This window comes from Portunus trituberculatus, chromosome 39 (genome assembly GCF_017591435.1).
Source record: "Portunus trituberculatus isolate SZX2019 chromosome 39, ASM1759143v1, whole genome shotgun sequence".
Classification (NCBI taxonomy): Eukaryota; Metazoa; Arthropoda; class Malacostraca; order Decapoda; family Portunidae; genus Portunus; species Portunus trituberculatus.
Window position 1 is genome coordinate 7,383,504 of NC_059293.1, and position 545,000 is coordinate 7,928,503.

General features: G+C 39.7%; 11 protein-coding genes and 1 long non-coding RNA gene across 24 annotated transcripts in view; 4 read left to right on the forward strand and 8 right to left on the reverse strand.

The window, feature by feature from the left end:
* Positions 1–27,262, reverse strand: part of LOC123515649 (protein misato-like) — a 284,397-nt gene extending 257,135 nt beyond the window's left edge. The window contains exon 1 of the mRNA XM_045274468.1: positions 26,964–27,262. The gene's annotated coding sequence lies outside the window, so the exon portion shown is untranslated. The remainder of the gene's footprint in view (positions 1–26,963) is intronic.
* Positions 27,263–71,815: 44,553 nt separating this feature from the next.
* LOC123515738 (uncharacterized protein K02A2.6-like) lies at positions 71,816–73,164 on the reverse strand. The gene is made up of 2 exons (XM_045274594.1): positions 72,627–73,164; positions 71,816–72,594 (listed from the first exon to the last, which is right to left on the reverse strand). The coding sequence occupies exons 1-2, from the start codon at positions 73,162–73,164 to the stop codon at positions 71,816–71,818; spliced, it is 1,317 nt and encodes a 438-aa protein (XP_045130529.1).
* Positions 73,165–80,969: 7,805 nt separating this feature from the next.
* LOC123515660 (RING finger and CHY zinc finger domain-containing protein 1-like) lies at positions 80,970–356,062 on the forward strand. Of its 3 annotated transcripts, XM_045274475.1 has the most exons (9): positions 80,970–81,292; positions 89,789–89,950; positions 119,794–119,949; positions 176,809–176,991; positions 224,787–224,882; positions 233,471–233,570; positions 266,126–266,215; positions 354,155–354,253; positions 355,100–356,062. In XM_045274475.1, the coding sequence occupies exons 1-8, from the start codon at positions 81,209–81,211 to the stop codon at positions 354,217–354,219; spliced, it is 936 nt and encodes a 311-aa protein (XP_045130410.1). In that variant the 5' UTR covers positions 80,970–81,208; the 3' UTR covers positions 354,220–354,253; positions 355,100–356,062. The 3 variants fall into 3 exon arrangements, with proteins under 3 accessions (XP_045130410.1, XP_045130411.1, XP_045130412.1); XM_045274476.1 differs by lacking the exon at positions 224,787–224,882; XM_045274477.1 differs by lacking the exons at positions 266,126–266,215; positions 354,155–354,253; positions 355,100–356,062 and adding an exon at positions 233,838–233,875 and having other exon boundaries at positions 80,981–81,292.
* LOC123515666 lies at positions 110,835–113,500 on the forward strand. Its single transcript, XR_006677954.1, has 2 exons — positions 110,835–111,636; positions 112,674–113,500. It is a non-coding gene; the product is annotated as an uncharacterized LOC123515666 (long non-coding RNA).
* Positions 222,128–296,829, reverse strand: LOC123515662. 7 transcript variants are annotated; one of them, XR_006677953.1, is made up of 5 exons: positions 296,259–296,829; positions 234,160–234,200; positions 233,749–233,814; positions 228,176–228,344; positions 222,128–228,004 (listed from the first exon to the last, which is right to left on the reverse strand). XR_006677953.1 is itself a non-coding variant. In XM_045274480.1 (3 exons), the coding sequence occupies exon 3, from the start codon at positions 227,998–228,000 to the stop codon at positions 227,137–227,139; it is 864 nt and encodes a 287-aa protein (XP_045130415.1). In that variant the 5' UTR covers positions 228,001–228,004; positions 228,176–228,344; positions 233,749–233,931; the 3' UTR covers positions 222,128–227,136. The 7 variants fall into 7 exon arrangements, 1 of the variants encoding a protein (XP_045130415.1); XR_006677952.1 differs by having other exon boundaries at positions 233,749–233,872; XR_006677950.1 differs by having other exon boundaries at positions 233,749–233,872; positions 234,160–234,726.
* LOC123515663 (tigger transposable element-derived protein 7-like) lies at positions 240,061–242,799 on the reverse strand. Its single transcript, XM_045274481.1, has 2 exons — positions 242,274–242,799; positions 240,061–241,941 (listed from the first exon to the last, which is right to left on the reverse strand). Exon 2 carries the CDS (start codon positions 241,531–241,533, stop codon positions 240,787–240,789), a length of 747 nt encoding a protein of 248 aa, XP_045130416.1. The 5' UTR covers positions 241,534–241,941; positions 242,274–242,799; the 3' UTR covers positions 240,061–240,786.
* LOC123515664 (putative nuclease HARBI1) lies at positions 302,326–307,311 on the forward strand. 2 transcript variants are annotated; one of them, XM_045274482.1, is made up of 3 exons: positions 302,328–304,412; positions 305,748–305,969; positions 306,296–307,311. In XM_045274482.1, the coding sequence occupies exons 2-3, from the start codon at positions 305,753–305,755 to the stop codon at positions 306,625–306,627; spliced, it is 549 nt and encodes a 182-aa protein (XP_045130417.1). In that variant the 5' UTR covers positions 302,328–304,412; positions 305,748–305,752; the 3' UTR covers positions 306,628–307,311. The 2 variants fall into 2 exon arrangements, with proteins under 2 accessions (XP_045130418.1, XP_045130417.1); XM_045274483.1 differs by having other exon boundaries at positions 302,326–305,969.
* On the reverse strand, positions 343,891–345,192 carry LOC123515661. Its single transcript, XM_045274479.1, has 4 exons — positions 345,092–345,192; positions 344,911–344,991; positions 344,642–344,737; positions 343,891–344,501 (listed from the first exon to the last, which is right to left on the reverse strand). Exons 1-4 carry the CDS (start codon positions 345,183–345,185, stop codon positions 343,891–343,893), a joined length of 882 nt encoding a protein of 293 aa, XP_045130414.1. The 5' UTR covers positions 345,186–345,192.
* Positions 354,297–357,818, reverse strand: LOC123515665. The gene is given in 4 exon segments (XM_045274485.1): positions 354,297–354,933; positions 355,709–355,782; positions 356,196–356,239; positions 356,241–357,818. Coding segments are annotated over 4 exon segments (936 nt in total). The 5' UTR covers positions 356,597–357,818; the 3' UTR covers positions 354,297–354,471.
* Positions 357,819–385,447: 27,629 nt separating this feature from the next.
* LOC123515667 lies at positions 385,448–412,148 on the reverse strand. 3 transcript variants are annotated; one of them, XM_045274488.1, is made up of 2 exons: positions 411,808–412,148; positions 385,448–387,897 (listed from the first exon to the last, which is right to left on the reverse strand). In XM_045274488.1, exon 2 carries the CDS (start codon positions 387,878–387,880, stop codon positions 386,885–386,887), a length of 996 nt encoding a protein of 331 aa, XP_045130423.1. In that variant the 5' UTR covers positions 387,881–387,897; positions 411,808–412,148; the 3' UTR covers positions 385,448–386,884. The 3 variants fall into 3 exon arrangements, with proteins under 3 accessions (XP_045130423.1, XP_045130421.1, XP_045130422.1); XM_045274486.1 differs by having other exon boundaries at positions 411,844–412,147; XM_045274487.1 differs by lacking the exon at positions 411,808–412,148 and adding an exon at positions 395,353–395,409.
* Positions 412,149–441,315: 29,167 nt separating this feature from the next.
* Positions 441,316–520,459, forward strand: LOC123515668 (glyoxylate/hydroxypyruvate reductase A-like). 2 transcript variants are annotated; one of them, XM_045274490.1, is made up of 9 exons: positions 441,316–441,638; positions 443,300–443,400; positions 472,233–472,313; positions 472,539–472,658; positions 510,098–510,197; positions 511,053–511,149; positions 511,498–511,611; positions 511,724–511,880; positions 520,266–520,459. In XM_045274490.1, the coding sequence occupies exons 1-9, from the start codon at positions 441,533–441,535 to the stop codon at positions 520,395–520,397; spliced, it is 1,008 nt and encodes a 335-aa protein (XP_045130425.1). In that variant the 5' UTR covers positions 441,316–441,532; the 3' UTR covers positions 520,398–520,459. The 2 variants fall into 2 exon arrangements, with proteins under 2 accessions (XP_045130425.1, XP_045130426.1); XM_045274491.1 differs by lacking the exons at positions 441,316–441,638; positions 443,300–443,400 and adding an exon at positions 467,811–467,885.
* Positions 520,460–532,712: 12,253 nt separating this feature from the next.
* Positions 532,713–545,000, reverse strand: part of LOC123515669 (acetoacetyl-CoA synthetase-like) — a 48,994-nt gene continuing 36,706 nt past the window's right edge. Inside the window, exons 5-12 of the mRNA XM_045274492.1 lie at positions 538,425–538,566; positions 537,959–538,039; positions 537,249–537,372; positions 536,721–536,909; positions 536,296–536,527; positions 535,782–535,918; positions 535,182–535,384; positions 532,713–533,182 (exon numbers count right to left, since the gene is read on the reverse strand). Coding sequence (XP_045130427.1) covers positions 533,045–533,182; positions 535,182–535,384; positions 535,782–535,918; positions 536,296–536,527; positions 536,721–536,909; positions 537,249–537,372; positions 537,959–538,039; positions 538,425–538,566 — 1,246 coding nt within the window. The 3' untranslated portion in view covers positions 532,713–533,044. The remainder of the gene's footprint in view (positions 533,183–535,181; positions 535,385–535,781; positions 535,919–536,295; positions 536,528–536,720; positions 536,910–537,248; positions 537,373–537,958; positions 538,040–538,424; positions 538,567–545,000) is intronic.

The following is a 545,000-nucleotide window of genomic DNA, read 5'->3' on the forward strand; positions in this document are numbered from 1 at the left end:
CTATGTACACTCTTTGCTAACACCACTTCCTCACTCAAACTGTTCCAAGTCTCAACACATCTTTGCGGGAAACTAAATTTTTTAACATCTCTCATACATCGTCCCTTCCTTAGTTTCTTACTATGCGATCTTGTGCTTCTAATGCCATATTCTTCTCTCAGGATCAGTTTCTCATTATCCACTTCATCCATTCCGTTAATCAATTTATAAACTTTTATCAGATCCCCTCTCTCTCTTCTCTGCTCCAAGGTTGGTAGATACATTGCCTTTAGTCTCTCCTCATATGCCATCCCTTTAAATTCTGGAACCATTCTTGTAGCCATTTTTTGTAGTCTCTCTAATTTTCTTATGTGTTTCTTTATGGGAGTCCACACAACTCCTGCATATTCCAATCTAGGTCTTATTTTAGCACTTATCAATTTCTTCATCATTTCCTTGTCCATATAGTGAAATGCTACTCCAATATTCCTTATCAAATTATACGTCTCTCTGAAAATTCTATCAATATGGCTTACCGGTTGATTATTTTCTTCCATTCTCACTCCCAAGTCCTTTTCCTTTTTTTACTTTTTCTAGTTCTACTCCATCTCCCATCTTATAGATTCCCACTGGTCGTCTTTCACATTTTCCCATTTCCATGACATGGCTTTTGTCCACATTGAATTCCATCTCCCATTTTTTGCTCCATTTCCAGATCTTGTTTAAGTCTTCCTGTAGTATTTCACAATCCTCTTTTTGTTTAATGACTCTGCACAGTTTCGCATCTTCCACAAACAGATTTATGTAGATGTTCACTCCCTCTGGCATGTCATTTATATATACGAGAAAAAGTATTGGTGCCAATACTGACCCTGTGGCACTCCGCTGTCTACTGTTCTCCACTTGGACTTCATATCTTTAACTATCGTCCTTATTTCTCTCCCCCTTAAGTAAGTCTTCATCCATCTCAATGTGCTTCCTTTTAAGCCACCCTTCTCCTCTAACTTCCATAGTAATCTTTCATGTGGCACTTTATCAAAAGCCTTTTTTAGATCTAAATAAATACAGTCAACCCATCCCTCTCTCTTGTACTTTATCAACTATTCTAGAGTAGAAACTCAATAAATTTGTCACACATGACCGACCTTTTCTAAAACCAAATTGGCTATTTGATAATATTTTGTTGTCTTCAAGAAACTCAATCCATTGCTTCTTTATTACTTTTTCACACATCTTGCATATTACACTAGTTAGTGATACCAGTCTGTAATTTAAAGGTTCTTCCTTCCTTCCGCTCTTATATATGGGAACCACCTCAGCTCTTTTCCACTCCACTGGCACTGTTCCATTTTCTATTGAGCATTTTATGATGTTGTATATTGGACTTGCTAGTTCTTCCCTACATTCTTTCAGTATTCTGCCTGAGACTTCATCCGGTCCCATTGCCTTTTCCTCATCCAATTCCGTCATCAACTTTTTTATTTCAAGCTTGGTTACTTTAATCTCTTTCATATAGACAGTTTCTCTATTACCCTGTGGTCTTTCAAATTTGGATTCCTTAGTAAAGACCTCATGAAATTTACTATTTAACAGTTCTGCCATACTTTTTGGGTCTTCCACCATTCTGTTTTCTCCTTTTAACCTTTCTATTGTTTCTTTTTGTCTTATTTTTCCATTTATGAATCTGTAGAACAATTTTGGTTGTTCCTTATATTTTTCGACAATGTCCTTTTCATAGTTCTTTTCTTCTTCCTTTCTCACCTTATCATATTCATTTCTTGCTGTTTTGAAGTTTTCCTTATTTTCTGGATTTCTGTTTCTTCTCCACCTTTTCCATGCTCCATCTCATTTCTCCTTTGCCCTAGCACATCTTCCATTAAACCAATCTTTCTTTCTTTCTTCTTTAGGTCTATATTTCGGAAAATATTCCCTGACCCCAGTTTTGTATATTTCCAAAAATAAGTTATATTTCTCTTGAACCATTAATGAGTTTTCCATCTCCTCCCAGTTTACGTTTTTAAAATAGTTCTTGAGATTCTCAATATCAGCCTTTCTGTAATTTAATCGGTCTCCTTTGTATGATTCATCTCTATCTTCCTTTCCTTCTTCTATATCCATTTCTAATATTACATGGTCACTCTTTCCCAATGGGCACTTGTATCTTATATCATCGTTAATTGGTATATCCCTTGTAAAAACTAGGTCTAATCTTGCCGGTTCATCGTTTCCTCTGAATCTTGTGTTTTCCTTTACTCTTTGGACCATCAAATTATTTATCATTAGGTTCAGGAATCTATCTCCACAGGCATTTTCCCCCATACCACTTTCATAATTTTCCCAGTCTACCTCCTTACAGTTGAAATCTCCTACCAATATCACTTTTCTCCTTTCCTTAATGATTCTTGTAAGACTCCTTATTGTGTCATCTATCATGTCTCTATATTCTTGGTTAGTCCATGAGTTTGTTTTGGTGGCACATATGTTCCAATGATTGTTAACTCCTTTTGTTAATATGCATGTTAACATACAGTATTTCTGATTTTCCTTCCCAAACTCCACTTGATTTACCACTATCTCCTTCCTTAACATCATCATGACTCCTCCTCCTCCTTTACCCACTCTGTCTCTCCTCCATATATTATACCTTTTATCTATGTCTATTTTTATTGCCTCATTTAACTTTGTTTCCACCAGGCATACAATATCTGGTTCTTCTTTCTTTATGTAATCTCTTAATTCTAATTTACTAGATAAAATCACATCTATGTTTGTATACATCATTTTAATCTCTTGTTCTTATCATTTTAGTTAAACTTGCTCCATTCTTTTCTCTTCTTTCTCTTTTATATACCATTTCCTTATCCTGTCTCCTATAATTCTCCAAAAAAAATGCCTTCTTCTCCTCTGACCTTTCATTATTTTTTTCTCTTCCTTTCCTCCTCGTTTCTATTTTTCTTTATATATATATATATATATATATATATATATATATATATATATATATATATATATATATATATATATATATATATTTGCAACCTTCTGTTTCTCTGAGTTTCATTTTTCTATATAGTACTTCTTCTGCTGCTGCTTGTGATTTTAGTAATATCTTAATTGGTCTCACTGTTCCTTCTTGATATGGTCCTATTCTATGGATTTCTTCTACTTCCTCTTCTAAGTTCTGTCTATCCTCGTCATTAAGATGTTTTAGTAGGTCTTTTACTGATTTCATTTCGTCTTTTTCCTTTCTTGATCTATATTTAACATTTTTTTCTTTCAGTCCAAAAATAATTACACTTCTTTTTTACCACAATTTCTCTTACTAAATTTTCTTTTTTCTTGAGGACTCCTATCATTTTGCTTGTCATATTTTCATCTCTTTCTTTTAACTGTTCTTGAAATACTTCTTGAAGTGATTCCTTGTCTTTCTTATCTTGGATTCTCCATGCTTGTACTTCTTTTTTAATCACGTCTTGTACTCTTTCTTCTTCTTTGTTAGCTAGATCTTTTAGCTTACCTTTTTCTTTCTCGGCTTTACCGAGTCCTTCCATCAATTTCTTGTAGTTCGCTACTTCCACTTTTAATTCTTCATTTTTGGTTCTTAGCCTAGTTTCGTTTTCTTCCACTCTTTTTATCCTTTCTTTCAATTTCTGGAGCTCTTTATCCTTTTCTTCATTCTCTTTCATTCCCATACTCTCCTTTATCAATTTATCTAATTTACCTTCGATAGTCAAGACTCTATCAAATAGTGAAGTTTGCGCCATATCAAAGCTTTCAAATTCTTTCTCCCTCACCAACATTGTCATCATCAGCTTTCATTCTTTCCCTTGTCACATACCTGCATTTAGATGGAATATCTTTCTCACTCATTATTATTCAACACTGTATTCATGAAAAAAAAAAAATGAGTCCACACTTTTCGCCCAGGCCACTGTAAACCCAAACAAAGGTAGTGAAGATCAGCTGATTCTCAGACTATTGTTCTTCTTCCTCTCTCTGTGTATTTACCTAGTATTTACCTAGTTGTAGTTTTACAGGGCCTGGGCTTTATGCTCGTGTGGCCCCGTCTCCATATCTACACTTATCCACTCTTACTTTAAAAGTGTGCACACTCGTTGCAGACACTACTTCTTCATCTAAACTGTTCCACGTCTCAATACAACTCTATGGAAACTATATTTTTAATATCTCTCAGACATCTTCCCTTTCTCAGCTTTTTACTATGCGATCTTGTGCTTCGGATGTCATATTCTTCTCTCAAGATCAGTTTCTCATTATCCACTTGGTCCATTCCATTGATCAATTTATAGACTTGTATCAGGTCTCCTCTCTCCTTCTTTGTTCCAAGGTTGGTAGATCCATAGCCTTTAGTCTCTCCTCATATGTCATCCCTTCAAGTTCTGGGACCATTCTTGTAGCCATTTTTTGTAGCCTCCAATTTTCTTATGTGTTTCTTTTTATGAGGGGTCCACACTACTCCTGCATATTCCAATCTAGGTCTTATTATAGTATTTATCAATTTCTTCATCATTTCTTTGTCCATGTAGTGAAATGCTACTCCAATATTCCTCAGCAAATTATATGTTTCTCTAAAAATTCTATCAATATGGCTTACTGGTTGATTGTTTTCTTCCATCGTCACTCCTAAGTCCTTTTCCTTTTTGACTTTCTCCAGTTCTACTCCATCTCCCATCTTATAGATTCCCACAGGTCGTCTTTCACTCTTTCCCATTTCCATGACATGGCTTTTGTTCACATTGAATTCCATTTCCCACTTTTACTCCATTCCCAGATCTTATTTAGGTCTTCTTGCAGTATTTCACAATCCTCCTTTTGCTTTATAACTCTGCACAGTTTCGTATCATCCACAAACAAATTTATGTAGCTGTTCACTCCTTCTGGCATGTCGTTAATATAAATGAGGAAAAGTATTGGTGCCAATACTGACCCCTGTGGCACTCCGCTTTCTACTGCTCTCCACTTGACTTCATATCTTTAACTACCGTCCTTATTTCTCTCCCCCTCAAATAATTTTCTATCCATCTCAATGTGCTTCCTTTTAAGCCACCCTTCTCCTCTAACTTCCACAGTAATCTTCATGTGGCACTTTGTCAAACGCCTTTTTAAATCCAAATAGATGCAGTCAACCCATCCTCTCTCTCTTGTACTCTATCAACTATTCTAGAATAGAAACTCAATAAATTTGTTACACAAGACCGTCCTTTTCTAAAACCAAATTGGCTATTTGATATTAATTTGATGTCTTCAAGGAACTAGATCCATTGTTTCTTTATTATTCTTTCACACATCTTGCATATTACACTAGTTAGTGATACCGGTCTGTAATTTGTGTGTGTGTGTGTGTGTGTGTGTATTTACCTAATTGTATTTACCTAATTGTAACATACGGAAAAGAGCTATGCTCGTGTTGTCCCGCTCCATATCTATCCAGCTTTTTCTTAAAAATGTCCAGCTTTTTCTTAAAATCATGAATATTCCTTGCGTTGACCACTTCCACGTCTAAACTATTCCATGCTTCCACCCTTCTATGAGGGAAGCTATATTTTTCACATCTCTCCTATAAGTGGCCATTTTAGTTTTTTCCCATGCCCTCTCGACATTCTTCCATTCCACATACACAGATCTTCCCTATCCATTTTTCCATGCCAATCATCACTCTGTATATTGCTATCAGGTCTCCCTTTCTTCTGTTTTCCAGGGTTGGAAGTTGCATTCTTTTCAGTCTGTCTTCATAAGTCAAATCTCTTAAGTCAGGCACCATTTTGTTGCAGCCCTCTGTACTTTCTCTAGTTTCCTTATGTGTTTCTTTAAGTTCGAGCCCACTGTATTGTTGCATATTCAAGCCTCGGTCTTATCATTGCAGTAATTATTTTCTTCATCATTTCTTCATCTAGATATACGAACGCCACTCTTATGTTCCTCAATAAGTTCAATACTTCTCCAATTATTTTGTTTATATGTCTCTCTGGCGATAGGTCATTGGTAATTGTCACCCCAAGGTCTTTTTCTTCATGACTGGTTTTATGTCTTCATTTCCTATCTTGTACATACTCCTGATTCTTCTTTCACTCTTGCCAAACTCTATTTTCTTGCATTTTGTCGTGTTGAACTCCATTTGCCATGTACAGCTCCATTTCCATATTCTGTCCAAGTCTTCCTGGAGTAGTTCGCAATCTTTGTCACATCTCACTTTTCTTAACAATTTTGCATCGCCTGCAAATAGGCTCACATAACTGGACACCCCATCCACCATGTCATTTATGTAGACTGCGAACATTACTGGTGCCAACACTGATCCCTGTGGAACTCCACTCTCCACCAATCCCCATTCTGATGGTCTGTCCTTAATTATTGTTCTCATTTCTCTTCCTACCAAAAGTCTTCCATCCATTTTAGTAAACTGCCATGCACTCCTCCTACCATTTCAAGTTTCCAGATCAGTCTCTGGTGTGGTACCTTATCAAAGGCCTTTTTTAAATCCAGATATATTCCATCAGCCCAACCATCTCTTTCCTGTATTACATCTATCACCCTCGAATAGTAACATATCAGGTTTGTCGTGCATGAACGCCCTTTTCTAAAACCAAATTGACACTCACAAAGTATGTCATTTTTCTCCAAGAAGTCTGTCCATCTATTCTTCACCACCCTCTCACACATCTTAGCTACCACACTTGTAAGTGACACTGGTCTATAGTTCAATGGGTCTCTTGTTACCTGATTTATAGATTGGGACAATGTTAGCTCTTTTCCAGTCTTGGGGCACTACACCTTCCCTTAATGAGGCATCAATTACTTCACAAACTTTTTCTGCCAATTGCTCCTGCATTCTCTTAAAATCCATCCTGATACCCCATCAGGTCCCACAGCTTTTCTCACTTCTAAACTCCCCATCATGTTCTTGATCTCCTCCACAGTTACTTGAAACTCCTTCATAATCCCTTTCTGTTCCATTACCAGTGGTTTGTCAAAAGCAGTCTCCTTTGTGAATACCTTCCGAAAGCATCCATTCATAGCCTCTGCCATTTCCTGGGATCTTCACTGTATACTCCATTTACTTCTAAACTTTCAATACTTTCTATTTTTGATGTTGTTGTTCACATGTCTGTAAAAAGCCTTGGTTGGTCTTTACATTTATCAATTATATCCTTTTCTTGTTTCTTTCTTTCTTCTCTTCTAATCAACACATATTCATTTCTTGCTCTTTTGTAACTTTCCCACTGCTTAATCCGTCTTTTCCTTCTCCACCTCTTCCATGCATCCTCTTTTCTTGTTCTAGCCTTTTCACATCTATCGTTAAACCAGTCCTGCTTTCCAACTTCTATGTTGTCTTATTGGTACAAATTTTTCTCACCTTCTTTGTATATTTTTATAAATTCCTTCCACTTTTCATTTGCTCCTTAGCACTCTTGAATTTCATCCAATTTGTCTCTTGAAAGAATTTCTTTAGGTTTCCAAAATCTGTCTTGGCATAATTCCATCTTCCCACTTTATATTCTTCATTTCTTCTAGATTTCTCTTCGTCTATCACCTTGAACTCCAAAACTGCATGATCACTCTTGCTAAAGGGCACTCCACCCTCATCTCCTCAATGACCATTGGCTCTGTACTAAAGACCAAGTCCAGTCTTGACGATGCTCCTCTCCTCCAAACCTAGTATCTTCTTTGACCCACTGAGTTAACACATTTTCCATTGCCAGTGTCAATAGTGTATTTCCCATGTTGTCTCTGATCCTTCCATTGACCAGTCCTCCCAACACACCTCTTTACAATTAAAATCTCCCATCATTATAGTTCGTTCACAGCCACCCAACATTTCTTCCAGACATGTTCCTGTATCACTTATCATTTCTTCATATTCCTGTACTGACCATGCATTTGTCTTAGGTGGTACGTACACCACTATGTAGTGCCTCTTTTTCCTTCATTAGTTTCTGCTCTGATCTTTAGCACTTCTGCCTTTCCCATACCTTTTTCACTTGATCCACCTTTATATCTTTTTAACCAGCAACATCACTCCTCCTCCCATCTTACCTACTCTATTTCTTTTCCAAACGTTATATTTCCTTCTCCAACCTTCATCAGGTCTTCTCCTCTCTCAGTTTTGTTTCAGTAAGACCCACAATATCTGGGTTCTTGTCCTCAAGTAATCGTTGAGTTCTAAAATCCCGATATCACTCCATTTATGTTGGAATACATTACATTTCGCTCATATGTAAGTTTCTTTAGTCCTTTCTTGCTGTACTTTTCTGGGTTATGAACCACTTCCTCAGTCTCATATCCAAGATTCTCCAGAAAACTCTTTCTTCTCTCTTCTGTCCTCTCTTCATTTTTTTCAAAGCCTCCTTTCTCAACTCATTTAACATTTCTCTTCCTTTTCACCGAGATCTCTTCTCAACCAAATCTTCCTTGTTGTTTCCTGCTGGGCTAGCCTCCATGACTTCTCCACCAATTCATCTACATCCTTTTGTGACTTAAGTTTGATTCTTATTGGCCTCATACCTTCTCTTGTGAACTTTCCAATTCTATGGAAGTCCTCTATTTCTTGTACTAGGTCTTTTCCTCCTCCTGCACCACATTAATGATATTATTTATCACCTTTTTATGTTTTTCTCTCTCCATTTTACTCGGTGTCTTATCCTCCTCCACACCAAATATCACCACACATCTCTTTTGTCTACAGTTTCTCACCAATGTCTCATTTGACTTAATAACCTTCACCACTTTCTCAGCTATCTTCTTCTATGATCTGTTGATCTATAATTTCAGCAAGGCCCAAAGTTTTCTCCCTGACTCTTTGATTTCCTTTTCCAGACTTGCAACTTTGTAATTTATCCTTTCTTTCCACTTCCTGACTTTTTTCCATTCAGCCTGCTTCTCCATCACTTTTCCTAGAGATTCTCCACATTTTCGCAATTCACTTTAATTAGCTTAACTTCCTCTTTCAGTGCTGCATTTTCCTTCTTCATATCGGCACAGTCTCTCTTTACATTGTCATAACTCGTTTCCAGGCCCTCATACTTTTCAAACAGTTTTTCAATTTTACCTTCTAACTCCAGAATTTTCTTCACATAAGCGCTCTTCTCCATTATTCCTTGAAACCCTGTGAAGTCTGATTCTCTTTCGAGTTCACGGCCGCCATGTTGCGCAGACGTAAACAAACCAGCTGATGGCTCAAACGCAGGCTACAGTTTATATTTACCTTCACTGGACATTATTTTGCTAATCAACAGTTAACATGACTATATGGAGACGGGACAAACATTACCAGCTCCTTTCCCACCTTGGTTACTCTTAGGTAACTGTAGAATTATAGATGATTGCTCTGAGCTCAGCGACCACCTCCGCCATCGACGATGTCCCGTGTGTGTGTGTGTGTGTGTGTGTGTGTGTGTGTGTGTGTAGTTTTCCATCCACTTTAACACTTTTCCTTTCAGTCCTCCATAAATCTCTAATTTCCATAGCAGTCTCATGTGAGGTACCTTGTCAAAAGCTTTCTTTAAATCCAAATATACACAGTCCATCCATCCTCTCTCTCTTGTATTTTGTCAACCACTCTTGAATAAAAGCTCAGTAGATTTGTTACACATGACCTCCCTTTCCTAAAGCCAAATTGATGATCCGATAATAACTTATGATCCTCCAGGAACCGTATCCAATATTTCTTTATCACCCTCTCACAAATCTTACCGACCACACTTGTTAGAGACACAGGTCTATAGTTAAGAGGCTCTTCCTTACTGCCTCCCTTATAAATGGGCACCACTTCAGCTCTTTTCCACTCTACTGGTACTTCCCTGTTTCTAATGAGCACCTTATAATATCATATAATGGATCAATCAATTCTTCTCTACATTCCTTCAATAATTTTCCTGAAACTTCATCTGGTCCCATCGCTTTATCATCTTTAAGTTCCTCCAACATTTTATATAACTCCTTTTAGGTATCTTAATGTCATCCATGTGCACATTTCCTTGTACATTCTGAGGCTTTACAAACATTGTTTCTTTAGTAAATACTTGTTGAAACCTATTATTTAGCAATTCCGCTATATTCTTAGGGTCATCTACTATCCCTTGCTCTCCTTTTAATCTTTCAATGGACTCTCTCTTTTAAGTTTACCATTTATGAACCTGTAAAACAATTTTGGATGTTCCTTACTCTTGTCTACAATATCTTTTCAAATTTTCTTTCTTCCTCCCTCCTTACCCTCACATACTCATTTCTCGCCACTCTATAATTCTCCTTATTTAGTATATTCCTGCTCTTTTCCATCTTTTCCAAGCCACATCTCTTTTCCTTAGCCTTAACACAAGTTGCATTAAACCAATCCTTTCTTCCTTCCTCTCTCGGCTTATACTTTGGTACAAATTTCATAACTCCTTCTTTATAATATTTCATAAAAATCTCATATTTTTTTTGCACTTCTCTGACTTGTAACATCTCCCAATCTAATTTTCTGAAATAATTTTTCAAACTTTCTGTGTCCATCTTTCTATAATTCAATCTACCACTCCTGTATGTCTCGTCTTTCCTTCGCTGTGTTGTTGTCCCAAAGGACATTTATATTGTATATCTCCACATAGGTACACTTCTCTTGTTAACACCAAATCCAGTCTAGCCAGTTCATCATCTCTATATCTAGTATTTTCCTTTACCCTCTGTTCCATCACATTTTCCATCATTAGATTAAGAAATCTCTCTCCCCATGCTTCCTCTCCAACACCACTTACTAGATTTTCCCAATCCACCTCCTTACAACTAAAATCTCCTACTAGTATCACCTTTCTTTTTCCAGATAATACACTTTCCAAACTCTGTAAAGTATCCTTGATCATATTGTCGAATTCCTTAATGTCCAAGAATTTGTTTTAGGAGGTACATAGGTCACCATGATTATTAATTCTTTTCCATCACTTTTTATCCTTATGCTTATCACTTCTGCGTTGTTCTTCCCATACCAAACCTTATCCACATTTATTTATTTCTTCGTCATAATCATAACTCCTCCTCCACCTTTACTCTCTCTATCCTTTCTCCATATATTATATTTATTATCCAAATTTACCTTTGTTTTTTCATGCAATTTTGTCTCAGTCAAACACACTATATCAGGCTTCTCCACCATCATATAGTCTTGCAATTCCAATCTACTTGACAGTATCCCATCTATATTAGTATACATTATGGTCCACCCACTGCTCCCTTTAGGGGTTTCTCCATGTGTGTGTGTGTGTGTGTGTGTGTGTGTGTGTGTTTCTGTGTGTCCTGTATGACACAAGTCCTCTGTACAATACCACAGCTCAAAATGCTACTAGGATTGTTGCCCCTATGCCGTAAGAAGCTGATATAATAACAATAATCTCTTGATTGAGATAGAAGTAATAAACTATAGCATAATTTGGTCTCCCCTATAAAGTTTTCTACGTTTTCTATGATACTCAAGGCTGGATTCTACCCGACGAGTCAAGAGGAGTTGCCAGGTGTCTCCTACTTTTCCGTAAAAACTCAAGTGAGGCCCTTGTTATAGTATCTGGAGCCCTCATGATGGCAACACTAAGTGGGGAGGAGTCACAAGAGCAGGTCTGAAGGGAAATGCGTCACGAAAATTCAAAACATTCCCCGCGAAAATTCATGATTACATAAGCGATCGCCGCGTCACAGTACTCGAGAGGCTTGATTATATAAGCGATCGCCGCATTTTAAGGGTTAACCTATTCGCCCCGGAAGTTAGAAAACACGCATCGCACTCCATCCGGGCGGCCTGCGCACGCTAAGATTTGAAGCTTTAGTATTGAATAATCAATGTTTTAGCCATAAACTCAATATATTCATCACATACTATATATCAGGATGTGTAAAAATATTTGTATGTTACAATACACTTCCCATTGCTATGCTAAAAAGGAAAACAATACAAAATTTTACTTTTTATATTTTATTACGTTTTTTTTTTATTACAGTTCGGGAGATTTCTCCCTGAATCTCTTGGGTGGTGGTGCTGTGATGGCGGAGGTGGAGGGCTGTGAGGGAAAGGTGGAGGTGGAGGGGAGTGCGGTGAAGGCGGAGGTGGAGGGCTGTGAGGGAAAGGCGGAGGTGGAGCGGAGTGCGGTGAAGCCGGAGGTGGAGGGCTGTGAGGGAAAGACGGAGGTGGAGGGGAGTGCGGTGAAGTCGGAGGTGGAGGGCTGTGGCCTGGTGGTGGTGAAGGTGGGTAGAGGATGTGTCTTGCATTGGGTGGTGGGGAGTGGTGGCTCCAGGCATAGAGGGTGGTGGTGGACCCTCACCACCCCTACTTCATCCCCACCAGGATCCTCAGGCTTGTGGAAAGAGAAAAATAAAATTTAGATTTCATTCAATAAAATAAAGCCTCCATAATATATACAATACAATATATAATTTGTTTTCATATAATGAATTATATACTTACTAAAATGAAGTACTCCAGCTCCGACACCTGGTATAAGGGCACCTTCACCCTCTTGCTCTCCATGACGAAAGATGAATGGACCATATAGCTTATAAAATTTATAATATATGGCAATCATGAATTGCCATATATAGTATTTCTGTCTGTACAGATAGCCTAAAGTGCCTTATATCAGAGTGAAGCATCTCATTTGCAGTAAACACTGTTATTTATTGTTGAAAAGAGTCCCCTAATATATCTAGCATTTGCATGCCAGTATGTGTAGCAAATACCTGTCATGCAAAATATACATTATTTCAAACGCGAAATAAATTTCAGAGAACAGAGAGAGAGAGAGAGAGAGAGAGAGAGAGAGAGAGAGAGAGAGAGAGAGAGAGAGAGAGAGAGAGAGAGAGAGGCTTCAATATGTCAGCACACACACACACACACACACACACACACACACACACACACACACACACACACACACACACACACACACACACACACACACACACCGGTAGCTCAGTGGTTAGAGCGCTGGCTTTACAAGCCAGATGACCGGGGTTCGATTCCTCGGCCGGGTGGAGATATTTGGGTGTGTCTCCTTTCACGTGTAGCCCCTGTTCACCTAGCAGTGAGTAGGTACGGGATGTAAATCGAGGAGTTGTGACCTTGTTGTCCCAGTGTGTGGTGTGTGCCTGGTCTCAGACCTATCCCAAGATCGGAAATAATGAGCTCTGAGCTCGTTCCGTAGGGTAACGTCTAGCTGTCTCGTCAGAGACTGCAGCAGATCAAACAGTGAATTACACACACACACACACACACGAAAACCTGCAAAAAACTACGAATGGAAACACTATGAGAGAGAGAGAGAGAGAGAGGGGAATTATCACCAGATAGTGGAGGATGGGAGTGACGAACATGATCTCTCTCTCTCTCTCTCTCTCTCTCTCTCTCCGTCTGTAAGCTGGTGGCTGTGGCTGCTACAGCTGATGAAACAGAGAAAAAATAAACCTTCATGCGAAAACTTATTCTTGTCTACGATATAATAGTTACATATATTAATTTTCCTAGATAATATACATATCTAAGAGAACGAATGACTGCTGGTTTTCTTGGGTACACTCATCTAAAATGCTTATGGCCCACAAGACATAATAATACATCCCCAGACTGGAGGTAGGGCTTCTGGACATATATATATGTCACCGGACTGGTGCGCGTAGCCACCATGACGTATATATACGTCCCCGGACTGAAGGAGTTAAAGATTGCCTTAAAGATTTTTCCTTTAATTTCCTCTGCATCACTTTTTTTTTTTAAAGATTTGCATTATCTAGTAAGTCATTTTCTTGATGCACGGTGATGCGAGAGAAGCGAGATGTCATCAGTTGCCTGCTCACCACAAAAAAAGCAAAAGCACCATAACTACACCGTTTTCAATGTCACAGTTATTATTACTATTATTTTTATTATTATTATTATTATTATTATTATTATTATTATTATTGTTATTATCATTACTTTTATTAATGTTGTTAATATCATCATTATTATTGTTAACATTTAGAAAAATTACAAAAGTAGCCCAATAATGTCATCAAGCAGCCCAAACATATCATGAAATACCCCCAAAAATCACAAGTAGCAGATTTTGAATTTAAGTAGTGCATATCCTTCAAAACTAGCCCAATCCGCTACTTTTTGCACAATTTGGCAACACTGTACGCAGGGTAGCGTTGGTTTACACTTCTGCCTGGCTAGCTGCCGGCAAATTTGGGGTGGCAGCGGATTTGACTGGCACGGGATACAAATGTCGAATTGGCAAGTCAGTCGGTCGAACCTTGAGGATTGGATATTAATTAATTGAGTTCGAATTGGCGATAATTCGAACTGTGAATGGTCGAATTACGAGGATCCCTGTACAGTGGACCAGTGGGTGGAGTAGTCAACAAGGTACAGGGAGGAAGAAGAACCGTCATTACTTGACCTAGTATTCACAAAGAAGCCAGAGCCCCCTCCCAGCATACAATACCTCAGTGCAATGGGAAGAAGTGATCATGTGACATTAGAGCTGGAATGGGATAAGTTACAGAGATGACTACAAAATAAGAGAGATTAAATCATGCAAGAGCAGATTTTGAAAAATTAAAGAACTTTTTTGCTAACATTAAAGGGAGAAACATTATGTACGGAAAGACAATACAAGGAAAATATGAAATATTCTTACAGAAATATAATGAAGGACTAAAAAAATAGGTACTTTTTATAGAGTTAAGAAAAAAATACATGCTTGGTGCAATACAACATGTGCAGACGTGAAAAGGGCAAAAGATAAAGCTTCGAAGAAACTCATAAAGCAGAGAAATAACCAACAGACAGTAGTATAAGGATGCAAGAAATGAACATTCTAGAGTAAGGAGAGAGGAAAAAAGAAACTGTGAGAAAGATGTGATTAAATGCAAAGACGAACATAAGCTTTTCTAGAAATTTATAAATGGCAAAATGAAGAACAAGAAAACAAAAGAAAAAATCATTAAATTAGGAAAGATATACCAAACAGAGAAGGAAATGTGTGAAATAATAAATGAGTGCTTCAAAACGGTGTTCACTGCAGAAGAAGATCTTACAGAACCAAATAGGACAGTGCATTGCCAAGGATTACAGGAAATCACTGTGCACAAAGAATATATAAGAAGATTATTATTAGTTTGAACATCAGAAAAGCAATGGGGCTGGATGGTGTTTCAGGCTGAATGCTAAAAGAATGTAAAAATTAACTACTAGATCCAATTTGGGATATAATTACAAGTTCACTAAATGAAGGGAAAGTTCCACTAGAATGAATAAGACCCAAGGTAATACCGATATTTAAAGGGGGAAAGGCAACTGAGCCATTAGATTACAGACTGGTGTCCCATACAAATGTCTTGGGAAAGTTGTGTGAAATAATTACCAAAGGAAACATGTGGAAGAAGAGCAAGTCATAACAGACAGACAATTTGGGTTCATTACAGGACGGTCGTGTGTCAAATTTATTAAGCTTTTACTCGAGAGTAATAGAAGGACTGGATAACAGAGATGGATGGGTGGACACAGTATACCTGGACATAAAAAAGGCTTTTGATTAATTCCCTCATGGAAGACTACTTTTAAAACTAGAGAAGATAAGAGGACTGCCAGGGACTTTGTTAGACTGGACAAGGGATTATTTGAAGGACAGGGAGATGAGAACTGTACTCAGAGATACATACTTATCTTGGGGTAAAGAAGTGTCACAAGGGTCAATGTTAACCCCATTATCTTTATTCATTCACAATGGGATAAACAGTTACATTAATTTATTTGCTGATGATGCAAAGCTACTAAGAGTTATCAAAACCCAGTAGGACTTTTTGCTGTTGCAGGAAGATATGAACAAAGTCTATGAGTGGAGTAAGATGTGGGAATTGGAGTTCAATGCCAGGAAATGTTACATAATGGAAGTGGGAAAGAATAAGGGAAGACCAGTATGGAACTATGTGATGGGAAAGGAAGAAATTATGAAGACTAAAGATGAAAAAGATCTAGAAGGGAAAATCTGAATCCTGAAAAACACATAAGATATTTCGATTAGCATATAAAATGTTGACTAATATCAGAGTGGCATTTCAATTCATGGAGAAAGATGTTCTGAAAAAAAATTATTGCAAGCATTATATGTCCTAAGCTGAAATATGCAACAGTGGTATGGCTACGGACTTCTAAAATAAAGATATAAGGTTAGAACAAATTCAGAAGATTGCTATAAAGATGGTGCAGGAACTAAAGGATCTAACATATGAAGAAAGCCTGAAGGGAATAGGATTACCAACCTTGCAAGGTAGAAGAGAATGAGGAGACCTAATAGCAATGTATAAAAAAGTAAATGGCATTGAAAAGATAGACAAGAAAGACCTAGTGCTGGTGACAGAAGAAGTTAGGACAAGAGGACATGTACAGAATATTGATATCAGGCAGTGTGTGAAGGATATTGGAAAATACTGTTTTCCACACTGAATGGTGGAAAAGTGGAATACATTGAGTGTTGAAGTTGTTACAGCACATAAAGTGGATAACTTTAAAGAAAAAATGGATAAATTGAGACATGGAGACAGGACACTATGAACCCCGTTCAAACCCTGTGCAATACAACTAGGTAAATACAACTAGATAAATACACACTTTTGTAGTTTGAAGAATGAAAAAAGTGGTAGTAAGAAGAAAGCATTACCTTGGGATTAGTTACTGGAATGCAAGAGAAAGCTGTCCTGTCATTAGAATTTAAACAAAGGGATTGTTGATATTTATATCCATGAAATCTAAATTGACAAAGAGAGAGAGAGAGAGAGAGAGAGAGAGAGAGAGAGAGAGAGAGAGAGAGAGAGAGAGAGAGAGAGAGAGAGAGAGAGAGAGAGAGAGAGAGAGAGAGAGAGAGAGAGAGAGAGAGAGAGAGAGAGAGAGAGAGAGAGAGAGAGCAGAGAGGCTTGTATGGAGGAGATAGGTTAGGAGTATTAGAAGTGTAGAAACAAAGAGGGAGAGGGGATGTGGACATGAAGTGGGATTGGAAAAAGGAGTCTGACTTAGTGACTTTGATGAATGATAATAGGCTTGGGGTATTAGAAGTGTAGAAACAATGAAGGTGAGGGGATGAGGAGGTGGACTTTGAGTGCGATTGGAAAAAAGAACTTTGACTTCATGACCTCTGGCCAGTGATATTAAAATTACTTGATTCTACACACCACTTTAGCTAAAAATAAGTGTATGAAAGCTGCTTCATCAAGTAGGGAGTTTGTGAATAGTAAAATATGACAGTGTATAGTCAACTGCTGTCATCCAAGAAAGAGAATGTAGCATATACCACCTATCATGAAAGTGGCTGGTGCTTGTGATTGGTTATAAGTATAGTATGAAATCTGTTGAAATACAAATATTAGATCTGTATTCATGGTCACCTGCTTGTCACCCTGCTGGTCACCCAGCCAGCCATCCCCATTACAGAGCTAGCTCAGAGCTCATTGACTGATCTTAGGGTAGGACTGAAACCACACCACATTCCACACACCAGGATAGCAAGGCCACAACCCCTCAAATTACATCCTGCACCTACTTGCTACTAGGTGAACAGGGAATAAACATTAAGAGGCTTGCCCATATACAGTGGTCCCTTTACATACGAGATTAATTTGTTCCTGGATCAAGCTTGTATCTAGAATTTCTCGTATCTTGTATGAATTTTCCGCATAAGAAATAACTGAAAACCAATTAATCCATTCCCGGCCTCCCAAAATCATCTAAGTTAACCTTAAATAACTATAAAACACATCTTCCGATTACCAAAAACACATAAAAAATATAATTGAACATAGAAATACAGTAATAAGATAAATAAGATGATATTAACAAAATAAAATGGAGGAAGTTGGCAGCGACTAATGGAGGTGTATGTGTGGTAGTGGAGTGAGGGAGATAGGTGCGGGAGGAATGAGGGAGCACAAGAGACTGTTGATGATATGTAAGCACTTACACTTTATAGCTTTTATGGCATCTTTCTGTTTCAATATCGTACAGATTGTTGATGATCATCAATTTTACTACTTTATGAGATCACTCACATGAACACCATGCTCATGTTTGTTTATTATCTACTGCTTCATTTCAATTGACATCATCTTTATTTTTACTCAGAGGACACCTTTCCATTTCCTTTTTTTATAACTCATGGTTATGGTTACAAAAAAAAGCCACAAGAAGGTGATAAATGTGATAAAAGCAACACAACACAAGAGTCTGCATGGTGGGAAACACATGTGCTGGCTGATGCTGGGCGGTCTCGACCACTCGGCCACCTAGCAGGAGAATCTGGAAATTCTCATAACTTGGATTTTCTCTCGTATGTTGATCAAGATTTTTGCTTGAAAGACATCTCGTGTCTCGGATTTCTCGTAAATAGAGTAGCTCGTATGTAGAGGGACCACTGTACCTTATTACGCCGCGAGTCTCCCTCTTCATCTGTGGCTCATCTCATCTCTGCTTTATTTTTTGGTATTCCATGTAAGATTTCACTTTATGCATTACAAAACAATCCTTTCTTGGGGGCAAGGTTTGTAAAAAGCTAATAGAAATGTTGTTTTGTGAACATAAATGCATAAATAAGACAGTAACACCACCTTCAGCGATAGTGTTCCTAGCAACCTCAGAGCAACCTGAAAGCAACCTTGTCATCGTCCCTCCAAGCATTCATGGATGCCATTTCGCTACAAGAGGTTGCTCTGATGTTGTTAAAGAATCTTGGATCCAACTCCAGGAGCACTTATAGACAGAGGCAGGCAGCCAGCCAATCACAGTGAAACTACTGCGTTCGGTCCCTCACCCAGCAAATTCAAACCCAGAAAATTCGCTAAAATGGATGTGGTTGTACGTTATGCGCACTTTTTGGTCTAACTTTATATAGTACGTTAAACCAGAAATTCGTTAAACTAATGTATGTATGTACGTAACTTTATAATGTTGATGATCTTAAATTCATGAAGGGAGGGAGAGTTAAACGGGAAAGACACTAACCGGCAACCTGTGGAATCTAAACAAAGAACACATCATTGTATCACATACAAAACTTATGTACCACATTTCCATAAGGCTTTCCATTTTACCCATTGTAGTCATGAGTTCAGGTGGTTCTTTTAGCTTGCAAGGAAGATATGGTCTCACCAGCCTTCTTAATAGAGTATGCTGACTTGAAAATAGTAGAGATAGTAGATAGTGTCAAGATGGTGGCGAGCAACACTATTAGTTTTCTTGCCTCTCTCGTGTCTGTGAATAATATCCAGCTTCAATTCGAGAGTAAGAGACTTCCTGGTCTCCTTAGCAATGCTAGGTAACATTGCAGGGCGTTTTGGTGGTAAATTGAGCAAGGGAAGATGAGCTGCTGCTGACACTGTTACTGTTTTGAACAGGGGGAGTGAGTGATGAACGTGTTGTCCACGAGAGGCGCTGGCGTATTCAAAAGCCTGTCGGCTTGCGTGATACGGCAGGCCTTTCAAGCTTGGAAAAAATTACCTGGATAAAACTCCATTAAAGCAAGATTGGTGTTCGTTAAACGAGCAGATGGTAGTAAAATGAAACCTTCGTTGTAGCAAAATTTCGTTGTGTGAACCTTCATTAAGTGGGGGTTGCCTATATATATATATATATATATATATATATATATATATATATATATATATATATATATATATATATATATATATATATATATATATATATATATATATATATATATATATATATATATATATATATATATATATATATATATATATATATATATACAGGATGGGGCATGGATACTTCCCGATTTGAGAATGAAATAAAAACCTGTTCACACTTCACAATTGTTTATTCTTCTTTTATGCCTTTCACACAGCATGGCAGATTTACTTTTATACTGTTTTAAAGACAATATCTTTTAAAAGTCCACCTCCATTGTCAATACACTGATTCAGACGATTTCGGAAGCTTTGGTCTACTCTCTCCAGCATGTTGAGCGGTATATTGGCTATTTCAGTTCGGATGGCGTTCTGTAAATCTTTTAGGGTCTGTGGACAGTCGTTATAAACCAGGGATATGAGATATCCCCACAGGAAATAATCACAGGGGGATAAATCAGGTGAGTGCGCAGGTCAGTTTAAGCCTCCTCTCAGGGAAATCAGTCAGTCGGGAAAAGCTTCTCTCAGGAATCCCATTGAAATGCATGCAGTGTGGGCTGTGGCCCCATTTTGTTGGAACCACACGTTGCCATTATCCAGGTCCATATTAATGAGAGCAGGCATAAAAATCTCCCTGAGCATTATCACATAGCGTTCTGAAGTCACTGTTACGGCACCACCGTTTTCTTGGAAAAAGTAAGGGCCAATGATCCCTACTCTTGACACTTAAACTGGCCTGCGCACTCATCTGAAGCAGGTATGTTGGTTTATTTTAGTTACAATGAAGTCCAGATGCTACTCTGCTACATCTTTAACAGCATGAATGATTATGCATCTTGAATACATATTTTACACACAAAAAAATAATACTTTCAAAAGAAATTAATATAAGTCCTAGGCTAACTTTACATTCACTACTCTCTCTCTCTCTCTCTACACCTTGTGTCCAATCAGTCTTTCTTCCCAAGACACTGATTCTTCTTCACTGGAGAAATATTCTGCAAACTTTTCTCTTATTGTTAGAGCTGATCGAGGGCCTCCTGCTTGTACTGCACCAACACCATTATCCAGACCTACAACATTAAGTGTGTTTTCAAACTCTACACCATCCCTTTCTCTTACAAAGTTGTGCAAAGTGCAACATGCTCTGATAAGATTTTCAGCATTCTCAATGTTTATATCTAGTGGTCTGTGGAATACGCGCCATTTATTTGACAGAATGCCAAAAGCACTTTCTATGTATCGCCTTGCTCTTGACAAGTGATAGTTAAAGATTTTCTTCTTGTATTGGAGATTTTTGCCTCCATATGGTCGTAGCATGTGAGTACAGAGACCAAAGGCCTCGTCACCAACAAAAACGAAGGGAAGTGGATCTCCATTAGTTGACATTAGTTTATCACTTGGGATGTTGCTTATACTTCTGGCGAATTAGCTTTTTTTGCTAAAGCTTTGAAAAGAACTTGCTCATCTGAAAGTATTGGTTTCTTCCTCTTCATTTGATGAGTGGAAGGACCCTGTGGCTGAGACTCTTTCTCTGCATTTCTCCCCTCAGTTGGATCCTTTACATTTTTAGCTTCATGTGGCTTTGTCTGGCAGATTTGATGAAGGAAAGAAAGCTGTTTGAAGTACAGATACTCCTTCCTCCCACTTTGACAACAATCAAGAAAGAAAAGTTGGGATCTGGCATAGAAAGTGGGAGGGAGTATCTATACTTCAAACAGCTTTCTTTCCTTCATCAAATCTGCCAGACAAAGCCACATGAAGCTAAAAATGTAAAGGATCCAACTGAGGGGAGAAATGCAGAGAAAAAGTCTCAGCCACAGGCTCCTTCCACTCATCAAATGAAGAGGAAGAAACCAATACTTTCAGATGAGCAAGTTCTTTTCAAAGCTTTAGCAAAAAAAGCTAATTTGCCAGATGACCCTGATAAACAGTTCCTGCTTAGTCTGCTGCCCGACTTCAAATGTATTCCTGAGAGTGCAAAGCTTGTTGTTAAGGTTGAAATCATGAATATACTTAAGAAGTATAAGCAACATCCAACACTTGCTAATCAGCAGTATTTTCCTTCACAACATAATTTCTTCCCAGGTCCAAGTTCATCAATGAGTCATGTACCACACAATTTCTCACCTAACATCATACATTCACAATCAACAGTAACACAAAGCCAACCAATACCACTCCCCACACCATCCCCTGCACTATCTGCAGCTTCACAAGCAATGTCTCCATGGTCTGACAGTTCAAGCATTTGTGATGAATATTGAACCCAGTAAAACATTAAAGTAACATTACATTCCCATAGTTTCAGTAGCATATTAATCATTTTTTCTTAGCATATTAACTATTTTTTTTTAAAGAAAGCATAATGATTAGGTTACATATTCAAAAGGAAATCCTAGTGCATCATGTATTATTAATTATTTTTTCTTGAAAGAAAGCATAATGATTAGGTTACATATTCAAAAGGAAATCCTAGTGCATCATGTGTTATTATTTTTTTTTCTTGAAAGAAAGCATAATGATTAGGTTACATATTCAAAAGGAAATCCTAGTGCTTCATGTATTCTAGTATAAGTGGAAAGGATTTGTAATAAAGGTCTGCTACTGATAATTATATTATTTACATACCTTAATGTTATGGCAAATCTCTCCTCAGCTGGAATGCTCCGCCTCATGTTTGTATTGGCTTTTTGTATGTAGGGGCCAACTAAGGTATGAAGTTCATTAAAACTTTCTTGAGACATCCTGAAGTAGTTGAAGAATTTTGCACTGTCTGCTCTCAAGTCACTCATTATGGTGTAAAAATTGCCCATGAGTCAGCCTCAATGAAGTTATTGGGTGTATCCACAGAGCTCTCTGACTTTTACGACGACGATGACAGCGCTACAGAAGCAGAAGTAGTGCAAGTGTTTCGTCCTCAGAGTCCATGCTGAAACTGTGGTCTCAAAGGGGACGGGACGTGGCTCAGAAAATGCGCCAAGGCGAAGCGCCACGCCATAACGACCACAGAGTGGCTCGTGTGCTCCCAACATACCACGCCGATGTGTCACGCCATGGTGACCACAGAGTGGCTCATGTGCTCCCGGCCTAAACAAACAACTGAACCACTTTTCGCTGCTAGGCTAGAACATATATATATATATATATATATATATATATATATATATATATATATATATATATATATATATATATATATATATATATATATATATATATATATATATATATATATATATATATATATATATATATATATATATATATATATATATATATATATATATATATATATATATATATATATATATATATATATATATATATATATATATATATATATATATATATATATATATATATATATATATATATATACTGAGCATGTTAATTTCTAATTTTTTTTTTACCATTACTAGTCTTTTGACATGTTAAAAAAGGGCACTGGAAGGAAATTGATGAGGTAAAAAGCTATATTTAGCCTAATAATGCTTAGTGGGTGCAAGACATAAATAAAAATTTTGGTTACAAACTTGCATAAACTCCTGCGACTTCTTTTATAACATTATTGAACAGATTTTTGTTTCATTCATCAGCATTACTAGTGTTTTTTCTTTTAAAGTCACTTCAGAAATATAAGTGAAATTATATTAACGAGGCGGTGGCATAGTGGATAAGATGGTGAGCGTGGGATCAAGCAGACGTCCACGCGTAGGTTTGAATCCCACCACATACTGCTTTGAAACTATGGCATTTGTGGAGTGGTTTAAAGTTACCTATATGTCACCATGATACCCAGGTTCTAGGTGGTTACACTGAAGATGCACTTGGGTGGTGATATGGGTCCTAATATGGGTACCACTATGAATAAAATTGCTTGTGCCACTAATGGGCTGAAACTGAAGAGTTCTTCCTACACACTCTTCAAGTGTGCCTACAAATGCTGTAGGCCATATCATAAAAAAATAAATGAATAATTGTAATAATAATGTTAACTTATGTTTTAATCAATACCATCTTGAAATGTTTGAGTAAAAAAAACAATAACATTGAGGTTAGATGAGTGTGTGAGCTTTCATTAGAGTGGAATAATGGCATTTTTATTATATATTACTGATAAATAAAGACATGCCTATCTCCTGATATTCAGTTTTTTTCTTTGTGAGATATAATGATGTGGTTAATGCCTCTACCATAATAAAAGAACAATTTGGAAAATCATTCTAGAAGTATCACCCCAATTATAGACCAGTTTTACCCTCACAATCTTGCAGGCTTCTGCCAAATACTTGTTTTGCTTAAACAAATACAAGTAATTAAAAGTGTGGCCAAATTCCGTAAGTCACACTGGGAGTTGGAGTTTGAAAGTTTCTGACATTTTCTATTTATGAAGGAGTAAGGCAAGTTGAAGAACAGACTTGGTTGTTTTGTGTGAAGTGGTTAAGTGGAACATTAAATGTAAAACATCAGGCAAGTGTTTTGTTACCCAGGGTTGTGCTATGCTCCATCTGCTTATACCCACGCTGAGCCTTTGATTTTGCCTGTGACTGCTTGTACAGCTAGGCTACCACCCCTGTAGTAAGTTATACCACTACATCCTCGGGTTATTTAAATTTGTGGCACCAGAGCCACAGCTTGTATGGCCCGAATACCCAAAATGAACAAGATTCTGAGACTAGAGTAAAATTAAATTATATTGACCCATAGGGTGTTGTTCACCATCCTCCCAGATCTCCAACAAAAACATTCACCATATACTACTCACAGTTCTCTACTCAATGAATTATCAACAAACAGCATTTTAAGAATATTCTGACTATTTCATTAAATATCAAGTGATACAAATAACTGTTATATACCAAATCAAATGAAGGTATTTCATGTACATGTGTGACTATGTGGCATATCAGATCAAGTGATGTTGCCACTCGACCCAAGGCAGAATTTTCCTAGGGGGAAGAGAGGGAGTCAGGTCAGTATCATTTTACTTTAACACCAACAGCAAAATGGCTTTTGTTACCCTTCTCATCTTATAGAGCTTTTCATTCTGAGTAATTTGAATCTGTACATACCTGTCGCAAGTTGTTTATAATGATAAAAATTTACAAAAATTTACCACTTTTTGGGGAGAGTGAGCAACACCCAGCTGTGTGATGGACTGACAGGCACTGAAGAATGCCATTCATTGGTGTGCACATATTGTCACACCATTTATGCATACATGAAATAAATAGAAATGATTGGTTCTTTTGTTTGAACATGCAGCCAATGACCAATAAAAATAATACAGAATAAATCTAGCCAATCAGAGCAGTTTGTGGAGAGAATAAATTTGAATTTAGTGTATGGAAGATGTCTGCCTGGGCAGGATGTCGCCTCCATTATATCAACTGTATTGCCAGATTTGAAAAAAAAGAAATAAGGTAATGACTTTATATTAATTTCTCAGCATTGCCAGTTGGATTAGGTTAGTTTGCTTTGGTTAGATCCCTTTAATTGTGTTAGATAAAGCTAATTTTATTTTGAGGAAGACATCAGTGGTGCAAGTCACCTCAACTAGGCTACGTTAGATTAATTCAAAACAGGTCAAAATATACAAGAAAAAAATGCTTCAATTTACCACAAAATTGTGTTTCCATAAGAGATGGGAGGTTGTTAAGAAAAAAATGGATTTGCAGTGGAAATTAAGTGCATATTCATTTAAAAGAAGTAGAAATCTACCAGAAAATATTCCTTTCAACATCAAGAAGTGAGCTGTTGATGTTACTGTAAAAATTTATTGTCAGGTCACCACACATGTGGAAATCTACTCACTTCTCATCTGGTTGCCACAATGGAAGGACACACTGATGCTTCCCCATCTTATTGTGTGTTGTTCAGACAGACCAAGAAAAAAAGTATCTTCATTCAATGGTCTTCAATAAATAAGTCAGCTTGGGGGAATAACTGATATAAAATACTGTCTCATCCATATTTCTTTTTACCTCTCATTACAATAGACTGGGTATCTCGAGAAGACATAAGAGTAATTATTCTGTAAATTATCGTCCCATTTTCACTTACATGACTAGCACCTTTACTACATTTGGAAAATCTTTTTAATACGTCTGTGTCACTTACAGTAATGGAATTCACATATTTTGTAGAGGACTATGTTGGCTTGTAGTAAACACAAAAGTTTTTGTGGGGCCGCATCTATGGTGGCTATAAATGGGACGAAAAGGTTTCTACACCGCACAGCTGCGGCGAGCCACGGAGCTCCATCACATTCAGAAATGAGCAGTACACTGACTTGATTTGTTTATAGCTGGGGTTTGTGGATAACTGGTGAATAGGATTCTTATTGTATCTATAGTTTTTTTGTCCAATGACGTGCCATCACCTTTTAACACCACGAGTTGTGCCAATGGGAATTTGCTATATGTATTCGTAGGCGGACAACAGCTGGGCAGACAGGTGCACAAAGACACCTCTGTGCACAGTTCAGCCATGGCCACCATTGACATTAGTTGTAAAGGTTGCAAATTTGATTATTGGGAAATCATCGCTCTTGAGGAGAGGACCAGCCAGGACCTTCATCCTTTCGTTAAGGTATTGTGAGGAGGGGTAATGGTAGAGGTAGGGCATACAAGTATTGTGTGAAGCTATAAGAGAACTGGTGTGGGGGGAGGGAAGCTGCCCCAAAGCAAGGATATGGTAGGTTAGGTTTATGTTAGGGTTAGGTTAGTGTTGTAGGGGGGGTCCGGGGAGGTGCAGCCCCCCCCTGCCAGGTTAGGTTAGGTTAGTGTTGTAGGGGGATGTCCGGGGGGTGCAGACCCCCTGGTTAGGTTAGGTTACATTAGGTTTATGTTAGGGTTAGGTTAGTGTTGTAGGGGGAGGGTTATGTAAAACTTCCCTTTATTTAGGGATATTTTCGAACATTTGGGGAAATTTCTCTAGAATGCCTCTCCACCCCCTAAAACACCCGATTCCCCACAGGCCCCCAAGCTTGTTGAAGGGGTTAGGGGGTGTGGGTAGAGAATATGGGGAACCGATGTATTGTTAAGAATTACCCGACATTTAATTTACTAATGGTATAATCACCTGCTGAGATCTTAATTTCTCTTGTTCTCCCTAATCTTTTTTTTTTTCACGAAGTGATACATTAAATTAAATAGAGAACTGTTATTCCGTTTTCCTTGAAGTAATGAGAGATACGGCAGCGTCACACGGATTATCGACCTCACCTTGTGGGTCAGTATAATTTACATTTACTGTAACTATTTCACCCAAATACGTTCTGAAGTTCAGTTTACAGAAATATTGCAGGTCCGCTAGGATCTCACCTGTACATTTTATTGTTATTGTATAGGGTCGCTTGGATCTGTTAATAATGCGAGGTTGCCTTTGCACTTTGTTGTTGGTGGTGGTGTTAGGGCCGCGAAGATCTATAGATCCTTATGAGCCCTGGGGTAGTCCTATGTGGGTGTCACAGGCGTGGTAGCTTGCCGGTTTCCCTCAAGAAGGCACAGGTACGGTGAAGAACAACAGGTTCCCGGGACAGGTGCACGCCTGGAGGCCGCCAAGAAGATGGGCTGCCCTTGCACTTTCGTGGGATTTATTTACATTTGATCTTGATCTTGATGTTTTAGATCTTGATCTTGATGTTAGATTTTGATCTTGATGTTACAGGTTTCTCGGGATCGCTCTGGAACAGCCAGGCCTTTGTATTGGCAGCTCCTGTAGAAAACAAAAACAAAAACAAAAACAAAAACAAAATTGCAGAAAAAAAATTAAAAAAGAAGAGAAGAGCAGTATTCTATTCACTAATCATCCCTACACTTCGCTCGCCACATTCTCTCCAGATACTCCTTCACAGACTCAATCATCTTTTCACTCGTCTCTCTACACAGTCCAAGCAGCAACACCATCCATTTCCGTTCTGTCTTCTCCACTCTTTCATCTTATCATGACCTAATTCACTCAAAATCACTTGCATCATCTCCTGTCTGTCTCTCTCATACTTCTCACATTCCACCGTCTCATCCTCCCCCATGTCACACAGCTGGCACATCTCAATAGGATTGCCAGACTGTATTTGTTGATCGTACCAAATCAGATGAAGAAAACGAACCAAATCTAAACAAAATGTACCAATAAAAACATCTAAAATATACCTCATTAAAAGGAATATAATTATTGTCTCACCTTTGATTAAAGCTGTAAATCATCTTTTTTTTTTCTTGTGTCTTACACATACACACAAACACACACACACCGCGTAGTGTAATGGTTAGTACACTCGGCTCACAATCGAGAGGGGCCAGCTAGGTTCGAGTGAAGAGGCGAGGCAAATGGGCAAGCCCCTTAAATGTGTAGCCCCTGTTCACCTAGCAGCAAGTATAGGTACGGGTTATAATTCGAGGGACTGCGGCCTCACTTTCCTGGTGTGTGGAGTGTGTTGTGATTTCAGTCCTACCCGAAGATCAGTCTGTCACTCTATGAGATCTGAACTCGATCCGTAATGGGGAAGGCTGGCTATAGGTACCCGGCAGACGACCGTGGTGAATTACACACACACACACACACACACACACACACACACACACACACACACACATAACCTATAGCTACATTAGGTAAGCAACATTTTCACAATACTCCGTATTCTCATTTTCGTTCCAAAGGTTGATGTTGCGTCTATGTATACAACGACTTACCTTGCTTTTATGTCCAAGCTCTTGAATCCTCCGAGTTTTTCACCATCTGGTTTCGACTCAACAGTCACTCTCTAACTAAATTCATCTTTGCTGTCTATCTCTCCCCAAACTGTTCTGACTACAGTAATTTCTTCTACAATTTAACTTCCAAAGAGGAGCACATTCTGTCCCTCTACCCTTTCGCAGATATTTCCATTCTTGGAGATTTCAAAGTCCATCACCAGCTTTGCCTTTCCTCTCTCTTTCACTGACCATCCTGGTGAAATAACCCTCACTTTGCTATCCTCCATGACCTAGAGCAACTGGTGCAACACCCTACTCTTATTCCTGACCGTCTTGGAGACACGCTCAACATTCTTGATCTCTTCCTCACCTCTAATCCTTCTGCTTATGCTGTCACCCTTTCATCTTCGTTGGGCTCATCTGATCACAATCTCATTTCTGTGTCTTGTCTTATTTCTCCAATCCCTCCTCAGGATCTCCCAAAGCGGAGGTGCCTCATGGCGTTTTGCCTCTGCCAGTTTGGGGTGACTTGAGGAGATATTATGCTGATTTTCCTTGTAATGATTACTACTGTATCCGCGTTAGAGACCCATATCTCTTTGTACTGAACGCTTTACAGAGATGATAATGTCTGGCATGGAGGCGTACATTCCTCATTTTTTTTCTCAACCTAAATCTTCTAAACCTTAGTTTAACACAGCTTGTTCTCGTGCTATACATGATAGAGAGGTTGCCCACAAAAGGTATTTGAGCCTTCCACCTCCTGAATCTCACGTACTTTATATCTCTACCCAGTATCATACCAAATCTGTTCTTAAACTTGCCAAATACTCCTTCGTAAACAAAATTAAAATGTCAAAATCTTTCAAACTCAAACTCCCCTCATTTATTAAAATAAATGTATCAATCAATCAAAAATTCCCTCATGACTTCTGGCATCTAGCCAAAAATATCGCCAATAACTTCACTTTTTCATCTCTCGCTCCTCTATTTCATCCTGATGGCACCACTACCAACTCTTCTGTCTCTAAAGCTGAACTCTTCTCTCAAACATTTCCTCACAATTCCACCTTGGATGATTCTGGGCTTGTTCATTCTTCTCCTCCTTCTGACTATTTCATGTCCATTATTAAAATTCTTCGTAGTGATGTTTTCCAATCCCTCGCTGGCCTAAACCCTCGGAAGGCTTATGGTCCTGATAGGGTCCCTCCTATTGTTCTCAAAAACTGTGCTTCCGTGCTTGCACCGTGCCTGGCCAAACTCTTTCAACTTTGTCTATCTACTTCTACCTTTCTTTCCTGCTGGAAGTTTGCCTATATTCAGCCTGTTCCTAAAGAGGTTGACCGTTCTAATCCTCCAACTACCGTCCTATAGCTTTAATCTCTTACTTGTCTAAAGTTTTTTAATCTATCCTGAATAGGAAGGTTCTCAAACAACTTTACTTAGCAATCTTCTGTCTGATCGTCAGCATGGCTTCCGTCAAGTTCGCTCGACCGGTGATCCTCTGTCTTTCCTTACTTAATCTTGATCATCCTCTTCTAGAGATTTCGGTGAAACTTTTGCTGTTCCGTTAGACATATCAAAAGCTTTTGATAGAGTCTGGCATAAAGATTTAATTTCAAAACTGCCCTCCTAGGGCTTCTATCCTTCTCTCTACAATTTTATCTAGTTTCCTTTCCGACCGTTCTATTGCTGCTGCGGTAGACTGCCACTGTTCTTCTCCTAAATCTATTAAGAGTGGTGTTCCTCTGTCTTGTCACCCACTCTCTATTATTCATTAATGACCTTCTTAACTAAACTTCTTGCCATATCCGTTCCTACGCTGATGATACCTACTACCCTACAACTTTCCACGTCCTTTCAGAGATTACAAACCCTTCAGGAAGTCAATAGATCACGCAAGGATGCCAAAGAACGCCTGATTTCTGATCTTTCTAAGATTTCCTATTGGGGCAGAGAAAATCTAGCAGTTTTCAATGCCTTAAAAAACTCAATTCCTCCATCGGTCAACTCGACACAACCTTCTAAACACCTATCCCCTCTTCTTCAATGACACTCAACAGTCTCCCTCTTTCACACTGAATATCCTTGGTCTGCCCTTTACTCATAATCTTAACTGGAAAGTTCACATCTCATCTTTTGCTAAAGCATCTTATATGAAGCTAGGCGTTCTGAGGAGTCTCCGCCAGTTTTTCTCGCCCCTTCAACTGCTAGCCTTATCCGCCCCTGTATGGAGTACTCTTCGCATGTTATGGGGTGTTCCAGTCACACAGTTTTACTATACTGAGTGTTATCAAAAGCTTTTTGTCTCATCATCTCGCTTCCTCTGACTGACTGTCTTCAGCCTCTTTCTCACCGCCTAAATGTTACATCTCTTTCTATCTTTTATCGTTATTTTCGATCATGCTGTTTTACTGATCTTGCTAATTGCATGCCTCCCCTCCTCCTGTGGCCTCGCTGCACAAGGCTTTCTTCTTCTCATCCATATTCTGCCCAACTTCTTAACGCAAGAGTTAACCAGTGTTCTTAATCATTCATAGATTCCACTGGTAAAACTTTGGAACTCCCTTCCTGCTTCTGTATTTCCGACTTCCTACAACTTGTTTTCTTTTAAGAAGGAAGTATATCGAGGCATTTGGTCCCTAATTTTGGCTGACGCTTTTCTCTTGTAGAGAAAGTGAGCTTTTTTTTTAATCTTTTTTTATCACTTGGCTGGCCCTCTTTTCTACATAAAAACAAAGGCCTTTTCTCGTGCTATACATAATATAGAGGTAACCCATAAAAAGTACTTAAGCCTTCCATCTCCTGAGTCTCATACACTTAATATTTCTGTATGGAATAATGCCAAGCCTGTAGTTCAACTTGCCAAACACTCTTTCATAAATAGAAAATGTCAAAATCTTTCAAACTCCAACTCCGTCATGACTTCTGGCATCTGGTCAAAAATGTCTCCAATAACTTTATTTCTTCATCTTTCCCTCCTTTATTTCATCTTGATGGCACCACTGCCATCTCGATCCGTCTCTAAAGCTGAACTCTTCTCTCAAACCTTTGCTAATGTTATGATATTCTTAGTAATCACTGAATTGATTAACTGATGTTTCAATGTTTGTTTCATTTTGCTTGAACCAATTTTTTCATTTTTACGGAGCTCAGAGTTTCGGTAGGTTTGCTCGATTCAATTACCAGGTAATAAAATTAATATAACCCCGTGAGCCGGAGTTAGTTCATAGCACACCAGACTAAGCCCAGACACCGTGCTGATAACACGTGTCCTGCGCTCTGGTCCTTCTGCCACCCTTATGTGGATTTTTTTGTACGCCCATCAGGCTTAGGCATTACTTAAATAAAGTTAGGATTCCCACTGCCCAGTGATTTTAGTTTTGCTTTCTACTCTCCTCACCTTAGCGGCAACAGAAGGTGTCTGTTGCCAGGTCGTCATATTGTCTTTCCTCTCGCACCTACGGATGATCCGCCTCAGTGAGCGTGCTTTAGGGTGAATTAACACCGTCCGGCCCCCCCTTGACTGGTTTGGCAGGACAATCTGACATTAGGTAACTCCTCCCTGACCTCCTCCCACTTGTGTCCCGCTCCCCTCCTGCAGGAGGGGGGTGTACCCCCTCCATGCCTGACGGACCTTCCTGCCCTCCCCCCGTAAGGAGGAGGGAGGACACTGATAGACGACCCTCGACTGCCAGACTGGTTATTGACCCATCTAAAGCAACATATGTGACTCTCCACTCAAAGACGAACACCCGCCTGTCTACTGTTAATGCTTTTATAATAAAGAAAGTTATTGATTGCAATATTGGTTATGTCAAGTGTTCGTGGGGAGCAGATAGTAAACATTTTATTACAGACAAACCTCTGTCTTCTGAACGATGGAAGTGCGACTCGTGTAGATGACCGGACTGGTAACGCGTCTGCCATTGATCTGTCGTTGCTCTCGCCAAATATACTCCTTGACTTCACCTGGGAAGTCATTGACGACTCCCACGGAAGAGACCATCTGCCCATCTGCATCTCTTATGCACGCGACATCACGCCCACCACCCGCCCTCCCAAGTTTAACTTAAAGAGAGCAGACTGGGCAACCTTCTGTGGGGTTGCCGATGTGGATATATCTGGCGAGGACATTGACACGATGGTCAGCAACGCAACACAATCTATATTACACGCCGCTGAGGCTTGTATTCCAAAGACTTCTGCAGTTTACACTAAGCATGGAGTCTCATGGTGGACAACGGATTGCCGACAAGAACTTCATGAGCGCAATAGACGATACAGGCATTTCAGCCAGCAGCCCAGTTAAGCAAATTTCATAGCCTATAAAAAAGCAAGGGCTCAGGCAAGGAAAGTCATCCGTAATGCAAAGAAAGATTCATTCCAACAATTTATTACAACAGTGAACAGAACAACCCCCCTCACACAAGTGTGGAAAACAGTCAACATATCAAACAACAAAAAAACATATATTCCTATAAACACACTTGAAATAATCAATATTGTAATAGATAATAAAATAGATATACCAAACGCCACAGCCAATCAATTCCATCAGGCCAGCAGTAGAACTTATTATGACCCTGCCTTCCTTCCAAGGAAGGAGGCAGCAGAACACACTGTTCCAAACTTTGCCACGGGAGGCATAAACTCGGACTACAACACAGAGTTTACGTTGGATGAACTGCTCTTTGCCCTGAAATCCTGTAAAGGCTCCAGTCCCGGTCCAGACAACATTTCATATATTATGTTACAACATCTCGGCCACGATTCCCTTTCAAAATTATTAACACTTTATAATGGAATCTAGACCTCTCACACCTTCTCCCAGTCTTGGCGTTTCGCCCACACCATTCCAATTCCTAAAAAGACTGGACGCCTTAAGGACCCCAGTTCGTTTCGTCCTATTGCGCTCACGAGCTGTCTATGTAAGGTCATGGCACGTATGGTAAAGCGAAGGCTACTTTTTGTTTTAGAAGCGAAGGGTCTGTTAGATGATCAGCAGTCGGGTTTTCGGAAGTACTGAGGCACGATGGCTCACCTAACACACCTGGAGCATTGCATTTCAGAGGCTTTTGCCAAAAAAGAATTAATGATAGGGGTGTTTCTGGACATCCATAAAGCCTTCGACATGACATAGTGACACGGTATCCTCATGAAACTCTACGCTCATGGCTTCAGAGGTAACTTGCCCATTTTTGTTTATAATTTTCTTCTGTCCTGAACATTCTCTGTCAAGCTTTTTGGTAACGTAATCTCAGACGTTTTCGTCCAGGAGAACGGAGTGCCGCAGGGTAGTGTTCTTAGTCCCATTTTATTTTGCATAATGATTATTGATATTCTGTCAACAACTCCTGTCCTAAGGAATCTTAAATACTCATTGTACGCCGACGATTGTGCGTTGTGGCACTCCTCGCCCAACGCACAATTTTCGGCAGGGCGGATTCAGGATGCTCTTGATTCCATCCAGCATTGGGCCTCACTGTGGGGATTTAAGTTTTCCGTTGTTAAGTGTATCGGTGTTGTTTTCACTAGACGTAACGTACCTGATTTGTATTTAACTCTTCAAGGCCAACCGATACCGTTTCAAAATTCAGTCAAGTTCATGGGTCTGCATTTTGACAGCAAACTCAATTGGAAGACTCATGTTAATGAATTGCTTATTCGTTGTTGTAAAAAGATCAATGTCCTCAAATACCTTTCTGGTACTTCATGGGGAGCAGACAGAAAATCTTTATTAATGGTGTACGAGTATACAGTAACTCCTTAATTCTTTCTCATTTAGACTATGGCTCACCGGTGTATCGGTCTGCGTCGGAACCAACACTGAGGAGGCTGGATGTGTTTCAAAATGAATGTGTGCGAATGTGTCTTGGAGCCCTGCGCTGCACTCGTGTGGCGCGGATGGAGGTTGAAGCCAACATACCACCGCTGCAGATACGACGTGACGCCTTACTTTTATCCTACGGGATAAAGGCAGCCCGGAATGCTTCCCTCGGTAACACAGCAAACAAGATCGTCTGTCAGCACCACCACCTCCACAACACGGCCCGCCGTCCAGTCTCAGTCAGACTAGATACGCTCTGCCAGCAAACGGGCGTGAGACTGGACGATGCGGACCTCCTCGTGCTGCCCACCTTCCCCCATGGAAACAATGTTGAGGCGCCTAAACAAAAATCCATCCATCCCATGGAAACATCCCGCCACCACCTTTAAAATAAACTGGCTTCAGGGGAAGAAGGCTGTGGTTACCGAGGTGGAGCTCCAACACCACTTCCAGGCCCTCGTCGCTGGACTCCCTTCATCCCTACATCTTTACACAGACGGCTCCAAGACAGGTGAATGTGTGGGTGCAAGTGTCTGGTCGAGTGAATGTGCCCTCAGGTTCCGACTGCCTACTCATACATCGGTGTTCTCTGCTGAAATTTTTGCTATTGATAAGGCCATAGATTATGCTTTAAATTCACCTCATAATTATGTTGTCATTTTTTCGGACTCTATGTCATCCTTTCAGGCAATAGAGTCTGGCCGCACGGATACAAATGAAATCCAGGGCAACATCTTTAATAAGTTGAATTCATGTCGTAAATCCTTCTCACTGATTTGCGTGCCTGGACATTCCAGTATACACGGGAATGAACAGACTGACATGCTACCTCGGTCTGCTGCAGAGCTCGAAGGAACATGGAACCTCCGTCAGGATCTGCAGTCATGTCTCTCAGTTATTATATCATCAGATAAACTCCTGTGGCAGAGTCCCTGTGACAACCTCCACCTTCACACCATCAAACGCATCCTAGGCGAGTGGGCCTCCTCCAATCGCCCCACAAGGCGAGAGGAAGTGGTCCTCGCACTCCTCAGGATGGGCTGCGCCCTCCCCACCCACATGCTCCCGCACATAGCCAATACCTTCCCACCACAGTGTTCCACCTGCAATGTTATCCTCTCTGTCGAGCACATCCTACTTCACTGTGTGCGTTATCGTGAGGAGAGGCGGCCCTTGGCGGCGCATTGCCAGAGTCACGGCCTCCCGCTAACGCAGACCACCCTCCTGGGTGATGAACACCCGGATGTGGTCGATAGACTGATGATTTACCTGACTGAGGCCAAATTAATCAGAGAGTTGTGATTTATGTGTATATATTATGCTATTTATTTTTAATTTGTAAACATTTAAAGATATATATGTAAATAAAAGTATGAAAGTGTATAATTATGATTCCAGTTTTGCGTGATATGATGTGAATGTTTTCCCTTTCCTGTATATGCAATACGTAGTGATGCTACGTAGCCACCCTGTGTGCCTGTGATTTATCCCTCCCTTCCCCATGCTCTGACAAAGGACAATAGTTTTGAGTTAGGAGTAGGATCCCTGTGTGAATGAAGCGTGTATGGAATTTTGAGTAAGTGCATAATGTCATAATTTTGTTAAAATAAAAAAAAAAATAATAAATAAATAAGAAAAAAAACTGCTACATAAAATAAATAAAAAATGTAAATATTAGAAACATAACTAAAATTAAAAGAAGTAAAAAGTAAAATAAAGATAATAATAAAATGGCCTAATACCCATGTCAGGGTGACGGTCAAAAAAAAAAAAAAAAAATCAGACAGACTGAGCCCTGACATCGTGCTGAAAACACGCACTCTGACGCTCTTGTCCTTCTGCCACCTCCGTGTGGATTTTTTTGTATGCCCATCAGGCTTAGGCATTAGCTAAATAAAGTTAGGATTCCCACTGCCCCGTATTTTTAGCTTTGCTTTTCATTGTCCTCACCTTAGCGGTAACAGAAGGTGTCTGTTGCCAGGTTGTCAGATTGTCTTTCCTCTCTCACCTACGGAGGATCCGCTTCAGTGAGTGTGCTTTTGGGGTGAATTAACACCGTCCGGCCCCCTAGAGGGGTTTGGCAGGACAATCTGACATTAGGTAACTCCTCCCTGACCTCCTCCCACTTGTGTCCCGCTCCCCTCCTGTAGGAGGGGGTGTATCCCCCTCCATGCCTGATGGACCTTTCTACCCTCCCCCCGCAAGGGAGAGGGAGGACACTGACTGACGACGCTTGACTGCCAGACTGTCTATTGACCCTATTAAAGTGACATTTGTGACTCTACACCCTAATACCACCACCCGCCTTTCCACAGTGAACTCTACTTACCTCGCAATACCTCCATTGTTGATGATGACACTACATTCTTAAATAGCCAGCTTCCAGGCAACAGGCTAGTTGTTGGCGATTTTAACGTCCATCATCAACAATGGGGAAGTGAGAGGTCAAATGTACGTGAGGAGCAGATAGTAAACATTTTATTGCAGACAAACCTCTGTCTTCTGAACGATGAAAGTGCGACTCGTGTAGATGATTGGACTGGTAACGCGTCTGCCATTGATCTGTCATTGCTCTCGCTAAATATACTCCCTGACTTCTCTTGGGAAGTCATCAATGATACCCACGGAAGTTACCATCTGCCCATTTGCATCTCTTATGCACGCGACATCCCGCCCACCACCCGCCCTCCCAAGTTTAACTTCAAGAGAGCAGATTGGGCAATCTTCCAAGGAGTTGGCAACGTGGATATATCTGACGAGGACATTGACACGATGGTCAGCAACGCAACACAATCCATATTAAACGCCACTGAGGCTTGTATTCCGAAGACTTCTGCAGTTTACACTAAGCATGGAGTCTCATGGTGGACAACGGATTGCCGACAAGCGCTTCGTGAGCACAATAGACGATATAGGCATTTCAGCCAGCAGCCCAGTCAAGCAAATTTCATAGCTTATAAAATGGCAAGGGCTCAGGCAAGGAAAGTCATCCGTAATGCAAATAAAGATTCATTCCGACAATTTATTACAACAGTGAACAGAACAAACCCCTCACACAAGTGTGGAAAACAGTCAACATAAAAAATAACAAAAAAAAAACATATATTCCTGTAAACACACTTCAAATAAACAACATTGTCATAGATAACAAAATAGATATAGCAAATGCCATAGCCCAACATTTCTTTCAAGCCAGTAGCACAGATTATTACAATGCTGCTTTCCTTCCAAGGAAAGAGGCAGCAGAACTCACTGTCCCAAACTTTGCCACGGGAGGCGTAAACTTGGATTACAACACAGAGTTTACATTGGATGAACTCCTCTTTGCCCTGAAATCCTATATAGGCTCCAGTCCCGGTCCAGACAATATTTCATATATAATGTTACAACATCTTGGCCATCATTCCCTCTCAAAATTATTATCCCATTACAATACAATCTGGACCTCCCACGCATTCCCTCAGTCCTGGCATTTCGCTTTCACCATTCCAATTCCTATAAAGACTGGACGCCTTATGGACCTCAGTGCGTTTCACCCTATTGCGCTCAAGAGCTGTCTATGTAAGGTCATGGAACTTATGATAAAACGAAGGTTACTTTTTGTTTTAGAAGCGAAGGGTCTGTTAGGTGATCAACATTCAGGTTTTCGGAAGTACCGAAGCACGATGGATCACCTAACACACCTAGAGCATTGCATTTCAGAGGCGTTTGACAAAAACAGAATTCATGATAGGGGTGTTTCTGGACAGCCACAAAGCCTTCGACATGACATGGCGACACGGTATCCTCATGAAACTCTACGCTCATGGCTTCAGAGGTAACTTGCCCATTTTTGTTTAAAATTTTCTTCAGGACAGAACATTCTCTGTCAAACTTCTTGGTAACGTAATCTCGGACGTTTTCGTCCAGGAGAACGGGGTGCCGCAGGGTAGTGTTCTTATTCCATTTTATTTTGTATAATGATTAATGATATTCTGTCAACAACTCCCGTTCCCAGGAATCTTAAGTACTCATTGTATGCCGACGACTGTGCATTTTGGCACTCCTCGCCTAACGCACAGTTCTTGTTGGTGCGGATTCAGGATGCTCTTGATTCTGTCCAGCATTGGGCCTCGCTATGGGGATTTAAGTTTTCTGTTGCTAAGTGTATCGGCGTTGTTTTCACTAGACGTAACGTATCTGATTTGCAATTAACACTTCAAAGCCAACCGATACCGTTTCAAAATTCTGTCAAGTTCTTGGGTCTGCATTTTGACAGGAGACTCAATTGGAAGACTCATGTTAATCAATTACTTATTCGTTGGCGTAAAAAAATAAATGTCCTCAAATACCTTTCTGGTACTTCATGGGGATGTTATGTTCACCAGTTAAACTGGTAAGATTGGCATCAGGGAGCCGGTGAACAATAACAATAAAAAAAACACTGCAGGTTCAACTAGTGAGGAAATGCAAAGGGGGCACTTTAAAAAGCTATTTCAATAACCCATAATGATATTGACACACATAGATATAACATGAAACATGAAACACAGATATATAAAATGAAACACAGGAAAATGACATACACATATACATATAACATTAATAAATACAACAATAAAGAACCCAACTTAATACCTAACAATAATCCTAATCCTATATGGAGGCAATGTGGAAAACACGGACGAGGGAAGTGATACTTATGCGGTGTTGCAGTGGTGAAATGCTGGGTGATGGTTGATCCCACGGTAGACCCAAGAGGCGTTGTGTTCACTGGTTGAAGCCTGGACCTCAACTTGCTTTTCAGAAAACCAAGAGCTGGCTCAACACTTCCGGTCGAGTCGAATGGGGCCGCGTGAATCCAACTTCGGGACAGTAGCGGGGCTTCATGAAACGGTGACGTGGACGGTTCATGAGACGGTGGCGTGGAAGGTTCACGAGACGGTGACGTGGAAGGGGAGGCGGAGAGGTGGCGAACGAGGTAACAAGCGGAGGAGGTGATGGTAGTGGAGTATGTTACGGGCGAGCCGTAACATTTCCTCCCCCCTAAGACCTCCGTAATGGGCTCATGAAGGAGGTGAGACGGGAGATCTTGATAAGACGTCGGCGATGATGTTGTCCACCCCCTTGATATGGTGGACTTCCAAGTTGAAGGGTTGAGTTAACAAGGCCCACCTAAGAATGCGTTGGTTTCGGTTCTTCATGGCGTGAAGGAAGGCCAGAGGATTGTGATCGGTGAAGACCTTCGTAGTTTGAGGACCAGGATAAAGATAGCACTCAAGACGTTGGAGCGCCAGGACGAGTGCCAGAGCCTCCTTCTCGATGGTGGAGTAGTTGAGTTGATGTTTTTTCAGCTTGGTGGAATGATAGGCGATGGGATGGAGGATGCCGCTTGTAGGGTCCGTTTGTAGTAGGACAGTACCCACTCCAACTCCACTCGCGTCCACTTGTAGATGGAAGGGGGCGGGAGTGATCCGGCGTCCAGACCACTGGTTCCGAGGAGAGAAACGCCTTGAGGTGTTGGAAGGCTTGGTCACAGGTCGGGGTCCAGTGGAAGGGGACGGAAGTGCTGATAAGGTCCGTCAGGGGGGCGGCCAGGGTGGAGAAGTTCCTACAGAATCTTCTGTAGAAACCAGCCATCCCCAAGAACCTCATGAGAGCTTTCCTGGTGGTAGGGACAGGGAAGCCAAGGATGGCCTCCACGTTAGCTCTCTTGGGGCGAACCTTGCCGTTCCCCACCACATGTCCCAGGTAGACCACCGTAGACTTCCCGAAGGTGGACTTGGCCAGGTTGATTGTAAGCCTGGCTTCCTGGAACCGACCCATCAGCCTCCGAAGACGGGTCAGATGTGTCGCCCAGTCGTCCACAGTCACCACCAGGTCGTCCAGATATGCAGATGTTCCCTCCAAGTCCTGAGTGATGTAATTTATAGCCCTCTGGAAGGTGGCGGGAGCATTAGACAAGCCAAAGGGCATCACTGTGTATTGGTATAGTCCGAAGGGGGTGATGAAGGCGGATATTATTTGGGCCTCGTCCGAGAGGGGAATCTGGTAGTAACCTTTAAGTAAGTCTATAGTGGTTACAAATTTGGCTACTCCTATACTATCTATAAGGTCCTCTATCAAGGGCAATGGGTAGGAGTCTGGCACCGTCACTTTATTTAATTTCCTGTAGTCGGTGCAAAATCGACTACTACCATCTGGCTTAGATGTTAACAGGCAGGAGAAGCCCAGGAGATATACTAGGTTCTGCAAGGTGATGACAGAGCAGATAGTCTACCTCTTTTTCATCAAGTCTCTTTTAATGGGTGAAATGCGATAGGCTGGTTGTCTTATAGGCTTGATGTCATTAGATATTAATGTTATGTCATGTTGGATAGTATTACAAACTCCTGGAAGGTCACCTGTGATTTCAGAAAAGTCTAGCAATAACTTTTTAAGATCAGACTGTTGTGAAGGTGTTAAGGAAAGAAACACCTCATCAAGGTTGGACATGATTTGGCTGTTTGAGGGCGTCCTTTAGGTGACGAGAAGAGGAATTCGATGTCGGACTCTTCCTCGGGGGCACAGGACCAGACTCCTTCCTACCAGACATACAGGTACAGTGCGAGACAAGTCGTCCTCTGGTTCTCTGGAGTGGTAAGGTTTCATTAGATTAATATGAACTAGTTGGGAATCCTTACGACGGTCAGGAGTGTGGACCACATAATTTAATGGACTTAGTTTTTGAGCCACAACATAAGGTCCCATGAACTTACTGTGAAGAGCATTGCCTGGAGTGGGAGAAAAAGTAAAACCTTGTCTCCTGGTTTGAAACTTCTCATGACAGATTTGGGAAGAGAATTTTGTTGCATTTTAGTTTGAGATTTGAGGAAGTTTGATTTAGCAAAAGATCTGACTTCACTGATTTTATTCTTAAGGTTACTGATGTAGTCAGACACACTGGGGCTTGAAGGAGTATTTTGAGTAAACCATTGATCCTTTAATATTTTGAGAGGCCCCCTGATCTGTCTACCATAGAGTAATTCAAAGGGAGTAACCTAAAGAATCTTGAGGAGATTCTCTTAAAGCGAAGAGAAGGAAAGAAATACTTTCATCCCAGTCTCCTTGATGCTCCAAGCAATACTTCTTCATCATGGATTTTAATGTTTGGTGAAACCATTCCAGACAGCCTTGGGATTGGGGGTGGTAAGCCGAGGAGGTAACATGGTCGATGTTTAGCTCATTCACTATCTGTTAGAAAAAATGGCTAGTGAAATTGCTACCCTTGTCAGACTGAATTTGTTTTGGAATTCCTACCGGGGTGAAAAAATGTATTAGATGTTTTACAATGGTCTTTGATGTGATGTTTTTAAGAGGGAATGCTTCAGGGTACCTGGTAGTGGGATCCATGAGGGTTAACAAATACTGATTCCCTCGTTTGGTTTTGGGTAAGGGCCCTACGCAGTTTAGAATGATCTTTTCGAAGGGCTCCGTCTGAACTGGAATAGGCGTCAGAGGAGCTGGCACAAGGCGTTCGTTAGGCTTACCCACAATTTGACATATGTGACATGTTTTACATAGTGTGACACATCCTTTTTCATTCCTGGCCAAAAAAATGTTGAAGAGCCTTCTTGTAGGTTTTTGGATGCCTAGATGACCTGACAATCCATCATGAGCTAGTTCTATAATGGCTGGTCTTACAGACAAGGGATGACAACTTGATGTGTTTCTGACCAGGTGTCTAGTTGTTTCAGTTCAGGAGGTCTGTAGGCACGCATCAGGACTCCTTCCTGATAATAAAAACAAGGCAATTTAGACATATCCTTTGTCTCACTGGCAACATGTCTGATCTTAGCCAAAGTGAGATCCTGTTCCTGAGCATTAATCAAATTCTCCTTTGAAATGATGTTATTGTACAAGTTGTCAGTAGAGGCAATCATTGGTGGAGGAGGTGATGAAAGGGCAGGGGACTTGGACTGAGACCTGGTGACTGCACACACTGGGAAGAAGTGAGGGATGTTTCGTCCAGGGTCTTAGTGGGACTTTCTGTTAAGGGAGAATCAAGAACAATTAAGTTTGGAACAGCCAAGTTACCCGCAAGATCATTACCCAGTACAAGATGTACCCCGGTACTGGCAGTTCACCAGGTTTAATGGCTACCTCAACCTCTCCTGAAATGAACGGGCACTGTAAGCTAATATTAGCCAAAGGATAGGAGAGCTGTGATTCGAGACCTGTAAGGATCACCTTCTCCCAGTGAAAGCCTGTTTGATGTTAGGGATGACATCTTCCCTTAAGATGGATTGGGCAGCACCTGTATCACGCAGAACCTTGATATTTATTGCCTTGTCTTTACCATCAGTCAGGGACACTTTACCTTGATACATGTACGAGTCATAAAGTTCTAGAGGAGAGTTGACAGGGTTAGCTAGGGCCACTGGTTTCTTGTTCTCAAATGTGTTTGGTTTAGGGGCCACAAAAGAAAGTTGACGTTGAGAGGCCTTGCAATTTGGGTGTCTACATTTTTGGATCGTGTGACCTGGCTTCTTACAGTATGTACACCAGGGGGAATTATATGCATTTGGCGAGAATCCGGTCGGCTTACCACCCGCGCCCCAAAACCTTCCCCAAAGGAGGACCTAACATTAGATAGTGAACCACGACCTCTACTACCCAGGGATCCCATCAACAAAGCAAACGCATCAGCCACTTTAGCGGCAGACATAAGATCACTCTCTCCCGTTCTTCCACATGCCTCAGAATATTAAAGGGTAACTTGTTCTTCCATTCTTCCAGGACCATTAGATTGAGCAACTCCGAAAAGGTGGTAATGTTAAGGGCGGCTAACCATTTCTTAAATTGTCTTAGTTTCTCACTAGCGAATTCAACATAGGTGTGAGACTCTGGTTTCACATACTTTCGAAACTGCTGTCTGTATCCATCAGAAGTGATAGAGTAGGCGTCTAGAATGTTACCTTTGATCTCTTCATATTCTACCTCATCACTAAGGCCGTTGTATACCCTATAAGCTTTTCCTACTAGCTTAGGGACAAGGAGAGACACCCACTGATCCTTGGGCCATTTATTCCTATTAGCAATGCTCTCAAAAGCGCGAAATGACCCGTCAACATCAGATTCATCAAAAGGGGGAACTAGCGGAGCAGCTATAGCAGGATTAAAGCTTGCTAACTGTTTCTTTATATCTATTTCTTCCCCTCTAAACTTAGCGTCATTTCGTAGGGCTAACTCCTGAATTTCTAACTCTTTCTCCTGCCTTCTAAGTTGTAACTGAAATTCTCTCTCTTTATCTTCTTTTTCTGCCTGTAGTTGCATTTATTTTCCTGTAGTTGCATTTCTTTTGCTTCTTTTTCTGCCTGTAGTTGCATTTGTTTTTCATGCATCCGGTATTCTAGTTTAAGCTTCTCAATTTCCCATTGACTTATCCTACTCTTATCCTGTTCTTCCTGGGGACTGTGTATTATAGTCCTCGTAGAGGCTGACATGGGAGTTAACTCTTCTATGGCATTTCCTAGCAACTGACCTTCTTGCACTAGATGTTCAACAACTACATTCTTAATGACCTCTTTAGTCATCTGAGACGTGATGGGAACATCAAAATGTTTAGTGATGGTCTTCCATTGGTCCTTTTTGATATTAGCACCTTTAAGTTTTTCCAGAGAAGGGTCGGCACAAAAATCTTCAACGTTAAACTGAGCGGAAGTCATATTAAATAGATGTTAAACCACAACAACAACAAAAAAATGATAAGCGAATTACTTAAGTGAGGAACTTGGCAAAGTGATAATAAAGGCAACCTTGGAAATTACCTAGATTATACTTAAGTAAACACTTATGAGTACAATCACTAATGAGAGGTAAACTAGAGAGTTACGGCATTAAGAGGGATCCGGATTACTCTAGTTACGAGACTTGAGAGTGAGGAGCGAATTGTACTGAGACTTGTTATTGATAAGGAGGCGGATTAGTCTGAGAGACTAGTTAAAATGGCCGATTCTAACTAGCGAGAAAAATGATCCGCGAAGTGAGGGGATTGAGGGTTCGCATGAACATATGATGATCCCAACACTTGGATAACACTTATTACACACCTGCCTATGTGCAAAAAATAGAGATAAGTGCTATCGGTGAACACGCCTTTCTACCTGGTTTCCTGCTCTACCACTGCTATGCGATACAATTGAAAGTCACGAAGCACATTTAACCCAAAAAGAGCCACTTGATCGCACAAAGGTAAATTTAAACCACACGCAGAGTAAGTCACAGAAAAAACACATCAGAGTCACAACACCACAGAAACACAAGCAATCACAGAAAAAAAAGTCACTGGAAAAATGGAACACTGAACATGGGTTATAATGGTCCTGTCACGGTCGCCAATTGTTACGTTCACCGGTTAAACTGGTAAGATTGGCATCGGGGAGCCGGTGAACAATAACAATAAAAAAAACACTGCAGGTTCAACTGGTGAGGAAATGCAAAGGGGGCACTTTAAAAAGCTATTTTAATAACCCATAATGATATTGACACATAGATATAACATGAAACATGAAACACAGATATATAACATGAAACACAGGAAAATGACATACACATATACATATAACATTAATAAATACAACAATAAAGAACCCAACTTAATACCTAACAATAATCCTAATCCTATATGGAGGCAATGTGGAAAACACGGACGAGGGGAAGTGATATTTATGTGGTGTCGCAGTGGTGAAATGCTGGGTGATGGTTGATCCCACGGTAGACCTAAGAGGCGTTGTGTTCACTGGTTGAGGCCTGGACCTCAACTTCCTTTTCAGAAAACCAAGAGCTGGCTCAACACTTCCGGTCGAGTCGAATGGGGCCGCGTGAATCCAACTTCGGGACAGTAGCGGGGCTTCATGAAACGGTGACGTGGAGGGTTCACGAGACGGTGGCGTGGAAGGTTCACGAGACGGTGATGTGGAAGGGGAGGCGGAGAGGTGGCGAACGTGGTAACAAGCGGAGGAGGTGATGGTAGTGGAGTATGTTACGGGCGGGCCGTAACAGGGAGCAGACAGAAAATCTTTATTAATGGTGTATAACTCCTTAATTCGTTCTCATTTAGACTATGGCTCACCGGTGTATGGGTCTGCGTCGGAACCAATACTGAGGAGGCTGGATGTACTGCAGAATGAATGTGTGCAAATGTGTCTTGGAGCCCTGCGCTGCACTCGTGTGGCACGGATGGAGGTTGAGGCCAACATACCACCACTACAGATCCGTTGCAATGCCCTTCTTTTATCCTATGGGATAAAAACCGCCCAGAAGGCTCCCCTCGGTAACACAGTAAACAAAATCGTCTGGCAGCACCACCATCTCCACAATGCGGTCTGCCGTCCAGTCTCCATTAGACTGCACACGTGTAACCGCCATAGGATAGGTAGGACCCATTGTACATAAGTATATAGGAATCTGATGCAATCTTTCGTAATGTGGTGCAACATGTATAAATGCTGACCTCGTCTTTTCCTTTAAACAAGGGTTGCAGTGCTTCTCTATTTCATAAAACTAACTAGTACCTTGTTGCACTCATGATTGACTCAGATAATTAAACCAATTAATGTAGTCTCTATGGGTAGGATGCATTTTATATAGGTATCACTACCAGTGAGAAATAAAGGTAATGCACGACACAATACACCTCATAGTCCAGTAAATCTAGGGTTCAACCTAAAACAAATTGCAATAGATTGTTTCTCACTTCTGAGTGACTTGACTAGTCCTCAGGTACATCATACTAAAAATCCCCATGAATCCATGTGGTGGAAGGGGGTCAACGGCGGCCATTTTGGAATTTTCTTAAAAGTCATATATCTGGTAAAATAATAGTTTTATCAGGAAACACAACTCAATAAAAAATTTTCAGAATTGATTGTTTTATAGCAATGGCAGGTTATTTTACAAAGATAAATAAATATATAGGAAAAAAATAATAAAATATTAAATTTTGATTGCTGATTTTATTTTCAAAGACATATTCCTCAGAACTAGTGGCATCCATGACAAAATGCATCGAAGTAAAAATTGTAGAACAAACTTTCCTCTTTTGAAATATATATACAAGTTTATGCATATTTTGAAAATTGACAAAGTTATGAGGGAAAATATACAGAAAGCCAAGATTGTTGCTTGCTTCTTACTGGTGCATCCCAGTCAGCTGATCGCCTGACTCGCTCAGTACAGATCATGAAGAATGTGGAAGGTGGCAACACGTGATATTCCCATATCATCACTTTTCTTGTAAGTATGTTGCTACCTACGTCATTAATGGCTTTTATAATATTACAAGTGCTAAGTTAACATACTGGCAAAGTGATGATATTATTATTATTATTATTATTATTAGTAGTAGTAGTAGTAGTAGTAGTAGCAGTTGTAGTAGTATTGTTGCTGTTGTTTTGTTGTTGCTGCTGCTGTTGTAAGTAGTAGTAGTAGTAGTAGTAGTAGTAGTAGTAGTAGTAGTAGTAGTAGTAGTAGAGCACAGAAAATGTTAAAAGAATTAATGACAAATATTAGGTTAGTCTAATAAATTTACAGTGTAGCCTATTGTATACAGGTTGTGACACGAGTTTTGCAAATACTTTTAGAGGTGAAAGCACGTGTTATTTTAAGTTGGAGATGCTCTATGATCATATGCTATTAATTTTGAACACCATAGCTTAGGAGAGTTATAGTTATTATTATTATTATTATTATTATTATTATTATTATTATTATTATTATTATTATTATTATTATTATTATTATTATTATTATTATTATTATTATTATTATTATTACAATCCAGAGGAATGGGGATGGTTAATTGAAAATGAAGCAAGGATGCGAGTGAAGCAGACGCAGGCAGGGCCTGCTTCAAAGGTCTCCTACGCTTCAACAGTAAGGGCTCCACCTAAGATGTGTACTGTTGCCATCCAGACTGATCCACTGCCTGCTCCATCTACCACAACAGCTTCCCCTTCAACATCCACCTCATCATCTGCTAAGAGTACTTCTACTTTCACTAAAACCTCTACTCCTATCACTTCCTCTGCTCCATATCTGTCTGCTATTTCTCGTATTCCCGGCAAGGATGAGAAGACTGACAGTCTAATAAATCAAATTTAACAAAACTTGAACGTCAACGCCCTTCTCATGTCGTCGCTGCTCCCGCGCCGTCGAGGAGGGGTTCTCACGTTCGCTCCCTCTCAACCAGCTCTGGGGAGTTAACAACTGATGAATTGATGGATGTTACCACTAGTAAGGGCCAGGAGAGGTCCCCCAGCAGCGCTTCTGAGCGCAAAAGGATTAAGAAAAATGGCCGCCACCACAACTCTTAAGCCATAATGTTCAAGGTGTTACTGCAGAAGTATTTGGAATAAAGATCCATACTTTTCACTTTTTGTCAACATACACATGCCATCCGTTATTTGTGTACAGGAGACGAGACTGCAAGATCAGCCTGATCCTGCAGTGCTAAAACATTACCATCCGTATAGAAGATATGAGGGACACGGCGTCGCCATATACGAGTACATACACAGAACACTAACACAAACAGAAGTGACGTTGAATACACCTCTGGAAGCAGTCGCGTGCAGGGTGAGATTCAACGACACGTATCTGGCTATCTGTTCCCTCTACTTGCCTCCCAATATCTCTATTGTTGATGATGATAATTACATCTCTAATTTGTCAGCTTCCGGGCAACAGGCTAGTTGTTGGCGACTTTAACGCCCATCATCAATAATGGGAAAGTGAGAGATCAACAATGAGTGTACGTGGGGAGCAGATAGTAAACATTTTATTACAGACAAACCTCTGTCTTCTGAACGAAGTGCGACTTGTGTAGATGATCGGACTGGTAACGCGTCTGCCATTAATCTGTCATTGCTCTCGCCAAATATACTCCCTGACTTCTCCTGGGAAGTCATCGACGACTCCCACGGAAGTGACCATCTGCCCATCTGCATCTCTTAAAAGCTACGGTTACACTAGTCACTGCTACTCCTGGGCCCAGCCTTGGGCCTGGGACGGAGGCCAGCCTTATGCCTGGGTTTACAAGGCAAGTGGTTACACACAGCCAAGGATTCTAGGGAAGATATACGGATTCAATGGGCAGGCTGGAGGAATTGATTAGGGAACCTCGCTTCCAACAGATGGCGCGCGGGTCGTAGGTAGTAAGGGGGTGAGGGATGGGGGGATCCATCAGCGGGGGAAGGTGAGCGCCGTTACAAGATTCAAACAGTCAGTCAGTCACGGGAAGGAGCGCAAGGCACAGCGTTGCCAGATCTACCGATAAGTCGGTAGATCTACTGGGAAACAAGTCGTTTCGCAGCAAATGACACTTCGCCTCGCCGCTGCGAACGCGCCCAATGAACCAGTGGGACTGAGGCGAACTGTCCTAGACTACGTACTATTAAACCATACCGTATTTTACTGGTGGATACATGTCTATATTATTATGTTCATGGAAAATAAAATAGCATGGCTATTAACATATTTTATTGCTGTATATAGCTAGTCCGTACATTTTAAAACATGAATAAATACATGAATACAACATTATGTGGGTGGTGAATTAAAATAACTTTATTAGTCAATTAATAGGCTACATGTAAGAAAAGAATGAATAAAATACATGTATTCATGCCGTCCATACATTAGAATGGGCAGTATATTCCCGCACATTTGCGCAAAAGCATCTTTGCCAGTTCTATGTCCCTTGTCGAGGTTCTCATGTATTCTTCCCACGCATCAAATAATCTACCATGCATGCGTTTATATTTTTCTTTGGTACCTTGACAGTGTCCCTTCACTTATGTATTGTGCCTCCACACTGACTGTTGCTGCTTCCTCAGCCAGTAGTTTTGCTAGCAGATAGAGTGGTAGCTTAGATTTACCTGCTCTTCTATTTAAAGCACTGTGCCAGCTCTCGCAGTCATTATTCGTTCTAGTTGTGTGGAAGAATGCTGACCAAGTTTGTGGGGGGAAAGTGGTACTCAAAATCCACTGTGAGGAAATGTATTCTATTAAGTCTGCCAAGGGATTGGTAACTGCACTATCTTTCAGATAATTAAACATGGGTATAATATGCTCAGCTGGTAACATGGGGAGGGCAAACAGCTTTCTTATGTACGTGTGGGTGGGTGGGTCTTTCTGATATGAAACTTGTAGGCCAAGTTGCTGCACTTTCCGCCACACTGCTTGCGACCAGTGAAAGGTACAGCCTCGCATTCTGACGTTTGGAAATTCTTGACGTACTGCCTTCCATGCAGCTGCCTCAAAATCCATTACGAATTCTTTCACTGACAGCTGTAAAAAAAAAACGGATTTTATGGTCTTAAATATACATTGATAATCTTCATATCTCCGGCCACTCATTAAAATAAATAGAAGTGGAACTTGCTTGGTGAGAGTCCCGTTTGTAATAAAAGCATGTATTGAATATAATTGCACAAATGGTTGTTTTACCAGCTTAAAGGTACCATCTAGATACCAGGTTTTGGCAGTCTTTAAAAGTTCTCTCTGACGATCTGAGGCCCACATTAAATGTATTCTGGAATCCTGCTGCACCTGCCATGTTTCAAAAATCTTTGGAATATGCTCAGTGTCAATATTAAAATCTTCTAATGTGGTTGGGTGTTTGGGTCTTGTTTCTCTCTGAATCTATTAAAACATCTTGCTAAGCTTGCTGTTGCTGGCAGTTGGGAACTTGGTTTCTCTTAACAAATCCTTAGCAATTTGTACTCCGGAGCTGTATGGGTTCCTTGTAGAAGATTCTTTTCCTTTACTTACAACCATGTTTTTAAGAAGAGCAGATGGATTAGCAGCATGAAGATGGGGCTGCACTCCAAATGTGAAACAATCTTTTGATTCTGTTACCTGAGCGTGGCATTTGATATGTTTATTTCGCACCACACACTGCCACTTGACATCACCATTTTGTTGGTTCGTATTTTATTGTAAGAATATCCGTCTGATGAAATAAGTTGGCAAGCCCTCGCTTGCTCTTGCCCTTGGCGTAGGTTACAGGAACTTCCTGAGACACAGCTGCAACTGGGGCTGTATCAGAGAGGATAGACTCATGGAGGACCTCTCTTTGGTTTAGGTTGGGCAAATCGTCATCAGAGGAACCATACAGAGAAGAAACAAGTGATGTAGGCACGAGTGGTGAAGGCGGTGAAGCAGGCAGGCCGAGTGGTGAAGACGGTGAAGCAGGCAGGTCGAGTGGTGAAGACGGTGAAGCAGGCAGGTCGAGTGGTGAAGACGGTGAAGCAGGCAGGTCGAGTGGTGAAGACGGTGAAGCAGGCAGGTCGAGTGGTGAAGACAGTGAAGCAGGCAGGTCGAGTGGTGAAGACGGTGAAGCAGGCAGGCCGAGTGGTGAAGACGGTGAAGCAGGCAGGTCGAGTGGTGAAGACGGTGAAGCAGGCAGGTCGAGTGGTGAAGACGGTGAAGCAGGCAGGTCGAGTGGTGAAGACGGTGAAGCAGGCAGGTCGAGTGGTGAAGACGGTGAAGCAGGCAGGTCGAGTGGTGAAGACGGTGAAGGCAGTGGTGACATACAAAATATGCACATCCAGTCTATCTCTCTTCCTTCTCTAATAGCCTGTCTATATTCTGCCTGGCTCACCCCACTTCCGCATGTCCTGTGTTGCCAACGCTCACACCTAGGGCACAGCAGAGCTTGCTGCCTCTCTCTGCAAGAAATGCACGGGTAGTCAACAGTAGCCTTCTTTCTCTGATATCTTTTAGTTACCATGGCTGGGAACAGACTAACAAAAAGTTAAAACTGAATCAATCAGGAAAACACTCAACAACAACAACAAACTTTAACAAAGCGGTCCATGAGGCAAACAAGCAAAACAATCAAATTCATAATACATGTGAATCACCATTATTATGCTAACATGGAAACAAATGTAATTATCTAAATTAATATTAATATTCGTATCGAAATGTAAAAGTTGGAGAAATGTACTGCGAACTGTCCCAAACATTTGCTGCGAACTGTCATTTCCGCTTCTGACCGTACGTGAGGCGAAGTGTCATTTGCTGCGAACCGTCTTGCTCCCGATCTACTGAATTTTTTATGGATCTACCGACAGATTTCGAAAATATGGTCATATCTACTGATTTTTCGATCAAACCTCCCGAGAAATCCACAAAATCTACAGAGAGAGAGAGAGAGGGCCACAAACAAACATTCCCTTCCCCCTTCCCTGAAGGAACCACATTGACGGACCGCAGAGTCAACTGGTAAACTTAAACCGTGCGTTCCCTTCCCCTTTCGTGCGGACCACTCGCGGAAAGGTTGGTATGTCGGAAGGGGTGGAGTGCGCTTCGTGATCTTCATTTCTGTTGGTTTGTTTACATTTCTACATGTGCCAGCCCCGCGAAAGAAATAAAAGAACTTAAGTTTATTCTTCCGATTATTGGCAGGTAAGCACATTTCCTTATCATAATGTTAGTTTATAATTATTAGGTTTTATTTGGTGTATGCAAACAAATAAAGAAGTAGAATAAGGTTATTTTCAGCCATTATATGACAGATCGAAGCATTTTCCTTCCTTCCATCCAGGTCTAGCCCATTATATGTGCACTATATATTATATATAGACCAGGATGACTTACATATGATGTAAATGAAAAAAAAAAAACTATTAACCTAGTGGACTTTTGGTTAGGTTAGGTTAGATTAGCCACTACTGTAGCAGGGAGTAGGTTACTTATAAGGGTTAGAAGTCTCACTTTTTTGTTAGGTATCATTTATGCATCTATATATTATATATAGACCAGGATAACTTACATACGATATAAAGTGGAAAAAAAAAATTAACCTAGTGCACTTTTGGTTAAGTTAGATTAACCAATACTGTAGCAGGGAGTAGCCTGAGAACCTAACTTAACAACTAATATAGCAGGGAGTTGGTTAGGAAGCTATGTACATTGCCAGAGAGTACATGGCCCACCTTGTATATAAGTCTGTTCAATATTACCCCTTCCATCATCTTACACAGACAGCTGGTGAGAGAAATAGGACGAAAGGTGCCATCCCCTTTGGGTATTGAGATGATGATGGCTGTTTTCCAAGAGCGGGGAAGCTTGCCTGCAGTGAAAGACATGTTAAATAAATCCAAGATAGGGTTCTCTATCTTTACCTCCAGGAGAGCATTGAGGATATCATAGGTGATGCCATCCTTGCCAGGAGCTGTTGACTTGCCCAACTTGACTGCCGAGAGGAGTTCGTCATGCGTGATAGGCACACAGGTGTCGTCCAGCAGAGGAACACTGTGGCAAAGCAACTCCATCCTTCGTGGTCTTTGCTGATCAAGCGCCTCCTGGTGTTCCACAGGAAGGCCAGAGAAGGATGAGGATTCCTTCCACTGCAAGACGAGTTCTCGTGCCCTGCCTGCAGGATCAGGGTCACACACCTGCCATCTGGACTTGCCCCAGACGCTGTTGACATGGTGCCACACCTCCCGGAGGGACCGGGTCCTTGTCCGGGAAGGAGACCCAGTACTTCTTCCTTTCCTGCTGCCGCAGATCCGTGAGGTGTCGAGCCACGGTAACCATGGCATCCCATGACTCTGTGTCTGCTGGGTTGAGCTGCCAACGTCTCTGGTAGGCAGCAAGCGTTTGTTGGCAGTTCAGAATGACAGGGTCGGTAGCGTAAGTCCAGCGGCGTGAAGCATGGGTCCTTGCTGGAACCCTTGGAGTCGCGATGAATTCCTCGATGGTGTGCAGGAGTCCGTCATACAGTGCCTCTGCATCAGCAAAGGAGCCCTTCACGGCAGCGTACCACGCCACCACATGGATGACGAGGTCCGTCATCCTGGATGGTGGCACCGTCAAGTGCTTCCTGGGCACTGCCGGGGCGGACTGCACCGGGAGGGTCATCTCCAGGGCGAAGTAGTCGCTCAGCAATGACCTGACAAGATAAGTTTGGGCAGTATATGTCGGCATATTGATGAGGGCTACTTAATCAAGTCTGTCTCCTTGAACATGTGTGGGTGTGTGGTCCCCAGTAAGTACAGCTGTATCTGTGGTGTCAAGGAAAGCCTTCCAGCGCACACCATTGGCATTGGTGGTGAGGTGACTCCCTAATTCCTTATGCCTGGCATTAAGGTCACCCATGATAACACTTTGCTCTTCAAGAACATATTCAGGAAAATTTGCAATATTTAAGGCACCAGCGTGAATGTACATGTTTACAAAGTAAATAATTTCACCCACAGTGTGCAAGCAAACAGTAATAAATTCAATACCCTCAGTGAGCCCCATTTCCATGAAGTTGACTGGAATCCCATGTTTAATGTAAGTGGCCATCCCCCGACTACTGCCGTCACCACAACTGAGGGTGTGGGAGGCATAACCCCGCAGCTCAGGCACCCTAGGCCCTACCTCCTGTAAGGCAATAATGTCAGGCTTATGGAGAAGGACATGAGAGTGTAAGTCAGTGAAACGGGCATGTAGACCATTGACATTCCATGTTAGGGTGCGGAAAGTCTTACCGTTCATCGTGATGGTGTTGCATCTGTGTCTTCAGGCCATCCACTTCCTGTGTCAGGCGAGACATCTGCTCCATCAACATTTGCATGGCTGCCATCAGATGTCCCTGGTCTGGCTCGGGGCTGGCAGTCTTCAGATGTCCCTGGTCTGGCTCGGAGCTGGCAGTCTTTAAATGTCCTTGGTCTGGCTCGGGGGCTGGCAGTCTTCAGGTGTCCCTGGTCCCTCCTTGTAGAGTGGCTGCAGGTCTGGCTGTTGTTTCAGCAGGGCAGCAAACCAGCTGAAAAACTCACTGGCTGTCTTCCCATGGCCAACAGGGAAGAACAGACGACGCCTTTGTTTACAGTCCGAGGTGGCCGGGGCAGGTACATCTCGACAGGGAATCTGGTCAGCAGCAGCATTTTCCTGGTGTTTTTCCTTGCCAGATGGTGCAGGATGAGGCTCCTCAACAATCTCCATGTCCTTTAGGGCTGCTACGCCTACCTCCACCTCAACAGTGCCTGCGACGAGCATAGTCTTTTGTGCTGGGCCCACGGGGGAAGCAGCAGGCTTTGTGGCGGGGGGCACCACTAAACCCAGGCACGGACACTTATTTTCTGTCTTCTTCTGGCTTGTTTCTGGCTGGCAAAACGGGCCTAGACCTCCCTCAGTAGCCACTGAGTAGGTGTGTTCACTCCAAATCACTTCTGATTTTCTCTTGTAGGGGCTGCAACTCATGTAAACACAGAGAGTGATAATTATGACGTCCTTCCGACTCAGCATGGAGGACGCAACTGGACAAAGGAGATGTCATCAGAAAAATTCACCTCCATTTCCAAAATCATACCTATGGCAAGGGGCATACAGGAATTCTTAAAAATAACTGTAAACAAAGAATCTCAGGACATGTTCCCTCTCGGCAAACAACTGCAGGAACAAATGGTGCGGAGATTTTCTGCTCTTGAAAGTAAATACTGCCTCAGAGCTGCTACCTTTGTGGATCCTCGATTAAAAAAAGTACCTTTCAGTGAACATAGTACAGTAAAAAGCATAGAAGATCACTTGATGAATGAAATGTGTACCAAAGATGTGAATGAAGGATCAAGTACTAAGCCAAGAGCTGTGCTTCAACAAGGTCTGGGGGAAAGAGAAAAGCCAAGAAAGAAATCTATTTGGAATAATTTTGATGAGAAAGTTGAGAAAATTACTCAATCATCATCTCAACCAAGCACAGGTCCAGCCATTGAGCTCAGGAGGTATTTGGAAGAGGCTCATATTGCTAGATATGAAGACCCATTAGCATGGTGGAAGGAGCATGCTGCGATTTTCCCAAAGCTAAATGGGCTAGCAAAAAAGTACCTCTGCACTCCAGCTTCATCTGTTCCTGCAGAGAGATTGTTTTCAAAAGCAGGGGAACTTATCTCACATAAACGAAGTAGCCTTAAGGAGAAAAATATCAATATGATTCAGATTTTGAATAAGAACATGGTGTAAATTCATTGAGTTGTGATAAAAGGACATTTTTGTGTATTAGGTAGTTATCGTATTTTGTTGTAAAAAACGGACGGTGATAGCACAACTGTGATTGTATTATAATTTGAATTTATTTTATTCTAGCTATTATAGGATAAGTGCAATTATTTTCAAATGTCACTAACAATCAATCACACTAGCAAAAATATCAATATGATTCTGTTTTTAAATAAGAACATGGTGTAAATTCATTGAGTTATGATGCATTTAGTAATAAAAAAGGAGTTTTTTGTGTAGGTAGTTATTATATTTTAGTGTAAAAAAAGGACTGTGATAGCACAACTGTGATTGTATTCTAATTTCAACTGATTTTATTCCATCTATTATAGAATAAGTGCAATTATTTTCAAATGTCACTTACAATTACAAACTTTTCATGTACATTTGATTTTGCTTTATTTACCAAATTTGGAATATTATTTACATATATATATATATATATATATATATATATATATATATATATATATATATATATATATATATATATCATTCTCTCTTTGAATGGAAATTAGGGCATTATGTATCTTTCATTGTACCTATATAGTATATAAGATTCAGCTATGAATAAAGTAATAAAATAGCTTACCATATGTTTTGTAATTATCCTTTAAAACTATGATACTCAGGATAAAAAGGAATACGTGTGTTTGTGTGTGTGCGTAATATATATATATATATATATATATATATATATATATATATATATATATATATATATATATATATATAGTTACGTACCCGTGTACCGCTGTACCTACCACACTCAGCACCACACTCACGGGCACCCCCACTGCTCACTCTGCTAGGCACTCCACCGCCGATCCTGCAGTGACGTGACGAGGGAGAAGGTGATACTACCGAGAAGGTACAGAGGTACTTACTGGCGTGGTCCGGTGCGAGCTCAGCGCCCAAGGCTAAGGAATGAAGACATACATACTATGACAGGAGGTGTTCCAACGGCAGGATGAGGGGGAGAGACAGGCGGCGTCACCTTAACCTTTATTTCCTCACAGCTTATCACACAGGGTAACACTACCGTCTCGCTAGCACAGTTCCGCTACTACACAGATGCCATAGTTGCAAACATAATAACACAGTCCAGGGTAACAGTGGGGCAAGGAACAGGCACAAGTGAGCGTGAGCACGCTTCCGTAGGGTCGGGAGGCAGGCCGGAGACTTTCCGCCGAATCAGCTGATCCAGCGCGGGTAAACACAGCGTCCTTCAGTGCCCCCCATCAACACCCAAAAATCAACATACAAAAAAATAAGCAAACATGCAACACTGGTTCCACTAGTAAAGAAAATAAACAGATATGCAACACTGCCCCCCCCCCTTCTAAATCAGACGACCCGTCTGCCTTACACTAACATTACATCAAGGCACTTATAAAATAACACTAAACACAAAGAAAGCTACACACTATACTAAAACTCATCCGTACCTACCCATAGGGCGTTGGCCATGTCATGTCTGCCGTGAGACTATGCCAAATCATCAATAAAAACAAACTACTCACTGTCCTGTAATCATAGCATTATCAAAAAAGCATTCTCAGAACATTCAGAAACCTTAATTAAGTGGTAGATGATATAAATAACTGTCATATATGAAAATAAATTAAGCTAGTTCATATACATGGACGGTGATGTGTCATATCAGGTCAGGCGACGTTGCCACTCACGACCCAGGTGGAAATTCCCGGGGAGGTTTGGGGATGAATCAGGTCACCACGCATGTGTCGCTTCGCTCCTCCTCTGGTCACCACCATGGAAGGACCCCCCCAAGATGTATTAGTCTAATACATCTTGGGACCCCCTGACGCTTCCCCATCATACACTGTTTTACGCAGCCAGACCAAGGAATTCATATTCCGCCTTAATAGATATTTCTTGCAAGAGAAAGCAAATCAGGCAACACTCTTACCTTTGACTCAAGCAAGGAACCACTCAATATATTACTCTGTGTTTCTACTCGTATGTGCACTTATTTATCAAACATGTAAATTATTTGTCTCATTTTCACGTATATAACCAGAATCTTTATTGCATATAATGTACTATATAGCTGCATAGGTATTTGGGTCTCTTCTGACTTCTTTTAGTGAAGTAGAGAACGATCATCACTCCGTTTTCTTTGAAGAAGGTACTGGTATAGCGGTGGCAACGTCGCAGCCAAGAGGAGCCACACCTTGTGGGTAGCTACGGATGAGTTCTACTATAGTGTCACTGTCACTAAAACAATAATCTCTAGCCCATGTAGGCGGACAGCGGAATCGCCTGGGGCGCACAAGGGGTGAAGAAGCCCCTACCACAATTTGAGTGTCACTGTCGCCCCCATCATGGTCACTGTCATTTCCATTGTCCTCAGGAGCCGATTCAGGGGCTAACTCAGCTAGGGATGGTTAATTTGGGTGGGCCAAATCATTGTCCTGGGCCACCTCATCACCATGCGACTCGCTCCACGAGAACTCGCCAGGCCCTGCATACTTGGCCAGGCGATCCACATGGACCACACGTCGACGCCGACCGTCACCTGGGCTGATGCGGTAGGTTACATCAGAGAGGGCCTCCACGACGGTATAAGGTCCATCCCAAGGGCTTTGCAACTTTGGAGACAACCCTTGCTTCCGGCGAGGATTGTGAAGCCACACCAACTCCCCCGGGCAGTAGCTAGCATCACACACCCGCTGCTAGTATCTCCGCCACATTGCCTGACCAGCGAGGTGGAGGCTATCACTCACCCTCCGGCGAGTGTCATCCAGGCAACGCTGAAGTAATTCTGCATAGTCTGTCTCCACCGTAGGCAGATCCTCGTCAGGAGGCCTCCCAGTTGCTAGGTCTACCGGTAGGCGCATCTCCTGGCCAAACATGAGACGAGCTGGCATGTACCCGGTGGCCTCATGTTCAGCGGAGCGATAGGCCATCAGGAGGTAGGGCAGCCACACGTCCCAGTCCTGTTGGCTGGCCCCACAATACTTTGCTAGCTCATCTGCCAGGGTACAGTTAAATCTCTCGACCATGCTGCCACTCTGGGGTCTAAGGGGTGTAGTCCGGGTCTTGTGGATGCCAAGCAGGCCACAACATTCACTGAAGACCCTGGACTCGAACTCACGTCCCTGATCTGAATGTAGCTCGCCTGGGATCCCAAACCTAGTGACAAACTGGGTGGCTAACACCTCAGCCACTGTTCCTGCCTCATGGTCGGGGAGGGCATATGCCTCTGGCCACTTCGTGAAGTAATCCATAATGACGCAGATGAACCAGTTGCCTCTTGGAGTGCGGAGAAGGGGACCAGCTATGTCCACCGCAACCCTCTCTATGGGTGCTCCTGCTTGGTATAACTGGAGGGGTGCTCACGTCCGACGGGCAGGGCCTTTCTTTGCCGTACAGGCATGGCAGGTGCGACACCACTCCATCACATCCCGCCTCATGCCAACCCAGTAGAAGCGCTGTCGGAGGCAGCACAGCGTTTTCTTGATTCCCTGGTGGCCACTAGTGTTTCCTGCATGCACCTCTTGTAGCAGGTCCTCCCGCAGAGCACGCGGTGTCACCACCGGCCATCTGTGTTCTTCCTTACTGGCATCCACCCAGCGCAGTTACAGCACACCCTCCTCCATCTGCAGCAAAGCCCACTGCTCCACGAGACATTTAGTGACAAGGCTTTCAGGTGCCACTTCCTCCTAACAAGGACTCGTAGTGCTCGCCTCCAGCCAGCGTATCACAGGGGCAAGGTCCGGATCCTCTCGCTGTGCCTTCCTCCAGTGATCCTGTGCCTCAACTGCCCCATCGTGGACTTGCAGCCGGCGGCACACCACGTCAGGTTCTCTTTTAGTACAATGGGTACAACCAGAGTCACATGGGCGGCGACTCAGACTATCTGCGTTATTGTGCACCCTCCCTGGTCGGTGCTCCACATGATAGTTGTACTGCTCTAGTCATCCCAGCCACCGTGCCAACTGCCCCTCTGGCTCCTTCAATGTTTTCAACCAGTGGGGGGCTGCATGATCCGTCCTGATGGTGAATTCTGCTCCATACAGGTACGGGTGGAAGTAACCACAGCTCTTCACTATGGCCAGCAGCTCCTTCTGGGTGACACAGTAATTGCACTCAAGCTTACTGAACTTTGCTCTGAAGTAAGCAACTACTCGTTCCTGGTCTTTCTTAACCTGGGACAACACAGCCCCAACACCCTCGTCGCTGGCATCAGTGTCGAGCAGATAGGGGAGGCTCAGGTCGGGGTAGGGCAGGACAGGTGCATCCACCAGGGCTTGCTTCAAATCCTCAAAGGCCTGCTGACACATCTCATCCCAGTAGAAGCGGGCCCCCTTCCTGGTAAGCTGGTGGAGTGGAGCGGCAATGGTGGCAAATCCTTGCACAAATCTGCGGTAATACGTGGAGAGACCGAGGAAGCTCCTCATCTCGGCCACGCTGGTGGGCGTTGGCCAGCTCCTCACTGTGGCCACCTTCTCCGGGTCTGTGCACACTCCGTTCCTCCCAACGAAGTGACCCAGGAAAGGCACCTCATGCTGGAAGAAAGTACACTTTTTAGGGCTAAGCTTGAGGTTTGCCTTCCTCAGACGGTGTAGCATCTTTTCTAGCCACTCCAGCTCCTCTTCAAAGGTGCCCCCGAAGACCAGCACATCGTTGAGGTGTACCAGCGCCGTCTTCCACTGCAATCCATCAAGTACCTTCTCCATCAGCCGCTCAAAGCATCCCGGAGCATTGCAAAGGCCAAATGGCATGACATTGAAGTGCCATAGCCCTTTCCCACAGCACAGGAGAACGCCACCATTGTACCCCCATCAGTGCATCAAGTGCAGTGCATCAGTGCATCTATTCTGGGAAGAGGGTAGGAATCTTTCACAGTTACCTTATTAAGAGCTCTGTAGTCCACACAGAACCGCTTGGAACCATCCTTCTTGGTGGCAAGGACTACTGGGGACGTCCATGGATTGTCTGGCCTCTCAATAAGCCCCAAGCCAGCCATCTCAGTGACAGCACGCTGCATTTTTTCCCTCTTGGCTGGAGCTATACAGCGCGGGGGCTGCTTGATTGGAGGGCAGTTGTTGGTGTTAATCGTGTGTTTCACCAAAGAAGTACGACCTAGATCCATGTCTCCTCGGCTGAACACGTCGGCGTACTTGCTGAGGGTGTGCCGCATCACCTTCACCTGAGACTCCGTCAGGTGGGCGGCACTCCTGATCCGAGCTACCACTGGCCCCTTGAGTGATACACAATGTCCTGTGACTCCACAGAGTCACCGTGGGGCGACCGGGGGATCGCTCGTGCTCACCATGTTCTCCCTGGCAAACGTCCTCTCAGCCCCTGTATCCACCACCAGGAAGCACGGTTTCCCATCTACTGTACCAGCCACCTGAGCAGCTAGGGGTGTGGCCAGATGGCATTTTATTCCACGTGGGGCCCCACTGGTGTTGTTGGCTGGATCGCGGCCCCTGCGCCCAGCCCGGCAGTGTTTCCCACCTGCGCAACAGTCTTAGGCTGTTGGCAGGCACTGGACATGTGGCCCAGCTCTCCACACCTCCAGCAGCAGGGTTGGAAGGTAGGATGGTGCAGCTCATCCAGTGAACGCGACTTCCTTCCCAGCCCACACTGGTGCTGTTTGTGACCTGTCTTGCCACATCCCCAGCACATACCCCTAAAACCATAAGGGCTTACCTTCCTCTGCGTAGCTAGCTTCCTGGTCTGTGTGTGGCGGGAACGAATACCTCGGCGGGGAGGAGGATCAATGAGGTGATAGGGAGGCTCAGCAATGTCACCCGTCGTCTGAAGAAAGGCCTCAAACTCTAGGGCTCGTGCTAGTGCCACCTGCACGTCCTCTGGATGGGCCTGCTTCACATACAGCTGGAGCTCTCTATCCCGCAGTGCATCCAGGAAGTGGTCACGTGCCAACACTGTCACCATGTCCTCGGCGGCTGCAGGATAAGCACGGCGGACCAAACTTTCCAGGTCCTGAGCCAGCTGGGGAAGAGGCTCGCCCACGGCCCGCACTCTTGCCTTAAGGCGTGCTCTGTTACGTTCACCGGTTAAACTGGTAAGATTGGCATCGGAGAGCCGGTGAACAATAACAATAAAAAAAACACTGCAGGTTCAACTGGTGAGGAAATGCAAAGGGGTCACTTTAAAAGCTATTTTAATAACCCATAATGAAATTGACACATATATAACAAGAAACATGAAACACAGATATATAACATGAAACACAGGAAAATGACATACACATATACATATAACACAGTAATAAATACAACAATAAAGAACCCAACTTAATACCTAACAATAATCCTAATCCTATATAGAGGCAATGTGGAAAACACGGACGAGGGAAGTGATACTTATGCGGTGTCGCAGTGGTGAAATGCTGGGTGATGGTTGATCCCACGGTAGACCCAAGAGGCGTTGTGTTCACTGGTTGAGGCTTGGATCTCAACTGCCAATCCAGAAAGCCAAGAGCTGGCTCAACACTTTCGGTTGAGTCGAAAGGGCCGCGTGAATCCAACTTCGGGACAGTAGCGGGCTTCATGAAACGGTGACGTGGAAGGTTCATGAAACGGTGGCGTGGAAGGTTCACGAGACGGTGACGTGGAAGGGGAGGCGGAGAGGTGGCGAACGAGGTAACAAGCGGAGGAGGTGATGGTAGTAATGCATGTTACGGGCGGGCCGTAACATTTCCTCCCCCCTAAGACCTCCGTAATGGGCTCATGAAGGAGGTGAGACGGAGATCTTGATAAGGCGTCGGCGATGATGTTGTCCACCCCCTTGATATGGTCACTTGTAGATGGAAGGGGCGGGAGTGATCCGGCGTCCAGACCACTGGTTCCGAGGAGAGAAACGCCTTGAGGTGTTGGAAGGCTTGGTCACAGGTCGGGGTCCAGTGGAAGGGACGGAAGTGCTGATAAGGTCCGTCAGGGGGGCGGCCAGGGTGGAGAAGTTCTTACAGAAGCGTCTGTAAAAACCAGCCATCCCCAAGAACCTCATGAGAGCTTTCCTGGTGGTAGGAACAGGAAGCCAAGGATGGCCTCCACGTTAGCTCTCTTGGGGTGAACCTTGCCGTTCCCCACCACATGTCCCAGGTAGACCACCGTAGACTTCCCGAAGGTGGACTTGGCCAGGTTGATTGTAAGCCCGGCTTCCTGCAACCGACCCATCAGCCTCCGAAGACGGGTCAGATGTGTCGCCCAGTCGTCTGCAGTCACCACCAGGTCGTCCAGATATGCAGATGTTCCCTCCAAGTCCTGAGTGATGTAATTTATAGCCCTCTGGAAGGTGGCGGGAGCATTAGACAAGCCAAAGGGCATCACTGTGTATTGGTATAGTCCGAAGGGGGTGATGAAGGCGGATATTATTTGGGCCTCGTCCGAGAGGGAATCTGGTAGTAACCTTTAAGCAAGTCTATAGTGGTTACAAATTTGGCTACTCCTATACTATCTATAAGGTCCTCTATCAAGGGCAATGGGTAGGAGTCTGGCACCGTCACTTTATTTAATTTCCTGTAGTCGGTGCAAAATCGACTACTACCATCTGGCTTAGATGTTAACAGGCAGGAGAAGCCCAGGAGATATACTAGGTTCTGCAAGGTGATGACAGAGCAGATAGTCTACCTCTTTTTCATCAAGTCTCTTTTAATGGGTGAAATGCGATAGGCTGGTTGTCTTATAGGCTTGATGTCATTAGATATTAATGTTATGTCATGTTGGATAGTATTACAAACTCCTGGAAGGTCACCTGTGATTTCAGAAAAGTCTAGCAATAACTTTTTAAGATCAGACTGTTGTGAAGGTGTTAAGGAAAGAAACACCTCATCAAGGTTGGACATGATTTGGCTGTTTGAGGGCGTCCTTTAGGTGACGAGAAGAGGAATTCGATGTCGGACTCTTCCTCGGGGGGCACAGGACCAGACTCCTTCCCTACCAGACATACAGGTACAGTGCGAGACAAGTCGTCCTCTGGTTCTCTGGAGTGGTAAGGTTTCATTAGATTAATATGAACTAGTTGGGAATCCTTACGACGGTCAGGAGTGTGGACCACATAATTTAATGGACTTAGTTTTTGAGCCACAACATAAGGTCCCATGAACTTACTGTGAAGAGCATTGCCTGGAGTGGGGAGAAAAGTAAAACCTTGTCTCCTGGTTTGAAACTTCTCATGACAGATTTGGGAAGAGAATTCTGTTGCATTTTAGTTTGAGATTTGAGGAAGTTTGATTTAGCAAAAGATCTGACTTCACTGATTTTATTCTTAAGGTTACTGATGTAGTCAGACACACTGGGGCTTGAAGGAGTATTTTGAGTAAACCATTGATCCTTTAATATTTTGAGAGGCCCCCTGATCTGTCTACCATAGAGTAATTCAAAAGGGAGTAACCTAAAGAATCTTGAGGAGATTCTCTTAAAGCGAAGAGAAGGAAAGAAATACTTTCATCCCAGTCTCCTTGATGCTCCAAGCAATACTTCTTCATCATGGATTTTAATGTTTGGTGAAACCGCTCCAGACAGCCTTGGGATTGGGGTGGTAAGCCGAGGAGGTAACATGGTCGATGTTTAGCTCATTCACTATCTGTTGGAAAAAATGGCTAGTGAAATTGCTACCCTTGTCAGACTGAATTTGTTTTGGAATTCCTACCGAGGTGAAAAAATGTATTAGATGTTTTACAATGGTCTTTGATGTGATGTTCTTAAGAGGGAATGCTTCAGGGTACCTGGTAGTGGGATCCATGAGGGTTAACAAATACTGATTCCCTCGTTTGGTTTTGGGTAAGGGCCCTACGCAGTCTAGAATGATCTTTTCGAAGGGCTCCGTCTGAACTGGAATAGGCGTCAGAGGAGCTGGCACAAGGCGTTCGTTAGGCTTACCCACAATTTGACATATGTGACATGTTTTACATAGTGTGACACATCCTTTTTCATTCCTGGCCAAAAAAATGTTGAAGAGCCTTCTTGTAGGTTTTTGGATGCCTAGATGACCTGACAATCCATCATGAGCTAGTTCTATAATGGCTGGTCTTACAGACAAGGGATGACAACTTGATGTGTTTCTGACCAGGTGTCTAGTTGTTTCAGTTCAGGAGGTCTGTAGGCACGCATCAGGACTCCTTCCTGATAATAAAAACAAGGCAATTTAGACATATCCTTTGTCTCACTGGCCACATGTCTGATCTTAGCCAAAGTGAGATCCTGTTCCTGAGCATTAATCAAATTCTCCTTTGAAATGATGTTATTATACAAGTTGTCAGTAGAGGCAATCATTGGTGGAGGAGGTGATGAAAGGGCAGGGGACTTGGACTGAGACCTGGTGACTGCACACACTGGGAAGAAGTGAGGGATGTTTCGTCCAGGGTCTTAGTGGGACTTTCTGTTAAGGGAGAATCAAGAACAATTAAGTTTGGAACAGCCAAGTTACCCGCAAGATCATTACCCAGTACAAGATGTACCCCGGTACTGGCAGTTCACCAGGTTTAATGGCTACCTCAACCTCTCCTGAAATGAACGGGCACTGTAAGCTAATATTAGCCAAAGGATAGGAGAGCTGTGATTCGAGACCTGTAAGGATCACCTTCTCCCCAGTGAAAGCCTGTTTGATGTTAGGGATGACATCTTCCCTTAAGATGGATTGGGCAGCACCTGTATCACGCAGAACCTTGATATTTATTGCCTTGTCTTTACCATCAGTCAGGGACACTTTACCTTGATACATGTACGAGTCATAAAGTTCTAGAGGAGAGTTGACAGGGTTAGCTAGGGCCACTGGTTTCTTGTTCTCAAATGTGTTAGGTCTAGGGGACACAAAAGAAAATTGACGTTGAGAACCCTTGCAATTTGGGTGTCTACATTTCTGGATCGTGTGACCTGGCTTCTTACAGTATGTACACCAGGGGGAATTATATGCATTTGGCGAGAATCCGGTTGGCTTACCACCCGCGCCCCAAAACCTTCCCCAAAGGAGGACCTAACATTAGACAGTGAACCACGACCTCTACTACCCAGGGATCCCATCAACAAAGCAAACGCATCAGCCACTTTAGCGGCAGACATAAGATCACTCTCTCCCGTTCTTCCACATGCCTCAGAATATTAAAGGTAACTTGTTCTTCCATTCTTCCAGGACCATTAGATTGAGCAACTCCGAAAAGGTGGTAATGTTAAGGGCGGCTAACCATTTCTTAAATTGTCTTAGTTTCTCACTAGCGAATTCAACATAGGTGTGAGACTCTGGTTTCACATACTTTCGAAACTGCTGTCTGTATCCATCAGAAGTGATAGAGTAGGCGTCTAGAATGTTACCTTTGATCTCTTCATATTCTACCTCATCACTAAGGCCGTTGTATACCCTATAAGCTTTTCCTACTAGCTTAGGGACAAGGAGAGACACCCACTGATCCTTGGGCCATTTATTCCTATTAGCAATGCTCTCAAAAGCGCGAAATGACCCGTCAACATCAGATTCATCAAAAGGGGGAACTAGCGGAGCAGCTGTAGCAGGATTAAAGCTTGCTAACTGTTTCTTTATATCTATTTCTTCCCTCTAAACTTAGCGTCATTTCGTAGGGCTAACTCCTGAATTTCTAACTCTTTCTCCTGCCTTCTAAGTTGTAACTGAAATTCTCTCTTTATCTTTATCTTCTTTTCTGCCTGTAGTTGCATTTGTTTTTCCTGTAGTTGCATTTGTCTTTCCGTAATTTCTCTCTTCTTTCTTTCCTGTAGTTCATTTCTCTTCTTCTTTTCTGCCTGTAGTTGCATTTCTTTCGCTTCTTTTTCTGCCTGTAGTTGCATTTGTTTTCATGCATCCGGTATTCTAGTTTAAGCTTCTCAATTTCCCATTGACTTATCCTACTCTTATCCTGTTCTTCCTGGGGACTGTGTATTATAGTCCTCGTAGAGGCTGACATGGGAGTTAACTCTTCTATGGCATTTCCTAGCAACTGACCTTCTTGCACTAGATGTTCAACAACTACATTCTTAATGACCTCTTTAGTCATCTGAGACGTGATGGGAACATCAAAATGTTTAGCGATGGTCTTCCATTGGTCCTTCTTTATATTAGCATCTTTAAGTTGTTCCAGAGAAGGGTCGGCACAAAAATCTTCAACGTTAAACTGAGCGGAAGCCATATTAAATAGATGTTAAACCACAACAAAAAAATGATAAGCGAATTACTTAAGTGAGGAACTTGGCAGAGTGATAATAAAGGCAACCTTGGAAATTACCTAGATTATACTTAAGTAAACACTTATGAGTACAATCACTAATGAGGGGTAAACTAGAGAGTTACGGCATTAAGAGGGATCCGGATTACTCTAGTTACGAGACTTGAGAGTGAGGAGCGAATTGTACTGAGACTTGTTATTGATAAGGAGGCGGATTAGTCTGAGAGACTAGTTAAAATGGCCGATTCTAACTAGCGAGAAAAATGATCCGCGAAGTGAGGGGATTGAGGGTTCGCATGAACATATGATGATCCCAACACTTGGATAACACTTATTACACACCTGCCTATGTGCAAAAATAGAGATAAGTGCTATCGGTGAACACGCCTTTCTACCTGGTTTCCTGCTCTACCACTGCTATGCGATACCAATGAAAGTCACGAAGCACGTTTAACCCAAAAGGAGCCACTTGATCGCACAAAGGTAAATTTAAACCACACGCAGAGTAAGTCACAGAAAAAAACACATCAGAGTCACAACACCACAGAAACACAAGCAATCACAGAAAAAAGTCACTGGAAAAATGGAACACTGAACATGGGTTATAATGGTCCTGTCACGGTCGCCAATTGTTACGTTCACCGGTTAAACTGGTAAGATTGGCATCGGAGAGCCGGTGAACAATAACAATAAAAAAAAAACACTGCAGGTTCAACTGGTGAGGAAATGCAAAGGGGTCACTTTAAAAGCTATTTTAATAACCCATAATGAAATTGACACATATATAACAAGAAACATGAAACACAGATATATAACATGAAACACAGGAAAATGACATACACATATACATATAACACAGTAATAAATACAACAATAAAGAACCCAACTTAATACCTAACAATAATCCTAATCCTATATAGAGGCAATGTGGAAAACACGGACGAGGGGAAGTGATACTTATGCGGTGTCGCAGTGGTGAAATGCTGGGTGATGGTTGATCCCACGGTAGACCCAAGAGGCGTTGTGTTCACTGGTTGAGGCTTGGATCTCAACTGCCAATCCAGAAAGCCAAGAGCTGGCTCAACACTTTCGGCTGAGTCGAAAGGGGCCGCGTGAATCCAACTTCGGGACAGTAGCGGGGCTTCATGAAACGGTGACGTGGAGGGTTCATGAAACGGTGGCGTGGAAGGTTCACGAGACGGTGACGTGGAAGGGGAGGCGGAGAGGTGGCGAACGAGGTAACAAGCGGAGGAGGTGATGGTAGTGGAGTATGTTACGGGCGGGCCGTAACAGCCTCCCAGGCCACCTTCCCGTCAAACTCCGAGGGCTTTCTCCTACTTGGCTGGTCCTGATGGGATGCTGGGGGGTGGCGTGGGGAAGTGGCGGTGGCATGTGGTGGAAAAGTTGGGTGGCGGCCCGGTGATCTTAGGCGAGAACCCGTGCAGCGAGGTGGTGAGGGAGAATGAGAGAGGGGGCTGTGGGGGGGTGAGATAGGTGGATACCCCTGCACGCTAAAGGCTGGGGCAGTAAGGACGGAGATCACAGTGCTCAACCCGCCCACACACGTCTGCCTCAGCTGCTCCCATCCCCGAGTGCAGTTTTGCCACCTCGGCTCTGCATCCCTCCACCTCCCTCCTAATAGCATCCATAGCCGTCACGGTCTCCCTCCTGACGGTTTCTATTGCTTGCTGCAGCTCCTCCTTCACGGCAGCACATTGTTCCTCAGTGTACCGCTGGGCTTCCAGGCGAATGGCGTGCAAACCCTCCTGCACTGCGGTCCTCACCTCCACAACGCGTTCCTCAGCCCGCTGATCTGCCCTGCGTGCTATTTCACGTGCCTGCTCTGCCTGTGTGTCAATCTTACCCATCATAATGGCAAGAAGAGTCATCATGTCTGGCTTCTGTTCACTGTCCCCACTACCATCAACAGGTAACGACGCCGCTCTCTCACTGTCCCCACTGCCATCTTCCCTAGGTAGCAACAAAGCTCTTTCACCAAACAGTTCGTCTGCCATCTTGCCACTGCCAGCCCAGGGTCGCCAATAACTCACGACTAAACACTCGCCGCTTATCTGTGTGGTTTTATCGCCAGAATTTCACCCCACACTCTTGACACCAATTGTTACGTACCCGTGTACCGCTGTACCTGCCACACTCGGCACCACACTCACGGCCACCCCCACTGCTCACTCTGCTAGGCACTCCACCGCCAATCCTGCAGTGACGCGACGAGGGAGAAGATGGTACTACCGAGAAGGTACAGAGGTACTTACTGGCGTGGTACGGCGTGAGTTTAGCGCCCGAGGCTATGGCAGGAGGTGTTCCAATGGCAGGATGAGGGGGAGAGACAGGCGGCGTCACCTTAACCTTTATTTCCTCACAGCTTATCACACAAGGTAACACTACCGTCTCGCTAGCATAGTTCCACTACTACACAGATGCCACAGTTGCAAACACAGTAACACAGTCCAGGGTAACAGCGGGGCAGGGAACAGGCACAAGTGAGCGTGAGCACGCTACCGTAGGGTAGGGAGGCAGGCCGGAGACTTCCCGCCGAATCAGCTGATCCAGCGCGGCTAAACACAGCGTCCTTCAGTGCCCCCCATCAACATCCCAAAATCCACATACACAAAAATAAGCAAACATGCAACACTGGTTCCACTAGTAAAGAAAATAAACAGATATGCAACAGTAGTTATACCAAGAGGTAGTGTACAATCCTATTGACTTCTATACACATAGAAAGATTATCTATCCAAAATGGACATTTCAATGAACACAGTAGCAATGGATAAATCTAAAAAAAAATAAATAAAAAAAAAATAAAACATAAATAATATGTATAGGTACTATATCATATTATGGGGTAGTGTACAGGATTAGTGACTACTATACATCTACCACCATAGAGAGATCATCATGACTTATAAAAAAGACACAGCCTTTCAAATACCACAGTAATAATTGGTAACAGGTAAATTCAAGTAATTGAGAACATGTGTAATATCCATACGTACCACACAATATGGTTAGGTTGCAAAAGCTTACTGACTAACATATCACTTCATAGTGTACCTAAACAGTGAAATCATCATCATCAAAATATATAACCTGACACAGTGCCAATAAGTAAGTATTTAATAATAATTAAAAAAAAAAACTTACATACGAGTATGCAAAGTGTATGAGACACAAAACATTTTCTCACACACACACACACACACACACACACACACACTCTCTCTCTCTCTCTCTCTCTCTCTCTCTCTCTCTCTTACAAGCACATACTTAAATAGAATGAAATCCTTCTGTTTTCATTATACAAGTTGTAATAATTAATATATCATAATTACCTTTGACAGAAAAAAATAAAACATTACAATGGAAGGTAACTGAAAAGTTTCTGGGGGCGTGGTAAAATATTACTGTATTATGTTGGCCATAATTAATAAGTACTATCATCCTTCCTATTATGAAAAAAAAAAAAAAAAAGTTTGATGTAGCAAATATCTGTTCATGAATAAAATTTCTATTACTGCAATAAATGTTGATACTATGGTGATCTTACATTATATCTTCTGCATCACTGTCAGTATCTTCTCTTGCTACACTGTCTTGCTTGTACAGTGGAACCAAGGATTCTAGAGAGGATATACGGGTTGAATGAGCGGGCTGGAGGAATTGATTAGGGAACCTCGCTTCCAACAGATGGCGCGCGGGTCGCAGGTAGTAGGGGGTTGAGGGATGGGGGAATCCATCAGCGGGGGAGGATGAGCGCCGTTACAAGATTCAAACAGTCAGTCAGTCACGGGAAGGAGTACAAGGCACATCAGCCATAGCTTGCTTCCGCTGGGGCCACAACACGATCAGTGCTCACTTGCACCACCTACGTCTGTCTTGTGACCCCTTCTGCCCTTGGTGTAAGACTACCCCTGAGTCCATGGAACATTTCCTGCTTCAATGCCCACGCCTCCTCTCTCAACATAGTGCATTACGCTCCCGGCTCTCCGCCCTGGCCATCACAACACTCAACTTGTTCACCCTCCTGGCGGCCTCAGGCGTCCACCTCTCCTGGCAACCTGCTGTCCTTTGCCTTACTTGTGTCTTCTTGAGGAAGATCAGCCAGCTACCACGCCTGTGATACCCACACAAGACTACCCCAGGGCTCACAAGGATCCATAGATCTTTATGGCCTCTTTTGGATCCTTATGAGCCCTGGGGTAGTCCTGTGTGGGTATCACAGGCGTGGTAGCTGGCCGGTCTTCCTCAAGAAGGCACAAGTAAGGCGAAGGACAGCAGGTTGCCAGGATGGGTGGACGCCTGAGGCTGCCAAGAGGGTGGGCAGGTCCAGTGTTGTGATGGCCAGGGCAGAGCAGCAATGCAGTATGTTGAGAGAGGAGGCGTGGGCACTGAAGCAGGAAATGTTCCATGGCCTCAGGGGTAGTCCTACACCAAGGGCAGAAGTGGTCACGAGACAGTCGACGTATGCAATGCAAGTAAGGCGGCATCACACTAGCACTTTTTCGTCTTCTTTTACTGTCAATTTTCTGACGACTGTCAACTTTTGCAGACGGTGGCCGTCACACACAAGCTTGCTTCCGCCTTTGCCGCGCTTGTCGATTGTAAACAAACATGGCTCCTCATTCACCACAGCAAGCCGCGGCTTTTTTGCACTTTATAATGTAATCAGCTGTTCTGTGATCCCAAAGGCAACGGTGACCTCTAAAACCTCCTATAAGAAATTCGTCAGAGTGTTTTGTCCACTGCTCATCTTGGCCAGCTATTTGGAAGTTGCCTTGGAAATGTTCAAAAGCGTCGCACATTCGCAGTCCCCTGGAAATGTACACAAACAACTGAGGAACTTTTCATTGCTAGGCTAGAAGAAGAAAAATATGTATACAAATATATATTCATCAACTTATTTAAATTTCTTATCATGATAATAGCATTCTTCCGTTTAACAAAAAAAAAAAATTTTAATAAAAATGTTGATTAGAAACCATAGTTCTTATTTTGACTAAAAATTGGCATTCCTAACTTAACCAAAACTTTACTGGAGATTCATATTCTTCTGAAAGTAGCTGACTGTTTCTCAAGAGCCTCCATTCACTATCAATGGCCTGAATATTACGATCATTGGCAAGTGTCGGGAAAGATGACATAAGGGGAGCAATTGTTGGGGTGTGAGGGGATGCAGAAACACCAGGATCTTGCTTGGTTTATTGGTGGAGCGAAAGAGTACAAGGCGAGCTGTGACAAAGCGGGGCCAGGACTGACTCCTTGTTCCCATGGCGCCTGCTTATATCTAGGTAAACATATCGTACCGCTCTTGGGTAAATACAAACTCCTACACTCTTCCCCCAATTACACTGGATGGTGTAATGATACAACTGAAAAAATAATATACACTGTGGGTAGCAAATGAAAAGTAACCATAATACATGTCCTGGAGTGACACAGTGAGTTAAACTAAACAGGAGAGTTCAAGACATAATCATCAAGGTGCCTTGGTGCTCGCTGGGTGCGACGAGGCCGTCGTGTGGTGACGCACACAGGTGTATGGGACGTAGTCAAATCATCCGACAGCTGTGGTTCACCGATGAGAGGACGAAGATGACGTCTATTTCGTATGGACGCTCTCCCACTACCGTCGAGTCGTAGAAGATACTGGCGGGGTGCAGACAGCTCGAGCACGGTTCCCACCCGATCCCACCGCCCGCTGGATGGGTTTTGGATGCGTGCTCGCTGCCCGGGCCTTAAGGGTGTCAGGCTGTGGGCGTGCTGGTCGTGCCGTATGGATGAGTTGACTGACGTGTCGATCATGGCACGTTCCCGATCGCGCAGTGTTCTGCCCCACTGCTCACTGATGAAGTAGCGGGAGCTCTCCACGGGTATGGCGTCTCGCAGCTGTCTGCCTGTCAGCAGCTGCGCTGGGGATGCGTCGAGGCCGTGCAGGGGTGTATTCAGGTACTGGAGGATCGCCCTGGCAATGCTGTCGGTGTCTAAGGAGCCCCCGCGAGTTGTGTTGCCTCTTAGCAGCCTCTTGGCCGACTTCACAGCTGCTTCTGCACGCCCATTAGATTGGGCGTAGTGGGATGATGAGATTCGTAGGGTGACGCGCCAGTCCTCGAAGAACCTTCTTGACTCGTGGCTAGTGAGGTTGGTGCCCCCGTCACATGAGAGCTCTTCAGGGATGCCGAAGCGTGTGAACCACCGCCGGAACAACGTGATGAGGCGGGAGCTGGTGGCTTCCCAGACAGGTGTTCCACTTCTAGCCAGCCTGTCAGCCGGTCGGCGTAGGCGATGTACACATTGCCTTGTAGCTGAAACAGGTCGGCCACGGCTTGTTGAAACGGGAACTGGGGTGGTGGGGTGGGCAGGAGCGGCTCGGCTGGCTGAGAGGGCGTGTGCATCTCGCACACCTGGCACTGGCGTCGTTTTTGCTCCACTTCTGCGTCGATGCCGGGCCAGTATACAGACTGCCTGGCTTTGCGAAGCATTGAGTCTCTGCCTTGATGACCGACGTGGAGATTGGCGAGCACGGTGCGTCTGAGGGCGGCTGGGATGACGAGGCGGGGGAATCTCTCATCGCTGGTATATAGAACAATGCTGCCTTGACACGACAAGTGCCGCCGCATTCTGAAGTACGGGCGTAGCGCGGCCGGCTCGGCGTCCTTCCGCTCACCCCAACCATCATTGGCCATGCACTCATGGAGGAGCCGATATTCCTCATCTCTGACTGCCTCCTCCTCCACATGACGTAGGTCTACCACATGACCCACATCGTCCGTAGAGGCGTCTGCTGCCGCGGCGACCATGACAGCGCACACTGCTTCATCATCAGCCTCGTCAGCCTGCGTCTGCAGTTGTCCTCTGGTTATACATCAGGGTCCTTTCTTTGATGTTGAGGATGCTTGTGAATGTCCTTCAGCTCCTTGTCACCGAAGATTTTGGTGAGCGCTTTATGATCGGTGATGAAGGTTAGGTTTTTGCAGCCTAAGAGGAACAGGCGGGCCTTCTTGAGACACCAGGCTATCGCGAGTGCCTCGCCCTCCAGTGTGCTGTAATTCTTTTCTGCCGCGGTCAGGTGCCGGCTGCCGCAGAGGACGAGCTTCCATCCGTTGGGACAACACATCGGTGCCTCCAGGGACACGCATTGGCAGTACTGCTGCGACACGACGAATCCTATGCCTTGCCGGCTGTAGTCAGTTAGGACGGCCGTGGGGCGTGAGGTATCATAGAACTTGAGGCCTTCTGCTGCTAGCTTTTTGATGGTGTCCTTCGCTGACGTGAAGATGGCGTTGAGTGTTTCGTCCCAATAGACTGTTCTGCCGGCTGGCTTCTTCAGGAGCTCCCTGAAGGGCTCCATGATGGGGGCAACTGCTAAGAAGGGAGCCATCTGGTTCACCAGACCAAACCACGACCTGATATCCGTCAGTGATGGGCTTGCAGGTATCGTGAAGTCTGCGATGCTCTTGATGAGGTCGTGACTGGGCTGGTAGTCTTCCCAGCCGAGTACATACCCGGCGAACGTGACGTTCCTCTTGCAGAAGCTGAACTTATCAGGCCTCAGCGTCACCCCGTTGTCGTGGCATTTCTGTAGAAACCCATATGTATGCCAGAAGGCTTCCGCCACACTTTCATCGTGCAGAAGCGTGTCGTCAACACATTTGATTTTCCTGGGCACGTCGCTCATGACGTCGTCGAGGCGCTTCGTGAAGGCGTCCTGCGCTGCGCAGTGCCCCATGGGAGTCCTGCGGTAGCGGAATCGTCCCCAGGGGGGTGATAAACGTTGTTAACTTGCGGCTTGCACTGTCCAGGGGTATCTGGTGGTACCCGGAGTACGCGTCAGCGACGGTCTTGAATGTGTGCTTGGGCACGCTGGAGATGAGGTCAAAGGGAGTCCTGGTGTGGTGAGTCTCGCGCAGGCAAGCTTGGTTGAGCTTCTGGAAAACCACGGTTCTGCGTGGCTTCCCGTTTTTCTTCGGCACCACCACCATGCGCGCACACCACTCGGTCGGCTCTCCAGCTGGCACTTCCTCTATGATGCCTCTGGCGATGTCGTCGTCGAGCTGGCGCCGTACCTCGTCGTAGAAGTGGTGCGGGACTGTGGCGGGTACGTGCACCGCGTGGGGGCGTGCGCCGGGGCGGAGGTGGATGTGTGGTGTGGTGGGCTACACATTTCTGGTAGAGGTGTGCGCTCTGTTGCGAATACCGTGCGTCCAAACTCCTCCAGGAGCCATTTCTCTAGACGCCCCACGTTCTCTTCCATCAACTCGCAGGGCGGTGACAATGGATGGGCCGAGGTCTTGGGCGCAGGGGTTGTCAGCGCGCTGATTCTGGCTGCGGGGCGAGGAAAATCTTGCGGCACCAACTGAAGGGCTCTGCAAGCTCCGAGTGACAAGTACAGTCGCTGCACCCCTTCAGCTATGTATACGCACTCGGACGTGGTGATGGGCCCCACTGACACCTCGCACGTGAGGCTTCCCAGAAGCTTCACCCCTCCACCGGCGACGTGGCGGACTGTCCTGGGTGAGACGTGAAGTTGCCCTGGGGGGATACCAAGACTCTCCAGCAGGGGCCGGCCAGCGATGCACACCTGAGCCCCTGTGTCGGTTACCGCCGTGGTGCAGCACTCCGCCTGCGGCCAGGGGCAGACGATGCGCACTGAGAGGTCTGCCGTCGCCTCCACGCCCCCCACAATCACTGCGTTGGAGGTAGCGGGGCCCCTGCCTGGTGTGAGGAGGTAGGTGGGGGTGCCCATCATCCACCACCTAGTGTTTGTTGCTTCACTCAGGTAACAAACATGAGGTGTACCTTAAATAGTTTATAGTATATCTGTAAGCTATTTTCACGCTGGGTGGTAACCTTACAACCAACCCCACCCTGTGGGTGGTTGGCCTCTCCCAGGGTGTGAGGTCATAAAACTTTGCCCGAGCTATTCTCTACATTCCTCCTTCTTTTCTCTCTTTTCTATTTCATAGGAGTGGGTTTGCAGAGATTCCACAGTCGTGCATCCGACCTTCAGTCTCTGTGCCACTTCTCCTCCCTCTGGTTGATGCGACCCAGAACTTTTTTTTTTTTTTTTCTTCTTCTTTCCCTTTCTTTCTCGCAATCCCACGTTGTGTAGGCAGGACAAAGGGATGAATGGTGGCAGCGATTTTTTCCTTCTTTTCTTTTGCCACTGCTACTGTCAGGTCCCCCATGTAATTGGCGACCTGGGGGTATACCATAATAATTGCCTTGCCTGGTGTTGCGGCTCCTCCAGGTGGACCTTTTATTCCGCTGTGTTTTCTCTTTTTTATGGAGTTTCATTTTTATTTAATTTTCCTCATTACCCTTAGTGGTGATGTTCACCCTAATCCCGGTCCTCGTAATAACTGTTGTAAGGCCTTATACATTAATATTCGGGGCCTAAAGGCCAACTTGCAAGACGTTGCAGTTGCGTCCTCCAAATATGATATAATTTTTGTTCAGAGACTCTTGTTTCGAGCTTCAGGCATGTTTCTGAGATTCTGATTCCTAATTTCAAGAGGCCTCTTCTTCTGAGGCGTGATTCTATCCCTAGAGCTCGGGGGATGTGTATATACTTACGTCCAGCATGCAGCGCTTCACGCATTACCAAATTTGAGTGTGGCTGTCATGAAATGATGCTGGTTAAAATTTGCAGTCGTTTTAATAACTACTATATCTTCTCTGTATATAGAAATCCCGATCTTGATGATTCTATTTATGACTGTTTGCTAAATTCTATGGCATCTATTCAAGAATCAGACCCTAAAGCTTCCTTTGTTTTTGTTGGTGATGTTAATGCACATCATCAGGATTGGTTGAACTCCGTTTCTCAAACAAATCAACATGGTCGGGCTGCTCTAGATTTTAGTAACCTCACCGGTTGTGAGCAGATCGTTCATAGCCCAACTCACGTCTCGGGTAATTGCCTTGATCTTCTTTTACAGACGCCCCTCTGCAGTAACTTTGCAGGTCGTCCCTCCCCTTGGTAGCACAGACCACTCTGGCTTGTCTTTCAATATTCAAACTTCATTTCCTATTCCGGACGAGCCAATATCGCGGAAAGTATTTCTAAAGTCACGAGCCAATTGGACTGGTGTCATTGCCGATTTTAACAACATTGTATGGCGGGAAATTTTACATTCTGATAGTCCAATTGATTCCCTTAACAGTGTTTTACTTAACATTAGTGAAAGAAGAATTCCTTCTAAAATAATTCGAAGTCGTCGCAAGGACAGTGCCTGGTTTAATGATGACTGCAGGCGTGCTCAGCGTGGAAAACAGGTTGCTTATTGTGAATGGTCCCGACTGCGTTCACCTGAATCATGGGAAAATTACGTTCGTCTGCGTTTATTTGCCCAACGTACATATTCTAGCGCACAGGATGAGTACAACGAACACCTTAAAAATGTTCTGATTGGCACCTCCCAACCACACTCATGGTGGTCAGCTTTAAAGCAATCACTCTTTGGTGTGGACTCAAGTTTACCTCCTCTGTCATGTACTGACGGTTCAATCTGCCATAATTCTAAGGACAAAGCCAATCTTTTAGCTTCCGTTTTAACTCGAAACAAAGTGATGAAGAGTTTGATCTGCCGCCGTCTTGTCCCCAGGACATTAAATTACACTCCATTGCCTTTAAGTCCTCCGAAATCTTAAGATATCTTAATGAGTTAGACTCATTCGGGGGTTGTGATCCTTTGGGTTTTCTGCCTCTTTTTTACAAAAAGATTGCTTCTCCTCTCGCTCCAAAATTGGCAGTTATTTTTAGAGCTCTTTTTCGTAAGGGTTCTTTTCCGGTATGCTGGCGTACTGCAAATGTTACCCCTATTCCAAAGGGATCTTCATCCTCCATTCACCCCGGTGACTATAGACCCATTTCCATAACCCCGGTATTATCTAAGATTTTTGAGCGCCTGCTGGCCAAGCGTCTCAATCGTTTTTTAGATATTAATAATTTGTTGCCATCTAGTCAGTTTGGTTTTAGAAAAGGTCTCAGTACTTCTGATGCTCTCGTTTGCATAACGCACGACATGCAAGCTGCCCTTGATGCTGGTCATGAATCTAGAGTAATTTCACTTGATTTTAGTTCTGCATTTGATCGTGTTAATCATAGAGCCCTTTTATCGAAAGTTAGATCTATTGGTATTGGTGGCCGCGTCCATCAAGTTCTGTCAGAGTTCCTAACGAGTCGAAGGCAGCGTGTGACTGTTGATGGCTGCCTTAGTTCTTTTAGTCCAGTTGTATCCGGTGTTCCGCAGGGAAGTGTTCTGGGACCTCTTCTTTTATTATTTATACATCTGACATGTGGTGTGGGATTGAATCTAATATGGTTGCTTATGCTGATGACACCACTATATATGCGACAATTCCTTCCCCACAGGATAGGCAGAGAGTCGCTAATGTACTCACTCAAGATGTTTCAAGGATTCTGTCATGGTGTGATCGGTGGGGTATGAAACTGAACCCGAGTAAATCCCATAGTATGGTTATTAGCAGATCAAGGACACCTTTCCCAGTTCACCCTGATATTGTTGTCAACGAAGTACCTATTCCTAATTGTTCGTCTCTGAAGTTACTCGGAGTCACCCTTGATCCCAAACTTACTTTTGAGTTGCACTTGCGTTCACTTGCATCATCAGTCTCATGTAAAGTTGGTTTGTTACGCAAATGTAGGCGGATATATTCCTCTGATGATATTGTAAGAAATTGCTTTTACTCTTTCATACTGCCTCATTTTGAATATTGTCACTCTGTGTGGATCTCTGCAGCAGAGTCTCACTTAAAGCTTTTAGATAGAGCATTCAACCAGATTAAATTTCTTCTTCCTAATCTTGAGATTAATCTTCGGCATCGTCGTTTGGTTGGATCATTGTCCTATTTCTTCAAAATCATGTCTAATTCCAACCACCCGTTGCATTGTCATTTGCCTGCCCCTTCACTACCAGCACGTGCTACAAGACAATCCTTGATCATGAATGACCGTTCCTTGTCTGTGAATCGATGTAATACTTCACAATTTTCCCGGTGTTTTATCCCAGTATCTGCTAGACTCTGGAATACAATTCCCAACGAGATTGTTAATTCTAGTAACATTGAAGCATTTAAAAACGTGTGAATACCTTTCTTCTCTCTGAACTCACTACCTCTTAGATCTCTACCAATCTTCCTATTCTGTTGTTCATTCCTGTTACTTCCTTTCACTTATCGGTGAGGTGCCGCCCACTGGGCCTTTGGGTTTATGCAGTTATGCTTTCCAGTGGGTCGCCTTCATTGACCTCATAATAATAATAATAATCGGAAGTCCTGCTTGTCGAAGCGTGCGTCGATACGCTGCTGGAGACTGCCGTCGCACAGGAGACGCACGTATGGGGCGGCGAGAGGCGGGAACCACCCGCAGATCAGGCCGTAGTCTTCCACGCTAACGGCCCATGCCTCGAACGCTGCCGGTGACATGCCTTGAGTTGCCGTCCCAGGACCCGACGGGGGAGCCGACGGACGATGTGACGGTGAAGCTGCTTGTGCGCCAGGTGACCGTGTTGATGCAGATGGGGCGAGGGGTGTGCTGAAGGGCCCAGGCCTGGGAGCTGTGGCGGGAGGGCTTGGTAATGGCGGATGAAGCGCCACGCGGTCTCTTGCCGGTGTTTCGGTAACTACTTCTTCCAGGGTTGCTTGCTCCATTCCGGGGTTACCTCGGACGCGTCCTGGTGCCTCACCCCAGTTTAAACGATACTGCGCCATGTTGGGGTGTGAGGGGATGCAGAAACACCAGGATCTTGCTTGGTTTATTGGTGGAGCGAAAGAGTACAAGGCGAGCTGTGACAAAGCGGGGCCAGGACTGACTCCTTGTTCCCATGGCGCCTGCTTATATCTAGGTAAACATATCGTACCGCTCTTGGGTAAATACAAACTCCTACAGCAATTGATGGCAATGATTTCGATTTCACTACCTTTGGATCTAAAGCCTCTAAATGTCTGAAGGTATCATCACTGAATGGGAATCTTTTCCTGATTTGAGTTGTTCCTTTAATATAAAAAGCCAAACAAGACTTTTGAAAATCTTTTGCTGCCTGGGGTGGAATGTTGTGCTCTCTCTCGAGAGTTGTTCTAACTTTAGCACATAAATAGAGAGATGCAAGGGGCTTGAATTTATGGGGATCACCTAGTGTAATTTTGCTCAGGGGTGTCTTTTCTAAGTATCTTTCATCTAGATAACATTCAGCCAAAGCTTTGAAAAATACTGATGCTGACTTGTGCATGGTATGAATCTGGGTACACTCTAACTGCATGAGCTTATTTAGGGAATTAAAAATGGGCAGCACAAAGTCTTAAAACTGGAGATACAGTTTTGTTAGTGGATGTTTAAGTTTTTCAAGAATGTTGTGGCAAGCTTGCAATCGTTCTGTGAAAGCAGCCTCAGTGAAGTACAGTCAGTGCATCATATTCCTCTAAAAGTCTTGCAACAACCATATGCAGTGATAATCTGCGAGTCTGGCTTGGATGCAGGAGCCTTGAATGTGGTTTCTGTGTATAAATTAGTTCATGCGGCATTATGTCATCGGGTCTTGCCGTGATATAGGAGTAGATGGCTGCCAAAATTTTATTTGGGGAGGACAAACCAAAATTTCTGACAATTTATCAAATTTTCTGTAGATTTTACAATAATTTCTTAATTTGACAAAATGTCAAAATTTCAGAAGATATCCAGAAATTTCTGACAATCTGGCAACACTGCAATGTGACTGCATCACATGATAGGGTGGCAATGAGGCTCAGATTAGGCTACAAATACTTTTGGGAAGTCAGTGCTTAATTCTCCTGGTGTGTGCTGTGTGCATCTACGTAGACTCAACCACAATCAGGGATATACTCAGGGAATATCCTCATGTTTGTTCCTAGACTGTAGGATGTTTATGCAATAAGGTGTGCAATATCTGTATTTATTCATTGAAGTACTTGTATTCTTGTTATGTATACTGTTTATTGTTATATTTTTGATACTTTAACCTTAAGACTTTCCAGGGGGTGGGCTGCAAGGTCCATGCATCCTCCTCCTTTGTTGTAATTATTTATTAATTCAACAATAAATGTATCAATCAATCAATATTGCAGCTATTTTGGACTAACGCCGTTAATAACAGGTTTACATGACATATTTAGGAAACTATAATGTGGTTTTCATAAGTTAAACCATCATGCAGTTCTTTCTTAGTTTTCCTCCAGCAATGAAAATTAAATCTGCGATTTCCCATTGGTTAACACAAGAGAGGGCAATGTTTTGGCCAATGACTTTAGATAGTCATTGGTTTTTGGAGTTGCGATTGTAAGCTCCGCCCACCGCGTCATAAGCACCGCCCACTGGTTTAATTTATTTTTTTTATTTATTTATTTATTTATTTATTTTTTTTTTTTTGTGCACCAAGATAGGCGCTCGGCATCTTCTTTGATATCTCCTTGCCGTCAACTCATGTCGAATATCTGGCAATCTATAGTGTGGGACTTAAGAAATACAAGGGAGCACTGCTACAGGAAATTGAAAAAAAGATCGCATGTTGGAGACAATAAGAAATATAGCTTTCCAAACAAGCATAAAAATATGGAATAAGTTGGATGAAACGTTCAAACAATAAATATTCATGACTTTAAGGCTAAACTAGATGACTGTAGGTATGGAGACAGAATCGAGCATAGCTCTTTTCCCGTAAAACTCAACTAGGTAACACAGTAAATTAAACACACAGGACACGTCAGAGAAAACAAGTATGGCACACCTGAAGGTCATGGTGAAGCTTAGCTAAAGTCAATGTCATTGTTGCTAATCCGAACATAGGTTATAACTCATATTTCATCATGGCCTTGCAAGACGCACACAGAACAATTTCCTCGAATTTTACGCTTGGATGTGAACATTATCGACGAAAATGTAAACTAGTCGTAAGTATCAATCAAGCACGGTATTTTTTGCGTAGGTATTTGTTTAGTGAGCCCATGGTATGTAGCCACTAGCCAGTAGATGGTTTAATGCAGCTGGTGTTGTGATGCTCCCATCCCACATGTTATCCAAGGAACGACACAAACATCATCCAAACAACCATACACATATGGTATAGCCAGACATTCAGGAAGGCTTACAGCTATAAACAATCTGTCTTGGCAGCCATGCACACAATGTATCTAAATACATAAATAACCACATACATAATGTATTCCAGTAGCCATACACTTAAGTAATCCTGGCATGCATACACAATAAATAAAGTTTGGCATACACTTAATAATATTATGTTAAGCATTCATATAATTTTCTAAGTAGCCATTTACCGATATTTATATTTCAGGTGGAATTAAAATTGCAGAATATCAAGCAATATTTATCCTCATCTCATCCAGAAATATGTTAAACCACTAAAAGACAAGGGAAAAGTTAGTAAATATCAAGAAGAGGGTAAAAGGCAAGAATAGGACTTCCTCCTTTTTCTCCATCCCACCCCTCCCCCACCTGTTCCAAGCAAGCTTGGGGGACTGTGGGGAATCAGGGGTTTTAGGGGAAGGAGCTTAAAGAGGCGAAATATGGCGACCCGAAAAAAAACCTATGGACAAAAACAGCCGTTTTTAACGAAAAATTAGGAAAATTTACTAACCTAACCTAACCTAACCTAAACCTAACCTAAACCCAACCCAATCCAACCCAACCCAACCCAACCCAACCCAACCCAACCCAACCCAACCTAACCTAACCTAACCTAACCTAACCTAACCTGACGAGACCTGGACAGGCTGATAGCATGGGCAGACAGGTGGCAGATGGAGTTTAATTCTAAAAAGTGTCAGGTTATGCATTTAGGTAAAGACAACACAAACTTTAGCTATGAGATGGAGGGATGTTGGCTAGAGGCAGTAGAGGAAGGAAAGGATTTAGGACAGTGGTTCTTAACCTGGGGTACCTGTACCCCCAAGGGGTACAAAACCTTAAACCTAGGGATACGAGACATGGTAGCCAGTGCAATGGTACCGTATATTTACCATGACAAAGCAAAACATATTTTCCTAATTTTCCTCTTACTATAATTGTCTCAATTTTTTAAGTTAGTATTAATGTGTTGGTGTATTATGTAGTATTACTCATAATTACTGTTATAACATGCATTCATTGAATCCTACTAATTGACACTTCATTTGAAATAAAAAAAAAAAAATGCCTTTGTTCAGTAATTAAAAAATCTAATAATTTCTCAGCAAGGTTTTTATCACTAACCCTTTTCATATGTTTATGTAGTGTTTATATTGGAGGGGGTACGAGAAATTTTTCTGAGATATCAAGGGGTACGGGCACTGATAAAGGTTAAGAACCACTGATTTAGGAGTAGTGATAGATAGGACTATGAAATTTTCAAAGCAATGTTTAGAAGCAAGAAATAGGGCAAATAGGATCCTGGGTTTTATAAATAGAAATGTTAGTTATGAAAGTAAGGAAGTGGTGCGTAGCTTGTATAATTCCTATGTTAGGCCACATTTAGAGTATTGCATACAGGCCTGGATATCAACATGTTAGAAGCAGTTCAGAGATGAGCAACTAGGATGATACCAGCATTAAAGCACCTGGAGTATAGAGATAGATTAAAGGAATTAAACATGTTTTCATTTGAGAAGGGATGTATAAGAGGGGATATGATAGAGTTATTTAAAATGTTCTCAGATACAAACTACATAGATGTGAGATCTTTCTTTATCTTAGAGGAGGGAAATAGGACTAGAAATCATGGCAGGAAGATTAGAAATAGAAAGCAAGGCTGCAGGTTAGATATAAGAAAATATTTCTTTAGTCATAGGGTGGTAGACTTTTGGAATGCATTTCCAGAGACGGTTGTAAATAGCACTAGTTTGACAATGTTTAAAAACAGATTAGATAAGCACTTAAATTTATTAGATTTATAAATATGTATAGCACTGCATGATAGTTTTTATAAGAAATTTACTATAGTTAAACAAGACATGATCCCCATGTATGGGGACCACAAATTGTAGAGGATTTCGCTGCAGGACTTAGCCCTGTTAATGGCCCAAATATTTAGAATTAGTATATAATGTATTGTGTACTTGTAAGTGTATGTAGTACTGATGACGAGGTTGCTGTGCGACTGATACAGGATAACCTAGATGGGCCCTGGTGGCCCTTTGTTATCCTATTATTTATGTTATGACTGTGGGGAATCAGGGGTTTTAGGGGGGGGGAGCTTAAAGAGGCGAAATATGGCGACCCGAAAAAAAACCTATTGACAAAAACAGCCGTTTTTAACGAAAAATTAGGAAAATTTACTAACCTTACCTAACCTAAACATAACATAACCTAACCTAAACCCAACCCAACCCAACCCAACCCAACCTAACCTAACCCTAACCTAACCCTAACCTAACCTGACCTGACGAGACCTGGACAGGCTGATAGCATGGGCAGACAGGTGGCAGATGGAGTTTAATTCTAAAAAGTGTCAGGTTATGCATTTAGGTAAAGACAACACAAACTGTAGCTATGAGATGGAGGGATGTTGGCTAGAGGCAGTAGAGGAAGGAAAGGATTTAGAAGTAGTGATAGATAGGACTATGAAATTTTCAAAGCAATATTTAGAAGCAAGAAATAGGGCAAATAGGATCCTGGGTTTTATAAATAGAAATGTTAGTTATAAAAGTAAGGAAGTGGTGCGTAGCTTATATAATTCTTATGTTAGGCCCCATTTAGAGTATTGCATACAGGCCTGGTCACCCCACTATAGGCAGGATATCAACATGTTAGAAGCAGTTCAGAGAAGAGCAACTAGGATGATACCAGCATTAAAGCGCCTGAAGTATAGAGATAGATTAAAGAAATTAAACATGTTTTCATTTGAGAGGGGATGTATAAGAGGGGATATGATAGAGTTATTTAAAATGTTCTCAGATACAAATTACATAGACGTGAGATCTTTCTTTACCTTAGAGGAGGGAAATAGGACTAGAAATCATGGCAGGAAGATTAGAAAGCAAGGCTACAGGTTAGATATAAGAAAATATTTCTTTAGTCATAGGGTGGTAGACTTCTGGAATGCATTGCCAGAGACGGTTGTAAATAGCACTAGTTTGACAATGTTTAAAAACAGATTAGATAAGCACTTAAATTTATTAGATTTATAATTATGTATAGCACTGCATGATAGTTTTTATAAGAAATTTACTATAGTTAAACAAGACATGATCCCCATGTATGGGGACCACAAATTGTAGAGGATTTCGCTGCAGGACTTAGCCCTGTTAATGGCCCAAATATTTAGAATTAGTATATAATGTATTGTGTACTTGTAAGTGTATCTTAAAGTACTGATGATGAGGTCGCTGTGTGACTGATACAGGATAACCTAGATGGGCCCTGGTGGCCTAACGTATCGTAGGTTTAACATGTGAAGTACAACACTGATACCAGATAGTTTCCGTTCCTGTGAGGTAACACACAAAAAATAGTTATATGAAATAGCATAAAGTTCGTGTAGAATATAATAAGTTTGTGACGAACTCAGAAGTCCACAAGATCCTTTGGTTTTCAACTATATTTCAAAACAAATGCAAATTACCCAAGGTCACAATCCATACACCTGTCTGCTGCCATATTAGAAATCACTGGCTGGAGCGTGGCTCGCCGCAGCTTGCTGGACTTAGAGAAAACTCGCTGAACATCGCACATTCCCAGACCTATTGCAGCGTTATTATTCATTTGTGGCAGGTAGTGTACGTACTGGAAATATTGTAAATAGTAAGAACAAAATTAATCATCTAGAGTTTATTGTACGAAACTGTAACAACCAAACAAATCATTGTTGACTTGGATTCTACAAGCATTGGAATATTCATTTAATTATGAGTACTGTAGCCTTACAAAAGCCGTCCCCACATTAAAAACATCACAGACATGTTGTATTGTAAGTACTATATCATCTTGCATGCTTGTTTTAATGATTAGAAAGGAGGTCCTATTCTTGACTTTTACCAAGAGGAGTTGTGGTTCTCTTTTGTTTGGTAATTAGTTAGAATACATCCACAATATATTCCATGTTCTAAACTATCCTATCCTAGCCAGGGGGAGCTGTGCCCCCGCCAGCCACCATGCTTGAACAGTAACCTAACCAAAAAGAGAAAAAAAAAAAAAAAAAAAAGTGACACCACTGGACTTCAAAAATCTAGAATTTTCATTACACTCCCGAGTGCTATTACTAACATACTATATGTTTGCCATGCAATTTCTCTAAATTTATGGTAAGGTCACTGATCCTTCTACATGATATATGAGTTTTGTGCTTGTATCTGATGTGGCTGTATTGTAAAGATTTATCCTTTTTTCATATGATTGTCATGTTTTCCTTGTTGAAATTTCAGAAATCTGTAGTCTGTACTTAGTTAGGGACTCCAATTTAACTTAATCTAAACAAAGTGTTGATATGTTGGCAATGCTGCAATAGGTAAGCTGTTAAAGAATTACAAAGAGGTCCTTCCTTCATCAAACATGGCCCTTTGTCTCCTTAGACTTTATATATGAAATGCAAAATTTGAATTATTTTTGGTATGTCTGACCAACTAAACCAAAACAGACTTAATCTAAGCCAACCTAATCTTATCAATTTGAGTCAATAATAGCTGAGCGCATGAAAAAAAAAAAACTTCATAAATCTGAAGTACAGTGGGTATACTACTACAATATACAGTTATGCCATGCACTACTGACAAATGACAGATAATAAACATTAACCAGTAAGTTATGTTAGGGTAGGTTAGTTTAGGTTTGGTAATGCTTGTTAAAATCACTCTCCCTAAAGAGGTACAGACTACAAATTTCTGGAGATTTTGACTACAGGTTTCTGAATATATCTTTCTGTAGTATCAAAGATGGTGCGCATCATAAAAGCAGCAGCAGCTCCTTCCTTATTTTTGGTGATAAGCTATGAAATTGCTGTATTTTAGCTATTCCTACTACAAGGGGTTAGGGGCAGAAAACAATAGGAAGTAGAGCTGTGCAGCCGGTCTTAATATTTATCTAGGTTAGGTTTAGATAGGTTATACCTATTGATTTAATTAGGTTAGGATTCTAGCAGCAATATTAAAATCACCAAGCTTCTATTATAACTAGAACAGCAGGGCCATGTGCCTCTTTTTACTACAGTAAAAGCATGTTAATCTGAACATGAACATTGATAGTTCAAATTTCCCAATAATCCAAAATTTTTTATTAAGGTGGGGTGAAGAAATTAATTTATGACCAAAATTAGATTCTTGTGTAGATTCAAACCATCCACTAGAAACACCCTAGTAGGAAGGGGTGGAAGTAGACACTGCTATCAGCACTCCTCTACCTTCTACCAATTCAGTAGTTTTTTTTTTTTTTTTTTACAGGAAGGGCAACTGACCAAGGGCAACAAAAAATGAAAAAAAAGGCCTACTGGTTTTCCAGTCCTCTTAAAAGTCTAGTGAGTTATCAGAATTCAGGGACAAATGTCATGAGACCTCCTTAAAAGAAGTCAAGTCATAGGAAGATGGAAATACAGAAGCAGGCAGGGAGTTCGAGAGTTTACCAGAGATAGGTATGAATGACTGAGAATACTAGTTAACTTTTGAATTATGGAGTTGGACAGAATAGGGATGAGAGGAAAAAGAAAGCCTTGTGCAGCGAGGCCACGGTAGGAGGGGAGGCATGCAGTTAGCAAGATCAGTAGAGCAGTTAGTATGAAAATAGTGATAAAAGATAGAAAGAGATGCAATATCTGTCTCTGAAGACAGAGGAGGGGAGTTGATAAGAAGAAAAGCTTTTGATTCCACCCTATCTAATAGAACTTTGTGAGTGAAATCTACCAAACAGTGAAGGATACTCCATGCAAGGACGGATAAGGCCCTTGTAAAAAGTTAGCAGTAGGAGGGGTGAGAAAAATTGGTGGAGATGCTGCAGAGCACTTAATTTCATAGAACTTGTTTTAGCAAGAGATGAGATGTGAAGCTTCAAGTTAAAATTATTAGTAAAGGACAGACCAGGACCAAGGATATTCAATGTGGAAGAGGGAGACAGTTGAGTGTCATTGAAGAAGAGGGGATAGTTGTCTGGAAGGTTATGTTGAGTTGATAGATGGAGGAATTGAGTTTTTGAGGTATTGAGAACTACTAGATTTTCTCTGCCCCAGTCAGAAATCTTAGGAAGATCAGAAGTCAGGCATTCTATGGCATCCCTTCGTGATGTGATGACTTTCTGAAGGGTTGGTCGTCCCTGAAACGATGTGGAAAGATGTAGGGTGGTATCATCAGCATAGGAGTAGATAGGGCAAGAAGTTTGGTTAAGAAGACCATTAATGAATAATAGAAAGAGAGTGGATGATAGGACGGAACCCTGAGGAACACCACAGTTAATAGATTTAGGAGAAGGACATTGACCATCTACCACAGCTGCAATAGAACAGTCGCAAAAGGAAAATTAACATAAAGTTGCAGAGAGAGAGAAGGATAGAATCTGTAGGAGGGCAGTTTTGAATTCAAAGCTTTGTGCCAGACTCAAGGAAAGAGGAAAGTCAAGGAGGGATTAGCACCAGCCACATGCTACTTACCCACAACTCTCTCTCTCTCTCTCTCTCTCTCTCTCTCTCTCTCTCTCTCTCTCTCTCTCTCTCTCTCTCTCTCTCTCTCTCTCTCTCTCTCTCTCATATTATTATTATTATTATTATTGTTATTATTATTATAGTCTATAGCAAGACTGCATATGTAAGGTGCAAGTTATTGGCAGAGTCGCACTTACCTCTTGAGATGTCACATTTAGGATGGGGAAACGCTTTTCTATTGAGAACATGCCTTGATTTATACTTCAATAGTGATGTGGAACACAAGTTAGAAAAATAAAAAAAAATAGTTTTGGAAACACCAATTTACATAGGAACAGAGGGAGAGAAAGAAAGACTGAGACAGAGGGTATGAAGATGGAGTGGCGTTAAAAAGAAAGAAGCAAGCCGGTGATCTATTTTAGAGCTGGCAGTGGTGTGGAGATTGTCTACTTTGATCTTGATGATCTCTTGTCTTCCTCCCTTTCTTTTGTCACCTCAGCAATTAAGATCCTTCTAGAAATCATTAGATGTTTGTTAAGGATTCCATTGGACCAAATGGGAATTAACCATTACACCAAATGGGAAACTATGTCTTAAATCATCTATTCTTGGTAAAACAAATTTTTATTACTGTACACTTCTTAAGTAATAACAAACTCTTTTATTTCAATATTGAGCATAGAATAAGATGGTTTAAATTATCAAAAATTTTTTCCGTTATTAAAAAGAAAATGAATTACCGAAAAAGGGAAAAGGGAGGAGGTGTTAAGTGTTCTGCAGACAAACCACCTGTAGTAACAAACAACCTCTCACTTTGAAGTGTCCTTTATCATAAGGTGCCACTGTAGTTTGTGTCCATGAAGGAATAAAAAATTATATTAGTTTCATATCATAGAGACTTTATATTAAAGTATTGAGTTCATGCTAACATTACCATTTGTAGCTTTGCTACAAAATGTAGCATGACAGACTAGAGTAGGTGTGGTGGAATTTTTCTTCTTAGAGGGGCATGTAGAGAGATTAGATGGGGCAGTATGGTATCTACAACTTTGATTACCTAAGGGATTATTGTTAAGTATTGCACACAATTTCATCAGACTTTAACAAAATGCATAATTTGTTTTTTTCTGCAGTCAACTCTTAAACAGTGAAGCTTTAAAAATTAGCTTTCAAATGGTGTGGGTAGTGGTAAGCTAATGCAAGTAAGAATGATATTTCACTCTGGCCACTGGAAGCACCACTTTCATGGAAGAAGCAGAAATTTAACATTGAGTGCACTGTCCTCCTAAAGTACAAAGTCCTTATTTCCAACAGTACAAGTTCTAGTACATAAGTCATATTCCAAACAAAGATTGTATACAAAACAAATTTTTTAGTGTCCAAACAGAACATATACTGAGTTGGACTTATTCCAAAGCAGATACATACCAAGACACCTCTGTATCATAATGACATATAATAAACAGTACTTGAGGGAAATTCTTATTGTTAATCAGGAGAGGACAAGAAATATTGCTGAAGCTTGACAAAGTTAGATATTAAAAAAAGATAAATAGGAAAAAAATATAGGTTATTAAATAAAGTGATAAATAAGTGGAATGAACTCAGTAATCAAGTTGTTAATTCTGAGTCATTGGGGAGCTTTACGTAATAAGACTAGTTAAATTTATGTATAAGTATTGTGGAAATAGGTTGAATGTTTTATGCAGGAAATGCCATATGTAAGCCTGATGATTTCTTCTAGATTCTCTTATTTTTCTTGTTCTTTCTAGATTAAGTTCCCTATTTAATGAACTAGATAATTTTTTTTAAGTAAATGTCTGTTTTTCAGAGCCCTTGTTGCAAGCAAAACTATATCTGTCGCTTTTGCCATGATGAAAGTGAGAACCATCCTCTGGACCGGCCAAATATTACAGAAGTGGAGTGTCTTGTTTGTGAGCAGACACAACCATTGTCACAGAATTGTGGAAGTTGTGGCATAATATTTGGGAATGTGAGTATTGTATTGATCCTTTCACTACTATTTGGCACTTTGTTCCTCAGTCACTAACCATTCTGAAACATTTTTTCTTGTTGTACAGCTACCTCTGTTGACTAGAAATTGCAAAACATTTTCCTCCTATATGCTTGAAAGAGGATTACACATTATTCTATTCCTGTGAATTGTTGCTTATCACAGTGAAAGTTGAAGTGAGATTTGTGTTTATACAATTCTTTTTTCTTCTAGAACTCAGCACTAATGAAACCAGTCAGATTCCATCTCAGTAGGGCTGAGTAAGACAATAAAGCAATATCTCTGATAGTGGACAACTTTTCTGTGTGATTTTTATTTTTGTTTATTTTTGATTTATTTGATTATTTTATTTACATGGAGGTTCAACTATATGAGCATCTGTTATGCAAAAACTAATGCAAAAATCTGATGATGCAAGCTTCATCCTGAGACATGTGAAATTATAAAGTTTAGTATACATACCTTCCTTCACCCTTCCACTAATACATCTAGGATTCTAGACTGTATGGAGACGTATGATGATTCAGATGTGCAGAGATGAATTTGTTAACATTGAAAGACAACCTTGCACCCTTCTCTTGTCCCTCACCTACCATCCATCCCACCTGTCCCCTCTCCACCATAGCAGTCTTCTTTTAAACTAATTTTTTTGTTTATGTAGAAGGGGCACTGGCCAAGAGTAATGAAAATTGCAATAAAAAACTCACTGAAGTGCTGCCCTCATACATAATCAAAAGCATTGGTAAAAAATGCAGGATAAATGTCTAGAAACCTTCTCTTGAAATAGTTCAAGTCATAGGAAGTGCAAATATAGAAGCAGGCAGAGAATTCTAGAGTTTACCAAAGAAAAGGATGAATGATTGGGAGTACTGGTTAACTCTTGCATTAGAGAGGTGGTCAGAAAAGGGTGAGAGAAAGATGGAAGTCTTGTGCAGTGACACTGGTAAAATGGGATCCAGAGTTACCAAGATCAGAATAACAGTTGGCATGAAAAAACAGTAAAAAATAACAAGAAATACAACATTACATTGATGAGAAAGAGGCTGAAGACAGTCAGTTAGAGTAAATAGTCAGGTGGCTTATTGATATTTTCATTACATGATGGATAAAAGCACCAAATTTTGTATGAGGCTTCTTAAGGGTTTAATGATGGTTTTTAGAAAGTATGCCCTCCAGAAAAAAAAACAAAAAAATGATATCTATGTATAGAAACCTTATATTGAAAGTAGAAAAATGGCATTTGTTATTACACATACTACTACCCATAATTATTAATTATTGCTTAAATCCCCATTCTCATAGCAAACTTAAACCATGTCTAACAGCTTGAGGAATAGAAACGAAAGAAATACTTGAGGTGCCCTTTCTTGTTTTCTTTGAGAAGACACCCAGCCCGTTTTCTACTCCCAGGTACCATCCATCAGGCCAATTCCCTCATTTGCCTCTTTACTGTCACAGGGCTTACACATTGTCTTTGGCTCAGTGCTTGCACTGGCTAGTTTTTTTTTTTTTTTTTCAGCAGCTGTTGGACTTGCTTTTTGTTACTCCTTGGTTTGTCTGTCTTTTACAGGGAGATCATAAGTGTGTTATAATGCCATGTGTGTGGAGTCTTTTCGCTCCCTCCTGTCACTTATGGTGGACCCTCATGGGGAATGTCTGTCATGTAGGGGGGTGTTTTGTAACCTTGCTTTCCCTTGTGATTGCTGCAAGTCCTTGTCCCATGACCAGTTTCTACGTCTTTTGGAGAGTATTAGAGACTGTACTGAGAGAAGGAAGGCTTCTTCTTCCAGTAAGCATAAGTCCCCTTCTTCACAGCAGCTGCAGAAATGCATGGAGGAGACATTGGATTGGCTTTCCCTCTTTCTCTCCTCTTCCCAGGGTTCTCCCTTCTTTGGTTTCCAGACTCCGACTTCACAGGTAGATGATTCCCGGCTGGGAACGAGCAGGTGGGCTGGACCAGCTGGTGCCGCTGGTCCCAAGGTCAAGATGGTACCAGCATCTGCCATGGGCCCAAAAACAACAGGTGGCTTCCATGCCCTGGTTCCTGGGATAGGTAAGGCAGTGCACAGTGCTATACAGCTTCCATGCCTGGCGGTCAGACTTCTTTCCAGGATGTTGAGGTTGGCATCTGCCATACAGCTCCCATGCCTGGTGGCCAGCTTATCATCCCCTCACATGGATTAGGCGTAGGTGAGACTATTGCATTTTCTTTGGTGATGGAGTTTGGCCACAGCCATGCTGCTAATGTGTCTGGTGGCCTTCTCCCTACCCAAAATATGAGTGTTGGTGTCAGCCATAAGGCTCCCATGCCAGACAACTAGACTCATGTGCCCCTTGACTCCCATGCCTTGCAGTGGATTGGGCCATGTGGACTCTGCTGAGTCTGTGCCAGGTAGCCTTCCTCTTATTAGGGAGTCTTTGTTGAGGCTGGCTAACCAGCTCCTGTGCCTGGTGGCAGTGGGGTGGGCCAAGATCTTTCAGCTCCCATGCATGGGGAGGATGTGCCTCCCAATCAAGAAGGCGTTTCCCCATTTTTGCATCTCATAGGCCAAGTGAGGACCCATCTTTATCTGCCTTGTCCTGAGACTCTTTCTTGTTCCAGCTTACAGGTGTAGAAAGGGCACAGGGCTCAGTTTTGCCCTGCCAGTCCTCATTTACTCTCCCACAGTTGCTTATGGCTCAGGTTGTCTGTGAAGAAGCCCAGTGCAGGTCCCTGAAGGAGTCTAAGCCTTGTTCAGCCAATTTTCAGTTGTCTGGGGACTAGTATGGCCAGGCTAGGTCTTTTTATCTGCTTGAGGGGTGCCTTGCTGGCTCCTCCTCCAGTTGATGAGTTGGGTGGTCTATGGCTGGTCGGCATCCCAGCAGTCTCTGTCTCCTCTTGTCTGTTGGTGCAAGTGAAGAAAATGTGTGACTCCATGACTGACATTGCATCTTGGACAGATCAGGTTTTGGCTACATGGGCTGGTGCTGCTTCTAGCAGAGTGTTTTGGAATTTTCATCAGCACTGGCCAAGGCTAACAGGGACATTCTTCATCCTGCTGAGGAGCTACGTTGTAGACTCCCTATGTTATAAAAGCAGGCTGTAGTGGATTCATTGCCTCATACCTTTTCTGACAGGGAGAAGCACCAACTCCTTTCTTCTCCCTCTACTGACATTCTATTTGACTGAGCTGTGGTGGCCAGGATGCAGGACAATGAGCACTTGGCTTCTCAATAACATGCACTCTTTTCTGTGGTACAGGTTTTGGCCTCTTCTTTTTTTGGGTTCAGATGAGGAGAGGGTAATTTCTTAGTAATTAACCACCACGGTTGCCTGCTGGTCACCCAGCCAGTCTTCCCCATCACGGAGTGAGCTCAGAGCTCATAGACCGATCTTTGGGTAGGACCGAGACCGCAACACACACTCCAATCACTGGGAAAATAAGGTCGTAACCCCTCGAGTTACATCCCGTACCTATTTACTACTAGGTGAACAGGGGCTACACATTAAGAGACTTGCTCATTTGCCTCGCCGCTTTCCGGGACTCGAACCCGGGCCCTCTCAATTGTGAGTCGAGCATGCTAACCACTACACTATACGGTGTGCCTCTTCGTCGGTTCCTGTCCACCAGATCCTTTGCCAAGGAGAGGTCCTTTCAGGCCAAGGGTTCTCGCAATGGAGTATCCTATGGTTGCAGTAAATCTCGCTAGGGAAGCAGTTTGCTCACCTGTGCCTGTGGGCACATGCCTGCAGTAGCACTGGAGAGAGGGGATTGAGGTTGGGGCAGAAGAATGGATAGTGAAGACTGCATTTTAGGTATGTTTTATTCTTTTTGCATCCCCCCTCCTTTGTCTGCCAAACCCATAAAGTTTGTGAGTTATGCAGAGGGGTTGGATTGTCATGTGACCTTGGACTTAGTGGTGCAGGACATGTTGGTCAAAGAAGCTATAGAGCTTGCCCGTCTGTTCCTCATACCCAAGGAGACCTGTGTTTGACCTCTCAGCTGGATCTGAAGGACTTGTATTTCCAAGTTCCAATCCACCCTCGTTCTTGCAAGTACTTGTGGTTCTTGGCAAGGCAAGGTTTTTCAGTTCTAAGTTCTTTGTTTTGTCCTCACCACCACCCCGCAGGTCTTTACCAAGTGATGTTGCCAGTGTTTTCATGCGCTCATTGACACGGTATCTCCCTGTGCCGTTACCTGGACAGTTGGTTGGTCACAGGGCCCACTCTCCAGGGGTGCATAGGCTCCATCTGGGCTGTTTTATGGCTGTGTGCTCAGTTGGGTATTCAGATCAGTCTCCCCAAATCAGATCTGGTACCCAGCCAAATGAAGCAGTACCTGGGCATGGTGCAGGATTCAGTGAGGGCTCTGGTTTTGTGTCGCCAGAAATGGTCAGCCAGTTTCTGTCAGTAGTGCAAAGTTTTCTAGAGGACAAAGCCCCTATGGTGTCCCTATGGAGGTCACTCCTGGGTCATCTGGCTTCCCTGGAGAGGCTGGTCCTGAGCAGCCAGGCCTTCAGTGGTGCCTGAAGAAACACTGGAAGCCAGCATTAGACCCACTCTGGTGGTGAATTCTTCCTTCACAACTGTGTCTTGTGGACCTCTCCTGGTGGATGGATCCAGTTCATCTTTTCAGGCAAGCTCCCTTTGTGATAGGTCCTCTGGAACATTCTCTGTTTTCTGATGCATCCTTTCACAGTTTGGGTGCTCATCTGCTGGACTCTCTTGTCTCAGGGGTGTGGTCTCCACAGGAGCAGATGTTTCACATTAACCACCTGGTGATTATGGCTGTTTTCCAGGCTCTGCAGTCCTTCCAGCAGGAATTGTTGGGCATGATTGTGTCTCATGTCAGATAATTTAACAGTGGTGGCCTATTTATGGAACTTGGGGGTGGCACTCGGTCTGAGTCTCTGTTGGGTCTGATTAGGGATATTCTCCGGTGGTGCGAGGACAACTCAGTCCCTCTTCGCCCCAGCCGCTTTGTGTCGGGATGAGCAATGTAGTGGCGGATATCCTCAGTCGTGAGTGTATGGGTTCAGAGTGGATCATACTTCTAGTAGTGTGCAGGTAGGTCTTCCAGGTGTGGGGTGTGCCGCAGGTAGATCTGTTTGTAACTGCCTTAAATCACTAGTTACCTCTGTATGTGTCTCTGCTACCAGATCCGGAAGCTTGGAAAGAGGATGCGTTTGCCTTTCCGTGGAAGGGCTTGGATCTGTATTCCTTTCTTCCCTTCTCTCTGATTTGTTGGGTGCTGGTTCAGATGAGAGAGTCCACTTGCATTTTCATGACTGCTTGCCTTGCTCTGGAATCAGGCAGACTGGTTTCTTTTGCTTCTGAGTCTGTTAGTGGATTATCCTTGAATGTTGCCTCCATGGGCCTCTCTGCTCTTCCAGCCTCATCGCTACCTCTTTCACAAGTCTCCAGGGGCGCTTCACCTTCGCGCATGGAGTCTCCAGAGTCTCTTCTGAAAGAGGTTTTTCATGGATGGCTGTTAGATTTATGGCCCTTCCTGTCAGGCAGTCCTCTGCCAGAATTTATCAGGCAAAGTGGTCCATTTTCTGTGATTGGTGGGAGTTGACCTCTGTGATGGATGTAGTGGACTTTTTTCTTTTTTCTTTAGGACAAAGCACTTGTCCTTGCCGTTCATTAAGTGGTATTGTTTAGCTTTGGGCCCCATTTTTTGGAAGGGTAGCTTGGATATCTTACAGGATTGGGATCTGTCAGCTCTGTTTTTGGGATTTATCAAGTTGGCATCTCCCCATCAACCACACATTCCTGTGTGAGATTTGTCTTTAGTTATATGTGTATTAATGAGGTTTCTTTATGAGCCTTTTTGTTTGGCTTCATTGGGGGATATTGCTTTAAAATCTTTGTTTCTCTTGGCTTTAGCGTCTACTCTTCGGGTTAGCAAACTGCATGGACTTTCAGTGGAAGTTCGTCACTCTAAGGGTTGGTCTTCTATGACTTTTCTCTATCCCCTGATTTTCTAGCAAAGACTCAACTTCCAGGTGATGAATCTCAGTCTGACTTCACCATTTCTGCTCTTACAGAATAGAGTGGTACCTCCACATGCGATTTTAATTCGTTCCGGGACAATCATCGTATATCCAAAAAATTGTACACTTAACCCTCGGCTATCGCGCCCTATTGGGGCCGAAATAGCCGCACCATAGCTGAAAACACGATAGCCGAATTGAACAACTAGTGGTGAAAATTGTTTTTGGTGCTGCAAATTTTACTCATAATATCCCTCATTTTTACTTTTTTTTTTTAATTACTGTATGATCCATTGGTATCAATTAAAACATGTCAAGGTTGTAACAAAAAAAATTACATCAGCTCAAATATCCCATGACGTCATGACCAAAATGGTTGGGCGCATTCATAAACAGCATTTCACAGCTAGGGTTCTGTCTTGTCTCATTGGTTTACGTTCGGCGATGGTAGGAGGACAACATGGAGGGTTGGTGGCCATTGTGAGCACAAAAAAATGGTAAAATCTGACTATCACTGTCTAGTGGGGAGGATGTGCACTCAGATGTGTCTCATTTTGGCAGGAAGGCGGTTTTGGCCAATGAGCACTCAGATATCCCATGATGTCATGGCTGGGCACACGATAGCAGGCATCTGAGGTCACAATAATGAAATTTTAGCAGCTTTTCATGGGTGCGTGATAGTAATAAAAGGCGATAGCTGAAGTCGCGATAGCTGAGGGTTGACTGTATATCAAATCAATTTTTCCCATAGAAATTAATGGAAATAGAATTAATTTGTTCTTCTGATATGAATTTACCCCATCTGTCCCCACAAAAAAATTAACATGCTTTAAATACCAACCAAATATAGATTTAATATAAGATAAATACAATGTTTATTGTATGCATGATATAAATTAACTATATTCCTCAAAATAACAACTTAACCCGCAAAACTTGGGACACATCGACAGATGTTCATCACGGAAGACTGGGGCACGTCGATAGACGTTTAGGCTTTTTATGGCTATATTTTGGCTATTATTTTCTTTCCGTTCTCTTTGCTTGTGAGCTGGCAAGATTCATCAAGAGTAAACACATGCTCTACGTCACTGTGTCACCAACGATGAATGGTAGCAGTGACAGTAATTTCATTGTGTCTGATTCCGCCACCTCTCCCGTGCACCTTACTTCTATGCCTCGGGTCTCTCACCATGTTACGAGGAGACAACTTTTGAATGAGAGTGGTATCAGAACAGGCAACAGGAGAGAGAGAGAGAGAGAGAGAGAGAGAGAGAGAGAGAGAGAGAGAGAGAGAGAGAGAGAGAGGATACAAGGGACCCGTTATCTCTTGCTCCAGCCAAGGCTGCTGAACCCGATCGGATGCAAGGCCACGTAAACCTCTCTCTCTCTCTCTCTCTCTCTCTCTCTCTCTCTCTCTCTCTCTCTCTCTCTCTCTCTCTCTCTCCCCTTGTGTGGATTTGTGTGATTATGTCTGTGAGAGAAAGAGAGAGAGAGAGAATTACATTCTCATATAAGGAAAGGATGTAATATAAATTTATCATAGATATATGTACATTTATAACAGACACACACACACAGGACCGGGGAAAGGGAGAAATTACCTATGGTGTTTGCAGGGGCCGGGTATCTCTGTGGAGTACAGTTAGTGTCCTGTGTAGTGTCCTACTCTCGAAAAGTACAGAAAGTGGGCCATTTTCAAGTGAAAATGGAGAGTGGTCCCTAATCGAAGAGTGTCGGCGGTGTTTTGTTTTGTTTTGGCCGAAACAACTGGCGATAGCAACAGGGGTGTGGAGTCGGATTTTCATAAGTCTGACTCCAGTAAATTTAAATGTTGCGACCCTGACTCCGACTCCGACTCCAGGAAATTTGAAGGTTGCAACTCCGACTCTGACTCCGGCTTTTTTTTACAACGATATAGTCTATTATTTTTACATCAGGGATGGTGACCAAGGGAAAAGATTAAACAAAAAGCCCACTAGTTGCCACACCCAAAAAGACGAAAGTTAAGAGAATCAATACTTACATATTTTTGAGTCAAGTGTACTTGACGATTATATAATTATCATAAATTAATAAAAATTATCTTTATATGTAATGCTTGATTGGACACATCCTCCACAAAGTCAATTTCTCCCAATTTGTAGGAATCTCCAATCTGCATGAAGTGGAATCTTTACTCGAAAATTTATCACGTAAAGGGGTCGGAGTCGCTCATATTTTTACCAACTCCGACTCTGACTCTGACTCTGACTCCAATTCCGACTCCGCCTCCGACTCCGACTCCGACCAAAAGTAGCCGACTCCTCGACTCCGACTCCGACTCCACACCCCTGGATAGCAATCATGACATCTACTAGAAATCTGAAAGACTTCGAGGGGTTTGTGACCACTCCAAGTGGACTAGATAAATTCGACATGGATTCAAGAATTCATGCATTAGAAAGTAAGTTTCTAAATATTAGATCCATAGAAGAAAAGCTAGATAGAGTCATAGCAGAGAACGATACCTTAAAAAAAGAAATCTATATGTTAACGAAAGAGAACAAAGAGCTATTGAAAGAGAAAGTGGAAATGGAGAAAGAAAATCAACATCTAAGGAAACAATGTGACAGGATGAAGGCTAAACTCCTCGAAATGGAAAAGAAAATATCCGAAGGAGACTTGGGGAAGGAGGAATGCCTTAACCTAATTGATGCCAAAATGAAGGAAGTGAAACATGAACACCAAGAAGTACAAAAGTCCTTTAAGGAGATAATGAAAAAGCAAGAAGAAAATAAAGTGATTACACAGAGTGAAATGGTAAAGGCATTGAAAGAAAATGAGTATGTGGTGAGAGATATTGCTGAAAAGAAAAAATGCGTGATCATAACAGGTTTGAGGGAGGAAACTAACAGGAACTGGCAAGATAAGAGGGATAAGGAAAATGACAGGATTAAGTTTTTACTGAATAAGATCTCCAAGGATGAAGAATACCTATATGCTGAGGTAGAGGAAAGTGTGAGACTAGGAGCTTTTGAAGAAGGCAAGAATAGACCATTAAAATTGAAATTAAAGTCTCAGGTGGCAGCCGAGGCCTTGCAGAGGAGGGCCTGGAAACTTAAAGACTACAAGGAAACCAAAACAATTTACATAAGAAGAAATATGACACAGGATGAAAGAATGAAAATGAAAGAGCTTGTAACTGAAGTGAGAGAGAAGAATGAGGAAAGAACCGAGGAGGAAAAGACCAAGTTTTTTTGGAGGATGAGAAATGGGAGGCTGAAGAAGTGGTGGATAAAACAGACGGAATAGACATTACACTGACTGAAACATGGAAGAAAGAGATTAGGAATGGAATTCAAGTGACTTACACGAATATAGATGGATTTCTGTCTAAGAGGCTAGAATGTATGGATTACCTAAGAAACAATGAACCGGACATAATGTGTGTGGTGGAAACAAAGTTAAGGCCGAAATAAAGCTAGATTGGTTTGATGTAAAACACTACAAAGTATGGAGAAATGATAGAAAAATAAAGGAGGTGGTGGTATAATGGTTCTTACTAAGGAAGATCTGATAGTGAAGGAGGTGAACTATAGTAAGAGAAATGAGGAAGTGATAAGTATGCTTATAACAGATGGCAAGAGGGACATTAATATTATAACAGTATACATACCACCCAGAACCAGTGCTTGGGAATATGAACAGTATCAAATGGTGATGAGAAATACTCTAGACAGAATGAAGCAAGAACTCATCAGAAAGGATAGAGTGATGATAGTCGGAGACTTTAATTGTAAAGAAATAGTGTGGGAAGACTACGAAGTGGTGAATGGTGGTGAGTGGGCAGAGGAATTGTTAAAGGTAGCAACAAATAACTTGATGACACAGTGGGTGAGATCACCAACAAGGTGCAGGGGACAAGATGTTGCAGCAAGGTTGGATTTGGTATTTACCAGGGCATCTCTAAAAGAGGAAATTGAACATGAATGTCCCTTGGGGAAAAGCGATCATGATGTCCTAAGCTTTGAGCTGGATACGGAATTAAGCACGGAATAAGATTGTGGAGAACAGGGAGGAAAAATTAAATTATACTAGGGCAAATTATAACCATATAAGGGAGTTCTTTAATGAAATTGACTGGTCCGTGGTATACCAGGAAAGGGATATGCAATTGAAATACGATAAATTTATGGATTTATATAACTCTGCTGTGAAAAGTTTGTGCCATATCACAGAAAGAGGACTTTAAATAATAAACAGTGGTTTAATAGAAATTGTGAAGAAGCAAAAAGAACAAAGAAAAGGCATGGAAGAAACTTAAGAAAACAGTGATGTATTATCAAGAGAAGTCTACAAAACAGCAAGGAATAGATATGTTGAAGTAACGAGAACAGCACAAAAGGAATATGAACAGAAGGTGGTGGAAAACTGTGATACTGACCCAAAAATGTTTAATAAATTCATAAATGAAAAACTAAATAAAAGGAGGCAATAGAAAAGGTAAAAATGGGAAGAAGTATATGAGGATGCTGGAGATATAGCTGAAATTTTGAACGACAACTTTTGCAAACTGTTTACAAAGGAGGAGCATTTTATGGGAGGAAGGCCTATGGAAATAAAGCAAATGCAGGACATCATGGTTACTAAAGAAGATGTAAGGAAAATTATAAGCAATCTGGATATTAATAAATCAATGGGATGGCATATCTGGGAGGTTGGAAGAATGTAAGGATCAATTGTTGAACCCCATATTTGATATTGTGGAAACCTCCATACGAACAGGAATAGTCCCAAAAGAGTGGAAAAGAGCTGACATTGTGCCTATATATAAGAATGGTAGTAGAATGGAACCATTAAATTATAGACCAGTATCGTTGACTAGTATATTGTGCAAGGTATGTGAAGAAGTAATTAAAGCTAAGTGGAGTGAGTATCTAGAAAGTGAAAACATTCTGAGTGAAAGGCAGTTTGGTTTCAGAAAAGGAAGATCGTGTATCCAATTTATTATGTTTTTATTCAAGAGTGACTGACATACTACAACATAGAGAGGGATGGGTGGATGCTATCTACCTGGACTTGAGAAAGGCCTTTGATAAAGTACCACACAATAGACTGATGTGGAAACTAAAGAAGATTGGAGGAGTAAATGATAAACTAGCAAAATGGATGGAAAATTACTTAGTGGGAAGAGAAATGAGAACAGTGGTGAGAGGAAAGAAGTCCGAGTGGAAGAAGGTAACCAGTGGAGTTCCACAAGGGTCAGTGCTTGGTCCCATCATGTTTTTGATTTATGTTAATGATATGCCAGTAGGAATTGACAGTTACATGAACATGTTCATGGATGATACTAAAATTATGAGGAGAGTAAAGAATGTGGAAGATTGTAACAAGTTACAGGAAGATCTTGATAAAATATATGAGTGGAGTAAAGAGTGGCAGATGGAATTTAATATAAACAAGAGCCATGTTATGAAAATGGGAAGTAGATACAGACCAAACAGGGATTACAGGCTGGGTGATGAGAAAATTAAAGAGACCAATGAGGAGAAAGACTTAGGAGTAACGTGCAAAACACTTTGTCACCGGAGAAACACATTAACAAGATATTTTGAAAACATATAACATGCTTCAAAATATTGGCCTTGCATTCCACTACCTAGATGAAGGAATGATGAAGAAGATATTATGTACCTTAATAAGACCCCAGTTAGAATATGCAGCTTTGTCTGGTCACCATATGAAGAAAAATGTGAAGAAGGTGGAATGGGTACAGAGGCTGGCAACAAGGATGGTACCAGGACTCAGGGAGTTAGACTATGAGGAAAGACTGAGGGAACTGGGGCTGACCACATTAGAAGAGAGAAGAACAAGGGGAGACATGATAACTATATATAAATTGGTGAACAAGATTGACATATTGGACAGAGAGTTGATAAAGGTGACCACAAGTAATCATCTCCGAGGACATGGAAAAAAACTAATAAAAGACATCTGTCTAAGTGACATTAGAAAGTACAGTTTCCCGCATTGTAGTATTGATAAGTGGAATAAACTGAGCAGTGATGTTGTTGACGCAGTGTGTGTCAATCAGATGAAAGAGAGATATGACAGGAGTGGCCAAGGAGGCAGGACACAGAGAGCTTAGCTCGGGCCCTGTAATACACAAATAGGTAAATACACACACACACACATGCGGATGATACAAAACTGTGCAGAGTTATAAAGCAAAAGGAGGATTGTGAAATACTGCAAGAAGACCTAAATAAGATCTGGGAATGGAGTAAGAAGTGGGAAATGGAATTCAATGTGAACAAAAGCCATGTCATGGAAATGGGAAAGAGTGAAAGACGACCTGTGGGAATCTATAAGATGGGAGATGGAGTAGAATTGGAGAAAGTCAAAAAGGAAAAGGACTTAGGAGTGACGATGGAAGAAAACAATCAACCAGTAAGCCATATTGATAGAATTTTTAGAGAAACATATTTGCTTAGGAATATTGGAGTAGCATTTCACTACATGGACAAAGAAATGATGAAGAAATTGATAAATACTATAATAAGACCCAGATTGGAATATGCAGGAGTAGTGTGGACCCTCATAAAAAGAAACACATAAGAAAATTGAGAGGCTACAAAAATGGCTACAAGAATGGTCCCAGAACTTGAAGGGATGACATATGAGGAGAGACTAAAGGCTATGGATCTACCAACCTTGGAACAAAGAAGGAGAGGAGACCTGATACAAGTCTATAAATTGATTAACGGAATGGACCAAGTGGATAATGAGAAACTGATCCTGAGAGAAGAATATGACAAAGCACAAGATCGCATAGTAAAAAGCTGAGAAAGGAAGATGTCTGAGAGATATAAAAATATAGTTTCGCAGAGATGTATTGAGACGTGGAACAGTTTAGATGAAGAAGTAGTGTCTGCAACGAGTGTGCACACTTTTAAAGTAAGATTGGATAAGTGTAGATATGGAGACAGGGCCACACGAGCATAAAGCCCAGGCCCTGTAAAACTACAACTAGGTAAATACAACTAGGTAAATACACACACACACACACACACACACACACACACACACACACACACACACACACACACACACACACACACACACACACACCAAGTAACCAAGCTTGAAATAAAAAAGTTGATGACGGAATTGGATGAGGAAAAGGCAATGGGACCGGATGAAGTCTCAGGCAGAATACTGAAAGAATGTAGGGAAGAACTAGCAAGTCCAATATACAACATCATAAAATGCTCAATAGAAAATGGAACAGTGCCAGTGGAGTGGAAAAGAGCTGAGGTGGTTCCCATATATAAGAGCGGAAGGAAGGAAGAACCTTTAAATTACAGGCCGGTATCACTAACTAGTGTAATATGCAAGATGTGTGAAAAAGTAATAAAGAAGCAATGGATTGAGTTTCTTGAAGACAACAAAATATTATCAAATAGCCAATTTGGTTTTAGAAAAGGTCGGTCATGTGTGACAAATTTATTGAGTTTCTACTCTAGAATAGTTGATAAAGTACAAAGAGAGAGGGATGGGTTGACTGTATTTATTTAGATCTAAAAAAGGCTTTTGATAAAGTGCCACATGAAAGATTACTATGGAAGTTAGAGGAGAAGGGTGGCTTAAAAGGAAGCACATTGAGATGGATGAAGAATTACTTAAGGGGGAGAGAAATACGGACGATAGTTAAAGATATGAAGTCCAAGTGGAGAACAGTAGACAGCGGAGTGCCACAGGGGTCAGTATTGGCATCAATACTTTTCTCGATATATAAATGACATGCCAAAGGGAGTGAACAGCTACATATATCTGTTTGTGAACGATGCGAAACTGTGCAGAGTCATTAAACAAAAAGAGGATTGTGAAATACTACAGGAAGACTTAAACAAGATCTGGAAATGGAGCAAAAAATGGGAGATGGAATTCAATGTGGACAAAAGCCATGTCATGGAAATGGGAAAAAGTGAAAGACGACCAGTGAGAATCTATAAGATGGGAGATGGAGTAGAACTAGAAAAAGTAATAAAGGAAAAGGACTTGGGAGTGACAATGGAAGAAAATAATCAACCGGTTAGCCATATTGATAGAATTTTCAGAGAGACGTATAATTTGCTAAGGAATATTGGAGTAGCATTTCACTATATGGACAAGGAAATGATGAAGAAATTGATAAGTACTAAAATAAGACCTAGATTGGAATATGCAGGAGTTGTGTGGACTCATAAAAAGAAACACATAAGAAAATTAGAGAGACTACAAAAATGGCTACAAGAATGGTTCCAGAATTTAAAGGATGGCATATGAGGAGAGACTAAAGGCAATGGATCTACCAACCTTGGAGCAGAGAAGAGAGAGAGGGGATCTGATACAAGTTTATAAATTGATTAACGGAATGGATGAAGTGGATAATGAGAAACTGATCCTGAGAGAAGAATATGACTTTAGAAGCACAAGATCGCATAGTAAGAAACTAAGGAAGGACGATGTCTGAGAGATGTTAAAAATTTAGTTTCCCAAAGATGTGTTGAGACTTGGAACAGTTTGAGTGAGGAAGTGGTATCAGCAAAGAGTGTACATAGTTTTAAAGAAAAATTGGATAAGTGTAGATATGGAGACGGGACCACACGAGCATAAAGCCCAGGCCCTGTAAAACTACAACTAGGTAAATACAACTAGGTAAATACACACCACACACACACACACACACGAGACGCAGCAGAGGAAGGACGCGATACCGTCGTGCTGAGAATCAGCTGATCTTCACTACCTTTGTTTGGGTTTACAGTGGCCTGGGCGATAAGTGTGGACTCATTTTTTTTTCATGAATACAGTGTTAAATAGTAATGAGTGAGAAAGATATTCCATCTAAATGCAGGTATGTGACAAGGAAAGAATGAAAGCTGATGATGACAATGTTGGTGAGGGAGGAGGAGAATTTGAAGGCTTTGATACGCAAACTTCACTATTTGATAGAGTCTTCACTATCGAACGAAATTAGATAAATTGATAAAGGAGAGTATGGGAATGAAAGAGAATGAAGAACAGGATAAAGAGCTCCAGAAATTGAAAGAAAGGATAAAAAGAGTGGAAGAAAACGAAACTAGGCTAAGAACCGAAAATGAAGAATTAAAAGTCCAAATAGCGAACTATAAGAAATTGATGGAAGAAGGACTCGGTAAAGCCGAGAAAGAAAAAGAAAAGCTAAAAGATCTGGTTAACAAAGAAGAAGAAAGAGTACAAGACGTGATTAACAAAGAAGTACAAGCATGGAGAATCCAAGATAAGAAAGACAAGGAATCATTTCAAGAAGTATTTCAAGAACAGTTAAAAGAAAGAGATGAAAATATGACAAGCAAAATGATAGGAGTCCTCAAGAAAAAAGAAAATTTAGTAAGAGAAATTGGAAAAAAGAAGAGTGTAATTATTTTTGGACTGAAAGAAAAAATGTTAAATATAGACCAAGAAGGAAAAGACGAAATGAAATCAGTAAAAGACCTACTAAAACATCTGAATGACGAGGATAGACAGAACTTAGAAGAGGAAGTAGAAGAAATCCATAGAATGGGACCATATCAAGAAGGAACAGTGAGACCAATTAAGATATTACTAAAATCACAAGCAGCAGCAGAAGAAGTACTATATAGAAAAACAAACTCAGAGAAACAGAAGGTTGCAAAGATATATATATAAAGAAAAATAGAAACGAGGAGGAAAGGAAGAGACACAATGAACTGGTGGCAGAAGCAAGAGAAAAAATAATGAAAGGTCAGAGGAGGAGAAGAAGGCATTTTTGGAGAATTATAGGAGACAGGATAAGGAAATGGTATATAAAAGAGAAAGAAGAGAAAAGAATGGAGCAAGTTTAACTAAAATGATAAGAACAAGAGATTAAAAATGATGTATACAAACATAGATGGGATTTTATCTAGTAAATTAGAATTAAGAGATTACATAAAGAAAGAAGAACCAGATATTGTATGCCTGGTGGAAACAAAGTTAAATGAGGCAATAAAAATAGACATAGATAAAAGGTATAATATATGGAGGAGAGACAGAGAGGGTAAAGGAGGAGGAGGAGTCATGATGATGTTAAGGAAGGAGATAGTGGTAAATCAAGTGGAGTTTGGGAAGGAAAATCAGAAATACTGTATGTTAAGATGCATATTAACAAAAAGGAGTTAACAATCATTGGAACATATGTGCCACCAAAACAAACTCATGGACTAACCAAGAATATAGAGACATGATAGATGACACAATAAGGAGTCTTACAAGAATCATTAAAGAAAGGAGAAAAGTGATATTGATAGGAGATTTCAACTGTAAGGAGGTAGACTGGGAAAATTATGAAAGTGGTATGGGGGAAGATGCCTGGGGAGATAGATTCCTGAACCTAATGATAGATAATTTGATGGTCCAAAGAGTAAAGGAAAACACAAGATTCAGAGGAAACGATGAGCCGGCAAGATTAGACCTAGTTTTACAAGGGATATACCAATTAACGATGATATAAGATACAAGTGCCCATTGGGAAAGAGTGACCATGTAATATTAGAGATGGATATAGAAGAAGGAAAGGAAGATAGAGATGAATCATACAAAGGTGACCGATTAAATTACAGAAAGGCTGATATTGAGAATCTCAAGAACTATTTTAAAACGTAAACTGGGAGGAGATGGAAAACTCATTAACGGTTCAAGAGAAATATAACTTATTTTTGGAAATATACAAAACTGGGGTCAGGAATATGTTCCGAAATATAGACCTAAAGAAGAAGGAAAGAAAGATTGGTTTAATGCAAGATGTGCTAGGGCAAAGGAGAAACGAGATGGAGCATGGAAAAGGTGGAGAAGAAACAGAAATCCAGAAAATAAGGAAAACTTCAAAACAGCAAGAAATGAATATGCTAAGGTGAGAAAGGAAGAAGAAAAGAACTATGAAAAGGACATTGTCGAAAAATGTAAGGAACAACCAAAATTGTTCTACAGATTCATAAATGGAAAAATAAGACAAAAGAAACAATAGAAAGGTTAAAAGGAGAAAACGGAATGGTGGAAGACCCAAAAGTATGGCAGAACTGTTAAATAGTAAATTTCATGAGGTCTTTACTAAGGAATCCAAATTTGAAAGACCACAGGGTAATAGAGAGACTGTCTATATGAAAGAGATTAAAGTAACCAAGCTTGAAATAAAAAGTTGATGACGGAATTGGATGAGGAAAAGGCAATGGGACCGGATGAAGTCTCAGGCAGAATACTGAAAGAATGTAGGGAAGAACTAGCAAGTCCAATATACAACATCATAAAATGCTCAATAGAAAATGGAACAGTGCCAGTGGAGTGGAAAAGAGCTGAGGTGGTTCCCATATATAAGAGCGGAAGGAAGGAAGAACCTTTAAATTACAGGCCGGTATCACTAACTAGTGTAATATGCAAGATGTGTGAAAAAGTAATAAAGAAGCAATGGATTGAGTTTCTTGAAGACAACAAAATATTATCAAATAGCCAATTTGGTTTTAGAAAAGGTCGGTCATGTGTGACAAATTTATTGAGTTTCTACTCTAGAATAGTTGATAAAGTACAAGAGAGAGAGGATGGGTTGACTGTATTTATTTAGATTTAAAAAAGGCTTTTGATAAAGTGCCACATGAAAGATTACTATGGAAGTTAGAGGAGAAGGGTGGCTTAAAAGGAAGCACATTGAGATGGATGAAGAATTACTTAAGGGGGAGAGAAATAAGGACGATAGTTAAAGATATGAAGTCCAAGTGGAAAACAGTAGACAGCGGAGTGCCACAGGGGTCAGTATTGGCACCAATACTTTTCTCGTATATATAAATGACATGCCAGAGGAGTGAACAGCTACATAAATCTGTTTGCGGACGATGCGAAACTGTGCAGAGTCATTAAACAAAAGAGGATTGTGAAATACTACAGGAAGACTTAAACAAGATCTGGAAATGGAGTAAAAATGGGAGATGGAATTCAATGTGGACAAAAGCCATGTCATGGAAATGGGAAAAAGTGAAAGACGACCAGTGGGAATCTATAAGATGGGAGATGGAGTAGAACTAGAAAAAGTAAAAAGGAAAAGGACTTGGGAGTGACAATGGAAGAAAATAATCAACCGGTTAGCCATATTGATAGAATTTTCAGAGAGACGTATAATTTGCTAAGGAATATTGGAGTAGCATTTCACTATATGGACAAGGAAATGATGAAGAAATTGATAAGTACTAAAATAAGACCTAGATTGGAATATGCAGGAGTTGTGTGGACTCCCATAAAAGAAACACATAAGAAAATTAGAGACTACAAAAATGGCTACAAGAATGGTTCCAGAATTTAAAGGGATGGCATATGAGGAGAGACTAAAGGCAATGGATCTACCAACCTTGGAGCAGAGAGAGAGAGAGGGATCTGATACAAGTTTATAAATTGATTAACGGAATGGATGAAGTGGATAATGAGAAACTGATCCTGAGAGAAGAATATGACTTTAGAAGGATAAGATCGCATAGTAAGAAACTAAGGAAGGGACGATGTCTGAGAGATGTTAAAAAATTTAGTTTCCCGCAAAGATGTGTTGAGACTTGGAACAGTTTGAGTGAGGAAGTGGTATCAGCAAAGAGTGTACATAGTTTTAAAGAAAAATTGGATAAGTGTAGATATGGAGACGGGACCACAGGAGCATAAAGCCCAGGCCCTGTAAAACTACAACTAGGTAAATACAACTAGGTAAATACACACACACACAATGGGACCAGATGAAGTCTCAGGCAGAATACTGAAAGAATGTAGGGAAGAACTAGCAAGTCCTATATACAACATCATAAAATGCTCAATAGAAAATGGAACAGTACCAGTAAAATGGAAAAATGCTGAGGTGGTTCCCATATATAAGAGCGGAAGGAAGGAAGAACCTTTAAATTACAGACCGATATTACTAACTAGTGTAATATGTAAGATGTGTGAAAGAATAATAAAGAAATAATGGATCAAATTCCTTGAAGACAACAAATTAATATCAAATAGCCAATTTGGTTTTAGAAAAAGACGGTCTTGTGTAACTAATTTATTGAGTTTCTATTCTAGAATAGTTGATAGAGTACAAGAGAGAGAGAGATGGGTTGACTGTATTTATTTGGATTTAAAATAAGACGTTTGACAAAGTGTCACATGCAAGATTACTATGGAAGTTAGAGGAGAAGGGTGGCTTAAAAGGAAGCACATTGAGATGGATAGAAAGTTATTTGAGGGGGAGAGAAATAAGGACAGTAGTTAAAGATATGAAGTCCAAGTGGAGAGCAGTAGAAAGCGGAGTGCCACAGAGGTCAGTATTGGCACCAATACTTTTCCTCATTTATATTAACGACATGCTAGAAGGAGTGAACAGCTACATAAATCTGTTTGCAGATGATATGAAACTGCAGAGTTATAAAGCAAAAGGAGGATTGTGAAATACTGCAAGAAGACCTAAATAAGATCTGGGAATGCAGTAAGAAGTGGGAAATGGAATTCAATGTGAACAAAAGCCATCTCATGGAAATGGGAAAGAGTGAGAATCTATAAGATGGGAGATGGAGTAGAACTGGAGAAAGTTAAAAAGGAAAAGGACTTAGGAGTGACGATGGAAGAAAACAATCAACCAGTAAGCCATATTGATAGAATTTTTAGAGAAACATATAATTTGCTAAGGAATATTGGAGTAGCATTTCACTACATGGACAAAGAAATGATGAAGAAATTGATAAGTACTATAATAAGACCCAGATTGGAATATGCAGGAGTAGTGTGGACCCCTCATAAAAAGAAACATAAGAAAATTGGAGAGGCTACAAAAAATAGCTACAAGAATGGTTCCAGAATTTGAAGGGATGACATATGAGGAGAGACTAAAGGCTATGGATCTACCAACCCTGGAACAAAGAAGGGAGAGAGGAGACCTGATACAAGTTTATATATTGATCAACGGAATGGACCAAGTGGATAATGAGAAACTGATCTTGAGAGAAGAATATGACATCCGAAGCACAAGATCGCATAGTAAAAAGCTGAGAAAAGGAAGATGTCTGAGAGATGTTAAAAAATATAGTTTCCAGAGATATATTAAGACGTGGAACAGTTTAAATGAAGAAGTAGTGTCTGCAACGAGTGTGCATACCTTTAAAGTAAGATTGGATAAGTGTAGATATGGAGACGGGGCCACACAAGCATAAAGCCCAGACCCTGTAAAACTAGAACTAGGTAAATACAACTAGGTAAATACACACACACACACACTCTGAGGGGGTGCAAGAGAAATATAACTTATTCTTGGAAATATACAAAAGAAGAGTCAGGGAATTTGTCCTGAAATATAGACCCAAGGAAAAGGAAAGAAAGATTGCTTTAACGCAAAGTGTGCCAGGGCATAGAAGAACAGGGATGGAGTATGGAAAAGGTGGAGATAAATAGAAATGCAATAAATAAGGTAAATTTCAAGATAGCAAGAAATGAATATGTTAAAGTGAGGAAGGAAGAGAAGAGGATCTATGAAAATGACATAGTTGAAAAATGCAAGGAGCAACTGAAATTGTTTTACAGATTCATAAACGGAAAAATAAGACAAAAAGAAACAATAAAAAGGTTAAAAGGTGAAAATGGGATGGTGGAAAATCCAAAAAGTATGGCAGAACTGTTAAATAATAAGTTCCAGGAGGTCTTTACTAAGGAATGCAAATTTGAAAGACCACAGGGTAATAGAGAGACCATCTTTATGGAAGAGATTAAAGTAACCAAGCTTCAAATAAAAGAATTAATGAAGGAACTGGATGAAGAAAAGGCAATGGGACTGGATGAAGTCTCAGGCAGAATACTGAAAGAATGTAGGGAAGAACTAGCAAGTCCTATACATATCATAAAATGCTCAATAGAAAATGGAACAGTACCAGTGGAATGGAAAAGAGCTGAGGTGGTTCCCATATATAAGGCTGGCCATACACTATCATGTACACCTGACAGGTACGCCTGAACAGTCACGCCTGTCAGGTATACCTGATAGTGTATGGCGGGAAAAACTAGCCTCTCAGGCAACTTGACAACTGATGAAAATTCAATCAGTTCTGCCTGACAGGCGAGTAAACTTGATGTGTGTGTGTCGGTTTCATCAGGTGTACCTGAACAGGTCTCTCAGTTATTAACAATCCTTTGATATGGACAGTTTAAATTTTTTTGTGTACAGCTTTGTAATTTTGATTTATTTTACAGTTGAGTTCCTTTAATTTTTTTAAGTGCTAAATCAAACAAACAGTTTAGTTACACATTGAAAAATGTCGCAACGAAATATTGAAGTTCTTGGTGAGTTTATTGAATTATACAAAAGTGAACCTTGCTTGTGTAAAGTAAAAGTTGATGATTATCACGATAGAGACAAAAGAGATGCTGCATACAGAAAATTAGTGATGAAATTAAAGGAAATAGAGCCTGATGCTAATGAGACTGGTTAAAAAAAAAATTAACAGTTTGAGGTCCAATGTTCGAAAGGAGCAGAAGAAAATTGACTCCTCAATGAAATCGGCGCCTCAGCAGATAATGTGTACAAACCTTCCCTGTGGTACTTCAAACTTTTTGATTTCATAAAGGACCAAGATAATCCTAGATCATCGGTCTCAAATTTATCTCCTGAAAATGACAATGATGAGGTAAGAAAAAGAGAACTATTCTTTTTGACAATATTTATTTAAATGTTAGTTTAGAATGCCTTTCCCACTTATAACTACAATGCAATAGCTGTTTGTTCCTCAATATGTGTTTATTTTGCCATGCCACTTTCCCTTCGTCCTTGAAGTAATCCATAAAATGTTCTCTTACTTCTTTGGCATTTCCACAAATATTTCCTCGATTACAAGATTGCAGTGGGTTCATATTAGAGTCTGCACTATCGCAGCCAATAGACAAAATATTTCCACCTTTGGAACTTTCTTTATACAAACAATTTGCAGGGGCATATACTGTAGGCTGTTGATCCATCAAAAAGTTATGCAGAGCACAAGCTGCCATCACAACCTTTTCAATATTTTGTTGTTCTAAATTTATTGCCGTATGAAAAATACAAAATCTCAATGAAAGAATACCAAACACGTTTTCAACTATATGCCTAGCGCGCGATAAATGATAGTTGAACACCTCTCTTTTTGCAGAATTAAGATTTGCCTGTCTAAATAGTTTCAAAATTTCAGTTGTCAGCGGAAACGCGTCGTCCGCAACAAAAACATAGGGGACATTTTTAAACTTTTCACTGACGTCGTCAAGCTGGGGAATATGTAGCTTTTTCTCCACTAACTTCTCATAGAAACATGTATTTTGGAGTACACCACCGTCCGATACGCGGCCATTAGTTACGAAATCCACAAGGAGAAATCGGTAGTTTGCATCTACAATTGCAAGAAGAACCATACTATGTTTTCCTTTGTAGTTGAAGAAATAAGAGCCAGAATTTCTTGGGGGAATTATATCAATATGTTTGCCATCCATGGCGTCTATGCAGTGTGGGAAGTTCCATTGAGTCTCAAAATCCTTTGATATTTCTATCCATTTATCTTCAGAGTTGGGAAACTGAAAAAGAAAAATATGTATTATATATGTGTGGTCATTTATTACAAAAAATATATTTGCAAATAATTTTATAATGAGCAATCTATATAATAATGAACAAAATTAAAATGTTTTTTGATTTCAGGTGAACATTGATGACCCATGTCCAGAGGAAAACGATTTGACACCAAATGTCTCTCAAGAAGAGCGGTGGGAACCGAATCAACCTACACCGTCGACTGGAATTTCATGACCTGGGCCCAGTAACAAGAGGAAATCCAATGATGATACATCAGCTGAAATATTGTCCACTGTTCGTGATTATTTCAAACAACCGCAACCACAAATCGACTGTTGTACGCTCTTGGGAAGAACAGTAACTATGAAAATGAGGGGCATTAAAGATAAACGCCTGCACATCATGTTCGAAAAAGAAATTAATGATTTACTATTTGAAGCAGAAATGTGCGCTCTGAACTACTCAAATTCCACTTTAGCAAGTCCAGAAGATTACACATCAGTTCCCACACCAACTCCACAACATTATACACCAGTTCCCACACCAACTCCACAACATTATACACCAGTTCTCACACCAACTCCACAACATTATACACCAGTTCTCACACCAACTCCACAACATTATACACCAGTTCCCACACCAAGTCCACAACATTATACACCAGCTCCTACACCAAGTCCACATCATCACACACCAGCTCCCACACCAAGTCCGCAACATCACACACCATTCATGCAACAAGAACAAAACACAACTTCTCACAACAATACAGAAACGGCAGCAACGTTTCTTTCAAATTTCACTGCAACATTTGAATGAGTGAATATGAAAATAAAAAGTTTGTTTAAGTATATTAAAAGTTGACGTTATATTTTTCCTTCTTTATTATTGAAAGGTGTCTTACTTTTGAATGAGTAAATATGATAATAAAAAGTTGTTTAAGTATATTATAAGATGACTTTATTTTTTCCTTCTTTATTATTTATTACACGGTTTCTTACTTTGTTAAACATTCTATTTGGTAGTTTAAAAATATAATAAAAAAGAAAAAACAGGACATACCTTAATGTATTTCTGCAGAACTTTGTACAGGGCCACACATGTTTCAGGAATAATTCGTCCAAGAGCTTGTGGTGAAATCCTAGTTGAATATTTGAGACACTCATACGGTTGTCCAGTTGCTAAAAATCTCAAAGTTGCTGTCAGTCTTTCGTGTGGAGATATAGCTGCTCTCATTTGCGTATCTTTCTTCTTAATCAAGGGAGATATAAGTGACAGCAACTCGTTGTGCACTGATTCATTCATGCGCAGAAAATTGTTATAATCAGATGGTTCATGTCTCAATTCATTAAGAAGATTAATATGGGTAAATTTATTTCTTCTTTGCATCCATTCCTTACACCATTGTTTGTGTTTCCTCCGTCTGTTTTTACATTTCACAAAAACTACAGATAATAAGGAGAGAAAGTACAACTCATCTTCTCGAGAATCCATGGCGAACTGACAAACTTGACAGGTGTGCATGAAGAGTGTGTGTGCTCCTCAGGTATAGGTATCAGGTATACCTGACAGGCGTAACTTTTCAGGTGTACATGATAGTGTTTGGCTTTAGAAAAGGTCGGTCATTTGTAACAAATTTACTGAGTTTCTACTCTAGAATAGTTGATAGGGTATAAAAGAGAGAGGGATGGGTTGATTGTATTTACTTGGGTTTAAAAAAAAGGGCATTTGATAAAGTGCCACATGCAAGGTTAGTATGGAAATTAGAGGAGAAGAGTGGTTTAAAAGGAAACACATTGAGATGGATGGAAAATTATTTGAGGGGGAGAGAAATAAGGACGGTAGTCAAAGATATGAAGTCCAAGTGGAGAGCAGTAGAAAGCCGAGTGCCACAGGGGTCACAGTATTGGTGCCAATACTTTTTCTCATTTATATAAATGACATGCCAAAAGGAGTGAAGAGCTACATAAATCTGTTTGCAGATGATGCAAAACTGTGCAGAGTTATAAAGCAAAAAGAGGATTGTGTAATACTGCAAGAAGACCTAAATAAGATCTGGGAATGGAGTAAAAAGTGGGAGATGGAGTTCAATGTGGGCAAAAGCCATATCATGGAAATGGGAAAGATTGAAAGACAACCAGTGGGAATCTATAAGATGGGAGATGAAGTAGAACTGGAGAAAGTAAAAAAGGAAAAGGACTTGGGAGTGACAATGGAAGAAAACAATCAACCTGTATCAAAAAGTGCGGTCCAGCCCAACCCTCGTTTTCCGATGACCAGTAGGAGTGATGATGGTTCGCATCACTCACCGGTAGGCTGAAAGGCTGCGGTCCAACGACCCGGTACATTTCAACTCCTGGTGTCTTCTCGTCGGTTGATTATTTCTAGTCAGGTGAGTCATGGGCAGCCCCTTCAAAAGGCTCGCCCGTCCACTGCACCTAAATAGTCATCTTCAAGCTTCTACAGTGGAACTGTAGAGGCCTTTGCGCCTCGTGGGGAGAACTCCGAGCTTTGCTGTCGGAGTTCTCTCCAGCCTGTGTAGCTCTACAAGAGACTATGTTACGTGATAGTACTTATTCTAGTCCTCCTGGCTATCGTGCCTTTTTTAGCACTCCTTTCCCTGACCAGGGCCACCACGGTGGCACAGCTATTCTAGTCCGTCAGGATACACCTGTTATCCCATTACAACTTAACTCTCCCCTTCAGGTGGTTGCTGTTAAAGTCTTTATGGGACGACTGTACACCATTTGCAGTTTATATCTCCCTCCTCGGCTTCCTGTCTCCAGGGGTGAGCTTGACGGCCTTGTGCGTCAGCTTACTCCGCCTTTTCTTTTGTTGGGAGATTTTAACGGCCGTCACCCATTGTGGGATGAAGGTGCTAGTAATCCTTGTGGGGTTTTAATTGGCTCTTTTATTTGGGATGAGGGATTGGAGGTTTTAAATTCTGGGGATGTTACACATTTCCACAGTCCTACTGGGACTTTTTACGCTATCGATCTTTCTCTGTGTACATCTAATTCTTTCCTTGAATTTAATTGGCGGGTCCTACCGGATTTGCACGGTAGTGACCACTTTCCGATTTTATTAGAATCTGTGAACTCTGAGCCACAGTCCCGGCCCCACGCTGGGTTTTAGACTAGGCAGATTGGCCTTGATTCACAGACCTTAGCTCTTTTATCCATCCGTTGGCTGACTTTTCTACTTGTGCTGAGGCTGTTCATTATTTTACTGATTTTTTACATTCAGCAGCGCTTCAGACAATCCCTAGGACGTCCGGGCGCTTTACTAAGCGTCCAGTTCCTTGGTGGAACGCAGCATGCACAAACGCTGTGAAACAGAAACGGGCAGCTTTCTCTCGTCTCCGGCGACATCGTGGGGATCTGTAGTGCCTGGAAGCTTTTCGGCGCTGCCGAGCTCGGGCCCGCCGCGTTTTGAAAGAGGCACAAAGAGCCTCTTGGAAAGCTTATGTGTCTTCCATTAATGCCCACACCCCTCTTATGGATGTCTTTAGGAAAGTCTGCCGAATTGATGGGAAGTATTCTGCTCCTCCCCCACCAGTTTTGTTGTCTGCTGGGCAAACGGTGGCAGACCCTAGGACTGTCGCCGACCTCTTTGCGGAGCACTTTGCCTGTGTTTCCCGGAGGCATCCTGCAGCCCCGGGCGCACGTCACCGCCAGAGAATGGAATCTCTCGGCATAAATTTTTCTTCCGCTGGAGGAGAGTCTTATAATGTCCTTTTCTCTGTTTCCGAGTTGCTGACTGCTTTGTCTCAGTGTCATGACTCTTCTCCTGGTCCAGACAACATTCCTTATGCCTTTTTGCGTCACATGTCTGACCGTGCTTTTAACTTTTTATTAATTCTTTATAATATGATTTGGCATACCGGTGACTTTCCATCTTCTTGGGCTGTGGCAGTGGTCTTCCCATTTCCGAAGCCTGGGAAAGATAATCTGCAGGCTACGAACTACCATCCTATATCTTTGACATCTTGCATCTGTAAAATGTTAGAAAAGATGGTAAATGTAAGACTCGTGTGGTATTTGGAGAGGGGGAAGTACTTGTCATCGGTACGGTACGGCTTCCGAAAGATGAGGTCTACTACGGATGCTCTTTTATCCCTGGAGTCTTTTATTTGTGAGGCCTTTGCTAATCACCACCATCAAGTAACAGTCTTTTTTGACCTGGAGAAGGCCTACGACATGGCTTGGTGTCATGGGATTTTACGTTCCTTGTTTAATTTTGGTCTCTGTGGGCACCTTCCTATTTTTATTCAGCAGTTTTTATCCAGACGTCTTTTACGGGTTCGAGTGGGGAGTGTTCTCTCCGATGCTACTGCTTTAAATGACGGTGTCCCACAGAGAAGTATTCTTAGTGTTACGCTATTCGCAGTTGCAATAAATGGTGTTATAGATACTCTACCAGATGGTGTTCACAACTCTTTATATGTGGATGACTTGTGCATCTCTTTTGCTGCTGCTAGGATGTCACAGATTGAGCGAAAGCTCCAACTGGCAATAAATCAGGTGTCCAGTTGGGCCAACATAAACGGTTTTCGATTCTCCACCTCAAAGACCATGTCTGCATTTTTGTCGAAATTGTGGTGTCCATCCAGATCCCGATTTATATTTAGCAAATAGACGCATCTCATGTGTGGAGGCCACTCTATATCTTGGCCTATTGTTTGACAGCCGTCTTACTTGGGCTCCACATTTCTGTTCTCTTAAAGCATCGTGCAGGACAGCACTATCCCTTCTTCGTGTTTTAAGTCACACCTCTTTGGGTGTGGACAGGGACACTTTGCTGCTTCTTCACCGTACACTTATACTTCCAAAGCTGGAATACGGCTGTGAGATCTATTCATCCGCAATGGATGCACGACTACGCACGCTTGACCCCGTGCATCATGCTGGGGTCCGCTTGGCTACGGGTGCATTTCGGACATCTCCAATACCTAGTCTTCTAGTGGATGCTGGTTTCTGGCCGCTCGACCTCCGGTGCCAGTCTTCGATGCTCCAGTGTTGGTCTTGCACCCACCATCTTCCCGATTCTGTCCCTTGTCTGTCAATATTGCGGGACTCGCGTTCGCAGGCGTTTGTCACTCGACCGAGTCTACCTAAACCTTTTGGCATTCGAGTGGCAAATCTTATGGTGGACTTATCTATCGACCCCACTCCTGTCCTCTCTTTCTGGCTCCCATGACTTGGTTATTGGCAGCTTCCTGTTGTGTCATTATGCCCTCCTACCATTGATGGCAAGAAGGATTTTCCACCAGCTCTGTCCCACTCACGGTTTTTAGAACACTTTTTTACTCATTCTGATGATATTCCCGTTTTTACTGATGGTTCCAAATCCGATGCAGGCGTTGGGTTTAGTGTGGTTTTCCCCTCTTTTTTATCAGTGTGGCAGCCTTCCTTCAGTGACATCTGTCTTCACTGCGGAGCTGTCTGCCATAGTCCTAGCTTTACAGATAATTTTTACTCTCCCTGTTTCGTCTTTTACAATTTTTAGTGACTCGCAGTGCTCTTACTGCTCTCTCTTCTTTTATTTCCCTTCACCCATTGGTTTTATCAGCCCTGGAGTGGCTCTATTTACTCACCAGAAGAGGATATCGTGTTGGGTTCTGTTGGGTCCCTGGTCACGTAGGTGTTCCAGGGAATGAACACGCTGACCGCCTCGCTAAAGAGGCAGCAAGTCGCGCTCCATTTCCTGCCCCTGTTCCGTTTCGAGATGTATTTCACTCTATTCGTGTGGCGGTTGCAGCATTATGGGAGAGGAGATGGCTAACAGGGGTTGCAACCTCAAAAATGGGAGAGATCACTACTTCCACTATCCCTCAGTGGACATACTCCCATGTCCGGGATCGCTGTGCACAGACTTTATTGGCGCGACTGCACATAGGTCACACGTACCTTACACAAAGGGCACATAGGTCACACGTACCTTACACAAAGGTACCTGTTGACCAGGGACCCACAACCTTTCTGTGATGACTGCCTGGTGCCACTTACGGTTCTGCACCTGATTGTCGAGTGCCCCAGTTTGACTGACTTAAGACACCGCTACCTCTACCACTGTCGCGGTAGAGATAGCGGTGTCTATTATATCTCAAAGGTCCTTGGACCAGAGTGCCTGGCCCAAGATCATGATGTTTTTAGATTCTTAGGAGAAGCTAGCCTTCTCCCAAAGCTGTAAATTTTATTTTTATTTTACTCTATGTATTTTAATGTTTTCTTAGATTTTATTGTATACTGTATTTTAGTTTCTTTTGATTCTAGAATTTTTCTGATTTTAGTTTTGTAGTTTTTAATTGCTTTTAGATAGTTTTTTTTATTTTATGGTGTTCTTTTTAATATTTCGTAGTGGCGCCAGATGACTGCTGATGTTGCGGCGCCTTATCCTAAATCATCCATCTTTGTCAAACGCCTTTTTTAAATGCATATGAATATAGTCAATCCATCCCTCTCTCTCTTGTACTCTATCAATTATTCTCGAGTAGAAACTCAGTAAATTAGTTACACACGACCGTCTTTTTGTAAAATCAAATTGGCTATTTGATATTAATTTGTTGTCTTCAAAGAACTTCATCCATTGTTTCTTTATTATTCTTTCACACATCTTGCATATTACACTAGTTAGTGATACCGTGTGTGTGTGTGTGTGTGTGTGTCTCAATATATACAGTAGAAGCACAAAGTTTATGTCTTCAGACAAAATAGATTATTCTTAGTTAGAGCATAATTTCTCGGACAGGTACAAATATTAAATTTGATTATATCACTGATATTGAATGGAAAGTTTGTAATAGAGCTATTTCGAGTTCAGTTCATATGAACCTCAATGTGTTAACCCAAGATAGAAATTATTGAAACTCAAATTAGCTAGGTTTTTATGTGCTTGATATTTTGATATTCATATTTACCCCAACTATTTGCCAGATATATCACAAAATTTTCAATTGTACAGTAGTTGTATGCAAGAATTAATTATATTTTTGATGGTAAGTGTTTGTGGTAATATTATGAATGCAATATCAATCATGAAAGTCATTAAGTTGACTCTTCTTTCCTTGTGTATGTAGGAATTTTTTCTTTATTGATATAAAAATCATATGCATCATTGTCTATATGGTTTTAACTAAATTTTTGAAATTCAGTTGAAATGTTATGAAACAGCATAGCTTAAATGAATTGTAAGATCATAAAGCAATATCTAATTTCTTATTATGGTTACATTTTTTTTCCAGTATTTTTGTGAAAAGTGCAAGTTGTTTGGTGATGAGGATTTAGGGATGTACCATTGTGATGGCTGTGGCCTGTGTCGAGTTGGCGGCAAAGACAAGTTTTTCCACTGTGATATTTGTGATCTTTGTCTTCCCACAAACATAAGAACCTCTCATAAGGTGAGTCAATAATCAATTCAATATACTGTATGCATCATCTTTTATCATGTGCAACTCCAATTTATAATAGAAAAATATAAATAGATCTGGAGGTTAAATAAGTAACACTTCTTTTAGGGATTAAACCACTGTCAGGATGCCATAGATAAATGCAAGTCCCAGTTTCTTACCAATTAGGATAATATGATCACCAAGGCATGACTTGCTCCTTTCTGTAGAACACTACATCTCCTCTATTAACCTCTTCTTTTCCTCACTGAAACACTGTTTAAAGCAGCTGACAGTACCTCCTTCTTAGTTCCTTTCTACTTTCTATTGATTTTCAATCCAAAGCTGGATGTTGCTTCTATGTGTGCTGTGATTTAACTGGTTTTTGTAGCCACACTCTTGAATCTTCTTACTTAATTTCCACCATCCAGCCTTGATTACAGAATCATTCAAACCAGATTTTTCTGTGTTGTATTTCTCTCATCCAACAGCTTTGACAATAAATAATTCTTTGAATTCATAGCTTATAGAGTGGAGCACATTCTGACTCTTTTTCCCTTATGTAGAGATCTAAATTCTTGGAGACATTGTTAAACACCAGCTTTGGCTTTCCTCCCCTTTCAATGACCATTCTTTTGAACTAGCCCTTAACTTTGTATACTCTACAACCTAGATCAACTTGTGCAACGCCTTATTTATATCCATGACCATCTTAGAGATACTTCCAACATTCTTGACTTTTCCTCATCTTTAATCTTTCTGCTTATTCTGTTACTCTATCTTCTCCATTCGGACTTCTCCATCACAACCTCATATTTGTATGTTGTCCTATTGCTCCAATCCTCCTCAAAATCCTCCAGGACAAAGGCATTTTGCCTTTGCTAATTGGATGACTTGAGGAAGTCTTATTCCCACCCTTCTCTATATGTTGTGCATATAACAGAGGTAATACTATCTGACGTGGAGGCATACGGTATTTCATGGCTCATGAGACACACCTATTCTCCAAAAAATAAAATAAAATAAATAAATAAATGAATAAATAAAAAGTCTCTGAAAATAAACTTGCATCCTGTGAGGCCAAGGTTCAGCATTGAGGCAGTGGTTGGTGGTAAGTCTTTGGCAACAGAACCTCTAAAAACAAACCCAAGACATTTTCACACATGTAAATAAAGTGATGATTGGTACTACACCACAAAACAACTCTTTTGTATGTATATGTAAAATGCAGTATTGTAATCTATTGTCACTAGTGTAATATATAGCAGTACCTGGCAACTAGGTAGCGTTCCTCTCAGCTCGTCTCAGCCTGGCTCAGGCAGCCTCGGGGAACACAGAGAGAGAGGACGCGTCCAGCCACCAGTTAGCCAGCCCTGCATTCCTCTGTACCTTACCTCACCTCTACTGGTCCCTGTAGAATATATACCTACGGACTTTACCCCCAGTGTGTCTCCTTACCCTGCAGTAATGCTAGAGACACTAAGAGGAGCACATCCTAGATGGCGCAGTGAGGAAACTTCTGCAAACTAGTGAGGCACTGTTGTGGGACGCCGGCTCGCCATTACCTCAGTGCGGTGACTGACTCGTGTGTGTTAAGTGCAGTGCTGTGCAGTGTAAAGTGTTGTGCTGTGTTTTAGTGCAGTGTTTGTGCATGGCCGTGCCTTCTGCATCCTCAGGAGGCATTGGGAAGGCATAGGGATCTTCGTTTGCATCGTTTGGACAGCGAGCGACATGCATCCCCCTCTCTCATGCCTCGGGGGTGACTGAGTGTCACGCTGCCCGTCCCGCTCCATCTCCCTCCCGCCACCCGCACAGCTGATCGCCACTGCCACACAAACACACACGCACGCAAGCACGCTCACACGCAAACTGACTCTCTCACACCTCTTGCCAGTGAGTTAGGAGTGCTGTAGCATAAATCACGTGTCACCATGTCTACTGTGCCTTATGCTGGTGACGAGTATGAGGAGTATGTCGACTATGAAGAGGAAACGAGTCAGGATGCTGCTGCTGCCCTGCTTAACCTTGCCGCCCCTCCCATTGCCCCCGCAGCTCCGTCACCGATATCTGCATCCGACCTGCTGGCACTGGTCAAATGGATGGAGGAGAACAGGCTCAGGGATGAGGAGCGACGACGACAGTTGGAAGACAGCAGAAGGCAGGAAGACAATGCTCGGTTTGAGGCCCTGATAGGTTTGCTGGCTCAGCAGCAACCCTACCACTCACCTGCGGAGGGCGCCTTGGCTGACCCCGAGCCCCCCCACCGCCCGCCTCAACACCCACCACCCTCCACCCAGAAGCCTGCTGCTCACACTCCTCCACCGCTGAAGCCTGATGCCACCTACCAGCTGTTTCATGAATGGAAGCGGCGCTGGCAGGACTATGCCACCATGGTAGACCTGTCTAGCTTGCCACAGGAGAAGCAGCTCATTCAGCTGCATATGTGCCTCACTCTTGAGACTCAGCCTGTACTGGAGCACACTACAAATTCCTCCTTCCACAGACAAGAGTGTTGAGGAGGTGGTGGATGCTCTTGAGGTGCACACCAAGGGTTCGCGCAATGAGGCCATACGCAGGAGGGAGTTACTCAGCTGCAGACAGTTGGAAGGGGAGACATTTGCAGACTTCTACGTACATCTGCGATGCCTTGCCAAGGAGATTGACATCTGCCCCGGAAAGCTGCCAGCTTGTGTGGAGACTCAGCTCAAGATGGTGATCGTCATGGGTGTCCGGGATGACGAGCTGATTCAGCGCCTCATCTCCCTGGATGATAAGTGCTCTTTGCAGGACATGGTCACGGCCTGCCGCTCCTATGAAGCTGCCAGGTGCGCCACTTCTGCCATCTGTGCCCAGCCTGCCCAAGTGAAAGCCTTCACCCATCACCAGAAGAGCAAAAGCAGAAAAACCTCAGCAGCCATCAAAACCAACTGAGCTGTGCCAGTGTTGTGCAAGGCACCATGGGCAAGGAGCCAGCCCTGCAGCCCAGGTTACCTGCCGCAACTGTGGTTGTCAGGGCCACTTTGCATCGACAGTCAAGTGCCCTGCCAGCAAAGCCCAGTGCCGTCTCTGCTCCCGCATTGGCCACTTTGACTCCTGTTGCAAGAAGGACCGTCAGCACCAGAAGCAGGGCACTGATGCCACTGGTGGGGCTCCTTCTCCACAGCAGAAGCCCAGACAGCCTTCCTGCCGTCGTGTGATGTCTTCCTGCTCCAGCTTTGCAGTGCCTCAACATGTCACCATCACGGTCACACATGAGGGTTGGTCATCACACCTGCAGATGATGCCAGATACTGGAGCTGACATCACTGTGATGGGCCCCCAACACCTGCAGCGCCTTCAGATCCCGCTAGACCAGTTACAGGTTCCTCCGCAGACCACCACCCTTACAGCTGATGGATCTGAAATGGCCCCCGTTCTGGGTATCCTGATGGCCACTCTCACGCTGGGAAAGCAGTCCTGCTTGGCTGCAATCCGGGTGCACCAGGACATCCAGACGCCACTTAGATCTTTCATGGGTCTCGTCAACCAGTTAGCTGAGTTCACCCCTGCTATCTCCGCTGCTGCTCACCCACTCCGGCCCCTAATGAGTCCCAAGAGGCAGTTCTTGTGGACACCTGATCACGACGAGGCATTCCAGCAAGTCGAGAGTGCGCTGTCACAGCCTCCTGTCCTTGCTCCGTTTGACCCTGCCTTGCTGGTCATTCTGCAGACGGATGCTCCCAGGCTGAACGGGGTTGGCTTCGTGCTCTTGTAGGACCATGGTAATGGACGACACCGCCTCATTCAATGTGGTTCCCGGTTCCTGACGGAGGCTGAGACCAGATATGCCACTATTGAATTGGAACTACTGGCAGTTGTCTGGGCGATGTCCAAGTGCAAATTTTACCTGGTGGGACTGCAGCACTTCACCTTGGTAATGGATCACCACCCCTGGTCCCCATCCTCAACACCTATACGCTAGATGCTGTGGAGAACCCACGCCTCCAGCGTCTCAAAGAGAAGCTGTCTCCGTACATCTTCATGGCAGTGTGGTGTGCTGGGAAGGACCTGCGGATTTCAGACACCTTATCTTGCGCACCTGTGATCCACCCAGCGCCAGAAGATGACACACTGTGTGCCGACTCCACTGCTTCCTCTCACACCGTGGTGACTGTGAGGGCCGTGAGTGCGACTGCTGAAGAGGACAAGATCCTGGAAGAGTTGCATAACGCAGCGAGGAGGGACCCAGCATACGTGCGGCTACTCGACTGTGTCACCTCCAGCTTCCCCTCAGACTGCTATGCCCTGCACAACTCATTGCTGCCATACTGGAAGTTCCAAGACAGCCTCTATGCCGATGGAGATCTTGTGCTCTACGGCAAAAGAATCGTGGTTCCTGCTGCCCTGCTACGACGTGTCTTCACCCACCTTTTTGATAGCCACTGTGGTGTTGAGGCCACCAGACGCCGTGCTGGCCAAACTGTTTTCTGGCCGGGTATTAACTCGGACATCGCAAGCGCCGTCCAAGCCTGCAGATCCTGCCAGACCCTCCAGCCTAGCCAGCAGAAGGAGCCACTCCTGAACGATGACCATCCTACATGGCCATTCGAGTCTGTGTCTGCTGACTTCTTCACTGTCGCCAGAAAATCATTCCTGGTGATAGTAGACAGACACTCAGGGTGGCCTGTGGTTGTCCCTTGCAAAGGGTATACAACATCCTCCAACACCATCCAGATGTTCTGCAAATACTTCCGGGAGGTGGGTGTTCTGCTTCCCCTAAGGACAGACGGAGGCCCCCAGTTCACCAGCCAGGAGTTCCATAGCTTTGCAAACCGATGGGGCATGCGACACATCGTTACGTCCCCTCACTATCCACAAGCTAACGGGCACGCTGAGGCTGCAGTGAAGTGCATCAAGCACCTTATTCTGAAGGTGGCCCCCTCTGGAGACATTGATTGTGAGGAGTTTGATCGAGGCTTGTTGGAACTAAGGAACACTCCTAACTTTACCGGCCGCTCACCAGCGTAGATGTTGTACGGCCACCCATTATGGTCCTGTGTCCCCGCCCACCCAGATGCCTTCTCCAGGGAGTGGCAGTGCAAAGCCGAAGACTGTGACCGCTGTGCAGCTGCCCATGCCGAAAGTGCAGCAGTTCGGTATGATAGCACGGGAGCTCTTTAAACTCAGCGTCGGCCAGCACGTCAGACTGCAGGACCCAAAAACTCACCGCTGGGACAAGGTTGGCATTGTCATGGAGGTTGGCAGAGCCAGGACCTACGAAGTGTGTGTCCCCAGTGGTCGGGTGTACTGGCGCAACTGCTGTTTTCTGCGTCCAGTGCCTCCACCCGACAACCCTCTGCCGTGTGGAGCCCAGTGCAATGAGCCGCCCGCAGAATTGCCCCGCTCAAAACGGCTCCAAGGCAGACTATCCGCTCGAGACTGAGACTACGAGCATGGAGGGAGGAGGGAGGTGTATTTATATGTAAAATGCAGTACTGTAACTTATTGTCACTAGCGTAATATATAGCAGTACCTGGCAACTAGGTAGCGTTCCCCTCGGCTCGTCTCGGCCCGCCTCGGGTAACCTTGGGGAACACAGAGAGAGAGGACGCATCCAGCCACCAGTTAGCCAGCCCTGCGTTTTTCTGTACCTTACCTCACCTCTACTGGTCCCTGTAGAATATATATACCTACGGACTTCACCCCCAGCGTGTCTTCTTATCCTGCAGTAATGCTAGAGACACTAAGAGGAGCACACCCTAGATCTTTCTTTAAAAAAAATTATAAATAATAGGTCATACTTACCAGTAATTGACATAAAATGACAGCAATCTGGAAGAATCTGCCCAGGTGAACATATGCCACATGAACCAAAACAAAACATACAGTTGGTGATCTTGATCTTGACATGGGCAAGCTTTCCTGTGTTCTTCACAGTGTGATGTCATTTTGCTTGAGGCAAGACACACACCATTAAAATTCCTCCTATCTTTAAACATTTTTACCTTGCATCCATGTAAAAAAAAAGATGAAAAAAAATTGTGATTATTAGCCCTGTAGTCTCACAGTCTTACAACAGGATTGGTACGTAGGCTACTAGCAAAGAGAGGTTATTAAGTGCCTATATAATACTTGATACTTTGCTATTTGTGGAGTCGTTTAAAGTTACCTACATGCCACCATGAAGCCCAGATTCTAGGTGGTTACACCAAAGATGTGCTTGAGTGGTGATATAGGCCCTAATATGGGTACCGCTATAAAAATTGCCTGTGCCACCAATGGGTGGAAGCTTAACAGTATTTCCAATACTCCAAGTTACCTACAGGGGCTGTAGGCCAGGACATAAAAAAAAAAAAAAGTTTGAGTGAGAAAGTGGTGTCAGCAACGAGTGTGCATAGTTTTAAAGAAAAATTGGATAAGTGTAGATATGGAGACGGAGCCACACGAGCATAAAGCCCAGGCCCTGTTAAACTACAACTAGGTAAATATACACACACAAAGAGAATGAAGAATAGAAAAAAGAGCTCCAGAAATTGAAAGAAAGGATAAAAAGAGTGGAAGAAAACGAAACTAGGCTAAGAGCAGAAAATGAAGAATTAAAAAAGGAAGTAGCTAACTACAAGAAATTGATGGAAGAAGGACTCGGTAAAGCCGAGAAAGAAAAAGAGGAGCTGAAAGATCTAGTTAACAAAGAAAAGGAAAGAGTACAAGACGTGATTAAAAAAGAAGCACAGGCATGGAAAATCCAAGATAAGAAAGACAGGGAATCATTTCAGGAAGTATTTCAAGAACGGTTAAAAGAAAGAGATGAAAATATGACAAAGAAAATGATAAGAGTCCCGAAGAAAAAAGAAAATTTAGTAAGAGAAATTGCAGAAAAAAAAGTGTAATTATTTTTGGCCTGAAAGAAAAAAAAAAGTTAAATATAGACCAAGAAGGGAAAAGGACGAAATGAGATCAGTAAAAGACCTACTAAAACATCTAAATGACGAGGATAGACATAACTTAGAAGAGGAAGTAGAAGAAATCCATAGAATAGGACCATATCAAGAAGGAACAGTGAGACCAATTAAGATACTACAAGCAGCAACAGAAGAAATACTATATAGAAAAACAAAACTCAGAGAAACAGAAGGTTGCAAAGACATATATATATATATATATATATATATATATATATATATATATATATATATATATATATACAGTAAGGTCCCGAGTCATGTCAGAGTTACGTTCCTGAAACATGACGTAAGTCGATTTTGTACGTAACTCGAGTTTTTGTACTTTCAAAGCATATTATCGAGTTTTCAACCAATAATTTTTTATGGTTATTCAGGTAAGTAAAAGGTTATATTGTTATATTGGTATATTATTTACAACTATGTAGGAATATATTGATTAGGGCTGCGAACGCGAAGGACTGCAAGTTGCCGAGAGGGGCGGCCTGAGGCCGCCAGGAGGGTGGGCAGGTCGAATGTTGTGATGCTCAGGGTGGACAGCTGGGAGCTTTGTGGAGTGCGGTAGGAGTAGAAGCGTTATATAAGTAAAAGGTTATATTGTTATATTATTTACAAGTATGTAGGAATATGAAACACAAGCTTGTTTTTGTTGTTGATTAGGGCATGACGCAAAGGACTGCATGTTGCCAGAGGGGTGGACGCCTGAGGCCGCCAGGAGGGTGGGCAGGTCGAATGTTGTGATGCCCAGGGCGGACAGCTGGGAGTGTAGTGCAGTGCGGTGGGAGTAGAAGCGTGGGCAGCAGAGCAGGAAATGCAATAGGAAAGGACAATAGGGATCAGCAGACAGGTGCAGACGGTGCAAGTCAGCTGCAAGTGTCATGTGGCCCAGGTGAAGGCTCCAGAGTTGTTATTGTTGTGATAGGTGCGCGAGCCCTCAAGGTCGTCAACCTCCCCGTCGTCATGGTAACGGGCTTCCCATTTTCTTCTTCACTCCCTCACACACAGCTGCTGCCTCCCTTCTCATGTCTTTTAATTGTGTCCACTTTTTCTTGTAGCGTAATGGTTTTCCATTTCTTAGCATCACTGCTATCACTCAGGAGTTTTCTTTTTGGTGCCATTGAGCAAGATACTAAGATAGTCAGCAAACGCAGATGTAGGAACACTCTTGCCAGGGGCGACGGTGTGGTGGAACTGAGGTACGTAGAATGTTATTGTATTCAAGCATGAGGTGGGCGGTGTGGCGGATAACCACTAGTGACGCCTGGCGGCCAACAATAACAACAAACCCCGCGCTTTATGATTTATAAATTTTCAATTTTTTAAATCTTAAATTGCCTTATAATGGACTGACGTAAGTGCAAGTTTGACGTAACTTGAGACCGACGTAACCCGGGACCTTACTGTATGTATATATACAGTGCTTACTCCAATTTTGCGAGAAATGGGACGGCATTGTGAGTCGCAAATTTGGAAATCGCAAAATTGGAAATATTATTCCTATGGGAAATATTGAATATGATGGACCCCTCATCCATGGTTGCCTAATTTTTCCTTCCTTTTCCTTTCTGTTAATATATTGAGCCAGGTATCTTTCCATATGAATGATCACAGTGTTTGTACAATGTCTACAAGAATAAAAAATCTGTCCACTATAGGTTTTTACAGCTTTTGCAATTTTCTCGCTGTTTTTAAACACCATTCTCACAGTTGATTCTTCCACACCAAACTCTCTGGAAATATCACAGTTCCTTTTTCCATCTCTTTTCATCCTACTTATCTTCATCTTCTGCTCCAAATTTAGCCAAATAGTTTTCTTGGTTGGTGGCGCCGTGTCGCACAAAGTCGAGCACAAGGATTCCTCCAAATTTGCAGAAAGAACTCCGTGGAGGTGTATGTAAACAAATGGAAGGCGGGAGGGAGCGGTGTAGTGTTGCCAGATGAGTTTTGTTGAATTACCGCCAGATTTTTATGAAAACTAGCCAAAAACCACCAAACTATGATAAATGTAATATAAATATGATAATAATATACAGTAAAACCTCGCTTGACGAACGTCTCTAGGGACGAACAATTCGGGAGACAACCAAAAAAATTGTCAATATATCGACCCAGGGGACGAACGATATTTCGGGGGACGAACACGGTTACACAGCTCGCCAGCAGGCAAGCTGTTTGTGTGATAGCTAACCCAGCTATCACACAACAAAACAAAACATAAGCACAAAAGAAAATAGAAACAGGAACATACGAAAAATATTACATAACATAATCTCCGTGCCACCACGATTTTCTTCTGTTTTTCCTGGGCATGGTGATGTTACCGGCTCGCTCTACTGTAACTTCCTCGGCGTTATCCTCGCTGCTCTGGTGGCTCTCAGCATTGCTGTCATCCTCATCCTTGCCATGTCCAGGTACTACAGATTGTGGCACATCCATCGCAGCTGTTTCCTCGCTTGCCTGGCAAGGAACACCGCCTACTGCCTGCTCCTCTCACAATGAGCATCACCTTCGAGGATCAAAGGAATTTCCTGGCCACGTACCTTTAACTTCCCTTCTTGGAAGTCAAAACTTGCTCCCACACACGTGAGGAAGTCAATCCCCAGCAAGCAAGGGTCTTCCAAAGGCAGAGACGAAGACTGGCAATCTTTCCATGTTTCCTACGCCGATGTTCAATATAACATAACATAACATAACATAAATAATAGGATAACAAAGGGCCACCAGGGCCCATCTAGGTTATCCTGTATCAGTCGCACAGTGACCTCGTCATCAGTACTTAAAGATACACTTACAAGTACACAATACATTATATACTAATTCTAAATATTTGGCCCATTAACAGGGCTAAGTCCTGCAGCGAAATCCTCTACAATTTGTGGTCCCCATACATGGGGATCATGTCTTGTTTAACTATAGTAAATTTCTTATAAAAACTATCATGCAGTGCTATACATAATTATAAATCTAATAAATTTAAGTGCTTATCTAATCTGTTTTTAAACATTGTTAAACTAGTGCTATTTACAACCGTCTCTGGCAATGCATTCCAGAAGTCTACCACCCTATGACTAAAGAAATATTTTCTTCTATCTAACCTGCAGCCTTGCTTTCTAATCTTCCTGCCATGATTTCTAGTTCTATTTCCCTCCTCTAAGGTAAAGAAAGATCTCACGTCTATGTAGTTTGTATCTGAGAACATTTTAAATAACTATCATATCCCCTCTTAAACATCTCCTCTCAAATGTAAACATGTTTAATTCCTTTAATCTATCTCTATACTCCAGGCGCTTTAATGCTGGTATCATCCTAGTTGCTCTTCTCTGAACTGCTTCTAACATGTTGATATCCTGCCTATAGTGGGGTGACCAGGCCTGCATGCAATACTCTAAATTGAGCCTAACATAGGAATTATATAAGCTACGCACCACTTCCTTACTTTTATAACTAACATTTCTATTTATAAAACCCAAGATCCTATTTGCCCTATTTCTTGCTTCTAAACATTGCTTTGAAATTTTCATAGTCCTGTCTATCACTACTCCTAAATACTTTCCTTCCTCTACTGCCTCTAGCCAACATCCCTCCATCTCATAGTTAAAGTTTGTGTTGTCTTTACTTAAATGCATAACCTGACACTTTTTAGAATTAAACTCCATCTGCCACCTGTCTGCCCATGCTATCAGCCTGTCCAGGTCTCGTTGTATTCTGTAATTGTCCTTTTCACCCTGTACTGCACATGCTATCTTAGTATCATCTGCAAACTTTGATACTTTGCTACTAATTCCTATATCTAAATCGTTCATGTACACCAAGAAAAGAAGAGGTCCTAGCACTGATCCTTGGGGTACCCCACTAACCACTTCCTTCCACTCAGACATTGCCCCATTTAATACTACTCTCTGTTTCCTATCAGAAAGCCATTCACTAATCCAATCAACTAACCTACCCCCTATCCCATGTAGTCTCAATTTGTACACTAACCTCCTATGCAGTACCTTATCAAATGCCTTGCTAAAATCTAGATATATAACATCTATGCTATTTCCATCATCTAACTCCTTGGTAATATATTCTAAGATATCGAGCAAATTTGTAAGACAGGACCTCCCTGATCTAAAGCCATGTTGGGTATCTCTAATTAATCTATTCTCATTTAAATGCTCCCAAATACTACCCTTAATGATTTTCTCTAGTATCTTACATACTATACTAGTTAAACTGATCGGTCTATAATTATTTGCATCATCCTTCCTACCTTTTTTAAATATTGGAGTAACATTAGCTAACTTCCAGTCCTGAGGTATCTCAGCAAACCTAAATGATCTTTCAAAGATTAACTTAAGTGCTTCAGAAATACTGTCTACACCCTCCCTAAGTACTCTGGCATGTAGCTCATCAGGACCACTAGCTTTCCTATCGTCTAGTTCAATAATAAATTTCCTAATAATTCCCGGTTTTATATCAATATTTTCTAAAGCTCTTAAACTACTTGTCGCACTGTTTGTAACAGGATTTCCTATTTTTTCCCTAGTAAATACTGAAGAAAATTGTTCATTCAATAATTCTACTATGTCTTCATTTTGATCCACTACTACACCATCTTTTCTGAGTGGACCAATCCTATCCTTATTTCTTTTATCACTGACCTTGTAATAACTATATAATTTTTTGGGATCTTTACTCCCAGCTCTAGCTAGTTTTATCTCTGCCTGCCTTTTACTTTTTTTATAACCTTACTCAAATCATCTCTGACCTGTCTGTACCTAATCAAATCTACATCTTCCCACTTTTCTGCAACTCTCTGTATGCCCTCTTCTTCTCTCTGATCTGGCTACCTATCTCATGAGTCCACCATAATGGCTTCCTGTTTCTCTGCCTTATATCTTTGTAAGGGATACACTGCATCACTATACCCTTTACTACAACCTTAAAATATCCCACATCTCCTGTGCAGTTTTATTTCCAAAACTATCTTCCCAGTTTACCTCTCCTAATAACTGACGTAACCTACCATAATTGCCTTTCTGATAGTTTGGGACTCTAGTCTTATTCACTATATTATCTCTACTGGAATTAATGATAAATCTAATTATATGATGGTCACTGTTTGCTAAAGTCTCTCCTACCTCAACTTCCTTTAAACAATGCTCAATATTTGTTAGTACTATGTCTAAAACCTTCCTCCCCCTAGTAGGTTTATCTACCATCTACACTAAATAGTTATCCTGAAAACTTTCCATAAACTTATTTTCACTAGCATCTCCTACCATCCTCTCCCAGTTTACTGACTTAAGATTAAAATCCCTTAAGATAATTGTCTGACTAGTACACCCCTATTTATCTCATCTACCATAAGGTTGTCTACCTCTGCTGACTGGTTAGGTGGTCTATAAAAAGCTCCTACTCTAATAACCTTACTTTTGTTTACTTTAACATCCAGCCATAAGGACAAGGACTCTACTCTGTTATCTACCTTAATACCATTAACCTGACTGGAAATGAAGGATTTTTTTACATAAATAACTACTCCTCCACCTATCCTACCAATTCTCTGTTATAAATACATAATGTATCCATCTACTTCATATTCTTTCCTATTTTTCCTAAACTTTTCCTCATTTACCCATGCCTCTGTGACACATACAACATCTAAGTCCTCCTCAACTATATAACTAGATAACTTGTCCTTCTTGTTCCTAAGACTCCTGGCATTTACATAAAAACATTTAAGTCCTGCTACCTTCCTAGATGCTGTCTCCTTATTTGGAATCCTAATCTTATTCTCTCCTATTTGCACCTGGAAATCTTTCCTAATCTTTTCACTATCTGTTTATCCTATCTAATTTATGTCTAACATCTTTCTTCTGGAATGCATTTGCTACCTCACCCCCTACACTCCATCCCAACTCCCCCCCCTCCAGACATCCACTCAGCACACCCTCCACACCCTTCCTACTCAGATGCACACCATCCCTAGCATACAGATCCCTTCGCCCATAGAACCTATCCCATACATCCACAAAGCTGACACCCACATCCTTACACATCCCTTTTACCTGATCATTCACACCAATGGCTCTAGACAACCATTCCCCTGCTAACATACACACGAGGCAAGATTCCTGACACTACACACCTCCTACCACTCTCCCTTATCTTGCCTAACATTTCCCGAAATCTTGCCACTAACTCCTCCGACCCACCTGCTCTGACATCGTTCCCACCTACGTGCAAAACTACTACACCCTCCTCTCCATCCCCCAACCCTCTTCTGCACCTCCTCACTCACTGCCTTCACACCTGCACCAGGCATACACACGTTCGTCCTCCTATCCCTGTCTTTCCCACAGAAAGTGCTATCTAAATACCTAACCTAAGAGTCACCCACCACACACACCTGAGGTGTGCTAGGCACAACCATCCTCCTCCTCTCCTCTACCCCCTTCTTTCTCCTTTCACTCACCACAACTACTTCATTCACTCCACTCTCACTCTCACTCTCACTCTCACTCTCCCCCTCCCCCTCCAACAAACCGAACCTATTTTCACACTCAACAGGTTTAGTCCTATCCTCCCTAACTGCCTCCGCTTTCCTTCCCCTCGCAACCTGCCATCTCTGCCCATCCTGACTACTATCTTTCCCAGTCTGGCTCGCCTGCTCCCTCTTCCCCACTTTGCTCTTCCCGACAGAGGGCCAAGCCACCCTGTCGCCCTCAGAAGGTCCAACCTTCGGCCTAACACTGATCTCCTGCCTAATTTTTTCCCACTGCCACCCCAAGCCTCTTAACCTCCTCCTTCAACTCAAAGATGAGAACTTCGTTCGCACTTTTCCCTTCACTTAGCTTTCTGATTTCCTCTCGCAATTCTCGGTGCTCAAGAGAAAGAACTAAATTCTCGCTCTTGAGCCTACACACCATACACTCAGAAAAGTCAACGACCTTCCCTTCCTGTCATGCCCACACATCTCACACACAACAAACTCTCCCAATCCCACTCAACACTCTCTTTCACGCACTCAATCACACTCTGATATACCTCAGTAGCTACCGCCATACTAATTTACAATCTGTTAACTCACAAACAAATATAAATACTTGGTGACAGCGGGGTGGGGGAGCCGCGGTGGTTGGGGGGCCTAAGTGAGGTCAACTAATCCTTTCAAGGTCAACTTGACGGTTACAAGCCTAGTCTCCTCGCTCTACCAAAATACTTTTAACTCACAAACACTGATTCTAACCACTATTTCACTCTAATCTAACACTTGCAGTACACACTTTCACTTCACTAACACTCAAAAGCACCACACAGACACCAAAGCACAAACACCACTCGCTATCTATAAAAACCACAGCCAAAAAACGGAGCGCACACAGAACACGTCCACTTGCCACCGCAGCTACTCCCGTTAACGGGGCCCCACACAGCGGCACTGACTTGTGACGTTACACAGCTATTGTGTAGCTCTGGCACGCTGCACACATCCAAAGTCCTCTCTCATGACTGTCTTCTCGGATCTTGTCTGTCTTCCTCCCCATCCTCCTCTCCTCCATTCCATCATGCCATCAACGTCCAGCCTCTCAAATAAATAACCTTTTCTTTTTTATTCATTTTATTATCATTTTGATAGCATTTAGGTAAGTAGAACAATTTAGGCTTTTTATAATTATTTCGTTCATGTCATGCATACATTAAAGGTCTATTTTGAATGGGTTTTATGGACAAAAGTATGATTTTTTTTGGTCTGGAACGGATTAATGGTATTTCAATACATTCTTATGGGAAAAATTGATTCAGGGGATGAACAAATCAGGTGACGAACAGGATTTAGGAACGAATTATGGTCATGAGCTGAAGTTTTACTGTAGTATAATATGATAAATATGAATAAATTAATAAAATATTGCCTATATAATACAGTAATATATAATTTGCTGGAACGCTCTCTCTCTCCCACCACCACTCGCAATACCGGGAGAAAGGAGCAAGACGGGGAAATTTTAAAAATGGCAATTTTTGGTCCTTGGTCGCAAAATTGGCGATCGCTAAATTTGAACTCAAAATTGAGTAAAATATATATATATATATATATATATATATATATATATATATATATATATATATATATATATATATATATATATATATAAAGAAAAATAGAAACGAGGAGGAAAGGAAGAGCCACAACGAACTGGTGGCAGAAGCAAGGGAAAACAATAATGAAAGGTCAGTGGAGGAGAAGAAGGCATTTTTTGGAGAATTATAGGAGGCAGGATAAGGAAAGGGTATATAAAAGAGAAGGCAGAGAAAAAAAATGGAGCAAGTTTAACTTAAATGATAAGAACAAGAGATTAAAAATGATGTATACGAACATTGATGAGGTTTTATCAAGTAAATTAGAATTAAGAGATTACATAAAGAAAGAAGAACCATGTATTGTATGCCTGGTGGAAACAAAGTTAAATAAGGCAATAGAAATAGACATAGATAAAAGCATAGATAACAGTATAAAAGGTATAATATATGGAGGAGAGACAGAGTGATGTTAAAAAAAGAGATGGTGGTAAATCAAGTGAAGTTTAGGGAAGGAAAATCAGAAATACTGTATATTGAGATACATATTAATAAAAAGCAATTAACAATCATTAGAAAATATGTGCCACCAAAAATAAATTCATAGACCAATCAAGAATATAAAGACATGATAAATGACACAATAAAGAGTCTTACAAGAATCATTAAAGAAAGGAGAAAAGTGGTATTAGTAGGAGATTTCAACTGTAAGGAGGTGGACTTGGAAAATTATGAAAGTGGTATGTTGGAAGAAGCCTGGGGAGATAGATTCCTGAATCTAATGATAGATAATATGATGGTCCAAAGAGTAAAGGAAAACACAAGAATCAGAGGAAACATTGAGCTGGCGAGATTGGACCTAGTTTTTGCAAGGGATATACAAATGAACGATGATATAAGACATAAGTACCCATTGGGAAAGAGTGACCATGCAATATTAGAAATGGATATAGAAGAGAGAAAGGAAGATAGAGACGAATCATACAAAGGAGACCAATTGAATTACAGAAAGGCTGATATTGAGAACCTCAAGAGCTATTTTAAAATCCTAAACTGGAAGGAGATAGAAAACTCACAGATGGTGCAAGAGAAGTATGTTTTACAAATTCATAAATGGAAAACTAAATAAAAAGGAGGCAATAGAAAAGGTAAAAAATGGGGAAGAAGTATATGAAGATGCTGGAGATATAGCTGAAATTTTGAACGACAACTTTTGCAAAGTGTTTACAATTAGGAGCGTTTTATGGGAGGAAGGCCTACGGAAATAAATCAAATGCAGGACATCATGGTTACTAAGGAAGATGTAAGGAAAATTATAAGCAATCTGGATATTAATAAATCAATGGGGTCTGATGGCATATCTGGGAGGTTGCTAAATGAATGTGAGGATCAATTGTTGAACCCCGTATTTGATATTGTGGAAACCTCCATACGAACAGGATTAGTCCCGAAAGAGTGGAAAAGAGCTGACATTGTCCCTATATATAAGAATGGTAGTAGAATGGAACTGCTAAATTATAGACCAGTATCGTTGACTAGTATATTGTGCAAGGTATGTGAAGAAGTAATTAAAGCTAAGTGGAGTGAGTATCTAGAAAGTGAAAATATTATGAGTGAAAGGCAGTTTGGTTTCAGAAAAGGAAGATCGTGCGTATCCAATTTGTTATGTTTTTATTCAAGAGTGACTGACATACTACAACATAGAGAGGGATGGGTGGATGCTATCTACCTGGACTTGAGAAAGGCCTTTGATAAAGTACCACACAATAGACTGATGTGGAAATTAAAGATGATTGGAGGAATAAATGATAAACTAGCAAAATGGATGGAAAATTACTTAATGGGAAGAGAAATGAGAACAGTGATGAGAGGAAGGAAGTCCGAGTGGAAGAAGGTAACCAGTGGAGTTCCACAAGGGTCAGTGCTGGGTCCCATCATGTTTTTGATTTAAGTTAATGATATGCCAGTAGGAATTAACAGTTACATGAACATGTTGGTGGACGATACTGAAATTATGAGGAGAGTAAAGAATGTAGAAGATTGTAACAAGTTACAGGAAGATCTTGATAAAATATATGAGTGGAGTAAGAAGTGGCAGATGGAATTTAATATAGACAAGACCCATGTTATGAAAATGGGCAGAAGTAGATACAGACCAAACACGGATTACAGGCTAGGTGATGAGAAAATTAAAGAGACCAATGAGGAGAAAGACTTAGGAGTAGCCGTGCAAAACACTTTGTCACCGGAGAAACACATTAACAAGATTTTTTGGAAAACATACAACATGCTTCAAAATATTGGCCTTGCATTCCACTACCTAGATGAAGGAATGATGAAGAAGTTATTATGTACCTTAATAAGACCCCAGTTAGAATATGCTGCATGTGTCTGGTCACCGCATATGAAGAAAAATGTGAAGAAGGTGGAAAGGGTACAGAGGCTGGCAACAAGGATGGTACCAGGACTCAGGGAGTTAGACTATGAGGAGAGACTGAGGAAGCTGGGGCTGACCACATTAGAAGAGAGAAGAACAAGAGGAGACATGATAACTATGTATAAATTGGTGAACAAGATTGACATACTGGACAGAGAGTTGATAAAGATGACCACAAGTAATCATCTCGGAGGACATGGAAAAAGGCTAATAAAGGACATCTGTCTAAATGACGTGAGAAAATACAGTTTCCCGCATCGTATCATTGATAAGTGGAATAAACTGAGCAGTGATGTCGTTGACGCGGTGTGTGTCAATTAGATGAAAGAGAGATATGACAGGAATGGACAAGGAGACAGGTCACAGAGAGCTTAGCTCGGGCCCTGTAATACACAAATAGGTAAATAGGTAAATACACACACACACAAAAATAAATAAATAAAAAAAAATAGCTACAAGAATGGTTCCAGAATTTGAAGGGATGACATATGAGGAGAGACTAAAGGCTATGGATCTACCAACCCTGGAACAAAGAAGGGAAAGAGGAGACCTGATACAAGTTTATAAATTGATCAACAGAATGGACCTAGTGGATAATGAGAAACTGATCCTGAGAGAAGAATATGACATCCGAAGCACAAGATCGCATAGTAAAAAGCTGAGAAAAGGAAGATGTCTGAGAGATATTAAAAAATACGAGCATAAAGCCCAGGCCCTGTAAAACTACAACTAGGTAAATACACGCAAGATTACTGTGGAAGTTAGAGGAGAAGGGTGGCTTAAAAGGAAGCACATTGAGATGGATAGAAAATTATTTGAGGGGGAGAGAAATAAGGACGGTAGTTAAAGATATGAAGTCCAAGTGGAGAGAAGTAGAAAGCGGAGTGCCACAGGGGTCCGTATTGGCACCAGTACTTTTCCTCATTTATATTAACGACATGCCAGAAGGAGTGAACAGCTACATAAATTTGTTTGCGGATGATACGAAACTGTGCAGAATTATAAAGCAAAAGGAGGATTGTGAAATACTGCAAGAAGACCTAAATAAGATCTGGGAATGGAGTAAGAAGTGGAAATGGAATTCAATGTGAACAAAAGCCATGTCATGGAAATGGGAAAGAGTGAAAGACGACCTGTGGGAATCTATAAGATGGGAGATGGAGTAGAACTGGAGAAAGTCAAAAGGAAAAGGACTTAGGAGTGACGATGGAAGAAAACAATCAACCAGTAAGCCATATTGATAGAATTTTTAGAGAAACATATAATTTGCTAAGAAATATTGGAGTAGCATTTCACTACATGGACAAAGAAATGATGAAGAAATTGATAAATACTATAATAAGACCCAGATTGGAATATGCAGGAGTAGTGTGGACCCCTCATAAAAAGAAACACATAAGAAAATTGGAGAGGCTACAAAAAATGGCTACAAGAATGGTCCCATAACTTGAAGGGATGACATATGAGGAGAGACTAAAGGCTATGGATCTACCAACCTTGGAACAAAGAAGGGAGAGAGGAGACCTGATACAAGTCTATAAATTGATCAAGTGGATAATGAGAAACTGATCCTGAGAGAAGAATATGACACCCGAAGCACAAGATCGCATAGTAAAAAGCTGAGAAAGGGAAGATGTCTGAGAGATATAAAAAAATATAGTTTCCCGCAGAGATGTATTGAGACGTGGAACAGTTTAGATGAAGAAGTAGTGTCTGCAACGAGTGTGCACACTTTTAAAGTAAGATTGGATAAGTGTAGATATGGAGACGGGGCCACACGAGCATAAAGCCCAGGCCCTGTAAAACTACAACTAGGTAAATACAACTAGGTAAATACACAACTTTAAAGAGAGATATAATACCTGGAGGAGAGACAGGAAGGATAAAGGCAGAGGAGTGCTAATAATGGTTCATGATAATATATGTGTGGAGGATGTGCAATAAGGTGAGGATAAAGTGGAAGTAATGGGAGTAACAATCAGAGCAGAAGATTTGAAGAAAAGAAAAATAGTTACATACATTCCACCAAAGACTTATACATGGGGATCAGAAGAGCATAAAGATATGCAAAGAGAGGTGATAAAGTGCCTAGATAACATGATAAGAAGAGATACAAGAATACTCTTAGTTGGAGACTTTAACTGTAAAAGAATAAACTGGAGAGAGATGGAAGTAATGGATAATGCTGGGCAGTGGAGTGAGAAAGTGTTACAGTTGACTATGGTTAATACAATGGACCACTGGGTGGAGGAGTCAACAAGGTACAGGGGGAAAGAAGAACCATCATTGTTTGACCTAGTTTTGACAAAGAAACGAAAGTCCCCTCCAATCATACAATACATTGATTTAATGAGGAAAAATGATCATGTGACATTAGAGATGCAAATGCAGGAGGAAGATAAGAGTTACAGAGAGGACTATAAAGGAGAGAGATTAAATTATGCAAGAGTGGATTTTGAAAAATTAAGGATTTATTTTGCTGATGTTGAGTGGAGTAATATTATTTGCAGAAAGACTGTACAAGAGAAATATGTCATATTCTTACAGAAATACTATGAAGGAGTGAAAAAGTTTGTTCCTATTTAGAGAATTCAGAAAAAAATTACATGCTTGGTACAATGCTAGATGCATACAAGCAAAAAAGGCAAAGGATAAAGCATGGAAGAAACTCTTAAAGCTGGGACATAACTATAACTGATGGCAGTACAAAGATGCTAGAAATGAATATATAGTAATACCTCAAAATACAAACTCCCCAACATATAATTTTTTTTGATACATGACAAAAATTTCATATAATTTACACCTCGAAATGCGAAGATATTTTTAAGATATGAATAGCCATCGGTAGGTGGCACAGCGATCGCTCGGCTACCTGCGTCTTACTGAACATTCAGCCTGCATTTTGTATCTTTGTTCATCCTTTGTGCATGTATGTGTCTGTGCTCCTTGGCAGTGTGTATTTTTTCTTAAGTTTTGTGAACTCAAGACCCCCGTGATCATGGGTCCCAAAAGTAAAAGTTTGGCGAGAAAAATTAATAGCATTGCTCACCACCATGGCTTGACTTGTTAATGTTTTGAACAGGCTCAACTTACCACCAAAACGCCCTGCAATGTGGCCTAGCGTTCCTAAGAAGACCAGGAAGTCTCTTACTCTCGAAGTGAAACTGGATATTATTCACAGACACGAGAGACGAGAAAACTATAGCAATATTCGCCACCATCTTGCCTCCATCTACTGTCTCTACTATTTTCAAGTCAGCAGACTCTATTAAGAAGGCTGGTGAGACCGTATCTTCCTTGCAATCTAGAGAACTACCGATATTCATGACTCTGCAATGGATAAAATGGAAAGCCTTTTGGAAATGTGGTACATAAGTTTTGTATGCGGTTCATTGATGCTCCCTTTGTTTATATTCCACAGGTTGCCGGCTAGTGTCTTTCCCACTCTACTCTCCCTCTCTTCATAGATTTAAGATCATCAACATTATAAAGTTACTTACATACATATATAAGTGTGCATTATAATGACTTAGTCTTAAATTAAATAGATTAAGTGTTTAACTTTATAATTTTTACTTTCATTAAACCTTTTACTGTACTATGATGCACTCTCGCTTTGTTTATTCTCAATGGTAGTTCAAGTCAGGGGTCAAACTTGTTATAATTTGTTCGTTTAATGAAAATTCAAGCAACAAATGTTTTTTTTTTAGGAACGTAACCCGTTCGTTAAGCGGGGCTTGCCTGTATATGTGTAGACGATGTGGAAGTAAAGGGAGTAACAATCAAAACAAAGGAATTGGGAAAAAGGAAAATCATAGTTACATATGTGGCACCTAAGACAAATACATGGGGAATTGAGGAACATAAATACAGTAAGTCCTCGGTATACGTTTGTTCTTTATCCTGTAAATTCACAGTTATGGTATTTAGAAATTACTACCCTCGATATATGGTAAGAAAAATTCACAGATATGGTATTCACTCTTGTCATCCGAGAGGGCCCAGTGTGGGGGAGCAGGGCTGATGACGTCATCCATGCCACACCTCCTCACCACTCACAGTACTGACTTTAAATTGACCACCCTTGGAGCTTGTTATCTCTTCTCCTCCCCTGCTTTTTTTTTTTTAAACTGCATTACATAGTACTTACACGTATTACTAATTAGATGAATAAATGTAATATTAAATGGTCTATTGTAAGCACAAATATATTCATAATAATTGTGGCAAACATTTAAAGTCTACTACCAGAGGCAAACCATGCAGCAACTGATAAAGGGCACAGATGGGCCTGGCAAGCCCATTATCAGTGAATGGTGGAAGTCGTATAACATGAATCATGCCTTAGATAACATTAAGTTATCTTGGGATGAAGTGAAGATGTCTACCATGAACTTGGCATGGAATAAAGTATGGCCAGAATGCGCGCATGACTTCCCAGGCTCCACTAACGACAACATCGGTGCGATCAGAAATGACATAGTAAATCTGTGCCATCGGGCTGGTTTTGATGAAGTTGATGATGATGATGATCAAGATCTTTTGGAAAGCAATGCTGAACCTCTTGTAAATGATGAACTTATAGAGGTAGACAATGCTTCACAGGAGGCAGAAAAAGAGGGAGAGGAGGAAGAAGAACCTGTGTGTGGCCTGGACATCAAATTAGAGAATGTCTCAGTGGTATCGAAAAAGCTCTGGAAACCCTGAAAGAACGTGACCCAAATCCTGCCAGAATTAGCAAAGTGGCTCATGGTGTAGAGAAAAGTGTCAAAATTTATCAAGAAATCTATGATGAAAAAAAGAAAAACCAAACAGTCCTTCATCTACTCGTTCTTGAAGCCAGTCCATGTCACACCAGCCGACCCTGCTACAGCTGGCCTTTCCACATCGGCTACCGACGGTTCTACAGCTGGCCCTTCCTCCATATCCTCTTTATTCAAACCAGTGAAACATGCCAACCCTGATACAGCTGGCCCTTCTACATCTGTTTCCAATAGTGAAAACGACAACGTCTTATCTTTGAATGCCCACTCAGCGGAAGATGATTAAGGACTGAAATCCCTAGTGGCCCTTAGCCTCAGGAGGGACATCATGTTATAGATTACATGACGAGTGAAAGGTAAATAAAAACATTTTCTGTTTAGTTGTATTGCACAGTACTTTACATTTTTTATATATATATATATATATATATATATATATATATATATATATATATATATATATATATATATATATATATATATATATATATATATATATATATATATATATATATATATATATATATATATATATATATATATATATATATATATATATATATATATATATATATATATATATATATATATACAGTAAAGTCCCGGGTTACGTCGGTCTCGAGTTACGTCAAACTCGTAGTTATGTCAGTCCATTATAAGGCAATTTAAGATAAAAAAAACCTGAAAATTTATAAATCGTAAAGTGCGGGATTTATTGTTATTGTTGGTGGTTGCCCGCCACACCGCCCGCCTCATGCTTGAATACAATAACACCCTGCCTCAGTTCCACCACACCATCGCCCCTGGCAAGAGTGTTATCCTACTTCTGCATTTACTGACTCAAGTTCTTAGTATCTTGCTCAATGGCACCAAAGAGAAAACTTCTTAGTGACAGCAGTGATGCTAAGAAAAGGAAAACCATTATGCTACAAGAAAAAGAGGACATAATTAAAAGACATGAGAAGGGAGGCAGCAGCTGTGTGTGAGGGAGGGAAGAAAATGGGAAGCCCATTACCATGACAACGGGGAGGTTGACGACCTTGAGAGCTCGCACACCCATCACAACAATAACAACTCCGGAGCCTTCGCCTAGGCCACACGACACTCGCAGCTGACTTGCACCGTCTGCGCCTGTCTGCTGATCCCTATTGCCCTTTCCTATTGCATTTCCTGCCCCGCTGCCCACGCTTCTACGCCAACCGCACTGCACTACGCTCCCAGCTGTCCCCCCTGGGCGTCACAACATTCGACCTGCCCTCCCTCCTGGCGACCTCAGGCGTCCACCCCTCTCGGCAACCCGCAGTCCTTCGTTCGTGGCCCTAATCAACAACGAAAAACAAACTTGTGTTTCATATGCCTACGTAGTTGTAAATAATATAACAATATAACCTTTAACTTAACTGAATGACCATAAACAATGATTGGTTGAAAACTCGATAATATGCTTTGAAATGTACGGAAACTCGAGTTACGTACAAAATCAACTTATGTCATGTTTCAGGAACGTAACTCTGACGTAAACCGAGACCTTACTGTATATATATATATATATATATATATATATATATATATATATATATATATATATATATATATATATATATATATATATAAATTTTCATGTACTATGTACAGTACATTTTTGTCAATAAAAAAACTTGCAGCAGTCTCGCGGTACTTGTCTTCTGATTTGTTGCACTGCAATGACACTGTGAGCTATACCTGCCTCACACTTTCTTATAAGCCAAAGCTTATCTTTGAAAGGCAGGAAATTGTGCTTCATAGGGCCAGGGCTAAAGATGGCTTTGCGTGGCATGATCGAAGCGGCATGGAGGCAGGAGATGGAACGGAGGAGCACGGCCTGCCAGGACAACGGTTGGGGCGAGAGAGACGCAGAGGAAATGACGCACAGCCTTTGGATCATTTCCTCTGCCAGATTTTCCCAATTAAAAGTAACAGAAGCATGCTTGAAAAGTACTGGATTTCACCATAGTATATCCCAGTATAAAAAATTACTACCTATTACTTTAACTACCATATTTTGTACTTACCACTATCTGCACATATTTCTTTCCATTGGATTAGGGAGGGGAGTGGAGTCCTCTTTCACGACGTACCATCTTTTCCTTAAGTTTTCTCTGTTTTTTTCTATAGATTATTTCCATTCCTACCTAAATTTAACCAAAATATTTTTCTTCTTCTTAACAAAACTTAATTATTCTTATTGCTGTAAAGATTTTTCCTTTCCTCCCTTAACTCTTAAACTGCTAATTCCTAACTGCTGAATGCTTTGGTGCGCCTAAAATATAAACATTCCCATGTCAGAAAAAATATATTTTGAATTGTATGCCATGAATGGCAAACATCCAAAATGCAGTAATACCGAAGTTTTGAATCTGTAAATAAATAAATAGAGCAAAAAGTAGGCCTACAAAACTTCGTGGGCTTTGAAAAGCGCGGGGAACTAGTGACACATCGGGTGCACTATATGGTTTGGGTTGGGAGCTGAGTGGTACCAAGCTGGGCTGTTTTCTACGCTCTCTCTCTCTCTCTCTCTCTCTCTCTCTCTCTCTCTCTCTCTCTCTCTCTCTCTCTCTCTCTCTCTCTCTCTATACAGGCAACCCCCGTTTAACGAAGGTTCACACAACGAAATTTCGCTACAACGAAGGTTTCGTTTTACTACCATCTGCTCGTTTAACGAAGTTTTATCCAGGTATTTTTTCCAATTTTGAAAGCCCCACCGTATCATATGAGCAAGCTGACAGGCTTTTGAATACACAGGAGCTGCTGGTACTAAGGCCTGCCTCAGGAGAAATCCTGAGACACTTGTAGAATAAAGATCAAGATCAAGCCTCTCGTGGACAACACAGGCGCTGCCGATATAAAAGGCCTGACTCAGAAGAAATTCTGCGTCACCTGTAGCATCAAGATCAAGATCAAGATCATGTGCACCACTCACTCCCCAGTCAAAACATAACAGCGTCACCAGCAGCTCATCTTCCCTAGTTCAACTTACCACCAAAACGCCCTGCAATGTGGCCAAACATTCTTAAGAAAACCAGAAGTGTCTTACTCTTGAAGTGAAGCTGAGTATTATTCACAGACAAGAGAGAGGCCAGAAAACTAATAACATTGCTTGCCACCATATTGACTCCATCTACTGTCTACTATTTTCAAGTCAGCAGACTCTATTAAGAAGGCTGGTGAGACCGCATCTTCCTTGAAAGCTAAAAAAACCACCTGAACTCGTGACTCTACAATGGATAAAATGGAAAGCCTTGAGGAAATGTGGTACATATGTTTTGTATGCGGTACCATGATGCGCACTTTGTTTACATGCCACAGGTTGCCGGTTAGTGTATTTCCCGTTTCACTCTCCCTCCCTTCATAAAGTTAAGATCATCAACATTATAAAGATACGTACATACATACATTAGTGTACATTATAATGACTTAAATTAAACTACCTAAATGTTTAACTTCATAATTTTTACTTTCATTAAACCTTTTACTGTACTATGATGCACTCTCGCTTTGCTTACTCTCAGTGGAAGTTCAAATCAGGGGTTAAACTTGTTATAATTGGTTCGTAGCTAAGTTTTGCTTTAAGTGTTTTTAGAACGTAACCCTTCGTTAGCGGAGGTTGCCTGTATATATATAAATATATATATATATATATATATATATATATATATATATATATATATATATATATATATATATATATATGTGTGTGTGTGTGTGTGTGTGTGTATTTACCTAGTTGTATTTACCTAGTTGTAGTTTTACAGGGCCTGGGCTTTATGCTCGTGTGGTCCCGTCTCCATATCTACACTTATCCAATTTTTCTTTAAAACTATGTACACTCTTTGCTGATACCACTTCCTTACTCAAACTGTTCCAAGTCTCAACACATCTTTGCGGAAACTAAATTTTTAACATCTCTCAGACATCGTCCCTTCCTTAGTTTCTTACTATGCGATCTTGTGCTTCTAAAGTCATATTCTTCTCTCAGGATCAGTTTCTCATTATCCACTTCATCCATTCCGTTAATCAATTTATAAACTTGTATCAGATCCCTCTCTCTTCTCTGCTCCAAGGTTGGTAGATCCATTGCCTTTAGTCTCTCCTCATATGCCATCCCTTTAAATTCTGGAACCATTCTTGTAGCCATTTTTGTAGTCTCTCTAATTTTCTTATGTGTTTCTTTTATGGGAGTCCACACAACTCCTGCATATTCCAATCTAGGTCTTATTTAGTAGTACTTATCAATTTCTTCATCATTTCCTTGTCCATATAGTGAAATGCTACTCCAATATTCCTTAGCAAATTATACGTCTCTCTGAAAATTCTATCAATATGGCTAACCGGTTGATTATTTTCTTCCATTGTCACTCCCAAGTCCTTTTCCTTTTTTACTTTTTCTAGTTCTACTCCATCTCCCATCTTATAGATTCCCACTGGTCGTCTTTCACTTTTTCCCATTTCCATGACATGGCTTTTGTCCACATTGAATTCCATCTCCCATTTTTTGCTCCATTTCCAGATCTTGTTTAAGTCTTCCTGTAGTATTTCACAATCCTCTTTTTGTTTAATGACTCTGCACAGTTTCGCATCGTCCGCAAACAGATTTATGTAGCTGTTCACTCCCTCTGGCATGTCATTTATATATACGAGAAAAGTATTGGTGCCAATACTGACCCCTGTGGCACTCCGCTGTCTACTGTTCTCCACTTGGACTTCATATCTTTAACTATCGTCCTTATTTCTCTCCCCCTTAAGTAATTCTTCATCCATCTCAATGTGCTTCCTTTTAAGCCACCCTTCTCCTCTAACTTCCATAGTAATCTTTCATGTGGCACTTTATCAAAAGCCTTTTTTAGATCTAAATAAATACAGTCAATCCATCCTCTCTCTCTTGTACTTTATCAACTATTCTAGAGTAGAAACTCAATAAATTTGTCACACATGACCGACCTTTTCTAAAACCAAATTGGCTATTTGATAATATTTTGTTGTCTTCAAGAAACTCGATCCATTGCTTCTTTATTACTTTTTCACACATCTTGCATATTACACTAGTTAGTGATACCGGCCTGTAATTTAAAGGTTCTTCCTTCCTTCCGCTCTTATATATGGGAACCACCTCAGCTCTTTTCCACTCCACTGGCACTGTTCCATTTTCTATTGAGCATTTTATGATGTTGTATATTGGACTTGCTAGTTCTTCCCTACATTCTTTCAGTATTCTGCCTGAGACTTCATCCGGTCCCATTGCCTTTTCCTCATCCAATTTCGTCATCAACTTTTTTATTTCAAGCTTGGTTACTTTAATCTCTTTCATATAGACAGTCTCTCTATTACCCTGTGGTCTTTCAAATTTGGATTCCTTAGTAAAGACCTCATGAAATTTACTATTTAACAGTTCTGCCATACTTTTGGGTCTTCCACCATTCCGTTTCTCCTTTTAACCTTTCTATTGTTTCTTTTTGTCTTATTTTTCCATTTATGAATCTGTAGAACAATTTTGGTTGTTCCTTACATTTTTCGACAATGTCCTTTTCATAGTTCTTTTCTTCTTCCTTTCTCACCTTAGCATATTCATTTCTTGCTGTTTTGAAGTTTTCCTTATTTTCTGGATTTCTGTTTCTTCTCCACCTTTTCCATGCTCCATCTCGTTTCTCCTTTGCCCTAGCACATCTTGCATTAAACCAATCTTTCTTTCCTTCTTCTTTAGGTCTATATTTCGGAACATATTCCTGACCCCAGTTTTGTATATTTCCAAAAATAAGTTATATTTCTCTTGAACCGTTAATGAGTTTTCCATCTCCTCCCAGTTTACGTTTTAAAATAGTTCTTGAGATTCTCAATATCAGCCTTTCTGTAATTTAATCGGTCTCCTTTGTATGATTCATCTCTATCTTCCTTTCCTTCTTCTATATCCATCTCTAATATTACATGGTCACTCTTTCCCAATGGGCACTTGTATCTTATATCATCGTTAATTGGTATATCCCTTGTAAAACTAGGTCTAATCTTGCCGGCTCATCGTTTCCTCTGAATCTTGTGTTTTCCTTTACTCTTTGGACCATCAAATTATCTATCATTAGGTTCAGGAATCTATCTCCCAGGCATCTTCCCCCATACCACTTTCATAATTTTCCCAGTCTACCTCCTTACAGTTGAAATCTCCTATCAATATCACTTTTCTCCTTTCCTTAATGATTCTTGTAAGACTCCTTATTGTGTCATCTATCATGTCTCTATATTCTTGGTTAGTCCATGAGTTTGTTTTTGGTGGCACATATGTTCCAATGATTGTTAACTCCTTTTTGTTAATATGCATCTTAACATACAGTATTTCTGATTTTCCTTCCCAAACTCCACTTGATTTACCACTATCTCCTTCCTTAACATCATCATGACTCCTCCTCCTCCTTTACCCACTCTCTCTCCTCCATATATTATACCTTTTATCTATGTCTATTTTTATTGCCTCATTTAACTTTGTTTCCACCAGGCATACAATATCTGGTTCTTCTTTCTTTATGTAATCTCTTAATTCTAATTTACTAGATAAAATCCCATCTATGTTTGTATACATCATTTTTAATCTCTTGTTCTTATCATTTTAGTTAAACTTGCTCCATTCTTTTCTCTTCTTTCTCTTTTATATACCATTTCCTTATCCTGTCTCCTATAATTCTCCAAAAATGCCTTCTTCTCCTCCTCTGACCTTTCATTATTTTTTCTCTTGCTTCTGCCACCAGTTCATTGTGTCTCTTCCTTTCCTCCTCGTTTCTATTTTTCTTTATATATATATCTTTGCAACCTTCTGTTTCTCTGAGTTTCGTTTTTCTATATAGTACTTCTTCTGCTGCTGCTTGTGATTTTAGTAATATCTTAATTGGTCTCACTGTTCCTTCTTGATATGGTCCCATTCTATGGATTTCTTCTACTTCCTCTTCTAAGTTCTGTCTATCCTCGTCATTCAGATGTTTTAGTAGGTCTTTTACTGATTTCATTTCGTGTTTTTCCCTTCTTGGTCTATATTTAACATTTTTTTCTTTCAGTCCAAAAATAATTACACTTCTTTTTTCCGCAATTTCTCTTACTAAATTTTCTTTTTTCTTGAGGACTCCTATCATTTTGCTTGTCATATTTTCATCTCTTTCTTTTAACTGTTCTTGAAATACTTCTTGAAATGATTCCTTGTCTTTCTTATCTTGGATTCTCCATGCTTGTACTTCTTTTTTAATCACGTCTTGTACTCTTTCTTCTTCTTTGTTAACTAGATCTTTTAGCTTTTCTTTTTCTTTCTCGGCTTTACCAAGTCCTTCTTCCATCAATTTCTTATAGTTCGCTATTTGGACTTTTAATTCTTCATTTTCGGTTCTTAGCCTAGTTTCGTTTTCTTCCACTCTTTTATCCTTTCTTTCAATTTCTGGAGCTCTTTATCCTGTTCTTCATTCTCTTTCATTCCCATACTCTCCTTTATCAATTTATCTAATTTACGTTCGATAGTTAAGACTCTATCAAATAGTGAAGTTTGCGCCGTATCAAAGCCTTCAAATTCTCCTCCTCCCTCACCAACATTGTCATCATCAGCTTTCATTCTTTCCCTTGTCACATACCTGCATTTAGATGGAATCTCTTTCTCACTCATTATTATTTAACACTGTATTCATGAAAGGAAAAATGAGTCCACACTTATCGCCCAGGCCACTGTAAACCCAAACAAAGGTAGTGAAGATCAGCTGATTGTCGGGAGCGACGGTATCGCGTCCTTCCTCTGCTGCGTCTCGTGTGTATTTACCTAATTGTATTTACCTAATTGTAACATACGGGAAAAGAGCTATGCTCGTGTTGTCCCGTCTCCATATCTTTTAATGTCCAGCTTTTTCTTAAAATCATGAATATTCCTTGCGTTGACCACTTCCACGTCTAAACTATTCCATGCTTCCACCCTTCTATGAGGGAAGCTATATTTTTTCACATCTCTCCTATAAGTGGACATTTTTAGTTTTTTCCCATGCCCTCTCGACATTCTTTCATTCCACATACACAGATCTTCCTATCCATTTTTCCATGCCAATCATCACTCTGTATATTGCTATCAGGTCTCCCTTTCTCTTCTGTTTTCCAGGGTCGGAAGTTGCATTCTTTTCAGTCTGTCTTCATAAGTCAAATCTCTTAAGTCAGGCACCATTTTTGTTGCAGCCCTCTGTACTTTCTCTAGTTTCCTTATGTGTTTCTTTAAGTTGAGCCCACTGTATTGTTGCATATTCAAGCCTCGGTCTTATCATTGCAGTAATTATTTTCTTCATCATTTCTTCATCTAAATATCGAACGCCACTCTTATGTTCCTCAATAAGTTCAATACTTCTCCAATTATTTTGTTTATATGTCTCTCTGGCGATAGGTCATTGGTAATTGTCACCCCAAGGTCTTTTTCTTCATGGCTGGTTTTATGTCTTCATTTCCTATCTTGTACATACTCCTGATTCTTCTTTCACTCTTGCCAAACTCTATTTTCTTGCATTTTGTCGTGTTGAACTCCATTTGCCATGTACAGCTCCATTTCCATATTCTGTCCAAGTCTTCCTGGAGTAGTTCGCAATCTTTGTCACATCTCACTTTTCTTAACAATTTTGCATCGTCTGCAAATAGGCTCACATAACTGGACACCCCATCCACCATGTCATTTATGTAGACATAAACATTACTGGTGCCAACACTGATCCCTGTGGAACTCCACTCTCCACCAAGCCCCATTCTGATGGTCTGTCCTTAATTATTGTTCTCATTTCTCTTCCTACCAAAAAGTCTTCCATCCATTTTAGTAAACTGCCATGCACTCCTCCTACCATTTCAAGTTTCCAGATCAGTCTCCGGTGTGGTACCTTATCAAAGGCCTTTTTTAAATCCAGATATAGTGTGTGTGTGTGTGTGTGTGTGTGTGTGTGTGTGTGTGTGTGTGTGTGTGTGTGTGTGTGTGTGTGTGTGTATTTACCTAGTTGTATTTACCTAGTTGTAGTTTTACAGGGCCTGGGCTTTACGCTCGTGTGGCCCCGTCTCCATATCTACACTTATCCAATCTTACTTTAAAAGTATGCACACTCGTTGCAGACACTACTTCTTCATTTAAACTGTTCCACGTCTCTATACATCTTTTGGAAACTATATTTTTAACATCTCTCAGACATCTTCCTTTTCTCAGCTTTTTACTATGCGATCTTGTGCTTGAATGTCATATTCTTCTCTCAGGATCAGTTTCTCATTATCCACTTGGTCCATTCTGTTGATCAATTTAAAACTTGTATCAGGTCTCCTCTCTCCTTCTTCGTTCCAGGGTTGGTAGATCCATAGCCTTTAGTCTCTCCTCATATGTCATCCTTCAAATTCTGGAACCATTCTTGTAGCCATTTTTGTAGTCTCTCCAATTTCCTTATGTGTTTCTTTTATAAGGGTCCACACTACTCCTGCATATTCCAATCTGGGTCTTATTAAAGTACTTATCAATTTCTTCATCATTTCTTTGTCCATGTGGTGAAATGCTACTCCAATATTCCTTAGCAAATTATGTTTCCCTAAAAATTCTATCAATATGGCTTACTGGTTGATTGTTTTCTTCCATCGTCATTCCTAAGTTCTTTTCCTTTTTTACTTTCTCCAGTTCTACTCCATCTCCCATCTTATAGATTCCCACGGGTCGTCTTTCACTCTTTCCCATTTCCATGACATGGCTTTTGTTCACATTGAATTCCATTTCCCACTTTTTGCTCCATTCCCATATCTTATTTAGGTCTTCTTGCAGTATTTCACAATCCTCTTTTTGCTTTATAACTCTGCAGTTTCGTATAATCTGCAAACAGATTTATGTAGCTGTTCACTCCTTCTGGCACATCGTTAATATAAATGAGGAAAAGTATTGGTGCCAATACTGACCCTTGTGGCACTCCGCTTTCTACTGCTCTCCACTTGGACTTCATATCTTTAACTACCGTCCTTATTTCTCTCCCCCTCAAATAATTTTCTATCCATCTCAATGTGCTTCCTTTTAAGCCACCCTTCTCCTCTAACTTCCATAGTAATCTTGCATGTGGCACTTTGTCAAACGTGTGTATTTACCTATTTGTATTTACCTATTTGTGTATTACAGGGCCCGAGCTAAGCTCTCTGTGTCCTGTCTCCTTGTCCATTCCTGTCATATCTCTCTTTCATCTGATTGACACACACCGCATCAACGACATGACTGCTCAGTTTATTCCACTTATCAATGCTACGATGCGGGAAACTGTATTTTCTCACGTCATTTAGACAGATGTCCTTTATTAGCTTTTTTCCATGTCCTCGGAGATAATTACTTGTGGTCACCTTTATCAACTCTCTATCCAGTATGTCAATCTTGTTCACCAATTTATACATAGTTATCATGTCTCCTCTTGTTCTTCTCTCTTTTAATGTGGTCAGCCCCAGCTTCCTCAGTCTTTCCTCATAGTCTAACTCCTGAGTCCTGGTACCATCCTTGTTGCCAGCCTTTGTACCCTTTCTACCTTCTTCACATTTTTCTTCATATGCGGTGACCAGACACATGCTGCATATTCTAGCTGAGGTCTTATTAAGGTACATAATATCATCTTCATCATTCCTTCATCTAGGTAGTGGAATGCAAGGCCAATATTTTGAAGCATGTTGTATGTTTTCCAAAAAATCTTGTTAATGTGTTTCTCTGGTGACAAAGTGTTTTGCACGGTTACTCCTAAGTCTTTCTCCTCATTGGTCTCTTTAATTTTCTCATCACCCAGTCTGTAATCCCAGTTTGGTCTGTATCTACTTCTTCCCATTTTCATAACATGGGTCTTGTCTATATTAAATTCCATCTGCCACTCTTTACTCCACTCATATATTTTATCAAGATCTTCCTGTAACTTGTTACAATCTTCCACATTCTTTACTCTCCTCATAATTTTAGTATCGTCCGCAAACATGTTCATATAACTGTCAATTCCTACTGGCATATCATTAACATAAATCAAAAACATGATGGGACCCAGCACTGACCCTTGTGGAACTCCACTGGTTACCTTCTTCCACTCGGACTTCTTTCCTCTCACCACTGTTCTCATTTCTCTTCCCATTAAGTAATTTTCCATCCATTTTGCTAGTTTATCATTTACTCCTCCAGTCATCTTTAGTTTCCACATCAGTCTATTGTGTGGTACTTTATCAAAGGCCTTTCTCAAGTCCAGGTAGATAGCATCCACCCATCCCTCTCTATGTTGCAGTATGTCAGTCACTCTTGAATAAAAACATAATAAATTGGATACACATGATCTTCCTTTTCTGAAACCAAACTGCCTTTCACTCAGAATGTTTTCACTTTCTAGATACTCACTCCACTTAGCTTTAATTACTTCTTCACATACCTTGCACAATATACTAGTCAACGATACTGGTCTATAATTTAGCGGTTCCATTCTACTACCATTCTTATATATAGGCACAATGTCAGCTCTTTTCCACTCTTTCGGGACTAATCCTGTTCGTATGGAGGTATCCACAATATCAAATATGGGGTTCAACAATTGATCCTTACATTCTTTTAGCAACCTCCCAGATATGCCATCAGGCCCCATTGATTTATTAATATCCAGATTGCTTATAATTTTCCTTACATCTTCCTTAGTAACCATGATGTCCTGCATTTGCTTTATTTCCGTAGGCCTTCCTCCCATAAAATGCTCCTCCTTTGTAAACACTTTGCAAAAGTTGTCATTCAAAATTTCAGCTATCTCTCCAGGATCTTCATATACTTTTTCCCTGTTTTTTACCTTTTCTATTGCCTCCCTTTTATTTAGTTTTCCATTTATGAATTTGTAAAACATTTTTGGGTCACTATCACAGTTTTCCACCACCCTCTGTTCATATTCCTTCTGTGCTGTTCTCCTTACTTCAACATATCTATTCCTTGCTGTTTTGTAGCCTTCCCTTGATAATACATCACTGCTTTTCTTAAGTTTTTTCCATGCCTTTTCTTTGTTCTTTTTTGCTTCTTCACAATTTCTATTAAACCACTGTTTATTATTTAAAGTCCCCTTCCTGTAATATGGCACAAATTTTTTCACAGCAGAGTTATACAAATCCATAAATTTATCGTACTTCAATTGCATATCTCTTTCCTGGTATACCACGGACCAGTCAATTTCATTAAAGAACTCCCTTATATGGTTATAATTTGCCCTAGTATAATTTAATTTTTCCTCCCTGTTCCACAATCTTATTCGTGCTTAATTCTGTATCCAGCTCAAAGCTTAGGACATCATGATCGCTTTTCCCCAAGGGACTTTCATGTTCAATTTCCTATTTTAGAGATTCCCTGGTAAATACCAAATCCAACCTTGCTGCAACATCTGTCCCCTGCACCTTGTTGGTGATCTCACCCACTGTGCCATCAAGTTATTTGTTGCTACCTTTAACAATTCTTCTGCCCACTCACCACCATTCACCACTTCGTAGTCTTCCCACACTATTTCTTTGCAATTAAAGTCTCCAACTATCATCACTCTATCCTTTCTGTTGAGTTCTTGCTTCATTCTGTCTAGAGTATTTCTCATCACCATTTGGTACTGTTCATATTCCCAAGCACTGGTTCTGGGTGGTATGTATACTGTTATAATATTAATGTCCCTCTTGCCATCTGTTATAAGCATACTTATCACTTCCTCATTTCTCTTACTATAGTTCACCTCCTTCACTATCAGATCATCCTTAGTAAGAACCATTATACCACCACCACCTTTATTTTTTCTATCATTTCTCCATACTTTGTAGTGTTTTACAACAAATCAGTCTAGCTTTATTTCGGGCCTTAGCTTTGTTTCCACTACACACATTATGTCCGGTTCGTTATTTCTTAGGTAATCCATACATTCTAGCCTCTTAGACAGAAATCCATCTATGTTCGTGTAAGTCACTTTTATTCCATTCCTAGTCTCATTCTTCCATGTAATGCTTATTCCGTCTGTTTTATCCACCACTTCTTTATCCTTCCATTTCTCATCCTCCAAAAAAACTTGATCTTTTCCTCCTCTGTTCTTTCGGCATTCCTTTCCTTCACTTCAGATACTAGCTCCTTCATCTTCATTCTCTCATCTTGTGACATATTTCTTCTTATGTAAATTCTTTTGGTTTCCTCAGAGTCCTTAAGTTTCCAAGCCCTCCTCAACAAGGCCTCTGCTGCCACCTGAGACTTTAATTTCAATTTTAATGGGCTATTCTTGCCTTCCTCAAAAGCTCCCAATCTCACACTTTCTTCTACCTCAGCATATAGGTCCTCTTCTTCCACAGAGATCTTGTTCAGTAAAGACTTAATCTTGTCATTTTCCTTATCCCTCCTGTCCTGCCAGTTCCTGTTAGTTTCCTCCCGCAATCCTATTATGATCACACATTTTTTCTTTTCAGCGATATCTCTCACCACATACTCATTTTTCTTTAGTGCCTTTACCATTTCCCTCTGTGTAATCCCTTTATTTTCCTCTTCCTGCTTTTTTACTATCTCCCTAAACGACCTTTGTACCTCCAGATGTTCATGATTCACTTCTTTCATCCTAGTGTCAATTAGATTAAGACATTCCTCTTTCTTCAAGTCCCCTTCGGATATTTTTATCTCCATTTCCATGAGTTTAGCCTTCATTTCTTCGCATTGTTTCCTTAGTTGATGGTTTTCTTTCTCCATCTCTACTTTTTCCTTCAACAGCTCTTTATTCTCTAGCGTTAACAAGTAGATCTCTTTTTTAAATTAATCATTCTCGGCTAGAACTCTATCCAGTTTTTCTTCTATTGACAAAATGCTTAGGAACTTACTCTCCAGTGCCTGGATTCTTGCATCCATGTCAAGTTTCTGCAGTTCTTTTGGCGTAGTAATAAAACTTTCGAAGTATCTAGTTTGCCTGGACGCCATTTTTTTTGTTGTCAGCTGATTACGGCCAGAGCGATCACCAACCACACTCCCCTCTCAGGGATCACTCTCCATATCACTCACTTTCAACACTAAGAGACAGTAGGACATTTACGGACACAAAACTTAGAGTTACCCGAGCCCTGTAATACCATAGGTATTTTCTTTCTTCCTGTACGCAGCCGGAGATGAGCCGTCCTCTCTCAGCACTGTGTGTGTGTGTGTGTGTGTGTGTGTGTGTAATTCACTGTTTGATCTGCTGCAGTCTCTGACGAGACAGCCAGACGTTATCCTACAGAACGAGCTCAGAGCTCATTATTTCCGATCTTGGGATAGGTCTGAGACCAGGCACACACCACACACCGGGACAACAAGGTCACAACTCCTCGATATACATCCGTCCTACTCACTGCTAGGTGAACACTACGTGAAAGGAGACACACCCAAATATCTCCACCGCCTGGGAATCGAATGTCATCTGGCTTGTGAAGCCAGCGCTCTAACCACTGAGCTACCGGGCCGTGTCTGTGTGTGTGTGTGTGTGTGTGTGTATTTACCTAATTGTAACATATGGGAAAAGAGCTATGCTCGTGCTGTCCCGTCTCCATATCTACTAATGTCCAGCTTTTCTTAAAATCATGAATATTCCTTGCGTTGACCACTTCCACGTCTAAACTATTCCATGCTTCCACCCTTCTATGAGGGAAGCTATATTTTTTCACATCTCTCCTATAAGTGGCCATTTTTAGTTTTTCCCATGCCCTCTCGACATTCTTTCATTCCACATACACAGATCTTCCCTATCCATTTTTCCATGCCAATCATCACTCTGTATATTGCTATCAGGTCTCCCTTTCTCTTCTGTTTTCCAGGGTCGGAAGTTGCATTCTGTTCAGTCTGTCTTCATAAGTCAAATCTCTTAAGTCAGGCACCATTTTTGTTGCAGCCCTCTGTACTTTCTCTAGTTTCCTTATGTGTTTCTTTAAGTTCGAGCCCACTGTATTGTTGCATATTCAAGCCTCGGTCTTATCATTGCAGTAATTATTTTCTTCATCATTTCTTCATCTAAATATCTGAACGCCACTCTTATGTTCCTCAATAAGTTCAATACTTCTCCAATTATTTTGTTTATATGTCTCTCTGGCGATAGGTCATTGGTAATTGTCACCCCAAGGTCTTTTTCTTCATGACTGGTTTTATGTCTTCATTTCCTATCTTGTACATACTCCTGATTCTTCTTTCACTCTTGCCAAACTCTAATTTCTTGCATTTTGTTGTGTTGAACTCCATTTGCCATGTACAGCTCCATTTCCATATTCTGTCCAAGTCTTCCTGGAGTAGTTCGCAATCTTTGTCACATCTCACTTTTCTTAACAATTTTGCATCGTCTGCAAATAGGCTCACATAACTGGACACCCCATCCACCATGTCATTTATGTAGACCGAAAACATTACTGGTGCCAACACTGATCCCTGTGGAACTCCACTCTCCACCAAGCCCCATTCTGATGGTCTGTCCTTAATTATTGTTCTCATTTCTCTTCCTACCAAAAGTCTTCCATCCATTTTAGTAAACTGCCATGCACTCCTCCTACCATTTCAAGTTTCCAGATCAGTCTCCGTGTGGTACCTTATCAAAGGCCTTTTTAAATCCAGATATATTCCATCAGCCCAACCATCTCTTTCCTGTATTACATCTATCACCCTCGAATAGTAACATATCAGGTTTGTCGTGCATGAACGCCCTTTTCTAAAACCAAATTGACACTCACAAAGTATGTCATTTTCTCCAAGAAGTCTGTCCATCTATTCTTCACCACCCTCTCACACATCTTAGCTACCACACTTGTAAGTGACACTGGTCTATAGTTCAATGGGTCTCTCTTGTTACCTGATTTATAAATTGGGACAATGTTAGCTCTTTTCCAGTCTTGGGGCACTACACCTTCCCTTAATGAGGCATCAATTACTTCACAAACTTTTTCTGCCAGTTGCTCCTGCATTCTCTTAAAATCCATCCTGATACCCCATCAGGTCCCACAGCTTTTCTCACTTCTAAACTCCCCATCATATTCTTGATCTCCTCCACAGTTACTTGAAACTCCTTCATAATCCCTTTCTGTTCCATTACCAGTGGTTTGTTAAAAGCAGTCTCCTTTGTGAATACCTTCCGAAAGCATCCATTCATAGCTTCTGCCATTTCCCTGGGATCCTCACTGCATACTCCATTTACTTCTAAACTTTCAATACTTTCTCTATTTTTTATGTTGTTGTTCACATGTCTGTAAAAAAGCCTTGGTTGGTCTTTACATTTATCAATTATATCCTTTTCTTGTTTCTTTCTTTCTTCTCTTCTAATCAACACATATTCATTTCTTGCTCTTTTGTAACTTTCCCACTGCTTAATCTGTCTTTTCCTTCTCCACCTCTTCCATGCATCCTCTTTTCTTGTTCTAGCCTTTTCACATCTATCGTTAAACCAGTCCTGCTTTCCAACTTCTCTATGTTGTCTTATTGGTGTGTGTGTGTGTGTGTGAGTGTGTGTGTGTGTGAGTGTGTGTATACGAGAGACACGAATTCACTGTGCAGATGTTTTGTACGTATTGTGTATGATAGAGCTGTGTGTGTGTGTGTGTGTATTCACCTAGTTGTATTCACCTAGTTGTAATTTTACAGGGCCTGGGTATCATACTCGTGTGGCCCCGTCTCCATATCTACACATATCCAACTTTCCTTTAAAACTATGCACACTCCTCGCTGACACCACCTCATCACTCAAACCATTCCAAACCTCCACACATCTTTGTGGGAAACTATATTTCTTTACATCCTTCAAGCATATTCCCTTGGCTATCTTTTTACTATGCGATCTCGTAGTTCTATTTAAGTTTTCCTCTCTCAACATCATTTGCTCATTATCCACTTCATCCAGTCCGTTCAACAGATTATAAACCTGTATTAAATCTCCTCTTTCTCTTCTTTGTTCCAAGGTAAGCAAATTCATTTCTTTTAATCTCTCCTCATAGGTCATTTCTGCCAATTCCGGAACCATTTTGTTGCCATTCTCTGCAATCTCTCCAACTTCCTTATATGCTTCTTTTTATAAGGGGACCAAACCACTCCAGCATATTCCAATCTTGGTCTAATTACCGTACTAATTAATTTCTTCATCATATCTTTATCCATATAATGGAAGGCTAATCCAATATTTTTTATCAAATTATACGTTTCTCCAAACATCTTATCAATATGAGCCTCAAACTGCCCATGGTCTTGTATTATCACTCCTAAATCCTTTTCCTTTTCCACCTTTTTCAACACTACTTCTTCACCCATCTTATATGACCCTCTTGGCCATCTTGCACTCTTCCTCATCTCCATCACATGACTTTTGCTCAGATTAAATTCCATTTGCCACCTCTTGCTCCACTCCCAAATCTTATCCAGGTCTGCCTGTAAAATTTCACAATCTTCTTCACTCTTCACACACCTACACAACTTCGCATCATCCGCAAACAAATTAATATAACTGTTACTTCCTCTGGCATGTCATTAATATATACAAGGAAAAGTATTGGTGCCAGCACTGAGCCTTGTGGGACTCCACTCTCCACCACCAACCAGTCTGACTTTGCATCCCTTATTACCGTTCTCATCTTCCTCCATCTCAAGTAGTTTTCCATCCACTTTAACACTTCTCCTTTCAGTCCTCCATAAATCTCTAGTTTCCATAGCAGTCTCATGTGAGGTACCTTGTCAAAAGCTTTCTTTAAATCCAAATATACACAGTCCATCCATCCCTCTCTCTCTTGTATTTTGTCAACCACTCTTGAATAAAAGCTCAGTAGATTTGTTACACATGACCTCCCTTTTCTAAAGCCAAATTGATGATCCGATAATAACTTATGATCCTCCAGGAACCGTATCCAATATTTCTTTATCACCCTCTCAAATCTTACCGACCACACTTGTTAGAGACACAGGTCTATAGTTAAGAGGCTCTTCCTTACTGCCTCCCTTATAAATGGGCACCACTTCAGCTCTTTTCCACTCTACTGGTACTTCCCCTCTTTCTAATGAACACCTTATAATATCATATAATGGATCAATCAATTCTTCTCTACACTCCTTCAATAATTTTCCTGAAACTTCATCTGGTCCCATCGCTTTATCATCTTTAAGTTCCTCCAACATTTTATATAACTCCTTTTAGGTATCTTAATGTCATCCATGTGCACATTTCCTTGTACATTCTGAGGCTTTACAAACATTGTTTCTTTAGTAAATACTTGCTGAAACCTATTATTTAGCAATTCCGCTATATTCTTAGGGTCATCTACTATCCCTTGCTCTCCTTTTAATCTTTCAATGGACTCTCTCTTTTTAAGTTTACCATTTATGAACCTGTAAAACAATTTTGGATGTTCCTTACTCTTGTCTACAATATCTTTTCAAATTTTCTTTCTTCCTCCTCCTTACCCTCACATACTCATTTCTCGCCACTCTATAATTCTCCTTATTTAGTATATTCCTGCTCTTTTTCCATCTTTTCCAAGCCACATCTCTCCTTAGCCTTAACACAAGTTGCATTAAACCAATCCTTTCTTCCTTCCTCTCTCGGTTTATACTTTGGTACAAATTTCATAACTCCTTCTTTATAATATTTCATAAAAATCTTATATTTTTTTTGCACTTCTCTGATTTGTAACATCTCCTCCCAATCTAATTTTCTGAAATAATTTTTCAAACTTTCTGTGTCCATCTTTCTATAATTCAATCTACCACTCCTGTATGTCTTGTCTTTCCTTTGCTGTGTTGTTGCTATCTGCATTTCCATAACTATATGATCACTCTTTCTCAAAGGACATTTGTATTGTATATCTCCACATAGGTACACTTCTCTTGTTAACACCAAATCCAGTCTAGCCGGTTCATCATCTCCTTTATATCTAGTATTTTCCTTCACCTTCTGTTCCATCATATTTTCCATCATTAGATTAAGAAATCTCTCTCCCCATGCTTCCTCTTCAACACCACTTACTAGATTTTCCCAATCCACCTCCTTACAATTAAAATCTCCTACTAGTATCACCTTTCTTTTTCCAGATAATACACTTTCTAAACTCTGTAAAGTATCCTTGATCATATTGTCGTATTCCCTTAATGTCCAAGAATTTGTTTTAGGAGGTACATAGTTCACCATGATTATTAATTCTTTTCCATCACTTTTTATCCTTATGCTTATCACTTCTGCGTTGTTCTTCCCGTACCAAACCTTATCCACATTTATTTATTTCTTCGTCATAATCATAACTCCTCCTCCACCTTTACTCTCTCTATCCTTTCTCCATATATTATATTTATTATCCAAATTTACCTTTGTTTTTTCATGCAATTTTGTCTCAGTCAAACACACTATATCAGGTTTCTCCACCATCATGTAGTCTTGCAATTCCAATCTACTTGACAGTATCCCATCTATATTAGTATACATTACGGTCCACCCACTGCTCCCTCTAGGGGTTTCTCTGTGTGTGTGTGTGTGTGTGTGTTTCTGTGTGTCCTGCATGACACAAGTCCTCTGTACAATACCACAGCTCAAAATGCTACTAGGATTGTTTATCTCTGATATAACAATAATCTCTTGATTGAGATAGAAGTAATAAACTATAGCATAATTTGGTCTCCCGTATAAAGTTTGTGTGTGTGTGTCAAGAGGAGTTGCCAGGTGTCTCCTACTTTTCCGTAAAAACTCAAGTGAGGCCCTTGTTATAGTATCTGGAGCCCTCATGATGGCAACACTAAGTGGGGAGGAGTCACAAGAGCAGGTCTGAAGGGAAATGTGTCACGAAAATTCAAAACATTCCTCGCGAAAATTCATGATTACATAAGCGATCGCCGCGTCACAGTACTCGAGAGGCTTGATTATATAAGCGATCGCCGCATTTTAAGGGTTAACCCATTCGCTCCAGAAGTTAGAAAACACGCATCGCACTCCATCCGGGCGGCCTGCGCGCGTTAAGATTTGAAGCTTTAGTATTGAATAAACAATGTTTTAGCCATAAACTCAATATATTCATCACATACTATATATCAGGATGTGTAAAAATATTTGTGTTACAATACACTTCCCATTGCTATGCTAAAAAGGAAAACAATACAAAATTTTACTTTTTATATATTATTATGTTTTTTTTTTATTACAGTTCGGGAGATTTCTCCCTGAATCTCTGAACCTTATATCAGAGTGAAGCATCTCATTTTGTAAACACTGACACACACACACACACACACACACATTTGAGAGACACGGTTGAGGCGGACGCACTGGCGCAGTTCGACGATCAGCTGATCTTCACTACACCTGTTGTATAGTATTTACAGTGGCCTGGGCAGGTAGTGTGGACTCATTTTTTTTTTTTTTTTTTTTTTTTTCTCCATGAAATCAATTATTAAAGAATAATGAGTGAAAAAGATATTCCATCCAAATGCAGACATGAAAATAGAGAAGGGGCTGATGATGACTATGTCGGTGAGGGAGAACGCTTATTCGAAGGGTTCGATATGACGACAACTTCACTACTTAAAAGAGTGTCAAATATTGAATGTAAACTAGATAAACTGATAAAGGAGAAGATGGAAATGAAAGAGAATAAAGAACAGGAAATGGAGTTTATAAGACTGAGAGAAAGGATAAGAAAAGTGGAAGAAAATGAAGCTAGGCTAAGAGCGGAAAACGAAGAACTAAAAAAGGAAGTAGCTAACTACAAGAAGCAGATGGAAGAAGGACTCGGTAAAGCCGAGAAAGAAAAGGAGAAGCTGAAAGATCTAGTAAACAAGGAAGAGGAAAGAGTACAGAACGTGATTAAAAAAGAAGTACAAGCATGGAGAGTCCAAGATAAGAAAGATAAGGCCGATTTTCAGGAGGTGATTCAAGAACAACTTAAAGAAAAGAAGAAAATATGACAAACAAAATGATAGGAGTCCTCAAGACAAAAGAAAATCTAGTTAGAGAAATTGCAGAAAAAAGAAGAGTGTAGTCGTATTTGGAATAAAAGAAAAAATATAAAATATAGACCAAAAAGAAAAAGAAGAAATGAAATCAGTCAAAGACCTACTGAAGAATCTTAATGACGAAGATAGGCAGAACTTGGAAGAGGAAGTAGAAGAAATAAACAGAATGGGACCATATCAAGAAGGAAAAACGAGACCAATTAAAATATTACTAAAATCACAAGCAGCAACAGAAGAAATATTATATAGAACAACAAAACTTAGAGAAACAGAAGGCTGCAAGGATATCTATATAAAGAAAAATAGAAATGAGGAAGAAAGGAAGAGATACAATGAACTGGCAGCAGCAGTAAGGAAAAGAATAATGAAAGGTCAGAAGAGGAGAAGAAGGCATTTTTGGAGAATTCTAGGAGACAGGATAAGGAAATGGTATATAAACGAGAAGGAAGAGAAAAAGTGGAACAAGTTTAACTAAAAATGATAAAGGCAAAAGACTAAAAATGATGTATACGAACATAGACGGGTTTTATCAAGTAAATTAGAATTAAGAGATTACATAAGGAAAGAAAATCCAGATATTGTATGCCTGGCTGAAACAAAACTAAATGAGGAAATCAAAATAGTCTTGGATAATAGGTATAATGTATGGAGAAGAGACAGAGTGGGTAAAGGAGGAGGAGGAGTCATGATAATGTTAAGGAAGGAGATAGTGATCAATCAAGTGGAATGTGGGAAGGAAAAGCAGAAGTATTGTATATTAAGATGCATATTAATAAAAAAGAGATAACAATCATTGTAACATATGTGCCACCAAAAACAAATTCATGGACCAATCAAGAATATAAAGACATGATAGATGACACAATAAGGAGTCTAATGAGAATCGTTAAAGAAAGGAGAAAAGTGATATTAGTAGGAGATTTCAACTGTAAAGAAGTGGACTGGGAAAATTATGAAAGTGGTATGGGGAAGAAGCCTGGGAGAAAGATTCTTGAACCTAATGATAGACAATATGATGGACCAGAGAGTAAAGGAATGCACAAGATTCAGAGGAAACGACGAGCGAGATTGGACCTAGTTTTACAAGGGGTATACAAATGAATGACGATATAAGATATAAGTGCCCATTGGGAAAGAGTGACCATGCAATATTAGAAATAGATATAGAAGAAGGAAAGGAAGATAGAGACGATTCATACAAAGGAGACCGATTAAATTACAGAAAGGCTGATATTGAGAATCTCAAGAACTATTTTAAAACGTAGACTGGGAGGAGATGGAAAACTCAGAGACAATGCAAGACAAATATAACTTATTTTTGGAAATATACAAAACAGGAGTCAGGAATATGTCCCAAAATATAGACCAAAAGAAGAAGGAAAGAAAGATTGGTTTAATGCAAGGTGTGCTAGGGCAAAGGAGAAAAGAGATGGAGCATGGAAAAGGTGGAGGAGAAATAGGAATCCAACAAACAAGGAAAACTTCAAGGCAGCGAGAAATGAATATGTTAAGGTGAGGAAGGAAGAGGAAAAGAACTTGAAAAGATATTGTCGAAAAATGTAAGGAGCAACCAAAATTGTTCTATAGATTCATAAATGGAAAAATTAGGCAAAAGAAACAATAGAAAGGTTAAAAGGAGAGAACGGGATGGTGGAAGACCCAAAAGTATGGCAGAACTATTAAATAAAAATTCCAGGAGGTCTTTACTAAAGAATCCAAATTTGAGAGGCCACAGGGTAATAGAGAGACAATCTATATGAAAGAGATTAAAGTAACCAAGCTTGAAATAAAAGAGTTAATGAAGGAACTGGATGAAGAGAAGGCAATGGGACCGGATGAAGTCTCAGGCAGAATACTGAAAGAATGTAGGGAAGAACTAGCAAGTCCTATATACAACATCATAAAATGCTCAATAGAAAATGGAACAGTGCCAGTAGAATGGAAAAGAGCTGAGGTGGTTCCCATATATAAGAGTGGAAGGAAAGAAGAACCTTTAAATTACAGACCGGTATCACTAACTAGTGTAATATGCAAGATGTGTGAAAGAATAATAAAGAAACAATGGATCGAGTTCCTTGAAGACAACAAATTAATATCAAATAGCCAATTTGGTTTTAGAAAAGGACGGTCTTGTGTAACTAATTTATTGAGTTTCTATTCTAGAATAGTTGATAGAGTACAAGAGAGAGAGGATGGGTTGACTGCATCTATTTGGATTTAAAAAGGCGTTTGACAAAGTGCCACATGCAAGATTACTGTGGAAGTTAGAGGAGAAGGGTGGCTTAAAAGGAAGCACATTGAGATGGATAGAAAATTATTTGAGGGGAGAGAAATAAGGACGGTAGTTAAAGATATGAAGTCCAAGTGGAGAGCAGTAGAAAGCGGAGTGCCACAGGGGTCAGTATTGGCACCAATACTTTTCCTCATTTATATTAACGACATGCCAGAAGGAGTGAACAGCTACATAAATTTGTTTTGGATGATACGAAACTGTGCAGAGTTATAAAGCAAAAGGAGGATTGTGAAATACTGCAAGAAGACCTAAATAAGATCTGGGAATGGAGTAAGAAGTGGGAAATGGAATTCAATGTGAACAAAAGCCATGTCATGGAAATGGGAAAGAGTGAAAGACGACCTGTGGGAATCTATAAGATGGGAGATGGTGTAGAACTGGAGAAAGTCAAAAGGAAAAGGACTTAGGAGTGACGATGGAAGAAAACAATCAACCAGTAAGCCATATTGATAGAATTTTTAGAGAAACATATAATTTGCTGAGGAATATTGGAGTAGCATTTCACTACATGGACAAAGAAATGATGAAGAAATTGATAAATACTATAATAAGACCTAGATTGGAATATGCAGGAGTAGTGTGGACCCTCATAAAAGAAACACATAAGAAAATTGGAGAGGCTACAAAAATGGCTACAAGAATGGTCCCAGAACTTGAAGGGATGACATATGAGGAGAGACTAAAGGCTATGGATCTACCAACCTTGGAACAAAGAAGGAGAGAGGAGACCTGATACAAGTCTATAAATTGATCAACGGAATGGACCAAGTGGATAATGAGAAACTGATCTTGAGAGAAGAATATGACATCCAAGCACAAGATCGCATAGTAAAAAGCTGAGAAAGGAAGATGTCTGAGAGATATTAAAAATATAGTTTCCCGCAGAGATGTATTGAGACGTGGAACAGTTTAGATGAAGAAGTAGTGTCTGCAACGAGTGTGCACACTTTTAAAGTAAGATTGGATAAGTGTAGATATGGAGACGGGGCCACACGAGCATAAAGCCCAGGCCCTGTAAAACTACAACTAGGTAAATACAACTAGGTAAATACACACACAAACACACACACACACACACAGATTCATAAATGGAAAAATAAGACAAAAAGAAACAATAGAAAGGTTAAAAGGAGAAAACGGAATGGTGGAAGACCCAAAAAGTATGGCAGAACTGTTAAATAGTAAATTTCATGAGGTCTTTACTAAGGACTCCAAATTTGAAAGACCACAGGGTAATAGAGAGACTGTCTATATGAAAGAGATTAAAGTAACCAAGCTTGAAATAAAAAAGTTGATGACGGAATTGGATGAGGAAAAGGCAATGGGACCGGATGAAGTCTCAGGCAGAATACTGAAAGAATGTAGGGAAGAACTAGCAAGTCCAATATACAACATCATAAAATGCTCAATAGAAAATGGAACAGTGCCAGTGGAGTGGAAAAGAGCTGAAGTGGTTCCCATATATAAGAGCGGAAGGAAGGAAGAACCTTTAAATTACAGGCCGGTATCACTAACTAGTGTAATATGCAAGATGTGTGAAAAAGTAATAAAGAAGCAATGGATCGAGTTTCTTGAAGACAACAAAATATTATCAAATACCCAATTTGGTTTTAGAAAAGGTCGGTCATGTGTGACAAATTTATTGAGTTTCTACTCTAGAATAGTTGATAAAGTACAAGAGAGAGAGGGATGGGTTGACTGTATTTATTTAGATCTAAAAAAGGCTTTTGATAAAGTGCCACATGAAAGATTACTATGGAAGTTAGAGGAGAAGGTTGGCTTAAAAGGAAGCACATTGAGATGGATGAAGAATTATTTAATGGGAAGAGAAATAAGGACGATAGTTAAAGATATGAAGTCCAAGTGGAGAACAGTAGACAGCGGAGTGCCACAGGGGTCAGTATTGGCACCAATACTTTTTCTCGTATATATAAATGACATGCCAGAGGAGTGAACAGCTACATAAATCTGTTTATGGACAATGCGAAACTGTGCAGAGTCATTAAACAAAAAGAGGATTGTGAAATACTACAGGAAGACTTAAACAAGATCTGAAAATGGAGTAAAAAATGGGAGATGGAATTCAATGTGGACAAAAGCCATGTCATGGAAATGGGAAAAAGTGAAAGACGACCAGTGGGAATCTATAAGATGGGAGATGGAGTAGAACTAGAAAAAGTAAAAAAGGAAAAGGACCTGGGAGTGACAATGGAAGAAAATAATCAACCGGTTAGCCATATTGATAGAATTTTCAGAGAGACGTATAATTTGCTAAGGAATATTGGAGTAGCATTTCACTATATGGACAAGGAAATGATGAAGAAATTGATAAGTACAGTACTAAAATAAGACCTAGATTGGAATATGCAGGAGTTGTGTGGACTCCCCATAAAAAGAAACACATAAGAAAATTAGAGACTACAAAAAATGGCTACAAGAATGGTTCCAGAATTTAAAGGGATGGCATATGAGGAGAGACTAAAGGCAATGGATCTACCAACCTTGGAGCAGAGAAGAGAGAGAGGGGATCTGATACAAGTTTATAAATTGATTAACGGAATGGATGAAGTGGATAATGAGAAACTGATCCTGAGAGAAGAATATGACTTTAGAAGCACAAGATCGCATAGTAAGAAACTAAGGAAGGGACAATGTCTGAGAGATGTTAAAAATTTAGTTTCCATAAAGATGTGTTGAGACTTGGAACAGTTTGAGTGAGGAAGTGGTATCAGCAAAGAGTGTACATAGTTTTAAAGAAAAATTGGATAAGTGTAGAATAGAAAGGTTAAAAGGTAAATACACACACACACACACACACACACACACACACACACAACAATAGAAAGGTTAAAAGGAGAGAACGGGATGGTGGAAGACCCAAAAAATATGGCAGAACTATTAAATAAAAAATTCCAGGAGGTCTTTACTAAAGAATCCAAATTTGAGAGGCCACAGGGTAATGGAGAGACAATCTATATGAAAGAGATTAAAGTAACCAAGCTTGAAATAAAAGAGTTAATGAAGGAACTGGATGAAGAGAAGGCAATGGGACCGGATGAAGTCTCAGGCAGAATACTGAAAGAATGTAGGGAAGAACTAGCAAGTATTATATACAACATCATAAAATGCTCAATAGAAAATGGAACAGTGCCAGTAGAATGGAAAAGAGCTGAGGTAGTTCCCATATATAAGAGCGGAAGGAAAGAAGAACCTTTAAATTACAGACCGGTATCACTAACTAGTGTAATATGCAAGATGTGTGAAAGAATAATAAAGAAACAATGGATCGAGTTCCTTGAAGACAACAAATTAATATCAAATAGCCAATTTGGTTTTAGAAAAGGACGGTCTTGTGTAACTAATTTATTGAGTTTCTATTCTAGAATAGTTGATAGAGTACAAGAGAGAGAGGCTGCATCTATTTGGATTTAAAAAAGGCGTTTGACAAAGTGCCACACGCAAGATTACTGTGGAAGTTAGAGGAGAAGGGTGGCTTAAAAGGAAGCACATTGAGATGGATAGAAAATTATTTGAAGGGGAGAGAAATAAGGACGGTAGTTAAAGATATGAAGTCCAAGTGGAGAGCAGTAGAAAGCGGAGTGCCACAGGGGTCAGTATTGGCACCAGTACTTTTCCTCATTTATATTAATGACATGCCAGAAGGAGTGAACAGCTACATAAATTTGTTTATGGATGATACGAAACTGTGCAGAGTTATAAAGCAAAAGGAGGATTGTGAAATACTGCAAGAAGACCTAAATAAGATCTGGGAATGGAGTAAGAAGTGGAAATGGAATTCAATGTGAACAAAAGCCATGTCATGGAAATGGGAAAGAGTGAAAGACGACCTGTGGGAATCTATAAGATGGGAGATGGAGTAGAACTGGAGAAAGTCAAAAAGGAAAAGGACTTAGGAGTGACGATGGAAGAAAACAATCAACCAGTAAGCCATATTGATAGAATTTTTAGAGAAACATATAATTTGCTGAGGAATATTGGAGTAGCATTTCACTACATGGACAAAGAAATGATGAAGAAATTGATAAATACTATAATAAGACCCAGATTGGAATATGCAGGAGTAGTGTGGACCCCTCATAAAAAGAAACACATAAGGAAATTGGAGAGGCTACAAAAAATGGCTACAAGAATGGTCCCAGAACTTGAAGGGATGACATATGAGGAGAGACTAAAGGCTATGGATCTACCAACCTTGTAACAAAGAAGGGAGAGAGGAGACCTGATACAAGTCTATAAATTGATCAACAGAATGGACCAAGTGGATAATGAGAAACTGATCCTAAGAGAAGAATATGACACCCGAAGCACAAGATCGCATAGTAAAAAGCTGAGAAAGGGAAGATGTCTGAGAGATACTAAAAAATATAGTTTCCCGCAGAGATGTATTGAGACGTGGAACAGTTTAGATGAAGAAGTAGTGTCTGCAACAAGTGTGCACACTTTTAAAGTAAGATTGGATAAGTGTAGATATGGAGACGGGGCCACACGAGCATAAAGCCCAGGCCCTGTAAAACTACAACTAGGTAAATACAACTAGGTAAATACACACACACACACACACACACGAAAACCTGCAAAAAACTACGAATGGAAACACTATGAGAGAGAGAGAGAGAGAGAGAGAGAGAGAGAGAGAGAGAGGGGAATTATCACCAGATATTGGAGGATGGGAGTGACGAACATGATCTCTCTCTCTCTCTCTCTCTCTCTCTCTCTCTCTCTCTCTCTCTCTCGTCTGTAAACTGGTGGCTGTGGCTGCTACAGCTGACGAAACAGAGAAAAAATAAACCTTCAAGCGAAAACTTATTCTTGTCTGCGATATAATAGTTACATATATTAATTTTCCTAGATAATATACATATCTAAGAGAACGAATGACTGCTGGTTTTCTTGGGTACACTTATCTAAAACGCTTATGGCCCACAAGACATAATAATACGTCCCCAGACTGGAGGTAAGGTTTCTGGACATATATATACGTCACCAGACTGGTGCTCGTAGCTACCATGACGTATATATACGTCCCCGGACTGAAGGGGTTAAAGATTGCCTTAAAGATTTTTCCTTTAATTTCCTCTGCATCACTTTTTTTTAAAGATTTGCATTATCTAGTAAGTCATTTTCTTGATGCACGGTGAGGTTAGAGAAGCGAGATGTCATCAGTTGCCTGCTCACCACAAAAAAAGCAAAAGCACCATAACTACACCGTTTTCAATGTCACAGTTATTATTACTATTATTTTTATTATTATTATTATTATTATTATTATTATTATTGTTATTATCATTACTTTTATTAATGTTGTTAATATCATCATTATTATTGTTAACATTTAGAAAAATTACAAAAGTAGCCCGATAATGTCATCAAGCAGCCCAAACATATCATGAAATACCCCCAAAAATCACAAGTAGTGGATTTTGAATTTAAGTAGTGCATATCCTTCAAAAGTAGCCCAATCCGCTACTTTTGCACAATCTGGCAACACTGTGCACAGGGTAGCGTTGGTTTACACTTCCGCCTGGCTAGCTGCCGGCAAATTTGGGGTGGCAGCGGATTTGACTGGCACGGGATACAAATGTTGAATTGGCAAGTCAGTCGGTCGAACCTTGAGGATTGGATATTAATTAATTGAGTTCGAATTGGAGATAATTCGAACTGTGAATGGTCGAATTACAAGGATCCCTGTACAGTGGACCAGTGGGTGGAGTAGTCAACAAGGTACAGGGAGGAAGAAGAACCGTCATTACTTGACCTAGTATTCACAAAGAAACCAGAGCCCCCTCCCAGCATACAATACCTCAGTGCAATGGGAAGAAGTGATCATGTGACATTAGAGCTGGAATGGGATAAGTTACAGAGATGACTACAAAAAAAGAGAGATTAAATCATGCAAGAGCAGATTTTGAAAAATTAAAGAACTTTTTTTGCTAACATTAAAAAGAGAAACATTATGTACGGAAAGACAATACAAGGAAAATATGAAATATTCTTACAGAAATATAATGAAGGACTAAAGAAATAGGTACTTTTTATAGAGTTAAGAAAAAAATACATGCTTGGTACAATACAACATGTGCAGAAGTGAAAAGGGCAAAAGATAAAGCTTCGAGAAGAAACTCATAAAGCAGAGAAATAACTAACAGACAGCAGTATAAGGATGCAAGAAATGAACATTCTAGAGTAAGGAGAGAGGAAAAAAGAAATTGTGAGAAAGATGTGACTAAATGCAAAGACGAACATAAGCTTTTCTAGAAATTTATAAATGGCAAAATGAAGAACAAGAAAACAAAAGAAAAAATAATTAAATTAGGAAATATATACCAAACAGAGAAGGAAATGTGTGAAATAATAAATGAGTGCTTCAAAACGGTGTTCACTGCAGGAGAAGATCTTACAGAACCAAATAGGACAGTGCATTGCCAAGGATTACAGGAAATCACTGTGCACAAAGAATATATAAGAAGATTATTATTAATTTGAACATCAGAAAAGCAATGGGGCTGGATGGTGTTTCAGGCTGAATGCTAAAAGAATGTAAAAATTAACTACTAGATCCAATTTGGGATATAATTACAAGTTCACTAAATGAAGGGAAAGTTCCACTAGAATGAATAAGACCCAAGGTAATACCGATATTTAAAGGGGGAAAGGCAACTGAGCCATTAGATTACAGACTGGTGTCCCTTACAAATGTCTTGGGAAAGTTGTGTGAAATAATTACCAAAGGAAACATGTGGAAGAAGAGCAAGTCATAACAGACAGACAATTTGGGTTCATTACAGGACGGTCGTGTGTGTCAAATTTATTAAGCTTTTACTCGAGAGTAATAGAAGGACTGGATAACAGAGATGGATGGGTGGACACAGTATACCTGGACATAAAAAAGGCTTTTGATTAATTCCCTCATGGAAGACTACTTTTAAAACTAGAGAAGATAAGAGGACTGCCAGGGACTTTGTTAGACTGGACAAGGGATTATTTGAAGGACAGGGAGATGAGAACTGTACTCAGAGATACATACTTATCTCGGGGTAAAGAAGTGTCACAAGGGTCAATGTTAACCCCATTATTTTTATTCATTCACAATGGGATAAACAGTTACATTAATTTATTTGCTGATGATGCAAAGCTACTAAGAGTTATCAAAACCCAGTAGGACTGTTTGCTGTTGCAGGAAGATATGAACAAAGTCTATGAGTGGAGTAAGATGTGGGAATTGGAGTTCAATGCCAGGAAATGTTACATAATGGAAGTGGGAAAGAATAAGGGAAGACCAGTATGGAACTATGTGATGGGAAAGGAAGAAATAATGAAGACTAAAGATGAAAAAGATCTAGAAGGGAAAATCTGAATCCTGAAAAACACATAAGATATTAGGATTAGCATATAAAATGTTGACTAATATCAGAGTGGCATTTCAATTCATGGAGAAAGATGTTATGAAAAAAAAATTATTGCAAGCATTATATGTCCTAAGCTGAAATATACAACAGTGGTATGGCTACGGACTTCTAAAATAAAGATATAAGATTAGAACAAATTCAGAAGATTGCTATAAAGATGGTGCAGGAACTAAAGGATCTAACATATGAAGAAAGCCTGAAGGGAATAGGATTACCAACCTTACAAGGTAGAAGAGAATGAGGAGACCTAATAACAATGTATAAAAAAGTAAATGGCATTGAAAAGATAGACAAGAAAGACCTAGTGCTGGTGACAGAAGAAGTTAGGACAAGAGGACATGTACAGAATATTGATATCAGGCAGTGTGTGAAGGATATTGGAAAATACTGTTTTCCACACTGAATGGTGGAAAAGTGGAATACATTGAGTGTTGAAGTTGTTACAGCACATAATGTGGATAACTTTAAAGAAAAAATGGATAAATTGAGACATGGAGACAGGACACTATGAACCCGTTCAAACCCTGTGCAATACAACTAGGTAAATACAACTAGATAAATACACACTTTTGTAGTTTGAAGAATGAAAAAAGTGGTAGTAAGAAGAAAGCATTACCTTGGGATTAGTTACTGGAATGCAAGAGAAAGCTGTCCTGTCATTAGAATTTAAACAAAGGGATTGTTGATATTTATATCCATGAAATCTAAGTTGACAAAGAGAGAGAGAGAGAGAGAGAGAGAGAGAGAGAGAGAGAGAGAGAGAGAGAGAGAGAGAGAGAGAGAGAGAGAGAGAGAGAGAGAGAGAGAGAGAGAGAGAGAGAGAGAGAGAGAGAGAGAGATAGAGCAGAGAGGCTTGTATGGAGGAGATAGGTTAGGAGTATTAGAAGTGTAGAAACAAAGAGGGAGAGGGGATGTGGACATGAAGTGGGATTGGAAAAAGGAGTCTGACTTAGTGACTTTGATGAATGATAATAGGCTTGGGGTATTAGAAGTGTAGAAACAATGAAGGTGAGGGGATGAGGAGGTGGACTTTGATTGCGATTGGAAAAAAGAACTTTGACTTCATGACCTCTGGCCAGTGATATTAAAATTACTTGATTCTACACATCACTTTAGCTAAAAATAAATGTATGAAAGCTGCTTCATCAAGTAGGGAGTTTGTGAATAGTAAAATATGACAGTGTATAGTCAACTGCTGTCATCCAAGAAAGAGAATGTAGCATATACCACCTATCATGAAAGTGGCTGGTGCTTGTGATTGGTTATAAGTATAGTATGAAATCTGTTGAAATACAAATATCAGATCTGTATTCATGGTCACCTGCTAGTCACCCTGCTGGTCACCCAGCCAGCCATCCCCATTACAGAGCAAGCTCAGAGCTCATTGACTGATCTTAGGGTAGGACTGAAACCACACCGCATTCCACACACCAGTTAAGCAAGGCCACAACCCCTCAAATTACATCCTGCACCTACTTGCTACTAGGTGAACAGGGAATAAACATTTAGAGGCTTGCCCATATACAGGGGTCCCTTTACATACGAGATTAATTTGTTCCTGGATCAAGCTCGTATCTAGAATTTCTCATATCTCGTATGAATTTTCCCCATAAGAAATAACTGAAAACCAATTAATCCATTCCCGGCCTCCCAAAATCATCTTAGTTAACCTTAAATAACTATAAAACACATCTTCCGATTACCAAAAACACATAAAAAATATAATTGAACATAGAAATACAGTAATAAGATAAATGAGATGATATTAACAAAATAAAATGGAGGAAGTTGGCAGCGACTAATGGAGGTGTATGCGTGGTGGTGGAGTGAGGGAGATAGGTGTGGGAGGAATGAGGGAGCACAAGAGACTGTTGATGATATGTAAGCACTTACACTTTATAGCTTTTATGGCATCTTTCTGTTTCAATATCGTACAGATTGTTGATGATCATCAATTTTACTACTTTATGAGATCACTCACACGAACACCATGCTCATGTTTGTTTATTATCTACTGCTTCATTTCAATTGACATCATCTTTATTTTTACTCAGAGGACACCTTTCCATTTCCTATTTTTATAACTCATGGTTATGGTTACAAAAAAAAAAAGCCACAAGAAGGTGATAAATGTGATAAAAGCAACACAACACAAGAGTCTGCATGGTGGGAAACACATGTGCTGGCTGATGCTGGGCGGTCTCGACCACTCGGCCACCAAGCAGGAGAATCTGGAAATTCTCATAAATTGGATTTTTTCTCGTATGTTGATCAAGATTTTTGCTTGAAAGACATCTCGTGTCTCGGATTTCTCGTAAATAGAGTAGCTCGTATGTAGAGGGACCACTGTACCTTATTACGCCGCGAGTCTCCTGCTTCATCTGTGGCTCATCTCATCTCTGCTTTATTTTTTGGTATTCCATGTAAGATTTCACTTTATGCATTACAAAACAATCCTTTCTTGGGGGCAAGGTTTGTAAAAAGCTAATAGAAATGTTGTTTTGTGAACATAAATGCATAAATAAGACAGTAACACCATCTTCAGCGATAGTATTCCTAGCAACCTCAGAGCAACCTGAAAGCAACCTTGTCATCGTCCCTCCAAGCATTCATGGATGCCATTTCGCTGCAAGAGGTTGCTCTGATGTTGTTAAAGAATCTTGGATCCAACTCCAGGAGCACTTATAGACAGAGGCAGGCAGCCAGCCAATCACAGCGAAACTACTGCGTTCGGTTCCTCACCCAGCAAATTCAAACCCATAAAATTCGCTAAAATGGATGTGGTTGTACGTTATGCGCACTTTTTGGTCTAACTTTATATAGTACATTAAACCAGAAATTCGTTAAACGAACGTTCGTTTAGCGGAGTATTACTGTACAGTGAAAGGTTTAATGAAAGTAAAAATTATGAAGTTGAATATTTAGGTAGTTTTATTTAAGTCATTATAATGTACACTAATGTATGTATGAACGTAACTTTATAATATTGTTGTTCTTAAATTTATGAAGGGAGGGAGAGTGAAACGAGAAAGTCTAACCAGCAACCTGTGGAATGTAAACAAAGGGCACATCATTATATCACTTACAAAATTTATGTACCGCATTTCCTTAAGGCTTTCCATTTTATCCATTGTAGAGTCATGAGTTCAGGTGGTTCTTTTAGCTTGCAAGGAAGATACAGTCTCACCAGCCTTCTTAATAGAGTCTGCTGACTTAAAAATAGTAGAGACAGTAGATGGAGTCAAGATGGTGGCGAGCAATGCTATTAATTTTCTTGCCTCTCATGTCTGAATAATATCCAGCTTCACTTTGAGAGTAAGAGACTTCCTGGTGTTCTTAGCAATGCTAGGCGACATTGCAGGGCGTTTTGGTGGTAAGTTGAGCACGGGTAGACGAGCTGCTGCTGACGCTGTTATTGTTTTGAACAGGGGAAGTGAGTGGTGCACGTGTTGTCCATGAGAGGCGCTGGTGTATTCGAAAGCCTGTCAGCTTGCGTGATACAGCGGGGCTTTCAAACTTGGAAAAAATTACCTGGATAAAACTTCGTTAAAGCGAGTTTGGTGTTCGTTAAATGAGCGGATGGTAGTAAAATGAAACGTTTTTTGTAACGAAATTTCGGTATGTGAACCTTTGTCAAGCGGAGGTTGCCTGTACGTATTTTATCTTTTAAATGAAAATGTTTTAAGATAAGCAAGAACATAAATAGAAGGTAGAAGCTAAATAAAATTATGTAGAAGCTATGAGTTATGTAAAGAATTGTAAAAGAAGTAAATAGTGAAATGTTGTAAGAGTAAATGAGTGATGGTTATGTATGATGAGTGTTTCTGTAGAAAAGAAAAGGTAATGTTGATTTTTTTTATTATTGTTATTATTGAAAGGAAATTATGAGTATCGTGCATATTTTATATATTTGCTTTTTTTCATTATATTTTATAGAACTCAGTGTATTTTCTTGTATTCTAGTGCATTGCCAAGATGGGGAAGGGAAACTGTCCTGTCTGTCTTGAGGACATCCACACTTCAAGAAATGTGTCCCACATTCCTCCATGCAGCCACCTCATTCATCGCCCTTGCTTTGATGACCTCATTTCAGCTGGATTCTATGCTTGTCCAGTCTGTGGTGCTTCTATGTTTAAGATGGATGAGGTATGTATAATTCTCATTTATTGGAAATAATAGTCAAACATATGACATGTGCTTATTATAATTTAAACATAAACAAATGATAATGAAATTCTTGTTATTATTGTTATCATTGCACTACAAAATGCATTAGTGGGAGCTGCAGAGGAAATACTTGAATCAATGGATGAAAGATGACACAAAAAAAAAAAGAAAATAGAGAACTGGATAGAGACATAAAGAGAGGGTGTTGGTTAAGAAAGAAAAAGTGGTTAATTAAAGATTTGACAAAATTGAAGAACTAGAAAAAAAACAGTTACCAGAAAATACAGAGAAAAATTAAGGAATCAACAGGAGAGGCAGGTACAATAAACAAACCCTTGATGCTCACAGATTTCATTACTTATGAGTTTTTAGTATTGGATATGAATAATACTAAATATTGAGAAAAATTATTGAAAAGAAACAAAAATGTTTGTTTAAGTGGCACATGAATATGTTTGCACATATACTGCAAGAGGTTAATATTGGGGTAAATCATACATGGGTGTATAACAAACAGCACACATAGTGTCTTCCTTATCAATAATAAGATAGTTTCCAAATGAAGTTTAAGGAAGAAAATGGGAGATTCCAAGATGGTGGTAGAACATTGCTGATGTTAGGGATTACTGCACCAGACAAGAATTTTGATATTTTCAGTCTTCACTATTATTTTTTGCACAAATGAAATAGTAATTTATGGTTACCAAAACATTCTGATTGTAATGGTGTTATTCTTAGTAGTAAAAAAATGCATACCTACAATGATATGGGGGGAGAATAATTGTCAGCCAGCTTCTTCCTCTGCCACCATGAAAGCATAAATATTTTTATTAGATTGAGGGTATACTGAACTGTTCAGAGTATCCCAGATTTAAATAATCTTTAGATACCCAATTCCCTAGTCATGCTCTAGTGGGCAAATCCATAGTCTTTATTTTTGTAATTTACATTTCATACTGAAGACTGAAACTTTCTTTGTTTTACAGTTCATAATTGATGGAAGAAGTTTATGACACACAAAAAGTAGTGTAAGTTCTTAAGGCAGGAGGTTAAGAATATTGCTAGTGCCTTCTTTGACTAATGTTTAATTTAGGAGTCATATTTTGGTTTCATTATACATGATATTAGTGAACATGTTTGTACATGTGTACATGCTTTGTTCGGATCATCCACTATTCAATGTGTGTGGAAAGTCCTGACATTGCCTGAAAAAAAACACATTGTTTACAATTTGCTGAGAGAATGGTAGATAAACAAAACATACATTGAACTAATTTGTATTTAGTTGCATTCTTTTTCATCTTTAAAATATCCTGAAGGTGTCTAGGAACACTGGATGCAAGGTTTTGCAGGTAAGTTTGTGGAAAACTTGCCCACAGTTACTTGATTGCAGTCTGAAATTTGGCTGGATAATATTTTCCTACCGCATAGGTTTTCTTTAGGACTGATATCTGGGCTATTGCCTAATCACCAATGAAGGGAACCTCACAGTCAGTCAGCCACTGCTTAACAGATTTAGCAACATGTGCAGGAGCACGTGGAGCATATGCTTGTGTTTTTTCAAAGGAATCAAATAAGACATCAATCAAATGTTCTGAATAAATGTGTTGGTTGACTTTAACATTAGCAGAAAGAATAACTAAATTACCTACACCATAGTATATAAAGCAGCCCCAGACCATGAGTGATGCTGGATGCTTCACGAACTTTGAAGTGTACTTAGAATCCAAGGGATCACTGCCTAGCTTGTGGTAGACTCATGATGATGGTGTCCCAATAATAGTGAAAGTGGCCTCATCACTCCAGAGCACTGTCTTCTATTACTTCTTTCTCCAGACTAGGTATTTCTTGCAGAATTTTACTCTCTTCTTTTGCAGTGCAGTTAACAAAGGTTTCTTGCAGGCACAGTAGCATTTGTGGCCCAAATCATTGTGCAAAATGTCCTGCACACTCCTCACAGACACATGTTCCAGTAACTGTGGCTTTTTTTCTTTGATTTCCTGTGCTGTCAGCCTTGGTTCTTTAGCAACCTGCCTGGAGATAAGTACATGGGTTTTTAAAGTGGTCTTACGAGGCCTACTAAACATGGGAAGTGAAGCGAGTGCAGAACCTTCCCCCATTTCCTTGAAATGTTCTACCAAGTGCTGTGTTGTTCTCAGCTTAACACTTGTTTTATTGGAAATAAATGGGAGATTGTGACCAGCCTTGTATAAAGTAAACACCTCCTTCCATTTGTCCCTACTTGTAGTTGATATGGGCATGTTGAGAGGATGGGAGGAAGCAAAATAATAGTGCAATTAGCCTACGTCTAGCACATCAGACGTGCAATGCACCTCCTCTCATAAGCAGCTAAACAGCTACTGAGGTGACTCAGACACTGTCGACTGTATCTAGGGGAATGTAGAAGGTTGCCATTTAGTAATGCAAAAGTGTCAGAAGATATTGTGGTCCCAGGAAGGTACTTGTGAGCCTTCTCCACTTATTGCATAAAGAACTTAAACACCTGAAACACTTAAAACACTTTACTATACTTACATATATAGTAGCTGCCAAGAGTTTGGATGTCATATCCTTCCCACAAAAGGAACAAGGTAAAATGATACAACAAAATTTATTATTGAACATTTACTTCTTCTTTAGTATTTGGTGACATTTCCCTTCTGTTTGATGACTTCCTTCAGTCTGCTAGGGACACTATCAGCGATATTGTGAAGCTTTTCTACTGAAAACTCTGCCCATATTGCACGTAGTGCTGCTTCCAACTTTGGGAGTGACGAGGTGTCATACCTCACCAGACCTTTTTTCATCAACCTCCAAAGGTTCTCAATAGGGTTAACGTCTGGAGAGTTGCCAGGCCAGTCTTCAAAGTACTTTACTTCATAAATTTTCAACCACTTTGTTACACTTTTAGCAGTGTGACAGGAGGCACTGTCCTGCATAAAAACATCAGCCTCTTATCAAATGAGTTGGGAAGGTAGCCACACAACAACTCTATGTAACTGTTCTGATTTATTTTGTCATTTTTAGGTAGCAATACAAGGTGCCCCACACCATAGTATGTAAAACACACCCATACCATTAGCGAGTCAGGGTGCTTCACAGTAAGGGTGATGTACCGTGCTTGAAGAGGATCATTGCCAGACCAGATGTACACGTAACCAGGTCAGTTGCTGATCACAGTGAAGGTACTTTCATCACTCCAAATTACTTTCCTCCACTGCTCAATGCTCCATTCACCATATCTCTTTGCGAAATTCACTTGCTTAAGTTTCTGTACTTCAGTAAAGAGGGGCTTCCTTCTCCCGTTAAAATGCTGCACACTGATGTCTTCATGCAAGCAGAGTTGCACTGTTCAAAGAGACACACCACCTAATAACCTAGGGTTTTCATGCTGAATTGTTTAGCAAATTTACAAGGAGACTTGTCTGTGTGACACTTAATAACATATAAAGTTTTTTTTTTTTTTTTTTTTTTTACGGTAAGGCCTATAGCGCCTGTAGGCACACTTGAAGAGTGTATGGGAAGCGCTGTTCAGCTTCCGCTCATTAGTGGCGAAGGCAATTTTATTTATAGTGGTACCCATATTAGGGCCCATATCACCGCCCAAGCTCATCTTGAGTGTAACCATCTAGAACCTGGGTATCATGGTGATATGTAGGTAACTTTAAACCACTCGACAAATGGCAAAGTGTTTTAAGGCTGTACGTGGTGGGATTCGAACCTACGCGTGGACGTCTGCCCGATCCCACGCTCACCACCTTATCCACTATGCCACCTGGTGTAAGTTTCCTGGGTCTGCCACAGCGCTAACGTGGGGTAGGTAGTGATGCCCTGCCACCATCCCTGAAATGCTTCAACCAACACTGTACTGATCACACTGGAACTCCAGTATTTTCAGAGATTTCCTTCACAGAATACCCTGCTTTAAACAGGACCTATAGCAGCAGTCTTGTGATGTTCGATTTCATGTCCACTACCCATAGCCAACAACACAGACGCCAAACCACAGTGAATTTATGTAAAATCAAATGCAAAGTGCATTGCTCCAGAAACGTAATCCTCCCTACATCAAATCTCAAACAGCACTGAGCATATAAACACTACATGCCCTGGTGGAACTAACCATCGTCTTGCTGCCAGGCATATGAAAGAATATCTGGCTTGCTCATTCCAATTTGTGCCATAAGTATTAACGTCAGCATTATCACATCCAAACTTTTGGCCGGTACTATAGTAATCTTACTTATCATAAGTGGTAATTAACATTATTTAACCCTTAAAGTACGATGATCATATATGTACAATTGTAGCATCGCGAACGGAGAGGCAGGGATCGTACATATAATCATGATTTTTCCTCATAACATATAACATAACATATAACATAAATAATAGGATAACAAAGGGCCACCAGGGCCCATCTAGGTTATCCTGTATCTGTCGCACAGCGACCTCGTCATCAGTACTTAAAGATACACTTACAAGTACACAATACATTATATACTAATTCTAAATATTTGGCCCATTAACAGGGCTAAGTCCTGCAGCGAAATCCTCTACAATTTGTGGTCCCCATACATGGGGATCATGTCTTGTTTAACTATAGTAAATTTCTTATAAAAACTATCATGCAGTGCTATACATAATTATAAATCTAATAAATTTAAGTGCTTATCTAATCTGTTTTTAAACATTGTCAAACTAGTGCTATTTACAACCGTCTCTGGCAATGCATTCCAGAAGTCTACCACCCTATGACTAAAGAAATATTTTCTTATATCTAACCTGCAGCCTTGCTTTCTAATCTTCCTGCCATGATTTCTAGTCCTATTTCTCTTCTCTAAGGTAAAGAAAGATCTCACATCTATGTAGTTTGTATCTGAGAACATTTTAAATAACTCTATCATATCCCCTCTTATACATCTCTCAAATGAAAACATGTTTAATTCCTTTAATCTATCTCTATACTCCAGGTGCTTTAATGCTGGTATCATCCTAGTTGCTCTTCTCTGAACTGCTTCTAACATGTTGATATCCTGCCTGTAGTGGGGTGACCAGGCCTGTATGCAATACTCTAAATGGGGCCTAACATAGGAATTATATAAGCTACGCACCACTTCCTTACTTTTATAACTAACATTTCTATTTATAAAACCCAGGATCCTATTTGCCCTATTTCTTGCTTCTAAACATTGCTTTGAAAATTTCATAGTCCTGTCTATCACTACTCCTAAATCCTTTCCTTCCTCTACTGCCTCTAGCCAACATCCCTCCATCTCATAGTTAAAGTTTGTGTTGTCTTTACCTAAATGCATAACCTGACACTTTTAGAATTAAACTCCATCTGCCACCTGTCTGCCCATGCTATCAGCCTGTCCAGGTCTCGTTGTATTCTGTAATTGTCCTTTTCACCCTGTACTGCACATGCTATCTTAGCATCATCTGCAAACTTTGATACTTTGCTACTAATTCCTATATCTAAATCGTTAATGTACACCAAGAAAAGAAGAGGTCCTAGCACTGATCCTTGGGGTACCCCACTAACCACTTCCTTCCACTCAGACATTGCCCCATTTAATACTACTCTCTGTTTCCTATCAGAAAGCCATTCACTAATCCAATCAACTAACCTACCCCCTATCCCATGTAGTCTCAATTTGTACACTAGCCTCCTATGCGGTACCTTATCAAACGCCTTGCTAAAATCTAGATATATAACATCTATGCTATTTCCATCATCTAACTCCTTGGTAATATATTCTAAGATATCGAGCAAATTTGTAAGACAGGACTTCCCTGATCTAAAGCCATGTTGGGTATCTCTAATTAATCTATTCTCATTTAAATGCTCCCAAATACTATCCTTAATGATTTTCTCTGGTATCTTACATACTATACTAGTTAAACTGATCGGTCTATAATTATTTGCATCATCCTTCCTACCTTTTTTAAATATTGGAGTAACATTAGCTAACTTCCAGTCCTGAGGTATCTCAGCAAACCTAAGTGATCTTTCAAAGATTAACTTAAGTGCTTCAGAAATACTGTCTACACCTTCCCTAAGTACTCTGGCATGTAGCTCATCAGGACCACTAGCTTTCCTATCGTCTAGTTCAATAATAAATTTCCTAATAATTCCCGGTTTTATATCAATATTTTCTAAAGCTCTTAAACTACTCGTCGCACTGTTTGTAACAGGATTTCCTATTTTTTCCCTAGTAAATACTGAAGAAAATTGTTCATTCAATAATTCTACTATGTCTTCATTTTGATCCACTACTACACCATCTTTTCTGAGTGGACCAATCCTATCCTTATTTCTTTTATCACTGACCTTGTAATAACTATATAATTTTTTGGGATCTTTACTCCCAGCTCTAGCTAGTTTTATCTCTGCCTGCCTTTTACTTTTTTTTATAACCTTACTCAAATCATCTCTGACCTGTCTGTACCTAATCAAATCTACATCTTCCCCACTTTTCTGCAACTCTCTGTATGCCCTCTTCTTCTCTCTGATCTGGCTACCTATCTCATGAGTCCACCATAATGGCTTCCTGTTTCTCTGCCTTATATCTTTGTAAGGGATACACTGCATCACTATACCCTTTACTACAACCTTAAAAATATCCCACATCTCCTGTGCAGTTTTATTTCCAAAACTATCTTCCCAGTTTACCTCTCCTAATAACTGACGTAACCTACCATAATTGCCTTTCTGATAGTTTGGGACTCTAGTCTTATTCACTATATTATCCCTACTGGAATTAATGATAAATCTAATTATATGATGGTCACTGTTTGCTAAAGTCTCTCCTACCTCAACTTCCTTTAAACAATGCTCAATATTTGTTAGTACTATGTCTAAAACCTTCCTCCCCCTAGTAGGTTTATCTACCATCTGCACTAAATAATTATCCTGAAAACTTTCCATAAACTTATTTTCACTAGCATCTCCTACCATTCTCTCCCAGTTTACTGACTTAAGATTAAAATCCCCTAAGATAATTGTCTGACTAGTACACCCCCTATTTATCTCATCTACCATAAGGTTGTCTACCTCCGCTGACTGGTTAGGTGGTCTATAAAAAGCTCCTACTCTAATAACCTTACTTTTGTTTACTCTAACATCCAGCCATAAGGACTCTACTCTGTTATCTACCTTAATATCATTAACCTGACTGGAAATGAAGGATTTTTTTACATAAATAACTACTACTCCACCTATCCTACCAATTCTCTGGTGTAAATACATAATGTATCCATCTACTTCATATTCTTTCCTATTTTCCCTAAACTTTTCCTCATTTACCCATGCCTCTGTGACACATACAACATCTAAATCCTCCTCAACTATATAACTAGATAACTCGTCCTTCTTGTTCCTAAGACTCCTGGCATTTACATAAAAACATTTAAGTCCTGCTACCTTCCTAGATGCTGTCTCCTTATTTGGAATCCTAATCTTATTCTCTCCTATTTGCACCTGGAAATCTTTCCTAATCTTTTCACTATCTCTGTTTATCCTATCCTCGCTAAACCTTTGAATCTCTCCCCTTCACTATTGGTCTAAGGGCAAGTGGAGGTATATGGCATCTTTTCTTGCTTGCCTGCTTGAGCCTTGAGACATATGTTCCCTCACAATAGATCATCTTTTCCCATTTCAAGGCAACATCTGGCAACCCCCGTGACCCGGAGGGAAGAAACGGTACTCTGAGTGATGTTATGTCAGTGTTACTCGGTAATGACATTGAGGAGTGATGAAAATGAAGACTGATTTTATTTATTGAGACAGAAGAAAGTGAAGACTCCAGTAGTGATTCTGATAGTGATCTGGGAGACAGAGACCAACCCTCACAGCGACGTTCATAATCCTCCTCAAGTAGCCTGCCCTCGAGCAATGCGCTGGTGTGTGTCACCCATGGTTGCCTCTACAGGACTGTGCTTGTCGGCCAAGTCACATGAATCCCATTGCTAATAAGAGTTGCCAGATTCCAGTTGTTATAGATATCCACAATACTTGTAATATGTAATTCAAATGCCCAAGAGGAGAGAGAGAGAGAGAGAGAGAGAGAGAGAGAGAGAGAGAGAGATAATGGTGTTATTGGAGCTTGGGGGGGGTATTTCTTAGCGGCGAGTTCTGCCATGAATTTTTGATATGCAATAACTTTGCTCTCAGAGGTCATAACATGTTAAAAACTACATCATTGTACTCAGAATAACACAAAGAAATATGTTTTTATAAGGAAAAAATATTTTTAGGATTTTTGACAGGTATGATTTTTCTCCGTTGTAACAGACGGAAAGTAAATCAACCCCCCCAAACTTTAAGGATTAAGCAGCCCATAGGAAGCAAAACTTGCTTTTTGGGCAATGTGATTATGTTTAGCTATTCCAGTCGTCAGTCGACATAAATATGCAACATTCGTCATGTATTACATTTTCCCCCTATACAAGCTCATTTTGAAAATATATACAAAGACATTGGCGTATTATCAATACTGAGCAAGTATATACTGTTTATGATATTTTTTTAAATGTATGTAATGTACAGTCAGTGCCAAAATACTTGGCGCCAAACATTTTCCGTTTCATGACGCCCTTTCACGAATGGTTAGAGATATTTATGGGGTACTTACCTAGACTTTAATACTTAGTCAGGTGACCCTTTCTTTTCATGCAGCTCTTTAGACGTAAGGGGATTGACAGGGCGAGGTTCTGGAGGAGTGAGGGCTCAAAGTGTTCCCAGATGTCTTTTATTTCCTTAACCAGCTTGGGGACTGTTGAGGTGTCATGTCCCCTTAGACGCCGTTTGATCAGACCCCACAGGTTCTCGATTGGGTTCAGATCAGGGCTGTTCCCTGGCCAGTCCCTGATATAGTCCACACCCACCCACTCAAACCATTCACGGATTAATTTGGCAGTGTGAGCCGGGGCACCGTCTTGCTGGAAAATTTTACTTTGACAAACGGTAAAACAGTCCTCGAGGTGGTCAGCGAGCAGCTCTTAAGTACCTGTCTTTATTCACTGTAAGGTTCTTGGGAAGCACTATAAGTTTTCCAGCCCCGTGGTACCCAAAGGCACCCCACACCATAACACTGTCTGGGTGTTTCACTGTCCCCTCTGTATACTTGGGGTGGAAGGGATCTGCACCTCACCGCAACCTCACCTTCCCCCCATGGTTGCCAGTCACCGTGAACGTTGCTTTGTCACTCCAGAGTAAAGTCTTCCACTTCTCCAGATCCCAATTAAGATATTTCTTTGAAAAAATCACCCTTTTCCTCTTTTGCTGGTTTGTTAGCAGCGGCTTTCTTCGAGGGGCAAGATGTTGGAACCCAAGGTCGTCACGAAGGCGTTTCTGGATTGTTCTAACAGAGGTGTTTTCGAGAAGCTGCATGTTCCTTTCCTTGAGTTCTTTTGCAGTAATTCGAGGTTCCTGTTCCACTTGACGTTGGAGTAACTTGAGGGTCCTCTGTGAGTTCTTACGTGGCCTTCCTGGCCTCTTCTTGTGAAGCAGTACATCAGCGTCTCCCACCTCCCTTTTTTTTCTTGGTCCAGCGCTGCACGGAGCGCAGTGCTACTCCACTTATTATGGAGATCTCCTTATTAGATTTCCCCACAAGGCTCAGGGAAGTTATGGCAGCTATCTGGTCTTCTGTCAAGTCTTTGCCTCCTCCCATTATCCCACATAAGGCACAAAAAGGCACAAAGGTCAAGGTTGCAAACCGCGTGACGCTATAAAAAATACAGACTAAATCCACTCCCCACAAGTGACTGATGCAGACTAGCGGCCTTGAAACTCACTCAACTGATTAAGCTCCGCCCTCTTTTACCGTCTCTCTCGCGCCAAGAAATCTGGCGTATTTGTTACATGATTATAGGGGGTACTTAATAAATCGAAGGAAAACTTGGCGCACGATTTTCGCACCAAGTATTTTGGCGCTGACTGTAGGTAGTTGTTGGATATGACTGGGCACAGAATTCCAAATTTTAGGACCAGAATAAGTTAAAGTGTTGGAAGAGTGACAGGCTATGGTGTGCAACATGGAGGTATTCATGGGTGCTGGTGGGATAATTGTGTTGTGGTAGTAAGGCTGCCATATATATATATATATATATATATATATATATATATATATATATATATATATATATATATATATATATATATATATATATATACAGGCAATCCCCGCTTAACGAAGGGGTTACGTTTCTAAAAAACACTTCGTTAAGCGAAACTTCGTTAAGTGAACCGATTATAACAAGTTTAACCCCTGATCTGAACTTCCATTGAGATTAAGCAAAGCAAGAGTGCATCATAGTACAGTAAAAGGTATAATGAAAGTAAAAATTATGAAGTTAAACATTTAGGTAGTTTAATTTAAGTCATTATAATGTACATTAATGTATGTATGTACGTAACTTTATAATGTTGATGATCTTAACTTTATGAAGGGAGGGAGAGTGAAACGGGAAATACACTAACCGGCAACCTGAAGAATGTAAACAAAGTGCGCATCATGGTACCGCATACAAAACTTATGTACCACATTTCCTCAAGGCTTTCCATTTTATCCATTGTAGAGTCACGAGTTCAGGTAGTTCTTTTAGCTTTCAAGGAAGATGCGGTCTCACCAGCCTTCTTAATAGAGTCTGCTGACTTGAAAATAGTAGACAGTAGATGGAGTCAATATGGTGGCAAGCAGTGTTGTTAGTTTTCTGGCCTCTCTCTTGTCTGTGAATAATACCCAGCTTCACTTCGAGAGTAAGACACTTCCTGGTCTTCTTAGGAACGTTAGGCCACATTGCAGGGCGTTTTGGTGTTAAGTTGAACTAGGGAAGATGAGCTGTTGGTGACGCTGTTATGTTTTGACTGGGGAGTGAGTGGTGTGTGTGATCTTGATCTTGATCTTGATGTTACAGGTGACGCATAATTTCTTTTGAGTCAGACCTTTGTATCGGCAGCACCTGTGTTGTCCACGAGAGCGTTGATCTTGATCTTTATTCTACAGGTGTCTCAGGATTTCTCCTGAGGCAGGCCTTAGTACCAGCAGCTCCTGGTGTATTCTAAAGCCTGTCAGCTTGCATGATACGTTGGGGCTTTCAAATTTGGAAAAAATTACCCGGATAAAACGTTAAAGTGAGTTTGGTGTTGTTAAGCGAACAGATGGTAGTAAACGAAACCGTCGTTGTAGCAAAATTTCGTTGTGTGAACTGTTAAACGAGGGTTGCCTGTATATATATATATATATATATATATATATATATATATATATATATATATATATATATATATATATATACAGGCAACCGCATTTAACAAGGTTCACACAACAAAATCTCCTACAACAAGGTTTCGTTTTACCATCTGCTCGTTTAATGAACACCAAACTCACTTTAACAAAGTTTTATCCAGGTAATTTTTTCCAAATTTGAAAGCCCCAACGTATCATGCAAGCTGACAGGCTTTTGAATACACCAGGAGCTGCTGGTACTAAGGCTTGCCTCAGGAGAAATCCTGAGACACCTGTAGAATAAAGATCAAGATCAAGGCTCTCGTGGACAACACAGGTGCTGCCGATACAAAGGCCTGACTCAGAAGAAATTCTGCGTCACCTGTAACATCAAGATCAAGATCAAGATCACCTGTGTGTGTGTATATATATATATATATATATATATATATATATATATATATATATATATATATATATATATATATATATATACATACACACAGGTAACTTGATTTACGTGTGTTTGATTTACGCGTTTTTGTTATAACACGACCGGGAAAATATTATAATTCATTTAATTTGCGCAATCGGTTTGCTTATACATGATTTGGCCCAATCACATTTTCAAACTGAGTGCCAGACGCAATTTCACACCACGCCAGAGAGTTCCTTAACTGGCCGATAGGTGGAAGCTCGGGGCCCGTATTTATAAAACTTTCGTTAGCGAGACATAAGTCATGACATAAGCGATCGTAGCTATGATGTGACATAGGTGGCAAAGTTATGTCTCGGTAACCCCTCATCATTAGCTCGACTTAGTGCAGGAATGCCAACCGCAACATAGTGGTGAAACTTATGGACTGAAACTAATCCAGTTACAATGATTGGAACAAATAAACATGTCTGAGTTTTTTTTTGTATTAATAAGATTAACAATATATGAAATTTAGGTATATTTGAAGACAAATATAATCAATAATAGTGTCTCTGTCCACTGACTCCACTTCACCCGATGTAAAAAAACGGCATATGACCCACGCACATGTAATCGCATATACTGCTACTTCGTTTTGTTGTTGGTTGCTACTGACATGATGGATGTACCACACCCACCACAGATGAGGAAATGAAGCAGCAACTGTTGTGTCAGCAAGCAATTTGCATTGTTAACTTCAACCTAGCAACCTTAAGTGACCCAACTTATTCTAAACTTACAATGTCACTTAAGATACATTGATTTGAAGAATAATTTCCAATGATCTAACTTATCCTAAACTAACAATGTCACTTAAGATACATTTATTTGAGGAATAATTTCCAATGACCTAACTTATCCTAAACTAACAATGTCACTTAAGATACACTGATTTGAAGAATGATTTCCAGTGTTGATATTCAAGTATGGAAGGTGTGTCTAGGGATAGAAATATTCACAATGATAAGGTGTAACAATCTGTATTGGCACTTGTAATACTGGCATTTCTTGCACAACCCTATTTAAGGTACTTAAGTAAAAGAGATATTTAGGCAAGCACAATAAGCAGCAGTGTTAATTGATAAACTGATCATTATTTTCCCCCATTTTTGGATGGGAAAGCCTACATTGCTATGCTTTATTAAAGCTAGTAGTGAAGCATTAAATATTAGTGGCCACTTTGCTAATGGATCTATTTGATGTAGGAGGTGGTCCACCTCCCAAGCCCCTTGATGACATAGACAAGAATTTGAGTGAGTAAATCATTCCATACACATATAGATCATTGGTTTTGAAAAGTATTAACCATTCCACCCTTGTATATCTATATCTTCCCACATTCTAGGTGACATTAAGAGAACACACCCTTTTTTTCACTCCTTTGCTTTTATCATTTGCCGCACACCACACCACTTCTTTCATACCTCACATTCACTCTCCCTCAAACATTCAGTAATGCCCACTTGCCTTCCTTTATAAACACCCTGCTTGGATTTGGAGAAACACAGGCAAGAAACTATCCATTTATTGTATTTAATGCTTCCAGGTATAAAGGACAACTTCTGCCACCTTACACATAACTAACTTTAACCCTAAACTAACAGAGTATAACTTCCAGTAACTTAACCTAATCAAATTGATGGGTCTCATTGATATGAAGAATTTCCTATGTTGATATTCAATTATGGAAGGTTGGAAATGGCAGCTCACAAGAAATGCATCCACACATGAATGTGTCTTAATGACAAGTGCACTCAGTACCTGTCTGCAACACAATAACAGTACATACTGGTGAAAATATCAATAAGAGCATACAAAATATCTTTAAAACTGAAGTGTAAGGACATTAACTATCTATCTATGTATAGACAAAGCCAACATCCTCCTCCAGGAGGAGGACAGCAAAAATGAGGCAACCACACACCATATACACTTACACTGTGTATGAGGAGTATGGGGGCAGGAAGATACTTCCTCCTTGAGAGGATTGTTTACCTCTTATATAGATAGTGAGAAGGATCTGCAATAAATATGCTTGTGATGGTTTAACTAACATTTGTTATTGCTCATAACAGTACAGATGAAAATGCTACTGCAGCACTTCCAACGCCTAACACAGCTGAACCTGCTGGTGCCGAGACAGCTACCGTCTCAGTGGATGATATAGCAACAGGTTGTAGAGGTTGAGCACCATCTGTGAAATAAAGAAAGTTAGTAAATAAAAAAAAAACAAGTAAAATAATATATATATATATATATATATATATATATATATATATATATATATATATATATATATATATATATATATATATATATATATAGGTGCACCTATCTAACATTTTGTAATGAAACTACTTCTTTTGGGGGAAGACCTTTTTTCTATTTTCTTAATCACCCCAAACATGTAAAACATTGATTTGCAATGAAAATGGTTACTAGATTCATTCAAAGCACATCAAAATGATCAAAATAAAAATTCTCACACATGACAATAACAGTAAATTAATAAATAGACCAAACTTGGCTATACCTAACTTAGCTAAACCTAACCTAACCCATCTTAACAAACTGACAGGAAATTAACTAAACCTTACCTAGCATTGACGGCAAGTTTGGTATCTAAATCTACCTAAACAATTAACTAAATCTAACCAAACCAACTATATACTTCCCTAATCTAAACTAACTTAACTTAACCTAACCTGATATACCTTAATGATAAATTTGGTAAAACTAATGTGTTAAGAGCTAACTATTTCCAGTGGTAAAGATATGTACCACTGTATTATAATGTAAGCAACTAGTTTGCTGAGAACTTTTTCTTTATGCCATGAGATGTAATAGCACCCTAATCTAACCCACTAAACTCACTGAGACTAAAGAGTATATGTGCAATATGGAATGAATGAAACAAACTGTCTAATATGAAAAATATTAATGTTGCAAAACTTACCTATTGTAGTTGGAGTGTGGGGCAGGCAGAGGTCGAAGATATAGTGTCAGAAGCCACTTTTTACTGGGGTAACAACAGTCCCACTCAAGGCGGCATCCAGCTGTCACCATCTCCCTCTCACACCCCTGCTAGAGTTCACTTTCCCTAAGAATCCTTGCATGTCAGCCCCATATATCTTGGCTGCATGCTCTAACTGATACCTCTTATCAGTTCTGAGTCACTTAGTTCAGCCAACACGTCTCTACGATCACGAAAACTTTTCAGGTGGCGTCGTCTATGTTCCACTGCCTCCGCCATGTTGACACTATGATTCGATAGTGATGCTATTCTTGCTTCCACCCAAACATAACGGGAATGCGAGTTTATGATGACCTAACGTGAGACATAAGACTTATGTTTCATGTAAGTCATGGTATCTGCCATCTTGTGGACTTATGTTTTCCTTATGTCGAATCATAGTTTTATAAATAATATAATTAGTGAGGCAACACACACGTGTGTGTGTGTGTGTCTCTCTCTCTCTCTCTGTGTAATTCACCACGATCGCCTACTGGTCACCCAGCCAGTCTTTCCCATTACGGAGCGAGCTCAGAGCTCATAGACCGATCTTCGGGGTAGAACTGAGACCACAACACACTCCACACACCAGGAAAGCGAGGCCACAACCCCTCGAGTTACATCCCGTACCTATTTAATGCTAGGTGAGCAGGGGCCACACATTAAGAGGCTTGCCCATTTGCCTCGCCGTGTGTGTGTGTGTGTGTGTGTATTTTACCTAGTTGTATTTACCTAGTTGTAGTTTTACAGGGCCTGGGCTTTATGCTCGTGTGGCCCCGTCTCCATATCTACACTTATCCAATCTTACTTTAAAAGTGTGCACACTCGTTGCAGACACTACTTCTTCATCTAAACTGTTCCACGTCTCAATACATCTCATGGAAACTATATTTTTAATATCTCTCAGACATCTTCCCTTTCTCAGCTTTTACTATGCGATCTTGTGCTTCGGATGTCATATTCTTCTCTCAAGATCAGTTTCTCATTATCCACTTGGTCCATTCCGTTGATCAATTTATAGACTTGTATCAGGTCTCCTCTCTCCTTCTTTGTTCCAAGGTTGGTAGATCCATAGCCTTTAGTCTCTCCTCATATGTCATCCCTTCAAGTTCTGGGACCATTCTTGTAGCCATTTTTTGTAGCCTCTACAATTTTCTTATGTGTTTCTTTTTATGAGGGGTCCACTACTCCTGCATATTCAAATCTAGGTCTTATTATAGTATTTATCAATTTCTTCATCATTTCTTTGTCCATGTAGTGAAATGCTACTCCAATATTCCTCAGCAAATTATATATATGTGTGTGTATGTATTTACCTAATTGTAACATACGGGAAAAGAGCTATGCTCGTGTTGTCCCGTCTCCATATCTATTAATGTCCAGCTTTTTCTTAAAATCATGAATATTCCTTGCGTTGACCACTTCCACGTCTAAACTATTCCATGCTTCCACCCTTCTATGAGGGAAGCTATATTTTTTCACATGTCTCCTATAAGTGGCCATTTTTAGTTTTTCCCATGCCCTCTCGACATTCTTTCATTCCACATACACAGATCTTCCCTATCCATTTTTCCATGCCAATCATCACTCTGTATATTGCTATCAGGTCTCCCCTTTCTCTTCTGTTTTCCAGGGTTGGAAGTTGCATTCTTTTCAGTCTGTCTTCATAAGTCAAACCTCTTAAGTCAGGCACCATTTTCGTTGCAGCCCTCTGTACTTTCTCTAGTTTCCTTATGTGTTTCTTTAAGTTCGAGCCCACTGTATTGTTGCATATTCAAGCCTCGGTCTTATCATTGCAGTAATTATTTTCTTCATCATTTCTTCATCTAAATATACGAACGCCACTCTTATGTTCCTCAATAAGTTCAATACTTCTCCAATTATTTTGTTTATATGTCTCTCTGGCGATAGGTCATTGGTAATTGTCACCCCAAGGTCTTTTTCTTCATGACTGGTTTTATGTCTTCATTTCCTATCTTGTACATACTCCTGATTCTTCTTTCACTCTTGCCAAACTCTATTTTCTTGCATTTTGTCGTGTTGAACTCCATTTGCCATGTACAGCTCCATTTCCATATTCTGTCCAAGTCTTCCTGGAGTAGTTCGCAATCTTTGTCACATCTCACTTTTCTTAACAATTTTGCATCGTCTGCAAATAGGCTCACATAACTGGACACCCCATCCACCATGTCATTTATGTAGACCGCGAACATTACTGGTGCCAACACTGATCCCTGTGGAACTCCACTCTCCACCAATCCCCATTCTGATGGTCTGTCCTTAATTATTGTTCTCATTTCTCTTCCTACCAAAAGTCTTCCATCCATTTTAGTAAACTGCCATGCACTCCTCCTACCATTTCAAGTTTCCAGATCAGTCTCTGGTGTGGTACCTTATCAAAGGCCTTTTTAAATCCAGATATATTCCATCAGCCCAACCATCTCTTTCCTGTATTACATCTATCACCCTCGAATAGTAACATATCAGGTTTGTCGTGCATGAACGCCCTTTTCTAAAACCAAATTGACACTCACAAAGTATGTCATTTTTCTCCAAGAAGTCTGTCCATCTATTCTTCACCACCCTCTCACACATCTTAGCTACCACACTTGTAAGTGACACTGGTCTATAGTTCAATGGGTCTCTCTTGTTACCTGATTTATAGATTGGGACAATGTTAGCTCTTTTCCAGTCTTGGGGCACTACACCTTCCCTTAATGAGGCATCAATTACTTCACAAACTTTTTCTGCCAATTGCTCCCTGCATTCTCTTAAAATCCATCCTGATACCCCATCAGGTCCCACAGCTTTTCTCACTTCTAAACTCCCCATCATGTTCTTGATCTCCTCCACAGTTACTTGAAACTCCTTCATAATCCCTTTCTGTTCCATTACCAGTGGTTTGTCAAAAGCAGTCTCCTTTGTGAATACCTTCCGAAAGCATCCATTCATAGCCTCTGCCATTTCCTGGGATCTTCACTGCATACTCCATTTACTTCTAAACTTTCAATACTTTCTCTATTTTTGATGTTGTTGTTCACATGTCTGTAAAAAGCCTTGGTTGGTCTTTACATTTATCAATTATATCCTTTTCTTGTTTCTTTCTTTCTTCTCTTCTAATCAACACATATTCATTTCTTGCTCTTTTGTAACTTTCCCACTGCTTAATCCGTCTTTTCCTTCTCCACCTCTTCCATGCATCCTCTTTTCTTGTTCTAGCCTTTTCACATCTATCGTTAAACCAGTCCTGCTTTCCAACTTCTCTATGTTGTCTTATTGGTACAAATTTTTCTCACCTTCTTTGTATATTTTATAAATTCCTTCCACTTTTCATTTGCTCCTTAGCACTCTTGAATTTCATCCAATTTGTCTCTTGAAAGAATTTCTTTAGGTTTCCAAAATCTGTCTTGGCATAATTCCATCTTCCCACTTTATATTCTTCATTTCTTCTAGATTTCTCTTCGTCTATCACCTTGAACTCCAAAACTGCATGATCACTCTTTGCTAAAGGGCACTCCACCCTCATCTCCTCAATGACCATTGGCTCTGTACTAAAGACCAAGTCCAGTCTTGACGATGCTCCCTCTCCTCCAAACCTAGTATCTTCTTTGACCCACTGAGTTAACACATTTTCCATTGCCAGTGTCAATAGTGTATTTCCCCATGTTGTCTCTGATCCTTCCATTGACCAGTCCTCCCAACACACCTCTTTACAATTAAAATCTCCCATCATTATAGTTCGTTCACAGCCACCCAACATTTCTTCCAGACATGTGTGTGTGTGTGTGTGTGTGTGTGTGTGTGTATTTACCTAATTCTTTTCAGTCTGTCTTCATAAGTCAAATCTCTTAAGTGTGTGTGTGTGTGTGTGTGTGTGTATATTTACCTAATTGTATTTACCTAATTGTAACATACGGAAAAGAGCTATGCTCGTGTTGTCCCGTCTCCATATCTATTAATGTCCAGCTTTTTCTTAAAATCATGAATATTCCTTGCGTTGACCACTTCCACGTCTAAACTATTCCATGCTTCCACCCTTCTATGAGGGAAGCTATATTTTTTCACATCTCTCCTATAAGTGGCCATTTTAGTTTTTTCCCATGCCCTCTCGACATTCTTCCATTCCACATACACAGATCTTCCCTATCCATTTTTTCCATGCCAATCATCACTCTGTATATTGCTATCAGGTCTCCCCTTTCTCTTCTGTTTTCCAGGGTTGGAAGTTGCATTCTTTTCAGTCTGTCTTCATAAGTCAAATCTCTTAAGTCAGGCACCATTTTGTTGCAGCCCTCTGTACTTTCTCTAGTTTCCTTATGTGTTTCTTTAAGTTCGAGCCCACTGTATTGTTGCATATTCAAGCCTCGGTCTTATCATTGCAGTAATTATTTTCTTCATCATTTCTTCATCTAGATATACGAACGCCACTCTTATGTTCCTCAATAAGTTCAATACTTCTCCAATTATTTTGTTTATATGTCTCTCTGGCGATAGGTCATTGGTAATTGTCACCCCAAGGTCTTTTCTTCATGACTGGTTTTATGTCTTCATTTCCTATCTTGTACATACTCCTGATTCTTCTTTCACTCTTGCCAAACTCTATTTTCTTGCATTTTGTCGTGTTGAACTCCATTTGCCATGTACAGCTCCATTTCCATATTCTGTCCAAGTCTTCCTGGAGTAGTTCGCAATCTTTGTCACATCTCACTTTTCGTAACAATTTTGCATCGTCTGCAAATAGGCTCACATAACTGGACACCCCATCCACCATGTCATTTATGTAGACTGCGAACATTACTGGTGCCAACACTGATCCCTGTGGAACTCCACTCTCCACCAATCCCCATTCTGATGGTCTGTCCTTAATTATTGTTCTCATTTCTCTTCCTACCAAAAGTCTTCCATCCATTTTAGTAAACTGCCATGCACTCCTCCTACCATTTCAAGTTTCCAGATCAGTCTCTGGTGTGGTACCTTATCAAAGGCCTTTTTTAAATCCAGATATATTCCATCAGCCCAACCATCTCTTTCCTGTATTACATCTATCACCCTCGAATAGTAACATATCAGGTTTGTCGTGCATGAACGCCCTTTCCTAAAACCAAATTGACACTCACAAAGTATGTCATTTTTCTCCAAGAAGTCTGTCCATCTAGTCTTCACCACCCTCTCACACATCTTAGCTACCACACTTGTAAGTGACACTGGTCTATAGTTCAATGGGTCTCTCTTGTTACCTGATTTATAGATTGGGACAATGTTAGCTCTTTTCCAGTCTTGGGGCACTACGCCTTCCCTTAATGAGGCATCAATTACTTCACAAACTTTTTCTGCCAATTGCTCCTGCATTCTCTTAAAATCCATCCTGATACCCCATCAGGTCCCACAGCTTTTCTCACTTCTAAACTCCCCATCATGTTCTTGATCTCCTCCACCGTTACTTGAAACTCCTTCATAATCCCTTTCTGTTCCATTACCAGTGGTTTGTCAAAAGCAGTCTCCTTTGTGAATACCTTCCGAAAGCATCCATTCATAGCCTCTGCCATTTCCTGGGATCTTCACTGTATACTCCATTTACTTCTAAACTTTCAATACTTTCTCTATTTTTGATGTTGTTGTTCACATGTCTGTAAAAAAGCCTTGGTTGGTCTTTACATTTATCAATTATATCCTTTTCTTGTTTCTTTCTTTCTTCTCTTCTAATCAACACATATTCATTTCTTGCTCTTTTGTAACTTTCCCACTGCTTAATCCGTCTTTTCCTTCTCCACCTCTTCCATGCATCCTCTTTTCTTGTTCTAGCCTTTTCACATCTATCGTTAAACCAGTCCTGCTTTCCAACTTCTCTATGTTGTCTTATTGGTACAAATTTTTCTCACCTTCTTTGTATATTTTATAAATTCCTTCCACTTTTCATTTGCTCCTTAGCACTCTTGAATTTCATCCAATTTGTCTCTTGAAAGAATTTCTTTAGGTTTCCAAAATCTGTCTTGGCATAATTCCATCTTCCCACTTTATATTCTTCATTTCTTCTAGATTTCTCTTCGTCTATCACCTTGAACTCCAAAACTGCATGATCACTCTTTGCTAAAGGGCACTCCACCCTCATCTCCTCAATGACCATTGGCTCTGTACTAAAGACCAAGTCCAGTCTTGACGATGCTCCCTCTCCTCCAAACCTAGTATCTTCTTTGACCCACTGAGTTAACACATTTTCCATTGCCAGTGTCAATAGTGTATTTCCCATGTTGTCTCTGATCCTTCCATTGACCAGTCCTCCCAACACACCTCTTTACAATTAAAATCTCCCATCATTATAGTTCGTTCACAGCCACCCAACATTTCTTCCAGACATGTTCCTGTATCACTTATCATTTCTTCATATTCCTGTACTGACCATGCATTTGTCTTAGGTGGTACGTACACCACTATGTAGTGCCTCTTTTTCCTTCATTAGTTTCTGCTCTGATCTTTAGCACTTCTGCCTTTCCCATACCTTTTTCACTTGATCCACCTTTATATCTTTTTTAACCAGCAACATCACTCCTCCTCCCATCTTACCTACTCTATTTCTTTTCCAAACGTTATATTTCCCTTCTCCAACCTTCATCAGGTCTTCTCCTCTCTCAGTTTTGTTTCAGTAAGACCCACAATATCTGGGTTCTTGTCCTCAAGTAATCGTTGAGTTCTAAAATCCCGATATCACTCCATTTATGTTGGAATACATTACATTTCGCTCATATGTAAGTTTCTTTAGTCCTTTCTTGCTGTACTTTTCTGGGTTATGAACCACTTCCTCAGTCTCATATCCAAGATTCTCCAGAAAACTCTTTCTTCTCTTCTTCTGTCCTCTCTTCATTTTTTTTCAAAGCCTCCTTTCTCAACTCATTTAACATTTCTCTTTCCTTTTCACCGAGATCTCTTCTCAACCAAATCTTCCTTGTTGTTTCCTGCTGGGCTAGCCTCCATGACTTCTCCACCAATTCATCTAAACTAAAAATGGCCACTTATAGGTGTGTGTGTGTGTGTGTGTGTGTGTGTATTTACCTAATTGTATTTACCTAATTGTAACATACGGGAAAAGAGCTATGCTCGTGTTGTCCCGTCTCCATATCTATTAATGTCCAGCTTTTTCTTAAAATCATGAATATTCCTTGCGTTGACCACTTCCACGTCTAAACTATTCCATGCTTCCACCCTTCTATGAGGGAAGCTATATTTTTCACATCTCTCCTATAAGTGGCCATTTTAGTTTTTCCCATGCCCTCTCGACATTCTTTCATTCCACATACACAGATCTTCCCTATCCATTTTTCCATGCCAATCATCACTCTGTATATTGCTATCAGGTCTCCTTTCTCTTCTGTTTTCCAGGGTTGGAAGTTGCATTCTTTTCAGTCTGTCTTCATAAGTCAAATCTCTTAAGTCAGGCACCATTTTTGTTGCAGCCCTCTGTACTTTCTCTAGTTTCCTTATGTGTTTCTTTAAGTTCGAGCCCACTGTATTGTTGCATATTCAAGCCTCGGTCTTATCATTGCAGTAATTATTTTCTTCATCATTTCTTCATCTAAATATCGAACGCCACTCTTATGTTCCTCAATAAGTTCAATACTTCTCCAATTATTTTGTTTATATGTCTCTCTGGCATAGGTCATTGGTAATTGTCACCCCAAGGTCTTTTTCTTCATGACTGGTTTTATGTCTTCATTTCCTATCTTGTACATACTCCTGATTCTTCTTTCACTCTTGCCAAACTCTAATTTCTTGCATTTTGTTGTGTTGAACTCCATTTGCCATGTACAGCTCCATTTCCATATTCTGTCCAAGTCTTCCTGGAGTAGTTCGCAATCTTTGTCACATCTCACTTTTCTTAACAATTTTGCATCGTCTGCAAATAGGCTCACATAACTGGACACCCCATCCACCATGTCATTTATGTAGACCGCGAACATTACTGGTGCCAACACTGATCCCTGTGGAACTCCACTCTCCACCAAGCCCCATTCTGATGGTCTGTCCTTAATTATTGTTCTCATTTCTCTTCCTACCAAAAAGTCTTCCATCCATTTTAGTAAACTGCCATGCACTCCTCCTACCATTTCAAGTTTCCAGATCAGTCTCTGGTGTGGTACCTTATCAAAGGCCTTTTTTAAATCCAGATATATTCCATCAGCCCAACCATCTCTTTCCTGTATTACATCTATCACCCTCGAATAGTAACATATCAGGTTTGTCGTGCATGAACGCCCTTTTCTAAAACCAAATTGACTGTGTGTGTGTGTGTGTGTGTGTGTGTCGCCTCCCTAATTATAAATAGTTATCGCACATGTACAATATACATATATCTCTATGATATACTTATAACTCAAGTTGGATACAAGGGAGCTAGAACGGGGTCACAGGTAGATGAAGTAAATATGTACTGTACTAGAGTACATTATTGATAATGTGTGTGTGTGTGTATTCACCTAGTTGTATTCACCTAGTTGTAATTTTACAGGGCCTGGGTATCATACTCGTGTGGCCCCGTCGCCATATCTACACACATCCAACTTTCCTTTAAAACTATGCACACTCCTTGCTGACACCACCTCCTCACTCAAACCATTCCACACCTCCACACATCTTTGTGGGAAACTATATTTTTTCACATCCTTCAAGCATATTCCCTTGGCTATCTTTTTACTATGCGATCTTGTAGTTCTACTTAAGTTTTCCTCTCTCAACATCATTTGCTCATTATCCACTTCATCCAGTCCATTCAACAGTTTATAAACCTGTATTAAATCTCCTCTTTCTCTTCTTTGTTCCAAGGTAGGCAAATTCATTTCTTTTAATCTCTCCTCATAGGTCATTTCTGCCAATTCCGGAACCATTTTTGTTGCCATTCTCTGCAATCTCTCCAACTTCCTTATATGCTTCTTTTTATAAGAGGACCAAACCACTCCAGCATATTCCAATCTTGGTCTAATTACCATACTAATTAATTTCTTCATCATATCTTTATCCATATAATGGAAGGCTAATCCAATATTTTTATCAAATTATACGTTTCTCCAAACATCTTATCAATATGAGCCTCAAACTGCCCATGGTCTTGTATTATCACTCCCAAATCCTTTTCCTTTTCCACCTTTTTCAACACTACTTCTTCACCCATCTTATATGACCCTCTTGGCCGTCTTCCACTCTTTCCCATCTCCATCACATGACTTTTGCTCAGATTAAATTCCATTTGCCACCTCTTGCTCCACTCCCAAATCTTATCCAGGTCTGCCTGTAAAATTTCACAATCTTCTTCACTCTTCACACACCTACACAACTTCGCATCATCCGCAAACAAATTAATATAACTGTTTACTCCTCTGGCATGTCATTTATATATACCAGGAAAAGTATTGGTGCCAGCACTGAGCCTTGTGGGACTCCACTCTCCACCACCAACCAGTCCGACCTTGCATCCCTTATTACCGTTCTCATCTCCCTCCATCTCAAGTAGTTTTCCATCCACTTTAACACTTTTCCTTTCAGTCCTCCATAAATCTCTACTTTCCATAACAGTCTCTCGTGAGGTACCTTGTCAAAAGCTTTCTTTAAATCCAAATATACACAGTCCATCCATCCTCTCTCTCCTGTATTTTGTCAACCACTCTTGAATAAAAGCTCAGTAGATTTGTTACACATGACCTCCCTTTTCTGAAGCCAAATTGATGATCCGATAATAACTTATGATCCTCCAGGAACCGTATCCAATATTTCTTTATCACCCTCTCACAAATCTTACCGACCACACTTGTTAGAGACACAGGTCTATAGTTAAGAGGCTCTTCCTTACTGCCTCCCTTATAAATGGGCACCACTTCAGCTCTCTTCCACTCTACTGGTACTTCCCCTGTTTCTAATGAGCACCTTATAATATCATATAATGGATCAATCAATAATTTTCCTGAAACTTCATCTGGTCCCATCGTTTTATCATCTTTAAGGTCCTCCAACATTTTATATAACTCCTTTTTAGGTATCTTAATGTCCTCCATGTGCACATTTCCTTGTATATTCTGTGGCTTTACAAACATTGTTTCTTTAGTAAATACTTGCTGAAACCTATTATTTAGCAATTCCGCTATATTCTTAGGGTCATCTACTATCCCTTGCTCTCCTTTTAATCTTTCAATGGACTCTCTTTTTTTAAGTTTATCATTTATGAACCTGTAAAACAATTTTGGGTGTTCCTTACTCTTGTCTACAATATCTTTTTCAAATTTTCTTTCTTCCTCCTCCTTACCCTCACATACTCATTTCTTGCCACTCTATAATTCTCCTTATTTAGTATATTCCTGCTCTTTTCCATCTTTTCCAAGCCACATCTCTCTTTTCCTTAGCCTTAACACAAGTTGCATTAAACCAATCCTTTCTTCCTTCCTCTCTTGGTTTATACTTTGGTACAAATTTCATAACTCCTTCTTTATAATATTTCATAAAAATCTCATATTTCTTTTGCACTTCTCTGATTTGTAACATCTCCTCCCAATCTAATTTTCTGAAATAATTTTTCAAACTTTCTGTGTCCATCTTTCTATAATTCAATCTACCACTCCTGTATGTCTCGTCCTTCCTTCACTGTGTTGTTGCTATCTGCATTTCCATAACCACATGATCACTCTTTCCCAAAGGACACTTGTATTGTATATCTCCACATAGGTACACTTCTCTTGTTAACACCAAATCCAGTCTAGCCGGTTCATCATCTCCTTTATATCTAGTATTTTCCTTCACCCTCTGTTCCATCATATTTTCCATCATTAGATTAAGAAATCTCTCTCGCCATGCTTCTTCTCCAACACCACTTACTAGATTTTCCCAATCCACCTCCTTACAATTAAAATCTCCTACTAGTATCACCTTTCTTTTCCAGATAATACACTTTCCAAACTCTGTAAAGTATCCTTGATCATATTGTCGTATTCCTTAATGTCCAAGAATTTGTTTTAGGAGGTACATAGGTCACCATAATTATTAATTCTTTTCCATCACTTTTTATCCTTATGCTTATCACTTCTGCATTGTTCTTCCCATACCAAACCTTATCCACATTTCTTTCTTTCTTCGTCATAATCATAACTCCTCCTCCACCTTTACTCTCCCTATCCTTTCTCCATATATTATATTTATTATCCAAATTTATCTTTGTTTTTTCATGCAATTTTGTCTCAGTCAAACACACGATATCAGGCTTCTCCACTATCATATAGTCTTGCAATTCCAATCTACTTGACAGTATCCCATCTATATTAGTATACATTACGGTCCACCCACTGCTCCTCTAGGGGTTCCTCCGTATTCCTTCTTTCCATATACCACTTTCTGACTCTCTCTCCTATAACTCTCCAAAAAACTTTCTCTTTCCTCCTCAGACCGCTCATCATTTTTCCTTCTCGCCTCTTCCACCAATTCCTTATATCTTCTCCTCTCTTCCTCATTTCTATTCTTTCTCACAAACACCTCTTTACAACCTTCTATCTCTTAACTTTGATGTTCTATATAGGACATCCTCCAGATTGTTGTGACTTCAGTACTACTTTAATCGGTCTGTTCACTCCTCCTTATACGGACCCAGTCTATGGATCTCTTCCACTTCTTCTTGTAGGTCTTTTTTTCATCATCATTTAGATTTTTAACAGATCTCTTACCGTTTTCAATTCTTCCTTAATTCTCTTGGCTTATATGTTATATTTTGTTCTTTCATCCCAAATATTAACACACTCTTCTCTTTTCTGCTATTTCCCTTATCAATGTTTCCTTATTCTTCATTACATTAACCAGTTCCTTGGACCTTTCTTTTTGTCTTCCTTCAACTGATCTTTAATTATTTCTTGTAATCCAACCATCTCTGCTTCCTCGACTCAGTCCATTGTGTTTTCTTCAGTTCCCATTCCTTTCAAGCCTTTCATTCTGCTCACTAATCATTTCCTTAAAGTCATCTTTCTCCTTTACTACTCTCTCCATTTTCTCCTCCAACCGTCTCTTGTATTTTTCAACCTCCACCTTCAAATGCATTCTCATCCACCAATCGTTTTCATTTTCCTCCAGTCTCTTAACTCTTTCCTTCAAAGCCTTGCGAATTCTCTATCCTGCTCCTCCTCACTCCTCTGAACTTTTAATTCCTTCACTAACTCCTCAAATCTCTTCTCCAACATCACCAATCTACCTTGCATTGTTGCCCTGTTGAAGCTGGACTCATGCTTTGACTGGCCACTTTCTGTTGCTCCTGGGCCTCATCAACATATTTTGAATTTGGTAATTTATTCCTTACCGGTCTATCCATTTTCCTTACTTTTCCTGGGAACATGTGGGTGTGTGGTCACTCCAGGCCTGGTAATTCGTGTGTGGTTATCGTTTCGGCTGCTATGGCTGTCCTTTGTGGGTTCCCGCTCTGTCGTTTAGTGTGGAGGTTCTCCACCTCCGATCACTCCCATGTACACGTCACCAGGCTACGTTCACTCTGTACTCTCGTTCCTCGCTCTGGTGCCTCTATAGCAATAACTATTCTCACTCAAGCATATTGCTTGTGTGTGGAGTGTTATTTAGATGCCGTTCATGTGTGTGTGTGTGTGTGTGTGTGTGTGTGTGTGTGTATTTACCTAATTGTAACATACGGAAAAGAGCTATGCTCGTGTTGTCCCGTCTCCATATCTATTAATGTCCAGCTTTTCTTAAAATCATGAATATTCCTTGCGTTGACCACTTCCACGTCTAAACTATTCCATGCTTCCACCCTTCTATGAGGAAGCTATATTTTTCACATCTCTCCTATAAGTGGCCATTTTAGTTTTTCCCATGCCCTCTCGACATTCTTTCATTCCACATACACAGATCTTCCCTATCCATTTTTCCATGCCAATCATCACTCTGTATATTGCTATCAGGTCTCCCCTTTCTCTTCTGTTTTCCAGGGTCGGAAGTTGCATTCTTTTCAGTCTGTCTTCATAAGTCAAATCTCTTAAGTCAGGCACCATTTTGTTGCAGCCCTCTGTACTTTCTCTAGTTTCCTTATGTGTTTCTTTAAGTTCGGAGCCCACTGTATTGTTGCATATTCAAGCCTCGGTCTTATCATTGCAGTAATTATTTTCTTCATCATTTCTTCATCTAAATATCTGACGCCACTCTTATGTTCCTCAATAAGTTCAATACTTCTCCAATTATTTTGTTTATATGTCTCTCTGGCGATAGGTCATTGGTAATTGTCACCCCAAGGTCTTTTTCTTCATGACTGGTTTTATGTCTTCATTTCCTATCTTGTACATACTCCTGATTCTTCTTTCACTCTTGCCAAACTCTATTTTCTTGCATTTTGTCGTGTTGAACTCCATTTGCCATGTACAGCTCCATTTCCATATTCTGTCCAAGTCTTCCTGGAGTAGTTCGCAATCTTTGTCACATCTCACTTTTCTTAACAATTTTGCATCGTCTGCAAATAGGCTCACATAACTGGACACCCCATCCACCATGTCATTTATGTAGACCGAACATTACTGGTGCCAACACTGATCCCTGTGGAACTCCACTCTCCACCAAGCCCCATTCTGATGGTCTGTCCTTAATTATTGTTCTCATTTCTCTTCCTACCAAAAGTCTTCCATCCATTTTAGTAAACTGCCATGCACTCCTCCTACCATTTCAAGTTTCCAGATCAGTCTCCGGTGTGGTACCTTATCAAAGGCCTTTTTTAAATCCAGATATATTCCATCAGCCCAACCATCTCTTTCCTGTATTACATCTATCACCCTCGAATAGTAACATATCAGGTTTGTCGTGCATGAACGCCCTTTTCTAAAACCAAATTGACACTCACAAAGTATGTCATTTTCTCCAAGAAGTCTGTCCATCTATTCTTCACCACCCTCTCACACATCTTAGCTACCACACTTGTAAGTGACACTGGTCTATAGTTCAATGGGTCTCTCTTGTTACCTGATTTATAGATTGGGACAATGTTAGCTCTTTTCCAGTCTTGGGGCACTACACCTTCCCTTAATGAGGCATCAATTACTTCACAAACTTTTTCTGCCAGTTGCTCCTGCATTCTCTTAAAATCCATCCTGATACCCCATCAGGTCCCACAGCTTTTCTCACTTCTAAACTCCCCATCATATTCTTGATCTCCTCCACAGTTACTTGAAACTCCTTCATAATCCCTTTCTGTTCCATTACCAGTGGTTTGTCAAAAGCAGTCTCCTTTGTGAATACCTTCCGAAAGCATCCATTCATAGCCTCTGCCATTTCCTGGGATCTTCACTGCATACTCCATTTACTTCTAAACTTTCAATACTTTCTCTATTTTTGATGTTGTTGTTCACATGTCTGTAAAAAGCCTTGGTTGGTCTTTACATTTATCAATTATATCCTTTTCTTGTTTCTTTCTTTCTTCTCTTCTAATCAACACATATTCATTTCTTGCTCTTTTGTAACTTTCCCACTGCTTAATCCGTCTTTTCCTTCTCCACCTCTTCCATGCATCCTCTTTTCTTGTTCTAGCCTTTTCACATCTATCGTTAAACCAGTCCTGCTTTCCAACTTCTCTATGTTGTCTTATTGGTACAAATTTTTCTCACCTTCTTTGTATATTTTATAAATTCCTTCCACTTTTCATTTGCTCCTTAGCACTCTTGAATTTCATCCAATTTGTCTCTTGAAAGAATTTCTTTAGGTTTCCAAAATCTGTCTTGGCATAATTCCATCTTCCCACTTTATATTCTTCATTTCTTCTAGATTTCTCTTCATCTATCACCTTGAACTCCAAAACTGCATGATCACTCTTTGCTAAAGGGCACTCCACCCTCATCTCCTCAATGACCATTGGCTCTGTACTAAAGACCAAGTCCAGTCTTGACGATGCTCCCTCTCCTCCAAACCTAGTATCTTCTTTGACCCACTGAGTTAACACATTTTCCATTGCCAGTGTCAATAGTGTATTTCCCCATGTTGTCTCTGATCCTTCCATTGACCAGTCCTCCCAACACACCTCTTTACAATTAAAATCTCCCATCATTATAGTTCGTTCACAGCCACCCAACATTTCTTCCAGACATGTTCCTGTATCACTTATCATTTCTTCATATTCCTGTACTGACCATGCATTTGTCTTAGGTGGTACGTACACCACTATGTAGTGCCTCTTTTTCCTTCATTAGTTTCTGCTCTGATCTTTAGCACTTCTGCCTTTCCCATACCTTCTTTCACTTGATCCACCTTTATATCTTTTTTAACCAGCAACATCACTCCTCCTCCCATCTTACCTACTCTATTTCTTTTCCAAACATTATATTTCCCTTCTCCAACCATCATCAGGTCTTCTCCTCTCTCAGTTTTGTTTCAGTAAGACCCACAATATCTGGGTTCTTGTCCCTCAAGTAATCGTTGAGTTCTAAAATCCCGATATCACTCCATTTATGTTGGAATACATTACATTCCGCTCATACGTAAGTTTCTTTAGTCCTTTCTTGCTGTACTTTTCTGGGTTATGAACCACTTCCTCAGTCTCATATCCAAGATTCTCCAGAAAAACTCTTTCTTCTCCTCTTCTGTCCTCTCTTCATTTTTTTTCAAAGCCTCCTTTCTCAACTCATTTAACATTTCTCTTTCCTTTTCACCGAGATCTCTTCTCAACCAAATCTTCCTTGTTGTTTCCTGCTGGGCTAGCCTCCATGACTTCTCCACCAATTCATCTACATCCTTTTGTGACTTAAGTTTGATTCTTATTGGCCTCATACCTTCTCTTGTGAACTTTCCAATGTGTGTGTGTGTGTGTGTGTGTGTGTGTGTGTGTGTGTGGAGGAAGGAACTCAAAGCGATTATTCAAATCGTGGCGCTGTTTGTTTACCGAGGCATTAGTTTGCGGTTCACTCAATGGATGGCGCTGTTATCCACTATTCTAGCGGTATCTGGCATCTTTACTGGCAACACGAATTTCTTATGGTGAATGGCAATCTTTCCAGTCTTGTTTTATCTATAGTCTTTGATAACGAGGTTGCTTTCAGGTTGCTGGTAACCATCTTCAGGTGGTGTTACTGTCATATATGCATTTATGTTCACAAAACAACATTTCTATTGGCTTTTTACAAACCTTGCCCTCAAGAAAGGATTGTTTTGTAATGCATAAAGTGAAATATTACATGGAATACTAAAAAATAAAGCAGAGATGAAATCGCCCACATACGAGATGACTTCCGGCGACTCCGCCGCTTCTTCTTCTTCTTGTGTGTTGTCTTTCATGATATTTATGTTTTCACTCCTCTATTGCCTGCTATAATGGATATTATATCTTAGTATTCATATACGCTCATGCCATGAGATAACCTTGACTCCGTGGCACTGAGTGATAGTGAATTACTAATGAAATACCTCATCAGTAATTCACTATCACTCAGTGCCACGGAGTCTAGGTTATCCTCATGGCATGAGAGTATATGAATATTAAGATATGATATCCATTATAGCAGGCAATAGAGGAGTGGAAAGAAATTTGACATTGTGAAAGACAACACCCAAGCTAAAAGGGTCACAAGAAGAAGAAGAAGCAGCCGAGTCGCCACAAGTCTCCGCCTTGTCTAAGGGCGATCTAATCTCTGCTATATTTTTTGGTATTCCACGTAAGATTTCACTTTATGCATTACAAAACAATCCTTTCTTGGGGGCAAGGTTTGTATAAAGCTAATAGAAATGTTGTTTTAAGAACAAATGCATATATAAGACAGTAACACCATCTGGCGAGGTGGTGCTACCAGCAACCTGAGAGCAACCTCATTACCGTCCCTCCAAGCGTTCATGGATGCCATTTCGCGGCAGGAGGTTGCTCTGACATTGTTAAAGAGTCTTGGATCCAGCTCCCACTCTTCTCGTGCCTCATGTGCAGTCTGCCTGCACTAAGTACAGATGGAATCTCTTCAGTCTGCCTATAATTCACCAAGATGGCCCCAAAATATCCTTCATCTTCTTCTGCATGTGGGGTTAATTTTGATGAGTGGATTTTTGATAAAGTGGTAAAGCTCAAAGGAAGATGGTGACTGACTGTGGTGTGATTGGCGGAGGCAGTGACGCAGTGAGTGTTTTATTTACGTACTCTTTGTTTTGTTGTTTTCTCTTATTATTTCTTGCTTTTTCCTTTGTTTAAATACACTTTTAATATTTAGAATGGTAAATAATAAACATGTTAATTCAGCCAAATAAATAGAGTATTTTGTACAAATTTTTTTTGGACCACATCCTGCATCCCCCCTATTATCTATTGTTTCTTATGAGAATTACATGTTTGTTTCACGCGAATTTTGATATAAGCGATGCCTCTTGGAACGCGTCTATCATGAATCGTTACCTGTATATATATATATATATATATATATATATATATATATATATATATATATATATATATATATATATATATATATATATATATATATATATATATATATAGGCAATATATATATACGAAGGTTCACACAACGAAATTTCGCCACAACGAAGGTTTAATTTTACTACCATCTGCTCGTTTAAGGAACACCAAACTCGCTTTAACGAAGTTTTATCCATGTAATTTTTTCCAAGTTTGAAAGCCTCGCCAAATCACGCAAGCCGACAAGCTTTTGAATACACCAGGAGCCGCAAATACTAAGGCCTGCCTCAGGAGAAATCCTGGGACACCTGTAGAATCAAGATCAAGATCAAGATCAAGCCTCTTGTGGACAACACACCTACCACTCACTCCTATGACAACGTCAGCAGCAGCTCGTCTTCACTCGCTCAACTTACCACCAAAATGCTCTGCAATGTGGCCTAGCGTTCCTAAAAAGAACAGGAAGTCTCTTACTCTCGAAGTGAAGCTGGATATTATTCACAGACACGAGAGAGAAAACTATAGCATTACTGGCCACCATCTTGACTCCATATACTGTCTCTACTATTTTCAAGTCAGCAGACTATTAAGAAGGCTGGTGAGACTGTATCTTCTTTGCAAGCTAAAAGAACCACCTGAACTCGTGACTCTACAATGGATAAAATGGAAAGCCTTGTGGAAATGTGGTACATAAGCTTTGTATGCGGTACAATGATGCGCCCTTTGTTTACATTCCACAGGTTGCCGGTTAGTGTCTTTCCCGTTTCACTCCTCCCTCCCTTCATAAGTTTAAGATTAACATAAAGTTACGTACATACATACATTAGTGTACATTATAATGACTTAAATTAAATTGAACTGCCTAAATGTTAAATTTCATAATTTTTACTTTCATTAAACCTTTCACTGTACTATGATGCACTCTCGCTTTGTTTACTCTCAATGGAAGTTCAAGTCAGGGGTTAAACTTGTTATAATCAGTTAAACTAAGTTTCGCGTAGAAGTGTTTTAGGAACGTAAACCCTTCGTTAAGTGGGGTTGCCTGTATATATATATATATATATATATATATATATATATATATATATATATATATATATATATATATATATATATATATATATATATATATATATATATATATATATATATATATATATATATATATATATATATATATATATATATATATATATATATATATATATATATATATATATATATATATATATATATATATATATATATATATATATATATATATATATATATATATATATATATATATATATATATATATATATATATATATATTACAGTAAAGTAACTATGAGTTAGGTCAGACTCGTAGTTACGTCAGTCCACTATAAGGCAATTTAAGATTAAAAAAATTGAACATTTATAAATCGTAAAGTGCGGGATTTATTGTTATTGTTCGTGGTTGCCTGCCACACCGCCCGCCTCACGCTTGACAGTGCTTCCATTTTAGGGTAAAATACCCTAAACTAGGGTAATTGGACCCTTCTTAGGGTAGTGTTTAGGGTAATGCATAAACTAGGGTAATCTGCTGCTTTATGATTAGGTGTGCTTGGAATGGTGCCAATCTGGTGGCAGGCTGGTTCTCTTTCAAGTTCGATTCATGTACACAATCATCCCTTCACCCTCCCACCCCATCCCCTTTCTCCCCAGTCTCCACTCACCCGTCTACTATGCGTACACGTTTTGAACCTTCGTACGGTTAGATAACAGTTCACACACAGAGTCAGTCACTTGTGAGGACGAGTCCACACAGAGCAGCCACAGTAGTGGCTGTAGTGTTTTGTCATGTGTGTGTGTTTGGGGATGGGAGGGGGGCAATATTTAAACTTATGTATGACAAGAGTGCATTAATCAACAATTAATGGGCAACTTCGACAATCTAGGGTAAAACACTCGAATCTAGGGTAAAATCAACAAAAATCTAGGGTAAGATTTCATTGACTCATGGAAGCCCTGACGCTTGAATACAATAACACTCTGCCTCAGTTCCACCACACCATCGCCCCTGGCAAGAGTGTTATCCTACTTCTGCGTTTACTGACTCAAGTTCTTAGTATCTTGCTCAATGGCACCAAAGAGAAAACTTCTTAGTGACAGTAGTGATGCTAAGAAAAGGAAAACCATTATGCTACAAGAAAAAGAGGACATAATTAAAAGACATGAGAAGGGAGGCAGCAGCTGTGTGTGAGGGAGGGAAGAAGAAAATGGGAAGCCCGTTACCATGACAACGGGGAGGTTGACGACCTTGAGGGCTCGCACACCCATCACAACAATAACAACTCTGGACCCTTTGCCTGGGCCACACGACACTCGCAGCTGACTTGCACCGTCTGCACCTGTCTGCTGATCCCTATTGCCCTTTCCTATTGCATTTCCTGCCCTGCTGCCCACACTTCTACTCCCACCGCACTGCACTACGCTCCCAGCTGTCTGCCCTGTGGGCGTCACAACATTCGACCTGCCCACCCTGCTGGCAGCCTCAGGCGTCCACCCCTCTCGGCAACCTGCAGTTTTTCGCGTTCGTGGCCCTAATCAACAACAAAAACAAGCTTGTGTTTCATATTCCTACATAGTTGTAAATAATATAACAATATAACCTTTAACTTACCTGAATGACCATAAACAATGATTGGTTGAAAACTCGATAATATGCTTTGAAATGTACGGAAACTCGAATTACGTACAAAATCAACTTACGTCACTTTTCAGGAACGTAACTCTGACGTAAACCGAGACCTTACTGTATATATATATATATATATATATATATATATATATATATATATATATATATATATATATATATATATATATGGCTTGAAGAACGAGTAGATGGAGGACTGTTTAGTTTTTCTTGTTTTTTCATCATAGATTTCTTGATAAATCTTGACACTTTTCTCTACGTCATGAGCCACTTTGCTACTCCTGGCAGGATTTGGGTCACGTTCCTTCAGGGTTTCCAGAGTTTTTTTTCCGATACCACCGAGACATTCTCTAAGAGTTTTGATGTCCAGGCCACACACAGGTTCTTCCTTGTCTCCCTCTTTTTCTACCTCCTGTGATGCCTTGTCTAGCTCAGTAAGTTCATCATTTGAGAGAGATTCAGCATGGCTTTCCAAAAGATCTTGAACATCATCATCATGAACTACATCGAAGCCAGCCCTATGGCACAGATTTACTATGTCATTTCTGATTGCACCGATGTCATCTTCAGCGAAGCTGGGAAGTCATGCGCGCATTCTGGCCATACTTTATTCTACGCCAAGTTCATGGTAGACATCTTCACTTTGTCCCAAGATGACTTGATGTTATCTAAGGCGTGCTTGATGTTATGCAATTTCCACCATTCACTGATAGTGGGCTTGCAAGGCCCATTTGTGCCCTTTATCAGTTGCTGCATGGTTTGCCGCTGGTAGTAGGCTTTTAATGTTTGCCATGGTTATTATGAATATATTTGTGCTTACAATAGACCCTTTAATATTCCATTTATTCATCTAATTAGTAATGCATGTAAGTAATATGTAATGCAGTTAAAAAAAAAAATGGGGGGGAGGGGAAGAGATAATTGGCTCCAAGTGTGGTCAAATTAAAGTCAGTACTGTGAGTGGCACGTCAAGTTCATGGTAGACGTCTTCACTTCGTCCCAAGATGACTTGATGTTATCTAAGGCATGCTTGATGTTATACGACTTCCACCATTCACTGATAGTGGGCTTGCCAGGCCCATCTGTGCCCTTTATCAGTTGCTGCGTGATTCGCCACTTATAGTAGGTTTTTAGTGTTTGCCATGATTATTATGAATATATTTGTGCTTACAATAGACCCTTTAATATTCCATTTCTTCATCTTATTAGTAATGCATGTAAGTAATATGTAATGCAGTTAAGAAAAAGGGGGGAGGAGAAGAAATGATAGGCTCCAAGGGTGCTCAAGTTAAAGTCAGTATTGTGAGTGGTGGGGTGTGGTGTGGATGATGTCATCACCCCTGCTCCCCCGCACTTGGCCCTCTCGGATGACATGAGCAGATACCATATCTGTGAATTTTTCTTACTGTATATCGAATTGAGGGTAGTAATTTCCAAATACCATAACTGTGAATTTTCTGGATAAAGAACTACCGTATAACAAGGACTTACTGTATATATATATATATATATATATATATATATATATATATATATATATATATATATATATATATATATATATATATATATATATATATATATATATATATATATATATATATATATATATATATATATATATATATATATATATATATATATATATACCAATTTTGTAATTATTTATATTAAAAAGTTTGAGGATGTTCATGCTTTTGAATGAGGGTTGTGTGTGATCATAATAGCCATGGTTTGAGATAATCCTAATTATTTTTTTCTGTTAACGAAACAAGGGAAGTAAATTTTTGGGATACATATGATATTTACCATGTGGTGTCAGAATTTTCCACGCATACTGTATAGTGAGTGATCAAAACAAGTGGTACCTTTTGGAAATTTTCTAATCAGTGGACCTTACCTCTTAATAAATCTTACAAAAAATCCCCTTGAGAGTTTATTGTACTACCACTATTTTTCATTCATTTCGTTTTTTAACACATTTTTGGTTGTTATTTATTCCACTAATAGTATGGTTCACCCCCACCTCACCCTGCTTCTGTGCCATTTTCTGGCCATTTCTACCTTGCGATCCACACCTACTTGTCTTCCAGCACGGGCAACAAATGGAAGGCTAGTGATTCCCAAATCAATGTCAAAGAACCAAAGAAGGTGAAAAGAGGAATGAAAGATCAGAAATGTAAATTAGTCCAGTTGTTGACTGCAATCTTCTTCTTTGTATATCATGCTTCTTTTGTTTGAATGCACAGTCTAACTATGCCCAAAATAGTCTTGTTCTTTACATTCATGCATGCAGTATTATCACCATTCAAGAATGTAAGGTTGGGAATAGGTTGCAAATTCTTTGTTGTGTCACTTCCTTAATCCCCACAAGTATCAAGAAATTTCTGTATCACTGGAAATGACATTATTGAAGATTGGTTGAAATTACAGAAGTAAAGAAACAGTGGGAATAATGCTATGGAACTATACAATTATGTTATAAGGGATAAACCTCAATTTGAAAAGTTAACAGGGCCTGCACTATTTTTGGATAAAGTAAGAAATGCAATAAGATCATGATCCTAAAGCTGTTTCAATAACCTCCCTTGGCACTGACATTTACATTAATGACAGCGCCACCTGTATTCTCTTTCTCCATACCTTTTTCTGCCTAACCGCGAGCAAACTCAAACTAATTTAGGAGACAAAATCACTTGTCTAACCTTGTTTCCCCTTGCAAAACATCACCAGGTCTGTTAGGCTTTGTAGTCATCCGTATATCCCTACGTACGTGTGTGTTGTGATCTAAGCTGTTGCCCAATATTGAACAAATTCTTTAGCTATTGGTTATGAATAAACAAGAAGTTTTTTCTACCAACACTTAACAAAAATAATATCTATACATAAGATGTTTGATACAGCACTGACAAATGATTATAACAAATTCTTCTGTTGCTTTCTTCACTGCAGATCATTACAATTTCCTCATATAGTTATACCTAAGAATCACTCCAACCTAGTATACAAAAACAATAACTCATTATTGAACATATATATAATTCCAGCTTTCTCTGTTCATCTATATATTCTTACATCAGAATTTCTTCTATGTATCCTTATAACAAATTTTACTTGAACGTCGCTTACTGTATCCTCATAACAGTATTAAAATATCTGAACACTATTCTTTATTTATCATTGAATCTCATATGCAATAATTTCTTTTTTTTTTTTTTTTTTTTTACGTAGGGAAGAGGGCCAGCCAAGGGCAAAAAAAAGAAAGTTAGAAAAAAGCCCACTTGAGCCTGGCTCTCCAAAGAGTACAAAAAGTGCCAAAACCGTCAGCCAGAATTAGGGGAGCAAATGCCTCGATACCTCCGCCGTGATACAGTGGAACCATGCGTGCTTTGGGGTCCGAGGGGTCTCCAAGCGCACGGGTTCGAATCCTGTCCACAGTCCGAATGTAGGTTGGGCTTCCTCACTCAGGGCAACGGTTTCCTAGCGGGTGGGCTTTGAGATAGGAGGTACCACAAAAAGTATCCCCTTTAGCCCAGAAATTCCTGTGAAAAGCCCACATGGTATAAAGAAAAAAAATAAGTATCCCCTTTAGCCCAGAAATTCCCGTGAAAAGCCCACATGGTATAAAAAAGAAAAAAAAAAAGAAGACAAGTTGTAGGAATTCGGAAATACAGATGCAGGGAGGGAGTTCCAGAGTTTACCAGTGAAAGGGATGAATGATTGAGCGTACTGGTTAACTCTTGCATTAGAGAGTTGGACAGAATAGGGATGAGAGGAAGAAGAAAGCCTTGTGCAGCGTGGCCGCAGGAGGAGGGGAGGCATGCAGTTAGCAAGATCAGTAGAACAGTTACCATAAAAATAGTGATAAAATATAGAAAGGGATGCAACATTTCGGCAGTAAGAAAGAGACTGAAGACAGTTAGTCAGAGGAGGGGAGTTGATGAGACGAAGAGCTTTCGATTCCACCCTATCAAGCAAAGCTGTGTGACTGGAACCCCCCCAAACATGCGAATAGTACTCCATACAGGGACAGATAAGGCCCTTATACAGAGTAAGCGATTGGAGGGGCGAGAAAAACTGGCGGAGACGCCTCAGAACACCTAATTTCATAGAAGCTGTTTTAGCAAGAGATGAGATGTGAAGTTTCCAGTTAAGATTATGAGCAAAGGACAGACTGAGGATATTCATTGTGGAAGAGGGAGACAGTTGAGTGTCATTGAAGAAGAGGTGATAGTTGTCTGGAAGGTTGTGTCGAGTTGATAGATGGAGGAATTGAGTTTTTGAGGTATTGAAAACTACTAGATTTTCTCTGCCCCAATTGGAAATTTTAGAAAGATGGGAAGTTAGGCGTTCCGTGACGTCCCTGCAAGATCTGTTAATTTCCTGAAGGGTTGGACGTCTCTGAAAGAACGTGGAAAGATGTAGGGTGGTATCATCAGCGTAGGAGTGGATAGGGCAAGAAGTTTGGTTAAGAAGGTCATTAATGAATAATAGAAAGAGAGTAGGTGACAGGACAGAACCCTGAGGAACACCACTATTAATAGGTTTAGGAGAAGAACAGTAGCCGTCTACCACAGCAGCAATAGAACGGTCGGAAAGGAAACATGAGATAAAGTTGCAGAGAGAAGGATAGAAGCCGTAAGAGGGCAGTTTTGAAATCAAAGCTTTATGCCAGACTCTATCAAAAGCTTTTGATATGTCTAACGCAACAGCAAAAGTTTCACCGAAATCTCTAAAGAGGATGACCAAGACTCAGTAAGGAAAGCCAGAAGATCACCAGTAGAGCGACCTTGACGGAAGCCATACTGGCGATCAGACAGAAGATTGTGAAGTGACAGATGTTTGAGAATCTTCCTATTCAGGATAGATTCAAAACTTTAGACAAGCAAGAGATTAAAGCTATAGGACGGTAGTTTGAGGGGTTAGAACGGTCACCCTTTTTAGGAACAGGCTGAATGTAGGCGAACTTCCAGCAGGAAGGAAAGGTAGAAGTCGATAGACAAAGTTGGAAGAGTTTGGCCAGGCAAGGTGCAAGCACAGAAGCACAGTTTTTGAGAACAATAGGAGGGACCCCATCAGGTCCATAAGCCTTCCGAGGGTTTAGGCCAGCAAGGGCATGGAAAACATCATTACGAAGAATTTTGATTGTAGACATGAAATAGTCAGAGGGAGGAGGAGAGGGAGGACAAGCCCAGAATCATCCAAGGTGGAGTTGTGAGCAAAGGTTTGAGAAAAGAGTTCAGCTTTAGAGACAGAAGAGATGGCAGTGGTGCCATCAGGATGAAATAAAGGAGGAAAGATGAAGAAGTGAAGTTATTTGAGATGTTTTTGGCTAGATGCCAGAAGTCACGAGGAGAGTTTGAGTTTGAAAGATTTTGACATTTCCTATTTATGAAAGAGTGTTTGGCAAGTTGAAGAACAGACTTGGCATGATTCCGGGCAGAGATATAAAGTGCATGAGATTCAGGAGATGGAAGGCTCAAGTACCTTTTGTGGTCAACCTCTCTATCATGTATAGCACGAGAACAGGCTGAGTTAAACCAAGGTTTAGAAGGTTTAGGTTGAGAAAAAGAATGAGGAATTCTCCATGCCAGATACTAACACCTCTGTTATGCGTTCAGCACAAAGAGATGGGTCTCTGACACGGAAGCAATAATCATTCCAGGAAAATCAGCATAATACCTCCTCAGGTCCCCCAACTGGCAGAGGCAAACGCCAGAGGCACCTTCGCTTTGGGGATCCTGCGGAGGGATTGGAAAAATAGGACAAGATACAGAAATGAGATTGTGATCGGAGGAGCCCAACGGAGATGAAAGGTGACAGCATAAGCAGAAGGGTTAGAGGTGAGGAAGAGATCAAGAATGTTGGGCGTGTCTCCAAGACGGTCAGGAATATGAGTAGGGTGTTGCACCAGTTGCTCTAGGTCATGGAGGATAGCAAAGTTGAAGGCTAGTTCACCAGGGTGGTCAGTGAAGGAGAGGAAAGCCAAAGCTGGTGGTGAACATTGAAATCTCCAAGAATGGAAATCTCAGCGAAAGGGTAGAGGGACAGAATGTGCTCCACTTTAGAAATTAAGTAGTCGAAGAAATTACTATAGTCAGAAGAGTTAGGGGAGAGATAAACAGCACAGATGAATTTAGTTTGAGAGTGACTGTTAAGTCGTAGCCAGATGGTGGAAAATTCGGAAGACTCAAGAGCGTGGGCACGAGAGCAAGTTAAGTCGTTGCGTACATAGACGCAACATCCAGCTTTGGAATGAAAATGAGAATAGAGGAAGTAGGAGGGAACAGAGAAGGGGCTACTGTCAGTTGCCTCAAATAGCTGTGTTTCGGTTAGGAAAAGAAGATGAGGTTTAGTAGAGGAGAGGTGGTGTTCCACAGATTGAAAATTAGATCTAAGACCGCGAATGTTGCAGAAGTTAATGTAGAAAAAGTTAAGGGAGGTGTCAAGGCATTTGTGGTCTTCAACAGGAGAGGTGTTCGACCTGGGGACATTTTTGGTCCCCTCCCCAGAGGGGCACTCCGAGGCATTAATATTATCGGGTCCCATTTTTCTTTGAAATTTTGATTTGGAGTGAAGGGTGTATGTGTGGTAAGTGCATGTAGTTTTGTGTAAAGAAGGAGAGCTGTCTTTAGAGGGTAGGCTGTGACTACCCCCTTGAGTTGTGAGACACAAAGGGAAACGTTCAACGAGATCACAACTAGCTTTAATGGAAGGTTCACAGCACCTCCCGAACTAGTGCTATTAGATCTCACTGGGAGTAAGTTATTGTTTCGGTAGGTGTCTACTACGTTCCCCTTTTCAACTCAATTACCCACAGTAAGGTCTCGGTTTACGTCAGAGTTACGTTCCTGAAACATGACGTAAGTCGATTTTGTATGTAACTCAAGTTTCCGTACATTTCAAAGCATATTATCGAGTTTTCAACCAATCATTGTTTATGGTCATTCAGGTAAGTTAAAGGTTATATTGTTATATTATTTACAACTATATAGGAATATGAAACACAAGTTTGTTTTTGTTGTTGATTAGGGCCACCAACGGGAAGGACTGTAGGTTGCCGAGAGGGGTGGCCCTGAGGCCGCCAGGAGGGTGGGCAGGTCGAATGTTGTGACGCCCAGGGCAGACAGCTGGGAGCGTAGTGCAGTGCAGTGGGAGTAGAAGCATGGGCAGCGGGGCAGGAAATGCAATAGGGATCAGTAGACAGGCGCAGATGGTGCAAGTGAGCTGTGAGTGTCGTGTGGCCCAGGCGAGGCTCCGGAGTTGTTATTCTTGTGATGGGTGCGCGAACCCTCAAGGTCGTCAACCTCCTCGTTGTCATGGTAACTGGCTTCCCATTTTCTTCTTCACTCCCTCACACACAGCTGCTGCCTCCCTTCTCATGTCTTTAATTACATCCTCTTTTTCTTGTAGCATAATGGTTTTCCTTTTCTTAGCATCACTGCTGTCACTAAGGGGTTTTCTCTTTGGTGCCATTGAGCAAGATACTAAGAACTTGAGTCAGTAAACGCAGAAGTAGGATAACACTCTTGCCAGGGGCGACGGTGTGGTGGAACTGAGGCAGGGTGTTATTGTATTCAAGTGTGATGTGGGCGGTGTGACGGGTAACCACCAACAATAACAATAAATCCCGCGCGCTGCAATTTATAAATTTTTAATTTTTTAAATCTTAAATTGCCTTATAGTGGACTGACGTAACTGCGAGTTTGACGTAACTCGAGACCGACGTAACCCGGGACTTTACTGTATAAGAATTACTTTTGCATAGTACATGAATACAAACAAACAATGTGACACACCACTGAATATATTACCATATACATATAATGATCTTAATTTGTTCACAAATACAGAGGCTCTCTTTTACTGTTCATCTCAGTTAATGCATTTCCAGTTATGCACACCCTCCCTCAGTTTGCATAATTTGTACAATGCACAAAATTTCTGACCTTATGCACAGCAGACTTGGTGAAAGAAACTTTCATTGGAGAACAAAATATATTTCATATGACATGTTTTCCACCAAAAAACATTAAGATAATTAAAATGAATATAAAGATGATATTTTAACAACAAAAATAATAAATAAATGTCAAAATACATTGGTACCATGAGATACAACTTTAATTTGTTTGGTGACAGAGCTCGTAGCTCAAGAAGCTCATATCTCAAAATAATTTTTTTCCATTGAAATGTATTGGAATGCCATGAAATGACATTAATCCATTCCAGCCTCCCCAAAAAGAGCACCCCATTTTTATTTTAACGTGTTTTTCAGGTAAGAAAAAGGCATTTATGAATAATAATTATTGCACAGAAATATAATAAAACATAACAAAAGATAATATAGATAGATAAACAACAAAAATAATAAATAAATGTCAAAATACATTGGTACCATGAGATACAACTTTAATTTGTTTGGTGACAGAGCTCGTAGCTCAAGAAGCTCGTATCTCAAAATAATTTTTTTCCATTGAAATGTATTGGAATGCCATGAAATGACATTAATCCATTCCAGCCTCCCCAAAAAGAGCACCCCATTTTTATTTTAACGTGTTTTTCAGGTAAGAAAAAGGCATTTATGAATAATAATTATTGCACAGAAATATAATAAAACATAACAAAAGATAATATAGATAGATAAACTACTCACAAAGGGTGCGATCCACGGGACATTACCCTTTTGCATTCCCAACCCTCACTTGGGACTGTTGATCAGCTGGAGTGTACAAATATAGCCACCCACGGAAAACAGGCTGCTCTAATAATCACAGAAGAGCTTGTTGACAATTTTGTAAAAATTATTCATTGAATAAATGAAGTTTTAAGTAGGAGAGAGAGAGAGAGAGAGAGAGAGAGAGAGAGAGAGAGAGAGCACACTGATGTAGCTGTAGAGGTTTGTTTATATTGTTTCCTCCATTTGTGATAAGCATCAGTGAAGGTAGGCGGAGATAGGAGAAATTTGTTTTGGCTTTACAGTTATGAACTTATGCATACTTTACCAATGCATGAAAATATATAAAATATCAGCAAAAGTTTATATAGTGTTCTTACCTTGGAGAGACACATTTTTGTCTAATGGTGGTAAATGGTGGAGTAGGAGGAGGAGGAGGAGAAGGAGGAGGAGGAGGAGGAGGGAGGGTGGGAGGGAGAGAGAGATATAGGCATCATTCACACATAAAAAAAATAAAAACATTAAACATAAATTAAAACTGTACTTTCTTAAACCAAGGTTTAGAAGGTTTAGGTTGAGAAAAAGAATGAGGAATGTATGCCTCCATGCCAGACACTAACACCTCTGTTGTGCATTCAGCACAAAGAAATGGGTCTCTGACACAGAAGCAATAATCATTCCAGGGAAAATCAACATAATACCTCCTCAGGTCCCTCCAGCTGGCAGAGGCAAAACGCCAGAGGCACCTTTGCTTTGGGGGTCCTGCGGAGGGATTGGAGAAATAGGACAAGATACAGAAATGAGATTGTGATCGGAGGAGCCCAACAGAGATGAAAGGGTGACAGCATAAGCATAAGCATGTCTCCAAGACGGTCAGGAATACGAGTAGGATATTGCACCAGTTGCTCTAGGTCATGGAGGATAGCAAAGTTGAAGGCTAGTTCACCAGGGTGGTCAGTGAAGGGAGAGGAAAGCCAAAGCTGGTGGTGAAAATTGAAATCTCCAAGAATGGAAATCTCAGCAAAAGGGTAGAGGGACAGAATGTGCTCCACTTTGGAAGTTAAGTAGTCGAAGAATTTACTATGGTCAGAAGAGTTAGGGGAGAGATAAACAGCACAGATGAATTTAGTTTGAGAGTGACTGTTAAGTCGTAGCCAGATGGTGGAAAATTCGGAAGACTCAAGAGCGTGGGCACGAGAGCAAGTTAAGTCGTTGCATACATAGACGCAACATCCAGCTTTGGAATGAAAATGAGGAAAGAGAAAGTAGGAGGGAACAGAGAAGGGGCTACTGTCAGTTGCCTCAGACAGCTGTGTTTCGGTGAGGAAAAGAAGATGAGGTTTAGTAGAGGAGAAGTAGTGTTCCACAGATTGAAAATTAGATCTAAGACCACAAATGTTGCAGAAGTTTATGTAGAAAAAGTTGTGGGAGGTGGCAAGACATTTGGGGTCTTTAACAGGAGAGGTGTCCGACCTGGGGACATTTTTGGTCCCCTCCCCAGATGGGGACTCCGAGGCATTAATATTATCAGGTCCCATTTTTCTTTTAAATTTTGATTTGAAGTGAAGGGTGTATGTGTGGTAAGTGCATGTAGTTTTGTGTGAAGAAGGAGAGTTGTCTTTAGAGGGTAGGCTGTGACTGCCCACTTGAGTTGTGAGACACAAAAAGAAACATTCAGCGAGATCACAACTAGCTTTAATGGAAGGTTCACAGCACCCTCTGAACTAGTGCTATAAGATCTCATTGGGAGTAAGTTATTGTTCCGGTAGGTGTATATTACCTCCTCCTTGTTTGCCAGTTTCCTAAAAGGCTAAGAGAATTATCCAAAAATCCGGGACAAATGTCTTGAAACCTCCCTCTTAAAAGAGATCAAATCATAGGAAGATGGAAATACAGAAGCAGGCAGGGAGTTCCAGAGTTTACCAGAAAAGGTATGAATGATTGAGAATACTGATTAATTCTTGCTTTATAGAGTTGCACTCAATAGGAGTGAGAGGAAGAAGAAAGCCTTGTGCAGCGAGGCCACAGGAGGAGGGGAGGCATGCAGTTAGCAAGATCAGTAGAGTGGTTAGCATGAAAATAACAATAAAAGATAGTAAGGGATGGAACATTCTGGAGGTAAGAAAGAGGCTGAAAACAGTCAGTTAGAGGAGGAGAGTTGATGAGATGAAAAGCTTTTGATTCCACCCTATCTAATAAAACTGTATGAGTGGAACCCCTCCCCCCTAAACATGTAAAGAATACTTCATACTGATAAGGCCCTTGTACAGAGTTAGCAGTTGGAGGGGTGAGAAAAACTGGTGGGGGTTGTTCTTGTTGTGTTGTTATTATGATTCTTGATTAGGGAAGTTTTTTTTTATAATGTATTATTTCTTTGTTTGTATACTATTAAATGGTATAAAAACGTGGGCAGAATGTAGCAAAAGTGACAGCTTGGAGGTCCTAATGTCAATTTAATTTGTTTCCATAGGTTCTTCACTTTGGCTATCACAATTTCTGCTATCACACAGTGATAGACTTACCATTTAGGCATAATAGAAGAGGGTTTAGTGTACAGTTATGTGTAAAGTAATAAAACATGTTACATAAATAAAGTAAACAGAAGAATGAAGCAATAAAGTTAAGATAGATATAAATAGTCTCTGTACTTAATCCCACTGTAGTACTGTGTATCTTTATATGTATTCCCTTAACCCGTAAGAGGTCAATCAGGTACATGTACGTGGAGTCTTTGCTTACTATCTGTGATCAATCACGTACAAGTACGTTCGCCCCTTCCTTGCTTTCTATGCGTTTGAAATTCCCTCCAGCTTTAATATTTATGTTCTTTGAAGTGTCTAGCATATATCAGCACAGTTTCCTGTCGTTCTGACATGGGTTAGTCATCCCCCTTCCCCACCCCACCCTGCTGCCTTGCCTTGGCGTTACCCAAAAAAACGGAGCGACATTTGGTATTATTGTCATGAATGTGATGTAGCTCAATGCATTGAGCCTTGTTTTGAAGAATATCCCACCCTGCTACAATACTAAAAAGCTTAGATATTGAAAGAAAAAATAATAAACAATATTTTGTGGTAAACTGAGCAAATTATTTTTTACATTGTATTTACAGTATTTGCAAATATTTTTTTATATTTTTCATTTCATAAAACATGGGTTAATTTATGAATATGTAACCATTATACACATGTCATACACATAACCCTCGGCTATCGCGCCCAATTGGGGTGGAAATAGCCGTGCCATAGCTGAAAATGCGATAGCTGAATTGAACAACAAATGGTGAAAATTGTTATTGGTGCCACAACCACAAATTTTACTTCTAATATCCCTCATTTTTACCTTTTTTTTTAATTACTGTATAATCCATTGGGACCAATTAAAACATGTAAAGGTTGTAACATAAAAAAATTACATCAGCTCAGATATCCCATGACGTCATGACCAAAATGGCTGGGCGCATTCATAAACAACATTTCACAGATAGGGTTATGTCTTGTCTCATTGGTTTACGTTCGGCGATGGTAGGAGGACGGCGTGGAGGGTTGGTAGCCATTGTAAGCACCAAAAATGGTAGAATCTGGCTATCACTGTTTAGTGGGGAGGATGCGCACTCAGAGACTGTGTTTCATCTCGGCGGGAAGGTGGTTTTGGCCAATGAGCGCTCAGATATCCCATGATGTCATGGCTGGGCGCATGATAGCAGGCATCTGAGGTCGCGATAATGAAATTGTAGCAGATTTTCATGGGTGCGTGATAGCAATAAAACGTGATAGCTGAAGTCGCGATAGCCAAGGGTTGACTGTATAGGAAAAAAATATTGATAAAATGATTAAAAAAGCCTCATTCAGAAGTTGTACATCTGGCAGCATCACTAAGCGAGGTAAATTTAAAGCTCCAGCGGGACATTTAAAAATGGCAATTTCAAACTTTTTTTGGTGACCTGGACGAGTATTGGGAAGTAAATCAGTGCTGACCTCTTACGGGTTAAACCAAAAGAAATTATGAAATATATGTAAATTCATTATTGCCTAAATTAATAAGATATATGTTATATGAATATAGTAGAATTATGATTGTGAAAAAATCATATGACCTGGCAGGACACATGTGAGTCCAACACATTGTGTCACCCTATCTGCCTCAGCATCCGTCAGTCAGGTTCCATGAAAGAGTTGTGAGTAAACAAGAAGAGAATATTTGATAGGGAGAAGTGAGGATGGTAGTCAAACTCATAAAATTGGGGAACATCAACTGCTAAATAAGCACAGTCTATAATAAGTATTGCAATTTTCAGGTATGGGAATCACTAGATGCTGAAATCAGAGACACAGCTATGCCTGGCGAGTACTCTGACCTTTACTGCAATGTGCTGTGTCGAGACTGTAATAAGGTAACTTTCAAATGCTATTTGTATGTGTGAAAGTTAATGAATAAAGATAATTATAGAAGCTTGCTTAGTATTTTTTTTTGTGTTTCCCTAAGCATTCACTGTGGTTTTATCAGCAAGTACATAACAATTTTGCACATAATTGGTAGCTTAGTCCAGCATATATATAAACAGATATTGTCAGATTCAACATTTTTTTGTTAATAACAACCAGATATTTAACAGGTGTTCTGCAGTGGCTTAGGTCAGTAACATTATCTATTACACAATTCATGAAAGAATTGTAAAATGCTTTTCGTGTCTGTGCTTATGTCTCAGATCCTTGCCACATTCTCATATTTCAACCTCTTAAAGGCCTCTGTCATCACAAGAGAGTGGCTTTGCACCTTTCCTCTGAATATTAGTTGTGCATGTGAGAATTATCTATATATGTGCTGTATACCTCTCACCTACAATATGCGTACAAAGTCTTGATGCCACAAGGCTTACGGTGTTTCTTTTCACAGTAAGTGGTTGAGACTCACAACTGGCTTCTGAGGAAGGCAAGATGTTCTGATGCTTTTGAAACACTAACTGGCAACTTTCTAAGCTCTTTTGAGCACAGACATCAGTGTGTGAGTCACCTCAGTTAGCTGTTCAGCTGATAAAGAAAGATCATGGTTTGTCATCTGGTGTACCAGACAAATGTTAAGTTCACTAATATTTTGCTTCTTCTCATCATCTCAACATGTCTAAAATTACTGTAAGCAAGGAAAATTGTAAGATGCTTATACAAGGCTGACCACAATCTACCATTTATATCCACTCAAACAGGAGTTAGATTGAGGACAACGTAGTGCTTGGTGCATCATTTCAAAGACACTGGTGAGGCTACTGTACTTGCACCACTTTCCAAGTCTGGTAGGAGTCAAAAATCTTTTTTCTTTGATTTTCCATGCTGTCAGTCTTGGTTCTTTTGCAACATCCTGGAGATAAGTGCATGGATCTTCAGAGCAGTCTTAAGAGCCTTACCAGACTTGGAAAGTAGGGTAAGAGCAATAGCCTCTCTAGTATTCTTGAACAGAGCAACAACCACTATATTGTCCTCAGCCTAACTCATGTTTGAATGGAAATCAATGACCATGAAAGATATTGTCCAACCATGTATAATGTAAGCATCTCCTTACATTTTTCTTTGCTTATAGTTATTTTAGGCATATTGACAAGGTGAGGGGAAGCAAGATATTACTGCAATTAGGCTATGTCTGATACACTAGATGACAGACCAGTCTCTCTATATCAGCTGAACACCTAACTTAGCTGATTCACACACTGGTGCTTGTGTTAAGAAAATGTAGAAGGTTGCCAATTATTGTTTCAAAAGCATCAGAACATCTTGCCTCCTCAGGAAGATAGTTATGAGCCTCAACCACTTACCAAGAAAAGAAATGACATAAGCCACATGGCATCAGGACTTTCTACACATACTGTAACTTCTGCATAAGAAATTCTTTGACTACTTAATTTTCACCACCAGCTTTGGGTTTCCTCTCCCTTCACTGACCATCTTGGTAAACTAGCCTTTGACATTACAGTAGAACCCCAGTCCATGAATGCCCCTGTGGACAAACAAATCAGTTGACAAACTAAGTTTTCTAACAAATTTTGTCTTAGTCCACAAATGAAATTTGGGTCCATGAAAAGGGTTGCTGTCTTTGGTGCGAGATGGTGTCACACGGAGCATCAGTTGTCCTCAAGATACCGCATCATAAACAGTGTTTCTTGTGGTGCTGTTTTTGTTTTGTTTTGTTTTTTTCCCCTCCATTAAATTGGCCTTCATTATGGCTCCCAAAAAAGTCAAATGCAGTATATAGTGATAGTGGGGTTAAGAAGCCTAAGCATATTACAACAGACATAAAGAAAGGCCAAGGAGGTTGAAAATGTTGAGGTGGCATGATGTCACAAAAGGGAAGCTGAAGTGCTATTGGTCTGCTACTGACCCTACCCTCCTTACACCTAAAACATTACCAGTCGCCCATTGAAAATACATGGGAACACCCCAGTTATGGTCCTTATTTTCCTTGTTGTGTCCATGTTTTTAGACTGTCTACCATATATGTGACCTTAAAAGACTCATAAAAGTTGTGGTGTACTGTGACACGAAGATTTAGATGGTAAATAATACATACAAATTAGATAATACAGTGTTTTTCAGCTTTGGTGGACTTAGTTGAGAGGTGGGGAGCTGTCTTTAGGGCAAGCGTATGGCTGGACTAGGTCATGTACCATTTGCAGAGATCGACCATGGCTGAGTCACGGACATGGATTCGGGCCACATCCTTCCGCAACTGGTTGAGGAAGTATGAAGGAGCAAACAACTATTAAGGCCATCTAAATAACACGACAAGCTCTTACCCTTCTTTTGTCCAATATCATTAACACACACAGCAATGGGAACTATTGCCTTTGTCAACAGGCAGTTAGTCTGGAAAAGCTTGGCATCTACCAGCCTTCCATTCACACTCATGGCCTTGGTTATAGCCGCGTTTGTCACAGGCATCGTGAGGTTCGGCACATTAATCAGGAGCTTAATCTTTACACACATTAACTTCACACTTTCAGACACACGCCGTCGGCGAAGGCTGGCGTTGAGGATAGTGGCCATGCTGTCGGCCAGCGGCTCTCCCTTCTCCTCCTCGCCATGGAAGTGGCCAGAAAGGTCACCCAAAGCCCTCAGAAAATCTTCATCCACATCATTGTCACGGGTGAGGTGGTCTAAACCATCAAGAGGGTCTGGCTGGCTAGCAGGGGCAACCTTTGCCTCGTCTTCAGACGACGAGAGGGCATAAAAACCACTAAAGTCATTCCCGGTGTCCGTAGATGCATCCGGCGATGCCAGGGTCCTGTTCAGCTTGTCAATAAAGCCCGACACTAGGCTAGACAGCCTATCCAAGGCAACTCTGTCCCCAAACACAGCAGACTCTGACGTGGCACCTGCTGAGCTCGTCCCTGGGAGTGATGGTGGTGAAGCGCAAGGTGGAGGAGGAGTGGAATCATTCACCGAGCACCGCTTCCTTTTCTTGCCATCTGAAGACGACGAAAGGGAGGGGGACAGAGGAAGAGACTGCTCCATGCCCGACATCACACTGCTCAATAAAAGAGACAGAGACAAGATGGTCATAATACACCATATGGCGTCACCGTAAGGCGGCATTAATTCCCGTACAAACTCCACACTGCTTGTCATCAGAAAAATGTAGTTCATCGATGTGCTTTTCACCCACAGTCAACTTAGGACTGTATAGAAGAAAGCTTACCCAGCAAGACGTTGCTTGGAGTAGAACAGAAGAGGAGCAGCTAGATGCGTGACTGCGAGGAGGTAGCAACTGACTGATGGTGGAATGGTAGCATGGCATCTCGTTGGCTACCACTGTGACGTCAGTTGAAATTCGTGACGTGAAATGTTAATTTTTATGGTAATCCAATCTGTTAGGACCATAAAAAAATTTATAAAAATAATAAGATAATTATTTCCAGCTTGACATATCAGTACTCATCCTGATATAAGAGAGTCGTTCACCTTCGAAAAAATTATGAAAGTCAAGTATGCCATTTTATCATTTACGACCTATATTCTGAGAGATCTCATGTATTATCTGGAAAAGAAAACACACCATTTTAGCAGAAAGCAACCATGATACACATGATACATTATGTGTGTCATCGAATATGTCATGAGTGCCCCAATGATGCAATATATGTGTCATCTTGTTGAAGGGGTTAAATTGAGTTGTCTTCCGTTTTGTTACTTCATTTGTAGGCTCCATTTGTGTATAGATTGAAATTTGCTGGCATTTAGATTTTCTAGAATCAGGTAGTATGAGACTAATTGTACTTGCTAAGGAAAAGGTTGGGAACCACTGAGATAGAGTAACAGCTTAAGTAGGATTAAAGGTAAAGAAAAAGTCAAGAATGTTAGGTGTATGTATGTCCAAGACAGTCAGGAATATGAGTAGGGTGTTGCACCAATTCCTCTAGGTCTTGGAGGATAGCAAAGTTGAAGGCTAGTTTGCCAGGATGGTCAGTGAAGGGAGGGGAAAGCCAAAGTTGGTTAAATAGTTAAATAGTCAAGGAATTTCTTATAGTCAAGAGGTAGGGGAGAGATAGACAGCACAGATAGATTTACTAAGAGAGTGACTTTTGAGTCGAAGCCAGATGGTGGAAAACTTGGAAGTTTCAAGAGTGTGAGCACAAGAGAAAGATTCAATATCCAGCTCGGGAATGAAAAGGAGGATAGAGAAATTAGGAGGAAACGGTTTCTGTCAGTTGCCTCACACACCTGTGTTTTGGTCAGGAAAAGAAGTTGAAGTTTAGTAGAGGAGAGGTACATGGTGTCCTACAGATTGAAAATTAGATTTAAGACTGAACATTGCAAAGTTAATGAAGAAGTTGAGAGGGATACCGATACCGAGAATTTTAAGTGAAGTTCTGTAGGTAGTAAGTGCATGTAGTCTTGTGTGAAGGAGGAGAGTTGTCTTTAGAGGGCAGGCTGTGGCTACCTCCCTTGAGTTGTGAGATGCAAAGGGAAATGTTCAGTGAGTTTGCAATTGTTATTTATAAATACCTTTTTCATACCTAAAAACATGTAAAGGAAAAGATGGGATGTGTTTGGGAGGTTAAAATGGTTTAATAGCACTCCAATTTATTTTCAATGGGGAAAATTTGTTACGAGCAATTTTTGATACAAGCTGCATCATGGAATGAATTAAACTCATATCTCAAGGTACCACTGTTCTTACCTTTTGTGAAATTATTTTTAGATGCTTATTGATACAATATATATATATATATATATATATATATATATATATATATATATATATATATATATATATATATATATATTTATATTAATAAATAAATTTATATATATATATATATATATATATATATATATATATATATATATATATATATATATATATATATATATATATATATATATATATATATATATATATATATATATATATATATATATATATATATATATATATATATATATATATATATATATATATATATATATATATATATATATATATATATATATATATATATATATATATATATATATATATATATATATATATATATATATATATATATATATATATATATATATATATATATATATATATATATATATATATATATATATATATATATATATATATATATATATATATATATATATATATATATATATATATATATATATATATATATATATATATATATATATATATATATATATATATATATATATATATATATATATATATATATATATATATATATATATATATATATATATATATATATATATATATATATATATATATATATATATATATATATATATATATATATATATATATATATATATATATATATATATATATATATATATATATATATATATATATATATATATATATATATATATATATATATATATATATATATATATATATATATATATATATATATATATATATATATATATATATATATATATATATATATATATATATATATATATATATATATATATATATATATATATATATATATATATATATATATATATATATATATATATATATATATATATATATATATATATATATATATATATATATATATATATATATATATATATATATATATATATATATATATATATATATATATATATATATATATATATATATATATATATATATATATATATATATATATATATATATATATATATATATATATATATATATATATATATATATATATATATATATATATATATATATATATATATATATATATATATATATATATATATATATATATATATATATATATATATATATATATATATATATATATATATATATATATATATATATATATATATATATATATATATATATATATATATATATATATATATATATATATATATATATATATATATATATATATATATATATATATATATATATATATACACATACAGGCGCCACGGTATTGGCGCGATGTTTTTTGTTCATCTGTAGCACTAAAACAAGTGCAATACTAACATGCATGTAGAACCTACCAGCCTCTAATACTTTGTGGGGAGTCCTTTCCATTTTAGACAGCTCTCAAGGCGTCGAGGAACAGATTCAGCCAGTCTTTGGAGCATTGAGGGTTCTAAGTTGTCCCAAATGTCCTTAATCTCCTTCACAAGCTTTTCCACAGTTGCTGTGTTACGTCCTCGTAGTCTTCGTTTTATTAGTCCCCACACATTTTCAATTGGATTGAAATCTGGACTATTACCAGGCCAATCGTTTATGTAATCCACTCCTACAAATTCAAGCCATTCTTTGATTAGTTTTGCTGTGTGTGCAGGGGCACCATCCTGCATGAACACCTCACTCTTACAGGCATCAAAGCAGTCCTTAAGATGGTCACACAACAGTTCCAAATATGATTCCTTGTTCACTGTTGTGTTTTTAGGTAATATAACCAGCTTGCCCACACCATAGTACCCAAATGCACCCCATACCATGACACTATCAGGGTGCTTGACTGTCCCCTGTGTGTACTTGGGATGGTACGGGTCCGCACCCAGACGGAGCCTAACCTTACCTCCTCGGTTCCCAGTAACATTAAATGTAGCCTCATCGGTCCACAAAACCTTCTTCCACTTTTCATTGTCCCAATTTAGTTATTTCTTACAAAATTTCACACGATTGTGTTTCTGTTTCTCCCTCAGAAGAGGTTTGCGTTGTGGTGCCCGATGCTCATAAGACAAATCGTCCTTGAGGCGGCGTTGTATTGTCCTAACAGACACATCTTGCAGGAGTTTTGTTTTTTTTCTTTCAATTCTTTAGCTGTTATCCTTGGTTCAGCTTCCACCTGTCTTTGGATAACCTTCAGAGTCCTTTTTGATGTCTTTTTAGCTGGTCCAGTCCTCTTGACTTGGAATGGGGGATAATCACCTCCCGCTGTCTTGCATTTCTTTGTCCATCTCTGGACACTGCGCAACGATACTCTGGTTTGGATTGATATATCCTTGTTAGACTTTCCTGCCTTATAAAGTGAGCTTATTGCTGCAATTTTCTCCCTTGTGAGCTCTGGGCCTCGTGGCATTATTACAAAAATCCCACAAAAAACACAGCACGTCAGAGCGGAAAAAAAAACAATTGATGCGGTCACGACTAATCACAAAAAGCAACTGAGTTATTCTATAGGCAACTGAGATCTTTATTGTCTGTATGTGGATCTTAAGCTCAGCCTACTCTACCATATGCTTTCGCGCCAATACCAGTGTCGGTTTTCTTAGGTGTAAAATGGGGGTCCTTAATAATTTCACGGTATTGGCGACATTTTTCGCCAAAACCCGTGGCGACTGTATATATATATATATATATATATATATATATATATATATATATATATATATATATATATATATATATATATATATATATATATATATATATATATATATATATATATATATATATATATATATATATATATATATATATATATATATATATATATATATATATATATATATATATATATATATATATATATATATATATATATATATATATATATATATATATATATATATATATATATATATATATATATATATATATATATATATATATATATATATATATATATATATATATATATATATATATATATATATATATATATATATATATATATATATATATATATATATATATATATATATATATATATATATATATATATATATATATATATATATATATATATATATATATATATATATATATATATATATATATATATATATATATATATATATATATATATATATATATATATATATATATATATATATATATATATATATATATATATATATATATATATATATATATATATATATATATATATATATATATATATATATATATATTATTTATATTATATATTTTATTATTTATTTATTTATTTATTTATTTATTTAATTATTTATTTATTTAGTATATTGCATTAGATTAACAGATAAATGCAGACAGCCATATAGCTTTATAATTGGCTATCAGTTAACAAAGCTGACTTAAATTTAGAACTTTAAAATTACATTTCTAAACACAATTAGAAATATAAGTGCTATTTTGAATAATATCTGATATCAGTTTATATATTGTTTTCTAATGTTCATTTCTAAGACACAAAGCTAAATGCATAATTGATTTTATAGAGCTTTTGACTTAGTATGTTTGTGTGACATTATAGCTACTCTGCTTCATATCGAGGTAGCAAGGATTTTACACTTCAGCATTTGTCCAACCATTTCTTTTTCTCTTTTTATCAAGAATAAAGTATGGTATTATACATTCTTACTACAAAAAGAGGCTTTATTCTACTCACATCATGTTGAACATAAAATCATTCTCAACCTGCTATTAGTGAAAAAAATCAATGTACTACCTTCAATACAAAATTCTCATGGATATCTTAACATTGTAAAGTACACCTTTGTTTGTTGGCAGGAATGTCTGACAATGTTCCATGTTCTGGGCAACAAGTGTTTGAATTGTGGCTCTTACAACACAGTGCGAGCTAAAGGAGGTCTCTGCCGTCGAGAGAAAGGTAAGATCCAGTTTATGTTAAAAAATTAAATTGATAGTGTGTTATTTATGTAAAATAACCATATACATGAAGAATGAAGACAACTTTGTTTCAGACAAGCATTGTAATTAACAAACCTTGAGATACTCTTAATTCCATATCTATATACAGTAGAATTATAACATTGTTGTAACTTTACCTTGGTATGTGTGCAGTGATTGGGGATCCTCATAGGCTGTGCTGTCCAACTATGTGTGGTCCTGTGCTGATACCAGATTTCATTTGCAGTTGTGGATGAGAAGATAATGTGATGAACCATATCACTAGAAAAACAATCACTCACAAAGTGGTATAGTGGTGATATGGGCCCTATTATGGGTACCACTATAAATAAAACTGCTCACACCACTAATGGGTGGAAGCTGAACAGTGCTTCCCATACATACTCCTCAAGTATACCTACAGGTGCTATAGTCTGTAACATAAAATATATATATATATATATATATATATATATATATATATATATATATATATATATATATATATATATATATATATATATATATATATATATATACAGTAGAATTATGAAATCATTGTAACCTACCTTGGTAAGTGTGCGATGATCAGGATTCCTCTTAGGCTGTGCTGAGGTGAGGATGAAAAGATGATGTGGTGGGATGTGGTGGACCACATCACCAGAAAAACAATCACTCACAAGCATAACATTGAATTTAGATAAACACAGAGTTGACAAGACTAAATGACAATAACCCATTGCAAAAAAAGGTAACATGTAATCTGGTTCAATTTCAAAACCTTATGCATATTAGCATGAGCTATGTAATGCACAGGTTAGTAAAAAACCAAGGGACATGAATTAGAATTGGATGGGCAGCCACTCACAACCACACATAGTTGGACAGTACAGCCTAAGAGGAACACTTATCAAGTATGTTACGATGATCTTATAATTGTTCCTCGGCTACACTGTACAACAGCGTGATGTTGTCCATGAATGTTTGTAGTCTCATCCCCAACATGGTAAAAATGTTGAAACACGAATAATTGTTATTTGATATTTCAATGTTTTGATTTTCTGATCATTATGAATTATGTCCACCTGTTTGTTATCCGTTGACGGGGCTCATGAACCCGATTTTTAGCCAATCATCTGAATGTAAACAAAGACACTGCGATTGCACTTCATGTAAGAATAATTGAACAGTGCTGCTCTTTTTTTCTCTTTATCATTTGTTTGTCCTCTATAGGAATTCTCTAACCAAAGGCCTGGCTCTGGCATAAACCCCAACCACCTGTGCCATCAAGATCAGTTGTGTTTTGTCACAAGTGTTTGTTTTGCAAAAATTCACATTCATTGTTTGGTATTACGAGTGATGCAAGTGTGATGTTTTCCAAGTAGCTTGCACCTAGTGTTGGTGAAATGAAACCCAAAAGACCAAGGAAAAGCTTATCTTTTGTAAAGATATTGAAACTATTAAGCCCCATGAGGGAGCTAAGGAGCCAATTTCATCACCAGAACCTTGCAGTTGCCCCAGTCCACTGTCTCCACTGTTATCAAACAAGCAACAAATGTGAAGAAAGCAGGTGAGACAGGTCCTACATTAACCCCTACGCGCCGGATGTTAAAAAAGCCCGCCTGTATGATATACGGGTGGTAGTGCCGCCTGAGCTGGAAACTCGTGCAAGCTTGTCATACTTGTCGCCTTTGTGTATTATGCTGCTATTTTTAGTCACTATATCGCCTTCAAGAGGAAAGTGGACGCTTCTCTCTTGGAGAAGAGAGAGAGAGAGAGAGAGAGAGAGAGAGAGTGTGTGTGACATTTGCTAATATTTTAGACACAAGCGGACGCATGTAGCTTATCTTTCGAGAGGAAGAGGAGGAGGGAAGGGGAGGAGGGAGAGAGAGAGAGAGAGAGAGAGAGAGAGAGAGAGAGAGAGAGAGAGAGATTAGAAAATTTGTTGTTTTGTATTTTTGTGTGTGTGTGTGTGTGTATTTACCTAATTGTATTTACCTAATTGTAACATACGGAAAGGAGCTATGCTCGTACTGTCCCGTCTCCATATCTACTAATGTCCAGCTTTTTCTTAAAATCATGAATATTCCTTGCGTTGACCACTTCCACGTCTAAACTATTCCATGCTTCCACCCTTCTATGAGGAAGCTATATTTTTCACATCTCTCCTATAAGTGGCCATTTTTAGTTTTTTCCCATGCCCTCTCGACACTCTTTCATTCCACATACACAGATCTTCCCTATCCATTTTTTCCATGCCAATCATCACTCTGTATATTGCTATCAGGTCTCCCTTTCTCTTCTGTTTTCCAGGGTCGGAAGTTGCATTCTGTTCAGTCTGTCTTCATAAGTCAAATCTCTTAAGTCAGGCACCATTTTGTTGCAGCCCTCTGTACTTTCTCTAGTTTCCTTATGTGTTTCTTTAAGTTCGGAGCCCACTGTATTGTTGCATATTCAAGCCTTGGTCTTATCATTGCAGTAATTATTTTCTTCATCATTTCTTCATCTAAATATACGAACGCCACTCTTATGTTCCTCAATAAGTTCAATACTTCTCCAATTATTTTGTTTATATGTCTCTCTGGCGATAGGTCATTGGTAATTGTCACCCCAAGGTCTTTTTCTTCATGACTGGTTTTATGTCTTCATTTCCTATCTTGTACATACTCCTGATTCTTCTTTCACTCTTGCCAAACTCTAATTTCTTGCATTTTGTCGTGTTGAACTCCATTTGCCATGTACAGCTCCATTTCCATATTCTGTCCAAGTCTTCCTGGAGTAGTTCGCAATCTTTGTCACATCTCACTTTTCTTAACAATTTTGCATCGTCTGCAAATAGGCTCACATAACTGGACACCCCATCCACCATGTCATTTATGTAGACCGCAAACATTACTGGTGCCAACACTGATCCCTGTGGGACTCCACTCTCCACCAAGCCCCATTCTGATGGTCTGTCCTTAATTATTGTTCTCATTTCTCTTCCTACCAAAAGTCTTCCATCCATTTTAGTAAACTGTGTGTGTGTATTTACCTAATTGTATTTACCTAATTGTAACATACGGGAAAAGAGCTATGCTCGTGTTGTCCCGTCTCCATATCTATTAATGTCCAGCTTTTTCTTAAAATCATGAATATTCCTTGCGTTGACCACTTCCACGTCTAAACTATTCCATGCTTCCACCCTTCTATGAGGGAAGCTATATTTTTTCACATCTCTCCTATAAGTGGCCATTTTTAGTTTTTTCCCATGCCCTCTCGACATTCTTTCATTCCACATACACAGATCTTCCCTATCCATTTTTCCATGCCAATCATCACTCTGTATATTGCTATCAGGTCTCCCCTTTCTCTTCTGTTTTCCAGGGTTGGAAGTTGCATTCTTTTCAGTCTGTCTTCATAAGTCAAATCTCTTAAGTCAGGCACCATTTTTGTTGCAGCCCTCTGTACTTTCTCTAGTTTCCTTATGTGTTTCTTTAAGTTCGAGCCCACTGTATTGTTGCATATTCAAGCCTCGGTCTTATCATTGCAGTAATTATTTTCTTCATCATTTCTTCATCTAAATATCTGAACGCCACTCTTATGTTCCTCAATAAGTTCAATACTTCTCCAATTATTTTGTTTATATGTCTCTCTGGCGATAGGTCATTGGTAATTGTCACCCCAAGGTCTTTTTCTTCATGACTGGTTTTATGTCTTCATTTCCTATCTTGTACATACTCCTGATTCTTCTTTCACTCTTGCCAAACTCTATTTTCTTGCATTTTGTCGTGTTGAACTCCATTTGCCATGTACAGCTCCATTTCCATATTCTGTCCAAGTCTTCCTGGAGTAGTTCGCAATCTTTGTCACATCTCACTTTTCTTAACAATTTTGCATCGTCTGCAAATAGGCTCACATAACTGGACACCCCATCCACCATGTCATTTATGTAGACTGCGAACATTACTGGTGCCAACACTGATCCCTGTGGAACTCCACTCTCCACCAATCCCCATTCTGATGGTCCCAAAAGTCTTCCATCCATTTTAGTAAACTGCCTCCACAGTTACTTGAAACTCCTTCATAATCCCTTTCTGTTCCATTACCAGTGGTTTGTCAAAAGCAGTCTCCTTTGTGAATACCTTCCGAAAGCATCCATTCATAGCCTCTGCCATTTCCTGGGATCTTCACTGCATACTCCATTTACTTCTAAACTTTCAATACTTTCTCTATTTTTGATGTTGTTGTTCACATGTCTGTAAAAAGCCTTGGTTGGTCTTTACATTTATCAATTATATCCTTTTCTTGTTTCTTTCTTTCTTCTCTTCTAATCAACACATATTCATTTCTTGCTCTTTTGTAACTTTCCCACTGCTTAATCCGTCTTTTCCTTCTCCACCTCTTCCATGCATCCTCTTTTCTTGTTCTAGCCTTTTCACATCTATCGTTAAACCAGTCCTGCTTTCCAACTTCTCTATGTTGTCTTATTGGTACAAATTTTTTCTCACCTTCTTTGTATATTTTTATAAATTCCTTCCACTTTTCTTCTGTTTTCCAGGGTCATTGCCAGTGTCAATAGTGTATTTCCCATGGAAGTTGCATTCTGTTCAGTCTGTCTTCATAAGTCAAATCTCTTAAGTCAGGCACCATTTTGTTGCAGCCCTCTGTACTTTTCTAGTTTCCTTATGTGTTTCTTTAAGTTCGAGCCCACTGTATTGTTGCATATTCAAGCCTCGGTCTTATCATTGCAGTAATTATTTTCTTCATCATTTCTTCATCTAAATATACGAACGCCACTCTTATGTTCCTCAATAAGTTCAATACTTCTCCAATTATTTTGTTTATATGTCTCTCTGGCGATAGGTCATTGGTAATTGTCACCCCAAGGTCTTTTTCTTCATGACTGGTTTTTATGTCTTCATTTCCTATCTTGTACATACTCCTGATTCTTCTTTCACTCTTGCCAAACTCTAATTTCTTGCATTTTGTCGTGTTGAACTCCATTTGCCATGTACAGCTCCATTTCCATATTCTGTCCAAGTCTTCCTGGAGTAGTTTGCAATCTTTGTCACATCTCACTTTTCTTAACAATTTTGCATCGTCTGCAAATAGGCTCACATAACTGGACACCCCATCCACCATGTCATTTATGTAGACCGAACATTACTGGTGCCAACACTGATCCCTGTGGAACTCCACTCTCCACCAAGCCCCATTCTGATGGTCTGTCCTTAATTATTGTTCTCATTTCTCTTCCTACCAAAAGTCTTCCATCCATTTTAGTAAACTGCCATGCACTCCTCCTACCATTTCAAGTTTCCAGATCAGTCTCCGGTGTGGTACCTTATCAAAGGCCTTTTTTAAATCCAGATATATTCCATCAGCCCAACCATCTCTTTCCTGTATTACATCTATCACCCTCGAATAGTAACATATCAGGTTTGTCGTGCATGAACGCCCTTTTCTAAAACCAAATTGACACTCACAAAGTATGTCATTTTCTCCAAGAAGTCTGTCCATCTATTCTTCACCACCCTCTCACACATCTTAGCTACCACACTTGTAAGTGACACTGGTCTATAGTTCAATGGGTCTCTCTTGTTACCTGATTTATAAATTGGGGCAATGTTAGCTCTTTTCCAGTCTTGGGGCACTACACCTTCCCTTAATGAGGCATCAATTACTTCACAAACTTTTTCTGCCAGTTGCTCCCTGCATTCTCTTAAAATCCATCCTGATACCCCATCAGGTCCCACAGCTTTTCTCACTTCTAAACTTCCCATCATATTCTTGATCTCCTCCACAGTTACTTGAAACTCCTTCATAATCCCTTTCTGTTCCATTACCAGTGGTTTGTCAAAAGCAGTCTCCTTTGTGAATACCTTCCGAAAGCATCCATTCATAGCCTCTGCCATTTCCCTGGGATCCTCACTGCATACTCCATTTACTTCTAAACTTTCAATACTTTCTCTATTTTTGATGTTGTTGTTCACATGTCTGTAAAAAAGCCTTGGTTGGTGTTTACATTTATCAATTATATCCTTTTCTTGTTTCTTTCTTTCTTCTCTTCTAATCAACACATATTCATTTCTTGCTCTTTTGTAACTTTCCCACTGCTTAATCCGTCTTTTCCTTCTCCACCTCTGTGTGTTTGTGTGTGTGTGTGTGTTTTCACGAATGTTACAAGGCGGGACGCATGTAACTTATCTTTCGAGAGGGAGAGGGGGAAGGAGGGAAGGAAATGGGGGGAGGAGGAAAGGAGAGAGAGAGAGAGAGAGAGAGAGAGAGAGAGAGAGAGAGAGAGAGAGAGAGAGAGAGAGAGAGAGAGAGATGGGAACAGTCTATGCCATTGGGTAATTTTATACACAAGGCGGGACGCATGTAGCTTATCTTTAGTGATTGGTGGAGACAAGGATGGTGGGAGGAGCACTAGGATTTCAAGGACAGCATACGGCGTGTGTAGTTGGTATCCAACACACTATACGGGACAACTGAACTGAAGAAAGCTCAGAAAAGAAATATGACGTCTATGTAGGCGTCACTGTATTTGCTACTGGGGCTTCATGACGCCCACATAGGCGTCACTGTACTGAAGGGATTAATGACAAATATGCTAACAAGGAAGAGGGAGCCAATAATGCAGGAAATGGAGACTCTTAAGCTTGTGGATTGATGACTAGACCCAATGCCGAGTGGCATCTGCTAATTTAACTAAAGCTCATTTTTCTCCTCATGCCAGTGGATATAGGCCTAAAGGGAAACCACTGTAAAGAAAAAAATAATGAGCCTGTAACATTATCTCCTTAAGTGGTGCAGAAAGTGTTCTCTTTCTCTCAATACAAGTTGGGCCAGTTGGCATTGGGGTGGCTGGGTGACTGAGGGTGTGACTGGTGCTGGGACCAGGCAAGGGAGACCAGAAGAGTGGCTAAGGAGAATCAGTGGAATCCTCGGATGAAGGGCGGGAGGCTAGTGTAGCTGATGGATGTGGCAAAGGAGTGGTTGACTTGAAAAATGAGTCAAGCCTTGTTTGCCACAATGGCCACTTGCTGTGCATCCTGATGATGGCCTCTCGAATCACTTTCAGAGTTTGAGCATAACTCTGCAGTTCTGCATTTGAATTAGGGTGTTCGCAAAACTCCAGCGCAGCTTCAATTCCTCCCCTTACTGTTGTAAATGATGGCCTGGGAGGGAGGGGATCATCATCGTCATCTTCCTCAGGAGCCGTTTGAGTGCAACACTGTCTCAGCAATTTCTTGTTCAGTTAGGACTTGCATGCCTGGGTCACCTTCATCACAGTCAAGCCAGTCTTGGACATCATCTGGTTTAACTTGTTCCCCTGTCTCATGCAGCCGACAGTAGAAGTTATCTGCCTCAAAGCCCTCAAAGTACACCACGGGGTCAGTTCCGTGTAGTAACGTGTTCCAGCCACTGGCTAAAGTAGAGATGCTGATGTCACCCCAGGCCTTTGCAATGTTGTGTACCACTGACATGCGGTTGTATTTCTTCAGATTGTCTAAGGTTAGTTGACCTACATTCTTTTCTTCTGCATCAATCATAACTATCATGTCTTCTAAAAATCTTGTTCTGTACAGATGCTTGAAGGCCACAATAATGCCTTGGTCCATATGCTGAATAAGCAATATTGTGTTTGCAGGCAAGAACTTGACATGGATGTGGCCATGATCTGCAACAAGTTCAGAAGATGGAGGATGTGCTGGGGCATTGTCTAGGAGTAGCAGTGCCCTCACCTGGTCTCGGTTGACTTTTAGAACTTGTGTCTGGTAGCGGATGACTTGTGAAACAAAATTATTGAAAAACCAGTTCTTGAAAATCCTCACAGTAAACCAAGCCTTGGCTGAATGATCATAGACAACAGGCAACTTGTTCATATGGCCCCTTAGGCATCTTGGCTGCTTAGCTTTACTGACAACAAGTGACCAGGCGGTGCGAGCCAGTGACATTTGCTGCACACATCACGGAAATTCTTGCCTTGCTCACTTTTCTTCCACTGACCAAATTTTCTTATTCAGTGGCTAACATATTGTCTGGGATTGATCGGTACTAGAGGCCAGTCTCGTCTGTATTATAAATCTCTTCTAGCAACAGTCCCTCTTCACGCATAAGCCTCTTCACCTCCTCTCAAGAGGGCTCGACAGCACCTTTGTCATCGACCAGAGTCTCACCATAAACCTTCATCTTTGTCAGGCCATGGTGTCGGAGGCACTAAAATTTTGCAGTCCAGTGTTGTTGGCAAATCACTCTGCTGCCATCATAATTCATGCCCCCCTCACCACCCTACAGCCATGTTCCTGCAGATACCACTGCATCACGCACTTGTCCAGCTCCTGGCTCTTTGGCTTGGCCATCACCTTTATAAGAAAGAAAACCAATGCTAAACATCCTCCCATTCACTGCAATAACATTCAACAAAATATACTGTACATTAAATTAAAATTGAAACAAAACGTTAACGTGTTGCTCCATGTAGCATCGCCTTACCATTCACTTCACTAAAATTCCTTTACATTAGAAAAACATATCACTCTAACACTGTGTACAACTTTCAGATTGTTGCACTTTAATAAAATAACAATGAAAAAACTGCTCAATAAATTGGTGCACCACCTGGTCTCGCTACTGTGTATTTCTATACAGATCCTATTTAAACAATTTTAATTTCAAACAAAATCATAGCATTTACCTTTCTCTGCTCACTCTTCCCTGTCTTGGAGGCCACAGAAAATTTGACAGTGTAGGCTTGGAGTTTGTCCTTGTTTTTCTTGAGTCAGAGAGTGTGGACCTGGCAACCCTCCAGCTCTCTTCCAGTCTCTTCAGGCTGGTTAGAGTGGAGTGGGGATGGGAGTAAGTACTGCTGCCTAGCCAGATCAAGGGATCACACACAGCATGTTTAAAATACACTTGGGGGCAGCTCCGGAGAGCAGCGAATTCCGGATAGTGGTGATCCGGATACACGGGCAATTACTGTACTTTGAAATTATACCAAACAAAAGTTGATCAGAGTTTATATTGATTTTGTGAAAATTTTTAAGTGTAAAAGACACTTTTTGAGATATTTGCTCCTATAGATTTTTCATGATTTCGTCCTTGTTTTTCCTTTTTTGTATTCATCTGATTGACATGAATTTTTCACACATGAATGTTTATTCAATGGTGACTTTCTGGAGCATGAGAGGATGATGATGTATTAGATCCCGACTTCTCTACAAAATATTATTCACTCCTACATTGCAAAAAGTTTAGGGTAATCATTTCTCTAAATAGGCAGCAGTACACATTCATTGGTTACTTCTGCAACTGGGTTTGAAAAGTAGCCTGTGATTGATTAGTGGCTGTCAACCCCCACTGTGAAGGGAAGGGACTCAAGGGAGGAGGAAAGTCAAGGAGGGAAATTCATCCCCCCCCCCCTCTCTCTCTCTCTCTCTCTCTCTCTCTCTCTCTCTCTCTCTCTCTCTCTCTCTCTCTCTCTCTCTCTCTCTCTCTCTCTCTCTCTCTCTCTCTCTCTCTCTCTCTCTCTCTCTCTCTCTCTCTCTCTCTCTCTCTCTCTCTCTCTCTCTCTCATTATTATTATTATTATTATTATTATTATTATTATTATTATTACTATCATCATTACTATCATTAGCATCACACACACACACACACACACACACACACACGGAGAGGAATGATGAAAGAACAGAGGAGGAAAAGACCAAGTTTTTTTGGAGGATGAGAAGTGGGAGGCTAAAGAAGTGGTGGATAAAACAGACGGAATAGATATTACATGGAAGAAAGAGACTAGGAATGGAATACAAGTGACTTACATGAATATAGATGGATTTCTATCTAAGAGGCTAGAATGTATGGATTACCTAAGAAATAATGAATCGGACATAATGTGTGTGGTGGAAACAAAGCTAAGGCCCAAAATAAAGCTAGACTGGTTTGTTGTAAAACACTACAAAGTATGGAGAAATGATAGAAAAAATAAAGGAGGTGGTGGTATAATGGTTCTTACTAAGGAAGATCTGATAGTGAAAGAGGTGAACTATAGTAAGAGAAATGAGGAAGTGATAAGTATGCTTATAACAGATGGTAAGAGGGACATTAATATTATAACAGTATACATACCACCCAGAACCAGTGCTTGGGAATATGAACAGTACCAAATGGTGATGAGAAATACTCTAGACAAAATGAAGCAAGAATTCATCAGAAAGGAAAGAGTGATGATAGTTGGGGACTTTAATTGTAAAGAAATAGTGTGGGAGGACTACAAAGTGGTGAACGGTGGTGAGTGGGCAGAGGAATTGTTAAATGTAGCAACAAATAACTTGATGACACAGTGGGCGAGATCACCAACAAGGTGCAGGGGCCAAGATGTTGCAGCAAGGTTGGATTTGGTATTTACCAGGGGCATCTTTCTAAAAGAGGAAATTGAACATGAATGTCCCTTGGGGAAAAGCGATCATGATGTCCTAAGGGACCTAAGCTTTGAGCTGGATACGAAATTAAGCACGAATAAGATTGTGGAACGCAGGGAGGAAAAATTAAATTATAATAGGGCAAATTATAACCATATAAGGGAGTTCTTTAATGAAATTGACTGGTCCGTGGTATACCAGGAAAGGGATATGCAATTGAAATACGATAAATTTATGGATTTATATAACTCTGCTGTGAAAAAGTTTGTGCCATATCATAGAAAGAGGACTTTAAATAATAAACAGTGGTTTAATAGAAATTGTGAAGAAGCAAAAAAAGAACAAAGAAAAGGCATGGAAGAAACTTAAGATTTTCAATCCAAAGCTGGATGTTGCGCATACGTGCGTAACGACACCACTTGCTCTCGTGCCCACAATCTTGAATCTTCAGAATTTTCTACCATCTGGCTAAGACTTCAATGTCACTCTCTAACTAAATTCATCTGTGCTGTATACCTCTCACCTAATTCCTCTGACTATGTAAAATTCTTTGACTATTTGACTTCCAAGGTGGAGCACATCTTATCTCACTTTCCTTTGCTGAGATCTCCATTTTAGGGATTTCAATGTTCACCACCAGCTTTGGCTTTCATCTTCTTTCACTGACCAACCTGGTGAACAAACCTTCAACTTTGCTATCCTTCATGACCTAGAGCAGCTAGTGCAGTTCCTACCCGTATTCCTGACCGCCTTGGAGACACGCCCAACATTCTTGATCTTTTCCTAACCTCCAACCCTTCTGCTTACTCTGTTAAACTTTCCTCTCCGTTGGGCTCCTCCGACCACAATCTAATTTCCGTTACCTGTTCTATCACTCCAGTGCAGCCTCGGGACCCGCCTAAGCGGAGGTGCTTCTGGCATTTTAACTCTGCTAAGTGGGAGGAACTAAGGCAGTACTATTCTGATTTCCCTTGGGATGATTATTGTTTTCATGTCAGAGATCCATCTCTTTGTGCTGAGCGCATAACAGAGGTGATTATCTCTGGCATGTCGAGCTACATTCCTCATACTTTCTCTAACCCTAAAGCTAAAAAGCCTTGGTTTAACTCTGCTTGTTCTCGTGCTGTCAATGATAGAGAGGCGGCTCACAAACGGTTCCGTAGCCATCCAACTGCTGAAACTCATGCCCTATATATTTCTGCCCGTAATCATGCCAAATCTATTCTCCAACTTACTAAAAACTCTTTCATCAATAGAAAATGTCAAAGTCTTTCCAATTCTAACTCCTCTCGAGATTTCTGGCATCTAGCCAATAATATCTCTAACAACTTTACTTCTTCGTCTTTCCCTCCTTTACTTCATCCAGATGGCTCTACAGCTGTCTCTTCTTTTCTAAAGCTGAACTCTTCGCTCAAACCTTTGCTACCAACTCAACTTTGGATGATTCTGGGCATATTCCTCCTACTCCTCCACCCTCTGACTACTTCATCCCTAAAATTAAAATTCTTTATAAAGACGTTTTCCTGGCCCTCTCTGGCCTTGATTCTCGGAAGGCTTACGGTCCGGATGGAGTCCCTCCTGTTGTTCTCAAAACTGTGCTTCCGAACTCGCTCACTGCCTGGTCAAACTCTTTCATCTGTGTCTCTACTTCTATTTATCCTTCTTGCTGGAAGTTTGCTCACATTCAACCTGTCCCTAAAAAAGGTGACCACTCCAATCCTTCTAACTACCGCCCTATAGCTTTGATTTCCTGCCTTTCTAAAGCCTTTGAGTCTATCCTTAATAGGAAGATAATGAGGCATCTATCAGCTCACAACCTTCTCTCTGATTGCCAGTATGGTTTCCGTAAAGGCAGATCTACTGGTGATCTTCTTACTTTCCTAACTGAATCTTGGTCATCCTCTTTTAGGGACTGTCGGCCTTGACATATCGAAAGCCTTCGATAGAGTCTGGCACAAATCTTTAATTTCTAAACTACCCTCCTACGGATTCTATCCTTCTCTCTGTACCTTCATCTCCAGTTTCCTTTCCGATCGTTCTATTGCTGCTGTAGTAGACGGTCACTGTTCTTCCCCTAAAACTATCAACAGTGGTGTTCCACAGGGTTCTGTCCTATCACCCACTCTCTTTCTATTATTCATCAATGATCTCCTAAATCTGACTCAATGCCCTATCCACTCCTATGCTGATGATACCACCTTGCATTATTCAACAGCGTTCAACAGACGCCCAACCCAACAACAATTAAATGACTCAAGGCGAGATGCTATAGGACGCCTAACTGATCTTTCACTTGTTTCTGATTGGGGCAGAGAAAACCTGGTTTTGTTCAATGCCTCAAAAACTCAATTTCTACAACTATCTACTCGACATAACCTTCCAGACAACTATCCTCTCTTCTTCAATAACACTCAACTTCCCTCTCCTCTACATTAAACACACTCGGTCTATCCTTCACTAAAAATCTAAACTGGAAATTTCACATCTCTACTCTTGCTAAATCAGCTTCCAAGAAGTTAGGTGTCCTGTGGCATCTTCGTCCATTTTCTCTCCTCCCAGCTGCTTGCTCTGTACAGGGCCTTATCCGCCCGTGTATGGAGTATGGCTCTCATGTCTGGGGATCCACACACAGCTTTACTAAACAAGGTGGAATCTAAAGCTTTTCGTCTTATCAACTCTTCTCCTCTAACTGACTGTCTTGATTCTTTAAGTCACCGCCGCAATGTTGCATCTTTATCTGTCTTCTACCGCTGTTTTCATGCTGTTTGCTCTTCTGAACTTGCTAACTGCATGCCTTCCCCTCCTGCGGCCTCGCTGCACAAGACTCTCTACTTCTTCTCATCCCTATTCTGTCCATCTTCCTAATGCAAGAGTTAACCAGTATCTTCACTCCTTCATTCCCTACACTGGTAAACTCTGGAACTCTCTACCTGTGTCTGTATTTCCACCTGCCTATGACTTAAACTCTTTCAAAAGAGGAGTGTCAAGACACCTCTTACGTTAACTGGACCCTCCTTTTAGATTTTTTTGTTTTTTCCTCTTAACAGGGCCTGGCAACCAGCGGGATTTTTTTTTTCCAACACTTTGTTTTCCCTTGGCCAGTGCCCTTGTAATGTAAAAAAAAAAAAAAAAAAAAAAAAAAAAAACAGCAAGGAATAGATATGTTGAAGTAAGGAGAACAGCACAGAAGGAATATGAACAGAGGGTGGTGAAAACTGTGATAGTGACCCTAAAATGTTTTACAAATTCATAAATGGAAAACTAAATATAAGGGAGGCAATAGAAAAGGTAAAAAATGGGGAAGAAGTATATGAGGATGCTAGAGATATAGCTGAAATTTTGAACGACAACTTTTGCAGTGTTTACAAAGGAGGAGCATTTTATAGGAGAAAGGCCTATGGAAATAAAGCAAATGCAGGACATCATGGTTACTAAGGAAGATGTAAGGAAAAAGAATGTAAGGATCAATTGTTGAACCCGGCATTTGATATTGTGGAAACCTCCATACGAACAGGAATAGTCCCGAAAGAGTGGAAAAGAGCTGACATTGTGCCTATATATAAGAATGGTAGTAGAATGGAACTGCTAAATTATAGACCAGTATCGTTGACTAGTATATTGTGCAAGGTATGTGAAGTAGTAACTAAAGCTAAGTGGAGTGAGTATCTAGAAAGTGAAAACATTCTGAGTGAAAGACAGTCTGGTTTCAGAAAAGGAAGATCGTGCGTATCCAATTTATTATGTTTTTATTCAAGAGTGACTGACATACTACAACATAGAGAGGGATGGGTGGATGCTATCTACCTGGACTTGAGAAAGGCCTTTGATAAAGTAGCACACAATAGACTGATGTGGAAACTAAAGAAGATTGGAGGAGTAAATGATAAACTAGCAAAATGGATGGAAAATTACTTAGTGGGAAGAGAAATGAGAACAGTGGTGAGAGGAAGGAAGTCCGAGTGGAAGAAGGTAACCAGTGGAGTTCCACAAGGGTCAGTGCTTGGTCCCATCATGTTTTTGATTTATGTTAATGATATGCCAGTAGGAATTGACAGTTACATGAACATGTTTTGGACGATACTAAAATTATGAGGAGAGTAAAGAATGTGGAAGATTGTAACAAGTTACAGGAAGATCTTGATAAAATATATGAGAGTAAAGAGTGGCAGATGGAATTTAATATAGACAAGAGCCATGTTATGAAAATGGGAAGAAGTAGATACAGTCCAAACAGGGATTACAGGCTGGGTGATGAGAAAATTAAAGAGACCAATGAGGAGAAAGACTTAGGAGTAACCGTGCAAAACACTTTGTCACCGGAGAAACACATTAACAAGATATTTTGGAAAACATATAACATGCTTCAAAATATTGGCCTTGCATTCCACTACCTAGATGAAGGAATGATGAAGATATTATGTACCTTAATAAGACCACAGTTAGAATATGCAGCTTGTGTCTGGTCACCGCATATGAAGAAAAATGTGAAGAAGGTAGAAAGGGTACAGAGGCTGGCAACAAGGATGGTACCAGAACTCAGGGAGTTAGACTATGAGGAAAGATTGAGGAAACTGGGGCTGACCACATTAGAAGAGAGAAGAACAAGAGGAGACATGATAACTATGTATAAATTGGTGAACAAGAATGACATATTGAACAGAGAGTTCATAAAGGTGACCACAAGTAATCATCTACGAGGACATGGAAAAAGACTAATAAAAGACATCTTTCTAAATGACGCAAGAAAGTACAGTTTCCCGCATCATAGTATTGATAAGAGGAATAAACTGAGCAGTGATGTCATTGATGCAGTGTGTATCAATCAGATGAAAGAGAGATATGACAGGAGTGGCCAAGGAGGCAGGACACAGAAAGCTTAGCTCGGACCCTGTAATACACAAATAGGCAAATAGGTAAATACCCACACATATAGTTTCCCACAAAGATGTATTGAGACGTGGAACAGTTTAAATGAAGAAGTATTGTCTGCAACGAGTGTGCATACTTTTAAAGTAAGATTGGATAAGTGTAGATATGGAGAAGGGACCACACGAGCATAAAGCCCAGGCCCTGTAAAACTACAACTAGGTAAATACACACACACACACACACACACACACACACACACACACACACACACACACACACACACACACACACAAAATGCAAGAAAATAGAGTTTGGCAAGAGTGAAAGAAGAATCAGGAGTATGTACAAGATAGGAAATGAAGACATAAAAACCAGTCATGAAGAAAAAGACCTTGGGGTGACAATTACCAATGACCTATCGCCAGAGAGACATATAAACAAAATAATTGGAGAAGTATTGAACTTATTGAGGAACACAAGAGTGGCGTGATATCTAGATGAAGAAATGATGAAGAAAATAATTACTGCAATGATAAGACCGAGGCTTGAATATGCAACAATACAGTGGGCTGAACTTAAAGAAACACATAAGGAAACTAGAGAAAGTACAGAGGGCTGCAACGAAAATGGTGCCTGACTTAAGAGATTTGACTTATGAAGACAGACTGAAAAGAATGCAACTTCCAACCCTGGAAAACAGAAGAGAAAGGGAGACCTGATAGCAATATACAGAGTGATGATTGGCATGGAAAAAATGGATAGGGAAGATCTGTGTATGTGGAATGGAAGAATGTGAAAAACTAAAAATGGCCACTTATAGGAGAGATGTGAAAAAATATAGCTTCCCTCATAGAAGGGTGGAAGCATGGAATAGTTTAGACGTGGAAGTGGTCAACGCAAGGAATATTCATGATTTTAAGAAAAAGCTGGACATTAATAGATATGGAGACGGGACAACACGAGCATAGCTCTTTTCCCGTATGTTACAATTAGGTAAATTAGGTAAATACACACACACAGTGGAGGAGGATAAGACACCGAGTAAAATGGAGAGAGAGAAAAACATAAAAAAGGTGATAAATAATATCATTAATGTGGTGCAGGAGGAGGGAAAAGACCTAGTACAAGAAATAGAGGACTTCCATAGAATTGGAAAGTTCACAGGAGAAGGTATGAGGCCAATAAGAATCAAACTTAAGTCACAAAAGGATGTAGATGAATTGGTGGAGAAGTCATGGAGGCTAGCCCAGCAGGAAACAACAAGGAAGATTTGGTTGAGAAGAGATCTCGGTGAAAAGGAAAGAGAAATGTTAAATGAGTTGAGAAAGGAGGCTTTGAAAAAAATGAAGAGAGGACAGAAGAGGAGAAGAAAGAGTTTTTCTGGAGAATCTTGGATATGAGACTGAGGAAGTGGTTCATAACCCAGAAAAGTACAGCAAGAAAGGACTAAAGAAACTTACGTATGAGCGGAATGTAATGTATTCCAACATAAATGGAGTGATATCGGGATTTTAGAACTCAACGATTACTTGAGGGACAAGAACCCAGATATTGTGGGTCTTACTGAAACAAAACTGAGAGAGGAGAAGACCTGATGATGGTTGGAGAAGGAAATATAATGTTTGGAAAAGAAATAGAGTAGGTAAGATGGGAGGAGGAGTGATGTTGCTGGTTAAAAAGATATAAAGGTGGATCAAGTGAAAGAAGGTATGGGAAAGGCAGAAGTGCTAAAGATCAGAGCAGAAACTAATGAAGGAAAAAGAGGCACTACATAGTGGTGTACGTACCACCTAAGACAAATGCATGGTCAGTACAGGAATATGAAGAAATGATAAGTGATACAGGAACATGTCTGGAAGAAATGTTGGGTGGCTGTGAACGAACTATAATGATGGGAGATTTTAATTGTAAAGAGGTGTGTTGGGAGGACTGGTCAATGGAAGGATCAGAGACAACATGGGAAATACACTATTGACACTGGCAATGGAAAATGTGTTAACTCAGTGGGTCAAAGAAGATACTAGGTTTGGAGGAGAGGGAGCATCGTCAAGACTGGACTTGGTCTTTAGTACAGAGCCAATGGTCATTGAGGAGATGAGGGTGGAGTGCCCTTTAGCAAAGAGTGATCATGCAGTTTTGGAGTTCAAGGTGATAGATGAAGAGAAATCTAGAAGAAATGAAGAATATAAAGTGGGAAGATGGAATTATGCCAAGACAGATTTTGGAAACCTAAAGAAATTCTTTCAAGAGACAAATTGGATGAAATTCAAGAGTGCTAAGGAGCAAATGAAAAGTGGAAGGAATTTATAAAATATACAAAGAAGGTGAGAAAAATTTGTACCAATAAGACAACATAGAGAAGTTGGAAAGCAGGACTGGTTTAACGATAGATGTGAAAAGGCTAGAACAAGAAAAGAGGATGCATGGAAGAGGTGGAGAAGGAAAAGACGGATTAAGCAGTGGAAAGTTACAAAAGAGCAAGAAATGAATATGTGTTGATTAGAAGAGAAGAAAGAAAGAAACAAGAAAAGGATATAATTGATAAATGTAAAGACCAACCAAGGCTTTTTACAGACATGTGAACAACAACATCAAAAATAGAGAAAGTATTGAAAGTTTAGAAGTAAATGGAGTATGCAGTGAAGATCCCAGGAAATGGCAGAGGCTATGAATGGATGCTTTCGGAAGGTATTCACAAAGGAGACTGCTTTTGACAAACCACTGGTAATGGAACAGAAAGGGATTATGAAGGAGTTTCAAGTAACTGTGGAGGAGATCAAGAATATGATGGGGAGTTTAGAAGTGAGAAAAGCTGTGGGACCTGATGGGGTATCAGGATGGATTTTAAGAGAATGCAGGAGCAACTGGCAGAAAAAGTTTGTGAAGTAATTGATGCCTCATTAAGGGAAGGTGTAGTGCCCCAAGACTGGAAAAGAGCTAACATTGTCCCAATCTATAAATCAGGTAACAAGAGAGACCCATTGAACTATAGACCAGTGTCACTTACAAGTGTGGTAGCTAAGATGTGTGAGAGGGTGGTGAAGAATAGATGGACAGACTTCTTGGAGAAAAATGACATACTTTGTGAGTGTCAATTTGGTTTTAGAAAAGGGCGTTCATGCACGACAAACCTGATATGTTACTATTCGAGGGTGATAGATGTAATACAGGAAAGAGATGGTTGGGCTGATGGAATATATCTGGATTTAAAAAAGGCCTTTGATAAGGTACCACACCGGAGACTGATCTGGAAACTTGAAATGGTAGGAGGAGTGCATGGCAGTTTACTAAAATGGATGGAAGACTTTTGGTAGGAAGAGAAATGAGAACAATAATTAAGGACAGACCATCAGAATGGGGCTTGGTGGAGAGTGGAGTTCCACAGGGATCAGTGTTGGCACCAGTAATGTTCGCGGTCTACATAAATGACATGGTGGATGGGGTGTCCAGTTATGTGAGCCTATTTGCAGACGATGCAAAATTGTTAAGAAAAGTGAGATGTGACAAAGATTGCGAACTACTCCAGGAAGACTTGGACAGAATATGGAAATGGAGCTGTACATGGCAAATGGAGTTCAACACGACAAAATGCAAGAAAATAGAGTTTGGCAAGAGTGAAAGAAGAATCAGGAGTATGTACAAGATAGGAAATGAAGACATAAAACCAGTCATGAAGAAAAAGACCTTGGGGTGACAATTACCAATGACCTATCGCCAGAGAGACATATAAACAAAATAATTGGAGAAGTATTGAACTTATTGAGGAACATAAGAGTGGCGTCAGATATTTAGATGAAGAAATGATGAAGAAAATAATTACTGCAATGATAAGACCGAGGCTTGAATATGCAACAATACAACTTAAAGAAACACATAAGGAAACTAGAGAAAGTACAGAGGGCTGCAACAAAATGGTGCCTGACTTAAGAGATTTGACTTATGAAGACAGACTGAAAAGAATGCAACTTCCGACCCTGGAAAACAGAAGAGAAAGGGGAGACCTGATAGCAATATACAGAGTGATGATTGGCATGGAAAAATGGATAGGGAAGATCTGTGTATGTGGAATGAAAGAATGTCGAGAGGGCATGGGAAAAACTAAAATGGCCACTTATAGGAGAGATGTGAAAAATATAGCTTCCTCATAGAAGGGTGGAAGCATGGAATAGTTTAGACGTGGAAGTGGTCAACGCAAGGAATATTCATGATTTTAAGAAAAAGCTGGACATTAATAGATATGGAGACGGGACAACACGAGCATAGCTCTTTTCCGTATGTTACAATTAGGTAAATACAATTAGGTAAATACACACACACACACACACAGAGACACACACACACTGGCGCAGTTCACATCAGCTGATCTTCACTACACCTGTTGTATAGTATTTACAGTGGCCTGGGCAGGTAGTGTGGACTCATCTCCATGAAATCAGTTAGTAAGGAATAATGAGTGAAAAGATATCCATCCAAATGCAGACATGAGAATAGAGAAGAGGCTGATGATGACTATGTGGTGAGGGAGAACGCGATTCAAGGGTTGATCTGACGACAACTTCACTACTTAAGAGAGTGTCAAATATTGAATGTAAAGTAGATAAACTGATAAAGGAGAAGATGGAAATGAAAGAGAATCAAGAACAGGAAATGGAGTTTATAAGACTGAGAGAAAGGATAAGAAAAGTGGAAGAAAATGAAGCTAGGCTAAGAGCGGAAAACGAAGAACTAAAAAAGGAAGTAGCTAACTACAAGAAGCAGATGGAAGAAGGACTCGGTAAAGCTGAGAAAGAAAAGGAGAAGCTGAAAGATCTAGTAAACAAGGAAGAGGAAAGAGTACAGAACGTGATTAAAAAAGAAGTACAAGCATGGAGAGTCCAAGATAAGAAAGATAAGGCCGACTTTCAGGAGGTGATTCAAGAACAACTTAAAGAAAAGAAGAAAATATGACAAACAAAATGATAGGAGTCCTCAGACAAAAGAAAATCTAGTTAGAAAATTGCAGAAAAAAGAAGAGTGTAGTCGATTTGGAATAAAAGAAAAAAAATATAAAATATAGACCAAAAAGAGAAAAAGAAGAAATGAAATCAGTCAAAGACCTACTGAAGAATCTTAATGATGAAGATAGGCAGAACTTGGAAGAGGAAGTAGAAGAAATAAACAGAATGGGACCATATCAAGAAGGAAAACGAGACCAATTAAAATACTACTAAAATCACAAGCAGCAACAGAAGAAATATTATATAGAACAACAAAACTTAGAGAAACAGAAAGCTGTAAGGATATCTATATAAAGAAAAATAGAAATGAGGAAGAAAGGAAGAGATACAATGAACTAGCAGCAGCAGTAAGGGAAAAGAATAATGAAAGGTCAGAAGAGGAGAAGAAGGCATATTTTTGGAGAATTCTAGGAGACAGGATAAGGAAATGGTATATAAACGAGAAGGAAGAGAAAAAAGTGGAACAAGTTTAACTAAAAATGATGAAGGCAAAAGACTAAAAATGATGTATACGAACACAGACGGGGTTTTATCAAGTAAATTAGAATTAAGAGATTACATAATGAAAGAAAATCCAGATATTGTATGCCTGGCTGAAACAAAACTAAATGAGGCAATCATAATAGATTTGGATAATAGGTATAATGTATGGAGAAGAAACAGAGTGGGAAAAGGAGGAGGAGGAGTCATGATAATGTTAAGGAAGGAGATAGTGATAAACCAAGTGGAATGTGGGAAGGAAAAGCAGAAGTATTGTATATTAAGATGCATATTAATAAAAAGAGTTAACAATCATTGTAACATATGTGCCACCAAAACAAATTCATGGACCAATCAAGAATATAAAGACATGATAGATGACACAATAAGGAGTCTAATGAGAATCGTTAAAGAAAGAAGAAAAGTGATATTAGTAGGAGATTTCAACTGTAAAGAAGTGGACTGGGAAAATTATGAAAGTGGTATGGGGGAAGAAGCCTGGGGAGAAAGATTCTTGAACCTAATGATAGACAATATGATGGACCAGAGAGTAAAGGAATGCACAAGATTCAGAGGAAATGACGAGCCGGCGAGATTGGACCTAGTTTTTACAAGGGGTATACAAATAAATGATGATATAAGATATAAGTGCCCATTGGGAAAGAGTGACCATGCAATATTAGAAATAGATATAGAAGAAGGAAAGGAAGATAGAGACGATTCATACAAAGGAGACCGATTAAATTACAGAAAGGCTGATATTGAGAATCTCAAGAACTATTTTAAAACGTAGACTGGGAGGAGATGGAAAACTCAGAGACAATGCAAGACAAATATAACTTATTTTTGGAAATTTACAAAACAGGAGTCAGGGAATATGTCACAAAATATAGACCAAAAGAAGAAGGAAAGAAAGATTGGTTTAATGCAAGGTGTGCTAGGGCAAAGGAGAAAAGAAATGGAGCATGGAAAAGGTGGAGGAGAAATAGAATCACAAACAAGGAAAACTTCAAGGCAGCAGAAATGAATATGTTAAGGTGAGGAAGAAAGAGGAAAAGAACTTCGAAAAAGATATTGTCGAAAAATGTAAGGAGCAACCAAAATTGTTCTATAGATTCATAAATGGAAAAATTAGGCAAAAAGAAACAATAGAAAGGTTAAAAGGAGAGAATGGGATGGTGGAAGACCCAAAAAGTATGGCAGAACTATTAAATTAAAAATTCCAGGAGGTCTTTACTAAAGAATCCAAATTTGAGAGGCCACAGGGTAATAGAGAGACAATCTATATGAAAGAGATTAAAGTAACCAAGCTTGAAATAAAAGAGTTAATGAAGGAACTGGATGAAGAGAAGGCAATGGGACCGGATGAAGTCTCAGGCAGAATACTGAAATAATGTAGGGAAGAACTAGCAAGTCCTATATACAACATCATAAAATGCTCAATAGAAAATGGAACAGTGCCAGTAGAATGGAAAAGAGCTGAGGTGGTTCCCATATATAAGAGCGAAGGAAAGAAGAACCTTTAAATTAAAGACCGGTATCACTAACTAGTGTAATATGCAAGATGTGTGAAAGAATAATAAAGAAACAATGGATCGAGTTCCTTGAAGACAACAAATTAATATCAAATAGCCAATTTGGTTTTAGAAAAGGACGGTCTTGTGTAACTAATTTATTGAGTTTCTATTCTAGAATAGTTGATAGAGTACAAGAGAGAGAGGGATGGGTTGACTGTATTTATTTGGATTTAAAAAACGCATTTGACAAAGTGCCACATGCAAGATTACTGTGGAAGTTAGAGGAGAAGGGTGGCTTAAAAGGAAGCACATTGAGATGGATAGAAAATTATTTGAGGGGGAGAGAAATAAGGACAGTAGTTAAAGATATGAAGTCCAAGTGGAGAGCAGTAGAAAGCGGAGTGCCACAGGGGTCAGTATTGGCACCAATACTTTTCCTCATTTATATTAACGACATGCCAGAAGGAGTGAACAGCTACATAAATCTGTTTGCAGATGATACGAAACTGTGCAGAGTTATAAAGCAAAAAGAGGATTGTGAAATACTGTAAGAAGACCTAAATAAGATCTGGGAATGGAGTAAAAAGTGGGAAATGGAATTCAGTGTGAACAAAAGCCATGTCATGGAAATGGGAAAGAGTGAAAGACAAACCGTGGGAATCTATAAGATGGGAGATGGAGTAGAATTGGAGAAAGTATAAAAGGAAAGGGACTTGGGAGTGACAATGGAAGAAAACAATCAACAGGTAAGCCATATTGATAGAATTTTTAGAGAAACATATAATTTGCTAAGGAATATTAGAGCATTTCACTACATGGACAAAGAAATGATGAAGAAATTGATAAGTACTATAATAAGACCCAGATTGGAATATGCAGGAATAGTGTGGACCCCTCATAAAAAGAAACACATAAGGAAGTTGGAGAGACTACAAAAAATGGCTACAAGAATGGTTCCAGAATTTGAAGGGATGACATATGAGGAGAGACTAAAGGCTATGGATCTACCAACACTGGAACAAAGAGAGGGGATCTGATACAAGTTTATAAATTGATCAACGGAATGGACCAAGTGGATAATGAGAAACTGATCCTGAGAGAAGAATATGACATTCGAAGCACAAGATCGCATAGTAAAAAGCTGAGAAAAGGAAGATGTCTGAGAGATGTTAAAAAGTATATAGTTTCCCACAAAGATGTATTGAGACGTGGAACAGTTAAATCCGTAAGAGATCAACCACGTACATGTACGTTCGCCCCTTTCTCGGTTTCCATGCGTTTGAAATTCCCTCCAGCTTCAATATTTATGTCCTTTGAAGTGTCTAGCATATATCAGCACAGATTCCCGCCATTCTGACGTGGGTTAGTCATCCCCCTCCCCCACCCCTCCCTGCCGCCTTACCTTAGCGTGAACCAAAAAAAACGGAGCGACATTTGGTATTACTGTCATGAATGTGATGTAGCTCTATGCATTGAGCCTTGTTTTGAAGAATATCACACCCTACTGCAATACTAAAAAGCTTAGATACTGAACGAAAAATTAATAAACAATATTTTGTGGTAAACTGAGCAAATTATTTTTTACATTACAGTCAACCCTCGGCTATCGCGACTTCCGCTATCGCATTTTATTGCTATCACGCACCCATGAAAAGCTGCTAAAATTTCATTATCGCGACCTTAGATGCCTGCTATCGCGCGCCAAGCCATGACGTCATGGGATATCTGAGCGCTCATTAGCCAAAACCGCCTTCCCGCCAAGATCAATTCGGCTATCGCGTTTTTGGCTATAGCGCGCCTATTTCGGCCCCAATTGGGCGCGATAGCCGAGGGTTAAGTGTATATTTACAGGACGCTGTATTTACAAATATTTTTTTGTAATTTTCATTTCATAAAACATGGGTTAATTTATGAATATGTAATCATTATACACATGTCTCGTAGGAGAAAAATATCGATAAAACGATTAAAAAAGCCTCAGTCAGAAGTTGTTCGTCTGGCAGCATCACTGAGCGAGGTAAATTCAAAGCTCCAGCTGGACATTTAAAAATGGCAATTTTGAACTTTAACTCTTATTTTTACTTTTTTATGCCCATTTTGAGTTATATGGAATAAAAAAAGAAAGTGGAATTTTTGGTGACCTGGACGAGTATTCGGAGGTAAATCAGTGCTGACCTTTAACGGGTTAAATGAAGAAGTAGTGTCTGCAACGAGTGTGCATACTTTTAAAGTAAGATTGGATAAGTGTAGATATGGAGAAGGGGCCACACGAGCATAAAGCCCAGGCCCTGTAAAACTACAACTAGGTAAATACACTATGAAGGAGTAAAAAAGTTTGTTCCTGTTTATAGAGTACAGAAAAGAAAACATACTTGGTACAATGCTAGATGCTTACAAGTAAAAAAGGCAAAGGATAAAGCGTGGAAGAAACTTTTAAAGCAAATGACTATAATAGTCAGCAGTACAAAGATACTAGGAATGTATATATTACAGTAAGGAGAGAAGAAGAAAGAAAGTTTGAGAAAGATGTAGTGAATAAAAGCAAGGATGAATCCAAACTTTTCTACAAGTTTATAAATGGCAAAACAAAGAATAAGGAAACAATTGAAAAAGTAATTAAAGAAGGAAAGACATACCAAACAGAGAAAGAAATGTGTGAAATAATGAATAAAAGCTTCAAAACGGTATTCACTGAAAATGATGATTTCACAGAGCCTAATAGGACATTGAATTGCCAAGGATTACAGGAGATTGCAGTGCACAAAGAGGATATTGGAAGATTACTGGACAGGTTGGAAGGCAGAAAAGCAATGGGGCCAGATGGTGTATCAGGCTGGGTGTTAAAAGAAGGTAAAGAGCAAGTACTGGAGCCAATTTGGAAAATAATTAAAAGTTCAATAAATGAAGGGAAAGTTCCATAAGAGTGGAAGAGAGCCAATGTAATACCAATATTTAAAGGGGAAAAGGCAACTGAACCACTAAACTACAGACCAGTGTCACTTACAAGTGTCATAGGGAAGTTATGTGAAATAATTATCAAAGAAAAGTGTGTTAAATTTCTAGAAGAGGAGCAAGTCATATCGAACAGACAATTTGGATTCAGGACAGGGCGGTCATGTGTATCAAATTTAACAAGCTTCTACTCCAGAGTTATTGCAGGACTTGAAAAAAGAGATGAATTGGTAGACACAGTATACCTGGACATTAAAAAGCCATTTGATAAAGTCCCTCACGGAAGACTTCTTTGGAAACTAGAGATCATAGGAGGACTGCGTGGAACCTTGTTCGAATGGACAAGGGATTATTTGAAGGATAGGGAAATGAGAACTGTGAACTCATCTTGGAGTAAAGTAAGTAGCGGAGTGCCACAAGGGTCAGTGTTAGCCCCCATTATGTTTTAAGTTTATGTAAATGACATTCACATTGGGATAAACAGCTATATGAATTTATTCGCTGATGATGCAAAGTTGCTAAAAGTTATCAAAACCAGAGAGGGCTGGAATATGCAGCAGTGGTATGGTCTCCGAGCTCTAAAAAAATAAGAAAACTGGAAAGAATACAGAAGATTGCTACAAAGAGGGTGCCGGAATTAAAGGACCTCACATATGAAGAACGACTGAAGGAAATGGGACTGCCAACTTTACAAGATAGAAGATAATGCGGGGACCTAATAACAGTGTATAAGATAGTAAATGATATTGAAAAGATAGACAAAGAAGAAGAGGATGGAAGGACAAGAGGACATGAAAGTTGGATATACAGTTTTCCACACAGAACAGTGGAAAAATGGAATGCATTGGATAATGGAATTGTTGCAGCACATAGTGTGCATAACTTTAAAGAAAAATTAGGTAAATGGAGATATGGAGACAGGACACTATGAGCCCCGCTCGAACCCTGTACAATACAACTAGGTAAATGCAACTAGGTAAATACACACACCTGTTGTTTTGGGTTTGCAGTGGCCTGGGCAAGTAGTGTAGACTCGTTATCATGAATATAGTGTTAGAAAATCATGAGTAACAAAGAGATTCCATCTAAATGCAGGTATGAGACACGGGAAAGAATGAAAGAAGATGATGATTATGTTGGTGAGGGTGAAAGAGCATTTGAAGGCTTTGATATGGCAAATACTTCACTATTTACTAGAGTGCTGACTATTAAAAGTAAATTAGATAAATGGATAAAAAAGGGTATGGGAATTAAAGAGAACAAAGAACAGGAAAAAGAGCTCCAGAATTTGAAAGAAAGGATAAAAAGAGTGGAAGAAAATGGAGCTAGATTAAGAGCAGAAAATAAGGAATTAGAAAAGGAAGTAGCTAACTACAAGAAATTGATGGAAGAAAGACTCAGTAAAGCCGAGAAAGAAAAAGAGGAGTTGAAAGATCTACCTAACAAAGAAGAGGAAAGAGTAGATGTGATTAAAAACGAAGTACAGGCATGGAGAATCCAAGATAAGAAAGACAAGGAAACATTTCAGGAAGTATTTCAAGAACAGTTAAAAGAAAAAGATGAATATATAACAAATAAAATTATAGGAGTCCTTAAGAAAAAAAAATCTAGTAAGAGAAATTGCAGAAAAAAAAGTGTAATTATTTTTGGCCTGAAAGAAAAGAATGTTAAATATAGACCAAGAAGGGAAAAAGAGGAAATTAAATCAGTAAAAGACCTACTAAAAAATCTAAATGACGAGGATAGACAGAACTTAGAAGAGGAAGTAGAAGAAATCCACAGAATGGGACCATATCAAGAAGGAACAGTGAGACCAATTAAGATACTACTAAAATCACAAGCAGCAACAGAAGAAATACTGTATAGAACAACAAAACTCAGAGAAACAGAAGGTTGCAAAGATATATATATATATATATATATATATATATATATATATATATATATATATATATATATATATATATATATATATATAAAGAAAAATAGAAACAAAGTGGAAAGGAAGAGACACAACAAACTGGTGGCAGAAGCAAAGAAAAAAAATAATGAAAGATTAGAGGAGGAGAAGAAGGTATTTTTTTGGAGAATTGTAGGAGACAGGATAAGGAAATGGTATATAAAAGAGAAGGAAGAGAAAAAAATGGAGCAAGTTTAATAATGATAAGAACAAGAGATTATTATTTGAGTATTTGAGTATTATTTTATCAAGTAAATTAGAATTAAGAGATTACATAAAGAACGAAGAACCAGATATTGTTTGCCTGGTGGAAACAAAGTTGAATGAGGCAATAAAAATAGACATAGATTAAAGGTATAATATATGGAGGAGAGACAGAGTGAGTAAAAGAGGAGGAGGAGTCATGATGATGTTAAGGAAAGAGATGGTGGTAAATCAAGTGGAATTTGGGGAAGGAAAATAAAAAATACTGTATATTAAGATACATATTAATAAAAAGGAGTTAACAATCATTGGAACATATGTGCCACCAAAAACAAATTCATGGACCAATCAAGAATATAAAGACATGATAAATGACATAATATGGAGTCTTACAAGAATCATTAAAGAAAGGAGAAAAGTGATATTAGTAGGAGATTTCAACTGTAAAGAAGTGGACTGGGAAAATTATGAAAGTGGTATGTTGGAAGAATCCTGGGGAGATAGATTCCTGAATCTAATGATATGATGGTCCAAAGTGTAAAGGAAAACACAAGAGTCAGAGGAAACGATGAGCCTGCGAGATTGGACCTAGTTTTCACAAGGGATATACAAATGAACGATGATATAAATTATAAGATATAAGTGCCCATTGGAAAAGAGTGATCATGTAATATTAGAAATGGATATAGAAGAGGGAAAGGAAGATAGAGATGAATCATACAAAGGAGACCGATGAAATTACAGAAAGACTGATATTGAGAACCTCAAGAACTATTTTAAAAACATAAACTGGGAGGAGATGGAAAACTCAGAGACGATGCAAGAGAAGTATAACTTATTTTTGGAAACATACAAAACAGGAGTCAGGGAATATCTCCCAAAATATAGACCTAAAGAAGAAGGAAAGAAGATTGGTTTAATGCAAGGTGTGCTAGGGCAAAGGAGAAAAGAGAAGGAGCATGAAAAAGGTGAAGGAGAAATAGAAATCTAGAAAATAAGGAAAACTTCAAAACAGCAAGAAATGAATATGCTAAGGTGAGAAAGGAATAAGAAAGGAACTATGAAAAGGACATTGTCGAAAAATGTAAGGAACAACTGAAATTGTTCTACAGATTCATAAATGGAAAAATAAGGCAAAAAGAAACAATAGAAAGGTTAAAAGGAGAGAATGGGATAGTGGAAGATCCAAAAAGTATAGCAGAACTAATAAACAATAAATTCCAGGAGGCCTTTACTAAGGAATCCAAATTTGAAAAGCCACAGGGTAATAGAGAGACTGTCCATATGAAAGAGATTAAAGTAACCAAGCTTGAAATAAAAGAGTTGATGACAGAATTAGATGAGGAGAAGGCAATGGGACCAGATGAAGTTTCAGACAGAATATTAAAAGAATGTAGAGAAGAACTAGCAAGTCCTATATACATAATAAAATACTCAAAAGAAAATGGAACAGTACCAGTAGAATGGAAAAGAGCCGAGGTGGTTCCCATATGTAATAGCAGAAGGAAGGAAGAACCTTTAAATTACAGACTGGTATCACTAACTAGTGTAATATGCAAGATGTGTGAAAGAGTAAAAAAGAAACAATGGATTGAATTCCTTGAAGACAAGAAATTAATATCAAATATCCAATTTGGTTTTAGAAAATGTCGGTTGTGTGTAACAAATTTATTGAGTTTCTAACGCTAGAGTAGTTGACAGAGTACAAGAAAGAGAGGGATGGATTGACTGTATTTATTTAGATTTAAAAAAGGCGTTTGATAAAGTGCCACTTGAAAGATTACTATGGAAGTTAGAGGAGAAGGGTGGCTTAAAAGGAAGCACATTGAGATGGATGGAAAATTACTTGAGGGGGAGAGAAATAAGGACAGTAGTTAAAGATATGAAGTCCAAGTAGAGAGCAGTAGACAGCAAAGTGCCACAGGGGTCAGTATTGGTTCCAATACTTTTTCTCATATATATAAATGACATGCCAGAGGGAGTGAACAGCTACATAAATCTGTTTGCGGACAATGCGAAACTGTGCAGGGTCATAAAACAAAAAGAGGATTGTGAAATATAGCAGGAAGACTTAAACAAGACCTGGAAATGGAGTAAAAAATGGGAGATGGAATTCAATGTGGACAAAAGCCATGTCATGGAAATGGGAAAAGTGAAAGACGACCAGTGGGAATCTATAAAATGGGAGAGTAGAACTAGAAAAAGGAAAAAAGGAAAAGGACTTGGGAGTGACGATGGAAGAAAACAATCAACCAGTAAGCCATATTGATAGAATTTTCAGAGAGACATATAATTTGCTAAGGAATATTGGAGTAGCATTTCACTACATGGATAAAGAAATGATGAAGAAATTGATAAGTACAAGAGGTGACCAGCCTTGAGAAGCCATGTTGACCAGTGTTCGGGTATTTGAGATGCCAAATAATGATTTATATTATGAATTTTGTTACTTGTATATATGGAGCATGCTAGAACTTTTTGTAGTAGAATAAGAACAAACTAATATATATAGACGATCCGACAAAAAGTTGTTTTTGAAATGCCTATATATCGATCATCCGCTTTTTGGTTTTCAGGAATGTAATTCAATTGTAAAACAAGGAAGACTTGACTTGTACAGGTAAAATTTTCTGAATCACCATTGTAAGGGATATTCTCCGCCTTAATAGGCTGTGAAAGGTAGACATCATTTCCGCTACCGGGAGAATGACGCAAAAACTTACTAGATGGCTGGGCCTCACCATCGCCAGACTGTGAGGAATGTCTAAGTCGCTTGCTTACCATCATGCACACAGCTGATGACCAAGGTAAATATCGTCCTCTGGGAAAGAGACTATACCGGCATGACAACCAAATGGTCGATTGACAGATACGTCATACAAGACGTACAAAATGGGGCAGGATATGTAAACCTAAAAAAGGAAAATAGAAATAAATTCCAATACAGGTTTTCCTCTTATTATGATTGGGTTACATTCCAGAAACCAGATCAAATAATGAACAATCCTATAGCAAACTTAACGCATTATAAGCATTATGGCAACATCAAAATTCTCCTCCATTGTGGCAACCTTCACAATGTTCTAATGCCAGTCCCAGTGAAACTATGAGGAGGAAAACTCTATGTATCTCATTTACACTCCAACAACTCATTTGCTTTCATAAAAGCGTTCATTATTCATGGTAAATTGTAATTATCACTCATGAGAAGAATGCTCATTTATTGTTATGATTATGTTAAATCTATTTGTGGTGCAAAAAGATTTAACTTTATTAAGGAATGTTTGTAAGAGGTTAGAGAGTGTATCTATATTTGGATATGTGGATGTGATTGTAATATCTGTTTATAGGAGCTGTGGTCAATTTTCAGTTTCTCCAATATTTAGTGACCCGAAACCTAACTTAACCTTAACCCCTTCCTCGGCAGAAACGAGTATACTCGTTTTCACTTAATGTTCCGTTTTCAGTCGTGGACAAGTATACTTGTCTAAAATTTGACCTTCAAAAACCAGCTACGGACGTATATATTCGTTTTCACTAAATGTTCTGTTTTCAGTCATCGACGTGTATACTCATCTAAAACTTGACTTTCGAAAACCAGCTACAGACGTATATACTCGTCGATTCTGAGCCTTTCTAAGCCATTCTACATGTGAAACGAGTATTCTCGTCAAATCGTACGCCTGGCAGAGGCAACAGGGTGGGGCGGTGGAATTTCAAGGACGCTCTTACTAGACTTGCTCCACCAACCACTGTCGTCGCATGGGTGTTGTTTTCATCCACATTACCATTTATTTTTTGTACCCTTTTCAAATAATTTACACACCAAATGTCTAGTTCTGAGGAAGATAGTGAATATGAACCTTCCCTCAGAAGCTTGAATACTTCTGATGACACTGCCAATTCATTAGACAATGAATATTTCTCGACAAGTGAGGAGGAGGAGGAAGAGGGAGGTGAGGGGAGAGCTTGGAGTTTATAGAAAGACGAGTTAACTCGTATATGTCTACAAAGGTATTTTCAAAATAAAAAGTTAACCACAAAAATGGGGAAAAACAGTAATTACAAGCTGTTTTCATAATGAGCATGAAAAATACTATATAGAACCAAAATAAAAAAAATTAGTCTGAAAAAGAAACGTTTTAACTAAAAATTTGTTGGGGAAGGGGTTAATCTAATTATACACACAAAAAAAAAAAAAATCTACTACACTAAAGAAATCAATGTAAGGAATCATTGGCAATGCTGCTCACCAACAACAAGAATGCTTGTGGCAGTCACTGACACCACCAGAGGTGTAATTTATGTGTTTTCAGAGATTCTTTTTTATGATTTTGTTGATTTCCAACCTTTTTTCCAACCAATGTTATTTGATTTAATGCTCCCTCACCCAAATTAAAAATTTCCACAGATTCCCAAGGATCATTGAGGATGAGAGGTAGGCATAAGGTGAAAAGAGTCATAACTTGAAAATTATCCATTATCAAAGGAAATAATGTAGAACATTAATCACTTAACTACATGTCTCACCATAGAAACATAAACATGTGAAAATCGTTGGATGTGTGAAGCTGAAAATTGTCAGAAGTTATATAGAGGTCCTGGCATGTTGGCATTTCAGGGGTACATTGTGATATTCCAATGAAACTGATAAGTACATACTTTTGGAACCTGTTCATCGTATTAATGGAATTTTTATTTATTTTCATATATATGGTAAAAGAAACTTCTTATCAAGATTTTCTTTTTACTACTGAAAATTGTTACATAAAGCATTCATACTTACACAATTTACAGGAGCCAAGAATGAATGTGAATATAGTAATTTTTGATAGTTGGAATATTATAACACAAGTTTCAAATTAGTGTAGTCTCAAAATTGCATTGTTCTACTGTAAATCAAATAAGGTGCTACTTTGGAAAACCAAAAACTCAAGTTTGAAACCCCATCTTGCTGAATGTTCCATAAGTTAATGCATTAGAGGGTTCATTCTCATTAATAGTAGACTTTGAAAACTGACTCTGACAAATGAATTAATTACCTAGCTCTCAAGTGTTATGTAAATATCCTCAACAATTTATTTTTATATGCAAGATTGATTTCAGGGAATTGACAGATTTATTTCAAACTGAGCTTTGTTAAATTTCAGAACAAACAACTCTACTACAAGAAGATCCTGAGTACCAAGGTTCTGAGTCAAGAGGTGCTGAAGGTTTCAGTAATGAAAGTGATGATAGTGGTAAATCTTGATGGTTAAGAACCATACAAGTTATTTTATCTTGTATGCAAGTAATAAGTGGGTGAAAGACTAGCACACACTCATGAATGAATGAATTTTTTTATTTTATTTTTTTTTTCCAATTCAAATATATTGTGAAATCTCTTGATACTGGAATAAGTAATCATTTTGAATAATTGATATTGCAATTCTTGATATAGATAAGTGTGCTCTACCTATTCAAAGCAAACATGTCTTGGAAAATGTTGAAGGTGACATGACGATTTGAATGATCTCACCAAATATTATTATTGATACAGTTATAATGCAGATTGTGTGTGTGAGTGTGTGTGTGTGTGTATTTACCTAGTTGTAGTTGTAGTTGTAGTTGTAGTTGTAAAGCCTAGGGCCTGGGCTTTACGCTCCTGTGGCCCCGTCTCCATATCTACACTTATCCAATTTTTCTTTAAAACTATGCACACTCGTTGCTGACACCACTTCTTCACTCAAACTGTGTGTGTGTATTTACCTAGTTGTATTTACCTAGTTGTAGTTTTACAGGGCCTGGGCTTTATGCTCGTGTGACCCTGTCTCCATATCTACACTTATCCAATTTTTCTTTAAAACTATGTACACTCTTTGCTGACACCACTTCCTCACTCAAACTGTTCCAAGTCTCAACACATCTGTGCGGAAACTAAATTTTTTAACATCTCTCAGACATCCTCCCTTCTTCAGTTTCCTACTATGCAATCTTTTGCTTCTAATGTCATATTCTTCTCTCAGGATTAGTTTCTCATTATCCACTTGATCCATTCCATTAATCAATTTATAAACTTGTATCAGATGCCCTTTCTCTCTTCTCTGTTCCAGGGTTGGTAGATCAATTGCTTTTAGTCTCTCCTCATATGTTATCCCTTTAAATGAATGTCAGGAGACATGCAGATTGTGAAAAAAGGTAATAATTATTGATGGTGGTGGTGGTGGTGGTGGTGGTGGTGATGATGATGATGATGTTATAATAATAATAATAATAATAATAATAATAATAATAATAGTACTACTACTACTACTACTAATAATAATAATAATAATAATAATTATTATTATTATTATTATTATTATTATTATTATTATTATTATTATTATTATCATAATTTTTTAATTGGTACCAATGGATTATACAGTAATTAAAAAAAGATAAAAATGAGGGATATTAGGAGTAAAATTTGTGGTTGTGGCACCAATAACAATTTTCACCATTAGTTGTTCAATTTGGCTATCGCGTTTTTGGCTATGGCACGGCTATTTTGGGCCCAATTGGGCGCGATAGCCGAGGGTTAAGTGTTTATGTGTGTGTGTGTGTATATATATATATATATATATATATATATATATATATATATATATATATATATATAAACAAATTAACACCCAGAAACTCACTCTTGGTAACACCACACAAAGGCAGGCAAAGCAGGCGTCCCACACGCTGCTCAAAGATAAGACCAGATGATATAGGGTTAACACCCAATACACCAAAATATTCTCACAAATCACTAATCACAATGACCACAAAAATGCTCAAGAGAAACAGAACCCTAGCTAATCAGGAATACAAAAAATATACTCAGCCAAGAACAAGTGGGACAAGGGGAATGGACTGGCAGTAGGCTCAGGTGTTGAACAGAGGGCAGCCCACGTTGATCTGATCTGTGTCGGTTCCCAGCCTTTGTTTCAAGGGGAAAGCATTACACCACATGGTGCATTCTATACTCTCATTGGCTAAATGCTTCACGCCTTCTAGAGGGCGCGCTTTGTAAAATAATCCTATTGGTTCTGGCACGATCGCTTCCTCTCTCACAAAGGAGTAACAAAGGGGGTGACATCAATGACACTCTAAAATTTGAATATTACAATATACACATACGAATCATGAAATATGAACATAATATACAATGAAATAATAAATGGGTAAATAATACATATATAGGATAGGTCGTCCTGGGAGCATTACAGTAATTAATACACAACAAAAACATTCCTTGCAGGATACCATTACATCTTAACCTAAAATACATTAAAGCCTGATGGTCGTAACAGTGGAGATATGATAAAGCCACAAATGTTAGCTGCAGTATAGAAATCATTAAGGAGAAACTGGAAATCTTATGGTGAAGTCAAATGAATACAAATATCATAAGCATAACAGGTCACTGTTGTTCTTGAGATGTTAGGCAGGAGAGAAGATCTGATGGATAAGGATATAAAATAAAAGTAGACTATGAAGACCTCCTTGGGATGTGCCCATTTCATAGTTATCAGGTGTATTACACTATCTTTGGCTGGTAGCCTCAAATCCACTTTAGTTAATACCCTTTCACTCTCAGTTCAAGCTGATCTAAGATAATTTCTCTATTTGCTGTATTAAATACACTCTTAACATCTTGAGATCAGTGAATGGAACAACACTAATTGAAGAAGAACAGAAGTAAAGCTTTAGAAGGCAATGATGAGTCCCTTGCTGAGGCAGGAAACCATAAAGTCTATTAGAGAGTTTGGGTTACAGGCAGAACATCAAAAGGGCAAGGATTATGCATTCAAGCACTTTGCTAAAGTATGAAGTAAGGGAAATAGGCGAGTCTTCTAAATGATGGGTTTGGGGATGGATGCAATGATACTGGAGTTCTATGCTTGAGGCATGTGTCCTCTCTGAAAGTAGATATTGTAAAGGCAAAGAAGAGGGTTGCCAGGGACTTGCTGGAGAAGATGTAGAACAGCGTTTGTGATTCCATAGACTTACCCTCTATGGCGACATAGTACCAGAGTACATCCTCAATAACTGGAACATATGTACAGCAGGGCACTCATTAGAAGCAAAGAACAAAACCTATTCAAATTGTGAGACTATCCTAAACATGTTCAGGGAGGTTGATGGCTCTTGACTGTTCAGATGAGGCATCATCAAAGGACTGGGCATATTCTACTGGGCAATGGTGGAGAGCAATAGGGGCTTTCTTCTTGATAATTTTATTGATCAGGTGCCACATGGAGCTTACATTGGTAAGATGATTCATACTGCTAATGATTGACTGCCATGAATCTCACTGAACACAGTACTATAGGGCCACAAATTTACCTTTAGACACATTGATAAAGGTGGTTGGGAGCTGGTTGTCTTTGAAACACCAGACTATCTTGTACTGCCTTCCTTTACACTTGAAGCAAACAATCACTGAGCACTGATGTTCTCTTCTAAATTACTTTTATTGTGATTTCATATGACATATTAGCCATAGAAGTCATGTATTGACCTGATAAGGGAGGAATAGAATACATCAGATGGGTGAAAGTTGAAGGTAAGAAACAAACTGATTACATGAGATATATGTATTTGATGGCTCATACGATGCACCTTTCCTTAAAAAAAAAAAAAAAAAAGTCCAAATGATCTTGCGTCCTATAAGGCCAAGGTTAAGCATTGAGGCAGTGGTTAGTGATATTGTCTGCAGCAAAAGAGGATCTAAAATGAAACCCAAGACATCTTCATACATGTAAACAAAGTCATGATTGGTACTACACCACAAAACAACTTTCTTTCAAGGTAACAATATATAATAGGTTATACTTACTGGTGTCATTCACATAGAATGACACCAGTCAAGAAGAATTTGTCTATGTGACCATGCACCACATTAACCAAAGCGAAGCATGCAATTGATGATCTTGATCTTGACACAAGCAAGCTTCTTTGTGTTCTTTACAGTGTGATGCCATTACTCCTTCAAGTAAGACACACTTTCATGTAATTAAAATTACATCTATCTTTTAGCATTTTTATCTTCCATACATATAAAAAAATTAAAAAAGAAGAAATTATGATTGTTAGTCCTGTAGTCTCTCACAGTCACTGCCGACACCATTCGGCAGGTACGTGTTTATATCTCACAACAGGATTGGTGCGTAGGCTACTAGCAAATATCAAAGTTTTTAAAATGCAAAATACAGTAATACCTTGAGATGCGATTGCCCCAACATACAATTTTTTTGATATATGACAAAAAATTTCATATAATTTACACCTTGAAATATGAAGATATTTTTAAGATACGAATAGCCATCAGTAGGTGGTGCAGTGATCGCTCGGCTACCCGCATCCACCCAAACATTCAGCCCATGTTTTGTATCATTGTTCATCCTTTGTGCATGTATGTGTCTGTGCTCCTCGGCAGTGTGTATTTTTTCTTAAGTTTTGTGAACTCAAGACCCCGTGATTACACTTAGAAATTCTATGAATGAGTGAGTTCAAAGAGTTTACTGCCCACAAGCAACTCTTCCTCTTTGCAATGCAAAAAAACAGAAGTCTCTAGATGTCATGGTTACCAAAATATCAAAGGTTGAATGAGGTGGTATCATCGGTTTTTGTGGCCTTGCGTCCGATTGGGTTCAGTGGCTTTGGCTAGAGCGATAGGAAACGGGCCCTTTGTATCCTCTCTCTCTCTCTCTCTCTCTCTCTCTCTCTCTCTCTCTCTCTCTCTCTCTCTCTCTCTCTCTCTCTCTCTCTCTCTCTCTCTCTCTCTCTCTCTCTCTTTCTTGTACTGATACCACTCTCATTCAAAAGTTGTATCCCCGTAACATGGCAAGAGACCTGAGGTATAGAAGTAAGGCGCGCGGGAGAGGTGGCAGAATCAGACACAGTGAAATCACTGTCGCTCTCACCATCCATCGTTGGTGACACAGTGATGTAGAGCATGTGTTTACTACTGATGAGTGTTGCCAGCTCACAAGCAAAGAAAACAGGAAGAAAATAAAAAATAACCAAAATATATCTGTAAAAAGCCTAAATGTCTATCGACGTGCCCCATGTCTTGCATGATGAACGTCTATCGATGCATCCTGAATTTTGCGGGTTAAGTTGTTATTTTGGGCAATATAGTTAATTTATATCATGCATACAATAAACATTGTATTTATCTTATATTAAATCTATATTTGGTTAGTATTTAAAGTATGTTAATTTTTGGGGGTAGTAAATTCATATCACAAGAATGAATTAATTCTATTTTCATTAATTTCTATGGAAATTTTTTTTTTTTTTTTATATATATATATATGACGATTGTCACAGAACAAATTAAATTCATTTGTTGAGGTACCACTGTATTGAGATCTAAGAATGATCTAAATGCACATGTGAAATCATTCACTTCATATTCAGAGCCTAAATCCACTCATTTATTTATTTATTTTTATTATTATTATTTTTTTTTTTTTTAATGTCTGCCAAAATTGGGTACATCTTATGAGCCCATGCATCTTATGAACCATCAAATATGGTAGGTGGGACATTAGTACGGGTGTGCGTTGTGTGACAGATGGTATGGATGACACGGAATCATTTAAGCTGAGGGCAACATGATCTGAGAACAGCTCAGGGACAGATGAGCACTTGACATTGGATGCCACAAGACTAGCTATACATAATTATATAATCCAGCTTGTCTACATTTGAATAAATGGTTACTCCAGTATCCCAGCGACTGAATCTGTAGTGTTTGATGTGGTTGAGAAGACAAAGTCCATTCTGATTCAGGACTAAAGAAACCACCAAGATCAGGATGATGGGTATTAAAAATGCTCATGTATATCATGCCTTAAAGTGATAGAAGTGGCAGTTCATCCAATTTTATTATCCCTGAAGCAGAGTATGCATTACAGAGACAAAGTTCACAATTCTTGAATCTTATTTCTAGCACATGGTATGTTATGGCCTCACCATGCTTTCAGGCTTTTGACTTTTGATGTAAGTGAGGATACATTTTCAGACATGATCAAAGGTTGAGACAGAGTAATATGAAGTAGTTTTAGGAGCAGTACATGATAATGCTGGCAGATTAGTGGGAGGGGCTAAGACCCTAGTTTGGTGTTGGATGCACTTATGCCACACATTGACTCCCTTTTCATGGCACGGAGAACATTTCTAGTGAGTGACTCACTGGTTAATGTAGATGTAGGAAAACGTGGTGGTGGAATGGCAGTGTAGTATGTGTATCATGGGCCTCAGCATATCAAGCACACTTTATGGATGCAAAGCAGTAGTAGGAGACATGACTAATCTCCTAATATTTGTAGCTTGTCAGCTCATTATTTTCCAGCATGTAAGGCTCCTGGATAGAAAGGTAGGGCAGGAAACTGAAGCCAACAGTGGATAGAGGAGGGTAAGGCAGACTCCAAGTCACCACAATGCAATTAATACTTAACATGACATTGACAGGTAGAATATACTGTGATGGGTCTATACCATTGCAATAACATGTGACAAGATTGCTGGGATGTTTTTTTTCTTTCAGGGGAGTCCTACAAGTTAAGTTTGAGACAAATTTTCTTTTCATGACTGGCTCTGTTATATCTTCATGTTTCCTGAAGATGTAAATAAACTGACATGTAGACATTCTCTCTCTCTCTCTCTCTCTCTCTCTCTCTCTCTCTCTCTCTCTCTCTCTCTCTCTCTCTCTCTCTCTCTCTCTCTCTCTCTCTCTCTCTCTCTCTCTCTCTCTCTCTCTCTCTCTCTCTCTCTCTCTCTCTCTCTCTCTCTCTCTCTCTCTCTCTCTCTCTCTCTCTCTCTCTCTCTCTCTCTCTCTCTCTCTCTCTCTCTCTCTCTCTCTCTCTCTTTTCACTTCACTAATGTTGGTAAAATTACATTTGAAAAAACACGAAATCTCCTCCATGGTGAAAATGTACGACATCTCCATGATGTAACTGAAAACCTTAATGATTTTAATGTAAATAATAATGAGCATGCTTTTAGACCACATCCGGTAGATACCGAAACAGTAATTTTAACAATCAAAAGTTTAAATGACACCAGCTCTGTGGGTTGTGATGGTATTCCAATGAGATTTATTAAGGATTCCTTGTATGTTTTAGCTTTTTATCTTACATGTATTATTAATACTTCCATTGTAACAGGGATGTTTCCCTCTTCTTGGAAACACGCTGTCGTAGTTCCTCTTTTTAAAGGTGGCGATGTAAATGATGTCTGTAATTTTAGACCTATTTCTCTATTACCTGTTGTCTCTAAAATATTAGAAAAAATTGTCACTAACCAACTTGTGCACTTCTTAGAAACTAATAGAGTACTTTCAAATGCACAACATGGATTTCGCCCAGCTTTATCCACACAGACTGCCCTTACTGTCATTACCGACGAAATATTTCATAACATGGACTCCAAGAAAATTTCACTTTTAACTTTATGTGATCTATCAAAAGCCTTTGATAGTGTCAGCCACACAATTCTATTGCAGAAATGTTCTCAGCTAAATATTGATAATTTTTGGTTTAAAAATTACTTGGAAAATAGGTCGCAGTCTGTTCACCTAAATAAATCAATATCAGATAAACGTTGCATAAATTATGGCGTTCCTCAAGGCTCTATTTTAGGCCCGGTCTTATTTTCTATATATGTGAACGATCTTTCCATAACAATAAAAGACTGTAAGCTTGTACAATATGCTGATGACACCCAATTTCTTTATGCTGACACAATCAACAACCTTGGATATCTTATTGCACGAACTGAGGAAACACTAAAAAATGTAAAAGAATATTTTGCTAAATTTTGTTAAATTCTAAGAAAACCCAATGTATTTTTATCGGTAATAGGCAACTGTTGTCACGTATTCCCCCAAACACTTTTATTAATTTTAACGATGAATATATTAAACCTTGTTCATATGTCAAAAACTTAGGTATCTATATTAATAAACATATGTTATTTGATGTCCACATTGAGGAGTTAGGTAAGAAAATAATGGGTACACTAATATTTATTAACCGTGTAAGTGCAAATTTCGACAAAAATACTAGATTAATTAATTATAATGCAGTCTTTGGTGATCAGTTTAATAAATTACTGCATTAGAATATGGGGCTCTACAAATAAAACTCTTCTCTTTAAAGTTCAAAAATTACAAAATTTTGCAGCCAAGGTCGTTGTCGGTGGATTAAGGAAGTATGATCACGTGTCTCCAACATTAAAAGAATTAAAATGGTTTACCGTAAATGATATGCATGTATTTGATAAATGTACAACTGTTTATAAAGCCACTACTGGAAAGTATACTAATTGGTATCTACAATATCCCACAGTAAAGAATAATTCATCAGTAATAACAAGATGACTAGAACAATTATATGTTCCACAAGTAAATACAGACTCTGGTGGTAGAGCTATTTTAGTTCATGGGCCAACGTTATGGAATAATCTTCCTAAAATTGTTACTAATTCTGGTACTCTGCCCACTTTTAAATCTAACCTAAGAAAACTACTTTTAAAATATCTGTAATTAGTTTTTAACTCTTTATTAATATTTTATCATTGATTTTATGTTTTAGACAATGTTTTATCACAGCTTTATTATATATTACTCTGTATTTGTTCTTTTGATAATGTCTGTAACAGAATAACCATGTTTCATGGAAATTAATAAATTTAATTTTAATTTAATTTAATTTAACTCTCTCTCTCTCTCTCTCTCTCTCTCTCTCTCTCTCTCTCTCTCTCTCTCTCTCTCTCTCTCTCTCTAAATTTGCATTATGACTGTATTAGTGATGTGTGGTAAGATAATTCAGATAGTCATGTCTCCTTCAACATTTCCCAGGACATGTTTGGTTTGAAGAGATAATCAAGAGGAAAAAAAAAGCAAATGATGTATTTATTTGAGTGTCAAGAAATTTTATATTTTCTTTAGGTTGAATTGTTCATGTGATTCATTAAGACAACACCAGTGACGTGAGAAATGTAATGCTTACTTTACTTTTCATTAACATAAATGCAATATGTTCTTTTTAATCTCTTTTTAACCATGACTCAAAGCCTTAAAGATGTATCAGTGAGATCAAGCAAAGAACAGTTTTTATCAAGTAACAATGTAATGTAGAACTTTTTCTAAGGAAATAGTATTAGTGCTATTGGAAATATTTGTGCAATGCAATTCTTTTTAATCTCTTTTTAACCATGACTCAAAGCCTTAAAGATGTATCAGTGAGATCAAGCAAAGAACAGTTTTTATCAAGTAACAATGTAATGTAGAACTTTTTCTAAGGAAATAGTATTAGTGCTATTGGAAATATTTGTGCAATGCAATAGGTATTATGTTCATAAAATGGCATAACTTAGATTTTCTATATACAGTGGAACCTCAGAGGCATTGGACTACTGAGAGCTGAAAAGTGTTTGCTTATAATGAGGTTCCGTGGATCACATTTAACTTATATTAAAGATTAAATTATTATCTCACCCAATGTCTCTCTTTTCAAAACATATGAAGACAAAGGAAATATTTATAAAAACCATGAAATAGTAATAAACAGCAGCTTTTGCTTTGTCTTTTAGTATTTGAAGTCAGGTATAACTTTGTTAAAGAACCAGATCATGGTATGGCAACTGAAGCAATTATGAACTGAATTATTTAAAAAAAAAAACTGATTTATTTGAAAAGGGAGGCATTTGGTAAGTAAGGTTCCACGCTAGTATTGAGGAAATACTTAATAAAGACATGAGGGTATTCACATTTTTTGCATTGTTATGAATATATATCACCAAAGATTCTAGTATTGAGAGAAGTTTCTGAATACAGTAATCTCTCAATATAACAAACTAATCTGGGATGGAAAGGCCAGGTCATTTGCAAATGACATCTCTATCATTCTCACAACAAAGTCTTTTAATTCCTAAAGGCCAAGGTTTATATTCTGCAAATCATTTATAGCCAATGACATAGGTCATAGTATGACAAAATCGAGCATTTTAGACACGAGTCTTCTCTGTGACAGGCTCTAAGTCATGTGACATCACCTATAAGTGCTAAGATAGGATACATGCTATTATAGTATTGTCTCTGATCACCGGAAGTCTTGTGAACATCATGATAACATGATTGTATAACACAATCCACCACTGTTTTTATTATCAATTTGACAATAAATATCAATAGCGATGAGTAAATAATGTCCTTCTGTGATACAGTAATGTACACCTTGCTCTCAAATTTCATGTTACCCAAGTTTCTTGGACCTCAAATTTGGCAGTCCTAAATTAGGAGACTGGAGGAAAATGAAAAATGATTGGTGGATGAGAATGCACACTTGAGAGTGGAGGTTGAAAAATACAAGAGACGATTGGAGGAGAAAATGGAGAGAGTAGTAAAAAAGAAAGACAACTTTAAGGAAATGATCAGTGAGCAGAATGAAAGGTTTGAGAGGGAGTGGGAATTGAAGAAAACACAATGGACTGAGTCGAGGGAAGCAGAGATGGTGGGATTACAAGAAATAATTAAAGATCAGTTGAAGGAGGACAAAAAAGAAAGGTCCAAGGAAATGGTTAATATTATGAAGAATAAGGAAACATTGATAAGAGAAATAGCGGAAAAGAAGAAGAGCGTGTTAATATTTGGGATGAAAGAACAAAATATAACATATAAGCCTAAGAGAATTAAGGAAGAATTAAAAACGGTAAGAGATCTGTTAAAAAATCTAAATGATAACGAAAAAAAAGACCTACAAGAAGAAGTGGAAGAGATCCATAGACTGGGTCCATATAAGGAGGGAGTGAGCAGACCGATTAAAGTAATACTGAAGTCACAACAATCTGCGGAGGATATCCTATATAGAACATCAAAGTTAAGAGAGATAGAAGGTTGTAAAGAGGTGTTCATAAGAAAAAATAGAAATGAGGAAAAGAGGAGAAGATATAAGGAATTGTTGGAAGAGGCGAGAAGGAAAAATGATGAACGGTCTGAAGAAGAAAAAGAAAAGTTTTTTTTTGGAGAGTTATAGGAGAGAGAGTCAGAAAGTGGTATGTGGAGAGAAGGAATGTGGAGGAACCCCTAGAGGGAGCAGTGGGTGGACCGTAATGTATACTAATATAGATGGGATACTGTCAAGTAGATTGGAATTGCAAGACTATATGATGGTGGAGAAGCCTGATATAGTGTGTTTGACTGAGACAAAATTACATGAAAAAACAAAGGTAAATTTGGATAATAAATATAATATATGGAGAAAGGATAGAGAGAGTAAAGGTGGAGGAGGAGTTATGATTATGACGAAGAAAGAGATAAATGTGGATAAGGTTTGGTATGGGAAGAACAATGCAGAAGTGATAAGCATAAGGATAAAAAGTGATGGAAAAGAATTAATAATCATGGTGACCTATGTACCTCCTAAAACAAATTCTTGGACATTAAGGGAATACGACAATATGATCAAGGATACTTTACAGAGTTTGGAAAGTGTATTATCTGGAAAAAGAAAGGTGATACTAGTAGGAGATTTTAATTGTAAGGAGGTGGATTGGGAAAATCTAGTAAGTGGTGTTGGAGAGGAAGCATGGGAGAGAGATTCTTAATATAATGATGGAAAATATGATGGAACAGAGGGTGAAGGAAAATACTAGATATAGAGGAGATGATGAACCGGCTAGACTGGATTTGGTGTTAACAAGAGAAGTGTACCTATGTGGAGATATACAATACAAATGTCCTTTGGGAAAGAGTGATCATGTGGTTATGGAAATGCAGATAGCAACAACACAGCAAAGGAAAGATGAGACATACAGGAGTGGTAGATTGAATTATAGAAAGATGGACACAGAAAGTTTGAAAAATTATTTCAGAAAATTAGATTGGGAGATGTTACAAATCAGAGAAGTGCAAAAAAAAAAAGAGATTTTTATGAAATATTATAAAGAAGGAGTTATGAAATTTGTACCAAAGTATAAACCGAGAGAGGAAGGAAGAAAGGATTGGTTTAATGCAACTTGTGTTAAGGCTAAAGAAAAGAGAGATGTGGCTTGGAAAAGATAGAAAAAGAGCAGGAATATACTAAATAAGGAGAATTATAGAGTGGCGAGAAATGAGTATGTGAGGGTAAGGAGGGAGGAAGAAAGAAAATTTGAAAAAGATATTGTAGACAAGAGTAAGGAACATCCAAAATTGTTTTACAGGTTCATAAATGGTAAACTTAAAAGAGAGAGTCCATTGAAAGATTAAAAGGAGAGCAAGGGATAGTAGATGACCCTAAGAATATAGCGGAATTGCTAAATAATAGGTTTCAGCAAGTATTTACTAAAGAAACAATGTTTGTAAAGCCTCAGAATGTAGAAGGAAATGTGCACATGGATGACATTAAGATACCTAAAAGGAGTTATATAAAATGTTGGAGGAACTTAAAGATGATAAAGCGATGGGACCAGATGAAGTTTCAGGAAAATTATTGAAGGAATGTAGAGAAGAATTGATTGATCCATTATATGATATTATAAGGTGCTCATTAGAAACAGGGAAGTACCAGTAGAGTGGAAAAGAGCTGAAGTGGTGCCCATTTATAAGGGAGGCAGTAAGGAAGAGCCTCTTAACTATAGACCTGTGTCTCTAACAAGTGTGGTCGGTAAGATTTGTGAGAGGGTGATAAAGAAATATTGGATACGGTTCCTGGAGGATCATAAGTTATTATCGGATCATCAATTTGGCTTTAGGAAAGGGAGGTCATGTGTAACAAATCTACTGAGCTTTTATTCAAGAGTGGTTGACAAAATACAAGAGAGAGGGATGGATGGACTGTGTATATTTGGATTTAAAGAAAGCTTTTGACAAGGTACCTCACATGAGACTGCTATGGAAATTAGAGATTTATGGAGGACTGAAAGGAAAAGTGTTAAAGTGGATGGAAAACTACTTGAGATGGAGGAGATGAGAACGGTAATAAGGGATGCAAAGTCGGACTGGTTGGTGGTGGAGAGTGGAGTCCCACAAGGTTCAGTGCTGGCACCAATACTTTTCCTTGTATATATTAATGACATGCCAGAGGGAGTAAACAGTTATATTAATTTGTTTGCGGATGATGCGAAGTTGTGTAGGTGTGTGAAGAGTGAAGAAGATTGTGAAATTTTACAGGCAGATCTGGATAAGATTTGGGAGTGGAGCAAGAGGTGGAAATGGAATTTAATCTGAGCAAAAGTCATGTGATGGAGATGGGGAAGAGTGGAAGACGGCCAAGAGGGTCATATAAGATGGGTGAAGGAGTAGTGTTGAAAAAGGTGGAAAAGGAAAAGGATTTGGGAGTGATAATACAAGACCATGGGCAGTTTGAGGCTCATATTGATAAGATGTTTGGAGAAACGTATAATTTGATAAAAATATTGGATTAGCCTTTCATTATATGGATAAAGATATGATGAAGAAATTAATTAGTACGGTAATTAGACCAAGATTGGAATATGCTGGAGTGGTTTGGTCCCCTTATAAAAAGAAGCATATAAGGAAGTTGGAGAGATTGCAGAGAATGGCAACAAAAATGGTTCCGGAATTGGCAGAAATGACCTATGAGGAGAGATTAAAAGAAATGAATTTGCTTACCTTGGAACAAAGAAGAGAAAGAGGAGATTTAATACAGGTTTATAAACTGTTGAACGGACTGGATGAAGTGGATAATGAGCAAATGATGTTGAGAGAGGAAAACTTAAATAGAACTATGAGATCGCATAGTAAAAAGATAGCCAAGGGAATATGCTTGAAGGATGTGAAGAAATATAGTTTCCCACAAAGATGTGTGGAGGTGTGGAATGGTTTGAGTGAGGAGGTGGTGTCAGCGAGGAGTCTGCATAGTTTTAAAGGAAAGTTGGATGTGTGTAGATATGGAGACAGAGCCACACGAATATGATACCCAGGCCCTGTAAAATTACAACTAGGTGAACTAGGTGAACACACACACACACACACACACACACACACACGAGCATAAAGCCCAGGCCCTGTAAAACTACAACTAGGTACATACAACTAGGTGAGATACATGACACACAGGTCAGGTAGAAAGAAATAGAAGATCTTGAAGTCTTCCTGAGAACAATGAATGACTCTGAAAGTGGATGAAAACAGAATGAGTGATTCTGGCATGTCATTTATATGAGAAAAAAGGTGAAGTGAAAGATGTGGACTTGACTTCAAGGAGATCAAAGTAAAAGAATCCATATAAATGTGTAAGAAGATAACATAGAATGTACTTTATCAAAAGAGATAAATAAATACAGAAATCTTGATCTAAAACTAAGAGAGATGTGTGTGTGTGTGTGTGTGTGTGTGTGTGTGGAAAAGATAAAGAACAAGGGAAAAAGAGTGTTGTTGATATCTATTAATGAGAGAAAACATGAATAGTGAAAAGAAACTATTATGATTCTATGAGGAAGATAACATTTCATAAGTGGAAGATGTGACAATAAATAAAGATCTTTATAAGAATCAATGATATTGCTATCAGGTCTGAGGGTTGGAAGCATTCTTTTCAGTCTGTCTTCATAAGAAAAATCTCTTAAGTCAGGAAGTGATGAGTCTGTACAGTTTAGATGTGTGAAGTATGAGACTGATTGTTGCATATTCAAGCCTGGATCATTGCAGAATTACTTCATCATTTCTTCATCTAGATAAGACTCTTATGTTCCTCAATAAGTTCAATACTTCTAATAGATATCTCTGGGATAGGTCATTGGAATTGTCAAAGGTCTTTTTCTTCATGACTGGATGTCTTCATTTCCTATCTTGTACATATGATTCTTCTTTCACTCTTGAAACTCTATTTTCTTGCAGGTGTTGAAATTTGATGACAGATTTCCATATTCCAAGTCTTCCTGGAGTAGAAGAATCTTTGACATCTCACTTTTAGAACAAGCATGTCTGAAATAGGCTCACATAACTGGAAATAATGTCATTTATGAGACTGGAACATTAGGTGAACACTGATGTGGAATATAAATATTCTGATGGTCTGTCCTTAATTATTGTTCTCATTTCTTCTTAAAAAAGTATAAGATTTTGAGTAAACTGCACTGATAAAAAGAGAAGTCTCTGGTGTGGTACCTTATCAAAGGAAATAGATATATTATCAGAAATCTCTTTCCTGTATTACATCTATATGAATAGTAACATATCAGGTTTGTCGTGCATGACGCCCTTTCCTAAAACCAAATTGACACTCACAAAGTATGTCATTTTCTCCAAGAAGTCTGTCCATCTAGTCTTCAATAAATCTTAGCTACCACACTTGTAAGTGACACTGGTCTATAGTTCAATGGGTCTCTCTTGTTACCTGATTTATAGATTGGGACAATGTTAGCTCTTTTTAGTCTTGGGGATATTAATGAGGATCAATTACTCACAAACAAATGAAGTTGCATTCTCTTAAAATCCTGATAATCAGGACAGCTTTTCTCACTTCTAAAATCATGTTCTTGATCTTAGTTACTTGAAACTCCTTCATAATTTTCTGTTCCATTACAGTGGTTGAAAAGAGTCTCCTTTGAAATTAAAAGCATATTCATAGTCTGATGGGATCTTCAGTATAAAATTTACTTCTAAACTTTCAATACTTTCTCTATTTTTGATGTTGTTGTTCACATGTCTGTAAAAAGTGGTTGGATCAATTATATCCTTTTCTTGTTTCTTTCTTTCTTCTCTTCTAATCAACACATTCTTGCTCTTTTGTAAAGCTTAATGTCTTTTCCTTCTCCATATGATCCTCTTTTCTTGTTCTAGCCTTTTCACATCTATCGTTAAAAGTCCTGCTTTCCAACTTCTCTATGTTGTCTTATTGGTACAAATTTTTCTCACCTTCTTTGTATATTTTATAAATTCCTTCCACTTTTCATGCTCTTAGACTTGAATTTCATAAGTCTCTTGAAAGAATTTCTTTAGGTTTCCAAAATCTGTCTTGGCATAATTCCATCTTCCACATATTCTTCATTTCTTCTAGAGATATTGAATAAAACTGATGATCACTCTTTGCTAAAGGGATATATCTTAATGAATTGGCTCTGTACTAAAGACCAAGTCCAGTCTTGATGATGATATCTTCTTTGATTTTACAAACATAAAAAAAAAAAAAAAAAAAAAAAAAAAAGATATTATGAAATGCAGGTATGTGACAAGGAAAGAATGAAAGCTGATGATGACAATGTTGGTGAGGGAGGAGGAGAATTTGAAGGCTTTGATAAAGAAACTTCACTATTTGATAGAGTCTTAACTATGAACGAAATTAGATAAATTGATAAAGGAGAGTATGGGAATGAAAGAGAATGAAGAACAGGATAAAGAGCTCCAGAAATTGAAAGAAAGGATAAAAAGAGTGGAAGAAAAGAAACTAGGCTAAGAACCAAAATGAAGAATTAAAAGTCCAAATAGCGAACTATAAGAAATTGATGGAAGAAGGACTGAAAAGAGAAAGAAAAAGAAAAGCTAAAAGATCTAGTTAACAAAGAAGAAGAAAGAGTACAAGACGTGATTAAAAAAGAAGTACAAGCATGGAGAATCCAAGATAAGAAAGACAAGGAATCATTTCAAGAAGTATTTCAAGAACAGTTCAAAGAAAGAGATGAAAATATGACAAGCAAAATGATAGGAGTCCTCAAGAAAAAGAAAATTTAGTAAGAGAAATTGGAAAAAAGAAGAGTGTAATTATTTTTGGACTGAAAGAAAAAATGTTAAATATAGACCAAGAAGGGAAAAAGACGAAATGAAATCAGTAAAAGACCTACTAAAACATCTGAATGACGAGGATAGACAGAACTTAGAAGAGGAAGTAGAAGAAATCCATAGAATGGGACCATATCAAGAAGGAACAGTGAGACCAATTAAGATATTACTAAAATCACAAGCAGCAGCAGAAGAAGTACTATATGAAAAAGAAACTCAGAGAAACAGAAGGTTGCAAAGATATATATATAAAGAAAAATAGAAACGAGGAGGAAAGGAAGAGACACAATGAACTGGTGGCAGAAGCAAGAGAAAAAAAATAATGAAAGGTCAGAGGAGGAGAAGAAGGCATTTTTTTGGAGAATTATAGGAGACAGGATAAGGAAATGGTATATAAAAGAGAAAGAAGAGAAAAGAATGGAGCAAGTTTAACTAAAATGATAAGAACAAGAGATTAAAAATGATGTATACAAACATAGATGGATTTTATCTAGTAAATTAGAATTAAGAGATTACATAAAGAAAGAAGAACCAGATATTGTATGACATTACAAGCATGAAGAAAAACAGTGTTGAAAAAAAAAATGAATGAGTGTTAAAGAAAATAGAAAGAGAAAAACAGAAAAATCTAAAAGGAGGGTCCAGTTAAGAAGATGTCTTGACATCTTTTAAAGTTTAAGTCATAGGCAGGTGGAAATACAGACACAGGTAGAGAGTTCCAGAGTTTAAGTGGGAATGAAGGATGAAGATACTGGAACTTGCATTAGGAAGATGGACAGAATAATGAAAAGAAGAGAGTCTTTGAAACAGAAGGAAACATGCAGTTAGAAGTTCAGAAGAGCAGACACATGAAAACATAGAAGACAGATAAAGATGCAACATTGCGGCGGTGACTTAAAGAATCAAGACAGTCAGTTAGAGGAGAAGAGTTGATAAGACGATAATGCCTGGTGGAAACAAAGTTAAATGAGGCAATAAAAATAGACATAGATAAAAGGTATAATATATGGAGGAGAGAGAGACTGGGTAAAGGAGGAGGAGGAGTCATGATGATGTTAAGGAAGGAGATAGTGGTAAATCAAGTGGGGTTTGGGGAAGGAAAATCAGAAATACTGTATGTTAAGATGCATATTAACAAAAAGGAGTTAACAATCACTGGAACATATGTGCCACCAAAAACAAACTCATGGACTAACCAAGAATATAGAGACATGATAGATGACACAATAAGGAGTCTTACAAGAATCATTAAGGAAAGGAGAAAGGTGATATTGATAGGAGATTTCAACTGTAAGGAGGTAGACTGGGAAAATTATGAAAGTGGTATGGGGAAGATGCCTGGGAGATAGATTCCTGAACCTAATGATAGATAATTTGATGGTCCAAAGAGTAAAGGAAAACACAAGATTCAGAGGAAACGATGAGCCGGCAAGATTAGACCTAGTTTTACAAGGGATATACCAATTAACGATGATATAAGATACAAGTGCCCATTGGGAAAGAGTGACCATGTAATATTAGAGATGGATATAGAAGAAGGAAAGGAAGATAGAGATGAATCATACAAAGGAGACCGATTAAATTACAGAAAGGCTGATATTGAGAATCTCAAGAACTATTTTAAAACGTAAACTGGGAGGAGATGGAAAACTCATTAACGGTTCAAGAGAAATATAACTTATTTTTGGAAATATACAAAACTGGGGTCAGGAATATGTTCCAAATATAGACCTAAAGAAGAAGGAAAGAAAGATTGGTTTAATGCAAGATGTGCTAGGGCAAAGGAGAAACGAGATGGAGCATGGAAAAGGTGGAGAAGAAACAGAAATCCAGAAAATAAGGAAAACTTCAAAACAGCAAGAAATGAATATGCTAAGGTGAGAAAGGAAGAAGAAAAGAACTATGAAAAGGACATTGTCGAAAAATGTAAGGAACAACCAAAATTGTTCTACAGATTCATAAATGGAAAAATAAGACAAAAGAAACAATAGAAAGGTTAAAAGGAGAAACGGAATGGTGGAAGACCCAAAAGTATGGCAGAACTGTTAAATAGTAAATTTCATGAGGTCTTTACTAAGGAATCCAAATTTGAAAGACCACAGGGTAATAGAGAGACTGTCTATATGAAAGAGATTAAAGTAACCAAGCTTGAAATAAAAAAGTTGATGACGGAATTGGATGAGGAAAAGGCAATGGGACCGGATGAAGTCTCAGGCAGAATACTGAAAGAATGTAGGGAAGAACTAGCAAGTCCAATATACAACATCATAAAATGCTCAATAGAAAATGGAACAGTGCCAGTGGAGTGGAAAAGAGCTGAGGTGGTTCCCATATATAAGAGCGGAAGGAAGGAAATTACAGGCCGGTATCACTAACTAGTGTAATATGCAAGATGTGTGAAAAAGTAATAAAGAAGCAATGGATCGAGTTTCTTGAAGACAACAAAATATTATCAAATAGCCAATTTGGTTTTAGAAAAGGTCGGTCATGTGTGACAAATTTATTGAGTTTCTACTCTAGAATAGTTGATAAAGTACAAGAGAGAGAGGGATGGATTGACTGTATTTATTTAGATCTAAAAAAGGCTTTTGATAAAGTGCCACATGAAAGATTACTATGGAAGTTAGAGGAGAAGGGTGGCTTAAAAGGAAGCACATTGAGATGGATGAAGAATTACTTAAGAGGAGAGAAATAAGGACGATAGTTAAAGATATGAAGTCCAAGTGGAGAACAGTAGACAGCGGAGTGCCACAGGGGTCAGTATTGGCACCAATATTTTTCTCGTATATATAAATGACATGCCAGAGGAGTGAACAGCTACATAAATCTGTTTGGACGATGCGAAACTGTGCAGAGTCATTAAACAAAAGAGGATTGTGAAATACTACAGGAAGACTTAAACAAGATCTGGAAATGGAGCAAAAAATGGGAGATGGAATTCAATGTGGACAAAAGCCATGTCATGGAAATGGGAAAAAAGTGAAAGACGACCAGTGGGAATCTATAAGATGGGAGATGGAGTAGAACTAGAAAAAGTAAAAAAAGGAAAAGGACTTGGGAATGACAATGGAAGAAAATAATCAACCGGTTAGCCATATTGATAGAATTTTCAGAGACGTATAATTTGCTAAGGAATATTGGAGTAGCATTTCACTATATGGACAAGGAAATGAAGAAATTGATAAGTACTAAAATAAGACCTAGATTGGAATATGCAGGAGTTGTGTGGACTCCCATAAAAGAAACACATAAGAAAATTAGAGAGACTACAAAAATGGCTACAAGAATGGTTCCAGAATTTAAAGGGATGGCATATGAGGAGAGACTAAAGGCAATGGATCTACCAACCTTGGAGCAGAGAAGAGAGAGGGATCTGATACAAGTTTATAAATTGATTAACGGAATGGATGAAGTGGATAATGAGAAACTGATCCTGAGAGAAGAATATGACTTTAGAAGCACAAGATCGCATAGTAAGAAACTAAGGAAGGGACGATGTCTGAGAGATGTTAAAAATTTAGTTTCCATAAAGATGTGTTGAGACTTGGAACAGTTTGAGTGAGGAAGTGGTATCAGCAAAGAGTGTACATAGTTTTAAAGAAAAATTGGATAAGTGTAGATATGGAGACGGGACCACACGAGCATAAAGCCCAGGCCCTGTAAAACTACAACTAGGTAAATACACACACACTAAAGGCTATGGATCTACCAACCCTGGAACAAAGAAGGGAGAGAGGAGACCTGATACAAGTTTTTAAATTGATCAACGGAATGGATCAAGTGGATAATGAGAAACTGATCCTGAGAGAAGAATATGACATTCGAAGCACAAGATCGCATAGTAAATAGCTGAGAAAAGGAAGATGTCTGAGAGATGTTAAAAAATATAGTTTCCTGCAAAGATGTATTGAGACGTGGAACTGTTTAAATGAAGAAGTAGTGTCTGCAACGAGTGTGCATACTTTTAAAGTAAGATTGGATAAGTGTAGATATGGAGATGGGGCCACACGAGCATAAAGCCCACGCCCTGTAAAACTACAACTAGGTAAATACAACTAGGTAATTACACACACACTCAGTGAACACGCTGCTGCTCCGCCTCACACCCTCCACACGTCCATATCTCAGCCCTGTGACCTGACCTCACATCACCTGACCTTGTGATTACCTGCCATTCCGTCCTGAAGACACACATGACCTCAGGGTTAACGAGGTGCAAGATTGCAGTGATTATACCTTGGAACCAACGCACTCCAAACGACAGCGCAGGAATAGCCACTTGGAAACAGAGGCCAGCCCACAAACAGCCTGGCCGCCACCACCCACACACCCACATGTTCCCAGGAAGAGTGATGAAAAAATGGATAGACCAGTAAGAAACAAGTTACCAAATTCAAAATATGCTGATGAAGCTCAGGGATTAAAATCAAAATCAATCATTCAAAGTATGAGTCCATCATCAGGATCATGCAAGGTAGATTGGTAATGTTGAGAAGAAATTTGAGGATTTGGTGAAGGAATTAAAAGTTCAGAGGAGTGAGGAGGAGCAGGATAGAGAATTCCACAAGGCTTTGAAGGAAAGTTAAGAGACTGGAGGAAAATGAAAACGATTGGTGGATGAGAATGCACACTTGAGAGGAGGTTGAAAAATATAAGAGACGGTTGGAGGAGAAAATGGAGAAAAAGTAAAGGAGAAAGATGACTTTAAGGAAATGATCAGTGAGCAAATGAGAAATTTGAAAGAATGGGAACTGAAGAAAACACAATGGACTGAGTCGAGGAAGCAGAGATGGTTGGATTACAAGAAATAATTAAAGATCAGTTGAAGGAAGACAAAAAGAAAGGTCCAAGGAACTGGTTAATGTTATGAAGAATAAGGAAACATTGATAAGAGAAATAGCAGAAAAGAAGAAAGTGTGTTAATATTTGGGATGAAAGAACAAAATATAACATATAAGCCTAAGAGAATTAAGGAAGAATTGAAAACAGTAAGAGATCTGTTAAAAATCTAAATGATGATGAAAAAAAGACCTACAAGAAGAAGTGGAAGAGATCCATAGACTGGGTCCCTATAAGGAGGAGTAAAGAGACCGATTAAAGTAGTACTGAAGTCACAACAATCTGCGGAGGACATTTTATATAGAACATCAAAATTAAGAGAGGTAGAAGGTTGTAAAGAGGTGTATGTAAGAAAAAATAGAAATGAGGAAGAGAGAAAGATATAAGGAATTGTTGGAAGAGGCGAGAAGGAAAAATGATGAGCGGTCTGAAGAGGAAAAGAAAAATTTTTTGGAGAGTTATAGGAGAGTCAGAAAATGGTATGTGGAAAGGAATGCGGAGGAACCCCTAGAGGGAGCAGTGGGTGGACCGTAATGTATACTAATATAGATGGGATACTGTCAAGTAGATTGGAATTGCAAGACTATATGATGGTGGAGAAGCCTGATATAGTGTGTTTGACTGAGACAAAATTGCATGAAAAACAAAGGTAAATTTGGATAATAAATATAATATATGGAGAAAGGATAGAGAGTAAAGGTGGAGGAGTTATGATTATGACGAAGGAGATAAATGTGGATAAGGTTTGGTATGGGAAGAACAATGCAGAAGTGATAAGCATAAGGTTAAAAGTGATGGAAAAGAATTAATAATCATGGTGACCTATGTACCTCCTAAAACAAATTCTTGGACATTAAGGAATACGACAATATGATCAAGGATACTTTACAGAGTTTGGAAAGTGTATTATCTGGAAAAAGAAAGGTGATACTAGTAGGAGATTTTAATTGTAAGGAGGTGGATTGGGAAAATCTAGTAAGTGGTGTTGGAGAGGAAGCATGGGAGAGAGATTCTTAATCTAATGATGGAAAATATGATGGAACAGAGGGTGAAGAAAATACTAGATATAGAGGAGATGATGAACCGGCTAGACTGGATTTGGTGTTAACAAGAGAAGTGTACCTATGTGGAGATATACAATATAAATGTCCTTTGGGAAGAGTGATCATGTGGTTATGGAAATGCAGATGGCAATAACACAGCGAAGGAGAGATGAGACATACAGGAGTGGTAGATTGAATTATAGAAAGATGGACACAGAAAATTTGAAAAATTCTTTTAGAACATTAGATTGGGAGATGTTACAAATTAGAGAAGTGCAAATAAAATATGAGATTTTTATGAAATATTATAAAGAAGGAGTTATGAAATTTGTACCAAAGTATAAACTGAGAGAGGAAGGAAGAAAGGATTGGTTTAATGTAATTTGTGTTAAGGCTAAAGAAAACAGAGATGTGGCTTGGAAAAGATGGAAAAAGAACAGGAACATACTAAATAAGGAGAATTATAGAGTGGCGAGAAATGAGTATGTGAGGGTAAGGAAAGAGGAAGAAAGAAAACTTGAAAAAGATGGTAAACTTAAAAAGAGAGAGCTCATTGAAAGATTAAAAGGAGAACAAGGGATAGTAGATGACCCTAAGAATATTGTGGAATTGCTAAATAATAGGTTTCAACAAGTATTTACTAAAGAAACAATGTTTGTTAAGCCTCAAAATGTGGAAGGAAATGTGCACATGGATGACATTAAGATACCTAAAAAGGAGTTATATAAAATGTTGGAGGAACTTAAAGATGATAAAGCGATGGGACCAGATGAAGTTTCAGGTAAATTATTGAAGGAATATAGAGAAGAATTGATAGATCCATTATATGATATTATAAGGTGCTCATTAGAAACAGGGAAGTACCAGTAGAGTGGAAAAGAGCTGAAGTGGTGCCCATTTATAAGGGAGGCAGTAAGGAAGAGCCTCTTAACTATAGACCTGTGTCTCTAACAAGTGTGGTCGGTAAGATTTGTGAGAGGGTGATAAAGAAATATTGGATACGGTTCCTGGAGGATCATAAGTTATTATCGGATCATCAATTTGGCTTTAGGAAAGGAGGTCATGTGTAACAAATCTACTGAGCTTTTATTCAAGAGTGGTTGACAAAATACAGAGAGAGAGGATGGATGGACTGTGTATATTTGGATTTAAAAAAGCTTTTGACAAGGTACCACACATGAGACTGCTATGGAAATTAGAGATTTATGGAGGACTGAAGGAAAAGTGTTAAAGTGGATGGAAAACTATTTGAGGTGGAGAGAGATGAGAACAGTAATAAGGGATGCAAAGTCGAATTGGTTGTTGGTGGAGAGTGGAGTCCCACAAGGTTCAGTGCTGGCACCAATACTTTTCCTTGTCTATATTAATGATATGCCAGAGGGAATAAACAGTTATATGAATTTGTTTGTGGATGATGCAAAATTGTGTAGGTGTGTGAAGAGTGAAGATTATGAAATCTTAGACAGATCTAGATAGGATTTGGGGTGGAGGAAAAGGTGGGAGATGGAATTCAATCTGAGCAAAAGTCATGTAATGGAGATGGGGAAGAGTGGAAGATGGCCAAGAGGGTTATATAAGATGGGTGAAGAAGTAGTGTTGAAAAAGGTGGAAAAGGAAAAGGATTTGGGAGTGACAATACAAGATGATGGGCAGTTTGAGGTTCATATTGACAGATGTTTGGAGAAATATATAATTTGATTAGAAATATTGGATAAGCCTTTCATTATATGGATAAAGATATGGTGAAGAAATTAATTAGTAATGTAATTAGACCAAGATTGGAATATGCTAGGGTGGTTTTGTCCCCTTATAAAAAGAAGCATATAAGGAAGTTGGAGAGATTGCAGAGAATGGCGACAAAAATGGTTCTGGAATTGGCAGAAATGACCTATGGGGAAAGATTAAAAGAAATTAATTTGTTCACCTTAGAACAAAGAAGAGAAAGAGGAGATTTTATACAGGTTTATAAACTGTTGAGCAGATTGGATGAAGTGGATAATGAGCAAATGATGTTGAAAGGGGAAAATTTAAATAGAACTACGAGATTGCATAGTAAAAAGATAGCCAAGGGAGTATGCTTGAAAGATGTGAAGAAATATAGTTTCCCGCAGAGATATGTGGAAGTGTGGAATAGTTTGAGTGAGGGGATGGTGTCAGCGAGGAGTGTGCATAGTTTTAAAGGAAAGTTGGATGTGTATAGATTTGGAGACGGGGCCACACGAGTATAATACCCAGGCCCTGTAAAAATTACAACTAGGTAAATACACACACACACACACACACACACACACACACACACACACACACACACATAGTTATAAAGAAAAATTGGATAAGTGTAGATATGGAGACGGAGCCACACCAGCTTAAAGCCCAGGCCCTGTAAAACTACAACATACATGTGAAAAAGGAAGAGATAGAAGGGATAGAATGTGGAAGATATGGAGAAAAGACAAACGTCCAAGGAAGTGGCAAGACTACATCAGAGAAAGGAATAACTATATTAAAATACGAAGAGGAGAAAAGAAAAACATAATAGAAAAATGCAAGGATCAGCCAAAGATCTTTTATATAGATATATAAACGGAAAGTTAAAAAAACAAACACGAGATAGAGAAACTAGTTCATGAAAATAATGAATACAGCAATGAATTGGAAATGGCTGAAATAATGAACAGACACTTTCAAGAAGTTTTTACAAGAAAAAGAAAAAACATTCATTTCACGTCATGATATTTAACTGATGTCACAGTGGTACCAATGAGATGTCCTGCTACCAGTGCTTCTATTTTAGGGTAAAATATCCTAAACTAGAGTAATTGGACCCTTCTTAGGGTAGTGTTTAGGGTAATACATAAACTAGGGTAATTTTAGGGTAATCTGCCGTCCTATGGATAGGTGTGCTTGGAATGGAGCCAGTCTGGTGGCAGGCTGGTTTTCTTTCATGTTTGATTGATGTACACAATCATCCCCGTGACTTGTATCATCCCTTCACCCCCCCATCCCATCCCCTTTCTCCCCAGTCTCCACTCACCCGTCTACTACGCGTACACGTTTTGGACCTTCAGACGGTTAGATCACAGTTCACACACAGAGTCAGTCACTTGCGAGGACGAGTCCACACAGAACAGCCGCAGTAGTGGCTGTAGTGCTATTTTAAAACTGTATACCAGCTGGAATCTATGTGAAGGTGGCCTCTTCCCATAATCATAAGGAATAACTTCATTTCCATTCTATAAGGTAATTTGTTTTATATATATTGTTATGACGAGGGTCATGCAGCTGTGTGTGTTGTCTGGAGTTGTGTGGTATGTGGCATGTGTGCTGATGAGGCGAGCTTCGTATGTATGTGGCATGTCGGGTGGGTGTTGACATGTCGGTTGGTGACAGTGTGCTGAATGATGAGGATGATAATGAGGCCGTTGATGATGATGCCAGTGATGTTGATGATGATAATGCTGGTGTTGAGGGTGATGTTACAGTGTTCCACTGTGGTGGTATTGGTGGTTATTTGAGAGGAGGTGTAGAAGGAGGGTGTTGCTAACTTCTCGATTGGTGCCTACAATCTCTCCCATTTAACGATGTTACCTGCGAATAAGTGACACTTTTTACATCGACAATCTAGGGTAAAACACTCAAATCTAGGATAAAATCGAAAAAAAATCCAGGGTAGGATTTCATCAACTCATGGAAGCACTGCCTGCTACCTATCCAACGTCAGTTCACTGGCTACCTCCATACAGTCCACATCAACTCTACTCGCGCTTCGCTTGGTCAGCCTTCTCCTTTTCAGTCCTACTTTGACCGTGGGTGAAAGTGGCTTCGATGTGCTACGGTTTTCCCTTATACTGTACTGCAATATGTTTTTATACAATGCAGTTTGGCGCAGTGACTGGCTTCCTGCTGCCCTACCATGACAACATATAGCGCCTGCCTGACCCCTCTGTCTCCTTTGTTGAGCAGTGTGATGATGTCTGGCACGGGACCCGCTTGCCCCACACCCCGGCGTTCTGGTTCTTCATCGTCGAGTGGGAAGAAGCATTGCAGTGGGGAAATGGATGGCTTAGATTCGTCGGGGAAACGGGGTCGGTCATCGCCAGCCATGCGCTTTCCCGCCTTCACCTGTTGCTGGGCTCAGCCATGTTGCCACGTCGGCTGAGCTCCCATCTGTGTCTGGGGAGAGTGCTGCCGTGGACCAACTCTACTCATCTTTCTGGCCTTATTGACAGACTGGACAAGGCTCCTGTACAACCTTTGAAGTCAATTGTTACTGGTACCAACTTCAGCGGGTTTCATGCTCTCTTCCTCTGAGGAAGAGGAGGGGCAGCTTCAGGCCAGTCAGCCAGACCCTCTTGATGATTTGGACCAGCTTGCCCGCGGTGAGAATGTGGACGAGGATTTCATGAAAGCTTTGGAGAATTTTCTGGCAACTTCTATGGTGAGGAGGAGAAGGGTGAGCCTCTGTCAGCTCACTTGGCCACCATCCTCAACTCCAGCCTTCGTCGTTGTCCACAGGCAGACAGTGTGAAGTCAACCTGTGGGTCGATCAAGCTCCCGAGTAACGTCTCAAACCTGACCGTGACCGAAGCAAGTCACTCCAGCCCTGGTCACTTCGGCCCCTAGTTTTTCCGGCCCTGGTCACTCCGGCCTCCCTGGCTGCACGCGTGTGTGTGTGTGTGTGTGTGTGTGTGTGTGTGTTTCACCATGGCTTCCTGGCATTGCGCAATAGGATTACCCACGCATGGTCCGCCCCATTCTTTCAAAGAAAGTTGTTCTTCATATAGTCTCTCTCTCTCTCTCTCTCTCTCTCTCTTTCTCTTACACGTGTAATAGTTTCGGGTTTCAAAACCAAAAATTACTTCCTGATCAGCGGGTATCGAACTTTGGTCCATTAGATCGTAAGTCAGCTTCATTGCCCCCTGAGCTACTGCAGACCCATGGATCGACACTATTACTTCACTATTACTACTCTTCAAAGAAGCCAAAAATGTACAGGTTCAAGTGCGTTTGGTCAAGGACAGCAAACTATTTGTTGTCAGAGACGAAAATACCGATCTCTACAAGGACGAATATTTGTATTATGGAACAAGTATGAACAGCATGACCTTATCACTGACCAATTATTAAAAGCATGTTCCAGGCTAAGTGGACCTAGTGTTTAGTTTGCAATATGATCGAGTGTGTTTTTTACTTAGACGCATACTTTTGTATACATATACATATATTTTAGTACCAGTAGGTTGCCTGATTTAAAAAATTTTTTTTTTATATACTTAGATGCATACTTTAGTATACCGATATATTTTAGTATCAGTAGGCTGACTAATTTTTTTTTTTTTACTTAGATGCATACTTTTGTATACAGATATATTATATTTTAGTATCAGTATAGGCTACTTGATTTTTTTCACACGAGTATATATATATATATATATATATATATATATATATATATATATATATATATATATATATATATATATATATATATATATATATATATATATATATATATATATATATATATATATATATATATATATATGATACTGACATTGTACTAGAATTATTATATCGTACTATATTTATTGTATTTTATGTAATTTGTTACTATATAATTATCAAAGAGCTTTTGAACTACGGAGGCGAGGTGTTGTTTACATCACGATGAAGCCAGTCAGTGCTCCCATATTGTTGTGGGGAGGGTGTGATGAGCCTTGTTTGGGCATTTCTATTGATTGTATGCATTCGTTTATTTTATTGTGGTTTCAGTAATATTATTTATCCATTTTTATGTGCAATTTACATGCATACATATTTGGATTAAGTTAGTTGTAGTTATTGTGTACATGTATGACTCTACTACGTAATCATTTAATAAAAGAGAAAGCCTGTTACTATATTCCTTTCTAGATTACATAGTACAATTGGTGGGCCGGAGTGACCAGGGTGGTAGGCCGGGGTGACTAGGGTGGTAGGCCGGAGTTACTACGTAGGGTTGGGGGCCGCAGTGACTGAGGGCCGGTGGAACTAGGAGCCGGAGTGACTGTAAATCATCCTGACGGTGCCTGTGACCAACCCTACCATAACTAAGGCCATGAGTTTGCATGGGAAGCTTGTAGACGGTAAGCTTTTTCAGACTAACGGCCTGCTGACAAAGGCCTTAGTCACTATTGCAGTTTGTTTAAGGTCAACCTTCCTAGTGGTCAGACGTGTCTCTGATAGTCTCCGTTAGTGGTGTGTGATCTGCTGGCATTTTTACGTAGAGATGATTTTCCCTGCTTTTCCTACGGTTTCGGCTGGTTGTGTTAAAAATTAGTACTCCTATTCTCGAGGCCTTCGTTATGGTCTCAGAGGTGGAGGCGGAGTTCCATCAAAGGATCTCGGAGGTGAGGGAGGACTGAGGAGTTTCGAGGCCGAATCTCTGACCTGCAGGCCGAGTTCTGCCGAGTGAACTCAGCTACTAAGGAAGTGGCGGTTCCTGCAGTGTAATGAGACGAAGGGCCAGGAGGACTGGCGAGTGGTGTCTTCTGGTGCAAAGCGGCATAAGGTCGTAAGGGCTACACAGCGAGTGGAAACGGAAAATTCCTTCGCTGTGTTGGAGGGAGTGGAGGAGGAGAAAGAGGAGGCGGGTAGCGACGAGGTCAGGGGTAGAAGGGTCCCTACCCACAGGTAAGGTACTGCTTATCGGTGACAGTCAGGTGAGGCATTTGGACGCTGCGTTTTGTGACAAGGACGGGAAGAGGAGGAGAGTGTGCCTCCCCGGGGCCGGAATTGAGAGGGTGAGTGATCAGCTGGACACGTGTTTGGCGGACGGGACCAAACCCATTGTTTTCCTCAGCGCGGAGGGGAATGACATTTGCAAGGTAAGGAGTGAGGAGCTGTTTAGGAGATTTAAGGAGGCTTTGGCTAAAATTAGAAATAAGGATGCAACCCCTGTGGTGTGTTGCCAAGGAGGGGACCGGGAGGTGAATGGCCGTCCAGGGCTATTGCATTAAATTGCAGACTTGCAGATCACTGCAGTGTAATCACGTAGTAGCGTAATAACTACTACCTCTCTCAACCAAACAACAATGAGACCACAAGGCGATGACAACAACAACGATAGCTGGCTCACACAACCTCTCCCATACCAAACTCAGCCAACAACAATCCCGAGAAAGCTAAATCCGCTACTAACCAAGTCCAGCCCCCGACTGCCCCGCTGGTTCCTGCCGTCCCTCAACAGGGTTGCCAAGTCTCGTGAGTGTACTGTTACCAAATTTATTCAGATTTACTGCCAGACTAAGAATTTCAATGCCAAATTTTACAAATCCTAATATTTAATACGTATAAAGCATTTTGTGCGATGCAACCGCATGTTTTCTAGTTTACTTCCTGCACTGTTGTTCTTTATCACTTCACTGAGGTGATCTATAGTTGCTACCGAACTGTGACCAAAAACAACCACTGCAAGCTGCAGCTCAGCTTTCTTAAGTGAATGAGTGGGTGTCTGAATCCTGGAAGGACCACCTCTCTCAAATAATTTTTTTCTTACTGAACTGATTGCTCCAACATGCACTTTATGTTCTTTAGTATCAGCATGCAATTTAATGGTAGTTTTCCTGGGCTGCAGAATTTTCTGACACACTTTACAAAATGCTGATTCTGTTCCACCTTTCGCCTTTGTTAACCATGGGAAGTCCTTCTCCCATGCATCCTGGTACTTTCTGCCAGAATCGTACTGTCCTTTCCACTTAGACATCGTGGCGAGTTCAGAAGCGTGCGAGCAACAGAATGTACTGAGTGACTACTGGCGGTGACGGGCTTGAGAGTTGAGACTTGCGAGAGCCCGAGAATACCAGAGCCGTACGCGTATTGTAATGTGTATCCAAGGCATGGGCTTGGTTGTTTGCCGAGAATAATATTTCATTACAAAATACTAACCAAAATTGCATCACTCGGTTTCTTGACTGCCAAATTGAGAAATTTTTTTTATGCCAAATGCCAAATTGTCGTTTTTCACTGCCAAACACACGTTTTACTGCCAAAACTGGTTAAATTTGGCAGTGAAAATCGGCAGTTGGCAACCCTGTCCCTCAACCCCGCACTCACACTTGGCAACATCACCCCGCGCCTGTTGCCTGAGGCAAACCATTCACCCATACTTGAAACAATAACTAACAACTAGAGTATTTAGAGTATTGCATACAGGCCTGGTCACCCCACTATAGGCAGGATATCAACATGTTAGAAGCAGTTCAGAGAAGAGCAACTAGGATGATACCAGCATTAAAGCGCCTGGAGTATAGAGATAGATTAAAGGAATTAAAGATGTTTTCATTTGAGAGGAGATGTATAAGAGGGGATATGATAGTTATTTAAAATGTTCTCAGATACAAACTACATAGATGTGAGATCTTTCTTTACCTTAGAGGAGGGAAATAGGACTAGAAATCATGGCAGGAAGATTAGAAAGCAAGGCTGCAGGTTAGATATAAGAAAATATTTCTTTAGTCATAAGGTGGTAGACTTCTGGAATGCATTGCCAGAGACGGTTGTAAATAGCACTAGTTTGACAATGTTTAAAAACAGATTAGATAAGCACTTAAATTTATTAGATTTATAATTATGTATAGCATTGCATGATAGTTTTTATAAGAAATTTACTATAGTTAAACAAGACATGATCCCCATGTATGGGAACCACAAATTGTAGAGGATTTCGTTGCAGGACTTAGCCCTGTTAATGGGCCAAATATTTAGAATTATGTAGTATATAATGTATTGTGTACTTGTAAGTGTATCTTTAAGTACTGATGACGAGGTCGCTGTGCGACTGATACAGGATAAACTAGATGGGCCCTGGTGGCCCTTTGTTATCCTATTATTTATGTTATGTTAACTACGTGCAGGAGCAATGGATGGACGTTCATCGATAACTGGGACCTCTTTTAAGGCAAGGACACCTTGTATGCCAGGGATGGAGTACATTTATCACGCCAAGGTGTTCAAGTTTTGGCTGGAACATTTGAAGGCGAGTTAAATGCACTCCAGCGCTTTTTTCGGTGGACAGGAAAGGAAAGGGTATCAGTGACCCATAGGCAGGAAGGAATAGTCAAATCTAGAAAAGTAACCAGCTTAGTAAATGCAAAGAATAGTTTAAAAGTGTATTACACAAACTGTAGGAGTGTTTTGAGCAAGATAGATTTGCTGAGAGGTGCAGCTTGTGTTGAAGATTTTGATATTATTGCTTTAACAGAAACCTGGTTAGATATGTCAGGGAGGGTGCTTGATCAGGAGGTGAAAATTGATGGTTATACACTTTTTCATAAGGACAGGGAAAACAGAAGAGGGGGAGGAGTGAGTGGCCTTGTACATCAAGGACACACTGCAATGTTGCATAAACAGCAGAATTAAGACAGACAGCAAAACAGTCTGTATGGATAGATATTAAGGATGGGTCTCAATCAGTAGTAATGGGTTTAGTGTACAAGCCACCAAATGCTTCAGACCAAATAAACTCTTCCCTATGGGAGGGAATAAATAGAGCGGCCAGGTACAGTAAGGTATGTGTGGTAGGGGATTTTAACTATAGTAACGTTGATTGGAGCTTGATGGTGGGTAACAAGGAAGCAGATGAGTTCATTAAGATCATACAGGATAAATTTTTAAAGCAAGTCATTTTAGAACACACGCGGGGAAATAATATTCTAGATTTAGTTCTGACAAACAGGGAGGAGGCAGTTACACAGGTGGAGGTTGGAGGCCATTTAGGTAACAGCGATCACAAAGAAGTAAGGTATACATTGAAATGGCATGAAACTTTTAGAAAAACTGAACAAAAAAAGAGTACCTGACTTCAGAAAGGCTAATTTCGATGGATTAAGGGATTATTTACGAACTGCTTGGCAGGGGCGAAGCAGAACTAGTCAGGTAGGAAGGGAGGACCAGGGAAGAGCGGGGAGGTGTGAAGTCGGGATGGGGTGGAGAGAGAGTGAGGCGGAGGGGGAAGCTGGGAGGTATCCCGGTCAGCTGAGGATTAGTGAGAGCTATACCAAGTTCCTACATAAAATACGTGACGGTCAGATAGCCAACATTCCATATAAAACATTAGAATCACGAAGTAACGACACTAAGTGGATGATAGAGAGATTAAAGCGGTGCATAGGGCAAAAAAGGAATATTTTCAAGAGGCTAAAGGCAGGAGATAAGCTTTAAGGCCACGATACTATGAATTAGTAAGAACAGTTAAGAGGTTAACGAGTAAAGCTAAAAGGGAATATGAATTGAGGGTAGCCAGCCAAGTAAAGACAGACCCTAAGAGATTTTTTCAATTATATAAGATGAAAAGCAGAGAAGAAATAGGTCCCGCAAGGACAACAAATGGTGAAATGGCTAGTTCTGCGGAAGAGATTAGTAGAATTATGAACGAGTATTTTTTAACTGTCTTCACCCTAGAGAACACACAGGAAATCCCAGATAGCGATGAGGTATTTAGGGCAGATGATAGTGAAAAGTTGACAGATATCCTTATAACTAAGGCGATGGTAGAACAGGAGATAGATAAACTAAAGAAATTAAAGTCACCGGGACCTGATGAAGTTTATCCAAGGGTTCTAAAGGAATGCAAGGACGTTGTAAGCGAGCCATTAGCAGCACTGTTTAGGATGTCACTGGAGTCTGGTGAGGTACCGCTAATGTGGAGAGAAGCTAATGTGGTTCCCATATTTAAGAAGGGGGATAAAACCTTAACATCTAATTACAGGCCTGTCAGGTTAACTTCAATTGTGGGTAAACTAATGGATTCAATAATAACAAAAAACATTAGGGAACACTTAGACAAACACGGCTTTATAAATCACACATGACATGGATTTACGAAAGGGAAGTCATGTCTTACCAACTTGTTGAGCTTTTATAGCAAGGTTTATGAGACGGCAGATAAAGATAATAATTATGATATTCTATACTTAGATTTCAGTAAAGCCTTTGATAAAGTACCTCACCAGAGGCTCTTAAAAAAGGTTAAAGCACACGGTATAGAGGGTAGAATATTAGGCTGGATTAAAGCGTGGTTACATGGCAGGCGACAAAGGGTAGTAATTAATGGTTCGAATTCCGAATGGGGAGTAGTTACTGGGGAGCCACAGGGCTCAGTTTTAGGGCCATTATTATTTCTAATATATATATATATATATATATATATATATATATATATATATATATATATATATGTACAGGTGTCCCTCGGTTAACGATCGACTACTTAACGATATTTCGCTCATACGATCCCTCCAAATTAATCCCTATTTTTTGGTTAACGATCGCCAAAATTCGGTTAACGATCGGATTGACCAATCGCAATCGCGATCGCAATCGCGATCGCAGCGCCTCCATCCACCCGCGGCCCGTGCAGTAAACACACCACAGTCTTTCCCGCTGTTTTGATTGTGCAACAACAACTCTATCACGCTCGCTCTAAACTTCTTTTTTTGTGCTTATTTGTGATCAAGTGAACTTAGTGATGGCTTCCAAGCGACCCAACGATTGTTCTCCACCGGGAGATAAGGCTAAAAAATCGAGAAAGAGCATTGGCGCACCATGAAACAGCTGTTGGCCTGCATTGACACCCCTGACAAGCCGACCATGAAACAATTTTGGAAGGATTATAACATTAAAAAGGGGATCGACAACATCGACGAGTCATGGAAGGAGGTGTCCAAGTCGGCAATGAATGGATGTTGGCGTAATTTGTGGCCTGAGTGCGTGGAACGTAAACAGGAAGTCCCTGTCGATGTTACAGCAGTAAGGAAAGACATCGTTCATATCTCCCATAAGGCAGGCTTCAATGAGGTGGACGAGAATGACGTACAAGAACTGCTGGACAGTCATTCTGAGCCTCTCTCCAACGACGACCTCATGGAGTTGGAGAAACAAAATACTTTGGAGGAAATGGAGGAGGACAAGGAGCCTGAAAGAACCCTCTCCGTCAAGATTTTCGAGGAGATTTTTAATCATATTAACCAGGCCATACATCTTCTCCAGGAGAATGACCCCAACCCAAACCGAAGTAATGGCGTGACTAATGCTATAGAAAATGACATGAAAGTGTATAAAGAACTATTTGAGGCAAAGAAAAGGATGGCAAACAGACAGTCATCTCATCTTTCTTCAAACCACTCACCGCCCAAGCAACCCCATCCACATCCCAAGCAACCCCATCTACCGATCAAGCAACTCCATCCACCTCCCAAGCTACCCCATCCACCTCAAAAGCAATCCCATCTACTTCCATAGGAGTCATCTCGTCGTACTTCAAAGTTCGTCCTGCTACCTCGAAAAACTCCACCCACTTCCAAAACAACTCCATCCACCTCCAAAACAACTCCACCCACATCCAATCTATCCTTCACATCCACCGTAACCTTGAGTGACGATGAGGAGAGCCTGGATGACCCACCCCCACTGGAAAACGTATTCTCTCAAGAATTTGAAGGGTTTGAAGCAGCTGACCGAGTTTGGGTCGGTGTGGGCATGATGAGATTTAATCCTCCAAGGCCCTGTGTCCCTCGGGGCACAAAACAACACACTACGCATATCACATCCACTCCTCAAGGTAAGTACTACCAATTCTAAAGGTGTAAATAACAACTAACAACATAGAAAGTGTCGTTTATTTACGCATCGCGAAATACATGTATGTAGTTGATAATTTCAAATCCCTCAGTTAGCGATCGTTTCGGTTAGCGATCTGTTTTTGGGAAACGTAACCCTATCGTTAACCAAGGGATACCTGTATATATATATCAACGACTTGGATAGTGGAATTAATAGTGATATCAGTAAATTTGCAGACGACACAAAGGTAGGTAGATTAATTAGGTCCGATTCGGATGCCAAGGATTTACAGGCTGACTTGGATAGGATAAAGGAATGGACAGATAGATGGCAAATGCAGTTCAATATTAACAAGTGCAGGGTGCTGAGCGTGGGTAAAGATAACCCAAACAATAGGTACACAATAGATAACGTGACACTAGGAAGTTCCAAGTATGAGAAAGATCTAGGAGTCATAGTTAGCTCTGATCTCGGTACAAGGAAGCAATGTATCGAGGCCAGAAATAAGGCGAATAGAGTATTAAGTTTCATCTTTAGAAGTGTTAAAAGCAGGAGTCCTGAAGTAATACTAAAATTATATTTGGTGCTGGTCAGGCCACATCTTGACTATGCGGTACAATTCTGGTCCCCATATTACAGGAAGGACATAGCTCAATTGGAGTCAGTGCAAAGGAGGATGACTAAAAGGATACAGGCTATGAGGGATATTCCCTATGAAGAGAGACCGAAAAAACTTAGTCTGCATTCCTTAGAGAGACGTAAGTTAAGAGGAGACCTGATAGAAGTATTTAAGTGGTATAAGGGTTTTAACAAAGGGGACATGAATGTAGTTCTTAGGATCAGTAGCGGGGACAGAACCAGAAATAATGGGTTTAAACTTGAAAAATTCAGGTTTAGGAAGGAAATGGGAAGGAACTGGTTTTCAAACAGAGTGGTTGATGAGTGGAACAGTCTCAGTGGGCATGTAGTCAGGGCTGAGTCAATAGGCAGCTTTAAAAGAAGGTTAGATAAATTAATGGATGAGAAAGATAGATGGAATTAGGTAGATTAAGCACTGGGACTGCCTCGTATAGGCCTGGTGGCCTCTTGCAGCTTCCCTCCTTTCTTATGTTCTTATGTTCTTATATTGGGGAAAAGAAAGGTAAAAGTTTGCACTGCTACCTAGATGGACTTAACAATTGTCTGCATCTTCTTACTTCAGCAGTGAATTATATTAATCAACTGAGAAAAGATATTGTCCGGATCCATGTCTGGGATTCGGCTATGGTTGACCTGTGTAAATGGGAATGTGAAGTGGGCCAAGATGAATTGTTTCCCTTTGATGTAGCTAAAAAATGTGAGGAGATCCACAAGGCAGGGCGGCTGGGTTGGCCGTCGTTCCGCCCTTCCAAGGTACCTGGCAGGCGGTTTACTCCCTCTTCCCGCCCGGCACACCGGTCTTCCCAGGCTTCCTACCAGTCCCGGCACCGCTCCCAGTCCTGGCCTTTTTTAAGCCAGCGCCTTCCTCAGGGGAGGAGGATGTTTGTCCCAAGGCTCCAGCAGTGAGTTCACCAGTGAGTTCATGGTTGCCTCCCTTAATCAGTACTCCTAATAACTTTAGAGGAGGTAAGATTTTTTATGCTAAGCACCTGTGGGGGTCTCTCTCTCAAGATTCATGGATTCTTAACGTGGTGAGAGGGAAATTTATAGAATTTGTATCCATACCCTTTCAGGCCATGCCTCCACGTCCTCTAACTCTGTCTCACACTGATGCTCAGGCCCTGGATGCCTTGTGTTGGTTCCTTACTCACTCTATAGTAGAGCCTTGTGTTCCTGGGGCTCATGGTTTCTTTTCTAATGTTTTTCCCATCATTAAGCCTACCGGGACAGCGAAAACTGCAGGACAACGGTGCGACAGTTTTGATGGTTCTCCCTCTATGGCCGACACAAGTGTAGTTCCCGACGGCCCTTCAGTTATTGGTAGACGTACCAGTGTTGCTCCCACGCTGTCCTCTTGTTCTCCCTCAGCAGCCAACTCTCACACACCCCCGAGTTCACAAGATAGTCTTGACAGCGATGCTGCTCTCCGGACAGCCTTCACACGTCGCGGCATTTCATCAGAAGTTACCCAGTTTTTCCTTCAGTCATGGAGAGCACTAAGGCACAATATAGGCCACATATCAACAAATGGTTGCTATTTTGTCTCAGCAGGACGACTGATCCTTTCCACCCCCCTATAGGTGTCCTTTAAGATTATCTCTTCTCAGAATTTAACTGGGAACCAGGCCGTGGGTACAGCACTATGAACACCATCCGGTCTGCCATCTCTGCCATTGCCATGATTGCTGACCGACCTGCGGGCTAGCATCCTTTGGTTTCTTGGTTTATGAAGGCAGTTTTTCTACAGCAACCATCTTTTTCTCATACACATGTGACTTGGGACCCTCAACTGGTTTTAGATTATATCTGTAGTCTTGGCTCCAATGAGGCTTTGTCAATCCTTCACTTATCCAGAAAATTGGTCATTCTTATGCTCTTGTTGTCAGGCCAGCATGGCCAAACCTTACATTTGCTAGATATTCGCAACTTAAGTCTTTCTGAGTCTCAGGCTGTTTTTTGGATTGGTGATCTCCTGAAAACTTCTCATCCAGAGGCCCATCTCTCAGGCTTAGTATTTGAAGCATATCCACGTGACAGTCGCTTGTGTGTTGTACACACTATAAAACATTATCTTCATAGAACTAGGCCCATCCGAGGCGAGCTTATTGGCTTTTTCTTGACTACACGTCCTCTAGTACGGTTGGTTTCTCGGGACACTTTTAGCCGGTTCCTGAATTACTTCTTTTTGGTCCGTTAGGCAGCCAACCAAGCAATTTGTGTCCTGTGCCGTTCCAGAATGCCTTTTTCCATCTGTTTTTTGTCCGCTAGTGGACCAAAGATTGGAACTTTGGTCGAGGGGTTTTGCAAAACATTGGTCAAGTGTCCGGGCGACCAAAGCTACCGCCTTGTATTTTAAATTTCCAAATGTAAAAAGAAGCTAACTGTAATTAAATTTATTTCAGTCTATTTACCATGTCAAATTTTTTTGATGGTACAACAAAGCTTTTCTTATGCTATATTGAGCATACGTTTTAATTTTTGAAGTCTACTGTAGTCGCCTTGTGAGTTCACGCCAAACATCAACAACAGCCTAATCGACTCGTCACATCTCTACTTCACTGACTAAATTTGGTAAGTATATGATTAATCTTGTTATCTATATATCATTACATGAATTCTTACTTTCTGCTTCTACTATTAAGAAAGGTAAGTGGACGAATTAAAAGGCAAAAACTATAATATGGAAGGAGTGGAGTAGACTGAAGCCGAGATATATGTACGTAGCTCATACCCAGAAAAAAAAAAAACGATTAAATAAATGAAAATGATCATGAGGCTGTATATTGAGTATATTTGTAGTTTTAAGTTCAAGGCTATTAAGAGGTGACCGATGAAACAATGGAGGAAAGGTATAAACGGTACCTTGATGAGCTTGCTGGTAACACTCGATTCTGTGGTGGTCTACACATCAGAAGACATTATTGATGGATTTATCACACATTAGTGAATGGATCCTATTAACGAACCTAATGTAACCTAACCAAACAAACAATAACCCAGCCAACTTAACCTAACCCACCCAACCTAACCTAACCTAACCAAGGTAACTTAACCAACCTATTTATTGTCATAACTTCTGAAGCATCAATTTGCGATGGAAAATGTCAATATGAAAAAACGGAAATGTTAGATTGGCAGAAATTAAAACAAACCAAACATATTTTAACCTAACCTCACCTATCCCCCACCCAAATCTAACATACCTCTACCCTTCAACCATTCAAAATGCAGGAAAGAAAATCGGTAAAATTGAACCACTCATCCACTCTTCAGTCTTGCCCTTGTGGGCAGAAGTATAGGACGAGGAGTATATACCGCCAGTGAGTCTGTCACCACCCACATATCCATTAATTTTTTAAAAAATCTGTGGTGTCATTAATATAAATTTGCAGTGGGTATAATATTGGTTTTTCTTGTTCAAATAATACCAGGAAATCAAACCAAACTTATCCAGACCAAACCGAAGCTAACTTAAACTAACCTAACATCCTATCCTTAATTCACCTAACCTAATTTAAGATTCGTTTTTGACGTCCGTGCATATCATATCAGCCTAGCAAGCTCATATCTGCCTTATTAAGAATAATTTTGATAACTTTTAAACAAATAGTTCTTATTGTATGATCCCAACCTATCTTTACTTAACCTTGTCATATGTGCTGTACCTAATGTCTAAGTTCGGGCCCAGGTCTTTGTAGAACTAGCCTGTTTATGAATTCTTTAAATCCTATTTTGTGGTATGTCTAGGCCACTCCCCTTTTGGTGGTAAACAACTTCAGTATGTACCTATATGTATGATACCGTAATATCATTTGAACAACAAAAGAAAAAGATAAAAATGACTTAAGTAATATATGCTGTTAATAGCTAGGTATTCTTCAGACCATTAAAAACTACACTTTTCAGGTACCATGGCTGCATTAGAAGAAATCATAGATGAAGAAATGTATGAAATGGAAGAATTGCGACGAGTGAGGATTCCATGCATTGTACCTAAAGATCGCAGTGACCCATTTCATTATCTTTCTGGTGAAGAATTCCTTGAGCGTTTTCGTCTGCCAAAGGATGCTGTACGAGACCTCATTGAAGAAGTTAGGCCATGTACACATGTGGACAGGCTTGGCACAGGTATGGAACAGTAGCTATTTATTTAAGTATATATGTGGATGGTGATATTGCTATAGAATATTTTACAATACTTATTGATTCAAGACCTGGGAAACCATCTTCTGTATTTCTTTCCACAACTCTGTCATCCTTTTTCATGTGGAGTGAATTGGGAAATTTAAGGTTCTTCCACACTTTTCTAGTCTTTCTTACTTACGGAGCGAAGGAGCCTGGGGATCTCCTCCTCTTTATTTTCCTCATAAATAGACTAGGCACAACGCAGAGGGAGAGGGAGTATATAACTCCTTCTAAAGTCCCTTGCTATATGTTTGCATGTCTTTCCACAGGATATGGCATTCCTCTGCATTTGAAGATGCTAGTTACCTTGTGGTACCTAGCCACGGGAAGTTTCCTTCTTACGGTAGCTGACATAATGGATATTGCAAAATCATCAGCATGCAGGGCTGTTGGAGAGGTGGTTCAACTTATTGCTTTCCTGGCACCAGACTACATCAAATTCCCACAGCCAGAAGAAGCACGTCAGATGGCCTCAAAGTTCTATGATATTGCTGGTATGCCAGGTGTATTGGGGTGTATAGATTGTACACATATTCCAATACAGAGTCCAGGTGGGAACAACGTTGAGATGTATAGATGTCGAAAAGGTTTTACTCGTTAAATGTCCAAGGTATTTGTGATTCAGAACTCAAATTTATGCATGTTGTCGCAAGTTGGCTTGGCAGCGTACATGACTCAAGAATATTTTCTAATTGTCGTATCTGTCATCTTCCAAGTCGGGAATATTTACTGACTCCATTCCTAGCTCCAAGAACTGAAAAGCATAGGAGGTATAATGTAGCTCATATACAAACACGGAACTGTATTGAGAGGGCATTCGGTGTACTGAAAAGAAGATTTGCATGCTTAAGCATACCCCTGCGAACCAAACTTCCCAATACAAAAAGAATTGTGATGGCATGTGCTGTTTTGCTTAACATTGCTATTTCAAGAAGAGTGGACATGTTAGATGTTGAGGTTGAGGCACAGGAAGTAGTTGATTTATTGGAGGATGAAGATGAACATGAACTGGATGCCACACAAGTTAGGGAATCATTAATTTAAAGATGGTTCTGAGGGCCAGTTTCAAGAACTTTTCCCTGTGTACCCGGTTGGGCTCCAGTGTAATAATACTTTTTCTTTTCTAGTTCTTGCTTGATAGGATTAACACTAAGTTTAAATAAGAATTTATATAAGGTTCCAAAAGGTAAAGAAAGGAAAAGTATATATAAGATCTTATGGTGTATAATGTAGGTATTGCAAAGTACAAATAGTATGTAAGAATGAATAAACTTAACCATCTACTTTTAATGCTAATCATTATACCTTGTGTGTGTGTGTGTGTGTATTTACCTAATTGTATTTACCTAATTGTAACATACGGGAAAAGAGCTATGCTCGTGTTGTCCCGTCTCCATATCTATTAATGTCCAGCTTTTTCTTAAAATCATGAATATTCCTTGCGTTGACCACTTCCACGTCTAAACTATTCCATGCTTCCACCCTTCTATGAGGGAAGCTATATTTTTTCACATCTCTCCTATAAGTGGCCATTTTAGTTTTTCCCATGCCCTCTCGACATTCTTTCATTCCACATACACAGATCTTCCCTATCCATTTTTTCCATGCCAATCATCACTCTGTATATTGCTATCAGGTCTCCCTTTCTCTTCTGTTTTCCAGGGTCGGAAGTTGCATTCTTTTCAGTCTGTCTTCATAAGTCAAATCTCTTAAGTCAGGCACCATTTTGTTGCAGCCCTCTGTACTTTCTCTAGTTTCCTTATGTGTTTCTTTAAGTTCGAGCCCACTGTATTGTTGCATATTCAAGCCTCGGTCTTATCATTGCAGTAATTATTTTCTTCATCATTTCTTCATCTAAATATACGAACGCCACTCTTATGTTCCTCAATAAGTTCAATACTTCTCCAATTATTTTGTTTATATGTCTCTCTGGCGATAGGTCATTGGTAATTGTCACCCCAAGGTCTTTTTCTTCATGACTGGTTTTATGTCTTCATTTCCTATCTTGTACATACTCCTGATTCTTCTTTCACTCTTGCCAAACTCTATTTTCTTGCATTTTGTCGTGTTGAACTCCATTTGCCATGTACAGCTCCATTTCCATATTCTGTCCAAGTCTTCCTGGAGTAGTTCGCAATCTTTGTCACATCTCACTTTTCTTAACAATTTTGCATCGTCTGCAAATAGGCTCACATAACTGGACACCCCATCCACCATGTCATTTATGTAGACCGCAAACATTACTGGTGCCAACACTGATCCCTGTGGAACTCCACTCTCCACCAAGCCCCATTCTGATGGTCTGTCCTTAATTATTGTTCTCATTTCTCTTCCTACCAAAAGTCTTCCATCCATTTTAGTAAACTGCCATGCACTCCTCCTACCATTTCAAGTTTCCAGATCAGTCTCCGGTGTGGTACCTTATCAAAGGCCTTTTTTAAATCCAGATATATTCCATCAGCCCAACCATCTCTTTCCTGTATTACATCTATCACCCTCGAATAGTAACATATCAGGTTTGTCGTGCATGAACGCCCTTTTCTAAAACCAAATTGACACTCACAAAGTATGTCATTTTTCTCCAAGAAGTCTGTCCATCTATTCTTCACCACCCTCTCACACATCTTAGCTACCACACTTGTAAGTGACACTGGTCTATAGTTCAATGGGTCTCTCTTGTTACCTGATTTATAGATTGGGACAATGTTAGCTCTTTTCCAGTCTTGGGGCACTACACCTTCCCTTAATGAGGCATCAATTACTTCACAAACTTTTTCTGCCAGTTGCTCCTGCATTCTCTTAAAATCCATCCTGATACCCCATCAGGTCCCACAGCTTTTCTCACTTCTAAACTCCCCATCATATTCTTGATCTCCTCCACAGTTACTTGAAACTCCTTCATAATCCCTTTCTGTTCCATTACCAGTGGTTTGTCAAAAGCAGTCTACTTTGTGAATACCTTCCGAAAGCATCCATTCATAGCCTCTGCCATTTCCCTGGGATCTTCACTGCATACTCCATTTACTTCTAAACTTTCAATACTTTCTCTATTTTTGATGTTGTTGTTCACATGTCTGTAAAAAGCCTTGGTTGGTCTTTACATTTATCAATTATATCCTTTTCTTGTTTCTTTCTTTCTTCTCTTCTAATCAACACATATTCATTTCTTACTCTTTTGTAACTTTCCCACTGCTTAATCCGTCTTTTCCTTCTCCACCTCTTCCATGCATCCTCTTTTCTTGTTCTAGCCTTTTCACATCTATCGTTAAACCAGTCCTGCTTTCCAACTTCTCTATGTTGTCTTATTGGTACAAATTTTTTTTTTTTTTTTTTTGTGTGTGTGTGTGTGTGTGTGTGTGTGTGTGTGTGTATTTACCTAATTGTAATTTACCTAATTGTAACATACGGAAAAGAGCTATGCTCGTGTTGTCCCGTCTCCATATCTATTAATGTCCAGCTTTTTCTTAAAATCATGAATATTCCTTTGCTGACCACTTCCACATCTAAACTATTCCATGCTTCCACCCTTCTATGAGGGAAGCTATATTTTTCACATCTCTCCTATAAGTGGCCATTTTAGTTTTTTCCCATGCCCTCTCGACATTCTTTCATTCCACATACACAGATCTTCCCTATCCATTTTTTCCATGCCAATCATCACTCTGTATATTGCTATCAGGTCTCCCTTTCTTCTGTTTTCCAGGGTCGGAAGTTGCATTCTTTTCAGTCTGTCTTCATAAGTCAAATCTCTTAAGTCAGGCACCATTTTGTTGCAGCCCTCTGTACTTTCTCTAGTTTCCTTATGTGTTTCTTTAAGTTCGAGCCCACTGTATTGTTGCATATTCAAGCCTCGGTCTTATCATTGCAGTAATTATTTTCTTCATCATTTCTTCATCTAAATATACGAACGCCACTCTTATGTTCCTCAATAAGTTCAATACTTCTCCAATTATTTTGTTTATATGTCTCTCTGGCGATAGGTCATTGGTAATTGTCACCCCAAGGTCTTTTTCTTCATGACTGGTTTTTATGTCTTCATTTCCTATCTTGTACATACTCCTGATTCTTCTTTCACTCTTGCCAAACTCTATTTTCTTGCATTTTGTCGTGTTGAACTCCATTTGTGTGTGTGTGTGTGTTATCTGCTTTTTGAAAATGTGATCATAGTCAGTGATGAGTCTGGAAAAAAGGAAAAAACTGATTAACAGTGTTGCACATATTGCATTGAACTTCTTGGTAATTGTCTCCCAAGCTTCCTGTTTCTTAGCTATCATGGAGTAATTACCACTTTTATCAAGCACGACGTTGAATTGGCTGATAAGATCAACCAACGTGCTTTTCTGGTCGCTGGTTAGCGACGTCAACTTTTCTCTTCCTTGAGACATGTTATCAGCTGATCGAACAAAATTGTTTACGTTTTCACCAGGTTTTCACTCACACGCTTACCAACCACAGCTATGCGGGGCTACCAACTATTCCGACGCTTTATATCCTTTTGGTAGGCCAGACAACTTGGTTGGTGAGTGCTCCAAACACAAAAAAGCGAATTGTGGAACTGTCATAAATAGTTGGTGCGCGAGCCAAACAACATGGTAAGCGTTTTGGTTTGTTGCCATACCAATACATTCAGGAACTGGCTTTTTGTGTCGTTGGGTGAGGGATGTGATGAGAGCAGCTGGATTTGACCTTACTGTTTTTTCTCCCCATTTTACTAGGTCAGTATCGTCCAGCAAGGCAGCCCTAGTGTTGCCTTTGTCAACGATTATCTCCACTATTGGTTGGGCCAGGGTGTCTACATTTACGCACCACTACCACAAGCCTCTCACTCAACATGGACAGTTTGTGAGGGCCGTTTTGCCCTAGGGAGTCTGCCTTACTCCCAGGCTTGGGGTTACATATGGGGATCCTTGGGCTTCTTTTTGGTTTAGGGATGAATGTCTTTACCTAGTATTGTGGGACTGTTCCATTATTCTAACTGATGTGTTTTTGGGTTTCTTTTCTTTCCCCTATGGGACTTCATGATACTATTAAATATTGTGTTGTGTTTCCAACATATGTTGTGTCTTACTGGTGTGTACCTTTTGTATTGCATATTGTTGGTATCTTCTGCCATATTCTGTTGTGCCTCACTTGACTATAGTTCCTGTCTTATGTATTGTGTTTGTCTGTTACTTTTGTGCTTTGTCTGTTGTGACTTACTGTTGGTATTTTGAAATAGTTTTTTTTCCTATTGTTCTTATGCGTTTTGTTTTCCATAGTTCCAGTTTCTAGCCCTTTCTAATCTCTGAGTGCACTTTGTAGGTTTGAGGAACCTCTCTAAAGCTCTCATTGGTACCACCGTGACGTCAGTCAAATATCGTGACGTGAAATTGTAAGATTAAACGAGTACTTACCAAGTATGAAGTTTGATCGCAATTTCACGAACATTTAATGTCATGGTGGTATATAATGCCCTCCCTCCCAGCCCTTTTTGGTCATGGAGCTCACTTCGGGGTCTTGGCCCCTGCAGTTCTTTGTGACTACTTCCTCAAACCTACTCTCTCAATGGACTGACGTTGGATAGGTAGCAGGACATTTCATTGTATACCACCGTGATGTCGTTAAATGCTCGTGAAATTGCGATCAAACTTCATACTTGGTAAGTACTTGTTTAATGTTACAATTATGAAGAACTAGGAAATAAATCTCCTGCAATGAGAGACATCGTTATTTCGGAGCAGGAAAAAATGATACATCTAAGAAACTTAGATGTAAGAAAATCACATGGTCCAGATGGAATTGCAAATTGGATATTGAAAGAGTGTAAAGAAGAGCTGGCAAATAAGGTATACAATATGATAAAATGTTCTATTGAAAAGGGAAAAGTACCAGAAGACTGGAAAAGAAGCCAATATTGTGCCAATATATAAAGGAGAAAATAAGGAGAACCCAACAAATTACAGGCCAGTGTCCCTAACAAGTACAATAGCTAAAATATGTGAATGTGTGACCAAACATTTGGAAGAAAAAATGTAATTCATGAAAGACAATTTGGCTTTACAAAAGGAAGATCATGTGTAACAAACCTTATATGCTTTTACTCTAGAGTCATAGACATAACACAGGAAAGAAATGGATGGGTTGACAATGTATTTTTAGATTTTAAAAAAGCATTTGATAAAGTTCCACACAGAAAATTTATAAGGAAACAGGAAGATATACGGGGAATAAAAGGAAAATTACTGGAACTATATGACAAAACTTTGAAGAAAGTTGGGTCAATGCAGGACAGCTGATCTTCACTACCTTTGTTTGGGAAATATTTTTACAGTGGCCTGAGGAATTGCATTGTCATATATTGATAAGTGTGGACTCACTGTGGTTTTACCTTTCATGAATACAGTGTTAAATAATAATGAGTGAGAAAGAGATTCCATCTAAATGCAGGTATGTGACAAGGGAAAGAATGAAAGCTGATGATGACAATGTTGGTGAGGGAGGAGAGAGAATTTGAAGGCTTTGATACAGTGGCTGGGCGATAAGTGTGGCAAACTTCACTATTTGATAGAGTCTTAACTATCGAACGTAAATTATTAGATAAATTGATAAAGGAGAGTATGGGAATGAAAGAGAATGAAGAACAGGATAAAGAGCTCCAGAAATTGAAAGAAAGGATAAAAAGAGTGGAAGAAAACGAAACTAGGCTAAGAACCGAAAATGAAGAATTAAAAGTCCAAATAGCGAACTATAAGAAATTGATGGAAGAAGGACTCGGTAAAGCCGAGAAAGAAAAGAAAAGCTAAAAGATCTAGTTAACAAAGAAGAAGAAAGAGTACAAGACGTGATTAAAAAAGAAGTACAAGCATGGAGAATCCAAGATAAGAAAGACAAGGAATCATTTCAAGAAGTATTTCAAGAACAGTTAAAAGAAAGAGATGAAAATATGACAAGCAAAATGATAGGAGTCCTCAAGAAAAAGAAAATTTAGTAAGAGAAATTGCGGAAAAAAGAAGAGTGTAATTATTTTTGGACTGAAAGAAAAAATGTTAAATATAGACCAAGAAGGGAAAAAGACGAAATGAAATCAGTAAAAGACCTACTAAAACATCTGAATGACGAGGATAGACAGAACTTAGAAGAGGAAGTAGAAGAAATCCATAGAATGGGACCATATCAAGAAGGAACAGTGAGACCAATTAAGATATTACTAAAATCACAAGCAGCAGCAGAAGAAGTACTATATAGAAAAACGAAACTCAGAGAAACAGAAGGTTGCAAAGATATATATATAAAGAAAAATAGAAACGAGGAGGAAAGGAAGAGACACAATGAACTGGTGGCAGAAGCAAGAGAAAAAATAATGAAAGGTCAGAGGAGGAGAAGAAGGCATTTTTTTGGAGAATTATAGGAGACAGGATAAGGAAATGGTATATAAAAGAGAAAGAAGAGAAAAGAATGGAGCAAGTTTAACTAAAAATGATAAGAACAAGAGATTAAAAATGATGTATACAAACATAGATGGGATTTTATCTAGTAAATTAGAATTAAGAGATTACATAAAGAAAGAAGAACCAGATATTGTATGCCTGGTGGAAACAAAGTTAAATGAGGCAATAAAATAGACATAGATAAAAGGTATAATATATGGAGGAGAGACAGAGTGGGTAAAGGAGGAGGAGGAGTCATGATGATGTTAAGGAAGGAGATAGTGGTAAATCAAGTGGAGTTTGGGAAGGAAAATCAGAAATACTGTATGTTAAGATGCATATTAACAAAAGGAGTTAACAATCATTGGAACATATGTGCCACCAAAACAAACTCATGGACTAACCAAGAATATAGAGACATGATAGATGACACAATAAGGAGTCTTACAAGAATCATTAAGGAAAGGAGAAAAGTGATATTGATAGGAGATTTCAACTGTAAGGAGGTAGACTGGGAAAATTATGAAAGTGGTATGGGGAAGATGCCTGGGAGATAGATTCCTGAACCTAATGATAGATAATTTGATGGTCCAAAGAGTAAAGGAAAACACAAGATTCAGAGGAAACGATGAGCCGGCAAGATTAGACCTAGTTTTTACAAGGGATATACCAATTAACGATGATATAAGATACAAGTGCCCATTGGGAAAGAGTGACCATGTAATATTAGAGATGGATATAGAAGAAGGAAAGGAAGATAGAGATGAATCATACAAAGGAGACCGATTAAATTACAGAAAGGCTGATATTGAGAATCTCAAGAACTATTTTAAAACGTAAACTGGGAGGAGATGGAAAACTCATTAACGGTTCAAGAGAAATATAACTTATTTTTGGAAATATACAAAACTGGGGTCAGGAATATGTTCCGAAATATAGACCTAAAGAAGAAGGAAAGAAAGATTGGTTTAATGCAAGATGTGCTAGGGCAAAGGAGAAACGAGATGGAGCATGGAAAAGGTGGAGAAGAAACAGAAATCCAGAAAATAAGGAAAACTTCAAAACAGCAAGAAATGAATATGCTAAGGTGAGAAAGGAAGAAGAAAAGAACTATGAAAAGGACATTGTCGAAAATGTAAGGAACAACCAAAATTGTTCTACAGATTCATAAATGGAAAAATAAGACAAAAAGAAACAATAGAAAGGTTAAAAGGAGAAACGGAATGGTGGAAGACCCAAAAGTATGGCAGAACTGTTAAATAGTAAATTTCATGAGGTCTTTACTAAGGAATCCAAATTTGAAAGACCACAGGGTAATAGAGAGACTGTCTATATGAAAGAGATTAAAGTAACCAAGCTTGAAATAAAAAGTTGATGACGGAATTGGATGAGGAAAAGGCAATGGGACCGGATGAAGTCTCAGGCAGAATACTGAAAGAATGTAGGGAAGAACTAGCAAGTCCAATATACAACATCATAAAATGCTCAATAGAAAATGGAACAGTGCCAGTGGAGTGGAAAAGAGCTGAGGTGGTTCCCATATATAAGAGCGGAAGGAAGGAAGAACCTTTAAATTACAGACCGGTATCACTAACTAGTGTAATATGCAAGATGTGTGAAAAGTAATAAAGAAGCAATGGATCGAGTTTCTTGAAGACAACAAAATATTATCAAATAGCCAATTTGGTTTTAGAAAAGGTCGGTCATGTGTGACAAATTTATTGAGTTTCTACTCTAGAATAGTTGATAAAGTACAAGAGAGAGAGGGATGGGTTGACTGTATTTATTTAGATCTAAAAAAGGCTTTTGATAAAGTGCCACATGAAAGATTACTATGGAAGTTAGAGGAGAAGGGTGGCTTAAAAGGAAGCACATTGAGATGGATGAAGAATTACTTAAGGGGAGAGAAATAAGGACGATAGTTAAAGATATGAAGTCCAAGTGGAGAACAGTAGACAGCGGAGTGCCACAGGGTCAGTATTGGCACCAATACTTTTTCTCGTATATATAAATGACATGCCAGAGGGAGTGAACAGCTACATAAATCTGTTTATGGACGATGCGAAACTGTGCAGAGTCATTAAACAAAAGAGGATTGTGAAATACTACAGGAAGACTTAAACAAGATCTGGAAATGGAGCAAAAATGGGAGATGGAATTCAATGTGGACAAAAGCCATGTCATGGAAATGGGAAAAGTGAAAGACGACCAGTGGGAATCTATAAGATGGGAGATGGAGTAGAACTAGAAAAGTAAAAAGGAAAAGGACTTGGGAGTGACAATGGAAGAAAATAATCAACCGGTTAGCCATATTGATAGAATTTTCAGAGAGACGATAATTTGCTAAGGAATATTGGAGTAGCATTTCACTATATGGACAAGGAAATGATGAAGAAATTGATAAGTACTAAAATAAGACCTAGATTGGAATATGCAGGAGTTGTGTGGACTCCCATAAAAAGAAACACATAAGAAAATTAGAGAGACTACAAAAATGGCTACAAGAATGGTTCCAGAATTTAAAGGGATGGCATATGAGGAGAGACTAAAGGCAATGGATCTACCAACCTTGGAGCAGAGAAGAGAGAGAGGGATCTGATACAAGTTTATAAATTGATTAACGGAATGGATGAAGTGGATAATGAGAAACTGATCCTGAGAGAAGAATATGACTTTAGAAGCACAAGATCGCATAGTAAGAAACTAAGGAAGGGACGATGTCTGAGAGATGTTAAAAATTTAGTTTCCGCAAAGATGTGTTGAGACTTGGAACAGTTTGAGTGAGGAAGTGGTATCAGCAAAGAGTGTACATAGTTTTAAAGAAAAATTGGATAAGTGTAGATATGGAGACGGGACCACACGAGCATAAAGCCCAGGCCCTGTAAAACTACAACTAGGTAAATACAACTACACACACACACACACACACACACACACACACACACACACACACACACACACACACACAACAACACAAAAACATGCTCCCAGGAAGAGTGAAATGAAATGGATAGAGAAAAATAAGTTACCAAATTCAAAATATGGATGAGGAGGAGCAAAACCAAAAGTAACCATTCAAAATATGAGATTTTCAACAGGGCAACAATGCAAGGTAGATTGGTAATGCTAGAAAAGAAATTTGAGGAGTTGGTGAAGGAATTAAAAGTTCAAAGGAGTGAGGAGGAGCAAGATAGAGAATTCGCAAGGCTTTGAAGGAAAGAGTAAGAGACTGGAGGAAAATGAAAACGATTGGTGGATGAGAATGCACACTTGAGAGTGGAGGTTGAAAAATATAAGAGACGGTTGGAGGAGAAAATGGAGAAAAGTAAAAGAGAAAGATGACTTTAAGGAAATGATCAGTGAGCAAAGTGAAAGGTTTAAAAGGGAGTGGGAACTGAAGAAAACACAATGGACTGAGTCGAGGGAAGCTGAGATGGTTGAATTACAAGAAATAATTAAAGATCAGTTGAATGAAGACAAAAAAGAAAGATCTAAGGAACTGGTTAATGTTATGAAGAATAAGGAAACATTGATAAGAGAAATAGCAGAAAAGAAGAAGAGTGTGTTAATATTTGGGATGAAAGAACAATATATAACATATAAACCTAAGAGAATTAAAGAAGAATTAAAAACGGTAAGAGATCTGTTTAAAAATCAAAGTGATGATGAAAAAAAAGACCTACAAGAAGTGGAAGAGATCCATAGACTGGGTCCGTATAAGGAGGGAGTAAGGAGACCGATTAAAGTAGTACTGAAATCACAACAATCTGCGGAGGACATTTATATAGAACATCAAAATTAAGAGAGGTAGAAGGTTATAAAGAGGTGTATGTAAAAAAAAATAGAAATGAGGAAGAGAGGAGAAGATATAAGGAATTGTTGGAAGAGGCAAGAAGGAAAATTGATGAACGGTCTGAAGAGGAAAAAGAAAAGTTTTTTTGGAGAGTTATAGGAGAGAGTCAGAAAATGGTATGTGGAAAGAAGGAATGCGGGGGAACCCCTAGAGAGAGCAGTAGGTGGACCGTAATGTATACTAATATAGATGGGATAATGTCAAGTAGATTAGAATTGCAAGATTATGTGATGGTGGAGAAGCCTGATATAGTGTTTTTGACTGAGACAAAATTACATGAAAAAACAAAGGTAAATTTGGATAATAAATATGATATATGGAGAAAGGATAGAGAGGGTAAAGGTGGAGGAGGAGTTATGATTATGACGAAGAAGGAGATAAATGTGGATAAGGTTTGGTATGGGAAGAATAACACAGAAATGATAAGCATAAGGTTAAAAAGTGATGGAAAAGAATTAATAATCATGGTGACCATGTACCTCCTAAAACAAATTCTTGGACATTAAGGGAATACGACAATATGATCAAGGATACTTTACAGAGTTTGGAAAGTGTATTAAGTGGAAAAAGAAAGGTGATACTAGTAGGAAATTTTAATTGTAAAGAAGTGGATTGGGAAAATCTAGTAAGTGGTGTTGGAGAGGAAGCATGGGGAGAAAGATTCCTTAATCTAATGATGGAAAATATGATGGAACAGAGGGTGAAAGAAAATACTAGATATAGAGAGATGATGAACCGGCTAGACTGGATTTGGTGTTAACAGAGAAGTGTACCTATGGGGATATACAATATAAATGTCATTGGGGAAGAGTGATCATGTGGTTATGGAAATGCAGATGGCAATAACACAGCAAAGGAGAAATGAGACATACAGGAGTGGTAGATTGAATTATAGAAAGATGGACACAGAAAATTTGAAAAATTATTTTAGAACATTAGATTGGGAGAAGATGTTACAAATCAGAGAAGTGCAAAAAAAAAAAAAAAAGAGATTTTTATGAAATGTTATAAAGGAGGAGTTATGAAATTTGTACCAAATTGGAAACCGAGAAAGGAAGGAAGAAAGGATTGGTTTAATGCAACTTGTGTTAAGGCTAAAGAAAAGAGAGATGTGGCTTGGAAAAGATGGAAAAAGAGCAGGAATATACTAAATAAGGAGAATTATAGAGTGGCGAGAAATGAGTATGTGAGGGTAAGGAGGGAGGAAGAAAGAAAATTTGAAAAAGATATTGTAGACAAGAGTAAGGAACATCCAAAATTATTTTACAGGTTCATAAATGGTAAACTTAAAAAGAGAGAGTCCATTGAAAATTAAAAGGAGAGCAAGGGATAGTAGATGACCCTAAGAATATCGCAGAATTGCTAAATAATAGGTTTCAATAAGTATTTACTAAAGAAACAATGTTTGTAAAGCCTCAAAATGTAGAAGGAAATGTGCACATGGATGACATTAAGATACCTGAAAAGGAGTTATATAAAATGTTGGAGGAACTTAAAAATGATAAAGCGATGGGACCAGATGAAGTTTCAGGCAAATTATTGAAGGAATATAGAGAAGAATTGATAGATCCATTATATGATATTGTAAGGTGCTCATTAGAAACCGGGGAAGTACTGGTAGAGTGGAAAAGAGCTGAAGTGGTGCCCATTTATAAGGGAGGCAGTAAGGAAGAGCCTCTTAACTATATACCTGTGTCTTTAACAAGTGTGGTCGGTAAGATTTGTGAGAGGGTGATAAATAAATATTGGAAACGGTTCCTGGAGGATCATAAGTTATTATCGGATCATCAATTTGGCTTTAGGAAAGGGAGGTCATGTGTAACAAATCTACTGAACTTTTATTCGAGTGGTTGACAAAATACAAGAGAGAGAGGGATGGATGGACTGTGTATATTTGGATTTAAAAAAAGCTTTTGACAAGGTACCTCACATGAGACTGCTATGGAAATTAGAGATTTATGGAGGACTGAAGGGAAAAGTATTAAAGTGGATGGAAAACTACTTGAGATGGAGGAGATGAGAACGGTAATAAGGGATGCAAAGTCGGACTGGTTGGTGGTGGAGAGTGGAGTCCCACAAGGTTCAGTGCTGGCACCAATACTTTTCCTTGTCTATATTAATGATATGCCAGAGGGAGTAAACAGTTATATTAATTTGTTTTTCGGATGATGCGAAGTTGTGTAGGTGTGTGAAGAGTGAAGAAGATTGTGAAATTTTACAGGCAGATCTGGATAGGATTTGGGAGTGGAGCAAGAGGTGGGAGATGGAATTTAATCTGAGCAAAAGTCATGTAATGGAGATGGGGAAGAGTGGAAGACGGCCAAGAGGGTCATATAAGATGGGTGAAGGAGTAGTGTTGAAAAGGTGGAAAAGGAAAAGGATTTAGGAGTGATAATACAAGACCATGGGTAGTTTGAGGCTCACATTGACAAGATGTTTGGAGAAACATATAATTTGATAAGAAATGTTGGATTAGCCTTTCATTATACGGATAAAGATATGATGAAGAAATTAATTAGTACGGTAATTAGACCAAGATTGGAATATGCTAGAGTGGTTTGGTCCCCTTATAAAAAGAAGCATATAAGGAAGTTGGAGAGATTGCAGAGAATGGCAACAAAAATGGTTCCGGAATTGGCAGGAGAGATTAAAAAAAATGAATTTGTTTACTTTGGAACAAAGAAGAGAAAGAGGGGATTTAATACAGGTTTATAAACTTTTGAACGGTTTGGATGAAATGGATAATGAGCAAATGATGTTGAGAGAAGAAAATTTAAATAGAACTACGAGATCGCATAGTAAAAAGATAGCCAAGGGAATATGCTTGAAGGATGTGAAGAAATATAGTTTCCCACAGAGATGTGTGGAGGTGTGGAATAGTTTGAGTGAGGAGGTGGTGTCAGCGAGTAGTGTGCATAGTTTTAAAGGAAAGTTGGCTGTGTGTAGATATGGAGGCGGGGCCACACGAGTATGATACCCAGGCCCTGTAAAATTACAACTAGGTGAATACACAGGTGGCGATAACAACCGTGACGTCCACCCCTAGAAACGTGAGAGACTTCGAGGGGTTTGTGACCACTCCAAGTGGACTAGATAAATTAGACATAGATTCAAGAATTCAGGCATTAGAAAGTAAGTTTCTAAATATTAGATCCATAGAAGAAAAGTTAGATAGAGTCATAGCGGAGAAAGTTTCCTTCAAAAAAGAAATCTACATGCTAACGAGAGAGAATAAAGAGCTATTGAAAGAGGAAATGGAAATGGAAAAAGAAAATCAGCATCTAAGGAAACAATGTGAAGAAATGAAGGCTAAACTACTTGAAATGGAAAAGAAAATATCCGAAGGTGACTTGGGGAAGGAGGAGTGCCTTAACCTAATTGATGCCAAAATGAAGGAAGTGAAACAAGAACACCAAGAAGTACAGAAGTCCTTCAAAGAGATAATGAAAAAGCAGGAAGAGGAAAATAAAGTGATTACACAGAGTGAAATGGTTAAGGCTTTGAAGGAAAATGAGTATGTGCTGAGAGATATTGCTGAAAAGAAAAAATGAGTGATCATAACTGGTTTGAGGGAGGAAACTAACAGGAACTGGCAAGATGGGTGGGATAAGGAAAATGACAGGATAAAGTTTTTACTGAATAAGATCTCTGAGGAGGAAGAATGCCTATATGCTGAGGTAGAGGAAAGTGTGAGACTAGGAGCTTTTGAAGAAGGAAAGAGTAAACCATTAAAATTGAAATTAAAGTCTCAGGTGGCAGCCGAGGCCTTGCTGAGGAGGGCCTGGAAACTTAAAGACTTCGAGGAAACCAAAACAATTTACATAAGAAGAAATATGACACAGGAGGAAAGAATGAAAATGAAAGAGCTTGTAACTGAAGTGAGAGAGAAGAATGAGGAAAGAACCGAGGAGGAAAAGACCAAGTTTTTTTGGAGGATGAGAAATGGGAGGCTGAAGAAGTGGTGGATAAATCAGACGAAATAGACATTACACTGACTGAAGCATGGAAGAAAGAGATTAGGAATGGAATTCAAGTGACATACACGAATATAGATGGATTTCTGTCTAAAAGGCTAGAATGTATGGATTACCTAAGAAACACTGAACCAGATATAATGTGTGTGGTGGAAACAAAGTTAAGGCCCGAAATAAAGGTAGATAAGTTTGATGTAAAACACTACAAAGTATAGAGAAATGATAGGAAGAATAAAGGAGGTGGTGGTATAATGGTTTTTACTAAAAAGATCTGATAGTGAAGGAGGTGAACTTTAGTAAGGGAAATGAGGAAGTGATAAGTATGCTTATAACAGATGGTAAGAGGGACATTAATATTATAACAGTATACATACCACCCAGAACCAGTGCTTGGAACTATGAACAGTATCAAATGGTGATGAGAAATACTCTAGACAGAATGAAGCAGGAACTCACCAGAAAGGATAGAGTGATGATAGTCGGGGACTTTAATTGTAAGGAAATAGTGTGGGAAGACTACGAAATGGTGAATGGTGGTGAGTGGGCAGAGGAATTGTTAAATGTAGCAACAAATAACTTACTTGATGACACAGTGGGTGACATCACCAACAAGGTGCAGGGGACAGGATGTTGCAGCGAGGTTGGATTTGGTATTTACCAGGGCATCTCTAAAGAGGAAATTGAACATGAATGTCCCTTGGGGAAAAGTGACCATGATGTTCTAAGTTTTGAGCTGGATACGGAATTAAGCACGGAAAAGAGTGTGGAGAACAGAAAGGAAAAATTAAATTATGTCAGGGCAAATTCTAACCATATAAGAGAGTTCTTTAATGAAATTGACTGGTCTGTGGTATACCAGGAAGGGGATATGCAATTGAAATATGATAAATTTATGGATTTATATAACTCTGCTGTGAAAAAGTTTGTGCCATATCACAGAAAGAGGGCTTTAAATAATAAACAGTGGTTTAATAGAAATTGTGAAGAAGCAAAAAGAACAAAGAAAAGGCATGGAAGAAACTTAAGAAAAACAGTGATGTATTATCAAGAGAAGTCTACAAAACAGCAAGGAATAGATATGTTGAAGTAAGGAGAACAGCACAGAAGGAATATGAACAGAGGGTGGTGGAAAACTGTGATAGTGACCCAAAATGTTTTACAAATTCATAAATGGAAAACTAAATAAAAGGGAGGCAATAGAAAAGTAAAAATGGGAAGAAGTATATGAGGATGCTAGAGATATAGCTGAAATTTTGAACGACAACTTTGCAAAGTGTTTACAAAGGAGGAGCATTTTACAGGAGAAAGGCCTACGGAAATAAAGCAAATGCAGGACATCATGGTTACTAAAGAAGATATAAGGAAAATTATAAGCAATCTGGATATTAATAAATCAATGGGGCCTGATGGCATATCTGGGAGGTTGCTAAAGAATGTAAGGATCAATTGTTGAACCCCATATTTGATATTGTGGAAACCTCCATACGAACAGGATTAGTCCCGAAAGAGTGGAAAAGAGCTGACATTGTGCCTATATATAAGAATGGTAGTAGAATGGAACCATTAAATTATAGACCAGTATCGTTGACTAGTATATTGTGCAAGGTATGTGAAGAAGTAATTAAAGCTAAGTGGAGTGAGTATCTAGAAAGTGAAAACATTCTGAGTGAAAGGCAGTTTGGTTTCAGAAAAGGAAGATCATGTATCCAATTTATTATGTTTTTATTCAAGAGTGACTGACATACTACAACATAGAGGGGATGGGTGGATGCTATCTACCTGGACTTGAGAAAGGCCTTTGATAAAGTACCACACAATAGACTGATGTGGAAACTAAAGAAGATTGGAGGAGTAAATGATAAACTAGCAAAATGGATGGAAAATTACTTAGTGGGAAGAGAAATGAGAACAGTGGTGAGAGGAAGAAGTCCGAGTGGAAGAAGGTAACCAGTGGAGTTCCACAAGGGTCAGTGCTTGGTCCCATCATGTTTTTATTTATGTTAATGATATGCCAGTAGGAATTGACAGTTACATGAACATGTTGCAGACGATACTAAAATTATGAGGAGAGTAAAGAATGTGGAAGATTGTAACAAGTTACAGGAAGATCTTGATAAAATATATGAGTGGAGGAAAGAGTGGCAGATGGAATTTAATATAGACAAGACCCATGTTATGAAAATGGGAAGAAGTAGATACAGACCAAACAGGGATTACAGGCTGGGTGATGAGAAAATTAAAGAGACCAATGAGGAGAAAGACTTAGGAGTAACCGTGCAAAACACTTTGTCACCGGAGAAACACATTAACAAGATATTTTGGAAAACATATAACATGCTTCAAAACATTGGTCTTGCATTCCACTACCTAGATGAAGGAATGATGAAGAAGATATTTTGTACCTTAATAAGACCCCAGTTAGAATATGCAGCTTGCGTCTCGTCACCACACATGAAGAAAAATGTGAAGAAGGTGGAAAGGGTACAGAGGCTGGCAACAAGGATGGTACCAGGACTCAGGAGTTAGACTATGAGGAAAGACTGAGGGAACTGGGGCTGACCACATTAGAAGAGAGAAGAACAAGGGGAGACATGATAACTATGTATAAATTGGTGAACAAGATTGACATATTGGACAGAGAATTGATAAAGGTGACCACAAGTAATCATCTCCGAGGACATGGAAAAAAACTAATAAAAAACATCTGTCTGAATGGCGTGAGAAAGTACAGTTTCCTGCATCATAGTATTGAAAAGTGGAATAAACTGAGCAGTGATGTTGACACAGTGTGTACCAATCAGATGAAAGAGAGATAAGACAGGAGTGGACAAGGAGACAGGACACAGAGAGCTTAGCTCGGGCCCTGTAATACACAAATAGGTAAATACACGCACAAAGGAGAAACGAGATGGAGCATGGAAAAGGTGGAGAAGAAACAGAAATCCAGAAAATAAGGAAAACTTCAAAACAGCAAGAAATGAATATGCTAAGGTGAGAAAGGAAGAAGAAAGGAATTATGAAAAGGACATTGTCGAAAAATGTAAGGAACAACCAAAATTGTTTTACAGATTCATAAATGGAAAAATAAGACAAAAAGAAACAATAGAAAGGTTAAAAGGAGAAAACGGAATGGTGGAAGACCCAAAAAGTGTGGCAGAACTGTTAAATAGTAAATTTCATGAAGTCTTTACTAAGGAATCCAAATTTGAAAGACCACAGGGTAATAGAGAGACTGTCCATATGAAAGAGATTAAAGTAACCAAGCTTGAAATAAAAAAGTTGATGGCGGAACTAGATGAGGAAAAGGCAATGGGACCGGATGAAGTCTCAGGCAGAATACTGAAAGAATGTAGGGAAGAACTAGCAAGTCCTGTATACAACATTATAAAATGCTCAATAGAAAATGGAACAGTGCCTGTGGAGTGAAAAAGAGCAGAGGTGGTTCCCATATGTAAGAGCAGAAGGAAGGAAGAACCTTTAAATTACAGACCGGTATCACTAACTAGTGTAATATGCAAGATGTGTAAAAAAGTAATAAAGAAGCAATGGATTGAGTTTGTTGGAGACAACAAATTATTATCAAATAGCCAATTTGGTTTTAGAAAAGGTCGGTTGTCCTGGTACCAATGGCACCAACGACATATGCAGGTGTGATGGAAAGAAACACCAGGGGGAAGCTTCCCTGTGTTTATTGTAGGAATACAAAATACTTGGTAGCGAGCGCGTGGAGGCTTGATGAGTAGCCGGCGGCCAGAGACTTGTAGTCTGGGCGATTGAATGAAGCTTGTAGCTTGCGTGATGATGCTGAAATACAGTCTACACACTGGAGTGTGACTGTAGACAGTAGACTGTAGAGGTAGACTGGCTGTGCTTGACAGGATTACCAGTCAAAGAAAGGCAGGCAAGTAGATTGCCAGGCGAGCGTGATTGTACCCGAAGTTGCATTGGGTACGTCTGATTGTGGCGTCCCGTGGGTAATGACTATAGTAAATATAACATATAAAATCTTGTATAAAGACATAGAAATGGTACATGATCATGTATAATGAAATCACTGAAACATAGGAACAATGTTACATACATGTGTAAAAATGTGTTACCTATGGTGAATAAAGTGTATGTGTCATAAATATGGTTTCTTACATATAATACATCTAATAATTGTGGAATATATATATATATATATATATATATATATATATATATATATATATATATATATATATATATATATATATATATATATATGATGTAATTGAGCATAAATGAAAAGCATGAAGAGATGATAATGTAAACAAAAAAAAAAACAAGCAAACAAACACTCAACTCTAAATAACATAAATCACCTACATACCACAAGTTGAGTAGCTAATTCAACTTGGATAGAACAGATAACAATGTATAACAATAGAGGTGGTGCTAAAACAAAATGTAATGAATGTTGCAGTAATAGTGAAGTTACATACATATAATAAGTACATGATAAATATAAGTAACACTAGCAAAAAAAATATTATGTAGGTAGGGAGAAAGCGAAAATGTTATTATAAATTTAGTAATAAAAAAAGTAAATTGGGATGTAAAAAATGTAACTGCAAATGGAACCCCCTCATTAAACACATGATATACCCTAGGGCCATGCCTGTGTGTTAAGGCCTGAGAAGCATGAATAAGTCTTCTGATAAATGAAGCAAATTTACAGTAAAAAAAAAATATTACCTACATGACATTAATCCCTCCCCATGTGTCATCTGGGGACAGCACATAAGAATATAATATAATATAATGCAATAAAACATAATGCAATACAACATAATATAATATAACATGATATAATATAAGAGATACACTTCACACACCTGTACGTGTCTGCAAATTGTAAGGACATGAAGGTAGAACAGGTAAAGAATCAGAAGTGTATGTTGTTGAAGACTGTAGTCTGTACAGGCATGTGTGTAGAAGTAGAAGAAGAAGGTGACAGTGGAACATTATTCTTCTTCAGACGATCAACATACACTATCTCTGAAATATTAGACTCTGGGTCAAGAATTTTAAATTGGTTGCCGTGCATACATTCAACTATACGGTAAGGACCTGTAAATTTTGGATTAAGCTTTGATTGACGCTCAGGAGTAGATTTATACACAATGTCATTGACTTGAAGAGTTACAGGTGTAGCACTCATGTGTTGACGCTGGATCATTTCAGTACGAGATGCTTGAAGATTACGTCGTACAGACTCATGAATAATTTGAAAAGCTTTCAGCTGATTTTTAGCATAATCATCTAAAGAGTAAACAGGTATATGAGGCTGAAGCAATAGATCATAGGGCAAACATTTCTCTGAGCCATAGATGATATAATGTGGTGTTTTTCCTGTGGAAGCATTAATTGATCCATTAATTGAAGCTGCAACATGTGGAAGCCAATCTTACCAGGAGTCATGAAGTTGACTCACTACATGGTGAAGAACATCTAGAATCTTTTTATTAGCGCGTTCCACTATACCATTTGAGGCTGGATGCTGCACAGAAACAAAAGTTTGTGTTATGTTATATTGTTTACAAATATTTTGCAAAATCTCATTTTTTTTATTCTGTCCCATTATCACTGAATAAAATAGTTGGTGTAGTATATGGACATAAAAGATTTGTTACTAAAGCATGTGCCACAGCATTCGAAGACTTGTTCTGCAAAGGAGCTAACACTACAAAGCGGCTGAAATAATCTACACAGACCAGGACATAAGAGGAACCTTGCCGACTGCATGGTAGTTGCAATAGGCCAATAGCGACAGTCTCAAAAGGACCTGCTGGAGTAGGATACTCTAAAATAGGCGCCGTATTAGTGTTACCTTTGTGCTGTGCGCAAGAAACACATTGAGATACATGGGTAGTTATATCTAGATGCATTTTTGGCCAATAATACTTGAGGCGAGCCATAGCAAGAGTTTTGTCTCTACCTGGATGACCTGCTTGTGGCGTGTCATGAACAAAATGCAAAACTGTGGGGACAAGAGATTCTGGAATGACAATTTGTTTTACTTCACGGTCGTAGACTTGTACTGTACTTGTGAGAATGTCATTATGAATATCAAGTTCTCTCAATGGAATAGGCAATTTAGGCAAATTTGTTTCATCACCAGATTCTAGTGCATAAATGACTTTACTCCAAATAGGGTCATTACGTTGAGCTAACGTTAAGTCTTGGTGAGAAAAATTATGAACTTGTGTCACTGCAGCAATAGCTACATTACGAGAAAGAGCATCTGCGACGAGATTAGTACGTCCAGGTAAATATTTTATCTCTGCTTGGAACTACTCAACTGTTAGGAACCATCTGGCAAGTCTACCTGTAAGGTTCTTCCCTGAGAAAAGTTGAGTTACAGCAGAATGATCAGTATAAACAGTGACTGGATAATTGTAAATGATATCACGAAAATGTTTTGAGAGCCCATACTACAGCGAGTGCTTCCATGTGAGTTACAGAATAGTGTGACTCTGCTTTGTTAAGAACACGACTAGCAAAAGCAATCACATGTGGATGTTGACCTTTAACTTGCTGCATCAAAACAGCTCCTATTGCAAAAGATGATGAGTCCGTGCAAGTTGTGAACGGTAAGGAGTAATCTGGAAATGCTAGAACAGGAGGCTATGTTAAACAAGTCTTTAGTTGATCAAAGCTTTGCTGTTGTTCTGAAGTCCATTGAAAAGGTACATCTTTCTTTTTAAGTTTATTTAAAGAATGAGCAATGGATACAAATTTTTTTTATAAATGCACGGTAATAACCTGCAAGACCTAGAAATGAACTGACTTGTGCTGTAGTTCTAGGCACTGGAAAGTCTTGAATAGCTTTTACTTTATCTGAAGTTGTATGAATTCCTTGACAATCAACAACATGTCCCAAAAATTCAATGTGGGATCTGAAAAAATTACATTTAGGCAAATTGAGCTTAAGGCCTGCTGTTGTGAATTTTTGAAAAACTTGAGATAATTTCTCTAAGTGTGTGTCAGTATCTTTAGAGACAAGAATGAGATCATCCATGTATACAAATAAACCATTACCAATGAGACCATGGAACATAGAGTTTACTAGTCTTTGGCAAGTTAGAGGTGAATTGTGTAAATCCATTGGACAGCGAAGCCATTCATAGTGACCTGTAGGAGTAGAGAAAGCTGTTACAGGACGACTTTCTTTTGATAATGGAATTTGCCAAAATGCTGACTTGATGTCAAATGTTGAAAATACTGTATTTCCACTACCAATGTTTTGTAAAAGCTCAGAAAGTACTGGTAAAGGATAGTGATCAGGTTCCGTGACTGTGTTAACTTTCCTGAAGTCAATGACAACACGGTAAGAGTTGTCTTTCTTCTTTACTAGTAGTAAAGGTGAGTTCCAAGGAGAATAAGACTCCTGTATAATGCCTTCTTGAAGCATGTTCTGGACTAACTTATCAGCAATCTGTCGCTGAGAATGAGGTAACCTATAAGACTGCACGTACACTGGATGTGTGTCAGGTTTCAGCTCAATGTAGTGCTGGACTCCATTTGTAACACCAAGAGGCTCACCAGGAAGAGCAAAAGCTTCCCTATGGTTCACAAGTAAGTTAATAAGATTACATTTCATGTCAGGAAAATCCATAACTTGTACATGAGGCTCAAGCTGAGAAGCAATATCTTCAGCACTTTGAGAAGAAGACTGTGAAGATACAGCTGCTATACATGTTGTGAAGTCCTGCAATGAAGTTGCATCAATAACTGTAACTGAACCTAAGTGAACTCCATCTCTAAGGGTGATAGAAGAGCCAGTAAGATTTGTTACTAAAGCAGAAGTAACATTATCCTTGTGTACAGACGACAAGGTACTTTCTAATGCTAGATATGCACTTTCTGTGATTAAGCTAACATCTGCACCTGTATCCATACAGACAGAGATTGGTGTGCTGTATGTGTAACATTGAAAGTTCTGACGGTGAGAATTATTAGATGTTAGAGAAGGAACACATAGTGACGCTGTGTTAAGTTGTGTAGCTAGTCCTTCGCTTTGTGAAAGGCAGCTTGCTGAAAATTTGACTGTTGCGTGACAGTTTGTTGCTTTTGAAGTCTGAGTATTGTTCTACACTCCTCAGTAGGATGTGTACAATTGCCATGGATCATACAGTAGTATGGTGGAGGCAAGATCACTGTTTTAGTGGCATCAGAGTGACTACCACGTGACCAAGACCTATAACGCTGTGGTCTCTGGTCTCGTGACAACTGTCTGGAATGAGTGTCATGGTCACTGTGTGAATTTGACTTCATAGATGAAGCTGTAGTGATATGTTGAGCATTTGATTTTTCATGACGTTTTTTAAAGCAACGTTGTATTGTGTGTCTAGTTTTATTACAATACTGGCATATGACAGGATTAGCCTTCTGCTTTACTGATTCCTTAGGTGAGACACCAGAACTAGAAGTAGTGTCAGAAGTAGCTGCAACGTAAACTGGACGTTGGCTACGCAGTTTAACTGCTAACTTAGTGGAAAAATCCAAGACTTTCACCTTTTTTATACTGGAGGGTAGAGGCAATGTGACATTCCTCTGGACTTAGCAATTGTATGTAATATTGAAATTCCATGATAAGACGAAAAGATTCCTCATCTAGAGTACCATTTTGAAACCAGGAAGAGGCTTTGAGAGAAGAAACAGCTTGGTTGGCTAACTGTGCAGAACGAGCCTGTGCCCTTCTAAAGTCTGAGTTTCCAAAATGATTTAACATTGTCTCTGCAGCATCAAAAACCCATTGAAAGTTATCCTTTGGCTGTGGTACACCAAAAATTTGCAAAAAGTTTACTTTAAACTTATCATAATCATAGTTTAGGACTTTGGGGTCAAATGCTGTAGCAGTCATAAGGTCATTAGCTAATGATCCAGGGACAAGATGAGAATGTACAAAACTAATTTTATCAGCTCCTGAATGAATTTGAGAATTACTAAAAACGTCCTCACATAGTTGTAAAAATTGAGCTGGAGAATGTTAATATCTTCCCCACTAAATTTCTGAATGGAAGAGTCATGTTGTAAAAGTGTAATAGCTGGAGATGCTACAGATGTAAGAGGTAATGTGACATTTGTAGTAGATGTAGTCACAGGAGTGAAAATATTTGTAGCAGTAGTAGTGGTAGAACTTGTAGTAGTATTAGTAGTAGCAACAGGGTCAGACATTGTGACAATTTGATGATAATAAGATTTACCATTACGTAAAAACATACACAAAATTGTTATATATATAGTTACCACTCCAATGAAATTGTGTTGGACCACGTACAGATGTGTGCTGTGTGTACTTGGACGTAACAGACGATAACTTGAGTCACATACGGGTCAAATAAGAACTTCTCAACATACTCTGTGAAAATTGAATAATATTAGTACGAGAGTACTCACAAGAACATAATTGTATCAGAGTTGAGAAAAATAAAATGAAATTATACTAAGTACACTTTTGCAATAATCAAGAGTTATAATAATGACAATTTACACAATAAAATGAATGAAGTGCTGTACTAATGATGTTAATATAATTGTAATTAAGAATGCAATAAAATAATTATAAAAACTTGGCAAGTAAATGATTATGGAAAGTGCATACTGAAATAAAACATGAATATAGGAGTTACCCTTAAAATTTGAATCAAAGAAAACTGTGTCTGAGGAAAATTCGTAAAATAATTTATGCACACGTAAATAAAGAAATTACTGCATATAATGCTAACACATCAAAACATGCACAATAGTATAATCAGCAAGCACAGACAAAAAAAAAATGTGTAAATGTGTATTCACTGAAAAAATATGTGTGTACTTGCACAGAAATAATACTGGCACATCAACCTCAACAAGTATTACGTCTGTACAGAGCCAATCAGGAACCGTCTTCACTGGAGATCAAATATGGCGCGCCTATTTACGCGGGAAGACACTCACTGGTACTCTAAAAATATTAACAGAAAATTAATCACTGTGGTTATAAAGTTTTACTCATGACAGGTGATACTTATAAAGTAGCAGAGATGTATAAATGTCCTCAGCTCCACGAAAAATCCTTGCCAGGGGCGGTAGGCTGAGGGAAAGCAGGCAGGACGGACGGCGTCACTAGGCTGCAATGTGGCTGTGATGTCCTGATCACGGGCTGTAGGCGGCCACCAGCTGCCACCATCTAATGTCCTGGTACCAGTGGCACCAACGACATATGCAGGTGTGATGGAAAGAAACACCAGGGGGAAGCTTCCCTGTGTTTATAGAAATGGATGGAAGAAAAATTACTTGAGAGGGAGAGAAAAAAGGACGGAAGTTAAAGATATGAAGTCCACGTGGAGAGCAGTAGACAGCGGAGTGCCACAGGGGTCAGTATTGGCGCCAATACTTTTCCTCATATATATAAACGACATGCCAGAGGGAGTGAAAAGCTACATAAATCTGTTTGTGGACGATGTGAAACTGTGCAGACTCATAAAACAAAAAGAGGATTGTGAAATACTGCAGGAAAACTTAAACAAAATCTGGAAATGGAGTAAAAAATGGGAGATGGAATTCAATGTGGACAAAAGCCACGTCATGGAAATGGGAAAAAGTGAAAAACGACCAGTGGGAATCTATAAGATGGGAGATGGAGTAGAACTAGAAAAAGTAAAAAAGGAAAAGGACTTGGGAGTGACGATGGAAGAAAACAATCAACTGGTAAGCCATATTGATAGAATTTTCAGAGAGACATAATTTGCTAAGGAATATTGGATTAGCATTTCACTATATGGACAAAGAAATGATGAAGAAATTGATAAGTACTAAAATAAGACCTAGATTGGAATATGCAGGAGTTGTGTGGACCCCCCATAAAAAGAAACACATAAGGAAATTGGAGAGACTACAAAAAATGGCTACAAGAATGGTTCCAGAATTCAAAGGGATGACATATGAGGAGAGACTAAAAGCTATGGATCTACCAACCCTGGAACAGAGAAGAGAGAGAGGGGATCTGATACAAGTTTATAAATTGATTAACAGAATGGATCAAGTGGATAATGAGAAACTAATCTTGAGAGAAGAATATGACATTAGAAGCACAAGATCGCATAGTAAGAAACTGAGGAAGGGAAGATGTCTGAGAGATGTTAAAAAATATAGTTTCCCACAAAGATGTGTTGAGACTTGGAACAGTTTGAGTGAGGAAGTTGTGTCAGCAACGAGTGTGCATAGTTTTAAGTGAAATTGGATAAGTGTTGATATGAAGATGGGGCCACACGAGCATAAAGCCCAGGCCCTGTAAAACTACAACTAGGTAAATACACACACACACACACACACACACACACACACACACACACACACACACACACACACACACATGATAATGTTAAGGAAGGAGATAGTGATAAACAAAGTGGAATGTGGGGAAGGAAAAGCAGAAGTACTGTATGTTAAGATGCATATTAATAAAAAAGAGTTAACAATCATTGTAACATATGTGCCACCAAAAACAAATTCATGGACCAATCAAGAATATAGAGACATGATAGATGACACAATAAGGAGTCTAACGAGAATCGTTAAAGAAAGGAAAAAAGTTATATTAGTAGGAGATTTCAACTGTAAAGAAGTGGACTGGGAAAATTATGAAAGTGGTATGGGGGAAGAAGCCTGGGGAGAAAGATTCTTGAACCTAATGATAGACAATATGATAGACCAGAGAGTAAAGGAATGCACAAGATTCAGAGGAAACGACGAGACTGCGAGATTCGACCTAGTTTTTACAAGGTATACAAATGAATGATGATATAAGATATAAGTGCCCATTGGGAAAGAGTGACCATGTAATATTAGAAATAGATATAGAAGAGGGAAAGGAAGATAGAAATGATTCATACAAAGGAGACCAATTAAACTACAGAAAGGCTGATATTGAGAATCTCAGGAACTATTTTAAAAACGTAAACTGGAAGGAGATGGAAAACTCAGAGACGATGCAAGAGAAGTATAACTTATTTTTGCAAATATATAAAACAGGAGTCAGGGAATATGTCCCGAAATATAGACCTAAAGAAGAAGGAAAGAAAGATTGGTTTAACGCAAGGTGTGCTAGGGCAAAGGAGAAAAGAGATGGAGCATGGAAAAGGTGGAGGAGAAATAGAAATCCAACAAATAAGGAAAACTTCAAGGCAGCGAGAAATGAATATGCTAAGGTGAAGAAGGAAGAGGAAAAGAACTTTGGAAAGGACATTGTCGAAAAATGTAAGGAGCAACCAAAATTGTTCTATAAATTCATAAATGGAAAAATTAGACAAAGAAAAACAATAGAAAGGTTAAAAGGAGAGAATGGGATGGTGGAAGACCCAAAATGTATGGCAGAACTATTAAATAATAAATTCCAGGAGGTCTTTACTAAGGAATCTAAATTTGAAAGGCCACAGGGTAATAGAGAGACAGTCTATATGAAAGAGATTAAAGTAACCAAGCTTGAAATAAAAGAATTAATGAAGGAACTGGAGAAGACAAGGCAATGGGACCAGATGAAGTCTCAGGCAGAATACTGAAAGAATGTAGGGAAAAACTAGCAAGTCCTATATACAACATCATAAAATGCTCAATAGAAAATGGAACAGTACCAGTAGAATGGAAAAGAGCTGAGGTGGTTCCCATATATAAGAGTGGAAGGAAGGAAGAACCTTTAAATTACAGACCAGTATCACTAACTAGTGTAATATGCAAGATGTGTGAAAGAATAATAAAGAAACAATGGATCGAGTTCCTTGAAGACAACAAATTAATATCAAATAGCCAATTTGGTTTTAGGAAAAGACGGTCTTGTGTAACTAATTTATTGAGTTTCTATTCTAGAATAGTTGATAGAGTACAAGAGAAAGAGAGATGGGTTGACTGTATTTATTTCGATTTAAAAAAGGCGTTTGACAAAGTGCCACATGCAAGATTACTATGGAAGTTAGAGAAGAAGGGTGGCTTAAAAGGCAGCACATTGAGATGGATAGAAAATTATTTGAGGGGGAGAGAAATAAGGACGGTAGTTAAAGATATGAAGTCCTAGTGGAGAGCAGTAGAATGCGGAGTGCCACAGGGGTCAGTATTGGCACCAATACTTTTCCTCATTTATATTAACGACATGTCAGAAGGAGTGAACAGCTACATAAATCTGTTTGCAGATGATACGAAACTGTGCAGAGTTATACAGCAAAAAGAGGATTGTGAAATACTGTAAGAAAACCTAAATAAGATATGGGAATGGAGCAAAAGTGGGAAATGGAATTCAATGTGAACAAAAGCCATGTCATGGAAATGGGAAAGAGTGAAAGACGACCAGTGTGAATCTATAAGATGGGAGATGGAGTAGAACTGGAGAAAGTAAAAAAGGAAAAGGACTTAGGAGTGACGATGGAAGAAAACAATCAACCAGTAAGCCATATTGATAGAATTTTTAGAGAAACATATAATTTGCTAAGGAATATTGGAGTAGCATTTCACTACATGGACAAAGAAATGATGAAGAAATTGATAAGTACTATAATAAGACCCAGATTGGAATATGCAGGAGTAGTGTGGACCCCTGATAAAAAGAAACACATAAGGAAATTGGAGAGACTACAAAAAATGGCTACAAGAATGGTTCCAGAATTTGAAGGGATGACATATGAGGAGAGACATCTTCAATCTTTCAGCATAATGCAGGTCCAAGGTAGCCGCGATAGCTTGCTGGGTTTTTTTTATTCATCTCCATTGGTGGTCCCTAGCCATACTGAGACACACAGGCTACCAGGTGTGGCAAATCTCCACGAATGGCGGGAGGTTCTTGAATAATAATGGTTCTCCCGTGTGGTAGCTGTCGCCCCGTGAAGATTGTATAGACGACGGCGATTATCGTGGGTGCTTTCATATGGGAAAATTGCCTTCAGATCTCATACAATTCCAGACGAGTCACAAGAAACAGCATTCACGGCATACACAATGTAACAATGTCCATCGTGAAAGCGGATATCGGTAACTCTACCTTCCATAATCTTCATCTTGGCGGCAGCCCGGTGATACACACGAGGATCAGTGATATACTGAACACCTGCCGTGTGTCTCATCACGAGATTTCCGCACACTTTATTGATTTTTGAAGGTAGCATCATGTTAGCACACACCTCCCATCCCATCTGCACTTGCTGCGTGTGACATTACGAAATTCCTCGCACTTTATTGGACGTTTTGAAATGTTACATCGCACGTGTTCTTCTTCCTCCTATGCAGCTCACAACACGTGTGTGTGTGTGTGTGTGTGTGTGTGTGTGTGTTGGAGGAGGGAGGAAGGTGGGAAGTCATAATTCTTATGGGAAAGGAGAGGACCCACAACATTTTTTTAACCAGTCCATCCCAGCCTATAATTATCTCTCCCTGACGCGTGTTGTCCTCACTGCCGCGCGACCCCTTCACTGTTGCTCGGTTTCATGGTGAATGGTTAATAGGTTTCCCAAGATGTTTTCAATCCACTTCCCATTAATTTGCTTCTTTGAATGTTGTTAACGATTGCACTGGCGGGGAGTTGTGCCAGTCGCAGTAACATTGATAATAACGGGCGTTTCTCAGCTAGAATTCTTTTGGTGTCGCCCTTAGCATTCCCCATGTATAAGATCTAACGCATTTATTCCAGAGAATGACGGGCGGAAATTTTCCTGTTCATCCCATGAAATGCCAGATTTCTCATTCCGTAATTTCACCAGTGATAAACCATATTCCCTAAAGGCTGGTGGTACGGAAAGTTGAATCAGATTATCAAGGGATGGGTTAACGTTTCGTGGGGGGTGTAAGTGATGAGACGACAGCTGTTTGCGACGTGGATTTTTTTTTTTTTTTTTTTTTTTTTTTTTTTTTTTTTTTTTTTTGCCCTTTGTTAGTTCACCTTGTTGGTTTTGCCACAGCTGCACATTCGGCGGCAGTTGAGTCATTATTATCATACATGAACTTTTCTGTCAGCGACACAGGAACTAAAGAAAATTCCTTCATTTTTGCAGTAAACTTGTTATTACTGACGCAGCAATAGGCAGGAGAGCGACCAATATGCTGCCACCTCTTTTAGACAAAAGTATAGCTTTCTTCCGATATAAAGGCGTTTTCCTCAAAGCTACAGTGCGTATATCACGTCTGAATTTCTTGAGACGGCTGATGACCGCGTTGTCCTCCGTCTGACGTTTCCTTAAAAAGTTAGTAAATATTTCAGAGATACAGTTGATTTCACGTTTGCTCAAAGACTGTAAAACGTGATTTCATATTTTTGGAGATACTTGTGACAATAGAAGAACTAGGTCTTTAAATTCTATCAGCAATGGTTTCTTTTTCTTATCACCCATATCGTGTTAGATCGTTGGCATCGATCTACTCATCAAACTTGCTCGGGTAACCCCTCCAATGAATTAAATACTGCCTTTTATCGCCACGTTCGACTTTTGACCGTAATACATCCACCGGAAAATATGTGGGGAGTGCTGCCTTCACAAGTTCTTCCCTGTAGAATGCGCCACTCACAGCTTCTCCAACCAAGTCATCAACGAAATATATTGGCGGCGTATGACTGGTGTCCAAGTGTCTTATCTTGAATAATTCTTCGGTATTATTGACAGTGTATAACTTATTAAATTTGTTTTGTGTTCAGGAGTTGCTTTGCAAGCGTACAATTTCACCTACGTCTAAAGGACGACTGATGGCATTCTTTAATTTTGGTTTATTTAAATACATACGTTTAAACTGTGTTCTGATATGTTTTAAGTCACTGAATCGATTAATCTGATTCGGTGTTTGATTAAGACCTAACCCGCGGTGTGGAGTGCGATTATACGTGCATATGATGGTGGGTAAGACGTCAATATACGTTAGCGTGTTATTTTGGGTGAGGTATTTGTATATCTTTGACTTTATGGTTTGAATGACCCTTTCGGCTAAACTCGCCTTGTTTTCACGCGAGTAATTGGAATATAAAGTTATTCCTTTCGATAATAAGTAATTTTTCACCTCTTTATTGTAGAATTCAGACCCTTGATCGGTAAACAGACGTGTCACACCTCCAAAATCCTCCGATTCTAAGACTGTTTTCAGAGCTTTCAGGCTACTGCGACTGGTTTTGCTAGTCAGTGGTACTGCTTGCAAGTATCTATTGAATACATCAAGGCAAAACATGACATAGCGCACGTTTTTATTGCTCTTACGTAAGGCTGAGAAGTCTGCAAGGTCACAAGTTACTCTCCTCCTCGGAAATCGTTTCCTCGTTTTTTTTTTTTGTGAAGTGTGTAACTTCGCTGACCAGCCAGAAATGCCTTTTCTTTATGTAAGGTTAGATTCTTAATATTTTTCTTTCCTTCTCTGTAGAGAACGGCTGCACTTCCTAAACCTGCGGGGTTAGTTACATCTTGATTAAGTTTATCCAAGACGGCATTTATAGCAGGAACACTTTCTCGCATGGTGGTTCGCCCACAATATTCGTTCGCAGTTGAATTTCTTCGGGTGTGTTCGGTGTTAAATCACACAACAAATAACCATGATCGCGTCTAAGTACCACATTTTTATAAACTACCACAAAATGTTTAGCTCGATCCTTTCCATAAAGTTGGCGACCCAGACATTCTATTTGATAGATGTCTCGATTCTTAATAATGACATAATGAGAGGCATTTAATGTTATACTTCTGGCATACTTACCAGGGAAAAATATATTTTGTGTGATCATTATAACAGAGAGCTTTTTATGTCTACCTTTGGTAAAGCTGTCAGCCACCGTTTGAGAATTACCAGCCGTGAGGAAGTTGTCATCTAATATCAATAAAGTTTGCGCTTCAGGGTCAATATATGGAATGTCTTCCATCATGTAGTCAATCAGCCGGTTCCTGAATGTATTGGTACGGCAACAAACCAAAACGCTTACCATGTTGTTTGGCTCGCGCACCAACTATTTATGACAGTTCCACAATTCGCTTTTTTGTGTTTGGAGCGCTCGCCAACCTAGTTGTCTGGCTTACCAAAAGGATATAAAGCGTTGGAATGGTTGGTAGCCCCGCATAGCTGTGGTTGGTAAGCGTGTGAGTGAAAACCTGGTGAAAACGTAAACAATTTCGTTCGATCAGCTGATAACATGTCTCAAGGAAGAGAAAAGTTGACGTCGCTAACCAGCGACCAGAAAAGCACGTTGGTTGATCTTATCAACCAATTCAACGTCGTGCTTGATAAAAGTGGTAATTACTCCATGATAGCTAAGAAACAGGAAGCTTGAGAGACAATTACCAAGAAGTTCAATGCAATATGTGCAACACTGTTAATCAGTTTTTTTTTTTTTCAGACTCATCACTATGATCATATTTTCAAAAAGTAGATCACACACACACACACACACACACACACACACACACACACACACACACACACACACACACACACACACACACACACACACACAAGGTATAATGATTAGCATTAAAAGTAGATGGTTAAGTTTATTCATTCTTACATACTATTTGTACTTTGCAATACCTACATTATACACCATAAGATCTTATATATGCGTGGAATCCCCACTCGTCGCAATTCTTCCATTTCATACATTTCTTCATCTATGATTTCTTCTAATGCAGCCATGGTACCTGAAAAGTGTAGTTTTTAATGGTCTGAAGAATACCTAGCTGCATTTTGAATGGTTGTAGGGCATAGGTATGTTAGATTTGGGTGGGGATAGGTGAGGTTAGGTTAAAATATGTTTGGTTTGTTTTAATTTCTGCCAATCTAACATTTCCGCTTTTCATATTGACATTTTCCATCGCAAATTGATGCTTCAGAAGTTATGACAATAAATAGGTTGGTTAAGTTACCTTGGTTAGGTTAAGTTAGGTTGGGTGGGTTAGGTTAAGTTGGCTGGGTTATTGTTTGCTTTGTTAGGTTACATTAGGTTCGTTAATAGGATCCATTCACTAATGTGTAATAAATCCATCAATAATGTCTTCTGATGTGTAGACCACCACAGAATCGAGTGTTACCTGCAAGCTCATCAAGGTACCGTTTATACCTTTCCTCCATTGTTTCATGGGTCACCTCTTAATAGCCTTGAACTTAAAACTACAAATATACTCAATATACAGCCTCATGATCATTTTCATTTATTTAATCGGGTTTTTTTTTTTTCCTGGGTATGAGCTACGTACATGATATCTCGGCTTCAGTCTACTCCACTCCTTCCATATTATAGTTTTTGCCCTTTAATTCGTCCACTTAGCTTTCTTAATAGTAGAAGCACACAGTAAGAATTCATGTAATGATATATAGATAACAAGATTAATCATATACTTACCAAATTTAGTCAGTGAAGTAGAGATGTGACGAGTCGATTAGGCTGTTGTTGATGTTTGGCGAACTCACAAGGCGACTACAGTAGACTTCAAAATTAAAACGTATGCTCAATATAGCATAAGAAAAGCTTTGTTGTACCATCAAAAAAATTTGACATGGTAAATAGACTGAAATAAATTTAATTACAGTTAGCTTCTTTTTACATTTGGAAATTTAAAATACAAGGCGGTAGCTTTGGTCGCCCGGACACTTGACCAATGTTTTGCAAAACGCCTCGACCAAAGTTCCAATCTTTGGTCCACTAGCGGACAAAAAACAGATGGAAAAAGGTATTCTGGAACGGCACAGGACACAAATTGCTTGGTTGGCTGCCTAACGGACCAAAAAGAAGTAATTCAGGAACCGGTTGAATGATGTCCTGGTGTCCTTCTAGTTTACCACATAGTGAAGGTTTCTGTTGTAGGGGATGTGATGAGACACCACAAATAACAATTCTGTGAAATGCATGATGATATGTTTCGACTATTTTAGTGCAAAGGTGTGTTTTACCAGAATTAGTATAGCCTGTGATTATTGTTCTCACAGGATAGCGGAAAAGATTTAACGTTTCTTCGCTAAATGTCTTCTCCATGTTAACTTCAGAAGTATACTAAACACATTGCAACATGGTATTACTATTTATTTCCTACTACATGTTAACAAAATACTTTACATGATAATCTTATGTTAAGTGCATGCAGTTGACACACAATCGGACTATGACATGTTAATATAAATTTCCTACTACATGTTAGCTAAGTATTTTACATGGTAGCCTAATGTTATATTTCAAGTGGTGTACAACCTAACTTTACCTTATGAATAATCTGTCAGCGAGTCTTTCTCTGTCCCGCCATGGCCCTCTCTCCTCGTCTCATCCACACCTGTCTCGCCCTCGCCCTCCTCCTCCTCCTCCTCCTCCTCCTCCTCCTCCTCTTCCTCCTCCTTATCCTCCTCAGTCGCGACCACACCTGCCTCTCCCTCCACGGTCATCGACCATGGTGCTATACCAACCTCCTCCCCCTCCCCCTCTTCCTCTTCCTCCCCGTCTCCTCCTCTTCCTCAACCGCGGACACACCTGTCTCCCCCTCTACGGTCATCGGCCCCTCCTCCTCCTCCTCCTCCTCCTCCTCCATTCCTTCCTCAGCTGTCACACCTGCCCTCTCTGCCTCCTCTTCCACTTCCGCGACCGTCGCCACCCTCGACTTATTGTTTGGTCTCTCCTCCTCCTCCTCCTCCTCCATCGCCACCATCACCCTCCATAAGATGTCCAAATCCGTCTCTTCCTCTTCTCTCTCCTCCTCCTCCTCCTCCTCCTCCTCCTCCTCCATTTCAACATCCGCCGCTGTACCTTGCCTCATGATTTCCATGTTAGCCCGACTAGATACACCATCAAGGTAGAAGCGTTTGTCGTCAAAATGAGATAATGTACGCTTCTCTGAACGAGTCGCGCAGATTTGTCCTTTTACATTTTGAATGTGATAACATGTCACCTTCCCACCCGCGGTGTTATTAAGGGCATCTCTGTATTCTTGATGGATTAATTTCTGCTGGTGGTGAGCTGGAATGCCCTTACCTCGTGACACTTGTTTACCATCTTCTAGTAGAAGTGAATACATTTTGGGTTTCAAGATGATGGCTTCTTTAATCAGCGAGCAACCTGTCTCAGATTTAAGTAAGCCGAGTTGACCTTTCCGATCTCCCCTGTAACACGGATGATTCGTTGGGAAGTTACTGGTATCGAGAAATTCAGCCATGGGTCCATGCTGCAGTTCATGATGTAAGCCTGTCTCTATCTGAAGAGCAAAAATAAAACTATCTGTATCCTCATAAGCTAGTTGAGCTCGATCTCCATAATTAGCTTTGATGACAGAGTAACAAAAGTTGTACATATATTTCTTGGCCAGCTCCAATATGTGAAAACCCAAATAATTAGGTTGCTTGATTTTTATGGTATTCTTACTACTGACGCACATGACTCGATTTTCACCTAACAAATGCACGCGTCTAAATGCTGGACTCCTCACACATTTCAGAAAGGACTTTCTACTGGTTACTAGTTGCTGCCGCATCCCATATTTGACTTCGGACAGCATAGTTTGTCCATATACAGCATTAGACATCAATTTGTAGATGCGATTTTTTATTTCACATGTCTCATTTTTGCGATGGTTCACATTTCTCTCTATAAAAGGTTTAAGGTATGGAGCTTGCTTGAAACGATAGATGGCATGGATGCATTGTATTTCTAATCCAAGTTTGAGTAGAAGTTGTAGGAGCTCCAGGCTAATTAAATGGTCTCGCAGACCCTTATGACTGGCCACGAGCTTGCAGTTCTTTTTAGCAAGTTTACAACCCTCGGATGTTAGCAGTCTTTTACTGTAAGGGGAAAGGTCGTCTTCTGTAATAGAAGAATAGAATGTGTGAGGCACAGAGGAAACTCATCCGTGCGCCTTGCCACATCCTCGGAGACGTCATGAGTGTCCAGATGAATCCAATAACCGAGGTCTCTATCGGTAGCATGGCTGTCAATGCCAACCTCGAGAAATTCAGCCACCTCCGAGGGAGAAAGTTTGCTTATGGATCCCATAGGCAAGGGAGAACACATCACACTGGCATATAATGAATTAAAGTCCAGATAAAAGATGTACGTGCCTGGACCACCGTCAACTTCATGATTGGCTTTCAGGTGAGATCTGACGCATGTTACAAAGCCCCCTCTTATATTCCTTTTAATAAGGTGATAGATGTCCGGGTTGTAAGGGGGATCAAGTTGGGTGTCGGTTGACTTTAAAAACGCATCAAATGCGTAGGCGGACAAAGACACATAATGAACAACATCTAGACCATAAAACCCATGCAAAAGTGATCGATATTTTAAGTATGTGTCAGCCAGTAGACCGACGTCAAGCTCACAATACAGCTTGATGTAGTCACCTAATGTGCGACAGGATGTCATGGTCCACACATTTTGGGCATGTGCATATTCCTCTGGCGAAAGATTTCGATCTTTGAGTGTGTCACGGAAAGCTTCGCGAGGTGGCAACTGTTTTTCTTTTAAGCAATCCATGTTAGTGATGTACTCGTAACATGAAAATTGCTTTTGTGTGCAAATGGCTCTTCTTATTGACTCGGGGAGGTAATCCACCATCAGCTGTGCATAACGTGTGTCATAACCTGCATCTATATGACTCTGGACAAGTTTACCGAGACTGGCATTCATAAATTAAAGCGAATCTTGAAACTGTATGTCGTTAATCCGCACTTTCAATAAATGCATCTCGGATTTTGCGAGGATGTTTATGGTTGCACCTGGAAAATCAAAATCTTTCAAGATGAGTGACACATCAAAGCTCATGTTATGAGCTAGAGCGGTGAGGTATTTCCGCATATCACGACATTGCAGGCTACATCTGCTGCTGGGCACAGTACGCTCCAAGATAATTGCGCTGTGGAATTGAATGGTCGTGATGCTTATGTGGCGGGTGGTCTTCATCAAAGGACTGTCCGCAGAGTTCGCAATGGCGCTAACGTTGAAATCGTTCCTGATCTTCGTCTGTCATGTCAATTGCATGTTTTATTATTAATCTTGATCTCTTCCCAATCCGCGGAGAGGTTAGTAATAAAGTCTTTCACCGCATCGTCGTCAAAATAACTTCGTTTCCTCACAAGTTCACCCTGCCGATTGATGATGAGATATGAATAACTGATAGCACCATGTTCGGCTATCACACTTTTATTCCTTTTTGGTTTTATCATGGTTTAAAAAAAAAAAAAAAAAAAAAGGCTAGATAGTGTGGAGGATATGTATATGCAAAATTTTTGAACATGATTTTTTCATTTTCATTGGCAAAGATGAGGGTTTGGGTGAAGTCACAATAACACTGATGATCGCTTAGACTCGCCAACGGGGGGATGGAGGAGAAGCATATTTTGCAGAACTGATAGCCTTCACTGGGAGGATTTGATCTGGTCAACTTACTGTGCAGTTTTCAACGTCTTTTATTAAGGCCATGTGGCACCCGCCAAGCAGAAGTGAAACCGTTTCGGGGAATCTCCTTGTGCCTTTTCAAGATAATGTTAAATAAAACATCTCTCCACTTTTGGTTAGTGTAAACATCCAAGGAAAACTTATTTAACTGTTCCAGTTTCCCTAGGTTCTTCCCCGTCACAGGGCATGCTGTTCTTCCAAGGTTGACATATTTTTTTCCCTCCGTGTCGCCTTTGTAAAATGCGCTCTATCTGTTTCCACTCCTTCCCTTGAGCGTGGAGTTTGTAGGCAGCCAAACATTGTACAACACATGAGGAATATTCACCCTTAGGGTTAAACAATTCCTGCGAGTCACGCAGACCCCTAGGGTAGGGATAAAATCTCCAATACCATTACATGCGGCATGTAGGCAATAGTTGATGAAAAACCCATCTACATGAGAAATTATAAAACCAGAGCCATCGGTCTCACTCGTTAGACTATCCAGACATTGAGCTAATTGACTGATCCATAGGTCAATTAGTTCTTCCACGTCCTGATAGGTAATCAGACGTGATCTGAAGGTAATGTGAATGACGCGTGTGACATCTTCTCCTGAGGTGGAGAATTTGACTAATACCAGTGGCATCAGAGCAAATGTTTTTAATGTAGGTGGAAATTCTGCACCTTGAGCACCGAAATAAGATTGAATTTGTTTAATAAAAAAGTGTTTAAAATCTACGAGTAGACCTAGTGGGTCGCGACTCACATGCCCAGGTATGCTGTATGTCTCCCTGGTGAGAAGAAAATTATTCCTTGTATCAATCAGTTCAGGTTGCTCCCGTTCCAGTGATCTGACTGTTTCCGGGTGTGGGATGCCTGCAAAGAAAAGAAAATTGGTATTTAGTAATAGTAGTAGTAGTAGTAGTTGTAGTAGTAGCAATAGTAGTAGTAATAGTAATAGCAGCAGCGGTGGTAGGCGGAGGGGGGTAATATAAAAAAAAATACTTATATATTACCGGATGCAGGTGGTGTTGATCTCTCATCCGACGAAGTGGAGGGTATGGGGGACTGCATCACATCTTGTAAACCACTTGGTCCCGGCTGTGGCGACTCTGCAAAGAAATGCATATTATTATTATTATTATTATTATTATTATTATTATTATTATCAAATACTTAATTCATAGTAGTAGTAGTAGTAGGTCATCTTATTATTATTATTATTATTATTATTATTATTATTATTATTATTTTATTATTGTTATTAATAATAAATTCTATTTACCGGGTGTGGGTACCTGCGAAGATGAAGTGTTGGAAGGGATTACTTCATTTTCCTGTTGTTGATCACTTACTTGCAGTGAAACTGAAAAGAAATGTGCATTATTATTATTATTATTATTATTATTATTATTATTATTATTATTATTATTATTATTATTATTATAGTTTTTTTTTCCCCTCACCTCCGACTCCGCCACCACGGTGAGCAACACTCGGCAAATCACGCAAGCAGTTGTGATTCAGTAGATCGCTGCACATGACGCACATTCGGCACATAACTCAATCGGCGTTATCCCTGCACAAATAAAAGCGAGTGTGATATATATATATATATATATATATATATATATATATATATATATATATATATATATATATATATATATATATTTTTTTTTTTTTTTTTGTACAGTTTGTTATATAATCGTACTTCTTACCGTAAGATGCGTTATCTTCACAGCTGTGATCTGGCGGTGGATGTTTCGACAGGACGCCGCAATGTTCGCATAATTCACAGTGTCTCCACGCACGATGGACAAAGTGCTTCATCATACCATCTTCCACACAATTCACACAACTCTTGCGGTTGCTGGTGCTGTTGTTGTTGTTGTTGTTGTTGTTGTTGGTGGTGGTGGTGGTGGTGGTGGTGGTGGTGGTGGTGGTGTGCTGCTGCTGCTGCTGCTGCTGCTGTTGAATTTCTATTTCACACTCTTCAATCGACATGCAGGATGGACAACTTGACGTATTATAACACTGGCCACACACTTCGCATAAATGGCCCATTGTGTCCACTCCTACACACTCCAACACTTTTACTCTTCCATCCACTATGACATGTTGGCGATCACTACTTGCAAGACTTCCTCTCAGTGCTTCCATGAGTTGATGAAATCTTACCCTAGATTTTTGTCGATTTTACCCTAGATTCGAGTGTTTTACCCTAGATTGTCGAAGTTGCACTCTTATCATACATAAGTTTGAATATTGCCCCCCCCCCAACCCCCAAACACACACACGTTCTGGACCTTCGGACGGTTAGACTAACCGTCCGAAGGTCCAAAACGTGTACGCGTAGAAGACGGGTGAGTGAAGAAGGGGATGGGGGTGAAGGGATGGTACATGTCACGGGGATGATTGTGTACATGAATCGAACATGAAAGAAAATCAGCCTGCCAGCAGATTGGCACCATTCCAAGCACACCTATCTATCCATAGGGCAGCAGATTACCCTAAAATTACCCTAGTTTATGCATTACCCTAAACATTACCCTAAGAAGGGTTCAATTACCCTAGTTTAGGGTATTTTACCCTAAAATGGAAGCCCTGCTTCCCCTCCACCCTCCGACTCTGCCCTCTCCATTTCCCCCCCCTCCCTATCCCCACCCTCCCGAACACGTGAGACTGAACCGGAAGTATCACAGCTGCGCGCCTCCACTGGACAGACTGTCTTCTGGCGGGAGTAACTATGACTCTCTTACGGGCAGGTCTCAGCTGCCACAGCTGGCCTGCGATGTGAAAACCTCTTTGAGACTTAGTTACGGGTGGCGTGCCTCCAAACGGCTCCCGCTGGTAACGGGCAATTAAACCCTGGCAGAGTTTAAATGTCCGGCTAAACCGTCCACCCTATTGGATGGCCCGGAGGCTAGGGACTGGGACTGTTCCCTTCTCCTGTAACCTAATCCACGGCCGCAGAGTAATGGGTATCTGCCGGGCTTCAGATACCGTTAACAGCTCCACTAATCCGACGCCAATCTCCCTGCTTAGCAAGTTCTCTATCTTGCTGTAGGGGGAGGCCGCTGGGACCCTTTTGCTGTGTGGGTACTAAACCCACTGATCCCCCGCACAGTAGAGACTTGGCGTGTTCGGGATGACGACCCACTGGGCAAAGTTGCGGGACTATGGTCCGGGCAATCCCAGTGGGGCATGGCCTAAAGTCTAGGAGTATACGGGGCGGGTGTGGTCCCATTCCCCACCCAGTAAGTAGACAAGGAGAGGACCTCCATGCCTTGTAACTGCTTACTGGGTAGTCCTCGATCAGGACGTTCATCTAGCTAATATAAAGAGATGCACTTGCTCTGATCTGTATCCCAGATACCCAACCGACCATGCCGTGGGTGGCGTCCACGGAGGCGGAATCCCGGGGTTTCACACTTCCCAGGGGCATCGCAAGTAGCAGGCCTGGGAGGGAAAGGTATGAGACCCCCCAGAACTGGAGAGCAGTCACCACTGCCGTCAGAGCCTGCCCTGCCTCGGCATTGTGCCGTTGAAGAAATGGCTTAACCGCCCAGGGGGATTTTCCGAATGGCAAGCTAAGCAGAAGTCCTCGGGCTGACCACCCTTGGCCATCTGTGTGAGTCATACAACGCCGGCTCTGCCCAAGCCACCTTCGTGGTGGCGAGGGCAACCGGTGGGAAAAAAGTCTGTCTCTCTTTAGGTATCCTGGGTCTACTGCAGCCAGCAGTGCCTAGTGCAAAAGTACCTTAAGGCACAGTTACTGGGGCTGCTACCTCCACGTGGTTCCCGCTGGTAATGAGGGTAGCTCACCCAAATACAGTCCCACAGTGTCGGGGCCAAGGGCTTTGGCTAATTATCCACTGTCCTTTCCGTATGACATTCGTACAGCAATGGGGTATGCCTAGGCACTTACCCTTAACAGCTTCACTGATCCGGTGTCTCCTGGCATGCTGTGGTCCATTATCCCTGTATGTCAGGGGCTGTCGTCCCAGATTTGCTGGTGGCTGTTAGCAACCCACTACTCTCAGCTTTCAGTAGTCTGGGTAGGGCGTTACTGGGATGACGACTCATGGTGTGGGAGGTATGGCAATTCCTACCTCAGGACGCACCATGAGTGCATGGCCTTAAGAGTAAGAGGGTATACGGGTGGTGGAGGTCCCAATCCCCCCACGGATGCACTACCGCTGGTGATTGTTGCCCTCCCAGCGGTCTGTGCTTCTGGAGGTGCTTAGCAGGGAGCATCATCCTTGTGATAAAGCATTGGAGTTTTTTTTATCGTGGTCTTATATGCAATAAGCAGGTCACACTATGATACGAATCTTCAAACTCTATAGGTTTATCTCTTTGATTGGTAATCTTAATGGCAATACTCTCTATTGTTGATAATGTAAGAGGTTTATACATCATTGGATTGACGCCCTTATTATCAACGTCCCCTGGAAGTGGAAAAACATCTAAAATATTAACTTTTTGACTGCAGAATAGATGTACATGTAGTCATGGCCTCCATCGGCCCTTGGCACATGCTGCGCGTACAATCTCACGGGCTCCACCTGGGATTTATCTCCCCCAATGAAAATGTCAGCTTCCTCCTCCCCAAGTCTTTGAAAATACACTGTGTAGCGAAAATTTGAATCGAAACCCAAAACGCGGGCAATATGTGCACCAAATTTAACACTAATTTCACTGTATGCTACTGGCAGATGGTGAAACAATGGAATTATTCACTACCACTCGTTCTAGCTCTTGATCATAATAGATATTGTCTGAGTGGGGTAGTAAGTCGTATAAGACTCGTTAAGAATTGACCTGACTTCTCTAGACACCTGGCTACTAATGGCCTTAGTAACTGAAGATATGCTTCCACTGCTAAAATTTGCAGCTATATTTCGCTCTGGGAGATAAGTGTACATGTTATATTCATAGGAGTTAAACTCAGACTAAAGTTAAAGTTTATCCCAATACAATAAACATCAACATGACAAAATACAACCTCATGAAAACTCTGCTAGTTTATGCGGCTTTAGAAGTAGTCTCTTAGAGGATATGAAAGTCTAAATGCTTTACAATGCAGACCACAACTCTTTCAAATGTTAATGATGTTTATGAATACACGGGATTCACTTATCGGGAGCAAGTCATCGTTAGGCGCTGTTTTTGTTATTGCTGCTTTTTTTTTTTTTTGTTTATTTATTTGTTTTGTTTCCAGTGATGAGTTTCACAGTCGACTCTAAGGTGAAAGACCTCCGTGCACGGGCGAGCAATGAATGGCGCTGCTGTGTTTGCCTTTCATAATTATCAATGTGTGCCGAACCATGATGTGATAGTAACAGACGTCTTGCAACGTTCAATGTGTCCTATCTCTCTCTCTCTCTCTCTCTCTCTCTCTCTCTCTCTCTCTCTCTCTCTCTCTCTCTCTCTCTCTCTCTCTCTCTCTCTCTCTCTCTCTCTCCTGGTGTGTGTGTGTGTGTGTATTTACCTAGTTGTATTTACCTAGTTGTAGTTTTACAGGGCCTGGGCTTTATGCTCGTGTGGTCCCGTCTCCATATCTACACTTATCCAATTTTTCTTTAAAACTATGTACACTCTTTGCTGATACCACTTCCTCACTCAAACTGTTCCAAGTCTCAACACATCTTTGCGGAAACTAAATTTTTAACATCTCTCAGACATCGTCCCTTCCTTAGTTTCTTACTATGCGATCTTGTGCTTCTAAAGTCATATTCTTCTCTCAGGATCAGTTTCTCATTATCCACTTCATCCATTCCGTTAATCAATTTATAAACTTGTATCAGATCCTCTCTCTCTTCTCTGCTCCAAGGTTGGTAGATCCATTGCCTTTAGTCTCTCCTCATATGCCATCCCTTTAAATTCTGGAACCATTCTTGTAGCCATTTTTGTAGTCTCTCTAATTTTCTTATGTGTTTCTTTTATGGGGAGTCCACACAACTCCTGCATATTCCAATCTAGGTCTTATTTTAGTACTTATCAATTTCTTCATCATTTCCTTGTCCATATAGTGAAATGCTACTCCAATATTCCTTAGCAAATTATACGTCTCTCTGAAAATTCTATCAATATGGCTAACCGGTTGATTATTTTCTTCCATTGTCACTCCCAAGTCCTTTTCCTTTTTACTTTTTCTAGTTCTACTCCATCTCCCATCTTATAGATTCCCACTGGTCGTCTTTCACTTTTCCCATTTCCATGACATGGCTTTTGTCCACATTGAATTCCATCTCCCATTTTTGCTCCATTTCCAGATCTTGTTTAAGTCTTCCTGTAGTATTTCACAATCCTCTTTTGTTTAATGACTCTGCACAGTTTCGCATCGTCCGCAAACAGATTTATGTAGCTGTTCACTCCCTCTGGCATGTCATTTATATATACGAGAAAAAGTATTGGTGCCAATACTGACCCCTGTGGCACTCCGCTGTCTACTGTTCTCCACTTGGACTTCATATCTTTAACTATCGTCCTTATTTCTCTCCCCCTTAAGTAATTCTTCATCCATCTCAATGTGCTTCCTTTTAAGCCACCCTTCTCCTCTAACTTCCATAGTAATCTTTCATGTGGCACTTTATCAAAAGCCTTTTTTAGATCTAAATAAATACAGTCAACCCATCCTCTCTCTCTTGTACTTTATCAACTATTCTAGAGTAGAAACTCAATAAATTTGTCACACATGACCGACCTTTTCTAAAACCAAATTGGCTATTTGATAATATTTTGTTGTCTTCAAGAAACTCGATCCATTGCTTCTTTATTACTTTTTCACACATCTTGCATATTACACTAGTTAGTGATACCGGCCTGTAATTTAAAGGTTCTTCCTTCCTTCCGCTCTTATATATGGGAACCACCTCAGCTCTTTTCCACTCCACTGGCACTGTTCCATTTTCTATTGAGCATTTTATGATGTTGTATATTGGACTTGCTAGTTCTTCCCTACATTCTTTCAGTATTCTGCCTGAGACTTCATCCGGTCCCATTGCCTTTTCCTCATCCAATTCCGTCATCAACTTTTTATTTCAAGCTTGGTTACTTTAATCTCTTTCATATAGACAGTCTCTCTATTACCCTGTGGTCTTTCAAATTTGGATTCCTTAGTAAAGACCTCATGAAATTTACTATTTAACAGTTCTGCCATACTTTTGGGTCTTCCACCATTCCGTTTTCTCCTTTTAACCTTTCTATTGTTTCTTTTTGTCTTATTTTTCCATTTATGAATCTGTAGAACAATTTTGGTTGTTCCTTACATTTTTCGACAATGTCCTTTTCATAGTTCTTTTCTTCTTCCTTTCTCACCTTAGCATATTCATTTCTTGCTGTTTTGAAGTTTTCCTTATTTTCTGGATTTCTGTTTCTTCTCCACCTTTTCCATGCTCCATCTCGTTTCTCCTTTGCCCTAGCACATCTTGCATTAAACCAATCTTTCTTTCCTTCTTCTTTAGGTCTATATTTCGGAACATATTCCCTGACCCCAGTTTTGTATATTTCCAAAAATAAGTTATATTTCTCTTGAACCGTTAATGAGTTTTCCATCTCCTCCCAGTTTACGTTTTAAAATAGTTCTTGAGATTCTCAATATCAGCCTTTCTGTAATTTAATCGGTCTCCTTTGTATGATTCATCTCTATCTTCCTTTCCTTCTTCTATATCCATCTCTAATATTACATGGTCACTCTTTCCCAATGGGCACTTGTATCTTATATCATCGTTAATTGGTATATCCCTTGTAAAAACTAGGTCTAATCTTGCCGGCTCATCGTTTCCTCTGAATCTTGTGTTTTCCTTTACTCTTTGGACCATCAAATTATCTATCATTAGGTTCAGGAATCTATCTCCCCAGGCATCTTCCCCCATACCACTTTCATAATTTTCCCAGTCTACCTCCTTACAGTTGAAATCTCCTATCAATATCACTTTTCTCCTTTCCTTAATGATTCTTGTAAGACTCCTTATTGTGTCATCTATCATGTCTCTATATTCTTGGTTAGTCCATGAGTTTGTTTTGGTGGCACATATGTTCCAATGATTGTTAACTCCTTTTGTTAATATGCATCTTAACATACAGTATTTCTGATTTTCCTTCCCCAAACTCCACTTGATTTACCACTATCTCCTTCCTTAACATCATCATGACTCCTCCTCCTCCTTTACCCTCTCTCTCTCCTCCATATATTATACCTTTTATCTATGTCTATTTTATTGCCTCATTTAACTTTGTTTCCACCAGGCATACAATATCTGGTTCTTCTTTCTTTATGTAATCTCTTAATTCTAATTTACTAGATAAAATCCCATCTATGTTTGTATACATCATTTTTAATCTCTTGTTCTTATCATTTTTAGTTAAACTTGCTCCATTCTTTTCTCTTCTTTCTCTTTTATATACCATTTCCTTATCCTGTCTCCTATAATTCTCCAAAAAAATGCCTTCTTCTCCTCCTCTGACCTTTCATTATTTTTTCTCTTGCTTCTGCCACCAGTTCATTGTGTCTCTTCCTTTCCTCCTCGTTTCTATTTTTCTTTATATATATATCTTTGCAACCTTCTGTTTCTCTGAGTTTCGTTTTTCTATATAGTACTTCTTCTGCTGCTGCTTGTGATTTTAGTAATATCTTAATTGGTCTCACTGTTCCTTCTTGATATGGTCCCATTCTATGGATTTCTTCTACTTCCTCTTCTAAGTTCTGTCTATCCTCGTCATTCAGATGTTTTAGTAGGTCTTTTACTGATTTCATTTCGTCTTTTTCCCTTCTTGGTCTATATTTAACATTTTTTCTTTCAGTCCAAAAATAATTACACTCTTCTTTTTTCCGCAATTTCTCTTACTAAATTTTCTTTTTCTTGAGGACTCCTATCATTTTGCTTGTCATATTTTCATCTCTTTCTTTTAACTGTTCTTGAAATACTTCTTGAAATGATTCCTTGTCTTTCTTATCTTGGATTCTCCATGCTTGTACTTCTTTTTAATCACGTCTTGTACTCTTTCTTCTTCTTTGTTAACTAGATCTTTTAGCTTTTCTTTTTCTTTCTCGGCTTTACCGAGTCCTTCTTCCATCAATTTCTTATAGTTCGCTATTTGGACTTTTAATTCTTCATTTTCGGTTCTTAGCCTAGTTTCGTTTTCTTCCACTCTTTTATCCTTTCTTTCAATTTCTGGAGCTCTTTATCCTGTTCTTCATTCTCTTTCATTCCCATACTCTCCTTTATCAATTTATCTAATTTACGTTCGATAGTTAAGACTCTATCAAATAGTGAAGTTTGCGCCGTATCAAAGCCTTCAAATTCTCCTCCTCCCTCACCAACATTGTCATCATCAGCTTTCATTCTTTCCCTTGTCACATACCTGCATTTAGATGGAATATCTTTCTCACTCATTATTATTTAACACTGTATTCATGAAAAAAAAAATGTGTCCACACTTCTCGCCCAGGCCACTGTAAACCCAAACAAAGGTAGTGAAGATCAGCTGATTCTCGGGAGCGACGGTATCGCGTCCTTCCTCTGCTGCGTCTCGAGTGTGTGTGTGTGTAATTCACTGTTTGATCTGCTGCAGTCTCTGACGAGACAGCCAGACGTTACCCTACGGAACGAGCTCAGAGCTCATTATTTCCGATCTTCGGATAGGTCTGAGACCAGGCACACACCACACACTGGGACAACAAGGTCACAACTCCTCGATTTACATCCCGTACCTACTCACTGCTAGGTGAACAGGGGCTACACGTGAAAAGAGACACCCAAATATCTCCACCCGGCCGGGGAATCGAACCCCGGTCCTCTGGCTTGTGAAGCCAGCGCTCTAACCACTGAGCTACCGGGCCGTAATGTATGTGTATGTGTGTGTGTGTGTGTGTGTGTGTGTGTGTGTGTGTGTGTGTGTGTGTTATATAGTTAAGGCCCCTATACACTGTCAATCATGATTGTACAATATTCATGATTGCGCAAGCATATCATGTGTGAGTGGGCGTGATTGAGTGTTTGCGCAGATGATTGAGGAATTTCCGACACGGTTTGATTTTGTAAGCTCAAGCATAGTAGTTGCACCATTTAAGGCCCCTATACACTGTCAATCATGATTGCACAGTCATCGAGATTGTGCAAACAGTGTTTGGGCCACACACTATGAGTAAGATTGAACAATCATTACTTACGTGTTGCAGTTTGTGGAGTGAAGATGAGTAAAGCGGCTGCATGTATAGCCATTCTGCTGGCTTTAGACGATGAAGAAGGAAAGAAAATTGTGAAAAGAAAGGTGTGGATGAAAGAGTGGCTTAAAAAAGAAATAAATTCACACATGAAAACCTCCTACAGGAATTGCTTCTCTCTGCTCCTGCAGATTACAAAAATTTTTTACGTATGGACAGAGAATCATTTATGGATTTGCTAGAAAAGACTATGCCTCTGATACAGAAAACGGATACTAAGCTGAGAGATTCCATTTCACCCAGTGAAAGGCTTTCCAGTACTCTACGATTCTTAGCTACTGGACAAACATTTCAGGAACTTGTGTTCGCCACTGCCATCTCTCCACAAAGTCTTGGTCGTATCGTTATGGAAACCTGTAATGCCATCATCACTGTATTGAAGGAGCATATTAAGGTAAGGTTAATTACGTACAGATTAAAGAAATACGATTTATTGGGTATCATAACATTGTTTTAAGACTATTTGAGAAAAAAATTTATATATACTAACTTTGACCTGTTACGTAAGTTAATTACCTACTGTGAAAATGAACTTGATTGATTGCTTACGAAAAATAAACAATAAGCCTACATACTTATTTCCACCACCAATGTGCCATAATGTATGTTATTTTATAAGCTGTAATGGGGATCACTAAGAAGGTCTGCCACCGTTCTGTAAACACGCACTCCTTCCACATCTGCATTAGTGACAATATTCCCCTGAGTAGTGCTAAGTCCACTGGTATTTGAATTGCTCTCGGATGAAAGATCACAAAAAGGCGTGGAAGATCTAGTGTGAACATCAGAATTTTCATTAATTTTCACGCTATGTCTGTGCAATGTGCCTAAACGAGCCTCAAAGAGAATATCATTAATAGTCTTCCTTGCATATATTTGCTGTTCTGCAGTCACATTCCAGAATTCTTGAGCCCAGCTCCTTGCTAGTGTATCAATGGAGTCGTTACTCTGTTGAAGGTGTGCACAAGCAAGGGAAAGTGCTTCGTAACGTTTACTTTCCATATCACATTTCTTTTTCCTCTTTGAGGTATGAGAATATACTTCCTGTGACTCTGTGGCAGATGTGGACGGCTCCTGCAAAATAATAGGAGTATATAATAATGGTCAAAGTTTACTTTTTTTATAAAGATAGTGGTGGTAAAGATATAACTTATGAAATTCATAACAACAATAACGGAAAGTAATATGATGAATTTGAAATTGACATTCATTTCAAATTCTATCTATTTCTTTATTACAGATCCCCAAAACATCAGAAGTTAGAAGTTGCTGCAGCATTTGAGAGGACTTGGCAGTTTCCCCATTGTATCGGGGCGATCGATGGGAAGCATGTGCAAATTAAGAAACCTTGTGGTTCTGGTTCATACTACTACAACTACAAACAGACATTCAGCATTGTGTTAATGGCTGTTGTTAATGCCAGATATGAATTTATGATGGTTGATGCAGGTGCCAATGGTAGAGTATCGGATGGTGGGGTGTTTGGAAACACAAAATTTGGTAAGAGGCTGAAAGAAAAGCAGTTAAATATTCCAGAACCAAACGCCATGCCTGGGTGCCCTGGAGTTATGCCATATGTATTCGTCGCAGACGATGCCTTTCCTTTACTGGATAACCTCATGAAGCCCTTTGCACACAGACAAATGACAAAATCACAAGCTATCTATAATTACAGACTGTCACGAGCTCGACGGATTGTTGAAAATGCCTTTGGAATAATGTCATCACGATTTAGAGTTCTTTTGTCTTCCATTAATGTGTGTCCAGCAAAAGCTTCAACAATAGTAAGGGCATGTTGCTATCTTCATAACTACTTAAGGAAACGAAACGTGCAAGCATATCTAGATACCGGATTTGGTGTAGACGATGTGAGTAGGACGCAGGCACCAACATGTTCTCGTAATGCTACTTCGTCTGCTAAGACTGTAAGGAATACATTTTGTAATTACTTCAATAACGAAGGATCTGTTTCTTGGCAGGAGTCTAGGATTGACATGTAATGCAAAATCATTTGTGTATTCTATAATCTTTGTCAATGTCAAAATCATGGATTACACTATTTGACTGCCAACTTTTGTTTGATTATATAACATTATATACATATGTTAACAAAAGTTATTTATATGCCTATGTTATCAAAGGTTATGTATTATGTCCCTGGTGCTATTTGTCACTTACATTGGCTTTAGGTAATGAATAAGAAATTAATTGGTTGCACTGTATATATATATATATATATATATATATATATATATATATATATATATATATATATATATATATATATATTACAAATCTACTTATGTTATTATGAAAATAAAAGGGGGAATACTTACAGTATGATCTATTGATCCCCCTCATTACCATCTTCTTCCCCAACATCCAGACTTGACACTCCTTGCTGCAATTCTTGGTCGCGAAGGAATGCGAGCTCATCGAAGTACCACAGTGAAGGTTTGTAAACATCATCTGACCCAGCACCGGACTTCACACTGTTCATCACCTTCTTCAGTTCTCGACGATAGTTGGAACATAAACTATTTATTTTCTTGGTTACTGTGGCACGAGTGGCATTTGGGTCAATTTCTCTGATTTTGTCAATTAATTTCACGTAGCATTCACTTTTTAAGCTTCTGTTCTTGTACTCGTCACTTTTTACTTTCCACAAAGCAGGAAAATCTCTGTATACTTGGATGAACTCCCTCCAAAATTCCTGAGTGTCCAGTGTGCTCGCCATGGTTAACAAGGAAAGACTGAGCTGTTGGCGCAATCATCGCCACTGACTATAAATAAGCCAAAACTCTTGGCACATAGTTGTGTTATTCAACTTAAAACCAAGATATATAAACTTTTTAACTTCTTTAGTGCTAAGACGCGTTCTCATATTAATTTTACTTACTATTTGGCAAATTTACATGTCGCCAGAAACTTATGTGGCGAATAAAAATAGTGACGACTCTGGTCATTAATCTTCTGACCTCGATAAACTGTTCCTAATGTAAATGAAATAGTCTAATCATTAATAAACTTCTTGGTAAAAATGCCTCCCAATACTGAAGGGGTCAAGAGACTTAAAAACAGCGTCAGTAGAGTCAGAAGTGTTGGCCAGATATTCATGCACACTCACACGTCACACTGTCTCTGAACTTCTGGCATGATGAAAACTATTGCGTAACCGTATTTCACACTGATGTCTCCCAGAAGCTGTCATCTTTTTGATGACTCACTGGCAGTTTTCATTTCTTTTTCTTTAATTAAAATATAACTTCTGCAGTCTCTTCACCTTTCATGTAGTCATTTTTTCTCAATAGACTTGTCCATTAGTCCTTAGCTCTTTTATCCGTCCGTTGGCTGACTTTTCTACTTGTACTGAGGCTGTTGATTATTTTGCCGATTTTATACATTCAGTAGCACTTCAGACAATCCCTAGGACGTCCGGTCGCTTTACTAAGCGTCCTGTTCCTTGGTGGAACGCAGCATGCACTGAAGCGGTGAAAGAGAAATGGGCAGCTTTCTCTCGTCTCCGGCGACATCGTGGGGACCTGTAGTGTCTGGACGCTTTTTGGCGCTGCCGAACTCGAGCCCGTTGCGTTTTGAAAGAGGCACAAAGAGCCTCTTGGAAAGCTTATGTCTCTTCCATTAACGCCCGTACTCCTCTTACGGATGTCTTTAACAAAGTCCGCGAATTGTTGGGAAGTATTCTGCTCCTTCCCCACCAGTTTTGTTGTCTTCTGGGCGAACGGTGGCAGACCTCAGGACTGTCGCCGACCTCTTCGCAGAGCACTTTGCCAGTGTTTCCCGGAGGTATCCTGCAGCCCTGGGCGCACGTCACCACCAGAGAATGGAATCTCTCGGCATAAATTTTTCTTCCACAGGAGGGGAGTCTTATAATGTCCCCTTCTCTGCCTCCGAGTTGCGGACTGCTTTGTCCCAGTGCCATGACTCTTCTCCTGGCCCAGATGATATTCCTTATGCCTTCTTGCATCACATGTCTGACAGTGCTTTTAACTTTTTATTAAATCTTTATAATATGATTTGGCATACCGGTGACTTTCCAACTTCTTGGGCTGTGGCAGTGGTTCTCCCATTTCCTAAGCCTGGGAAAGATAATCTTCAGGCTACGAACTACCGTCCTATATCGTTGACGTCCTGCATTTGTAAAGTATTAGAAAAGATGGTTAATGTAAGACTCATGTGGTACTTGGAGAGGGGGAAATACCTGTCCTTGGTACAGTACGGCTTCCGAAAGATGAGGTCTACTACTGATGCTCTTTTATCCCTAGAGTCTTCTATTTGTGAGGCCTTCACTAATCACCACCATCAAGTAACAGTGTTTTTTGACCTGGAGAAGGCCTACTACACGGCTTGGTGTCATGGCATTTTACAGTCTTTGTTTAATTTTGGCCTTTGTGGCCACCTTCCTATTTTTATTCAGCAGTTTTTATCCAGACGTCTTTTACGGGTTCGAGTTGGGAGTGTTCTCTCTGAGGCTACTGCACTAAATGATGGTGTCCCACAGGGAAGTATTCTTAGTGTTACACTATTCGCAGTCGCCATTAATGGTGTTATTGATACTCTCCCAGATGGCATTCACAGCTCCTTATATGTTGATGATTTATGTATTTCATTTGCTGCTGCTAGGATGTCACTGATTGAGCGCAAGCTCCAACTGGCGATCAATAGGGTGTACAGTTGGGCCAACATGAACGGTTTTCGATTCTCCACATCCAAGACCGTAGCCATGCATTTTTGTCGCAACCGTGGTGTCCATCCAGACTCGGATTTATACCTCGCCAATAGACGCCTCTCATGCGTGGAGGCGACTCGATATCTTGGCCTGCCTTTTATTTGACAACCGTTTCACCTGGGTTCCCCATTTCCGTTCTCTTAAGGCGTCTTGTCGGCAGGCATTATCCCTTCTTCGGGTTTTAAGTCACACTTCTTGGGGTGCGGACAGGGACACGTTGCTGCTGCTTCACCGCACACTCATACTTCCCAAGCTGGAATACGGCTGTGAGATCTACTCATCCACAATGGATGCACGACTACGCACGCTTGACTCCGTGCATCATGCTGGGGTCCGCTTGGCTACAAGTGCATTTCGGACATCTCCAATACCTAGCCTTCTAGTGGATGCTGGTTTCTGGCCGCTCGACCTCCAGCGCCAGTTTTCGATGCTCCGGTGTTGGTTTCGCACCCACCGTCTCCCCGATTCTGTCCCTTGTCTGTCAATGTTGCGGGACTCGCGTTCGCAGGCAAATGTCACTCGCCCGAGTGTCCCTAAACCTTTTGGCCTTAGAGTTGCAAATCTCATGGCGGAGTTATCTATCGACCCCACTCCTGTGTACTTTTTCCGGCTCCCACGAGTCGGTTATTGGCAGCTTCCTGTTATCTCATTATACCCTGCCATGGATAGCAAGAAGGACATTTTGCCATCTCTATCCTACACACAGTTTTTAGAACACTTTTTTATGCATTCTGATGATATCCCCGACACAGGCGTTGGATTTAGTGTGGTTTTCCCCTCTTTTTATCGGTCTGGCAGCCTTCCTTCAGTGGCATCCATCTTTAATGTGAAGCTGTCTACCATAGTCCTAGCTTTACAAATAATTTTTACTCCACCAGTTTCGTCTTTTACAATTTTTAGTGACTGTCGCAGTGCTCTTACTTCTCTCTCTTGTACTATATCCTTTAACCCTTTGGTTTTATCAGCCCTGGAGTGGCTTTACCTTCTTACACAACGAGGATATCGTGTTGGGTTCTGTTGGGTCCCTGGTCACGTTGGTGTTCCAGGGAATGAATACGCAGATCGCCTCGCTAAAGAGGCAGCAAGGCGCGCTCCATCTCCTGCCTCTGTTCCGTTTCGAGATGTCTTTCCTCTAATTCGTGAGGCAGTTGCAGCAATTTGGCAGAGGAGATGGCTAACGGGGGTCGCAACCTCGAAAATGGGAGAGATCACTACTTCCTCTATCCCTCACTGGACATACACCCATGTTCGGGATCGACGTTTACAGACTTTATTGGCGCGACTGCGTATAGGTCACACGTACCTTACACAAAGGTACCTTATGACCAGGGACCCTCAACCTTACTGTGATGACTGCCTGGTGCCGCTTACCATGCGGCACCTATTGGTAGAGTGCCCTAGTTTGATAGAGTTACGACACCGCTACCTCTACCGCTGTCGCGGTAGAGATAGCGGTGTCTATTATATCTCAAAAGTCCTTGAACCAGAGTGCCTGGCCCAAGGCCATGACGTTTTTAGATTTTTGGGAGAAGCTGGCCTTCTCCCAAAGCTATGAATTTTATTCTTATTTTATTATGTATTTTAATATTTTATTTAGTTGTATTGTCCTTTTTTAGTTTTTAAACTACTGTATTATTTTTAACTGTTTTTAGACATTTTAAATTTTTGAAGCGGCGCCATATGACCTTGGCTGTTGCGGCTCCTTTTTTAAAATCCATCCATCCATCTTATCGCGCTGGTTTCCGGCGACAACCCGCGCTGGAAGTTAGCGCGCTGGTAACCTGCTTTCTCTGTTCACGCACCCTAAGAGCGGATAGAGAAAGAAGTTTGGTTAAGATTATTAATGAATAATAGGAATAGGGTGGATGACAGGACAGAAAACTGAGGAACACCACTGTTAATAGATTTAGAACAATGAGAGAGGAAACTTGAGATAAAGTTGCAGAGAGGACAGAAGCCCATAGGAGGATAGTTTTGAGGTCAAAGCTTTGTGCCAGACTCCATCAAAAGATTTTGTTATGTCTAAAAGTGACAGGAAATTTTCACCAAAATCTTAAAAAAAAAAGGATGACAAAGACTCACTAAGGAAAGCCAGAAGATCACCAGTAGAGCGGCTGTTAGGAAAAATAATACCCACCACTTTGTCTTTAACGTACCTCCAATTGACAGGTGACGTGAAAGTGGGAGGAGACACATGAAGAGACGACAGTGTACACGAGGGAGTCCCGCCACATCTTTCCCCGCTTCTGCGCATTGTGTCTCAGCAAAGAGATTATGGCTTTGCCTGAAGTGTCTTTCCCTGAATTGTGACTGAATTATGGTTTGGAAGGCCTTGCATGTCAAGAAGCTTCATATCTGACAACCTCAGAAGTCCGTCAGCTGCAAGATGGAGGTTAGAGGTGACAGAATTTCAAGTAATGAATACGTTTTGGTAAAGTAACCATTCCTGAAATACTCAAAGCTGTACCAGTCACCGCACGTAGGTTTAAATCACTCTGGAGTAACGGCCATCACCCACCGCGAAAGTTTCGTTTGATAGCTCTAAACAAGTCCTCCAAAAGGACATTCACAGTGGGACCAGTTTCCACGGTCAAGGAAAGTCCGCACGACCCTATCTTAGTAAGTAGAGCTATGATAGTGGACTGATCACAGACAGCGATGATACTGTCGTAAATAGCTAAGTCATTCGTGCCTGTGAATGCAGATTGATCGTCTGGATATACTAACCAGGGTCTCTTAGTAGGGTCGGTCGCGCATGTGTGCACCTTCTGTGCATCAGCCAAATTTGCGGCAAGTAACCCCAACACTGTTCTTGTGGGGGAAATCTCTCGCCCAGTCTGTCTTTGCTCGTCTCACAGAGTTCGGGTGCGCGGCGATCACGCTCCGCTCTGAGAGACCACTGCATGGCTCGATGCTCATTCCTCCATCTCATCTTTATATAAATATATATATATATATATATATATATATATATATATATATATATATATATATATATATATATATATATATATATATTAATTGACCGATCCTCACCTTACAACAACGTTCTCATGAAAAATAAATGCTCTAATACACGTTTTTTCTCAGAATACCTAGGAATTTGTGTGGATGTGTAAAATATTAACTTCTGTTAACATTACTTGGGCATAATCGTTGATGAGAATAATGTTAATTGAAATTGGGCTCAGGGACGGATGTCCAAATAGAGGCTTCTCTTTCTCTCTCTCTCTCTCTCTCTCTCTCTCTCTCTCTCTCTCTCTCTCTCTCTCTCTCTCTCTCTCTCTCTCTCTCTCTCTCTCTCTCTTGATTTGATATGTATTTTTTTTTTTTTTTTTTTACATTTCAGGTAAGATTAAGTAAGGAGGGTAATGCAGTTTATGCACATAAACAAGAAAGAAAATAGGTATACATTTAATCTGTCAACTTATTCTAGAACACTGTTAAATAAATAAATAAATATATGTGTATATATATATATATATATATATATATATATATATATATATATATATATATATATATATATATATATATATATATATATATATATATTTTTTTTTTTTTTTTTCGAGACACAGCACGAGGATAGTTCTTAATTCTCCCATAAATCACATCTGTGTAAATGCTAAACAGAGAGAGAGAGAGAGAGAGAGAGAGAGAGAGAGAGAGAGAGAGAGAGAGAGGGTGGAGGTGGGAGTGGTGAAATGTCCGAGCACCTGAATTCCCCAATCCCTTGATAATACCTGACCTCTGCTGTTCTAGTCTGTCTGTCTGTCTGTCTGTACTTCCTATAAAATCCGCAACCTTTTCAAATATTCTGTTATTTTATTTTATTGAGAGAGAGAGAGAGAGAGAGAGAGAGAGAGATGAGGTGAGATCAAGCGTAGACTGACTGACTCATGCGGTAGTGACCCAGTTTGGAGATGTCTTGACTCTTGAGCAAGCAAAGGCAGACTGGGTCACGCTCTGGACTGTGGGCTGGTTGCTGGGCTCATTTGTCACCATGTTCTTTCCCCGCCCACATGCGCGGCCGTCCAACCCTTCTTTTTAACCCTGATACTAAACCTGGAGTTTTTGTTGCGGGCGCGCGGCTTCTCCTCGCGTTGAGAGCCAGCAACACGGTCGCGCATGTTCCCACCCGCGTTTGTGCATTCTGTCGGCAACGATCTGATGAGTGACGCCCATTACCACGGACAAGACAAAAGTAGGGTGGTAGTGAAGAGGAAGTGCTCATCTGATAGTGGGCTGTGTCCAACCTACTAGTAGCAGAACTAGGAGGAGTAGAAGGAGGAGGAGGAGGAGGAGGAGGAGGAATGGATGTTGAAGTGTGAGGGTAGTTATATGAGAAGGTAGCATGGATGTGAGTGGATGTAGAATTCTTAGGCCTTGGCGACAATGCCCTTGCCTTGCGTGGGGTGCCTGTACTGGGGGTGTGACAACGCCCACCTCTACTGCAGCCTTCTTTTGATCGCTCTTTCGCTTTAGGCATCTCTTCTCGTGATATCCTGCTTTGTTACCACAGGAACAGACTAGAAGGCGGCTCCCCACTACTGCAGCGTAAGACTCTATCAGCACATTCTCGGTAACTGTCGCCGCAACGGACGCTCCAGGATTAAGAGAATATGTGTATTCTCTTAATCCTGGGACGCTCCGTCTTTTCCCTTTTTTAATTTGGATTCAGCTGTTGACACTTTAAAATCAAATGATTCATTAGGTCTCCATCGACAAGAAAGCACGTTACGACCATCAAAAAGATAAAATTTTGGCTCACTCGTTCACACTCGCTAAGAGCATCAAGCTCGCTCCGAGGTATCACGAGTAGCAATGTGCTCTCTTCTGCTCTCATATGATCACTAGTGGTCGCTAGGCACCTTGTGACTGCTAGCTTCTGCTTAAAACACTCGCAGATTTTGTGCGAGTCAAGCGACAGGAAGTGACCTCACAACGTGGTAACAACGTAGTCGCAACGCACTCTTATGACTTGCAACGCACTTGCTACACGGTAACAAGGCGGTCGCTACGCAGTAGCATATTGACTTGTGAGTGCCAAACTAGCGAGTGAGTTGCTACACAGTAGCAAATATGAGCGACCACATTAACGGCCACGTGGCGAGTCAACAGAGCGTTTTGAGAGCACATGGTGACTGCATAGCAAGTTATGAGAGCGGAGGGCCACCTACTGAGTATAATTACAGAAATGCATTTTTTTTTTCTCATTCAGCAACCGGATACTGCGACGCACAGTTGGCTCCCCACTTCAAGTATGCCTGGTAAAAAAAACTATGGGTATCAAGAAGGGATTAACTGGAAGGAAAAAGTCAAAGCAGATCAATCCTGAGCAGTCTGCCACTCCACCTCCGAGGAGTTCCACACCTCTTCAGGAAACACCCGTCGAGGAAGCAGCCGAGCCTTCACAGCAAGCCCATCCTAATGATCTTGTCCTCCATGATGATGTGCGCCTTGAGGAGCAACGCCAACCTGCAGATCCTGGATCTGCCTATAGAGCAAGAACAGCAGGATGAGCCTCAAGCTCGGCTACAGGAACATTTAACCTACCACAGTTTGTAGACACTTGTAGTTGTAAGGATATCTTGTAAAGTTTTAGTTCTTTTTTTTCTTTAGATATGAAGGGTTTGATATGGTTGTAATGTTTTACAAATATTGATTTTGTTATATTGTTTTTGTAAAGTTTCACTAAAAAGGTAAGAACAACTTGCAAAGATTGTTTGTCTTTTCTTTAGATGTAATTGATTTGATTGTATTCTTTTTTTTTTTTTTTTGCTGTTACTAAAAAGATTAGGAGCATTTGTGAAGATTGTTTAGAGTTTTTTCTTAAGATGGGTTTCATTTAGTTATATTGTTTTATAAAGTTTTATTGTAAAGGTTGGCATTTGTTATGCATAAGGAGTATTTATTTAATATTGATTGTATTGCGATGTCCTCTTTCAACATGAACTGGTATAAATTTGGATGTTGTTTTTTGCAACGTATTTTCTATAAATTGTGGCTGAGGGAATGCCTTGTAGTTTCAAGAAAATGCCTTTTAAGGTCGAATAAAATTTTTGTAAAACAAATTAATTTATTTTATTTAGACGAATATATTGCATATTATGTAATTTATAATACAGTTACAAAAACATATATACATTTGATATTGAGTGGACCACAAGAAAAACAAATATTTTTTTGCGCCACTTGCAGCACATTTTGAAAAGATTGCCTTACACAAAGACAAATGAAACTAGCACATTCAGGACCACCAAAGATGGTCTAAAAAGCAAATTATAACCTATCACATTCCACGAATGTGTACACCTGTACTTTCATCCAGTTACACATCTACTAACTTAAAAAAAAAAATGTAAATGAATGATAAAGTATCTTATCACAACATTTATTATGTCTAGTGCATGTTTAAGGTGATCATCTGATTCTGCCAGGTAACCCCTTCTCTCCTCTGGTCATTGAAGTACAGTCAGAGGTACAGGCGCATGTCCTTGGCAGCCTGTATGGCGTGGTTCCCGGCCATGTCTGGCGGTGGGTCATCAGTATCATGCAGGTCTACCTCTTGCCTCTAGATTCCAGGGATGACGTTTTAGTTCTGATCCTCGTGATCCACCTCTTCATTGTGGATTGTGGGGTTCCTAATCCTCAGTAGGTTATGGAGAACGACACAACATTCGACAATGCTTCTCGCCACATCAGGAGACTGGTACAAAGTGGTCAACAAACATCTCCACCTATTGGCCATAATACTAAATGTATCCTCAACTACCCGCCTGCCACTGGAGATGCGATAGTTATAGACGAGTTCCTCCTTGGTCATGTTTCTCTTGGACGACAGCTTCATCATGTAGTTCCTCAAGGCGAAAGCGTTGTCATCGAGAATGAAGTAGGGGATAAGTCTGATTTCAACTGCACCATCTTCATCTGCTTCTGGTTCCTGCGGGAGTCGTTCAGGTGGTGGAAGACCCACGGTACTGTTCTCAATGCACTCTTTCAACTCTGACTCATTGAATATCTGAACATCTGATATGTGTCCAACACCACCAGTGTCCACCCAGATGAATTTGTAGTCTGCGTCGACGAGTGCCATGAGGATGATGGAATAGCAATGTTTATACACGCACCAGTACTCGCTGCCACAATTTGCAGACTGCTTGATCTTGATGTGCTTGCCATCCAGGCTCCCTATAGCATGGGGTACTTGCCACCTCTTCTCGAATTTCATTGCCAGTTTTTCCACTCACCAAGTGAGGTTGGAAACTTGAATACTCCTTCCTTGTAGGCTTCCACAATGGCCTCACACATCTTGGGGATGGCATGGTAGATGGCTGTCTTGCTGACTCTGTAGTTGACCCGAGACTCAGGTACTGGTCCCCAGTTGCTAAGTGCCTTAAAGTCAGTGCCAACTTCAAGCCAGGATCGAGAGATGCACGGGCATTGGTGCCTGGTTCGCTGATAGCGGGCCTCACCCTCTCGAGGATCTCATCAAAGAGCTCCAGGGGCATCTGTATGTAATTCTTGAAGTAATTTGGATCTTCCGTCCTCAGCTTCCGGACCAGCCTATAGTACTGACTGTGGTCAAATCTCTGTTGTTCGGCAAGCCAACCACGAATCCAGACCTGTGGCCGACGCCTACGCCTTCTTCGTATCAGTCTCCTTATCTCCAAAATGTTTTGGAGAACCTCTTCTTGCAGGAGGCTGGCCTGGACCTGGAGGAGAAGAGTAAGGTACACTTCGTCCATGCTGACTGCGTGAAGGTCCAATATCAACTGCATTTCGTAAGTGCTACCGCATCGTTTTTATGCCCTCCGAGCTTTTTTGGCCGCATCTCACTCGCTACATGGATTCCATGGGAACACAAACCAGCGAGTCATTGAGAGTCTCATGAGAGTAGTGAGAGTGAACGATTTTTTAGTCACTCTCATGACTTTTGGGTCGATAGCTGCTCTCTTGTCGATGGAAACCTAGCTTTGGGAGTGTAGTTGTGGGACTGGAAAGCATGTCTGACCTTCCCCTGTATTTGAAAAAGCAAAAAGAAGATGGAAAGAAATTTAGAGATGTTTTCAAACGTGATCGTGGTATTGTTTGGTCCCTCACACCAACCTTGTTCCCTCAGTACTCGCAAACAGCTCCCCATCTGCTTGCCTGCAGGTGTGGAAGTATTCCAAGGCTTCTTCGCCTTGTCCCCACTCTCAATATTCTCTACAATTGAGATGGTTTGTTTCAAGAGAGTAGTTTCTGCTTCACGTCCAAAAATACTCAACATTTTCTCTTTGGGGAGGCAGTGGAAAAAATTAGGCAGGAGATCAGTGTTAGGCCGAAGGTTGGACCTTCTGAGGGCGACAGGGTGGCTTGGCCCTCTGTCGGGAAGAGCAGAGTGGGGAAGAGGGAGCAGGCGAGCCAGACTGGGAAAGATAGTAGTCAGGATGGGCAGAGATGGCAGGTTGCGAGGGGAAGGAAAGCGGAGGCAGTTAGGGAGGATAGGACTAAACCTGTTGAGTGTGAAAATAGGTTCGGTTTGTTGGAGGGGAGGGGAGAGGAGAGTGAGAGTGGAGTGAATGAAGTGGTTGTGGTGAGTGAAAGGAGAAAGAAGGGGGTAGAGGAGAGGAGGAGGATGGTTGTGCCTAGCACACCTCAGGTGTGTGTGGTGGGTGACTCTCAGGTTAGGTATTTAGATAGCACTTTCTGTGGGAAAGACAGGGATAGGAGGACGAACGTGTGTATGCCTGGTGCAGGTGTGAAGGCAGTGAGTGAGGAGGTGCAGAAGAGGGTTGGGGGGATGGAGAGGGAGGGTGTAGTAGTTTTGCACGTAGGTGGGAACGATGTCAGAGCAGGTGGGTCGGAGGAGTTAGTGGCAAGATTTCGGGAAATGTTAGGCAAGATAAGGGAGAGTGGTAGGAGGTGTGTAGTGTCAGGAATCTTGCCTCGTGTGTATGTTAGCAGGGAATGGTTGTCTAGAGCCATTGGTGTGAATGATCGGGTAAAAGGAATGTGTAAGGATGTGGGTGTCAGCTTTGTGGATGTATGGGATAGGTTCTATGGGTGAAGGGATTTGTATGCTAGGGATGGTGTGCATCTGAGTAGGAAGGGTGTGGAGGGTGTGCTGATTTTTGGGATGGAGTGTAGGGGGTGAGGTAGCAAATGCATTCCAGAAGAAAGATGCTAGACATAAATTAGATAGGATAAACAGAGATAGTGAAAAGATTAGGAAAGATTTCCAGGTGCAAATAGGAGAGAATAAGATTAGAATTCCAAATAAGGAGACAGCATCTAGCAAGGTAGCAGGACTTAAATGTTTTTATGTAAATGCCAGGAGTCTTAGGAACAAGAAGGACGAGTTATCTAGTTATATAGTTGAGGAGGACTTAGATGATGTATGTGTCACAGAGGCATGGGTAAATGAGGAAAAGTTTAGGAAAATAGGAAAGAATATGAAGTAGATGGATACATTATGTATTTACACCAGAGAATTGGTAGGATAGGTGGAGGAGTAGTTATTTATGTAAAAAATCCTTCATTTCCAGTCAGGTTAATGGTATTAAGGTAGATAACAGAGTAGAGTCCTTATGGCTGGATGTTAGAGTAAACAAAAGTAAGGTTATTAGAGTAGGAGCTTTTATAGACCACCTAACCAGTCAGCAGATGTAGACAACCTTATGGTAGATGAGATAAATAGGGGTGTACTAGTCAGACAATTATCTTAGGGATTTTAATCTTAAGTCAGTAAACTGGGAGAGGATGGTAGGAGATGCTAGTGAAAATAAGTTTATGGAAAGTTTTCAGGATAACTATTTAGTGCAGATGGTAGATAAACCTACTAGGGGGAGGAAGGTTTTAGACATAGTACTAACAAATATTGAGCATTGTTTAAAGGAAGTTGAGGTAGGAGAGACTTTAGCAAACAGTGACCATCATATAATTAGATTTATCATTAATTCCAGTAGGGATAATATAGTGAATAAGACTAGAGTCCCAAACTATCAGAAAGGCAATTATGGTAGGTTACGTCAGTTATTAGGAGAGGTAAACTGGGAAGATAGTTTTGGAAATAAAACTGCACAGGAGATGTGGGATATTTTTAAGGTTGTAGTAAAGGGTATAGTGATGCAGTGTATCCCTTACAAAGATATAAGGCAGAGAAACAGGAAGCCATTATGGTGGACTCATGAGATAGGTAGCCAGATCAGAGAGAAGAAGAGGGCATACAGAGAGTTGCAGAAAAGTGGGAAGATGTAGATTTGATTAGGTACAGACAGGTCAGAGATGATTTGAGTAAGGTTATAAAAAAAGTAAAAGGCAGGCAGAGATAAAACTAGCTAGAGCTGGGAGTAAAGATCCCAAAAATTATATAGTTATTACAAGGTCAGTGATAAAAGAAATAAGGATAGGATTGGACCACTCAGAAAAGATGGTGTAGTAGTGGATCAAAATGAAGACATAGTAGAATTATTGAATGAACAATTTTCTTCAGTATTTACTAGGAAAGAATAGGAAATCCTGTTACAAACAGTGCGACGAGTAGTTTAAGAGCTTTAGAAAATATTGATATAAAACCGGGAATTATTAGGAAATTTATTCTTGAACTAGACGATAGGAAAGCTAGTGGTCCTGATGAGCTACATGCCAGAGTACTTAGGGAGGGTGTAGACAGTATTTCTGAAGCACTTAAGTTAATCTTTGAAAGATCACTTAGGTTTGCTGAGATACCTCAGGACTGGAAGTTAGCTAATGTTACTCCAATATTTAAAAAGGTAGGAAGGATGATGCGAATAATTATAGACCGATCAGTTTAACTAGTATAGTATGTAAGATACTAGAGAAAATCATTAAGGGTAGTATTTGGGAGCATTTAAATGAGAATAGATTAATTAGAGATACCCAACATGGCTTTAGATCAGGGAGGTCCTGTCTTACAAATTTGCTCGATATCTTAGAATATATTACCAAGGAGTTAGATGATGGAAATAGCATAGATGTTATATATCTAGATTTTAGCAAGGCATTTGATAAGGTACCGCATAGGAGGCTAGTGTACAAATTGAGACTACATGGGATAGGGGTAGGTTAGTTGATTGGATTAGTGAATGGCTTTCTGATAGGAAACAGAGAGTAGTATTAAATGGGGCAATGTCTGAGTGGAAGGAAGTGGTTAGTGGGTACCCCAAGGATCAGTGCTAGGACCTCTTCTTTTCTTGGTGTACATTAACGATTTAGATATAGGAATTAGTAGCAAAGTATCAAAGTTTGCAGATGATACTAAGATAGCATGTGCAGTACAGGGTGAAAAGGACAATTACAGAATACAACGAGACCTGGACAGGCTGATAGCATGGGCAGACAGGTGGCAGATGGAGTTTAATTCTAAAAGTGTCAGGTTATGCATTTAGGTAAAGACAACACAAACTTTAACTATGAGATGGAGGGATGTTGGCTAGAGGCAGTAGAGGAAGGAAAGGATTTAGGAGTAGTGATAGACAGGACTATGAAATTTTCAAAGCAATGTTTAGAAGCAAGAAATAGGGCAAATAGGATCCTGGGTTTTATAAATAGAAATGTTAGTTATAAAAGTAAGGAAGTGGTGCGTAGCTTATATAATTCCTATGTTAGGCCCCATTTAGAGTATTGCATACAGGCCTGGTCACCCCACTATAGGCAGGATATCAACATGTTAGAAGCAGTTCAGAGAAGAGCAACTAGGATGATACCAGCATTAAAGCGCCTGGAGTATAGAGATAGATTAAAGGAATTAAACATGTTTTCATTTGAGAGGAGATGTATAAGAGGGATATGATAGAGTTATTTAAAATGTTCTCAGATACAAACTACATAGATGTGAGATCTTTCTTTACCTTAGAGGAGGGAAATAGGACTAGAAATCATGGCAGGAAGATTAGAAAGCAAGGCTGCAGGTTAGATATAAGAAAATATTTCTTTAGTCATAGGGTGGTAGACTTCTGGAATGCATTGCCAGAGACGGTTGTAAATAGCACTAGTTTGACAATGTTTAAAAACAGATTAGATAAGCACTTAAATTTATTAGATTTATAATTATGTATAGCACTGCATGATAGTTTTTATAAGAAATTTACTATAGTTAAACAAGACATGATCCCCATGTATGGGGACCACAAATTGTAGAGGATTTCACTGCAGGACTTAGCCCTGTTAATGGGCCAAATATTTAGAATTAGTATATAATGTATTGTGTACTTGTAAGTGTATCTTTAAGTACTGATGACGAGGTCGCTGTGTGACTGATACAGGATAACCTAGATGGGCCCTGGTGGCCCTTTGTTATCCTATTATTTATGTTATGTTATGTTATAATATGTTAAATATGTTATAATTCTGCCAAGGTTCCATGCGAGAAAAAGACACACCTTCTATCATTCTTTGAGCCCGTGAACAAGGCGCTAATTTTGACCTGACAAAATCAATTTTGTCTGCGTCATCTGTCGTCCGAGTGACGTAAGACATCCTCACACATGGTCATGAACGTGTAAAACGAGTAATCCACATCTTGGCCCGTGAAAGGTCTAATAGTATTTTCTGTTTGAAGAAATCTTACTTTTTGAGCGGTGACTTGTGGACCTACAGTGTTAGTCGCCGAGGTGGATGTAGGTGTTATGTGAACGGGATATGTTTTTCCACTCCTCAAGGTATGAACATCACCGGAAGTCTGAAAAATTTGAGCTGAATATGAATCTATGAGCCTCTCAGCCGCAGTAACTGACTCAGGAGTGTCAGGGCTATCTAACTTATTATCCTCTTCAACCGTGAGGTTACTCTCGCATTGTTTTTTTTTATTTTAACTTTTTCCTAAGATGTGAGAAGAATGCACGAAACGAAGGTCACAGTGCTCCTCAGGCGACTTTGAAAAGGGCGGCAGTCTGTCTGCCAGAGAAGGGATGACGTCACAGAACCATCAGCAGTCGCCATGGTCGCTTGTAGTCCTCTGTAGACCCTGCTTCAAGTTCTGAAATTATGCAGAAATCGGAGCAATATGTAATCAACTCTGTAGCCATGGCAATGAAATATGTATGAAGTCTGTGCGACACAATAAATAGTGTGAGTGTGCTTATAGAGGTGGAGTATTCGTGGAATGTAGTAATATACTTCTCTCTATAGCGATGAGAGAGAAGCGATGGAAGTAGACGCCTTGATACCACTCTGGTTGCCCAGCTGAATGATAAAAGAGAAACAATGAGAGGGAGTGATCACCCAGCTGTTTGCCGCTTGCTCAAAACACTGTGGACTTATTTTCCTGTACTTATAACGTGTAATATTTCCCGGGTCAACCCCTGGGAATAAAACTACACATTACTTCAGGAAGTTATGTCACAACACCTCCTCTCCCTTTCCGTATCTCTCCCTCTCTCTCTCTGCCTTTCCTTTGATGCATGCATTAGAGCGATCGAAAGATTCAGTGATAATTGGTACTCTGACACTGATATTAAGTAGCTTTTAGAGAGAGAGAGAGAGAAATTTTAAGTTGCATTTCTCTGAACGGCTCAAAATAAATATATTCGCTCTTATCTAATTGTTTGAGTTAATATCAAATAAATGAACTCAAAAACATATATAATGTGTGTGTGTGTGTTGTGAGTATGTACTGAACTTCATCCTAATTAACCTAGCAGGAAAAAAAAAAAAAAAAACGCAAGTAGCAAAATAGTAGCTGGTTTCTGTTATATCGTGTTATTAATAAAGATCATCAAAGCTGAAACATCTAATAAAGGTGATTAAGTGATGATGGAAATGATGGTATGGCGAGCAGTGCCGTGGCGGGCCAGGTAATTAACGCTAATCGCCTTATCTTCCTGCCTGCCTGTCTGCCTGCCCTGTCTATAATAATAATAATAATAATAATAATAATAATGATAATACGGTTTATTAGACATCACACTCCAAAGGCTGAAAATTTACAGAAAAGGAGTGGATCTATTTGTACATACTTTAAAAACCAAAACAAAACAAAACAAAGACTTAATATTATACAAGAATAACTTAATATTATACAAGAATAAACGAATGCAGCTTGTTAGTGTGTGTTTATTGCGTGTACCATGGCTGGCACAGCACTCTTTTTGTAGGGGCGGTTCTGGCTCTGATGGGCACGAGTGTATCTATCTGCCTGCCTGCCTGTCTGTCTGTTTGTCTGTCTACTTGCCTATCTGTCTGTCTGTCTACCTGTCTGGCTGCCTCCCAGACGCCTTCTGCGTCCCCCCAGACGCCTTCTGCGTCCCCCACCAGACACCTTCTGCGTCTTCCCCCCAGACGCCTTCTGTTGCTGCGTCCCCACCACCACTCTGGCGCCCCGCCCCGCCACCAATCTGGCGTCCCGTCCCGCCGCCCCTCTGGCGCCCCGCCCCACCGCCCCTGAGGCTGCCCCGCCCCACCTGTCCTGTCCTTCCTGCGGCACCCTTTGCCGCCCTATGGATTACTCACCACATGCGGCACTCAATTTGCCGCCCTATGAATTACTCACCGCCCCACATGGCCACATGGATTTACCTTGCCATGTTCAGTGACGTGTTCAGTGCAGTGTTCAGTGACGTGTTCAGTGCTGTGTTCAGTGCATCTCACCAGTGACACACATATACACAGCGCTACACCAAGTGCTTCCTGATGTTACACTACACTTAGTTACTGTGGTTTCTGTGCTCCTCACGCCAGTTCTTAGCAGCTCATCATGAATCCTCCAGACAGTGGTATAGCTACGGCGATTGCTTTCCGAGCCTTTCTCTCTGCTCCCAAGATCCGTCTCTTTGGTTTTCCCTGTTGTAATATAGTTTCAAGGCATCCAAGATCACCAGCAACCTCACCAAGTTCAACCATGCTGTTAGTCATCTGCCTCCTGAAGTGCTCCTGCAGGTCTCTGCTGTCATTGCTGCTGCTGCCACCGCTGACAAGCCTTACAAAGAGCTGAAGACTGCCCTCAAGAGTCTTCAGTCTTCTGTCGCCACTTGCCTCAATGAGCTTCTTAACTCCTGCACCGCATGAAGCAGCTACTTAGTGACAAGTACCACTCGTTTGATGCTGAGCTATTCAAACAGCTTTTCTACCAGTGGTTGCCCCCCGCAATTCAACGCAGTCTCTTCAGCGTCAAGGACAACCTGGACCCCAACGCCATTGCTGCCTTGGCGGACAACTACATGGCAACCTTACCTCCCTCGCAAGCTTCTTCGGTCTCCTCTGTTTCGTCTCACAGCAACCAGCTGGCTCACCTCACTGAGCTCCTCTCCCAGCTCACAATAGACGTTGCTCACCTCAAGCAGCAGCTCCAGGACTGCTCATGTTCCCGGTCAGCCAGTTTCCACCGTCTTTTACGACAAAGAAGTCTCTCAAGCAATCATCAGTGCAGACCTGCTGGGACCCTACAACCTCCTCGTAGACATCAATGGATGGAGGCTCATCGACCCTCTTACCTCCATCTCCTCTCCTGCTCAACCAGCATCAGGTGACAGCGCACACCTCACAGTCATCCAGAAGGATCACCAGTTTGCTACGCTTCTCAGGTCGTTTCCCACGCTGACACAGCCCTACTCAGCAGTTACCCATCAAGCACCACATCATGCACCACATCGAGACTTTAGCTCGTTCCTCGCCGACGAAAACCTTCATCAACCAAGATCTTGCTGACTGCTCTCATGTCTTCATCTGTGTAGATGCCGTCCACCCTCTTCTCACCCAACCCTACCAAGACCCCTACTGTGTCCTGCAACGCACCAGGAAAACAATCACTGTCGACAAGAACAGCTCCCTGGACTCTGTCTTCATTGACCATGTGAAGCCGGTCTACCTGCTGGAACACACCAACCTAGCCATCCTTGCTGCCACCACGACCCCCAAGTCCAAAGACAGCACACGACGAATTCGTTTCTCGTTACCTCAAAACTAGGGGGAGGGTGATGTAGAGTTTGTATAGTCATCCACTTCACTCATTCCATTTTCTATGTATGACACACGTTCTCACTCTATTTTACAGACATACTATTACAATTCATTTCCTTTCTTTTTACATGCTATTTCTCTAATACATTACATATTACAAACATTCACTCACACGCCATATATACTATTTCCTTTTTGCATTTCATTACCTTGCACACTGACGATTCACACGTACACACACAATACATACATATATTTCATCATGTCATTTCATATCATGCATTTTATCTATTCAGCCCAGCCATGTATATATTAATTTCTGGGTGAATAAAGACAATCTATAACTGACTTATATCAGTTAACCACATATTAGCTAGGACACCAACAATCATTCACTAAGCGACATTGGTGGAAGCCATACTGGCCATCAGATAGAAGATTGTGAAGTGACAGATGTTTAAGAATCTTCCTATTGAGGATTATTAAAAAAACTTTAGACAAGAACGAGATTAAAGCTATAGGACAGGAGTTTGAGGGATTAGAACAGTCACCATTTTTAGGAACATGCTGAATGTAGGCAAACTTTCTTCCTTTCCCCCTGATGGAACCCCCCATCTCTCTTCCCCTTGCTGCCTGTGACCCGCACGCCATCTCTTACTAACTCGGTTGCCTAAATGATTCTTCCAGCCCTCCCATTGAACCCGTATATCCTCTAAGTATAGAATCCTTGGATGATACCACCTTACACCTTTCTACGTCTTATCAGAGACAACCAAGCCTTCAGGAAGTCAACAGATCATGCAGGGACGCCACAGAATGCCTGATCTATCAACTCGACACAACCTTCCAGACATATCCCTCCTTTCAGTGACACTCAACTCTTCTACACTGAATATCCTCTACCCGCCCTTTGCTCATAATCAAAACTTGAATCTTCAAATCTCATCTCTTGTTGAAACAGCTTATATGAAGTTAGGAGTTCTGAGGCATCTCCGCTAGTTTTTCTCACCCTCCCAACTGCTGACTCTGTACAAGTTCTTAATCCGCCCATGTATAAAGTACTCTTCACATATTTGGGGGTTCCACTCACACCCTATTAGATAGGGTGCAATCAAAAGCTTTTCGTCTCATCAACTTCCCTTCTCTGACTAATGTCTTCAGCCTCTTTCTTACCACCGAAATGTCGCATCTCTTGCTAACTTTTACTGCTATTTTTATGTGCTCTTTTGATCTTGCTAACTGCATGCTTCCCCTCCTCCTACAGCCTTGTTGCACAAAACTTTCTTCTTTTTCTCACCCATATTCTGTACAACTCTCTCATACAAGAGTTAACTGGTACTCTCAATATTTTATGTCTTTCTCTAGTAAACTCTGGAACTCCCTGCCTATGTCTGTATTTCGAACTTCCCATGACTTCATTTAAGAGGGAGGTTTCAAGACATTTGTCCTTGTCCTTGGCCAGCTCTATCAGATGGACTGACGGCTGAGTGGGCATTTATTTTTATCTTTTGTTTCTCTTGGCCAGTTCTCCTCTTATAAAAAAAAGTAGTAGTAGTAGTAGTAGTAGTAGTAGCAGTAGCAGTAGCAGTAGTAGTAGTAGTAGTAGTAGTAGTTGTTGTTGTTGTTGTTGTTGTTGTTGTTGCTGCTGTAGTATTGTTATAGTAGTAGTAGTTGTTATAGTAGTAGTAGTAGTAGTAGTAGTAGTAGTAGTAGTAGCAGTAGTAGAGGAGGAGGAGGAGGAGGAGGAGGAGGAGGAGGAGGAGGAGGAGGAGGAGGAGGAGGAGGAGGAGGAGGAGGAGGAGGAGGAGGAGGAGGAGCAGCGATCGCGAGTGGACACAGTGAGCGCGAGTGGAGGTGCAAGCGAAGAATGAGAGAAAAAAAAAGCATGAGTGAAAGAGCAACTATGATTTTGAAATGTCCGCTCTCCACTCTTCCATTTTTTTTTTTTTTTTTTTTTTAGCACTTGCACTTTTCCACTTGTGAATTGGAAAACCGCTTAGAGCAGAAGAGCAGAGGAGTGGACATACAAGTGCTCTTGTCTACCACTGGTAAAAAGCAAGCATAAATAAGGAATTGTGGATGAAAGTGTTCAAAAGGTTAGAAGCAATACCTAAAGCCTTGTTAGTGGTTACACAAATGTACTGATAAAACTTAAGCGCGGTGTCTATCAACAAAGTGAATGGGGAACCATTCATAAAGTAACCTTGTCCTGGCTTAGGCACAGTGCTATGACAAAATCTAAGGACTACAATCTTGTCTGGATTTATCTTAAGCTACAGTCCCATAGAGAACCCGGCAGAGCTCCGTCAGTGCTACAGATTGGACCGGGGTGTTCCAGGATGTATGTCGTAGCGCTGCCTGGATGGTCCGGGATGGTCCAGGATGGTCCGGGAAGATCCGGGATGACGAGCCGGCAGTTTTTGAATGTCAAAAACCTCCGGGACGAACCGGCATGATCCGTGACAGTGTGTGATCCGGGGTCAAACGGGGCCCAACCATAGCTATGACGGGGCCTGCCGTGATGGTCCGTGGCACTGTCGTAGAAGAACGGGAACAACCGGGGAGGTCCGGGACGCTGACGTCCATGGCATCAGGAGGGGCAGCAGCAGCAACAGCAAGAGATGAGGCTATTGACTGTTTGTCTGAATCATTAGCAGGTTCTTTCTCACTCTTCTTGGTGGCTCTTTCTGCCCTCCTGGTCACAGCCTTCTTGAGAGGGAGAGTGATGGCCATCTTCTTTGACGGCATTTTCCTTCTTTTCTCCTCTATGTGACGTGTTCAGTGTTCAAACAATTTGTGATGGACTGTCCAATTTTGTCCTGCTTTTATAGGAAATTGTCCATCCGTGGCTATGCCGGGGCTCTGCCGGGATGGTCCGGGCTCTGTCGCGGCACTGCCAGAACAGTCCGGGGCTCTGCCAGGTGAGGTCGGGGTTCTGCCGGGACAGGCCAGGATGGTCCGGGTCTCTGCCGTGGTATTACTGGGGTGCTGACGGCCTGATCCTGGGCGCTGACGGGGCGAACCATAGAGTTACCATAGTACTGCCAGGAGAAAGGGCTATTTTTAGCAATTTTTTGGCGAAACCATACCGGATCACCACGTTCCACCCCGGATCACGTCCGGGGTGGAACGTGGTGAACCTTGCCTATACCTAGTACTGCCGCCCTCTGTGGGGACTGTAGCTTTAAGTGCTTATGACTCTGCTCTGAAAACCGAAAGGTCGATATCTCTCTGCATTACAGACAAAGCCATGTCCTGAGGTGGGTGCAGCACTCGTATCCCATGACCGAGGGATCAAACCAGAGGAATGAGAGGAGCATCACAAATCTCCCCACGAGAAAGGTCCAATGACCCAGAGCCCCAAAGAGGAAAATACATAGAGTAGTATAAAAGACCCAAAAGAAAAATTATTGAATTACTCAAGAGCCAACACAACTGGGCCTAGAGAAAAGGCATCCAAATATCTATGAGTAATATCCCTAAGATAAAAAGAACCAAAAGTGGACATACTCTTCCAGGTTTCTGCCTGAAGAATGGCAGGAATACTGAATCTTCATGATTAAGGCACTCGTCGCCACTGCTCTAACTTCATATGCCTTCACCCGAACCAAGTGCATGTCCTCCTCAGAAACATCCTCATGTGCACTATGAATGATCTGACATATCCAGTGAGAAATAGTATGAGGGTGCACCACACGCCGAAGCTCAGAAACAACAATCCCTGGTCCTACAAACGTACTCCCTGACAGCTCTGACTGGGGATAAAAGCCGGTTCCCCTCCAAGTCACCAACATACTCTGTAAGAACAGGAATGGTGAGGTCAGACTGAGAGTCATCACCAGGATGTTGAGTCTTCACTAGAAAATCAGGGGCTGAAGAAAAACTCATAGACGACCAACCCTTAGAGTGACGAACTTCCACTGAAAGTCCTTGCAGTTCACTAAGCCAGTGAGAAACTAAAAGAAAAGAATATTTTAGTGCAACCTCCCTCAAAGAAACCAAACGAAGAGGCTCATAAAGAGACTTCATTAAAGAACACAAAACTAAAGGAATGCAGGAATGCATGGTAAACGGGGAGGAGCCGATTTGGCAAATCCCCAAAACGAGCTGAGAGATCCAAATCCAGTGAGATATCCAAGCCAACCTGCCAGAAAATTGAGGCCAAAGCTGACAAAGCTGAACGATAACCCCTAATAGACGGCAAGGACAATTGCATTGTCCCCCCAAAAATAAAAAGTCCACTAAGTACATCACAGAGACCGAGAGAGGATGAAAACCCCTCATCTTACACCAACCACAGAAGATGGACTACTTTGCCTGATAAAGCTCTGGCAGAGGACCTTCTGACTGGAAGGGCTATAAATCTAGCAGCCTTCATCAAAAAACCTCTTTTTCGGAAGAGACGTTGGAGTCTCCTCGTGTGAAGGTGATGTGCCCCTGGAGACTTGTGAAAGAGATGGCAATGAGGCTGGCGGAGCAGGGAGGCCCATGGAGGCAACACTTGAGGATGGTCCACTAGTAGACTCAGATACAGAGGAAACCAGTCTACCTGATGCCACCGCTGGGCAGTCAGAGTTATGCAAACACAAGTGGACTCTCTAATCCAAACCAGCACCTGACAAATCAGAGAGAAAGATGGAAAGCTGTACAGATCCAAGCCCTCCCATGGAAAGGCAAACGTGTCCTCATTCCAAGTTCCTGGGTCTGGTAGGGCAAACACATAGAGGTAACTGGTGATTTAAGGCCGTTGCAAACAGGTCCACATGCAGCACACCCCACACCTGGAAGACCTGCCTGCACACTACTGGATGTTGAGTCCACTATGCCCCCACACACTTGCGACTGAGGACGTCTGCCACTGCATTGCGCCGTCTCATCACAAACCTGGGGCGAAGAGAAACCAAGCTGCCCTCGCACAACCGGAGAATGTACCCCGCCAGACCCGACAAAGACTCAGAGCAAATGCATCCCAAGTTCTGTAAATAGGCAACCACTGTCAAATTGTCTGACACGACAGACACCACCATGCCAGACAATTCCTGCTGAAAGGACTGCAGAGCTCAGAAAACTGCCATCATCTCCAGGTGGTTGATGTGAAACTTCAGAGATGAGAGTCCCAGATGAGCACCGAACTTTAAAGGGACGCATTGGATAACAGACTGTTCCAGAGGAGCCATCACATAAGGAGCTCCCCTGAGAAGATGACCCAGATCCATCCACCAGGAGAGGTCTGCTAGACACAGCTGTCAAGGAGAAACCTGCCACCAGGGTGGGTCCGACACTGCCCTCCAGTGTTTCTTAAGACACCACTGAAGGGACCAGGAGCATACCTACCTGCCTGGGACCAGCTTCTCCAGGGAAGCCAGATGACCTAGGAATGACCTCCATAGAGACACAATAGGGGCTTTGTCCTCTAGAAAACTCTGCACCACTGACAGAAACTGGGTGACCCTTTCTGGCAAAGGAAAAACCAGAGTCCTCACTGAATCCAGCACAATACTCAGGTACTGCTTCCTTTGGCTGGGTACTAGGTCTGATTTGGACAGATTGATTTGAATACCCAACTGAGCACACAGCTGCAAAACAGCCCAGATAGCCCCTATGCATTCCTGGAGAGTGGGCCCTGTGACCAGCCAATCGTCCACGTAACAGTGCAGGGAGATACAGTGTCAATAAGCCCATGAAGACACTGGCACCATCACCTTGGTAAAGACCTGTGGGACAGTGGCGAGGCCAGAACAAAGAACTTTGAACTGAAAAACCTTGCCTCACCAAACGAATCACAGGTACTTGCAAGAATCAGGGTGGATTGGAACTTGGAAATATGCGTCCGACACACCATCCAATCCCCCACGTTCATGGGCTCCAAAACTGACGCCACCATCTCCATCTGGAATGGGCTGACTACTAAAAATTTGTTTAAAGCCAAGAGGTCAAACAAGTCTCCAACCTCCTGTTACTTTGGGTACAAGGAACAGATGGGCATAAAAGCCTTCTTCTACCTTGTCCACCACAAGCTCTATGGCCCCTTTGCCCAACATGTCCTGCACCACTAAGTCCAAGGTCATATGACGATCTGACCCCTCTGCATAACTCACAAACTCTATGGCTCTGGCACACATAGGAGGGGATGCAAAAAGGGAAGAACATACCCATAACACAGAGTCTTCACTACCAACTCACCTGCCTCAACCTTCATCCCTTCTCTCCAGTGCTGCTGCAGGCAAGCACATACCAGCACAGTAGAGTAAACTACTTAAGTAGCGAAATCTACCCCAGCTATAGGATCCTCCACTGCAAGAATCCCTGGCCCGAAAGGACCCCTCCATACTGGAGGACCTGGGGACAGGAGCCGACAAAGAAGCACTAAGAAACGACCTATTCCTCATCTGGCCTTTTACCTTGCCCCCACAAGACATCAAGGCTGAACCTCGAAAAGAAGAGGCCAATCCCACATACCACAGAAGAAAGTGCACGTTACTGAGATGCCAAGTGCTCATTGTCCTGCACCCTGGCCACCACAGCTGGGCCAAATAGCACGTCAGTAAAGGGAAAGGAAAAAAGCTGGCACTTCTCCCTTTCAGAAAAGGTACGAGGCAACGAATCCACTACAGCCAACCTCCATAACATAGAGTCTACAACATAGCTCCTCAGCAGGATGAAGATTGTCCTTATCAGTCTTGGTCAGTGCTAACAAAAATTCCAAAACATCTGGCTTCATGCTAGAAACCACCAGCCCATATAACCAAAACCTGGTCTGTCCAAGAGGCACACATTTTCTCCATTTGCGCCAATAGACAGAAGACAGAGACCGTTGGGTTGGCTACCAGCTGTGGACCACCCAACTCCTTATTAACCACAGGAGCCAGCAAGATCCCCTCAGCCAAATATAAAGACCTGGCCCGACTATACAAGTCCCTAAACAGCTGAAAATTGGCTGAGCAAGGCTTAGGCTCCTTCAGGGACCTGCATTGAGCTTCCTCTCGAACAACTTGAACCATACGTGACAGTGGGAGAGTAAGTGAGGTCTGGCAAGGCAAAACTGACCCCTGTGCCCTTTCTACACCTGCAAGCTGGGACGAGGAAGGAACCTCAAGTGAAGGCAGATGAAGATAGGCCCTCACTTGGCCTATAAGGTACAAAATCAGGGAAACACCTTGATTGGGAGACACTTCCTCCTCATCAGCCTCACAGGTCCCAGCTGCAGAAAGGCCAACTGGTATGGGAGCTGAAAGACCTTGGCCCACCTAACTGCCACCAGGCACAGGAGCTGGTTAGCCAGCATCAACAGAAGCCTCCTCTGCCCAGCACAGACTCACCAGGGTTCACATGGTCCAAACCACTGCAAGGAAGAGGATGGCCACTAGGCATGGGAGCTGAGGGGCACACACCAGCAACTACACAAGGGACATGAGTCTGGTCACCCAGCATGGGAGCTTTGTGGCTGACACCAGCACTCATATTCTGGGCAGGGAAAAGGCCACCAGACATTTTAGCAGAATGGCTGTGGCAAAACTGCACCACCAAAGAAAGTGGAATAGTCTCACCTACGCCTAATCCACTTGAGGAGACGATAAGCTGGCCGCCAGGCATGGAAGCTGCTGACCTCTTTATCCTGAGTAGTGGAGCAGCCTTAAGGCATGAGAGCTGGATGGTTGTTGCCAACTCCACCACCATATACACTGCCAAAGGTACCAGGAGCACCGGCCATTTCCTTACCTCTACCGCAGGTAAAACCACGGGAGGGGGTAAGAGGTTGGCTGCCACGCATGGAAGCCGTACTGCAGACATCACCATCAATATCCAGGATAGGAGTCTGGCCGCCAGGCTGTATGGCAGACGCCAACCTCCATATCCTGGGCAGTGGGGCGTCTACTGGGCATGGGAGCCAGATGGCTGTCGCCAAAAGTACCAAGGGCACACACAGTGCACTGCCTTATTTGTCCCAGGAACTGAAACATGGAAGCCACCTGTTGTTGCTGTTGGGCCTGCTGATACCATCTCGATCTTAGAACCAGCAACACTAGCTGGTCCAGCCTGCCTTGGCCTCTGCATAGCACCACTCATTCTCAGCTGGGAACTGTCTACCTGTGAAGCCGGAGTCTGGCAACCAGAGAAGAGATAACTGTGGGAAGAGGAGAGAAAGAGAGAAAGCAGATCCAATGTCTCCTCCATCCTGCACATGTTTCTGTAGCTGCTGTGACATAGGGGAAGACTTACATTTGCTGGAAGAAGCCTTCCTCCTCTCAGTACAGTGTTTAATACTCTCCAAAAGATGTAGAAACTGGTTATGGGACCAGGTTTTACAGCAATCACAAAGAGAAGCAAGGCTATAAAACATCTCCCTACATGACAGACACTCCCCATAATTAATAATTATGAGTAGTATGTGTAATAACAAATGAAGGGCATGAGATTAGGTGATGCAAGAATCAAGTACCTTTTGTGAGCAATCTCTCTTTCATGTATAGCATGAGAATTGGCTGTGCTAAACTAAGGGTTGGAAGAGTGAAGAATGAACGTCTCCATGCCAGACACTATTACTTCTGTTATGCAATTGTTGCACAAAGATGAGTCTCTGACATGGAAACAGTAATTATTCCAAGAAAAATCAACATAGTACCTCCTCAGGTCCCCCAAATTGGCAGAGGCAAAATTCCTGAAGCTCTGGAGGTATTGGAGAAATAGGATAAGATATAGATATGAGATTGAGATGAGGGTAGCCCAATGGAGAAGATAGAATAACAGCATAAGCAGAAGGATTAGAAGTAAAGAAAAGATCAAGGATATTGGTGTATCTACTGTTTTATTGTTAGGATATTTAGATTAAGATTCCAATTTTGCTTTTCTGTATTTTGTGATTTTTTTTATTTGAATGTTAAATAACAAATTGCTCTGACAAGAAACAAATATTGTGAATTAAGTTAATGTAAAGTTCTTGGTAAGTTGCTTAAAGTAAATACCCACAATTATTATTGTACTTAATTTCAATTGAAGTAAATGTACAAAATTAAGCAGTGTATAATAAACTATCTTGTGATCACTACTTACTTGAGTCTTAATGGATATACAATAATGGGATGGAATGGAAAGATTCATCATAAGCACTATTGTTGATCCCATTTTCACAAATAGAAGGCCATAAAAATTCTCAACTGAAGTTCTTTTAGAATTCTTTATCCGTAAGAGTTTCAAAATTATGGCATAATGTATTGTCATTCCTGGTGTTCAATAATTAATACATCAAAATATAAAACTTGGGTAAAAGTCAAGAATAGGACCTTCTTTCTAATCATTAAAACAAGCATGCAAGATGATAAAGTACTTATTATACAACATGTCTGTGATGTTTTTAAAGTGGGGACAGCTTTTGTAAGGCTACAGTAATTGAATGAATATTCTGGTGCCTGCAGAATCTAAGTCCACAATGATTTGGTTGGTTGTTAGTTTTGTACAATAAACTCTAGATGATATGTTCTTAATATTTACAACATTTTCAGTTAGTACATGTGCAGTGTTCGGCGAGTTTTCTCTAAGTTCAGCAAGCTGCGGCGAGCCACGCTCCAGCCAGTGATTTCTAATATGGCGACAGACAGGTGTATGGATTGTGACCTTGGGTTATTTGCATTTGTTTTGAAATATAGTTAGGTTTGTTAAGGTTTGGTTAGGTTAGGTTTAGGTTAGGTTAGGTCAGGTTAGGTTTAGGTTAAGTTAGGTTTTGTTTAGGTTAAGTTAGGTTAGTAAATTTTCCTAATATTTCATTAAAAAATGGCTGTTTTTGTCCTTAGAATGTTTTTCGGATCGCCATATTTCGCCTCTTTTGGCTCCACCCCTAAAACCCCCGATTCCCCACAGTCCCCCAAGCTTGCTGGAGCAGGTTGGTGGGAGGGGGGGGATGGAGGAAAAGGAGGAGGTCCTATTCTTGACTTTTACCCTGAAAATGTTGTAAATATTAAGAATAAAATTATCATCTTGAGTTTATAGTGCGAAACTGTAACGTCCAACCAAATCATTGTGGACTTAGATTCTGCAGGCACCGGAATATTCATTCAATTACTATAGCCTTACAAAAGCCGTCCCCACATTAAAAACATCACAGACATGTTGTATAGTAAGTACTTTATGATCTTGCAAGGTTGTTTCAATGATTAGAAAGGAGGTCCTATTCTTGACATTTACCAAAACTTGAATTATGCACAATTTAGTTTTGCTATCATGCTGAGCTATAACCAAGAGTGTCTAATTATGGTAAACATTACATTACATAAAGCTGCAAATTTTCTTTTTGTATTTACAGTGGAGTTCATGACTGATACTTTAAAATCCTGAGAAGAATAAATAAGAAAGAGACTTTAAACAATACTGTAGATGTGCTCATAGGGTGTCATATCCAGTAAATTGGAAGGATAGTATTCATGAGACAGAGAAGTAATGAAATTCATCAAAATGTGTACAGATGTCCTCCTGTAGGCTCAAGTCTTTAGTTTCAGCTCCTCCATCCCTCTTGTCCCTCCCCTTGGTCTTTGCACTGAAGACATGATGCTAAGATGGGCTGAGCCTGTTGGTTCTGGTATTTGTCAAAGGCTTTGCAATAGCATCTCCCTGATGGAATTTTGTTTAAGGTTTCTTATGACCTACTATTCTCTTTGTTTTTCATAAATATGAATTCATGTAATTTCTAAGACCGTTGAGATGAAAGAACTTTTGAAAGGTTAGAATTCCTCATTGTGTTATGTAGTAATTACGTGCTGCTGTACCACCACCACCACCACCAAACATGCCCTCACCCTCCCCTGGTCCATCTTCCCTTCTCCTGTTTAATTCTTCTTTCTATCCCCCGCTTCCCCAACCTTCCAACCCCATCGCAAATTAATAATATTTATTTAGTTTCAGTATTAACCATACTTTTGTCAAAAAGGATCTCCCAATAACATAACATTAATTTTCAATACAAAATCTTTATAATTTATTAACTTGTTTTTCCATTATTTACATCTCTTCCCTTTTCCTTGTTATCAGTCCATTCCCTTTTTCAATCTGAAAAAAAAAAAGAAGCACAAGCTACCATATTTTGAAACCCTCTTCTTTTCAGATCTGTTTCTAGTTACTTCAAATTGATGAAATTTGTAGACAAGGTACATCCCTAAATCACACATGGAACCTGTTCTCTTTTTACTTGTAACAAAGGTGAAAAGCAATAAGATACAGAGAAGATATGCAGATCCCTTAATCCCTTTTAATCACACCTTGCAACACACAAGCAATGATATGGTAACAAGCAAAAAATATGGTAGCCATGAAGTTTGTAAGACTGATTTTGTGAACCATTTCAATGGATGATAGCAGTCTTTTAACCTAATTAGAATTTAATTTAATAAATCTAACTAGCTGTGAAGTGCTTTTATTATACAATATCAAACAACAGGTAAAAAAAATATATAGTTTTCATTAGAATTTAACAAAGTATACAATGTGTTAATCACTTAGTATAATAAATGGGTGAATCATTTATATCAAATGCAACACTGGTAAAAAAATTCTTACATTTCTATCATAAAAATTATAATATGACCATTATCCAGGTATGGTATATTTTTGTATGTAATACATACATATAACTGGGTTTTCAATCGTTCTAAATGTGCCCTTTTAAATATATCTAATTATGCAATTCATATAATGCTTACTCATTGTTTTAGTCACCATTATACTGAAAGACAAAGAAATTCAAAGAGGGGGGGTTATCATTAAAATAAACACAGCATGCATGTCATACAATAAATCTGATATTGTAGGTACATATTTGGATATTAATTATCTCTTTCTCTTTTTCACCACTTATAAGTAACTCACTGTATAGCATTCACTTCTACAATATTTGTTTTACAATAACTAAAATTTTATTCCCTTTAGTAACTTTCCACATACTACATTGCGATTTATTCTTTCTTCATGTAGATGTCTATTAAATACTTTTTTCTCCCATCCAAGTATTTTCTTAATTATTTTTCCTTAATTAAGCCCTTCTATTTCCTCCATGTCTTATTTAGATTTTCTGAACATTGTATTAATTACCCACCTTATTTCTATTATATTTTCATCAATTCATCTTTTCATTCATGAGTCTTTAATATTACACTATTTGGTATTTTACTTAATCAAGAAAGTTTCACTTAATCAGTGTTACTTAACCTCTCTCACTCCCATTTGCATTTTTTTTATGAATTACATCACTTTTATATGAAACTCAAATGACACTGCTCCTAACATTCTTCCTTTCATTTCTTTACACATTTTCTTTTTCTTCTGTAATTTCAACATGTAAAAGAGACTTTTAATCAAATAAATTTCATCATTGATAATTCACACTCCTCCCTAATCTTTAAAAATTTTAGTTTTTTTTCCAATTGTTACTGTCAATTTTTCTAGTTCAGTTACATTTCTCTTCTCCTGTTTGGAGATTGTTGGCTTGTAAGCCTCAAACTCTTCAAGTGACATAAGGGTGCATGAAGTGCTATTGGCTTCTCCATCTGTAAAGAGAGATTCATTTCTCATTGAACAGGCTGAGCTTGTGGAAGATTTGCAGTTGGCAAAATAGTCTGTTGTGTGATTGTTTGGTATACATTCTGCTATTTCTGTAGGAGATGTTTCAGTCTGTTCATGATACATATATTTTAATGAACAGGCTGAGCTTGATGAGGATTTGAAACTGTTTGGATATTTTGTCTTCAGATGGTTTGGTGACTTTTCAGGGATTTCTAGAGCAGATGTTTCAATATGTTCTAGAGGCATCACTGCTCCTTGAGAGTATTGTTCATCATGCAAGGTAGAACAAGAAGTATATGATGGCAAGTCTTTAAGTATACAATCCATCATGCAAGTAATGTCAACCCTGTGATCACAAATATTGCTATTGGATTTGTTATGCACCTCAACCTGAACACTTGGGAACTCAGATGAGGGATCTGTGCAGCTGAATTCTGAAACAACATTGTTGAAGATGTATGGGCCACAACCCACTGTATATGTTTTTTTCTGAGGATCATAGTCAATAATGACACCACTGTATGATGCTGGCACAGATATACCACATGACAACTTTGCAGGAATGGACTTGTTATCCAAATTTTCCACTAAAAGTGCATAATCATAATCCTGTCTGGTTTTGTATATGTTAGTGATGGAGAAGTATTGAAATGCATTCATCATAGATAACATCTCTTCCAATTGAGTCTGTTGAAGGCTTTGGCCATCAATGATAATACTGGCATTCATGGCTACCACAGGCTTAACACCATCAACTGAGAAAAAGGTGTGCATAGGAATGGTACCATCTCTGGGGTGGAGGCCGGAGTAAATGTAGGCTGGCATGTTGCCACTACTTCAATCTGCAGAAAAATAATAATAATAATAATAATAATAATAATAAACATATATACATATATACCATATTTGATGGCATATTGGACAAGCCATTTTTCCAAATCACCATACATCTATTATGCAACGTTGAGACCTCCCATAAGCTAATTTTCTCCATCACGTTCACTAACCTGGCTTACAATTGTTATTTTATTGCTGGTATTATTACTATTACCAATATTATTACTTAAAAACAAACTATTGTAAAAATGAAAGCAATCTAACCTGTGAGGCAGTGACACATGTTTAAAATAACAATTGACTGGAATCCTGATTTAATGTCATCTGACCGTAAGGAATTCATGATCATTACAAAACACATCAACACCCTCACTATTATGGCAGCAGAAGAAAAAAAGATCAAGCTACAAAACCTTCTACAAATTACAAGTGATACATTATGCCAAAGAACATGACAATAGAGCAACAACAAGGGCTTTTGGAATTATTTATTATTTATGGATAAAATAATACATGTCTGGTGACAGCAAGAAGACCAACTTAAGAGTGCAGGGAAAGGTAAATATTTTATGCTTCAGTAATGCGCTGCTAGATTGCTTTACTGAATTTGACCTGCTAAAATGGGGGTGCATATTATGTGCCTGTGCATGCTATATGCCATTAAATATGGTGTGTGTGTGTGTGTATTTACCTAATTGTATTTACCTAATTGTAACATACGGGAAAAGAGCTATGCTCGTACTGTCCCGTCTCCATATCTACTAATGTCCAGCTTTTTCTTAAAATCATGAATATTCCTTGCGTTGACCACTTCCACGTCTAAACTATTCCATGCTTCCACCCTTCTATGAGGGAAGCTATATTTTTTCACATCTCCCCTATAAGTGGCCATTTTAGTTTTTCCCATGCCCTCTCGACATTCTTTCATTCCACATACACAGATCTTCCCTATCCATTTTTCCATGCCAATCATCACTCTGTATATTGCTATCAGGTCTCCCCTTTCTCTTCTGTTTTCCAGGGTCGGAAGTTGCATTCTGTTCAGTCTGTCTTCATAAGTCAAATCTCTTAAGTCAGGCACCATTTTTGTTGCAGCCCTCTGTACTTTCTCTAGTTTCCTTATGTGTTTCTTTAAGTTCGAGCCCACTGTATTGTTGCATATTCAAGCCTCGGTCTTATCATTGCAGTAATTATTTTCTTCATCATTTCTTCATCTAAATATACGAACGCCACTCTTATGTTCCTCAATAAGTTCAATACTTCTCCAATTATTTTGTTTATATGTCTCTCTGGCGATAGGTCATTGGTAATTGTCACCCCAAGGTCTTTTTCTTCATGACTGGTTTTATGTCTTCATTTCCTATCTTGTACATACTCCTGATTCTTCTTTCACTCTTGCCAAACTCTAATTTCTTGCATTTTGTCGTGTTGAACTCCATTTGCCATGTACAGCTCCATTTCCATATTCTGTCCAAGTCTTCCTGGAGTAGTTCGCAATCTTTGTCACATCTCACTTTTCTTAACAATTTTGCATCGTCTGCAAATAGGCTCACATAACTGGACACCCCATCCACCATGTCATTTATGTAGACCGCGAACATTACTGGTGCCAACACTGATCCCTGTGGAACTCCACTCTCCACCAAGCCCCATTCTGATGGTCTGTCCTTAATTATTGTTCTCATTTCTCTTCCTACCAAAAGTCTTCCATCCATTTTAGTAAACTGCCATGCACTCCTCCTACCATTTCAAGTTTCCAGATCAGTCTCCGGTGTGGTACCTTATCAAAGGCCTTTTTTAAATCCAGATATATTCCATCAGCCCAACCATCTCTTTCCTGTATTACATCTATCACCCTCGAATAGTAACATATCAGGTTTGTCGTGCATGAACGCCCTTTTCTAAAACCAAATTGACACTCACAAAGTATGTCATTTTCTCCAAGAAGTCTGTCCATCTATTCTTCACCACCCTCTCACACATCTTAGCTACCACACTTGTAAGTGACACTGGTCTATAGTTCAATGGGTCTCTCTTGTTACCTGATTTATAGATTGGGACAATGTTAGCTCTTTTCCAGTCTTGGGGCACTACACCTTCCCTTAATGAGGCATCAATTACTTCACAAACTTTTTCTGCCAGTTGCTCCCTGCATTCTCTTAAAATCCATCCTGATACCCCATCAGGTCCCACAGCTTTTCTCACTTCTAAACTCCCCATCATATTCTTGATCTCCTCCACAGTTACTTGAAACTCCTTCATAATCCCTTTCTGTTCCATTACCAGTGGTTTGTCAAAAGCAGTCTCCTTTGTGAATACCTTCCGAAAGCATCCATTCATAGCCTCTGCCATTTCCTGGGATCCTCACTGCATACTCCATTTACTTCTAAACTTTCAATACTTTCTCTATTTTTGATGTTGTTGTTCACATGTCTGTAAAAAGCCTTGGTTGGTCTTTACATTTATCAATTATATCCTTTTCTTGTTTCTTTCTTTCTTCTCTTCTAATCAACACATATTCATTTCTTGCTCTTTTGTAACTTTCCCACTGCTTAATCCGTCTTTTCCTTCTCCACCTCTTCCATGCATCCTCTTTTCTTGTTCTAGCCTTTTCACATCTATCGTTAAACCAGTCCTGCTTTCCAACTTCTCTATGTTGTCTTATTGGTACAAATTTTTCTCACCTTCTTTGTATATTTTTATAAATTCCTTCCACTTTTCATTTGCTCCTTAGCACTCTTGAATTTCATCCAATTTGTCTCTTGAAAGAATTTCTTTAGGTTTCCAAAATCTGTCTTGGCATAATTCCATCTTCCCACTTTATATTCTTCATTTCTTCTAGATTTCTCTTCATCTATCACCTTGAACTCCAAAACTGCATGATCACTCTTTGCTAAAGGGCACTCCACCCTCATCTCCTCAATGACCATTGGCTCTGTACTAAAGACCAAGTCCAGTCTTGACGATGCTCCCTCTCCTCCAAACCTAGTATCTTCTTTGACCCACTGAGTTAACACATTTTCCATTGCCAGTGTCAATAGTGTATTTCCCATGTTGTCTCTGATCCTTCCATTGACCAGTCCTCCCAACACACCTCTTTACAATTAAAATCTCCCATCATTATAGTTCGTTCACAGCCACCCAACATTTCTTCCAGACATGTTCCTGTATCACTTATCATTTCTTCATATTCCTGTACTGACCATGCATTTGTCTTAGGTGGTACGTACACCACTATGTAGTGCCTCTTTTTCCTTCATTAGTTTCTGCTCTGATCTTTAGCACTTCTGCCTTTCCCATACCTTCTTTCACTTGATCCACCTTTATATCTTTTTAACCAGCAACATCACTCCTCCTCCCATCTTACCTACTCTATTTCTTTTCCAAACATTATATTTCCTTCTCCAACCATCATCAGGTCTTCTCCTCTCTCAGTTTTGTTTCAGTAAGACCCACAATATCTGGGTTCTTGTCCCTCAAGTAATCGTTGAGTTCTAAAATCCCGATATCACTCCATTTATGTTGGAATACATTACATTCCGCTCATACGTAAGTTTCTTTAGTCCTTTCTTGCTGTACTTTTCTGGGTTATGAACCACTTCCTCAGTCTCATATCCAAGATTCTCCAGAAAACTCTTTCTTCTCCTCTTCTGTCCTCTCTTCATTTTTTTCAAAGCCTCCTTTCTCAACTCATTTAACATTTCTCTTTCCTTTTCACCGAGATCTCTTCTCAACCAAATCTTCCTTGTTGTTTCCTGCTGGGCTAGCCTCCATGACTTCTCCACCAATTCATCTACATCCTTTTGTGACTTAAGTTTGATTCTTATTGGCCTCATACCTTCTCTGTGAACTTTCCAATTCTATGGAAGTCCTCTATTTCTTGTACTAGGTCTTTTCCTCCTCCTGCACCACATTAATGATATTATTTATCACCTTTTTATGTTTTCTCTCTCTCCATTTTACTCGGTGTCTTATCCTCCTCCACACCAAATATCACCACACATCTCTTTTTGTCTACAGTTTCCCTCACCAATGTCTCATTTGACTTAATAACCTTCACCACTTTCTCAGCAATCTTCTCTTCTATGATCTGTTGATCTATAATTTCAGCAAGGCCCAAAGTTTTCTCCCCAGACTCTTTGATTTCCTTTTCCAGACTTGCAACTTTGTAATTTACCTCCTTTCTTTCCACTTCCTGACTTTTTTTCCATTCAGCCTGCTTCTCCATCACTTTTCCTAAAGATTCTCGCAATTCACTTTAATTAACTTAACTTCCTCAGTAGATTTGTTACACATGACCTCCCTTTCCTAAAGCCAAATTGATGATCCGATAATAACTTATGATCCTCCAGGAACCGTATCCAATATTTCTTTATCACCCTCTCACAAATCTTACCGACCACACTTGTTAGAGACACAGGTCTATAGTTAAGAGGCTCTTCCTTACTGCCTCCCTTATAAATGGGCACCACTTCAGCTCTCTTCCACTCTACTGGTACTTCCCCTGTTTCTAATGAGCACCTTATAATATCATATAATGGATCAATCAGTTCTTCTCTACACTCCTTCAATAATTTTCCTGAAACTTCATCTGGTCCCATCGCTTTATTATCTTTAAGTTCCTCCAACATTTTATATAACTCCTTTTTAGGTATCTTAATGTCCTCCATGTGCACATTTCCTTGTATATTCTGTGGCTTTACAAACATTGTTTCTTTAGTAAATACTTGCTGAAACCTATTATTTAGCAATTCCGCTATATTCTTAGGGTCATCTACTATCCCTTGTTCTCCTTTTAATCTTTCAATGGACTCTCTCTTTTTAAGTTTACCATTTATGAACCTGTAAAACAATTTTGGGTGTTCCTTACTCTTGTCTACAATATCTTTTTCAAATTTTCTTTCTTCCTCTCTTCTTACCCTCACATACTCATTTCTTGCCACTCTATAATTCTCCTTATTTAGTATATTCCTGCTCTTTTTCCATCTTTTCCAAGCCACATCTCTCTTTTCCTTAGCCTTAACACAAGTTGCATTAAACCAATCCTTTCTTCCTTCCTCTCTTGGTTTATACTTTGGTACAAATTTCATAACTCCTTCTTTATAATATTTCATAAAAATCTCATATTTCTTTTGCACTTCTCTGATTTGTAACATCTCCTCCCAATCTAATTTTCTGAAATAATTTTCAAACTTTCTGTGTCCATCTTTCTATAATTCAATCTACCACTCCTGTATGTCTCGTCCTTCCTTCGCTGTGTTGTTGCTATCTGCATTTCCATAACCACATGATCACTCTTTCCCAAAGGACACTTGTATTGTATATCTCCACATAGGTACACTTCTCTTGTTAACACCAAATCCAGTCTAGCCGGTTCATCATCTCCTCTATATCTAGTATTTTCCTTCACCCTCTGTTCCATCATATTTTCCATCATTAGATTAAGAAATCTCTCCCATGCTTCTTCTCCAACACCACTTACTAGATTTTCCCAATCCACCTCCTTACAATTAAAATCTCCTACTAGTATCACCTTTCTTTTTCCAGATAATACACTTTCCAAACTCTGTAAAGTATCCTTGATCATATTGTCGTATTCCTTAATGTCCAAGAATTTGTTTTAGGAGGTACATAGGTCACCATAATTATTAATTCTTTTCCATCACTTTTTATCCTTATGCTTATCACTTCTGTTGTTCTTCCCATACCAAACCTTATCCACATTTATTTATTTCTTCGTCATAATCATGACTCCTCCTCCACCTTTACTCTCTCTATCCTTTCTCCATATATTATATTTATTATCCAAATTTATCTTTGTTTTTTCATGCAATTTTGTCTCAGTCAAACACACGATATCAGGCTTCTCCACTATCATATAGTCTTGCAATTCCAATCTACTTGACAGTATCCCATCTATATTAGTATACATTACGGTCCACCACTGCTCCTCTAGGGGTTCCTCCGTATTCCTTCTTTCCACATACCACTTTCTGACTCTCTCTCCTATAACTCTCCAAAAAAACTTTTCTCTTTCCTCCTCAGACCGCTCATCATTTTTCCTTCTCGCCTCTTCCAACAATTCCTTATATCTTCTCCTCTCTTCCTCATTTCTATTCTTTCTCACAAACACCTCTTTACAACCTTCTATCTCTCTTAACTTTGATGTTCTATATAGGACATCCTCCAGAGATGTTGTGACTTCAGTACTACTTTAATCGGTCTGTTCACTCCCTCCTTATACGGACCCAGTCTATGGATCTCTTCCACTTCTTCTTGTAGGTCTTTTTTTCATCATCATTTAGATTTTTGAACAGATCTCTTACCGTTTTCAATTCTTCCTTAATTCTCTTGGCTTATATGTTATATTTTGTTCTTTCATCCCAAATATTAACACACTCTTCTTCTTTTCTGCTATTTCCCTTATCAATGTTTCCTTATTCTTCATTACATTAACCAGTTCCTTGGACCTTTCTTTTTTGTCTTCCTTCAACTGATCTTTAATTATTTCTTGTAATCCAACCATCTCTGCTTCCCTCGACTCAGTCCATTGTGTTTTCTTCAGTTCCCATTCCTTTCAAGCCTTTCATTCTGCTCACTAATCATTTCCTTAAAGTCATCTTTCTCCTTTACTACTCTCTCCATTTTCTCCTCCAACCGTCTCTTGTATTTTTCAACCTCCACCTTCAAATGCATTCTCATCCACCAATCGTTTTCATTTTCCTCCAGTCTTTTAACTCTTTCCTTCAAAGCCTTGAATTCTCTATCCTGCTCCTCCTCACTCCTCTGAACTTTTAATTCCTTCACTAACTCCTCAAATCTCTTCTCCAACATCACCAATCTACCTTGCAATGTTGCCCCTGTTGAAGCTGGACTCATGCTTTGACTGGCCACTTTCTGTTTTGCTCCCTGGGCCTCATCAACATATTTTGAATTTGGTAATTTATTCCTTACCGGTCTATCCATTTTTCCTTACTTTTCCTGGGATCATGTGGGTGTGTGGTCACTGGGGGCCAGGCCTGGTAGTTACGTGTGTGGTTGGATACGTTGGCGGCTGCTATGGCTGTCCTTTGTGGGTTCTCGCTCTGTCGTTTGGAGTGTGGAGGTTCTCCCACCTCCGATCACTCCCATGTACACGTCACCAGGCTACGTTCACTCTGTACTCTCTTTCTTTCGCTCTGGTCACCCCTCAATAGCAATAACTATTCTCACTCAAGCACATTGCTTAGCGTGTGGAGTGTTATTTAGATGCCGTTCATGCGCAGGAGGCACGTCCATTCTCCACGGAGCGCGGAGTGTGTGTGTGTGTGTGTGTGTGTGTGTGTGTGTGTGTGTGTGTGTGTGTGCATATATATATATATATATATATATATATATATATATATATATATATATATATATATATATATATATATATATATATACAAACACACACACATGAAAAGATAGACAGACAATACCTGGTATCACTGATGAAGGATGGAGATAGAACAAGAGACTTCAAGCTCATAAAACGTCAGTGTATGAGTAACAGTAAGAAGTTCAGTTTTCCACACAAAATGGCAGAGGCTATGAATGGATGTTTGGACAGGTATTCACAAAGGAGACTGCTATTGACAAACCACTGAAGTAATGGAACAGAAATGGCAGATTATGAAGGAGTTTCAAGTAACTGTGGAGGAGATCAAGAATATGATGAAGGAGTTTAGAAGTGAGAAAAGAATATGTGGGACCTGATGAAAAGGGTATCAGGATGGATTTTAAGAGAATGCAGGAGCAACTGGCAGAAAAAGTTTGTGAAGTAATTGATGCCTCATTAAGGAAGGTGTAGCCCCAAGACTGGAAAAGAGCTAACATTGTCCCAATTTATAAATCAGGTAACAAGAGAGACCCATTGAACTATAGACCAGTGTCACTTACAAGTGTGGTAGCTAAGATGTGTGAGAGGGTGGTGAAGAATAGATGGACAGACTTCTTGGAGAAAAATGACATACTTTGTGAGTGTCAATTTGGTTTTAGAAAAGGGCGTTCATGCACGACAAACCTGATATGTTACTATTCGAGGGTGATAGATGTAATACAGGAAAGAGATGGTTGGGCTGATGGAATATATCTGGATTTAAAAAGGCCTTTGATAAGGTACCACACGGAGACTGATCTGGAAACTTGAAATGGTAGGAGGAGTGCATGGCAGTTTACTAAAATGGATGGAAGACTTTTGGTAGGAAGAGAAATGAGAACAATAATTAAGGACAGACCATCAGAATGGGGCTTGGTGGAGAGTGGAGTTCCACAGGGATCAGTGTTGGCACCAGTAATGTTTGCGGTCTACATAAATGACATGGTGGATGGGGTGTCCAGTTATGTGAGCCTATTTGCAGACGATGCAAAATTGTTAAGAAAAGTCAGATGTGACAAAGATTGCGAACTACTCCAGGAAGACTTGGACAGAATATGGAAATGGAGCTGTACATGGCAAATGGAGTTCAACACGACAAAATGCAAGAAATTAGAGTTTGGCAAGAGTGAAAGAAGAATCAGGATTATGTACAAGATAGGAAATGAAGACATAAAAACCAGTCATGAAGAAAAAGACCTTGGGGTGACAATTACCAATGACCTATCGCCAGAGAGACATATAAACAAAATAATTGGAGAAGTATTGAACTTATTGAGGAACATAAGAGTGGCGTCAGTATATTTAGATGAAGAAATGATGAAGAAAATAATTACTGCAATGATAAGACCAAGGCTTGAATATGCAACAATACAGTGGACTCCGAACTTAAAGAAACACATAAGGAAACTAGAGAAAGTACAGAGGGCTGCAACAAAAATGGTGCCTGACTTAAGAGATTTGACTTATGAAGACAGACTGAACAGAATGCAACTTCCGACCCTGGAAAACAGAAGAGAAAGGAGACCTGATAGCAATATACAGAGTGATGATTGGCATGGAAAAATGGATAGGGAAGATCTGTGTATGTGGAATGAAAGAATGTCGAGAAGGCATGGGAAAAAACTAAAATGGCCACTTATAGGAGAGATGTGAAAAATATAGCTTCCCTCATAGAAGGGTGGAAGCATGGAATAGTTTAGACGTGGAAGTGGTCAACGCAAGGAATATTCATGATTTTAAGAAAAAGCTGGACATTAGTAGATATGGAGACGGGACAGTACGAGCATAGCTCTTTTCCCGTATGTTACAATTAGGTAAATACAATTAGGTAAATACACACACACACACAATACTTTTTCTCGTATATATAAATGACATGCCAGAGGGAGTGAACAGCTACATAAATCTGTTTACGGACGATGCGAAACTGTGCAGAGTCATTAAACAAAAAGAGGATTGTGAAATACTACAGGAAGACTTAAACAAGATCTGGAAATGGAGCAAAAAATGGGAGATGGAATTCGATGTGGACAAAAGCCATGTCATGGAAATGGGAAAAAGTGAAAGACGACCAGTGGGAATCTATAAGATGGGAGATGGAATAGAACTAGAAAAAGGAAAAAAGGAAAAGGACTTGGGAGTGACAATGGAAGAAAATAATCAACCGGTAAGCCATATTGATAGAATTTTCAGAGACATATAATTTGCTAAGGAATATTAGAGTAGCATTTCACTATATGGACAAGGAAATGATGAAGAAATTGATAAGTACTTAAATAAGACCTAGATTGGAATATGCAGGAGTTGTGTGGACTCCCCATAAAAAGAAACACATAAGAAAATTAGAGAGACTACAAAAATGGCTACAAGAATGGTTCCAGAATTTAAAGGGATGACATATGAGGAGAGACTAAAGGCTATGGATCTACCAACCTTGGAGCAGAGAAGAGAGAGAGGGGATCTGATACAAGTTTATAAATTGATTAATGGAATGGATGAAGTGGATAATGAGAAACTGATCCTGAGAGAAGAATATGACTTTAGAAGCACAAGATCGCATAGTAAGAAACTAAGGAAGGGACGATGTCTGAGAGATGTTAAAAATTTAGTTTCCAAAGATGTGTTGAGACTTGGAACAGTTTGAGTGAGGAAGTGGTGTCAGCAAAGAGTGTACATAGTTTTAAAGAAAAATTGGATAAGTGTAGATATGGATACGGGATCACACGAGCATAAAGCCCAGGCCCTGTAAAACTACAACTAGGTAAATACAACTAGGTAAACACACACACACAGTGGTTAGAGCGCTGGCTTCACAAGCCAGAGGACCGGGGTTCGATTCCCCGGCTGGGTGGAGATATTTGGGTGTGTCTCCTTTCACGTGTAGCCCCTGTTTACCTAGCAGTGAGTAGGTACGGCAGGGGCAGGCAACCTTTTTAGAGTGAGTGCCAGATGAGACTCTTGGAAGGAGGTCGCGGGCCGGAGTGAAAACGAAATCTCAGATAAATGCATGGAATACTATAGTAATAAAAGAAAACGTATGCACACATGACTACTACTACTACTACTAATAATAATAATGAAATGTAAAGTAATTCAATAGTATAATTTATTCATTTAAAAACTTAAAATTTATTAGAGTTTCTTCTCTACTTTTAGTGGGAGGTGGGCGGATTGCATTAATAAAGCCTAGCAGGGTGGCGGGCGGACGCTAAGCCTTTGTGGGCGGATGTGGCCCACGGGCCGGAGGTTGCCCGCCCCTGAGGTACGGGATGTAAATCGAGGAGTTGTGACCTTGTTGTCCTGGTGTGTGGTGTGTGCCTGGTCTCAGGCCTATCCGAAGATCAGAAACAATGAGCTCTGAGCTCGTTCCGTAGGGTAACGTCTGGCTGTCTCGTCAGAGACTGCAGCAGATCAAACAGTGAATTACACACACTCGCTGTTGCTGAGAGAGGACAGCTCGTCTCCAGCTGCGGATGGAAGATGGAAAATACCTATGGTGTTACAGGGCCCCGGTACCTCTAAGTTAGTGCCCTGTTAATGTCCTACTGTCGCATAGTGTTGAAAGTGAGGGATATGGAGAGTGGTCCCTGAGAGGAGAGTGTGGGCGGTGATTGTTTTGGCCATAATCAGCTGACGATAACAAACATGGCGTCTACACAAGCCCGGGACTTTGAAGGTTTTATAACTACACCAAAAGGACTGGAGAAATTAGATATGGATGCAAGAATTCAGGCACTGGAAAGTAAGTTCCTAAACATTTTGTCCATAGAAGAAAAACTGGATAGAGTTCTAGCCGAGAATGATTAGTTCAAAAAAGAGATCTATTTGTTAACGATAGCGAATAAAGAGCTATTGAAGGAAAAAGTAGAGATGGAGAAAGAAAACCAACAACTAAGGAAACAATCTCCTGGAAATGGAGATGAAAATATCCGAAGGGGACTTGAGGAAGGAGGAATGCCTTAATCTAATTGATACCAGGATGAAAGAAGTGAACCATGAACATCAGGAGGTACAAAGGTCCTTTAGGGAGATAGTGAAAAAGCAGGAAGAGGAAAATAAAGGGATTACGCAGAGGGAAATGGTAAAGGCACTAAAGGAAAATGAGTATGTGGTGAGAGATATTGTTGAAAAGAAAAAATGTGTGATCATAATAGGATTGAGAGAAGAAACTAACAGAAACTGGCAGGACAGGAGGGATAAGGAAAATGACAGGATTAAGTCTTTACTGAACAAGATCTCTGTGGAAGAAGAGGACCTATATGCTGAGGTAGAAGAAAGTGTGAGATTGGGAGCTTTTGAGGAAGGCAAGAATAGACCATTAAAATTGAAATTAAAGTCTCAGGTCGCAGCTGAGGCCTTGTTGAGGAGGGCTTGGAAACTTAAGGACTCTGAGGAAACCAAAACAATTTACATAAGAAGAAATATGTCACAGGATGAGCGAATGAAAATGAAAGAGCTTGTAACTGAAGTGAAAGAGAGGAATGACAAAAGAACAGAGGAGAAGAAGAATTTTTATTGGAGGGTTCTGGATATGAGACTAAAGAAGTGGTACCTAAGGAAAAAAGAGGAAGTCGTGGAGGAGGCAACAAATCAAGAGTGACTTATACTAACATAGATGGTTTGTTATCAACCATATTGGAAATTCAGGATTATTTGACAGAGAAAAAGCCGGATGTAATGTGCATCGTTGAAACAAAACTGAAACGAGAGATTCATGTCAACTTTAAAGAGGAGGGATATAATGCCTGGAGGAGGGACAGGAAGGATAAAGGGGGAGGAGGAGTGCTAATAATGGTTCATGATGATATATGTGTGGATGTGCAAAATGGTGAGGACAAAGTGGAAGTAATGGGAGTAACAATCAGAACTGAAGATTTGAAGAAAAGAAAAATGATAGTTACATTATGTTCCACCAAAGACTAATACATGGGGATCAGAAGAACATAAAGATATGCAAAGAGAGGTGATAAAGTGCCTAGATAACATGATAAGAAGAGACAGAAGAATACTCTTAGTTGGAGACTTTAACTGTAAAAAAATTAATTGGAGAGAGATGGAAGTAATGGATAATGCTGAGAAAGTGTTACAGTTGACTATGGTTAATAGAATAGACCAGTGGGTGGAGGAGTCAACAAGGTACAGAGGGGAAGAAGAACCATCGTTGCTTGACCTAGTTTTCACAAAGAAACCTGAGCCCCCTCCAATCATACATTACCTTAGTCCAATGGAGAAAAGTAATCATGTGACATTAGAAATGCAAATGCAGGAGGAAGATGAGATAAGTTATAGAGAGAACTATAAAGGAGAGAGATTAAATTATGCAAGAGCGGATTCTGAAAAATCAAGGAGATATTTTGCTGATAATGAGTGGAGTAATTTTATGTGCAGGAAGACTGTACAAAAAAATATGACATATTCTTAAAGAAATACAATGAAGGAGTAAAAATGTTTGTTCCTCTTTATAGAGTTAAGAAAAAAATATATGCTTGGTACAATGTTAGATGCATACAAGCAAAAAAGGCAAAGGATAAAGCATGGAAGAAACTCTTAAAGCAGGGAAATGACTATAATAGTCGGCAGTATAAAGATACTAGAAATTAATATATTAGAGTAAGGAGAGAGGAAGAAAGAAAGTTTGAGAAAGATGTAGTAAATAAAAGCAAGGATGAACCCAAACTTTTCTACAAGTTTTAAATGGCAAAACAAAGAATAAGGAAACAATTGAGAAAATAATCAAAGAAGGGAAGACAACCAAACAGAGAAGGAAATGTGTGAAATAATGAATGAGAGCTTCAAAACAGTATTCACTGAAGAAGATGATTTCACAGAACTTAATAGGACATTGGATTGCCAAGGATTACAGGAAATTGCTGTGCACAAAGAGGATATTGGAAGATTACTGGATAAGTTGGAAGTCAGAAAAGCAATGGGGCCAGATGGTGTATCAGGCTGGGTGTTAAAAGAATGTAAAGAGCAATTACTGGATCCAATTTAGGAAATAATTAAAAGTTCAATAAATGAAAGGAAAGTTCCACTGGAGTGGAAGAGAGCCAACGTAATACCGATATTTAAAGGAGGAAAGGCAACTGAACCACTAAACTACAGACCAGTGTCACCTACAAGTGTCATAGGGAAGTTGTGTGAAATAATTATCAAAGAAAAATGGGTTAAATTTCCAGAATAGGAGCAAGTCATATCGAACAGACAACTTGGGTTCAGGACAGGGTGGTCATGTGTATCAAATTTAATAAGCTTCTACTCGAGAGTTATTGCAGAACTTGAAAACAGAGATGGATGGGTAGACACAGTATACCTGGACATTAAAAAGCCTTTTGATAAAGTCCTTCATGGAAGACTTCTTTGGAAACTAGACAACATAGGAGGACTGCATGGAACCTTGCTCAAATGGACAAGAGATTATTTGAAGGATAGGGAAATGAGAAACGTGATCAGAGATACAAACTCATCTTGGGATAAAGTAACTAGCGGAATGCCACAAGGGTTTGTGTTAGCCCCCTTATGTTTCAGGTTTATGTAAATGACATTCACATTGGGATAAACAGCTACATAAATCTATTCGCTGATGATGCAAAGTTACTAAGAGTTATCAAAACCAGAGAGGACTGTCTGCTGTTAAACAAGATCTATAAATGGAGCAAGAAGTGGAAATTGGAGTTTAATGCCAAGAAATGCCACATAATGGAACTAGGAAAGAGTAAGAGAAGACCTGTATGGAACTATTTGATGGGAGAGGAGCAAATAACGAAGACTAAAGAGGAAAAAGATCTTGTAGTGATCATACAAGAAAATCTGAGCCCTGATAAACACATAAGCAAGATATTTGGACTATCATATAAGATGTTGACTAATATAAGAGTGGCATTTCATTACATGGCTAAAGATATGATGAAAAAAATCATCACAAGCATGATACACCCAAGGCGAGCAGCAGTGTTATGGTCTCCGAGCTCTAAAAAAGAAACAGGAAAAATGGAAAGGATACAAAAGATTGCTACAAAGATGGTGCCAGAATTAAAGGACTTCACATATGAAGAATGACTGAAGGAAATGGGACTGCCAACCTTACAAGATAGAAGAGAACACGAGGACCTAATAACAATGTATAAGATAGTAAATGATATTGAAAAGATAGACAAAGAAGACCTGGTACTGTTGGTGGAAAAAGATGGAAGGACAAGAGGACATGAAAAGATCAGGATGAGACAGTGTGTGAAAGATGTTGGAAAATACAGTTTTCCACACAGAACGGTGGAAAAATGGAATGCATTGGAAAATGGAATTGTCACAGCACATAGTGTGCACAACTTTAAAGAAAAACTAGATAAATGGAGATATGGAGACAGGACACTATGAGCCCCGTTTAAACCCTGTACAATACAACAATACAACTAGGTAAATACACACACAAACACCGGTAGCAGTAGAGAGCAATTGTGCTGCCAAGAGCTCCTAGAGGAACATTCTAACATCAGATGTAGTGAAGCAGAAGGAAACTAGATTGAATGTACAGAGGGAAATGGGGTCATAAAGTGTCCTATCTCCAAAAATAAACAAGATTTAGGTACCATTACAGTGAAATAATGGAGGGAGAGGCAGATGTAGGTGACACTGCCAGACATATGTTATCAAAACATATTCCAAGGCTAGAAAAAAAAGATTTATTGAAAGACCAGTTGGATTGAGGAAATTGGGAGAAAACACTGATAAGGAATTTTCATGATTTTGAGAGAACAGAGATAGTAGGTGAATGTGGAGAGGGAGTTGAAATGCATGAAGGAAGTGATCTCAAGTACTCTGGAAAACAAAAGTTAACTAAAGAAAACAGTAAACTAGAGGGGAGAATAAGAGAATGAAAGTAAAACAAGTGAACCAGGTGATGAAAGAGAAGATGGAGGAGTTAAAGAGACAAAATGGTATATTAATGGCTACTTGTGGCGAATATGAAGAAATATTAAAGTCTAAAAGAAAAAGTTCAGGATAGGACAGGTAAAGTGGAAAGTGGAGTGGGTGAGATCAAGTTGGAGGAATTAAGAAATACTTGGAGAAAGGAACAAGAAGAGGAAAAAGTTAAATTCTCTGAGGTAGTAAAAAAAAAAAAAAAAAAAAAAAAAAAAAAAAAAAAAAAAAAAAGGACACTTTAATTCAAGTAATTAAGGAGAAGGAAGTTTTGGTGAGGGACAAAGTGGACAAGAGGAAATGTATCCTAACTTTTGGGCCGAAGAAAAAATAAACTCAAACAAATTTTGAGAGAGAGAGAGAGAGAGAGAGAGAGAGAGAGAGAGAGAGAGAGAGAGAGAGAGAGAGAGAGAGAGAGAGAGAGAGAGAGAGAGAGAGAGAGAGAGAGAGAGAGAGAGAGAGAGAGTTGGCAAAAGCCATTATCAAGTTGGATCAGGGCTGCACACAGGGATTGGAACAGGAAGTGGAAGTGCTTAGATTGGAAAGGCATAGTGAAGAAGGAAACAGACCACTGAAAGTGAGAATGAGATGTCAAATGGCAGTGGAAGACAATGGCAAGAAAAAGAAAATTGGCTCAAGATGCTGAATTCAAAGATATATATGGATAAAAAGAGATATGAACTTGGAAGAGAGAAAAGGAGAGAGCTAAAAAGTGAAGCTAAGGAAAAAAAACGAGAAAAGGATGGAGATTGAGCAGAAGAAATTCTACTGGAGGGTTTTAGATACGAGACTGAGAAAGTAGTATCTTTGGGAGGAGGTAATGGAAGAAATACAAGTGGAGGGAAAGGCAAGAAATTAAGAGTGACATACAGAGTGACAAAGATGGATTATTGTACTGAGTGTTGAAAGTTAAGAGACTATTTGAAGGATAAAAAATCGGATGTAACTAATGTCTGTAGTAGAAAAAAAAACTAATGGAGGAGGTCCGTCCATGTTACCTTTAAGGAAGGGGGATATAAAAGTTGGAGAAGAGACAGAAAGGGAAAAGAGGGATGATATACCTGTGAAGGAAGTGCATTATGGAGATGGCATGGCAGAAGTAATGGGAGTAACAATTAAGACCAAAGAAGTGAAAAAAAGGGGAATCAGTCACATATGTGCCACCTAAGACCAATGTATGGAGAACAGAAGAACATAAGGAATAGCAATGAGAGATAATATGATAAGAAGAGATGGAAAAATACTGTTAGTAGGAAACTTCAATTGCAAAAGAGTAAACTGGAGAGAGATGGAAGTAATGGGTAATGCTGGATCGTAGAACAGGAAGTAAGGGGTAATGCTGGATCGTAGAACAAGAAGATGTTACAGTTAACTATGGTAATGGAAGAAATACAAGTGGAGGGAAAGGCAAGAAATTAAGAGTGACATACAGAGTGACAAAGATGGATTATTGTACAGAGTGTTGAAAGTTAAGAGACTATTTGAAGGATAAAAAAAGATTCACAAAGAAGCCAGAACTCCTACCATTCAATATGAGTCCAACAGGAAAAAGTGACCATATAACATTAAAAGTAGATATGTAGGAATGGGAAGTGCTAAAATACAGGAAGGACTACAAAAAGAAGAAATTTAATCATGCAGGAGCAAATTTTGAAAAGTTCAAAATTTTTTTTGATGGTATAGAATGGAGGATCATTATGAACAGACAGTACAGGGGGGAATATGAATTATTCCTACAGAAGTATAATGAGGTAGTGAGCAAATACAAGCCAAGAAAAAAGAAGACTATACAAGCCTGATATAACAGCAGATGTATTACAGCTAAGAGGAAAAAAGATAAAGCTTGGAAGAAACTCAAAAAGCAGAGAAATTAAAGCAAGACAGCAGTATAAGGATGCTAGAAATTAATGTTAGAGTAAGAAGAAAGGAAGAAAAACTTTGAAAAGATGAGGTGCAGAAAAGTGAAGATGAAACCAAGTTTTTCTACAAGTACACTGGAGACTCAATACTTGAGTGAACTTAATTAATTCCAAATGGCTGTTCGAGTATAAAAAAATTTGACTATCAATATCTATAAATCAGGTAATCATTCTAATCTTAGCAAAACCTCAAGTTTAAGAAAATTTCAATGTATTTTTCCTTTTTAATTTTGATTTGTACATACTGTAAGTGAAAGTTGGTGATGGATAACAAAGCAGAAAGGAGAGAAGGATGGAGAGGAGGAGAGAGTTCATCGGTCATGCAGTCACCATCCATCAAAACATATGATGTGATTCCTGTCAACCCACTAGTGGAAGGATGTGTGACTAACACTTGCACTTTCACTAGATTTCTTATTTTCACCACCAATAAACCTCTTTGGTGCCATTGTAAGTTTCTACATGAAAAATTACCAACAGAATGTAGAAGAATGTTGTTTTTCTGAAGACTGCAGCAGGACTAGTGATGCGCACCAGTACAGCAATACTCCGCTTAATGAACAGGACAGGGGGTGTCAAAGCTGTTCGTAGAGTGGAAATTTGTTAAGCGGACATAATTTTCCCATAGGAAATAATGGAAATAGGGGGGATGCGTTCTGGGCTGGTCCCCAACGTACCACATGGGTTAAAAAAAAATTATATATATATATTTCTATTAGCTTTTTACAAATCTTGCCCCCAAGAAAGGATTGTTTTGTAATGCATAAAGTGAAATCTTATATGGAATACCAGAAAATAAAGCAGAGATGAGACTCACGGCGGCCACTTCTTCTTGTGACCCTTTTAGCTTGGCGTGTTGTCTTTCACCACAAAATTTATGTTTCCACTCCTCTATTGCCTGCTATAATGGATATCATATCTTAGTATTCATATAGGCTCATGCCATGAGGATAACCTGGACTCCGTGGCAGTGAGTGATAGTGAATTAGTAATGAAATCCGCGGTATTTCATTAGTAAATCACTATCACTCAGTGCCAAGGAGTCCAGGTTATCCTCATGGCATGAGTGTATATGAATACTAAGATATGATATCCATTATAGCAGGCAATAGAGGAGTGGAAACATAAATTTCGTGGTGAAAGACAACACGCCAAGCTAAAAGGGTCACAAGAAGAAGAAGCGGCCGAGTCGCCATGAGTCTCCGCATCGTCTGTGACCGATCTCCTCTCTGCTTTATTTTTTGGTATTCCACGTAAGATTTCACTTTATGCATTACAAAACAATCCTTTCTTGGAGGCAAGGTTTGTAAAAAGCTAATAGAAATGTTTTGTGAACATAAATGCATATATAAGACAGTAACATCACCTCCAGAGGTGATGTTCCCAGCAACCTCAGAGCAACCTTATCACCGTCCCTCCAAGCGTTCATGGATGCCATTTCGCGGCCGGAGGTTGCTCTGACATTGTTAAAGAATCTTGGATCCAGCTCCAGGAGCGCTAGAGACAGAGGCAGGGAGCCAGCCAATCACAGCGAAGCTGTCGCATTCAGTCCCTCACCCAGCAAATTCAAACCCAGAAAATTCACTAAAACGGATGTGGTTGTACATTATGAGGACTTTTTGGTCTAACTTTATATAGTACAGTAAGTCCTCGTTATAAGGTACTTCTTTATTCGGTAAATTCACAGTTACGGTATTTGGAAATCTTTTACCTTTGATTCGATATACGATAAGAAAAATTCACAGATACGGTATCTGTTCATGTCATGCATAAACCTGCTGTTTTTCGTTTCGTGTTATTGCATCCAAAAAACTGAGCAATTGTTCAGCATGTTTAGTTGTTTACAGCACTGTGGAGAGTTTGATGAACACTCCAGCTAGCCCAGTGTCCACAAGCTATATGTAAACAACAGGAAACCTCACGCATCACACCAAAGTGCCCGAACGTCCCGCCAAAAGTCAGCTGTTAGTGAGCACTGAGCTGGAGTGGCGCTGGAAGTGTTACGTGGATGACTTCACAACAACAATCAGTCTCTTCCCGCGTTTCCCACTGAACACAAGTGAAATCCTTACGTGTGTTTTTTGTAGATATTATCACGACGCACAGTGACGCACCCATAATAGCCCCAAAACGTTCTGCAGACACTGCTGGAGTTGACAAGGCAAAGCAAAAGAGAAGTAGTCTACCCACTCAGCGGAAGATGAGTAAGGGCTGAAATATTTACCTACTGTCACTTAACCTCAGGAGGGACATCATCTGATAGAATACATGGTGAGTGAAAGGCAAATAAAAACTTTTTTTTTTTCATTTCTTTTGCGCAGTACTTTACATTTCTTTTATATGACTATTGTCATGTATTTCAATTTCTGTAGGGGTGACTTTTGATGTGCTGGAATGTATTCCCTATTATTATGTTATAATGGGTTCGGTATACGGTAATTTCGATTTTTGGTAAGGTTTTCAGGAACGCATATGTACCGTATAACGAGGACTTACTGTATGTTAAACCGGAAATTCATTAGACGAACGTTCATTAAGCGGAGTATTACTGTATCTGGTATACCAGAATACCGACAATTTTTTCTTACCGATAATACAGTATCAGAACATGGACCAGAGCTGTGTTTACAACCATGTGTGCAGCTGTTTCATTACCAGATACTTTCACCACTAATAAGCTTTTGGTGGTGTTAATTTAAGTTTATAAATGGAAAAACAACGAACAGAACCCATGAGAATGTTATTTTGACAGCTGCTACAGCACAACTGCCAGAGGGGGAGAGGGAGAGGCTAAGGAACCTTTGTTTACAACCATGTGTGTGGACATTTGACTATCAGTTATTTTTATGAGTAAAAGAATGTTAAATGACAATTTATCAGAGGAAAAACACATTAACAACATAGTTGGAGATACATATAAGTTACTATGAAAAATAAAGAAGGGCATTTACCTATATAGATGCAGAGATGATGAAAAAACTAACTGAATACATGATTTGACCTAAACTAGAATGTGCTGGACTTATATGGTCACCACATAATAAGCAAGATAGAAGGAAGATAGAAAAGATTCAAAGAGCTGCAGCCAAAATGGTTCCAGGTTTGAGAGACCTAACATATGAGGATAAATTAAAGATATCAAAACCTCCAACATTGCCACAGAGGAGAGAAAAAGAAAACCTAATTGCTATATACAGGGCATGGAAGAGGATGGACACAGTTGACAAAGAAGACCTACTTGTGTGGGACTCAATAGCTACAAGGGGACATGGCATGAAATTGAAAAAGACCGTGTGTAGAACAGACATTGAGAAATATAGTTTTCCAAGCAGAAGCATAGAAACATGGAACAATTTGGATGAAATAGTGGTTCAAGCAAGAAATATTCATGACCTTAAGGCTAAACTGGAAGACTACAGGTATGGAGACAGGACAGCACAAGCATTGCTCTTTTCCTGTAAAACACAACCAGGTAAATACAGACACAGAAGACTCCTATGGAAAACAGAGTACATGGGAGGAATAAAGGGAAATATCTTAAACTGGATGAGACTACTTAACAGATAGGGAAATCAGGACAATGATAAGAGACATCCCATCAAACTGGAGCATAGTAACCAATGGTATGCCACAGGGTTCAGTGCTGGCACCAATTATGTTCTGAGTATATGTCAACAATATACAAGGTTTGAGTAGCTACATAATTTTCTTTGCAGATGATGTGAAGCTTTTGAAAGAATTAAGGAACATCGGTGACTGCATGGAATTGCAAAAAGATATTGACAAAATCTGAAAATAGAGCCAAAAGTGGAAATTGGAATTAAATTCCAGGAAATGCCATGTAATGGAAATGAGTAAAAGTAATAGAAGACCTATGTGGTACTCCACTTGTTACTTTACCCCAAGATGAGTATGTATCTCTGATCACAGTTTTCATCTCCCTATCCTTCAAATAATCCCTTGTTCATTCTATCAAAGTTCCTTGCAGTCCTTCTATATTCTTTAGTTTCCACAGTAGTCTTCCATGAAGGAATTTATTAAAAGCCCTTTTTATGTTCAGGTATACTGTGTCCACCCATCTGTCTCTGCTTTCCATTCCTTCTATACCTCTTGAGTAGAAGCTTAATAAGTTTGATACATATGACCATCCTGTCCTGAACCCAAATTGTCTGTTTGATATGACTTGTTTCTCTTCTAGATGTCTAACCCATTTTTCTTTGATAATTATTTCACATAACTTCCCCATAACCCTTTCAAGTGATACTGGTCTGTAATTTAATGACTCAGTTGCCTTTCCTCCTTTAATTATCAGTATTACGTTGGTCTCTTCCATTCTAGTGGAACTTTTCCTTTATTTACTGAACTTGCAAATATTTCCCAAATTTGATCCAGCAGTTGCTCTTTACATTCTTTTAGCACTCAGCCTGATACACTATCTGGCCCCATTGCTTTTCTGACATCCAAATTATTCAAGGTGTATGTGTGTGTGTATTTACCTAGTTGTAGTTTTACAGGGCCTGGGCTTTATGCTCGTGTGGCCCCGTCTCCATATCTACACTTATCCAATCTTACTTTAAAAGTATGCACACTCGTTGCAGACACTACTTCTTCATATAAACTGTTCCACATCTCAATACATCTCTGCGGGAAACTATATTTTTTAATATCTCTCAGACATCTTCCTTTTCTCAGCATTTTACTATGCGATCTTGTGCTTCGGATGTCATATTCTTCTCTCAGAATCAGTTTCTCATTATCCACTTGGTCCATTCCGTTGATCAATTTATAAACTTGTATCAGGTCTCCTCTCTCCCTTCTTTGTTCCAGGGTTGGTAGATCCATAGCCTTTAGTCTCTCCTCATATGTCATCCCTTCAAATTCTGGAACCATTTTTGTAGCCATTTTTTGTAGTATGCACAGTCATGCATACTTTTAAAGTAAGATGTGATAAGTGTAGATATGGAGACGGGGCCACACGAGCATAAAGCCCAGGCCCTGTAAAACTACAACTAGGTAAATACAACTAGATAAATACACACAGTATATTTATCTTACTAATCTATTTTTCATTTCAATTATCTAGAATTGCTTTCAGGCGTTAATCAGGTATCTTTACAGTCTTTCACCATAATCAACACGGTTTTTCTTACCCTTATCATCATAAAGACCTCATTTTGAGTAATTTGAACCTATACATACCTGTTGCAAATTGTCTATAATGTTGACAACAATTCTTAAATATTTAGGTATCTTTTTTTTTTGGGGGGGGGCCGGAGGTGGGGGTGGGAGACGAGCTAAGACGCTGCAACACCATGCTCCATCACCTGCACATGTGATGGTCTCTTGGGCACTGAGGAATGTTGTTAGGTGTGTTTGTTCTCGAGTACATGTTGTCACATTATTTTTACACTTTATGAAATCAATCACAGTGATTGGTTCTATTGTTTGAGCATGCAGCTAAAAATAATACATAAGAAATCTAGCCAATCAGAGCGATTTGTGCGAAGAAGTGACCAGATTTGAATAAGTTTCTGGAAGATGTCTGAATGCCTTGACTATTTCCATTGCATCGTTAGATTTTACGAAGAGAAATAAGGTAACAACTTATTAACTATTTTCTTAGCATCACTAGTCAGGTTAGGCTAGTTTGCTTTGGTTTGAACAGTTTAATAAGGTCTGATAGTTAATTTGTTCTGAGGACGACATATAAGTAGTGCGTGTTGCCTTAACTATGTTACGTCTGTTAGATTAGGTCAATTAGCTAGGTTAGCTTAAGTTAGGTAAGGAAAGGTTAAAGTTTGGGTTAGATTAGTTTTGCTTAAATAGATGAATTTCAATAGGTTGGTGTAGCCTGTGGTGAGCAGTGGTTTGGAAAGTACTCTCCACAGCAGTAACTTAAAATTTTGGACTTTTACTTTTGTGATACTTTATGATAACGAAACTATTTTCTTCTGATACATTTTGATTGTTTTGTATAAATCCTTTTTTTACTTTCATCACAATACAGTATTTTCTGAGGAAATAAACCATGTTTATTGGGGGAATGGGAGGAGAGGGAATATAATAAAAAAAATACTGAATTGCAGCAGAAATAGAGGGCAGATTCATTCAAAATACACCAAAAACAGCCAGAAAAATCATTTCAACCTGAAGAGAGTGTGGTGAAAAACTAAATTTACTGTTAAGCATAGCTACTACAATAATTTTGATACCTGGTTAACTTAATCTATACCAAACACTACACATACTTATGTTATACTATGACTACTACATGCACAAATACTGCTCTTTCTCACATTCCATAGCTATGTATTTGTGAATATAGTGTGTGTGTGTGTGTGTGTGTGTGTGTACACTCCATGCTAAAAAAATTTAATCAAACAGGTGTGCTTAAAAAGGGAAGCCTTTGACAAACTAATGAAAAATTATTGAAATAAGAACCTGAGTGATATTGTGAACTGCAATTCATTATGAAGTTTAAATTACTGAGAGAGAGAGAGAGAGAGAGAGAGAGAGAGAGAGAGAGAGAGAGAGAGAGGTTAACTCATCTCAAGCTAATTACCTCAAGTTTCCTACGAGTGACAACAGACTCTGAGCCTACAAAATTCAAGACGCATTCCCCATGGTTTGGCATCCCACAATATCCTCTATCTGTTGTTGACACAGTACACATGCCTCACCCTTATCAGAAGTTTTCTCCGTCCCTGTATGCTCACCTGACTGATTTCACTTCACTAACTCTGGTTTCTGAAGAACAACTTTCAACTTAATTAATGTTATCGTCGGTAATAACAAAGGTTTTCTAAATGTCGAGTACGACGTGCAATTGCCCTCGTCACGAGACACGAATGGGACGTGATCGTGTACTGTGCTAGGATATTGCAGTGGTGCCACTAATCGTATATTTTTGCTTATCTTTTCCCGAACGCACCGAACTGATGGTGTTTAATAACAACAAAGTGTATTCCAAAATTATTGACCAAACTTAAACCCTGTTAACGAAATATTCATATATTAAATAAACAAAACTCAAATTGGCACCTCTACACCCGTTTGGCGACTGCTTGTATTTCAAGGAGGTTGAATAAGGGAAAACGGCATGACGTCATAAAAGTTTAGGTAGCGCGCTGTTATTCCACTGCTGCCCCATAATATTATAGTTCCCTAACCCCCAAAACATGCCGCCCAATTGAAAATACATGAGAACGCCTGAGTTACGCTTTTTATTTTCCGTCTTATGTTTATGTTTCGAGGCTGCTTACCATACATGTGATCTTAAAAGACACGTAATAACATATTGCATACCGTGCGCGGACCGATCGAAGATTAATTTAGACGATAAATCATACATACAAATGAAATAATTATGTTTTCCACATTTAGTGGACTTGGGTGATAGGTGAGAAGCAAAAGGATCACTCGATCAGGTCATGTACGTTACATGTGCATATATATGTAAATATGTACATATACGGAAGGAAGGATTAATAAACTGTATATTAGGTGACAGCTGGCCTGTAAAATTGTTTTTTCTTGTTATAGCAAGTACTTAACACTCAAATTATTCTCTCTCTCTCTCTGTCTGTCTGTCTGTCTGTCTCTCTCTCTCTCTCTCTCTCTCTCTCTCTCTCTCTCTCTCTCTCTCTCTCTCTCTCTCTCTCTCTCTCCGACATATACATTATAATTAATATAATATTCTCTCTCTCTCTCTCTCTCTCTCTCTCTCTCTCTCTCTCTCTCTCTCTCTCTCTCTCTCTCCGACATATACATTATGATTAATATAATATCTCTCTCTCTCTCTCTCTCTCTCTCTCTCTCTCTCTCTCTCTCTCTCTTTATAGCATGTTGATGTAAATATATGTACATACATCCATCTATACATGAAGGATAAATTAATAAACTGTATATCAGTTAGGTGAAAGTTGGCCGGAAGGTTGATTTTTCTTAGTATAGCAATTATCACATTATGTCAAGTTCTCTCTCTCTCTCTCTCTCTCTCTCTCTCTCTCTCTCTCTCTCTCTCGTTAGCACTTTTAGCACCCGAGCCACGGTCCGAGGTTGGCGGGTGTTTTTTTTTTTCTTGTTATAGCAAGTACTTAACACTCAAAATACTCTCTCTCTCTCTCTCTCTCTCTCTCTCTCTCTCTCTCTCTCTCTCTCTCTCGTTAGCACTTTTAGCACCCGAGCCACGGTCCGAGGTTGGCGGGTGTGTTTTTTTTTTTTTTGTTTGTTATAGCAAGTACTTAACACTCAAATCTCTCTCTCTCTCTCTCTCTCTCTCTCTCTCTCTCTCTCTCTCTCTCTCTCTCTCTCTCTCTCTCTCTCTCTCTCTCCGACATATACATTATAATTAATATCTCTCTCTCTCTCTCTCTCTCTCTCTCTCTCTCTCTCTCTCTCTCTCTCTCTCTCTCTCTCAGTTAAAAATAAATAAAAAGAATGGCAACCCAAGAATATCCGACGTCGGGAACTTCCCGACGTCGGATATTATGGGTTGCCATTGATCGCTGGCTGTTTTAATACGCGACTCGGTATACAGCCAGCCAGCTCGCAAGAGACACACATTCTAAAATTCATATCATAATAAATCTTGAGATATTGAGTCTTTGTACTGCAAAACATTAATTCCAAGTGTTTATCCTAACATTATCCATATGATCTTGTAATACACACTCTACAAAACTGTTATTATAAGTTTAATACTCACAGTCGCGGTTTCAATGCTCTCGCATTTTTTACTATATAATATAGTCTCAACTACATATTTGGTTTGAAACATTTTTTCATGTAGTTCAATAGAGAGCACTGTTTCTCCTCTAAATATTACAAAGGAATACATTCTGTAATAATCTTGGTAGAGCAACATTTTTGCGGCCGAAGGTATATCAAACCGAAAAGACTAACTGAACTCGGTAACACCGAGTCCTCTCAAAACACCAAAACAACCCCGCGGCCCGCGGTTGTTTGAAAGCTCGTGTGGAGTAGGGTGACCAGACGTCCCCGATTTCAGTGACCTGTCCCCGGCTACTGCTGTCCCCGGTTTTCTGTAACTGAAAGATCACTTGATGCGTAAAAAAAAAAAATACTTCTTTTGATTATGATAATTATGTCCTTTTATAATTACTCTTTTAGAATGTCAAGAATAAGGAGAAGGCCTTATTTTTTTTATATAGTTTCCGTGAAGACGGTGAAGTGTATAGCGGACACATTTTTAACAGCTAATGGGTGTTCATGATCTCAGATATTTCATCAGGTAGAGATTTTTTTTTTTTCTTTGCAACTTGGGTAAATAAGGCGAGAGAAACGTTTTAGTGCTGGTTTAGAAATGGTACGAATAGTGTCCCCGTTTTAATTTTTCCAGTTGTTACGGCCCGCCCGTAACATACTCCACTACCATCACCTCCTCCGTTTGTTACCTCGTTCGCCACCTCTCCGCCTCCCCTTCCACGTCACCGTCTCGTGAAACTTCCACGCCACCGTTTCATGAACCCTCCACGTCACCGTTTCATGAAGCCCCGCTACTGTCCCGAAGTTGGATTCACGCGGCCCCATTCGACTCAACCGGAAGTGTTAAGCCAGCTCTTGGCTTTCTGGAAAGCAAGTTGAGGTCCAGGCCTCAACCAGTGAACACAACGCCTCTTGGGTCTACCGTGGGATCAACCATCACCCAGCACTTCACCACTGCGACACCGCATAAGTATCACTTCCCCTCGTCCGTGTTTTCCACATTGCCTCCATATAGGATTAGGATTATTGTTAGGTATTAAGTTGGGATTTATTGTTGTATTTATTTCTGTGTTATATGTATATGTGTATGTCATTTTCCTGTGTTTCATGTTATATATCTGTGTTTCATGTTTCATGTTATATCTATGTGTGTCAGTTTCATTATGGGTTATTAAAATAGCTTTTTAAAGTGCCCCTTTGCATTTCCTCACCAGTTGAACCTGCAGTGTTTTTTTTATTGTTATTGTTCACCGGCTCCCGATGCCAATCTTACCAGTTTAACCGGTGAACGTAACAATTGGCGACCGTGACAGGACCATTATAACCCATGTTCAGTGTTCCATTTTTCCAGTGACTTTTTTCTGTGATTACATTATTTTTCTTGTGTTTCTGTGGTGTTGTGACTTTGATGTGTTTTTTTCTGTGACTTACTCTGCGTGTGGTTTAAATTTACCTTTGTGCGATCAAGTGGCTCCTTTTGGGTTAAACGTGCTTCGTGACTTTCATTGGTATCGCATAGCAGTGGTAGAGCAGGAAACCAGGTAGAAAGGCGTGTTCACCGATAGCACTTATCTCTATTTTTGCACATAGGCAGGTGTGTAATAAGTGTTATCCAAGTGTTGGGATCATCATATGTTCATGCGAACCCTCAATCCCCTCACTTCGCGGATCATTTTTCTCGCTAGTTAGAATCGGCCATTTTAACTAGTCTCTCAGACTAATCCGCCTCCTTATCAATAACAAGTCTCAGTACAATTCGCTCCTCACTCTCAAGTCTCGTAACTAGAGTAATCCGGATCCCTCTTAATGCCGTAACTCTCTAGTTTACCCCTCATTAGTGATTGTACTCATAAGTGTTTACTTAAGTATAATCTAGGTAATTTCCAAGGTTGCCTTTATTATCACTCTGCCAAGTTCCTCACTTAAGTAATTCGCTTATCATTTTTTTTTTTTTTTGTGGTTTAACATCTATTTAATATGGCTTCCGCTCAGTTTAACGTTGAAGATTTTTGTGCCGACCCTTCTCTGGAACAACTTAAAGGTGCTAATATAAAGAAGGACCAATGGAAGACCATCGCTAAACATTTTGATGTTCCCATCACGTCTCAGATGACTAAAGAGGTCATTAAGAATGTAGTTGTTGAACATCTAGTGCAAGAAGGTCAGTTGCTAGGAAATGCCATAGAAGAGTTAACTCCCATGTCAGCCTCTACGAGGACTATAATACACAGTCCCCAGGAAGAACAGGATAAGAGTAGGATAAGTCAGTGGGAAATTGAGAAGCTTAAACTAGAATACCGGATACATGAAAAACAAATGCAACTACAGGCAGAAAAGAAGGAAAGAAATGCAATTACAGGCAGAAAAAGAAGCAAAAGAAATGCAACTACAGGAAAAACAAATGCAACTACAGGCAGAAAAAAAAGATAAAGAGAGAGAATTTCAGTTACAACTTAGAAGGCAGGAGAAAGAGTTAGAAATTCAGGAGTTAGCCCTACGAAATGACGCTAAGTTTAGAGGGGAAGAAATAGATATAAAGAAAAAGTTAGCAAGCTTTAATCCCGCTACAGCTGCTCCGCTAGTTCCCCCTTTTGATGAATCTGATGTTGACGGGTCATTTCGCGCTTTTGAGAGCATTGCTAATAGGAATAAATGGCCCAAGGATTAGTGGGTGTCTCTCCTTGTCCCTAAGCTAGTAGGAAAAGCTTATAGGGTATACAACGGCCTTAGTGATGAGGTAGAATATGAAGAGATCAAAGGTAACATTCTAGACGCCTACTCTATCACTTCTGATGGATACAGACAACAGTTTCGAAAGTATGTGAAACCAGAGTCTCACACCTATGTTGAATTTGCTAGTGAGAAACTAAGACAATTTAAGAAATGGTTAGCCGCCCTTAACATTACCACCTTTTCGGAGTTGCTCAATCTAATGGTCCTGGAAGAATGGAAGAACAAGTTACCTTTAATATTCTGAGGCATGTGGAAGAACGGGAGAGAGTGATCTTATGTCTGCCGCTAAAGTGGCTGATGCGTTTGCTTTGTTGATGGGATCCCTGGGTAGTAGAGGTCGTGGTTCACTATCTAATGTTAGGTCCTCCTTTGGGGAAGGTTTTGGGGCGCGGGTGGTAAGCCGACCGGATTCTCGCCAAATGCATATAATTCCCCCTGGTGTACATACTGTAAGAAACCAGGACACACGATCCAAAAATGTAGACACCCAAATTGCAAGGCCTCTCAACGTCAACTTTCTTTTGTGGCCCCTAAACCTAACACATTTGAGAACAAGAAACCAGTGGCCCTAGCTAACCCTGTCAACTCTCCTCTAGAACTTTATGACTCGTACATGTATCAAGGTAAAGTGTCCCTGACTGATGGTAAAGACAAGGCAATAAATATCAAGGTTCTGCGTGATACAGGTGCTGCCCAATCCATCTTAAGGGAAGATGTCATCCCTAACATCAAACAGGCTTTCACTGGGGAGAAGGTGATCCTTACAGGTCTCGAATCACAGCTCTCCTATCCCTTGGCTAATATTAGCTTACAGTGCCCGTTCATTTCAGGAGAGGTTGAGGTAGCCATTAAACCTGGTGAACTGCCAGTACCGGGGTACATCTTGTACTGGGTAATGATCTTGCGGGTAACTTGGCTGTTCCAAACTTAATTGTTCTTGATTCTCCCTTAACAGAAAGTCCCACTAAGACCCTGGACGAAACATCCCCTCACTTCTTCCCAGTGTGTGCAGTCACCAGGTCTCAGTCCAAGTCCCCTGCCCTTTCACCACCTCCTCCACCAATGATTGCCTCTACTGACAACTTGTACAATAACATCATTTCAAAGGAGAATTTGATTAATGCTCAGGAACAGGATCTCACTTTGGCTAAGATCAGACATGTTGCCAGTGAGACAAAGGATATGTCTAAATTGCCTTGTTTTTATTATCAGGAAGGAGTCCTGATGCGTGCCTACAGACCTCCTGAACTGAAACAACTAGACACCTGGTCAGAAACACATCAAGTTGTCATCCCTTGTCTGTAAGACCAGCCATTATAGAACTAGCTCATGATGGATTGTCAGGTCATCTAGGCATCCAAAAACCTACAAGAAGGCTCTTCAACATTTTTTTGGCCAGGAATGAAAAAGGATGTGTCACACTATGTAAAAACATGTCACATATGTCAAATTGTGGGTAAGCCTAACGAACGCCTTGTGCCAGCTCCTCTGACGCCTATTCCAGTTCAGACGGAGCCCTTCGAAAAGATCATTCTAGACTGCGTAGGGCCCTTACCCAAAACCAAACGAGGGAATCAGTATTTGTTAACCCTCATGGATCCCACTACCAGGTACCCTGAAGCATTCCCTCTTAAGAACATCACATCAAAGACCATTGTAAAACATCTAATACATTTTTTCACCTCGGTAGGAATTCCAAAACAAATTCAGTCTGACAAGGGTAGCAATTTCACTAGCAATTTTTTCCAACAGATAGTGAATGAGCTAAACATCGACCATGTTACCTCCTCGGCTTACCACCCCAATCCCAAGGCTGTCTGGAGCGGTTTCACCAAACATTAAAATCCATGATGAAGAAGTATTGCTTGGAGCATCAAGGAGACTGGGATGAAAGTATCTCTTTCCTTCTCTTCGCTTTAAGAGAATCTCCTCAAGATTCTTTAGGTTACTCCCCTTTGAATTACTCTATGGTAGACAGATCAGGGGGCCTCTCAAAATATTAAAGGATCAATGGTTTACTCAAAATACTCCTTCAAGCCCCAGTGTGTCTGACTACATCAGTAACCTTAAGAATAAAATCAGTGAAGTCAGATCTTTTGCTAAATCAAACTTCCTCAAATCTCAAACTAAAATGCAACAGAATTCTCTTCCCAAATCTGTCATGAGAAGTTTCAAACCAGGAGACAAGGTTTTACTTTTTCTCCCCACTCCAGGCAATGCTCTTCACAGTAAGTTCATGGGACCTTATGTTGTGGCTCAAAAACTAAGTCCATTAAATTATGTGGTCCACACTCCTGACCGTCGTAAGGATTCCCAACTAGTTCATATTAATCTAATGAAACCTTACCACTCCAGAGAACCAGAGGACGACTTGTCTCGCACTGTACCTGTATGTCTGGTAGGGAAGGAGTCTGGTCCTGTGCCCCCGAGGAAGAGTCCGACATCGAATTCCTCTTCTCGTCACCTAAAGGACGCCCCTCAAACAGCCAAATCATGTCCAACCTTGATGAGGTGTTTCTTTCCTTAACACCTTCACAACAGTCTGATCTTAAAAGTTATTGCTAGACTTTTCAGAAATCACAGGTGACCTTCCAGGACTTTGTAATACTATCCAACATGACATAACATTAATATCTAATGACATCAAGCCTATAAGACAACCAGCCTATCGCATTTCACCCATTAAAAGAGACTTGATGAAAAAGAGGTAGACTATCTGCTCTGTCATCACCTTGCAGAACCTAGTATATCTCCTGGGCTTCTCCTGCCTGTTAACATCTAAGCCAGATGGTAGTAGTCGATTTTGCACCGACTACAGGAAATTAAATAAAGTGACGGTGCCAGACTCCTACCCATTGCCCTTGATAGAGGACCTTATAGATAGTATAGGAGTAGCCAAATTTGTAACCACTATAGACTTACTTAAAGGTTACTACCAGATTCCCTCTCGGACGAGGCCCGAATAATATCCGCCTTCATCACCCCCTTCGGACTATACCAATACACAGTGATGCCCTTCGGCTTGTCTAATGCTCCCGCCACCTTCCAGAGGGCTATAAATTACATCACCCAGGACTTGGAGGGAACATCTGCATATCTGGACGACCTGGTGGTGACTTCGGACGACTGGGTGACACATCTGACCCGTCTTCGGAGGCTGATGGGTCGGTTGCAGGAAGCCGGGCTTACAATCAACCTGGCCAAGTCCACCTTTGGGAAGTCTACGGTGGTCTACCTGGGACATGTGGTGGGGAACGGCAAGGTTCGCCCCAAGAGAGCCAACGTGGAGGCCATCCTTGGCTTCCCTGTCCCTACCACCAGGAAAGCTCTCATGAGGTTCTTGGGGATGGCTGGTTTCAACAGAAGATTCTGTAGAAACTTCTCCACCCTGGCCGCCCCCCTGACGGACCTTATCAGCACTTCCGTCCCCTTCCACTGGACCCCGACCTGTGACCAAGCCTTCCAACACCTCAAGGCGTTCCTCTCCTCGGAACCAGTGGTCTGGACGCCGGATCACTCCCGCCCCTTCCATCTACAAGTGGACGCGAGTGGAGTTGGAGTGGATGCTGTCCTACTACAAACGGACCCCACAAGCGGCATCCTCCATCCCATCGCCTATCACTCCGCCAAGCTGAAGAAACATCAACTCAACTACTCCACCATCGAGAAGGAGGCTCTGGCACTCGTCCTGGCGCTCCAACGTTTTGAGTGCTACCTTCATCCTGGTCCTCAAACTACGAAGGTCTTCACCGATCACAATCCTCTGGCCTTCCTTCACGCCATGAAGAACCGAAACCAACGCATTCTTAGGTGGGCCTTGTTAACTCAACCCTTCAACTTGGAAGTCCACCATATCAAGGGGGTGGACAACATCATCGCCGACGCCTTATCAAGATCTCCCGTCTCACCTCCTTCATGAGCCCATTACGGAGGTCTTAGGGGGGAGGAAATGTTACAGCCCGGCCGTAACATACTCCACTACCATCACCTCCTCCGCTTGTTACCTCGTTCGCCACCTCTCCGCCTCCCCTTCCACGTCACCGTCTCGTGAAACTTCCACGCCACCGTCTCATGAACCCTCCACGTCACCGTTTCATGAAGCCCCGCTACTGTCCCGAAGTTGGATTCACGCGGCCCAGTGTTAAGCCAGCTCTTGGCTTTCTGGAAAGCAAGTTGAGGTCCAGGCCTCAACCAGTGAACACAACGCCTCTTGGGTCTACCGTGGGATCAACCATCACCCAGCACTTCACCACTGCGACACCGCATAAGTATCACTTCCCCTCGTCCGTGTTTTCTACATTGCCTCCATATAGGATTAGGATTATTGTTAGGTATTAAGTTGGGATTTATTGTTGTATTTATTTCTGTGTTATATGTATATGTGTATGTCATTTTCCTGTGTTTCATGCTATATATCTGTGTTTCATGTTTCATGTTATATCTATGTGTGTCAGTTTCATTATGGGTTATTAAAATAGCTTTTTAAAGTGCCCCCTTTTGCATTTCCTCACCAGTTGAACCTGCAGTGTTTTTTTTTTTATTGTTATTGTTCACCGGCTCTCCGATGCCAATCTTACCAGTTTAACCGGTGAACGTAACACAGTGCAAAAACACTACATGTTTTTACATCCCTGAACTGAAAAGTGTGGAGTGTTCTTAGAGCTGGAACAGAATGCCGATTTATACATGTGCTGTAGCTGACTGCAATTATATATCAAAAAAGAAAAACCAAGGCGTGAAAGGATGGACTGTGTTTCCCAGGAAGAAAGACGCGGCTCGAAGAAGATTATGGGAGACACGATGTAAACGAGGCCCGACGTGGAGAGCTACCAAGGACCATGCTATCTGCTCAAAGCACTTCATAGATTGGTGCAAAGGGCCGTCAGCATCGCATCCAGACCCTGAACTGTTTGCCTATAATCTGGTGGGGAGCAGGTAGAAACCTACTTGATGTTGTTTACATACGGAACGGACAATCTTTCTCTGAAGTCGTACAAGGATTTTGCATCAAAACATCGTGTTTATTTGATATTCGTCACATTTTCTGGATTTGATTGCTAATTAATTAACTTGAACCAATGAAATGTGCTTACTTACTGAAAATAATGTAATTCACTCAAGGTGATGAAGTGTCCCAAAACTGAGACCATGAACCAAGCATTTTTGGCTCGTTTTGCCATATTACGTTCTCTGTGCTTGGTGAAGCTGATTAGAGATGTTCCTAATAATTTATTACTTAGTTTGATAGCACATATATGACGTAAAATTTTTTTTTTCCAGCATACCGAGTTAAATGTGCTAAATTAAGTTATCTGGCGAATGTGGCAGCTTTTCAGCACTTTCCGATGTCGGGAAATTCAGAGCACTCTGTGCTCTGAAGATTGTTTACTCACCGAAGACGATTGGACAGAGGAAAGGCATGATGGGTATGATGTACCAGACATCGCAAACCCATTGGACATGAGTATGGAAGGGCCGCCTCCAGGAGTTAACATTTACCTTCAGACCCCCACGAAGGTGGAAGTCCTTCGTTTTGCATGTCCTTCTTGCACTGAAATGCTCACAATCGTTACGACCAAGATGTATTACACTAAGAGGTGAACGCACTTCGGCATTATTGGAACCGCTGACGTCACCATGTGTATTGTTTACGTCTAGTGTTGTGGTGGTGTGTTCACGTGTGGCAGATTTTATCAGCAATTGTGTACTTTTCACGGGCTTTGTATTACGATATTAATAGTTAAATGGGTAAAGCAAGAGTGTGCGCTGTATTTGGATGTACACCTGGTAAGGACAGCAACCTAAGATACCATAAATTCCCATCTAATGATAACCTTGCTAGACAGTGGATCCATAAGTGTTTCCATTCAGACCACATTAATATTAAGTATGCTGTGTTTTGTGTACGACATTTTAGTTCAGCCCAGATTGAACGAAATCTGAAATACGAGCTTTTAAACTTGCCGGTTCCACGAACTGTGAGAAATTTAAAACAGGATGCAATTCCTGATCAGAATCTGCCATCACGAGAACACAGATGCCAGGGAATCGGCCATCTACTACCATTTAAAGGTAAGAAACTGTGTATTTTGTAAGTGGTGGTGGTGTTTGTAGTAAATAAGTGGTGGTGGCGGTAATACTAGGTTCTAGTAAAGTAAGTGATGGTGGTTCTAGTCTAATACATCTTGGTTCTAGTGAAGAATGTGGTATGGTAGTGGTTCTAGTAAAGTAAGTGGTATGTGCTATGCTTGTGAAACGATCACAGTAGATGCTGGTGAAGCTAATACTAAGTTGGAGGTGCAAATATTATAAGTATGGGGTGGTAGTTTAAATTAAAACATATATGATAGAGGTGGTGGCATATACCCATATTTTCTTGCAAATCACTAAGAAACGTAAAATACAGTTAGTGGCATTATATCTACTAAACTTAGTAACCAAGATGCTAAAAGATAACCACTCAAATAAAAGAAATATGCGGAACACCTATATTACACAATTAAAATCTGTCCTAGTTGGTTGACATGCTGACGTCACGATTCTGGGTTTTAAAAGCCTCCCGCGCTACATCAATGATTTCAAGACTGAAGTGCTTTCACCTCTTAGTCTAATACATCTTGGTTACGACAGTCGTATGCAATCGCAGAAAACTGGCATGTACGACTGTCGGGGGTGTCGTAATAAAAAAAAAAATAAAAAGCTGTAGAGAAGACGGCATGACATCACAAAAGTGAAGCCAGCGCGCTCCGCTGCTGTCCCTACCCCCTTACACCCAAAATGTTACCACTACGTAGCACCTATTGAAAATACATGGGAACGGCAGAGTTACACTCCTTATTTTTTGTCTTACGTCCATGTTTTGAGGCTGCCTACCATATATGTGACCTTAAAAGATTCATGATAGTCGTGGCATACTGTGCCACGAAGATTTAGACGGTAAATCTTACATAAAATTAGCAGAGCTGGGCACTTCCGTACTCCGCTCCTCCGCTCCTCCGTACCTGCAGACCACCAAACGAGGTGCGGAGGTCCGATTAAGTGCGGAAAATTTTTCAAAAGTACGGAAGTAACAGGTACGGAAAGCCGACATTTTTTAAGTCCGTACCTCCGCACCTGAGACATGTGGAGAAAGACGAAATTTTAAGTCCGTATCTCCGCACCTGAGACAGGTGCAGAAAAGCGAAATTTTGAATCCGTACTTCCGCACCTGAGATTTTCAAGGAAAAAAAATAAATAAAAACGATAGTCCGCACTCCGTAGCATTACTTTCGGCCGTTTCTGGTGGTCTTTGCTACTAGGCATATTTTCCCGCCATTTAAGTGACGTCACTCATTTAAGTCTAAGCATGCTCCTCTATCTCTCTCTCTCTCTCTCTCTCTCTCTCTCTCTCTCTCTCTCTCTCTCTCTCTCTCTGGATTATCTTTAACTCTAAAAGGGCTAAATCTTCCTTCAATAAGATAACAGTGAGGGCCGCTGCTGCTGCTGTGGTTGGTGGTTGTCCACTATCCCCCTCATCCCGGCTCCCCCACTATTCTTCTCCTTCACCATTTAGATCTAGGTGTGGTTATAGGTCGTGGTGGTGGTGTATTTTTTTATTCTTGATTTTTATGATATTATTACGGCTGGGCAGGGGGTTGGTAGTCACTTGTTGGAGTGAGGTGGTAGTGTTCAGAGACAGGAAGTGGGCACTGGATGTTGATGGCCGTACAGGTGGATAAAGCAGCGGTGATTGGCTCAGAGATGAGCCAATGGTGGCATTGCAAGTGGGGGTTTGGCTGTATTTAAGCCGGCTGTCTCTGCCCACGCCCGCTCTCTCTCCCCGCTTTGCTCTAGGCCGGTTACTTTCTGCCCGCTGGTCCCCGCTCTCGGCGTCTACCCAGTCTTCCTGCGTGAGGACAGTCTGGTCCTCCGGTGCTCCTGTCTCGGCCAGCTTGTGTGGGTTAGTCTTGTCCTCCGTCTCCGCGCTCGCCCTGTATAATACTCTATACTGCCTGTTTTGGTACTGTGTTATACCCAAGTAACAGTAAGAAGCTGTTCCAAGTGTTTCCTGTCTCCTGCCTGGCTGAGTCCCCTGCCTGTGAGTTTTTTTTTTTTTTTTTTTTTTATTTATACCATGTGGACTTTTCACGGGAATTTCTGGGCTAAAGGGGATACTTTTTGTGGTACCTCCTATCTCAAAGCCCACCCGCTAGGAAACCGTTGCCCCGAGTGAGGAAGCCCAAGCTACACTCGGACCGTGGACAGGATTCGAACCCGTGCACTTGGAGACCCCTCGGAGCCCAAAGCACGCATGGTTCCACTGTACCACGCTTTCCCCGCTAGTCAGGGACCTTCGTCAACGTTATCCCTGTGCTGCCCCGTCCTGAATGCTGTCCTGGTCTGCCGCTGAGAGTAAGTGAGTTACGGTAGCGGCTGTGGAAGCTGTAAGTAAAGACCTTGGGTGAGGTGTCCCTGCTGTGTGTGGGCCTCTGTAACAATGGTGTCAGGAATTTTGGGATAAAGTTTGGCTTGCGAGATTGCCCGGTACGCGTGAACAATGAAGGACTCAGATGTGAAAGGCAGTGAGATGCCGGAAGGCAGTGAGTCAGATTGGAAAAGTCTGAAAAACTTGTTCGCTGGGATGTTGAAACAGGCAATAAGTGAAATGAAATAAGAAATAAGTGCAATGGGTTTGCGAATGTATAAAACGGCACAAGAAACAATTGCGCAAATGGACAAAACAATAAGTGAAATGAAACAAGCAAGGAGTGAAAGTAAACAGGAAATAAGAGCAGCGATGGTGCGGCAGGACCTGACAGAAGAAGTCAAGGAAGAACTGGTGGCAGTGTAACAACAGTTCGAGGGACTCACTGGAGTCGCTGAGAGCAAGGTGGACGGCCGCCCGTGTCCTGAGGTGGTGAACACTGATGAGGCGAAGAAGTTGTGGCAGCACAAGACCTCCCTGTGGCAGACCATCAGCTGTATGGTGTGACTGGCCACTGTACGACGCCATGAGGCCCCGTGATGTCTACGATCACAGTAGGTGGCGTTGAGGATAAGCTACCAGCATTCGTGGCCGACATGGAGGAACCTCTCTGGTGGGACTAGACTCCCTGGTTCAGAGTGCAGCGTGTGTGGACTCCGAAAGGATGCAGATGCAGGTATGTGAGGAAATGTTACCGCTGGTCCTGGAGGACGCTGCTGAACAGGTCGAGATCTCGAGCCCCGTGACGAGTTCAGACGTCGAGGACAAGAGGCTGAGTCGTGAGGGAAGGTGAGGTTGCAGACGCCACTGTGAGAGCCCGTGAATGCCATTGGCAGAGGTGAGTAACTACGGTGGTCAGGTTGCAGACTCCACCGGAACAGCACGCGGACGGTAGGCAGCGGCGAGCAATGACGGTCGTGAGGTGGACGGAGACGCGGATGAAGCGACCCCCGCGCTATCTCCACATGTGGTGGACTTGGAGGTATGTAGTTCCACCAAATAGACTCCTGAGCAGGTGGTGAAGTTGGAATAGCGGCTGATGGAGCACGAGGACGTCTTCAGCCGAGATGCACAAGACCTTAGCTGCACGTCGCTGGTTCAGCCTTCCAACACGGCAGACAGTCAGCCAATGAAGCAGCCACATAGCAGTGTCCCATTGGCCAAGAGAGAAGAGATGAGGCTGCCTCTGGACCTGGCCACTCGACAAACACCTGAGGAAGAACTACCACTGACGGCGCATGAGTTAGTAGTGACGTAGCAGCGGATGAAGGCTATGCGGCGACAGGTGGCGAACAATCGCCGTCTCGCGGGGCAAGCCATGACCCGCGCCGGTGACGCCCAGTATGCGGTGTGGAACCGCGGCTGGCGGTACAAGCCTCGTAAGAAACGAGGCTGAAGAGGCTGGAGAATTACTGGGAACGTGGAAGGACCGTACACCGCTCTGCAACGACTTGCAGACGTCACCTACAAGCTGGACGTTGGCACAAGCAGGCGGCGGCGCATCATCCACGTCGGCCGCCTGTGGGCTGTCGTTGTGGAGGGAGGATACTTGTGCGGCCAGCAGGGACCACCCTCGTCGCCGGAAAAATGAGGTGAGAAGCGACAGCGAGGTGGTGGGTGACGGCGATAAAAACTATATTGCGGAGTGTGTTGTGACAGTGACAGGTAAAAGTCGGGACGACTATTTTTCGTGGGGGAAGGGCAGTGTTACGGCGGCGTAGAGGAGGGGGGACTGGTAGTCACTTGTTGGATTGAGGGGGTAGTTTTCAGAGACAGGAAGTGGGCACCGGATGTGGATGGCCGTGCAGGTGGATAAAGCAGCGGTAATTGACTCAGAGATGAGCCAATGGCGGCATTGCAAGGGGGGGGGGTGTGGCGGTTGTATTTAAGCCGGCTGTCTCTGCCCACGCCCTTCAGGAACTCCAAAGAAGAGGCATGCAAGCCCGTCTCAACTGGATACCAAGCCATGTTGGAATCCCAGGAAACGAGGAAGCCGACAAGGAGGCAAGGTATGCACTCCAACTCCCGGCAATAAATACCTTGACACCAACCAGCCTAGTATTTAGTAAATCCAAGCTGACCAAGGCCAGTCGTGAGGTGCCCATGCAAGAGCTCCGAAGATCGACACGGGATGGGAAACGAAGTGCCTCGTGGTACTCAGCTACCAGGCAAAAAGACTCCCCACTACCAAGAAAAGTCACCAGGAAAAAAAACAAACAAACATCCACAGAATAAGGCTTGGCTACGCATGCAAAGAAGAAATCATACAAAATTTGCCCAGGAACTGTGAACATTGCAACACAACCACAAACACACCACTTGAACACTACATTATGCAATGCAACAAGACAGGGACTTTCCTACGAAGAGACGTGGGAACATCGGAAACAGTTATAGCCAGAATTCCCCACCACACGCTGGCAGAAATGGTGAAAGAATTTCCTCCGCCACAATAGCAGGAAGAGAAATCCCTAATCGGACCGAAGGTGTATCTAACACACTGCTACATGCAGGTAAGTTAGACTCCTGTAGGACTGAAGGGAAATCTCTTTCAAAATCTCACAGCCACAAATTAGATTTTTTAACTTGCGGGTGAGGCATTAGGCTAAAGCCCGCGTCATTCGCTAAAGATGAAAAAAAAAAAAAAAAAAATGTTCACGGTCGCTCTCTCTCCCCACTTTGCTCTAGGCCTGGTTATTTGCTGCCCGTTGGTCCCCGCTCTCGGCGTCTACCCAATCTTTCTGTGTGAGGACAGTCTGGTCCTCCGGTGCTCCTGTCACCGCCAGCTTGTGTGGGTTAGTCTTGTCCTCCGTCTCCGCGCTCGCCCTGTATAATACTCTATACTGCCTGTTTTGGTACTGTGTTATACCCAAGTAACAGTAAGAAGCTGTTCCAAGTGTTTCCTGTCTCCTGCCTGGCTGAGTCCCCTGCCTGTGAGTTTTTTTTTTATTTTTTTTTATTTATACCATGTGGACTTTTCACGGGAATTTCTGGGCTAAAGGGGATACTTTTTGTGGTACCTCCTATCTCAAAGCCCACCCGCTAGGAAACCGTTGCCCCGAGTGAGGAAGCCCAAGCTACACTCGGACCGTGGACAGGATTCGAACCCGTGCACTTGGAGACCCCTCGGAGCCCAAAGCACGCATGGTTCCACTGTACCACGCTTTCCCCGCTAGTCAGGGACCTTCGTCAACGTTATCCCTGTGCTGCCCCGTCCTGAATGCTGTCCTGGTCTGCCGCTGAGAGTAAGTGAGTTACGGTAGCGGCTGTGGAAGCTGTAAGTAAAGACCTTGGGTGAGGTGTCCCTGCTGTGTGTGGGCCTCTGTAACAATGGTGTCAGGAATTTTGGGATAAAGTTTGGCTTGCGAGATTGCCCGGTACGCGTGAACAATGAAGGACTCAGATGTGAAAGGCAGTGAGATGCCGGAAGGCAGTGAGTCAGATTGGAAAAGTCTGAAAACTTGTTCGCTGGGATGTTGAAACAGGCAATAAGTGAAATGAAATAAGAAATAAGTGCAATGGGTTTGCGAATGTATAAAACGGCACAAGAAACAATTGCGCAAATGGACAAAACAATAAGTGAAATGAAACAAGCAAGGAGTGAAAGTAAACAGGAAATAAGAGCAGCGATGGTGCGGCAGGACCTGACAGAAGAAGTCAAGGAAGAACTGGTGGCAGTGTAACAACAGTTCGAGGGACTCACTGGAGTCGCTGAGAGCAAGGTGGACGGCCGCCCGTGTCCTGAGGTGGTGAACACTGATGAGGCGAAGAAGTTGTGGCAGCACAAGACCTCCCTGTGGCAGACCATCAGCTGTATGGTGTGACTGGCCACTGTACGACGCCATGAGGCCCCGTGATGTCTACGATCACAGTAGGTGGCGTTGAGGATAAGCTACCAGCATTCGTGGCCGACATGGAGGAACCTTCTCTGGTGGGACTAGACTCCTGGTTCAGAGTGCAGCGTGTGTGGACTCCGAAAGGATGCAGATGCAGGTATGTGAGGAAATGTTACCGCTGGTCCTGGAGGACGCTGCTGAACAGGTCGAGATCTCGAGCCCCGTGACGAGTTCAGACGTCGAGGACAAGAGGCTGAGTCGTGAGGGAAGGTGAGGTTGCAGACGCCACTGTGAGAGCCCGTGAATGCCATTGGCAGAGGTGAGTAACTACGGTGGTCAGGTTGCAGACTCCACCGGAACAGCACGCGGACGGTAGGCAGCGGCGAGCAATGACGGTCGTGAGGTGGACGGAGACGCGGATGAAGCGACCCCCGCGCTATCTCCACATGTGGTGGACTTGGAGGTATGTAGTTCCACCAAATAGACTCCTGAGCAGGTGGTGAAGTTGGAATAGCGGCTGATGGAGCACGAGGACGTCTTCAGCCGAGATGCACAAGACCTTAGCTGCACGTCGCTGGTTCAGCCTTCCAACACGGCAGACAGTCAGCCAATGAAGCAGCCACATAGCAGTGTCCCATTGGCCAAGAGAGAAGAGATGAGGCTGCCTCTGGACCTGGCCACTCGACAAACACCTGAGGAAGAACTACCACTGACGGCGCATGAGTTAGTAGTGACGTAGCAGCGGATGAAGGCTATGCGGCGACAGGTGGCGAACAATCGCCGTCTCGCGGGGCAAGCCATGACCCGCGCCGGTGACGCCCAGTATGCGGTGTGGAACCGCGGCTGGCGGTACAAGCCTCGTAAGAAACGAGGCTGAAGAGGCTGGAGAATTACTGGGAACGTGGAAGGACCGTACACCGCTCTGCAACGACTTGCAGACGTCACCTACAAGCTGGACGTTGGCACAAGCAGGCGGCGGCGCATCATCCACGTCGGCCGCCTGTGGGCTGTCGTTGTGGAGGGAGGATACTTGTGCGGCCAGCAGGGACCACCCTCGTCGCCGGAAAAATGAGGTGAGAAGCGACAGCGAGGTGGTGGGTGACGGCGATAAAAACTATATTGCGGAGTGTGTTGTGACAGTGACAGGTAAAAGTCGGGACGACTATTTTTCGTGGGGGAAGGGCAGTGTTACGGCGGCGTAGAGGAGGGGGGACTGGTAGTCACTTGTTGGATTGAGGGGGTAGTTTTCAGAGACAGGAAGTGGGCACCGGATGTGGATGGCCGTGCAGGTGGATAAAGCAGCGGTAATTGACTCAGAGATGAGCCAATGGCGGCATTGCAAGGGGGCGGGGGGGGGTGTGGCGGTTGTATTTAAGCCGGCTGTCTCTGCCCACGCCCCTTCAGGAACTCCAAAGAAGAGGCATGCAAGCCCGTCTCAACTGGATACCAAGCCATGTTGGAATCCCAGGAAACGAGGAAGCCGACAAGGAGGCAAGGTATGCACTCCAACTCCCGGCAATAAATACCTTGACACCAACCAGCCTAGTATTTAGTAAATCCAAGCTGACCAAGGCCAGTCGTGAGGTGCCCATGCAAGAGCTCCGAAGATCGACACGGGATGGGAAACGAAGTGCCTCGTGGTACTCAGCTACCAGGCAAAAAGACTCCCCACTACCAAGAAAAGCCACCAGGAAAACAGAAACTAACATCCACAGAACAAGGCTCGACTACGCATGCAAAGAAGAAATCATACAAAATTTGCCCAGGAACTGTGAACATTGCAACACAACCACAAACACACCACTTGAACACTACATTATGCAATGCAACAAGACAGGGACTTTCCTACGAAGAGACGTGGGAACATCGGAAACAGTTATAGCCAGAATTCCCCACCACACGCTGGCAGAAATGGTGAAAGAATTTCCTCCGCCACAATAGCAGGAAGAGAAATCCCTAATCGGACCGAAGGTGTATCTAACACACTGCTACATGCAGGTAAGTTAGACTCCTGTAGGACTGAAGGGAAATCTCTTTCAAAATCTCACAGCCACAAATTAGATTTTTTAACTTGCGGGTGAGGCATTAGGCTAAAGCCCGCATCATTCGCTAAAGATGAAAAAAAAAAAAAAAAAATGTTCACGGTCGCTCTCTCTCCCCACTTTGCTCTAGGCCTGGTTACTTGCTGCCCGTTGGTCCCCGCTCTCGGCGTCTACCCAATCTTTCTGTGTGAGGACAGTCTGGTCCTCCGGTGCTCCTGTCACCGCCAGCTTGTGTGGGTTAGTCTTGTCCTCCGTCTCCGCGCTCGCCCTGTGTAATACTCTATACTGCCTGTTTTGGTACTGTGTTATACCCAAGTAAACGTAAGAAGCTGTGTCAAGTGTTTCCTGTCTTCCGCCTGCCTGAGTCCCCTGCCTGTGAGCTGTTTACCTCGCTTTCCCCGCTAGTCACGGACCTTCGTCAACGTTATCCCTGTGCTGCCCCGTCCTGAATGCTGTCCTGGTCTGCCGCTGAAAGTAAGTGAGTTACGGTAGCGGCTGTGGAAGCTGTAAGTAAGGACCTTGGGTGAGGTGTCCCTGCTATGTGTGGGCCTCTTTGTAACAATATTATGCCTGTTTGAGAGAAAGAAAGAGAGAGAGAGAGAGAGAGAGAGAGAGAGAGAGAGAGAGAGAGAGAGAGAGAGAGAGAGAGAGAGAGAGAGAGAGAGAGATACTGTAGATGCAATACAAAGTTCCAAGAAATAGCATTTACATTGGATATAGACATTTTCATTAAAGAGAAAATTGTAGAACTTAAGATTTTGAGGTAGGGAGTTACACACACACACACACACACACACACACACACACACACACACACACACACACACACACACACACACACACACACACACACACCGGTAGCTCAGTGGTTAGAGCACTGGCTTCACAAGCCAGAGGACCGGGGTTCGATTCCCCGGCCGGGTGGAGATATTTGGGTGTGTCTCCTTTCACGTGTAGCCCCTGTTCGCCTAGCAGTGAGTAGGTACGGGATGTAAATCGAGGAGTTGTGACCTTGTTGTCCCGGTGTGTGGTGTGTGCCTGGTCTCAGGCCTATCCGAAGATCGGAAATAATGAGCTCTGAGCTCGTTCCGTAGGGTAACGTCTGGCTGTCTCGTCAGAGACTGCAGCAGATCAAACAGTGAAACACACACACACACACACACACACACATATATATATATATATATATATATATATATATATATATATATATATATATATATATATATATATATATATATATATGAAGCTCTGATGTATTATTGACTTGTATTTTGTTTTATTTTTTGAGGTTCAGACTAGATTTTTCGGGCGCGCTTTACTAGTTTTTGGTACGGTACCGGAGTTGCGGAGGTGCGGTACCGGACAGAGGGAAAAAAATTTAGGCGCGAAGTATAGGTACGGACTATCTGTATTTGGAGGTCCGGAGGAGCTGTACCGGACTACCCGATATCCACTAACATGCCCACCTCTGGAAATTAGATAATACAGTGTTTTCCAGCTTTGGTGGACTTGGGTAAGAGGTGGTAAGCTGTCTTTAGGGTAAACATATGACTGAACAAGGTCATGTACACATGTAAATATATATGTGTATAAAGATGTAAACATACATGCGTATTTAAATGAAGGATATATAAATTGTATATCGGTGAAAATTGGTTTGAAGGTTGATTTTTCTTGGTATGCCAATTATTTAACACATGTCAAATACTCTCTCTCTCTCTCTCTCTCTCTCTCTCTCTCTCTCTCTCTCTCTCTCTCTCTCTCTCTCTCTCTCTCTCTCTCTCTCTCTCTCTCTCTCTCTCTCTCTCTCTCTCTCTCTCTCTCTCTCTCTCTCTCTCTCTCTCTCTCTCTCTCTCTCTCTCTCTCTCTCTCTCTCTCTCTCTCTCTCTCTCTCTCTCTCTCTCGTTATAGCTTGTGTTTAGGAAAAATTAGAATGATGTGTGATTTCATGTCATTGGACATTGGGAAAAGCATCAATCACTGATATTTTACTTAACTGTTTGAGGGCTTGTAGTCCTTTCGTATTAACACCATTAATAATAGGTCTACATGATATATTTGGAAATCTATAGTGGCTTACATAAGTCAAATCATCAGTCATTTCTTAGTTTTCCTTTAATAATGAAAAAGAAAGTGGCAATTTCCCATTGCTTAACAGAGGAGAGGACAACAATGTGTGATGTCATTTCACTGAACATGGAAAAAAACTTCAATCACTGAAATTTCATTTGATTGTTTAAATGTTTGCAACAAACGAGAAAAGTGAAGCAATCTTTTTGCGAAATTCCTCCCGGAAACGGCCTGCTGTATTTCTTTCAATATTCTAGCTATTTCATATTAACACCGTTAATAATTATAATAGTTCAGGAAGTGCTGTGAACTCTCCATTAAAGCTACTTGTGATCTTGCTGAACGTTTCCCTTTGTGTCTCACAACTCAAGGGGGCAATCACAGCCTGTCCTCTAAAGACATTTCACCTACTTCTCATAAAACTACATGCACTTTCCATGCACACCCTTCACTTAAAAAAAAAAAAAAAAAAAAAATGGCTACTCCAAATCCAGCCTTGGAGTCCCCTTCTGGGGAGGGAACCAGAAATGTCCCCATGTCGGACTGCTCTCTCGTTGGCGACCCAAAATGTCTTGATACCTCCCTCAACTTTTTCTACATTAACTTCTGCAACATTCGCGGTCTTAGATCTAATTTTCAATCTGTGGAACGCCACCACTCCTCTACTAAACCTAATTTTTTCCTCTCCGAAAAACAGTTGTCTGAGACAACTGACAGTAGCCCCTTCTCTGTTCCCTCCTATTTTCTCTATTCTCATCTTCGTTCCAAAGTTGGATGTTGCGTCTATGTGCGCAAAAGACTTAACTTCCTCTCATGCCCCCGCTCTTGAGTCTTCTGAGTTTTCCATCATCTAGCTTAGCCTCAACAGTCGCTCTTTAACTTTAGCTGTGCTGTCTATCTCTCCCCTAATTCCTCTGATTATAGTAAATTCTTTGATTATTTAACTTCCAAAGTGGAGCACATTCTGTCCCTCTACCCTTTCGCAGAAATCGCCATCCTTAGAGATTTCTATGTTCACCACCAGCTTTGGCTTTCCTCTCCCTTCACTGACCATCCTGGTGAACTAGCCTTCAACTTTGCTATCCTCCATGACCTAGAGCAACTGGTGCAACACCCTACTCGTATTCCTGACCGTCTTGGAGACACGCCCGACATTCTTGATCTTTTCCTTACCTCTAATCCTTCTGCTTATGCTATTACCCTATCTTCTCTGTTGGGCTTCTCCGATCACAATCTCATTTCTGTATCTTGTCCTATTTCTCCAATCCCTCCTCAGGATTCCCCAAAGCCGAGGCGCCTCTGGCATTTTACCTCTGCCAGGTGGGAATTAAGACCTGAGGAGGTATTATACTGATTTTTCCTGGAACGATTTCTGCTTTCGTGTCAGAGACCCATCTCTGTACGTTGAACACATAACAGAAGTGATAGTGTCATTCTTTTTCTCAACCTAAATCTTCTAAACCTTGGTTCTTATGCTATACATGATAGAGAGGTTGCCCACAAAAGGTACTTGAGCTTTCCATCTCCTGAATCTCATGTACTTTATATATCTGCCCAGAATCATGTTAAGTATGTTCTTCAACTTGCCAAACACTCCTTCATAAATAGAAAATTTCAAAATCTTTCAAACTCTAACCCTCCTCGCGACTTTTGGCATCTGGCCAAAAACATCTCCAATAACTTTACTTCATCTTTCCCAGCTTTATTTCATCCTGATTCCACTACTGACATCTCATCTGTCTCTAAAGTTGAACTCTTCTCTCAATCCTTTGCTAAAAACTCCACCGTGGATGATTCTGAGCTTATCCCTCCCTCTCCTCCTCCCTCTGACTATTTCATGTCTTCAATCAAAATCCTTCGTAATGATGTTTTCCATGCCCTCTCTGGCCTAAACCCTCAGAAGGTTTATGGACCTGATGGGGTCCCTCCTATTGTTCCCAAAAACTGTGCTTTCATGCTTGCACTTTGCCTTGCCAAACTCTTTCAACTATGTCTATTGACTTCTACCTTTTCTTCTTGCTGCAAATTTGCCTACATTCAGCCTGTACCTAAAAAGGGTAACGGTTCTAATCCCTCAAACTACCATCCTATAGCTTTAATATTCTGCTTGTCCAAAGTTTTTAAATTTATTCTTAATAGGAAGATTCTTAAACATCTGTCACTTCATAATCTTCTATCTGATCGCCAGTATGGTTTTCGTCAAGGTCGCTCTACTGGTGATCTGGTGTTCCTTACTGAGTTTTGATCATCCTCTTTTAGAGATTTCGGTGAAACTTTTGCTGATGCGTTAGACATATCAAAAGCTTTTAATAGTCTGGCATAAAGCTTTGATTTGAAAACTGCCCTCCTATGGTTTTTATCCTTCTCTCTGCAACTTTATCTTAAGTTTCCTTTCTGACCGTTCTATTGCTGCTGTGGTAGACGACCACTGTTTTTCTCTTAAATCTATTAACAGTGGTGTTCCTCAGGGTTCTGTCCTATCACCCACTCTCTTTCTATTATTCATTAATGACCGACCTTCTTAACCAAACTTCTTGCCCTATTCACTCCTAGGTTGATGATACATACCACCTTACATCTTTCCACATCCTTTCAGAGACGACCAACCCTTCAGGAAGTCAACAGATCACGCAGGGACGCCACAGAACGCCTGACTTCTGATCTCTCTAAGATTTCTGATTTGGGCAAAAAAAAAAAAAAAAAAAAAAAAAAGTCGTTTTCAATGCCTCTAAAACTCAATTCCTCCATCTATCAACTTGACACAACCTTCCAGAAAATTATTCCTTCTTCTTCAATGACACTCAAATGTCTCCCTCTTCCACACTAAATAATTTCAGTTTGTCCTTTACTCATAATCTTAGCTGGAAACTTCATTATCTCATCTCTTGCTAAAACAGCTTCTGTGCAGTTAGGCTTTCTGCGGTGTCGCCGCCAGTTTTCCTCGCCCATCCAACTGCTAACTCGGTGCTACTTTAGCCGTGAGGTCTACCGCCATAATGTGGTCTACCCAGGTGCAGCCTGAGGTCTACCGCGTGACCCGCGTCCCTCCGGGACCCTCCCCGCGAAACAGAGGAGAATAATCATGCCTGTAGTACGTTGCCCTCGAAAGGGGTGTCAACTACCCGGTCTGTTCGTACAAGAAATGAATTTTTCCATTATATGGACATGAACAACAATTTGCACTGCAACCTGAGCCTGTGTGAAATATTAAAATTAATATTTCTCTTACAACACCATACCTCAGGAAGATCTTGGGAGTACTGACAAGTGTAGGTGTAGCCGAGGCTTGTATTAACGTTTTTATGTCACCGCTGCAACCCGCCTGGAACCCTCACCGTGTCAGTGTTGTTATTCACTCACTGCATCAGCCCAAGAGGGACTGGCTCCCTCATGTGCTGCAAGACATGTTCATGACTAAATTGTCCAAGTACCCATACGTTCAGGCTATTCATGTTTATTGTGATGGGTCAGTCAATGGCAGCAGGTCTGGATGTGGGCTGTTCATCCGTGACTACATCTCTGCCAGTCTCTACACTGACACTGAGGTTTCCAGGCGGCTCCCTGCACCCATGTCTTCCACTAGAGCAGAACTGTATGCTGTACTGGAGGCGCTCCACATTGTGGCGCCTCTCCATAAGAATGTATATTTCTTTATTGACAGTCAGGCTGCATTGTACGCCCTTCAATCCATCTCCCCCATGGACTGTGATCTAGTTAATAAGTGTCTTGATCTCATCCACGCCCTAGAAGGTGCTGGTGCCACGGTCCATTTCATCTGGATACCCTCTCATGTGGGTTTCCCGTTAAATGAAAAAGCAGACCACCTTGCTCAGTGTGCCCTACAAGATGACACAGTGAACCCTGGCACTGAGTACACTTGGGGTTATGTTAAGAGTAGCATTAAGGACTTTGTACAAAGTAGCATTAGTGATCAGTTGGAGCTTTGTTGCCATAGGGGCAGTAGCACTAGTCTTCACTATGCACGTGTCTCCCAGAGCTGTGCTTACACCTACGGGAGACACACTGCATCACATGACAGGGTGGCAATGAGGCTCAGATTAGGCTACAAATACTTTTGGGAAGTCAGTGCTTCTCCTGGTGTGTGCTGTGTGCTACACCAAGGGGACACTCTGCGTCACTATATCATAGAATGTCCTCTCATTGCTAAATTTAGGCCACAAGGTCAGCATGACTTGTACAGCCTCATTGACCATCTCCTAGACTCTGCCACCCTCAGGGATATACTCAGGGAATATCCTCAGTTTGCTCCCAGACTGTAGGATGTCTTAGGCAATAAGGTGTGCAATATGTGTATTTATTTATTGAAATACTTGTATTCTTGTTGTGTATACTGTCCAGAGTTATGTTTGTGATATTTTAACCTTAAGTCTTTGCCCAGGGGTGGGTGGCAAGGCCCATCCTTCTCCTTTGTTGTAATTATTTATTAATTCAACAATAAATGTATCAATCAATCAATCAATTTTTGTATTAGACATACAAATGTCCACAGTAACGACTCTCACAGGAAAATCTACGAGTACTGTAACTGAGTGGTTCAACATGTGCGTACAACATGGTGTGTACAGCCATAGTTTCTCATCAACGGCGAGGAAAGATGGTAGGAACAACAGATAACCCCATCCAAATTGATGAAGAAAGATTTGCTGGTCGACGGAAGTACAACCGAGGAAGGATGCTGAATGGAGACAACGGTCCTCTCTCCGAGGACAGTGACGCAGACCAAGAAAATAACAGAAACCATGGGCGTAGAATTGATGGGCTTTGGGTGTTTAGGTCTTAAACAAGGCTCAGACTGTCGGTACTTTTGGGTGGAACGGCGTGACCGCAACACTCTAATCCCTATTATTGAAAGGGAGTGTGCATATGGTTTGGTGATTCATTGAGAGGAGTGGCTTGCTTATAGCAACCTAAATGCCATGGGGTACCAGCATTTTACAGTGAACCACCAGCAACATTTTGTGGATCCAGTGACAGGAGCACACACACAGGCAATTGAGCGATCGTGATTGGATGCTAAAACGGTGATCCTGAAGAGAATGCGAGGTGTTGGTCGTCAGCTGTTCCAGTCTCATATTGATTATTTTTGCTGGAAGGTGATGAGAAAAAATTCCAATGATCTATTTGTGTCATTCTTAGATGTACGAAGTGTGCATCGCTAGAATAAATGTACGGAAATATATGATAACATGTTTATTTTTACCTTTCTTCCTTATGTATTTAAGTCATTCCTAGGATATGTACAAATTAAGTGTTTATCGCTAAAATGTATTGAAATGTGTGATATCCATGAGGGAGGGATAATGCAGCGGTAGACCTCACGCTATAGTGCTAACGGGAGGTAGATATCACGCTATAGTGTGGTAGACCTCGATCACGCTAAAGTAGCACCGCTAACTTTGTACAAAGGTCTTATTCGTCCTTGTATTGAGTACTCTTCGCATGTGGGGGGGATTCGACTCATACAGTTTTATTAGATAGGGTGGAATCAAAAGCTTTTCATCTCATCAACTCCCCTCCTCTGACTGACTGTCTTTAGCCTCTTTCTCACCGCCGAAATGTTGCATCCCTTTCTATCTTTTATCACTATTTTCATGCTAATTGCTCTATTGATCTTGCTAACTGCATGTCTCCCCTCCTCCTGCTGCCTTGCTGCACAAGGCTTTCTTTTTCCTCTCATCCCTATTCTGTCCAACCCTCTAATACGAGAGTTAACTAGTATTCTCAATCATTCATATTTTTCACTGGTAAACTCTGGAACTCCCTACCTGCTTCTGTATTTCCATCATCCTATGACTTCTTTTAAGAGAGAGGTGTCCAGGCTTTTTGACTAATTCTTTCGAATCTTTTAAAGAGACTGCAATTTCAGTGGGCCTTTTATTTTTTATTTTATTTTATTCATTTATTCAATTTTTTTTTTTTTTGCCCTTGGCAGTTCTTCTTACACAATAGAAAGAATATTTGGAAATCTGTAATGTGGTTTACACAAATCAAACCATCAGTTCTTTCCTAGGTTTCCTTTAGTAATGAAGAAGAAAGTGGCAATTTCCCATTGCTTAACACAGGAGAGGGCAATGTTAGGCCTTGTTCACACAGGGAGGTTTCCACCCCGCGGTTGGATAAGCGCGGTAGCATTTTCTATGATAGCGCTATGGAATCGTTCACACATAACGGTTTGGAAACCACCGCAGTTGCAAGATTTCTCTCACCACCGCACGGTTGACTAGTGTCGAGATACATACAAACCTATAACATCGTTCACACAGACCAGTGCACCGCTCAGTTTGAGGGCACTGAGTGACATTATGGGAAATTGCCACTTTCTTTTCATTACTAGAGGAAAACTAAGAAAAAAATTGATGGTTTGACTTAAGTAAACCACACTACAGATTTCCAAATATATCATGTAGACCTATTATTAATGGTGTTAATACGAAATAGTTACAATATTGAAAGAAATATAGCAGGCGGTTTCCGGGAGGAATTTGGCGAAAAGATTGCTAATTTTTTTCTCGTTTGATACAAACAATCAAACAGTGAAGTAAATTTTCAGTGATTGTTGTTTTTTCAAATGTCTAGTGACATGAAATCAACACATAATTTTGATTGCGATCATAAGCTCCGCCCAACGCCTCATAAGCTCTGCCCACGCGTGCAATCTTCTCCAATCTAACCTCCTTCATAGGAAAGTCAGAGTTATGCTCTTTATTTACCGTCTTGTTTCGAGGCCGCCTATTATACATATTACCTTAAAAGACTCTTAATAGTCGTAGCATACCGTGCCTCGAAGATTTAGATGGTAAATCATACATATAAATTATATAATACAGTGTTTTTTTTCAGCTTTGGTGGACTTGGATGAAAAGTGAGAAGCTGTCTTTGGGTCAAACGTATGGGGTATGATACACGGAACCAGATCATCCGCTCCAGATAGCTGGAACTTGCCCGGAACCAAGTTCCGGTTCTCCGTATGCTATCCCAATGGAAAAGTAAACATAATATATAATTATATAATAAAAACCTTTTATTTGAACTAAAAAGAACGTGACTAAATTTTTCATATTGAAATATTAAATAATATTTCATCAATTTAGAAAGGTAAAATATATATATTTCATGTCTAAAGTTGCCGCCGCGCTCGTCTCAGCTTTTCTCTAGTTTCTTACTTTTCTTCAACAAGAGGAAGTGCAAATGCAGTTCCAGGACAAAGCACAGGCTGAGGTATAAACGGCATGGTTTTGTTCTGGTTTATTTTGATTAGGCTTTGTCTTGGTTGGTGGACCGTTTGCCTAGCATAGCAGCGGGCAGCTTGTGTGTGATAGTGTTCCTGGTTTCGTACCAAGAACCATGGCCCGCGTTCCGCGTATCATAGGCCAGTGTGATAGCCCCCATAGTACCTACAGCGGGATAGGAGCTTGCCATCTTCTTCGGTCTAACCTCTTTGGGTATACTATTTCTCCGATATCTTTGCGATGTTGTTATCAGACCTGTCGATCGCTAAGGGCATTGTTATGAACAACGCGCTAACAAGTTTCATCCACCTCTGGTTTTCTGCCCACCACTACTGGCCATGCGTCTCGCCGATTGGGGGGCCGGCGGCGCGGGGAAATTTGAAATTTTACTCTGTCAACTTCATATTTATTTTCGCTGTCCCATGTAGAATTTCATCGTGTGCATCACAGAATCATATATTTTTATTGTGTGTGTGGTAAAGCTTGGATGACAAAAAAAAAAAAAAAAAAAAATATATATATATATATATATATATATATATATATATATATATATATATATATATATATATATATATATATATATATATATATATATATATATATATATATATATATATATATATATATATATATATATATATATATATATATATACATTGTGCTTGTAAATATTTACATAAGAGATAGCGATGCCTTTACTACATCTCGCCGATCTCGAAAGGTGTAGTTATTAGCGATGCGCGTAGTTAGTTAGCAACGACGCCCCACCAATATTCGATGCTTTCGTGGATACCATTTTCGGTAAGGGTACGCTCGCATGACGGTAACTCGTCATTAAAGTTTTGTGGATTCCACCCACGCTATTGGTCAACGAGAGAGAAAGAGATAATATGAAAACGAATAAAGAGAGAGAGAGAGAGTATGGTAACTAATAAGGCAGCGTTTCTCAACCTTTTTACCCTTGCCTAACCCTTAAAATACATGACATGTCTCAAGGATCCCCTGCGCAAAAACAAAATTATATACCATATAACTACTTTATATGACGTCAAATCAGCTGGGTGGAGGAGCTGCGAAGGAGGAGCCGGGAATCGAGGCGAGCGCACGCCACACGGGACGGTTTCTTGGGAATAGTGCCATCAACAGCTGATTGGAAATACTCCCCAAGGTCATGAGATACTAAAAGCGGTACTTCAGCTGTTTGGGTATACTCCCCAAGGTAATGAGATAATAAGACCGGTTCCTATCTATATAGCCCATAACTACCAGATACGAGGATGGCAACCACAAGAACAGTTTATGTGTTCTCGGTAATCCCACGACTGGCTAAACTTGTCCAAGAGAAGCTGCCCGATGTGAACATAATAGAAGTCCAGCACAAAGGTATGGCATCATTGTTCAGCTATATTGAGAAGCTGTCACTCTTTAATAACAGTACAAGGGTCTTATATAACATGCATTGGTGACTTCTCAGGAATTTCGCTATTTACTTTGCTCTCTCTCTCTCTCTCTCTCTCTCTTACGATAAAGGTGTGAATCCTATTGAATACTGAACAACTCGAGATGGCTGTCATCTCAAAAACTGCCGATGTAGCTTAAAAATCATTTTAAATACATAAAACATGAAATGACACTTTTATACAATAAACCAATCATTTAAGATGTGTAAGATGTTGCTTACTGAAATATTACTGCTGACGTAATAAAATTGGAAGCTTAGACTTTGCTAATATGATGTACTTAATTAAGGAGTGCAGGTCTCAAATTTGAACCCTTATTTGCAGTCTTCTAACGAAACTATTATTTGAGATCTCAAAATTGTAGCATCAAATTGGCCAATCATAGTAAGTTAGGTTTATTACATAACATTTTCATTTCACTAACTTCTGTGGCAAAACAACCAATACCTTTTATTTTATCCCAGCCAAAAAGACCACATCTAGAGATCAGTTCTTAAACTGAAAAACATAAAAGACAATTTCTTCATTATAGATTATAAAATTTGATTCCATAAATTTATTACTTGTTGGTTAGGTTAGAAAAAAAAAGCTTTCAAATTACATTATTAGAATTTATTTTCCAAGGATTATTATTTTCTTTTCTTGTGAACGTTGATCTGCTTTCATAATTTGCTTTATATAATTGCATCTCCATCATATTCATAAATCTTGAGGAAGCAGAAATTAAAGAAATTAACTACTGATATAGATTCAGCATACTGATTGGAGAGAGAGAGAGAGAGAGAGAGAGAGAGAGAGAGAATTGACATGTTGATAATTATGGTAAAAGTGAAGTGAGAAATGCCTTATTTTGTCTCAATCCCATCTGGTGGGAACTGATGGGAATATTACTTTATTTTGATTTTAGGGGTAAAACTCTACAGGTGCTGCAACATTATTTAGTTTTTAAAGCTCCTTCGCTGCTGTTGCATGGTTGTTGTTCAATTTGCAAAACTTTGAAAGTTTACTGGAATGCCAAAGAGTTTTTGTTTCTTTTTTTCTCAATTTGTCCATCATTCTTACCACATCAAAATATATCTAAGGAAGCCATATTTTGTTATTGGAAGTCCATTACTGCTGGAAATTACTGCCTAGTTACTAATTCTGTGACAGTATCTGAGGTCGTGTCAACCTACATAAAAAATATAAAAAAACTATGATGTATCAGTAAGTCACAGAAAATATTCTGATTGCATCTCCTCCAATTTCTATTTAGATTTCTTTTCTGGTTTTATCTTTTATGTTGCCATTTTCTTCCAGACTTCCATAGAAATAATTACATGAATATAACACTTAAATTTTCTTTTAGTTAAAGTTAGAACCAATAATGTAGACCATGAACTGAAGCTACTGAATTATTTAGGAAGGAGAGAACACTGACCATCACCAGATATGATTTCTATAAGATTGCATGGCAAGTTTTTTCATGAAATTGAAAGCACTGCAAGGAAACTGTCATAAGATCTCCACATTCTCTTAGTGAATATATATAGTTTGTCCACTTGAAGAAATACTAATGTCTATTTTTTTTTTTTTTTTCATCAGGTACTGTTGAAGAAAAATATAATAAGAAAGTTTATGATGAAGAAATAACTGCCCTGCAAGATGCTGAGGTGCTGCTTGTGGACATCAACATCTTGGCTGAGGTATAAAAAAAACATAATCTGTCTTTTGTGTATTACCTGTTTTCTCTAACATACGTACAAATTTAATACAACTCCAACATGTATGTAGTAGTACCTGTACCACATTCAATCTGTATTCTACAGGACACCTTTTTCTTGATTATATTCTGAACATTCAGGGCTCTCAACCATAATGATATGAAAATCCAAGACAGTGAGATTTTTTATAAAACTCTGATTGGTAGATTGAGAAGACATCTCCCAATTTCTTTATATATGTTTCAAGCTGTGGGTTGAAAGATTGATCATTGCCAAAAAGTGGACTGAAGAATCTTGAAGTGACCTATCCATTAAAAATTATGAAATTCTGATAATACTAAGTAGAAACTTATTTTGCATGTTACTATCCATGCTTTGTCATGCACAGCCTTAAATGTGCCATGTCTAACAAGCCACCATATAGTTTCTCATCTTTATTTCCAGATACTTGTATTATTTTGATTGGAAACATTTGATCCACACACTTTATTCTTTCCTACATCTTCCTCTTTTTCTCATTATCATTCTGCTCAGTCACTTCTACATCTCTGTACTATATCAAGACTCTCCCATAGACTTTTGACATACTAAGAAAACATTCTCTCTAAATAACTATTATACTTTATTATATACAGACTTTAGTTTTCCTTGCTTTTACACCAATTTATCTTTTATAGAGTTATCTAATCCAGTGCCACTTAACCTATATGTATGTAGTAACCCCAACATAAGTTGAACTAATTGGGTGAAGGCCAATTTTAATTATCCAAAAATTCCAATTACTTGAGTTTTTTTTTTTTTTTTTTCCCATATTTTGCACACCTGTTGTAGCAGTTTAACCAACTACAGGAATGGTAGCTTAGCTGTGTAAGCGGTCACAGACAAATCGGAGACTCAATGTGGGTATGAGCAGATGGAACACAACATAATCCTGGGACCAGGAGCACATACACAAACACTTGCTGATTATTGTTACACTTGATCTCTTCACACAAAACAACTGTGGTTGATATGCCACGGCACCCTACAACTCATTCACATACCTCAATAAACCACTAACTTTATTGACCCTACTGGGTGACACCCAACCTGGTGCACCTATCCCAATATAATCTGGGTTTACCCAAGGAGGATCAAATTGACCTCAACAATGAATGAAACCCCTACCCTAACACCTAACTCAGACCATATGCTTGGTACTATAGGTTTCCTCCCCACACTTCTTCCTCTCTGGTGAAACAAACCTAAATGTTAGTTTATTTTACAGTCACATTTTTACATTAACACATCTTAAGAATGCACAGATATTTCTAAAGTATGATACCTGGTGAGAGGGCAGATCCTGGCTTGGTAGCTGACCAGAATGTAAATGTAGCTGGTATGGAAGGCAGCTGGGCAATAACAGACCAGCGTTCAGGTTCCTTCCACCTCAAGTAGGAACGAAACTGCCAGGTAGCAGTAATACACAAAAGTTACATGTTCGAGATAAATAATGAATCCAAGCATGGTTCAAAATGCTTCATGTAGCATTATCTATTGTTTGGGTTGTTACACTGTTACCACTAACAGTTGATATGGTCTGTTATGTGTTGCATGAATAGGTATCACATAAATGATGCATGCATGCACATACACATGGTGACGACATTATACAAGACAGACGTGTAAACAGTAGCTCTGGTATACTGCCAGCTACGAAGCCCAGGAGACCTGTTGATGTATTGCAGGGGGAGAGGGAGCTAGGTAAGTGAGCTTGTTTTTCTTGGATATTTCGAATTTGCTCGCGTTGAGTCCGAAAGAGTATGAAAAGGGAGGAGAATATAGATGGCTCTGCCACCAATGAAAACAGGAAAGCCAGACCCAGGGAGACATAGATGATAAAAACACCTTTGGGACTACAAGAGCTGGGAGGTTGGAGTAGTGAAAGGGAATTTTCCAGCTTTAAGGAGCAAAAAACAAATATAATCACAGTGGAAAAAGAAATTAGTGTCTGAGGGAGATGATCACTGTGGTATTTGAGAAATGGGATCAGCTAATTGCAGAAAACAAAGAATTGAAGAAGTGTGAAAAAACTAGAAAAACTTAAAATGAATAATGACATGAAAACTGGATGAAATAAAAAGGGAAAACAGAACCCTTAAGGGCAAATGTGAGAACTATGAAGTATTACAAGGACTAGAGGAAAAGCTAGACACTAATGTTGGGACAGGAAAGGGATGAGTGGAGCAAAATTGGGAGAATGGAAGAAGATCTGGGAAAAAAAAACAAGAAGTGAATTTTGCAGAAGTAATTAAGCAACGAATAAGAGAGAAAATGAAGGGCACACTAATACAAGTGATCAAAGAAAAGGAAGAGTTAGTGAAAGTAGGGTTATATATGGACTACAAGAAAAAGAACCCAGTGAAATTTATGAAAGACAAGGAGGAGAAAGAAATGGTCAAGCAGATTATCTCAGCAGTCCATTATGAAGAACAGAGTATTGAAAAAGAAGTAGAAAAAATATACAGGCTTGGTAAATATAGTAGTGACTAAAAGACCACTAAAAGTTAAAATGTGGTCACAAGTAGGGATAGAAGAAATATTAGTGAGGACTGGAAAGCTGGCTGGTAAGACAGAATACAGCAATGTTTGGATAAGGTGAGATATGAATCAGTAAGAAAAGGAAAAAGAAAAAATGAAAAGTGAAGTTAAGGAAACAAAAAATGAGAGAAGGACAGAAAACAAGAAGAAATTTACTGGAGAGTGATAGACATGACACTGAGGAAGTTGTGTATTCGAAAAAGGTGATACAAAAGCATTAAGAGTCATGTATACAAACATCAATGGATTTATTTCTGGAAGGTTCAAAGTGAGAGATTATATATTGGAAAAAGAACCTGACATGGTATGTATAACAGAAACAAAGTTAAGTGAAGATGTCGAAGTGAATTTTAAAGAGCAGGGATATAATCTTTGGAGGAGAGACAGAAGGGGAAAAGCAGGAGGAAGAGTATTGATAATGATTCGAGCAAGGAGGTTTTTATTAAACGAGAGGCCGAGCGCCTATCCTGCTGTACTAAAAAAGTGAAGCCAGTGGGCGGAGCTTACAATCGTAACCTACACCCAAAACATTCCCCTCTCCCGTGTTAAGCAATGGGAAATTGCCGCTTTCTTTTTCATTATAAGAGGAAAACTAAGAAAGAACTGATAGTTTAACTTATGTAAACCACATTATAGTTTCCTAAATATGTCATGTAAACCTATTATTAACAGTGTTAGTCCAAAATAGCTACAATATTGAAAGAAATACAGCAGGACGTTTCCGGGAGAAATTATCGCAAAAAGATTACTTTTCTCGTTTAATGCATGGCAAGGAACAAATAGTGAAATAAAATTTCAGTGATGTTGCCTTTCCAACGCACAGTGACGTGAAATCACACATCATTCTAAATAAAAGCTAGAGAGAGAGAGAGAAAAATATTAATTTATGTATATCTCTTAGAGAGAGAGAGAGAGAGAGAGAGAATTTTGACTTGTTAAGTAATTGCTGTACCAAGAAAAATCAACCTTTAGGCCAAGTTTCACTTGATATACAGTGTATTTATCCTTCCTTTAAATGCACATGTATATGTACATGTTTACATTTACATGCACATGTACATTCACATGTGTACATGACCTTTTTTAGTCATACGTTTGCCTCAAAGACACCTTCCCATCTCTCACTCAAGTCCACCAAAGCTGGAAAACACTGTATTATCTCGTTTTTATGCATGATTTACCTTTTAAAACTTCGTGGCACAGTATGCCACGACTATTGTGAGTGTAATAAGGTCACATGTATGGTAGGCAGCCTCAAAACATGGACATAAGACGGAAAATAAGGAGCGTAACTCAGGCGTTCCCATGTATTTTCAATGGGCCGTCAGCAATATTTTATAAGGAGGGTAGGGGCAGCAGCAGACCAATAGCGTGCTGCCTTCACTTTTGTGACATCATGCCGCCTCCTCATAATCTAACCTCCTTGGACTCAAGAGGATATATTATATACGTGGAGGAGGTACAGTATGGAGATGGGCTGGTTGAGGTTTTAAACATAACAATTAGGAAAAGTGGGAGGGAAAAAGGAGTATCATGGTAACATATTTGCCACTGAAGGCTAATACAGTGGAGACTCAATACTCGAACGTCTTAATAGTCAGACTTTTCAATACTCGAACGCAAAGTTCAATTTAATATTGAAAAATTCCTGATTGTCGAACATCCACACACATGGTTGTAAACAAAGGATCCTTTGCCTCTCCCTCTCCCCTTCACTAGTTGTGCTGCTGCGGTCTTTAGAATAACATTCATATGCGTACTGTCTATAGTTTTTCATTTAGAAACTTACTTTAACACCAAAGGCTTATTAGTTATAAAAGTATCTGGTAATAGAATGGTTGCACACATGGTTGTAAACAAAGCTCTGTCCTCTCCCTTCCAGCCGCTGCCATTGTCCTGTTCTGATACCAGTATTACCAGTAAAAAATGTCAGTATTCCGGTATACCAGATACCGGTGCGCATCACTAGTCTTGCTGCGGTCTTGAGAAAACAACATTCTGCATTCTATCAATAGTTTTTAATCTTGAAACTTACAATAGCACCAAAGAGGCTTGTTGGTGGTGAAAATAAGGAATCTAGTGAAAGTATAGGGTGGGGCAAATCAAATGCCCGAGTTTTGATAGGCTATTAGGAAAAGTAAAACAATACTTACAGAATTATTTGTTGTTTTATTCGAATCAGCATACAATGCCGTTTGTGTGATCACATTTTGAAGATGGCATCAGGAAGATGGTGGCCATCTGTAGCGATGCACTTGAGCAGTTAAGTGAGGAAACAAATCTGGGAGACATCTGGTTCCAACAAGATGGAGCAACAGCCCACACTGCTCAAGTTGCAATGGTCAAATTGCGACATGTTCCCGGCACGCCTCGTCTCTCGGAGGGGTGATGTCGAGTGGCCCCCACGCTCACCTGATTTGAGCATTTGCGACTTTTTCCTGTGGGGATATCTCAAGGAGAAAGTGTTCAGAAGTCGGCCACATAATTTGGAAGAATTGAAGATGCGAATTCGGGAGGAAATCGCTGCAATACCCCTTGAGATGTGCCGAAGAGCAGGCGAAAACTTCAGACAGCGCCTTCAACAGTGCATCGCTACAAATGGCCACCATCTTCCTGATGCCATCTTCAAAAAGTGATCACACAAACGGCATTGTATACTGATTCAAATAAAACAACAAATAATTCTGTAAGTATTGTTTTACTTTTCCTAATAGCCTATCAAAACTCGGGCATTTGATTTGCCCCACCCTGTACAAGTGTTAATGAGCCACATAAGGAGGCGGTGGTATAGTGGATAAGGTGTTGAGCGTGGGATTGAGCAGACATCCACGTGTAGGTTTGAATCCCACCACGTACAGCCTTAAAACACTTTGCCATTTGTGGAGTGGTTTGAAGTTACCTACATATCACCATGATACCCAGGTTCTAGGTGGTTACACTCAAGATGAGCTTGGGTGGTGATATGGGCCCTAATATGGGTAACACTATAAACAAAATTGCCTGCGCCATGAATGGGCGGAAGCTGAACAGCGCTTTCTATACACTCTTCAAGTGTGCCTACAGGTGCTATAGGCCTTACCGGAAAAAAAAAAAAAAAAACAAAAAAAAAAACATTCCTCCACTTGTGGGTTCACAGGAATCACACCAGACGTTTTCATGGATGGTGACTCGTTCCCCAGCCACCCTCCTCCTCCCCCAGCCACCCTCCTCCTCCCCACCCTTCTCCCCTCTTCTACATTATCCATCACCATCCTTCACTGACAGTATGTACAAATTAAAATAATAAAAGAAAAATTACACTGAAATTTTTATAAAGCTGAGGTTTTGCTAAGATTAGAACAAATTACCTGATTTATAGGTATCAATAGTTGAACTTTTTGAGCCTTGAACTAATTAAGTTAGAGTGTTGAGTCTCCACTGCACATGAAGGCTTGATGTACATAAATGCAAAGGGAAGTGCTAAATTGCCTGGACAATATATTGTGGAAGGACAAAAGAGTGCTACTTGTGGGAGATCTAAACTTCAAACATGTAAATTGGGAAGAAATGGATGCAAACAGTCTTGCTGTATGTTGGGGGAGAAAATGTTACAACTGGCAATGGTAAAAATGTTGGACCAATGGGTGAAGGACTATACAAGATATAAAGGGGAAGAAGAACCATCTATGCTGGATTTGGTATTCACAAAAACTGGAGCCTTGTCCAACCATCAAATATCACAACCCAATGGGAAAAAGTGATTGTATGGTCCTAGAAATTGATTCAGAGGATCAGGAAATTTTGAAAGTTAATGAGGGACACAAACAAAAAAGATTGAATCATGCCAAGACAAATTTTGAAGGATTAATAAATTACTTTGGTAGTATTGATTGGAAAGAAACCATGCAAGGCAAGACAATCCAAGAGAAGTATGAAATATTCTTTGACAAGTATAATGAAGAAGTGAAGAGATATGTTCCCAAATACAGAGTAAAAGAGAGCAAACACGTATGGTAAAATGTTATATGTGCAAAAGCTAAAAAGTGTAAAGAAACAGCTTGAAAAAAATTGAGGAAGTAGTGAAATTAAGTAAATAGGAAGCAGTATAAAGAGGCACGAAACAAATATAATAGAATGATAAAAGAGGTGGACAGAAATTTTGAAAAGGATGTAATGAAGAGATGTGAAGAGAAACCAAAAATTTTATATGAATGTATATAAATGAAAAATGACAAATAGAGGATATAGGGTCATTCCATGAAAACATCAACCTTTAGTGTGAATTTCAGAAATCATCAAATATAAGTGTGTTATATACCAAATTGAAGCTTTAACTCTTCAATTTTACAAATATGGACAATTTGGGTAAAAATGGTCTATTAAGAATGTGGCATTTAATAATGTGGCAGCATGTCACCGAATATTTTGTACTAAAATTTGTGATTAACACTGTTTTAACTAAGTAAGCATGTGTTTGGAAAATTGGGGTTGATTTTATGAAAATTACAACTATTTCTTACTTCAATTATAGCTTTTTTGTTCACATTAAACTATATAGTCAGAGTGTGGCATGGTTCTGAAGTGAAGGTACTTTGAGTGTAATGTGTGCGACATTTTTTTCAATTTTTCCCATACACAACTTAGGCATTGGAGGGAAATAGTACATATAACTTTTATTATAGATAGGCTTTGTGATGCCTTACTAATCACACCCTAAAATATCTTGTAAGAGATTGGGGTAGGTCACAGGCAGTGTCACACACATTACATGCATACAGTGAGAAATGTTACTGAATCACACAGAAACATTTCTCACACAACCTCAGCGAGTCAGCATTCACTGTTGCTGCATAGTATGCTACATAGTTAGTTTCTTTTCTTTTAGAGTGTAGTCTGATGGACTATTAAAGTAAACAGGGTGATGTTAAGAATGAATTTAGGGTAAAGTTAGCAACTTGACCTGGCAGCACTGGTCTCACGTCAAGAAGGAATGTTCGTCATTTAGCTCTCTACTTTTTTCAGAAATAACGTCCTTAAAGGCATAAATTGGTATGAATGATTGAGAGTATTAGTTAACTCTTGTATTAGAGAGTTGGACAGAATAGGGATGAGAGGAACAAGAAAGCTTTGTGCAGTGAGGCTGCAGGAGGAGAGGAGGCCTGCAGTTAGCAAGATCAGTAGAGAAGTTAGCATTAAAATAGTGATAAAAGATAGAAAGGGATGCATCATTTCGGCGGTGAGAAATAGGCTGAAGACAGTCAGTCAGTGGAGGGAAGTCAATGAGATGAAAAGCATTTGATTCCACCCTATCTAATAAAAATGCATTAGTGGAACCTCTCCCAAACATGCAAAGAGTACTCCATACAAGGATGGATAAGGTCCTTGTACAGAGTTAGCTATTTGAGGGGCAAGAAAAACTGGTGGAGACGCCACAGAATGCCTAACTTCATAGAAGCTGTTTTAGCAAGAGATGAGATGTAGAGTTTCCAGTTAAGATTATGAGTAAAGGACAGATTGAGGGTATTCAGTGTAGGAAAGGGAGACAGTAAAGTGACATTGAAGAAGGAGGGATAGTTTTCTGGAAGGTTGTGTCACATTGATAGATGGAGGAATTGAGTTTTTGAAGCATTGAACACTACCAAGTTTTCTCTGCTCCAATCAGAAATCTTACAAAGATCAGAAGTCAGGTGTTCTGTGGTGTCCCTGCATGATCTGTTGCTCATCTCTGAAAGAACATGAGATCATTAATGAATAATAGAAAAATAGTAGGTGACAGGACAGAACCCTGAGGAACACTACTATTTATAGATTTAGGAGAAGAACAGTGGCCATCTACCATGGCTGCAACAGAATGGTCGGAAAGGAAACGAGACGAAGTTACAGAGAGGAGAGAAACCGTAGGAGGGCAGTTTGGAAATTAAAGCTTTGTGCCAGATTCTATCAAAAGTTTTTGATATGTCTAATGCAACAGCAAAAGTTTCACTGAAATCTCTAAAAGAGGATGACCAGGAAACTCAGTAAGGAAAGCCAGGAGATCACCAGTAGAGCGATCTTGACGGAAGCCATAATGGCGATCAGATAGAAAATTGTGAAGTGACAGATGTTTGATAATCTTCCTATTGAGGATAGATTAAAAAACTTTAGATAAGCAAGAGATTAAAGCTATAGGATGGTAGCTTTAGGGACTGGAATGGTCACCCTTTTTAGGAACAGGCTGAATGTAGGGAAACTTCCAGTAAGAAGGAAAGGTAGAAGTCAATAGACATAGTTGGAAGAGTTTGATCAGTCAAGGTGCAAGCATGGAAGCAGTTTTTGAGAGCAATAGGGGAACTTCATCAGGTCCATAAGCCTTCCAAGGGTTTAGGCCAGTGAGGGCATGGAAAACATCATTACGAAGAACTTTAATTTTAGGTATGAAATAGTTAGAGGGATGAGGAGAGGGAGGGACAAGCCCAGAATCATCCAAGATGGAGTTGTTAGCAAAGATTTGAGAGAAGAGTTCAGCTTTAGAGACAGATGAGATGGCAGTGGTGCCATCAAGATGAGATAAAAGAGAGAAAGATAAAGAAGTAAAGTTATTTAAGATATTTTTGGCCAGATGCCAAAAGTCACGAGGGGAGTTGGAGTTTGAAAGATTTTGACATTTTCTATTTATGAAGTATTTAGCAAGTTGAAGAACAGATTTGGTATGATTCTGGGCAGAAATATAAAGTGCATGAGATTCAGGAGATGAGGACTCAAGTACCTTTTGTGGGCAACCTATTTATTATGTACAGCACAAGAACAAGTTGTGCTAGATCAAGGTTTAGAAGGCTTAGGTTGAGAAAAAGAATGAGGAATATATGCCTCCATACCAGACTCTATCACCTCTTTTATGTGTTCACACAGAGATGGGTCTCTGACATGGAAACAGTAATCATTCCAGGGAAATGTTCAGACATTCAGACAAGTTAGAAGAGGAGGTGAAAAGAAACACAGGTACAGGGAGGTGAGTTTATTCCAAACTAGTTTTGCTGTATGCTTTTTCAGGGGAACTGAGGGAGCTCTGGCACGGCCCTTTTTTTATAGGGCTCATGAGGATATGCAGTATGATGGGAGCTACACTGCCTGCTGATTAGCTGGTTCACACACTGGCTCAACTGCTTCCCTGGGCTCGCTGATTGACTGGTTCACGTGCTGGCTCAACTGCTTCCCTAGGCATGCTGATTGGCTGGTTCTTGCCTCCATTCATCCAGGCACTGCACATGGCTGCTGCTGGTGCCCATACAATGTCGCCCATTCTTTTTTTACTTTTTCTTTGGTAGAGATGTACATGGCCTCTAGCACTTTCCTTTTTCTTTTTATCAAGGCCGTCTTTTAGTATTTTTGCCTTGTTCTAATTTGGCAGGTGTCCTGTTCTATCTATGTGGTCAACCAGTGCGCTGGAAGCTCGGTGGTGTCTCACGTCAGCACAGTGCTCCTTAACTCTGGGTGTTGTCTCACGTCAGCACGGTGCTCCATAACTCTGGTGTCCAGTCCTCTGCTTGTTTCACCAAAATAACTAAAGTCGGAACCACTGCAGAGTATCTGATACACCAAGCTGTCGGGGGCTATATTTCTTTCGCTTTGGTTCCAGCACTTCTATCCGCTGTCCTCTTGTGCTCACCACTGCATACCCAGTTTGGTGGAGAGCTGCACCCAGGGCCTGTGCTAGATCTGACACTGGGATAACCAAGTATTTGTTCCTGGGTTTCTCACCACTATTTCTTTCAAATATCTTTCTTGCTTTTTCTTTTAATTTCACTTGGAGACCCTTTAGGTAACCCAACTTTATGAACATTTCCTTGATGTGGCTTTTCTCCTCATTTAATTACTTATCACTGCACACTCTTTATTCGCATAAAAACCCAATTACTATACATCTCTTTGTTCTCATGTCATGGGCACTGAGGTAATGCACATAGTTGTCTTTGTTTGTTTTGTTTTCTGTAAACTTTGAAAGACACACTGTTGCCTGATCTTATAATTCGCACATCTAAGAACAGTAAATTTCCATCATTCTCTTCCTCCACTGTGAACTGGATTCTAGGGTGGACTTCATTAAGTTTTTCCTTGAGGTTGTTAACTCTTGTTTTCACATCCATGATCACTAACACGTTGCCAACGCATCTTTTTTTTTTTTTTATATACCATGTGGGCTTTTCACGGGAATTTCTGGGCTAAAGGGGATACTTCTGTACCACTTTGTAGTTGTCAAAAGCATACGTAAATAATGATCACTCTCCAACATTTCCTTGAAAAGGAAGGCCATCACTGCACTTAGTAGGCACCCCATCGCAAGCCCCTCGTGTTGTCAGTACTCTAAGTTGTTGAAAGAAAATAATCCAAATTTAACACACAACTTCACTAGTTTCACATAATCTGATTTGCACACTGGTAACTGATCATCACTCAACTTATTCAACACTGCAATCAATGCTTTTAGTGCTCCATCTACCAGGATGTTGATGAAAAGAGACGTCACATCAAAACTGACTAATTTCTTGTTACGTATATTCACGCTTTTCACCTTTTCTATGAGATCACTGGAGTTCTTCAAGTGGACGTCACTTATTCTTCCTAGTGCTGATGACAATGGTTTAAGGAGTTGTTTCACCAGCTGGTGGGGAGTGCCTCCCACCAGGAAGCCATTTTTAAGTGTCTTGTGCTGTTGGGTCATAACATGGAGGATCTGGGAACCTAACCTCAATTTTCCCATAGGGCCTATTATTCGCCCAACACGAATCTTGCCGTGCACGATGAGCTCAGGAACGCAACTGTCGTGTTGGGCGAGGTATGACAGTATTCATACATGCTCATGCCATGAGGATAACCTCGACTCTGTGGCACTGAGTGATAGTGAATTACTAATGAAATACTGCAGATCTTGACCTTGATCTTGATGCTACAAGTTGCTCGAGTTTGCTTTCCAGCTTTTGGACAAAAGGTTACTAAAAACAACAGTGCAAAATTATCTGCGGCCAAAGAAAGGAAAATTAAACATTTACATGTTTAATTATAATGAATGAAAAAAGAAATTATTATAGCCAGGTCCGTTGCAATGGTAGCTTCTGTAGAGGACAAACAAAAGACAAGCAGAAAAAAAAAGTTCATTAATTATCCCTACATCTAGCGGGAATGAGTTTTGATGAGTGGCAGCTGCGGTGTGGGTGGCAAGGTAATCATAGCGTGTTTAGTTCGTTTACATTCTGGTGACTGATTAAAATTCGGATACACTAGTCTGGACAATGGAAAACAAGCAAGTGGACAAAATTCATAATGATCTGATAATCAAAATATCAGATAATGAAGTATCAAATAGGGAGAAAACCCGTACTTTTACTCATTTCCATCATATAGCATTTCCTGGTATTAAACTCTAATTTTCACTTTTGGCTCCATTCCTGGATCTTGTCAATATTGTTCTGCAATTCCATACAGTCCTTGAAATTCCTTATTACTCTCAAAAGTTTTGCATCGTCTTCAAACAAATTTATGTAGCTACTCAAACCTTCTTGTACATCGTTAATATATTTTTTTTTTTTTTTTTTTTACATTACAAGGGCACTGGCCAAGGGCAAACACAGTGTTGGAAAAAAAAAAATCCCGCTGGTTGCCAGGCCCTGTTAAAAGAAAAGTAGAAAGAGAAACATAAAAATCTAAAAGGAGGGTCCAGTTAACGTAAGAGGTGTCTTGACACTCCTCTTTTGAAAGAGTTTAAGTCATAGGCAGGTGGAAATACAGACACAGGTAGAGAGTTCCAGAGTTTACCAGTGTAGGGAATGAAGGAGTGAAGATACTGGTTAACTCTTGCATTAGGAAGATGGACAGAATAGGGATGAGAAGAAGTAGAGAGTCTTGTGCAGCGAGGCCGCAGGAGGAAGGCAAGCAGTTAGCAAGTTCAGAAGAGCAGACAGCATGAAAACAGCGGTAGAAGACAGATAAAGATGCAACATTGCGGCGGTGACTTAAAGAATATACAGTAATACTCCGCTTAACGAACAGGATAGGGGGTGTCAAAGCTGTTCGTAGAGCGAAAATTCATTAAGCGGATGTCATTTTCCCATAAGAAATAATGGAAATAGGGGGGGGATGCATTCTGGGCTGGTCCCCAACATACCACATGGGTTAAAAAAAAAATTATATATACGTTTGGCAGCATATTGGGCCACCGGTGTACCACTACTTGTATGATGTCGTATGAGTCATCAGAAGTTAGAGGAGCTACGTACAAATTCTCTCACATTTATGTTCACAAAACAACATTTCTATTAACTTTTTACAAACCACCAGGTTGCTGGAAACACCACCTCTGGAGGTGGTGTTACTGTCTTATATATGCATTTATGTTCACAAAACAACATTTTTATTAGCTTTTTACAAACCTTGCCCCAAGGAAGGATTGTTTTGTAATGCATAAAGTGAAATCTTACATGGAATACCAAAAAATAAAGCAGAGATGAGATGAGCCACAGATGAAGCGGGAGATTCGCGGCCACTCGGCCGCTTCTTCTTCTTCTTCTTCTTGTGACCCTTTTAGCCTGCGTGTTACTTTCATCATGATGGTTATGTTTCCACTCCTCTATTGCCTGCTGTAATGGATATCATATCTTAGTATTCATATACGCTCATGCCACGAGGATAACCTGGACTCTGTGGCAGTGAGTGATAGTGAATTAGTAATGAAATACCGCGTATTTCATTACTAATTAACTATCAGCCAATTACAATGAAAGTACCGCATTTGGCCCCTCACCCAGCAAATTCAAACCCAGAAAATTTGCTAAACGGATGTGGTTGTACGTCATGCAGATTTTTGGGCTAACTTTATATAGTACGTTAAACCGGAAATTCGTTAAACGAACGTTCGTTAAGTGGAGTATTACTGTACTTGGAACATAATTCGTGCTAACACTGAACCCTTTAGTATGCCACTAGTAACTGTGCTCTTACTTGATGTGGTATCTCTTCTCAATGTCCTCATTTTCTTTTCTGTTAAGTAGTCCATCATGCAGTTTAAGATATTTCCCTATGTTCTTCCAGTGTGTTCCATTTTCCACAGAGGTTGTCTATGTAGTTCTCTGTCAAAAGTCTTTTTAATATCTAAATACACCATGTCAATCCATCCATCTCTCCCTTGTACTTCATTTATTACTCATGTATAAAAGCTTAGTAAATTTGTTATGCATGATCTTCCTTTTCTAAACCCAAATTGGGAGTTATTTATTATTTAATTTTCCTCCAGATATTCTAACCATTTTTCTTTAATTAAAATTTCATACATCTTTCCCACAACACTAGTCTTTTTCCTTCTTTATATATCAGGACTAAATTTGCTCTTTTCCATTCCATTGATACTATCCGTTCCATTATAAAACTGTTGATCACATACCAAATTAGTTCCACCAGTTGTTCTCTACATTCTCTGTGTCCACCCTGATACTCCATCTGGCTCCATTGTTTTTCTTACATCCACTTTTCTAGTAATTCTCTAATTTCCTGTTTATGCACCACAATGCTTCTTAATCCTTTCTGTGTCATTGGTAGTTTGGTTCTATGAAATCTCCCTCTTCATTAAATACTGATTTAAAGTTCTTATTCATAAGTTCACTCATTTCTTCCATTGGTTCATATATATGTGTGTGTGTATATATATATATATATATATATATATATATATATATATATATATATATATATATACATAACCTCGGCTATCGCGCCCAATTGGGGCCGAAATAGCCGCACTATAACCAGCGATAGCCGAATTGAACAACTAATGGTGAAAATTGTTATTGGTACCGCAACCACAAATTTTACTCCTAATATCCCTCATTTTTACTTCTTTTTAAATTACTGTATAATCCATTGGTACCAATTAAAACATGTCAAGGTTATAACATAAAAAAAAATTACATCAGCTCATTGTATTTACTAGAGATGTACCGATGCATCAGTATTGGTATCGGAATCGGCTGTATCGGCCCATTTTTTGGGTATCGGTATCGGCTTATTTTATGCCGATACTTACGATACCTAAAAGGAATTTACTACTTAGTGATATATTCGATATAAGATATTGATTACTGAGTAATTTACCTTTGCAAATGGCTTCAAAAAGCTTCTAGAATTGCTCCTATTTCACAAACGTTCTCAGAAGGACTTACAGCATCCCCCAAAACAAAGCCTCCCATCTGATAACGATCGCCATCCACCAACTCATCCTGGTGTCCAGTGCAGTAATCACTATAAGTAGTAGTATCGGTATCGGTGTTATCGGTATCTATAGTAGTATCGATATCTGACCAATTAGGTGGTATCGGTATCGGTATCGGAATCGGCCAAAATTCTGGTATCGGTTTTGGCCAATGAGCTCAGATACCTCATGACGTCATGGCTGGTGCGCGATAGCAGGCATCTGAGGTCGCGATAATGAAATTTTAGCAGCTTTTCATGGGTGCGTGATAGCAATAAAACGCGATAGCTGAAGTCGCGATTGCCGAGGGTTGACTGTATATATATATATATATATATATATATATATATATATATATATATATATATATATATATATATATATATATATATATATATATATATATATATATATATATATATATATATATATATATATATATATATATATATATATATATATATATATATATATATATATATATATATATATATATATATATATATATATATATATATATATATATATATATATATATATATATATATATATATATATATATATATATATATATATATATATATATATATATATATATATATATATATATATATATATATATATATATATGATAAAAAAAATCTAACCACTATGATAAGACCTAGACCAGAATATGCAGCAGTGGTGTGGTCACCATACAGGTAGAAAAAAAAGATCGTAACCACTATGATAGGACCTAGACTAGAAAATGCAGCAGTGGTGTGGTCACCATACAGGTAGAAGGATATCAGGAAACTAGAAAGAATCCAAAGGACCGCTATAAATATGGTGCCAGAAATAAATGATCTTCCCAATGAAGAAAGACTGAAGGAAATGGAACTACCAACTTTGAAGAATAGGTGAGAAAGAGGAGATCTAATAATGATGTATAAGTTAGTAGACCGTATGGAAAAGTTAGACAGACAAGACCTGGTATCACAGATGATGAAGATATACAAACAAGAGGACACTCCAAGATCATGATAAGTCAGTGTTTGAGGGACATTAAAAAGTTTAGTTTTCCACATAGGATGGTGGACATCTGGAATGGATTGAGTAAAGAGATTGTAACTGCAGAAAGTGTGCACAAATTTAAGAAAAAGATGGATAAAAGTAGATATGGAGACAGGTCACTATGAGCCCTGCTCAAACCCTATAATTTACAACTAGGTAAATACACACACACACACACACACACACACACACACACACACACACACACACACACACACACACACACACACACACACACACACACATTTGGTGTGGAGGAGGATAAGACACCGAGTAAAATGGAGAGAGAGAAAAACATAAAAAAGGTGATAAATAATATCATTAATGTGGTGCAGGAGGAGGGAAAAGACCTAGTACAAGAAATAGAGGACTTCCATAGAATTGGAAAGTTCACAGGAGAAGGTATGAGGCCAATAAGAATCAAACTTAAGTCACAAAAGGATGTAAATGAATTGGTGGAGAAGTCATGGAGGCTAGCCCAGCAGGAAACAACAAGGAAGATTTGGTTGAGAAGAGATCTCGGTGAAAAGGAAAGAGAAATGTTAAATGAGTTGAGAAAGGAGGCTTTGAAAAAAATGAAGAGAGGACAGAAGAGGAGAAGAAAGAGTTTTTCTGGAGAATCTTGGATATGAGACTGAGGAAGTGGTTCATAACCCAGAAAAGTACAGCAAGAAAGGACTAAAGAAACTTATGTATGAGCGGAATGTAATGTATTCCAACATAAATGGAGTGATATCGGGATTTTAGAACTCAACGATTACTTGAGGGACAAGAACCCAGATATTGTGGGTCTTACTGAAACAAAACTGAGAGAGGAGAAGACCTGATGATGGTTGGAGAAGGAAATATAATGTTTGGAAAAGAAATAGAGTAGGTAAGATGGGAGGAGGAGTGATGTTGCTGGTTAAAAAGATATAAAGGTGGATCAAGTGAAAGAAGGTATGGGAAAGGCAGAAGTGCTAAAGATCAGAGCAGAAACTAATGAAGGAAAAAGAGGCACTACATAGTGGTGTACGTACCACCTAAGACAAATGCATGGTCAGTACAGGAATATGAAGAAATGATAAGTGATACAGGAACATGTCTGGAAGAAATGTTGGGTGGCTGTGAACGAACTATAATGATGGGAGATTTTAATTGTAAAGAGGTGTGTTGGGAGGACTGGTCAATGGAAGGATCAGAGACAACATGGGAAATACACTATTGACACTGGCAATGGAAAATGTGTTAACTCAGTGGGTCAAAGAAGATACTAGGTTTGGAGGAGAGGAGCATCGTCAAGACTGGACTTGGTCTTTAGTACAGAGCCAATGGTCATTGAGGAGATGAGGGTGGAGTGCCCTTTAGCAAAGAGTGATCATGCAGTTTTGGAGTTCAAGGTGATAGATGAAGAGAAATCTAGAAGAAATGAAGAATATAAAGTGGGAAGATGGAATTATGCCAAGACAGATTTTGGAAACCTAAAGAAATTCTTTCAAGAGACAAATTGGATGAAATTCAAGAGTGCTAAGGAGCAAATGAAAAGTGGAAGGAATTTATAAAAATATACAAAGAAGGTGAGAAAAATTTGTACCAATAAGACAACATAGAGAAGTTGGAAAGCAGGACTGGTTTAACGATAGATGTGAAAAGGCTAGAACAAGAAAAGAGGATGCATGGAAGAGGTGGAGAAGGAAAAGACGGATTAAGCAGTGGGAAAGTTACAAAAGAGCAAGAAATGAATATGTGTTGATTAGAAGAGAAGAAAGAAAGAAACAAGAAAAGGATATAATTGATAAATGTAAAGACCAACCAAGGCTTTTTACAGACATGTGAACAACAACATCAAAAATAGAAAAGTATTGAAAGTTTAGAAGTAAATGGAGTATGCAGTGAGGATCCCAGGAAATGGCAGAGGCTATGAATGGATGCTTTCGGAAGGTATTCACAAAGGAGACTGCTTTTGACAAACCACTGGTAATGGAACAGAAAGGGATTATGAAGGAGTTTCAAGTAACTGTGGAGGAGATCAAGAATATGATGGGGAGTTTAGAAGTGAGAAAAGCTGTGGGACCTGATGGGGTATCAGGATGGATTTTAAGAGAATGCAGGAGCAACTGGCAGAAAAAGTTTGTGAAGTAATTGATGCCTCATTAAGGGAAGGTGTAGTGCCCCAAGACTGGAAAAGAGCTAACATTGTCCCAATTTATAAATCAGGTAACAAGAGAGACCCATTGAACTATAGACCAGTGTCACTTACAAGTGTGGTAGCTAAGATGTGTGAGAGGGTGGTGAAGAATAGATGGACAGACTTCTTGGAGAAAAATGACATACTTTGTGAGTGTCAATTTGGTTTTAGAAAAAAGGCGTTCATGCACGACAAACCTGATATGTTACTATTCGAGGGTGATAGATGTAATACAGGAAAGAGATGGTTGGGCTGATGGAATATATCTGGATTTAAAAAGGCCTTTGATAAGGTACCACACGGAGACTGATCTGGAAACTTGAAATGGTAGGAGGAGTGCATGGCAGTTTACTAAAATGGATGGAAGACTTTTGGTAGGAAGAGAAATGAGAACAATAATTAAGGACAGACCATCAGAATGGGGCTTGGTGGAGAGTGGAGTTCCACAGGGATCAGTGTTGGCACCAGTAATGTTCGCGGTCTACATAAATGACATGGTGGATGGGGTGTCCAGTTATGTGAGCCTATTTGCAGACGATGCAAAATTGTTAAGAAAAGTGAGATGTGACAAAGATTGCGAACTACTCCAGGAAGACTTGGACAGAATATGGAAATGGAGCTGTACATGGCAAATGGAGTTCAACACGACAAAATGCAAGAAATTAGAGTTTGGCAAGAGTGAAAGAAGAATCAGGAGTATGTACAAGATAGGAAATGAAGACATAAAACCAGTCATGAAGAAAAAGACCTTGGGGTGACAATTACCAATGACCTATCGCCAGAGAGACATATAAACAAAATAATTGGAGAAGTATTGAACTTATTGAGGAACATAAGAGTGGCGTTTGTATATTTAGATGAAGAAATGATGAAGAAAATAATTACTGCAATGATAAGACCGAGGCTTGAATATGCAACAATACAGTGGGCTCGAACTTAAAGAAACACATAAGGAAACTAGAGAAAGTACAGAGGGCTGCAACAAAATGGTGCCTGACTTAAGAGATTTGACTTATGAAGACAGACTGAACAGAATGCAACTTCCGACCCTGGAAAACAGAAGAGAAAGGGAGACCTGATAGCAATATACAGAGTGATGATTGGCATGGAAAAATGGATAGGGAAGATCTGTGTATGTGGAATGAAAGAATGTCGAGAGGGCATGGGAAAAAACTAAAATGGCCACTTATAGGAGAGATGTGAAAAATATAGCTTCCCTCATAGAAGGGTGGAAGCATGGAATAGTTTAGACGTGGAAGTGGTCAACGCAAGGAATATTCATGATTTTAAGAAAAGCTGGACATTAGTAGATATGGAGACGGGACAACGAGCATAGCTCTTTTCCGTATGTTACAATTAGGTAAATACAATTAGGTAAATACACACACACACACAGAGACTGTCCATATGAAAGAGATTAAAGTAACCAAGCTTGAAATAAAAAAGTTGATGACGGAACTAGATGAGGAAAAGGCAATGGGACCAGATGAAGTCTCAGGCAGAATACTGAAAGAATGTAGGGAAGAACTAGCAAGTCCAATATACAACATCATAAAATGCTCAATAGAAAATGGAACAGTGCCAGTGGAGTGGAAAAGAGCTGAGGTGGTTCCCATATATAAGAGCGGAAGAAAGGAAGAACCTTTAAATTACAGACCGGTATCACTAACTAGTGTAATATGCAAGATGTGTGAAAAAGTAATAAAGAAGCAATGGATTGAGTTTCTTGAAGACAACAAAATATTATCAAATAGCCAATTTGGTTTTAGAAAAGGTCGGTCATGTGTGACAAATTTATTGAGTTTCTACTCTAGAATAGTTGATGAAGTACAAGAGAGAGAGGGATGGGTTGACTGTATTTATTTAGATCTAAAAAAGGCTTTTGATATAGTGTCACATGAAAGATTACTATGGAAGTTAGAGGAGAAGGGTGGCTTAAAAGGAAGCACATTGAGATGGATGAAGAATTACTTAAGGGGGAGAGAAATAAGGACGATAGTTAAAGATATGAAGTCCAAGTGGAGAACAGTAGACAGCGGAGTGCCACAGGGGTCAGTATTGGCACCAATACTTTTTCTCGTATATATAAATGACATGCCAGAGGAGTGAACAGCTACATAAATCTGTTTGTGGACGATGCGAAACTGTGCAGAGTCATTAAACAAAAAGAGGATTGTGAAATACTACTGGAAGACTTAAACAAGATCTGGAAATGGAGCAAAAAATGGGAGATGGAATTCAATGTGGACAAAAGCCATGTCATGGAAATGGGAAAAAGTTAAAGACGACCAATGGGAATCTATAAGATGGGAGATGGAGTAGAACTAGAAAAAGTAAAAAAGGAAAAGGACTTGGGAGTGACAATGGAAGAAAATAATCAACCGGTAAGCCATATTGATAGAATTTTCAGAGACGATAATTTGCTAAGGAATATTGGAGTAGCATTTCACTATATTGACAAGGAAATGATGAAGAAATTGATAAGTACATACTAAAATAAGACCTAGATTGGAATATGCAGGAGTTGTGTGGACTCCCCATAAAAAAAAACACATAAGAAAATTAGAGAGACTACAAGAAATGGCTACAAGAATGGTTCCAGAATTTAAAGGGATGACATATGAGGAGAGACTAAAGGCTATGGATCTACCAACCTTGGAGCAGAGAAGAGAGAGAGGGGATCTGATACATGTTTATAAATTGATTAACGGAATGGATGAAGTGGATAATGAGAAACTGATCCTGAGAGAAGAATATGACTTTAGAAGCACAAGATCGCATAGTAAGAAACTAAGGAAGGGACGATGTCTGAGAGATGTTAAAAAATTTAGTTTCCTGCAAAGATGTGTTGAGACTTGGAACAGTTTGAGTGAGGAAGTGGTGTCAGCAAAGAGTGTACATAGTTTTAAAGAAAAATTGGATAAGTGTAGATATGGAGACGGGACCACACGAGCATAAAGCCCAGGCCCTGTAAAACTACAACTAGGTAAATACAACTAGGTAAATACACACACACACTACTTTTGTTTGGGTTTGCAGTGGCCTGGGTGATTAGTGTGGACTCGTTTTTTTTTTTTCATGAATACAGTGTTACAAAATCATGAGTGAGAAAGAGATTCCATCTAAATGCAGGTATGAGACACGGTAAAGAATGAAAGCTGATGATGACTATGTTGGTGAGGGAGAAAGAGCATTTGAAGGCTTTGATACGGCGCATACTTCACTATTTGATAGAGTGTTGACTATTGAACGTAAATTAGATAAATTGATAAAGGAGAGTATGGGAATGAAGGAGAATGAAGAACAGGATAAAGAGCTCCAGAAATTGAAAGAAAGGATAAAAAGAGTGGAAGAAAACGAAACTAGGCTAAGAACCGAAAATGAAAAATTAAAAGTGCAAATAGGTAACTACAAGAAATTGATGGAAGAAGGACTCGGTTAAGCCGAGAAAGAAAAAGAGAAGCTGAAAGATCTAGTTAACAAAGAAGAAGAAAGAGTACTAGATGTGATTAAAAAAGAAGTACAGGCATGGAGAATCCAAGATAAGAAAGACAAGGAATCATTTCAGGAAGTATTTCAAGAACAGTTAAAAGAAAGAGATGAAAATATGACAAACAAAATTATAGGAGTCCTAAAGAAAAAAGAAAATTTAGTAAGAGAAATTGCGGAAAAAAAAGAGTGTAATTATTTTTGGACTGAAAGAAAAAAATGTTAAATATAGACCAAGAAGGGAAAAGGACGAAATGAAATCAGTAAAAGACCTACTAAAACATCTAAATGATGAGGATAGACAGAACTTAGAAGAGGAAGTAGAAGAAATCCATAGAATGGGACCATATCAAGAAGGAACAGTGAGACCAATTAAGATATTACTAAAATCACAAGCAGCAGCAGAAGAAGTACTGTATAGAAAAGCAAAACTCAGAGAAACAGAAGGTTGCAAATATATATATATATATATATATATATATATATATATATATATATATATATATATATATATATATAAAGAAAATTAGAAACGAGGAGGAAAGGAAGAGACACAACGAACTGGTGGCAGAAGCAAGAGAAAAAAAAATAATGAAAGGTCAGAGGAGGAAAAGAAGGCATTTTTTTTGGAGAATTATAGGAGACAGGATAAGGAAATGGTATATAAAAGAGAAGGAAGAGAAAAAAATGGAGTAGTTTAATTGAAAATGATAAGAACAAGAGATAAAAAATGATGTATACATACATAGATGGGATTTTATCTAGTAAATTAGAATTAAGAGATTACATAAAGAAAGAAGAAACAAAGTTAAATGAGGTAATGAAAATAGACATAGGTTAAAGGTATAATATATGGAGGAGAGACAGAGTGGTTAAAGGAGGAGGAGGAGTCATGATGATGTTAAGGAAGGAGATAGTGGTAAATCAAGTGGAGTTTAGGGAAGGAAAATCAGAAATACTGTATATTAACATACATATTAATAAAAAGGAGTTAACAATCATTGGAATATATGTGCCACCAAAAACAAATTCATGGACTAACCAAGAATGTAAAGACATGATAAATGACACAATAAGGAGTCTTACAAGAATCATTAAAGAAAGGAGAAAAGTGATATTGGTAGGAGATTTCAACTGTAAGGAGATGGACTGGGAAAATTTGAAAGTGGTATGGGGGAAGATGCTTGGGGAGATAGATTCCTGAACCTAATGATAGATAATTTGATGGTCCAAAAAGTAAAGGAAAACACAAGATTCAGAGGAAACGATGAGCTGGCGAGATTGGACCTAGTTTTTACTAGGGATATACAAATTAACGATGATATAAGATATGTGTCCATTGGGAAAGAGTGAAAGAGTGACCTTATAATATTAGAAATGGATATAGAAGAAGGAAAGGAAGATAGAGATGAATCATACAAAGGAGACCGATTAAATTACAGAAAGGCTGATATTGAGAACCTCAAGAGCTATTTTAAAAACGCAAACTGGGAGGAGATGGAAAACTCAGAAACGGTTCAAGAGAAAAATAACTTATTTTTGGAAATATACAAAACAGGAGTCTGGGAATATGTCCCGAAATATAGACCTAAAGAAGAAGGAATGAAAGATTGGTTTAATGCAAGATGTGCTAGGGCAAAGGAGAAACGAGATGGAGCATGAAAAAGGTGGAGAAAAGGTCGGTCATGTGTAACAAATTTATTGAGTTTCTACTCTAGAATAGTTGATAAAGTACAAGAGAGAGGGATGGAATGACTGTATTTATTTAGATTTAAAAAAGGTGTTTGATAAAATGCCACATGAAAGATTGCTATGGAATTAGAAGAGAAGGGTGGCTTAAAAGGAAGCACATTGAGATGGATGAAAAATTACTTGAGGGGGAGAGAAATAAGGACAATAGTTAACCCGAAAACTCTGACAGGCCTTAAATACGGTTGCGTAGCACACTTCCGACAGTCCTTAAATGGCGCAGCTACTTTGAGCGCTAATAAAAACCGCACTAGCATTGGTAGCGCTGCTATATTTGGTCATGACGTAGTCCTATGGTAGTACTGTCGGAGGAAGCACACCGCTCTAGCCAGCTAGTCTCCCGCAAATTTCTGTGAGGTGCGTGAGCGTCGTGTCACGGTGATAATTATTTACGTATTTACGTATTTACTTATTTAAGGAACTATTATTTGCAACTATGGCTCATGGTGCTAAGAGGAAGCTAAAGTTTAGTGATAAAAGTGATAGACAAGGCGGGACAAGACGCAAAGTGCACAGGTTGGAGGTAGATCCCGAGCTTTTGTGACAACATCGTCAAGGCTGATAAAAACATACGTAACTATAATCAGCCAATATGAGTGAAAACACGAAAAACATGTGAAAACACATAAAAACATGAGCAGTGCCTTACATTATGTAAGAATACACATAAAAGTACCTGAGTTGCTACACAATTTAACTATCGGTTATTATTCTGAGACAACCATAGTGATAGAGCAATAAAAAGAGGATGATGCATTGTCATGCCTACTAACAGCAGATTTTTTTTCCAGAGTAATTTATAAGAGTTGATTTTTTTATGATAATTGCGGTAATGGGAGGGTGCGAATTTTGCGGCCATCGGTCTTAGCGGGTTAAAGATATGAAGTCCAAGTGGAGAACAGTAGACAGCGGAGTGCCACAGGGGTCAGTATTGACGCCAATACTTTTTCTCGTATATGTAAACGACATGCCAGTGGGAGTGAACAGCTACATAAACTGTGCAGAGTCATTAAACAAAAAGAGGATTGTGAAACACTACAGGAAGACTTAAACAAGATCTGGAAATGGAGTAAAAAATGGGAGATGGAATTCAATGTGGACAAAAGCCATGTCATAGAAATGGGAAAAAGTGAAAGACGACCAGTGGGAATCTATAAGATGGGAGATGGAGTAGAACTAGAAAAAGTAAAAATGGAAAAGGACTTGGGAGTGACAATGGAAGAAAACAGTCTACCGGTAAGCCATATTGATAGAATTTTCAGAGAGACGTATAATTTGCTAAGAAATATTGGATTAGCATTTCACTATATGGACAAAGAAATGATGAAGAAATTGATAAGTACTAAAATAAGACCTAGATTGGAATATGCAGGAGTTGTGTGGAACCCCCATAAAAAGAAACACATAAGGAAATTGGAGAGACTACAAAAAATGGCTACAAGAATGGTTCCAGAATTTAAAGGGATGACATATGAGGAGAGACTAAAAGCTATGGATCTACCAACCCTGGAACAGAGAAGAGAGAGAGGAGATCTGATACAAGTTTATAAATTGATTATCAGAATGGATCAAGTGGATAATGAGAAACTAATCCTGAGAGAAGAATATGACATTAGAAGCACAAGATCGCATAGTAAGAAACTGAGGAAGGGAAGATGTCTGAGAGATGTTAAAAATTTAGTTTCCTGCAAAGATGTGTTGAGACTTGGAACAGTTTGAGTGAGGAAGTGGTGTCAGCAAAGAGTGTACATAGTTTTAAAGAAAAATTGGATAAGTGTAGATATGGAGATGGGGCCACACGAGCATAAAGCCCAGGCCCTGTAAAACTACAACTAGGTAAATACAGACACACACACACACACACACACACACACACACACACACACACCAGAGAGTAAAGGAATGCACAAGATTCAGAGGAAACGACGAGCCGGCGAGATTGGACCTAGTTTTTACAAGGGGTATACAAATTAATGACAATATAAGATATAAGTGCCCATTGGAAAAGAGTGACCATGCAATATTAGAAATAGATATAGAAGAGGGAAAGGAAGATAGAGACGATTCATACAAAGGAGACCGATTAAATTACAGAAAGGCTGATATTGAGAATCTCAAGAACTATTTTAAAAACGTAGACTGGGAGGAGATGGAAAACTCAGAGACAACGCAAGACAAATATAACTTATTTTTGGAAATATACAAAACAGGAGTCAGGGAATATGTCCCAAAATATAGACCAAAAGAAGAAGGAAAGAAAGATTGGTTTAATGCAAGGTGTGCTAGGGCAAAGGAGAAAAGAGATGGAGCATGGAAAAGGTGGAGGAGAAATAGGAATCCAACAAACAAGGAAAACTTCAAGGCAGCGAGAAATGAATATGTTAAGGTGAGGAAGGAAGAGGAAAAGAACTTGAAAAGATATTGTCAAAAATGTAAGGAGCAACCAAAATTGTTCTATAGATTCATAAATGGAAAAATTAGGCAAAAAGAAACAATAGAAAGGTTAAAAGAAAAGAACGGGATGGTGGAAGACCCAAAAAGTATGGCAGAACTATTAAATAAAAAATTCCAGGAGGTCTTTACTAAAGAATCCAAATTTGAGAGGCCACAGGGTAATGGAGAGACAATCTATATGAAAGAGATTAAAGTAACCAAGCTTGAAATAAAAGAGTTAATGAAGGCACTGGATGAAGAAGGCAATGGGACCGGATGAAGTCTCAGGCAGAATACTGAAAGAATGTAGGGAAGAACTAGCAAGTCCTATATACAACATCATAAAATGCTCAATAGAAAATGGAACAGTGCCAGTAGAATGGAAAAGAGCTGAGGTGGTTCCCATATATAAGAGCGGAAGGAAAGAAGAACCTTTAAATTACAGACCGGGTATCACTAACTAGTGTAATATGCAAGATGTGTGAAAGAATAATAAAGAAGCAATGGATTAAGTTCCTTGAAGACAACAAATTCATATCAAATAGCCAATTTGGTTTTAGAAAAGGACGGTCTTGTGTAACTAATTTATTGAGTTTCTATTCTAGAATAGTTGATAGAGTACAAGAGAGAGAGGGATGGGTTGACTGCATCTATTTGGATTTAAAAAAGGCGTTTGACAAAGTGCCACACGCAAGATTACTGTGGAAGTTAGAGGAGAAGGGTGGCTTAAAAGGAAGCACATTGAGATGGATAGAAAATTATTTGAGGGGGAGAGAAATAAGGACGGTAGTTAAAGATATGAAGTCCAAGTGGAGAGCAGTAAAAGCGGAGTGCCACAGGGTCAGTATTGGCACCAGTACTTTTCCTCATTTATATTAACGACATGCCAGAAGGAGTGAACAGCTACATAAATTTGTTTATGGATGATACGAAACTGTGCAGAGTTATAAAGCAAAAGGAGGATTGTGAAATACTGCAAGAAGACCTAAATAAGATCTGGGAATGGAGTAAGAAGTGGAAATGGAATTCAATGTGAACAAAAGCCATGTCATGGAAATGGGAAAGAGTGAAAGACGACCTGTGGGAATCTATAAGATGGGAGATGGAGTAGAACTGGAGAAAGTCAAAAGGAAAAGGACTTAGGAGTGACGATGGAAGAAAACAATCAACCAGTAAGCCATATTGATAGAATTTTTAGAGAAACATATAATTTGCTGAGGAATATTGGAGTAGCATTTCACTACATGGACAAAGAAATGATGAAGAAATTGATAAATACTATAATAAGACCCAGATTGGAATATGCAGGAGTAGTGTGGACCCCTCATAAAAAGAAACACATAAGGAAATTGGAGAGGCTACAAAAAATGGCTACAAGAATGGTCCCAGAACTTGAAGGGATGACATATGAGGAGAGACTAAAGGCTATGGATCTACCAACCTTGGAACAAAGAAGGAGAGAGGAGACCTGATACAAGTCTATAAATTGATCAACGGAATGGACCAAGTGGATAATGAGAAACTGATCCTAAGAGAAGAATATGACACCAAGCACAAGATCGCATAGTAAAAAGCTGAGAAAGGAAGATGTCTGAGAGATATTAAAAATATAGTTTCCAGAGATGTATTGAGACGTGGAACAGTTTAGATGAAGAAGTAGTGTCTGCAACGAGTGTGCACACTTTTAAAGTAAGATTGGATAAGTGTAGATATGGAGACGGGGCCGCACGAGCATAAAGCCCAGGCCCTGTAAAACTACAACTAGGTAAATACAACTAGGTAAATACACACACACACACACACACACTAGCAATGTATGAAATAGTTAACAACATTGAGAAGATAGACAGACATGACCTGGTATTAATGAAAGGAAAAGGAACTAGATGGATTTGAGGACATTCAAAGAAGATTGAGAGGTGTCAGTGTTTAAGGGACATAAAGAAGTCTAATTTTCCACATAGAACTGTTGATATGTATTTGGAATGGATTAGATGAAGAAGTCATTACAGCATCTAACAGTTGGATAAGTATAGGTATGGAATTGACATTATGAGTCCTGCTTGAACTGTGTAATGTACAAGTAGATAAATACACACACAAACACTCTTAGGAATTGAAAACATACATATTGATGGCTCAGACACACTTTTTTCTTAAAAGAAAAAAAAAAAAAAAAAAAAAAAGTCTATGGAAATGAGTCTGTGTCTTTTGAGGCCAAGGTTCAGCATTGTGGCAGTGGTTGGTGGTAAGTCTATGGCAACATCTTTGCATGTGTAAAGAAAGTGATGATTGGTACTACACCAAAAAGCAATTCTTTCTTTCAAGATATAAATGTATATTAGTCATACTTGCCAGTAATCCACATAGAATGACACTTATTAAAATTCTACTTATCTTTTAACATTCCTACCTTGCATACATGTAAAGAAATTATGATAAAAATTATGATTATTAGCCCTATAGTCTCTTAACTCTCTCATAGTCACTGCCAAAGTCAAATGCCAGGTACATGTTTACATCTCACAAGTCACAACAGGATTGGTACGTAGGCTACTAGCAAAGATCAAAATTTTTAAATACAAAATATTTGGATCTTATAATGATATAAATGCATGTAACATGTCAGGTGAAATCCTTCACTTCATATTCAGAGCTTAAATCTACTCATTTATATATTTATTTTTCATTTTAATGTCTGCCAATACTGGATGTGTCTTATGACCCATCAAATACAGGAGGGAATCTGAGGTAGACAGTGCCTCATGGTTGCTAAGTCAGCTGTGTAAGCACTGATTTCATATCTGTAATAGCTTGGACAACTGCTCAAATGATGTGGATGATGTTAGACCTATTAGGAGTATTTTGGAAAGTATGTAAGCATAGTGGCTTAAGATTGCTCAATCAAAGACCAAATAATGGGGTTTACTGTATTTTAACATTTTTGCAGTTATTTCATCTTCATCTTTAATATTGTTAATTTAAGCCTATTTACTGATTTCTTTACCTCCTGTCTACCAAAACCTTCCTATATAAGCATTCATTTTCCATCTTTTTCCATTTGATTATGCAATAATAAAGATTTAATATAGTAACAATACATGTGATATATTCAGAATCTGCACAGCATTACATGGTTATACTTTTCAGATTTCAGATAAACTACCTAAAGTCAAATGGGCACAGGGAACATGGGCAGGAGTGGAAGCATTTCTAAGGAATCCAGAGAAAGTAAGTGATGAAACATTGAATTAAATATTGGTAATTTAGTGCCCATGTGCTCTTTTGCTTAGAACTATAAATTTCTATATTTATTGAAATGTAAGGGCAATACAGAATTTTATAAAGTATCCTAGCATAAAAAAAAAAAAAACTGAATATAATAAATGTAACTTGTTACTCCAAGTAGAATTAAAAATAAATGTGTATATAATGAGAACTGAAGCAATCTTTCAGCTCCCAGCCTTCCCTGTATCCCGCATGGTCAATGACACCTTCAGTCAGCTGATGGCAGAGTACACAGTGGGCTGGATTCTTATTCATGAACATGGCTGGCTTGATTGCCGGCAGTATCAGGTAAATCACTTTATGACAGAAAAACCCTGTTAATCATGAATTTTTTTTATTTTTTACTTTTATTTATTATTTTTTTCTTGCAGGTTCATGACAAGGCACATAAGTCACTGCACCAAGTGCTTTGACAGTTTCACAGTTCTGCTTCTTGCATCAAACATTGTTCTGTACACCAGATATTCATTATATATGAGTGTTACATTCTTCAAAAAGCTTGCATAATGTGAATTCACATATATCAAACCTATCATCCCATTAATTACTGTATAGGCGTCATCTTCCTTGACCAGCTTTTTTATTCTAACTATCTATTCCAGCACTGTTTCTCAATAATATATGACTTAAGCAACAATGAAGCACATTAGTAAAGATAAACTGTAAAATCTAATATGCATTAAAAACATTGTAAACAAACAAAGTCATAACAGAGTGAATGCAAAACTGATGTGCAGAGGTGGTGTAGCCGCACAGAATGGGAAGCTCACACAGCATTTAACACATATCTCTGTAAGGATTTGTCACAGAAGAAAAATGTATAGCATTTTTTTTTTTCTCTCTCTCTTTAGAATTGGCTCTTCTACAACTTTGGTCTCTGAAATTTTTGGTATCTGTGAAGGAAATGCTTTTTTTTTTAGTAGAGGGAGAGTGGAATGAGTCTTACTTCTGGCAGCAATTATGCAGCTGTCTGCATACTGACATGGAATACGAGTATCAAAAGTAAATAAATGTGTAAAATTCTGGAATCTCAAATGTTAAGTTAAAATCAAAAGGTGCATGGTTTTTCTACTATATCACATACTGTTTATTTTTATGCATTTTGAATCTTATTGAAGGGGGAATAAGGACATAGATATTATAATCAAAGTTATATATACTACATTAAGGGTAGAGCTTTTCTGAGTCTGATAACCCAGAGCTGCTCATTGCTTTCAGGGATACACACATGAAATATACACGTAATTTCATAACCGAGGATTAACTTGAGAATCAAAGGGAGGAAAATGTTGATTATAGCAGAGAAAAGTGCAGGACAACATTTGTACCATATGTACCTTTCCAACCAGTTGCACCAATGTTACTACTTGCATTGTAGCAAATTTTTCTCGCACAAAATGAATACTTGGTACATTTAGTTTTATTACATATGCATAAAGTCATATATTTCAAACTCGCATATATCAAGTACTTGGTGTAATTACTGTATTTGATGGCTAAAAAGACACATGGGCTCATAAGATGCACCCAGTTTTGACAGACATTAAAATGAAAAAAAATGGTAAATGAGTGGATTTAAGCTCTGAATATGAATTGAAGGATTTTACTTGATATTTGAAGACTGGCATGCATTTAGATCATTGTTATATCCCAGTATTTTGCATTCAAATACTTCAATGTTTTTTTTTTCTTTCTTTTATGCAGGAGGCCCCAACTGGCCAAGGGCAACAAAAATGAAAAAAAAAAGGCCCACTGGGTTGCCTGTTCCCTTAAAGGTCAAGTGTGAGTTATCCAAAATTCAGGGATAAATGTCTTGAAACCTCCCTCTTAAAATAACTCAAGTCATAGGAAGATGGAAATACAGAAGCAGTAGGGAGTTCCAGAGTTTATCAGAGAAAACTGAATGATTGAGAATACTGGTTTGCATTAGAGTGTTGGACAGAATAGGGATGTGAGGAAGAAGAAAACCTTTTTTTTTTTTTTTTTACATTACAAGGGCACTGGCCAAGGGCAAACAAAGTGTTGGAAAAAAAAATCCGCTGGTTGCCAGGCCCTGTTAAGAGGAAAGTAGAAAGAGAAAAAACAAAAAAATCTAAAAGGAGGGTCCAGTTAACGTAAGAGGTGTCTTGACACTCCTCTTTTGAAAGAGTTTAAGTCATAGGCAGGTGGAAATACAGACACAGGTAGAGAGTTCCAGAGTTTACCAGTGTAGGGAATGAAGGAGTGAAGATACTGGTTAACTCTTGCATTAGGAAGATGGACAGAATAGGGATGAGAAGAAGTAGAGAGTCTTGTGCAGCGAGGCCGCAGGAGGGGAAGGCATGCAGTTAGCAAGTTCAGAAGAGCAGACAGCATGAAAACAGCGGTAGAAGACAGATAAAGATGCAACATTGCGGCGGTGACTTAAAGAATCAAGACAGTCAGTTAGAGGAGAAGAGTTGATAAGACGAAAAGCTTTAGATTCCACCTTGTTTAGTAAAGCTGTGTGTGGATCCCCAGACATGAGAGCCATACTCCATACACGGGCGGATAAGGCCCTTGTACAGAGCAAGCAGCTGGGAGGAGAGAAAATGGACGAAGACGCCATAGGACACCTAACTTCTTGGAAGCTGATTTAGCAAGAGTAGAGATGTGAAATTTCCAGTTTAGATTTTTAGTGAAGGATAGACCGAGTGTGTTTAATGTAGAGGAGAGGGAAGTTGAGTGTTATTGAAGAAGAGAGGATAGTTGTCTGGAAGGTTATGTCGAGTAGATAGTTGTAGAAATTGAGTTTTTGAGGCATTGAACAAAACCAGGTTTTCTCTGCCCCAATCAGAAACAAGTGAAAGATCAGAAGTTAGGCGTCCTATAGCATCTCGCCTTGAGTCATTTAATTGTTGTTGGGTTGGGCGTCTGTTGAACGCTGTTGAATAATGCAGGGTGGTATCATCAGCATAGGAGTGGATAGGGCATTGAGTCAGATTTAGGAGATCATTGATGAATAATAGAAAGAGAGTGGGTGATAGGACAGAACCCTGTGGAACACCACTGTTGATAGTTTTAGGGAAGAACAGTGACCGTCTACTACAGCAGCAATAGAACGATCGGAAAGGAAACTGGAGATGAAGGTACAGAGAGAAGGATAGAATCCGTAGGAGGGTAGTTTAGAAATTAAAGATTTGTGCCAGACTCTATCGAAGGCTTTCGATATGTCAAGGCCGACAGCAAAGGTTTCACCGAAGTCCCTAAAGAGGATGACCAAGATTCAGTTAGGAAAGTAAGAAGATCACCAGTAGATCTGCCTTTACGGAAACCATACTGGCAATCAGAGAGAAGGTTGTGAGCTGATAGATGCCTCATTATCTTCCTATTAAGGATAGACTCAAAGGCTTTAGAAAGGCAGGAAATCAAAGCTATAGGGCGGTAGTTAGAAGGATTGGAGTGGTCACCTTTTTAGGGACAGGTTGAATGTGAGCAAACTTCCAGCAAGAAGGATAAATAGAAGTAGAGAGACACAGATGAAAGAGTTTGACCAGGCAGTGAGCGAGTTCGGAAGCACAGTTTTGAGAACAACAGGAGGGACTCCATCCGGACCGTAAGCCTTCCGAGAATCAAGGCCAGAGAGGGCCAGGAAAACGTCTTTATAAAGAATTTTAATTTTAGGGATGAAGTAGTCAGAGGGTGGAGGAGTAGGAGGAATATGCCCAGAATCATCCAAAGTTGAGTTGGTAGCAAAGGTTTGAGCGAAGAGTTCAGCTTTAGAAAAGAAGAGACAGCTGTAGAGCCATCTGGATGAAGTAAAGGAGGAAAGACGAAGAAGTAAAGTTGTTAGAGATATTATTGGCTAGATGCCAGAAATCTCAAGAGGAGTTAGAATTGGAAAGACTTTGACATTTTCTATTGATGAAAGAGTTTTAGTAAGTTGGAGAATAGATTTGGCATGATTACGGGCAGAAATATATAGGGCATGAGTTTCAGCAGTTGGATGGCTACGGAACCGTTTGTGAGCCGCCTCTCTATCATTGACAGCACGAGAACAAGCAGAGTTAAACCAAGGCTTTTTAGCTTTAGGGTTAGAGAAAGTATGAGGAATGTATAGCTCCATGCCAGAGATAATCACCTCTGTTATGCGCTCGGCACAAAGAGAAGGATCTCTGACATGAAAACAATAATCATCCCAAGGAAATCAGAATAGTACTGCCTTAGTTCCTCCCACTTAGCAGAGTTAAAATGCCAGAAGCACCTCCGCTTAGGCGGGTCCTGAGGCTGCACTGGAGTGATAGAACTGGTAACGGAAATTAGATTGTGGTCGGAGGAGCCCAACGGAGAGGAAAGTTTAACAGAGTAAGCAGAAGGGTTGGAGGTTAGGAAAAGATCAAGAATGTTGGGCGTGTCTCCAAGGCGGTCAGGAATACGGGTAGGGAACTTCACTAGCTGCTCTAGGTCATGAAGGATAGCAAAGTTGAAGGTTTGTTCACCAGGTTGGTCAGTGAAAGAAGATGAAAGCCAAAGCTGGTGGTGAACATTGAAATCCCTAAAATGGAGATCTCAGCAAAAGGAAAGTGAGATAAGATGTGCTCCACCTTGGAAGTCAAATAGTCAAAGAATTTTACATAGTCAGAGGAATTAGGTGAGAGGTATACAGCACAGATGAATTTAGTTAGAGAGTGACATTGAAGTCTTAGCCAGATGGTAGAAAATTCTGAAGATTCAAGATTGTGGGCACGAGAGCAAGTGGTGTCGTTACGCGTATGCGCAACATCCAGCTTTGGATTGAAAATGAGGATAGAGCAAGTAGGAGGAACAGAAAAGGGCTGCTGTCAGTAGTCACAGACAACTGTGTTTCGTTAGGAAGAGAAGATGAGGTTTAGTAGAGGAGAGGTGGTGTTCCACAGATTGAAAATTAGAACGAAGGCCACGAATGTTGCAGAAATTGATAGTGAAAGTATTAGATGAAGTGTCAAGACACCCAAGGTCGACAGCAGAGGGCAGTCCGACCTGGGGACATTTATGGTCCCCTCCCCAGAGGGGGACTCCGAGGCAGGGCGTGGTGAAGCCATTATTAAATTTTGATTTGAAGAGAGTGTAAAAGTGTAAGGTGTTGTAGTGTAGTGTAGGAAGTAGTAGAAGTTGTCTTTAGAGGGCAGGCTGCAGCTGCTCAATTGTATAAATGAGACCACAAAGGGAACCGGGAAGAGAGGACACGGGGAATCACTCAGTCTGCAGCACTGCCTACATCCCCGTAAGTACCTCTCCTGGAGTATTCCACCGGGCGGCAGGTGACTACTGCCTACTCCCTTGTGCAGCGTGGCTGCAGGAGGAGGGAAGGCATACAGTTAGCAAGATCAGTAGAGCAGTAAGCATGAAAATAACAATAAAAGATAAAAAGATATGCAACATTTTGCCGGTGAAAAAGATGCTGAAGACAGTTAGTCAGAGGAAGGGAGTTGATGAGATGAAAAGCTTTTGGATTCCACCCTATCTAATAAAACTATGTGAGTGGAACCTCCCCCAAACATGTGAGGAGTACTCCGTACAAGTTACAGAGTTAGTAGTTGGAGGGGCAAGAAAAATTGGCGGAGATGCTGCAGAATGCCTAACTTCATAGAAGCTGTTTTAGCAAGAGATGTGCTGTGAAGTTTCCAGTTCAGATCATGAGTGAAGGACAGGCTGAGGATATTCAGTGTGGAAGAGGGAGACAGTTCCGTGTCATTGAAGAAGAGGGGATAGTTGTCTGGAAGGTTGTGTTGAGTTGATAGATGGAGGAATTGAAATTTTGAGTCTTTGAGTACTACTAAGATTTCTCTCGCTCAATCAGAAATCTTAGAAAGATCAGAAGTTAGGTGTTCTGTGGCATCTCTGCGAGATCTGATGACTTCCTGAGGGGTTCGTCGTCTCTGAAAGGACATGGAAAGATGTAGGGTGGTATCATCAGCGTGGAAATGGATAGGGTAAGAAGTTAGGTTAAGATCATTAATGAATAATAGAAAGAGAGTGGATGACAGAACAGAACCCTGATAAACACCACTGTTAATAGATTTAGGAGAAGAACAGTGGCCGTCTACCATGGCTGCAATAGAATGGTTAGAAAGGAAACTTGAGATATAAAGTTGCAGAGACAAGGATAGAAACCGTAGGAGGGCAATTTTCAAATCAAGTGTTGTGCCAGACTATTAAAAGCTTTTGATATGTCTAATGAGACAGCAAAAGTACCACGGCTGCAATAGAATGGTTAGAAAGGAAACTTGAGATAAAGTTGCAGAGAGAACGATAGAAACCGTAGGAGGGCAATTTTCAAATTAAGCTTTGTGCCAGACTCTATTAAAAGCTTTTGATATGTTTAATGAGACAGCAAAGGTTACACTGAAATTTCTAAAAGAGGATGACCAAGACTCAGTAAGGAATGCCAGAAGATCACCAGCAGAGCAACCTTGATGGAAACCATGCTGGCAATCAGATAGAAGATTGTGCAGTGACAGAGGTTTAAGAATCTTCCTATTGAGGATACATTCAGAAACTTTAGACAAGCAAGAGATTAAAACTATAGGACAATAGTTTGAGGGATTAGAACGGTCACCCTTTTTAGGAACAGGCTGAACTTGTAGGCAAACTTCCAGCACAAAGGAAAGGTAGAAGTCGATAAGCATAGTTGAAAGAGTTTGGCCAGGTAAGGTGCAAGCATGAAACTACAGATTTTGAGAATAATAGGAGGTACCCCATCAGGTCCTTAAGCCTTCTGAGGGTCTAGGCCAGCGAGGGCATGGAAAACATCATTACGAAGAACTTTAATTGTACACATGAAATAGCTAGAGGGAGAAGGAGAGGGAGGAACAAGCCCAGAATCATCCAAGGTGGAATTGTTAGCAAAGGTTTGAGAGAATAGTTCAGCTTTAGAGACAGAAGAGATGGCAGTCGTGCCATCAGGATGCAATAAAAGAGGGAAAGATGAAAGTAAAGTTATTGGAAGATGTTTTTTGACATGATGCCAGAAGTCACGAGGGGAGTTGGAGTTTGAAAGATTTTAACATTTTCTATTTATGAAAGAGTGGTAAGTTGAAGAACAGACTAGGCATGATTCTGGGCAAAAATATAGAGTGCATGAGATTCAGAAGATGGAAGGCTCAAGTACCTTTTGTGGGCAACCTCTCCATTATGTATAGCATGAGAACAGGCTGTGTTAAACCAAGGTTTAGAAGGTTTAGGTTGAGAAAAAGAATGAGGAATGTATGCTTCCATACCAGACACTGTCACCTCTGTTATGTGTTCAGCACACAGAGATGGGTCTCTGACACAGAAACAGTAATCATTTCAGGGAAAATCAGCATGATACCTCCTCAGGTCTCCCCAACTAGCAGAGGCAAAATGCCAGAGGCACCTCCATTTTTGGGGATCCTGAGGAGGAATTGGAGAAATAGGACAAGATACAGAAATGAGACTGTGATCAGAGGAGCCCAATGAAGAAGATAGGGTAACAGCATAAGCAGAAGGATTAGAGGTAAGGAAAAGATCAAGAATGTTGGGCGCATCTCCAAGATCGTCAGGAATACAAGTAGGGTGTTGCACCAGTTGCTGTAGGTCATGGAGAATAGCAAAGTTGAAGGCTAGTTCACCAGGATGGTGAGTGAAGGGAGAGGAAAGCCAAGGATGGAGATCTCTGCGAAAGGGTAGTGGGGCAAAATGTGCTCCACTTTGGAAGTTAAATAGTCAAAGAATTCACATTAGTCAGAGGAGTTAGAGGAGAGATAGAGAGCACAGATAAATTTAGGTATAGAGTGGCTATTGAGTTGAAGCCAGATGGTGGAAAATAGAATGTTATCTACTCTAGTATATACAAATCCATATAGACAGACATAATGTGATAAATGGTAACTATATTACTAACTTATTTTTTGCATCAACAATACTGATTTTGTTGGTAAAATAAATAATTATTTTTGAGGTAGATCAGTATGAGATGTAAACAACAATAGAAAATTATGTATATTGTATATCCACAGGGTATAAATAACAACTTAATCCTCATCAAATTTTGCCAAGCATAATGCACTTGGAAATAACTATAAAAATTTTCTGGCAAATATTACACATATGAAACTAATACCATTAGTAAATGAAGGAAACTGAACCAAAAAATGAGAAAGATTTTCACCACAATATAGAGTTGGGCACTTTATTTGATGACTCATAAGATTCACGTTTTCTCCAAAAAATAAGAAGTCTCAGGAAATGTGCCTTCACCCTACTGAGTGATAGTGAATTACTAATGAAATACCGCGGTATTTTATTAGTAATTCACTATCAGTCAGTGCCACGGAGTCGAGGTTATCCTCATGGCATGAGCGTATATGAATACTAAGATGTGATATCCATTATAGCAGGCAATACAGGAGTGAAAACATAAATATTGTGGTGAAAGCAACACGCAAGATAAAAGGGCCACAAGAAGAAGAAGCGGCCGAGTCGCAGGGAGTCTCCGCCTCGTCTGTGGCCGATCTCATCTCTGCTTTATTTTTCGGTATTCCATGTAAGATTTCACTTTATGCATTACAAAACAATCCTTTCTTGGGGGCAAGGTTTGTAAAAAGCTAATAGAAATGTTGTTTTATGAACATAAATGCATATATAAGACAGTAACACCACCTTGATAGGTGGTTTTCCCAGCAACCTAAGAGCAACCTGATAGCAACCTTGTCACCGTCCCTCCAAGCATTCATGGATGCCATTTCACGGCAGGAGGTTGCTCTGATGTTGTTAAAGTTTCTTGGATCCAGCTCCTGGCAGCCAATGAGCACTTTTAGATGGGCTACCAACCCCACCCGCCAACAGCAACGAATCTTTGTGGATGCTATTTTACGAAGGTTGGTATGTGAGCAGGAGGTTGCTATGGAGATTGTCTGTACCAACATAGACAACAACCTGCTTCTTGGATCCAGCCCCAGAGCTCCCACCTATCGGCCAGCTGCGGAACTCTGTGGCACGCAGTTTGAAATTGCGTCTGGCGCTCAGTTTGAAAATGCAGTTGGGCCAAATCGCATATAAGCAAACCGATCACGCAATTTAAATTAATTATAATATTTTTTCGGTCGTGTTATTACAAAAACGCATAAATCAAACACGCGTAAATCTAGAGTTACCTGTACTCTTTCATTCCATCTCATTCTTCCATATATTCAGTCCCCACCCACTTCACCTCTCTGTCTATCCCACTTTTCCATTTCCTTGCATCCCATTCAGTTCCTACCCTGCCTCCTCTTGTCACGATCCATTCACGTTCATTCTGATTCCTCCCAGCCATTCTCATCTCCCATACCACTTGTAATCCACTCCTCTCTGTCATTCTCATGCACCTCTTCCTCCATTGACTCCCACTTTCATTCCACAGGTACACCTTCCTCAATATTCTTTCATCATCCATTCTTTCCAACCTAACCTTGTACCTAAGTGTGGCTTATACGTACCTAAGTGTGGCCCATGTGAAGATCAAGATATGCAATCTTGATCTTGACACAGTATTACTCCTTGAGGTAAGACACACTTTCTCACGAGTAGAATTGCACCTATTATTTAACATTCCTATCTTACATACATGTAAAAAAAAAAAAAGAAAAAAAAAATGGAAAAAGAAAAATTGTGATATTAGGCCTGTAGTCTCTCACAGTCAGTGCTGATGCCATATGCCAGGTACATGCTTACATAAACATCTCTCAATAAAATTGGTACATAGGCTACTAATGGAAGAGTTAGTAGACACCTACCGAAATGATAACTTACTCCCAATGAGGTCTAATACCACTAGTTCAGGGGGTGCTGTGAACTTTCCATTAAAGCTAGTTGTGATCTCGCTGAACGTTTACCTTTGTGTCTCACAACTCATGGGGGCAGTCACAGCCTGCCCTCAAAAGGTAACTCTCCTTCACACAAAACCACATGCACTTACCACACACACACACACACACACGAGACGCAGTCGAGGAACGATGCAGTGCTGTCGGTCCGAGAAACAGCTGATCTCCACTACCTGTTGTTTTGGGTTTGCAGTGGCCTGGGCGAGTAGTGTAGACTCGTTTTTCAGGAATACACGAGTAAGGAAGAGATTCCATCTAAATGCAGGTATGAGACCCGGGAAAGAATGAAAGAAGATGATGATAATGTTGGTGAGGGTGAAAGAGCACTTGAAGGCTTTGATACGGGAAATACTTCACTATTTAATAGAGTGTTGACTATTGAACGTAAATTAGATAAATGGATAAAAGCGAGTATGGGAATTAAAGAAAACGAAGAACAGGAAAAAAAGCTCCAGAAATTGAAAGAAAGGATAAAAAGAGTGGAAGAAAACAAAGCTAGATTAAGAGCAGAAAATAAGGAATTAAAAAAGGAAGTAGCTAACTACAAGAAACAGATGGAAGAAGGACTCGGTAAAGCCGAGAAAGAAAAAGAGGAGCTGAAAGATCTAGTTAACAAAGAAGAGGAAAGAGTACAAGACGTGATTAAAAAAGAAGTACAGGCAAGGAGAATCCAAGATAAGAAAGACAAGGAAACATTTCAGGAAGTATTTTAAGAACAGTCAAAAGAAAGAGACGAAAATATGACAAGCAAAATGATAGGAGTCCTGAAGAAAAAAGAAAATCTAGTAAGAGAAATTCCGGAAAAAAAAGTGTAATTATTTTTGGCCTGAAAGAAAAAAAATGTTAAATATAGACCAAGAAGGGAAAAAAAGGAAATTAAATCAGTAAAAGATCTACTAAAAAATCTAAATGACGTGGATAGACAGAACTTAGAAGAGGAAGTAGAAGAAATCCACAGAATGGGACCATATCAAGAAGGAACAGTGAGACCAATTAAGATACTACTAAAATCACAAGCAGCAACAGAAGAAATACTATATAGAACAACAAAACTCAGAGAAACAGAAGGTTGCAAAGATATATATATATATATATATATATATATATATATATATATATATATATATATATATATATATATAAGAAAAATAGAAACGATTAGGAAAGGAAGAGACACAACGAACTGGTGGCAGAAGCAAGAGAAAAAAATAATGAAAGGTCAGAGGAGGAGAAGAAGGTATTTTTTTGGGAGAATTATAGGAGACAGGATAAGGAAATGGTATATAAAAGAGAAGGAATAGAAAAGAATGGAGCAAGTTTAACTAAAAATGATAAGAACAAGAGATTAAAAATGATGTATATGAACATGAATGGGGTTTTATCAAGTAGATTAGAATTAAGAGATTACATAAAGAAAGAAGAACCTGATATTGTATGCCTTGTGGAAACAAAGTTAAATGAGGCAATAAAAATTCACATAGATAAAAGGTATAATATATGGAGGAGAGACAGTGGGTAAAAGAGGAGGAGTCATGATGATGTTAAGGAAAGAGATGGTGGTAAATCAAGTGGAGTTTAGGGAAGGAAAATCAGAAATACTGTATATTAAGATACATATTGATAAAAAGGAGTTAACAATCATTGGAAAATATGTGCCACCAAAAATAAATTCATGGGCCAATCAAGAATATAAAGACATGATAGATGACAATAAGGAGTCTAACGAGAATTATTAAAGAAAGGAGAAAAGTGATATTAGGAGGTGGACTGGGAAAATTATGAAAGTGGTATGGAGGAAGAAGCCTGGGGAGATAGATTCCTGAATCTAATGATAGATAATATGATGGTCCAAAGAGTAAAGGAAGACACAAGATTCAGAGGAAACGATGAGCCGGTGAGATTGGACCTAGTTTTTACAAGGGGTATACAAATGAACGATGATATAAGATATAAGTGACCATTGGGAAAGAGTGACCATGTAATATTAGAAATGGATATAGAAGAGGGAAAGGAAGATAGAGACGAATCATACAAAGGAGACCGATTAAATTACAGAAAGGCTGATATTGAGAATCTCAAAAACTATTTTAAAAACGTAAACTGGGAGGAGATGGAAAACTCAGAGACGATGCAAGAGAAATATAACTTATTTTTGAAAATATACAAAACAGGAGTCAGGGAATATGTCCCGAGATATAGACCTAAAGAAGAAGGAAAAAGATTGGTTTAATGCAAGGTGTGCTAAGGCAAAGGAGAAAAAGAGATGGAGCATGAAAAAGGTGGAGAAGAAACAGAAATCCAGAAAATAAGGAATTCTTCAAAACGGCAAAAAATGAATATGCTAAGGTGAGAAATGAAGAATAATGGAACTATGAAAAGGACATTGCCAAAAAATGTAAGGAACAACCAAAATTTTTCTACAGATTCATAAATGGAAAAATAAGGCAAAAAGAAACAATAGAAAGGTTAAAAGGAGAGAACGGAATGGTGGAAGACCCAAAAAGTATGGCAGAACTGTTAAATAGTAAATTTCAGGATGTCTTTACTAAGGAATCCAAATTTGAAAGACCATAGGGTAATAGAGAGACTGTCCATATGAAAGAGATTAAAGTAACCAAGCTTGAAATAAAAGAGTTGATGACGGAATTAGATGAAGAGAAGGCAATGGAAACGGATGAAGTCTCAAGCAGAATATTAAAAGAATGTAGAGAAGAACTAGCAAGTCCTATATACAACATCATAAAATGCTCAATAGAAGTGGAACAGTACCAGTAGAATGGAAAAGAGCTGTGGTGGTTCCCATATATAAGAGTGGAACCTTTAAATTACAGACCGGTATCACTAACTAGTGTAATATGCAAGATGTGTGAAAGAATAATAAAGAAACAATGGATCGAGTTTCTTGAAGACAAATTATTATCAAATAGCCAATGTGGTTTTAGAAAAGGTCGGTCGTGTGTAACAAATTTATTGAGTTTCTACTTTAGAATAGTTGATAAAGTACAAGAGAGAAGGGATGGATTGACTGTATTTATTTAGAGTTAAAAAAGGCATTTGATAAAGTGCCACATGAAAGATTACTGTGGAAGTTAGAGGAGAAGGGTGGCTTAAAAGGAAGCACATTAAGATGGATGGAAAATTACTTGACGGGGAGAGAAATAAGGACGGTAGTTTAAGATATGAAGTCCAAGTGGAGAGCAGTAGACCGGAGTGCCACAGGGGTCAGTATTGGCGCCAATACTTTTATATATATATATATATATATATATATATATATATATATATATATATATATATATATATATATATATATATATATATATATATATATATATATATATATATATATATATATATATATATACGACATGGCAGAGGGAGTAAACAGCTACATAAATTTGTTTGCAGACGATGCGAAACTGTGCAGAGTCATAAAACAAAAAGAGGATTGTGAAATACTGCAGGAAGACTTAAACAAGATCTGGAAATTGAGTAAAAAATGGGAGATGGTATTCAATGTGGACAAAAGCCATGTAATGGAAATGGGAAAAAGTGAAAGACGACCAGTGAGAATCTATAAGATGGGAGATGGAGTAAAACTAGAAAAAGGAAAAAAGGAAAAGGACTTGGGAGTGACGATGGAAGAAAATAATCAACCGGTAAGCCATATTGATAGAATTTTCAGAGAGACATATAATTTACTAAGGAATATTGGATTAGCATTTCATTACATGGACAAAGAAATGATGAAGAAATTGATAATTACTATAATAAGACCCAGATTGGAATATGCAGGAGTTGGGTGGACCCCCATAAAAAGAAACATAAGGAAATTGGAGAGACTACAAAAAATGGCTACAAGAATGGTTCCAGAATTTAAAGGGATGACATATGAGGAGAGACTTAAGCTATGGAACTACCAACCCTGGAACAGAGAAGAGAGAGAGGGGATCTGATACAAGTTTATAAATTGATTAACGGAATGGATCAAGTGGATAATGACAAACTAATCCTGAGAGAAAAATATGAAATTAGAAGCACAAGATCGCACAGTAAGAAACTGAGGAAGGGAAGATGTCTGAGAGATGTTAAAAAATATAGTTTCCCCGCAAAGATGTGTTGAGACTTGGAACAGTTTGAGTGAGGAAGTGGTGTGAGCAACAAGTGTGCATAGTTTTAAAGAAAAATTGGATAAGTGTAGATATGGAGACGGGGCCACACGAGCATAAAGCCCAGGCCCTGTAAAAGTACAACTAGGTAAATACACACCCTTCACTTAAAATTCTAAATTTTAAATGGCAATTCCAAATCCAGTCTCGGATTCTCCTTCTGGGGAGGATACCAGAAATGTCCCCAGGTCAGACTACTCTCTCAGTGGTGATCCAAATTGTCGTGACACCTCCCCGGATTTTTTCTACATTAACTTCTGCAACATTTGCGGTCTTAAGTCTAATTTTCAATTTGTAGAACACCACCTCTCCTCTACTAAACCTCATCTTATTTTCCTCACTGAAACACAGCTTTCTGAGTCAACTGACAGTAGCCCCTTCTCTGTTCCCTCCTACTTTCTCTATCTTCATTTTTGCTCCAAAGCTGGACATTGTGTTTATGTGCGCAACGACTTAACTTGCTCTCGTGCCCACGCTCTTAAATCTTCCGAGTTTTCCACTATCTGGCTTTGACTCAATAGTACTCTCTAAATAAATTTATCTGTGCTGTTTATCTCTCCCTTAACTACTCTGACTATAGTAAATTCTTTGACTGTTTAACTTCTAAAGTGGAGCACATTCTGTCCCTCTATCCTTTCACGGTGATCTCCAACCTTGGAGATTTCAATGTTCACCACCAGCTTTGGCTTTCTCTCCCTTCACTGACCATCCTGGTAAACTAGCCTTCAACTTTGCTATCCTCAATGACCTAGAGCAACACCCTACTTCATATTCCTGACTGTATTGGAGATATGCCCAACATTCTTGTTCTTTCCCTTACCTCTAATCCTTCAGCTTATACTGTTACCTTATCTTCTCCATTGGACTCCTTTGATCACAACCTCATATCTATATCTTGTCTTATTTCTCCAATCCCTCCTCAGGATCCCTCAAAGCTGAGGTGCCTCTGGAATCTTGCCTCTGCCAGTTGGAGAACCTGAGGAGGTATTATGCTGATTTTTCCTGGGAGTGATTACTGTTTCCACGTCAGAGACTCATCTCTGTGCTGAACACATAACAGAGGTGATAATGTCTTGCATGGAGGCATACATTCCTCATTCATTTTCTCAAACTAAGCCTTCTAAACCTTGGTTTAACACAGCCTGTTCTTGTGCTATACGTGATAGAGAGGTTGCCCACAAAAGTACTTGTGCCTTCCATTACCTGAATCTCATGTCTTATCACCACCCATGTGCATCTTTAGTTTAAGGCAATTACACCTCCCCTTAGAGCCTGGGTATCATGGTGACATGTAGGCAACTTTAACCTTAGATTTAACATACGGTGATCGTTTTGGGATAATATTGTACCATCATGTGCGAAGAGGTGGAGATTGTTCAGGGAATTGTGATTTTTCTGCACTAAATGTTTGAATCTCTTCCCTTCACTATTGGTCCTGGGGCAAGTGGAGGTATCTGGCATCTTTTCTCACTTGCCTCCTCGAGCCTTGAGACATATGTTCCCACACAGTAGGTCATCTTTTCCCATTTTGAGGTGACATCTAGCAACCCCATGACCCGGAGGGAGGAAACAGTACTCTGAGTGATGTTATGTCAGTGTTACTCGATAGTGACATTGAGGACAGTGATGAAAATGAGGAAAGTGATTTTTATTATTGAGACAGAAGAAAGTGAAGACTCCAGTAGTTATTCTGATAGTGATCTGGGAGACAGAGACCAACCCTCACAGTGACGTTCATAAACCTCCTCACATACTCTCCTCGAGCAATGTGCTGATGTGTGTCATCCATGGTTGCCTCTACAGGACTGTGCTTATCGGTCAAGTCATGTGAATCCCATTGCTAATAAGAATTGCCAGATTCCAATTATTATAGAAATCCACAATACTTGTAATATGTGGTTTCTTTTTCTTTTTCTGTTCTCCACATCATTTTATATATCTGAGTTTGCATTTTCATGACATGAAAGTGCAAAAGTTCCTACTTTTACATCAAATTCAAATGACCGAAAGAGAGAGAGAGAGAGAGAGAGAGAGAGAGAGAGAGCATACTTGCGCTGTGTTATCGGAGTTTGGGGGTATTTCTTAGCAGCGGGTTCTGCTATGGGTTCAGGGAGAATTTTTTTATATGCAATAACTTTGCTCTCAGAGGTCATAACATGTTGAAAACTACATCATTGTATTCAGAATAACACAAAGAAATATGGTTTTGTAAGGAAAAAAATCTTTTATAATTTTTTGACAGGTGTGATTTTTCCCCACTGTAACAGATGGAAAGTAAATCAACTCCTGTACTTTAAGGGTTAAACCACTTGACAAATGACAAAGTTTCAAGACAGCACAGGGTGGGATTTGAATCTATGCATGAGCGTCTGCCCGATCCCATGCTCACCACCTTATCCACTATGCCACCGCCTCCTCTGTTCTCCAACTTGTTAAACACTCGTTCATAGATAGAAAATGTCAAAATTTTTCAAACTTTACTTCCCTTTAAGACTTATGGCATCTGGCCAAAAACATCTCCAATAACTTTGCTTATTCATCTTTCCCTCCTTTATTTCATCCTGATGGCATCACTGCCATCTCATCTGTCTCTAAAGCTGAATTCTTCTCTCAAACCTTTGCTAACAACTTCACTTTGGATGATTCTGGGGTTGTCTCTCCTTCTCCCTCTGACTCATTCATGCCTTCATTTGAAATTCTTTGTAATGATGTTTCCCATACCCTTGCTGGCCTAGAGCCTTGGAAGGCTTACTGACCTGATGGGGTCCCTCCTATTGTTCTGAAAAACTGTGCTTCCATGCTTACACCTTGCCTGGCCAAACTCTTTCAACTATGCCCATCGACTTCTACCTTTCCTTCATGCTGGAAGTTTGCCTACATTCAACCTGTTCCTAAAAGGGTGATCGTTCTAATTCCTCAAACTGCCACCCTTTAACTTTATTCTCTTGCTTGTCTGAAGTGTTTTTAATCTATTCTCAATAGAAAGAGTCTTAACCCTTAAATGGGAACGTGACTCCATATGGAGTCACTAGTTACTGGTTTTGAAAAAGCGTACCATTTTTCATGCACACCTGGCTCCAAGGTCTATGGGTCTGAGTCTAGTGTATGTTGGTGATCAGATCTAGAGGTGGACTGATTGGCTCCTCACTGGCGATGCTCTTTCCTTCCTAAGTAAAGGCTGTGGCACCAGGTGGACCCACAAAGTCCATTTGTGAAATATTGACTAATGATCATACATATGTGGGAAAACATTGTTTATAGGCCTGTATATGTGATATACAAGTACCTCTAACTCACGCTAAATATGTTTGCTGGGATTTGATGAGAGTCTTGGTACAGTTATTCTCTCATTCTACATGTGTGTGTTAGTTGTTATTTTTTTTCTTCTGATTTCTTTGATAGGTAAATTTGACATGTCACATCCATCTGGATTGTGTGATAAGAGAACACAGCAGCTGTTGGCTGAGGAAACTGTAGATCACACTGGTGAAGTAGTATTCAATGAAGCCTATTAGTCAGTCACAGCTAACTAGGTTATTTATAAAAAAAATTCATTTTCAGGAATCGCCTTTCTTTTGTTCAGAGCACCACAAATGAGGAGGAGAGCATACAACTTATAAATAATTTTGAAATAATGGTTTTAGTAATATGTTCAAGCAAAAGTTATCATGATAAACCATGTTGAGGGTATACAGTGTTTTTTTTTTTATATACCTGTTTATCAAAATCAGAAACAAAAATTATTTATTTTCATCTAGTCAAAGCACCACAATTGGTAAGCCAATTAAGAATTATACACTATTTCTTAGAAAGAACAACCATTTTAGTTTGAAAATATTCAATTTTCTTAGTTTTCTCTCCAAAGAGTTTTTATTTATATGCTATATGGTAAAGTCACAATTTTTTTTCAATATTTATAAAAAAAAAATCATGAAAATTAAATATGAACATAAATTTGTATGTTTTCACTTTGATTGTTCTACAAGGTGCTTTCTTTCTCAAATCTGATCAAGTGTAACTCAATAAAGATGATGTGTATATATATATATATATATATATATATATATATATATATATATATATATATATATATATATATATATATACAGGCAACCCCCGTTTAACGAAGGTTCACACAACGAAATTTCGCTACAACAAAGGTTTCATTTTACTACCATCTGCTCATTTAATGAATACCAAACTTGCTTTAACTAAGTTTTATCCAGGTAATTTTTTCCAAGTTTGAAAGCCCCGCCGTATCACGCAAGCCGACAAGCTTTTGAATACACTAGCAGCCGCAAATACTAAGGCCTGCCTCAGGAGAAATCCTGGGACATCTGTAGAATCAAGATCAAGATCAAGATCAAGCCTCTCGTGGACAACACACACCACTCACTCCCATAACAGCGTCAGCAGCAGCTCGTCTTCACTCGCTCAACTTACCACCAAAACTCCTTGCAATGTGGCTTAGCATTCCTAAGAAGACCAGGAAGTCTCTTGCTCTCTAAGTGAAGCTGGATATTATTCACAGACATGAGGGAGGCGAGAGAACTATAACATTGCTGGCCACCATCTTCACTCCATCTCCATAGGAACGGCATGTCTGACTGGCTTGAACGAGTAGATGGAGGACTTCAATTTTTCTTGTTTTTTCATCATAGATTTCTTGATAAATCTTGACACTTTTCTCTACGTCATGAACTGCTTTGCTACTCCTGGCAGGATTTGGGTCACGTTCCTTCAGGGTTTCCAGAGCTTTTTCGATACCATCGAGACATTCTGTAAGAGTTTTGATGTCCAGGCCACGCAGAGGTTCTTCTTCCTTGTCTCCCTCTTTTTCTGCCTCCTGTGATGCCTTGTCTAGGTCTTTAAGTTCATCATTGGAGAGAGATTCAGCATGACTTTCCAAAAGATCTTGAACATCATCATCATCAACTTCATCGAAGCCAGCCCTATGGCACAGATTTACTATGTCATTTCTGATTGCACTGATGTCGTCTTCAGCGAAGCCTGGGAAGCCATGTGCGAATTTTGGCCACGCCAAGTTCATGGTAGATGTCTTCACTTCATCCCAAGATGACTTGATGTTATCTAAGGCGTGCTTGATGTTATACGACTTCCACCATTCACTGATAGTGGGCTTGCCAGGCCCATCTGTGCCCTTTATCAGTTGCTGCATGGTTTGCCGCTGGTAGTAGGCTTTTAGTGTTTGCCATGATTATTATGAATATATTTGTGCTTACATTAGACCCTTTAATATTCCATTTATTCATCTAATTAGTAATGCATGTAAGTAATATGTAATGCAGTTAAAGAAAAGGGGGAGAGAAGAGATAAGAGGCTCCAAGGGTGGTCAAGCTAAAGTCAGTGCTGTGAGTGGCGGAGAGGTGTGGCGTGGATGACGTCATCACCCCTGCTCCCCCGTGCTGGGCCCTCTCTGATGACATGAGTGGATACCGTATCTGTGAATTTTTCTTACCATATATCGAATTGAGGGTAGTAATTTCCAAATATCGTAACTGTGAATTTACCGAATAAAGAACTACCATATAACAAGGACTTACTGTATATATATATATATATATATATATATATATATATATATATATATATATATATATATATATATATATATATATATATACAGTAAGGTCCCGGGTTACGTCGGTCTCAAGTTACATCAAACTCGCACTTACGTCAGTCCACTATAAGGCAATTTAAGATTTAAAAAATTGAAAATTTATAAATCGTAAAGCGCGGGGTTTATTATTATTATTGGCCGCCAGGCGTCACTAGTGGTTACCCGCCACACCACCCACCTCACGCTTGAATACAATAACACTCTACGTACCTCAGTTCCACCACACCGTCGCCCCTGGCAAGAGTGTTCCTAAATCTGCGTTTGCTGACTATCTTAGTATCTTGCTCAATGGCACCAAAAAGAAAACTCCTGAGTGATAGCAGTGATGCTAAAAAAAGGAAAACCATTACGCTACAAGAAAAAGTGGACATAATTAAAAGACATGAGAAGGGAGGCAGCAGCTGTGTGTAAGGGAGTGAAGAAGAAAATGGGAAGCCCGTTACCATGATAACGGGGAGGTTGACGACCTTGAGGGCTCACGCACCTATCACAACAATAACAAGTCTAGAGCCTTCGCCTGGGCCACACAACACTCGCAGCTCACTTGCACCGTCTGCGCTTGTCTGCTGATCCCTATTGCATTTCCTGCCCCGCTGCCCACGCTTCTACTCCCACCGCACTGCACTACGCTCCCAGCTGTCCGCCCTGGGCGTCACAACATTCGACCTGCCCACCTTCCTGGTGGCCTCAGGCATCCACCCCTCTGGCAACATGCAGTCCTTCGCGTTCGCGGCCTTAATCAACAACAAAAACAAGCTTGTGTTTCATATTCCTACATACTTATAAATAATATAACAATATAACCTTTTACTTATATAACACTTCTACTCCTACCGCACTCCACAAAGCTCCCAGCTGTCCGCCCTGGGCGCCACAACATTCGACCTGCCCACCCTCCTGGCGGCCTCAGGCCGCCCCTCTCGGCAACCTGCAGTCCTTCGCGTTTGTGGCCCTAATCAATATATTCCTACATAGTTGTAAATAATATACCAATATAACAATATAACCTTTTACTTACCTGAATAACCATAAAAAAATTATTGGTTGAAAACTTGATAATATGCTTTGAAAGTACAAAAACTTGAGTTACGTACAAAATCGACTTACGTCATGTTTCAGGAACGTAACTCTGAAGTAACTCGGGACCTTACTGTATATCGTCGTATTTCAAGGCGTAAATTATATGAAATTTTTTGTTATATATAAAAAAAATAGTATGTTGAGGCGATCGTATCTATATTACCATATATATATATATATATATATATATATATATATATATATATATATATATATATATATATATATATATATATATATATATATATATATATATATATATATATATATATATATATATATATATATATATATATATATATATATATATATATATATATATATATATATATATATATATATATATATAACATACTATTTTTTTTATATACAACGAAAAATTTCATATAATTTACGCCTTGAAATACGACGATATTTTTAAGATACGAATAGCCATCGGTAGGTGGTGCAGCGATCGTTCAGCTACCCATGTCCACCTGAACATTCAGCCTGTGTTGTGTATTGTTGTTCATCCTTTGTGCATGTGTGTGTCTGTGCTGTGCTCCTCAGCAATGTGTATTTTTCTAAAGTTTTGTGAACTCAAGACCCCATGATCATGGGTCCCAAAAGTAAAAGTTTGGTGAGAAACACACAAAATAGCTGGTATTCACATACTGATTACACTTAGAAATTCAATAAATGAGTGAGTACAAATGGTGTTCTGCCCACAAGCAACTCTTCCTCTTTGCAATGCAAAACAACAGAAGTCTCTAGATGTCATGGTTACCAAAATATCACAAGTTCAATGAGGTAGTATCAGCGGCCTTGGCTAGAGCAAGAGAAAACAGGCCTCTTGTATCGTCTCTCTCTCTCTCTCTCTCTCTCTCTCTCTCTCTCTCTCTCTCTCTCTCTCTCTCTCTCTCTCTCTCTCTCTCTCTCTCTCTCTCTCTCTCTCTCTCTCTCTCTCTCTGTCTCCTGTTCTGATACCACTCTCATTCAAAAGTTTTATCCCCATAATGTGGTGTGACCCAAGGTATAGAAGTAAGGTGCGCGGGAGAGGTGGCAGAATCAGACACAGTGAACTCACTGTTGCTCCTACCATCCATCGTTAGTAACAGTGATGTAGAGCATATGTTTACTCCTGATAAATGTTGCCAGCTCACAAGCAAAGAAATAGGGAAGAAAATATTCAAAATGTAACCATAAAAAGCCTAAATGTCCATCGACGTGCCCCGAGTCTTGTGTGATGAACGTCTATCGATGTGTCCCGAGTTTTGCGGGTTAAGTTGTTATTTTAGGCAGTAAAGTTAATTTGTATCATGCATAGAATAAACATTGTATTTATCTTATATTTGGTTGGTATTTAAAGCATGTTAATTTTTTGAAGGGGGAGGGGGATAAATTCATACCACAAGAACAAATTAAGTCTATTTCCATTAATTTCTATGGGAAAAATTTATTTGATATACGATTTTTTTTATATACAACAATTGTCATGGAACAAATTAAAATCGTTTGTTGAGGTACTGCTGTATATATATATATATATATATATATATATATATATATATATATATATATATATATATATATATATATATATATATATATATATATATATATTTTTTTTACATTACAAGGGCACTGGCCAAGGCAAACACAGTGTTGGAAAAAAAAAAAAAAATCCCGCTGGTTGCCAGGCCCTGTTAAAAGAAAAGTAGAAAGAGAAAAAACAAAAATCTAAAAGGAGGGTCCAGTTAACGTAAGAGGTGTCTTGACACTCCTCTTTGAAAGAGTTTAAGTCATAGGCAGGTGGAAATACAGACACAGGTAGAGAGTTCCAGAGTTTACCAGTGTAGGGAATGAAGGAGTGAAGATACTGGTTAACTCTTGCATTAGGAAGATGGACAGAATAGGGATGAGAAGAAGTAGAGAGTCTTGTGCAGCGAGGCCGCAGGAGGGGGAAGGCATGCAGTTAGCAAGTTCAGAAGAGCAGACAGCATGAAAACAGCGGTAGAAGACAGATAAAGATGCAACATTGCGGCGGTGACTTAAAGAATCAAGACATATATATATATATATATATATATATATACACACAGTAATACTCCACTTAACGAACAGAATAGGGGGTGGGGTGTCAAAGCTGTTCGTAGAGTGAAAATTCGTTAAGCGGATGTCATTTTCCTATAGGAAATAATGGAAATAGGGGGGGGATGCATTCTGGGCTGGTCCCCAACATATCACATGGGTTAAAAAAAAAAAATGATATATACTTTTGGTAGGATATTGGGCTACCGGTTTACCACTACTTTTATGATGTCATATGAGTCATTGGAAGTTAGAGGAGCTATGTACAAATTCTCTCACAATCTCGCATTTATGTTCACAAAACAACATTTCTATTAGCTTTTTACAAACCTTGCCACCAAGAAAGGATTGTTTTGTAATGCATGAAGTGAAATCTTACATGGAATACCAAAAAATAAAGCAGATTTGAGATGAGCCACAGACGAAGCGGGAGACTCGCGGCAACTCGGCTGCTTCTTCTTCTTCTTGTGACCCTTTTAGCCTGCGTGTTGTCTTTCCCCTTTCCCCATGATATTTGTTTCCATTCCTCTATTACCTGCTATAATGGATATCATATCTTAGTATTCATATACGCTCATGCCATGAGGATAACCTCGACTCCGTGGCACTGAGTGACAGTGAATTATTAATGAAATACCGCGGTATTTCATTAGTAATTCACTATCACTCAGTGCCACAGAATCGAGGTTATCCTCGTGGCATGAGCGTATATGAATACTAAGATATGATATCCATTATAGCAAGCAATAGAGAAGTGAAAACATAAACATCATAATGAAAGTAACACGCAAGCAAAAGGGTCACAAGAAGAAGAAGAAGACAGAGTGAGTCTCCGCCTGCCTGTGGCTCATCTCATCTCTGCTTTATTTTTTGGTATTCCATATAAGATTTCACTTTATACATTACAAAACAATCCTTTCTTGAAGCAAGGTTTGTAAAAAGCTAATAGAAATGTTGTTTTGTGAACATAAATGCATATATAAGACAGTAACACCACCTCCAGAGGTGGTGTTCCCAGCAACCTCAGAGCAACCTGAAAGCAATCTTGTCACCGTCCCTCCAAGCATTCACGGATGCCATTTCGCTGCAAGAGGTTGCTCTGACGTTGTTAAAGAATCTTAGATCCAGCTCCAGGAGCCAGCCAATTACAACGAAACTACCGTGTTTGGTCCCTCACCCGCCAATTTCAAACTCAGAAAACTCGATAAAACGGATGTGGTTGTACGTTATACGGATTTTTGGGCTAAATTTATTTAGTACGTTAAACCGAAAATTCGTTAAACGAACGTTCGTTAAGCGGAGCATTACTGTATATATATATACATATATATATATATGTATATATATATATATATATATATATATATATATATATATATATATATATATATATATATATACAGTGGAGACTCAATACTCAAAATTAATTCGTTCCAAATGGTCGTTCAAGTATTAAAAAGTTTGACTATTGATACCTATAAATCAGGTAATTCGCTCCAGCGATTGCCAAACCTAAGTTTAGAAAAAAGCAGCAGTTTAATTTTGCAGTCGTCGCTAGCATTGGCACACTGAAGCGAGGTTGGCCTGTCTTTCTTGGGCTTGTGTCCTGCCAAACACTTCTCTTCCTTTGTTATATAGATCATGTTTGGTAGTTTTTTTTTCTCTAAAACAGGCCAGTGTCATCACAATTAAGCTCTCCTTATTCACAAATTTCTTAAATTCAGGCACAAATTACTCAGCGGCAACTCTGTCAGCACTTGCGGGCTCACTGTGCGTCACAACAGAATGAATTCCAGTTCTTTTCTTGAAATTCACAAACCAGCCTTTACTTACTTTATAAAATCATCATTGGAGTCAGATGTAGTATCAGAAATAAGATCACGATGAAGCAGCCTAGCCTTCGCACAAATTATACCCTCTGACAAAGAATCACCAGCCATCTGCCTTTGATTTATCCAATCAACAGTTTTTCCATTTCTTCTACTGCCGCAGGTTGCTTAAATTACCTTTTCACACCAATAACCACATCAGCTCTTTTAATGAGCTCTGTGTTCTTCAGTATTGTGGCTACTGTAGACTTAGCCATACAGCACTCAGCTGCAAGATCGGTTATTCTTCCTTTTTTCTTGTATTTATCAATAATTTCCTTTTTCCTTTTGATGGTTTTCATTACATTTTTTCTTGTAGGCTTATTATCACCACTAACAAGCCTCTTGGTGTATTTATCAATAATTTCCTTTTTCCTTTTGATGGTTGTCATTACATTTTTTCTTGTAGGCTTTTTCTCACCACTAACAAGCCTCTTCAGTGCCATTGTAAGCTTCAAAATGCAAAAAAAAAAAAAAAAAAAAAAAAAAGAGAGAAAGCACAGGACAATGTTATTCTTACAACAGCGAAAGATTAAATGGCTGTGGTGGACCAGTGGGGTGCGTGGGGCAGCGGGAAGGATGAAAGTGCAGGACAATGTTATTCTTATGACAGCGAAGGATCAATTGGCTGTGGTGGACCGGTGGGGTGCGTGGGGCGGCGGGAAGGATGAGGCCTTTTTTGTTTATGGCCACATGGACGGACGTTCAACTGATAGGTTTTTTTTTTTAGTATTAAGTCAAACTTTTGCGTTCGACTAATGAAAAGTTCGACTATTTAGACATTCGAGTATTGAGTCTCCACTGTATATATATATATATATATATATATATATATATATATATATATATATATATATATAGTAAGGTCTCGGTTTACGTCAGAGTTACGTTCCTGAAACATGACGTAAGTCGATTTTGTACGTAACTTGAGTTTCTGTACATTTCAAAGCATATTATCGAGTTTTCAACCAATCATTGTTTATGGTCATTCAGGTAAGTTAAAGGTTATATTGTTATATTATTTACAACTATGTAGGAATATGAAACACAAGCTTGTTTTTGTTGTTGATTAGGGCCATGAATGCGAAGGACTGCAGGTTGCCTAGAGGGGTGGATACTTGAGGCTGCCAGGAGGGTGGGCAGGTCGAATGTTGTGACGCCCACAGGGCGGACAGCTAGGAGCGTAGTGCAGTGCGGTGGGAATAGAAGCGTGTGCAGCGGGGCAGGAAAGGCAATGGGAAAGGGCAATAGGGATCAGCAGACAGGCGCAGACAGTGCAAGTCAGCTGCGAGTGTCGTGTGGCCCAGGCGAAGGCTCTGGAGTTGTTATTGTTGTGATGGGTGTGCGAGCCCTCAAGGTCGTCAACCTCCCCGTTGTCATGGTAACGGGCTTCCCATTTTCTTCTTCCCTCCCTCACACACAGCTGCTGCCTCCCTTCTCATGTCTTTTAATTATGTCCTCTTTTTCTTGTAGCATAATGGTTTTCCTTTTCTTAGCATCACTGCTGTCACTAAGAAGTTTTCTCTTTGGTGCCATTGAGCAAGATACTAAGAACTTGAGTCAGTAAACGCAGAAGTAGGATAACACTCTTGCCAGGGGCGATGGTGTGGTGGAACTGAGGCAGGGTGTTATTGTATTCAAGTGTGAGGCGGGCGGTGTGGCGGGCAACCACCAACAATAGCAATAAATCCCGCACTTTACGATTTATAAATTTTTTATTTTTTTAATCTTAAATTGCCTTATAGTGGACTGATGTAACTACAAGTTTGACGTAACTCGAGACTGACGTAACCCGGGACTTTACTGTATATATATATATATATATATATATATATATATATATATATATATATATATATATATATATATATATATATATTGTTACGTACGCCACTCTAGCTATGACTCTCTGCTGCTGCTCACTGAGGAGTGTGTTGGTCTGGCACGATCGCCAGTTTATTACTGTACAGTTAGTGGGGGATATAACACTCCACAGGCCCCCCACCACTATAAATCACAGCAGCCGCAACACTCAGGTTCTTTAAAGGTCGCCAACAGTGTATAACTTCCCCCCACTGTAAGGGAATCTCATTAGCAACTCCTTCTCCTCCTGTACCCAACCAAGTAGAATTTATAAATGGTAGATGTTATGTGTAACAGGGCGAGGCCTTAATACCCCCTAGAGAAACCGCCCACAAGGACAATTCCACCCACTTCTCTATGAAGTATTAATGCCTCTCCACACGCCTTGCCCACAGACGGTGATGAATCACAGACTGGGACAACACGCGCAGTGTATATATTATTATACTATCTATTACTACGACAAGTGCTTCCTAACACTTGTCAGACTGACTTCCCTAGGCTACGACTACTACAACATATGATGTATACAGCACATCCGGTGGTGTACACACAAGCCCAGACACCACCTACGGATGACAACAGCCATACAAGGAGTCCAGATACTCGTCACAGACAAGTCTGACGGATGAGAACTACATACACCTGGCTGACAGCATGAAGCCTCTCAGCATTCACTAGTGTGCATGGCTACAACCACTACAACACAGTATACTACTGGGGCTATACTAAAGATGATGGGGGCACACAGCCACCCACCAAAACACACTGGTGACCACGGCCACCACAACAACTAACAGGACAAGACAATTCCGCGTCTCTCCCACGCGTTGCCGCCACAAGACAGGACTGACGCAAAACAGAAGTGCAGCCAAACCAACTACGCTTCTCCTAGAGCAACAAGCCCGTTGCTCTAACAGTCACGGTCTACCAGTAGCATGCCAGCTACTCAAGGAGGGCACAACTCCCAAACCAATGACTACTTGAGTACCTCTAACACACAGTCCTGCACACGTATCTCTATCTTGTGCCCAGAGCGTACGTGTTGCCTCAGCTGAAGACTGGCCGGTACTATAAATAGTATACTACTGATACTACACAACAGATGATGGGGGCACACAGTCGCCCACCAAACCCCACTGGTGATCACGGCCACCTACAACAGTCAAGACAAGACCCTAACTCGTCTCTCCGCGCCGCCACCACGAGTGGACAGACGCACCACACAGGAGAAATGCCACCAACCAACTACACTTCTCCTAGAAAACAAGCCCGTTGCTCTAACAGTCATGGTCTACAAGTAACAAGCCAGCTACTCAAACAGGAGGGCACAACTCCCAGACCGATGACTAGTGAGCACCTAGAGAAGCCCAGCAACACGTAGCTCTACCATGTGCCAGACCCACGAGAGTCCGTGTCCACCTAAGCTGAAGACTACCTTAGTACTGACTCCCGCTTGCAACGAGAAGCGAGAAGAGGGAGGTGGGTTGTCTGCTCAACAGAACAGCCCGAGGCTGTGCTGGGGTGGCCATAGGCTACGCATATAATATAATTAAATAAAGGGGAAATAATGTGGTGCCCCTAACAATATATATATATATATATATATATATATATATATATATATATATATATATATATATATATATATATATATATATATAGATCCAATTTTCAATCTGTGGAACACCACCTCTCCTCTACTAAACCTCATCTTCTTTTCCTCACCGAAACACAGCTGTCTGAGGCAACTGACAGTAGCCCCTTCTCTGTTCCCTCCTTCTTTCTCTATTCTCATTTTCATTCCAAAGCTGGATGTTGCATCTATGTACGCAATGACTTAACTTGCTCTCTTGCCCACGCTCTTGAGTCTTCCGAATTTTCCACCATCTGGTTACGACTTAACAGTCACTCTCAAATTAAATTCATCTGTGCTGTTTATCTCTCCCCTAACTCTTCTAACTATAGTAATTTCTTCGACTACTTAACTTCTAAAGTGGAGCACATTCTGTCCCTCTACCCTTTCGCTGAGATTTCCATTCTTGGAGATTTTAATGTTCACCACCAGCTTTGTCTTTCCTCTCCCTTCACTGACCACCCTGGTGAACTAGCCTTGAACTTTGCTATCCTCCATGACCTAGAGCAACTGGTGCAACACCCTACTCGTATTCCTGACCGTTTTGGAGACGCGCCCAACATTCTTGATCTCTTCCTCACCTCTAACCCTTCTGCTTATGCTGTCACCCTTTCATCTCCGTTGGGTTCCTCCGATAACAATCTCATTTTTGTGTCTTGTCCTATTTTTCCAATCCCTCCGCAGGATCCCCCAAAGCGAAGGTGCCTCTGGCGTTTTGCCTCTGCCAGTTTAGGGGAGCTGAGGAGGTATTATGCTGATTTTCCCGGGAATGATTATTGCATCCGTGTCAGAGACCCATCTCTTTGTGCTGAACGCATAACTGACGTGTTAGTATCTGGCATGGAGGCGTACATTCCTAATTCTTTTTCTCAACCTAAACCTTCTAAACCTTGGTTTAACTCAGCCTGTTCTCGTGCTATACATGATAGAGAGGTTGCCCACAAAAGGTACTTGAGCCTTCCATCTCCTGAATCTCATGCACTTTATATCTCTACCCAGAATCATGCCAAGTCTGTTCTTCAACTTGCCAAACACTCTTTCATAAATAGGAAATGTCAAAATCTTTCAAACTCAAAGTCTTCTCGTGACTTCTGGCATCTAGCCAAAAACGTCTCAAATAACTTCACTTCTTCATCTTTCCCTCCTTTGTTTCATCCTGATGGCACCACTGCCATCTCTTCTGTCTCTAAAGCTGAACTCTTTTCTCAAACCTTTGCTCACAACTCCACCTTGGACGATTCTGGGCTTGTCCCTTCCTCTCCTCCTCCCTCTGACTATTTCATGTCTACAATAAAAATTCTTCGTAATGATGTTTTCCATGCCCTTGCTGGCCTAAACCCTTGGAAGGCTTATGGACCTGATGGGTCCCTCCTATTGTTCTCAAAAACTGTGCTTCTGTGCTTGCACCTTCCCTGGCCAAACTCTTCCAACTTTGTCTATCGACTTCTACCTTTCCTTCCTGCTGGAAGTTCGCCTACATTCAGCCTGTTCCTAAAAAGGGTGACCGTTCTAACCCCTCAAACTACCGTCCTATAGCTTGAATCTCTTGCTTGTCTAAAGTTTTTGAATCTATCCTGAATAGGAAGATTCTCAAACATCTGTCACTTCACAATCTTCTGTCTGATCGCCAGTATGACTTCTGTCAAGGTGATCTTCTGGCTTTCCTTACTGAGTCTTGGTCATCCTCTTTTAGAGATTTTGGTGAAACTTTTGCTGTTGCGTTAGACGTATCAAAAGCTTTTGATAGAGTCTGGCATAAAGCTTTGATTTCAATACTGCCCTCCCACGGCCTCTATCCTTCTCTCTGCAACCTTATCTCAAGTTTCCTTTCCGACCGCACTGTTGCTGCTGTGGTAGACGGCTGCTGTTCTTCTCCTAAACCTATTAATAGTGGTGTTCCTTAGGGTTCTGTCCTGTCACCCACTCTCTTTCTATTATTCATTAATGACCTTCTTAACCAAACTTCTTGCCCTACCCACTCCTACACTGATGATACCACCCTACATCTTTCCACATTCAGAGACGTCCAACCTTTCAGGAAATCAACAGATCACGCGGGGACGCCACGGAACGCCTGATTTCCGATCTTTCTAAGATTTCCGATTGGGGCAGAGAAAATCTAGTAGTTTTCAATGCCTCAAAAACTCAATTTCTCCATCTATCAACTCGACACAACCTTCCAGACAACTATCTCCTCTTCTTTAATGACACTCAACTGTCTCCCTCTTCCACAATGAATATCCTTGGTCTGTCCTTCGCTCATAATCTTAGCTGGAAACTTCACATCTCATCTCTTGCTAAAATAGCTTCTATGAAGTTAGGTGTTCTGAGGCATCTCTGACAGTTTTTCTCGCCCCTCCAACTGCTTACTCTGTATAAGGGCATTATCCGTCCCTGTATGAAATACTCTTCGCATGTTTGGGGGGGTTCCAGTCACACAGCTTTGCTTGATAGGGTGGAATCGAAAGTTCTTCGTCTCATCAACTCCCCTCCTCTGACTAACTGTCTTCAGTCTCTTTCTCACCGCTGAAATGTTGCATCCCTTTCTATATTTTATTGCTATTTTCATAGTAACTGTTCTACTGATCTTGCTAACTGCATGCCTCCCCTCCTCCTGCGGCCATGCTGCACAAGGCTTTCTTCTTTCTCTCATCCCTATTCTGTCCAACTCTCTAATGCAAGAGTTAACCAATACACTCAATCATTCATCCCTTTCACTGGTAAACTCTGGAACTCCCTCCCTGCATCTGTATTTCCGAATTCCTACAACTTGTCTTCTTTTAAGAGGGAGGTATCGAGGCATTTGCTCCCCTAATTCTGGCTGACGGTTTTGGCACTTTTTGAACTCTTTGAAGAGCCAGCGCTCAAGTGGGCCTTTTTCTAACTTTCTTTTTTTTTGCCATTGGCTGGTCACTCTTCCCTACGTAAAAAAGATTTTTTTTTTTTTTTTTTTTTTTTTTTTCAGTGGGTCCAAATAGAGTCAGGATACAATTAGTATGAGTGAAATTTGGCATTTCTGTTTAAAGGTTAAATATCTATCACTTCACAATCTTCTATTGGATGACCATTATGGCTTCTGTCAAGGTCGCTCTACTGGTGATCTGGCTTTCCTTACTGAGTCTTGGTGATCCTCTTAGAGATTTTGGTGAAACTTTTGCTGTCATGTTAGACTTATCTAAAGCTTTTGATAGAGTCTGGTACAAAGTTTTGATTTCAAAACTGCTCTCCTATGGTTTCTATCCTTTTCTCTGTAACTTTTCTCAAGTTTCCTTTTCAACCATTCTATTGCATCCATGGTAGAGGGCCACTGTTCTTCTTTTAAATATACTAAAAGTGGTGTTCCTCAGGGTTTTGTCCTGTCACCTACTTTCTTTCTATCATTCATTAATGACCTTAACCAAACTTCTTGCCCTAGACACTCCTACACGGATGATACCACCCTACATCTTTCCAAACCCTTCAGAAAGTCATCAGATCACGCAGAGATGCCACAGAGCACCTAACTTCTGATCTTTTTAGATTTCTTATAGGGGTGGAGAAAACTTAGCAGTGTTCAGTGCCTTAATAACTCAATTCCTCCATCTATCAACTCAACACAATCTTCCAGACAACTATGCCCTCTTCTTCAGTGACACTTTCTCTATCCTCAGCTACACAAATCAGGGCATTCTTTACATCAAATTGTACTTGTCAATGCACGTTGACTGAAACTCCCTCAAGACAGCAATACCATTAATTCCTAACATGAATGAGAACCCCAAAGATTTAGCACTGATCATGAACATGTTAACATCAACAGAGGCACCATTGTCAGGACAAAGGCTTGCCGCACCCATGCCCTCGCATCTCTGCTTCTCAATGTAGATCGCCAGAATAATTATGTTCTCCTTTTCTCCACTTTTTGCAGTACGAAATTTGAGTCATGCACTGTGAGCGCCCAGTGTTCACCAAAAGTCTGTGCTGGATCCCATCCAGCCATAACTCAAGAACCTCATTCACTGTTTGTTGAGAGAGGAGGCTGGCATTGACCCCTCCCATCCTCAGTTGTTTCCCAGACATACTGACACAATGTGGCCCAGGACACCATAGCAGTAGTATTTCACTCCACACTGTGAAGTGCATCAGGTACTTCTCTGACTTTAGGTGCTATAGATGTCTTTACAAGCTAAGCAGTCCCTGGCTCACAGTATTACAGACGAAACTGTTGATCTGTGTCAGTACAGGTTTCCCTTGTTTTACGATTGGGTTACATTTCTGAAAATCAGATCGAATAATGCACGATCAAATAGCGAACTTTAAGTTTCAATAGGATTTAATTTAATGGGGAAAGTAACTTTGGCCTAACTTGTATTGAGAGATAGAGAACACTTTTCTGCATCACCTAAAGAGGTAGTGTTATAGACTCATTATTTTTTATACAGTGTTTTCCCTATAGACGTATATCCACTGACAAGAGGAAAAAAATAAGTTTCAGTCAAGTTAGCAGGTGCCACTCAGCAGTAAGCCTGGTCATCAAACCACAGCCTTAAGAATTTCTCCATTTCCTCCATTACTGGTTTCCTCTTCCTTGTTAGTGCCTTTGCCATTAACATAGAAGCTGTTTCACCTGCTTTCTTCACACTTGCTGTTTGTTTGATGACAGTGGAGACAATGGATTGGGCAAATGTATAATTCTGGTGATGAAGTTAGCTCTCTTGCTCCCTCATGACACTTAACAATTTCAGGCTTTTTCTCTAAAGAGAAGCTTCTCCCTGGTTTTTTATCCTTTATATAACTTGGTGTTAAAAGCCACTTGGAAAACATCACACTTGTATCACTCGTAATACTCAACAATGAATATGAATTTTAGCAGACCATACTGACACCTGAACACAACTGAAAGACTTATCTTGTTCATGATCTTGATGCTACAGGTGGCTCAAGTTCACTTTCCAGCTTTCACACAAAAGGTTACAAAAAATAACAGTGCATAATTATCTGTGGCCAAAGAAAGGAAAATAAGACATTTAGATGAAAGAACCAGTTTTAGTTAATGAAGGAAGAAACAACAGTTCTATCCAGCGCTATTACAAATGCTATGCTGGAACCTTAAACCTTGAATCAGCAGCTCCTGTAGATGACCAACAAGATAAGCAAAAACAGAAAAAGCTGCATCATTTTGACTAATTATCTTGCATCTAATGGGAAAGAATTCTGATGATGGTGACTGCAGCAGTGCATAACTTTGTTTACTGTTTGATGATTGATTAAAAATTAGATACACGAGCCAGGACAACAGAAAATGAACAAGTGGACATAATTCATAACAGTCGGAAAATCAAAATATGTATCGAATAATGACGCATTGAATAGTGAGGGAAACCTGTACCTCGATCCCTCAGTCATGGTGCCATGACATTCGTGAACACAACCATCGCCACTATAGCAAACAACAGCCCTTACCTGTGCCAGAATTTGATGCAGGTCAACTGTTTTCATACATGATTCCATCCCTCTGTACCTGCTGGAAATTTTCAGGGAGATGAGCGACAAAGGCATCCTCTCAATTTCATTTATTTATTTATTTATTTTATCTTATTTATTTATTTTTTTTTTTCTAAGAGAGGGCCAGCCAAGGGCAACAAAATATTTAAAAAAAAAAGCTAGTTCCCTTGAAGATAAGTAAATGGTTAGCCAAAATTAGGATGCAAATGTCTTGCTACTTCCCTCTTAAAAGAAGTCAAGTCGTAGGAAGATGGAAATATAAAGTCAGGTAGGAAGTTCTAGAGTTTACCAGTGAAAGGTAGGAATGATTGAGAATACTGGTTAACTCTTGTGTCAAAGAGTTGGACAGAAAAGGGATGAAAGGAAGAAAAAAGCCTTGTGCAGCGAGGCCGCAGGAGGTGAGGAAGCATTCAGTCAGCAAGATCAATAGAACAGTTAGCATGAAAATAGCAATAAAAGATAGAAAGAGATGCAACATTTCGGCAGGGAGAAAAAGGCTGAAGACAGTCACTGAGAGGAAAGGAGTTGATGAGACGAAAAGCTTCTGATTCCGCCCTATCTAATAAGACTGTGTGAGTGGAACCCCTAAGCATGTGAAGAGTATTCTATACAGGGGCAGATAAGGCCCTTGTACAGAGTTAGCAGTTAGAAGGGCGAGAAAAACTGGCAGAGACACCTCAGAACACCTAACTTCACAGAAGCTGTTTTAGCAAGAGATGAGATGTGAAGTTTCCAGTTAAGATTATGAGTAAAGGACAGACTGAGGATATTCACTTTGGAAGAGGGAGACAGTTGAATGTCATTGAAGAAAATGGGATAGTTGTCTGGAAGGTTGTGTCGAGTTGATAGATGGAGGAATTGAGTTTTTGAGGCATTGAAAACTACTAGATTTTTTTTGCCCTAATCGGAAATCTTAGAAAAATCAAGTCAGGCATTCTGTGTGATCTGTTGACTTCCTGAAGTGTTGGTCGTCTCTGAAAGGACGTGGAAAGATGTAGGGTGGTATTATCAGTGTAGGAGTGGATAGGGCAAGAAGTTTGGTTAAGAAGATCAGTAATGAATAATAGAAAGAGAGTGGGTGACAGGACAGAACCCTGAGGAACACCACTATTAGTGGATTTAGGTGAACAGTGGCCGTCTATCACAGCAGCAATGGAATGGTTGGAAAGAAAACTTGAGATAAAATTGCAGAGAGAAGGATAGAAACTGTAGGAAGAAGTTTTGAAATCAAAGCTGTATGCCAGACTTTATCAAAAGCTTTTGGTATGTTTAATGCAACAGCAAAAGTTTCACTGAAATTTCTAGAATAGAATAACCAAGACTCAGTAAGGAAAGCCAGGAGATCATCAGTAGAGCGACCTTGACGGAAGCCATACTGGTGATCAGATAAAGGATTGTGAAGTGACATGTTTAAGAATCTTCCTATTCAGGATAGACTCAAAAACTAGACAAGCAAGAGATTATAGCTATAGGACAATAGTTTGAGGGATTAGAACGGTCACCCTTTTTAGGAACATACTGAATGTAGGCAAACTTCCAGCAAGAAGGAAAGATAGAAGTCAATAGACAAAGTTGAAAGAGTTTGGCCTGGCAAGGTGCAAGCATAGAAGTTTTTGAGAACAATAGGAGTGATCCCATCTCTTTGCTAGCTTCCTCATCACTCTCAACTCTTTTTGTGGCATGGTCTTGTGGGCTCACTGGGCAGGAGAAGGCTGGCGTCATGTATTTACCTAGTTGTATTTACCTAGTTGGAGTTTTACAGGGCCTGGGCTTTATGCTCGTGTGGTCCCGTCTCCATATCTACACTTATCCAATTTTTCTTTAAAACTATGTACACTCTTTGCTGACACCACTTCCTCACTCAAACTGTTCCAAGTCTCAACAAATCTTTGCGGGAAACTAAATTTTTTAACATCTCTCAGACATCGTCCCTTCCTTAGTTTCTTACTATGCGATCTTGTGCTTCTAAAGTCATATTCTTCTCTCAGGATCAGTTTCTCATTATCCACTTCATCCATTCCGTTAATCAATTTATAAACTTGTATCAGATCCCCTCTCTCTCTTCTCTGCTCCAAGGTTGGTAGATCCATAGCCTTTAGTCTCTCCTCATATGTCATCCCTTTAAATTCTGGAACCATTCTTGTAGCCATTTTTTGTAGTCTCTCTAATTTTCTTATGTGTTTCTATTTATGGGGAGTCCACACAACTTCATATTCCAATCTAGGTCTTATTTTAGTACTTATCAATTTTTTCATCATTTCCTTGTCCATATAGTGAAATGCTACTCCAATATTCCTTAGCAAATTATGTCTCTCTGAAAATTCTATCAATATGGCTTACCGGTTGATTATTTTCTTCCATTGTCACTCCCAAGTCCTTTTCCTTTTTTACTTTTTCTAGTTCTACTCCATCTCCCATCTTATAGATTCCCACTGGTCATCTTTCACTTTTTCCCATTTCCATGACATGGCTTTTGTCCACATTGAATTCCATCTCCCATTTTTTGCTCCATTTCCAGATCTTGTTTAAGTCTTCCTGTAGTATTTCACAATCCTCTTTTTGTTTAATGACTCTGCACAGTTTCGCATCGTCCACAAACAGATTTATGTAGCTGTTCACTCCCTCTGGCATGTCATTTATATATACGAGAAAAAGTATTGGCGCCAATACTGACCCCTGTGGCACTCCGCTGTCTACTGTTCTCCACTTGGACTTCATATCTTTAACTATCGTCCTTATTTCTCTCCCCCTTAAGTAATTCTTCATCCATCTCAATGTGCTTCCTTTTAAGCCACCCTTCTCCTCTAACTTCCATAGTAATCTTTCATGTGGCACTTTATCAAACGCCTTTTTTAGATTTAAATAAATACAGTTAACCCATCCCTCTCTCTCTCTCTCTTTTACTTTATCAACTATTCTAGAGTAGAAACTCAATAAATTTGTTACACATGACCGACCTTTTCTAAAACCAAATTGGCTATTTGATAATATTTTGTTGTCTTCAAGAAACTCAATCCATTGCTTCTTTATTACTTTTTCACACATCTTGCATATTACACTAGTTAGTGATATCGGTCTGTAATTTAAAGGTTCTTCCTTCCTTCCGCTCTTATATATGGGAACCACCTCAGCTCTTTTCCACTCCACTGGCACTGTTCCATTTTCAATTGAGCATTTTATGATGTTGTATATTGGACTTGCTAGTTCTTCCCTACATTCTTTCAGTATTCTGCCTGAGACTTCATTCGGTCCCATTGCCTTTTCCTCATCTAGTTCCGTCATCAACTTTTTTATTTCAAGCTTGGTTACTTTAATCTCTTTCATATAGACAGTCTCTCTATTACCCTGTGGTCTTTCAAATTTGGATTCCTTAGTAAAGACCTCATGAAATTTACTATTTAACAGTTCTGCCATGCTTTTTGGGTCTTCCACCATTCCGTTTTCTCCTTTTAACCTTTCTATTGTTTCTTTTTGTCTTATTTTTCCATTTATGAATCTGTAGAACAATTTTGGTTGTTCCTTACATTTTTCGACTGTCCTTTTCATAGTTCTTTTCTTTTTCCTTTTTCACCTTAGCATATTCATTTCTTGCTGTTTTGAAGTTTTCCTTATTTTCTGGATTTCTGTTTCTTCTCCACTGGTCAGTAGCCTGGAGCACATTACCTCCTCCCCACACCCCAAGCCACCAACAAGGGTAAAACATTTTGGAGATAAACTGTTCTAATATGAACAAGCAGCAACATGCGTACAATACTTGACAGCCTTGTTCACTCACCTTTCATGCAAGCACTTATAAACTATCAATAAAGAATAAAGTTGTTATTTACTATTTTAGTACATAGGAATTAGGTAACATTTTTATATAGTACTGTAGTCAAATTTAAATTCACAAGCACTAAGTAGCTTCGAAGCAAATGAAGAGACAGACTCTTCAGTCAAATCCTGAAATCAAGTCATTCAGCCAGTCATATTTGGCTACATTGAGTATTCTCCAGCTTTTTATGGAAAATGTGTATAGTTTTTGGAAGTAGTATATGTATAAAACCACTTTTTATCAAAAGATTTAATTACTGAAAATATTTCCTTATACAGCTGAAAAGTGAATGGCAACACACGGGTAAAATTGCATATTACCGCAGCCTGAAGGAACTGACAGTGGGTGTGCTGGGCATGGGCAATATCGGCAAGGAAGGTGAGATTAAGTACTTTCCACTCTTGTCATCTAAATTCTTTGTACTTGTTCTTTATCTCCTTAAGACTTTTCATGTTTTAGTTTATCCTTTCAGAAATGTTTGACTTTGCAATCTTGTTTGATTTTCTGTTTTTTCTTTTTTATGGTAGAGGACATGGGAGACAACTTTTTATCTGTAGGTCTTGTAAAATATTGACAGGCTGTGAGAAAAAGTTCAGAGGGAAGTCTATCCAGTTATGATTTCTTTCATTATTGTTCTTGCATCACAGAGGATCAGCCTTCTTCTACATGTTAAGTCTTCAGCAGTAACACCCAACAAGCACACCTTTCATTACATTTACAAACTTTCCCTTACATTGTGCCATGCATAGATGTATCATTCCTAATTTTGTTCAATTGCATTATCCCCTAGTGAAAATCACAGGATGTTAATTTCAGCTGCCTATTAATTCTCTGTTTCATCAGTGGCACTATCTCCATATTACTTTAATCTTTTATACCTTCCTTTCCATTTTTGCAGAAACCTTCTTGTCACATCACTACCAACACCTTTCTTCCTCCTGTCCCATCCTCTTTTATCCCTATTTTTTAACCACTCTGCTGCAGTATTCAAGTTATGGATTCTCTTATACTTTATTACCAAAACTATGTTAGAGGTATTTATCAATCAATAAAGACAAAATTTATGTCTGAGATTGCTATGTTCAACGAACAATTATGGTATCATTATTAATAATGTAATAATGCACTTCAGTGAGTGTTTGCAGCCAAAACCTTTCAAAATTAAGATGCTCTTTTAAGGATTTAAGCATTCCTTCATGAATAACATACCTAAAATATGTATATTTGCTTTAGTTGCCAGGAGTTTGAAAGCATTCCACTCTGAAGTCCACGCATTTACCCGCACTGTGCCATCTCCTGAATGCACGTCAAAGAATATAGACAAATATTGGTACAGTATGATCTTTGTATTCTAGCTTTAAATAGATAATGTTGCATGGAATATGTTCAGAACTCATCAGTTTTGTGTATTAATATCCAACTCCACTATGATGAGTTTTGACCAAGTAAAACTTGTTACAAATATCCCTTCTCCTCTCCCTGTGAAGGTATAATTGGGAAGATGAGTTTTTCAGTACTCCTGTCACATTTTATGCTTTTGATATGCAGTAGCTGAACTAGTTCATGATTCTAACTTTGTTATTTAGTAACTACAAAAGACAAATAAGTAAGATAATTCATACTGTTAACATTATTAATGATGATGTATATTATAAAAATACTGAGATATTTTTGCCAGGCACACTGGTGAGCTGCATGAGTTTTTAGGTCAGTGTGACTACATTGTGAACATCATGCCATCTACACCAAACACCAGAGGAATGCTGGGTGGAAATGCCTTCAAGCATGCCAAGTATGTATTTATTATTTACTGTATGGTTGATATTCTGAGATTTATTGTTTGCCTATAACTTTTATTTTGAATTGCATATGTACAATACGTACTTCTTGGTAAATATTCACAGAAAGGATGCAGTATTCATCAATATTGGAAGAGGTGATGTCATTAGTGAAGAAGATTTAATCATGGCTCTTGATGCTGGATGGCTTTCGGCAGCCATACTGGATGTCTTTGAAGTAGAACCATTGCCTAAAGAAAGTAGCCTCTGGAAACACCCAAAGGTACATTAACAATGTAATCCCAACATGGTATTATTACCTAGGATGGATAACTAAAGCATATGTAATAAGTACAGTACTTAAGTGAATTTTCAGATCAGCTAGAGACAAATAACACTTCCCTGAGTATCAATGTTCCAACTTTAGAAAAATTAAATATATCACATTACCATTTGTAAAACTTTATGCAATATACACATTCATAGACCACTCTAAACCTGGATTACACACCAGATTGTGGCTTTTATGCATAGGAGCACCAGAATCAATGACCTCCTTTCCACCTACAGGGTGATGTGGGTGAACAATGATCTGGATAAAAAATCCTTTTTTGTACCTAAGAGAATGCAAACTGTGATAAAAACAAACATAACATGGTCCACCTGTGGTATATGCATAAATTCTCAACTCAGAAAGTAAGTGTCATATTTTGCACTTCAGAAATTTTTGGGGCCTTGGTCAGTGTTCCCCGCTGTGGGGAAACACCAACCTAGGTGTGGGGGAACACTGACCTATATTTTTGAAGCTCATAAAACTTTTTGCTTGAAATCAACATATATGATAACCTTAGCCACTTTTCATCATTATTAAGTGATGAAATGAAAGACAAGCATATAAGAAATGTCATTTATTTAACAAAACAAAATTAAGCATATAAAATTTCATTTATTTAACAAAACAAAATTTACTTCCATAGACAAAAATCATACTTAAAACCTATTCTCAATAAAATAAATTTCATGAACTTTGAACAGCTATTTGTACTAGAGAAGGAAGTTTAAGCATCTTAATGTATATTTGAAGAACTTATAGAATAATTACATACAAATACTTTAGCCTGTAGGCAACTGCACTCTTAGAAACCTTTTGCTTCATTATTCACTGAGGATTGGCACTATGTTGGTGGTGATTAACAGCACAAAGTTTGTAATACTTATGGTACCAGAGCATTCAGTTGGTGTTTCCCCTTGGTCGGTATTTACCCGCATCACCGTACATGTTACTTAGCATTGCAGATATGGGTTTTCAAACATGGCCAGTAAATATTGTGTTAATGTAAGAATCACTGTCATTGCTAGTAATACTAATTTGAATAACTTTAAGCTGTAGAATGAACCAAAGACTATACAGGGGATCCTCGCAATTCGATGGGGATTCGGCGTTTATTCAAATTGTGAAGCAATTTTTCCTATAAGATACTTAAGAATTAGGGGGGCTAGGGACCAACCTCCAGCCTAGACCCCCTCAAACATCACTATAACCTCTAAAAAAACACTAACTTAGACTAAATCAGTACTACTATTAAAGGCTTCATTTATATCTAACTTTTTTTTATTAAACACATTAGGGTGCTGTACAGTACATTTTTGGACAGCAGTCTCACAGTACTTGTCCCTGTTCTTCCAAATTGTTGATACTGTTGAATTAGGAACACCCATTTGCACTGCAATGACACTGTGAGCTATACCTGCCTCACACTTTCTTATAAGCTCAAGCTTATCTTTGAAAGGCAGGAAATTGTGCTTCTTAGGGCTGGGGCTGGAGGTGGCTTTCCGCCGTCTTGAGTCAGACGAAACGCACGTTTTCCTCTAGCATAAATTTTTAGTCAAATTAAGATCTATGCTTTCTAATTAACACTTTTATAATAAAATAAATTTTCTTGTTAATTGGAATGATGCTATGATCTCAAATCAATAGAATCCTGATAATAGTTGAATATATTTATATATACATATATACAGTGATCCCTTGTTTATCGTGGTTAATGAATACCTTGAAATGAATGCCTTGAAATACGATGATATTTTTAAGATACGAATAGCAATCGGTAGGTGGCACCCACATCTACCCGAACATTCAGCCCGCGTTGTGTATCGTTGTTCATCCTTTGTGCTCCTCGGTAGTGTTTAGTTTTTCTAAAGTTTTGTGAACTCAAGACCCTGTGATCATGGGTCCCAAAAGTAAAAGTTTGGCGAGAAACACACAAAATAGCCTGTATTCACTTACTGATTACGTTTAGAAATTCAATAAACGAGTGAGTACAAATGGTGTTCTGCCCACAAGCAACTCTTCCTCTTTGCAATGCAAAAAAACAGAAGTCTCTAGATGTCATGGTTACTAAAATATCACAAGTTCAATGAGGTAGTATCATCGGTTTACATGGCCTTGTGTCTGATCGGGTTCAGCGGCCTTGGCTAGAGCAAAAGAAAACCAGCCCCTTGTATCCTCTCTCTCTCTCTCTCTCTCTCTCTCTCTCTCTCTCTCTCTCTCTCTCTCTCTCTCTCTCTCTCTCTCTCTCTCTCTCTCTCTCTCTCTCTCTCTCTCTCTCTCTCCTGTTCTGATACCACTCTCATTCAAAAGTTGTCTCCCCGTAACATGGCGAGAGACCCGAGGTATAGAAGTAAGGCGCATGGGAGAGGTGGAGGAATCAGACACATTGAAATCACTGTTGCTCCTACCATACCTACCATTCATCGTTGGTGACAGTGACATAGAGCATATGTTTACTCCTGATGAGTGTTGCCAGCTCACAAGCAAAGAAAACGGGAAGAAAATAGCCAAAATATAGCCGTAAAAAGCCTAAATGTCTATCGACGTGCCCGGAGTCTTGCGTGATGAACGCCTATCGATGTGTCCCGAGTTTTGCGGGTTAAGTTGTTAATTTGGGCAATATAGTTAAATTATATCATGCATACAATAAACATTTTATTTATCTTATATTGAATCTATATTTGGTTGGTATTTAAACCATGTTAATTTTTTTTGTGGTGGGGGGGTAAATTCATATCACAAGAACGAATTAATTCTAATTCCATTAATTTCTATGGGAAAAATTTATTTGATATACGATTTTGTTGATATAAAACGGTCATCACAGAACAAATTATAATCGTGTGTCGAGGTACCACTGTAGGACATTGCATTGCCGAGGATTACAGGATATCATAGTAAACAAAGAGGATGTTAGAAGATTATCAGATAATTTGGAAGTCAGAAAAGCAATGGGGCTGGATGGTGTGTCAGGCTGGGTGCTAAAAAAATGTAAAGAGCAACTGTTGGATACAATTTGGGAAATGATTACAAATTCATTAAATGAAGGGAGAGTTCCACTAGAGTGGAAGTGAACCAATATAATACTGATATTTTAAAGGAGGAAAGGCAATTGAACCATTAAATTAAAGACCGGTATCACTTACAAGTGTTGTGGGGAAGTTGTGAGAAATTATCAAAGAAAATGAGTTAAACATCAGGAAGAAGAACAAATGATATTGAACAGACAATTTAGTTTCAGGACAGGGCAGTCATTTGTGTCAAACTTATTAAGTTTCTACTCAAGAGTAGTAGAAGGAATGGAAAGTAGAAATGGATGGGTGGGCACAGTTTACCTGGACATAAAAAAGGCTTTTGATAAAGTACCTCATGAAAATCTACTTTGGAAACTAGAGAACATAGAAGGACTGCAAGGAACTATGTTAGACTGGATAAGGGATTATTTGGAGGACATGGAGATGAGAACTGTGATCAGAGATACATACTCATCTTGGGGTAAAGTAGCAAATGAAGTGCCACAAGGGTCAGTGTTAGCTCTTGTTATGTTCCAGATTTATGTAAATGACATTCACAATGGGGTAAATAGTTATATTAATTTGTTTGCTGATGATGCAAAGCTGCTAATATTAATCAAAACCTGGGAGGATTGTTTGCTGTTACAGGAAGATATAAACAAAATCTACAAGTGGAGTAAGAAGTGGAAATCGGAGTTCAATGCCAAGAAGTCTCATGTAATGGAACTAGGAAAGAGTAAAAGAAGACCAGTATGGAACTAACTGATGGAGGAGAAACAAATAATGAAGACTAAAGAGGAAAAAGATCTGGGAGTGATTATACAGGAAAATCTGAACTCCAAAAAACACATAAATAAGATACAGTAAATCCTCGTTATACGGTACATATGCTCTCCTGAAAACCTTACTGCAAATCGAAATTACTATATACTGAACCCATTATAACATGTAAAAATAGATGCATTTCAGCACGTCAAAAGTCACCTCTACAGACATGAAAATACATGAAAATAGTCATATAAAATAATGTAAAGTACTGCGCAAAAGAAATAAACAGAAAATGTTTTTATTTACCTTGCTACCAGATGATGTCCCTCCCGAGGCTGAGGGACAGTAGGGATTTTAGCCCCTACTCATCTTCTGCTGAGTGGGCAGATGAGGCTCTGCTCTGCAGATCCATTGCATTCTCCCCAGCTTTTTTTTTTTATAGTCTCACAATTCTTTAACACCATCCAGACTGTTGACTGGGTAGGCCCAAGTTTCGACTTATGGCACACGTACCTTCTCCCTGCTCTTTCCTCTTCAAAATATCTAATTTTACCTCCAATGTCAGAATACTCCTCTTTTGCTTTGCCTTTTCAACTCCAACAGTGTCTGCAGAATGTTTTGGGGCCATTATGGGTGTGTCACTGTGTGTCGTGATAACAATATCCACAAAAAACACGCCGTAAGGATTTCACTTGTGTTCAGTGGGAAACGCGGGAATAGACTGATTTTTGTGGTGGTGTGGTGGCACTATGGTATGGTATAAACAAACACAAGTGGATACCATATCTGTGAATTTTTCTCATCATAAATAGAATCGAGGGTAGTAATTACGAAACACCATAACTGTGAATTTACCAGATAACGAAGTACCGTAAAAGGAGGACTTGCTGTATTTGGATTAGCATATAAAATGTTGACTAATATAAGAGTGGCATTTCAATTCATGGACAAAGAAGATATGACGAAAAAATTGATCAAAAGCATGATACGTCCAAAGTTGGAATATGCAGCAGGGGTGTGGTCTCCGAGCTTTAAAAAAGATATAAGGAGATTAGAACAGATTCAGAAGATTGCTACAAAGATGGTGCCGGAATTAAAGGACCTAACATATGAAGAAAGGCTGAAAGGAAGTGAGACTGCCAACCTTACAAGATAGAAGAGAACGAAGAGACCTAATAATAATGTACAAGATAGTCAATGGCATTAAAAGGATAGACAAGGAAGACCTGTTGCAGGTGACAGAAGAAGCTAGAAGGACAAGAGGACATATAAAGAAGATTAAGATGAGGCAGTGTGTGAAGGATTTTGGAAAATACAGTTTTCCACATAGAACAGTGGAAAAGTGGAATGCATTGAGTAAAGTTGTTACAGCACATAATGTGCTTAGCTTTAAAGAAAAATTTGATAAATGGAGACATGGAGACAGGACACTATGAGCCCTGCTTGAACCGTGTACAATACAACTAGGTATGTACACACACATATACAGAAAAAAATGGTTTGTAATATTTTCATAATTAATGAAACAAATTGTACTTGAAAATGACAACTAAGCCTGTACGTCAACAGCCTTCAGTGGTGGTGCTTTAACAACTCACCCTGGGTAAAAGTTAAAGACAGCAGGAACGGCACTGGTCTAGAGGAATTTCCATTGACATTCCCTTTTCCTGGAGGTCTCTTGCTGAAAGTCCTCTGGGATGAAATGGAGTTCACAAATGCCAGCATTGTCTAGGTTCCAGCCTCTGCCCATGTGTTTCAATGCAGAGATCCATTTAATCCTTTTCTCTGGTCAATGAGATCAGGGAAACTTGAACACTGAGGAACTGCAAGCAGTAGACCCATCAGCCTCATTACTTACCTTACCTGAGTGATAGTTGAATGGTACATACTTCACCATCACTAATCCATTTTAACAGTCTGAAAAATGTATTGTAGCAAACATCAAAGAGCTACATTAAATTTGTTGTTTAATAATCATTGCAAATGTTAGCTGGAAAATGCTATGGAAAATAGGGCATGTTAGGTTCAATACGTTACGTTTGGTTAATTGATAAAAAAAAAAAAAAAAAGGAAATACAATGGAGACTCAATACTCGAATGTCTTAGTAGTCAAACTTTTCAATACTCGAATGCAAAAGTTTGATATAATACTAAAAAAAATACCTGATAGTCGAACGTCCACACACGTGGTTGTAACTAAAGGCTCCATGATCTCTCCCTGCCCCATCAGCCAATTATGCTGCCGTCATCAGAATAACATTCTCATGCATCCTGTCTGTAGTTTTCATTTATAAACTTACTTAAACACCAATGGCTTATTAGTGATGAAAATATCTGGTAATCAAACGGACGGCTAACATGGTTGTAAACAAATCTCTGTCCTCTCCTTGGCCGCAGTTGCCATTGTCCCATTCTGATACCAGTTTTACCAGCAATACCGGTAAAATGGTATACCATACACCAGTGCACATCCCTAGTCCTGCCACAGTCCTGAAAGAAAAACAACATTCTTCTGTGTTCTGTAGTTTTTCATTGACAGACTTTATATGGTACCATATAAAGTGGTGAAAATAAGGAATCAAGTGAGACTTCAAGTTTTAGTGAGCAATAGCCCTCCACTAGCAGGTTCACAGGAATCACACAAGGAGAAAAAATTACAAAGATGTTTTCATGGATGATAACTCATCCTCCAATGACCTCCCTCCTTCTTCCCACCCTTCTCCCCTTCTCTTCTATGTTATCCATCACCAGCCTTCACTTAAGGTATTCTACAAATTAAATAAAAAAGATATTGATTTTTTTATAAACTTGAGGTTTTGCTAAGATTAGAACAAATTACAGTACATGATTTATAGGTATTGATAGTCAAACTTTTTGATACTAGAACAGCCATGTGAAACCAATTAAGTTCAAGTATTGAGTCTCCACTGTAATGTTTTTCCATTCTACTTTTCTTGAATGCCAAATTTCACTCTATATTGCATTCCCCACCCTTAAGTCCAGCTTTTCCACTAGGTTCCCTAGTTTATTGTCACTGAGATAGATGAAGAAAGAATACATAAGGAGATGCTATTAGTAGTAAGATTTACTGTCACTCCAGTAGACCTGGTCTCCCTCTCATGATGCGCCTGCAATTTTTTTTTTTTTTTTTTTTTTTTTTTTTTCTGGTTGTGCTGTAGTTAATGGCAACACAGCTGGCTGGTATTCCCTTGGGGGATCCAAGGGATCCCTATTCATCAAATCTAACCTAACCTAGAGCCTGGACCTCACAGGGGACCAGGGATACTAACCAAACCTTATCTTACCAAACCCAGACTAACCTAACCTTGCCCCTGGACCCCTCAGTAGGCCAGGGATACTAATCAAACCTTACTATACCTAACCCTTGGAGCCCCTTTGGGCTAGGGTCTGGGATACTAATCAAACTTTACCTGACCTAGTCCTGGACTCCTAGCCAATACTAATCAAGGACTACCCAACCTAACCTAACCTAACCAAGCTGAAGGGCTTAACTCAGTTGGACACCCAGGGTTATTAATCGCTACTAATGATTCTTCTTTGTTTTTTTCTTTATATTGTATTGCATTAAAAAAAATATTTGTCAACTTGCATTAAGTTAACTCACCTGGTTCCTACCAGGTAGAGTTAAATTTTGTTTAGGCTGCGTGAAATAACTCGCCAGTTTTACTGGTTTGTTTTAATTTCAAATAGTTTTCTGCATTTATATAACACCATTATACGTTCACTAATTATTGTATGGTGGTGTAAAATTATATTACTGGAGACTACAGGAATCTATACTGGAGGTATGTAGCTCTTGTACCTTTGCAAAGAAAGTACCATTAAATAAAAGTATTTAGAATTGTCCAAAGACCTTAGAGCAGTATTCAAAACACTAAAAAGCCAAGATGCTACACTTCTTTATTGCAGTAATATTCAATTCAGGCGTCCATGGCTTGTTGCTGAGCTGATCATGGCAAGGCGATCTAAGTTTTTTATCATTTTTCCCATTTTCACACACTCCAATGTGTTTTAGTCAATATATACACATGCATAACAGGTTCATAAAAGACCTATGCTAGCCTAGAGTAGTAACGTGATTTCCTGAGGATGAGGTGAAGAAGTTCAGAAGCGAGCATACATCAAAGGTTCATTGTTGACATGTAGGCTGGTGTGGGACATGGGGACCCTTTGTTGAGCCGTGAAATGTAAACAAGGGTTGGTGTGTATCCAGGTATGGAATGGTCTATGACACATTAGATGTTGTGTGATTTCCAAAGACAATTGATGGTTTTTTGACATCTTAAAAAAAATCATAAGAAGTATGTTATGCTTTTTTTTTATATTGTAATTTTCCTTTACTCATGAATCCATAAACTTGCTTCAGTAAGGTTAATGAAGGAAAGGTTAATGCTGTTCGTAAAAAAAAAAAGTGAGCAAAAGAGAATTATAATATTGTTATAGAAGTATCTTAATACTTCCTGAAAATTACTGAGTTGTTGCTAAAGTAAAAAATGACTCTAGTAACAATATAATGTTGTACAATTGCCTTCAGGTGATGCTGACTCCCCATTCTGCTGGAGTGAGTCGTGCTCAGGATGTTACTGAAGCCTTCCTCCTGAACTACAAGAAATTCATCAGTGGCCAGGCAGTCAGTCATGTCATTGACTGGGAAACTGGATACTAACTAAAGTAGCATGTACTGTTCAAGTACAAATGAACAGGTTGCCAAATATAAATTGCTGTGCCTTAAGGTGTTTATATATCCCTATATTTCTAATCCTAATACTCCTTCATATATCAAATTGAATCATTTAGATATTATAAGTAGATGAAAAACGAGTGTAAATGCTGATGAGCTTCTCTCTCTTTACCCTGACTCTCAACTCAACTGTTACTAAACTATAGCCAAGCTAGATGAATGGTAAAATTTTCTCAAATTACATGGTAGAGAATGCTTTCAGTTAAAAAAATATCACTTCATTTGTTATTATACATGCTACTACCCATAATTATTAATTATTGTTTAAACCCCCATTCCCACAGCAAACTTACATCATGTCTTAACAGCTTAAGGAAAGAAACAAAAGAAATACTTAAGGAACCCTTTCTCGTTTTCTTTGAGAAGAAACCCAGCCCATTTTCTATTCCCAGGTATCAGCCATCAGGCCGATTCCCTCATTTGCCTCTTTGTTGAACTTCAGCTCATCTCTTTCACTGGCAATTTTTTTTTTTTTTCCCAGCAGCGGTTGGGTTTGGCTTTCATCGCTCCTTGGTTTGTTTTTCTTGTACAGGGAGTTTGTAAGTGTGTTACTATGTCACGTAAGTGTATGAAGTGTTCTCGTTCCCTCCTGTCACTTAAAGTGGACCCTCATGGGGAGTGTCTGTCATGTAGGGAGGTGACAGAGCAGAAGCAACTTCATCTGGAAGAATTACATATAACATAACATAACATAACATAAATAATAGGATAACAAAGGGCCACCAGGACCCATCTAGGTTATCCTGTATCAGTCGCACAGCGACCTCGTCATCAGTTCTTAAAGATACACTTACAAGTACACAATACATTATATATTAATTCTAAATATTTGGCCCATTAACAGGGCTAAGACCTGCAGCGAAATCCTCTACAATCTGTGATCCCCATACATGGGGATCATGTCTTGTTTAACTATAGTAAATTTCTTATAAAAACTATCATGCAGTGCTATACATAATTATAAATCTAATAAATTTAAGTGCTTATCTAATCTGTTTTTAAACATTGTCAAACTAGTGCTATTTACAACCCCCTTTGGCAATGCATTCCAGAAGTCTACCACCCTATGACTAAAGAAATATTTTCTTATATCTAACCTGCAGCCTTGCTTTCTAATCTTCCTGCCATGATTTCTAGTCCTACTTCCCTCCTCTAAGGTAAAGAAAGATCTCACATCTATGTAGTTTGTATCTGAGAACATTTTAAATAACTCTATCATATCCCTCTTATACATCTCCTCTCAAATGAAAACATGTTTAATTCCTTTAATCTATCTCTATACTCCAGGCGCTTTAATGCTGGTATCATCCTAGTTGCTCTTCTCTGAACTGCTTCTAACATGTTGATATCCTGCCTATAATGGGGTGACCAGGCCTGTATGCAATACTCTAAATGGGGCCTAACATAGGAATTATATAAGCTACGCACCACTTCCTTACTTTTATAACTAACATTTCTATTTATAAAACCCAGGATCCTATTTGCCCTATTTCTTGCTTCTAAACATTGCTTTGAAAATTTCATAGTCCTGTCTATCACTACTCCTAAATCCTTTCCTTCCTCTACTGCCTCTAGCCAACATCCCTCCATCTCATAGCTAAAGTTTGTGTTGTCTTTACCTAAATGCATAACCTGACACTTTTAGAATTAAACTCCATCTGCCACCTGTCTGCCCATGCTATCAGCCTGTCCAGGTCTCGTTGTATTCTGTAATTGTCCTTTTCACCCTGTACTGCACATGCTATCTTAGTATCATCTGCAAACTTTGATACTTTGCTACTAATTCCTATATCTAAATCGTTAATGTACACCAAGAAAAGAAGAGGTCCTAGCACTGATCCTTGGGGTACCCACTAACCACTTCCTTCCACTCAGACATTGCCCCATTTAATACTACTCTCTGTTTCCTATCAGAAAGCCATTCACTAATCCAATCAACTAACCTACCCCTATCCCATGTAGTCTCAATTTGTACACTAGCCTCCTATGCGGTACCTTATCAAACGCCTTGCTAAAATCTAGATATATAACATCTATGCTATTTCCATCATCTAACTCCTTGGTAATATATTCTAAGATATCGAGCAAATTTGTAAGACAGGACCTCCCTGATCTAAAGCCATGTTGGGTATCTCTAATTAATCTATTCTCATTTAAATGCTCCCAAATACTACCCTTAATGATTTTCTCTAGTATCTTACATACTATACTAGTTAAACTGATCGGTCTATAATTATTCGCATCATCCTTCCTACCTTTTTAAATATTGGAGTAACATTAGCTAACTTCCAGTCCTGAGGTATCTCAGCAAACCTAAGTGATCTTTCAAAGATTAACTTAAGTGCTTCAGAAATACTGTCTACACCCTCCCTAAGTACTCTGGCATGTAGCTCATCAGGACCACTAGCTTTCCTATCGTCTAGTTCAAGAATAAATTTCCTAATAATTCCCGGTTTTATATCAATATTTTCTAAAGCTCTTAAACTACTCGTCGCACTGTTTGTAACAGGATTTCCTATTCTTTCCTAGTAAATACTGAAGAAAATTGTTCATTCAATAATTCTACTATGTCTTCATTTTGATCCACTACTACACCATCTTTTCTGAGTGGTCCAATCCTATCCTTATTTCTTTTATCACTGACCTTGTAATAACTATATAATTTTTGGGATCTTTACTCCCAGCTCTAGCTAGTTTTATCTCTGCCTGCCTTTTACTTTTTTTATAACCTTACTCAAATCATCTCTGACCTGTCTGTACCTAATCAAATCTACATCTTCCCACTTTTCTGCAACTCTCTATATGCCTCTTCTTCTCTCTGATCTGTCTACCTATCTCATGAGTCCACCATAATGGCTTCCTGTTTCTCTGCCTTATATCTTTGTAAGGGATACACTGCATCACTATACCCTTTACTACAACCTTAAAAATATCCCACATCTCCTGTGCAGTTTTATTTCCAAAACTATCTTCCCAGTTTACCTCTCCTAATAACTGACGTAACCTACCATAATTGCCTTTCTGATAGTTTGGGACTCTAGTCTTATTCACTATATTATCCCTACTGGAATTAATGATAAATCTAATTATATGATGGTCACTGTTTGCTAAAGTCTCTCCTACCTCAACTTCCTTTAAACAATGCTCAATATTTGTTAGTACTATGTCTAAAACCTTCCTCCCCCTAGTAGGTTTATCTACCATCTGCACTAAATAGTTATCCTGAAAACTTTCCATAAACTTATTTTCACTAGCATCTCCTACCATCCTCTCCCAGTTTACTGACTTAAGATTAAAATCCCTAAGATAATTGTCTGACTAGTACACCCCTATTTATCTCATCTACCATAAGGTTGTCTACATCTGCTGACTGGTTAGGTGGTCTATAAAAGCTCCTACTCTAATAACCTTACTTTTGTTTACTCTAACATCCAGCCATAAGGACTCTACTCTGTTATCTACCTTAATACCATTAACCTGACTGGAAATGAAGGATTTTTTACATAAATAACTACTCCTCCACCTATCCTACCAATTCTCTGGTGTAAATACATAATGTATCCATCTACTTCATATTCTTTCCTATTTTCCTAAACTTTTCCTCATTTACCCATGCCTCTGTGACACATACAACATCTAAGTCCTCCTCAACTATATAACTAGATAACTCGTCCTTCTTGTTCCTAAGACTCCTGGCATTTACATAAAAACATTTAAGTCCTGCTACCTTCCTAGATGCTGTCTCCTTATTTGGAATCCTAATCTTATTCTCTCCTATTTGCACCTGGAAATCTTTCCTAATCTTTTCACTATCTCTGTTTATCCTATCTAATTTATGTCTAACATCTTTCTTCTGGAATGCATTTGCTACCTCACCCCTACACTCCATCCCAACTCCCCTCCAGACATCCACTCAGCACATCCACACCCTTCCTACTCAGATGCACACCATCCCTAGCATACAAATCCCTTCGCCCATAGAACCTATCCCATACATCCACAAAGCTGACACCCACATCCTTACACATCCCTTTTACCCGATCATTCACACCAATGGCTCTAGACAACCATTCCTGCTAACATACACACGAGGCAAGATTCCTGACACTACACACCTCCTACCACTCTCCCTTATCTTGCCTAACATTTCCCGAAATCTTGCCACTAACTCCTCCGACCCACCTGCTCTGACATCGTTCCCACCTACGTGCAAAACTACTACACCCTCCTCTCCATCCCCCAACCCTCTTCTGCACCTCCTCACTCACTGCCTTCACACCTGCACCAGGCATACACACGTTCGTCCTCCTATCCCTGTCTTTCCCACAGAAAGTGCTATCTAAATACCTAACCTGAGAGTCACCCACCACACACACCTGAGGTGTGCTAGGCACAACCCTCCTCCTCCTCTCCTCTACCCCCTTCTCTCTCCTTTCACTCACCACAACCACTTCATTCACTCCACTCTCACTCCCCTCCCCTCCAACAAACCGAACCTATTTTCACACTCAACAGGTTTAGTCCTATCCTCCCTAACTGCCTCCGCTTTCCTTCCCTCGCAACCTGCCATCTCTGCCCATCCTGACTACTATCTTTCCCAGTCTGGCTCGCCTGCTCCCTCTTCCCCACTCTGCTCTTCCCGACAGAGGGCCAAGCCACCCTGTCGCCCTCAGAAGGTCCAACCTTCGGCCTAACACTGATCTCCTGCCTAATTTTTTCCACTGCCTCCCCAAGCCTCTTAACCTCCTCCTTCAACTCAAAGATGAGAACTTCGTTCGCACTTTTCCCCTCACTTAGCTTTCTCATTTCCTCTCGCAATTCTCGGTGCTCAAGAGAAAGAACTAAATTCTCGCTCTTGAGCCTACACACCATACACTCAGAAAAGTCAACGACCTTCCTGTCATGCCCACACATCTCACACACAACAAACTCACCCAATCCCACCTCAACACTCTTTCACGCACTCAATCACGCTCTGATATACCTCAGTAGCTACCACCATACCAATTTACAATCTGTTAACTCACAAACAAATAAAAATACTTGGTGACGGCGGGTGGGGAACCGCGGTGGTGGGGGCCTAAGTGAGGTCAACTAATCCTCTTTTAAGGTCAACTTGACGGTTACAAGCCTAGTCTCCTCGCTCTACCAAAATACTTTTAACTCACAAACACTGATTCTAACCACTATTTCACTCTAATCTAACACTTGCAGTACACACTTTCACTTCACTAACACTCAAAAGCACCACACACAGACACCAAGCACAAACACCACTCGCTAACTATAAAACCAACAGCCAAAAACGGAGCGCACACACAACACATCCACTCGTCACCGCAGCTACCTCAGGAGTGAGGTGAATTACATGAGGTGCTGGACTCAATGGATAGCTGATTAATTGTGAGTGTAAGAATATATGATCCAGAAACAAGGTGCTGGAAACATTCAACATCCCTAAGACCAAGAAAAGCATAGTAAGTAGAGGTCTGATCCTTTGTCTTTGGTACAGGATTATCCATTTATTAGGGGAGTCAAAAATGGATCAAGCAGCCAGCATTCAGAGAAAAGCACCCTAAAACTGTTGCAATTATGACACTGTAGACAATACATTGACCACAAGAACAAAGCATTAATGTTTATTTGAAGTATAATTGTATAGAAAATTATCCTTACTCTCATGAATTAATTTCACAAAGTTTAAAAGTAATTCATGTAGTTTCAGCATAGTTGGGAAGTCTTTGTTGTGTATCATATTGTGAATCACAACTTTGAATCGTAGGTCACAGATATCACAGCCCAAGGTAACATAAGCTAAGCTCCAGTATTTCATAGCTATTCAGCATGGTGAACTCACAAGAGAAGCATGATGCTATTGTTACTCTATATCTTGAGAGACTCCCAAATGCAGAAATTTTGAGATGCTAGTGTATCAAAGACCTGTAATTCAAGGCTATCAATGACTACTTCTTGAAAAATATTTCCCATATTTCTTCGTCTGTTGAGTCACAATTATGTACATTAAGGATACATAACACCAGAAAGTTCTCCCCAGCTTACATTCACAATGGACAAATAAGTTATCAAAGCAATTAACTCTTTCTTTCATCTAAGAATGAATTTCATCCTGTTTTTTCTTACAATCTTTATCAAGTTTAGTGTTACTTCTGACTATTCTTTTTTTCTTTTTTTATAATCACCCATAAGTGTTATAGTCTTTATTACTTTTACTTCTATCAGATCCCTTCTTAACCTACACCTGAAATTAATGTACACATTTTTCCCTCCTCTTGTAAAGAATACTGTATTCTTCATCCTTGTCATTCTCCACCCCACTGTTCTAACATCATTCTAAAGATAATCTTTAGAACAGTAATATTATTGAGGGTATGGATCAACACACAACAGTTCTACTTTGCTTCTTTTATTCTTCCACCAATGAAAAGGATGAAAATGTCAAATGAAATCAGTTTATAATATTTCTGAATAAAAGATGAGATTACAACAGTTATTGTTTGTCATGAGGTTATTGTTTGTCATGATGTTTATGTAAATAGAGGTATGTTTAATTTATTCTACAATATCTGAAGACAATATTACACTTGTGCATTAATGAGATTTCTTTTCCTTTCTACCTAATTGCATTTTATTGAGTTTTTAAGATTGTAAATACTGTTCCATATTCTATCACATGGTTCTAATGCAAGCAAATTCATAAGCCTTGCATTTTACTCTCTCATTTCTTCAAAATGCTGTACATAATATCTATTTCACATAAAAGGTATTATTGCAGTTAATTAGTAATGCATGTGTGTGTGTGTATTTACCTAGTTGTATTTACCCCGTTGTATTGTATAGGGTTCAAGCAGGGCTCATAGTGTCCTGTCTCCTTGTCTCCATTTATTTTATATGCTGTAACAACTTTTTCACTCCATGTCTCCATTTATCCCATTTTTTTTATGTGCTGTAACAACTTCTTCACTCAATGCATTCCACTTTTCCACCATTCTATATGGAAAACTGTATTTTCCAATATCCTTCACACACTACATCCTCCCTAATCTTCTTTACATGTCCTCTTTTCCGTCTAGCTTCTTCTGTCACCAGCGCCAGGACTTCCTTGTCTATCTTTTAAATGCCATTTACTATTTTATACATTGTTATTAGGTCTCCTCATTCTCTTCTATCTTGTAAGGTTGGCAGTCCCATTTCCTTCAGCCTTTCTTCATGTTAGATCTTTTAGTTCCAGCACCATCTTTGTAGCAATCTTCTGAATCCATTCTAATCATCTTATATCTTTTTTAGAGCTCAGAGACCATACCACTGTTCATATTCCAGCCTTGGATGTATCATGCTTGAGATAATTTTTTCATCATATCTTTGTCCATGAATTGAAATACCACTTTTATATTAGTCAACATTTTATGCTAATCCAAAAATCTTACTTAAATGTTTTTCAGGGTTCAGATTTTCCTGCATAATCACTCCCAGATTTTTTTACTCTTTAGTCTTCATTATTTGTTCCTCTCCCATCAGATAGTTCCATACTGGTCTTCTCTTACTCTTTTCTAGTTCCATTACATGACATTTCTTGGCACTGAACTCCGATTTCCACTTCTTACTCAACTTGTAGATTTTGTGTGTGTGTGTGTGTGTGTGTGTGTGTATTTACCTAGTTGTAGTTTTACAGGGCCTGGGCTTTACGCTCATGTGGCCCCATCTCCATATCTACACTTATCCAATTTTTCTTTAAAACTATGCACACTCATTGCTGACACCACTTCTTCACTCAAACTGTTCCAAGTCTCAACGCATCTTTGTGGGAAACTATATTTTTTAACATCTCTCAGACATCTTCCATTGCTCAGTTTCTTACTATGCGATCTTGTGCTTCGAATGTCATATTCTTCTCTCAGGATCAGTTTCTCATTATCCACTTGGTCCATTCTGTTGATCAATTTATAAATTTGTATCAGATCCCCTCTCTCGCTTCTCTGTTCCAGGGTTGGTAGTTCCATACCTTTAGTCTCTCCTCATGTCATCCCTTCAAATTCTGGAACCATTCTTGTAGCCATTTTTTGTAGTCTCTCCTACTTCCTTATGTGTTTCTTTATATGGGGGGTCCACACTACTCCTGCATATTCCAATCTGGGTCTTATTATAGTACTTATCAATTTCTTTACCATTTCTTTGTCCATGTAGTGAAATGCTAATCCAATATTCCTTAGCAAATTATGTCTCTGAAAATTCTATCAATATGGCTACCGGTTGATTGTTTTCTTCCATCGTCACTCCCAAGTCCTTTTCTTTTTTTACTTTCTCCAGTTCTAGTCCATCTCCCATCTTATAGATTCCCACTGGTCATCTTTCACTCTTTCTTATTTCCATGACATGGCTTTTGTCCACATTGAATTCCATCTCCCACTTTTTACTCCATTCCCAGATCTTATTTAGGTCTTCCTGCAGTCTTTCAATCCTCTTTTTTCTTTATAATCTGCACAGTTTTGCATCGTCCGCAAACAGATTTATGTAGCTGTTCACTCCTTCTGGCATGTCGTTTATATATATGAGAAAAAGTATAGGCGCCAATACTGACCCCTGTGGCACTCCGCTTTCTACTGCTCTCCACTTGGACTTCATATCTTTAACTACCGTCCTAATTTCTCTCCCTCTCAAATCATTTTCCATCCATCTCAATGTGCTTCCTTTTAAGCCACCCTTCTCTTTGTGTGTGTGTGTGTGTATTTACCAAGTTGTATTTTACAGGGTTTAAGAAGGGCTCATAGTGACCTGTCTCCATATCTATATTTACCCAATTTTTCCTTAAATATGTACACACTTTCTGCTGCTACTATCTCTTCACTCATACCATTCTAGATGTCCACCCTCCTATGTGGAAAACTGAAATTCTTAATGTTCCTCAAACACTGACTTTTTATGATCTTGGAATGTCCTCTTGTTCATCTATCTTCATCCTCTGAGGGTGATACCAGGTCTTGTCTATTTATCTTTTCCATACAGTCTACTAACTTGTACATTATTATTAGGTCTCCTCTTTCTCATCTATCCTTCAAAGTTGGTAGTTCCATTTCCTTCAGTCTTTCTTCATAGGGAAGATCCTTTATTTCCAGGACCATCTTTGTAGTGATCCTTTGCATTCTTTCTAGGTTCTTGATGTCTTTCTGCCAGTATGGTGACATACCATTGCTACATATTCTAGTCTGGGTCTTATAGTGGTTAGGATCTTTTTTCATCATACTCTTAGCCATGTAATTGAATGCCACCCTGATGTTAGTTAATGTCTTGTATGTTGAAGCAAATAGTCCATTTATGTGTCTTTCTAGAGTCAGGGTATCTTTTATAATCACTCCCAGGTCTTTCTCTTCACTCTTTTTCCATTATAATCTCTTCTCCCATTTTTATATTCCCACGTAGGTCTTTTATTACTTTTACCCATTTCTATTACATGGCATTTCCTGGTATTAAATTGTAATTTCCACTTTTGCTCCATTCCCATATCTTGTCAATATCTTTCTGCAATTCCATACAGTCCCCAATGTTCCTTATTACTCTCAAAAGTTTTGCATCATCTGCAAACAAATTTATAAAGCTACTCAAACCCTCTTATATATATCATTAATATATACCAGCATGGAACGAACCCTGTGGTACGCCACTGGTAACTGCTCCAGCTTGATGGGGTGTCTCTTATTATTGTCATTTCCCCATCTGTTAAATAATCTGTCATCTAATTTAGAATATTTTCCTCTATTCCTCCCATGTTTTCTATTTTCCATAGGAGTCTTTTATGTGGTAATTTGTTGAAAGCCTTAATATATCTATATATTATCAACCCATTCATCTCTCCCTTGTACTTTATCTTTTACTCTTGTGTAAAAGCTTAGTAAATTTGTTATGCATGACCTTCTTTTCTGAATCCAAATTAGTGGTTATTTATTATTTCATTTTCCTCCAGATATTCTAACCATTTTTCTTTAATAATAATTTCACAGATCTTTCACACAACACTAGTGATATTGGCCTATAATTTAGGGGCTCAGTCTTTTTTCCTCCTTTGTATATCGAAAACTATATTCCATGCCTTTGGTGGCTTCACTGCCATTTGAGAGTTCTTGATTATATCCAAAATTGGATCCATCAGTTGTTCTCTACATTCTCTGTGTCCATCATGACACTCCATCTGGTCCCATTGCCTTTCTTACATTCACCTTTTCTAGTAATTCTCTAATTTTCTGTTTTTGCACCACAACATTTCTCAATTCTTTTTGTGTCTCTTGGTTGCTTGACTCTATGAACTCTCCCTCTTCATTGAAAACTGATTTAAACCTCTCACTTATTTCTTCCAGTGTTTTGTATATCATATTTCCCTTAATTAACATAGTGATGGTCTCTCTGTCATTTTTCCATTTATATACTTATAAAAAAGCTTGAGTTCCTCTTCACATCCTTTTCAAAATTCCTCTCCTCTTCCCTTCTTATGTATTCATTTCGTGCCTCTTTATTCTGCTTCTTATTTACTTAATTTCATTTCTTCTTGAATTTTTTTCAACCTGCATCGTTATGCTTTTTTGGCTTTTGCACACATAGCATTATACCACATGCGTTTGCTCTCTTTTACTCTGTATTCAGGAACATATCTCTTTACTCCTTCATTATACATTATTGTCTAGGAATATATTATACATACTTCTCTTGAATTGTCTTGCCTTGCATACTTTCTTTCAAATCTTTACTACCAAAGTAACTTCTTAATCCTCCAAAATTTGACTTAGCATTGTTCTGTCATTTTTGTTTGTGTCCCTCATTGCATTTCAAAATTTCCTAATCCTCTAAATCAATTTCTAGAACCACATGATCACTTCTCATTGGGCTATGATATTTGATGGTTAGACAAGGCTCTTTTGTGAATACCAAATCCAGCATATGTATAGTCTTGTGTAGTCATTCACCTATAGTTTACAATTGGCAATGTTTACCATTGCCAATGGTAACACTTCCTCCCCCATGTCCAGCATGAATGTTAGCATCCATTTCTTCCCAATTTACATGTTTGAAGTTTAGATATCCCACAAGTAGTACTTTTCTGTCCTTGATTAGCATACTGTCCAGGCAGTTTAGAACTTCCATTTGCATTTCTCTATATACATCAAACCTCCATGTATTAGTCTTCAGTGGCACATAAGTTACTATGATATTCTTTTTTTTTCCTCTAACTGGTTCTAATTGTTATGCTTAAAACCTTTGCCAGTTCATCCCCATACTGTACCTCCTCCATGTATATATATCTTCAAGAATCATTATCAATAATCCTCCTTCTACTTTTCCCCTCTGTCTCTACTCCAAACATTATATCCCTGCTATGAACTATCTGAGATACACGTTTTTGAGATACAAGCCACGATTCGGTCCACTGCATATATATATATATATATATATATATATATATATATATATATATATATATATATATATATATATATATATATATATATATATATATATATATATATATATATATATATATATATATATATATATATATATATATATATATATATATATATATATATATATATATATATATATATATATATATATATATATATATATATATATATATATATATATATATATATATATATATATATATATATATATATATATATATATATATATATATATATATATATATATATATATATATATATATATATATATATATATATATATATATATATATATATATATATATATATATATATATATATATATATATATATATATATATATATATATATATATATATATATATATATATATATATATATATATATATATATATATATATATATATATATATATATATGAGCGTCCCTCCTGAAGAAGCTGAAGGAGGGTCGCAGCACTGCTGCAATACACCTTCACAACAATATATACCGAACACAATGAGCACAACTTAAGAGTTGCTGCATAATGTTCTGAAGATTCTTTACTACTTAATTAGAGCCTCCTTTTTTGGCACAATAGTATTAAATACATAATATGCAAAATTTTTAAGTTTCATATCAACCATTGTGTATCTGAAGTACTTATCTTTATAATACGTCCTATATTTTTTATAAATTAGATTCTTTACTGATATAAAGCTTTTGCAGTATATATAATCTAAAACTTAAACAAACATATTTTGCAAATATGAAGAAAAAATAAAAAAACAGCTATCCTCTAACCTCCAAAATTTTATATACTATATACCTCACAACCACCTCTATATCACTATGATTATGTAATATGTATTGCAGCATTATAAAAATTAAATCAACTTTCTTTTTAATCATAAATGGTTTTCTGAATTCATATATATACAACTTGAGCACCATACAAAAACATGAAATCCAAGAAAGGAATAGAACAACACATTAAACCTCATTAGGATTCACCAAATGTGACACTATATACAGCAAATGTTTTGACTGCAGATATACACTAAGTATTGCTCAACAAACAGCATTGGTTACTGATGATTCTCAGTCTCCTGTCTGACCTAACACTTACCAACCCTGCAACTGAGGCAAGTTTTCATAAAGACTGAGGGACTCTGGGTTGATAAGGGCAGCCTTATTCTTGACCACTTGCCCTTGTATGACCTGCCTCACTGCCACCTCCACCTTCTTTCCACTGACTGTATACTGTAAACACATAAAATTACACTGTTTTCTCAAACTCAAAGCATATCTAAGTTTAGATGAAATATAAAACATAAATATTAAGAAAATTATTTTTAGAAAATAGAATTGAAAAAATAATCCAGGTCTTCATGTATTTCATTTCTCTATTTTTAATGGTAATGTGAATAGGTTTTCCTATATTATTTGTTATTATTCTTGACAAGTGAAAAAAAATTGATACATAAAAAAAAAAAAAAAAAAAAATAGATAGATTTTCTTCATTCCATATTCCCTTAGTATTTTATTTAAATCAAACAAAAAATAGCTAGATTGTTCAAATCATCACATTACTGTACTTATATCTCAATTGCAAGATTTTAAACAAAATTAATACAGTGGAGACTCAATACTGGAACATCTTAATAGTCAAATTTTTCAATGCTCAAACACAAAAGTTCAATTTAATGCTAAAAAAAATACCTGATAGTCAAATGTCCACACACATGGTTGTAAACAAAGACTCCCTAGCCTCTTCCTCCCCTCCTTCTGCCAAATATGTTGCCGCAGTCATCAGAATAACATTCTTGTGCATTCTGTCTGTAGTTTTTCATTTATAAACTTATATTAACACCAAAGGCTTATTAGTGGTGAAAATACAGGCAACCCCCAATTAACGAACGTTCATACAACGAAATTTCACTACAACGAACGTTTCCTTTTACTACCATCTGCTCGTAAAATAAACACCAAACTCGCTTTAACAAAATTTTGTCCAAGTTTGAAAGCCCTGCCGTATCACGGAAGCCGACAGGCTTTTGAATACACCAGTGCCTCTCATGGACAAAACGCGCACCACTCACTCCCTTACCCGTCCCCGCTCTTAGTTCAAAACAATAACAGCGTCCAGCAGCAGCTCATCTTCCCTCGCTCAACATGCCACCAAAATACCCAGCAACCAGCCCTGCAATGTCACTTAGTGTTGCTAAGAAGACCAGGAAGTCTCTTACTCTCTAAGTGAAGCTGGATATTATTCAGACACAAGAGAAGCGAGAAAACTAATAGCATCGCTCACCACCATGGCTTGACTCCATCTACTGTCTCTACTATTTTCAAGTCACCAGACTCTATTAAGAAGGCTGATGAGACCATATCTTCCTTGCAAGCTAAAAGAACCACCGAAACTCATGACTTCGCAATGAATAAAATGGAAAGCCTTGTGGAAATGTGGTACACATAAGTTTTGTGTGCAGATTGCTGGCTAGCATCTTTCCCACTCCACTCTTCCCCCTTCATAAATTTAAGATCATCAACATTATAAAGTTACTTACATACATACATTAGTGTACATTATAATGACTTAGTCTTAAATTAAACGGCTTGTAATCGAACGGCCGCGTATTTGGTCGTATACAAAGCTCTGGCCTCTCCATTCTCGCCACTGTCCCGTTCTGATACCGTATTACCGGTAATGCCAGTATTCAAGTATACAGGATACCAGTGTGCATCCTTAATCCTGCTGCAGCCTTGAGAAAAACAACATTCTTCTGTGTTCTGTCAGTAGTTTTCCATTTAGAAACTTATGATGGCACTAAAGAGGCTAATTAGTGGTGAAAATAAGTTATCTAGTTAGAGAGCAAGTGTTAGTGAGCTACAGCCCTCCACTAGTGGGTTCACAAGAATCACACCAAGAGAAAATTTGAAGATGTTTTCATGGATGGTGACTTCTCTGACAATCTCTCTCCTCTTCCCCATTCTTCTCCCCTCCTCTTCTATGCTATCAATCACCAGCCTTCACTTACGCTATGTACAAATCAATTTATAAAAAGAATTACATTGAAATTTTTATAAACTTGAGGCTTTGCTAAGATTAGAATGAATTACTCGATTTATAGGTATTGATAGTCAAAATTTTTTGATACTTGAACAGCCATTTGGAATTAAGTTCCAGTATTTAGTCTTCACTGTATTTGAAAAATGTCACAAAATAGCTTTGCAAGGTATGACACAGCTTTGTACTTACTGGTATATCACTGATGCGAAGCATAACTGAGGGAACGTGTCTTGCTGACAGCTGGGCACGAATGGACTGTGCTAAACGACGGGTGAGTTCGTGAGTAAGCTCCTCATCTTTGTTTAGCTTGAGGAAGAGAACCACTCGCTCCTCACCAGCCTTATTCCGCTGACCCACACATACACTGTCATTCACCTCCTCAAACTGCTCAACTTATGCAAAAGAGACAAGTAAATCCTTTAAATCTGATTTCCATCAACTGGTCTCTATCATAATAAAAAATAGTGATTCTATAAGATGCTGAAATTACTGGCCTGTTTCTTATAACTAATTCCATTCAGTCTTCCTTAAAGTCTTCTCCAGAATTAAAGCCCTGTATGAGTTAACTTTATTATACACTGCTTTCTCCATATTCAACACAATCAGACAAGTACATATGCTTCCATATAATGGATGGAGAGAATTATGGAATCTTACCTGAGTGTCTTAATCAATTACATTATGCATAGATATCTTCTCACAGTATTAGATAATACACCAAGTAGTGTATAAAAGACCTTAAACCATATGATCAAAATTTCAATTTACATAAGTAACCAGACTGCTTACCAATGGAATAAATTTCAGCACTGCCAAACCTAACACCACTGGGGTTGAGGGTACCATCACTCCTGCCTAACATGGTAATGCCACCAGTCCTTGAGTTAATGATTATGTAGTCACCATGAGTCCATGTGTTGGGGTACCTGAAGAATACCAGATCAGTGATCACACATTTGTTAATGAAAAGTCATGCTCTCTGAAAAAGAGTTAAAGGAGAGTTGATAAGATGAAGAGCTTTTGATTCCATCCTTTCTAAAAAAAACAGCCTATACATGGACAGGCAAGGCCCCTGTACAGAGTAAATAGCTGGTGGAGACAATTCAGGATGCTGAACTTCAGAGAATGTTTTAACAACAGATGGGATGTGAAGTTTCCAGTTTTGATTACAAATAAAGACCAGACTGAGGATGTTCAGTATAGAAGACAACAGCTGAATGTCATTGAAGAAGAGATAGTTATCTGAAATATTGCATAAAGTCAATAGATGAGATGCTAACTACCTCTCACAACTCTTACTTACGATGAAAAATAGGCCTTTGTATACTTAATGCCTCCATCATCATTCCAGAAGTGAGTTGGCATAGAGGGGAAAGGTTTGGTGCACACCAACTCTCCACTTTGGTCATGCACTGGCTGGCCATTCTCATTCCATGCCTCAACAGCCATTGCCAGGTTGCGGCTCTGAATCTCTCCTTCGTATACTGGTAGACTAGGGTTGCTACCCATGAAGCAGGAGATTATGTCAGTCCCTCCTGAAAAGCTGAACTGATAAGCACTCAGATAATGCATGAAATCTTTTAACACCACCTATATTATCAATGCCTTGATCCTAGCAGCAATTGCATTCATAGTAATACAGTAGTAATAAAAGCAGTGAACTTCATATGAGTATAACAGATATAAATCCTCCCTTTATTTCTACAGTGAATGTATAATTCAACCCACCTGAAATTGAGCCAAGCATGATGTCTTCCTTGATATCTCTGTACACATACTTGAATGACCTGGGGGGCAAAGGAGAGCCAGTGGAGAGGATGGCTCTCAGTGCAGAGAGGTTGTGTGTCTCACGTGGCTTTACTCCCTTTTCTTCCAGCACTCCCAGCCACTTTGCTCCAGTTCCCAAGACTGTCACACCTACATGTAGAAGCAAATATGGAAAGTGTTATTGAGATAAGTCTATAAAGCTTTCTTTCATAATCACTGGTAGCAATGGTAACACAGTATGGTAAGCAGGTACAGTAGTATTTATATTAGGATGGATTAATGTTTTCACACACAAGACCATAAAGAACTATGCACAAACAAAACACATTTGTACAGAAATAATGTTACACACAAAAATAAGGCCTAATTTTCATGAGAACCTTGCATATGATAAGAAAAATGGATTTGTTTATAATTTCTGATTCTGTAATTTATCTGCCAAATGGGGAATCATATCACATCAAATGACAAAGAGGCACTTAGACTCACCTAACTTGTCCACCAAGTCCCAGACAATGGTGGGTGTTGGGACCAGAGGTGAGCCATCATATAAAAGCAGAGAGCATCCAGAGAACAACCCAACAACCAGCCAGTTCCACATCATCCATCCTGTCTAATGTATAACCTTACATGCATGTACGTATATATACATAAAATGTTTACATTCAATGTAACTCAATTGAACAAAAAAATTATTTCATAAGAACCAACTGGTTTACTTCTGTTTTTTCTTATGTTGTGTTCCTTTGAGTCTTTCAATGTGAGGACTGAAATACACATGACAGAATTTCTGGTCCCCTTACTATACCCCAATTAGGTTCCTTTTACAATTTGCATGAAATGGAGATAGTGTTCTTCCTAAATTGGTGATTAATTATAATCAAAATTACCATAAACTGGTTGCAGATGCTGCAGCATTACTCTTCATTATTGTCGTATCAAACAAAGGGTAAGAAAATCCTATATACTGTAAATGTGCTTGAGACAACATGAATGTGGCATACAGCCCAATGCTCCTTGCACAAAAAAAAAAGTAAATTACTTCACTATTTTATCCTATCATTTTGAAAGGGATCATCATTTATACAAGCAAAATCAACAAAATCTACTGAAAACTTCTCACATGTGAGTAAAAAGCCAGAGTAAATCTCCTTAGTGACAGCTTACTTTTCACAGATCCCACATGAGGCAGAACTTACTGTTGTATAGTAGGTGAAAACATCATTCCGTGAAAGGTCACAATGCAACACATGTTCCTTAGCGATCTGTACAAGAGAACCCTGCAGAAAAGGAGCAAAGTTATTCAGTCACAAGTCATGCACTATGTTCACCATAGCTTCAATTTCTCATGGTAGATGTTTTAATAACTTGTGGAATGCCTATATTTCTTTTTAACCACAATTAACATCTACAGAATATAAAGGTAAAAAATTGTAAATAATCATAAAACAATCCTTTGGGTTTTTATATGGACTACTATCACTAAAGGTCACAGACATGACTAATGAGGTTGTTGGGATGATTTTCCTCATTCATGATGCAGCTTCTATGTTCAAGTATCATACCATCCAAAATACATATTTGAATAACTTTGTTATAATCATTCAAGATGTACAGCAACACTTTAAGAAGAATGTACTTCTGAATATAAACAATGTAACTTACGCCAACAGAATGCACCATACACTTCGGCACCCCTGTTGTCCCAGAGGAAAACATTATAAAGAGTGGGTGGTGGAAGGGCACTTGTTCAAATTCTATCTTCATATCACCTTCAAATTCTCTCAAGAAGTCATCCAGGAAAATGCTGTTGGAGATAAGTATTTGTATTGCTAAGAATTACTAGCTCAGATTTAATAATATTTTCTGAAAACTTGCATGAAAGTTGTCAGAAATGTATCAAAATTCCTCCAAGTGAATTGTGACACTATACTGAATGCACATATGTAAAACTAAGACCTATATATCACTTACTCACTTATATTGTTAATTGCTGCAAAAGTATAGCTTCTAAATGCACAATTGTAAAACTAAGACGAATGTATCACTTACTCACTTATACTGTTAATTACAAAATTATAAGATCATAAATCTATTGCTGCAAAAGTATAGATAGCTTCTAAAGGTGGGAAGTATTGGGAATCTATTATTGTAAAGCTGAAATGTCATCATAATTTCTGCAGATTGCTGACAGGTTGAGAAGCCATTTGTCATTTGCCATCTTGGTATACTTTTTCAAGTGACCCCACATGTACAACACAAAGCTGGATTTTGCTCCTGTGACTCCAAGTCTTTAATTTTAGACAAGTGTATATAGTACTCATTTCTACATAAACAAGAATATGTAGATGGCACCTTAAGTACATAAAGGCACTTTTTCAAGCAAAAAGAATAAAACAGTATGACTACAATTCTTCACCAGAGAATTCAACATATCATCACTACTGCAAATCAGCCCCTTCAAGTCCCTAATTCCTCTGGTAGTTTAATGTAACACCACAGAACCTTATTATTCACCCAAATAGTAATTAAGGATAGGTAAATAGTCACTGACCAGTTAATATTGAGCCATTATCACCAGTCAGTAAGTTCATTCTTTGGTATGCAAGTCATTTTGATTGATTGATTGATACATTTATTGTTGCATTAATAATGAAATACAGTACAACAAAAGAGGAGGATGGACCTTCCCACCTACCCCCTGGGCAAAGACTTAAGGGTAAAGTATCAAAATTATATAAATAAATAGTATACATAACAAGAATACAAGTACTTAAATAAATGAATACTGATATTGCACACCTTATTGCATAAACATCCTACAGTCTGGGAGAAAACTGAGGCTATTCCTTGAGTATATCCCTGAGAGTGGCTGGTGTAGGAGATGGTCAATGAGGCTATACAAGTCATGTTCACCTTGCAGCCTAAATTTAACAATGAGAGAACATACCATGATATAGTGATGCAGAGTGAATTTACCTAGTTGTATTGTACAGGGTTTGAGCGGGGCTCATAGTGTCCTGTCTCCATATCTCCATGTTTTCTTTAAAGTTATGCACACTATGTGCTGTAACAATTTCATTATCCAATGCATTCCATTTTTCCACTGTTCTGTGTGAAAAACTGTATTTTCCAACATCCTTCACACACTGCTTCATCCTGATCTTTTCATGTCCTCTTGTCCTTCCATCTTCTTTCGTCAACAGCACCAGGTCTTCTTTGTTTATCTTTTCAATATCATTTACTATCTTAGACATTGTTATTAGGTCCCCACATTCTCTTCTATCTTGTAAGGTTGACAGTCCCATTTCCTTCAGTTGTTCTTCATTTGTGAGGTCCTATAATTCTGGCACCATCTTTGTAGGAATCTTCTGTATCCTTCCCAATTTTCTTATATCCTTTTTAGAACTCCGAGACCATACCACTGCTGCATATTCCAGCCTTGGGCATATCATGCTTGTGATGATTTTTTTCATCATATCTTTATCCATGTAATGAAATGCCACTCTTATATGATAGTCCAAATATCTTGCTTATGTGTTTATCAGGGCTCAGATTTTCTTGTATGATCACTCCAAGATCTTTTTCCTCTTTAGTCTTAATTATTTGCTCCTCTCCCATCAAATAGGTCCATACTGGTCTTCTCTTACTCTTTCCTAGTTCCATTATGTGGCATTTCTTGGCATTAAACTCCAATTAAATCTTCCTGAAACAACAGACAGTCCTCTCTGGTTTAGATAACTCTTAGCAACTTTGCATCATCAGTGAATAAATTTATGTAACTGTTTATCCCAATGTGAATGTCGTTTACATAAACTTGAAACATAATGGGGGCTAACACTCACCCTTGTGGCACTCCACTAGTTACTTATCCTAAAGATGAGTATGTATCTCTAATCACAGTTTTCATTTCCCTATCCTTCAAATAATCTTTTGTCCATTCGAGCAAGGTTCCACGCAGTCCTCCTATGTACAGGCAACCCCCGCTTAACGAAGGTTCACACAACGAAATTTCGCTACAAGGAAGGCTTCCTTATACTACCATCTGCTCGTTTAACAAACACCAAACTTGCTTTAACAAAATTTTATCCAGGTAATTTTTTCCAAGTTTGAAAGCCCTGCTGTATCTAGCAAGCCGACAGGCTTTTGAATACACTAGCGCCTCTCGTGGACAACACGCACACCTAGTTCAAAACAATAACAGCGTCAGCAGCAGCTCATCTTCCCTCACTCAACATGCCACCAAAACGCCCTGCAATGTCGCCTAGCGTTGCTAAAAAGACCAGGAAGTCTCTTACTCTCAAAGTGAAGCTGGATATTATTCACAAACACGAGAGGCAAGAAAACTAATAGTGTTGCTTCCCACCATGGCTTGACTCCATCTACTGTCTACCATTTTCAAGTCAGCAGGCTCTATTATGAAGGCTGGTGAGATCATATTTTCTTTGCAAGCTAAAAGAACCACCTGAACTCGTGACTCTGCAATGGATGAAATGGAAAGCCTTGTGGAAATGTGGTACATAAGTTTTGTATGCGGTACAATGATGCGCCCTTTGTTTACATTCCACAGGCTGCCAGCTAGCGTATTTCCCGCTCCACTCTCCCTCCCTTCATAAATTTAAGATCATCAACATTATAAAGTTACTTACATACATACATTAGTGAACATTATAATGACTGCTTAAATGTTTAACTTCATAATTTTTTACTTTCATTAAACCTTTTACTGTACTATGATGCACTCTCACTTTGTTTACTCTCAATGGAAGCTCAAGTCAGGGGTTAAACTTGTTATAATTGGGTCGCTTAACAAAGGGTTTTTTAGGAACGTAACCCGTTCGTAAAGTGGGGGTTGCCTGTACTCTAGTTTCCAAAGAAGTCTTCTGTGCGGGACTTTATCAAAAGCTTTTTTAATGTCCAGATATACTGTGTCTACCCATCCATCTCTGTTTTCAAGTCCTGCAATAACTCTCGAGTAGAAGCTTAATAAGTTTGATACACATGACCGCCCTGTCCTGAACCCAAGTTGTCTGTTCGATATGACTTGCTCCTCTTCTGGAAATTTAACCCATTTTTCTTTGATAATTATTTCACATAACTTCCATACGACACTTGTAAGTGACACTGGTATGCAGTTTAGTGGTTCAGTTGCCTTTCCTCCCTTAAATATCGGTATTACGTTGGCTTTCTTCCACTCCAGTGGAACTTTCCCTACATTTATTGAACTTTTAATTATTTCCCAAATCGGATCCAGTAATTGCTCTTTACATTCTTTTAACACCCAGCCTGATACACCATCTGGCCCCATTGCTTTTCTGGCTTCCAATTTATCCAATAATCTTCCAATATCCTCTTTGTGCACTGCAATCTCCTGTAATCTTTGGCAATCCAATGTCCTATTAGGTTCTGTGAAATCATCTTCTGCAGTGAATACCGTTTTGAAGCTCTCATTCATTATTTCACACATTTCCTTCTCTGTTTGGTATGTCTTCCTTCTTTAATTATTTTTCAATTGTTTCCTTATTCTTTGTTTTGCCGTTTATAAACTTGTAGAAAAGTTTGGGTTCATCCTTGCTTTTATCCACTACATCTTTCTCAAACTTTCTTTCTTCCTCTCTCCTTACTCTAATATATTAATTTCTAGTATCTTTGTACTGCCGACTATTATAGTCATTTCCCTGCTTTAAGAGTTTCTTCCATGCTTTATCCTTTGCCTTTTTTGCTTGTATGCATCTAGCATTGTACCAAGCATGTATTTTTTTCTGAACTCTATAAACAGGAACAAACTTTTTTACTCCTTCATTGTATTTCTGTAAGAATATGTCATATTTCTCTTGTACAGTCTTCCTGCACATAATATTACTCCACTCAGTATCAGCAAAATATCTCCTTAATTTTTCAAAATCTGCTCTTGCATAATTTGATCTCTCTCCTTTATAGTCCTCTCTGTAACTTATCTTCCTCCTGCATTTGCATCTCTAATGTCACATGATCACTTTTCCCCATTGGACTAAGGTATTGTATGATTGGAGGGACTCTGGTTTCTTTGTGAAAACTAGGTCAAGCAACGATGGTTCTTCTTCCCCTGTACCTTGTTGACTCCTCCACCCACTGGTCCATTGTATTAACCATAGTCAACTGTAACACTTTCTCTCCACTGCCCAGCATTATCCATTGCTTCCATCTCTCTCCAGTTATATTTTTTACAATTAAAGTCTCCAACTAAGAGTATTCTTCTATCTCTTCTTATCATGTTATCTAGGCACTTTATCACCTCTCTTTGCATATCTTTATGCTCTTCTGATCCCCATGTATTAGTCTTTGGTGGAATGTATGTAACTATATTTTTTCTTTTCTTCAAATCTTCAGTTTTGATTGTTACTCCCATTACTTCCACTTTGTCCTCACCATTTTGCACATCCTCCAGACATATATCATCATGAACCATTATTAGCACTCCTCCTCCCCCTTTATCCTTCCTGTCCCTCCTCCAGGCATTATATCTCTCCCCTTTAAAGTTGACATGGATCTCTTTTTTCAGTTTTGTTTCAACGATGCACATTACATCTGGCTTTTTCTCTTTCAAATAATCCCAAACTTCCAATATGCTTGATAACAACCCATCTATGTTAGTATAAGTCACTCTTAATTTGTTGCCTCCTCCACGACTTCCTCTTTTTTCCTTAGGTGTGGTGTGGTACCAGTTCTTTAGTCTCATATCCAGAACCCTCCAATAAAAATTCTTCTTCTCTATTTCTGTCCTTTTCTCATTTTTTCCTTAGCTTCACTTCTTAGCACTTTCTCCTTTTCCCTTTCCTCTAAGTTCATATCTCTTTTTATCCATATTTCCTTGTGATCGACATCATCGGCCAGCTTCCCTTTTCTAGCCATAATTTCCTCTACAGCCACTTGAGATCTCATTTTCACTTTCATTGGTCTCTTACCCCCTTCACTTTTCCAGCTTAATTACTTCCTCCACCTCCTGGTCAAATTCTTGTGTACTGTCTTGTACTCTTTTGATAACAGTTTTGGCCATTTCCCTTTCTTCACGTTCTCTTGTGAATTTATTTGGATTTTTCTTTTCCCTCATCCCGTAAATCATGAAGCTTTTTTTCTTGTCCACTGCATCCTGCACCAAATCTTCCTTTTCCTTGATGACTTCTATTACAATGACTCTTGTGTTCTCCTGAATTTGTCTCCTTACCACTTCTGAAAATTTGACTTTTTCCTCTTCTTGCTCCTGTTTCCATTCATCTCTTAGTTCTTTCAATTTGTTATGACCTAGACCACCTTGTGCCCTGTCTGTAATCCCGTCCTGCACTTTATCCTGCAAGCTCTTTTTTTTTTTTTTTATACCATGTGTGCTTTTCACGGGAATTTATGGGCTAAAGAGGATACTTTTTGGGTACCCCCTATCTCAAAGCCCACCTGCTAGGAAACCGTTACCCCAAGTGAGAAAGCCCAACCTACACTCGGACCGTGGACAGGATTCAAACCCGTGCGCTTGGAGATCCCTCGGATCCCAAAGCAAGCATGGTTCCACTGTACCACGGCAGCTCTTTAAAGAGCTTTTATATTTTTGGCATATGGTTTTTAGAATGCCATTTTGCTTCCTTATATCCAGAATCTCCTCTTTCAATTCCTGGTTTATTGCACTGACCTTCTCACATTCAGCTACTCTCAATCTCATGGCTGTGTTCTCCATTAGCAGTCGGTCTTGTTTGTCCACGAGACTGGACATCACCTCCTTCATATATCTTAATTCTCTTTCTACATTAATAAGCTTTCTCATATTATCGAGAAATCTTTTTCCATAGTATCATCAGTCAGTTTCCTTATACCAACAGGGATTTCTATAAAGTGTTGGTTTTCACTCGGCGTATATTTTGATACCACCATGCGCCTGGCAGCGCTACTTAGTTCCCTCTCTCTCTTGTTCTTTATTCCTTAGATATATGTGATCTAACACTTATTTGATTTTGAGATAGGAGAACCTATGGCCCCCTCTCCCTCTGTACATAGGTCTAGGCCTGAGTCCAACTCCTTTTGTAGTAATCTCTGCGAGCTGCTCAGATGCGTGCATCCTGCTCGATGGCTGTGTGTGTGTCCCCTTGGTGCAGCACACAGCACACAGCATACACCAGGAGAAGCACTGACTTCCCAACATATTTATAACCTAATCTGAGCCTCATTGCCACCCTATCATGAGATGCAATGTGTCGCCCTTAAGTGTAAGCATAG

What these genes read in the sequence shown, in the direction of transcription:
- LOC123515662 (XM_045274480.1), bottom strand. Translation starts at nt 228,000, where the DNA reads ATGTCGGGCATGGAGCAGTCTCTTCCTCTGTCCCCCTCCCTTTCGTCG.
- LOC123515661 (XM_045274479.1), bottom strand. Translation starts at nt 345,185, where the DNA reads ATGTGCCGAATGTGCGTCATGTGCAGCGATCTACTGAATCACAACTGC. An exon ending in TTCGCAGGTACCCACACCCG is followed by an intron (nt 344,738 to 344,910) that starts GTAAATAGAATT and finishes ATTTCTTTGCAG; the next exon opens with AGTCGCCACAGCCGGGACCA. An exon ending in ATCAACACCACCTGCATCCG is followed by an intron (nt 344,502 to 344,641) that starts GTAATATATAAG and finishes TTTTCTTTGCAG; the next exon opens with GCATCCCACACCCGGAAACA.
- LOC123515660 (XM_045274475.1), top strand. Translation starts at nt 81,209, where the DNA reads ATGGCCTTGCAAGACGCACACAGAACAATTTCCTCGAATTTTACGCTT. An exon ending in ACATAAGAACCTCTCATAAG is followed by an intron (nt 119,950 to 176,808) that starts GTGAGTCAATAA and finishes CTTGTATTCTAG; the next exon opens with TGCATTGCCAAGATGGGGAA. An exon ending in TAATGAAAGTGATGATAGTG is followed by an intron (nt 266,216 to 354,154) that starts GTAAATCTTGAT and finishes CAAACATTTCAG; the next exon opens with GAACTTGTGTTCGCCACTGC.
- LOC123515738 (XM_045274594.1), bottom strand. Translation starts at nt 73,164, where the DNA reads ATGGTCGCCGCGGCAGCAGACGCCTCTACGGACGATGTGGGTCATGTG. An exon ending in CTACGCCGACCGGCTGACAG is followed by an intron (nt 72,595 to 72,626) that starts GCTGGCTAGAAG and finishes CTGTCTGGGAAG; the next exon opens with CCACCAGCTCCCGCCTCATC.
- LOC123515668 (XM_045274490.1), top strand. Translation starts at nt 441,533, where the DNA reads ATGGCAACCACAAGAACAGTTTATGTGTTCTCGGTAATCCCACGACTG. An exon ending in AATAGAAGTCCAGCACAAAG is followed by an intron (nt 441,639 to 443,299) that starts GTATGGCATCAT and finishes TTTTTTCATCAG; the next exon opens with GTACTGTTGAAGAAAAATAT. An exon ending in AAGAATATAGACAAATATTG is followed by an intron (nt 511,150 to 511,497) that starts GTACAGTATGAT and finishes TATTTTTGCCAG; the next exon opens with GCACACTGGTGAGCTGCATG.
- LOC123515663 (XM_045274481.1), bottom strand. Translation starts at nt 241,533, where the DNA reads ATGTCACTGGCTCGCACCGCCTGGTCACTTGTTGTCAGTAAAGCTAAG.
- LOC123515667 (XM_045274488.1), bottom strand. Translation starts at nt 387,880, where the DNA reads ATGCCAGCCTACATTTACTCCGGCCTCCACCCCAGAGATGGTACCATT.
- LOC123515664 (XM_045274483.1), top strand. Translation starts at nt 305,753, where the DNA reads ATGGCTGCATTAGAAGAAATCATAGATGAAGAAATGTATGAAATGGAA. An exon ending in TGTGGACAGGCTTGGCACAG is followed by an intron (nt 305,970 to 306,295) that starts GTATGGAACAGT and finishes GTCTTTCCACAG; the next exon opens with GATATGGCATTCCTCTGCAT.